We start from the raw sequence: 556,517 nt of genomic DNA, 5'->3' as shown, positions 1-556,517 counted from the left end.
AGCCCCACGCACCCACAAATACACTGCCACGTACATGCACATTATTTTTTATAATAGTTATGTCAAAATTTAAATTCACAAAACTTTACAATTCTTTTAATGTGTGCAAATTAGACTAATGTTTAAACAGAATGTAATTAATTTGATAAATTAAAAAACATTGCGTGTATGGGTAATCTATACACGGTAAACAATAATTGTTATAAAGCGAACTAATAGATAGAGCTAGCACATTTAGAAACATTAAACACTGAACTTTCAAAACATATTTTACCTATTTCAGCATGAGTTGCAAATTGATAAAAGTAATAGAATGCTCTTGAATACAATATTTTTGTATAATTAGAAGCTCTGAAAAAATTCCGTTAAAAATAACAGATTATTAATGTTTTACATTTTTTACTTAATTAAAAACTGTTATTTCCACTATTTTTAGTTACATGTATTGACGTTAGATCTATATATTAACACTCCTACGAAAATTGGGACCTAATAGGCCCCAGAGCAACTTGAAAGGTTATTAATATTAGGCTAATAATTTTGTATTTAAATGAAATTGCCATTAACTGACCCTATCCCCTTATATTTTGAGGAGCAATAATATTTTGACTTTTCAGACATTTGCGAAATAATATTTAAATATTTTTTTTTTAACATCCACTAAAACATAAAAATGACTTTATTTATTTCCTGAATAATTCTAGAACAGGCCTGGGCAACCGAAAAAAGCAAATTATAATAAAAATATATTAATCTTACAACTTCTTTTCAAAAGATGGATATTTAGGATAATAACTATACTCCAACAATAATTTTAGACGGTCCTGATTATTGCCTAGTTTGCCCACGCCTGTTCTAGAACATTCTAGAAACTTTACAGAAGTATTTAGAATAATCTAGAATATTCTTCAAGCTTCTAGAATATTCTAGAAGAATCCACAAATCCTATATATATAGGAGCTGAAATCTTCAAACCGTGTCAAAAATGATATCTCTTGATGAAGCAGTACATTTACTGACAAAACCATCCGACGATGAAAGTGAACATGATAATGTCGAAGCCTACTCTGAAAGTTGTGATGATGATCCTTCTGAAGCCGAAAATGATGAACAAATCGCGCCGTACCCTTCTAAAAGTGAAGAAAGTAATCAAGAAGATCTTACTACGATGCCAGTGAACGAACTTTTGTCCAAAATAAGAATTTTAGTTATTCAACAACACCTTCAAGGATCAACAGGAGAACCGCAACTCTCAATATATTCAGTGGGAACCCAGGCATTACAAGGAAGCTGCTCCAAGAGTCTCTACACCATTCGAAACATTCAAAATTTTCATTTCTGATAATATGATGGAACAAATCATTCACTCAACAAACACCGTCATGAAAGAACCAATTTTTGAAGAAGACCTCTGGAAATGGATCGCAGCTAATCTTTTCCTTGGAATAAGCAAATCCAAAAAATGCATCGATAGACGAAATGTTTTCAACCGAATTCGGTTTGCCATTTTTGCGAAAACTGATTACACAAGACAAATTCAAAAAAATGTGCTCAAAAATCAGATTTGACATCCACTCTCAAAGAAATAGAGAAATCAAAGATGCCGCCATCTCTGGGAGTCTGGATTTTTTTCATTGAAAATTGCAAAAACAGTTACAACCCAAGCGAATACCTGACAGTGGATGAACAACTATGTAACTTCAAAGGAAGAGTTAGCTTCAGAACATACATTCCGACAAAGCCAGGCAAATATGGAATAAAGATTTGGTGCCTAAAAGATGCAAAGACAAGTTACCTCCTCAACGCTAAAATTTATACTGGAAAGGTTGGAAATACGACAGAAACAAATCAAGGAGAAAGAATAGTCAGAGAACTGAGTCAGCCATTTCTTGGAAAAGGAAGGACAATAACGACAGATAATTTCTTCACAACAATGACACTTGCCAAGTACCTACGAACAAAAAGAACAGTTCTTATTGGAACCATACGGAAATCAAGAACCTTTCTGCCTCCTGAAATAAATGCAAAATCTAGAGAGTTATCACCAAAGTTTTTCTACCATGACGACATCGCTCTTCTCAGGCACTCAGACAAACCAGGAAAATATGTGCTACTACTGAGTTCTCAGCATCAGTTTGGTGAAGTAGAAGAGAATGGAAAGCCCGAAATCGTCAATCTTTACAGTGCAACGAAGGCAGGTGTCGACACTCTCGATCAATTGGTGAGATATTATACAACAAAGAGGCGATCAAAGCGCTGGTCAGTCTGCGCATTCTATAACATTCTAGATCTTGCTGCGTACAATACTTTCGTTCTATACTCGACAAAACATCCAGAATTTCTTCGTCAACATAAATCAAGAGCCAGAAGAGAATTTATACGGCAATTGGTGCTTGAAACCAAAGACATTTACTGCAAAGATAATGACAAAACAACCTTATGTGAACCGCCTGCAAAGAGGGCAAAAAGAGGACGATGCCATTTGTGCGGCAGATCAAAAGATAGACAGTCCAAAATTGTTTGCTTAAATTGTAAAAAAAATGTTTGTCAGAGCCATTCTAAAGTTGTCTGTAATGAATGTTGCTAAATCACTGTGTTTCTATTGGAAAAATATATGGGGCCTGATAGGCCCCAAAATCACTTTAGTGGATGTAAATATTTTTTTCGTAGAAGTGTTAAAGATGCCCCAGTGGCACATCGACATGTATGCGGACTTTCATTACTAGAAACCGTGTTTCAATACCCGTGTTGGATAGAGCATAGATAACCCATTCTGTAATTTTGTACTTACATACAAACAAAGGAATACATAAACTCTTATAAAAGAGGTGGCCCGGCATGGCCAAGCGTGTTAAGGCGTGCGACTCGTAATCTGAGGGTCGCGGGTTCGCATCCCCGTCGCCCCAAACATGCTCGCCCTTTCAGCCGTAAGGGCGTTATAATGTGACGGTCAATTCCACTATTCATTGGTAAAAGAGTAGCCCAAGAATTGGCGGTGGGTGGTGATGACTAGTTGCCTTCCCTCTATCTTACACTACTAAATTAGGGACGGCTAGCACAGATAGCCCTCGAGTAGCTTTGTGCGAAATTCAAAAATAAACAAACAAACAATTAAAGAGGTCTCTGAAAATCCTAAAGAGGTGCTGGACGTATCTGCTTTTGGTGTCATTAGATATACTAGTAGAAATATCCACCCTCCGGAAAGGTATAACTCCTAGTTCCTGCGGAAAATTATTGGACCTGGCCTTTTCTGGAATTATATGACAGTTCTACAATGTATTTATATTTGACATTTCACCATGTAATGTTCACCATCCATGAGAAAAGAGATTTTATTGAAATGTTAGCTTAAAAATGAACTGTCATCACAGTGTACATAACAGAGTCGATTTTATTTTAGGACGTCTTTGTAATCGCAGTTATCTATGAAAGTGCTTTGCTTTTCTGTTGCAACGCTCATGAGATTTTCACTAAAGAGAAACAAATAATTATTTTTAAGTTTTTGTGTTTGAAACTTACTCTTTTTTTGGAATTTTTATTGGTTAAATCTAAAATTACTCATTTTTGTTTATAATTTGTATCGGTTAAATTTGAAATGTCAGTTGCTTTATCTATTGCTCAGCTATGAAGATATTGCCTAATTAAAAAAATATTACCCAATTATGATTGGTAATTATCGGTGCGGTAATTTTCAAGTTTTGGACGTATATATTGCAATTTCTATTATAATGAAAACTACATATGTAATGAAATAGTTCATGGGTTTTTCTGAAATTATCTTTTATTCTATATAGGGAAACGTTTTTCATAAGTGTGTGATTTTCTTTTTTTTTGTATTTTATTCATGTAAAATTATTGTTTTTGTGGTTGAGGTCATATTTTATCAGCTCAGGATACTTAAAGATTTGGTGCCAATGTGATATTAAAGTGCCTTAGTGGCATACCTATCTCATTTGACAATATTCTTTATGGAATTGTCTGCTTAAGGTTTTAAATGTGTACATAAAATATAAGCTGAGGAAGGATATACAATAAATAAATATAAGAGATAATAATTACATATTTTGTGCTGTATCTCAAACTGTTTCAGATTTTTTATGCTTTATCGGTCTCTGTAATTTTCTCAACCAATTAAAATGTTTTCGTAATGTTACCGGCCTGGCATGGCCAAGCGCGTAAGGCGTGCGATTCGTAATCCGAGGGTCGCGGGTTCGCGCCCGCGTCGCGCTAAACATGCTCGCCCTCCCAGCCGTGGGGGCGTATAATGTGACGGTCAATCCCACTATTTGTTGGTAAAAGAGTAGCCCAAGAGTTGGCGGTGGGTGGTGATGACTAGCTGCCTTCCCTCTAGTCTTACACTGCTAAATTAGGGACGGCTAGCACAGATAGCCCTCGAGTAGCTTTGTGCGAAATTCCAAAAAAAAAAAAAGTAATGTTACCTGTGTATCGTATAAAACTTCAAGATAACTTCTAAGGTTAATGAGGGGCCTGGTATGACCAAGCGCGTAAGGCGTGCGACTCGTAATCCGAGGGTCGCGGGTTCGCGCTAAACATGCTCGCCCTCCCAGCCGTGGAGGCGTATAATGTGACGGTCAATCCCACTATTCGTTGGTAAAAGAGTAGCCCAAGAGTTGGCGGTGGGTGGTGATGACTAGCTGCCTTCCCTCTAGTCTCACACTGTTAAATTAGGGACGGCTAGCACAGATAGCCCTCGAGTAGCTTTGTGCAAAATTCCAAAAACAAACTAAGATTAATGTAGTTTTTTAAAATTTTTTTGTCCTAGTTGCTTCAAATTTTTGGCTATGAGAACTCCACAGTAGACTATTGCCATAGGTTTTGACTGCTAACATTTATATGAACTTGAAATTTCTTATATATTTGTCCAAAATACAGTTTTATTAACCATACATTGAAAGAAATGTGAAGTGAAATTATTTTAATTTAACAGAAGTTATACATAATATTACAATATGGATTTTTTTTCTTTATGCATGGTTTTGTTTACTATAGCTCAAGTACTTGCAAACAAGAAGTTTATAATCAAGGTCAGAGGCCGTGTTTTTGAATGCAACACACTAGAAGTTGAGACAGATTTTATTAGTTCGAATTTTAAGCTTCTAATAAGGTGGTAACAAACATCGCAAATTTTACTTACATTTTCATTAGACTAGTTATAAAATAAATGTTAAGAATTAAAAGTAATGAATGTAGTGATTCAAATATAATGTGAGGCAGTATTGTTGTGTAACGTATTTAGGTATGTTTATACTTCATATAAACTTCAACTTAATTTAAGTACTGTATCTTCTCAACCTTACATACCTATTTAGGTATGTTTATACTTCATATAAACTTCAACTTAATTTGAGTACTGTATGATCATTCCTTCTCAACCTTACTGTTTTGTTTTTGTTTTACCTGGAAAGTATTAACTCTTTTAGTAAAACGTGCTTTTCAAAACTTGGTCAGGTTTTAATGAATTGCGTTAATTTTTAGTTGGTTGATTACAAGTCCGGTCTGGTTATATCGTAAGAAGCTATTATAAGTTACAATAATATAAATGGGTTTCAGTAGATCTGATGTTTAAACTATTGTGGGCGTGTTAGGGGGCAAGTCAAGTAACTACAATGATCTAATAGTAAAACATAATACCTATAGGTGAGAAATAATTGTAAAAATATAAATCCATTCTTCATTTCTCAGGAAATCATTGATTCCCTTCTTATACTCCTGTAGAATATTTGTATCCACTACTACAGGGTGTTCGGAAAGTCACCGTGCACTTATATATTTATTTACAGACATGTTTCAATATAGAATACAGGAGGTAAATATGAATGACAATTATAAACAATGTTGAAAATGACCCCCATTGGCATCAATACAGGTCTGGATCCTTCTTATTTTGTTTCTAAACACCGCTATCAGTTGCTGGCTTGAAATAGACTGAATAAAATATGATTACAAAACTGCACAGTGACTTTCCGAACACCCTGTATTTAAAGTAACTCATTCCATAAGCTAACCACCCTGTCAAAAATAAAACTGTCCACTACTGCTGACAGCAACTCATTCCATATGCCAGTTGCCCTATAAGAAAAATAATATTGTCCATTACTGGTATCAATTTCAAACTTTTAAACTTGTGCCTCTTATCCTATTATTTTCAGAATATAGTTTAAAGACATGAGGCATTACTTGAAGTGATCATCCATATAATTGTGTAATCTTTAGTCAGTTTATCTCATACTCTTCTTTTCTTAAGAAAAAATTATGTTAAGAGGTTTTAACTTGTTTTGGTAAGATGATCCTTCCATCCCTAGAATCATTCTTCTAATTATCCTCTGAATTTTTTCCAATAAGTCATTTAAACTGTTGTGATCAATATTTGATTTGATTATAATTTCAAAATAATGCTTTTGTAGTAAATTTCGTTTTGAATGTAGTGCCACTTAAGTATATTAATTATATTTATGTAATATTTGTAAAGAAAGAGTTCATGAGAAATTCCATATGCAGTTCTTGTTTGTTCTAGTTAGGTTTTTCTTTCTTTGTTGTTAGATGTAGGTATATAAAACGTTTTTATTTCCAATGTTGATAGTTAGCTATTAAAACATTGTTTTGTAGTTCTAAACTATCTCTTCAATCTTACATATTTTGTTCATATAAAGGACTTGCTCAAAAATTGTGAAGATGACTGTGTTTTTGCTGTGGACTTTTACCACATTATGTTCACGTGAAGGAGTGGCTCGATTGGTAAGAAATGTTTTAGTGAATACATTAATCATGAATCTCCGAGTTAACTGGAAAATGTATGATCTGTAATGTCGAGAAAACCTACTTGTAGAGAAAAATATATATGTAAAAATGGCTCATTTAGGTTGAGAACATATTTTAAGTAGAGGAGTGAACCACCTTCTTTGGTCATCGTAGGTCGAAACGTTGTTCGCTTCTCTACACAAAAAATTTTCTCAACCCAAACGAGCTGTTTTTACATATATGGAAAATGTATGATTTTCCACATTCAGTATTTCCCCAACTCTTTTGCTAATTCAGTTTGGCATGGCCAGGTGATTAGAGAGCTTGACTCACAATCTACGGGTTGCAGGTTTAAATTCCCTACATCTAGCTTTCTGCTGTGGGGCCATTATAATTTTATGGTCAATCCCACAATTTGTTTGGTAAAAGAGTAGTCAAAGATTTGATGTTGTTGATTAATTACTTGCCATTTCTTTAGTGTATCACATCTAAATTAGGAGCAGTTTGTGCAGGTAACCCTTTAGTATCTTTGTGTAAAAATCAAAACAAAAGAAACCAAACTTTATGGACCATGTACTGTTTGTTGTATGTTTTATGGATCATGTACTGTTTGTTATATGTTTTATGGACCATGTACTGTTTGTTGTATGTTTTATAGACCATGTACTGATTATTGTATGTTTTATGGATCATGTACTGTTTGTTGTATGTCTTATGGACCATGTACTATTGTATGAGGAATCCAACTTATTCATCAAAAACTGAAAATAACTGGAGGAGATACAATGATTTTACTCTTTGGTAGGTGGAGAAATTTTGCCTGAGGTCGTGGTGTCATGTTTATGCATTATTTGTAAAGAATCTTGTAAAGGACCATTAATCATTGGGAATCACAAAGACAGTTAACAGCATTTCTATCAAGAGTGCACATATCTTACAGGACAGATGTTGAAAGTATAAGATTAAATTTTTATGTATGGGTATAAGGTAACAAAATGCTCAAGTTGATACTGGTGAAATAGGTGTAGATGTGATCAAACAATGAACTAATTGCAGAGAAAACAGTAAAAAAAACAACAAAAAACAAGCCAACTAGAAATTTCTGTTAGTACTAATAAAAATACCAGATGTACAAAGAGAAACATATCTATTAATAAACTCTGTGTGTTTATAAAATTTTGAGTCATACAACTATGACCAGTGATGAGTAAAGTTAACTTTGGTGAGATAGAGAACCATTATACCCATAGAAAAACCCAGAACAAGTGACTCCTCAAGTTAAACTGTACAGATCATTATATTTTATTCCGACTTTTGTGGATTTCTGGATCTTATGAGGACTATGTTACCATAAATCATCTTTTTGACTTGGATTCTTTGTTAATTGTGTGAGAAAAAAATTGCTTTTAGTTAAAATTAGAATTAAAGATGATGGTAAAAAGTATTGATAGTTATTAGTAAATTTAAAGGGAACAAAATACTTTTGTGGAGAAAACTTTTTTTTATTATTAATTGGATAAATGAGGTTGCAGCCTCCAATAAGCATAGAAAGATAAAGACATGGGAAACATCTAACATGTAATAGGGTAGACATGTAACAGGAAAGTTTCTGACCTGTAGGCAACACATAACAGAGAATTATTTTGCCCATAGACATGTAAAGATATAAAACTAGGAATTAAGTGATGTGTTTGGTAGAATAATTCTGAGGTACCTTCATAGGTAATGAAGTGTAAGATAAGGAAAGCTGTAACATTAAAACACTTCTTTTTTAGATATTTGCAGATTTAACAACAAATCGATTTACAAGATCTTTGGATGGGACTTTAGGAATGTGGTCTTATCACGGGTAAGATGATTAAATGTGTTTATTTGATCATTTATTGGTGTACGAATAATCAGTAGTTCTAGTTAATTGTATATGCATTGTTTCAGCAATAAAATCATGATGATAAAACATATTTAAGGAATAAGTAAAAAACAAACTAGGAAACTTTCTTATTCATAGTCAAACTGGGAACAACTAGTTAGCAAGATTTGATGTGACTATGCTAAATAGACTTATGACAATTCTAAAGTGTTTTTACTAGCTTTCAGAGGAATGTTGCTGTTGTGAATCATTTCTGTTGTACAATACGATGGGAAATGAAAATGTTAGATATGTGGAGATTCCATGTCAAATCATCCAGATTTTGGAAAATTTTCCAGGTGACCCCCTCAGAATGTCTTGAAAAAATTTGCATCTGCTCATCTACCCATATAATGAAAAATTGCCAAATATTAGATCAATATCTCTAATAGTTTCTGATTTACAGCCCTGTAAAATTTAGTTAATATTTTTTTATTTTTGGAAAATTCAGGCAACTTTGGCTGCTTAAAGCTGCAAGAGTAATGGCAGTAGAAGGCTGAAATTTGCTACACTGACTGAATTAATCTCACACAATTCAAAAATGGTCTCAAACCAAGTATATATCTCTTAGGATTAGCATAGTGAGGCTGTAAAATCACCTGAAAACCCAAAATTATAAAAATCTTAAAGATATCATTATTCGTACCAAATTACACCCCATCACATAATGGGTATCACCTGTGTAATAAAACTCATTGTCCAACCTGCAAGTTCATTAGAAACTTACCAACTCTTTTATCATCAAATATGACCAAAAACAGTTTGAAATTACTATACAAATTACTTTAACAGTACAATGACTATCTGTCTCATATGGTGTAAAATCTGCAATCACCAGTTTGTAGAATAAACCTAACTGACTCTTATAGTGTTTCAACAACCAAAATTCTTATATTTACACAAAAAAAGGACATCACTCTGTTAATGATGTGATTCTCACTGTTAGTTGAACCAATTTCAAAATTAAAGCTGATAGTGAGATAAAAGAAACCTATTGGATCATGACCTTAAGTACCATCCAATCTCAAATACTATCCAATCTTAAGTACCATCCAATCTTGTAGAATTAATCTAGACCTCAAAATCAGTGATTTCCAATCATTAATAAGTTCCCTGTCTGAAACTCATTTCCATTCTTCTGTGTGATGTAAAATCATGTATACCCCTAATCTTTCTGAAAACTTATCATATATTTATGATAATTTCCATGTTTTTTATCTTTTCTGTTTCAACTACTTAACGTTTTCTTATCTTTATTCTATCTCACAGATACCTAATACAGTGCCTCTTGGCAGTTTATTTACATAATATGCTTCAAAACTCCAGGGTCATTTCATGTCAAATCATCCAGGGGGCTGCAGGTGACCCCCACAGAATGCCTTGAAAAAATTCACATGTCCTCATCTACCCATATAATGAAAAACTGCAAAAGATTAGATCAATATCTCTAATAGTTTCTGATTTACAACCCTGTAAAATTTAGTTAATTTGTTTTTATTTTTGGCAAATTCATTTTCAGGCAACTTTGGCTACTTAAAGCTGTAGGGGTATTGGTGGTAGAAGGCTGGAATTTGCTACAATGACTGAATTAATCTCACAGAATTCAAAAATGGTCTCAAACCAAGTTTATCTCTCTTAGGATTTGCATAGTAAGGCAGTAAAATCACCTGAAAACCCAAAATCATAAAAAACATTGGTTTATGTAATAAGCCATAGCTCTAAGACTTAATATGATACAAAGCTGAATTTTGTTTTCAAATATCCTATAACATATCAGTTGATAAATCAGCAATTGTTGTAATTAAAAGTCTGTTAGATCTCCTGTAAAAAAAATTTAGCTGCATGCAACTTTTTATGATTTAGCTAAAATTATCTCTACTTCAGGCCACAGTTTGACCATGTCACCAGTTATTCAGCCTTTTCAGATTTTTACCATATATTCTTACATCTCTGAATATGATCTACAAAAAAAAAGTTCATATGAACTTGCAGGTTGGACAATGAGTTTTATTACACAGGTGATACCCATTATGTGATGGGGTGTAATTTGGTACGAATAATGATATCTTTAAGATTTTTATAATTTTGGGTTTTCAGGTGATTTTTACAGCCTCACTATGCTAATCCTAAGAGATATATACTTGGTTTGAGACCGTTTTTGAATTGTGTGAGATTAATTCAGTCTGCTTGCTAGGAATTTCAGGAAATGTCTTTTCAACCAATCACTTTGTTGTGGTCAATAGAAATAATACATGAAACATTTTAGGTTTAGGTTGATACTTATATTGAGGATTGTTTAATGTAATTAACTCTTCAATCTGCCTGTAAGGTTTATAAGTTGGTTTGTTCTAGAATCTTGGTGTGTGTGTATCCTGTAATTTGTTTCACTAGTACAGATTTCAGCAATTCGGAGAGCTTGACTCCAGGTAATCGACTGAGAGGTTGACCATTTCCCAAACACTAGTGTAGGTGGCATGGATGGGTGTTTGTGCTTACCAATCCAACTCATAGATGGCAGCACAAATGTTTTGGCAGGCATTTCATTACCAGAGTAGATCTATTAATTAACTAAAGGAATAGAAAAGTTTCAGGGCTGCTGTGGAGAAAATTTGACCTTCACATTTAACAATAATAAATGTTTGGTTGACCTTATCTGATGTTTATAGAGAAAGTGTTAACAAATTGTGAAACAGCTGTTAATAAGAAGAAGATAATTCTATCTTTTCACTGCTTAGAATAGCCAAGGAAAGTAAAGCTTCCCAAACTCGTTTTATATTTAATGGAGACCTGATAGATGAGGATTTGTTTCATCAAGGAATTAGTTTTCATCCAGATATTGCCACTACATCAATACCATATTTGGGATTAACGTCAGATTCAGATGTAGATTACTTGGTAAGTTCACATACATTTCTAGTATGAATTCTGATGTGTTTATGTTCTAGGTTTGTATTGGTTTGATATATTTAGATCAAAACATAAAATGTCTGTTTAAAGTTAATATTTGTTATTTACTATTTACTACCATTTAGTATTATTTACACAAAAATACATTTCAAGCTCAAATTTTTATTATTGTATATTTATTTGATATATATTTATCAGTAAAGCTATATTGTTATTTAATATGTGAATCAGTAAAGCTATATTGTTATTTAATATGTGAATCAGTAAAGCTATATTGTTATTTAATATGTGAATCAGTAGAGCTATGTTGTTACTTAACATATATTTATCAGTAAAGCTATATTGTTATTTAACATATGTTTATCAGTAAAGCTATATTGTTATTTAATATGTGAATCAGTAAAGCTATATTGTTATTTAATATGTGAATCAGTAAAGCTATATTGTTATTTAATATGTGAATCAGTAGAGCTATGTTGTTACTTAACATATATTTATCAGTAAAGCTATATTGTTATTTAACATATGTTTATCAGTAAAGCTATGTTGTTATTTAACATGTTTATCGGTAAAGCTATGTTGTTATTTAACATGTTTATCGGTAAAGCTATGTTGTTATTTAACATGTTTATCGGTAAAGCTATGTTGTTATTTAACATGTTTATCGGTAAAGCTATGTTGTTATTTAACATGTTTATCGGTAAAGCTATGTTGTTATTTAACATATGTGTATCAGTAGAGCTATATTGTTATTTAACACATTTATCAGTGAAGCTGTATTGTTATTTAACATGTAATTATGAGGAAAACTATATTGCTATTTGATATATGTTTATAAGTTAATCTATATTTCTTTTGTTAGTTATATCAGATACTACAAGCTAAAACAGCTGGTATTGATGGGTTTATGGTTGAATGGGTGAGTGTTGTGTTTGTTTGAAACATAGCAGTCTTAATTAAGCTTGGCTATCAGTGTTAAACTAATCCACCAAAGCAGTTGGATAAAATAAGCTGTTAAAGTGTACTACAAAGTTTTATTTAAAACTAACATATAAACTAAAGTGGACTTAAAAGTAAATTGTCAGTATAAGAACATGTAATTAAATATCAACTTGGAATCACACAATTTCTCTAAACAGTGGCTGTGGTTTCATGAGACAGTAGATAGGGACAGTAGGAATCACGTTAATAACAGGTTTCTGCAGATATATGTAGTTTTTGACATACCTACATTTTGGTAGATAAATAGATAAATATTCATTCATATATACCAAGTTTTAGTAAATATATGTGTGTTTTCTTCACTTAGGGATTTAAAGCACACCCTAGTGACAGGACACTTAAAAGAATACTCCATGTGCTTGAGAGATACAGGACTTGGGTCCATGGATTCAAGATTGGGATTAACTGGTAACTGAAATCCCATTATAACACACCATAAACAGTTCTCATGTTAGGAGTTGGTTGATAACTGAAATTCCATTATAACACAGTATAAACAGTTCTCATGTTAGGAGTTGGTTGATAACTGAAATCCCATTATAACACAGTATAAACAGTTCTCATGTTAGGAGTTGGTTGGTAACTGAAATCTCATTAGAATACATCATAAATAATACTCATGATAGGAGTTGGTTGGCAATTGAAATCCCATTAAAACACACTAAAAACAGTTCTCATGAGAAGAGTTGATTAGGGACTAAAATGGATGTCAGATTTTTTTTTTTAATAATGTTTACAGGTGGCTCCAGTCAAAATTATTTTCTGTTACTTCTCAAATTGGTCAGATATGTTTACTGTGGCAAGCAGTTAATAAACTGGACACTTATGTCACTTGTAATAGTCTAAAAACCAAATAGAAACTCGGAGTAACACGTTATAGCTGTGAAATTGCTAAACAAGTTAGTCTGATATACTATTGTAGGTGACATATTTAACTTACCATCCAGGATATCACAATATAATAGTCACTGTTTTTATTCTGGATTATTATTGATGTCTGTAAAGTTGTGTTTTTTTTATCACAGAGTGCATTAAAATATGTGAAGTGTCTACAGTTTCATAAGAAACTTGATACAATACGTAAACAAATTTTGAAATCCACTTTAAACTTTTGTTAAAGTCATCTGTAACTCTAAATAATGTGAACACTGCACAAACATGTGACTGGGTGTATAGTTCATCACAGCAAAATAATTTAATATACTAGTGCAACAACATATTGAAAAATTACAATAGTCTTATCAATAATTAAAGAAACTCGAGTATTATAAAAATTGTAATTTCAAGATGTATGTAGTTGTCATGTGTGTCTAATATTATTGTCAAACCTGATATTGTAGTGTTGATTCTTTTGATTCTAAGTTTTAAGATGTATACAGTTGTTATGTGTGTCTAATATTATTGTCAAACCTGATTGTAGTGTTGGTTCTTCTGGTTCTAAGTTTCAAGATGTATACAGTTGTCATGTGTGTCTAATATTATTGTCAAACCTGATATTGTAGTATTGGTTCTTCTTATTCTAAGTTTCAAGATGTATAGAGTTGCCATGCGTATCTACTATTATTGTCAAGCCTGAATTTGTGGTGTTTGTTGATAAATGTTTTACTTTCAACACTGCCATTTATTGGCAGCAATATGATTGATCCAAGTTTCTGTTAGGCCAGATATGGATCTAAAAGAGACATATATCTGTTCTGGTAAAACTATTTTCAATTAACTGTATCAAAGACTGAGTACAACACAATGTTGTTTTTTTACATATTCTATCAGAGAACAAAACATTGCACTAATGTTTAAAAAGGTTTTTAGGATGAAATATGTATAAATTGTTGTAGCACCTACTAATATCGTGTGGAACCTCCATTTTCATTATTGTGAATATTAAATTTTTCAAATATAAACAGTGCCCTTCTATTATCATATTTACATGTCAGAATAAAAGTAGAACTGAACTGAAGCTCTACATTGGTAGTTTGTAATATATTATGATTTATCAGGAAATTTGTATGTTATGTCTTACTACAGGCAACAGAGAGTTTCATAATTATGTGTATGTTGTTGTTCTGGCAAAACTTTCACTACTATATATACTTTTATAATTTTAGGTGTGACCATTGGTTAACAATGCACCTGAGGAATTCTTCCTTAGAGGAGGTGAGTTGGTAAATTAGAATAAATCTAATTAGTTATGTTGTATAAACATATCATAACTGTGTAAACAGAATCATTAATTATCTTGGATAATCATACCATTGAAGGTGTGAACAGTGTCATTAGTTATGTTGGATAAACATATCATGACTGTGTGAACAGTATAATTAGTTACGTTGGATAATAATACCATGACTGTGTGAACAGTATCATTATTTACGTTGGATAATAATACCATGACTGTGTGAACAGTATCATTAGTTATGTAGGGTAATTATGTCATGACTGTGTGAACAGTATCATTAGTTATGTAGGGTAATTATGTCATGACTGTGTGAACAGTATCATTAGTTATGTAGGGTAATTATGTCATGACTGTGTGAACAGTATCATTAGTTATGTAGGGTAATCATGTCATGACTGTGTGAATAGTCTCATTAGTTGTGTTGGATAAACATACCATGACTGTGTAAACAGTATCATTAGTTATGTTGTATAATCATACCATGACTGTGTGAACAATATCATTAGTTATGTTATATAATCATATAGTGACTGTGTAAACAGTATCATTAGTTATGTTGTATAAACATACCATGACTGTGCAAACAGTATCATTAGTTATGTTGTATAATCATACCATGACTGTGTGAACAATATCATTAGTTATGTTATATAATCATACAATGACTGTGTAAACAGTATCATTAGTTATGTTGTATAAACATACAATGACTGTGTAAACAGTATCATTAGTTATGTTGTATAAACATACCATGACTGTGCAAACAGTATCATTAATTATGTTGTATAATCATGTAATGACTGTGTGAACAGTATCATTAGTTATGTAGGGTAATCATATCATGACTGTGTGAATAGTATCATTAGTTGTGTTGGATAAACATACCATGACTGTGTAAACAGTATCATTAGTTATGTTGTATAATCATACCATGACTGTGCAAACAGTATCATTAGTTATGTTGTATAATCATACCATGATTGTGTGAACAGTATCATTAGTTATGTTGGATAATCATATCATGACTGTGTGAATAGTATCATTAGTTATGTAGGGTAATCATGTCATGACTGTGTGAACAGTATCATTAGTTATGTAGGGTAATCATACCATGACTGTGTAAACAGTATCATTAGTTATGTTGTATTATCATACCATGACTGTGTAAACAGTATCATTAGTTGTGGTGGATAATCATACCATGACTGTGTGAACAGTGTCATTAGTTATGTTGTATTATCATACCATGACTGTGTGAACAGTGTCATTAGTTGTGGTGGATAATCATACCATGACTGTGCAAACAGTATCATCAGTTATGTTGGATAATCATACCATGACTGTGCAAACAGTATCATTAGTTATGTTATATAATCATACAATGACTGTGTAAACAGTATCATTAGTTATGTTGTATAAACACATCATGACTGTGTAAACAGTATCATTAATTATGTTGGATAATGATATCATGATTATAAACAGTATCATTAGTTATGTTGTATAATCATACCATGACTGTGTAAACAGTATCATTAGTTATGTTGTATTATCATACCATGACTGTGTAAACAGTATCATTAGTTATGTAGGGTAATCATGCCATGGCTGTGTGAACAGTATCATTAGTTATGTAGGGTAATCATGCCATGACTATGTGAACAGTATCATTAGTTATGTAGGGTAATCATGTCATGACTGTGTGAACAGTATCATTAGTTATGTACGGTAATCATGTCATGACTGTATGAACAGTATCATTAGTTATGTAGGGTAATCATGTCATGACTGTATGAACAGTATCATTAGTTATGTAGGGTAATCATGTCATGACTGTATGAACAGTATCATTAGTTATGTAGGGTAATCATGTCATGACTGTGTGAATAGTATCATTAGTTATGTAGGGTAATCATGTCATGACTGTGTGAATAGTATCATTAGTTATGTAGGGTAATCATGTTGACTGTGTAAACAGTATCATTATTTATATTGGATAATCATACCATGACTGTGTAAACAGTATCATTAGTTATGTTGTATTATCCTTCCATGACTGTGCAAACAGTATCATTAGTTATGTTGTATAATCATACCATGACTGTGTAAACAGTATCATTAGTTATGTTGGATAGTCATACCATAACTGCGTAAACATATCATTAATGAAGGTTAATAGTAATTATAAATTGGTTATTTCTCTTTACATGTTTAATTTATCTTTAAAATAAACACAGCTAATGTAACAATGTTGAATGTAAATCACTGAAGCTTTGTATCATGTATAGTAAAGGATGCCCATGGCAGTTTGGTGACAACTGGGTGGTAGCTAACTTGGCAACAGGACAATTAGATGACAGTAAATTATTTCTTAATGATGAGAAACCCACTTGAAATAAAAATATACCTCAGAATGGCTTGTATGGGTATGAACACTTTTATTAATCAGGAGAGTTTCAACCGTGTTTCAAATTTCCTAGATCATTTTTAGGTTAGGAAGACAGTAAATTATGTCGAGAGACAATTTATTGATTGGAGAAGTTGTTGAAATATAACTAGTCGAAAAATCAACTTGTCGACAGTTGGGTCATGAAATGGATATGTTATCATAGTTACATTTACATAGGGGAATCCTTGCACATTTACATGTACACGAATCAGGTTTAGAACATATATTAGTAACTTGTTACATTTTGAATAGATAAATACAAAAGACAGTGACTTAATAGAGGTGAAACAAATTTGTGAAGTATTGATTTTGTAATTCGAAAATGAACCAAATAAGTAAAGAATATAAAAAATATTGAAATGTAATGTGTTATAGATGCCTTATAGCAATAACTAAAAATGATGTCATAATAATTTATACAGCAAACAAGCTACAGCCTTGCTAAAATGTTCAACAAATTATTTTACTTTGATAGCCATAAGCACTACCCTAGCCAACTATCAGCAATACTACCAGCACTTGGTATGTCAGCAAAACTGTCAGCATGTGATAATATTATCAGCAAATGGGTTGTCACCAAGTTACCTCTCAACGAGTAATTTTATCACTGAATTGTCTTTCAACTGGTAGTGTTGTTAACGAATTGAGTATTCCCAAGTTGGCTATCACTCAGTTGACCTTGAACCCCCATGTCAGTAAAGTTAAACATAACTAGTGTGATAATATGTTCTCTTTATGTTGGTAAAAATGTGTTTCTGCATACATTACCTCAAACACATCTAGCTGCAAGTTTGATTTGTGTTCACATACTAGTGATAAACAAGAAAGCCATTACAGCTAGCCATGTGAATGTAGTTTTAAATTTTTATCTAAGAACACAGCAGAAAATGTTGCTTGAAATAATTTCTTTATTATTCAAGGTCAAAAATTAGTGACCAGTCACGTAAGGTGTTCTTCAGAACTTTGGACACCAAATATAGTATTTAGTCACAGCGGAGTTAACACAACAGGATAAAATGTACAGGTTGACAACTACATCTATGGACCTTTCACGGGACTTGCTTTTTAGAATTTGGACACCAAATATAGTATTTAGTCACAGTATAGTCAACACAACAGGAGAAAATGTACGGGTTAACAAATAGAGCTACTGACCAGTGATGTAACTTTGCTAAAGAACTGTAGTATTTAGTCCCATTGAGTCAAGACAACAGAATAAAGTGTACAGGTTAAGAACTAAATCTGCTGACCAGTTACGTAACTTGCTGTCTTGAACTTTGGTCACCAAATATAGTGTTCAGTCACAGCAGAGTCAACAGAACAGCATAAAGTATACAGGTTAACAACTGCAGCTACTGACCAGTCACGTAATTTGTTGTTTAGAACTTTGGTCACCAAATGTGGTATTTAGTCACAGTAGAGTCAAGACAACAGGATAAAGTGTACAGGTTACAAATACAGCTACTGACCAGTGATGTAACTTGCTCTTTAGAACTTTGGTGAACAAATACAATATTTAGTCACAGTAGAGTCAACCCAACATGATAAAGTGTACAGGTTAAGGATTACATTACTGACCAGTCATGTATGTTGTTGTTTAGAACATTGGTAACCAAATATAGTGTTTAGTCACACTAGATTGAACACAACAGGATTAAATTTACAGGTTAACAATAACATTTTCTGACCAGTCATGTAACTTGCTGTTTAGAACTTTGGTCAACAAATATAGTATTTTGTCACAGCAGAGTCAGCAGAACAGGATAAAGTGTAGAGGTTAACAACCACAGATACTTACCAATCATGTAACTTCCTCTTCAGAACTTTGGTCACCAAATATAGTATTTAGTCATAGCAGAGTCAACACAAAAGAATAAAGTGTACAGGTCAACAACTACATCTACTGAGCAGTCATAAAACTTGCTGCTTAGAACTTTGTAACCAAATATAGTATTTTGTCACAGTAAAGTCAATATAACAGAATAAAGTTTACATGTTAACCACTATATCTACTGACCAGTCACGTAACTTCACGTAATACCAAATATAGTATTTTGTCACAGTAAAGTCAATATAACAGAATAAAGTTTACACTTAACAACTATATCTACTGACCAGTCACGTAACTTCCTCTTTTGAACTTTGGTCAACAAATATAGTATTTAGTCACAGCAGAGTCAGCAGAACAGGATAAAGTGTATAGGTTAACAACTACATCTACTGTCCAGTCATGTAACATGCTGCTTAAAATTTACTCTTCAAATATAGTATTTTGTCACAGTAGAGTCAACACAACAGGATAAAGTGTACAGGTTAACAACTACAGCTTCTGACCAGTCACGTAACTTTCTATTTAGAACTTTGGTCACCTAATATAGTATTTAGTTCCAGTAGGGTCAAGACAACAGGATAAAGTGTATAGGTTAACAACTACATCTACTGTCCAGTCATGTAACTTGCTTCTTAAAATTTACTCTCCAAATATAGTATTTTGTCACAGTAGAGTCAAGAGAACAGTATAAAGTGTACAGGTTAACAGCTACATCTACGGTCCAGACATGTAACTAGCTGTTTAGAACTTTAGTCACCAAATACAGTATTTAGTCACAGTAGAGTCAACAAAATATTATAAGGTGTGCAGGTTAACAACTAGATCTTTTGACCTGTCACGTAACTTGCTCTTTTGAACTTTGGTTACCAAATATAGTATTGAGTCACAGCAAAGTCAACAAAACGGGATAAAGTGTACAGGTAAACAACTACATCTACTGACCAGTCATGTGACTTGTTGCTTTGAACTTTAGTTACCAAATAATGCATTTAATCACAGTAGAGTTAAGATAACAGGTTAATAACTACATCTACTGACCTGTCACGGGACTTGCTTTTTAGAATTTGGACACTAAATATAGTATTTAGTCACAGTAGGATCAACTCAACAGGATAAAGTGTGCAGGTTACCAACTATGTCTACTGACCAGTCGTGTAACTTGCTGTTTGAAACTTTGGACATCAGATATAATATTTAGTGATAGTAGAGTCAACACAACAGTATAAAATGTACAGGTTAACAACTACAGCTACTAACAAGTGATGGTATGGTGGAGATTGCTTTAATAATGAGTGAAAATGTATGTATGTATGCTTAGAATAACAAAAGTTTCTAAGACAGCTAATGACACCTGCTTGACCAGATAATTAATTTAATTTCTTGTTATTTCATTAGGTCCTTTTGTCATTCAAGACCAACCTGCAGTACCTTATTGACTCTGTTTATAGTCCATTCTTTGATTTTACTCTTACTTACAGTGGACGGCCAGTTATCTTTTTGTTTGGTGGTGGTCTTACTGTTGACCTATTTAAAGGTATTTTTGTTTTTATATATACATATTTTTATAAAGAAACTACAATTAGTAACACTTGTAGCAAAACATTTCTCAGAATCTTTCCCTCAGCCTGTTTGTTTGTCTCTTAACATACAGTTCTGTTGTATTAGGCACCATTACAATTCACCGTAACCGTCTCCCTAGAGGTAGTATAAAGAATACATGTATCAACATTTTAATGGACTATTTTCAAAATTAAGTTAACTTTATTACTGACGTACATGAATACAGTTGGCATTGAAATATAATTTATAATTCAAATCTTGACATTATATATGTTTTAATATCTTAACATGAAGAAACATGTTAAACAAGTATTAAACATATATAAAATATTTGTGTGTGTGTGTCATGTAGCTTGTTTTTTTTCTTTTTCTTCAGTTTATTACCTGTCCTACAACACGCTTAGTGGTTAATTAATTATTTATTACCTACCGTACAATACGTGTAGTGGTTAATTAATTATTTATTACCTTCCATATAACATGTGAAGTAGTTAATTAATTATTTATTACCTGCCCTACAACGTGTAGTGGTTAATTAATTATTTATTACCCACCCTACAGCATGTGTAGTGGTTAATGAATTATTTATCAACTACCTTACAACATATATAGTGGTTGAAACTTTGTAGAATGGATGGCAATTCGCTTATCGTCTTAGGTGTAAGACTTTTGAAACGTCATTGTCTACACTTGTGTCTCCACAACAGACAGTTGCCATCCATTCTACAAAGTTTCATCATGAATACTCTGCCTAAACAATCTATCAAAGAATATGTAGTGGTTAATGAATTATTTGTTACTTACCCTACATGTGTAGTTGTCAATGAATTATTTATTAACTACCCTACATGTGTTGTGGTTAAAGAATTATTTATTAACTACCCTACATGTGTTGTGGTTAAAGAATTATTTATCAACTACCCTACATGTGTTGTGGTTAAAGAATTATTTATTAACTACCTTACAACATGTGTAGTGGTTAGTGAATTATTTATTTACTATTGTTAATAAAAATAAACTACCAACACTGTAAATCTGTCCTTTTATTGTTAATAAACTAGTTAATGCATTGTCTGTTCTCCTTTGGTGAATCTGACTGTACAAAAAATTATTAATGTCTGCCATTACATATGACAAAGCAATTTTTTGTTGTTTTCTTCTGCAATGCCTGCCATTATATATGACAAAGCAATTTTTTGTTGTTTTCTACTGCAATGTCTGCCATTATAATGACAAAACAATTTTTTGTTGTGTTTTCTACTGCAATGCCTGCCATTATATATGACAAAACAATTTTTTGTTGTGTTTTCTATTGCAATGCCTGCCATTATATGTGACAAAACAATTTTTTGTTGTTTTCTACTGCAATGTCTGCCATTATATGTGACAAAACAATTTTTTGTTGTTTTCTCCTGCAATGCCTGCCATTATATGTGACAAAACAATGTTTTGTTTTCTACTGCAATGCCTGCCATTATATGTGACAAAACAATGTTTTGTTGTTTTCTACTGCAATGCCTGCCATTATATGTGACAAAACAATGTTTTGTTGTTTTCTACTGCAATGCCTGCCATTATATATGACAAAACAATTTTTTTGTTGTTTTCTATTACAATGTCTGCCATTATATATGACAAAACAATGTTTTGTTGTGTTTTCTATTGCAATGTCTGCCATTATGTATGGCAAAACAATTTTTGTTGTGTTTTCTTATTGGTAAGTTGAATTTACTTCTGGAAACTTTTATTGATGTGTCTAATTAATTTCATTAAATAAAACAGATTTGATGTGAGATGAAATAAAACATTTTAATGTATTGTTTCAGATCTTCAGATGCAACCATTAAAACTACCTGGATATCTAAATCGTCCAATTTGGATTGGAAATTATTTAAATACAGGATCGTCAGCCTGTTTGAGGTAACTTTAAACCATGCAAGTTGAGTAAAGATGTTTCACCACATATTCAAAATAAATCAAATTAGCACGTGTAATTATAATATGTTAACTATGTAGTTACTGTCAACTGGCTCTTCAGTGTTGAAGATAGTAATAATGGCACTGGTATTCATTATTTATTACGTGTATTGAGCAAAGCATTTACTGAAATTTGATGTTGTCTGGCAGGAAATAGTCAGTAATAATTATATTAAATGGAACACAGTAGAGTAATTGAATATGTCAATAGAAATTTTTTATCTTAATGTCAACAGTTGAATTATTCAACCAAATGAGATAGTGAAAAATGTATGTCAGTAAGACATTTTGTTTAAAATAACATTAATAACTGTAACGATAGATTTGGAAAACCAGTGGTGTGCTTTCTTCACCAACACACAAACGTTAATAAATTTAGAAGTTGAGAAAGTGTTTCTGAAATAGAGATAAAATATTTCTTAGATGTAAAATTATAGACTGTTTAGTGTAGGCAGTATTATTTATTTTGTGTTTGCAATTCATTGATGTTTAGGTTATGGAGATTATATGGAGACAAACATATAAGTAACTGTGACCAGTTGAGAAAAAAAGAGAGCAAAATTAAAGTCCTGTGAAACAGAAGCTTAGTCACTTTAAAGTTTTAACCACACACAAGGTATCACTAATGAGATTATTAGAAGAATTATTGAAGAAATACCCAACTGCTCTGAAGATTTGAATGTATTTAATTCCACTGTATACTTGTGTGTTACCTAGTCCGTGTTTTGGTAAATTGTTTATTTCAACTTATACAATAAAATATTCTGCTAGTCGTATTTATTTGTAGTATGTGTAAGTGAAACCCAACTATCAAAGCCACCTGTTATACAAATAAGTAAAATTAAAAACTATGTAATTATAATATGCTAAGTACATAGTTACTTCTACCGTGCTCCTCTGTGTTGAAGTTGTTAATGATGGTACTGGTGTACATTGTCTGGAAATTTCCTGTCATCTTATTCAGTGGAATTAGTTTAGAATACCAATATATTAGTAATTAGGAAAGTATTTCTGAATAGTGTAATTTGAATCACCCGTGATGTTGATATCCATCCTGAACTGTATGTTTTTATAATTACAGGTTGATTCTCCCAGAGGTCATAATGATTTTCAGAATTTTGCCAATAATTATTAGTTTAACCTTACGAGTGCCAGCTGTCCTGTGTATCCTTCACACCTCATCATTGTGCATAGGACTTTTCTTGGCACGTACCACCCATGTAAAGAAGTCTCAGGCATGTTATAGACTCAATCATTACGAGATTCTTATCACTTATCAACTTTCCAGATTCATCCATGTCCTTGTGATTTGCTGATCCATGGTCACCACATACTTTGAAGAATGGTGTGTCATGTCAGTTCTTAAATTCAATCAGCCAGCCTGTACTGTAGTCAGTTCTTGTTTCCAGATCCATTTTCTCATGAAATAGTTTGACCTACTTTATCACCATGTTTACAGAGATCTACCTCTTAACTGTCTCTCTACCTACTCCATTTTATGCAAACATTTTCTAAATCATTACACTTTTACTATTTCCATAAAATTCCAAGAGCTTTTCTTTTGTATTTTTTAAAATCACAAATAGTCAATTATCCCACCTTATAATCTTCACAGATGTATCTGTCTTCAACATCTTCAGAAGATCCACCTCCTTTCCAATGATTAATGAGTGATCTCTCCTCTTCATTCTCTTCTTGTAGTCTATGGAACTCCTGTCTGGCTTTTTTGGCATGATTAGTTGGACTACAAACACCAAAAATATGTCAAGAAAGACAGAAATAAAGTAGGAGATAATGAAATGTGGGTACATTACAAAAACTAAACACTGTGCAATTTTTACAAGCCGACAGCTAGTTCGGCATGCCGCCAGAGAAACTGGCATAAGATCTTAAAAAAAAAGAAAAAAAGTAGTTTTTAGGTCATCAGTTTTGAGAGAGTCAATCTATACTTTCAGAAGGTGTTATAATATGGCAGTCAATCCCACTATTCATTGATAAAAGAGTAGACCAAGAGTTGGTGGTGATTACTAGTTGCCTTCCCTCTAGTCTCACACTGCTAAATTAAGGAAGGCTGGTGCAGATAGCCCGAATGCAGCTTTGTGCAAAATAAGGTGTTAACGAGCCTTATAAAATGTCTGTTTGTATTAAAATCTGCTCTGGCTATCAACTTTGTTTCAGGAGACAATGGTCAGTGTTGTTGAATGGAACATTTGCTTGGGTCAGCCACTCTCATAATACAAATGCATCATTCTTACCTCAGTGGGACACGTACACCCTTCCAGGTGATGCTGCATCATACCAGGTGATTACATTTGTGGATATTCAAGTTATTGGTTATTAGTAAGTGTATGTTACGCTAAGGATCACAAATAGTAACAACCAAAAGTTATTGTTTATTCTGTTATTGGATTCTGAAATCCATTTTGTGATTAACTTTAATATTCCAAGCAGCAGACCAGGAATGCTAACAGTTTCAATCCTTAAAAGTAGAAATCCATTTTTTCATTAATTTAGCCCCGTTGTTTTGCAGTAAGTTAACTAGCGGTTGCTGTCAGCATCCCAATAGTTATAACCACAAGATACCATCCTGTAATTAATTCTGCGTACAAATTGTATTTCAGCTTACTAATTAATATTTTCCTTTAATTAACTTTCAAGTTTGATACTCTTTCTTTTCTCTAATATTCACGACTTACCTAGTTTTATTGATCTATCTTATAGCGAAATGTATTTCAACTGGCCCTCACAATGCTCCGAAACCACTTGTGGTGTTGGTGGGCACTGTCTGCTACTTCCAGGGGAGGACAACAGAGGCTGTGCAGGCTGGGGACAGACACTGAAATTTATACCAAGGGTATGGCTCAAGACGTAAGTTGTTCATAGTTAAAGTTGTGCTTCTCTCATTTTTACTGTAATATCGTCTACGTAATCTCAAAACTCTCGCCTAAGTTGTTCATATTTAACATTGTGTTTGTTTCAGTTTAACTGTAGTATCTTCTGTGTAGTCTTGAAATTCAAGATGTAAGTTGTGTTTCAGTTTTATTGTAGTATCTTAGGCTTGAGTTTAAAGATTACTTACAAGTTATTCATATTTAAAATTGTGTTTCTCTCAGTTTTACTGTAATATCTTCTATGTAGTCTTGAAACTATATTTAAAGCTGCATTTCTTCAGTGTTACTGTATTATCTTCTATGTAATCTTGAAACTATATTTAAAGTTTCTCTTGGGATTTAATGCTTGGTGTTGTTGGTTATTATGGATATCAGGAACTAAATGGTTTGTTAATGTTTTAGTAACTTTGGTGTTACAATTCAGGAGTTGTTTTAGTTATGTAACATGTATAATCTTTAAACATGAACAACTTACATTGAGTTTAAAGTTGTGATGTTCTCAAACTTGTAAGAAAATCCTAAGGACTGTAGAAAGGAAGAGGCCTTATAGTGCTAAATTTCATTGTTTGGTGCCAGTGGTGGGTACAGAGTACATAGCCTATTGTGTTTAGTTTCTCATTTTGTTTGCTTGTTAGAAAGAAGCATGTATTTGATACAGACATCTGAAACATCTCTCCACCCTAGTTTTGGATTTAATGCTTGGTGTTGTTGGTTATTAAGGATCTCAGAAATATTTAGGGACTGATAAACTGTTACTGAAAGAAATTTACTTTTATCTAATTCAGGAACACCTATGATGTTCAGTGGAAATTTAACATAGAAAGTTCCCCCGACATCATTCTCATAGCGACATTTAATGACTTTAGTGGTAAGTTGTATCATGTTTGTAGTTCTGTCAATCAAAAAGTAAATATTTTAAAAACTTATGTATAGAACAATTCCTCTGATCAGATTCAGTGACTTTAGTAGACAATATTTGTCATAACGTAGTCAAGAGTAAACTAGATGGTTCTCTAAATCTTCATTTAGAAGCCACCGTAATCTTACCTACCAGAAACTATGGATTCACTGCCATGAAGAGTACTGCAAAGTATGCTAGTTGGTGGAAAGGGCAGCCAGCAAACATCAGGTGGCTGTCACAACCTTCTGAGTGGTTTTTGATGATGAAAGATGTTGATTTCTTGGCAAAAACTAAGGAACTAAATGGTTTGTTAATGTTTTGGTGGCTAGAACTATGTTCATATTCCATTTAAAATTAGTACGTAAACTGAGAAGACAGATTAGTTTCTACTTGCTCTTTCAAAACTAATATTATTGGACCATTTAAAATATTGTTGTAACAATATTAATTGGTTTTATTTTACTTAAGTAGAACTTTAAAACCTGCTACTTCATCTTGTTATCACTTTCTTTTATTAGTTTAGAACTACTGAACTGTTTCCAATCTGTGGATGGTTTTCCTGTTAATAAGGCTAGCATCTGGGGTTAAGTTAAGCTATTTTGTTTTTGTTTACACGGATAACAATAATTTATGTTTTAGTTACAGAGTTATACCACTACTTAGAGGAAACCCTGAAACTGATGCTAGAGGGGTGTTACAGTAATGCTAGGAACTTCCTGAAGTTCGTTAGGTACGTGAACTTTGAGTCCTTAACTATAATGGAGAGAAATGCATGTTAAAGTTTACATTTGTAATGGTTTTTGTTATCTCATAATGAGTTAAGTTCTTTGTTCTAGGACAAGAATCACTCATTTCAAAGCAAAGCTAACAATTAAGTACCTCAGAGCTTTCCTTCCAAGCCATCAGCTTTATTTTGTGAAACCTCCAACCATACTCAACCAGGGTTATTTAATTGATCACTTCCACAAGCTCTACATCCAGTTAAACAAGACAATTTCAACCTTACTACAGAAGAATAATTACAGGGTAGGTGACTTGTTGCCTAACTGCAACCAAACACTTGTGCAACTACCAGTTTGGTGGTTTTTAACCCTGGCCCTTGTGTTGTGTTACTGAAATGGCAGTATTACTTTTATATAGAGAAACACCTTCCCTACTTTCAGTCTTGTACCTACCAAATTAAAGATTTTAAATAACCATATACACGTCAGCTGTTTTTGATTTGATGAATTTTCTACAGGGTATGCTAACGTTTGACTATAAGCCACTGCGAGACAATCATTTGGTTCTACTTGTACGATCGTCCTGTAGTAGGTCAGAGGAAGGTACACTATTTGCCAGTTTCTCCCCATATAGCCTGCAACGTGGAGATTATAGCATCATCTGTGAACTTTGGAGCGAGAAAGAGAAAGGTATGAGTGTGTGTAATGAAACACACAGACAGCAATTAAATATTCAGTTTAGTGAAGTGGTTGATAATTCACTTAAAACCATCAGCTCTAGCAGTCTTAATTTTTTCTTTCAGGTCAGTGGCTTCATGCTGCTGTTGAGCTGTATAAAGATAATCAAGCATGGGACCAAAGTGGACCATACTCTTCAGACTTAACCTTCCACGTGGGACACGTAAACAGCAGTTTTCTAGTAACTAATGTTACGCTGTGGGTTAACGTACATCAGTTTACAGAGATCTGATAAAAACATTCCTTGCAGTATAGAGTAACCAAAAGCATTTTTTCCACCCCACCCCATGGTAGTGAAAACATTCTGCTTCCATCTATTGTAGTGTGCTCTGTGCTCTTTTAAAATGACAGTACACAGCAATAATGGAAGAGTTTATTTTGTACAATCATTTTAAATAAATTTACAAAACCTTGGTCATGTGTACATTATAAACATATAAATATACTTAAACATTTGGTGGTTTAATTCCATCACCACCACAGCTCGAGATGTCGTTTCAATTATCATAAAGTTAAGAGATTAAGTGCCTAGTAGTCCTTACTGTGAATGATAATATCTCAGACTTTCCAAAAACTTAAATTTTTTGTAACTAAAAGAAGCATGAAAGTTGAACTTAATATATATCGTTATTTACTAAAGAACATTCATGATTACAAGAGATGTATGGTGACCCCTCCCTGCTTACTTCACAACTTCATAGTCCTTTTCCATAGAACCTTGACAACTCTCGGGGGTGGAACGTGCAGATGTCAATTCATGTTCAACTATGTTCTTCATTCCAAACACAAGGTTTTGAAGCTTTTTGCACATGGTGAGGGTAGCTACTGCAGAAGCTCCAATACTGACGACTGCAGCACCAATGACCAAAAGTATGCCACAGAAGAGCACGAATCCAGCAGTCAAGAGTGTCCCTAGCAATATGGAATAACATTAGCACCATGTATCCAAAATTGACACGTTGTAAAGAATGGAATTTCACAGTGATAGTGCTATTAATAGTTAGAGAGAGGAAACAGAACAAAAATCTGCCCACTATTTGTAGGAGTAAAATTGTAGTAATTCAAGTAATGGGTTTAATTATTTAAGTTGTACGTTCATGCAGGCACAAAACTTCGATGGTTAAAATCAATAAATTTTGGCCCACTTGTAAACTTATACATGGTCAAGTAATCAAACTCAGAAGTAACTTTATTTGACCCTTAAACAGTGGTAATGTTGTAGGTAGTAGCATCAATTGATGACAGCTGCTGTGCAAGGGTTAATAATGTTACATAATGTAAACAATAGAGTAATGATACTTATCGTGTACACCATACAACAGTTTTACAATTTGAAACAAATAATTCACAAAAATGAAGTTTATATCAGTCTACAAAATAAACTAAAGATAAAGTAAACAAAGCTGAAACCATGTTCACAGTGTCATGGTTTTGAATGAACTGTGCATTCCCTTTATCAGACATAAGTCAGTCAAGAAAGCCCATAACAATTATATTTACTGACTTTTTATTTCTTGTAGGAGATTATATGAGGGGTAAATGTTATTTGTGTAAACTATTTTGTACAAAAGAAAAACTGAAATCAAAGTCATCATACACCCTTGTGCAAATTAATTGAAACAAATGGCTATTTTACAATATTTTCAGCATGGTGGCCAGTGTAGGCTCGCTGGACCTGCTGATTTCCTTGAATAGTCATTTTTTTCACACAGATGGCATCATTAGCTGTGTTTTGCAGTAAGGTCAATCTATTTTTGGGATATATGACAAAATTTTGAAGAATATTACGCCATTTGAAATTGCGTTAGAAGGGCAAGGAGACCAGTCAAAAAATAACTTCTTACCAACTCAATGAAGAAAAAACAGTATCAATGGGGTCTGAAATACAAGAACTGGACACAAGAACAATGGAAGAGTGTGAATCAGTGACGAGACTCATTTCTTTGTACAAACTTCGGGAATGTCACATCAATCAGTTCGGAAAACATCCTTTGAAGAAGTTTTGGAGCTTTCTCAGCTACTATGGCGTCGGAAGCTTACATATCATAGAAGGTATGATGCAAGGACCACAGTACATCGAAGTTTTGCAGAGAAGAGTTGTTCCAGAATTGAAAAAGATTTCCAGATGGATGACATTTTTCAGCAAGATCTGGCTCCATGCCACACATCGAAACTTGTGAAGAATTTTATGACTACAATGCGAATAGAGGTGCTGGACTGGCCTGGAAACTCTCCAAATTTAAAACATATTGAAAATCTTTGGGCAATTCGTAAAGAAAGACTTTGGGGAAAAGACTGTACAACAAAAGATAAGCTAATTGTGGCCATAATTGAGGTGTGATGCCCCAATCCAAAAATTGGTAAAGATTGCAGTCAACTCGTGGACTCGATGCCAAAGTGGATTGATGATCTTCTGAAAAATACAGGCGCTCATATCATGTATTAATTTGCGAGTAATTTTTGGATTGTCAGAAATAAAATGCAAAAAATTGAAAAAATCGTAATTTTCTGTCTTGTCACAATTAATTTGCACAAGGGTGTAGAACATAGTTGAGCAAAAAAAGTTTTTGTGAATGAAAAAGCCAATATGTAATCGTAATTCCTCCAGAGGCATTTCTAACAACACAGGAAATTGAAATATTTAGAAGAAACATTCTGGATGCAAGTGTCAATCTGTAAAAACAATTATTAAAGGTCTTAAATCTAGGACCGATATAAATAATTCACAAGTTCAACCTTTACATCTGTGAGTCTGCTCAAGATTCATATCCTCGAAAGAAATCAACAAACACAAACAATCTTAACCCACAGTACACAGAGAAAGGTGATTATATAAAGTTCCAGCAGTCATAACTAAGACCTCAGTGCTACAATAACTATCTAATATGAGTTTTCACAATTAAATTTAAGGACTCGTTCAATTCTCCTACACAAACAAAAGGTTTGTACCCTGTAGTTGAAGTTTATTTTAAATCTATATGTAAAAGCGGCTGGTATGGGTAGAGAAAGCTCTACGTAGAGGAACGAACAATGTTTCGACCTTCTTCTGTCATCGTCAGGTTCACAATGACTGAAGGTCGAAACGTTTTCTCCTCTACATCGAGCTTTCTCTACCCATACCAGCTGTTTATTTTTTCCCCCCCTACAAGTGGGTTTTCTCGTCATCACGGATTATATTTTAAACCAGTTAGTAATAAGGACATACTTCACAACCTGTTTGGGCACTGAAGATCACTACATGAGCTTGTCAGAACTATTCTCTTTAAGAGTTTAAATAAAACAACATGAAATATCTCTGCCTTCTTATTCACAGATCCCTTGTGCTAACAGAAGAAACGAGCCAGTTTAACCCTAAAGTTTATCATTTATAAAGTTTCACATAACACTAAACCATAATTACAGCATATCTCATGTACAGAGAAACAAAACCAAAAAGGTATTATATTGATCATACCAATATAGACACCACACAATGAAATGGAATAATGTGCTATGAATAATTTTTATATTTATGTAATTCACAATACATTTGATTCAAGTTACAATGAAAAAGACATCAGTTCATTGGATAAAGGAATAAATACTTGATATTAAGATGACAAAAGGAGCCCTTCTTAGAACTTCCTCCAAGATGGCAACAATTTTACAGTGAAAATGTAAATAAAAATTAATTACCACATAATAAAACAAGTATATATACATTTAGCATTTAAATACTAGACTTGGAAATAAACTACAATCCATGACACCTAGTGCTACACAGAACTGTAAAGGTTATACTGTGCTAGCCTAGACTGTTAGAGATAAAATGTTACACTAGCCATGACTGTACAGGTTTAAATAAAACAAAAAAACTACAAAGAAACATGTATTGCTAGTCATGACTGTAAAAGCTAAAAGAGGTTACAGTATACTAGCCAGAACTTTAAAGGGTAAAATATGCGTACGTACATACGTGTCTATATACTGTACTAGCCGAAACTGTAAAGGATAAAAAAGACTATATATATGTTGTTATCCAGGACTGTAAAGGATAAAAAGGTTATATTGTGCTAGAAAGGACTGCACAGGTTAAAATTTATACTGAGCTAAAACAGGGCTGTAAAGGTTAAGCAACAGTAGATGGTGTTTACCAGTTTCAAAATAAATATTGTTTAGAGTACACAAGCTGTTACACTCCATATTATTATATAAAACCAAACATACTGGTTGTCAAGATGTGTATACAACACAGAATCATGTATCAAACTTACCTTCAATGAACAAAAATGCAAACAATAGGGCTAGCATCACTCCAAGAATAAACATTGCAAAAGCTATCAAAGGAATCGAACAGAGACTCGCAGCTACTGTGACACACAGCGATAATACTGGGTGCTCTTGACACATTTCTATCCAACCCTGTACCAGCTGGTTCTCTCTCAGCCAAGTTCGGGCTTTCTGTAACATGGATTTAAGCTCTGTTCCTACAGTTTCAATGCCAGAAGACATGGTATTTGCTTCTCAACAAATAATCTAAATTGAATTACAATTGTAATGTTATTAATTTTGTTTTATATAAAACATTTGTCACACAAAATTTATCAATTATCTTAAATTTCCCTTGAATGGCACCACACATTCCTGTCAATCTGAATCCACTATTTAAGAAAAGCCATTTGATTCAAAGTTTACAAATAACCATTGTCCATATACGAATGCTGCAAAATTGCTGTAACTTCATAATTTTAAATTAAATCAGTTTATTGGTTTCAGGAGTTCTGACTTGAGATAGTTAAAGGTAGTGGTGATACGACTAGAAAACAAATTTTGGCAGTATAGGAATTAACTTCAATCAACGTAGTTTTACTTTTTTAACAGGGCAGTTGGGTCTTAGAATTGGGTTGCCTTCACATGTTGTGAAACTAGTAAATTTAAGAGAAGATATGGTAAATATTGGCTTGATAAGCTAAGTTTGTTTGTCTTTTTAATAATGGTTTACTCGATGCCACAACAGGTCAGTTGTTGTCTTTAAATTTTATATCTTACGTTATTAAAATTTCTTCTATGGGTCCAAATTAAAATATGAACTTCTAATTTAAGTTGGCGTTATTCACCCATTCGAAATATTTTGTAACACTTAACAGCGACACTGCAACAGGAATTCATGCTGAGGAGAATTACAATTTATAAAAATAGAATTATATGCATTATTACGTGCCTACTAATTCTGCTTTAGGTATAACAACCTTATTATTAAAAATGTAATAATATCCAAAAATCTATGTCGTATGATCTAACAGTAACATAAAAAAAAACACACAAAAAAACCTTTTCCATGTAATCTGCGTACAATTTCTAAAACTATCAGTACTATATTACCAATTCGCATTCGCAAGTGAATAATTTTATTCCTGTGATTTTTAAATAGCACAATTAATCAGACCCAAGAAACATTCACACTTTAAAACAATGTGAGTAAAAATACTTGCTAATTTTTACTTACTCAAAAAACGTAAGACTAAGAAATTCTATTTCCACAAAATCATTACAAACTTACCATTCCCAGCAATACTAATAATATTACCACGACATCTTCTGTCAATATCAATTTAAGCCCGAGTTTGCTTCAAGGCCCTTGTAATTTGAAAAGAACAGAGGTCGCTGCTTCTCACGTAAATAATTTTTCTTTTTTATTATTATCGGTATTTTCATAAGCCGAGAAACTTTAAATTTCTAATAAAGACGTATTTCATTAATATACATAAATGAAGTTAATAGAGAAATTTATTACAGCCTATTTAACATTTAGAATATCTTTAAGACTTATTTCTTTTAAAAGTAATTGTTAATGTTTTGTCATAAAAATAACAATAATTGCAAGTATTCTAGGACTTATTAACTTTGTTTGACGTAAAATGGAGTTTATTATGACACATTTATATAGACGCATATAAAATAACGATCTATGTATCCACTTTGTTGTTTTTATTTTAATTTCGCGCAAAGCTATACAAAAGCTATCTGCGCTAGCCATCCATAATTAAGTAGCATAAGATTAAGGGAAGGCAACTAGTCCTCACCACCAACCTACAACTCTTTGGCTACTCTTTTACCAACGAATAGTGGGATTGACTGTAATATTACAACGCCCTCATGGTTAAAAGGGCGAGCATGTTTGGTGCGACGAGATTCGAACTCGCGACCCTCAGATTACGAGTCAAACCCATAAACTTATCTGGCCATGCCGGACCCCTATGTCACCAGAATGTAACTTATATATGTAAAAACGGCTGATTTGGGTGGGAACATTTTTTTATGTAGATTTTTTTATGTAGAAGAGCGAATAACGTTTTGACCTTCTTTGGTCATCGTCAGGTTCACGATTACAAGATACGATTACGATTGATACGTTGTTCGCTTCTCTACATACAAAAATTTTCCCACCCAAATCAGCCGTTTTTACATATATATTTTTCTCTACAAGTGTGTTTTATCGTCATCATTGAGAATGTAACTTCATTAGCTCAATATTTCGCTTTTACAACTTCGTCAGGACCTATTTATATCCTACAATTTTCCTATTCATCGAAATCTGAACAAATACGTGACATTCAATGTTATTTTCGAATTTATGGAAAAGAACATGGCCTACTGCAAGCGTATAACGTTTTATCGGATGTCAAGATTGTATCTAAATGTCATAATTTTTTTGAACAGAAAAATGAAACAATCAATTTTAATGAAGAACAATTAACTTAATTTGAACAAATACAAAAGTTGGCATTTAGAGTAGACTAATTACATTTTAAAGATTTTAATATGTTGAACGATTCTAAACCTAACGATGTTAATAGTTTATTTATTGTTTTACACTTTTTATTTGTTTAGCGTTCTTAGTTTGATTTGTCTTAACAATATAAATTGAGGAATATTTCATATTATTATGAAATATTAACTGAGTTATGGAACATGTAGAACAGTGATGCACAAACTTTTTGAGTCAGGGGACACAAACGGACTTCTCGTAACCGTTGGAGGCCACAAAAAAGTGAAGATTAACATCGTCCCATATTTGTTTCACACAAGATGGACATCACATTTAAGAACACACAAATAATGATTACATCAAAGAGTTTGCGCATTATTCTAAGAAATGTTATGATACATCAACTGTCACAAAGTCAGTGCGATGGATGGTGCTGCACGCCATCTACGAGCTTAGAAATGTTTGGCTTGATGTTTGACATTGAAAAACGCAAGACTGCTTCCAGATGATCATCAGTCAGCTGTTTGTAAGTGTTGCTTTTGTTCAGTTTCATATGCGAGAAAGCCTGTTCGCAGCAGTACGTGCTGCCAAACATGCTGGTGTGGACAAGTGCGTTCTCTTTCAGATTAGCAAATGTATCAGGCAACGTTTTGTAGAAGTCAAACAAACTGTTTTCTCGGTAAATAGCACGCAGTTCATCAGATGTCTAGAGATCAGTAAGTTCAAGCTGATATTCTGCTGACAAGTCATCCACTGACACACTGAATAGATCAGCAAAAAGTTTCATCAACCATCTGCGTTGGTCAAAGTCGTGAAACCGCGAGTTGAAGGACTGAATCAAGGTATCTAGCTTCCCAACATAAACTTGTGTGTCAATATCCTGATTCTTCTGTAGCTGTGACTGAAAAGTGGAAAAGTGCACGAAGTTGCCTGATGCTGCTTGCTGCCAGAACAATTGCAACGTTGTTTTGAAAGCTGAGACATGATTTAAAACTGACAGACAAGCTGATTTTTGCCTTGCAACTTGAAATTCAGATCACACAAATGTTGTGTCATGTCGACCAGAAAGGTTAAATCAGATTGCCATGCTGAATCAGTCATGGAAATCACTTTTGTGTCTTTGTTCTTGCTTCTGAGGAATTCTATCACCTTATAAATCAACTCCCAGAATCTTCCGAGCATCTTCCCTCGACTCAGCCAGCGTACTTCATAGTGATACACAAGGTCAACATAGTCTGAATCAATTTTTTCAAGAAGACTTCGAAACTGACGGTAATTGAGCCCTCGTTATTTGATGAAATTAATGGTTTCCGTCACTAATGCCATCATTGCCTGAAAACCAAGTTCTTTACTGCACAGATTCTGTTGGTGAATAATACAGTGTAACTTCACCAACTGTCTGTTCTGCTTTCCTCGATGCTTCATCAACAGTGCTACCAGCCCGCTAGTTTCACCATCAGTTGCGACACTTATCAGTTTCGTGAAATCCAATGACACACTACTACACAGTCGTACTGTCTCCTCGAATAGAACAGACCCAGTTGGCTGACCCTTCATGGAACCCATGCCGATTAGTTCCTCTGCGATATCAAACGATGACGACACACCACGAACAAAAACTAGTAGCTGTGCTGTTGAACTGATGTCAGTCGACTCGTCTGCTGCCAAAGAGAAGTAGACAAAGTTGGCTGCTTTATTTGTAAGCTGCCTTGTAACGTCTACAGAGAGGTGTGAAATTCTTCTTTGAACTGTCATACGATTCAAAGCCACCGTCTATAGCTTGCGAAATACTTCCAAACACAACTTTTCCAATGCAGTAATCATATATTGCTTGACAAAATCACCATCAGTGAATGGTTGGCCAGATTTCGCAATCATCAACGAAATATCGTAACTGACCTCACATACTGCACCTAAATCTGCTGACTGCTTTGAGAAAACGTTCTGCTGGTGATCCAGCGACTGCCGCAGAGATTCAATTCGAGCTGTTCGTTCATCACCGACGACGTTGTAGAAATCTTTATGCTTCGACTCATAATGACGCTTTATATTGGATACCTTCGCCACTGCTACTGTCGAATGACACAGCAGACAAATCACGTTCTTCTGTTGTTGAACAAAAGAATATTGCGCAGTCCAATCGTCATGAAATTGCCGGTTTTCACCGTCAACTTTTCTTTTACGATTAGCTGCTATTTTTGTTATGAAATAATATCAAAATAGGGCTCATAAGTAAATCTCAAAGGAATGTGTGAGATTTCATAATTACGGAAATATTACGTCATTGCGCCAATGATTAAATGCCTATGCATTAACGAGATTTGCTTATTAAATTTTCTTTATTGCTCGACATAAATATGGAACCATCCAGTATCTAATCTAATGCATATTCTTCTATAGCGCTTAGTCTTCGCGCAGGTGCCAACTCTCTACGTTTGACATTTCCGTTGGACATCGCGGGCCACTCGGCGACTCTTTGCGGGCCGGACTTTGTGCACCACTGGTGTAGAATATCGACTGCTCTTGACGAAACTGTAGTAGTGAAATACGGAGCTAATAAAGTTAGGTATGGAGACATAAGATGTGATACTAGGCTTAGGTTATAATACTGGTATTCCTTTTCTTGAGGAAATAAAAATTAATACATTTAGATATTTCATTGACAACTGATAAATGGAGATATTTGTTTATAAGAAGACAGCTATTCAAAAACACCCACCGCCAACGATTAAGCTATTTTTTATTAACGAACAATGAGTGGGATTGACCTTCTCTTCACACTGATAATCCCACAACCTGAAAATTACGTCCTAACAACAAGACCATATCAGTCGTCGGGGTATTTGAATTTTCTTGTTCGTAGTACAAGCCGTTTCGTTTGTATCGGCATAATAGATCATAATATGACGGTATCAATATAAAGACTATGCATGATCTCAACTGTAAAATCAAAGTCTGATTTAAGACATGAAATAATTTTTAGCTCTTTGAAAACATGAACTGCTAGATTTAGAAACGTTTCTCTTAATGCTCGTTTTTATACATTATTATAATTAATAAAGTTTTAAACAATTCCTTACACTACCTCAAACAAATTAAACAATAATCAGCGTTTCATTAAAAACTAGAAAACTAATTTAAGTTTGTTAATGAATAAATTAAATTATGAAGATCAAATATACGTTTTAGAACTAAATGAAATTATTAGAAATATATGATATAATATGTATAAGATTTAGTCATTGATTTTAATTTAAAAACATTTTAAACCAATGATGGTGGAAATTTAAATAACATGATATCACTTAATTCGTTGATACTTCAGCATATACTTCATTGCTACTAATCTTGCAAGGTCAACTGTGATTGGTTACTTATTTAAAGGAAAAGCCACATTGGGCTATCTGATGTATCCACCGCGCAGAATTGAATCCAGGATTTTAGCGTTGATAAGTTTGTAGACCTATCGAGAGACCGTAAACTTTGAATCAAAATAAATTTTGTTAAAGTTTTTTGTGAGTTGCCCCATGCTTGTTTTGAATTTCATGCAAACCTTCACGAGGGCTATATGCGCTAACTGTCCCCCTAATTTTGCAGTGGAAGACTAGGGGAAAGGCATGTTTGTTTTTGAATTTCGCACAAAGCTACTCGAGGGCTATCTGTGCTAGCCATCCCTAATTTAGCAGTGTAAGGCACCTAGTCATCACCACCCACCAACTCTTGGGCTACTCTTTTATCAACGAATAGTGGGATTGAGTAACATTTATAACGCCCCCCATGGCTGAAAGGGCGAGCATGTTTGGCGCGACGGGGATGCGAACCCGCGAACCTCAGATTACGAGTCGAGTGCCTTAACCACGTTCACCATGTCGCTGACAAGAACTGACAATAATATAGGTAATCGGTCCCTTGCCAAAAAATAAAAAATGAATTGCGGTAGAACTTTCTAAAGCTAAAAAATGGTTACGTTTCCGTTAATATTTACTTCATTTTTGTTGTTACTTTTTGGGTTCATATAAGGGTTCCAAACAATGAATCACATATGTGAGGAGGAAATTTAGATTTACGCCGTCCGTTAAGAAAAACACAACAAAAAATTAACACAATCGAGTGTGTGCACATATTGAAATTAAGTTTAGCATTTTGGATCTTTTAATTTATTTATTTAAAAAAAGGAATAAAATATACACGAAATTTACGTTTTATATATATTTATGGAAACTCAGTGATGACGAGAAACCCACTTGTTGAGAAATTTATATGCAAAAACGGCTCGTCTGAAAGATAAAACACTTTTACATAGAAGAGCGAACAACGTTTCGACCTTTTTCGGTCATCGTCAGGTTCACAAATAAAATAAAATAAAATTAATTAATAAAATAAAATAAATAAAATTATATATTCAAACATCTAATACCACCCTCTACATTTCGACACACAGTTACACAACCCCTTTCAAACATGTGGTCAGCTTCCGGTCAGTTACCTCTTTCTTTGTGAACCTGACGATGACCGAAGAAGGTCGAAACGTTGTTCGCTCTTCTATGTAAAAGTGTTTTATCAGCCCAAACGAGCCGTTTTTTGCATATAAATTTATGGAAACTGTTTGAATTACATTAAACTGTATGTACCATTAGTTCGTTCCACTTACCAAATAAGTGGCCACAACTGGTTGGAATATTAGTTTAAACAAGAACCAGCGTTTAGATTCCAAACAGATAAATTTATAAACAAGAAAATAACCCTTCTTTGTATGGCGATCATTCAACTTACTTTGGTCATGTGTTTTGTTTAGCAAAGCCACATCGGGGTATCTGTTGAGTCCACCGAAGGGAATCAAACCCATGATTTTAGCGTTGTAAACCCGTTTGGTCATGCCAAAACGTGTAGTCGGTAACGTGTTTGAATTATTGCACTCAACAAAAACAAAAGTATGCTGTATAGTTTTGAATGTTGCCCTTAGGGTAACAAGTTTCGTTTTTCAATTATAGATGTACACAATGTCCATCTGTGCTCTTCTAACCATAGGTATCGAAACCCCATTTTTATCGCTCTTATTTATTGCTTATCCACGAGAGGGGGACGATAATGTTATGTTAGAAATAAATAAAGTTAATGTGAATAGTGTATTTGTAATTAAGCATAAAGCTATACAATATCTTGGGGTACCACGACCATTCAGAAAGAAATCTAAATGCATCTTGTAAAAAGTCATGAAAACAAATGTCAGTGGAAGCTGTCCTTACGTCCCAGGCAACATTCTTCAACACAAATACAAAATATCATCTTGAAATGAGACCAACAATGTATGGGTTCACCAAGAGTACAAGTTGTGCTTCAACTGGCACATATCCCAAGAAGATAGATAATAAAAAACATTCATGTTACTCCATAAAGATAAACTATTAAAATCACTAGATGCAGTGCTATGGATTACTGTAAAGCAAATTATTGAAACAGTAAGTGGGAAACAGATGCTATCTTGCATGTGAAGGATTATGGTTGGTTGTAAGAAGTGGTATGCTTTGTACATGACAGCTTTGAGACAGAACCTTTTGCAATGGAAACTACAGTGCAGGGCTGTTTGCATGAAATATGGTCTTCAGACAGAGTATGACTGGTCAAGACAAGAGACTAATGTTGTAACATACTAAATTTTTTGAATATCCTTATTCCATTACTTACCATTAGCAGTTACCATGAAATGTCCACTACAAATACCACATTAACTTAACGTGATGTATAAGCTTAGCATTTTAAAAGATGGAAAATATATAAAAGTATTAATCTTTTGTTAGTTATTCTCACTAAAATACAAATAAAGGTAAGAAAAGGTAACTGACAAGTTCTAACCAGTATCAAATGTAATTTATGAAAATGTTAAATTCCCAATTGTTTCTCAGCCAAATTTTTGGATAGGCTCTTATAATTTAGACATTTTTCCTGCAAGATCAAACTGCATGGACAGGGATTCTAAAATACCTATACCTGGATAGCAACTGAATAAGTACAAACAGTTCAAAGTCTGTAATCTTATTTCAACAATGAAAATTTTTTTCAGAAATGGGTTCCTGAAACCAAAACCCAAGCTTAAATGAAGTTTATGGTTTATTTTGATAAGGAAGATAGCTACAGTCCTACAATACACTTCCAACAGGCTTCTGAAATCACAACCAAAGCTCAAGTAAAGGTTATGGTTTAGTTTCATAAGGCTACAGTCCTATAATACACTTCCAATGGGCTTTTGTGCCCTTGGTCAGCTGAGGTGAAATGACAGACCCAAAATTTAAATACTTCTAGAAAGGTTGGAAGACAGATGTTTTTTCAAAGAAATCTAATGTACACAGTGATGCAGAACCATTGTCACAATAAAAAGGTCTTCAAATACTAGTATGTTAAAGTTTTCCTAGTTTCTGTATATTTGTAGAAAAACCTGTAGCTATAGGAACATAAAAATATTTGAAAAACCTGTAGATAATATATGTGATGATATATCTATACATGTAGTGAATGTATATGTTGTTACACAAGAATTACATATCAGTATACTGTATCTTAAAGCCCATAAAATTTATAATACATACATCTTTCTAAAATAAAAACAATGCAGATGTTTATTTATGTGGAAGTTGCACAAATTATAAGAAATAAACATTTTAAAGAATTAATACCTTAAAAAATTTCATTCTATGCCAACGTCAAGGAGTTCGAAACCCTGGATTTTGTAAGGCATTGTTGATATATAAAAAACATTTAAAGAATTTCAACCTGTCTTAACTTAGTAGAAACTTTATTTTTACATACAAAATATTAAACAAACCAACAGTATGTCAGAGTTTTAAAGAAATTAAATACGTACCAATAATTATACTAAAGTGGATTTTTTCCCTAATTTTCTAAAAGTTTAACAGCAGAAAGTAATATTAAAAAGAAGACTTCCATTACACTTACAGCCACGCATATCAACATTGTGTTGTTTTGTAATTTTCAAGATTTATTAAAATGGTATGTACAAACTGCTAAAGTAATTTATGTTACTGAATAATTATGTTTTTCTCTACTATTCAGTTTCTATATACTGATTAATTCAAAGGAAATAAAGAAAAATGGTGACAATGTTTATTCAAGTCCTTTGTAAGAGTTAGGAGAAAACAACCAAATCTGTAATGAGCTCTTCAAAAACCTGTACCAATATTTGGGCTTCATTTCTAACATGTGGTAACTCTATCATGGGGCTGAAAGAGCTTCACACTTCCATTTCCTGTGGCAGTTGGGCAGGTAAAGATCCATACAAGTGGTGTTTATGTTTATTACGTTAATCTTATCATCCACTGTCAGAAACTACCACATGCCAACAACCACAACCTCAATAAATGATGCTTCCTTTCTTTATATAAGGTTTACAAATGGCCACTGACCCTGACTTGTATGCCCAGTTTTCCTTGTTTCTTGACCTTAACCACCTAGGAGTTAGTGAAAACAGGTAAGAAAGAGGATGGCAAATTAGCTTAGCCACGATGTGTAAGAAAATATTCGAGCATGGGTTTATATAATGAAGTCTAAATTCCTATGGGATGGATGTCAGTGCAAGATGGAATTCTAGATCAATGCACAGTCTAACCTAGCCAGCCATCTCTGGGACTTCTGAAGTTCTGCCAGGTACACACAACGTTTCTTTGTTGGTTTAGCTTCTGCATTCCATCTCGGTAAGGATGGGAGCAAAGTAAGTGGCGACATCTACAAGTTCCAGTTCTGACCTCTGTATGAACCGGTGTTCCTGTAAGATTAGTTTGGTCTGTAAGACACCTTACTACTTAACCAATTCTATAACAAAGAAGAACCAACGTTCATATAACAGCTCACAATACTGAAAATATCTAGGAAAACTTTAATTTGATATTCTCCTTTGGAACTTAGTTTTGAGTGAAATCACCTGAAAGAGTGGGTGAAATAAAGTTTTATTAGATTATATTACATTGAATCTGTGTTTTATTTTATTTCTACTATAAAGGTATAAACAATGTAAATTATTCATAAAAAAAACATTATTTCTGGGATAAAGGTATAAACAATGTAAATTATTCATAAAAAACATTATTTCTGGGATAAAGGTATAAACAATGTAAATTATTCATAAAAAAAACATTATTTCTGGGATAAAGGTATAAACAATGTAAATTATTCATAAAAAAACATTATTTCTGGGATAAAGGTATAAACAATGTAAATTATTCATAAAAAAACATTTCTGGGATAAAGGTATAAACAATGTAAATTATTCATAAAAAAACATTATTTCTGGGATAAAGGTATAAACAATGTAAATTATTCATAAAAAACATTATTTCTGGGATAAAGGTATAAACAATGTAAATTATTCATAAAAAACATTATTTCTGGGATAAAGGTATAAACAATGTAAATTATTCATAAAAAAACATTATTTCTGGGATAAAGGTATAAACAATGTAAATTATTCATAAAAAAACATTATTTCTGGGATAAAGGTATAAACAATGTAAATTATTCATAAAAAACATTATTTCTGGGATAAAGGTATAAACAATGTAAATTATTCATAAAAAACATTATTTCTGGGATAAAGGTATAAACAATGTAAATTATTCATAAAAAACATTATTTCTGGGATAAAGGTATAAACAATGTAAATTATTCATAAAAAACATTATTTCTGGGATAAAGGTATAAACAATGTAAATTATTCATAAAAAACATTATTTCTGGGATAAAGGTATAAACAATGTAAATTATTCATAAAAAACATTATTTCTGGGATAAAGGTATAAACAATGTAAATTGTTTATAAATACCATTATTTCTGGGATAAAGGTACAAGTTATTTATTAAAAATATTGTTTCTGGGATAATGTTCTAAACTTTGTAAAATATTTATAAAAACCATTATTTCTGGGATAAATTTGTAAATCCTGTAAATTATTTATAAAGAATATTATTTCTAGGGTTATTGTATGAACCCTGTAAAGTATTCATGAAAACCATTATTTTAGGATAAAGGTATAAGCCCTGTTAATTACTTATATATATAAAAAACATTTCTGGGATAAAGGTATAAATCCTGTAAATGATATATATATATATATATATATATATATATAAAACCTAGGTTTAATTAACCTTTTAAATTATTTATAAAAACAAAAAATTATGGGATAAAGATATAAACCCTGTAAATTATTTATAAAAAACATTTCTGGAATAAAAGTAAATCCTATTAATTACAAAACCAAATATTTTCAAATTAAAATAGAGTGTCTTACAGCTTTATGTTTAATTAGTTTTATTTCAATTTAAATAAACCAGAATGTAGAAAACAGTTACTTCTAATTATATCTGTAGTTGAGAATAATGTATAAAGTTATGTCATTAATTACATTAAACCTAGCCTGCATATAACATGGGAAACAATTTCAGTAATATACACACCAGAAGTTTCTTGTACTTAGGTCTGTGTTGTTCCTCCTTGATTAAGCTAAGTAAAAAAATTCTTATTAGTAAATCATAACGAAATTGTAACATTTATTCCAGAAACAGATTACATTATTACTAGAAATGTGTGCATTTTTTAACATCCAGCATTTTTCCTATGATTTTTTTTCAAAACTTCTGACCATTTCTTCACTATGAATCTATTAAGAAGCCTCTTTTACATTACGACAAAAATTTATGTTTAAGTAAATTATTTACTTCTCTGCTGCAGATCAGGTTAAACAATATATTTATCTTCCTCACCAATACTTATCAAATATGATACTATCAACTAAACATGTTAAGTTTTCCACATACTTCTCAATAGAAACTTTTAAATTACATGAATTAATATGAAGTAATATGCTTATAAATGTGAAGAACAATAAATTGTTATTTACAAATATTTGTTAATACCATCATTATGTAGTACTATGTTGTTACAGACTTTGTTTTAGGTAAAATAATTATTATATTTCAGTGTTTGATTTAGTTCAACTATTTAATTACATGAATACGTTTATGCAAAGACATGATTTAAAATGCACTTAATATGGTGTTCTTTACATGGCAGAGAAAACTTGAACATGTGTAAACTTATTTTACTTCCAGTTTTGTGTTGGAGGTGATACCAGAGAACTTGAGAACAAACATAAAATGATCAGTTTTGTATAAGAAGTGATATCAGAGAACTTGAGAACAAACATAAAATAATTTTCCCACCAAGTGTTCACAAAGGCCACAAAATCTTTAGAAAAGGCTCTTCCATTCTCGTGCATATTTAACCGTGGTGGTTCTCCCTGCACAACCTGGGTGAGTTGTTCAAAAACACTGTTCCATTTCGGGTATGGAAACTTTCCAGTAGCAACTTCAATCTGTTTAGAAATAAATTTAATTCTGAGAAAGAACTTTTGAAAAGTACATTTCTAGTCAGTTTGAAGTTTATTTACCAGTAACATTTTTGTTTAAATTAGTTTTCAAACTTGAAGATTCATCATAGGTTATCTGCACTTCTCACTGCACACAACCCAAGGACTGAAACTCAAATGTTGGCATTATAAGCCCTCAGGCTTACTACGAAGCAACCAGGAGACTAACTGTAAGAAATGACCCTTAACAAACCTTGTGTATAGACTTAAGACATAATAAAGATAGCATACAGTTCAAATAGAAACAGACATAAATCAAATGTTATTCCACAGCTGTTTTCTACATTCTCACAAAATCCTTGAAATCCCACATAGATGACTTAATTTTTTATTTATACTGTGTAGTATAGAAATTATCAAACAGTTTCCACAATAAAAAACAATTTTTCACATATTAGCATATAGCACTAAATTTTAGTGAAAAATGGAGTTTACTATGTAAATGTTATGATAATAAATTTAAAATTTTGAGATGGAACTGGCACAAACACTATAAAGTTACACATACATTGTAGGGTCACAAGTTCATTTTTATCCTTTAAAAACATCAACACTAATGTTAATTATATTCAGCATCAACACTGATATTAATTATTATATCCAGTATTGATATGCAAGTTAAAATCTCATACCAAAGTTATTCCTAAACTCCACACATCAGACCGGACATCGTATCCTCGTGCTCGGCTTGGGTCAATTCTCTCTGGCTGAAATAAAACAGTTTATTTTAACTTTATAATTATAATAATAATAATAAAAACAACAACAAACAAACAAAATACAGACTGAAATTAATTTTAAATTACTTTGATTAAAGCCTTGAAAACAGATAGTTTAATATCAATAAATTAACAGGAACACTATGGAAATTAATATTTAGCAAAAAAAATTTTGACATTAGGAAACCTTTACATTTTCGAGTACATTGCCAATTATGACAATAAACATAAGTCACTATTGATACTTTATACAAAACTATATTATAAACTTCAGCAACTTCTATCCTGGCTAGTAGCCAAGAAACTGGACTTCAAACACATGACACTCTACAGCCAAATCTATCTGTTTTTCTTGGCAAAGATGTCATCCTAGTATTTCATATTCAGAAACATGATCCCGTTCTACTCACTGCCATGTAAGGTCTACACCCTGCATCCCTTGTTTTGGCTATGGAGTCCACAAGCTGACCACTAATACCAAAATCACACAATTTGATGTTCCCTCGTTTATCCAGTAAGATATTACTAGGTTTCACATCTGTTTAATAGAGAGTCATATAACATGAGCAGTCACTGTAATTTGAATCTCAGGTGAAAATGTTTCAAATGAAACAAGTATATTTGTTCTACACAAAATATCCAAAATAAGTTTGTTTGGAAGTTACTGAACGATTGATGAAATTTATCTCCTAAAAGTTTTCAAAAGAAAAACAAAAAAACAAAAAGCAACAGAAATTCCTGAATGATACATTGGTCTACCCTACTTTAAAATATTGGTAAAGTGTTTTCCAAACACAGAAGTATAAACCTGTATTTTTACTTGGTTAATACAATTTTATAAAGAAGCTACTTCTTTTACAATAACATCCAAGGTTTGATTTCACAGCTCTTAAAATTCTCTAACTCCCCATCACTTAGTAACAAGGTTGAAGACTTGCTTACCTCTGTGGATAATGTTAAGATGGTCCTTCAGATAATTGAGGGCTTTCACAGTCTAGTAGCAAAAACAGAGTCAATTGTAAATATGTGACACAAACACACATAAAACCTAAAATTACACCAATAAGAAGATAAAACTTCAATGGTAGTTATTTTATGATTTCCATATATTCAGGAAGAAATCAACTTATTTCTTCTGAACAAAACTCTGAATGTTAATGCCTTAACTTTTATAATAATCCAACAGCCACAAGCAATGAAGCATATTTTACATACATGTTGATATATGTTCTTAAAATACATAAAGTAACCTGAAGATTTCAAGTGATACTCACTGCTACAGTAATTTTGCCTAGAATATACTCTGGGATTGTCTGATACATTTTTTCATACACAAACTTGTAGAATTTGTCTACTGATGAGTCCATCAATTCCATACAGATCCAGCAATCTCCCTTTGGTGGAAACAAAATAAAAGTTTGGAATCTTTCTCAAAAAATACAGTAAAGACATGACAAGAACTTCTATACTGCTACACACAGAAAAAAAAACAAACACTTGTTACTAATAATGCATCAAATCATTAAATGCCAACATACCCAATAACTTTAATTGAGATGGGAATAGATCGAGCCAAAAATATACCAGTGGAAACCCTGAGGACAGTCAAACAAAGAGAAAACAATGACAAAAAAATTACATTTGTACAAACACAATCCAAATAATCCAGATATTTAAAAGATAATCCACCCATCAAAGGAAATATTCCGCAGATCAGAAAAAAAAAAGTCTACAAAATCTGGCTAATGCACATTGGGTGAAAAGCCAGTGAATTGGGTGAATAATGCAGTGTGATCAGTGAAGCATGAAATGCATAACTGCAAATAAACAACCTTAATACTGTCATGTGAAGCTTTAACTTATATATATATAAAATACAGATAATCTAGTATATAATATAAACAAACGTGTAATATCTGACTGTTCATGAAATACCGTGAAAGTGAGTATTTACAAAAACACTGTTCATATTAGCTTGTGAACTGAATTCTCACCTCTTTAAATATCGCTCCAAAAAACTGGACAATAAAAGGACAGTCGTTGCTTCTCATAACAACCTCTAGATCCATGAGTAGCTGCTTTTGTTCCTTCTCATCAACAGTTGACCTAATTCTCTGAGAACACAATCACAAAATATTTTCTACATAACACTGTTTAGGTTAACATTATCATGTTCATGGTACAATGGGTGTAGCTTAAAAATGTAGCTAATAATACTCATTTTATTAGCATATAAAATAATGAATTTAAAATTTATAAGTTAATATTTAAAAAAATAATCTTGAATTTCCTTTAGTGAGAGAATTGTGACATTTTCTCTCCAGGCATCCCCTCTTCTCTAATTTGTTTACCATCCCTCCAACATGTACAAAATTTAATGTCAAGTATCCATTATAATTTCTTCATAGTTCAGGCAAAGCATAATTTTTATAAAACTTTTAATTTTTTTGGTAACATATCCTTCAAACAGAAAATCAGGTTCCTCTTGCCATGTGCACCTAACATATCCTCTCTTTCAGAAATTAACAATAGTTCTTCATGACATTCAATACTAAATTATTTATAACCTACGAAAAAACAACAACAAAGTTTTCATCTATCAAATAATGAATTATGTACAGAAAGTTGTCACTTTGATTTCAGTTCAAACAATAAAATGTGTAAACCAACTTAGGATGAATTTGTAATAGCACCTGCCATATAATTAGAAAGATTGTGATCATTATGGGATATTGTCAGTTTCTTGCAATGATATTATTTTTCTATCTTCTTTGGTGTATTATTTAATTAAATAAAAATTATTTAATACAGAACCACCATTAATAAAAAAAAATTAGGGTTAAGTGCCATTTACAGTTAACAGCAGAATATTAACTAAAATGTAAAAATAGAGCTTTGTAGGTCAGTTACAAGATTGATTAGGTAAACTATATAATATCAATTACAGCTTGATTAGGTAAAATAGATAATTACAGTTTGATTGGGTAGAATAAATAATAATAATTAAAAATTTTCACAAAGTTTGACGTAGCTTGTAGGTAAAATAATTTGGTAGCATGAGAGCTGCACATTTTCCAAGTGATTTACAACTTATAATGATGCAAATAGTTGTTAAACACAAGTCAAATGGCAACAATACAATAAAATTTAAATGGAAGTAGATGTACACTGTTACAAGTTTAAAACCATTCAGGATAAACAAATGTAGTGTCATGTTACAAGTCATTCAAGGAAGAAAAATTGGTAATTTAGATTTCAATTTTTTTTTTTTTTCTGTGGTTATAAGGTCAGTCAAATCAACCAACCTTAAGTTAAGGTAAAGAAAACAGATAAAATAAAGTTTTAATGGGAAAAAATTAGAAACTTATTTTAAAAATGTTAGCAACTATGCAACTGAAACTTGAGATGAAGAAATTTATTTTTAATCTTAATGCAGAAACCCTCTGCACTTGGAATAAAAATCTATACATGTTCATGGGCAAAACTTTAGTAAAAATATTTCATAAAAAATACGATAGTTTTGTGTACAAAGACTTGTGATGTTTAGTAAAAGTCTGCCAGATTTCATGACAATAAACACTAATAAAAGTTTCAGTATGGAAACTATAATGATTACAAAAAATTTGAGACCTTTCAGTTTGACCTACTTTGTTGTGAAAGAGTTGAGTTTTATTTATAAATCAACTTAACATCAATTTTGTTAACAGATTTCTTAAGAAATTAACAAACTTTACGAAAACTTAAAATTCTGTCTAACATACCAAAAGTCTATTATTCAGAATTAAATAAGAATATTAATAGTTGATAAAAATTAACAAAAAATTAGTTTTAAAACAACAAATTTTACTCTATTCTTGTTAATTTTATGTAAAAGAAAAGACAACAGTTAAAAGAATTCACAAATACGTTTTCATGTCTGATCTTCTTAAAATGGTTTGTATAGAAAACCTGAATTAATTAAGAGGTTACACGTGTACAAGGCGAGCTTTAGTGAAGGCTGTCAAACTGACCTTGACTGCCATTGTAAGATTACTTTTTTTATGAGTCATTTTATTGACTGTTCCAAAAGCTCCTCGTCCTATCTCTCCAAGATCTTCCAAGTCATCGGCAGTAAAATCATATGTCTGCAAAGAATTAAGAAATTAATTTTGTTAAACTTGTTTGACATAATAGGCATTCTACTAATACCAAAATGTTTTCTTTAAGGTAAGATAAAACTAAAATTATGCAGTACATATCTACATGCACTTGTATATTTAAACCAATACACAGTGCAACAACTGATAAAATCAAGACATTCATCCATGGTTTATACTGTATAAAACAATTATAGTAAATTCATAGAGTATATATTTTAAGTACATCACTAAACACAAAAAGTCTTTCCACTAGTTTTGCTACAAGCAGAGTTAAAGCATGTAGTTCAATGGTAAAAACTGAACCATTTTTCAAAAATTCTGGATTTATATTCAAGTGAACAGAGATCTATCATACTTGACAATGTGTCCCTATGTTAAGTAGAAAACAGTACCAAACAGTCAACAGCAATGTTCCTTCTAAGCTACATGGCTGCATGGTGTAATAGATTTACTATTATGTATTTAATTTACTACCTATGTTCATTTTAGTTTTATATATACTTAGAAATGCACGTAAATTATATTGTTAAATGATGTGTATTGTAAAAGTCCTGCCTGTTTTCTACATTTGTAAAAGATTCTCCTACTTAAGAATCAACAATGTATAAATGTACATAAATAACAATATTGTTGGGCCAACTGAACTTTACAGAATTTTGCCTTAAAAGTTTATAAGTTGCAACATATGGAGAGAGAGTTTAATATTGGTGGTTTACTACAGTCAGTATACTATAAACCACGGAAACTACAACTGCGATAAAGCTTATTAACTGGAAAACTACTGATATTTGACCAGGAAAGTTTATAGATTTCAAATATATAAACTGTTCAACTTCAGAGGATTAACTTAGGATGTTAGTATTTCTACAAGGACGAGAGATATTTTTTTCATTGAAAACTCAGCTGTGTTGGGCCAAACAAGAAGAGCTAGCTAGCATTCCCATCATGTGAAATGTATCAACAAAAAATTAATTTGCTCTCCGTGAACTTTTGATAAAATATTCAGTTTCAGACCAGATAGAAGACTCAGTATTGTTTGTAAGTTTGTAAAACTCTTCTATATAAATCATTATATGTTATAACCATTATTATAAGTTGAATTGTAATAACCATTATTATAAGTTGTATTGTTATTTGTATATTAAAATATATTTGTGTTAAGAAAGATTATGTGTATCAATCCTGTTGACAAATATAACAAATCTGATACACATTGACATTTACTAAACTTCTATATTAAAATTTCCAGCTATTTGACATCATAATACCTAATGTACATAATATAATAAATCAGAGACTTGTCCAAGATAAATTATAACATGTAATAGTCATCACACAACAACCAGTCAAGTGCCAGGTACTTAATTATTCCAGCTGCACATATATATAGTTGAGGAGTCTCAACAATGTTGACAACTTTAATGACCCCGTTGGTCAGACTTAAAGCCTAAATAACTAACTGATAGCATTGAAAAGCAGCCTAATGATCCAAGAGGTTTGATGGTCTAAAATATCCCCATATCCCTTTAACAATAATAATAATAAAAACTGGTAGTTCACACTCACATACTGCATTGGTAGCAGTTCACATAAAAAAGTTCTTTCTGCACATGGACTGAAAAAAACTAAAGGGAACATTTATCTATATATTTGATTTCAACTCAGTCTAAGTTGAAAGTGAAAAAATTCACCAGATAAAAAGTAAACTCATAACAATCAAATAAAAGACTTTTTATTAAAATGAAAACTACCAAATTAGATTTAGAAACTAACATACAAAAACTCTGGCTACAAATATAGTAAAACAAGATTTCCTCAGTTTGGTAGAATGTATTGTTGGTTCTGAAAGGTGCCTCAGATGTACAAATATTGTTAACAGTAAGAGTGCACACAATACAATTAAAAGTTCTTTGGTTTATATTTTTGTTGAGAGCTAATTTAGACAGTCAGGCCAGTACTGGAGTAACCAGCTGTAAGCTAGCCAGAAATTTAAAGACGTTATTAGAGTTGGAGTGAGTATGTAACCATTATACACAATTGGTATTGTCGTTAGTGTAACTACTAATTGGTCATTTCATGTATTCCTGGCAATATATTCGTAAAAAATTCCTGTCACCTTAGACTCTTCATTAAAACTTCCAACTGATACCTTGCTGGTTTGTATACAACATATAGCAACAAAGTTTTTAAATTTTTCCCAACAAAGTTCCCAGGAGCTAAATAAATCTTACGAGATATTTCATTTTCCTGCAAAAGGTTTGAACTTCCTGTTACTGATGATACTGTGGTAACAGTAATTTATGGTTATACATTCATTCAAGGAATGCATTTTTTTAAAAATCCTAACAATCGTTTGTCAAATAAAGTTAAAAAATGGGTATCAACCATACTCTCAAGAGCTAAAACATGTTAACTTATATTACTTCATAGTAGTCGACACACCTACCTCTTTAGGAGAAATCTTCAATTTGCCAGAAGTTTGCTTGCTTTTTGTAAGCCAGTTTTCTCTGGGAAATAAAGAATAGTCACGTAAGTGAAACCTAAAGATCTTCCGTATACTTCTTTTACCATTTACAATTTAAACACGAGAAACACTAAAGTTGTTCACTGTCATAGTTGCTTGTTCATACATTTCAACTAAATGTAACTACTAATTAACATTTCCTGCTGCTAATCTGCTGACATCTATAAAGAAGTCCTAAAAAGGACTATTTTTTCTATACTTAGTGGCCATTATTCCAATCTTGATCTTCTTAATGGTAATTTAGTGCATTATCTATGCAACAGGGGTCTCTTTTCATAGAACTTGATTAAAGTGGCTATTTGAATATCTTCAACACGGGTATCCAGGATTTGATGACTTTTATGTTAGATTGAACTGGTAAATTGGGTGGACATAGAGGCTTCTTTTATCTTTTTCTCATGTTATATTATTTTGCACTATTCTCATTTATTGTTTGTTTTTGTCTCTAGTATGGTGAGCTGATTGTCTGTTATATTCCTGAATTCTATTACAACAACTGCTTATATAAGTAGTGTTCTGGACTTTACTGAAGACCTCTTGACTGAACAAAATACATTTTTGGTAATGGATATAGGGATCATAATGTGGTTGGAATGCTATTATTATATGCTATTCTAATTGTTGAAAATCTCCAACAGAATAGTGAAGAATCAAGTGTTACAAAACGTAACAGGCCTAATAAGTGAGTATTATAAATATTACAAATGGGTATTGAGGTAGCGACACGACCATGAACGCTATAACAAGATCTTTATTCTCTCAAGGTTTCAACTACCTGCCTTCTTCAGTAGTACCTGCTTTACAAGGATATAAGTTTATATTAATTTTTCTGGATTAGGTTCCTGATCACTGCCCTGTGCCACTACCTGATTAATTTATTATTGTCATCTGTTGACCAATCAGCATCTTGCTCTCATCTCACTAAGCTCACTGCTGATTGTGTCCATTTGTAGTATCCTACTGTGGTGTTTGTTCTTTTCTATTAAGATATAAGGAGCTTCTATAGCTTTGCTTACAGTTTTCATATTCTTCCGTTTAAAGACAGGTGTCCTGTTTCCTATGCAGACAGGATGAGAGAAACAAGAAGTTCATAGTGATGCCCAAAATCTGGGAAGACCAAAGTCCCATCAAGAAACTAATGAGACACAACCACAGAGGTAGTAACAAGAACAGGAGTAAGAATAGAGAGAGAAACACACAATAATTAGCAGCACAGTATACATGTCGTGAATGGGTAAACTTTACATAGGTGAAACTAACAAAGACCTTACAACCAGAGTAAATGAACATTAAGCAGATGTCAGAAGACACAATATAACCAACACACATGGTCAAAACAGAGAAAATAATGATCCTGTTATAGCTTTCATAGTCTCATTGCTACCTTACTATCCAGGCCTAGTACCAATGTCTTTTGGCATATATAATTCAAAATCAAATTAGTAAATAATACAGATAACATATTAGTCTAAGTGTATACAACGTTATTAAACAAAACTTATAAAACTAATTGTAGACTTCATTCAATATTACTGATTCTCTCTCTCTCTCTCTTGAAAACCATGACATAAAACTTGAAACAATTCTAATGACTAATGAAAGCCCAATAATAAATCTCTGAAAGTGTAATATTTGAGATAAAATGCTACACATTATTGGTGCAGCATAAGTTTCAGGGTGTCAAATTTTCCAAGTAAATTTACTCACACAACTGTAATTGTAATAATAATATTATACACACACACACACACACACACACACACACACACACACAAAATATCAAATTTGTATCCCTTACCATAAATCCAATTTACTTTACAAATATTTTAATCAAAAACTGTATCCACATTAAAAAAATTGATTGTTATTAAACTTTAGGGTACAGAATGCTATACTTTCATAGTGTCAGATAATACAACACCATATTTTCCAGACCATAAGACAAACTTTTCATGCAGAAAATAGCCACCTAAAATTCACCTGTCTTGTGCTCTGAAACTCATAGAGTCAACAGTTGACGTCATCAGTATCACAAGAAGAAAGTGACAGTTAAAGTACCAGCTATGAGGTATTTCTGGCCATGTAGAATAATAAAAGCTTCATGCCCATTGTGTTTTTAATGTACTGAACTGCTGTTAATGTTCTGTGATGTAGCTACATATGAGTATTAAATATATATACTGAAATATTTTTTCCCACATATTTCTTCATTTTAAAATCTTGGTGCATCTTATGGTCCAGAAAATGTTATGTGCTTGAGCACCCATGCAAATCAAAAAATTAAACCAGTGAAAACCTACGAAGGAACTCTGTAACTTAATCCAGGGACAGAAGGGGGTAGCTGAGCTCTTTTGTGGCTCCTCCCTGGTGTAAGATTCAACCTCAGCTGTCCACGTTTTTCTGTTGAAAAATCAAAACAAAAAACTTCATTTAAACAAACAATGGACAACGTTCATTATAATTCTTATATCTTCACCTGGATATAAATGACAGAGAATTCCAAGTTAAATAAAGTTGACTTCAAAAACTTCCAATTTCATATTTGTATTTAAGAGCCTTAAAAACTGAAAAAAAAAGGATTAAAAACTTAAGATGGCAGATCTAGTGGGAGCTAATAAAGTTTCTATTTCTATCAGAAGAAATAATGATTTAACTAAACTATTACAGTAATTAGATACTCAACAAATAGAGTATATTTGTTTTCTCAAGTGGCTTACCATCTAGTAACAGTACACATGGTGTAACCATTTATTTTTGTTTCAGATGAAATAAAAAGAACAAGTGATCAGTAGTGTGAAATGTTTAGAACTTTTCCTCCAAGAGATAAAATGCTAGAACAAACTACTTGTCTCCTCACCATTTTACAAAAACACACAAACATAACTTTTAGGATTTTATTAAATCAAGGTAATAGTCAAAATGTCTGCTCCTCGTTGAATGTCTACGTACAAATGTAAGTAATAATAACAAAAAAAGAAATGAAAATACCAGTATATTCAAACAGGTCCCAAACAAATATTTACTTTTAGAAAACTAAAATAACGTTTTCACCAAAGAGTCCTTGTCAAAAGATACAGTCAATTAGTGATTATTAATTTTCTAGTTTCCATAAGTAAAGAAAATACAATTCATTTAGAATAAGCTTGTCAAAACTAAACACATCTACTTTTTAAGTATTTGTAAAAATTATGAAATTTTTCTGTTTTAGTGCAAGTTGGTTTCTTTAGTGTAGCTGTACATAACCTACAGGCCTAACTATACATTAAGATAATTTACTTCAGAAATGAAGTTGGCAAAGTACTGTATGTTTCATCATGATTTCTACCAGTCTTTGTTTTTACTTCTCTTCTTGTTCAACTTTTATTTAAACAATTCTACATGCTGGAATAAATATATACACAGCAGTGTTAACACAATGTTTATTTACAGTACACAATTTGTTTATTAACAATCTATCAAAGTATATGGTCTACATCACAAAATTACGTTTTATGACTTACACTAAATTTAGCGGTTACGTTAACACAGAATTCTGCATTATCTGCAAAATAACGACACTACATTCTAAAATACAGATACACGATGTAGTGGTTCACGTGTGTTTAAGTACAGCAACATAAAAATATTGCACTGTCCAAAGCATTTTCTTTAGATAAGACCAAAACATATATGATGTTCAGTAGCAAGACGTAATTTCGTCTTCTGATAGGCCAGCATCCCAGTTGGGAAGTTAAGCTGTTACAAAAATAAAATTATCTGATTACATTCAGGGTTTCCTTATTACATATTCCTTATTACTTTTACACACTGTAAAGTTGTAACATTATTTCAGCTTAATACTTTATTATTACAGTATTCAACAGTTAACTGTTAAAAACATCAGGTGAAATGAAACAAAACTAAGTTATTTAAATATAATTTATTTTACAAAATAAATTGATGTTATTTTACTTGAACAGTATCCAAACATACTAGTTATTACTTTAACCAAGTTATTGTTTAATTAATACACAAAATGATTTGGAGTTCGTCATTTCAAAGTGACTGAGTAACAGTGTAGTTGTTGATATAACACTGCCACAAATATATATGAACATATAAAAGTGTACAAAGCTCAACATAACTGACAAGAAAGTAAATCTTTGTTTCTAAACAGTAAACAATGCATAACTTTGAGGTATACATTATCCTATAAATCACTATATGTGACAGATTAACTTAATGAATTAGTAAAAATGTTAAATCTCAGAAATCAACCATTCTGATACAATATTTAGAAAAGTAGGTGTTACAACAGAAAACATTTGAAAGGATGGTATAAACAAGGACAGTCTCAATTCTTTTTTATGTTTATAATTAATCAAACAAAGTAAATTTTTATTCATTTTGTGTATTTAAGCTTGCCAAGTATATATGTGTCAAGAGCAGTTTACATGCAGTTTCAAATGTCTTTTAAAAAATAATTAAGTTAAAAAAACTTGTCTAATAGACAATACACTATTACATACTACTTTATTGTATGTATGTATTTTCGTTTTCAAAAAATCTTATTGTCCTGGGGATTGGAAGATAATGAATTGACTACCTTGTAAGTTACACTTGAAATGTACATATTGTTAAATGTAGTTAAATTACAGATATTTTATAGCAAGCTCATACTTTCCAAGTAACATTTAGCTCACTCTAAAATTCCGATTTGTAATGAATTTGTAACTTTTCATCATTAATATTTTCTCACCTACAAAACATGTGCAAAACAAATGTGGGACTTAGTAAAAAAATTAAATACAAATGTACAAATGAGAATTTAGAGATGTTGTGGTTTACTGTGAAGGAATTTAAACACTTTGTTTTGGTTTACTGTGAAAGGATTTAAGCAATTTACATCGTGGTTTACTGTGAAAGTATTTAAACAACATTTAAAAATATTCAAATATTTGGCTGAAAGTCTTCCACAAAAAGATCTATTTCTGTGATTTATTTTTAATGTATTTTCATATAGTATTTTAATAAACTAAGGCTAGATCACTTCATTACCTATACAATGTGACTTGCACTATCTATTTTCTCCAAATGGTTTTGGTTTTCTTACCAGTATGTAAACAACATACTAGGCACACTAATTAAACAAACATTAATCCCAGTGTATCTTTACTTACTAACATACTAATATTTTTAATGATAGTATAACAAGTAATAAAATAAAATTTAGACCAACTTACTTAATTCTTTAAACACAAACAGGACAACAAATGTCATTGTCAAAATTAAGAATGTTTTCTCTTGTACTGTATATCCTGTCAGAACCAGTGGCAACTGACCTGACTTTAGTTGAGTCTATATAAATATGCACCTACTTCTGCATTCATTTTACTTTAGTTATTCCAGTATTATCCACAGTTCAACAGTTTTTATAACTGAAGCATAAAAATAGACTAACCTTGTGAAAAAGAGAGACTTCTTTCTTGATCACACATCTTTTTCAATTCCAGTTTCTATTTAAAACATATGGGGCATATCATTCACAGTCTCTCAACTACAAGTTCATGACCTTGTTTGTTGAATTTCATTTTTGTACATCTGGATTTGAGGATTTCTGGAAAAACAAATACATGTTCAGTTCAAACATTAAAATACAATAAATAACAAATTTAAAAAAAAATTGACAAAACTTTGTTAATTTTAAATACAACAGAAAAAAACTTAAATTAAATAAGTAGATAAAATTTGTGTTGCTAACTGTAGAAATTAATTTAACTTTAATTACATGCCCTTAAAAACTACTATACACCAATGTCTAAACAAAATATAATTTTAGTTAGTTAAATCTTGACCAAACTCTTGTTCTCCTAAACAACTAGATATGTTAAGTATTTTTACACCATACCGTGTTTCCTTTTTATTCTCTAATGATACCCAAGTACACAATCTATTTTTATTTTTGCCTTCTCACATTACTTTTAAAATGTGTAATAAATTATGTTCATGAGAAATAGTAGTTTCTCCAATATCAGTATAAAATAGACTGTCCTCAGCTGATAAAGCTAGCCAACAGCAACAACTGTTAACATTAGGCTACTCTGATAGAAAATCTAAATTTGACCATCACTCTATAACACGCCCACATTTCCAAGGTGCAGAGTGCATTTTACAAATCATATACACAGATTCTGTCATTCATGCAAACTTTGCCAAATCTAACTATTCAAACAAATATCCAACTTCAATTCTGCTATCAGTCTAAACATGCAATGTGTTCTAGGATACATGATATTTGTACATCCTCACAGAGTAACTAAACATGTCTAATTTTAGAATATTAATTACATGTGGGTAAAAATTGGCAATATAATTAATTAGTTACGAGCTGTGATTATACTAATTACTGTTACATAAAATGTTTAATTGAAATTCAAATTTAATTAAAACATTCATGTTTCTGATTATTAAAAAATTTGATGAATTAAATAATTGTCTTGAAAATCATCAACCACAATTACAGTTACTAATTATTTTGATCATTCAATTTATCTAGGTAATCACAATACTGCCATTATTGTTGTTGTTAAGCTAGAAAATAAGGGAAGGTGTCTAATGATTTGAAGGTCTCAAGTTCAGTTACCCCATTAACTTTGCTTCCATCTTTGTTACTACAAAACTACTAGGGTTATCTGCAGCTAACTTTGAACTTTGAAGTAAAGTGGATAGCAGTAACCAACACCAACTCTCTCACTACTTTGGTGGTATATAGCATAAGTTCACTTCTTCCTTTGAATTATACTAATAAATTATATCAATATAATGGCATTCTTTTATATTAAGTATATAAATGTAAATCTAGGGTCCAGATCCACATCCATTTTTGAGTAAATAAATAACTATTATTCACTATTATGAAAAAGTAGCACAGTTGTAGAGAGGTTGAGCTTGTATTTAACAAATTACTAAAGATGGCCAGACATCCTTACATTACAACATAAAAGCAAAAACCTTCGATGTCAATGTTTTATTTCTTTAGATGTTAGATGTCTCATATTAATAATGTTTAAAATAAGTAAAATTAAAAGCTGTATGACTGTAAAAGTATGAAAACAGGTATTCTTATCAATGCTCATATTTTCTAAATATAATTACAAGTAATTATGACTATTTAACATTACTTTTTAAGAATGTAAAATGTTGATTTTAAACTGTTTTTATCTTAACTTTGATTTATTTAAGGCATAAAAGTCAACAAAGGTTAATCCAAAATATTATACTATTATAGTTCAAGTAAACAACACTGAAAACAGTGTTGTAGGACAACATGTGTAACTTCAGATAAACAATATTGAAATCTTTATTGTGGTATTACATGACTACCTTCAAATAAACAATAAAAAACAACAACTTTATTCTAGTGTTACATGACTACCTTCAAAAAACAATAAAGAAAACTTTGTTCTAGTGTTACATGACTACCTTCAAATAAACAATAAAAAACAACAACTTTATTCTAGTGTTACATGACTACCTTCAAACAAACAATAAAGAAAACGTTGTTCTAGTGTTACATGACTACCTTCAAACAAACAATAAAGAAAACGTTGTTCTAGTGTTACATGACTATCTTCAAATAAATAAAAACTTTGTTGTAGTATTACTTGACTATCTTCAAATAAACAATAAATAACTTCCTTGTAATACTACATGACTATCTTCAAATAAACAATAATGAAATCTTTGTTGTAGTATTGCATGACTAACTTCAAATATACAATAAAACTTTGCTTTAGTAGGTAGATTGTTAGGTATTTCATGTTTACTGGCACAAAGCTACTAGGCTATCTGTGCCAAACAAGATGTAGTACACTATAATGGTATACGTAAATGAAGGTAAAAATACGTAAAATATGTAAAATTAAGACCTGCCAGGAAGACTAAAGCATTAAGTTCAAACTTGCTGTCAGTCACCTGAAGGTGACCTTTCCAGTACTGGATTCAGGTCAAAATAAAATTAAAATGTGTAAAAGAAAACATGCTAAAACAGTGTGTAGTCCAATAAAAACCTTAAGCTTAAAAGACCAATGGTTCTTGAAAATGTAAAAACACAAGTGAGGCAGCCACTATCACCTATGACATTCACTAATGTCAAGAGCAAACCTACCTTAAAAATGTTTAAAATGGCGTCGTCATACTTGGTTGTAGCGATGGCATGATAATAAAATATGTACAATTGTGACCTGAGTGCCACACAGACCACACATTGGTACATTAATACCAGATAAAACTATGAACAATGTGTAACCTAGCCAAAACAACTTCCTCCCTTCAATCTTTACAGAAACAAGATGGCCAAAGAGCCAAAGAAGTCTTGATTTGAAAAAAGCTTATTATTTCATTGCTCACTCTAGGTCAGCTCCCAACTGGTGTATAGTTGGGTTCTGGTAACTGGACCATAATCCATGAATGGAACAGGACAAGTGGTGATAGAGCTAGAGCAGAGGAACTTTGCTGCTCTGTCAGCTAGCTCATTACCACAAATACTAACATGACCTGGTATCCAAAAAAAACTATACAGAGATAGATGACAGAGACAGATGGGCCAGTTTGTTTTGGATATTGATAAGAATAGGATAGTAACCAACATGGAATGATGTCAGGACCAACAGACAGCTAAGTGAATCAGTATAGATCGTACAATTCGTATATTGCATAGTTTCAATATGATTCAGAGCAAGAGAAATGGCATACAATTTGGCAGTGAACACAGAAACTGTAGAGGGGACGCTGTGTGCTACAACTGAACTGTAACAAATCATAACAGAACCTACAGAGTCACCTAATTTTGAACCATCCATATATATATATATATATATATGGGAAGAGATAGATTGTTTGAAAGATGTTCAGCAAATAAAGAACAATATTTCCAATTGAGAGTACCAGCCTTCCTCAGATGGCTCAACATAGGTCACAGTTGGGGATAGTAATTAACCATGGTGGAAGAGGCTGAACTGTTGATACTGCTATGCTATTCAAAGATATATCCACAATTTTTCTGATTTTGCCCGAATACGAAGACTAAAAGGAACAATGGCAGATTTTCTATTATAGAAAAGTGTTGCCCACTGAGGATGGTAAACACAACCCCAAGTAGGATGCTGTGGTAAAGAACAAAATTTGTAAGCATACATAAGACAGTTGCAAATGGCAAATATACAAAGAGGGTTTATGAGACTCCATATACAAACTTTGGACTGGAAAAGTACGAAAGGCACCAGTGCAAAGCAAAAGCCCCTGATGGTGGATAGGATCCAGCATTTTCAGTGCTGATATTCTGGCAGAACCATAAACCAATAGTCAAGTTTGGATCAGATAAGGGCACAATAAATTTTAAGCATGGAATATCAATCTGCCCCCCAAGAGGTGGAAGAGAGGACACAGAATGTTCAGTGCTCTTATACATTTGACACAAAGTTGCTTGATATGGAAAATAAAGTTTAATTTACAGTCAAATACAAGATCTAAGAACTTTGCCTCAGGGATGACAGGAAGTACAACATCATCAATACAAAGTTCTGGATCTGGATTAATACCCCATTGGCAGCAAAAATGTACACAAACAGCTTCAGAGAGAGAGAGAAAGCTGAAAACCATTTGCTGTGGTCCACTTAAGTATATGATTGGTTGCAATTTGTAGCTGCTACTCAATAAACCTCATGTTTGATGACTGACAAGAGATGTAGAAGTCACCAACGAAAAGACCATTTGCAACTGTAGGGAGTAGCTGTTCACTGATGGCATTAATCTTTACAATGAAAAGTGTAACACTCAGAATACAGCCCTGAGGGGCTCCAAGTTCCTGTGGGAAAAAACAAGAGTGTTGAGCCCACACAGACCTAGAATTGGCAGTTCATTAAAAAATGCTTAATAAAAAGTGGCAAATCGCCATGCAATCCATATGAGTGAAAGTCTCACAAGATGCCATATCTTCAAGTTGTATCATAAGCTTTCTCTAAATAAAAAAAATAAAGACAAGATGTTGCTTTGAAAAGGCTTTTCTAGCTGATGTTTCAAGGCAAATTAAGTGGTCTATCATGAGGCGTTGTCTTCGGAACCCACAACGAGTGAGTGAGAGAACGCTGTTTGATTTAAGGAACCAAACAAGACGAGCATTAATCATCCTCTCTAAGGTCTTACTGAGACAACTCATCAAAAAAAATGGGACAGTAATTCGAAAGAATCTTTGGATCCTTCCCAGGTTTAAGAATAGGGAGTACAATAGCTTGGCACCAAGCATCAGGAAAGACATTCTCCTGCCATATCGGTTAAAGAAGCCAAAAGAATATTAAGAGAGGCAGGAAAAAGGTGGCGTAGCATCTCATAATATATATCAAGTCCAACTGACGTAATGCCAAACTGATGAATCACAAGTTTGACTTCCACCAGTGTAAGAGGGCGATTGTAATTATAGGGATGATCAGTCAAAAAGAAGAGGCAGATGTTCAACTTGTGTTTTAATAGCTAAGGGTATGAGTTTCAAGAGCTAGATACATGTGAGAAACATTCACCAAAAGAATTGGCAATGCTCTGAGCATCAGCAACTTCAGAGCTACTGAATATTAAAACAGAGAGGGGGGCTGAAGTATACTGTCCACTCACCTTCCAGATCTTGTCCCATTTGACTTTTGAACTTGTGGTTAAAGAAATGCTGGAGGTATATTTAATCTAAGATTCCTTCTGGCTTTGATATCTAACTCGCCGAGCCTGTGCACGGGCTTGCTGAAATGCAATACGGTTTGTAAGTGTGGGGTATCTACGAAATTTATCCCAAGCATAATTCTGAGCTTTTCATGTCAGAGAACAAACAGAATTCCGCCATGTGCGGGGATGTCGTGTGAAAGAAGTTGAGGTTTTGGGAATGCACTGGGTAGCTGCTTGAACAATACAGTTAATTACTTCTGCTACACAGTCATATATCAGTGATTTACATAAAATGGCAAGATCAACTTCCAAGAGAGCAGTGAAAGAGGGCCAGTTCGCCTGGTCCAACTTCCACCAAGGCACAGGGTCAGGTGGCACTGACCATGGCCAATCTCTCTTAATATGATAGGTATATGATCCCTACCCCGTGGATTGATGTCATCCTCCCAAGAAAAGTAAGTGAAAAGTGAAGGGAAGCAAATAGAAAGATCTATAGCAGTAAATAACTGACTGGGTGCATGAAAGTGTAAGAGCTAGTATTGAAGAGAGACAGGCTGTGATTCAGGAGCATATGCTCTATAGCACAAACCTTCACATCAAACCTAGAACCACCCCAGAGGGGATTATGCCTATTAAGATCCCCCAAAGTTAAAAAGGGGGTTGGCAGTTGCTCAATGAGGACATCAAGGTCTGAAGAATCATACTTTTTTTCCAGGGGTAAGGTACAGAGAGCAAACAGCAATGGTACGATCCCAGGAGATACTGATGGCTACAGCCTCCAGGCATATTCAATGACAAGAACCAGGTGGGCACATGTTGATCCCCCACTTCAGTGTCCTACACGTGACCTGTCATTTCAGTATAAGGAATATTGTCAAATTTTGACTGTATTAATAGGTTTTAAAAATGTTTCCTGTAAAGAAAGAATTTGGGATGATAAAAGTCAATCAAATCCTTGATGTCATTCACGTTTGATTGAAAATCTCGACAGTTCCATTGGATTAGCGTGAACATTTTTCTTAATTTTGGAGGTGAATTTGGTACGGAGACCTTCTGCTTGCAACCTCGCTTTTTTTCTTTATTGGATGTGGGTCGGTCACTCTCTAGTGATCCTGCTCTGGATCGAGTAGGCAGGTCGGAGTTTGTAAACACACGTTCCAGTGATTGAGGATGTGAATGAATAAATTGTTTCAAATTCGAGATGGCAACAGAAGAAAACCCTGTGGAGACACCTGGGCTTGAACAAAGGGAATTTGGGCAATGACTGAAAGATGTGGTAGGGACAGAGATAGAAGTAGATACTGATTCGTTAACTTTGTAGATTTTAGAGGGTACTAGATCAAGATGGGCTGTTAAGGATTCCGTAGGAGGTACAGAAAGTTCTGTCAGAACTCCTACTGTAGTAGTGGAATGGATTACACCAGCACAAATCCGAGATGGAATTGTGAATGGTAATTTCCGAGCCTCTGGATAAGTAATATTATGAACTGTCTTGAGATGTTGTACTTCTTTCTCTTCCACCAATTTAAGGCAAGAAGTAAAACAGTAAGGATGTGGACCATTACAGTTAACACAATGTGGTTCTATTTGGCATTCAAAAGCATCATGATTTTTACCAGCACAACAGGCACATATTAAAAAACGATGGCAAGATGTTTTCGAGTGACCAAATCGTTGACAATGAAAACATCTAACAGGGTTAGGAATATATGGCTTTACCTTACAATTCGGATATCTTGCCTCGACTATGGTAGGAGAATGTGATGTTGTAAATGTTAATATTAGAAAATCTGTCGACTCCATAATCCCATCTCTACTAGTACAAAATTTGGTGCACGGCTATAACACCTTGACTGGTGAAACATGCAGAGGATCTCTGATTCTGGAATGGTCTTTAAATCCCTCTCAACTATAACTCTCCTGGAAGAATTCAAAGTAGAATGAGGAGTAACCTCAATGGGTATATCCCCAATGGACTTTGACTTCAAGAGGAGTTTGGAATGTTATGAAGCTGTTTCCACTAAAATGTCCCCAGACCGCAATTTTTTTTACTGATTTGGATAAGCCAGCAAACCATTCTAAACCCATCTGAATAAAAAGTGGAAACATCTGCCCTAAGGGTTTTTCAGTTAAAGAATGTATAATTAAAAATCGCAGGAAAGATTTAAGTTGTGAGTTTGACTGTACAAAGTCATCAATGCATAGTCATTTACCAGTAGTTGGATTTTTCTCTATGCTGTCATGCTTGTTTATTTTTTTTTATTCAATAATAAAATTTATCCATAATAAAAAAAGAACATTTTGGTTCCCACTGACCTCACCCACAATGGAGCCCTATGAGAAGACACACTACAGTGCCATATAAGGTCACTGCAGCGATGCCCGAACACCAGTATCAGACAATGTCCACTACACATGTTGAGGACATCCTATGCTGGCACTCAGTTGATCCTAGCCCAAATGGACGAGTCAATTAATCTTGGAGGGGCCACTCCAAGACTGCCCATCTATAGGAATTCAAGGCCAAAGCGGTGTGTTGGAGTTGGACTCCTCAACCACCAGGATCCTCTCATCCCCTTCACGTGTCACCACACACGGCAAACATGTGGGTGGATTTTTAGATCCAAGAAGAGGTAAATTAATAGTACAGAATCTTCTCTGGGAGGTCCCCTCATTATGTACAGTAATCCACATCAAGAGGATTTGCTTTAGCACTACACGACTATCTTCAAATAGGCAACAACGAAAACTTTGTTGTAGCACTACACGACTATCTTCAAATAGGCAACAACGAAAACTTTGTTGTAGCACTACACGACTATCTTCAAATAGGCAACAACGAAAACTTTGTTGTAGCACTACACCGACTATCTTCAAATAGGCAACAACGAAAACTTTGTTGTAGCACTACACCACTATCTTCAAATAGGCAACAACGAAAACTTTGTTGTAGCACTACACGACTATCTTCAAATAGGCAACAACGAAAACTTTGTTGTAGCACTACACGACTATCTTCAAATAGGCAACAACGAAAACTTTGTTGTAGCACTACACGACTATCTTCAAATAGGCAACAACGAAAACTTTGTTGTAGCACTACACGACTATCTTCAAATAGGCAACAACGAAAACTTTGTTGTAGCACTACACGACTATCTTCAAATAGGCAACAACGAAAACTTTGTTGTAGCGTTACACGACTATCTTCACAAAACGAAATCTTTGTAGCATTACACGACTATCTTCACAAAACAACAACGAAATCTTTGTAGCATTACACGACTATCTTCACAAAACAACAACGAAATCTTTGTAGCATTACACGACTATCTTCACAAAACAACAACGAAAACTTTGTAGCATTACACGACTATCTTCACAAAACAACAACGAAAACTTTGTAGCATTACCGACTATCTTCACAAAACAACAACGAAAACTTTGTAGCATTACACGACTATCTTCACAAAACAACAACGAAAACTTTGTAGCATTACACGACTATCTTCACAAAACAACAACGAAAACTTTGTAGCATTACACGACTATCTTCACAAAACAACAACGAAAACTTTGTAGCATTACACGACTATCTTCACAAAACAACGAAAACTTTGTTGTAATATCACACAACTATCCTTGGAAAACACTAAAAACATTGCTGTAGTATCACATGACTATCTTCAAATAAACAATAATGAACTTTTTGTACTATTGCACGACTACCTTAAAATAAACAATAAAAACTATCAACATAACTATCTTCATGTAAAAAATACTGAAAACTATAGTAGTATTACATGACTATCTTCAAATAAAGAATACTGAAAACTATAGTAGTATTCAGTGACTACTTTCATGTTAACAATATTGAAAACTTCCTTGTAGTATTAAATGACTATCTTTAAATAAACACTGAAAACTTTGTTCTAGTCTCATATGACAGTCTTCAAATAAACAATAATGAAAATTTATTGTAGAATTGCACAACTATCTTCAAATAAACGATAATGAAAATTTATTGTAGAATTGCACAACTATCTCCAAATAAACAATAATGAAAAGTTTGTTGTACTGTTGCATGATTATCTTAAACAATAATGAAAACTTTGTTGTAGTATTACATGACTATCTCTATGTAAACAATACTGATAACTTTGTAGTAGTGTTACTTGACTATCTTCAAATAAACAATACTGAAAACTTTCTTGTTGTATTACATTACTATCTTCAAATAAGGAAAACTCTTGTACTATTTCATAACTATCTTCAAATAAACAGCACTGAAAACTTTGTTATAGTATTACATCACCATCTTCACGTAAATAATAATGAAAACTTCGATGTAGTATTACATGACTATCTTAAAAAGAAACAATACTGAAAACGTTGTTGTAGTATTACATGACTATCTTAAAAAGAAACAATACTGAAAACTTTGTTGTAGTATTACATGTCTATTTTCTAATAAATAATAATGAAAATTCTGTTGCATTACATGACTATTTTCATGTAAACAATAATGAAATTTTCTAGTATTTCATGACTATCTTTAAATAAACACTGAAAACATTTTCGTCATAAATAAGCATTAGAAAATGATACATTAATTCTACATACTTTTGTGTTAACACTATTATTAAAGTATTAGAAGTAACAAAAATTAGTTAAAAAGTGATGGCAAAGCAAATATGAAAAACTGGAGGAAATCCTATTTTCTGGTAGAATAATTCAGTAGTAGTTTATTACTTCATTAAACTGTCATACATGAAAATGTAACAGACATGCAATGTAGCAAAATTTTGCACTACATTTAAAATATGTTTAGTTCCTTTCCACGAGTTTCTCCAAAGAAATTACTGCAAGACTACTATACAAATTCTGCTAAATTTTTGATGAAAATCAACTTACTTCATTTTGAAACAATTTTTTTTTTTTTTTTATATATAGTTAATTAATTTTATTACCCTAAATACACTCCCAGTATCATTGTAATTTCACACCTTCATTTTGGGGTTTCCCATTAACTTAGACCAAAGACAAGTGTTTAAAAATTAGTTATAAAGTAAATTTTCAATATCTTCTGTTAGTCAAAGTTAAATAGTGATAATCCATTAGTCCAAAGATTTTTAATTTTTTAATTGTTAAATTGATTGTTTGGTTAAATTTGTAAAATTGTATGACAAAAACACCTCAGGATATGACCTAAAATACTGTAAATGCTCATGAATAGATGGATAACATTTACCATAATTTCCAAATTATTTTACTGTATATGTGTAGTCTGGTCCCATCAAGATGTACCCTTTAAACTTTTCATTTGAGATTATTTTTACCCATTATGGAACTACAAATTTGTTTATTAATTCAATTTTGACTTATGCATAAACCAGAATCTGTAACTATCAGTACTTTGGAGTACTAAGCAGTTACTGTGATGAATGTCTCTTTTTAATAAATGTACAACAAAGTGTACATTTATATTACTCATTTATATTCATTGAATATTTTATTTCCAGTTTTGTTTCTAGCTCAGTGAAGCTATAAGCATAAGTGATGCATTACACATACACACTCCAATATGCAATGCTAAGAGTCACGACAGAATAGGAAACAGGAAAGCTAGAGTGAATCAAGAGAACTTCTTGTTGTCCCTCATATGTTGAGTGTTGATTTTGAGTTTTCTATTAGTTAATATCTGCATTCACTGAAGTGAAAACAATCTTCAAATTGTCTTGTAATTCTCTTTGAATTAGGCCTAACAGGTTGAAAATTATATTTAAAAAAAAGTATTGTCATTAGATTGAACTAGTTACTTAAAATGCAAAACTTATTACACAAATTACTAACAATTATTTTTCTTTCCCAAGTTAAAGATTACATCTAATGGCGATACAAACATTTAGGCTTAGCAATGTCATCGCAAATTACGTGATAATCGCGTTATGCAACTTATAAAACTAACACCCAGTTTTACTTTACTATTTTTGTTTGTCCTTATAATAGATTTAAAAATGAGCTACTTTAAATTAGCGTTCAATTAGTTAAGTTTTAATGTGAAACTTTAAAAGGCCTACTTTGAAAAGGGCTATTGCATTTTTAATTTTATAGTTTCAGTTTGCCCTAAGTTTAGCTTTAAACATTTCACAGCTAACAAGTAAAACCTATGTATGTACATTCAACTCACCATTTCTCTTTCACCTATATTTAACAATTTCATTACAAAAATACATTTAAGTTAAGCATAAAACCCACTTCTTCTGCTTACATTGCTTTTCTTTCATCTCAACTGCCATCTACTGGTACAATATAATTATTTTCGCATGAATAATATTATAATTAATTTACATAACAGTGTGGAAAACCATATCATTTGTGTTGTGATGTGCGTTAAGATATATACATGTAAAAAATAACAACAACAAATCAAATTATGAGCTGTATATCAACTAAAATTTGCATATATTATTAGATGCTTAACTAGGGCTTAACGAAAATAAAACCATTGCAATTTTTTGCATGCGATACTTTTGTGCTGACTTCTTAATGAGAAATAATAAAGACTTTCAATACTTTTGTTTAATTTTTTAATTTGACTTTGACATAAATGTGAGTGATTTTATTCATGACTTTAGCTGTTCCTTTCTTTGTCTATGCAATCAGAACATTAAAAAATGTGTATTTACGTGTAATGTTTGCGCAAGTTAAAGTAAGCTAAAAATTCCTGATGACGAGAAGCCCACTTGAGGTAAAAATGTATCTCAAGACGGCTGGTATTGGTATTAAAACTTTTATTAAAGTAAAGGAGAGAGCAATGTTTCGACCTTCTTAGGTCATCTTTAAAAAAGCCGTCTTGAAATACATTTTAAGTTAAAAATATCCTAAACTAAAACTGATGTGAGATCCAACAGTGCAAGCAAAAAATCATAAATTGTAGGTAGTAATATTTTAGTTTCAGTTATTTTAGAAAATTATCCATTTTAATCTTTTTGTAACTCTAGAACGTAATTTGTTTTGAATTAAGTTTAATAAATTGGTATTTGCGTAATCTTTATTCCTAGATGTAGTATGGAGTGCCATTAAAGCGCGAAACTTGATACTACTTTTTTTTGTATGTCTGTCAAAGGCGCCAGTCTGATACACCACACAAAATAAATTTAAAAAGTTTTCATTCATACCTGTTAATTCTTCTTTACCTTTTATCCCAGTTTTTTCTTCTCGGGTCTTGTGTAACAACATTCATTCAAGAACTGGTAAATTTAAGGAATTATAAAGCTGAAATAACATGTTCGTTAAATGTAGACAAAGTATTGACAATCTCTTTGTATTTATTGGCAATTTATTTAGAAAGTACGTATAAAAGTAATAACAGAGCTGTGAAAGAGAAAGTTTTCCGACGAGGTGGATTTTGACCACCGACCTATAAATAACTTTTATTTCAAGCGAGAGTCCACCGCTCTACCAACTGAGTTATAGTCAGATGAACGTAATTATTTGAAAGATATATATATATATATCCGGAACAATTCCGGAACAACTCAGTTAAGATGGTTGATGAAGGACAAACAACCCTACATTCATATATCAAGATAAATATATAAATGAGAAACATTTTCCATTTTTTTAAATTTCAAACATTATCCTCTTCTTTAATATTAAGGTTGGTTCAAATACTTCGTCAAATTCTTTCATGCAGAAAAGTTCTCGCCACCAGTGGCACAGTGGTATGTCTGCGGACTTCCACACTAAAAACTGTGTTTCGATACCCATGGTATAGCTGTGAGCTACATAAATAATTCAAACAAACAAACAAATCATAAGAGTTCTTCAGTTCAATATGATTTCATAAAATACCGATTAAAATCAATAAAATGGTAGCGGTTAAACTTTTAATAAAATCAAGACAGCTGCAGATGTTTGTCTCAGATTGCTCTTAATTTATCCATTAGTAGTTCAAAATCAGAGGTATGTAAGAAGAATAATAGGTCTATTTTATGTCTTTCGAGTCGCTGCTATAAAAATGTTACATTTACCTTTCAATTCCGGAACAACTCGGTTAAGATGGTTGATGAAAGACAAACAACCCTATGAAACGCTATTTCTATATGCAGAAAATAATTTAAAAAATTACAGTTTAAATGCCAAAAAACTGGCAAGGTATTCGAACTAATGGGCCTAGAATTGTTATGAAATCAATTATAAATATTTTGCAACATTTACTATTAAGGACTTGAGCATTGAAATGATAAATTTGTCTGATGTTATTTATATAAATTACAAATACTAACCTGAACCTTCTAAACTGACTGAACTATGTTGGTTATTATTGGATTTATGGTCGAAAATATTCTTAAGAAATAGTTTATTCAACTTATTAAACAATTTATTCTAACTTTATAAGTAAGAACGTAAGAAAAGTGTATTTAGTTATACTCATTACTAGGTTGACTTTCAGTATTTATCTGATCAAAAGACGTAAAGATTAAAGACATAAAGCTGTTTTTGTAGGCTACCAAATATAAAGTATACTTTCTAGTATCAACAAATTTTTGTCTCGAAACTCTAGTATTCAGTACCACATTTCTAACACAAACTAAGCCAAACTTATAATAAAACAAACTACCAGAAATGCATGAGTCTAGCTAATTAAATATACTATCCTTATTAATGAAGATTAGAAATTATTGTTTCATCAGTTGAATACCTTCTGTATTATGTGAAAGATTTGGCTGCGTTAGTTATATTGTAAAAGAATTACTGTAAGGTATTATTCCGGTAGATGTAATTAATTTTATCCTAGTTTTCTTATGCTTTTTGCCTCATGGTAGCTCAGCTGTAAATCTGTGGACTTATAAGACTAAAAACTGGGTTTCGATACTTACAGTTGGCAAAGCACAGATAACTCATTGTTTAGCTTTGTGTTTAACAATAAAATTATACAAAAAACCTACAACTTTTCATTTTCTAATATATTTGATAACACAACTTAAGTAATCACCACCAGGTAGCTATAATATACATATAGGGTGATGACACTTCTATTTGGATATGGTTATTATAAATAACTTGGGCACTATTTTTAAATTGATAATAATACAGTGTCTTTTAAACAGTAGGGTGCGTTATCCGGGGGGACGACTTATTGGCGTTCCAGTGCTTGAGAAATCTAGTATTAGTTAATATATAGAATCACTTCTTTATGATTCATAATAATTGGTCATCACTGGCACTTATACTCACTATAGCTATAAGCAAACGCAAGAATATACACTTGTAGATTACACATGTAATTTATTATGCATTGTTATACTTATACTACAAGTCTATCTATTTACCTTGAAACAGTTTTTGAAGTACAAATTAAAGTTTAAAATGTGCTAAACAGATTTTTGAAATTAGTCTAGTGAGTTAATAGACTTTAAAAACAGTGACAGAAAAATGGATTATAGATATTTATACCTTAATACTTGAAATTAACACCTATACGAGTAGTACCAGATATTATTTATTACACGAGTGTATAATTAAATATAACTTTAAGGTCTGTGATACTTCAGTTATCTATTTCAGGGGTTACCAAACTACGGCCCTCGAGGTCATTTTGTCCGGCCCGCCAGCAGCAAGCCGCTTGGAAATAAAAAGTGACATTTCATCAAATATCCGACTGTCATAACAAAATAAATCACACCGATGGTCGCTTTAAGCTGTCAAACACAAGACGTTATGATAAAAAGAATTTTGTTTGTTTGTTTGTTTTGGAATTTCGCACAAAGCTACTCGAGGGCTATCTGTGCTAGCCGTCCCTAATTTAGCAGTGTAAGACTAGAGGGAAGGCAGCTAGTCATCACCACCCACCGCCAACTCTTGGGCTACTCTTTTACCAACGAATAGTGGGATTGACCGTCACATTATACACCCCCACGGCTGGGAGGGCGAGCATGTTTAGCGCGACGTGGGCGCTAAACATGCTCGCCCTCCCAGCCGTGGGGGTGTATAATTGACGATAAAAAGAAACAAGGCTCTCACGCGCATTTTTAACCAATAGGAAAATTCTTCTTTCGTCCTTGCTGCCCGTTTATTGATATCGAGGCACGGATCTATGAAAGCATTAGGATTTCGAAAACAAGTACAGACTTAACCCTTGTCCTATTGACTTCTTTTGTAAATTCAGCGGCCTAGGGTTACCACTTCAACAAGCTCATTTCTCTTAGTCTTCGGGTTATGCGCTTTTCGTAACTCGTTCTTAGGTAAGTGTCGTGGCAAACGTATATTTCAATATATTTTGTTTGTGCGTTCTTGGACCAGTACAATACAATACTTTTCTCACAGCGTTCTGTGTTTTTCATTTTCAGATCCTGTTTTGTTTTGTTTTTTTGCACACATCGTTATGGCTGCTTTTAAAAGAAGAAAAGTGGACTCTGAGTGTCGTGCTTTCAATGAAAAATGGGGAGAAAAGTACTTTTTTGTGGAAACAAAAAACCAGAAAACTACTTGTGTGATATTCACCGAAAGTGTTGCCGTTTTGAAAGAGTACAATCTTTGGCGTCACTGTGAAACAAAACATCTATCAACATATTTGAAATTTTCAAGAAAGTTCCGTTCTGAGAAATTTGAATCCATGAAACGTGTTTTTGAATCTCAAAAGAATCTCTTCACGAGAAAGTTTACTGAAAATGAATCTGTCACTCGTACAAGTTACAAAATAGTGCATAGGATGGCAAAGCGAGGAAAACCTTTTACTGACGGCAACTTCATCAAAGAGTGTATGATGGAAGCAGCAGATGAGCTGTGTCCTGAAAAAGCCAATGTCTTTGAAAGTATCAGCCTTTCAGCAACTTCAGTTGTACGGAGAGCAGAAGAACTTGGAGAGAACATCGCATTACAGATACGCCAAAAAGCTAGAAACTTCCTATGGTATTCTTGCTGGCACTGGATGAGTCTACTGATCTCTCGAGTACGTCACAACTTCTCGTGTTCATTCGTGGAGTTAATTTGAGCTTTCAGATCACGGAAGAGTTGGCATCAGTTTGCAGCATGTACGAAAGAACAACTGGAGAAGACATTTTCATAGAAGTGCATAAACCTTTGCAAGACTATAATCTTCAGTGAAATCAGCTAAAAGGTGTAACAGTTGATGGAGGAAAAAACATGGCTGGAAGGTCTGGTAGAGCTGGTTAGGAAACAGTTGGAAGATCTTCAACTCCCAAGAGCTCTGTTCATACACTGCATCATACATCAGCAAGTACTCTGCGGAAAAGACTTAGATATTTCTTGCGTAATGAAACCAGTCATTTCTGCAGTGAACTTCATTCGGGGTCATGCACTTAATCATCGCCAGTTCAAGGCGTTTCTTGAAGAAATTGATTCGGATTTTTGTGACTTGCCTTATCACAAGGCGGTGAGGTGGCTCAGCTGCAGTAAAGTCTTGTCTCATTTTTATAAGCTGAGAAAGGAAATAGATATATTTCTTATCGAGAAATATAGAGTCGATCCACTTCTGTCGGATCCAACCTGGTTGTCAAAGTTGTCATTTTTGGTTGACATCACATCCCACATGAATGAATTGAACTTGAAACTTCAGGGGAAGAATAACCCTGTCTGTGATCTCTATAGAATCATTAAAGGATTTCGGAGAAAGCTGTCATTGTTTAAAGCACATTTGAAAGGATGTTTGTTTGTTTGTTTGTTTGTTTTTGGAATTTCGCACAAAGCTACTCGAGGGCTATCTGTGCTAGCCGTCCCTAATTTAGCAGTGTAAGACTAGAGGGAAGGCAGATAGTCATCACCACCCACCGCCAACTCTTGGGCTACTCTTTTACCAACGAAAAGTGGGATTGACCGTCACATTATAACGCCCCCACGGCTGGGAGGGCGAGCATGTTTGGCGCGACTCGGGCGCGAACTCGCGACCCTCAGATTACGAAGCGCACGCCTTAACGCGCTAGGCCATGCCAGGCCTCATTTGAAAGGAGGAAACCTCTCTCATTTTCAGTGTTTCAATGAGTTTCATGCTGGAATCACAGAAGATGATAACCTGGAGTTTCAGAAAAAGATTATTGGTGATTTAAATAAGTATTTTTAGAGAGATTTTCGGATCTCGGCAGAATCGAAAGTGACATTCTCCTTTTTCAGAATCCTTTTGATTGTGTCATTGATGACGTGCCAGTGGAACTTCAGCTGGAGGTCATCGATTTGCAAAGAAGTGACTTGTTGAAAGCAAATTACAGAGAGGGGCAACTTAATGAATTTTACAGCTGCTTACTTGAAGATAATTTTCCAAAGCTGAAGCAGTTCGCATCTGGTATGGCATCAGTGTTCGGAACAACTTATGTCTGTGAACAAGCATTTTCAAAAAATAAAGTATGTGAAGTCGGTACATCGATCAAGATTGATTGTTGAACATTTGAAAGCAATTCTAATGATTGGATGCAGCAATTCAAAATTGAACATTGAAGATATTTTGAAAGCCAAATGCCAATTTCATAAATCTCACTAACATTTTTGCGGCTCAGTGAAATTCAGATATGTACTCACTTTGTACGATGTGACAATTGTTTTTGCTAATGTCGCCTTCTTTGATAACCTTTTGGTAAATAAAAATGTTGGTTGTATTTCTGTTTGTTTTTTATTATATGTGTGTATTGCATGCTACTCCCACATGGCTAATGTGGCATCCTAAACTTAGTGTTAAGTCTTTTACAGAGAACTTTCGTTCTAGCTTATGAGTATTGAACATAATGATCATGCGGCCCGCGCTTCTCATTCCCCAAGTAATCTGGCCCCCTGTGAAAAAAGTTTGGTGACCCCTGATCTATTTGTTTATCAATCAACCAAAAATATTAAAATAGTATTTAATATTGAAACCGCGAGATGCCAGCACGTGGTACTTACATATCTATAGTCATAAACGCGAGCAAATTTTGACCAAGAAATATGAATCATAAAACAAATAATGTAACTTGAAAGATAATTTAAGAAGAAAAGAAACCAAAAGGTTGTTCTGAATTATGTTAACATTCAAAGACAGTTCTGGAGAATAAAATTAAAAAAATATATTTGTTCAAGTTTATAATATCCTAGTAAAATAACAAGGAAATAATGATTCAAGTTTATTATATCATCAGCAGTAGCTCTAAAGGCTTATAACCCTAAAAAACGAATTTAAACACATTGGGCGACACAGCACAGTTAGCCTATTTTGTAGCTTTGTTTTAACACAAACATGCCAAGAATGAAGAATCGAGTTGTATCAACAGCTCATTTATTGAACATGTTTTCTAACTAGTAGCTTGTTTTCAATAATTACTGTCTTAATTCATCGTTTTAAAATTTTTCTTAAACATGTCTAAAGAAATATGAACAACTAAAAAACGTTATCGACGTGTCTCTATCAGAAAGAAAACTCCCGATGTTACTTAGAACAGCCGTGGATTTATTAGGTGTAATAAACTTTGAAATGTATCAAGTAATGTAATATGACTAACTATAAGGGTAATCTATAAGATAAATTCTGGTTCTATAGATCAACGACCAGTGTCTTTACAACATTCGTAAAACCTATCCACTCTTTATTCGATGTTTACGAACTAGGCCTATAACCGAATACGTTTACAAAGCTAAGCCTTTTTAAGATTTAGTTCTAGTTTTCATACTTGCAGGTGATAATTTTCTCATGGCTATGGAGAGGCACTTTATTTACAAAGTATCTAATGGTTCTAAAGAAAGAGTACATTGTTGTATGAGCCCCCCACACACACACGGAAAAAAAAAATCCAAAACTATGTTTCATGTTGGTACCACGATGAACATCTCAGGTTGTCTCAAGACGATGAATATATTATGAGAATTGAAATAGAATATCGAAACTTGTAATCAATGGTGAAAAAATACTTTTTTCTTTCTTGTTTGATTTTCCGATAACAAGTTATTATAAAATGATAAAAAATAAGTTTAAAAATGTCTGTAAAAGGTTTTTTTTACAAACTAGGTCAGGAGTGGCCTAGTAGTTAACGTGCTCAGACTTGAATCTGGACATTTATGGTTCGCTGCTTGTTGTCACAAAATTGCACTCTGCACTAACAGTCAAATCTGAAGAACTGGCGGTGGGTGCTATTAACTAATTGCCTTCCATTTATCAGGTCAAAATTATAGATGCTATCATGCAGATGGCTCTTGGTGGAGGTTTACGAGAAAATTCTCAAACAAATAAACAAAATCTCACACACATTCACTCGATTTGTGAGATTACAGCGTTCTCTTAGAATAGATGAAGAAAAGATATTCACCTTTTTAACAGATAATAAGGATCTTATTCTGAGCCACAGAATTTCAACTTATAAATTCCCAGTGACTATTAAGACAGGTAAGCCAAACTAAAGAGTTTTCAGATATTCTATACCTCAGACAGTATGTTGCACAAGTAACAAGAATCACTGGTCTGGCAGACGAGTACATTTCTAGAACATTACATCGATATTTTTCACAACGAGCGGAGCAGATGACCAAATTCAGTTGGGCGCACAGTTTCATTGTTAACGATTCTGGCAAGGGTATGCGTAAAATGCGTTAATAGAAACGTTCGTACGTCGTAGAACTTGGAAAGTAAAAGTTATTGACAAAAAACGTTTTTCTCTACGTTCGATACTTCACAAGCACTTGTGATACTTTGAATGGAAGTGTTTATTCAGCTTCCGAAATTTATTTATTCGGAATATGTGAAATGATAAACGTACGTTTAAAATGCAATTACAGAAGAAAAAAAAAAGTGAGAGAAAGATACGCCTAACGTTATGTTGTAAATAAAGGTTCGTTTCTCTAAAACAACACAACACACCAAATGAAATTAGAGCTCCTATTGATTTTCGATCAAAAATATTTAGTCTAATGATACATTTCAGGTGTAATTCAGAATAGAAAGAAAATATTTGAAAACTGTATATTAGAAACCTATCCCATGACATTCTGTAAACATGTTCTTAAAACAACTTGCCCTACAGTGTTCTGTAACCATAATTTTAAAACAACTTCTCCCATAGCGTACTGTAACCATATTTTAAGCTTAACACACCTCCTAATGTTGTAGTATAGATTGAGATACTTGATACTGTAATTACAAGTACCATACGCATATCAAGCGGATTAATTAATATCCTCCATCACTTCTGGACGAGGTGACTTGTTTAGTCAGTTTAGATTAAGTAACGTGTTTGGTCAATTTGAAGTGGAAAGGGTATTTGGCCTGTTGTGATTGGTTAGTGAATTTATACGGTGTGAATTCGGTAGCATGTTTAATCAGTTTGAATTAAGTGACGTGTACTACCTTGTTTCGAAACAAGATATATTTTTGTGTACTACCTCTAAGTAACTTAACAAATTATATTTTCTTGAAGTAATTGTAAAACGAGAGAGGAAGCTATTTGTACCTGTATCAGCTCTATCCATACTTTATATAAGTAAAGATAGAAATATATGTACAAACGGCTGGTTTGGGTTGCGAAAATTATTTATGTAGAGAAGCGAACAACGTTTCGACCTTCTTCAGTCATTGTCAGGTTCACAAAGAAAGAAAGAGGTAACTGACCGAGAGCTGACCGCATGTTTGAAGGGGGTTGTGTAACTAAGTGTAGGAATGTAGAGGGCGTGCTCAGATGTTTGATTATATTTATTAATATAGGTATAAATCTGTCAATTTGTACTGGTTTATTTGGGGCTAGAGTTGTATAAGTAGGGCTTCTTTAATTTTGCGTTTGTTTATGATTGTTTCTTTATTTAGTATTTGGGTGTTTTCTATGATTATGTTGTGTTTATTTGACTTGCAGTGTTCGAAAACGTGTGAAGGGGACTTTTTATGTTCTTTGAATCTGGTTTTCATTTTTCTACTTGTTTCTCCAATATAGAAGTCATGGCAGTTATCACATTGTATTTTATAAATAATGTTAGTGTGGTGTTTGTCAGTGTAGTTTTTACACAGTATAGACCTTAGTTTTGTGCCTGGTTTTTGAATAAATTTGGTATTAACTGGAATGTCATATTTTGTTACTAGTTTTTGCCAAATGTTGGTTATTTGTCTTCTGATGTCAGGAATATATGGTATGCAGCAGTATATGGTTTCGTGATTTTTTGATTCGTGAGATATATTTACTTTTGTTGGTTGATTTTGCTTTCTGTCTAGGTGTGTGCGTATAATGTTTTCTACGGTTTGTGGAGGAAACTTATTGATGTTCATGAAGTATTGTTTTATTTTGTCTAATTCATCGTTAATTTTATCTGGTGAGCATAGTTTTATGGCTGTGTTTATTTGGTTTCTTAGTATGTTGAGTTTTTGTTTTGTTTCATGTGCTGAGTCCCAAGGAATGTATAATCCAGTATGGGTGATTTTTCGGTGATTTCTGTTTTGAATTGTGTGTCGGTTCTTGTAATTTTGAGGTTAAGAAATGATATTTGATTGCTTTCTTCCTGTTCACATGTGAAGTTAATGTTGGGATGTATAGAGTTAATGTGATTGAAAAAATTAAGTATGTGTTCTGTAGATTTGAATCCCGCAACCGTGTCATCTACATATCTGTACCAGTATAGTGGTGGATGTAATGCTGTGTTAATTGCTTGTGTTTCAACTTGTGTCATGAAAATATTGGCTAGAAGTGGTGATACTGGGTTGCCCATGCTTAGGCCATTTGTTTGTATATAGTTGTGGTTGTTGAACATGAAGTTTGTCTTCATCGTGGTGAATTCTATGAGGGTTGCTAATTCGTTGCTGAGAATGTCTATAGCTGGATTAGGGTCTCGAATGTAGTGTTTTAAGACTATCTTGCAGGCTTCAGTGGTTGGGACTTCTGTAAGGAGGGATATGACATCGAAACTGGCCATTAAGGCTTTATGATTAAGTTGATTTAGATTATACTTGAAATTAAAAGAGTCTTTGATGAATGAGCTGGCTGATGTTACATATTTGGAGAATGCCCATGCTATGTATTTACCAAGATTGTAATTAAACGATTCATATGTGGACATTATTGGTCGTAATGGACAATCTGGTTTATGAGGTTTGGGGATGTCGTATATTTGTGGTGTGCGTGAGTCGGTTTTGCGTAGGTAGGAATAAAGTGTTTGTGAAATTGTGTTGGCTTTTTTCATTTTTAGTTGTATTTTGTTTAGTTGCGTCTCGTGTGTCTTTGTTGGATTTGTGTGTATTTGTTTAAATTTGTTTGTGCCTGATAGGATGTTCTTCATTTTTTTGGATGCATTCATTAGTATTCATTTTGACTGTAGCGTTTCCTTTATCTGCTTTTAAAATTTTTATGTTTTTGTCTTGTTTTAAGTTTTTAATGGAATTAATGTCTCTTTTTGTAAAATTGTTTTTTAGCTTTCTGTTTTGTGAAATTATATTGACGGTTTTGTGAGAAAATTCTTTGAAAAAATCGCTTAAGATGTTGTTTTTAGGTGTTTCTAGAAAATATAAATTTTTAATTTTTTCTGGGAAGTTTGGCTGTTGGATGTAAACAAAATTGTCGAAGTTGTCTTCTTTTTGTTGGTTGTTTTCTTGTTTTTGTTTTCTGTGGAAAGTATCATAAGTCTCCTGGCTAGGTTTTCTAAACATGTTTTAATTTCTAAGGTTGGAATGTACCTAGGCTCTATTGCAAAGTTGAGTCCTTTGTTAAGTAGATGTATCTTGTCTATGTTTAATTGTCAGTCGGATCTGTTAATTATGAGGTTATACAACGGTTTGTCGTGTTGGTGTCTTTTCTGTTGTCTACATCTTAGTTTCTCTAGTTTTTTGTTGTGGCAGATCTTTTTGTTCCTGTCATTCATAGTGTTGACCCAAACCAGCCGTTTTTTACATATTTTTACATATTATATTTTTCTCTACAAGTGGGTTTTCTCGTCATCACTGAAGTAAAGATAGATTTCTTGTAACTCTACCAATGTCAGCTCTAGCCCTATATTATACAAGCAAATACAGAGTTCTAGTAATTGCTCCAATTCTAGTTCTACTTTACACAAGTAAAAACAAACTTTAGTCACTCTACCAACTTCAGCTCTAGCCCTACTATATACAAGTATAGAGAGACTTCTTGTAACTATACCAATGTCAGCTCTAGCCCTATATTATACAAGTAAAGACAAACTTTCGAAAAATAAAATAAATATAGGCATGGCTAATATAAATCCTTCACAAACTATGTAAACAAGATGTTAAAGACGACATTTGTACCATCCCTACATAATAACACAGACACACACACTGTAGTAAAATATTAAGAGACGAAATAAACTCAGTTGTACTTGAACGTTTATATATATTGTTATATGCTCATTTTGTCTGTGTTTTTATGTATGGATAATGCAATGTCATCCCCACGTCTTGTTTACATTGTTTTTGAAGGATTGATTTTAGCCATCCCTACATTTACTTCCTTTATTTAAAGTTTTTCTTTTTATAAATGCAGTGCTTTATTAGACACAGAAAGGTTTTAATTTTAACCAAGGTTTAAATATAATACGGTTCCAACTGTAGATTTTACTTTAAAAAGCTAACTTCAAGGGATAATTATAACATTGTACTGCAATTATGATTGTTTTTAAATCACTACTAATTATTAATATTACTTATAAAATCAGATACTGTACTTAAAACTATGTCACCTCAGTGAAACTGTTTGACTCCATTGTTTTGTTTTTGTGTAAAGTAATAAAGAAAGAATTTTTGTTTGTTTGTTTGTTTTTGAATTTCCCACAAAGCTACTCGAGGGCTATCTGTGCTAGCCGTCCCTAATTTAGCAGTGTAAGACTAGAGGAAAGGCAGCTAGTCATCACCACCCACCGCCAACTCTTGGGCTACTCTTTTACCAACGAATAGTGGAATGGACCGTAACATTATAACGCCCCCATGGCTGAAAGGGCGAGCATGTTTGGTACGACCAGAATTCGAAACCGTGACCTTCGGGTTACGAGTCGCACGCCTTATGCGCTGGGCCATGCCAGGCCCCCAATAAGAAATTCAAAGTTTTTATGATATTTACAAACATTCCTGAAACATATGACTGAGTCATTACATAGATATTGTTACTAAAGGAAACACTGTACATTCTTGTAAAGTTTTAACCACCTGTTGAGGAGATATTTAAAATACCATTTCAATGAACAATCCAAACTATTCCAACATTGACAGCACTGCCACCTATCATAAATAATGAACAAACTGCGTGTAATTATCACACTTCTCACGTTGTGGCCATCTCTTTTATTCCAAGTATTTCTTATATAAACACCGAAATTCTAACACTCACTTGCACGCACCTCAAGCAGTTTGAGCTTTGCAAAGTATAGGTTTTATGAAGTAGTCCCCGAATATAAAAAAAACTTATTTAATATTCTGTACATAAAATATGATCATTTTCGATTATGGAAAAGTAAACCTATGAAATAGAGATTTTAATAAAGGCAAAAAAAATATCACATTTGCGAGTTTCCTGGAAATAGAACGTAACATTTGAGGATTGTATAGTTACCCATTCTAATAACAGAAAATTTCGCCGCACAGCCGACTGATATTTGGTACAGTTTCTGATAAAATACAGTTTTCACTTCATTCATAGTTAACTGTCCTTCTGCACCTAGTGGTTTAGTCAATTTGTAATACTGGTTCCCTGGGCAACATTTGTATTGTTCCATACAGAAACGGAATGAAACCAACGTGTTTGTTACTAGGATAGTTTAAGAACTTTATTTTTCGTTTTGATGTGCGTGTTCGTTCATATAGTGTTAAATTTGAGTAAAAACCACTTAACAATCTATATGCAACAAACTGCGTCTAACACATTACCTGTAACAAACTACATACGAAACAAAGACCAAGTTCAAATTGACATATTTTAAATATTTCATCCAGTTCTAGTTGACATGTTTTAATACATTCCATCCAATTCTAGTTTACATGTTTTAAGACATACCACCCAGTTCTAGTTGACATGCTTTAAAACATACCACCCAGTTCTAGCTGACGTTTTAAAACATTTCAGAACTTTAATCTCGCGTACGTGAAGTTATAAATATACTACTATAAATGAAACTCAAATGTTTAATATGAGCTTTCTATTTTTATGAGAATTAGTTAATCGTCTGAAAATAAAAGCCACAGTTTAAAGTTTTTAAGTTGTTTCGTTGTTCAATTATTTGAGTACAAGTTAAATTACCTGTAAAGACGAATTCTCTCAGGGACGCTTTGAAACCACATAGAATGTTACCTAACACCATGTGGCGCTTAAACAGTTTCCATAGCAACTGTGTTGTAGCTACTAATAGATTAGTTGTGCTATACCGTTTTCTTTACACGTTACCAAACCGACCAATCGACAGATATGATAAGAGATCGTTTGTTACGTTTTATTTCTGAGAAAACACATAGTATAGAAATATAAACGGGAAGGGAGATTAGATACTGAGACATCATAGATATTCGAATGAAAGATTTATATCTGAGACGTAGCCCACAGCTACACGACATTTTTCGGTCTCTGCTTATTACGAACGCGACTTCATTATCGTTCGAAGGCGTCAGGCGAGCATGAGAGCAGTACAACTCTTGTTTCGTTAATCTTGCTGCGAGGAAATCAAACGCTACACGCTAGAAACAGTGGGTTGAGAGAACCAACCTTCTAGAATGTGATTTATTTCTCGTTAGAATTATATTAAAATCTCGAACATTTGACTATTTTGTAATTTAAGGTAACAGTATGTCAGTGACCCTCTGAGGGATTGTTTCCAACAAAGGTGCTACACGCCGAATTGCAGCTTACAGTAACACCAACTAAAGAAAGAAACGCATGTGTCTCGAGAAATCCGCGTCGACGAATGACAACCGAAGACGTTATAAAATCAGTTTCTCGACAGCTGTAAGTATGTAGGTATGCTATAAGTTTAACCACCCACTAACAGTACGTTTGAGAGTAAAGGTGTGGAATATTAACTGAAACGTAAACAGGAAAAATTTAAATCACACAATTGCATCAATTGACTGTTTAATTGTACACATATTCTACAATCGATTACGTGTTCCGTATTAACATACGCGTCGGTAAACATATCAGGAACGTTTATCGTTCACCACGTTTAAAATACAGTTTACCACGTAGTCGGAACAGAGTTATTTTTATGACATGATGCTATAGTGACTTTCCATTTCAATCAGGAAATGTACTCGATAGTACTGAGAAATTAGGTCCGGTCTGTGACAGCAAATAATCATTCTTACTGTAGTAAGAAATAGTACTCGGTGGTAAAAAGATATAACGTCCGATTTCGAACATTAAATACCCGACATCTTTGCCGACACATTATTCATACGAGTCTAACAGATAAGTGTTAGGGTGTAGAACCCAGGGCTGACATAATAACTTTCTCTAGTGTGATAACTTTATCTACTTCCATATAAACACAGACATAAGACACCTTTCTTTACTTCCATGTAAACATAAACATACCATAACTTTCTGTAGTTCCATATGATAACTTTCTCTAGTTCCATGTACACATAGACATATGATAACTTTCAATAGTTTCATGTAAACATAGACACATGATAACTTTCTATAGTTCCATGTAAACAGAGATGTGATAACTTTCATATCTGTGGTTAAATGGTAAGTGTTGTACAATCAACATGTTGTCGTAACTAAATACATTTTCTAGTAAATTCTTCAGTTTTTAAGCATATTTTTGGTTTACATATAAAATAGGATTGCATTGAAATTCAGATATGTCAGCATTTAAAATCAACACGGTAAAACTACAACCTGACTTGACAGTAGAAAATACATCAAGACAACTACAGTGACACGTTTGAAACTACAACCTTTCTTGTAAATATAAAAAAACATCATGACAAGTACAGTGACGTGGTTGAAACTACAACCATTCTTGTCAGTAGAAAACACGTCAAGACAAGTAGAGTGACATGGTTGAATCTACAACATCTTTTGTCAATTGAAAACACGTGGAATCAAGTTGATTGACATGGTTGAAACTGCAACCTTTTTTGTGAGTAGAAAATACCTCAAGAGAAATACAGGGGCATGGTTGAAACTACAACTTTTCTTTTCAGTAGAAAACAAATCAAGACAAATACAGTGACATGGATGAAAGTATAGCATTTCTTGTCAATAGAAAACACACCAAGACAAGTAGTGTAACAGGGTTGAAACTATAACCTTTCCTGTCAATAGAAAACACATCAAGACAAATAGAGTGACAAGGTTCAAACTACAAACTTTCTTATGAATAGAAAACACACGAAGACAAATACAGTGACATGAATGAAACTACAACTTATTTTGTGAGTGGTAAACACATGAAGACAAGTACAATGACATGGTTGGATCTACAACCTTTCTTGTCAGTGGAGAACACGTGAAATCAAATAGAGTGACATGTGTGAAACTACAACAATTCTTCTCAGTAGAAAAGACATCAAGACAAATACAGGGACATGGTTTAAACTTCATCCTTGTCACAATTATAGTGACAATTGAAACTACAACCTTTCTTTTCAATAGAAAACACATCAAGACGAATAGAGTGACATTTATAAAACTACAAACTTTCTTGTCAGTAGAAAACAGATAAAAACAAGTAAAGTGACATGGTTGAAACTACAACCTTTCTTGTCTGTAGATAACACATCAAAACAAGTAGAGTGACCTGGTTGAAACTACGTTTCTTGTCAATAGAAAACACCAAGACAAGTATAGTGACAATTGAAACTAAAATCGTTCTTGTCAATAGAAAATACATTAAGAGAAATAGCCCGGCATGGCCAAGCGTGTTAAAGCGTGCGACTCGTATTCTGAGTGTCACGGGTTCGCATCCCAGTCGCGCCAAACATGCTCGCTTTCCCAGCCGTGGGGGCGTTACAATGTGACGGTCAATCCCACTATTTGTTGGTAAAAGAGTAGCCCAAGAGTTGGCGACTAGCTGCCTTCCCTCTAGTCTTACACTGCTAAATTAGGGACGGCTAGCACAGATAGCCCTCGAATAGCTTTGTGCGAAATTCCAAAAAACAAACAAATAAATCAAGAGAATCACACTGACATGGATGAAACTATAACCTTTCTTGTCAGTAGAACAAACGAAGACAAGTAGAGTGACATGGATGAAAGTAGAACCTTTCTTGTCAGTAGAACACACGAAGACAAGTAGAGTGCCATGGATGAAAGTAGAACCTTTTTTGTAAGAGGAAAACACATCAAGACAAGTGGAGTGACATGGTTGAGTCTACAATCTTTCTTGTCAATAGAAAACGCATCAAGATAAATACAGTGACATGTATGAAACTACAACCTTTCTTGTCATTAGAAAACACATTAAGACAAGTAGAGTGACATAGTTGAAACTATAACCTTTCTTGTCAATAGAAAACACACCAAGACAAGTAGTGTGACATGGTGGAAACTACAACATTTCTTGTCAATAGAAAACACAAAAAAAAACAACAAATACAGTGACATGGATGAAACTATAGCATTTCTTGTCAATAGAAAACACAACAAGACAAGTAGTGTGACATGGTTGAAACAACAACCTTTATGCAAATAAAAAAAAAACACACCAAGACAAGTAGAGTTACTTAGTTGAAACTACAATCTTTCTTGTCAATAGAAAACACATCAAGACAAATAGAGTGACAAGGTTCAAACTACAAACTTTCTTATGAATAGAAAACACACGAAGACAAATACAGTGACATGAATGAAACTACAACTTATTTTGTGAGTGGTAAACACATGAAGACAAGTACAGTGACATGGTTGGATCTACAACCTTTCTTGTCAGTGGAGAACACGTGAAATCAAATAGAGTGACATGTGTGAAACTACAACAATTCTTCTCAGTAGAAAAGACATTAAGACAAGTAGAGTGACATGGTTGAAACTACAAACTTTTTGAACATTAGAATACACATCAAGACAAGTAAAGGGACATGGTTGAAACTACAACCTCTCTTGTCAATGGATAACACCAAGATAAGTACAGTGACAATTCAAACTACAACCTTTCTTGTCAATAGAAAGGACAACAAGACAAACACAGTGACATGGTTGAAACTACAAACCTTCTGGACATTAGAATACACACCAAGACAAGTATAATGGCAATGGAAACTGCAACCTTTTTTGTGAGTAGAAAACACATCAAGAGAGGTTCAGGGACATGGTTGAAACTACAACCTCTCTTGTCAATAGAAAACACCAAGAAAAGTATAGTGACTATTGAAACTACAATATTTCTTCTAAATATAAAAACATATCAAGACAAGTTCAGTGTCGTGGTTGAAACTAGAACATTTCTTGTCAATCGAAAACACATCAAGACAAATAGAGTGACATGGATTAAAATACAACATTTTTGTGAGTAGAAAACACATCAAGACAAGTAGAGTGACATGGTTGAATCTACAACATTTTTTGTTAATCGAAAACACGTGAAATCAAGTTGATTGACATGGTTGAAACTGCAACCTTTTTGTGAGTAGAAAATACCTCAAGAGAAGTACAGGGGCATGGTTTGAAACTACAACTTTTCTTTTCAGTAGAAAACAAATCAAGACAAATACAGTGACATGGATGAAAGTATAGCATTTCTTGTCAATAGAAAACACACCAAGACAAGTAGTGTAACATGGTTGAAACTACAACCTTTCTTGACAGTAGAAAACACAACAAAACAAATACAGTGACATGGATAAAACTACAATCTTTTTTGTGAGTGGGAAACACTTGAAGACAAGTACAGTGGCATGGTTGAATCTACAACATTTCTTGTCAGTGGAAAACTCATAAAATCAAGTTGAGTGACATGTTTGAAACTACATCCTTTCTTGTCAGTAAAAAACACATAAAACAATTATAGTGACATGGTTGAAACTACAGCCTTTCTTGTCAAAAGAAAACACACCAAGACAAATAAAGTGACATGGATGAAACTACCTCCTTTTTTGTGATTGTTAAACACACGAAATGAAGTTGAGTGACATGTTTGAAACTGCATCCTTTCTTGTCAGTAGAAAACATATCAAGACAATTACAGTAACATGGTTGAAACTACAACCTTTCTTTTTAGTATAAACACATCAAAACAAGTATAGTGACCATTGAAACTACAAACGTTCTTGTCATTAGAAAAGACATCAAGACAAGTACAGGGACATGGTTGAAACTTCATCCTTTCCTTTGAGTAGACAAAAACATCAAGACAAATACAGTGACATGGATAAACTATAACCTTACTTGTCAATAGAAAACACACAAAGAGACGTAGAGTGACATGATTGAAACTACAACCTTTCATGTCAATAGAAAACATCAAGAAAAGTAAAGTGACAATTGAAACTACAACCTTTCTTGCAAATAAAAAAAACACATCAAGACAAGTAGAGTGACATGGTTGAAACTATAACCTTTCTTGTCAATAGAAAACACATCAAGACAAATAGAGTGACATGGATGAAACTACAACCTTTCTTGTCAGTAGAAAACACGTGAAATCAAGTTGATTGACATGATTGAAACAACAACCTTTCTTGTCAGTAGAGAATACATCAAGATAAGTAGAGTGACATGGTTGAATCTACAACCTTTCTTGTCAGTGGAAAACACATAAAATCAAGTTGAGTGGCATGTTTGAAACTACATCCTTTCTTGTCAGTAGAAAACATATCAAGACAAGTAGTGTGACATGGTTGAAACTACAACCTTTGTTGACAGTAGAAAACACATCAGAACAAATAGTGACACGGTTGGAACCACAACCTCTCTTGTCAATAGAAAACACCAAGACAAGTATAGTGACAATTGAAACTACAACCTTTCTTGTCAATAGAAAACACATCAAAACAAGTAGAGTGACGTTGTTGAAACTACAGCCTTTCTTGTCAATAGAAAACACCAAGACAAGTATAGTGACAATTGAAACTACAAACTTTCTTGTCATTAGAAAAGACATCAAGACAAGTACAGGGACATGGTTTAAACTTCATCCTTGTCACAAGTATAGTGACAATTGAAACTACAACCTTTCTTTTCAATAGAAAACACATCAAGACGAATAGAGTGACATTTATAAAACTACAAACTTTCTTGTCAGTAGAAAACACGTGAAGTCAAGTTGAGTGACATAATTGTAGTTTATACAACCTTTCTTGTCAGTAGAAAACAGATAAAAACAAGTAAAGTGACATGGTTGAAACTACAACCTTTCTTGTCTGTAGATAACACATCAAAACAAGTAGAGTGACCTGGTTGAAACTACGTATCTTGTCAATAGAAAACACCAAGACAAGTATAGTGACAATTGAAACTAAAATCTTTCTTGTCAATAGAAAATACATTAAGAGAAATGGCCCGGCATGGCCAAGCGTGTTAAAGCGTGCGACTCGTATTCTGAGTGTCACGGGTTCGCATCCCAGTCGCGCCAAACATGCTCGCTTTCCCAGCCGTGGGGGCGTTACAATGTGACGGTCAATCCCACTATTCGTTGGTAAAAGAGTAGCCCAAGAGTTGGCGACTAGCTGCCTTCCCTCTAGTCTTACACTGCTAAATTAGGGACGGCTAGCACAGATAGCCCTCGAATAGCTTTGTGCGAAATTCCAAAAAACAAACAAATAAATCAAGAGAATTACACTGACATGGATGAAACTATAACCTTTCTTGTCAGTAGAACAAACGAAGACAAGTAGAGTGACATGGATGAAAGTAGAACCTTTCTTGTCAGTAGAACACACGAAGACAAGTAGAGTGCCATGGATGAAAGTAGAACCTTTTTTGTAAGTGGAAAACACATCAAGACAAGTGGAGTGACATGGTTGAGTCTACAATCTTTCTTGTCAATAGAAAACGCATCAAGATAAATACAGTGACATGTATGAAACTACAACCTTTCTTGTCATTAGAAAACACATTAAGACAAGTAGAGTGACATAGTTGAAACTATAACCTTTCTTGTCAATAGAAAACACACCAAGACAAGTAGTGTGACATGGTGGAAACTACAACATTTCTTGTCAATAGAAAACACAAAAAAAAAACAAATACAGTGACATGGATGAAACTATAGCATTTCTTGTCAATAGAAAACACACCAAGACAAGTAGTGTGACATGGTTGAAACAACAACCTTTATGCAAATAAAAAAACAACAACACACCAAGACAAGTAGTGTTACTTAGTTGAAACTACAATCTTTCTTGTCAATAGAAAACACATCAAGACAAATAGAGTGACAAGGTTCAAACTACAAACTTTCTTATGAATAGAAAACACACGAAGACAAATACAGTGACATGAATGAAACTACAACTTATTTTGTGAGTGGTAAACACATGAAGACAAGTACAGTGACATGGTTGGATCTACAACCTTTCTTGTCAGTGGAGAACACGTGAAATCAAATAGAGTGACATGTGTGAAACTACAACAATTCTTCTCAGTAGAAAAGACATTAAGACAAGTAGAGTGACATGGTTGAAACTACAAACTTTTTGAACATTAGAATACACATCAAGACAAGTAAAGGGACATGGTTGAAACTACAACCTCTCTTGTCAATGGATAACACCAAGATAAGTACAGTGACAATTCAAACTACAACCTTTCTTGTCAATAGAAAGGACAACAAGACAAACACAGTGACATGGTTGAAACTACAAACCTTCTGGACATTAGAATACACACCAAGACAAGTATAATGGCAATGGAAACTGCAACCTTTTTTGTGAGTAGAAAACACATCAAGAGAGGTTCAGGGACATGGTTGAAACCACAACCTCTCTTGTCAATAGAAAACACCAAGACAAGTATAGTGACTATTGAAACTACAATATTTCTTCTAAATATAAAAACATATCAAGACAAGTTCAGTGTCGTGGTTGAAACTAGAACATTTCTTGTCAATCGAAAACACATCAAGACAAATAGAGTGACATTGATTAAAATACAACATTTTTGTGAGTAGAAAACACATCAAGACAAGTAGAGTGACATGGTTGAATCTACAACATTTTTTGTTAATCGAAAACACGTGAAATCAAGTTGATTGACATGGTTGAAACTGCAACCTTTTTGTGAGTAGAAAATACCTCAAGAGAAGTACAGGGGCATGGTTTGAAACTACAACTTTTCTTTTCAGTAGAAAACAAATCAAGACAAATACAGTGACATGGATGAAAGTATAGCATTTCTTGTCAATAGAAAACACACCAAGACAAGTAGTGTAACATGGTTGAAACTACAACCTTTCTTGACAGTAGAAAACACAACAAAACAAATACAGTGACATGGATAAAACTACAATCTTTTTTGTGAGTGGGAAACACTTGAAGACAAGTACAGTGGCATGGTTGAATCTACAACATTTCTTGTCAGTGGAAAACTCATAAAATCAAGTTGAGTGACATGTTTGAAACTACATCCTTTTTGTCAGTAAAAACACATAAAACAATTATAGTGACATGGTTGAAACTACAGCCTTTCTTGTCAAAAGAAAACACACCAAGACAAATAAAGTGACATGGATGAAACTACCTCCTTTTTTGTGATTGTTAAACACACGAAATGAAGTTGAGTGACATGTTTGAAACTGCATCCTTTCTTGTCAGTAGAAAACATATCAAGACAATTACAGTAACATGGTTGAAACTACAACCTTTCTTTTAGTATAAACACATCAAAACAAGTATAGTGACCATTGAAACTACAAACGTTCTTGTCATTAGAAAAGACATCAAGACAAGTACAGGGACATGGTTGAAACTTCATCCTTTCCTTTGAGTAGACAAAAACATCAAGACAAATACAGTGACATGGATAAACTATAACCTTACTTGTCAATAGAAAACACACAAAGAGACGTAGAGTGACATGATTGAAACTACAACCTTTCATGTCAATAGAAAACATCAAGAAAAGTAAAGTGACAATTGAAACTACAACCTTTCTTGCAAATAAAAAAAACACATCAAGACAAGTAGAGTGACATGGTTGAAACTATAACCTTTCTTGTCAATAGAAAACACATCAAGACAAATAGAGTGACATGGATGAAACTACAACCTTTCTTGTCAGTAGAAAACACGTGAAATCAAGTTGATTGACATGGTTGAAACAACAACCTTTCTTGTCAGTAGAGAATACATCAAGATAAGTAGAGTGACATGGTTGAATCTACAACCTTTCTTGTCAGTGGAAAACACATAAAAACTAATCAAGTTGAGTGGCATGTTTGAAACTACATCCTTTCTTGTCAGTAGAAAACATATCAAGACAAGTAGTGTGACATGGTTGAAACTACAACCTTTGTTGACAGTAGAAAACACATCAGAACAAATAGTGACACGGTTGGAACCACAACCTCTCTTGTCAATAGAAAACACCAAGACAAGTATAGTGACAATTGAAACTACAACCTTTCTTGTCAATAGAAAACACATCAAAACAAGTAGAGTGACGTTGTTGAAACTACAGCCTTTCTTGTCAATAGAAAACACCAAGACAAGTATAGTGACAATTGAAACTACAAACTTTCTTGTCATTAGAAAAGACATCAAGACAAGTACAGGGACATGGTTTAAACTTCATCCTTGTCACAAGTATAGTGACAATTGAAACTACAACCTTTCTTTTCAATAGAAAACACATCAAGACGAATAGAGTGACATTTATAAAACTACAAACTTTCTTGTCAGTAGAAAACACGTGAAGTCAAGTTGAGTGACATAATTGTAGTTTATACAACCTTTCTTGTCAGTAGAAAACAGATAAAAACAAGTAAAGTGACATGGTTGAAACTACAACCTTTCTTGTCTGTAGATAACACATCAAAACAAGTAGAGTGACCTGGTTGAAACTACGTATCTTGTCAATAGAAAACACCAAGACAAGTATAGTGACAATTGAAACTAAAATCTTTCTTGTCAATAGAAAATACATTAAGAGAAATGGCCCGGCATGGCCAAGCGTGTTAAAGCGTGCGACTCGTATTCTGAGTGTCACGGGTTCGCATCCCAGTCGCGCCAAACATGCTCGCTTTCCCAGCCGTGGGGGCGTTACAATGTGACGGTCAATCCCACTATTCGTTGGTAAAAGAGTAGCCCAAGAGTTGGCGACTAGCTGCCTTCCCTCTAGTCTTACACTGCTAAATTAGGGACGGCTAGCACAGATAGCCCTCGAATAGCTTTGTGCGAAATTCCAAAAAACAAACAAATAAATCAAGAGAATTACACTGACATGGATGAAACTATAACCTTTCTTGTCAGTAGAACAAACGAAGACAAGTAGAGTGACATGGATGAAAGTAGAACCTTTCTTGTCAGTAGAACACACGAAGACAAGTAGAGTGCCATGGATGAAAGTAGAACCTTTTTTGTAAGTGGAAAACACATCAAGACAAGAGGAGTGACATGGTTGAGTCTACAATCTTTCTTTTCAATAGAAAACGCATCAAGATAAATACAGTGACATGTATGAAACTACAACCTTTCTTGTCATTAGAAAACACATTAAGACAAGTAGAGTGACATAGTTGAAACTATAACCTTTCTTGTCAATAGAAAACACACCAAGACAAGTAGTGTGACATGGTGGAAACTACAACATTTCTTGTCAATAGAAAACACAAAAAAAAAACAAATACAGTGACATGGATGAAACTATAGCATTTCTTGTCAATAGAAAACACACCAAGACAAGTAGTGTGACATGGTTGAAACAACAACCTTTATGCAAAAAAAAAAAAAACAACACACCAAGACAAGTAGTGTTACTTAGTTGAAACTACAATCTTTCTTGTCAATAGAAAACACATCAAGACAAATAGAGTGACAAGGTTCAAACTACAAACTTTCTTATGAATAGAAAACACACGAAGACAAATACAGTGACATGAATGAAACTACAACTTATTTTGTGAGTGGTAAACACATGAAGACAAGTACAGTGACATGGTTGGATCTACAACCTTTCTTGTCAGTGGAGAACACGTGAAATCAAATAGAGTGACATGTGTGAAACTACAACAATTCTTCTCAGTAGAAAAGACATTAAGACAAGTAGAGTGACATGGTTGAAACTACAAACTTTTTGAGCATTAGAATACACATCAAGACAAGTAAAGGGACATGGTTGAAACTACAACCTCTCTTGTCAATGGATAACACCAAGATAAGTACAGTGACAATTCAAACTACAACCTTTCTTGTCAATAGAAAGGACAACAAGACAAACACAGTGACATGGTTGAAACTACAAACCTTCTGGACATTAGAATACACACCAAGACAAGTATAATGGCAATGGAAACTGCAACCTTTTTTGTGAGTAGAAAACACATCAAGAGAGGTTCAGGGACATGGTTGAAACTACAACCTCTCTTGTCAATAGAAAACACCAAGAAAAGTATAGTGACTATTGAAACTACAATATTTCTTCTAAATATAAAAACATATCAAGACAAGTTCAGTGTCGTGGTTGAAACTAGAACATTTCTTGTCAATCGAAAACACATCAAGACAAATAGAGTGACATGGATTAAAATACAACATTTTTGTGAGTAGAAAACACATCAAGACAAGTAGAGTGACATGGTTGAATCTACAACATTTTTTGTTAATCGAAAACACGTGAAATCAAGTTGATTGACATGGTTGAAACTGCAACCTTTTTGTGAGTAGAAAATACCTCAAGAGAAGTACAGGGGCATGGTTTGAAACTACAACTTTTCTTTTCAGTAGAAAACAAATCAAGACAAATACAGTGACATGGATGAAAGTATAGCATTTCTTGTCAATAGAAAACACACCAAGACAAGTAGTGTAAAATGGTTGAAACTACAACCTTTCTTGACAGTAGAAAACACAACAAAACAAATACAGTGACATGGATAAAACTACAATCTTTTTTGTGAGTGGGAAACACTTGAAGACAAGTACAGTGGCATGGTTGAATCTACAACATTTCTTGTCAGTGGAAAACTCATAAAATCAAGTTGAGTGACATGTTTGAAACTACATCCTTTCTGTCAGTAAAAAACACATAAAAACAATTATAGTGACATGGTTGAAACTACAGCCTTTCTTGTCAAAAGAAAACACACCAAGACAAATAAAGTGACATGGATGAAACTACCTCCTTTTTTGTGATTGTTAAACACACGAAATGAAGTTGAGTGACATGTTTGAAACTGCATCCTTTCTTGTCAGTAGAAAACATATCAAGACAATTACAGTAACATGGTTGAAACTACAACCTTTCTTTTTAGTATAAACACATCAAAACAAGTATAGTGACCATTGAAACTACAAACGTTCTTGTCATTAGAAAAGACATCAAGACAAGTACAGGGACATGGTTGAAACTTCATCCTTTCCTTTGAGTAGACAAAAACATCAAGACAAATACAGTGACATGGATAAACTATAACCTTACTTGTCAATAGAAAACACACAAAGAGACGTAGAGTGACATGATTGAAACTACAACCTTTCATGTCAATAGAAAACATCAAGAAAAGTAAAGTGACAATTGAAACTACAACCTTTCTTGCAAATAAAAAAAACACATCAAGACAAGTAGAGTGACATGGTTGAAACTATAACCTTTCTTGTCAATAGAAAACACATCAAGACAAATAGAGTGACATGGATGAAACTACAACCTTTCTTGTCAGTGGAGAATACATCAAGACAAGTAGAGTGACATGGTTGAATTTACAACCTTTGTTGACAGTAGAAAACACATCAAGATAAGTAGAGTGACATGGTTGAATCTACAACCTTTCTTGTCAGTGGAAAACACATAAAATCAAGTTGAGTGGCATGTTTGAAACTACATCCTTTCTTGTCAGTATAAAACATATCAAGACAAGTAGTGTTACATGGTTGAAACTACAACCTTTGTTGACAGTAGAAAACACATCAAGATAAGTAGAGTGACATGGTTGAATCTACAACCTTTCTTGTCAGTGGAAAACGCATAAAATCAAGTTGAGTGGCATGTTTGAAACTACATCCTTTCTTGTCAGTAGAAAACATATCAAGACAAGTAGTGTGACATGGTTGAAACTACAACCTTTGTTGACAGTAGAAAACACATCAGAACAAATAGTGACACGGTTGGAACCACAACCTCTCTTGTCAATAGAAAACACCAAGACAAGTATAGTGACAATTGAAACTACAACCTTTCTTGTCAATAGAAAACACATCAAAACAAGTAGAGTGACGTTGTTGAAACTACAGCCTTTCTTGTCAATAGAAAACACCAAGACAAGTATAGTGACAATTGAAACTACAAACTTTCTTGTCATTAGAAAAGACATCAAGACAAGTACAGGGACATGGTTTAAACTTCATCCTTGTCACAAGTATAGTGACAATTGAAACTACAACCTTTCTTTTCAATAGAAAACACATCAAGACGAATAGAGTGACATTTATAAAACTACAAACTTTCTTGTCAGTAGAAAACACGTGAACTCAAGTTGAGTGACATAATTGTAGTTTATACAACCTTTCTTGTCAGTAAAAAACAGATAAAAACAAGTAAAGTGACATGGTTGAAACTACAACCTTTCTTGTCTGTAGATAACACATCAAAACAAGTAGAGTGACCTGGTTGAAACTACGTTTCTTGTCAATAGAAAACACCAAGACAAGTATTGTGACAATTGAAACTAAAATCTTTCTTGTCAATAGAAAATACATTAAGAGAAATGGCCCGGCATGGCCAAGCGTGTTAAAGCGTGCGACTCGTATTCTGAGTGTCACGGGTTCGCATCCCAGTCGCGCCAAACATGCTCGCTTTCCCAGCCGTGGGGGCGTTACAAAGTGACGGTCAATCCCACTATTCGTTGGTAAAAGAGTAGCCCAAGAGTTGGCGACTAGCTGCCTTCCCTCTAGTCTTACACTGCTAAATTAGGGACGGCTAGCACAGATAGCCCTCGAATAGCTTTGTGCGAAATTCCAAAAAACAAACAAATAAATCAAGAGAATTACACTGACATGGATGAAACTATAACCTTTCTTGTCAGTAGAACAAACGAAGACAAGTAGAGTGACATGGATGAAAGTAGAACCTTTCTTGTCAGTAGAACACACGAAGACAAGTAGAGTGCCATGGATGAAAGTAGAACCATTTTTGTAAGTGGAAAACACATCAAGACAAGTGGAGTGACATGGTTGAGTCTACAATCTTTCTTGTCAATAGAAAACGCATCAAGATAAATACAGTGACATGTATGAAACTACAACCTTTCTTGTCATTAGAAAACACATTAAGACAAGTAGAGTGACATAGTTGAAACTATAACCTTTCTTGTCAATAGAAAACACACCAAGACAAGTAGTGTGACATGGTGGAAACTACAACATTTCTTGTCAATAGAAAACACAAAAAAAAACAACAAATACAGTGACATGGATGAAACTATAGCATTTCTTGTCAATAGAAAACACACCAAGACAAGTAGTGTGACATGGTTGAAACAACAACCTTTATGCAAATAAAAAAAAAAACACACCAAGACAAGTAGTGTTACTTAGTTGAAACTACAATCTTTCTTGTCAATAGAAAACACATCAAGACAAATAGAGTGACAAGGTTCAAACTACAAACTTTCTTATGAATAGAAAACACACGAAGACAAATACAGTGACATGAATGAAACTACAACTTATTTTGTGAGTGGTAAACACATGAAGACAAGTAGAGTGACATGGTTGAATCTACAACATTTTTTGTTAATCGAAAACACGTGAAATCAAGTTGATTGACATGGTTGAAACTGCAACCTTTTTGTGAGTAGAAAATACCTCAAGAGAAGTACAGGGGCATGGTTTGAAACTACAACTTTTCTTTTCAGTAGAAAACAAATCAAGACAAATACAGTGACATGGATGAAAGTATAGCATTTCTTGTCAATAGAAAACACACCAAGACAAGTAGTGTAAAATGGTTGAAACTACAACCTTTCTTGACAGTAGAAAACACAACAAAACAAATACAGTGACATGGATAAAACTACAATCTTTTTTGTGAGTGGGAAACACTTGAAGACAAGTACAGTGGCATGGTTGAATCTACAACATTTCTTGTCAGTGGAAAACTCATAAAATCAAGTTGAGTGACATGTTTGAAACTACATCCTTTCTTGTCAGTAAAAAACACATAAAAACAATTATAGTGACATGGTTGAAACTACAGCCTTTCTTGTCAAAAGAAAACACACCAAGACAAATAAAGTGACATGGATGAAACTACCTCCTTTTTTGTGATTGTTAAACACACGAAATGAAGTTGAGTGACATGTTTGAAACTGCATCCTTTCTTGTCAGTAGAAAACATATCAAGACAATTACAGTAACATGGTTGAAACTACAACCTTTCTTTTTAGTATAAACACATCAAAACAAGTATAGTGACCATTGAAACTACAAACGTTCTTGTCATTAGAAAAGACATCAAGACAAGTACAGGGACATGGTTGAAACTTCATCCTTTCCTTTGAGTAGACAAAAACATCAAGACAAATACAGTGACATGGATAAACTATAACCTTACTTGTCAATAGAAAACACACAAAGAGACGTAGAGTGACATGATTGAAACTACAACCTTTCATGTCAATAGAAAACATCAAGAAAAGTAAAGTGACAATTGAAACTACAACCTTTCTTGCAAATAAAAAAAACACATCAAGACAAGTAGAGTGACATGGTTGAAACTATAACCTTTCTTGTCAATAGAAAACACATCAAGACAAATAGAGTGACATGGATGAAACAACAAACTTTCTTGCCAGTAGAGAATACATCAAGGCAAGTAGAGTGACATGGTTGAATTTACAACCTTTGTTGACAGTAGAAAACACATCAAGATAAGTAGAGTGACATGGTTGAATCTACAACCTTTCTTGTCAGTGGAAAACACATAAAATCAAGTTGAGTGGCATGTTTGAAACTACATCCTTTCTTGTCAGTAGAAAACATATCAAGACAAGTAGTGTGACATGGTTGAAATTACAACCTTTGTTGACAGTAGAAAACACATCAGAACAAATAGTGACACGGTTGGAACCACAACCTCTCTTGTCAATAGAAAACACCAAGACAAGTATAGTGACAATTGAAACTACAACCTTTCTTGTCAATAGAAAACACATCAAAACAAGTAGAGTGACGTTGTTGAAACTACAGCCTTTCTTGTCAATAGAAAACACCAAGACAAGTATAGTGACAATTGAAACTACAAACTTTTTTGTCATTAGAAAAGACATCAAGACAAGTACAGGGACATGGTTTAAACTTCATCCTTGTCACAAGTATAGTGACAATTGAAACTACAATTTTTCTTTTCAATAGAAAACACATCAAGACGAATAGAGTGACATTTATAAAACTACAAACTTTCTTGTCAGTAGAAAACACGTGAAGTCAAGTTGAGTGACATAATTGTAGTTTATACAACCTTTCTTGTCAGTAGAAAACAGATAAAAACAAGTAAAGTGACATGGTTGAAACTACAACCTTTCTTGTCTGTAGATAACACATCAAAACAAGTAGAGTGACCTGGTTGAAACTTCGTTTCTTGTCAATAGAAAACACCAAGACAAGTATAGTGACAATTGAAACTAAAATCTTTCTTGTCAATAGAAAATACATTAAGAGAAATGGCCCGGCATGGCCAAGCGTGTTAAAGCGTGCGACTCGTATTCTGAGTGTCACCGGTTCGCATCCTAGTCGCGCCAAACATGCTCGCTTTCCCAGCCGTGGGGGCGTTACAATGTGACGGTCAATCCAACTATTCGTTGGTAAAAGAGTAGCCCAAGAGTTGGCGACTAGCTGCCTTCCCTCTAGTCTTACACTGCTAAATTAGGGACGGCTAGCACAGATAGCCCTCGAATAGCTTTGTGCGAAATTCTAAAAAACAAACAAATAAATCAAGAGAATTACACTGACATGGATGAAACTATAACCTTTCTTGTCAGTAGAACAAACGAAGACAAGTAGAGTGACATGGATGAAAGTAGAACCTTTCTTGTCAGTAGAACACACGAAGACAAGTAGAGTGCCATGGATGAAAGTAGAACCTTTTTTGTAAGTGGAAAACACATCAAGACAAGTGGAGTGACATGGTTGAGTCTACAATCTTTCTTGTCAATAGAAAACGCATCAAGATAAATACAGTGACATGTATGAAACTACAACCTTTCTTGTCATTAGAAAACACATTAAGACAAGTAGAGTGACATGGTTGATACTACAACCTTTCTTGTCAGTAGAAAACGCATCAAAACAAGTAGAGTGACATAGTTGAAACTATAACCTTTCTTGTCAATAGAAAACACACCAAGACAAGTAGTGTGACATGGTGGAAACTACAACATTTCTTGTCAATAGAAAACAAAAAAAAAACAACAAATACAGTGACATGGATGAAACTATAGCATTTCTTGTCAGTAGAACAAACGAAGACAAGTAGAGTGACATGGATGAAAGTAGAACTTTTCTTGTCAGTAGAACACACGAAGACAAGTAGAGTGCCATGGATGAAAGTAGAACCTTTTTTGTAAGTGGAAAACACATCAAGACAAGTGGAGTGACATGGTTGAGTCTACAATCTTTCTTGTCAATAGAAAACGCATCAAGATAAATACAGTGACATGTATGAAACTACAACCTTTCTTGTCATTAGAAAACACATTAAGACAAGTAGAGTGACATAGTTGAAACTATAACCTTTCTTGTCAATAGAAAACACACCAAGACAAGTAGTGTGACATGGTGGAAACTACAACATTTCTTGTCAATAGAAAACACAAAAAGAAAACAACAAATACAGTGACATGGATGAAAGTATAGCATTTCTTGTCAATAGAAAACACACCAAGACAAGTAGTGTGACATGGTTGAAACAACAACCTTTATGCAAATAAAAAAAACACACGAAGACAAGTAGAGTTACTTTGTTGAAACTACAATCTTTCTTGTCAATAGAAAACACATCGAAACAAATAGAGTGACATGGATTAAAATACAACCTTTTTTTGTGAGTAGAAATCTTATCAAGACAAGTATAGTGACATGGTTGAATCTACAATCTTTCTTGAGAGTAGAAAACACATCAAGACAATTACAGTGACATGGTTGAAACTACAACATTTCTTGTCAATAGAAAACACAAAAAAAACAAATACAGTGACATGGATGAAACTATAGCATTTCTTGTCAATAGAAAACACACCAAGACAAGTAGTGTGACATGGTTGAAACAACAACCTTTATGCAAATAAAAAAAAAACACATTAAGACAAGTAGAGTGGCATGGTTGAAACTATAACCTTTCTTGTCAATAGAAAACACATCAAGACAAATACAGTGACATGGATAAACTATAATCTTACTTGTCAATAGAAAACACACCAAGAGACTTAGAGTGACATGGTTGAAACTACAACCTTTAATGTCAATAGAAAACATCCAGACAAGTAAAGTGACAATTGAAACTACAACCTTTCTTGTAAATAAAAAAACACATCAAGACAAGTACAGTGACGTGGTTGAAACTAGAACCTTTCTTATCAATAGAAAACTCATCAAGAAATGTAGAGTGACATGGTTGAATCTACAACCTTTCTTGTCAGTAGAAAACACGTGAAATCAAGTTGATTGACATGGTTGAAACAACAACCTTTCTTGTCAGTAGAGAATACATCAAGACAAGTAGAGTGACATGGTTGAATTTACAACCTTTGTTGACAGTAGAAAACACGTCAAGACAAGTAGAGTGACATGGTTGAAACTACAATTTTTCTTCTGAATAGAAAACATATCAAGACATGTAGTGTGACATGGTTGAATCTACAACTTTGTTGACAGTAGAAAACACAGCTAAACAAATAGTGACACGGTTGGAACCACAACCTCTCTTGTCAATAGAAAACACTAAGACAAGTATAGTGACAATTGAAACTACAAACTTTCTTGTCATTAGAAAAGACATCAAGACAAGTACAGGGACATGGTTTAAACTTCATCCTTGTCACAAGTATAGTGACAATTGAAACTACAACCTTTCTTTTCAATAGAAAACACATCAAGACGAATAGAGTGACATTTATAAAACTACAAACTTTCTTGTCAGTAGAAAACACGTGAAGTCAAGTTGAGTGACATAATTGTAGTTCATACAACCTTTCTTGTCAGTAGAAAACAGATAAAAACAAGTAAAGTGACATGGTTGAAACTACAACCTTTCTTGCCAGTAGATAACACATCAAAACAAGTAGAGTGACCTGGTTGAAACTACGTTTCTTGTCAATAGAAACCACCAAGACAAGTATAGTGACAATTGAAACTAAAATCTTTCTTGTCAATAGAAAATACGTTAAGAGAAATGGCCCGGCATGGCCAAGCGTGTTAAAGCGTGCGACTCGTATTCTGAGTGTCGCGGGTTTGCATCCCAGTTGCGCCAAACATGCTCGCCCTCCCAGCCGTGGGGGCGTTACAATGTGACGGTCAATCCCACTATTCGTTGGTAAAAGAGTAGCCCAAGAGTTGGCGACCAGCTGCCTTCCCTCTAGTCTTACACTGCTAAATTAGGGACGGCTAGCTCAGATAGCCCTCGAATAGCTTTGTGCGAAATTCTAAAAAACAAACAAATAACTCAAGAGAAATACAGTGACATGGATGAAACTACAACCTTTCTTGTCAGTAGAACACACGAAGACAAGTAGATTGACATGGGTGAAAGTAGAACCTTTCTTGTCAGTAGAACACACGAAGACAAGTAGAGTGACATTAATGAAAGTAGAATCTTTTTTGTAAGTGGAAAACACATCAAGACAAGTGGAGTGACATGGTTGAGTCTACAATCTTTCTTGTCAATAGAAAACGCATGAAGAAAAATACAGTGACATGTATGAAACTACAACCTTTCTTGTCATTAGAAAACACATTAAGACAACTAGAGTGACATGGTTGATACTACAACCTTTCTTGTCAGTAGAAAACGCATCAAAACCAGTAGAGTGACATGGTTGAAACTATAACCTTTCTTGTCAATAAAAACACATCAAGACAAGTAGAGTGACATGGTTGAAACTACAACCTTTCTTGTCACTAGAAAACACTTCAAAGGAATTCGCGTAACATGATTGAATCTTCAACCTTTCTTGACAATAGAAAACACATTAAAGGAAGTCGAGTGACATGGTTGTAACTACAACCTTTCTTGTCAATATAAAACACATCAAGACAAATACAATGATATGGATGAAACTACAACTCTTTTTGTAAGTGGAAAACACATCAAGATAAGTACAGTGTCATGGTTGAATCTACAACCTTTCTTTTCAGTCGAAAACACATGAAATCAAATAGAGTGACATGGTTGAAACTACAACCTTTCTTGTGAATAGAGAACCTATCAAGACAAATACAATGACATGGTTGATTTTATGTTTGGTGGTTCAAATCAGAATTTACTAAATTATACACTGTCTCTCGTTAATACTTCCAATCTTCCTTATGATTGGTTTGCTTTTAGTTTTTGACTTCTGTAATAATTACAGACTAGGTAAAAACAAGGCGTTGATTGAATATTACATTTATCAATTTTATGTTTAGAAGATTCGTGTAAATATTGTACTTTATGGTCAAATAAAATCATGAAAATTGGCACCTGAAACTCAGAGTTTAAGTTGATAAAATATTTAATCTTCAAAATACTCATAGAGTTTGTTTGTTTGGAATTAAACACAAAGCTATAAAATAGGCTATCTGTGCTCTACCCACTACGAGTATTAAAACCCTGAGTGTCAATCCGCAAACATATCGCTGGGCCACTGGGAGGGGAAGGGGGCGCCGAGGAGAGAAAATCGTTTAGAAAATCAATTCCGAAATTTTCCAATTAATGTACAGCTTTAAATCGTGATCACACTTTATTCTGTCATTTGTACCAAAATGAATATAAATTTGTTTATATTCTAAGAAGCAAGAGACGCTTGAAATTCTATTGAGCAGAATTACAGTATATTTTACATTGTCGTGATCAAATACATCAGTAGAAAAGGTTTGACCTCTTGAATCCACAACTGTAATTAGATCTAAAATCGGTCAATAGGTGATATAACTGGGAGCTAAAAGCTTGTGCGTAAAAACTCTGAGCCGATATGCCGCGGCTAAAAAACGTTGCAGGAATTTATTAGTAGTTAATAAAAATAATAATAATACAAAATTAGGTGGTATACAAATGTGAAATGAACAGCTAAGAAGGTAGCAATGTGATGTTGGAAATAAAGGATTAACAAACAATGAAAAACTTAATTTATGTTTTCCAACAATTAACTATTTACATTCTGTTATAACAATGCACACATCTATTTTATCTTTTACAACAACGAAACATCTACTATATCTGTTGTAACAATGTAACATCTCCATTATGTCTGTTTTTTGTTGTAACAATACATTTTATTTTGTCTAACTAACATTAGATCATGCTTAACAAGAAAAAACAAACTTCATAGCTTTCTTTAATTCGAACTTTCATTGGAATTAAAATAACAATTATTATATAATTTTAGATATTCGTATACTGTAGCATGCATTTTATATCTATATTTACTTAGTTTTTTCGAGCAGATATAACATGAATTAATAAGCAGGAAGGTTATGATAATTGAAATGCAAATTATGAAAATCTATGCAGGGTTCGTGTTATATTATTTATAGGCTAGTTAGAATTAGATTCAACTTCCGATGTGTTTGTGACACATTACGTATAAGTAGTAAGCAGCATAGTAATGGCATATTAGATAAATATTTAATCTAACCTTTGGTTTCGAAGGTATTCATGAATAGCTATGATGACAAATCAAGTAAAGCAATGTATTTTTATCAAATAATTAAAGACAGCTCTAAGCACATAATTTGTTTTGAATTATGCGCAAAGCTACACGAGGGCTATCTGCGTTAGCCTTCCCTAATTTAGCAGTGTAATACTAAATTTTCGACTCACCTCTTCTAAGAGAATAGTGGGAGTGACCGTCACATTATAACGCCCCTAAGGGCATGGTTGATGTGATGGATATTCGAACCCGTGACCATCGCATTATGAGTCGGGTGCCTTGACGAGATACAAACTATAGATATTTTAACAGTTTAGTTCAAAGATGTTATTTAAAGAAAACTGGATAAAATCTACAGATATTCTAACAGTTCAGTGTAGTGATTTTATTTAGGGAAAATTAGATAAAAAATACAGATATTCTAACAGTTCAGTGTAGAGATTTTATTTATAGAAAATTAAATAAAAACTAAAGATATTCTAACGGTTCAGTGTAGAGATTTTCTTTGGAGAGAGCAAACAATTTTAAAAGGAAGAACCTTTGGACGTGACATTAAAACAAAATTTGGTGAATTACATACAACAACAACTTTTATTTTTTTATTCTGAAATTTCCTGCGAACAAATAATTGAGTTTGAGATGCTTCACGTAAAAATAGTTTTCCATTATTAATTATGATGTAGTATTATATTTCCTCGCTAGGGAATAAATAATCTAGCTAATGGCACACGACACTTTCGAAGAATCTGAATTAGTTTGTTTTTGTTTTGAATTTCGCGCAAAGCTACTCGAGGGCTATCTGCGCTAGCCATCCTTAATTTAGCAGTGTAAGATTAGACGGAAGGCAGCTAGTCATCACCACCCACCGCCAACTCTTGGGCTGCTCTTTTATCAACGAATAGTGGGATTGACCGTAACATTATAACGCCCCCACGGCAGAGGGCGAGCATGTTATGGTGCGACCGGGATTCAAACCCGCGACCCTCGAATTACGAGTCGAACGCCTTAACACGCTTGGCCATGCCAGGCCCATTTGAATTAGACGTTTATTTAACAGATTTTCCTTCAAATGCAATAAGAAAATCCTTTTCTGGTGAGGAAAAACTGAAACCTATACCGAAAAAACGTGTCGGTAGCAGATTATGTAATCAACTTTATATTGTTCTTTAATAGCACTGAATTCTCACATCTTTATAAAATAGCAGTTCGATGTCGTGAACGTTTCAGTCGAATTAATACTTCCCAAAAACACATATTTGATATTAATTTTTATATCATCTTTAAAAAAACAACCTTAAACAATAAACACTTTACTGACAAGTGGAATTATATAATCAGTTACTCTTATTTTTAGGAAACAATATGTGCAGGTCCAGAGACGAGAAGAAGGGTTCGAGAATAGAGCGACATGTGAAAAAGATTTACCCTCCATCAAAACGGTAAAGTTTCTAGGGTTTTGGATCCCAGTTTACTTTGCGATTTTAACTGTTTGTTTAATTTCTCAACAAATAAATTATATGCTACATTAATATTTCTTATCTTGAATAATGGCTTCACATTTATAAAGATGATGGGTCACCAAAACAACTGAAAATCCTAAAGGTCATTACCTTCGTGAAACCAAACATGAGACAGCAACAAGTGTGAGGGTTTATAACACTAAAAATTGCATTTCGATATTCTCAGTGGCCACAACGCAAATAGTCCATTGTGTGGTAGGTTTGAGAATTTTAGTTGCTCGTCTACTTGTTGAACGAAAAGGAGACGATGGAGAACAAACACATAAAGTCACTATGGTCACTTTTTAATGAGACCAGACACATAAAGTCACCAGGGTCACCTTTTTATGAAACCAAACACATGAAGTAATTATGGTCACATTTTAATGAGACCAAACATATGAAATTACTAGGTTTATCTTCTAATTAGACTAAATACGTGAAGTCATTAGGATCACTTTTAATGTGACCAAACACGTGAAGTCACTAGGGTAATTTTTGGAGCACTAGCAGTCCCTAATTTAGTAGTGAAAAACCCCTTCTCCATCTCTTAGGCTACTCATATAATTACCATATAATTGTGGGATTAACCGTACATTATAGTGACCCAACATCTCAAAAGGCTATTATGTACGGTAACGGAGGTCATTTCTCGAAGCTTCTTTCTGGTAGCTAGTTTCAAATATTCATGCAAATAGCTGTTCTTGACTGTATGAACTGATTTGTTTCACATCTTATATGGTTCTTTCCGATTTAAGCCGTGGGGGCGTTATAATGTGACGATCAATTCTACTATTCATTGGTAAAAGAGTAGCCCAAGAGTTGGCGGTGGGTGGTGATGATAAACAAACGATCTTTCTGATTAACAGTTTGTGATTTCTCTTTTTGAATTTCGCGCAAAGCTACACGAGGGCTATCTGCGCTAGCCGTCCGTAACGAATAGTGGGATTGATAGTCACATTATAACGCCACCACGGCTGAAAGGACGAGCATGTTTGGTGCGATGGGGATTCGAACCCGCGACCCTGAGATTACGAGTCGAACGCCTTAACCCACCTGGCCATGCCAGGCCTAGCAAGGCTTTCCATATATACACTGTTCCCTTCTTCATTACCATACTCCTCTCTTACGATTTATTTTGCTGTTTATTTAACATTGCTAAAACATTTCAAGGATTATATTAACTTCTTTCTTTACTAACCGGAGAATACGTTCCTGTAGAAAAATAAAAAAGTAGGAAAATAAGATACCCGTTATTTTTGACAGACCTTCTACACGCATGATGATATTTGACACGCGAACAAAAATATAATTAGTAAACTATCTACCGAATATTCGTGTTGTTATTAATAAATACATGTATATCGTTAGATTTATATTTTATGTGTTCAATATCACAATTATATGAGCACGCGATAAAGCAATTACTTACAAACAACGCCCGGCATAGCCAAGCGTGTTAAGGCGTGCGACTCGTAATCTGAGGGTCGCGGGTTCGCATCCCCGTCGCGCCAAACATGCTTGCCCTTTCAGCCATGGGGGTGTTATAATGTGAGGGTCAATCCCACTATTCGGTGGTAAAAAAGTAGCCAAAGAGTTGGCGGTAGGTAGTGATGACTAGCTGCCTTCCCACTGCTAAATTAGGGACGGCTAGCATAGATAGCCCTCGAGTAGCTTTGTGCGAAATTCAAAAAACAAACAAACTTACAAACAATGAAAAGTAAAGAATCACGGATTAACGTTTTGTTCGGTGACAAATTGCGCACTTTAAACGATAAAACATGAGACACTATTTTGTTGTTGTCGTCATTAAACCGTTCTATATAAGCACATCTGATCTTCAGAATTGTGTGACTAGGTGAAACTGCTAAGAGAACTTAAAACTTTGGGTGTTTGGATTTTTGCTTTCTTTTTTATTTTCTTAACTTAATTATACACAATGAGAAAGCTTGCCTTGAGATCTTTGTACTTTCATTAGGTTTTAATTAATGGCATGGGGACTTAAAAATAAAGAATTATCTACGGTTACGTACAGTGGTTAGGCTTAATGTGGGGAGTTGGCTGGTGCAGTGGCTATGCTTAACGAGGGAAGTTGACTTCCATATAGTGATTAGGCTTAACACAGGAGTTAAGTTGTGCGGAGTGGTTAGGCTTAATATGAGAAACTGAGTTATGTAGAGTATTTAGGATTAACGTGAACAGCTGACTAATGATGAAGTAGTTAGGCGTAATGGGGTGAGTTCAGTTATATTGAATAGTTAGGCTTAAGATAGGGAGTTAAATTATGTAGAGAAGAATTAACCTTGTACCATTCAGAGTGATTAAGGTGTAATACCAAATATTATGTAGACTGGTTAAACTTTATGTGTAAATGGGTTATTATAAACACGTATAAGTTGACTATATAGTAGTTATGTTTAATGTCGGGAGGTGAAATCCATAGATTTGTTATTATTGTTGTAGAAAGTATTAAGTATTTTAGTTACAGGAAAGCTAAGCATGCATGGCGTCGGTGGTATATGGTTTAAATTTGGAGGATTTAGGTTTTTAAGGTTGGGAGATTGGACAGCACATATGGGTTGTTTTTTATAACAAAAAAAAACGAGATATTTAATTTAGTAGTCTGAGATAGATGACTTAAGTTGTCACGGTAGGCCTAGGTAACCGACTTCCTATCTTAAAGCAGTCATGGTAGGCTTAGGTAGATGACTTCCTATCTTAAGCTGTCATGGTAGTAGATAGGTGACTCTCTATCTTAAGTTGTTATGGTATGCTTAGATAAGTGACTTGTTATCTTAAATTATCATGGTAGGCTTAAATACATGACTTCCTATCTTAAGTTGTGATTAGACAACTTAATTTGCATTAGTGTAGTGTCACACATTTCCTCATTCAATTCGATTCTATACGACAGTACGAGATGGAAAAGAGGGAATGGCGTGTCGTGGGTCAGGTCGACAATCCAAGACCACCCATTTCTCTCTGAAACACCTGTCCAAGCTGCAATAGACTCTACCAGTCCTGGATTGTCCTCAAAGCCATCTTCGGACTAAGAAGTATAGCCGGTGAGAAAAAGAGAGAAAAAAAAACTGGACAGGTCTTGTACATGGAAAAAGGGGCCATTCGGGCTGAGAAGTTTCGGAACCATCACCAAAATATCATGTAGTCCACTGCCTTGTAGAGTGGCATTGGTTTGTAGAAATGGATGTGGATGATGGCTTGAAACTGAACATAGTTTACTATAACACTTAAAACTATATATTTTTATGCATACCTATTGTTATAGTAAATACCTATATTTCTACCAATCTATTTGGATTTATATTTGTATATTGTCACATTGACGAAATCAACCAATAGTTATTCTTAATCAGATACATTCAGGGATTTTAATTACAAAAACAGCATTAGAGAACCATCTATAACCTGTTACTTTCTGCTTTCCGGAAATAGCAGGTGGTTACAGGTGAAACTGAATATCTTACACACAACAATTCCTAAGATAAAATTGTTTGAACACGTTTTATAAGATGTTACTAAAATGCAGTTGTTTGACCACAGATGTTATTAAGATTTACTTGTTTAACCACAGGAGGTGTTACCAAGAATTGGTGGTTTGACCACAAGAGGTGTCACTAAGATTTGGCTGTCGACTATGTGTTGGCTGAATTTGAAATAACTAAGTTGACGCCATGTACTACGAATTATGGAAACTCAGTTTCGTTGTTAATATAATAACATCTACTTGCTTAAGACCTTGTTTTGCAAGTAGATAGATATTGTGCTGTTAAAACAACATAACATTTAGTTTTAACATATTTGTTCCGCTTTTTCCTGAAATGAGTATCTGTGTTCGGTTTGATATTCGAGTTTTTTTATTATTTTTCTCATTGTCGATGCTTGTCGATTTACGCATTCAGCCGTCATTTTCAAGCCTAACTTAATTCAGTACGATCGTGGTCGGAGTGACCGTATATAAACAGTTTTAGTGACATAGATAAGCCTTATTTCAACACTATATGTTTTTTCATATCTTCTCTCTCTCTGTTCCATTTGCTGTTTTCGTCACACGACAAAAACTTGTTAGAGGGCGTATTCTAGACACTTGTAGCAATGTATAAAACTTTCACATGTCACGTAATGTTTCGAAGCAGAAAAACCAAAACTCTAGTTTTCCGTTTGTTCATTTTTACAACATATTGTATGTATTTATATAATGAAAATTTTGGAAAATAACGTATTTTTAAAATTGAAGTTAACTTGTTTTCATAATATCTATTTCATTCTTACATATGACGAGAATCAAACAAATGGCATTTGAAAAAACAACGAAAGAAATGACTGAGGTAAACCGTTAGTTAATCCGAATAATTTAATAGGTTCATCACTTTAACCAATACACCTGATTTTCTCACATTAAAACAAGTGGGCAATATGTGAGGTGTAAGAAAAAAGTTAAAAAAAAGTGTTGTTGTTAAAATAACTTCCTGTGAAAAGGGATATAGATATATTTATTTAAGACATTAGTGTTAGGCCTATTACATTTTTAAACATTAAATTATTCTACTTTCTTAGGGGTTTACCAATAACTGGAAGAGTGCATAACAATATCATTTTAACGACACCATCTTTCTTACATTCGTTGCCGACGACGCATTTCGATCACTCCAGAGCTCATCAGACCTGCTGGTACAAAACAATAAATATGACAAATACAGTGTGGTTGAAATTCTATTATCGTATTCTCTTCCAAATCTTAAAAATCACTAAGGGAATAGATTAAACAATGTAGTGTTTAATAACGTTAGGCCTAACACACTAGTGTCTCATGATAAGTGTAATTGTAACTGTGGTTCACCAGCTTGTAAAAGACATGCACTGCATAACAAATAATAGTTATATTGTTGCAGTGGTTTCTATTTTTTGTATTATTTGTTATAAACAGGTAATTGAAAGCTCAGACTATTTAATGCTAACAAAACATTCTACTTTTGAAGTTCCATGGCCAGTGTAACCAAAGTTCACTGACATTAGTAAGCCTACCTTTAAAAATAAGCTGTGGCCTGCACACTTCGTGCGGGCCCGGCATGGCCAAGTGTGTTAAGGCGTTCCATTCGTAATACGAAGGTCGCGGGTTCGAATCCCCGTCACACCAAATATACTGTGTGGGGCCGTGGGGGCGTTATAAAGTTACAGTCAATTCCACTATTCGTTGGTAAATGAGTAGCCCAAGAGTTGACGGTGGGTGGTGATGACCAGCTGCCTTCCCTCTGGTCTTACACTGCTAAATTAGGGACTGATAGCGCAGATAGCTCTTGGGTAACTTTGCGCGAAATTCAAAACAAACAAACTCACTTCGTATGTCATTTTCTTGTCGAAACAAAAGATCAGTATCCACGTCACTAATATAACTAATTTAATAATTGACTGACAACAAAAGACCAACTCACTAAGTCATGCACTGATTACTTTTTAAAGTGAATAACATACTCTAACCTAAATCACTTTTTACATGTTTATAAAAAAACAAAAAAAACAGTTTGTCAACGTTCAAATGATTAGGTCACGCCCAATTACATTACCTTAAACTTTCTTACACCTAAGCAATAATACAAATTTCTAGAGACGACTGGATTAGCATCATTGGTCACAACAATGGGTTGGGTTATGTTTGTTTGTTTGTTCTGAATTTCGCGCAAAGCTACTCGAGGGCTATCTGCGTTGGTAAAAACCAACGAATAGTGGGATTGACTGTAACTTTATAATGCCCCCACGGCTGAAAGGGCGAGCATGTTTGATGCGACCGGGATTTGAACCTGAGACCTTCGTATTAACGAGTCGAACGCCTTAACTCACTTGGCCATGCCGGGCCGGGTTTGGTTATATGGCGACATTATCGGAAAAACAATACAACCTCAAATGCTTAAACGAAGCATATGGTATTGTAGTAGTTTAATTCTTAGGTTAGCGAGGTTTTAAATTATCATATGAAAATAATTCAACGTCCAGCTCACGTAACGATAGTAAATTACTTTATTTACTCTTTTAAGGTTTCTACAAACTTGTATACTTCAATAAATTGCTGTAGGCCTACGTTACAAGTTGCGTTAAGTTAATTGTCTACTGATTCGTAGTTGTTGTTTTGAATTAGGCACAAAGCTACACAGTGGGCTATCTGTGCTCTGCCCACCACGAGTATCGAAACCCGGTTTTTAGCGTTGTAAGTCCGCAGACGTACCGCTGAGCCACTGGGGGCCATCTACTGATTCAAACTCCATCTTTAAATAATTCTATCTACCACCTTCTTAATTATCTTTCAACTCACTTTCTAATTAACTTTTAACGACGCTTCTTGGAACGTTATATTTATAATCCTACATTGGAATCTGTTAGAATGAAACTTGACGTCGAATCCTAAATATTTCTCGCCAGTAAATTACAACATTAAAAATATCACTCACAAAAGAACATTGAAATGTATTTTTGGATTTTTTTAATCATGAAATTTCCTTTTACATTCACACTTCGTTTTTATCTGGCTTTCTTAGTCACACGAACACAACAAACACAGAAACTTCAACTTTACACCGAAAAATGGTCTCAGTCACACAAACGTACATATTTCTACACGTACAGATTACATTGAGAAATAGCCTCAGTCACACTGTTCCTGTCCACAAGTTCCAGTTCCCTGTTCTTGTGAAATGGGGCATCATTACCTCTGTGAAACTTTGCTTGTTCGGCATACAAGGAAACTAGTTACGCAACACACGAAAATACATGTACAAATGTGTGTTGTCCTTTTACTTTTATTCCACTTTTTAAATAACAAACCTCTTGGTCGAATGTGTTAATTTCTCTGCTTGACTTTCCTTTTGTTAAATAATCACCTGGTTTTTTAAAAGCATCCACGAGAAAATTCCCTTATTGACCGGCTCCACATACGCACCGAACAGTCTAAAACTGATAACCTTCTCTGATGGGCGTAGATATCGTTCTAAATTATTAATCTCCATAGTGGGAAAACAATGACGTGTAGGTCTTAAGTCGATAAAACAGACATATTAAAAAAAAGACCACGTTTATCACAACGTAGGTAAAGGATAATTTAATGTGAGAATTGTAGGACTAACTTAAATCAATGAATAAAAAATATGTTTCTTATTTAATCAATACTGTAACATTATAAAACAAACTAAAATAGTTTCGACAGAAATAAAACCAAATTTCTTCTATACTCATTTATTCTATGCATGAACTGGCTTGTTCAGGCTAGACTACAAAAATAATACTAATCGTGTGTTATAATAAAGGGGAAGAGGGTAAGTTTGTTTGTTTTTTAATTTCGCGCAGAGCTACACGAGGGCTATTTGCACTAGCCATTCCTAATTGAGCAGTGTAAGACTTTAGTGAAGGCAGCTAGTCATCACCACCCACCGCCAGCTCTTGGGCTACTCATTTACCAACGAATAGTGGGATTGACCGATAAATTATAACGCCCCACGGCTGAAAGGGTGAGCATGTTTAGTGTGACGGGGATTCGAACCCGCAACCTTTGGATTATGAGCCAAGGGCCTTAATCATCTAGCCATGTTGGGCCTTGCTGTGTAACGTTTAAGTTGTACGTAACAAAACCTTAAAAATCGAAAACGGTTAAGACTTTTGGTATAAATATTTTAGTCGAACCTGTGAATTCTGTTAACTTATTTTTTCTAGTTTTTTTTTCTCTTGTAAAACATGATATAAAGTGGAAAAAAATAATTCTGAGGTTTGTTTAACTTCATTATTTAAACGTATCTACAAGATATTAATTTATGTGTTTATAATTTTTAAATTTCCACAGGTAATCGAGTTGTTAATTTTGATTTCGAAACAAGTTGTTGTTCGTTTGTTTCTTAAAGAAAAGTCACATCGGGATATCTGCTGAGCAAGTTGTTGTCAAACAAACTACTAGGTTTAACTGAACTGTTTAATAGTTAATTCAGTGTAAATGTTATATTTTATAATTTTATAACCGAATTGAAGGTTTAAAGAAATTGAAATTTAAACAAGCGCTTTATTCCACACTTTAAGAAAATTTATCAGAAGAGAAACTTATTAAAGAATAAATAATAAAAAAGAATATTTATCTTCCAATTTCACCTTGTTTATTTCTTATATACAGTATTCCCTCGCTATTCGCGGGGGTTACGTTCTTTAACCCCCCGCGAATAGCGAAAAACCGCGAATATTGGATGCAGTTTTAAAACTTCTATGTATGAGATTATATACGGTACTAAATGCTTCCCAGACACTCTTACTCATTAATACAGTAATAATGTAGTAATATTGCATGCAGTCGTGTATTTCACTTATGTAGTAATGATAATGTAAACACATTTTAATTTTGTACTGCAACAATATTTTAATCAAAAAGAAACGTAAGTACAGGAGGACAGTAACACCGCATAGTATAGTTACCCATACTGTATTACTGTACCGTAAAGTCATTTTCTATGCGTACAACACATGTATTAGAATTGACAGAAAGTGTAACAAATTTAAAGGCAAACTTAGACAGATAAATACAGTACGCACAGTTCAGGTAATAATAATACAGTACAATACAATTCAGTAATAATATGCAATTAAAAACATTATTAATACACGGTCACAAAAATATGCACTGTACATACAGTGTATGCATTTATAAAAAAAAATACGTACTGTATTGCAATAATAATTGAAAAAAATTTTTCGTTTTTATGACGTTATGACGCTAGCCCGGTATACCGGCATACGATGCGATTGGGTTAAGAGCCTAACCCGCGAATATGCGGGGCCGCGAATGGGGAACCGCGAATAGGTGAGGGTATACTGTATACGCACATGTTACAATCACTGGCCCCGTCCTCTGGGCAGGTATAACCGTCAGTTCCTGCAGAAGATTATTGAGCCTTAGGCCCTTTCTGGAATTGTCTTAGAGGCCTACAAGAATGTACACATGTTTGACATTCAATAATATTCACCATCCATGAGAAAAAGGATTTTATTAAAAGTTTAGTTTAAAATGGGCTATCATCAAAGCATTGCTTCAGAGAGTAGATTTCATTGACGTATTTCTTTTAGACACAATTATCTATGAAAGTTCCTTGCTTTTATGTTTTTTAAAGACGTCTGGTATGGGTAATAAACTTTAATTAAAATAAGTTACAGAACAACGTTTCGACCTTCTTATGTCATCTTCAGTTTACTAAACGTTGTTTTGTACTCTATTTTAATTAAAGTTTTAATACCCATACCAACCGTCTTTAAAATACATTTTTACTTCAAGAGAGTTTTTCGTCATCATGAATTATTTCACCTTTTACATTGTAGCATTCATGAGATATTCACTATGAAAAATTAAGTTTGTTTTTGATTGTTTTATATTTGAAACTTACCCCTTTTTTGCAGTTTTTATTGGTTAACTCTAAAACTTGTAATTTTGTAGAAATTTCAATTGTTTTATCTATTGTCCAGCTATAAAAAAAAAACACCACCTAGTTATAAAAATATTACCCAGGTATGATCGGTATGGTCGGTTCCGACATCCGGGTTTTAGACATATACATCACAAGTTACATTATATATATATTAAGATACTCTCAGTTTATATCTGACTTGAAAATGCGCGTGCTTTATTTAAACCGATGTAAACAAAAGGGGGGTAGCCATTTTATACAAAATAAACTTACCAAAATAAATAATAACAATATAAGTTTCTTTGTTGGGCCCGGCATGGCCTAGCGCGTTAAGGCGTGCACTTCGTAATCTGAGAGTCGCGCCAAACATGCTCGCCCTCCCAGCCGTGGGGGCGTTATAATATGACGGTCAATCCCACTATTCGTTGGTAAAAGACATGGCGGTGGGTGGTGATGACTAGCTGCCTTCCCTCTAGTCTTACACTACTAAATTAGGGACGGCTAGCACAGATAACCCTCGAGGAGCTTTGTGCGAAATTCCAAAAAACAAACAAACAAACAAGTTTCTTTGTTGACAGCTTTAATTAGCCTTAATTAAAGTAAAAAACCGTATACGAGTTACACTGTTTATTCTTTTTGTCTTTATCGAATATAGGGTATACTTAATTATAATAGCTTAACTAATGTTAGGTGTAAGAAAAATGGGAATTATCTGTTTCATTTTCAGTATCTGGTATTATAGTTTTTTGTATTATCACAAAAATCCTGTATTTAAAAAAAATTCTGTTGCAATAATGATACTAGTTTGACTGCAAATGTTTTATGAGTTTCTTTTAGTATATGTATATTAATTTATATGTCTTCGGGTATAGGGGTTACAAGATCAAGTTATTTCCTTTAAACTTCACGAAAGAAGTGTCCAACACTTGCTTGGTCCTGGACATGCGCAGACATTGCTGGGATATCTCGACCAGGTGTGTGTGAAATCGATAATATTTTTGATTGATCAGTGTCCACTTATTACATGATCAAACATTTGTGCTCGAAATCTCAGTTCTTCACTCTTTGTTACAGAGGAACGATATAAACGTATTGTAGTAGCGTAGTTATTTCGCTAGCAGTTGCTTTTAAATTATTTAGTAAAAATAATCCAACGTCCAGTCAACGTAACATTAATAAATTATTTTCATCTTAACGTTTCAACAAACTTAAAATTCAAATACTAGTACATTAAAAACGACGTTAACAAACGTAAAACAAACCAATTCATTTTACAAAGTGCCAGAACACTTTGTCTCATCTCCCTTAATTTATATATAAGTTTCAGGCTTATGTTAATAAACATTTTGATCTGAAGTCTACATTAATACCCGCATCCCACTCTAGACATTTGAATTACATTATTAAAAATACAGCTTACAACAGTATTCTATAGAGTTATCTATGATTTCTATGCACGTTTAAGTAGGTATCACAAAATATGAAGGTTTATTACAGTGTTGATTACAAATGTTAGTCGTGGTCATACATTTGTTAAAACAGTAAAATAAAATATGCAACAACTGGTTTTCGTTGTGGTATCTTAACTTTTATTGAATAAAAATATCGTGCGATTTAAATTAAAGATGAAAAAAAAAACTGCTTTCAGAATAAATAAGTTGATGGTACAAAAATAGAAGGTCGATCATCGAAATGAGTCTGATTGTAGAAACAGTAGGTTTATGTTAGAATACTTAACTTAAAAGGAATATTCAAATTTATCAGCTTGTATCAAAAGAGTTTTTGGAAACCATATTTATAGAGAAATGTTATGGCAAACTTATTAACAGTTTTAAAAATAAAAATGAACAGCTTTTGAGTAAATGTATTTATAGTGAGTGCATCAGCTTTTGTGTGTGTGTGAAAAGAACTCAGTTATCAAATTTTAACTGAATACTTAAAGCGTAAATTGTTAAGCCTAATTAACGCGTGCATAGATTCATTGTATACATCAAAGAAAATTTCATTCGTTAGTTATCAAATTTTGCATTAATTGGAGTTATTTTACCTTTAAGCCTTGCATGAACGCGATATATTAAAAACGACAAATTATGAAGAATATTTTCGTCATTTCCGTGAACTTACAATATCTGTTGTTCTAATTGTTAGTTTCTTATTTAATTCTAAATCTTAGCTTGTCTTAGATTGAAAATGCTAACAAATGTGATAAAACTGTTACTGTTTTAACCTCTTTTAATAACGTTATTAAAAGCAGTTTAACACGATCACCAACCCCATATTCAATAGATCCATGATTTGAGAAAGAACTGTCGTCACTTATATAATTATAAATATAATTACTTGGAATTCTAAGCTTGTAGGTATTATAGAATGTGGCTTAAATTATTTTAAAAACAGATTAATTTATTTAAGCTTATAGTCTAACTATATCGTGTAAACCTTATTGCTTTTGAATAATTTTTGCAATCAATCTGAATTATTATTTTTGTTTGTTTTTGAATTTCGCACAAAACTACTCGAGGGCTATCTGTGCTAGCCGTCCCTAATTTAGCAGTGTAAGACTAGAGGGAAGGCAGCTAGTCATCTCCACCCACCGCCAACTCTTTGGCTACTCTTTTACCAACGAATAGTGGGATTGACCGTCACATTATAACGCACCCACGGCTGAAAGGGCGAGCATGTTTAGCGCGACGGGGATGCGAACCCGCGACCCTCAGATTACGAGTCGCACGCCTTAACACGCTTGGCCATGCCGGGCCTCAATCTGAATTACCAAGCATGATTCCCCCCTCAACATACATTTTCAATTATAGCCTTTATGAATGATCAAATTCAGAGGAAAACTCAATTACATCGAAAACGATTAAACAACAACGAAGAAAATGTTAAGCAGTCAAATAAAGAAAGAAAAAGATGCATCGCACTAGATCAGCGCGATCTCGCTTAAGGAGCTTTGATTAGTTTTTCACCATAAAGGATAAAAAACTTTTATAAAATAATAAGTTCCTCAAATTTAGTCAAAATTTTAAAAGTTAATCACACTATCAAAATGTAAAGCAATAAATATCATACTTTTATTAATTGTTTAAGTGCGAGCTTTTTAGAATAGCTTTTAGGTAAAGGTATAAAGCAAAGATGTCATTGAATAATGAAAACGACAAATTACAACCTTTCGATATGCCTCTGGGCTTTTTTAGGACGCGAGCTGTTGGTTGGGGTCCAGTGGGCTCCGACTGTGGATATTCCAGTTAAACTTATACGAATGGTTATAAACCGTTTCAAGTATTGACGTAACTTGTGTTAAAATTTATTTCTAAAATTTCAGTATGTCTAAAAGTATTAAGACTGATTATGCTTTCACTCGACGTTTGGTCAATAAAGCTTATGAATAAAAGAGGGCCTAGCAATCGAAATATCCATATTTTTTAGTCACATGTTTGTAAAATTTCCGTAATTGTTATAAAAACTAAATTAATTGCAAATTTTGTTGGATTTTCAGTTTATTCTTTACTGTATTTTATGGCTCAAAATTACAGGTGTGTGAAAATAGCAGATAACATTTTTGTTTTTTCTTACTTAAGCTGTTGTAGTTGTCTTATTTTTTTATAACAATTTTTAGACCATTGGTTTCCAATACTTCGCTGGAACTTTGAGTTTAAACCGTATTTTCATAGTTATAAGTTTCCAACTTTTTAAGGATCAGCAATCCACTTTTTTACCTAAGTATTTTACAGTTTTAGTAATTTTCCTACACAATATTTATATAGCTAATTATTACCTCTTGTTACTAATTTATTTACCTTTGTTTCTTATTATTAGTTTAGTATTCGCTATAACTTAACTAACTTAACGCAAAATGTAGAATTTTACGTATCTTTAAAATTATACCATTACTGAAATAATTTGAAGTTTCGCTTAACTTTGTCGACAGAAAGCCATTCTTTTGCCACGAGAACAACAGATCAAAAGGGCTTTGGTCCACTATCTGACAGAGAAAGAAGAATGGGTAAATATCAGTAGTGTATCTTTTGTTAAGAAGGATGGGTGAATGTCGGTAGTGTATCTATTGTTAAGAAGGATGGGTGAATGTCGGTAGTGTATCTATTGTTAGGAAGGATGGGTGAATGTCGGTAGTGTATCTTTTGTTAGGAAGGATGGGTGAATGTCGGTAGTGTATCTATTGTTAGGAAGGATGGGTGAATGTCGGTAGTGTATCCATTGTTAGTAAGGTTGGGTGAATGTCGGTAGTGTATCTATTGTTAGGAAGGATGGGTGAATGTCGGTAGTGTATCTATTGTTAGGAAGGATGGGTGAATGTCGGTAGTGTATCTATTGTTAGGAAGGATGGAACCTTAGGTACGACAGGGATCAGATTGGCGTATATATGAATGTTTAATTGCTGCTGTTAAAATAATATTATAACGTTATATACAGCTACAAACTAAATTGTGTATCGACAGGTCTACCATCGAAATTTGACATCTAAAACCTCCGATTTCCAGCCCCTTCACCGAAGTTCTGTCATCCGCCTACAGCAACGAGGGTTTCAGTCAGTGTCCAGGTGTGAGTTGGATCTTGTTAGAATTAATATGTTAATTGACTTCTTACATTGGAAAATATATTTTTAACGAAGTATTATGTTTACATTTGATTGCACAGAGTTATGCTTGTGCTCTGAATTTCAGTAAGAACTTTGATATGTCAACTAGTTGACATGTTAACTTCCACTTTTGCATTGTTATGTCGCTAGAAATGGTTTTACGTAACGTTATGAATGCGTGGCTTAACGTTTACATTTTTTGAAAACTTAGGAAATTGTACGGGTCATTCAGGTATGATTGTATTTTTATCGTTTATTAAGCTAGTTAGTGAAGGCAGTTATTATCGTTCATTCTGTTCGTAAATTATGTTGACTTTGAACTATTGAGATATTATTTGACTGAATATGTTTGTGAGTCAGTTAGTTGATTCAGTGTTGTAAATAGTGACTCTGTTTTTGTGCTAAAGATACCAGAAGGTGCCGTACGTACTAGAAAACCACAGCAAGCGAGCAGATGTGCTATACTAACACATATACTAAGTCCTAAGAGTGAGCGTTAACTGAGCAAGCTTGTTTAACTTAAATTGAAAAAGATGTTTTTTTTTACACTTTAGTGAAGTGAACTATTGAGGTGTTTCTTTACCAAAATAATCCAAAAATAAAACCCAACCAATAACAGAAAACGTTGCTAGTATATACGAAGTTGTGGATCAACTTAATGTAAGACAGTTATAAAACCTTGCTGTTGTTCTTATATGCCGTTTTTTATTTATTTTTTTTCGATCTGTACCCGAGCGCTGTTAGTGGCTCGCCGGCCAATCGGAAGACATATCGGGTTTGATTTCCTTGATGTGTAGAGCACAAAGAGCCTACTATGTAGGTTTGTGCTTATCAACAAACAAACTGTAACTGAGCTACCAGTAATATGAATTACATGTTAAATATAGTAGAGAACTGTGGTACCAAACACTAACACACTAGTTCCAGTTGAGAACTGTAGTATAAAAAATATCAACTCCTAACAGTCCAGGTATTTACACACAGAATATTTCAGTTTTATATTTGGGGATAGCGTTTCCTTTGGCCCAGCATGGCCAAGCGTGTTAAGGCGTGCGACTCGTAATCTGAGGGTCGCGGGTTCGCATCCCGGTCGCACCAAACATGCTCGCCCTCCCAGCCGTGGGGGCGTTACAATGTGACGGTCAATTCCACTATTCGTTGGTAAAAGAGTAGCCCAAGAGTTGGCGGTGGGTGGTGATGACTAGCTGCCTTCCCTCTAGTCTTACACTGCTAAATTAGGGACGGCTAGCACAGATAGCCCTCGAGTAGCTTTGTGCGAAATTCCAAACCAAAAGCGTTTCCTTTTAATTTTCGGTCGCAAGTCCACATACTGCAAAAGCTCATTAACTCTGTCATCTAGTGTCTTAAATCATAACTACGTAAATATTGCTATAGCTTTTGTGTGGTGGGTATAGTAAAAGAGATTATATAAGAAATTAATTTATGCCGTAAAGTTAAACAGATGATGTTGTAATTATATATTACATATTATTACAATTATGTGTTAATTATTATATCTAACAGAAGTCAAGAACGAGTTGGTAGCGTACAACGAGGAGAGGCAGAACGCCTGGTAACTATGGCAACTAAACTTCTTGTCGCTACGGTACGATATTTTTAAAGTTAAACCAAATTATTATCCTTGTATCATTAATGTTCATGAAAAACTCAAGATATAAGATAGAAATTAATGATAAATAATACAGCAAGAAAACTAATTAAATGTAACCCAAGTTAGAAAACTTTTCTGAATATAAAATAATGTGTTAGTTTTAAGGTATAAAACCACACGAGTTTTGTAAGCACTCAGGTGTGGTGAGTTACATGTGTTTGATACTCGCGTGTGGTGAAGTTACACATGAATTACAGGAACTAAACCTTACGATCATCAGTGACATTGTTTGTTTGAAATATCTTATTTATATGTTATTGTTTTTCCTATTCAGGCTCACGGAAGGTACACAGATTGTAAATGAAATAATCGAACATTCAGACGTTCATAGCCAAGTTATTTACTCTATTTATAACGTTGTTAAATAAAACAAAATGTATGTTCATGTCAGGTTTGTTGTTTGGCAGGAATGTATCCTGAATAAAGAAAGTGTGACCGACAGGAAAGAGGTATAAAACTTATCTATTATTTAATATTATTGTGACTATGCTGAATAGGTCTTGTTGTTTAAATTATAATACACTTCAGTCACTTGTATCAGGCTTTATGTAATATTATGTAACTATTGACTGGTGTTTTTTTTGTAATATTATCACGTGACTGTTGATTATGTAAAATTATCAAATAAGCGTTGAATGGTGTTTTAATGTAATATCATCACGTGACTGTTGACTGGTGTTTTAATGTAATCACGTGACTGGTGTTTTCATGCAATGTTATCACGTGACTGTTTATACATGCTTGTGTTTACTATGTATTACAACATGTTTTTCGTTGATTTAGAGTGGTGAAAGTCTGCCTCATGTACAAGATAAATTACGACTTGAATTTCTTACTTCAAAGGTACATCACGAAGTAACTTATTTTTATAGTACTTTCCAATATTGACAATAAGGTTTTTGTAATTTTAAATTGAGGATTTTTAAACCTTCTATATTTAGAAATATTACATGTCTTATCTAATGTTGAGTGAGGTGTTTTTAACGGTAATTTTTGTCTCTATCGATAAGTATTTAAAAAACTTTTGCTGTTTGTGTCTCCTGTTATTTTGAATGATCAGTATTGAAAAAAAATTAAAGACCACATGCGAAGCTATTAGTGGACCATCCGCGTTCATAAATAAGAGATATTTCTCAAATCCTTCTGCTAACACTAACATCTAACTTAACTCTCCGTTGTTATTAATTTAGAACTCGCAATACACGTTCTAAACTTACTTACCTATAGCATTAAACCAGCCTCAACTGCCATAATGTTTACTTTTCAGGGAACGCCAGCGACTAAAGGTGGAGACGGTTTGCGCTGTTCTCTACTAGATGGCACTCGGAGCAAGTGATGTATTTTTCATTCGTAATAAGATTTTAGAATTACTAATGGCATGTACGATCTAATTAACAGTTTGAATTATATCATGTGTCAACAGTAATAATTTCTTGAAGTTACGTGTATGTTAGTAAGAACGAAATATCTTGCACGAATGTAACCTATATTTGAATATACAGCAACTATAAAAATCCAGAAAGGACTGCTTAAAACTAACTTCAGTGGTCGTACTAGAATTAAAAAGTTGCTGAACGGTTCTATAATAATGTTCCAGACCAAGCTTCAGAATGTGGCCAGGATATCGCAGTACAAATTGTCAAGGATTGCCATTCAATAAAGTGCCATCTGGAGGCAGTAAAAAGCGCCTACCACGAATCAAAACTGCGCCACCAATCAGAAATCGTGGTAAAGCGGTAAGTATATCGTTTTAAGTAAAGGTCAGTGCATTTACTAAGTATGGGGTTAAACACCTTTGTCAGTTTGAGTGACGTAACTTAACCCTAAGTGTTTTTTTGTATAACTAAGCTACGTCAATAGTTACATGTTTTATCGCTCATTTTAAATTGGATAGTAACGTCTGTGGAGTTCATCTTTGTGTGCAAGCTCCTGATTACACCAACTACCGATCGACAAGTTGATTGACTTTTTTGCATAATATAAACCGATGATTTCTACAAGAAGTTGAAACAACTTCGAGTTTGAATATGTTATATTCAAATTATTTTGGAGATGAACCACGTCATTACAGTCTATGTTCTTCTGTCCAGTCATGCTTTATCTGACGGCTGTGGATTTTGTGAATAGCCAATGTAGTTTCAATTAAAAAAGTCTCCATTGTGATCTGTCATATTAAAAGCACACCACTGCTCGTTGCATGCTTTCCATAATCCATATTAGGTACAGGGAAGATGGTTTCTCAGTGTTTATTTCAACATTATGATCGCAAATAAATCGAAAGGCACTTCAAATGGTGAATACGTCATGAAAACAACTTGTGTTGTTTTCCCAGACATAGACTTTTCTTGAATATGTTGCATACTGTTTTGTTTGTTTGTTTTTGTCTAGAACATGTTAAAAGCTTTTGCTGCTGAATGTTGTCTTCATGTATTTTCACCTGTCACGAGATGCTAAACTTTGCTTATCACAGCTGAGATTCAACTTTTAGCAGGTCTTTTTATGAATGGTCCTAACACCCAAGTTGATCCACATTCTTTCATTATCTAATGCCACTGAGTGCAATGAATATCCCAGACAGAGATCATTTTAAATATGTTATCTGAGAACATGTTAATAATCTCACTTGCTGATCCGCATATTAAAAATCGTTTCGTTATAGCATACTAAACCCCCCGTAATCATATAAACGTCAGTTTTGTTTTTGTTCATGTGATTTTTGCTCATGTTAGAATGGTAAGCAGTGTTTGACGATTATTCCTCAAAATCATTTTTTTAAATGTAATTTCATAATTGTTTAATCATTAGAATAATTTCTTTCAGAAATTCCTTTCTTATCGGCGTCACACGGTAAAGGATAGGTGTGTTCAAACAGAAACAGAGCTAGCAGACTTTCAAAACGGTGAGCAATTATTTTGTTTAAATATATACTTTGTTATATTACAATAATATTCTTGCTCAACTGCTGTGATGACATCTACCTTATTCAAACGTTGTTACAATATTTACTCTGTTCAACTGTTGAGGAAATAGTAAATTGAATAGATTTGTTTCTAGTTCACATACTGGTTCTAAATATTATTTTATTACAAGTCAGGTTTTAAAGTAAGGAAAATATTATTAAAACAGGTACGATGTTTCGGTCATTGGTGCGATCACACGAATACTTGAGAACGATCGAAACGTCGTAAATGTTTCAATAACGTTCTTCCTTACTGTAAAACCTGTGACTTGTAATAAGATAGACATCTACTGTTGTTATAGTGTTCAACTTGTTAGAATATTGCTGTTAGTACTAAAAATAAACGATCTCAAAATACCAAAATGTTGTTATTTAATTAGACACGTTACATCTGCTTCAAGAACGTTCACCAAAACACAAGCAGATACTGACAGCAAAAAGGTTCAAATAAAAGCCCTTGATAGAGCTACAGTAAATAAGACAGGACTTTAGTTACGAAGATAAACCTGATGGGACTTTAATTAAACAAGATAAACTTGATAGAACTTTAGTTAAACAAGATAAGCTTGATAGGACTGTAGTTAAATAAGATAAACTTGATAGAACTTTATTTAAATAAGATGGACTTGATAGGACTTCACTGTATATAACTTTATGAAATTTGTATATTTTATTTCGATTCAGCCATGCATCCTTTTGTCAACGATGGCGGCTCCAAGCGACGGAACTCGGATTCACATGACAATATCTCGTGCTCTTCTTCCGAATGCAGTTGCGACTTGACATATTTTGAAACTTCTCTCACCAAACGGAACAACAAGAAAAGTGAGAGAAACGTTTCGTATTTATTTTGAAATCGTTATAAAACTGTTTTTAGCGTGTTTGTTTATTTGTCTGAAATAATCGATGAAACTACGAAGTTATGAAAGATAATACTGTTGATGTTGGAAATCAAATAACTTATTACGACAATTTTAAATGGTTAATGTTTTACAAAAACCTTTATTCCTTTTTATTCAAGTATGAATATTGGCGAATTCTTATATTTTATAAAAAAAAAGTGTTAAAAGCATATTTTTTGTAGTTAAGTACTAAATTTTATTTTTTCGTCTCACCTTAAAACAGCTAAACGAAGATTATTTGTACATTCCGACAAAGAATCCAGAATCTTTTCTACAGCATCACCTGGTGATGGTATTAGAAAATACAACAAAGTTGGGAGAAAAAGCAAATCCTTGAAAAACTCCAGTAAGAAACAACTTCATTATGACGAAATGACACGCAAAGAAAGAGTTGACGATTTTGTTAAAAATGAAAGTGTTCCTTGGGATAACAATGGCGTTTTACCATTAGGCCATCAATCGTCTACCAATCCAGTTAAAACAAAAAATAGCGCAAAGAAACAAGATAAACAACAAAAGAAAAAACATATTACTTGTAATCTGGAAAATCTATGTACAGAAAATGAATTAAAACAAAGAAACACTTTTAACAGTACCTCAGAGCAGGAATTAACTGCATATGAACCAGAGTTAGCCCTCATTAGCCCTGAACTTGAGAAAACAACCTGTAAAATAATTTCTCCCTCAAACCTTGCATTTGGTGAGCTTGCAATTTATCCAAATGAGAATAAAGAAAGTAGCTATATGCCCTCCTCTGAACACTGTGAAAATGGTGTCATTTCTAAGCACAACAATGTTGATGAAAATGCATCTGAATTCCACAAGGTTAATGGAAGATTGATCATGACGTCATCTCCATCTGGTATAGACCGAGGAACAATGACAGATACCAATGGAAAGCCAACCAAGATATCATCTATATCTGCTTCGAACCAAGGAAGAACGATAGATGCCAATGGAAAGCCAACTACGATGTCATCTCCATCTGTTTCAGATCAAGGAACAACAACAGATTCCAGTGCAAGATCAACCTTGATATCATCTCCATCTGTTTCAGATCAAGGAACAATAACAGAGGCTAACAATTCATCAACAACATGCAGTTGCACAAGATGCAAAGAAACAAGCTCTTCGACTTGCACGTGCACGGAGGACACTGCTAGTAGTGTTAGCGATGCAAAAGGTTTAGAAATGACATCTTGCAGCAGTTGTGATTCTTACTGTAGCTGTTGCTCTTCATATACAGAGGAGTATGATAACGAAGAATGCCCACAGTGTCTTCAAGAAAACTCCAACCGGAAACTCACACCAGAAGTGCTGATTGTGAGTCCTCAAGACTATTCCACAGAGATAGTCACAGATACAGACGCTGGAAATGAGGTTTCACAGCAAGATGAAGAATTTCAGGCAGAGGACATTATAGAGCAAGAGGAACCAGAAAGAACATCAAATAGTTTATCTGTAGTTTCAGCTCCTTATATTAACAAGCAAGGGAATGCAAATCCCAGTAACCAGGTGTGTTGGTAAATATATGGGCAATGTCCAGTAACCAGGTATGTTGGTAAATATATGGGCAATGTCCAGTGACCAGGTATGTTGGTAAATATATGGGCAATGTCCAGTAACCAGGTGTGTTGGTAAATATATGGGCAATGTCTAGTAACCAGGTGTCTTGGTAAATATATAGTTAATGTCCAATAACCTGGTGTGTTGCTAAATACGTGGGCAATGTCCAGTAGCTAGGTGTGTTGATTATATAACACTAGGTAGTTGATACTTGCAGGGTGGTATGGACGTTGATAAACCACTATAAAAATAATAAACTTGTGTCTGACGGTAAACAATGATATTGAAATATCTTGTTTGTTTCCTTGTTGGCGGTACACATACTTTATATTCTTGTTGAATAAGATTTCCTTCTATGAAATTACTTACCGTAACAGTTGAGAATATTACAAGTTCTTTACTATACCATGTTGTCTCATCTGATATAGGTAATTTATGGGTTGTTTCATTTTTTCAGTTTTCAGCAGTGCACTTTTTTCCCTGTAGAAAACCTTAAATATGCTTGACAGGTTAGGGTGCTCGACTCGCAAACAAAGAGTGAGAGATATTGAAAGTTTTCAGTGAACAAGAAAAAACTAGTAGATGTATATATTTTACCTCATTACTTCCGCTAGGATGTCTAACAGACATTCAAAGTTTTAACCAGTTTTCAAAGTTGGTAGAGGTAGAAATGTCCGTTTCTTCTTCCTGTAAAGATGTCTAAAACACTTTGGAAACTTCTTTTTAACTTATTTCGTGGTTGTGTCTTCCAGGAAGGTTCAGGAGATTCTCGTCTGGACATCGGTGCTGTTTTTGATCAACTCGCCCAAGAAGAGTTTGTATCGACTTTAAGTATACACGAAGCGGCCAGAAACGGAGATTTGCGTGCTGTGAGACTCCTTCTTCGAAACGACTGGAAACGCATGGAGTAAGAAAAACAGTCCAAATAATCTCTTTAAAAGAAATTAACTCTAAAGTGTACCACTAGATGGCAGGTTGAACATTAGCCTAAACATTTATAACCATTAGAGGAAGCTTAAAGCGCAGACAAGTATTTCTGTATAAGCCTATTTTCTTTTTCTTTTTTTTTTAATCTCATTACGTGTATTTGCGGTATTTATTTTCAATAAAAGTTAATTACTTACTGCATTTTAAAAATAGTATTGATGATAATAAATTTAAAACTTTTTAATATTATATTACTGTTTTCTATAATGATATTAAATTCGTTAATGTAAGTTATAATTATTTTAATAATTAGGACTGTCGACGAGAGAGGATGGACACCTATCCACCTAGCGGCAGCAAATGGTCATGTTGAGATTGTGCAAGTAAGAAAAAACCGTGAACGTTTAGCTATCTCCTAATGAACATATGAAATTAAACTTTTGATTTGTAAATAAATTTTGCTAATGAACAGTTCTTTTAATCTTAAAACTTATAGTGGTAAGTAGAGAATATTCTAGCTACATACAATAAGGCTGTAATAATAAGATATCTCTTATTATTGTGGCTAATACTAATATATACGGCCACCTATACTCAGTTGCTAGTTAGTTTTATCCCACATTTCACTTGTTATTCTCTAAAGGACTACATTTATCTGTAGACCACCAACTGGCATGCTGCATTAAACCAATAGATTTATGGATTTATACAACGAAACATAAACCAAATCAATACTAAGAACGACAGAGACAGAAAGATCTGCCACAACAAAAAACTAGAAAAACTAAGATGCAAACAACAGAAAAAAACACCAACACGACAAACCGTTGACTAACCTCATAATTAACAGATCCGACCGACAATTAAACACATACGAGATACATCTACTTAACAAAGGACTCAACTTCGCAATAGCACCTGGGTACATTCCAACCTTAGAAATTAAAACACGTTTAGAAGATCGAGCCAGGAGAATTGTGATGATACTTTCTACAGAAAACAAAAACAAGAAAACAACCAACTGAAAGAAGACAACTTAGATAATTTTATTGACATCCAACAGTCATAATGAACATGAATGAATACATCCAAAAAATGAAGAACATACAATCAGACACGAACAAATTTAAACCAATACACAAATCCAACAAAGACACACGAGACGCAACTAAACAAATTACTACTGAAAATGAAAAAAGCCAACACAATTTCACAAACACTTTATTCCTACCTACGTAAAACCGACTCACGAACAACACAAATATACGGCATTACCAAACCTCATAAACCAGATTGTCCATTACGACCAATAATGTCCACATATGAATCGTTTAATTACAATCTTGGTAAATACATAGCATGGGCATTCTCCAAATATGTAACATCAGCCAGCTCATTCATCAAAGACTCTTTTAATTTCAAGTATAATCTAAATCAACTTAATCATAAAGCCTTAATGGCCAGTTTCGATGTCATATCCCTCCTTACAGAAGTCCCAACCACTGAAGCCTGCAAGATAGTCTTACAACACTACATTCGAGACCCTAATCCAACTATAGACATTCCCAGCAACCAATTAGCAACGCTCATGAATTCACCACGATGAAGACAAACTTCATGTTCAACAGCCACAACTATATACAAACAAATGGCCTAAGCATGGGCAACCCAGTATCACCAGTTCTAGCCAATATTTTCATGACACAAGTTGAAACACAAGCAATTAACACAGCATTACATCCACCACTATACTGATACAGATATGTAGATGACACGGTTGCGGGATTCAAATCTACAGAACTCATACTTAATGGGCAACCCAGTATCACCAGTTCTAGCCAATATTTTCATGACACAAGTTGAAACACAAGCAATTAACACAGCATTACATCCACCACTATACTGGTACAGATATGTAGATGACACGGTTGCGGGATTCAAATCTACAGAACACATACTTAATTTTTTCAATCACATTAACTCTATACATCCCAACATTAACTTCACATGTGAACAGGAAGAAAGCAATCAAATGTCATTTCTTAACCTCAAAATTACAAGAACCGATACACAATTCAAAACAGAAATCCACCGAAAAATCACCCATACTGGACTATACATTCCTTGGGACTCAGCACATGAAACAAAACAAAAACTCAACAAACTAAGAAACCAAATAAACACAGCCATAAAACAATACTTCATGAACATCAATAAGTTTCCTCCACAAACCGTAGAAAACATTATACGCACACACCTAGACAGAAAGCAAAATCAACCAACAAAAGTAAATATATCTCACGAATCAAAAAATCACGAAACCATATACTGCTGCATACCATATGTTCCCGACATCAGCAGACAAATAACCAACATTTGGCAAAAACAAGTAACAAAATATGACATTCCAGTTAATACCAAATTTATTCAAAAACCAGGCACAAAACTGAGGTATATACTGTGTAAAAACACCACACCAACATTATTTATAAAATACAATGTGATAACTGCCACGACTTCTATATTGGAGAAACAAGTAGAAAAATGGAAACCAGATTCAAAGAACATAAAAAGTCACTTTCACACGTTTTCGAACACTGCAAGTCAAATAAACACAACATAACCATAGAAAACACTCAAATACTAAATAAAGAAACAAACATAAACAAACGCAAATTTAAAGAAGCCTTACGTATACAACAACTTAAACCCAAAATAAACCAATATAATGGAACGCCTTTATACCTATATTAAATATAATAAAATAAAATTATATATTCAAACATCTAACACCGCCCTCTAGATTCCGACACTCAGTTACACAACCCCCTCCAAACATGTGGTCAGCTTCCGGTCAGTTACCTCTTTCTTTCTTTGTGAACCTGATGATGTCCGAAGAAGGTCGAAACGTTGTTCGCTCTTCTACGTAAAATATTTTCTCAACCCAAACGAGCCGTTTTTGCATATATATTTCACTACATTTATTTGTTGGTTGTGTCTGTTATGAAATCCTCGTGTCCTAGAGCTATCCAGTATTTTCTGACGTCTATACTATTCATCCTTCCCCCAAGTAGTACAACTGTATGTCTTTGGACTTACACCGCTAGAAACAGGTTTCGATCACCGTGATGGGCAGAGTACACATAGCCTTTTGCGTAATTTTGTGCTTAACAACAAATAAATCTGTGCTATTCGTTTCTAGTTAATCACAATAAGCTATTTGTGATGTGTCCATCACGTGTATCGGAATCCGAGTTTTAAGTTATAAGTCTTTTGACTTACCGCTGAGCCACTTGGAGGTTTGGTTGACTGAGTTGTTATCAGTTATCTCTTCCCATGTGTGGTTCGTGTCCCATTATTTCAGTATATGGCATAATAAGATATTACCAAATGTTCTTGGTCTGTTATCTTCTCCATTTTTAATATTTATTGGTCTTTTTATGGTACTAAGAAGGCTGTAAATAAAGTTGTGTCCTATCCTTTGGACTTTTACGTGGTTTTGTGTTTTTAGTTGTTAATAATTAGACTTCGGTGACAGTATCATTTGTATACCTTCTGTGACAACGATTCAAGTATTAATACTTCTAATAAATGACGAACGACCAAGAAATATGGCCCAGCATGGCCAAGCGTGTTAAGGTGTTCGTCTTTTAATCCGAGGGTCGCGGGTTCGATTCCTGGTCACACCAAACATACTCGCCCTTTCAGCCGTGGGGGTGTTATAATGTTACTGTCAATCCCGCTATTCGTTGGTTAAAGTGTAGGCCAAGCGTTGGCGGTGGGTGGTGATGACTAGCTGCCTTCCCTCTAGTCTTACACTGCTAAATTAGGGACGGCTAGCACAGATAGCCCTCGCGTAGCTTTGTGCGAAAACAGAAAAACAGTTGTTTGTTTTGAATTTTCGCGCAAACCTACTCGTTTGAGTTTCTTTGCGCTAGCCGTCCCTAATTTAGCAGTGCAAGACTAGAGGAAAGAAAGGCAGCTAGTCATCACCACCCACCGCCAACGCTTGGCCTACACTTTAACCAACGAATAGCGGGATTGACAGTAACATTATAACACCCCCACGGCTGAAAAGGCGAGTATGTTTGGTGTGACCAGGAATCGAACCCGCGACCCTCGGATTACGAGTCGCACGCCTTACGCGCTTGGCCATGCCAGGCCGTCAAAACAAACAAACAAATCAAGAAATATTTATTGTATTAAATGTGTTTAACTTATAGTTTTTATTATTGTCGATGTTATACTGAGCTTAGTTTAACCTATACAGTTTTGTAACCACCAGAAGGAATGTAATTATCAAAGGACATGTATATTTCAGTACCTGGGGGAGAGAGGGGCTCACCTTTCCGCCTTGGACCCTAGTGGTTACACAGCTATTCACATCGCGGCCATGAACGGTCACGCTGAGTGTGTTGAGGTAAGTTTAACTGGATGTACTTAAATTAACGTTATGTTTTATTATTAATGTAAACAACAACAAAAAACTTTAAACACCTCTATCTTTAGAACGTGTTATTATTAGCTCAGTATTTCACTGTTATAGCTTCGTAAAAAATAGTAAAGTTGTAGGTTATCGACACCTACTGACGATTTGGTTGGTTGGTTGTTCTTATTTCGCACAAAGTGTAATACTAGAGGAAACACAGCTCGTAATCATCACCCATCGCCAACGTTCGGGCTACACTTTTACCAACGAACAGTGGGATTGACGAAACGTTATGTCGCCCCTACGGCTGAAAGGACGAGCATTGGAACCCACGACCATCAAATTACGAGTCGAGCGCCCCTAGCTACCCGGCCAACCCCTGACGAAACTGTGATAGTAAAATATGGAGCTAATAAAAATACATTCTAGAGTTATAGATCGTTATTTTGTTAACACAAACGAAAATGTTTGTGTTAATTAAACAAACTTAAGATTAATATTAGTGATCTTTCGTCGTTCAGTAATAATATCAGTAAAAAATAGTTACTTTTACTATTGTATTCGCTGCATATTTAGTTCAGTAAAGTGTATCTTTCGTATATTTGTAATAAGATTCTAGAGAAATAAAAATAAACATTGAAGTTATGAAACATAAAACAAAATAAATTTAGAATGAAATGTAGCTTCTAAAAATCAAAAGATTAAACATTTATCTCACTAAGTGAGACAGATGAGGCTTTTAATGTGTGTGAGAACAGTTTGGTAACGAAATTTCATGTTATTATTAACTTTCTAGGTTCTTCTCGACATGGGTTCCGAAGTGGACAATGTGACGTCAGATGGGTTTACACCTTTACATCTTGCTGTTCTGAAGTAAGTGTCGATTTGCACCAAAAATAGGTTAGCTTCCTTCCGGAGTAGAAGAGCAGTTTGATGAATCGTTATCGTATGGTAACAAAATGTAAAGATTCTGTAACAGGCATTTTTTTCGCCGCGGCATAGCAGCTGGCACAACGTCATCTCTTGACCGATCTAATTACAGTTTTGTACTCAGGAGGCCAAACCCTTTCGATTGATGTATTTGAACACGCCCAAGGTTTCACGGATTAATTTACTCTAATTTGCCTGAAATATTTTCAAGTGCCGCGGCTATTAAGGATTTCCTCTTGTTTTTTCAACACTAAGTTACATTTTCCGGTCCAGATAGGAAATGACGAACGTGGCCTACTTACTCTTGACCTTGGCATTAATGTCATCGTTGACCACCACCTGTGTGATGGCAGTTCTAAGTTATTTTGAAACCAACATACGTGGGTTTTTGCACAGTAGTTTATCACGCACCCTCGTATTCATCATCTTCCTGTACACAACTTTGTCCAGTTGGCCACAAGAGGCAGCGAATCATAATTAAGTATTATGTAATTTAAGTAACGTTTTTAAAAAAATAAATTTCTCGACGGAATAAACCATTGTTTGATGGTAAATAGTAAAGTAGCCGAAATTTCTCACGCATGAAACTTAGGTTAAAAACAAACACATGAAAAACTGATATATAAATGTGAGTGTTTTCTTGTTTGTTACTTGATCACAAGAGAAAACATGCAGAGAATGGACTGAACGACCAGGTCAGAAAGGCCTTAAGTTCAGGTATTTACTCTAAATTGTAAGCTACTGACCAGAGAAAAGCAGTAAGTTGCATTTAACCACCACGCCCCCTAGTAGAGCAATGATATGTCTCTTAAAAACTGGGTTTATATACACGTCATGGGTATATCACGGTTAGCCCTCGGTGTGGCTTTGGGCTTCATAACAAAACAACAGTAACGTCAAACATCACCTGAAGTGTCTATTTTTAACTAAATTTGAGAATCAACTATCACTCTTATAACACACCCATAACTAAAGTACGAAACGTGTTTGCAGTACCGTGTCTCGAATTGCCGGTTCGATATGCTAAACTCTAAATCACATCTAAGTCAGTATAACCTGCTGGCCAACAAATATTTCCAAATATAAATGTGATTTTATAGTTTATGTTTGTATTATATTTTCATTGAATCTAAATTTGATATAATCTCCAAGTACATTATGTTACAAACACTAGACATATAAACGTATTGAGTACATGGATTCAAATTATGGCACTCACACACTGGATAGAGGATGTGATCGAATACGTTTAATTAACATATTACCTGTATTAGGTATTTGTTAGTATGCGTGTGTAATGATACTATAAGAAAAGTCACTTTTGTGTTCCAGTGCCTCTGTTGACTGTTGCCAAGTGTTGATTTCCTGGGGAGCCAACATCAACCGTGAAGACGGATTAGGAAGAACTATCTATGAAATGGTGGAGGAATATTCTTTAAATGAGATCATGGAACTACTTGAGAGCTACGAAAAGAAAGTAGAAAACTTTCACAATATCTTACATACGTTTTCTGATCAGCAGTAAGTATCACTGAAGACTGAAATTGTAATAATATTTCAGTTAGTCTTAAATAGCTAAACCTCAGGTATGGTAAAGCCCAAGGCTTAGGCAGCTAAACTTCAGGTGTGGTAATAGCCAAGGCCCAAGCAGCAACGCTTCAGGTGTTGTAACACCCAAGGCTGTTATTTTACTGTTTATAAGCTTAATCAATATAACAATCAGATTAGGCTTAAGGTTTACATGTAATATTCGTGTTCCACTGCGCTGTTGTTTTACTAATTTATAAGCTACGCTGTGGGTCTCACTGTGGTATTATATTAATGTATGTAAACTATGTTATGTGTGTCACTGCACTGTCATTTTACTCTTTCTAAACTACGTTATGTGACATTCCGCTGTGCTGTTATTTTACTGTTTATAAACTATGTTGTGTCTCGCTGTGCTGTTGTTTTACTGTTTATAAACTGTGTTATGTGTCTCGCTGTGCTGTTATTTTACTGTTTATAAACTGTGTTATGTGTCTTGCTGTGCTGTTATTTTACTGTTTGTAAACTACGTTATATGTCTCGCTGTGCTGTTATCTATTTTACTGTTTATAAACTACGTTATGTGTCTCGCTGTGCTGTTATCTATTTTACTGTTTATAAACTACGTTATATGTCTCGCTGTGCTGTTATCTATTTTATTGTATGTAAACCATGTTTCTTATTAACAGATCAGAAATGTAAACCAAGTCTTTTATATATGGACTTTTACCGTAATAAAAACAACAAATGAGTTATCGAAAGGGGTGGGAGACAGGATTTCTTTTATATTTATGAAATAAAAATTCTAGAATGTTTTTGTGGTATATAACTGTAACAAATATTTTAATGGTTTACGCAATTCGCTTTTCATTGCAAACATATAACATTAAGTATTACAGCAGTAAATGTGTAAATTTATCTAATATTGATTTCCAGGGATCCGCAGTCAACCACTGGCCTTCCACACAACTTGTCAGCAATGTTTAGGCCTGCAGCCGAATGTGATAAAACCACTGAATAAACTGATACTGAGAATTGTACGAACAGAAAATTTGTTTCTGAGAGTATTATTAGAATTCTATAACAGAGTCTTTCATAACCATATGATAGTTCTCTTTAAAAAAAAAAAGTTTTATTTCAAGATTCTGTAAACAAACGTATGATATTTTAAATACAATGTTATCTATTAATCCTTTCTCTCACGTATGGCCATGTGGTTAAGGCACTCGTTATTTGAGGGTCGTGGGTTCGAATTCTTGTCACACCAAACATGCTCGGCGTGGAAGCGTTATAATATGACTGTCAATCCCACTATTCGTTGGTAAAAGAGTATCCCAAAAGTTGGCGATGGGTGGTGGTGACTAACTGCCTTCCCACTGCTAAATTAGGGACGGCTAGCGCAGATAGCCCTCGTATAGCTTTGCGCAAAAAACAAACAATTCTCTAAGGCATGTTTTTTTCCATAATTGTAAATAAGTGTAATCAATTTTACTGTACACGTTTCTTGTTTGATTAAATATAATTATTTTAAACTCGTTGCTTACGTATTTCTTTAACTCAGTTGAATACAATCACTTAAAGTTAACTGGATAACTCGGTTTCATAAAACCAATGTCACAGACTCTGTTGCCAAACCTATTTTATCCAACGTTTGTTACTATTATTATTATAACATTGATGAATGTTTCTGACACCATAGTTTTCTTCTACGAAAAACCGTTAATTTTAGCGTAAAAATGTTGACAACTATTTAAACATGCTTTCTAGTGTACGTAGACGTCTGCTTCTAAGACCATGTTTCAGTACAACGAAGGCACACAGGAGGTGCTTCAGAGTTCTTCTGTGTATTAGATTTCTTTGCCCATTTTTCTAACAGAAACAGTGATGATTTCGTTGAAATTTATAAACGTTTTATTTGAAAGCCTTCAAATTCAAAAGTTTTTGGGTCAGAGGATTCTCTTTCGTCAAAATAACCTTCACTTTTAGAATGACGACATTTTTGTGGGTAAGTTTCAGATATTGTTGCAGAAGTAATATATATCCTAAATGTTTTACAGTAAAAAAATATGCTCGCTTTCAATAAAGGCATTGAAAGTTTCCTTTTTTAAAAATATTCCATGTCCTGTGATCTGTCTCTCTATAGGAATATTATTAATTTCCTGTGATATGTCCTTTAGGCCTAAAGCTACCTTTTGTAGTAATTCGCTATGGAATGGTCGAACTCCCCGTTTATTGTACTGTTTATTATTAAGGGCTTCACACGTTAAACTGTATTAGTTGTAAACCTGATGTTACTCCCCGTTTATTGTACTGTTCATTATTAATGGTTCCATACTAGTAGTGTCCCCTTACACACACTGATCGATACTAGTAGTGTCCCGTTACATACTGTGATCGGTACTAGTAGTGTCCCGTTACATACTCTGATCGGTGCTTGTAGTGTCCCGCTACATACTCTGATCGGTGTTAGTAGCGTCTGGAAGGTCTGTAACACTCAGTCTCTTGTTGTATGAGTATTAATAGTTGAGGTACGGTTGCCCAGACCTTTATTCCAGACCTATCTTAAGATATTACTAATGTGATATGTTTATTTCAGTTTTAAAGTAATACATAATGTTTGAAACATGAACAAAATCAAATTCTGGGTGTCACTCTGATAAATAACAATATAGTTGCTTCTGTTTTTTATAGTTAGGCTTAGTAAGTCCGTTTCTCTGTCCTTCTTACCCTATACTGATATATCCTATATATGTGATCAGTCCATCGAAGATGTTTTACCAGGATCTAAACCCATGTTAATTCTGGTGACCAACGCGAGGTGAGCGTTGAGACAGACAAAGATAAACCACATGTATTATTGACACACGATTCTTAGTAACTCCATTATAGGTTTCTAATCAAACTCTTTTTCAAGTGATATTTTAACCTTTTATCCTCCCTAATATCGTACTGCAGTCCTTATGTGGCCAAAACTTCGAATGTGTGACGGATGTGAGGTGATTCGAAGGTTAGGATATAGGAGTTAATAGAAATACGACTAAAATATGACAATCCTGATGAAACTCATTTGTTGTCAACGGACAAAAAAAAAACGCTAACTGACCATAATACAGTCTCATGAGTAGATGGAAGTAGTCGTGTATATGACTTTGTTGGTTTGGTTTGTTTTTAATTTCTCGCAAAGCTACACGAGGGCTAACTGCGCTAGCCTTCCCTAATTTAGCAGTGTAAGACTAGAGGGAAAGCAGCTTGTCATCACCACTCACCGCCAACTCTTGGATTACTCTTTTATCAACGAATATGAGATTAACCGTAACATTATAACGCCCCCCACGGCTAAAAGGTGAGCATGATCGGTGCGACGGAGATTCGAACCCGACCCTCATATTACGAGTCGAGTACTTTAACCACCTGGCTATGCCGGGCAAACAACAGATGCGATTACAAAATATTTTACTTTGTTGACGTGAATCATTGGGTTAATAAATTTATAAGTCAATATTTTGCTTCAGTTTCATAAATAATTTTTGTTTGACGAAGAATTGCGGTAGGGCCAAAAAGGGGAGGATTGACAGAATTAAGAATTACCGACAACAGGAATAAACGAAGAAGATCTAATTACTTTTTATGTGTCAATACTAGTGTTATCTGAATATAAGAATGCTCAACTTGCACCAACTTATTTATAAGTACATTACTTAAAAAAAAAAAAAAACAGTCCAGAGGCAATGAACTCGTTAATAATAAACTATGTAACACGTTAATTGACACTGGTTCCACAGCTAATTTGGTAATGATAGGTAAGAACTTAGAAAAAATATTTCCAGGGATTAAGTAAGAGATGGGTATATGTGTAAAGAACGTGGTAATAATATTTCAGCAAGAGGAAAATTGGAAATATTTTCCATCTTAGGATGATTCACTGAAGAATAGTGAATATTAGGAAATTACCTCACCTCACGTGGTGGCATAGATATGGGGTTAGCCTAGCTTTAAACAGTCTCATATTCTATATCAAGGAAATCCTTATGTACTACACGACATATCATAGAGACTGGAATTCTGGTGACAACAAAACTAGAAACATAATACTTTGATGAACAACAGAACTAAATAAAGCTAAAGAAAGGTCATCAACCGTGATCGTTCGTGGCCCCTCGATCATTTTGCTGTTGAGAAAGGTGTGTGTGTGTTTAAAACACAGATTAAACCAATGAAATACAACAAAAACTAATTTTAAAAAGTCTAATTGCAACTTGCAAACTTATACGTTAAAAGTTTCGGCATGCAATGAAAAAACATTGAAAATTTGAATCGCAAACTTTTACGTCAACAAATTGTGATGTATGCAAACTGCGAGATATATCCACGTTTCATGAATTAGTTGAATTACGTTTGTAAACGTTTTGAGACTACTCCACTAAGTATACTACAATCCTTTCTGAAAGTTATATTTCATGTCAGATTAGGACACTTAGCACCCATAATCATACAGATGAGCTAGATGGTTACCCATCTGTTTTTGACTTGCACCTTTATATTTATCAGTTCTCAACTTCAGCCAATAAAAGTCCTTCTATAACATTTCAGCTACAGGTTAAATGAAAAATAACGCAATGATGAAACCAGTTTAAAAGTAGAGTAGATAAATATGTAATGTGAGGTTTCTTGTCACAGAAGAACAAGTTTAGATTTGATAAACCACGTGTTGCAGTATTCTGTATAATTTTAAAATCATATTTGATTATTGTTGTGTTTTTAATACGCCTGAGAGCCTATATTAGTTTTTGATCTCCGAATTTTACCAATGAACCATTGTCATTGATGGGCGGGAGCGTTTGACTTCTTTTATCTTCTATGCACGACACCATTAATGACCGTATTTGTAAATACATTGGCAATAGAACAGCCAATTGGGTAGCTTCAGAGTAGTAAGTGAACCTCTTGATGAACCAAAGGAACATATCGAGTATTACCAATTTTAGAGAGAGCCACCAGTGGTTTCTTTGGAGTATCTACTCAGTAAAAATTCCTCCAATCATAAGATTATGAGTGATGGTAGAGGAGGGAAAGGTCAACCCATCTGTGTATTATAAGACACAGAAAGGAAAAACACTGAAGGCATTTGGTAACTGTACAAATTAGGGACACCAAATGAACAAGGAAAGAAGAGTTTATTATATGAAGTTTGAAAACTTATTTGTATTTTTTTTTTCTGGACAGTATTTCGTGTTTAACAGTGAGACATGATAGTATGCAACATTAAAGTACAAACACATTAAACATTGTGCGTGATTATGTCTCGTTTTTACAGACGAAATACTGTGCAGAAATTGATCTATAATTTACGAATAGCTGTTTCAAAACTTCACGTTGTTTGTAAATTGATACTTCGTAAAAACAAAAATATTTTATTATGTTGCTCATAATTTTAATTGTACGTTGTTTAGCATATCGTGATAATTTTTATATTTACTAATATTTATATTGTTAATTGTAAATAGGTATTCCATTGGTAATGATGAAAGTTTAATGTACCATTGTTTTATCTAAATAAGAAGTTTGTTCAATGGACTTCATAATCCAGGAAGGGGACAACGTTATAGACTGTGTTATCTAATTTAGACGTTTGTATAACAAGAGTTTTTATATCGGACAACGAGTACATAGTTTAATTACTCGAATTTTCTTAAATTTATGAAACGATCTGTATAATATAAAACTCAAATTAGACGAGACTAGGGTTAATAATGTATCCGTGATTTCTTTATAATAGTAAATTAATTATTGAATTAGCGAATTTCTGTTAGTTTGCCCGTTACTTCATTTTCGAAAATAGTGCGTTTGTGTTTCGACAAAGAAATACGAGAAGTTTGTATATACAAAGAAATTAGAAAATATTTATCTGACTGTTAGTGTTGTTTGTTTTTGTCAAGTTAGGCCTATCATTAGTCCTTTAAACCGTGTGAGTGTAAAACATGTAATTGAATAAATAAAACAAGTTTATTATCATTAATAGAATTGAATTAATAGAATTCCAACAACAGAACACGTTATAACAACATTATAACACTTTAAAATTGTAAAAATCTCTCACTGACGATATTTTTTTTTAAATTTGCCCTTTTTAAATTGAATTGTTGCCTTGATATAAAAGAGTAAAACCATCTAATCAATTCGATATGAAGTTAAATAAGAAAACAATGAAATAGATATATCTATGCTGTATATTTAAGTGTTAAAAACCCTATAATCCCAACGTTTTCGAAAGGTGGACCTTTTTTTTTTTTTCAGGGACAAGCTGTTTGTAAAGTGATATTGTCTAATCCGCAGACAACTCCTACGCTGCCAAAATATGAACTTATGACCTCTTGTCCTGTTGTTTTCACTACTAAACACACAAAAAAAATGTACGACGGATTTATATTGTCAATACCTTTAACAATCTTAAATACCTCAATTAAATCATTTTTGGGGAAATATATATGCAAAAACGGCTCGTTTGGGTTGAGAAAATATTTTACATAGAACAGGGGTTCCCAACCTTTTGGCACTCGCGACCCCTTATCTAAAAGTTACCTATGTGACCCCCTACTTAAGGCTTACTATCAGCAGCTTAATTTTTATTTTATTTTCTGTGAAGGAGAGGGAAAGAAACATCTAAAAAAATATTTAAAAATTCTGTAATTATTTATTAGCAAATTAAATCACATTGGTCCAACCTGAATTCACAAAAATAACATATATTTCTTAAAATAATATTAACATAGGTTTGAACAGCTGTCCAACCCAGCTAGTGAGATGCCTGATGTTGCATTTCAGCAGCAAGCTTTGAAATTCGTAACCGAGCGTTTGTTGGAGCCAGTCTCATGTCATCTCCAACATCCAATCTGTTCCTATTCTTTGTTTTTATATTGACAAGAGTGGAAAATCCTGCCTCACACAAGTAGGTAGAAGCAAATGGAACAAGGACACGTAAAGCTATCATGCTGACTTTGGAGTATGACTGATACATAGCGCACCAGAACTGAGTCACGGATTTCACCTTGAAGAGATCACGAGCTAAAGAGTCGTTCCTTAGATCCAGAAATTCAGCTTGGATATCATCTGGAATGCTGGATACATCAAGTTCAGTACAAAATGGGTTCCTTACCAGGGCCTCCTGCTCCTGTGATACTCAGAGAAGTAACGCTCGACTTCCTTTTCTAGAGACTGAAGATGTTCGGTAATCTCATCCTTGGGGAACTGATCCAGTTGGATCTGAGACTCATCCGTCACTCCACAAAGTTTTTCAAACATAGCGATGTTTCCAACATTGGTTTTCCGACGCCAGTTCTGCAGTTTGGAAACAAAGGCCCGAAGACTATCTTGAAAAAGGAGAACATGTGTTTCCCTTCCTTGAAGCTTCAAATTGAGCTTGTTCAGCTGGTCAAAAATGTCGGCTAGGTACGCAACCCTTTTATTCCATGCTTCATCTTCGAAGTGAGCTACAAGATCTTTCCTTTCTTGAGTCTCCAGGAATAGCTTTATTTCATCTTTCATTTCAAAGACACGATTAATAACGTTTCCTTTCGACAACCAACGTACTGCTGTGTAGAAGAGAAGGACTTCGTGGTCAGGATTCATGTCTTTGCATAGTTCTTTGAATAGGCGAGTGTTGAGTGCTTGAGTCTTCACATAATTTACAATTTTGATTACAGATTCAAGCACTTCCTGCAGAGAGGCAGGGAGAGTCTTACTGGCGAGAACATATCGGTGAATCATGCAGTGGATGCCCTTTGCTTGAGGTGCTAGCTTCTTCACTCTCGTCTGGAATCCTGATTTCGATCCCAGCATAGCCGGTGCCCCATCCGTACAAATCCCACACACGTTTTCCCATTGAAGATCTTCGTCTTGAAAAAAAGTTGAAACTTTTCCCATGACATCATCAGCTTTTGTTGTGGTTTCAAGTGCACTGCAGAATAAGAATTCGTCTTTGATGTCACCTGAATTAATGTATCTCACGAAGACAAGCAACTGAGAACATGAACTTACATCTGTTATCTCGTCGAGCTGAAAGGAGAACAAAGGGGAACCCTTGATTTCAGTCAAAACCTGTTCCTTCACATCCATAGACATTTTAGAAATGCTCCTCTGTATAGTGTTATTTGACAGGGATACTTGCTGCATCTTCTTTGCACTGGCTTCTCCAAGAATAAGATTTACTGCTTTCATCATACAGGGTTTAAGAAGTGTTTCTCCAATCGTGTGAGGCTTTTTTTGTTTAGCAATTTCGAATGCAATCTCATATGAAGCTTCCACTACGGCTGCACTCTGCTGCTGAAACGACCCACTTCTATCGATTCTTTGGCTTTTAAGACACCGTTCATGCCGTTTGAAGAAATCCAAACCCTTCTTTGCGTGTTCTGGATGTTTCGTCTCGAGATGACGCTTGAGTTTTGATGGTTTCATTGACTCTGCACTCAGGACAGCATGGCACAAAACACACTGTGATTTCTCGATGCCGTCGTTGGCGAGCACAGTGGTGAAGCCAATGTTGAGGTAGCATTCTGAGTATCTGCGCCGTTTAGCCATAGACACAACTCACCTCTACTGCTTACTTGTCTCCTTGTTAAAATAAAATAAAAATGTTGAATAATGAACGCTTTGGCAACTGTAGATCTTACACTGAGTACTTGTGGGGGGGGGGGTGCAAGTAGAGTAATGATGGGGTAAGTGTTGGGAGGGAAGGGAGCATAGCCAGTCGCGCGATTCGTCATCCCCCAATCAGCAACGGACATGTGACTCACGTGTCGACAGCGAGCACACACACATTTACTCACAGCTAAACAGACACACAAGCATACGTACATGCGCGTGCACTCACATACTCGCAACTCACTAGTACACACATACATACAGTTGCAGACACATACACATTCACACAGGCACATTCACTCACAGGCACGCATACATACACCCATAATATCACCTAATGACATTGAACTAACGTAGCACACGTTTTGCTTTGCACCGAAACAAAAAAATGTAAGAGCATGAAAATGTAATTGATGAAATAAAATTAATGTTATCCCAAGCTACTTCAAACAAGGCTACGCGACTCCCCTACCAAGGCTTCGCGACTTCCCTGCCAAGGCTTCGCGACTCCCCTGCCAAGGCTTTGCGACCCCCTGTGGGGTCGCGACCCACCGGTTGGGAACCCCTGACATAGAAGGTCGAAACGTTGTTCGCTCTTCTATGTAAAATATTTTCTCAACCCAAACAATCCGTTTTTGCATATATATTTCTCTAAAAGTGGGTTTTCTCGACATCACTAAATCATTTTTGCTCCTTCTCCTCTCCAGAGAAAACAACTTTACAGGTTTTAGTCTCTCCTCGTAGGACAACGTCACCATCCCAAATATCATTTTAATGGTTCTTCTCTGAATATTCTCCAACAGTTCAGTGTCCTTCCTGAGGAATGGGACCCAATGGGGCCGAATTAATTAGAGGGAAGGCAGCTAGTTATCACCATCCACCGCCAAGTCTTGGGATACTTTTTTACTAACGAATAGTGGGATTGACATTCACATTATAACGCCCCCACGGCTAAAAGGTCGAGCATGTTTGGTGTGACGGAGATTTGAACCAGTGACCTTCAGATTATGAGTCGAGTGCCTTAGCCACCTGGCCATGTCACTTTAGAGACTATTACACAAAGATTCCTTTCTTTCATAACACTGTTAAGGTTATTTCAATCCAAATTATACGTATATTTCAAATTATGATAACTCGCATTATCTTGTATTTATTATAATTAAAACCCTTCTACTATCTAAATAATCTAAATCCTTTTGCAAATCAGCAGCATCCTCTTCACAGCTAACAACACCTAGACCTCAATATCATCATCAGATTTAAGTGATTTATTGATTATTCCTCCATTTGTGTCATTGATGTAAATCAAAAGAGCAAAGATCCTAAGATTGAGCCCAGGGGTTTGTTTGTTTGTAATTCAGCACAAAGCTACATAATGGGCTAGCTTTGCTCTACCCACCACGGGTATCGAAACCCAGTTTCTAGTGGTGTGAGTCCACCGACATACCTCTGTGTAATTGTGGTCGAACCCTAGGGTAACCCACTTGTGACATTAACCCAGTTTGACTGAACTCCATTTATAACAGTCCTCTGCTTTCTTCCAAATCAAATTTGGTAACTTATCCCTCACACCTATCCTTTGTCTTATATTAAATATTCCTATAAATGTTACCCAAAATCCTATTAGCCCTATTATCAGCTACAATACACTGTTTAGATGACTTACGTGATCTTGCCTGGCATAGCCAGGTGGTTCGGGCGCTCGACTCGCAATGTGAGGGTCACGGATTCGAATTTCCGTCACACTAATCATACTTTCCCTTTCAGGCGCGGGGGTGTTATAATGTTCGGTCAATCCCACAATTCGTTGGTAAAAGAGTAGCCCAAGAGTTAGCGGTATAGGGGTTATAACTAACTTACATTGCTAAATTAGGGACGGCTAGCGCAAATAGCCCTTGTGTAGCTCTTCGTGAAATTCAAAAACAAACAAACCTACTCAATTTTTCGATCACAATACCTTGATCATTTTCTTCAAACAAAGTAGTTAATGTCTTGTCATTTAAACTGTAACAAGTTTTTAATGCGTCATTATTTATAATTCATGTATTTCAGTCATGTCTAATACATCACCGCGAAAATAGTCTTACGAGCTATACGCGTGGGTTAGAACATAGGACCTAGGTTTTGTTGAGGTTAAAAGCAAAAAATTATTTATTATTTGAAGAGATACTCGTCACTTCTTAATACTTAAAATAAATATTAAAAATACAAGTATGTTGTTTAAAATTAACATTTTTCTCACAGTATGTTATTTTCGCAAGATATTTTATCTACTTCTTTGAAGAGAATCTGTGTCGACTGATCTATTATCAAATCACGTCCTTAACAGAAGAGGGTGGAGTCATTTACGCGATCCGTGTGTTGCCCTTCTGAAGCTATCACTATCGCGCAGGCGTAGGAGTATGATTTATTTTGTGTAGTGTGTTGTACAGTACTGTAGTGTTCAAAATTCAAAATTGAACAAAACCAATGTATTCTTTTCACTCCAAACGCATCATTTATATACATCAGTTCAAGTAAAGTTTAACTTGATTATTTTAAAGCTAGTTTTGACCAGAAAACGCCCCTATGAAAGGAGGTATTATTTATATAAAACTCTTTTGTCTCTCTTTTATTTTCAAGATGGCGGGTTGAGAAAACTAGTTACAATTTGGACAATTTTTATGAAATTTAACACTAATAATGGTCTTCAATAATTATTGCAGCAATGGAACTGAGAGTTGGAAACAAGTATCGACTTGGACGTAAAATTGGTAGTGGGTCTTTTGGTGACATATATCTTGGTAAGTAAGAATTAAAATTAGCACACTTATTAAAATTTTAATTTAATTCAAAGTTAACTAGAGAATGCTTTCGTATCCGACTGTATCCTAAGAATAACGTTAGCGAGAATTCTCGTAAGCCTAACATTAAAACGGTTAAGCCTATTGCTGTTATAAGTATTAGTTACTACGCTTTTACTCTTGTTAATTTTCTGGTTATATTCTGACATAAAAATAAAAGTTAAAATTGATGTTTCAATTTCGAAGATCAAACTAGATTCCATTGAACATTATACTTAACGTAGTCGTAACAGTACCAGTGATTAATAACAATGACGAGTTTTATGTGACAGTTTGATCGATTATTCTGTTTATTGTAATTTCAAATTGCAAATACATGAGAAAGGAAACTTAAGTATGAATACCACTACTGATGTGTATAATTATAATTAGGTCTGTAACTGTATACTTATAAATATCTCCACAAATTGTTGTTACATACAGTTAATAATATTAATTATTAACCTAAAAAGTTAAGTTATAATTTAAAAGACTGAATTCTCAAGTGAGTTAGGGTTACAACATTCAAAACAAAAAAAGGCAATTCTGCTATATCCTCAAATAGTGAAAAACAAGGTAAAACCAAATGTGTGGTATTACACTATTACTAATGTACTACAACAGCTACTTGTACAATATAGTAGCATATTTTTGGTGTGTTTTGATCTGTTGTTTAAACTGGGAAAGTTGTAGCTATGGTCTTTATCTTGATAGAGGAATACTTATTAGATTTCCCTTTTAATGTATATAATAACAGTATAAATCTTTTAACTTGTACAATATAGTAGCATATTTTTGGTGTGTTTTGATCTGTTGTTTAAACTGGGAAAGTTGTAGCTATGGTCTTTATCTTGATAGAGGAATACTTATTAGATTTCCCTTTTAATGTATATAATAACAGTATAAAGCTTTTAACCTACATAAACTAAAAACAAAGCATCCATAAATATAAATTTAATACTATTATGTTAGTTAAAACCCTTTTGTAATTGGTTTGATATAGTATGCACAAGTTTGTCTACACCTTTGCACACAGTAAGTATTGTCACTATACCTTTTGATACAGCATGTTTGTCTTTACAAAAGTTGGTTTACTTTTCTTAAAAATTACAAGTATTTTCTGTACAAAAAATCAGATTTTTAATGAAATATTTCTACTAAAGATTTGTTTGTGAAAACTGTTTTGTTACTAGTCTCAGTGCAAAGTGATTTATTATTATGATTAAAATAACTTCTTTGTTCCAAAAATCTTTAAAACCTCGTAAGTACATTTCAAACATTTGTTTTCAGTAAGATACTATATTTTGTTATTTTCTGTACTATTAACTGTCACTTGATCAACCTTGTAACCATCATAAAAAATTTAGAAAATAAATACAAGTTATGCTTTTTTCATTCTAGAATGACTACATATTATAAAAGGAAAAACAAATGTTTAGTCTAAATTGCTTAAACTTCATGACAATATATGTATATCGACATATATATTTATTAATTTTATTATATGGACCTTCCAGTCATATCTACCTAATATCACATAACTTGTATTGATATGGTGGATGCGACTCATGTTTACATATCCAGTAATATAAAACTGACCTTCAGTCTTCCCTGTCATGGTTGTTTTGGTGGACTAATATTTTGTAATACACAGTCACATTTCAATCATTATACATTGTATATGTGTATATAGGTTATTACTATTTAGGAATAAATTATTAAATTTTATTTTTCTCAAAATATAAAAATTAATCAAGAAGTAAAGCAAACAATTATCTCTTCTCACTATGACCTTTGAACTCGGTTGCTGAGATTTTTAAAATTCCACATATGGAGGATATCAAACAAAATTTTTTAGGTTTTATTTTTACAGTTGAATATGAAAAAAATCGTAAATAACTACACTGATACCATAGAATTCCACTATAATTTATTAAGGTTAGTAACTAAGATTTATTTAGATTTAAAAAAACAAACTTTAAGCAGACTGAAAACAACCTACTATAAAGAAATGTTGTTCCTTGGTATAATATGGAATAATTCTAGAAAAAAAAAGAGGTAATTTTGATTTATTTTGTTTATTTTTTAAGTTGTTACAAGGTCAGTCAAATTGATGTGGTCTGTATTGAATGGAATATATATTTGATAAAAAAAAATATGAAGATGTTTAAACAAAGGAGAAAATTAATCTGATTGTCTGGATTGTCACTAGTTGGAACCCTGGTGGCACTGTGCCCAATATTAATTAAGTTCTAAATACAATTATTTTGAATATTCAGTTTCTTGCATAAAAAAATATTTTATCATTCAAAATAAAGTCATGGTTTAACAGGTGAGCTCAGCCATTAGATGTTATGTTTTATTGACTAATGTACATCTGTTGTAACAGATAACCTACACTAATTGTTTTGTTTATATTAAAAACTATCTAATGTTGAAGGAGGCTAGTTAAAGCATGAAACAGTGTATTTGTCATAACCTGTTTGTTTAGTGACAATGTATACTTCTAGTTAGACCAGTATATTAAACTGTCTACATAATTAAAAAATATTTTTGAATTATACTGGTAGCTTGCTTTGATCATGAGTCATCTAATTATCTATTACTTGTGTAATTTAATTTTTTGAGATGTGCTTTTCTGTTTAATAAGGTACCAACATAACAACAGGTGAAGAAGTCGCTATTAAACTGGAATGTATCAAAACTAAACACCCTCAGTTACACATCGAGAGTAAGTTTTACAAGATGATGCAGGGAGGGGGTGAGTGTTTTATATAAATATTGTGATATCCTTTCAGAGTGTTAGTTTAAGATGGACATTTGCTTCATCTTTCTTATAATTAGTTTTGAATATAACAGGTTCCGAGTATAATTTGGTAATTGATTGTTTAGTTCCTTCATCTGTTATTCTCATTTGAAATGGCCAAAAAATATAAGGTTTATAACACTAGAAATATGGTTTCAATACTTCAGTAAGTAGCTTTATGTTTAATAGATGTTTTAGTAGTATTTGATAGTTGGAATCGGAAAATATATTAATAATTATAAGTCCTAGTTGTGTTTAGTTGATTATGTTTGAGTTTTAATGCAAATGAATGAATGGAAACTTATTATGGCAATATTTCCAATACTGGATAGTTGGAATAATTGGAAACCCTAATTAATCAAAGTAACTGATTGTATTTAGTTAATTGTCCATCTCTACTGAATTTATCTAGTATTCTGAAATCTGTCTTGATTTATTTGAGTTGCATCTAGATGATTCTGACAGTTAGGAGTTCTTTAGAAGAGGTGTGTTTTTTGGTTTTTTTTAAATTATAAATAATATGTTTCCACAGCATAATAAACAAGTGTGAATCTTTGAAAGATAAAGTTTACAGGTGATTACTACACAGTGTGCAGACTAATACATGGGATTTAAAAGCATGTTTTTATTGGCTCTTGTTTACTTAGTAAAGGAAGGTTTAAATTATTAGTTTTTGTATGTTTCAGTTGGAATACCCATGATAAAGTGGTGTGGTTCGGAAGGTGATTATAATGTAATGGTGATGGAACTACTGGGACCAAGTTTAGAAGATCTTTTTAATTTCTGTAATCGCAAATTTAGTTTAAAAACTGTACTCCTTCTAGCTGATCAGTTGGTGAGTGGAAGTTTTGGTAATACCATTGTTAAAAGGTCAGATAAGGTTTATAATTGTGTATTGGTGGTCCTTTACATATAATACACTGAGTTTTGATAAGTAGTATACTATGTCTTAATTCTTCTTCTGAAACATGAAATAGAAATTAAAGAATTATGTAGCTGTAAGCAGTCAGCTAACAGCAGTTTTTAATTATTTATGTAATAGCTTAACTGTGTTTTAGGTTTTGTTACATACAAGTTTATATGTGATATTTAATAAACCACAGTTGTGAAGAAATGTTGTCAAAGAATAATAATTGAAATTTGTTGCTGTAGAGGTGTTGAAGTGAAATAAACTAGAGATAAATGAAATCTTTCATCACTTGTGTCATTCCCACATGTTAATATTTTGTTTTCTTACTGCCAGGTATTGTTCCAAACTTTATATGTGGTTAATATACAGTTCTTGAAAAATGGCAGCACCTGGGAAACCAAAAAAATGTGTTATTCACTGTAAATATTACTGTTTATGTATATAACATTCTTAGAGTTCCACTAACCATTCCCTGTCATGTTTCTGCTACATTATATTGATTACGCAGCAACAAAATATAGAAATAAACAAATATATCAACCATTGATAGTGATTCCTGTGGAAGAAATAAAAAGTTCAATCATTATTTGCTTAATTACAGAATGCATCTCTGGATGGCTGGTATGGCCATCTTCAGGTCAAAATATCCACCCACATGTTTGCCATGTGTGGTGACCCATGAAGAGGAGGAAAGGATCTTGGTGGTTGAGGGGCCCAACCTTAACACACAACTTTGGCCTTGAATGTCTATAGACAGGCAGTCTTGGGGTGGCTCCCCTTGGGTCAATCGGCTGGTTCACTTGGGCTAGGGTCAACCAAGTACCAGTGTTGGATGTTCTTAGCAGGTGTTGTGGACATTGTATCTGATGCTGGTGTATGGGTATAGTCCTCACTAAATTGTGGTGTTGCTACAGTGTCCTTGTTTGGCATTGTAGTGCATCCCTTCATAGTGCTCCCTAGTGGGTGGGGTTAGTGGGCACTGAAACATTTTTTTTTTTTTATGGATCCTCTAAATAAGAACTTAAATAGTGAAAAAAACAGTTCATAGTTAAACAACATTGTGAAGATTCTGAGCAGCAATCTTAAACACCTGTACCTTATTTTCTTATATTGCATTATCTTTCAGTTGATGAATCAATATCAACAGCTGTTTCTGTTCCTAACATTCATTCCAGCAAACCCCATTTCCTTTGCTTCTGGGTATGGGCATTTCCTCAAGTACATCTTCCTCTTCTGCCCCAAGATGGAAAACGATAATTCATTTATGTTCTCCGTCGCAGGAATCCACTTCCAACAACAAAGACCTACCCAATTGACCCAGGGCAGGATCCATGGAGGTTGGCACACCTCCCTTGAATAAAGAAAAAAGACGTGGTGGAAAACAGAAGAGCTCTACACATAAATAAAAATTGCCACCTTAATACAATTGAACTGTAGAGGCATTTGACTCGTAATCTGAGGGTCGCAGGTTTGAATCCTGGTTGCACCAAAACATACTCGCCCTTTCAGCCGTGGGCGTTATAATGTTACGGTCAATCCCACTATTCATTGATAAAAGAGTAGCCCAAGAGTTGGCGGTGGGTGGTGATGACAAGCTGCCTTCCCTGTAGTCTTACACACTGCTAAATTAGGGATGGCGCATGCAGATAGCCTTGGAGTAGCTTTGCGCAAAATTCAAAACAAACAAACAAACAATTTTACCACCAGTTCTAAAGTCATGTGGGAAAAGTCAGTAGACAATAAAATTCTGTCCCCCCTCTCGATTTTGCTCTCTGATGGCCAGGAAATACCTGATACTTGGAGCGTTGCGATACTCTAGGTGAAAGCTTTTTCTGGATATCTAGCACTGCTGCTTCATCCTCCACACTCTTAGCCATCAAGACTCATGCAGGGTGATCACCTCTTTCCTTTCAAGCTGATTGTCTCTATGACTCTAATTGCTGCTTTACATTGGTCGAACTCAAACTAGCCCTTCATTTGCCTGGCAGTACATCAGTCAGACCTGCAAGGTGCTGCATCATCCATCTCCTGCTTCTCTTGCTATTGTTTTTAACCAAATCTGGCAGGAGAATGTTTTTCCTGTTGCCAGGCTATTGTCATAACTTTCTCTAAGCCTGGGAATGATCTCAAGATTCCTTCAAACTATCATCCCAATTGCTTTGACAAGCTGTCTTGTAAGACCATAAAGAAGATGGTTAATGCTCGTCTTCTTTGGTTCCGACAACCATGGACCACTTGATTCGACTTGAGACGTAAATCAGAGAAGCCTTTCTCAAATGAAAACATCTTGTATCAATATTCTTTGACTTTGAAAAGGCTTATGATACTACATGGAGTTATGGCATTTTGCAAGACCCCCATTTATATGGGTATATGGATCATTTGCCCATTTTCATTAAAAATATTTTAATGGACAGGCAATTCAAAGTTTTTGTGGGTTGGATACTTTTCTTTTTTAGAGGAACTTGGAGTCCCTCAGGGCTGTGTTTTGGGTGTCACACTGTTCAGTATAAAGATTAATACCATCACTGAACAACTCCCTCTTACTGTTGCAAACGTGCTCTATGTTAATGACTTTTACATCTCATGTCAGTCATCAAACATGAGGTATATTGAGAGGCAGTTATAGACTGCCTTCAATCATTTACTGAAGTGGACCACAGCAAACTGTTTTAAATTCTCTCTCTCTAAAACTGTTTGTATGCACTTTTGCCAACTGGGTATTCACCCTGATCCTGAACTTTGTATCGATGAAGTTGTGCTACCTGTTGTCCTGAAGACAAAGTTCTTGGGACTTATCTTTGACCATAAGCTGACCTTTTTACCACACATCAATCAGCTATGAGTCAAATGTACAAGAGCACTGAACATCCTCCATGTCCTCTTTTCCACCACTTGGGGAGTGGATCGATGTTCTATGCTAAAGATACATGGTGCTCTTATTCGATCAATACTTGACTATGGGTTACTGGTCTATGGCTCTGCCTGGACCTTGACCTTGAAGATGCTGGATCCCATTCATCATCAGGGACTTTAGCTGTGCACTGGGGCTTTGTGCATTTCCTCAATCCATAGCTTATACACAGAGTATTGTGAACCTTCTCCGTTTGCAACTGTCTTTACTGTATGCTTTGAAACTTTGATCCTTACCACAGCTTCCCACTTGGGGTTGTGTTTTCCTTCTTCAATGAGCCATGCTTTTTCAGAACAGACTATCTGCCATTGCTGCTTTTGGCTTTCATATCCAGGCATAGTTGGATGAATTGGATTTGTCCTTGGATAACATTGCTGTATCTACTGGTCAGCCCATCCCACCATCGTTTCTTACAGCCTCCAAATGTGACCTATCTTTAAGTCATTTGAGATAAGCAGACAGTCCTGATTGGAAATACTGTTATTTTCTGAACATCTTTCGAACCATCCTTCCATTCCTATTTATACAGATGGTGTAAAATCAGGTAACTCTGTGGACTCTGCCATGGTTTGTTGTCGTTCAGTGGTTGTGTGCAGAATCCCCTCTACAGTTTCTGTGTTCATTGCTGAACTGTACACCATTTCACTTGCCCTGGATCACATAGAAGCTAAGCAGTACTCAAATTGCACTATTTCTACTGACTCTCTTAGTTTTCTACTGGCCCTGGAATTGCTTCATGTTAGTTCTCACCCTGTTGTTACTGATATTCAAAATTAACTGGCCCATTTCTCTTTAACATCTGTTTCCATCCAGGTTTTCTGGATACCAGGCCATGTTGGTATTTGCAGGAATGGGTTTGCTGAAACCATAGCTAAATCTGTCTGCTCTGGCACTATCACTGCTGTGTCTGCTCCATACATGAGCTATGGTCTTGTATCTCTGAAAATTAGATTTCTTTAGGTATGTGTGTGTGTTAACTAAATATGATTCAGTAATGTTCATGATCAGCTGTTGGTGTATTAAGTGTTTAGTGTACAATGCTAAGAACAGTTTAAATAGCTTGTTACCTAGTTGATTATTGTTGGCATACTTCTAACTGTGTTTACAGGACTCATGACATGCATTAAATAACTGTGAAAGATGTAAAGAAAATATATAACTAGAATGGATTTTTTTTTTTTTAAATAAGAAAGAGGTGCTATTTTATCTTTAGAAATGAAATCAGTAATCAGTATACACTTTTTGTAACAATGGTGACACATAAAACTGTTAGTTAAGAATCACATTCTATGGTTTAAGTTATTGCTTTAAAAACTTGTTATAATAACCATTGTAAGTGTTTAGATGCCATTGTTAATTATTTGTGGATCCATACTCAACTGAAATAGTACAGTATTGAGACCATGTAATTTAAATGTAGTTTTATTTATTCAATAGAACTACCTGTCCAGTTAACTGTAACACCAAGTCTTTAAAGTACATATAATCATTGATTTATGTTTTCATTGTTATGTATAAACATTCTTATCTAATTATTCATCTTTACCAGATCAGCAGAATAGAGTACATCCACAGCAAAAACTTCATCCACAGAGACATCAAGCCAGACAACTTCTTGATGGGTTTGGGTAAGAAGGGAAACTTGGTGTATATTATAGACTTTGGCTTAGCCAAAAAGTACAGAGATTCCCGTACCCACCAGCACATACCTTACAAGGAGAACAAAAACCTCACAGGGACTGCTCGGTATGCCAGCATCAACACCCACTTGGGTATAGGTAAGGAAAGATTTGGTAATTGTGGACAACATGATTTCATTCTTGGAAGTGCAGTACATGAATTAGCAGTGTTACATATTCTTTTTATATTCTCACCTGAAAACACTTTTTTTTTTTTTTTTTACTTCAGAACAAAGTCGTCGTGACGACTTGGAATCTCTGGGGTATATTTTGATGTACTTCAATCGTGGCAGTTTACCATGGCAGGGGCTTCGAGCTGCTACTAAACGACAGAAGTATGAAAGAATCAGTGAGAAAAAAATGTCTACCACCATTGATGAACTCTGTCGTAGTTTTCCACTTATGTCATACATTTGTATGTCTGAGAAAGTTTTAAATATTGTAGTGTTAAAGTTTATAACCTGTATGTTTTACCTCTATGTTGTACACTTGTATAACTGAGAAACTTTTTTGTTTGTTTTAGCGGAATTTTCCACATACCTTAATTATTGCCGTTCACTCCGCTTTGATGAAAAACCAGACTGCTCGTACCTTCGACAACTTTTAAGAAACCTTTTCCACAGGCAGGGATTCACATATGATTATGTGTTTGACTGGAATATGTTAAAATTTGTAAGTCTAACAGGTATTACTTTTCATGTAATGAAAACAAACGTTATTAGGCTGAGCCTTTTTTGCAAGATTAACACAAAGCCCTATTAGTTGAACAAAAAAACTCCAAATTATTTCATGTAGTAGGTTTAATAGAAGTGTTGTTTATAACTCATTTATCAAACAGTTTGGCTTATGATAACTGTGGAGTGTTATGTAATCATACTGCAGGGTTTTCCAACTTTATCCTTCACTGCCACAATTTTTTATAGTGTGGTTATGATATCATAATTATCCAATACATACCTGTGAAATCTATATAGTATTTTTGTTTTTCATGAGCTACCAATATTTTATTATTGGAACTTGCACAGTTAACAGTTTATCACAAATACAGATTAATGAGTTTATAAATATTATAATTATTAGAGATGAAGTATAAATTATTTATATTTTGAAATATTCTAGGGGCCACTAGGAGGAGTACTGTTCATATATATGGTTGTTGTATAATTAATTCATTGTACAGTAGTTAATAAATATTAAACAATACCTTTAACTTTATTAACAAAACTTTTCATACTCAAACTTCACTGCAGAATAATTTAAATGTTATCCTGGTAGGTTTTTTGTAAGTTAAGTTGAATTTTGAATGGAACTGTAAGTAGCAATTTGAGAAATTATTGTTAAGTAAGTGAAACCTAACTAATTATACTATGTAACACAAATTTTGTTCCTGGATAGTATTATTTCTTAATTAATTCAAACTTTGCTTCTGTGACCTGGATAATGAAATTTAGAAATTAACTTATTTTCTATGTAAAAATGGGCAAATTTTTATAAGGTCTGAATAAAACAACATATGAATCAAGAGTTACGTGTATTTATACTAAAGTTATACAAAAATGTTTAGAAGTGAGTAGTTTTCAGAGATTTGTGACTGTAATGTAAATCACTTTCACATATCAGCCCCCAAATATAGTTTCGGCATTCGAATCTGTTAGATCAAGTCATTGAGGTCTCTTTGGTTGGAGTAGTAGGAGTTTCTCTCACCAGCTGCACCTCTAAAATTGTAATCTGCATCTTCAACATATACCTCCTCTTCTGAGGCTGGATGTTTTCCCTGGCAGTGTGGGACTGGATGATGAAGGTCTAGATACATGATAGCAGATGCATTCTTGCCAGCCTGACATTTGGAAGGGTCCACCATGCAGAAGTAGCAATTGCTTTAGTGGTCAGTGGCTTCATGTTAACTTCATGGCTTTCTTTTTCCCCTCTGTACTATCCTACAAAAGAGCAAAATCAAATCGTTATTATGAAGAATAAATTCATTTCATCCACAACTAATGGGTAAGAGGTTCATGTAAAATATTTTGATATTTTTCTGTACTCTTGGAAATTTAAAAGTATACCTAAATTTTACAAGGTCTAAAAAATTGTACAATATAAAATCTTACTAATTCAAGCAAGCACAAATTGTCCGTCTTACCTTCTAGGGTTTTTCTTGATCCCTGACAGGCATGCCAAAATATGCCTTATAAGCTTCACGTGTTAGCAGATGCTTTCAGAGTATTTTTTTGCAGCTTCTTGATCTCATCTTTGATAAAATCAGATAGGTCTATGCATTCACTTAGGCAGCTAGAACTAAACTGAAGTGGTAAGTGGTGAGCCTCTGTATGCATATTATGTATATATAACTATGAAAAGTTCTAGAAAATTCTCTATGAGCTAATCTACCTGGAATGTTCTGAAAAATGGGTAAGTTTGAAAATTTCATTACCCAGGTCACAAAAGCAGAGTTTGAAGAGAAAAATAGGTCTCTTCCATTTACTTTAGGCATAAGCAATTGGGAAATAACACTTTCTGCCCAGGAAAAGGAAAAAGTAAAAATTTTGTTACAGTGTTATTATTGTTAACTGAAGAGGAAGTAAAACAATGTTTACAGATGGTATACAAGTACAAAATAAATTAAGGAATCCAGACTGACAAAACAAGTGAATCATGTATGTGTACATTGAAAATATTTAAATGAAGGTGAGTCAATTAATTTTACCCCTAATTGTGAACATAAGAGGTTTATGGTCAGAGAAAATACAATAACTTTGAAGCTGGTGTAGATAGAAAGTATCAACATTTGTGATTTTTGTATCAGGGTGGAAACCGTAACCAGCAAGAGGACCGGCACACAAGCAATACCTCGCGGGCTGTCGTGCCAGCACCAGTCACAGGTAGCAGTAATAGATTACACGGAATACCAGATGTGGTTGATCCAACCACTGGACAATCTTTAAATCTCCATCCTGGAATGTCCATGAGGTCCCGCACACGTTCGTCAGTTGTGAAGAAGCCCTCTTCTGGTGATCATGATAACCTCCACAGTTTATCAGTTCTGGTGTCCAAGTGAAAATAATCTGAGTTTTTTACGTAGGTTTTCAGAAGGAACTGGGCAAATTTTATGAGTAGAGCATATACTAATATAAAGTCAAGGCATTCATAAAAATTTTGTGGTAAGATCTTAGCAAACAACAAGTACAGAAGACCAGTTTATTCACCAGTAAAGTTTAATATATCAAGATCTATGTACCCTAAAGTGTTGATGTACGTTAATGTGAACCAAACACTACTGTTTGTTTTTTATAATACTTTAATACTGTAAGTACTAGCACTATAAAACAAAATGAGGGTGTTTTAACTATGATTACCATGAGCCACATATGGTGTGGATTATATTCTCTTACATTGCTCTATAATGTATCATAAATACTGATGTTGAGAAAATGTGTATTAGAAGAATTAAGGCATGTTTACTTGTGAAAGGATGGCAGCAGATAAACCAGTACCTGTGCGTACTTCATTATTTCAACAAAGTGTCACTTCCATTATCCATGACAACCTTTGTGGCTTTGGACTAGTAGAGCAAATTCAAGAGAAGTGGCTTCACCTTGAACACCACCTTTAACTTCACCCAGTTGATGTAAGTTTGAGAGGGTTTAATACAGGACAGTAAGTATGGAACAGACATTCATATTACAGTGTCAACAGTATTGAGAGTTCAGAAACATCAAATATTTAGAAGAGCTGCTGTGTTGTTATTATGAGAGGAACATACTGGACAGTGGGGGTGCGTTATAGAAGTTTATTTTCATTAGAGCAGTCCAACAGATGAGGGTGGGTGCTGTTCATTATCTTCCTTCCCTCTGTGACCCTACAGGTTATAAATTAGAAATGAGTAGCAGAGATACCTTTGTATTGCTTTGTTTGAATATTCAAATAAACAAGTCAGGACCTAAAAGATATAGTAGTTTTTATATAGATTTACAGGCCCCTTGAATTAATATTTATACACAGTCATATTAATCTTGCCTTAAGTAAGTGTTCTTAAATAGATTGTATCTAAGTCCAAGCCAAACTGTAGACTATTCCTAATTGTTATCCACAGTTCATAATTAAAGAAGTTGAGTGTTGTGTCAATATGTTAGCTACTGTCTAAAACTTGAGTTTAGTTCTGTTGTAGCCAGTGGTTTCTTCTATTTAATCAAATAAACACTATTTCACTTCAAAAGTTAACTCTAGGGGAAAAACAATTGAAACCCAGGTTAAAACAGAGTGACTTATTATAGTGTTCTAATGTCTGAAGTAAAATGACTACATTTTACTGACATACTTATAATTGGCTGTAAAGTTACGGTCTTGAAAATATACAACAAAATGTAAATAATCACTTAGTTATTTCATCATAACATTGTAAGATTTTTTAAATATTACTAAACACCTCTACCTTGAAAAATTAATTTCTAACAAAAACACATACAGAACTAGAATTAAAGAGATAACAATAACATGGGTGTCTCTTTCAATATTTACACATGAAAAGACTCGCTATCTATTCTTGTTTTATAAATACATCAAATGAGCTATGTACAGTAGAAATTTTCAGGTTCAGATAAATTTCTTCTTACACTTTGTTCAACTGATTATGTGCACCTGCATTAAGAACAGTATTACATGTTACTAAATGTTGGAGACAGTGCAAGTTATCAGAAGATGGGATTACCCATAATCATACTCAAACGTCCAAACATGTAATTTACTTTTTATGACAAAGTACTAGAATTTTCAAATTCTTTTAAAAGTTATTCCCTACATTTAAGACACGTAGAAGAATATTTACTTCTGCTGTAACTTCTCTAAGAAGGACAACACTTCATAACCATATAAAATTAATCTCAAAAAAACGACAGGGTGTGTACACAAACAATGTACCATTAAGAAATTCAAATTGATTGCCTACCTTACACTACAGTAAAGAACAACTGTGTACTGTTTATCTAGATTTAAAAAAGTACATCTAGAAACATAATTGTCTTCTAAGTTTGGAATAAGTGTACACTTTAAATCATTGACTACTCCATAAACCAGGTGATCAAATGTAAGCACTGCACCCTATTCTGACTTGAATAAGTGAAGAAATATTGAACATTAGTCAAGTGGTCATTAAAACTTTTCATACCCCCTCACAGTTTGGAATCAGTTACTGAAAAAGACAGGTTCCAGTGTCTCCATCATTGCAATTAACTTACTATAATATAGAAAAATCTCTTACTACAAATGTTAAAGTAGTTCTTTATTGTTCAGTAAAACTGTTTTACAAGTCAAAATTTTTGTCATCTTAAAAAAATGTTTGTTTTTGTTCATCCCTAGAGCTGAATCACACAAACAACATTTCTCAATTTGTTTGCAAATATATAATTAAAAATGTAAAACACTAGAAAGGTAGTCATTGATGACTTCAAATCATTCAAGGACAAAAATTGCTTACCTGCTCGAACACATTTGTAATACTTGTATGATAACATGTTTGACTCCCACAAAGTTAAAATAAGACTAGCTTGTAGTCCTTCTCTAAGCTTTTAGAAGCTAGCTTCCTGCTGGACACACCAGTTAACATGCACTGTGCCTTTTTATTGACACACTACATGGTCACATAAAACTTTTATAAAAGAACAGCAAGATATACTATAAAAACAAATTTATGCTGATAATTTATTTCTCTTTTAAAGGTGGATAGGCACCATGTGCGTGGAGTGAAATCTGTCACTAGGGGGCGCCACCAAGTTTTATATTGCAGTCGACTGTTATTAAACTTTTCATAGGCAGTACCTCGTGGAACTTTACATCCTGGAGGCTCGCTGTTGTATCACCTGTTTCACAAGACAAAAAGTAATGGTTAGCATCAAAACTGTTAGACATCATTAACAATACAAGGAATGAAAATAGATATTTGCAATAGATACTTACTCTAATCACAAGATTAGCTTTTCCTATTGCTCTCTCTTTGCACACATTTTTGAATGCATGGCACAAAGCTTCATCCCACATTTCTGCACTCAAAGGAGAGCACTAGTGACACCACTATGGAACTATCACTACCAAGTTTCGCAAAATATGCACCAGAATTGTGTGGGAAAGGAAGTACCTATTGGGAAAATTATAACTTCTGAAACAGGTTAGCTTGAATCCCCAACTGAAATGGAAGAAGGACTACTGTGAGGGAAATGAAATGATATCTCCTGGAAGTAGCTAAAGAACCATATTGATGTTCCAGTCCAGTAGTGACAACACCATAAGTAATGGATCAACATAATAGACAGGAGAAGCAAAGATGTAGAAATTGGAATAATAGAAGGTATGTATATATATATATTATTGCTGACCAAAACCCAGAAATTAAGGAGACCAAATAGCCATATAAGAAATTTGGAGATACACCCAGAACCTCTTAGACAAAAGCTCAAGAGAGAGAGAGAAAAAAAAAAACACAAACTACACTTCCTCATGTGCACTGTCAAGGGACAAAAATAGTGGGATAAGTGAAAAGCTACTCTGAGAGGGGATCAGACATGAAGATGGTGGATGGGAAGAAAAGGTTGTGGTTGATGTAACAGGTCTGAAAGTACAAAAAAAGGGATCACCAGGAGCAAAAGCAACCAATGGAAATCAACCATCAAAGAGGAAAGGGAAGGAGAATAAGAGCATCCAAAGGGTCTTATGCAAGGATCTACTTGTCAAGAAGGAGCCATTGAAGCAGAGCCCTGTCAAAGGGTATGACAGGAGTCACCAGTAGTAAGTAAAGAACATACAAGGTTGTTCAAATGGTGCCAGTTCCATAGAATGGAGCTCAGAAGGAGAAGACTCTGCTTGACCAAGATGGGTGTCGAAGAAAACTCAAATGTACAAGGTATTGGAGAGGATGAAGGATCAACTGTAATCAACCATCCCTAGGCACATAGTTCTCAGAAGAAGCTGTTAGCCATGGACACATGAAAGTGCTGTCCCAGGGCATGATTAGGCAGAGCAAAGGGGCAATTTACTCGACAAAAATATATAGCATGGAAGCCAACCCGAAGATCCATGTGCTCAAAAATTACACCACCCCATGATGAACAAACTGATGGAAATAAAACCCAAGCAACCTGCACAGAACAAGTATGATTTCCAGACAGATGAGAAGGTCAGGTACTTACCAGGGATCCCACAGAGAAGGAAAAAGGGTAAGATGAAACTCTATAATGTTCTGGTTTCTAGTGTTCTATTAGAGAATAAAGGGTTGCTCTGATAAATGAAATTCATTAGATGAGCTACCACCACAACCATTGCCATTGGTTGCATACGATATATCACTGCAAAAATCTATGAACTGCAGTCCAATGGAAAGCTGGGACAGGCAGAGCTGTCAAGGGTAAAGTCTGGAGACATGACATAACTACCTCTGGACAAATGCCACTTGCAACTCCAAGGATAGAGTAATCTTGTCACAGTTGAAACATCGTAAAAACAGGACCATACGAAGGACTTGTATACACAGGGCTGGTCAATGGTCCACAAGAATAGTGTCACAACCTAAAAGTCCAAAAGAGAAGTGAACCATGCATGTGACCACAGACCAAGTCAACACGTAGCCCAAAGAGAAAAGATATCTCCAGAAAACTCTGTAAGGATCCTGTGAAGTTACTTAAACAGAAAGAGGATTGAAGTATTACAGAGTGCAAGAGGAAGACTAAACTAGGAAAACAGACATATATGGGAGAAACACGAAAATTGGGATCTGTCCCCCAAAACAGGTAAAATTGAACCCACAACGAATTATCCAGAATTTTGTAGCCTGCCCTAAAAGCCATAAGGGTGGACTGATCCAAAGCCCACATGGGACTGAGCATACCAGTGTTATCAACTAATGGGAGGCAAAAGCACAGTGGAAACCCAAACATTAGAAATTTAGGGGAAAGACATCATATTCCTGAGATCTAATCCTCAAGAAAGCCAAACAGAATCCTCATAAAGGTGGTGGGGTAAAATGATGTAAGCCTAAAAGTGTAAAAGGCTTGAAAATTACAGACAGAAGAAGACAGTATGCATGTTAGAGATTGATCCATCATCTATGACAGGTCCCCTACACCTTTAGTTGAAAGTGCACCCAAAGTGGTAAGTTACTTCTGAATTCAGAGTAGATACTAAGCCAGTGAAAAATGCATGGCAAGCAGACATAAATCAAATAATGTGAAAGAAAAGTGAAATTAAATGAAGTTCAATAAAATTAAATCACTTCTGGGTCCAATAGTCTAAAGACAGGCGTTTACACTCGAGCACCCAAAGAGAGATGTAATAGTTCAGTAGCGTGACATATGGAGTGTTCTCCTTCTGGTGAATAAGTGAGGCATGATGATGGAACTTTGGATTCCAAAAGAGGGCAGCACAGAATGAACAGCTAATTTTGCGAGTGGAGGGAAAGTAGAATAACAGAATTAACTTTTATAGCCACCATTAACAACATAAGAAGTAATGGTAAACGTTAAAACTGTTGTATGCATCATTAGCAATGTAAGGAATGATGGTAAACATTATGATGTTAATGTGATGGAGAAAAATGTTAGGTTAGAGATAAGAAATATATTCTAGAACAACTTCATCACTGTATTTAAATATTCCATCCTGTTTTGTGTTTATGTAAACATTTGAGTGACTTCATAAGAAAGGTAAACAATTTTACATGTGAAGTACCTCAACGACAAGTTATGTGCTCATTATCTGATTTCTGTAGTACACGTTGGTGTATGGAAGACATATTAACACTAAAAATAAACAAATTTATAACACCAAAATGTTATTATATAATTAGATGCTCAACGTTTCACTTTACAGCTTCTTTAGGAATGTTTACCAAAATCAACATTACAAAGCTCCAAACAGTATAAATAAAATATTATACTTGAATCATATGTAACCTGTATGCCCTGTTTAATGACTTACTATCTTCATAACAACCTCCAACATGTTTACGGTAAACTTTTTCATTATCTCATGACCAAAAACCAACAACAGGATGAAGAAATATTATAAACATTAAACTATATTTTACAAACTCTCTATACTACCCAAATTATAAACCAGTTTCTTTCTTAACTGAAAAAAAACAATTTTTCATACTTTAAAAAAATGCAGGTAGAGGTCAAACATCTTATTCTTAACTATCCTTCCTTAACTTGACCAGAAAAACCACAGATGTAAACTACACTTATGTATTATCCCAAACCCTAAAAATTTCATCAGTAAAAGATTCTTACTTTTGCACGATCAGTAGATTCAAACTCCGATGATGTAAACATCGAGCCCGGATACTCCCTGGATACGACACACAAAAACTCTGCGTGATCATCACTACCATAGTTATAGGACGAACCAATATTTATTAGCTAGAAAGACAAAAATATGTTGTCATCATGTGAATGAAAAATAATAACTGTTTAATATCCTTCCATTGTTAGACATCTGATATTGTAAAAGAGTATATAAACAACTTTACATTATATTATGGGAATGATACACATCACAAAGAATAGTACACAAAGCATAAAGAAATACATTATAAACAATATTACATAATGTTTGAGTAATGAAATACATGAATTGAAACAATGTTCAAATATATTAAAATGATTTAAAAAACATATTACACACCTTAAACTACATCACGATAACAAAACAAAGTTAACAACGGAAAAATTTACAATACGAATATATTAAATTATAATGGTCCTGATAACAAGAAGCAAACTACGTAACTTTGCAATATGACAACATTATAGTGTAACAGTTCTGATATATACAAGATACCTACATAACTTTACAATATGACAATATTAGTGTTATGGTTCTGATATCTAGATGCTAGCTACATAGCTTTACAACATTGCAATATTACAGTGTAATGGTTCTGATATCTAGAAGCTAGCTACATAACTTGACAATATTACAGTGTAATGGTTCTGATATCTAGGAGCTAGCTACATAACTTTACAATATAAAAATAATATAGTGTAATGGTTCTGAAGCTAGCTATGTAAGTTTACAATATGACAATAATATAGTGTAATGGTTCTCATAAAAGCCAGCTACATAACTTCATAATATGACAATATAACAGCATGATGGTACTGATACCTAGAAAATTCCTACATAACTTTACAGTATAATAATATTACAGTGCAATGGTTCTGATACGTAGACGTTTGCTACATAGTTTTACAATATAACAATATTACAGAGTAACAATTCTGATACCTACAAGCTAGGTACATAACATTTAAAATGTGATAATATTACAGTGTAATGGTTCTGATACCTACAAGTTAGATACATAACTTTATAATATGACAATATTTTAGTGTAATGGTTCTGATAACTAAAAGCTAGTTACATAATTTTACAATATGACAATATTACAGTGTAATGGTTCTGAAGCTAGCTATGTCTTTAAAATATAACAATACTACAGTCTAATGGTTCTCATACCTAGGAGCTATCTAAATATGACCAGATAACTACTTGCTTCATCTACCTGTTCAAACCTCCATCCATCAGACATAGTGGACACCATCTGGGTGAGCTCATCTTCGTGACATTGTAAAACCCTGTACACATGTTTATTAGAATCCTGTGGGAAAAAGATGAAGTTAACATGTTGTTAAAATACGAAAGACAAGGTAACATTCATATCAGACACACATGTTGTGTATAAAATGGGATAACAAAAGAATAAATAAGTAAAACTTAATAAGTCAAAACGAATTATGTGTAACTATAGTTGGGTCATTTCCAAGAAATACCTCATTACAAATACCACATGTTTATTGTGTTCTCTAATAGCCTGAAAATGACCCAGAGTATCATCCATATTCAAAGTGGACTCAAATCCTTATTATACAATAATGGTGTTCTATGTCAAAAAGAAAGCAATGATACTGCACTGTGATATGTGAGTTAAGACATGGAAAACAATGGCACTGCACTGTAATATGAGAGTTAAGACATGGAAAGCCAGAGATGAACATTAAAGCTGGCCTGATGAACAAGTAAAGTAGAACTAAAAACACTATTTCAGGAGAAGAGCACCATCCTTCATATTAAAACTATTTCCTTTTCCAAATTCAAATCTTTTCATTGTTCTTTTTCTTGTAACTAGAATTAAGCTGTAAAAGTAAAAAAACACACAATAAAAACTATTTTTTACAGGCAGTAGTCTGCCAATACCATAAAGAAGTTGAAAGGGGTCTGCCAGTTGGAAAAATTTGGGAACCCCTCCCTAACACACAATATCCCCTATATATCATTAGACAGTTTCCAGTTACCACATAAATATTAAGTTATAAACATCTCAATCAAATACCCTTTAACTCTTCTTCCTTTAATAAGAAAGAACTTCAGATGTCATAACCTTTCATTGTATGACATGGTTTCCATATTGAACCCTTTCCAAAAATTCAATGTCTTTTCTAAGGAAAGGAGTCTAAGACTACACACAATATTCCAAATGTGGCTTAACCAGTGACTTGTACAATAAAATTATTAACCTCTTTAGACTTGTATTTAATATTTCTGTAGATACAACCTAAAATCCTATTTGCCATACCACTACCAACAACACATTGCTTGGATGGCTTCAGAGACTGATGAACCATTACACCAAGGTCCTTTTATTCCATATCACAGTAAAAGTTATTCCCACACATATTTTCTTGTATTTATTATAATTAAATTTGTGTATTTTTCCAACTCACTAAATGATCTAAATCGTTCTGTAATGCAGCAGCATCCTCTTCACAGCCAGCAACACCCAAGATCTTAGTATAAGTAATTTATTGATAATTCCCCCAATCTCTTTCATATATGTATATGACTCTAACTTGAGGTAATACACATATGATATAAATCCAGTGTAACTAAACTCAGTTTATAACTCCTGTTTTCTTTCACCCAGACACCCCTACCTTCATCAATACAACTAGTAACATTTTCAAAGATTATCAAAAGGTTAGTAAGACAAGACTTTTCCCTAGTGAATTGTGCTGATTGTTCATCAGGTATGAAACTCTGTTATATAACTTTTTAAAACATATTTCATGAGGCTTCCCAAACATCGATGTAAGACTAATACGTCTGTAATTACTGGACCAATTATCATGTCTGCCATGAAGGAGAAGCCTTAGTCATCATCTAGTCTTCTGTCACCTGCCCATTACTGTAGTCATTGGTTCACTTGTTCAGTCGTTAGCTTCTTTCAGAAACTTTTTATTTAAAGTTTTCTTATGAAGCTTAGAATTAATGTGATCATCTTGTTGCTAATTATCAACTGTTCACAGTCAGGAATATTGGTTAGATCTTCACAAGGAAAAACTAAAGAAATATTAGGTTTTAATGACCCAGCTATCTCATAATCATCAGATTAGTTTTTTTGTATCATCTCTCAAAGGCAGTTCTTCCATCCTAACAGTTTGTTTGCACCCAAATATTTCCCAATTTCTACCCTCTCAATATTTGAAGTTAACAATAAATATAAGAAAATGATCCTAAACAATTTCCAAAAACGTCTTTCTTATGGTTTGACTTTTAACCTTTTCCACTACATATGTGACTGAAATTAAAATTGCCCATAATTATAAACAGCTAAAACCTTAATCTTACTGTAAATTATCTCAATTACATCAGCATCACCTGGTGGTCTGTAACAAATCTCAATTAAAAATCTTCTTCCCTTTATATCCACTAACACAAACCCAGATAAATTCGAACTCTGTTAATATCCTCACTTTACATATCAAGTTACTAACTCTCTCTTTTGAACAATATTCCTATTAAACCACTTAGAAGCCCACATTTCAGTGATATTACATTCATTTAGCCATGTTTCAGTTATTCCAATTATATCAAAATCCTCCATTCCTACCAATGCTTATTTCTTATACTTTTAGCATTACAGTTTACCTTACCATTATAACTACTTTTGAATTTTGGTCTTATGCTACACACTTATTCTTACATCTTGTTTTTACTGCATTTAGTTTATCATGGCCAAATACTGCCCTTACAGTAGAGTTAACAGCCCAAGTAAACAAGCCAGCCCTTGCCCTATTCAAATGTAAACCATCCATTCCCAAAAACTTCCTTTTACCAATGAACTGATTCTTCAAGTCCAACAAGTCAACTATCTCTTCCTTACATTTTAACCTAAGCCTAACTTTCAGCCCTAATAACCTACTTATAATTCCATCCACACAATTACGTCTCGGCAGTAGCTGACAGAATTAAATTATCATGATTTTTTAAACATCTCCATCAATCACTGGTAATTCAAGATTAGCTCTACTGAACTACTTTTCCCAAAGTCATTAGCTCCTGCACTAAAAAGATTGCACCCTTCAATATCATTTGCTTCATCAGTTAAACCCTTCACCCCAGTTCTCAGATAATTTAAACTGCTTTTCTAATTTATCCACATGCTTATCAAAGAATCACTTATAGCTATAAACCACCTTCCATTTTTGAGCCTTATTATTTTCTCTTCCTTTAGAGTTTTGTCCCTTTCTTCACATGATGACAATTGAAATGTGTTACATCAAAAACCAATTAAAGCCATTACTACTGCTAGTACTCTGTCATTAGTAGCTACCATTTCCTTTACATGTAAAACCTTAAGTTCTTTCTTAAATTCTCCTGTTCATTCCTACACTTCATCCTTCTCAATCTACTGGCTCTACTCTATTTAGAACTGCCTTCAACCTGCAAACTCTATGTATAACATACATATCTCCACTGCTCACTTCTTTAGAAGTATATGCCAACCAAGTATCAAATAAAACTTACTATCTGCAACCACTCTGGGTGCTTAACACCTACTACACTACTCTTACCTGGTAGTAAACAGTCAACTACATTCAAGTATTTTCTTCAAAAATACTGTTAAGCCTAACATTTGAGAATTAAATATAAAATTGTATTACTATTTCATCTTGAGACTAAAGTAATTATGTTAATAATTAAAATATGCAGGTGACAAATAATTAGCCTATAAATAACATTTATGTACCAATACAATGCATTTAGTCTTATCTTAAAGCTTATCCATTAGTTTAGTTGCAAGTAAAGTTAAGGTACATTCCTAAGCTTAATCTTAGTCATACACCATCAAGCACTAATTTAAATATTTAATCTTACTAATGATATTTGACTAGAGAAGAAAATAGGTTGCCATTTCACTGGTCAATTGACTGCTTTACTAACCTGATTACTGTGTTTTAACTAACAATTGTAAACTTCTTGTAACCTGTTTTTTTTAATGATTCATAGAAAAAATAACAGTTTGAGCTTCCACAATGTAAACATACAATAATGGCAACAAATCTTCATGTTTTATTATCAAAATACTGTTGAATGACTAGCCAGAGGCTAGTGATCATTTAGTTACTACTAGTAGTTTAAAAAATTAATGTAGAGCTCTGAAAAAAAATTTGTATTATAATAAAAATTAATAAAATTAGATATATTAAACACTATAACCAGTACTGTTAGTGAAGAGAACAAAGTGTACCTTACTTATAGAACAAACAAACACTAGCTGTTGTTTTTAAGTACTGTTGTAGATTTAATGTTCATGGAACACTCTAGCAACATAACCATGTATAAACATTTTCTACAAACCACCCCAAAAAATCTTGTCACAAACAGAAACCCAATATATAGCTCCAACAACGTTACTTTACTATTTCGAGAATGGATTCAAGTTTCAAAAATGTATACTTGAAAAGACTTGGCATCATAATACTGAGTGTTTCTCTATCTAATAAACACTCACAGTTTCTTCTCTTATAAAAATTCATTAGAAAGCAAAACATAAATCACAGAGAAAAAATAACCAAATCTTTCTTGGATCTATTTTCCTCTTTCATCTATATATTTATAAAATACCCGGTGTTTCTCAAACTTACATTTTTTTTCTTTTACTACTGTGTAACCTTCTCAGGAGTATGTGAAATAAAATGAGTAAAACCAGGGTTTTAAGGGTTCTTACAAAAAAAAAAGATACATCCTATTATCATTTTTACTTAAATTAAGTTCTTAAAAACTTTATTAAGACTATAAACAATTGAAGTACAATGTTTATTCCAAAGGAAATAATCTGTAACTTGTGTATCAGTCCAGACAAAAACTACAGAACTTTAAGCACACTGAGCTATAAGACTAAATATTCATCTAATTCACTATAGAACAGCAGGGTTGACTTCAAAACAAACACATTTTACTACTAAAACACTTTGTAATTCACTATACAACATCAGAGTGGTTGACTTTACAACAAACACATTTTACTACTAAAACACTTTGTAATTCACTATACAACATCAGAGTGGTTGACTTTACAACAAACACATTTTACTACTAAAACACTTTGTAATTCACTATACAACTGCAAGGTTTACTTCACAACAAACATTTTACTACTAAAACACTTTGTAATTCACTATACAATAGCAGGGTTGACTTTAAAACAAACACATTTTACTAATAAAACAATCTGTTAGAGTTCATACCTTTATTAAACTGGCATTTCTTTCCTGAATTCGGTTTCTGATTAGTCTGATTAAATCTGTGATGTTATAGAACTCAGCTTCTTCTAGAATTCCTTCATAGAAAAAATTAAGAACCTGAGGTTAGAGGTTTACTTCACACACACATATACAGGTCATTTTCATTCTGTAATGAAATCTTAATGACGAGTGAAAGCTACCACCTACTGTATGAACTACATACATAATAAATCTAAATGTATTACGTCACATTCTCAAAACTCACATTATAAACTTTTATATATCATACTACAGATAGTTTTATTGCCAGTAAGTGTTTCCATACTCATGGTATCATATATGATTAAATTTTATTATACAGTATAAGACAAAAAGGTCTAAATAGCTCCATTCTACAGTTTTAATGAACTTTTGATATAAACTCAAGATAATAATTTATCCACTTTTTCTGCAGCTATGATAACTAGGTACAGCAAGCAATCTCTACAAACAGTAATAATTTCCAGAACGCTATATAACTTTCTCTTTAACTGTTCCTTTCACCTGCCATGTGAAAATCCTGTACCATAATGCTTTCTACAGTTTTTAAAAGAGCTATACAAATGTAAAAAACCCTGTAACAGATAAAGGTGCTTTAATTATTAACAACAAAAACAGTTAAAGGTACTGTAATTATCACTAACTATTAAAAGTGCTGTAATTATTAACAACACTATAACAATTATAAAGGTGTTGTGATAATTAACAGCAACAATTATAAAAGTGTTGTGATTATTAACACCACCATGACAGTTAAAGGTGCTGTGATTATTAACACTAACAGTTAGAGGTACTGCAATTAACACTATAACATTTAAATTTATCATTAACAACACTAAGAGTTAAAGTTGCTGTAAATACTAACACCATAACAGTTATAGGTGCTGTAATTATTAACAACACTAACAGTTAGAGGTACTGCAATTAACACTATAACATTTAAAGGTGCTGTAATTATTAACAACAGTAATAGTTAAAGGAGTTGTAATTTGTAAGACTAACAGTTAAAGGTGCTTAATTAACACTATAACATTTAAAGGTGCTGTAATTATTAACAACAAAAACAGTTAAAGGTACTGTAATTATTAAAACTATTAAAGGTGCTGCAATTATTAACACTATAACAATTGTAAAAGTGTTGTGATAATTAACACCACCATAACAGTTAAAGGTGCTGTAATTATTAACACTAACAGTTAAAGGTACTGCAATTAACACTACCATTTAAAGGTGCTGTAATTATTGACACTAAGAATTAAAGGTGCTGTAAATACTAACAACAGTAATAGTTAAAGGTAATTTGTAACACTAACAGTTAAAGGTACTTAATTATTAACACTATAACAGTTAAAGGTGCTTAATTATTAGCACTATAACAGTTAAAGGTGCTTAATTATTAGCACAATAACAGTTAACCTGTTGACTGCCAAGTATTTCAGCTGCTACAATACAATTCTAATGCTTCTTCATTTTGTAACCTTTTTCATGATGCCATTTTGGATCGAAAGTGAAACAATTTGTAAGTAAATCAAATGCATGTATGGTGTTGACATCTAGCTTTGAAATTAGGTATTATTGAAAATGAATTAACTCGTCCGTGGCACTGTGTTACCGATCGACTTGAACGAGTTATCTCGTCTACGGCACTGAACAGGTTAAAGGTGATGTAATTATTAACAACATAATTATTAATTATTAACACTAACTATTAAAGGTGCTGAATTTATTAACAACACTATCACAGCTAAAGGTGCAGTAATTATTAACGACAATAGCAGTTAAAGGTGCTGTAATTACTAACAACAGTAACAATTAAAGATGTTGTAATTATTAACAACACTAACAGTTATACAGGTGTTGTAATGACACCATAACGGTTAAAGGTGCTGTAGTTATTAACACTAACAGCTAAAAGTGCTGTAATTAAGAACACCATAACAGATAAAGGTGTTGTAATAATTAAGACAATATAACAGTTATAAAGGTGTTGTAATAATTAACAACACTGTAAGAGCTAAAGATGTTGTAATTATTAACAAAACTATAACAGTTAAAGGTGCTGTAATTATTAACACTAACAGTTAAAGGTGCTGTAATTATTAACACTAACAGATAAAGGTGCTGTAATTATTAACAACAGTAGCAGTTAAATGTGCTGTATTTATTAACAACAGTAGCAGTTAAAGATGCTGTAATTACTAACAATGCTATAACAATTAAAGGTGCTGTAATTATCAGGCTTAATTAATGGTGATGCACACGTACCTTACATAAACAGAACAAAGAATTTTCTCTTAACTTTAGTGCATGTTTTATATATTAGTAGCAGTCAAAAACTTGGAACTGAGAATCTTGTAAATCAGTAACAATGTAAATCTTTTACATCAGCTGCTGCAATTCTTACTGTAAGTATGACTCATCTCAAGATAAGTTGGATTAACTGTGATAAAGTTTTAGTAACAATATTTACAAACATCTGAAACTGTGGAGTTTCTCAAGGTGTTTCAAAGTATATCTATCATTAAATGGATGTAGTCTTACACTACACAATATATAGCTATTCTATCTCAAAAATGTACTTCAAATTTTCTTAAGTTTACTACATAACCATTAAGATATATTTTGTTGAGAATTTTATTGTTTCTTCATATATTTCAAATGCTATAAGTAAGGCACATATGGTTTACCTTCTTCTGCGAGACCCTTGTCAATAACTAATTTTCCATGACGTAAATAATTTAGGACTGGTCCAAAATAACTTGGGTCTCTGTCAATGAGAAAGGCTCCAGTATCATCCTGTAGAGGCAGAAATATACTTACCTCTTTAATTCCATGAAATCAAACAAACAAATAGAGACAGCTTCAAGCCATACATATTTCAAGTTTAGATACAAATTTAAGTGTTACCAAGTCTTTATCAAACATACAAAATATATAATATTAATAGAAAGTAATGCACTTTTGACAGACAAACTAATTTTTAATTTTAACACCTCTGATGAAAGAATAATGTACTATTTATCTTGGACCAACGTGAATTCCTGGTAGAAAAATGGATAACCTTACCTTTAAATTAAAACTAGTAAATGTTAAACTTATTCTAACCTTTTATTTTGATACAAATTTGTTGATTTATAACGTAAATTGTCAAGAAAAGTCTGCAGGCTGCATGAGTTGGCAACAGTAACAAAGAACCAGGACTTCCCAGTACAAATTCAAAGTACTGAATTTTAATGGAGAATAAAATTACAATGATTCCTATAACTCTTACTTGGTGAATCTCCATAATTACAGAATTGTAGAAAACAAGACAATTTTACTTTTGTCAAATATGTTAGTTATTACGATCGTGGTTTCACAAGTAAAGGCACTCTGGCAATATATCTCATGGCCAAAGTCCTGATTCAGGAATACATATATCTGCAACAGTGTCATACTTAGTTTGGTGTTCAATCACACGCTGACAGCTGCACTGTATAGTCGGAGGAGGCTTAACAAAATCAAAGTGTCTCTCAAAACGTGAAGCTACTAGAAAGTTTCAAAAAAAGGTACCTGATTTACAGTTACTCACAGTAGCCTTCTGCCAGTATTATAGTAAATACTGTTCAGTGGCAGTGAAATGTTACTTAAAGAGTCCATAGTTCAAGACACGGAAAAAGTTAAATTTTGTGAAATATGGGTAGTAAATTTTTAGACTGTATGGGCCCAAAATTCACTCACACTTGCTCATAAAAACTTGGTGTGTTGTTTAAATGTTTGTATTACTTCTTGTAATATTAATGCTTTCCCGCACTTTTGAAATAACTGCTACTATGATTTAAAATCATATGTAAACACACAAGTTTACTGAGATGTTGGTAATATCAGAATAAAACTTATCTTCTTATTGGAAATATGATGAAAAAGTGGACAAAAATATAAAAAGATCTGAAAATATAAACCTGAGTTTTGGGACTATAAATTGATAATGCTAAATAAATCACACTGGGTAATATATACATCACTAACAAGAGACATACACACTTGGAAAGTAATCTTTTATTATTTGACTTGCAATGTAGGGATGAAATGAAAAAACAAGCATTGCTTATTACTCTAAAAACCTAGATCCAAACTTATTCTTTAATATAATTATTAACCTGTTAGAGCTATAAACTTCAGAAAATTAGGGAACTGTTTGCTTTATGATGTATGTATCTGGTTTAGTTTGAACTTCACACAAACCTACACAACAGCTGTATGCACAAGCCATCCCTAATTTAGCAGTGACAGACTTTATGGATAGTGGACAAAGAACATCTCCAACTATCAACTCTTTTTACCAACAAATAGTGGTTGGACAAGTATCTTTGGTGTTAGTTGCATGCCCTAACTGTACGTGACATTCGCAGTTAGCTCCTATAACTTTTGTTAGATAGGTTAAGCTTTTCTACATATTGACTAAAACTATGAGGAGGGTAAAAAAACCAAAAAACCCTAAACTTACTTACTTAGGTGGTTTGATTTTGAATTTGGGTTTCATTGCTTTATTTTATTTAGACACGAAGAGTTGTTATTCTCCATCTTACGATTAATAATCGCAAACACTCTCATATGCCATCTACATCAGTAACGATCCATGCACTACTAGTTACAAAACAAATAGTCACTACCATTTCTAACATCACGACTTAAAGAAAACACGACTTAATTATTATACATATACTGAATAGGCCTAGCATACCTTATCCGAATTAAGATCTGGATCCTCTTGGCAAAGCCGACATAAGAATGACTTTGGGTCTCTACATAAAGTAGTTTTGGTGGTTAAAAAGTACGTACCACCAACATTTAACTTTACCCACTGATTACAACGTGAAATTTTGGAATTCATAATATTAAAACAAGACTTCAATCTTTGATCCTGTGCTCGTTAACCCCATGGTTAGCCGCCATGTTCGTGAAATAACACGAGTAACAATTTGTCAGCAGATCATCTAAGTTTCGCAATAAAATAGATAATTAATACGCCCATTGAACTAAAAAAACATTAGTTCGATAAAACGCATATTTAATAGTTAGGTTGTAAAATAAAAATATTAATCAAAGAACACAAGCTCGTTAATATTTATTTTCTCGATTTTTATTAAAAACAGTATACTGTTGTAAACTAATTATGTATTCCATAATTCGCAACTTTATTATAGAATATATAAATCTAAAATACAGGTAGTTAAAATATTAAGTCATTATAGTTTAATTAGTTTCCTCCTTTTCAATATACATATATTTATCAATATTATAAAAAACAGATTTACCCTATAGTATATACAATTTTTTTTAGTTTCTTGTAAAACACAAACTCATACAAAGAGCTAGTGTAAGCCAGTGTTTTGTGTAATAAGACCACATACTTACTGCTGAGCAATGAAAGTGTCGTATGGTACTACTAGTTTTTTTGTTTTTTTTACATTAATGTTTGTTTGTTTGTTTTGAATTTCCCGCAAAGCCACACGAGGACTATCTGCGCTAGCCGTCCCTAATTTAGTAGTGTAAGACTAGAGGGAAAGCAGCTAGTCATTACCACCCACTGCCAACTCTTGAACTACTCTTTTACCAACTAATAGGGGGATTTGCCGTCAAATTATAACGCCCCCACGGCTGAAATGGTGAGCATGTTTTAACAGGGATTCGAACCCGAGGTCCATCAGATTACGAGTCTAGTTCCTTAACCATCTAGCCATGTCGGGCGCTAACATTAATGACAGGTAACCTCATTATTAAAACTTAATTATTATTTAATTTAACTTCAGTGATAGAAGTGTAGTCGATACATGGAATATAGCCACTCGAAGGTATCTAGCTCTCTGATTGACTGGATCAACTGGGTATAAAACAAGAGTAGAAACGCAGAATCTAGTCTGTAGTCATTGTAATTTGAGGGTCTGGCATGGCCTAGCGCATTAAGGCGTGCGCTTCGTAATCTGAGGGTCGCAGGTTCGTGCCCGAGTCGCGCCAAACATGCTCGCCCTCCCAGCCGTGGGGGCGTTATAATGTGACGGTCAATCCCACTATTCGTTGGTAAAAGAGTAGCCCAAGAGTTGGTGGTTGGTGGTGATGACTAGCTGCCTTCCCTCTAGTCTTACACTGCTAAATTAGGGACGGCTAGCACAGATAGCCTTCGAGTTGCTTTGTGCGAAATTCAAAAACAAACATTGTAATTTGGAAGTTCATAGTCTATAAAATTGTATATTTTATTTTGTTTTAAATGTTGTACCTCATGATATTCAACTTTGGACACTTACTTTTTCCTTTTTTTTTACATCAATGTTAAATTTAGAGAGGTTGGTTGCTTGCCTGGAATTAAGCACAAAGTTACACCATGTAGATTGTTCAGAATAAGTTTAGTTTTGAGGTTTAAAGTGAACGTTTATTTAGCTTCTTACAACAGAATCTAAAGCTAAAAATAATCAAATATACATAAATAAGTCTTGTAAGATAACAGCAAGTTTTCTGATGTTATAGCACATTAATTTGCTTATCACAGTCTCACGAGAATCTACGAAAATGACAAGCAGTTTATAAATATTTTTACAATGATCTTTCAATACCCAGTTATATATATAATACTTTTGTGATTAGTAAAATGTAAACGATATTGTGTAATTTACAAACTATATAATTAACTTTCTGCAATAATTTATTAATTCAACTCTTGTTCAAAATGTATCACAAGTTTTTCAATTATGAAATTTAAACTTCAAAGTGTGTGTGAATCATAAGTTCAATTTAATAACCTTTTTTTAGCCTGGTGGGGCCTAATGCTGTACTGTGGATCCGAAGACTCGTGTTTCAAATCCTGTTGCTGCAAAAATCACATTGTTAACTTTGGGATCGTAAGGGTATTATAACAATGCCAGTCAACTCCCACTGTTAGATTAAAGTAGTTTAAGAGTTGGTATTGAGCATTGTCTTCTCTCTGATCTATCAGCTGAAAATTAGTAACGGCTATTGCAGATAGTCCTTTTAAAGTTTTGTTTGGATCTATAAAACGAATAATCTTTATTGAAAAAAGGAAAAACATAAAGGAAAACGAGAGACCTTTTGGTCCATCTAGAATATCCCATACACTGAACAAAATTTTAAAATAGAAACAAAACATTCAAAGTCAGCCCTTATTGTTAAAATATTCCCTTAAACTTCATTAAATTAACTCCACCCACAACATCTAAAGGTGACCTATTCCAAAATCCAACCACCCTGTCAGAAAAATGAAGCTGTCTTAGCTAAAGATGATCCTTACCGTGCCAAGATGTATATTTCTATTAAGTTTTTTTATCGGTGTTGATTGTTTAACCAAATTTCAGAAGTAATAGCTGAGCTTGAACATGCCTTGATTTAATTTTGCCCATTAACTTATTTTTCTCATTTGTTAGGTTTCCTAACAAATTTTTAATCTCTGATACTTCTTAAATAATACCTCACTCTAAGTTTGGTGTGAAAATATGCAGATAATTAAACTTATGAATTGTTATATAGACCTACCGATGTCACATTTTTTCATATTGTGTGGCAAGACTGGATTGAGTATTTAAGCTCCGGAAACACAACCCTGCTTGAGCCCTCTCCCCCTTCTTCACGGATCATATATTAAAAAGTATTCCCTTATTTTTTAAATAACTATAATTAATCAGCACACCTGTTCAACGCAGGAGACCCAAGAAGCAACATAGGGAAGTTTCTTCCCGTCATTCCTCCGGGGGATCTTAAGAATTCGTACCAAGTTCAGTAAAAAAGCGGGCACAGTAATAAGTGGATATGCACACACAGAATTATGTGCGAGTCATTAGTACAAATTTAACATTAAAATTATTTTTTGAAATGTCATGTTTATTTTTTAACAAACAATAAATTCCAGAGAAAAAAGAGTGGAATATTTGGCCAGAAATTAAATGTATGATTATTGTATTTGTTTAAATGCCTAAATTAATTAATATGTTTAGTTAAATTTCCCTGCGTTATTCTTTACTTTATAGTTTCTTCAGGAACATTAAATGTCTAACCAAATAACAAGATTTTGGTGTTATAAGGTTGTTTATTTCTGGTATTAATATAAGCATAAAGTTTGTCCTTTGTTCTAGTATTTCATATAAATAATATTTTTTGTGTATATTTGGTAATCCCATGTCTTTTGTTACAATTTTGAATTAAGTATATTTCTGTTGTATTCGAATCTCTTTCTCGATAAAGTTTTTATAGATTTAACCATCTAAAAACACTGGTTCTCAAAGAAATACTCCTGCATAGTCTTATGTCTGACCCTGAGATTTATTGTTTTTTATGGCAAAGACAGAGAATTTCATAGTGAATATAAAATGCACAACGGTATAACTTTTCATTTAAAAAAAGACTTAGAAATTGTTGACTAAATTTATTTGTTTTTTACCAAACGTTAAGAACATCAATAATAATGTATTGTAGCGTCATCTTTTGTTTTGAAAAGATATTTATCTTGTGTTTGACATATACAGTCACCTATGTTTATTACGTAATTTGATATTATCTCCGATTTAGTCTATAATTGCATTCGTATTTCTCCGAATATTGAAATAGTTTGTTATAAATGTGATGATAAATATATTGACAAATAAATATACTAACCAAAAACTTAATAAAAAGCTCTAGCTCGGCTCTGAACTAAAGATTTCTACATTATTGTCAAGCGCTATTACCACTATAACAGTTATTTTTTATCTTATATTAATAAGTAATTTATATCCCCAATTTAAATTATTATTTATCCTGATGATATTTTTCTTAATACTATAGTATTTTGCTTTAAACATGGTGACGTAATAAAGGCTATAAACACTCTCCACTTGACCACAATTCGAGCTTAGTCTCTCTCTCTCTCTAGTTGTTTGGGTATATACATTTTGTATACCCGGGAGGGTAAGGTACACTAGACCTCTTCCTTTTTCCTTTCCATTGTTAGAGTGGACTTGTTAGTGTATTTAAAGTTAATACATGAGGGTCAGAGTGATGAGCATTACTCAGGCTCTTTTCAGGGCAATGTCTAGATCATAGGTGGCCTGTTTTATTTTAGTACTAGTGTATACATATATATATATATATATATTATTTTTATTGCTATTTCTTATTGATTTTTTATACTTACTTTTAACTTAATGATCTAATGTATAAATTAATCAGGGAGAGATGTTTGGTACTCTCTTCATCATATATGCAATACTGTCTAGTTCGCATAACAGTTCATTTTTTCTCCAATTTTTATCAAAATATTTTATTGTACTATGTAGAAGTCTATCTGGTATTGTTTGTGTATTAGAGTATTTGTTCATGAACTTTGAGGAAGTGGTTTTGGGTACTCTATATGCTGTTGTAATTAATGTATTTTGTTATGAATGTAGTTTGGTTTGCAGTTGTTTTTTTACTTACGTTAATCCATGCAGGAGCTGCGTAGTCTACTGCTGGTCTTATATATTTTTGTATATTTTAAGGATGTTTTCAGGTGTCGTTCCATAATTTTTACCAGTTAGACTCCTGCCATAGTTTATTCTTCGCCAAATTTTAGATTTTATGTTATTTACATGTTTTGTCCAGGTACGTTTAGAATCATATGTTAGTCCTAAAAATTTTGAAGATGTAGCAGTCTAGAGAAGCGCTCCGTTTATGTAAATCTGGGGTTGTACCTTTTGATGTTTCGTTGATTTTGAAAATATCACTAATTGTGTCTTTGCTGTGTTTATTTCGATTCTGTCTTTTTGGCAGTATTCACTTAATCTATTTAGTTGTGGTTGTATGTTAGTGACTGCAATTTCTGGTGTAGGGGCACTATTCCAAATTGCTACATCATCGGCGAACTTTGACGAGTATCCATAATTTGGCTCTTTAAGTGGCATATTATTCATATGCATGATGAAGAGAATAGGACTAACCACTCCTCCTTGAGGGACGCCTGCTTCTGGAATGAAAAACTCAGAGAAAGTTCCCTCTATGTTTCTCTGCATTTTCTATTTTCTAAAAAGTTAGATAACCAGAAAATAATTCCACGCGATAGTCACATTTCATTCATACGGAACCGAAGACCATTGTGCCTTACAGTGTGGAATGTTTTTTCGATATCGAGAAAACAAGCGACAGTGCATTCTTTTTATTGAAGCTATTTATTATCGTTTCAGTTAACCTAATTAAATTATCTGCCGTTTGTCTAAATTTTCTAAATCCATTTTGTTCTTCAGGTAATTTTGAAGTAATCTCCAAAAATGTGGAGAGTCTATTACTTATTATTCGTTCAAGAATTTTGCCTACACAGCTGGTCAGGCTGATTAGTCGATAACTATTTAGCTTATTATCTGGTTTTCCTTCTTTGCGGAACATTAATATATTAGCTTGCTTCCAAGAAACTGGGATGTTTCCAGAGTAGAAAGAAAAATTAAAGATAGCTAATAGATGGTCAAATAATTTTGGAGTGTCTTTTTTAAGGAGAATTGTTTGTATGCCATCATTTTCTGGTGATTTGTTTTGTTTTTTTTAATTCTTGATTGTTTGTTTGAGTTTGTTTAGTGTGATTTTTTTGATGAGCAATAGAGTATTATGGTCATAACTATTATCAGTGTAATTATTAATAGTATTGATTGGAAAGTATGGTTTGTATAATTTTATTTCATTTGTTACATTGTTGTAGAAATAGTTGTTCATATCTGGGTCATTATGTGTTTTGTATTTGATGTCTAAAGGCTTCTGCTTTTTCTTTGTTGGTGCTCCCTAAGGTGTTGTTATGTTCCAGTGTTGGGTATTTTCTTGAAGTGGCTTCATTCGTGAATCTTTTTAGGTGCAACCAAATCTTTCTAGGGTCAGTTTGTTCATTTAGTTGGGAGTAGAAGTTATCCCAATTTTCTTGTTTTAACAGTTTATTTCCTGTTCCGATACTATTTACTTGTGTTTTTATTTCTTGATCTCTTGTTGCCATGAAATGTCTTCTTAATTGTCTTCGTTGTTTTATCAGTGTTAACAGTTGTTTGGTTGGTTTCCATACATTGTTTATGGTTGTATGTTGTTGCTTTGGTACAGTGTCCGTAGCTGCTTTTAGTAGGCACTCCATGATTATTTGACTATAATTATCAATTTCAGATTCGTTGTTAGCTGTATGCTTGATTTTGTCTGGTGGTATGTTGTTTAATACATTTTGAAATTCCTGCCAATTTTTTTAAAATCAAATTTGTCTTGTCTGGAGATTTTATCTTTATTGGGGGTGAGATCGAAGATACACCATATTGGAAGATGATCGCTGTCAACATCTTTTCCCACATTAAAATTTATTAACTTTTGACTAACATTAAATGAGGTAAGGCAGATGTCTAAAATATCTTTTGAATTTGTTGCATAGGTAGTATGCATGGGTGTACTATCGTTGATAATGGTTGTGTTATTATCATCGATGAATTGTAATAGTTGTCTGCCATTTGTGTTAGTGGATTTACATCTAAAGTTCTCATGTTTACTATTCAGATCACCTATTACAATTGTATTTTGGTTGTGGGAAAAGATGTTGTGGATTAAGTTTATGTCAATGCATTTAGTTGGTGAACAATAAATACCTGCTACTGTTATTATTGAGTGGTTTACTAAGAGGATATCAACCATTATATTCTCGTTATTACTGTTCATTTTAATTTCAGTTACGGAAAAGTTATTTTTGTATAGTAGCATAATACCTCTGTTGGTGTCTTGATTGTTTGTTCTATCTTTTCTTATTGATGTATAATTCCATATTTTAAATCTATTATTAGAATAAATTAGGGTTTCACTTAGAATAAAAATATCAGGGTTAGTATTTTTTTATTATGTCTTCAATCTCGTGTTTTTTGGAAGCAAGTGCACCTTGGATGTTGATACTTAGAACTATGAATTTATGTTTTTAGTTTTAGAATTATCCCGTGATTGTTATGATTAGTTGTGGTATGTGTGGTGTTATATGCTGTTGTTGTGTTGTTGTTTTTGCAATACTTATGAGGAAATTTATGCAATTTTTAGATTGTGTCGGTTTTGTAAATTCTGTAATGAAATCTGTAAAAATGTTTTTAATTACATTTACTATTACACTTGTTTCATCGTTTGTACTACCTTTTGTTGTATGAGTGTTGTTTTCTTGGAAGTTTGTTGTATCAGTGTTTTTGTTAAGTTCTTGTATATTGTTTACTGCTCTGGTTGTGTTTTGTTGTTCGTTTGTTAGTGAGTTTGATTGTGTAATGTTTTATTTCAGCTTTTGTGCATATGTAACTGGACCTGTACTTGTAGCTGTGTGTGTTTGTTGTACAGTTGTTTCAAATATATTATTTGGTATTGTTTTTTGTTGTTTTTATTTCATAAATACGTTGTTTTATCTTTATATATTTGTCGCAACTTTTATAATTTGCTCTGTGTGTTTCTCCACAATTGCAACATGTTGGTTTATCCTGTTCTTTTTTACATAGGGATATGTGATGTTCCCCACCACATCCATAGCACCTCGGTGTTGCTAGACATGCCGCTGAAACGTGTCCATATCTTTGGCAATTGTAACATTATGTAATTACAATTGCTGATGTTTTTAATTGTTCGACTTGGAATTTTTGGTACCATAAAATGATACCGTCGTTTATTAGTTCCAAGATGTTATAGTTTTGATTCATGTCTACTCTTATTAAATTTGTAGGTTTGTTTGTGACCTTTAGTCTTAGGCTTAAGTTTGTTCGTTTTGAATTTCGCGCAAAGCTACAGCTACTTGCGCTAACCGCCTGTAATTTATTATAGAAATAAAAGAATAGAGGGAAGGCAGCTGGGTATAATGTCTCAGACATGTCTGGTAGGGTGGAGCTTCAAAACCGCAACTGTCAGATGACGAGTCACGCGTTTTAACTACGCGGAAAATCGGGTTAAGACGAAAATCGTCTTCAATTTCATGTTACCAACAGAGAGAAAACTACGAACAGAAAGTGGTTTCTATAGGTATTACTCGTCATTTTGGGTTAAGCCTTTTCCAATGATTTTTCAGCGTTACTGGTTTCTCAACTTAAGTGTGACCTCAAAGACCATCAAAAAAGGCTTAAGACAATATATTGGGTAAAATGAAAAAAACAATATCTATCTCTAGATATTTTTGTTTTTCTTGAATAAGTTTTTCATTCCTCTTCACTGACATTTTTTTCAAAACTAACGCGGTATAATGGGTGTGTATCATATATTAGGCTTGACTTGTATGAAAATGTTTAATTCATTCAACATAATTTGTATTGGTTATAATAAATCTATTTCAGGGCTGTTTATAGGGGCGTCGCTATGCACTGGCACATGGGGCCCCTGCCCCAGTTCTATCTGACATTGCCTCCAATTCCCAGTTTGTGTCTTGAAAAATCAGAACATAAAACCATGATGGATATTATACTGAAACATTGTAAATTTTTGCACCTATAGGTCCAAGCCTCTAATCTTTTAAGGACCAATCAACACCTTTGAACAACACGTGGATTTTCTATTGTTGCTTTCCTGTTGCTTCATTATTACACACGCCAGATAATATTTATTAAGGAACTTTCCTTTTTTAGACAAAAAAGGAGAACTGTATTAATAGAGTATATAAAAGAAATATATAACACATCCAGCTTAATTAAGGAAAACACAAAATATGTGCAATACATTTATCCGAAATTTCCGTACTCGTTTCTCGATACGATTGGCCGAAATCCATGACGTAAGTTCATCTCTTCTTTGGGTTTTGAAATTGTCTGCATATGTTTCTTATTCACGTATGTGTTGTATTTATTTACGTGACGATCCAGATAAAATATGTGAAATACACTTCGTCTTCTTGCATTTAAACAAAAGGGTGGGCATTGTGATGGTGCGTTTCACACATGCCAGTTTTGAAACATGGAGACTCATGGACAAGTTTTTCCCTCTCACACAATTAACTTCAGCCTTATCTGTCACTAGTAACATCTGAAAAATCACGTGATAGAAATACAGATGTTGTAATTTCTTCTGATGTAAACAGAAAGTCAAATGGTGCATTTCTGTTGCGTGACTGCATTATTCTGACAAAACTGAAGAAAATTATTTCATGAAAGTATCACACGAAAATCTATTTGGATTTTTAACAGTAAAGCTGTTATGGTTATCTGACGCCGTCCCTAATTTTGAACTGTAAGAGAATGGCACCAAATCGTGGGCTACTGTTTACTGAACAGCAGTGGGAATGGACAACACAATGTAGTGTCCACAGCTGAAAGAGCGAGTATATTTGGTGCTAGGTTTGGATCTCGTCGAACGCCTTAGCCATAAGGTTATGATGTCCCCAAAAGAATGGTCATTTAATAATGGTATTTACTGTATACCGAGTATAAGCTGTGTTAGTAAATGATATATATGAGACAGAAGTTAAAATCTACCTACTGACACCAGTGTATCACGTGATAAATTTGTCACTAATGGACTTACTTAGTGTTTTTATTTTGTGTTACTATTTTTATTTTACATGAGATAAAAAATCTGTCTTAGTCTGTTAATAAAAGAAGAGGGAATCCAAGATTTCCCCGGCACTTGAATTTCACTTAAGCAGAATTAAAGTAAATTATTCTACGAGACTTTTTTTCTTTTTATAAGCTATATTATTGTGCTTCAACAATACCAATTGCGTGGCGGCGTATACCAGATTCGATTTAATTACTCATCAAGATCTCTACCAGCCTACCTTTTACCAATTTGTCCCTGAAGAAGAAAGGTTTACCTTTCGAAAGTGCACAGAATATATAGTTTTTCATTTTGTATTAAGACTTATCGAATGTACATATTTTTCTAACATTATGAATACGGAAATTCATTTAAGCAGGATTAAAGTAAGTTAATCTATGAGACCGTGGGCGTGATCAAATACAAAAACCGAAAAGGTTTGACCTTCTGAGTCCAAAACTGTTATTAGATCTTAAATATATCAAGAGATGACGGAGCTATGAATTAAAAGTTTGTACTTGAAAAACAAAACAAAATGTTAAACTCAAAGTCGTTCTGTTGGTTGCTATGTTACAACTCTGAAAGTATTAAGATCAATTGCGTTGGAAACATGGGAGTTCAGTCCCCCTCCCAGTTTTCAATCTGTCCCAGTATCAAAGTTAAGAAATAGGAAAATTACTCTCAGGGAGAGTAGGAGTAGACATAAATCCAGGACCCAAGTGTTTCCAGAGCCCTAAGGCAAGCTCTGGATCCCAATCGAAATGGGTGCGCCTGTGGTACTCATTCCTTCACTTCATTCTGTCAAATAAATCCTCGTCCCCCACTTTTAATTTTCTCCTCTGAAAAATGTTATTTATTTATATAAGAACCTCTAATAAGTGAGTTAATTTTTATACCCTCAACTTCAAATTTCGTTTCCAAAATTTTCCTAATGTTGATATTATCTTCCAGTTTCTGTTTATCAAAGATTGTTTTAGTTATATATCTCGTGTAAAAATTAGATTACCTATACACTGTAACTGAAGATTTGTTATCTAATTTAAGCAGAAACCCGTGTGAATTTTTAATTCAGTTAAAATTCATATCATGCTGATTGTCATATATCATGAATTTAGTCGCTGACGTTACAGCACGTTCCCAGTTCTTTCGTCAGGTTAGTATATGGTTAGAAAAGAATCGACAAGTTTATCTTCAAAACCTTTCAGTATATTATTTGAAACAACACTTTCCTCACGTTTGATCTTTACATTTGAAATTGTATTGTTAATTTTCATTTATATTAATACCACAAACAAAGATACTGATAAATCCTGCAGGGCCGTTTTTGTGTTGATGAAGGAAAGGTTCTGTCTTCTATAGATGAAACCTGAAAAAAGAAAATTATAAGGCCATATTACACACAATTAGTCATTATTAAAAAATAGTAAAGATGGCGAATTTTACACATACACAAACTTTAAATTAAGGGTAATATAATTAATTACATTATCTGTATTTATAATTTAATATATTACACTGCTTTGTCTAAAACAATTTGGTGTGAGTGATTAATTATAACCAATAAAATGTCTGAAGGGCGACTTCTGTCGAACATCTGTAACAGACGACTACAAGACCCTAGAAAATAAGTGCCCTAACATAAGTTTCTCAAGATAATAATAACAGTTATGAAAGTTACAAAACTGAAATGATTATGAAAAAAGAAATGCAAGTCTTCACGAAAATATATATATTTTTCTGATTTCGCGCAAAGCTGTCCCTAATTTAGCAGTATAAGACTGGAGGAAAGGCACCTAGTCACAGCCAACTCTTGGGCTACTCTTTTATTAACAAATAGTGGGATTGACCGTCACATTATAACGCTCCCACGGCTGAAAGGGTGAGCATGTTTGATGCGACGGGAATTCGAACTCGCGACCCTCGGATTAAGAGTCGAACGCCTTAACCCACCTGGCCATGTCGGGCTGAAAATATCTTCAAAATGTATTTTCATCTTTCGGTTTCTTAAATAACTACAAAAGATCTAGCTATCTGCGCATAACATTTTGAACAGACAGACTAAAAGGTGTGTGTTTTTATTTCAGCAAAGCCACATCGGACTATCTGCTGTGTCCGCCGAGGGAAATCGAACCTCCTGATTTAAGCGTTGTAAATCCGTAGACTGAAAGGAAGGAGCTAGTTAACAGCACCTACCACCAATTCTTGGAATTATTTTGACCGAATACTGGCATTTGAGTGTCATTCAAACTGAGCCCTCACGATCTTCAAGTGCAGAGAACTTTTTGTGGAAAAGGGACGTAAACCATGAACCATCAGATAGAGTCCGTTTACATGTGGCAAGCGTCGCTGAGAAAGATATCAGAGGAATTTACTCTGCAAGGCTTTCCCTCAAATATATATTCGTTGAAGTTTCGGTGGTTTAAGATTTGAAAATTTTATATTTTATTTGTCCCAGTGTTACATAACTTAGAGATTTAAAATAAAGTCATACTCAAAAAGTATAGAAGTTAAAAAACGAAAAGAATTAAGTAAATTAAAAACATATATGTTGATAAAAGAATTATAGAAAAAAAATGAATAATTCCACATAATTTTCCTTTGTTATTCTTTTATAAACCGCTATCCAGTAATTCAGCGATAAATCTGAAGGCCTAGAATGCTAATAATCTGTTTTTGATGCCTTTGTGCTTGGCAGAAAATAAAAAAGTAAAAGTATGCTAACAAGAGGAAAATTAAATTGAATGACCGCATTTGAAATCTTTGATCTGAGTAATGTGGTCGGTTGAAACCTTTAACCTACGTTATATTGTTAGCTGAAATCATTAACCTGTTTACGGCTGTCAGTTGAAATCTGACCTAATATTTTATCAATTTTTAATCTTTAACTTGTTCACTGTGCAAGATGAAACAGTTGACCTTATACTTTGGCCAGTTGAAACCTTTGATCCGTATATTGTGGTCAGTTCAATAACTTAGATTTTTTCACTTTTTTTATTCGGAATTCTCTAAATGTATTGATTTTTTATTATCAAGTTACTGTTTTAGACTGTGTTCTAGGTTTCTTACCTATCATGGCTCCTAGTGAACTCGTCAAAGTCATTTGCACTGCAAAGCGGTGTTTCTACTTCATTAGTGTTGTTAAATTTTCCAAAGTCGACCAAAAACTCATCAGTTTCCTTGTTGTAAGCTATTATTTGCTCAAATCGATGACCCCATAAAATCTCGTGCGAAAGATAAGAAGTCTTAGCTTGGAATGACTGACCAGTGGACTCTGTAGTTCCCTCCAGAATAACCATTAGTTCAAATTTCTCCTTTAAAAGTTCCTCCGCCGACATGGTGTACAGTGGACTGGTTTCATTAATCTCGTGGATGACCACTGTTGGCCATAAGAGGAAAAGGCCGTCACTATCGTGTCGGATGTCTAGCTGGTGGTGGTAGTAGGGCATAACTTCCTTCTCAACCGTAGTTTTTCTCTTTATTAAGTGTAAACTAATTTGAGCACCAATTACAGTAGATTTGCGCATGTCACCAACACGGAACATCAGACAAAACTTACCATCACGGAGACAGATGATGGCGTTTTGGCTGAACATGAGTGTCTGTTGACGTTTCTTGGGCCGAGAGAACTTGGAAAAGACCATGCCTACAATGAAACATTGGATCATGACCCCGGTTATGGACTGAAGACAGAGAGTAAAAACGGCTTCTGGACACTCTTCGTTGATGAACCTGAACCCATATCCTATGGTGTGCTGGGTTTCCAGGGAAAATAAAAACGCTGACGTGAAAGATTTTATGTTGTGTACACAAGGTTCCCACTCTTCATCACCCAGATGTTCAAAGTCTCCGTGAGAAAAATTTATCAGCCACCAGATGGCGCCAAAGCCCAGCCACGTGAGGATGAACCCCATGGCAAATACTAGTAAGTTCCATCTCCACTGGATGTCGACTAATGTTATAAACAAATCTTGTAGGTACCGTTGTCGTCGCTTGGCTACATTTCTGTTGCATACATTGACGGTTCCATTTTTCAGTATCATTCTTTTTCTCTGGTGTCGTGGTAAGATCCTAGACTTCTTGTCCTTACACGAATAACTTAAGCTCCCAGCAATTGAAAACTCGTTCAGAGACAGGCGTCTCGAGAAATTTCTCAGGGAGAGTGCGTTGTCCGAGTCTGTTGACGTAAAGAACGACAGTCTTTGTGCATCAACAACAGTTGGACGCATTTGATGATGTTTGTCGTACGATTCTAGTTCATTGAAGACATCTGATGTTTTTGTTTTCTCAAAAACATTACCCTGCTCTATATCTACGTACTTCATTCTTCACTCTAACGAAGTGCTCGATGACTTTATCTGAAGATGCTATTTGACAAATAATGTACAACGATTTGTAGTTTCCTTGACAACTAGGATACAAAAGAAAATAACAAAACAAATTAAACCAAGTCCGAGCTGCTAAATTTATTTTTATTTGTTTAGTAGGAATAATAATTTTTTTCGTGAGAAACTAGTTTAATTTTATAGATGAAGTAATTTGGTTTATCATGAAAACTAGGATTTGTTTGTTTTGAATTTCGCGCAAAGCTACTCGAGGGCTATCTGCGCTAGCCGTCCCTAATTTAGCAGCGTAAGACTAGAGGGAAGACTGCTAGTCATCACCACCCACCGCCAATTCTTGGGCTACTCTTTTACTAACGAATAGTGGGATTGACCGTCACATTTATAACGCCCCCACGGCTGAAAGGGCGAGCATGTTTGGTACGACCAGGGTTCGAAACCATGACCTTCGGGTTACGAGTCGAACGCCTTAACACGCTTGGCCATGCTGGGCCTGAAATCTAGGAATCTGAACATACGAAGCGTTGTTTCATATCATAACTGTTGATAAGTCTCAACGACGTTGTGTTCAAAGCTTCTGTTAGAGAATTAAACAGCTTTCACAACTCCGTCGTCGATGTAGGTGTAAAAATAAAATAAAAATGAACTAACTAAACACTGCCGACTGTTATAAGATAACAATTATGAAAATTCAGACAACAGCACAAACTTTTGCAGTTAAGCCTATATTGGACTTATTTAAATTAGGCCTAACCAGGTATGTATTGTGACAGCACATAAATTATCAAGCATAAGTTGTTAATATACTTTTAAATATTTGATAAAAGTAAAAAAAGTACCGAAAAATAATAAGTTTTGTCTGAAGAAGAAGCAATTATTAAAAAAACGTAAACGACATATGTATACTATGGTGAACTATTCTGGTTGGATAGTGGGACCTACTGTGGTTACTTAATGGAATTTACTTTGGTTGAAGTGGCAGAGCCCATTTTGACTGGATGGTAGAACCTACTCTGGTTAGAGGAAGGAATATTCTCTGTTAAGTGAAGCGACGCTCTCCGATTGGGTTGAGGTACCTACTTTGGTTGAATGGTGAGATCTATTTTGGTTAAATAATGTTACCTACTCTGACTGGATGAAGGAATCTACTTTGTTTGTGTGATAGGTTAGAATGTGGGCGTATTAACCAATGGGCTTTCAAGCCTTCATCTTAGAGAACAACGATTTGAGGGGTATATCTTAGGAAAAATCAAAATAAAGTTATGTTTGTATTATTTTCAATGAAAAACAAATTTCAATTTGTTTTATTACGTTTTAATTTATTATTGTTCTAGTGTTGATAAATAATTTTCATGGTAAGTCATTCAAGAAGAAGGGGATGCATCTAAAACTATAGACCTATAACTTAACCTTAATATGCCCCTGAATACATTTCTTTTCGTCGAAAGAACTTCTAATCTCGGACGTCATTGGACATGTGTCATCTGATAAGACAGCTAAGCACATGCACGAAAGGATAAACAACAGTTAAAGAGTCAAACAAACCGAGATCTTTCGAAAGATAGGTCTCGCCTTCTTCGAGGTGAATACATGCATACAAACAGTCAAATAAATCAGTGTATAGCAAGGTAACATAAACTAGAAAAACATCATAAAATACACATTTAAATAAGGGGTTGCTAGGCCACGTGATGAACCAGGCATATAGCACAGAAAAGTGTTATAGATATCCAAAAATACGCAGTAATTATAATCAGTAGAACACTTGATTAAGGCCTTAGCAATATATCAGGATACCAAGGTCATATGATTGTTGTTGTTTTTTAACGAGATGGGGGTTGGGGATTACTCATACAAACATATATAATATGAATGAAGTTGTAGTTCAAAACCCAAATCTTGGAACACTTATTCCGCACTTGACGTTTCAGTAGAATCATACATAAAACTTGTAAAAATATCCTGAACTACATGTTCTTAGCTGTGTTACTAAAATAAAAATTCTAACTGGTTCTATATTCTGTATCTCACTCATTCGGTTATCTCTCAATTTATCCAAAAACGAGTATCGAAAGTATACAATAAAACAAACAATGCTAACAACAGTAGAACAGAATAAAATTGTTCATCGTCACAAAAGATTCATTAAGGACAAAAATTCACCGTTGATTCGCAAACCCTGTAGTATTTTCGTTAAATATCATAATAACAATAAAGCATTAGAGTATTAATTTATATATGCTTTTCATTGCACTTTTATAAACAGCAAAAACGTTTGTCCTTGGTTCAAACAACACGTAGTGAAGGAACGTGTAGAGTTGAATTTTTTGTTTTTTGCTTTGGCCTTGAGTTATGTTTATTGATTTATTGAGACATTGTATTTCTCAGTAAGTTTCACAAAGTTTACTAAATGGGTTCCATCTAGTCTCATTAAACCGTTAGTTTAATACACTAGGCCTTTCACAGTTTTATTAAAATGTATTTTTAGCAATAGGTTAGACCTTTCCTAATCTTATTGAAATGTGTTTGCAGCTATAAACATTATTTTAAAAAACACCTTTATTAATATTTAATAAAAATATTTTGATGAGCTTTGTATAGTTTTATTATTAAACGTAACTTTATTTAAGCCTAATAATGTATTAGTTTACAACTTACGATTTAAATATAATTTTATGAACATTAACAATGCGTAAGTAGTTTTTTTCATTCTTCTAACATATGATTATCAATTATTTTCAAATGTCTACTGCTGCTAGATTTATACAATCTAGAATTTTCTGTTTTTGTGTGTTTTTTTTTCACCGGTGGATAGAGTTTTATTTTATTTGTTGTAATTTATAATCTGCTTGTATCAGGTATCGAAACACGACTTTTTAGCGTTATAAGCTTTCAAACCTTCTTTCGAGTTAATGTTTAGGAGAATATAAGTAAGACCCATGAAGTCATCTTACATAACGAAATGAAGTTTGCAGATAGAACTGGTGATACTGGGTTGCTTGTAGATAGTGACAACAGTAACAAGTAAATAAGCAAAGTAATAAGGTGCATGCAGATGGTGGCAACAGTGGTACATCACAAATTAATAAAGTACCTGTGCATAGTGACAATAGTGGTACTTTGCAAGGTGATAAAATATTTGTAGATGGTGACAATAGTGGTGATACCTCACAACGAAATGAATTACTTGAAAATAGTGACAGGTGGGTGAAAAACAATAAGAAGCATCAAAACGTGCGTTAGGGACGTATAAAAAGGTCACTTAAGGAAACGTACGAACTGGACACAGAGCCAAACAGTCACGTACTGGTCGTCCCACATTCATATAATTTTTTTTTTTAATTCTGTAGATAAAACTTCAGGTTTAAACCTAATCTGTTAGTTTGTCTATCTCTACACGTGCGTCTTGTTCGTGTGTTGTTGTAGTTTCGCCACTGATCCACCAGGAGCGTGTTTATATGAGATGAAGGCTGAGAGGAATCAAACCGCTGATTTTAGCGTTGCAAAGTCAGCTGTCTCACTAGGGAATAAAATACGAAACGACTGAGTAAAATAAAAAATAATGAAATAGAAACTGGTTGCAATTTGGAATATAAGATAACATTTGTGTATTTCATACATCACAGAAAAAACAAAACAACAGTCATATCCACCGAGAATAGGGTAAAAAAGTGTATGAAAGAATGAACTGTAGATAAAAAGAATCTACTGACATTTTTGGTAAAAAAAATATTCAAAGTAGAATGGCGCGTGCCACTTCTGCCTCCTGGGGAAGCATCTATGCATCTAGCTTTTCTGGAACATTAAGTAAAATTTAGTGACAATGTGCATATGAGCAGTAAGTTCGAATTAAAACATATTTGTTTCTAGCGCTGTCAAGAACTGTTTAGATGTGGATTATTAGCAGTCAACTTTAAACTTCAAAACATAAATTAAATTTTCCATTCTTAAAAATTAAGGACACGTCTAATGAGGTCATCAGTTTGATCATATACAAGAAATGCAGCTTATTGGCTACAACGTTCTCTACTTCTACACGAGTATATTTGAATTACTAAGCAGTCCAACTGCAGAGACTTTCCGTACGCACGTGATAAATTATCCACTAATCCATATCACACATGTGTAGAGAGAAATACATCTATTTGCCCGAAGTAAAAATATGGAAGGTTTTCATTAGGCCTAATGTTTTGGTTAATCAGCAACACACGACAAATGAGAGAGAGGGAGGTTATCATCACGTCTCAGTCCACACCACCCATCCGTGCCATCAACACGTGAGTTATGGTCTCCCTGTTTCAATGTTATTTTTTTTTCTGATTCATAACAGTAGGGTGGAAGATTGGTTATGTATTATTTCAGATTTTGCTTTCTACACATTTATGTAAATGAGCGATGGGTTGTTTACATAACATACATCATCACTGTAGCAGTGTAGCCGTTACAATATTTTCATAGAATGTATTGTCATGCCTACAAATCTACTGATTAAACCAGGTATTTCAGTCTCTCCATCACATATTTTAGAGATAATTCATAAAAAAAAAGAAAACACCTACACATGAATGTGTTTCTTTTCCAGATTTGTCTGCAGTATGTCGAAGAAACGAAAGTGGAATGACGAATATGTCAAGTTTGGTTTCACCTGTACTACAGAGAAGGATGGGACACAACGTCCACAGTGTATCCTGTGCAGCACACTCTTCTCCAATGCGAACTTGAAGCCATCAAAGCTTGATGAACATTTCAAGAACAAACATGGTGGCAGGGATGCAGGAAATGACATTGTGACATTAAGGGTCAAAAGAGCTAGGTTTGATCAGGTTGGCACATTGCCGACTTATGGATTTTCGCCAACAGAGAAACCTTTACTGCGTGCTTCTTATGAAGTTGCATACCAGATTGCTAAATCAAAGAAACCCCATACAATTGGTGAGGAACTGATCAAGCCATGTGCCCTTGAAATGGCAAAGATTGTTCTCGGCAAGGAAGCTGAGAAGAAACTCCAACAAGTGTCTTTGTCAAATGATGTAATCCATAACCGAATCATCGACATGAGTGTTGACATCCTGGAACAAGTTGTAGCTGACATCAAGGCTAGTCCAGTTAAGATTAGCCTACAAGTGGATGAATCAACAGATGTATCCAACTGTTGTCAGCTATTGGCAGTAGTTCGTTACGTGAAGGAGAAAAAAGTGGAAGAAAGTTTCCTTTTCTGTCAGTCCTGAAAGACAACTGCACAAGCTATAGATGTGCTTAACAAAATACAAGAATTTTTCTCAAGAAACGAACTTCACCTTGACAAAATTGGTTCAATATGTACAGATGGTGCACCAGCAATGCTGGGCAATCGTTCTGGGTTTGCTGCATTAATGAGGAAAGAAATTCCTAATCTGAAAATCACTCACTGCTTTCTTCATCGTCACTCTCTTGCAGCAAAGACATTGCCCCCAGATCTCAAGAAAACTCTGGATATTTGTGTCAAGGTTGTAAACTTTATTCGCAGCCGAGCTTTGAATCATCGATTGTTTCAGTCACTTTGTGAGGAAATGGGTCAGGAACACACTGTTCTTTTGTACCACACTGAAGTGAGGTGGCTGTCTCGTGGTCGTGTGCTGTTTCGTGTGTTTGAACTGAGAGGAGAAATTCATCAGTTTCTCTGTGAAAGGGTACAAGAACTGGCTATATATTTCAAAGAACCTAGTTTTGTTCAGATGCTTGCCTATTTGGCTGATGTGTTTTTAGCTCTCAATGAACTCAATCTCTCTGCAAGGAAGGGGACTCAACATTGTGACTGCAAGCGCGAAATTGGCTGCATTCAAAGAAAAACTTGTCTTGTGGATAAAGCGTGTGAAGATGGGGAATTTGGCAAATTTCCCCTGCCTGGAAGAGACAGTCACAGAAAATTCTACCCTGCATCCAGACTTTGTTGCAAAAGTTGTTGAACATATGCAGATGCTGCGTACTTCATTTGAGGGTTACTTCTCGTGTGGAGAGCTGCAAACCTATGACAACTGGATCCTGAATCCTTTTATGCAGAATTTGGAAGATGTCAGCGGCATCAAGGAAGATCTCATCGACCTTAGACACAATCGTGAAATCCAAATGGAGTTCACCAATAGTCAGCTGGAAGACTTCTGGGCTTCTCAGCTGGAAGCATACCCTGCATTAGCGAAGAAAGCTCTTGAAGTGCTGGTACCATTTGCAACTACTTACTTGTGTGAACAAGGATTTTCTTGTCTACTTCACATCCAAACAAAATGCAGAAATCGGCTGAATTCTGAACATGACATGCGAGTGGCACTCAGTACAAAGACGCCAAGATTTGATGCCATCATAGAGAAAAAAACAGCAGCAACGAAGTCACTAAGTTTACTGTGCATTACAGGCTAAATAAAAACATCATTAACAAAATTGAAATTAATTTTTCATTATGTACCCTGAATTTTTGTCTTGAAAAAAGGTATGCTGTATGTATGAAGATTAAAAAAAATTTTTGATTACATCAACTTTGTATTTTTAGCTTTTTTTATATTTAAGTTTCCAGGGGGTGCGAGAAATGATTATTGATTTGAAAGGGGTGCAAACACTGAAAAAGGTTAAGAACCACTGCTCTAACAGATACACAAACAAAAGTTTTACCCTAAACCTTGAGTAGCTCAAACTGCGTGACCATACAACTACTAGAAAATACAGCTAGCTCAAACAGTTGTACATACACAAGTCTCACCCTAAACCTTGAGTAGTTCGAATTATTTGAATGATAAATATTGCAAAAACTCAAAACAGCCATTATAATTAAACCAACTGTGGAATGTTTATATTAAACTAACTATAAACTACAGGGTAAAAATATGCAAATTATAAAACAACGATGTTGTTAAAAACACTCCAGATGTCCAGTCAGACTGAAACATCGTGTACTATTTTCGTATACAGATCCAAGAAAGGTCTGATTTCATAATCACTTAGACAATTCTATGGCGATATAGCTACGGTAGCAAGTTATCCACTTTTAAAATTATTAACCACTCAAATTGTCACACAATTACAACGTACACAGGATACATAAAAAACAGTTTGTGAGAACCAACTGAATTATTCAACGAATAAAGCAAACAATTATATATCTTCCACTTTTTAACAACCGTTTTTATTATTAAAAGAAATAGCTATCAAAGCCAAAAAAAGCGCATACTACTCGTAAATTGGGAAAAAAAATATTCTGCTTGTAAATGTTTATAATTTTGTCTATATTTTGCCACGAAGTATTGCTTTAATTCAACAGAAAATGTTATTGTACTCTTATTTACTGTAACCAAAAGTGGAAATGTAACCGTTTGCAAAGTGCACTCAATATACGTATTTGTACTACAGAAACTTCGTTACGAGCTTCGTATAACAAACTCCATATAACTAGTCTCTGTAAGCCAGTTAAAATACAAATTAAACATGTGCAACCAGGTCCGGCCCTAGGGGGCTGAATCATATACCTCAAAATGTCACTCTGGTCAACTCAAATTCATTGTCCTTAACGGTTTAAAAATCACATTATCAGCTTAAAAACTTGTATCAGTCTATGGTGGCCTCCATTAAAACCTCACTGCTCCCTCCTCTCCCAAGAGAGAGGAGATGGAGTCAGGTCAGTGTGTAACCAATTAATAATATTGTATTTTTCTTACTCCCATTGGTCCCCCGCTGGGACAGTGGTACGTCTTCGGATTTACAACACTAAATTATTGGTTCGATTCCCCTCGGTAGACACAGTAGATAACCGGATGCGACTTTACTATAAGAAAAAAACAACAACATTTACTTTCATTATAATTATTTGTTTAAAGACACGTTGATGTTAGGCCAACAAGACAACCATAATGATATACAGTTAACAATAACTTGTAATGTAATACTTATGAACCGAATGATAATTATATTCTAACGATTAGGGTTACCTTTTAGCTCACAGTAGATGGTATGTTAGGAAAGGAGTTAGTTGCTCCCATTTCTGAATGTTTACACTTACTACTACATGTTAATGTATAGCACAATTCTTGACTATGTGTATGAAAATGACAGATTGTGAAGTAAATGAAATTAGTTTAGTCCTTTTATGCTGCAGAAAACTATTTTGACTTCTGCTGCACAAGTTAGTTATGAAAATTATTCTAAATATTAATTTGGCTACGTTTAAAAAGTCTGTGTTTGCAAATGAAGTTGTAAGGTTAAAATATATTTTGTATACAGTTTGTTTATTAACAGTTTCTAATTAATTGGTAATATTGGTCCATAACTTTTCAAAACTTAAAAAAATATTCGCTACCCCGAAAAAGCAATGTTCCAGAAAAAACAAAACAAAAGCAGATATCACATTTTGATTTTATGACATAAAGGAAACGTTTAGTAGGTTTCCACCTGAGAGTAAGTCAGTGGAGGCGAATCATAAAAAATGGACTGTTTTAAAAATAAACTCAGTTCATTTAAATAAAGTTTTCTACTATCAGCACAGTTACTACCTTTTTTATTATTATTTCACCTCACGTCATTGAAGTAATTTTTAACATGATATCCACCAGGACAAACTCAACGATGTTGCTTGAACATCACTGAAAGTAGGCTTAGGGCTGAACTCAGATACAGTCGCGGGACTGGTTTAGGTCACGCTAAGCGTTAAGCAACTTCGGTCTTCACGTTACTACGATTCGTGATAATTGTTTTTTTAGTGCGACTTTTTAGATTCGTTACCCTTTCTCGACTAGCCATACTCTTTGATTTGACGCTGGACATTATGTTCAACTTAGATATCGTTATTTATAAAGAAATATAATCAAATCCAATAACAATCACATAAAACTGTAAAGATTTATGGAAACATCTTGCCCTAATTAACTTTGCGATTAATCCTAACATAGCTTTTATATATATATATAGCGCAGCACAAATCTGTAAGACGAAACGGTGGCTGATAGTTGTTTTTTTAATACATTAAAATATTTTATGAAACAATATACCTAAACTCTTGAAATACCTAACTTGTTATGTGTGACATAACGGTCAGTATGTCCTTGGTTCGTGTCCTACTGCCACAAAAAACGAGCTTCGCACTTTAAGGTCGTAGATGTATTATAAAAGTAACAGCACAATCCCATTATTTGACCTATAATACACCATATAGTTGTAAGCTAGCTTCTTTTCTTCTAGTCTTTCATTTGAAAATAAGGAACAGGTAGCGTCAGTTAGTCGGAATAAACAAATATCAGATCAGAATAACATTTCACTATACAAAAAACAATCACATTAATATAATTTAAGTTTAAAAATAAAAATTTACATCAAATATTAAAAATGTTTCTGTTGTTTCATCAGTAACTTTATGCAAATTTTCAGTTTTCAACAAGGTAGTTTAAAATGGCTATACGTTTGACCATTTCTGGAACAAAGTTCTGCAATATTATTTTGTACTAGCTCGCGCAAGTGTTACATATAAACCAGGCCAGTAATATTAGCCCTTCATAGGCACGACATTACTGACTCTGCTTGTTTCATTACATCACAGAAAATATAAAAACTACCAAAACTAAAAATATAATTATTAATGTTCCATTTTCCTAATAAAGGTACGATTTATAACCCGATTATCTGGTTAAACTGTAGTTAACTTGTTATCTATATCTGTGTTCATAATACCAGTTTTGAAAAATGTTTAAACAAATGTATAATCCAAACGAGACTATCCATTTTATATATGACACAAAATTCTTTGTTTATATTAGTCCAAAAATATAGCAATGCCACTTATAAATACTTAATATAAAACATACTGTAGCTTATAAAACACTGGATTACTTAAGATTATTTTAATGATATTCGAACATCTTGTGATATGTCCATTAGGCAGACACCTAGCTACACGCGTTTCGTTGTTCACACTTATTCGAAATCTGTTACAAATCCACGCAAAACAACACCATTTAAAAACCGAAGATTAAAGTCCATGAGTATTACAGAACGTTGCTAATACAGGTAATTGTTTACGTTAAGCATTTGCTCAATTTGTACATAAAATTTGTTTAGTTGTCTAGAATAATCAAGAGCATTTGTTTTGTTTTTTGTTTTTGAATTTTGCGCAAAGCTACTCGAGGGCTTTCTGCGCTATTCGTCCCTAATTTAGCAGTGTAAGACTAGAGAGAAGGCAGCGAGTCATCACCACCCACCGCCAACTCTTGGGCTACTATTTTTACCAACGAATAGTGGGATTGACCGTCATATTATAACGCCTCCAAGGCTGAAAAGGCGAGCATATTTGGTGTGACGGGGATTCCAACCCGCGGATTACAAGTCAAGTGCCTTAACCCACTTGGCCATGCCGGGCTGTATTCTAGAGCAAAGCCACATTGAACTATCTGCTGTGTCCAATATGGGGAATTGAATCCCCGGATTTTAGCGTTATTGAGACCATACACTCACATATATCACATGATAATTTAAAGCTCCTTTGTACTTTCAATTAGTTTATACATGCTCTCTGGCAGATCACGCCTTACTGAGCACGCTTGAATTATTTAAAAATATTTTCTATAAGCCTAAATCAGCTAACAAAGCTGTCCTCCTGAGGATAGGCACTCAGAGATTGTTTGAACGCTTAAAGGAAAACCAGCCGATAAATAGAACTACTTTCCTGTAAGCCTAATCAGCTGCATAGGGAAAGTTTTAAAAGGAATATTCAGCAGTTGACTCTCTATGAAAACGGTTTCAAAATTACCCGAAATCCAAATGGATTCCATAAATTCAGATAAACAATAGATCATTTAGTTAAGACTCACAGAATCAATAACAGATAGTTTTAACGAAAACAACTGCACTGTCGCCTGTTTTTTCGATTTTAAACACTAAGCAGCATCATGGTCTAAGGTTCATTATGTATGTCAACGATATGTCTGTAAACGTTCCAAATCATGTAAATTCATCGTAATTTAAAGATGGCGCTGCGGGTTGGAAAAATGTAGCAACACCATTAGTTGTAAGAATCAATTTGTAATCACAATTAAACAGAATTGAAAAATGTTGTCAAAAATGCCGTATCAAAATTAACGTCCTCAAACATCAATTATTAGTTTTAATAAGGGGACCGTCCACGACTGTCTCGTGTAGTGTTTGTGGTGATGGCCACATGACCTCGCGTTGCCTGAGGCATGTGGCGACATATGCTTGGTAGCTGCAGGGCCGCCGACGGTTTCGCGGGCGAAGGCGAAGCGGACGGGGGTGGCAGCTCCTCCTGCTGTGTCGCCCCATGGAGCTGTGGGTGGGGTCCCCGAGGGGGCGACTGTTACGGCGGCTGCAGCGTCCGGGGAGGGTGTGTCGCGGTCCCCTAAGGAGGTTCGCGTCTCGCCTGCCAAGATTGTGGTGGCTGCATCCTCTGGGGAGATGGGTGGCGCCTCGGGGCACTGTTCGAGCGGTGGGAGCCTCTGAGGAGGCTTCGATCCATCCTTCGGGACCGGATTTGGATGGGGCCTCTGTGGGTGTTCTGAGTGGCTCTGAGGCATCCCTCGTCTCTGTGGAGGCTCTGGTCTCCCTGTCGGGTGGTGTGGGGGTTGGGAGCTGTGTGGGCACCCACAATCCCACCACCCTGGTAAGTGTTGAGGAGGGTCCTGCCCCTCTGTTCGGGATGGGTCTGTGGGAGTGGTTGGGGACTCCGTGGAGCCCCTGGCTTCCCCTGCTGGCGCTACTGCAAGGCATGGGAGATGACTAAGACCAGACATATCTCCAGTCTGGTGTTGGAGAATGGTCAATCATCATCTGACATCTCCGACATTCTGGACGTGTGCCTCGGCTACTATCGCTGTTTGATTTTGGCTTCGCCCGTGGACGAGGGGTTGTGGGACGACATTACACGGTTTTTGCCCTCCCTCGACCTTTCTTTTCACGACCAGCTGGTGAAACCAGTCTCCTTGAGTGAGTATTGGTCGGCCATTTGGTCCATGCTGCTTGGTAAGTGTCCTGGGCCGGATGGGCTGCCAGTGGAATTTTACAGCCATGTGTGGCATGTCGTTGGACCCTCCTTTGTCTGACTTTTTAACAACTGTCTGGCTGAGGAGTCTCTGCCGCCGGGAACGCTGGATGGGCTAATTACACTTATCTGTAAGGATTCCAGCCAGTCTAAAAATCTTTCCTCATAGCGATCCATTTCTCTACTGGACGTGGATGCAAAGATTATTTCTAAGGTCCTGTGTGCTCGTTTGGGTGCAGTCATTCCCTCCTTGGTCTGCTGCACTCAGACTTGTGGCGTGTGGGGCAGAAGTATCCAACAAAATCTGGTGCTTCTCAGGGACCTGTTCCATTACATCACGGATTGGGATACCCTGCAGTCTTTGTGTCCCTCGATCAGAGCAAAGCTTTCGATCGAGTTCACCAAGAGTTTCTGTGGTTTGTTCTAGGGAGATGTGGCCTCCTTCCAGTTTCTGTCCGATACGTGTGTGCTCTCTATTCGACTGCTTTGAGTAGGCTCTTGGTTAACGAGTACCTGACGTCTTCCTTTTGCATCTTACAGGGGTTTCGTCAGGACTGCGCGTTGTCCGTTGGTTATCGAGTGTCTGCTCTCTCATCTGTTCCATTCGGTCTCGGTGCGTGGCCCCAGGTGCCGGGGGTTCCTGCGTGACGAATGTTGCGTATGCACACGATATGAACCTGTTCCTCGAGAACGTTACATCCTTAGGTTCAGCACTGGCCATCGTCCATTGTTACTCTCGGGCCAGCGCAGCCCAGCTAAACGTCCCCAAGTCTCGGACAAGGGGCTTTAGCAAATGGGCCTCATCTGCCAACTCCCCTTTTGGTCTGGATTGGTCCCCTCCCCGATCACCTGCTTCGGGGTTCGTTTTCTTGCAAACCCTGGGGCTGCTTGGGATGGGGTGATTCAGCGTGTTGGTTCGACTGTGCATGATTACTGCTACTGTCCTGTCAACCTGTTTAATAAGGCAGAGGTGGTGTGGAGAAGGGTCCTCCCCTTGGTTTGGCATCTCAGGGCCGTCCTTCATCTGGATGACTACACTGCTCGGACCATCGAGCGCCATGTCTATGCCTTCCTGTGAGGTGGTAAGCGTGAGGCAGTGTCTCGGCACTCTGACGCTGCAGCCTCGTAGGGGTGGTCTGGGCATCCCATGTGCCGGACCCAGTGTCTTTCCCTTCTTCTGTCCGTTACCCTTCACTGTCTTTGGAGGGTCACCCCTGTTGCCACCTAGTGAGATTCTTGGTCGGTGTGGGGCACAGGCTCTTTGGTGTTCCTATGAGCCTGGAAACACCTACGAGTTTTGACCCACCTTCCTGGTACGTCGGCGCTGCTGCTGCGATACGGCGGTGTCGTTCAGTATCTGCCGAATAACCGACAGGCTCCCGTTCTCTCTGCCGCCTGCTGCTCCTAGCATGTACCCACAGGATAGAGTGATACAATCCTGCTCTTCCATGGGACGTTGTTTGGGGCCGCATTGCACTGCACCATGTTGATCGCTACCTCCAGGCTTTCAACTGGCGTGTGGTGCATAACATCCTGCCAGTGAGGGAGCGTACCTACCTGTACATCATAGTTGTGTCCCGTGTGTCACACCCAGGAGGAGTCTGTCCTGCACAGGATGGTCCTCTGTCTGACGTCAGCAGAGATCTGGGAAAGGGTTGCGGGCCTTTTCCAGGTCCCGCCGCTCTCGGCGGAGACCATCCTGTACCATGTACCTGTCCCTGTTCCCAGCCACCTGGCCTTTTCCTTTCAGTACACAATTACCATCTTTAAGTTCGTCATCTGGCTTGCTCGGAACAACTCGGTCTTTGAGCAGGCCTCGGTGTGGTACTTTTCGATACTGGGTAGGGCCAGGTACCGGTTGTTACTCCGTCTTGAGGCAGACTACCAGCGCCTGTGTTCCGGAATGTTTTACCATCTCTGGCGGCCTGACGTCTCGACCCTTTGTGCGTTGGTGGGGGGGTCGGGTGGAGATCGGCTTCTGAGCCGCCCTTCCTCCACTCTCGCTTTGTGTGTTTTTGTACAGATTAGTGTTTATATATATTTCATGTTTTTGTTTGTTTTTTCAATTGTAAATATTCATGTTTGTATCTATTTAATGTTTTTTGTTCATATTACTGTTTGTATATATTTCATGTTTTTTGGGTTTTCTCATTTGTAAATACAGTATTCATGTTTGTATATATTTAATGTTTTTCACTTGTTCATATTTCATGTCTTGCCTTTTTGTCCTGTTTTCTTTGTTGTAAATAAATTCAAAGTGAGAGCAAAAGAGCTGTCTGAGGCCTTCAGAAAGAAAATTGTAGCAGTTTATGAGTCTCTTAAGGGATTTTGGACAGATGAGTCCAAAATTGAATTGTTTGGACACCAGAACAGAGGACATGTTTGGCGTAAACCAAATACAGCATTCCAGGGAAAGAACTTCATACCAACTGTAAAGCATGGAGGCGGAAGTGTCATGGTTTGGGGGGCTGCTTTGCTGCAGCAGGACCTGGACAGCTCACAATCATAGAATCCACCATGAATTCTACTGTGTATTAGAGGGTGCTTGAGAATCATGTGAGACCATCTGTACGAAAATTAAAGCTGAAGCAAAACTGGACCCTGCAACACGACAATGACCTAAAACATACCAGTAAATCCACCTAGGGCTGGCTGAAAACTAAGAAACGGAGAGTCCTGGAATGGCCGAGTCAAAACCCAGATCTTAATCCCATTGAGATGCTGTGGGGTGACTTGAAACGGGCTGTATGCAAGAAACCCCTCAAACATCTCACAGCTGAAAAAATTCTGCATTGAGGAGTGGGGCAAGCTTTCTTCAGACTGATGTCAGAGGCTGGTAGATGGCTACAAGAAGCGTCTCACTGCAGTTATTTCAGCCAAAGGGGGTAACATTAGCTATTAGAGGGTAGGGTGTCCTAACTTTTTACTCAGTTAGAATATGCATTTTTGTAAAAGTACATTTACAGAAGATCTTGAAAAGTATTTTCTTCAGCTTTAATTGTTTAGTTATATTCCTATAATCTCTCAGTATTGTTGAAATTGAGATTAAATATTTGTATATCCAAACATATTACAAAAATACACAGGCTTTCATAGGGTGTCCTAACTTTTTCACATGACTGTACGTGTCCTGTATGGATTAACATATGCATGATAAAATTAATAACAATATAAAATACAAAGTACCGAGACCCACTTCATCAAATTTCACGCACAAACATGCCAACAAACAAATACTTCTGACAAGCTCTTAGATTTTTCGTCAAATTATTTCACGCAAAACTGGCACAAAAATGACTTTTTGTGCGAATCAAATGGCTATTACATTCGTGTTATAGACAGTAATACGTTCCTCTCATACCTTAATATATATACTATAATAATAACATTTAACGAGTTACTATTTCACAATAGACACCATTATTTAGTGGTTGTAAAAACTAGCGAATTGGTTATCACACTGAAACTATTCTTAAAGATAACATCCACCGAATATTATAAAAATAACGTAAATAGACAATGTTCTGAAAGGGTCTCTCTGACCCTCATGTGGTGATTATTCTTTATAACTCCAACATTTCACTGATACCACTAAAATCCACAGAGGGGAAGAGGGAAGCGTAATGCAACTGACCCTACTAGATCTGTAAAACTCGACAAGGAAATGTATGTCTGTATCTGTCAGCAAGTGTCTTGTTTGCCCTGAAGAAGTCGTAATGCTGTATTAAATAAAAACAGTAATGTTTTAACATCATATTTGTTAAATATCATAAACCTATGTAACTGTAATCATGGACTTGATAAAGCTGAGTATGAAATATATTGAAAGGTTTGTTAAGACAACAAAACTTTAAGGTTAGATAGGGAGTTATGTTCTTGGATCAATTGTTGAAAACTATTGTTATTCGTTTACAGTGAACTTCAAAGACAAAAATAAATTAAAACTATCTACATTAACAATGTTTCTAATATATATATATACATATGTGTGTGTGGTGAAAATAAATACATTTTAATATAGTTAAATAGTAAAATAAATAAAATCACAAGAAAGGACTGCGATAAAAACAGTAAATCCAAACCTCTGACTAATTATATCAGTTTGTTATAACTCACAAAAACAAGTCCAAACAAAAACAAAAAACGCCGCATCAACTGAAAAGATCTCAGGGTGCAATCTACAATGTGAGATTATAAAATGTACCCTAGGTTTTGGAGGTGTCTGAGCAAGTAGGGCCCATATCCAGACAATGGATGGGACGCTTTATACTAATATAGTTCGTTTGCTGTGCTATCAATTAGTGTCTTTCTACCATACTGGGGATTGAAATGTTAACATCAAGAGTTAAGTTTTCATGTTATTTACCCCCAAATGGTAGTACCTTATTTCCTTTTTTTTTTTTTCAATTAATTCTTTACTTGGGAGAGCAGTCACTTTCCCACAACTATCTGTAGAAACGTTGAGGGCTTGAGCACCCACATCTCGCTCTCCTAACTTTTATTTCTATATCTATTGCTACTTTTTACTTTATTTCTTTACGTGAGACTGGCGAATGGAGGTTAAAACTGGTAAACGGTTTTTTTTCCCACCGCAATGTGGGTCCTACTTCTTCAGTCTCCTCCAAAACTTAGAGTACATTTTATAATCCCACATTGTAGATTGCACCCTGAGATCTTTTCAGTCGATGCGGCGATTTTTGTTCAATTTGTTTTTGTTTCGGCTTGTTTTTTGAATGATAACAAACTAATATATATATATATATATATAGAGAGAGAGAGAGAGAGAGAAAAAAGGGCATTTTTATAACTAAGCGTACAGTGCAGTTAGCCAACATTAATATTTCATTTTATATGACAACAAACGTATCTGTATGGTTCGGTTTGTCTTCTAGTTTCATTTAATCACATGAATGTAAGACATAAAACCCAAGCCACAGAGCAATAACTCTCTAATGCCAAGTTGTTAACTGTCAATAAAGAAGTTTACTATTAATTTACTGTGTCTTCTCTCACTTCGTGTTGTATACCATCATCATAACGCCCATAATGAAGACATAATTGGAACAGTAACTACTGTGAATGGGATGAAGATTATTACTAGTGTTACCATTATCAACTGACATGAATATCTTCTTCAGCAAGACTAGAAACAAAAAAAAAAACATTTTCATTGCTGTCTTCACCAGAAGAATATCTTCATGGTTGCCTTTACAGCGGCTCAAACACGTCTGGTGTTTAGTTTTCATTCCATCATTTTGGGAGTTTTACAATTTGTTTGTTTTGTTTGTTTTTGAATTTCGCGCAAAGCTACAGGAGGGCTATCTGCGCTAGTCGTCCCTAATTTAGCAGTGTAAGACTAGAGGGAAGGCAGCTAGTCATCACCACCCATTGCCAACTCTTTTACCAACGAATAGTGGGATTGACTGTCACATTATAACGTCCCCACGGCTGAAAGGGTGAGCATGTTTGGTGCGACCGGAATTCGAACCCGCGACCCTCGGATTACGAGTCGAACGCCTTAACGCGCTTGGCCATGCCGGGCCTGGGAGTTTTACAAAACACTTCGTGAACATAAAGATGATAAATAACTTGTGACATTATTTCACGTGCTATACATTTACAAACTGGCACGAGATGTTCTCGTCACAGAAACGACAGCATTGGTCAGATTCTTACATCTGAAGTTAAACGTTGTAACAGATAAAATTAATAGTAGTGTAACGTAACATTAAATAATTCGTTTTTGTTTTTTCCTTTTAGAATGTTATTAAATATATGAGACAAAATCTATATACACTTGCACCTTCGGAAAAAAAAAGGATTCTCTGATGTTAATATTTTCTTGTCTTTGGAAACCCCTGAAGATAAGCGATAACAGAAGATGGAGAAAATAACTACGCGTTCATACGGTCAGACTACGTGCTAACCCTATGAAAGTCAGACACTGGACAACCAAACAGCTGAATAACCGGTTGTCTAAATATCATAAACCCTTAAAAACGGGCCCGGCATGGCCAGGTATTTAAGACACTCAACTCGTAATTTGAGAGTTGCGGGTTCGAATCCCTTTGACACCAAACATATTTGTCCATTCCACCGTGGGGGTGTTATAATGTTACAGTATAAGCATAAATTGATACTTTTGGTGAAAGAGTAGCCCAAGAGTTGGCGGTGGGTGGTGATGACTAGCTGTCTTCCCTCTAATCTTACACTCCTAAATTAAGAACGGCTAGCGCAGATAGCCCTGATGTAGCTTTGCGCAAAATTCAAAACAAACCAAACTCTTAAGAACGTGATAACAAACATGCGGGGTGGCCCATTATTCCTTGGATAACAAATCAATTAGGTATTATAAATTGTAGATTTAGGCTTCGCATAAAATACAATATACGTTTCAGAAGTATGACATTACTTGGTTTTAAAAATCAGACAAGAATTATTCCCCTGACTTGGCCAAGTTTTTTGGTTAAAATTCATAACGAGTTACAGATATGTAACTATATCTAATCGTTTGCTGATGGTAATTTTTATACTCTCATTAAAATTAAAATTCGCTGCTTTCTCTACAGTTTAGTCATACATATATCATTAGCTATGAAAAAGAAAACGTACACGTTCCCTGTACATTGATAAGCAAGGAAAATAGAATCCATCTTCAACTTTCAACTAAGTTTACGTACTTTTAATGACGATTCGATTCCCTGTGGTGGACACATGAGACAAACAAATGTAGCTTTGCTCTCAAACATGGTGTTACAAACCCACGATATTTAACAAAGGTTTTATTTACTTTTTACGGTGACCAAATGAAAAGCATTGTAACTAAATATTTATATTGCTAATCAACTGTATTCTTAAAATTATAAAATGTTTTACTTACAGGTTACACGTGAAGTTGGTTCGTGCGATGTTCGTTTCTAGATTGTTCTTTTTCGTTTCGTTTTGTTATATGGCTACTTGATTAGGTCACGCTCTGAGTTAAATATGTTGATATTTACCTGTACTTAAGATTTAAGTCTATGTGAAACCGGTTTAAAGAATAAAAACAAAATTCTCTTTTACTTGCGTTTACGGCAGTAAATATTGCTCGGAAGATTATCGATTACAACACGTACAGAACAACCACCTCGAAATGCTTTGGTTGCTTGAAAGACGATCTGTTTAAGATGACGTCACTAGTCCCAGTAAATCTCGCGAGAAATCCATTATTAGCTTTATTATTTTGTTTGCAATACTTTATTCAGTATTTTGTCATGTGACGCTCTATACATAACTTCTGGAAGCCTGTTTTACTAAACGACACTAGAATTGTAAAGTGTCTAAACTCAGATTGGACAAAAGTTAATATGACGTCAAGTGAACAGCCTTGTACTTTAAAGTCATTAGTCAACAGATGAATGTATTGAAATTCAACTGATTTGCATGTGGATTTGTTTTTGGCAATGAAACTTTACACATGATGAAGTTAAACAAAATGCAATGGAAGAAACAGGAGCATGTTCTCAGAAAAAAGACTGCCAATATGTTTGTTTCTCATCGTTGGACCGAGACAATGAATTATACTTAATTCATATGGCTTAACAGAGACAAGATTATCGCATTTTGTGAAAGAACGCTGTATTTGTTAGCTACATATGACTAATTTATTTGGAAGGTTTGTATTCTCAAGACGGCTACTAGGGGTATTAAAACTTGTAAATAACCCTGCTTTGTTTAGAATTTCGTGCAAAGCTACACAAGGGCTATCTGCTTACCGCCAACTCTTGAGCTACTATTTAACAAACGAATAGTGGGATTGATCGTAACTTATAACGTCCTCGCGGCTGAAAGGACGAACATTCTTGGTGTGATGAGGATTCGAACCCGCGACCCTCGGATTACGAGTAGAGTGCCTTAACCACCTGGCCATGCCGGGCCCTGTAGATGATCTAAGAAGATCGAAACATTGCTCTCTACTTTATTTTAATTAAAGTTTTAATACCCATATTGATAATACATTTTTACTTCAAATGGGTTTCAAGTCATAACGGATTTCAGAAGGTTTGTTTGTTTTTGAATTTCGAGCAAAGGTACAAAATAAACTTCTATGTTGTGTATACCGTGAGTATCGAAACCCTATTTTTTAGTGTTATAAGCTTTCACATTTACCGCTGAACCACGAGGGGGGAGGAGTTGTTTGTTTCACAATTTCACACAATGTTACACAGTGGATTTCTGCGAACAGCCATCTTCAATTTAAACTTACAGCCAGCCCAAAGAGGGAGGGCATATTGTCAATTACATCTTATGCTAACTAATTTAATAATTTGTCCTGACTGTCACACCTAAAACATAGCCACAAGAGGCTGAAATAATTTTTGGTGCAATTTGTAGCATACCATGACTAGTCAGGTTCATAGTCTGGGTATGCTAAATATTGTCCACGTCAGGTCTTTCTCAAATTTTTACTTGTTTGTTTGTTTGTTTTGGAATTTCGCGCAAAGCTACTCAAGGGCTATCTGCGTTAGCCGTCCCTAATTTAACAATGTAAGATTACAGGGACGGCAGTTAGTCATCACCACCCACCTCCAACTCTTGGACTACTCTTTTACCAACGAATAGTGGAATTGACCGTAACTTTATAACGCCCCACAGCTGAAAGGGCGAGCATGTTTGGTGCGACGGGGATGCGAACCCGCGACCCTCGTATTATGAGTTGCACGCCTTAATCCACCTGGCCATGCCGGGCCAAGTTTTTACTCCAAAGAAAACTGCAAAGAAGTTTTTCTTGTAGTACAGCCATTGGCTTTCGTAAATAAACAATTAAATTCTGTCGTACAAACATTACTTGATAAAATGCACGTGCTTATTTTTGTTATGTAAAAATTAAAATGAGCCCTACCTCCCAAACACTACAATGTATACTTCATTTATTAATTTATTATATTCCCGGTAAACCAGTGTTATGTTTTTATTAGTAAAAAGGATTATTTCCTATAATATGTCAGGTTTGTTTGTTTTTTGTTGTTGTTTTTGCTTTAAAAGCTTTAGAAAAATACATGATTAAATTATTTTGTCATTCTCTTGAAGCATAAAAAAGTAAAAAAAAAAAGTATGTTGCACTCATGTGACCGATAACATCCGCCTTAAGCTACAATTTCGTCTGCATGCTACAGTAATTGTTAGAAGAGTTACTCTCAACTTTCCCCGAAGTACATGTTACTCTTGGCCTAGCTTCATCAAAACTAAGTAAGGGTAACAGATAATGCCATATATGGACCGTAAGCCAGCCCCTTACACTACTTTGAGCCGTAGCGAACTTTCCATTCATGTGATGTCAAGTATCTGTGTTACATAGACATGAAAGGCTGGTCTGGGTTTAGCGTCGTCTTGACGTATCTTTTCACCGACATCCTCGATAAATTCAGCTTTTATCCGCAATATTAATTAATGCCGTCAGTAACGTACTGAACCTTATGAAAGGGCTTTAAAAATAAACATTTAAACTTAAAATATGGTAGAAAAACAAAAATGTGTCAAACTGTACGAGATTAATCACAGTACAATTAATACCAGATTTTTTCAAAGATGTTTCATTCAATTGTTCACAATTTTTTATACCAGTCTGCTTTACATGTAGAACAGATGGTGCTGCCATCTAGAAAACGGTTTTTAGTCTCCATCTCCGCAGAGAGAAATGTGTCGTTAGTTTTTTTAGTTTTCACTCTACTGGAATAATACTCTGAAAGATAGCGGGTCCTACAGTCACGATTCATTAGTTCAGTAAACGCAGTAAAACATCTGTAACTTTTTACTGCTTTATCAAACGTATTCGCTTGTCACAAATGATGCTATAGTTAAAATCATTGAGAAAACGTACCAATGACAACAAATATTAACATTACTGCTTGCACACTTTCAACAACTAGGCCTAACCCCTTGATAACCGTCGTTCTCTCAGCTAATTATTTTAAATATAATTGTAGTCTTTCATAAATCTCTTTTTTAGTTCTGTATGTGATGAAATTTGAGTCTAACGGCAAAACTCAAAATTCATAAATCAGTATTATTCTGGGTAAATTTATTTATTATATTCCTTATTTCACATCTAAGTAGGTACCTTTATATTTTATTCATAATTCCAAGGAGAACCACTTAATAGAAAACAATTCTAGTTTTGTTTTGTCCTTTATATAGCATTTTTTTTTTGTATAAACTTGTGCTTTTTGTTATTTATAATTCACACATTTCATGTTAAATTTAGCCCTAGTTTTAATGCTTTTAAATATAATTCATAATCTTGGTTTTTAAATGTTAAAACTATAATTTACTCTTAACGCTATTGTTTTTAGAGAATCGAGTCCCAAATTTTAGCAAATACGAGAGTTAATACTGAACCACCTCGAGTTCTTATTAACGTACTTTACACTAAAAACCTTATAAAGAACATGTAAAGCAACATAAAACATACAAATGTTAATTTTTGTCTGAAGTTTACTTGCTGAGAAGTGTTTCTAGCGAATCTTCTAATTCTGAGCCTGTATAACGAACCCTACTTTAACGTTCGCCAACTCTTCAAACCAGAGATGTAAAACACTTATGTTTAAATAGTAATAGCCGCAGATGTTAATGGTATCTAACGTTTTCTAAATAGCCTACATTCTTTTGATGAAGAAGTAGCACCATTGGCTTTTATTGAAACTTTGTAACTCGAAACTCGAAGCCGTACCGCTACTGTCAGGTTTTGTAGGCTGAATTCTTTCAGTAGGTATATGTGACAAATAAAAACACAGTTCACTGTTTTACAATAATATATCAAAACAAGTCAAACGTATCTGTAAGTAACTGTTTATTTTCGTCAAAATCCATAGAAGCGGGTCCAATTACATTAGAACACAATTGGCAATACAAATTTTTATTGTACTACTATTATTACAATACAATCTGTGATAAATTCTCTTTAAAAATCGTCACGACATATTCTTTATCGCTAAACTTACAATCACGCAACCCAGATCTAATTCATAATATTTCAACGTGTTTTATTTTTATATCTCGACAGAAGTTTAGAACATTATACGCAATACTAGTTATTCTGAAGTAATAATACTATATTAAAACAATGGAGAATGCTAACATGTTATTTCAGTAGTAAATATACGTACGTATATAATAACCAATTATTGAAATAGCTAATATAATACTGTTGAACAGTTGTTTAAATCAGTAATATAACTTAACCATTAATTACTACTCTGTACTTTACTATTGTAAAACACACATATTAATGATAATCTAAGTCTAACTTCCAGACAACATAAGAAGAGAACGGTGATTGGTCAACTTTAGATCTATGTAGACTTTATGTGAACAGCTATGTTACGTAATTCTTTCCACACTTAATTTCAGAAAAATTATTTTTTTGCAAATTTTCTAGGGGGAGCACAACCATACACCCGTAACAATGTGTTGACCTCACAAATTACACCCTCTTCTTTGAAACACCTTGCGTACTTGTCGTTAGAATGGTATCTAGATCGGAGACTGGACCACCCGCCCACCACAACACGCGACAGAATTAGTCTTACCTTATTTCAAATTATAAAACGACTTCGATATTGTTGGCACAGTAATAAGTCTATATTAAATGTCTTCTTGATGTTGTGTTTGAGATTATTTAAATTACCGTTAGACACAGAGAAATTACAAATTACAAAAAGCGATGACGTCACTCTAAGTAAAATGACATCATCATCTAACAACGCAATAAAAAACACAACACCATACCAAGAATCTACCAAGTCCCACACATTATACTGTTGCAGGAACTTTCTTCGTTATTAATCTTTTCACATTATTTGAAGATGTTATTGTTTACGTAGATTAGGGTACTAGTGTGAATTTGGTGTATACGGATAGAAAACGTAGACGTAGTTATAAAGAGAATTCGGTGAAACTGGACTAATGTTACGAGTGAGACATCTCAATGTTTGGTGTTACATATTTTTGATTTTCAACAATGACATAGATAAATTAGTTGTAGGTAGATTATTAAATTCTACTGATGATATTAAAGTTCCGGATGTTGCTGGCTACGAAAAGCCGGTTACTTTATTTGGTAATTACGTTAATGCGTGTGGGTTATCATAATTTGGTTTGAAGTAACCTTAACAGTGTTATGAAAGAAAGGGGTCTTGATGTAATGGTTCATCAGTCTCTGAAGCCATCCAAGCACTGTGTTGTTGGTAGTGGTAGGACAAATAGGATTTTAGATTGTATCTACAGAAATATTAAATACAAGTCTAAAGAGGTTATAATTTTATTGTACAGGTTACTGGTCAGGCCACATTTGAAATACTGTGTTCAGTCTTGGGTTCCTTACTTTAGGAAGGACACTGAATTGTTGGAAAGAGTTCATAGAAGGGTTATTAGAATGGTGCCTGGGATGGAGAGGTTGTCATATGAAGAGTGATGGAAAAATCTCAATTTGTTTTCTCTTAAGAAAGAAGAGGATCTGATTGAGGTGTTTAAGATTGTAAAGGAATTTGATAGTGTTAACATATCATCCTTTTTCATATTAAAGTTAGAATAGTAGGACTAGGGTACACAAATATAAATTTTGGCAGGTTAAGAGTCATCCTTAGCTGAGGCAGTTTCATTTTTCTAACAGGATGGTTGGCATTTATGGGAAATCTTGATAAATATTGGGTTGAGGAATAATTCGTGAGCGTTTTCTCAAGTTAAAAAAATATATTCATAAATGAAACGCTTTCGCAAAATATTTCATGTCATTTGGTAGATAATTTTTTGCTCTAATAGATGGTGTGTTTGATTTTCATGTCTTTAATTTTTGCTTTCATTTTCAGCTCATTAAATGGAATGTCAAGTGGACAAAATCGAGCATTTACGACACCATTTGCTTTTCGCATTTAATTTCTTGCAATTTCGTTTAAAACAATGCATACTATATACCTAGGTATTACATGAAATAAAGTATCATAATAAATGCTTTGGGTGTAATGTGTTCATGCATTGAAGTATTGTATAGTCTTGCATGTAATGCTTGAATGAAATTATTTAAAAACGCTCACGAATTATTCCTCAATCTAATATTTAAACAATAAAGGCTGGCTTCAAGATTGGTTTGTTTGTTTCTAATGGTTTAGTTTGATTTAATAGACAGGAGAGACCATGTGGTTCAAAAGGTCCCCTGCAGTCCTTCAATGTTATATATTGATTTTTTGCTAGAGAGAATTTCTGTTTGGTTGTTTAAGGTAAAGCACAAAGCAACACAATGAACTATCTGTGCTCTCACCATCATGGGTATCAAAAACTCAGTTTCTAGCGCCATAAGTCCGCAGACATTCCGCTGTGTCACTGAGAAGGGAAAAAAAAAAGGGTTTTTAGTGTCATATGACGAACACACCTGTTGATTGCTGGAACTGTCTTAAGAAATCTAAGAATCGACTTAAACAATGCCAAACGAGGGTAAGACGAAGTCAGGTTGGATTAACGAACCTGTTAATTCAAATTACTGAATTACAGCTCTAGTTTCTGACTATATACATGAAAAGATAGAGTTCTCCACAAAAACTAACAATATCACACGTTCTCCATTATTGTTTAAGTTTTATTAAATAATTTAACTATTTTAATACATACAAAATACATTAATCAGTGAAAATTATTTGTTCATAACAGAAGAGAAAGAATGTCGTAATTGTCGGGCAGTGTGTTCTGGAAATTAGAATACTGGAAGACAAGAATTCTGCAAGGCCAGGAAAGTGGTTTCTGTTTGTTTGTTTTTGAATTTCGAACAAAGCTACTCGAGGGCTATCTGTGCTAGCCGTCCTTAATTTAACAGTGTAAGACTAAAGGGAAGGCAGCTAGTCATCGCCACCCACCGCCAACTCTTTGGCTACTCTTTTACCAACGAATAGTGGGATTGACCGTAACTTTATAACGCCCCACAGCTGAAAGGACGAGCATGTTTGGCGCGACGGGGATGCGAACCCGCAACCCTCAGATTACGAGTCGAACGCCTTAACACGCTTGGCCATGCCGGGCCTTGGAAAGTGGTAGACAGTAGAATTACTCAATACGAGTTTAATCACAACTAGACAGGTATTATAAGTTTTTAAGAGAAATGCAGCAACAACTACTCTTGTACAGTCCCTTACCGTGACTGTTTTTACATTAGACGTAATATTCGCTGCATTAAAATAATTTTTAATGTTTTTTTCTCTTTACATGGTATTTTTAGCTTCATTTGAAAAAGATATATAAGTGTGTGTGTGTGTGTAATGAAACACAGTGTAAGCAATTATTATATATTTATCAAAGTTTGATTCAAACTTTAAAAGTTGTGTATTCGTAGGTTACTAACTAAATTTCAAGAAACAGTAGGCCACCTGGTTTTAACAAAGTTTTAAAGATATTTTTGGGAGGAGAGATTAACGTTTAGAATACAACTAATATTTATCTTACTAACTCAAGTGTTAAAATACATGAAGGCCACAAGTAACTACTTTATAATTAAGCTTACAACAGAGATTAACAGATGAGATTGAACAGTTATTGTATTAAAAAGAAAACATTAATTAACATTTTAAGTATTAATTATATCTTAATACAAACATTTTATATAACATATATGATACGACACAGAAATTAATAGCAATTCGCACAATTACTATAAACAAAAACGTTGGCGTCATCTGTTAACGACATCTTCAAGTATCGTAATAAATTTGCTGTAAACAAATTTTTTACAGGTGTAATAGACATGCTTTATAAAGTAACATTCTGTCAGTGAAAACAGTGTCACATACTGTCAGCAAAATTGTTTAGATTTTATATATTAAAAATATAATATTTAACATATCTCTCTTCAAGCTTACTCTAACATTGCACATAACGTAAATCGATTCCCCTACAATTTGGCCATTTTAGCTGGATGACAAAACATTTTAATGGTATATTTAAGCACCTATATTCCACAGTAACTTGAAAACTTTCACGAAATACACAACAATTATAAGAGCTCTCCAAACCTATAGCACATGAAGAAAATTAGTTCAACGGTCTATGTGAATAACACAACTACGTGATATAAACATTGAATATTTTAAACATATAAATAAACCAGCTACCACATCTTCACTCTACCTGTTCCAGGAAGATTACACAAACACTGTGTGTGCTCCCTCGGGTGCCAAGCAACATCATGGGAAATACATCGTACAGAACTAACAATATAGTAGACATTTCGTTGGCCAATAAAACACGTTACAATATCAAGAAAAATAAACTCAAACAGATTTGTCATGAAATTATTTGGGACTTGATTGTATTGCATAAAAAAACGACAACTTTTGAAATGTGTGTAATACCAGAAGCCTGACACGTCCAACTGTGTTGCTAAATTTTAACGTTCACTTTCAAAACGTTCGGCTATTTCAAACATTTTTTAAATATTATTTACTGTGATAAACCACATGCTACTACTTCTGTGCTACACATGGAAATACCGAGATTAACAACAACCTAAAAACCCTGAAAAATAAAGAATTTAGATTTTCTGAGTTAAAACAAAAAAACAAAAAAAAAACATGAATTTTCCAAAATATTTGTGAATAATTCGGGCACATTATGTATTTATTACACAGCCTTTACTATTACATTTTACTGTTATTTATATTTCAATATGAAATATGTTTATATTTTGTGTAAAAACTATCGTCGTTAGAAAGGTGGATTTAAAAAAAAACCAATAAAAACCTTACAATTACGAAAACCTGAAAACCAAATCCAGTTGGATATTTTTAAACCTTTCTGTATATTAATACAGATTTTTTACAAAGTTACAACAACCATCATTTAAACAATAACTTTAGATACTGAAATTTTAAAACCATATTATACACAAATTTACAGAGCACTTTTGTTTCATACAAAAGCTTATTATTGCATGAATTTCCAATTTTGAACGTAGCAGAGAAAATAAATATTTGTTTGAATACCTTGGAACTCAAAATTATTTGATTTGGGTTCCTAGTTCTTAAACAGCTTTTCAGTTGAAGAAAATAGGATGAAATCAAAGATTCGATAATTGAAAGAGGTAGTGTTGTGCTGTAGTTTGTAAATATTCCACTAGATGACATACTAGTCGTACTCAGACCCGATCGTGATGCTCATCTCTCCAGGTTCAATATAAGTGTCATGATACCATTGGTTAGTGTCAATTAAGACTGGAAGGAAAACATTACAACATTTAACAACTTACTGACTTTTATATTTTTACAATGAAAAGGTTAGATGAATATCACGTTTCTGAACATCTCACCATGTCTCGAATTCCAAATAATGTAATTGGTTTCACGTAGATTTTCGTGATTGGTAAGTTCTGACACTCGAATTCTAATATTTGAACGGTTTGTTTGTTTTTGAATTTCGCGCACAGATACACAAGAGTTATCCGTGCTAGCCATCTCTAATTTAGCAATGTAAGGTTAGAGAGAAGGCAGTTAGTCATTACCACAAACCACCAACTCTTGACCGGCTCTTTTATCAACAAAAAGTAGGATTAGTCGTAAATTATAACGCCCTCACGGCTGAAAAGGCGAGCATGTTTGATGCGACGGTGATTCGAACCCGTAACCCTCAGATTACGAGTCAAACGCCCTAACCACCTAGCCATACCAGTCTCATTTGATAGATATTACGTAGATTTTCGTTATTGGTAGTTTAGTATATTTGAATGTTAGCAAGTTTATCGGTAATATTTAGCTTTCATGATTGGTACGTTTTAACATTTCTTACTACTGATAATTTTTAAATCATTTTTTATCTTAAAGGTGGAAGCTTTTAATTGCCCTTTTATTGAACAGTAAACTGAAAGAATTCTTTAACTTCATATACATACCATACATTATTTCATACAGTATTAAGATAAAAGTTATCTAAAAACTACATTAACAAATTCAGTTAAAACGTCTTTCAAAACTTCACTAGTGATGTAGGAGTTCTCCATGTATTACATCAACCACAAGGCTCTGCAGTCGAATAAACAGACGCTGTGAAGCTAAAACCTACAACATCAGTATTACTACCAGCCAATAATTAAACGAATATGATATTGTATTTACCTCGTATCCTTCTCTATTCCCGAGAAAGAGCTCCATCTTAGAATGCTAGGACTAAACTGAGCAAACCAACTCTTTAAAAGAGAAATAAACATACTGACTGAATCTTTATTTGTAAAAATGCAAACAAAACAGCTTTGACTCCTTAATATTGATTTTAAATTAGTTTTGTTTGGACAAAAATTGCTATTATTATAAATTGTTTCGTATATTATAATTTTATTTTAATGATAAAAGCCAAGCCAGCACCCTCCACCCAAAGCTCATTGTTGTAATACTATCTATCGGAAGCTTACTAAATTAATTGCATATACGTATCGCAAGCTAAGGCCATATAATATCTCCTTCATCTTTCCAAATAATATTGTTTTTTATCAAAACACAAATTATGTAACTATGAGAAGATATATTTAATGTTTTTAACTCGCATATATCGAGTACTTCACATTCACCTAATCTGGGTGAAACAATATTATACAATACACATCCTGACTGTAAAATAGCGCTATTTATTATTGTGTAATCTTCATTTAAATTTTCCAAAATAATATATAAATTTGAGCTCCTTTTTTACGTGAAAATATAAACAAAACTTCTCTTACTTATGTCTCCCTTGGTAACAGTGACGTTCATAGTTGTACACACTGATTCACACTCAGGTGGCGGGAATAGCCTCCATGTTTTTTTACCCGCTATCTGCGCCTGCCATGACGGACGAAACACGTAATCCAACTGGAGAAGAAAAATAAAAACATCTCAAACAGAAAGCATAGAAGCTATTAGCATTTAGTTCAGAGCACAGTAACGTTACATTCTGTTAAATTAAACAAAGGCATACAAAACGATGAATTATTCCAGTGGCTCAGCGATATGTCTGCGGACTTGCAACGCTAAAACCCGGGTTTCGATACCCGTGGTGGGCAGAGCACAGATAGCCCATTGTGTAGCTTTGTGATCAATTAAAAAAAACAACAATAACATCGTATACACAAAATACAAAAAATATTTAGCAATATAACATTTATCCCGTTATGACTTTTAAGGGATATAACCTTGGAGTATTTATATTTCAAGTTTATAAACTCAAAGCTTTATATTACGTATTCGAGTTATAAATGTTCTCTAATGGTTATTTGATTTCACAATACTGATAACACTAGGCTTCCGCTAGCCATTAGCGAAAACAAACAGCCTGTGGCTAAAAAATCTAGTGTTGGTTTCGCAACAGTGGCGAAAGATAATTTTTAGGTCTTGGATGGTTTTCCTTTATTTATTCTGCTCAAGTTTCGGTCTTGAACAGCTTTCGTGGTTTTTATCGCCATCCACGCCATCAATGATGACAAATGACCAGAGGCGAGTGAAGAAACAAGAAACGTCTTTAAAATCTACCACTATATGTTCTTTATATATGTATTTTTATGATTTCAGGAATATGACAACTAACAAATTAAATTTAAAAAAATATATTACTCAGCTGTGCTAATGATTTCTTTTATTTTCATTTCTTATGCTACATGTTTGATTCTGCCCGTGGTACACAAACAGTAATCAGAAAAACCTGACTTTCGATAAACCAACATATATTCTGTATCAAAGTAAAAATCCCAAGTTTCGTTTGACATGTGTTTGAACTGAGATCATGACAACACCTAGATCAGATAAAAAGACGTCTAAACAGTTAGATATATCAAGTTTTTTCAAAAGAAGGGCGAAGCAACAACATCAACAGATAGTGGGAAATCCACTTCCAAAAGAAAAGACAGCTCTGAAGAAACTGAAGCTTGCAGCAGTGATCCGACTGTCGGTGTGAAAAAAAATATATACCCGCGATTTTCACAGAGTTGTTAAAGAAACTTGATTTTCACAGTTTCCTTGGCTGGAACATGTTTCTCAACAAAATACATTTCATTGCAAATTATGCAGGGACAACAAGAAGACAAATATTTATGCTACCACTGGGAAAACTGCTATTAAGCCTTAAAAAGACGACTTTGTGAAGCATGCATGGTCAGAAGATCATCGCAGTGCAGTAGTATCACAAGTTTTGAAGAAGCACATGTCAACTGCTGCTGTGAATGTGTATGGGGGTGTAAAGGTGGCATTCAGACACAGATGGCCACATTACTTGTACAAGCAAAGGAAGCCATCCCAACTGTGAAGTTTCATTCCCTCCTTTCACTAGAAGTATTCAATGTAAGAATATTCTTCATTCTAGTAATAATAACATACTTTCTGTTTTCTACAGTATTTTCTTAAAACAAAAGGCAATTTGACAATTTTCTAAAAGTAAAACATTTTGAAAATATCTATCAAAAATTAAGTAGCTAGCCAACTCTTCCAAATATCTTTGTTTATTACTTTAATTGGTGGTCTTATTTCAAAACACAAGTTCTTGTATATTTTTTAACATGGAGTTACCTCTCTAAAGAAACTACAGACTCAGTCACAAAGTGAACCCTAACTCATGTAGTTCAGGATGAAATGCAGGCAGACTTTCGGGCATCGCCTTTCCCATTTTTGCTCTTGAAGCAGATGAAGCATCAGTTGATAATTTAAATCAGGTATCTTTCATCATTAGGTAAGGTTACAAGTCGATTCCTTGCTGTGCGTGAGCTGACCAACACTGGGGCTGATTCTATCTGCAACACAATGCGCTCAGTCATGGCAGATCGAGGATTGTTTGATGTTGACTTGGTTGGACTTGCAACTGATGGTGCAAATGTCATGGTGGGAATAAAAACAGGTGTTGTACAAACTTTAAGGAGGAATGCCCCTTGATAATAACAAGTCATTGTTTGGCACAGAGATTACAGTTGGCAGCTGAAAAGGCAGCAAACCAGGTGCTGTACCTTGTGAAGTACATTTCAGTTTAGAACCAGTTTGCAAAAGGCCTGAAATATTCTCCCAAGTTGTGTCGGGTTCTGGAAAAGAGCAAAGCATTGCATGGAGAGAAAAGCAATAAAATCAAGCAAGTGTTCTTCACACTATGACTCTCTTTTAATGATTCCGTCCAAGCACTGGTCAACTGTATTGCATCTGTGATAAGCTGACTGCAGGTCGTAGCAATGGAACGTGGTACTCCAGGGCGAGCCTTTCTACATGGTCTAGTCCAGCAAATGTCATGTTGCAGCTTTGTCATGATGACACATTTTTTTGGCTGACGCTGTTGGCATTCTTGAACTTTTGCCAAGATCTCTACAGAGAGCTGATTTATCTTATGATCAGGCTAAAGCAATTATTGATGTGTCAATTCTGTCAATTCAGTCACTGGTACACATCCCTGGTCCTTACACACAGACTGCATTGAAGAAACTCCCACAAGCTCCTGATGCCAGTGGTTGCACTTCTTACAGAGGCCATGAGATTAAAGATATTGATAAGTAACGTGAAAAATACAGACCAGCTGGTGAGTCATTTGTTGAACAGGTGGTCACAAGACTACAAGTAGCATTCCCAGACACTAACATCATGTCATTTTTTTCAATATTTAGCCCATGTCACAGCAGAGCAGCATCTGATAAGGATGATCTGAAGATCCAGCGCTTCTCTCCTTTCGTCAATGAGGATGAGGCACTGACTGAATGGCTACTACTAAGAAACATAATGGAACAGGATGCTCACAAAAACAGAAACATGAAGAGCTTCTACAAGGAATACATCCACCAGACCCGTCAAACTCTTCCAAATCTGTCTCAGCTTGCAGCAATTGGATTAATAATTCCAGTTACATCTGTTGACTGTGAGCGGAGAATTTGCAGGTACAACAGCATCAAAACAGATGCCAGAAGCAGTCTGCCTGTGGCCAAGACAGAAATGTTACTGAACTTATCCATGGAGTCCAAACCTTTAGATCATTTTAACTTCGACTCTCCATTCATATACTGGGTCACTCACAAAGACAGACGTAGGTACCATTCCCTGTTGAAGAAATGTGCTTCGGAACCTCAGGTGTCAACTTCTACCACATCTTCTGTTGAGAATGATTTGGCTGAAGAGCTGCCATTGGATTTACCTACTTACTAGTCATTCTACCATATCCTAGTTTCAAGTCTTTTTTTTTGTTTCTGTGTTATTTTGTGAAATGTATCTCTTTATTTTCCTCTTTATCATGTTTGTTATTTTGTTTTTGTTTTTTTGGCGGGGAAGATTGCTGGGGAATAAAAAAATAGTAAAAAACTTAATATTTTGTAGATTTTCACATAATTACAAGTATTTTTTACGAGATGGAAATAATTCATATTAAAAGTCATGCACCACACAGTTCTTGACGATCTAAAATTGTGGCTAAACAACTGTCACTGTGACTAAAAGAAAATTACTGTGTTTAGCCACAGTGGCTGAGAGAGTTATTTTTTCTAGTGGAAGCCCAGTAACTTTATGCCTGTCTAACGAATCAGTGATGACGAGGAAACCCACTTGTAGAAAAAAATATATACGTAAAGACGGCTGGTTTGGGTTGAAAAACTTTTTTTATGTAGAGGTGCGAACAACGTTTCGACCTTTTTCCGTTATCATTAGGTTCATAAAGAAAGAAATGGTTACTGACCGACAGCTGACCACATGTTTGAAGGGGGTTGTGTAACTGAGTGTAGGAATGTGGAGAGCGTGCTTAGGTGTTTGATTATATTTATTAATATAGGTATAAATGTGTCCCTTTGTATTGGTTTAATTTGGACTTGAGTTGTTGTATAAGTAAGGCGTCTTTAATTTTGCGTTTGTTTATGATTGTTTCTTTATTTAGTATTTGGGTGTTTTCTATGGTTATATCGTGTTTATTTGATTTGCAGTGTTCGAAAACGTGTGAAGGTGACTTTTTGTGTTCTTTGAATGAGGTTTACATTTTTCTACTTGTTATTCCAATAAAGAAGTCGTGGCAGTTATCACATTGTATTTTATAAATAATGTTGGTGTGGTGTTTGTCAGTGTAGTTTTTACACAGTATAGCCCTCAGTTTTGTGCCTGGTTTTTGAATAAATTTGGTATTAACTGGAATGTCATATTTTGTTACTAGTTTTTGCCAAATGTTGGTTATTTGTCTTCTGATGTCAGGAATATATGGTATACAGCAGTATATGGTTTCGTGATTTTTTAATTTGTGGGATATATTTACTTTTGTTAGTTGATTTTGCTTTTTGTCTAGGTGTGTACGTACAATGTTTTCTACGGTTTGTGGAGGAAACTTATTGATGTTGATGAAGTATTGTTTTATTTTATCTAATTGGTCGTTAATTTTATCTGGTGAACATAGTTTTATGACTGTGTTTATTTGGTTTCTTAGTATGTTGAGTTTTTCTTTCATGTGCTGAGTCCCAAGGAATGTATAGTCCAGTATGGGTGATTTTTCGGTGGATTTCTGTTTTAAATTGTGTACCGGTTCTTGTAATTTTGAGGTTAAGAAATGATATTTGATTGCTTTCTTCCTGTTCACACGTGAAGTTAATGTTGAGATGTATAGAATTAATGTGGTTAAAAAAAATAAGTGTGTGTTCTGTAGATATGAATCCTGCAACCGTGTCGTCTACATATCTGTACCAGTATAGTGGTGGATGTAATGCTGTGTGTTAATTGCTTGTGTTTCAACTTGGGTCGTAAAAATATTGGCTAGAACTGGTGATACTGGGTTGCCCATGCTTAGGCCATTTATTTGTACACAGTTGTGGTTGTTGAACATGAAGTTTGTCTTCATCATGGTGTATTCTATAAGGGTTGCTAATTGGTTGCTGGAAATGTCTATTGATGGGTTAGGGTCTCGGATATAGAGTTCTAAGGCTATCTTGCAGGCTTCAGTGGTTGGAACTTCTGTAAGGAGGGATATGACATCGAAACTGGCCATTAAGGCTTTATGATTAAGTTGATTAAGATTAGACTTGAAATTAAAAGAGTCTTTGATGAATGAGCTGGCTGATGTTACATATTTGGAGAAAGCCCATGCTATGTATTTTCCAAGATTGTAATTAAACGATTCATATGCGGACATTATTGGTCGTAATGGACAATCTGGCTTATGAGGTTTGGTGATGCCGTATATTTGTGTTGTTCGTGAGTCGGTTTTACGTAGGTAGGAATAAAGTGTTTGTGAAATTGTGTTGGCTTTTTTCATTTTAGCAGTATTTTGTTTAGTTGTGTTTCATGTGTCTTTGTTGGATTTGTGTGTATTGGTTTAAATTTGTTAGAGTCTGATAGGATGTTCTTCATTTTTTGGATGTATTCATTCGTGTTCATTATGACTATAGCGTTTCCTTTATCTGCTTTTAGAATTTTGTGTTTTTGTCTTGTTTTAGGTTTTTAATGGAATTAATGTCTCTTTTTGTAAAATTGTTTTTTTAGCTTTCTGTTTTGTGAAATTTTGTTGATGGTTTAGTGAGAAAATTCTTTGAAAAAATCGTTTAAGATGTTGTTTTTAGGTGTTTCTGGAAAATATAATTTTTTAATTTTACCTGGGAAGTTTGGCTGTTGGATGTCAATAAAATTGTCAAAGTTGTCTTCTTTCTGTTGGTTGTTTTCTTGCTTTTGTTTTCTGTGGAAAGTATCTCAAGTCTCCTAGCTGGGTCTTCTAAACGTGTTTTAATTTCTGAGGTTGGAATGTACCTAGGTGGTATTGCGAAGTTGAGTCCTTTGTTAAGTAGATGTATCTCGTCTGTGTTTAATTGTCGGTCGGATCTGTTAATTATACGGTTAGTCAACGGTTTGTCGTGTTTGTGTCCTTTCTGTTGTTTGCATCTTAGTTTCTCCAGTTTTTTGTTGTGGCAGATTTTTTTTTGTTCCTGTCATTCCTTGTGTTGATTTGGTTTATGTTTCGTTGTATAAGTCCGTAAATCTCTGGTTTAATGCAACATGCCAGTTGATGGTCTAGGTTCATTTTTTGTTTTTGCAAGTCATGTAGTTCTTTGTATTTCGTTTTCAACATGGATTTAAGTAGTTTTTTCTGTAAATTTGGGATAATGTTTGTGCATTGATTAAAATATTTTGATAGTTTTACCTTTACAAAATTAGGGGTTAGTTGTTCCTTTCTACATTGTTGAATGAAATAAATGTCATTTCTTCTATTGATAATTCTTTGGTTTAAGTTTCTTAGTTTCTTTACGAGCGTATGAGGGTGTACTGTTAATAGTGGTGTAAGGTATGTTAGTTCAGACATAATGGTCACATAAATAAGTACAAATACATAATACCCAAATACTAAATAAAGAAACAAACTCAAAATTAAAGAACACTTACTTATACAACAACTCAAGCCCAAAATACACCAATATAAAGAAACACCTTTATACCTATATTAATAAATATAATCAAACATCTAACCACGCCCTGTACATTCCTACACAATTACATAACCGCCTTCAAACATGTGGTCAGCTGTCGGTCAGTAACTCTTTCTTTCTTTGTGAACCTGACGATGACCGAAGAAGGTCGAAACATTGTTCGCTCCTCTACATAAAAATTTTCTCAACCCATACCAGCCGTTTTTACGTATATATTTTCCTGTCTAACAAATGTCCTATTAGTATTATTTTTATATTACTTTTAGTTGTTTCACTTTATAATAATAAAAAATAGTATATTAGGTGCAATGTCATAATACTATTCGCAAGCCTATATTAAATTTAGATTATCATATGGTAAGTTAAAATGTCTTTAAAACCCTTTACATCTTATACACACTTCACCATTATAAAAGGCTTAACTTGTATTTGTTTGGTTTGTTTATCCAACCTGCGCAGGTTAAGGAGTGCGACTCGTAATCTGAGGGTCGCGGGTTCACATCCCCGTCGCGCCAAACATGCTCGCCCTTTCAGCCGTGGGGGCGTTATAATGTGACGGCCAATCCCACTGTTTTTTGATAAAAGAGTAGCCCAAGAGTTGGCGGTGGGTGGTGACGACTAGCTGCCTTCCCTCTAACGTTACACCGCTAAATTAGGGACGGCTAGCACAGATAACCCTCGAATAGCTTTGCTCAAAATTCAAAACAAAACAAACTTTCAGTGAAAAGAAAATTATTCTATATTATATAATCATTAAAAGTAACGGTATTAAAGTCTGAAAGGTGGAGAAACATCCAATTCTAGAATTTGTGCTAAAAATAAAATAACTTGGAAATGTCCGACACCAAATTTCTCTTGCTATCTCCAGACAAATAAGTATTTCATTTTCACACATCTCTGAATTTGAATCCAAAATGACGGAATAATGAGGAATGAATAGAAAAAAAACAAACAGTTATTTACGTGAGATTTATCACACATTTTAGGCCTTTTAATCACAAAATATTACTGTTGTTCAAATTATTCTGCACTGCGTATTTATACGGCATTGTTGACTTAATCTTTAAAAATGGTATTTGTTGTTTGTGCGACTATGAAACTGTGATAAGATTTAACAAACCACCATCTAGTGGCGAATTCTTATATTGAACGAAAGGCACGAAGCACACACACACACATTGCTTGGAGAGTTGTATTATTTATTCCTTACAGTAATGTAATATCACAAAAACTGTCGATTTATGTATCATACTTCGCCAGAGTACTTTTATATAATGGAAATAACTAAAAATTAAATAAAGGCCCATCCTTTAAACTTTCACAATAATTTATAACAGAAATTATACAAATTACAAGTGCTAAAGAAAAATATATTCAGCAAACTTTATATCTTTCATCATTCGCAATCGTGTTTACTGTACTATGTAGAAGCCTAAACAACTAACTTCTCTAAATACACTGCTGGCCAAAATCTTAAGGCCAATGAACATAAAGAAAAAATATGCATTTTGCGTTGTTAGACTCAACCACTTATTTGAGTAGAGCTTCGAAATATAAAAATAAACTTTTTCAGCATTTAATACGGAAAATGTGAACACTATGAAATTAGCCTAAATACTAGCTGGTCAAAAGTTTAAGACCATACTGAAACGAAGCGTTAATCGGTAAACACGTAACGAAATTTAGTCATTTGTGTTCAAGCATTAGCGTTGTCAACATCTCCTGTGTTACATTGGGTAAAAACCTGGCAAAGGATAAAAAGTTGACAGAGTTTGAACGTGGCAGAATTGTCGAGCTGTAAAAGCAAATCTCTCTCAACGTGCCATCGTTGGTGAGATTGAGCTTGGTAAAACTGCTGTTGCAAATTTCTTAAAAGACTCTGAGGGATACGGAACGAGAATTTCAAGTGGTCGGCCCAAGAAATTTTCGCCGACGTTGAGCAGGAGGATTCGACGGGTTGTCTAACAAGACACCAGCCCATCGTCGAACCAGATTAAGGCCCTTACGGACGCAGAACGCAACTCAAAGACAATAAGACGGCATCTATGAGAGAAAGGTTTTGAAAACCTTAAACGTCTGCAAAGACCACGCCTCCTTCCACACCACGAAACAGCTCGGATAAACTTTGCTGAGAAGCACCAAACATGGGACGTAGAAAAGTAGACAAAGGTTTTGTTCTCAAATGAGAAAAAAATAACCTGAATGGTCTAGATGGCTTCCAACGTTACTGGCACAATAAGGATATCCCACCAGAGACATTTTCTACACGACACAGTGGAGGACGTTCCATCATGATATGGTGTGCTTTCTCTTTCCATGGAACAATGAAGCTTCAGGTTATACAGGGGTGTCAAACAGCAGCCACATTGGCATGTTGGAGAGAGCATCCTTATTGACTGAATGCCCTTGCTTGTGTGGAAATGAATGGATCTTTCAGCAGGACAATGCTGTAATCCACAATGCTCGCAGGACAAAGGACTTTTTCATGGTGAATAACGTGATTCTTTTGGACCATCCAACATGTTCGTTCGAACTGATCCCCATTGAAAATGTTTGGAGGTGGATAGTAAGGGATGTCTAGAGAAATGGACATCAATTCCAAAAAGTGCATGATCTTCGTGAAGCCATCTTCACCACTTGGAATAACATTCCAGCAAGCCTTCTGCAAATGCTTATATCGACCATGCCAAAGCGAATGTTTGAAGTTATTCGCAATGACAGCTGTGCAACTCACTACTGAGACCTCTTGTTGGGCATTTCCTATCCTGTTTAGGACTTCTTTTTGGTATGGTCTTAAACTTTTGACCAGCTAGTATTTAGGCTAATTTCATAGTGTTCACATTTTCCCTATTAAATACTAAAAAAAGTTTGTTTTTTTTATTTTCCCTTTTCTTATTTTCATCTTTCGAAGCTCCACTCAAATAAGTGGTTGGAGTCCAACAACGCAAAATGCATATTTTTTCTTTATGTTCAGTGGCCTTAAGATTTTGGCCAGTAGTGTATATATTTGTAAGAATACGACACCATACGGTAGAAAAAAAAATGTTTATTATAATATTTCTGAATTGCACTGGTAAACTAAAATTGAAAATGTGGATTTAAAAACTGCCGTCAAATTGTGAGTAGAACTGATGTATTTAATAAGTCTATAGAGTAGCATAAAGCCTAATAATCCAGTTGCTAATTTATTTCATCACTCTACGATCGATTTAGCGACGTCTAACGTCTCATCAGTCTGACTTACACTGTACAATCATGATTATTAAGATAAAATTATTCGCAAACTCGTACGATCAGTGTAAACGTTTATCTAAGATCATTAAACCTAATGTGAAAAAAAAGTCCAAACATGAATATCTTATTTTTCGTTTCCAAGGCGAAGTTGCCTATTTCTCATAGCAACATCTAGTGTAATAGGTTTTATGACTTTTTAGTTACAATGCGTTCAGACATTAATAAAGCAATTGTGGATTTTCGGAAAATTGTGAATGAATTATTAGAGTTAAAGCAAAACAAATAACTTATTGTCGTCTTCAGTCACCAATGAAAGTTTATAAATATAATTTAAATGATAAATTAAAGATAAGCATCGCAACTTAGTCTCTCCTTTCAGACAGCCTATAAACGAGTCTATTTTAATTAAAATTCACCTGACTTTAGTACAGTATGTTACACACTTGTGTTCAGGTAATCATACAAACCTCACATATTTTACTCACGTGCATACTGGCACCTTGCCCCGAGTAACCCATAAAAATCCAGTCAATAGCACTCGATTCCGAATCGTCAGGAAGAAAATGGGGACGAGAGTAATGGTGACGTAAAACTTCTGCGACATCGGGATTGCAGTTACTCCTGTTATATATATATATATATAAATGTGATTTTAATAAAACATTTTAAACTTATTTTTAAAATGGCATTCTAATAAAACAACATAACTTCCACATTACTTCAAAATTTCGCACATTATAAATATTTACAGACAAGAATCAACGTCCATATAACTAAAATCATCTTGAATGTGTGTGCGTGTGTTTTGACAATAAAAGCACAACCAGCAGCAAGTGAAACAACTGATGTCTCATTTCAGAATTCGTTCTGATTGGCAGGAAATGAATTTTGTGACATTCTCGTTACAAAACGGACTAATATTCGATTTTAAGATTTGTCCAACATCTACGCACGCCCTCTACATTCCTACACAATTGCACAACCGCCTTCAAACATTGTGGTCAGCTATCGGTCAGCAACTCTTTATTTCTTTGTGAACCTGACGATGACCGAAGAAGGTCGAAACGCTGTTCACTCCTCTAGTGCTTTCTCCACCCATACCAGCCGTTTTTAAATATATTTGGCCTCAGTGAATAAGCAGCGAGTCTGAAAGTTTATAATGCTAAAAATCGAATTTCCATAGACTCAGCACAGATGGACCATTGTGTAACTTTGTGTTTAACAACCAACAAACAAAATTATTTAAGATAGCAAAGTTCGCTAATCTTGAATGCAACATAACTTGGTGAGTGAAGAATACTAAAAATAATTACAATCAATCCTAATTTTAAATTTGTAAATACTTTCTTTATATCTAAAAACTCTAAATTCTACATACTATTACCAGAAAATTAAGTTTTGTTTGTTAAATTTTGAAGATATTCGAAGACTATCTGTGCTGGCCGCCCTTGAAATTCAAGTGATAAAGTGTCAGACCAAATAATGGGATTTAACTTTTTTTTTAATATAACGCACACACATCGAGTTGTTATTTGGCGGCAGGGGGCGCAACCAACGGAGCTTCAGATCTGCAAGCAAACTACTGGACTCCAAAAATTTTCTAATAATAAAAAGAAAAATCGCTAGTCTCTGATCAAAACATTCGACAATGTTCTTAAAATATACTTTATAATTTGCACATCTTGAAATCAAAGATTTTTAGTCATCGTATTTATAAGAAATATGCATAATACACCGTATCGGAATTTATTTAATATAAATAAGGTTTTATTTCCTCAACTTAACAACGCATTCAAAAATCAACACTAAGTCCCCACACCCAAAAAAAAAAAAGTTTTGCGTTGTTCCTGAACTACAAGTGCAAAAATATTTGGGTATTTTAATTATCTAATTTATTACTTATATAAATTCAAAATAGAAAATTTGTATTTAAACAACACATATTTTAAAAGATTAATTTAGTCTCGTGCTTTTCCCAAAATAGACGTAGCTAAAATAAACGAGTTCATTGGCTGAACAAGTGAATTCACCGTCAACGTAAGTCGAAGGGTCAAAATCCGATCATGAAACATCTTTAGATATTTTAAGGCTCAGTAACCTCATGCCACAACTAATCAGTGCAATGTGCCTTCATCAGTTAGACAGAAGAAAAGCCATGAACTTTCAAAGACACTGTCGAGGTTTCGTGAGTCTTATCTGTTTGTTTCTAAGCTTCGCAGCGTCACATGGTAGTCGAAGCATGTGACCTTGCATTCATAAAGCCTAAAAAACAAGGTAAGTAAGGATCTGTGATTTGCAATGACGGAAAACAGCTGAAAACCAAAACTTGTCTGTTAATTCATAGTTAAAGCCAGGTGTTTTACCATCATTTTTATCCACCAGATGGCACAACTGGGACTGTGAAAAGAACCTTTCAACGGTAAACACGTCTGAAGCACAAAGCTGATTTTAGGCGTTTTGTTGTCGCGGGTCGAGATTTCAAAATGTCGTCCACAAGCGAAAACCTGCATCATTATCAACGGTAGACGCACATATAACATGTTTAGTGTATTATATATACAAATATCATTTCAAATCATTTTTATCTCGTCATTTTCCAACCCAAATGACAAGTTCTATCTAGTACACCCGAAGGACTTTTTGTCTTGTAGGAGGAAGAAGATAAGACATATATGAAATACCACCGTTACACGTTTATGGTTTTAAACCCGAAAAGTAAAATTAAGAGAAATGTTGGGTATCTAAGGTACAGATGTTATTTCACAGATTTAGTCTATAAACAAAATGTTGCCATAGTAAACTTTTATTTTGCTAAGCCTACCTGTGTTAGTAGACTTTTATTTTATATCAAGCCTACCTGCGTTGGAAGCTTTTTTTGCCAAGCCTACTTGCGTTAGTAGACTTTTATTTTACCAGGCCTACCCGTATTAGTAGTATTTTATTTTACCAAGCCTACCCGTGTTAGTAGACTTTTATTTTACCAAGCCTACCTGTGTTAGTAGACTTTTATTTTACAAAGCCTATCCGTGTTAGTAGACTTTTATTTTACAAAGCCTATCCGTGTTAGTAGACTTTTATTTTACCAAGCCCACCCGCATCAGTAGACTTTTATTTTACCACGCCTATTGGTATTAGCATACTTTTATTTTACCCGTTAAATCCTGGTCTTCTGTAGCGAGATTCTACCTTTTAATATGTTCATCAGCTTAGGGTCTAATGAAAGTCAAGGGCTATAAAAATAACAAACTGCAGTTATCCATCAGTTTAGGGTCCAATGATAATCAAAGGCTATAAAAATAATAAATAACTGTAGTTCCTTATTTGTTCTAAACTTACGAAGTTTTGAATACTATGTTAAATGGTTTTCGAATAAATCTACGAAAGAAAATTTTCAAACTTGTAAATAAAACACTTTGTTAGTTCAGAGTTTCCCGAAGTGATAATTAAGAAAATGTAGAATCAGAAAATCACAACAATCTAAAAACAGTATCACTTTGAGAACTTATTTCTTACTTTCGACAAAATCATAATTTTTCGGGCATCATATGTTGTTGTTTTGAATTAAGCACAAAGCTACACAATGGGCTGTCTGTGCTCTGCGCACCACGGGTATTGAAACCCGGTTTTTAGCGTTGTAAATCCGCAGACATACCGGTGAGCCACTGGGGTGCCCGGGCTTCATATCTGTTGTTTTCGACGTGTTTGACGAAGGCTTAGTAAAGCATTACATTATTTTAAACACATTTCTAAATGTACAGCGATTATCACAGGTCAAGCTCGTGAGACGTGACGTAGAAGGAAATAAAAATAATTTAAAACATAAGTACTGAAACTTAAAAATGTTGAGATTAGTTGGTTGGTTGATTTAGTGTTTTATGGCACAAAGCAGCTAGGCTATCTGCGCCAAACGTCCGGTAAAAAGGTAAAAGGAAATTAAGGTAAAACAAAACAGAGTTAAAAAATAAATAAATTGCATAAAACCAATGTTTACATCCAGTCTACAACGTCAAGAGAAAAAGTACAGTAATTCAAATTGTAAAGGACTTTCTGTAGCGTGACTGTAATAATCATAACTCGCCAGGAAGACTAACAGGTAAGTACAAAAACCACCGTCAGTCACCTGAAGTTGGCCTTTCCAGTCCTGGTTTCGAGTTACTTAATGTTACGGTCAGTTTCTAATTTAAAATTGAACTAGATGAACTGTGATTATTAAAAGGGAGCCACATTAAAAAGGTGTAAAATACAAATTAAAAAACTTAAATGGTATTAAAAAGATTAATGGCCTTTAAAAAACTAAACACATTACCAAGGTGGACACTGTCACCATCACCAATAACACTGTCTAACGTTATGGACAAACCTTGGGACAGAACATGTTTAAAATGGTGCCATCATTGAGAGTCATAACAATGACAAGCAAGTAAGATGTGGCTTAGTGTGATCTGAGTGTTACACAAACTACACACTGGTGCATCAGTTCCAGATAAAAGAAAACGATGAGTTAAACTGTGACCAATGCGTAGTCCAGTTAGAACAACTTCCTCTTTCCAATCCTTACGGTAACAAGATGGCCAAAGTCCAATATAGGGTTTTATTTGGAAAAGTTTGTTTTCACGTTGCTCACTCCAGGTCGACTGCCAGCTGGCACGGAGCCGAGCCTTGAATACAGGACCATAGTCCATGTATCGAATAGGCACAGCGGTGATAGTGCCAGAGCAGATAGACTTAGCTGCAGTGTCGGCGAGCTCGTTCCTGTGAATACCAATGTGGCCCGGTATCCAGAAAAACTGGATAGAAATAGATGTTAAAGAGAAATGGGCCAGTCGGTTTTAAATATCAGCGAGAACAAGGTGTGAACCAACGTGAAGCGATCCCAGGGCCAGTAGAGAACTAAGCGAGTCAGTATAAATCGTGCAGTTTGAGTACTGCTTAGCTTCTATATGATCCAGGGCAAGAGAAATGGCATACAGTTCAGCAGTGAACACAGAAGCTGTAGAAGGGATTCTGTGTGCAACCACCAAACTACAACAAACCATGGCAGAGCCAACACAGTCACTTGATTTCGAACCATCTGTATAAATAGGAATGGAAAGATGGTTCGAAAGATGTTCAGCAAATAGCATACAGTATTTCCAATCGGGAGTGTCTACTTTTCTCAGATGATTTAAAGATAAGTCACAATAGGGGACTGTATGAACCCATGGTGAGATGGGCTGACCAGCAGATACAGCAATGTTTGTTATCCATGGATAGACCCAATTCATCCAACTACGCCTGGATACGAAGGCCAAAAGGAGTAATGGCAGACCATCTGGTCTGAAAAGGCATGGCCCATCGAGGAAGGAAAACAAACCCCAGGTGGGATGCTTTGGTAAGGAACGAAGTTTCGAAGCATACAGTAAAGACAGTTGCAAACGGCAGAGTTGCAAAGAAGGTTCATGAGACTCTATGTATAAGCTCTGAACTGGGGAAGTGCAGAAAGCCCCAGTGCAGAGCCTAAGTCCTTGATGTTTAATAGGGTCTAGCATCATTAAGTCCGATAGTTGGCAGAGCCATAGACCACTGATCCATAGTAGAGTTTCGATCGAATAAGAGCACGATATATCTTTAGCATAGAACGTCAATCTTCTCCCCAAGTGGTGGTAGAGGACACGGAGTTGGTTCAGTGATCTTGTACATTTGACTCGTAGCTGCTTGATGTGTGGTCTAAAGATCAGCTTATGGTCAAAGATAAGCCCCAAGAACTTAGTCTCAGACACCACAAGCAACACAACTTCACTGATACGGAGTTCAGAATCAGAGTGAATACCCCATTGGTGGCAAAAGTGCATGCAAATGGTTTTAGAGAGAAAGAAAGTAAAGCCATTTGCTGTGGTCCACTTCAGTAAAAAATTGAGGGCATTCTGTAGCTGCCGCTCAATATACCTCATGTTTGACGATTGACATGAGAAGTGAAAGTGGTCAACATAGAGCCCGTTTGCAACAGTGAGAGGGAGTTGTGCAGTGATGGCATTAATTTTTATACTGAAAAGTGTGACACTCAGAACACAGCCCCTGAGGGATTCCAAGTTCCTGTAGAAAAGAACGGAAAAGTGTCTAACCCACAGGAACTCGGCATCTCCTGGCCATTAAATTTTTTTAATAGAAATGGGCAAATGGCCACATAACCCACATATACAGAGGTCTCGCAAAATGCCATACCTCCATGTTGTATCATAAGCCTTCTCAATGTCAATGAATATTGATACAAGATGTTGTCATTTCAGAAAGGCTTCTCTGATTGACGTTTCAAGTCGAATCAGGTGGTCCACGGTGAAGCGCTATCGTTGGAACCCACACTGGGTGGGTGAGAGAAGGTTGTTTGATTCGAGGAACCAAAGAAGACGAGCATTAACCATCCTCTCTAAAGTCTTACAGAGACAGCTCTTCAAAGCAATTGGACAGTAGTTCATAAAAATCTTGGGATCCTTCCCGGGCTTAAAGAAAGGTAGAACAATAGCCTGGCACCAGTCATCAGGAAAAACATTCTCCTGCCAGATCTGGTTAAAAACAACCAGAAGGATAGCATGAGAAGCAGGAGATGGATTGCACAGCATGTCACAGTGTATATCATCAGGTCCAATCGATGTACTGCCAGACCGATGAAGGGCCAGTTGGAGTTCCACCAGAGTAAAGGGACGATTATAGTCATAGAGACAATTAGCTCGAAAGGAAAGAGGTGATTGCTCTGCCCGAGTCTTGATGGCTAAGAAGGTGGAAGAATAGGCAGAAGTGCTAAATACCTGGCAAAAGCATTCACCTGGAGTATCGGCAATGCTCTGGGTATCAGTTACTTCCTGACCATCAGAGAGCAAGATCGAGAGGGGTACAGAGTGATATTGCCCACTAACATTTCGAATCTTGTTCCAAATGACTTTGGAACTGGTGGTATAGAATATGCTGATTGTGAACATAGTCCAAGATTCCTTCTGGCTTTGACGTCTTACCCATCAAGCATGTGCACCCGCTGGAAAGCAATGCAGTTCAAGATTGTGATATATCTACAGAAAGTATCCCAGGCTCGTTTTTGAGCCTTCTGTGCCATGTGGCAGGCAGGATTACACCATCAACGAGGATATAGTGGAAAACGTGTCTAGATTTTAGGAATACATCGAGCAGCTGTTTGTATAATATTGTCAGTTACTGCTGCCACACAGTCGTCTATTGATGGCTTACAGACAATGACATGATCAAGTTCTGCTAGAGCAGTGAAAGAGGGCCAGTTTGCCTGATCCAGCTTCCACCAGGGCACGCGGGTCGGGTGGCATCGACCACGGCCAGTCTTTCTCAAAATTATAGGAAAATAATCACTGCCTCATGGATTATTGTCAACTCTCCATGAAAAATAGGAAAATAATGAAGGAGATGAAATTAAGAGATCAATAGCAGTAAAGAACTGACTAGGCGCGTGGAAACAAGGAAAAGAACCAGTATCGAAAAGAGAAAGGTTGTGATCAGAGAGCACATGCTCTACAGAGCCACCCTTCCTCTCAATATCAGCACTTCCCCATAGGGGATGATGACCATTAAAGACCCCCAGGATGAAAAAGGGAGACAGCAACTGTTCAATGAGAGCATCAAGGTCTGATTGATCATATGTCTCTCCAGGTGACAGATAGAGAGAACGAACAGTGATGGTATGACCCAAGGAAACACGGATGGCGACAGCCTCCACATGCTGATCAACCAACAATGCCACCCCTCCATGCACTCGTCCATCACACAGCCTGTCATTTCTGTATAAAGAAAACTGTCGAAAGAAGACTGTATCGGCAGGTTTCAGAAATGTTTCCTGTAAGGAAAGACATTCAGGATGGTAGGAAACAATCAGTGTTTTGATGCCATCCAGATTAAAATGTAAACCTCGACAGTTCCATTGCATCAGAGTTGCCATTTTTATTTACATGGAGGCAAATTGGGCAGAGAACCCTTCTGTTTACGACCACGTATTTTTTCCTTACTTTCCTTATTCAAGGGAGGTCTATCGACCTCCATGGATCCTGCCCTGGGTCGATTGGACAGGTCTTTGCTGTTGGAAGGGAATTCCAGAGACTAAGGACGTAAACGAATGATTGTTTTGCATCTTGGAGTGAGAGAGAAAGATGGATCTGAGGAAATGCCTGTATCTGGAACCAAAGGATGTGAATCTTGGGGTTTGGTGGAATGTATATCAGGGACAGAGATAGATGTCGAAGTTGATTCATCAACTTTTTAACCATGGAAGTCAAAAGACTTTTCATTTATTTGGAGAACGATTCTTTAGGAGGTACAGAGAGATCTATCTGCACTCCCACAGTAGTTGTGAAACAAAGTGCAACAGCATACATCCAAGATGAGGTGGTGGACAGCAATTTTCAAGCCTCAGGAAAGGTAATGTTATGAATCGTTTTCAAATGCTGCACCTCTTTTTCTTCCAAGCTTTAAGGGTAAGAACGAAAGTAAGATGGGTGAGAGCCATTGCAATTGATGGAATGAGGGTCTGTTTCACACTCATAGGCATCATGGTCCTTGCCAGTGCAATGAGCACACGCCAAGGAACCACGACATGACTTCTTCGTGTGACTGAACAGTTGGCACTGGAAACATCGGAAAGGGTTTGGAATGTATGGCCATACCCTGAAATTAAGATAACTTGCCTTAATGGTGGCAGGCGGATGTGGTGATGTAAATGTCAGAATGAGGACATTGGTCAGCACCATAATTCCATCTTTGCGAGTGGAGATACGCCTCACTGCAGAAACTCCTTGGGTGGAGAAACCAACGAGAATCTCCAACTCTGGGATGTTCTTCAAATCCCTCTCAACAATAACTCCTCGTGATGAATTCAAAGTAGCATGAGGTGTAACCTCTATAGATATATCCCCAATTGCCTTTGAATGCAACAGGAGTTCACTGTGTTGAGATGTAGATGTTTCCACCAATACTGACTTTGAAGAGCCAGCAAGTCCCTCTAGTCCCTTCTGAATGAAAAATGGAGACATTTGCCCTAAAGGTTTGTCTAAAAGTGAGTGCAATATAAGAAAATGAGGTGGTACAGATGGTGATGATTGCTGCTCAAAATCTTCAAGACGTGGTCGTTTACCTATAGACTGTTTTTTTCACTATTTTATTAAGATTTTTAATTGGATTATCCATAAAAAAAGAAAGGGAAATTTCGGTGTCCATTGAACCCACCCACCATGGAGTCTTACGAGGGAACGCATTACAATGTCAAGCAAGGGCACTGCAGCAATGCCATGGTTTCGTGAGTACTATACCCAAACACCAGCATCATACACAATGTCCATAACACCTGTTGAGAACTTCCAACACTGGTACTTGGTTGACCCTAGCTCAAGTGGACCAGCCGATTGACCCAAGGGGCCACCCAATGACCCGCCGTCTACAGGAATTCAAGGCCAATGTGGTATGTTAGGGTTGGACCCCTCAACCACCATGATCCTCTCCTTCCCTTCGCGGGTCGCCACGCACGGCAAACACGTGGGTGGGTGTTTAGATCCCAGAGGAGGTAAACTGAAAGAATAGAACCTTCCATGGGAGGTCCCCACCGAGGGGAAAATGTTAAGAACCCGAGAACATAAATAATAAGTCTATTTTCTTAAACTAGTTCTAAACGATACACTAATCTTGATGTTTTCGAGTTAAAACACGCATGCGCTTACCATATCATCACCGAAGCGGCTTAGTGCTGACTCAGTGTAGAGGGTCAACCCCTTACTATCACATTTAATATCTTTCTTACAGCCAGTCTTGATTTAAAAAAACAACAACAACATGAAATAATTAAACTTTGTACCAGCTGCCCTTCACAAACAAGTGTCAAGGTATTACAATAACATCATATTGTAATTAATTTATACCTTTATCGACCATAATGTTTTCTAGACACGAGGACTTTTTTCTTTTATTAAATACGGTATAGCAACTATTTCAGATTGGTGAACTTTGAAGCAGTGTAACGTTGTTTGTAGTATTAATTTAAAAAAACAATTTAAGACTGTTACATTTATTTACCAGCCTAAATACACTATGCAACTATATGACATCGTAACTAATACCGTATTATATCTCAGTTTCTACTGATTACGTCATACGCGTCTGTACGTTAGTCCAAAATCACGAGACAATTTGTGACGTAATTCATAATAACTCGTATATCTGTTGAGATAATAGTTCTTTAAAAACACATTAAATTTTCTCAAACTTCGCCAGTGACTTCTGGTTTTTTGGAGTCACAAATCTATAGTTTACGTTTTTGGAAGGTTTTAGGTTCAGTTGTGGCTGACGTGAAAGGAGTTGATACAATTCATGAACATTTGAATTAATTGAAAATGTGTTACTTATCGCTCTTTCGGTTTTGTTTCCACAAGTACAACATTCTGTAAGTTCAAACAGCAATTATTTAATGCATTAATTACTATGTTACCTGCATTACCTCGGGAATTAGAGTAGGAATTACCAACACGACTAGACTCCCTATTGTACATTCTTTATAATTCCTATTTGTGCTCTTTCACAAACAGTTTATTTCCATAATATTATTAAAATATGCTCGTGTTCGTCCCCCAAAGTTTCAAGATCAAGATCTGAGCAGTGGCGGTAAATAGAACATGCCCCCGCCCCTTTTCCTATTTTCACAACAAATTCGCCATTTTTGGCGAGTTCTACTAAGTTTCATACCTGGTATACACTTCAGAAAACACAATTTCTGCTGACGTTTATATACAAAATGACAAGTCAGAACATGTCGGAAAATAATGCTAGCGGTTATTTCGTGATTTGTGCACGTATGTTCGTTTGTTTAAATATATGTACACGCCGCTTCTCCTGAGTTACTTGTAAACACATGAGAAATACTGGGTATCTTTTAAAGAATATTTCTGCAGTTTTAATTTTAATTCTAATATACAGTATAATAATGTTTGTTTTTCTTTCCAGGTTTCGTGATGTCTTTCTTTAAAATAATAAAAAAAATGTTATATACAGGGTGAGCCAAAAGTAGGTGGACAGCATTTGGAATAGGTTTATGTATCGGTTATATTAATGCAATTGTATATTATAACCATGCTGCAACTATATTATTTGTGTTATATAATTACAATTGTATAATTACATTTGTTTTAATTTAATCTGTTGTTTTTTTTTAGATTGTTAATAGAACCCATAATGTCAAATACTTTAAATACAGATAAAAGAATATGGGTGTTAAAAGGGTATTGGAAATCTCAAAATACTGAAACCGTAAGGAGAAAGTGGGTTGAAACATTTGATACTCCAGCTCCAAAAAAAAAACCATTTACCGTATCCGTGACAAATTCGACGCCACTGGCTCAATCCTTAATGCTGCTAAAACTGGTCGACCCAAAACAGTCTGTACAGAGAATAATAAGCAACGTGTTGCCGATGCATTTGTTCAAAGTAAAAAAAAAATCCACCAGAAGAGCTTCTATGGAATTGAACATACCACAAACCTCTATTAGGCGAATTATAACGTAAATTGGGTTGAAACCCTATCGACCACAACTAATTCATGGCTTATTGGAGGATGATCCAGACAGGCGACTGCAATTTAGTGAAATTATGCTGAACAAGATTGAAGAAAACCCAGGAATTTTAGATAACATTGTGTGGAGTGATGAAGCTTCTTTTAAATTATCCGGTCATGTCAATAGACATAATTGTGTTTACTGGTATAGTGAGAACATGCATTTAACATTAGAACAACAGCTAAATCAGCCTGGTGTCAATGTTTGGGGTAGTATTTCAAGTTCTGGTGTTTATGGACCATTTTTTTTGGACGGAACAATTACAGGAGATAAGTATCTCGAAATTCTAAGGAATCAAGTTGTTCCCCAGTTACAGCAACAACCTAATTTACATGACTTTTATTTTCAACAAGATGGGGCCCCTCCACATTATTCCAAAGGAGTTCGTGAGTATCTTGATGAAACATTTCCATTGAAATGGATTGGTCGAAGAGGTCCAATCGATTGGCCGGCACGTTCACCGGACTTGACCCCTATGGATTTTTTCTTTTGGGGAGTACTCAAGGAAAACGTTTATAGTCAAAAACCAAGAAGTGTCGGTGATTTAAAAAATTACATAAGAGATGCATTTCAAGAAATTAATGCCCAGAGTGACTTGTGCAAAAATGTTTGTCGAAGCGTAAGAGGTAGACTTCAAAGCTGTGTAAATCAAGAAGGAAATCAATTTGAGCATTTGCGTTAATAAATAACATTTTATTTTCATTAATATAATTGTCTTATTACATATAGTTGTACGTATACATGATCTCTAAATAAATGTTTTTTTACTGTCCACCTACTTTTGGCTCACCCTGCATATTGACTACTGGTATAAAACAACCACAAGCAAACATTTATAAGTTGGTTAATAGCAGTAAACAAAAATAACAAAAGCAACTACCCCTATGTTAGACTGAACTCTGTGCCTTTTGTAGTGTAAAGATAGAAAGTTTTTCAGGACCTGGTGAGCCAAAGCTATTTGATATTTATTTATTCTATAGTTGTAACTTTAAAAAAAAACATTACCTGAACCTCCTAACCACGCCACAATCCCAAACTTTAAGTTAATCTTAAAATATGTATTGTTTAGAACAGGGGTGTAGCAAAATAGGCCCGCCTAACACTTCTCCTGCAACATGTAGAATGAACATAATTGGACATTTATACAATCGATATTGAGATAATTAATATAGTAGCAACGTGCGGCCCGAGACAACATACCAAAGTTCGTCAAGAGGCCTGGTTTTGAATAAAAATTTAACGAACTTTGTTAACCATGTTTTTGAGCTTTCTAACATCAGGCTCTTGAAAACAAAATATAAGACGTCATTGGAAAACGTTACTACCTCCACAAGACTTCCAGTTTCATGGCTGTATAATTAACACGTCCTCACTTTTCATCAGTGAGCTTTATATTTCCTTTTCAATATATATATATTCTGTGAACAGCTCTTTCAATTTGTAGTTTTAAAGTTTTATACTGCAATATGCATTTAATATATGTTTATAATTTTACAAAGGTAAAATAGTTAATAGCTTCATTTTTATATTTTTAAATTCAAAGAAATTCCCATTAAATATAAATTTCCCAGTTTCGTAAAACACGCAATCATTCTCTGTTTATTCTTTCAAAATAAGATGTCACATTACGAGAACTTCTTTCTCATCTATCTGTATTTCTCCATTCAGTTATATACCAGTTCTCACAAAAACTTTCCAACCCTTATTCAAATTGCCCTGCTAAAATTACTGTTGAAATTTAAAGGAAATTGCACTAAATTAGAAACAGGTAGTTGTTGGACAATAGCTATTGGTAAACATTTGTATTTGAACTTCTAACCAAAAACGAACGCAAACGTACAGAAGTAATACAAAATAATCAATGACTTTATCAAAATAATTATAAATTTTCCGTACTATCACTTTAGTTATTTATCTATTTTATAGCTCTACGGATAGGTTTACCAGTAATAACCATGTGTTAGAACAAGCGCATCAAATAACATGCTGGTTAGATTGATGTTAAAGTTGCCTGCCAGGAATGAATCACGTACACGTTCGTTGTATGTGAAATATATGTAATACGATTCATGCATAGTTCTGGCTGATAGCACGTGCATGTATCATCATACAAGCTTGACTTCCGGTTTCCGCATAACAACGGAATTTGATACTTTCACTTTCTGACGTTAAAAAGGCCAAATATGGAACACGGTTTAATTATTTGAAAGTGAGGTACGCGGCATCAGAATGACAGTTCTACATCGCAAAGTACTGAAATGTTTCATATATTACTATGATTTTATCTATCGATTTTTTTATGCTTTTAAAAATGCATATACATTATCTGTTGGGTTTGTTATTTTATTTTTAGGAGTTTCATTTATTTGTAAGCACTCATTGAAATTTAATGAAGTAGGCCTAAAAATTGTGATAGAAATTACGTTGATTGTAAATGAGCAGATATTTTTTAACCTTACACTTTTTAATTTATTCATTGTGGAGTTTACACATCTCTACTTTTAATCTGTAATATAAAAAAAACAACAAAAATCCACAGTTAGGGTAATTTTTATAACGAATTATTTGGTTTCGAATGTTTCACCAAATATAGGCGTTTAACCTGGATATATAATGGTTTGGTTTGTTGTGTTATGGCGCAAAGCAACTAGGCTATCTGCGCCGATTTATAATGTATTATACTTGATATGCAAATAGCACTTCAGATATCTTTTATCTCTCAAAATTCAGCGCCAATGACGAGTTCTGGTATTACACGAAACGTTTCTTGGGAAGTGGTTATACGCTGGAAAATACACATTTTAAATACTGTTTTCTACACAACTTTGAAATTGCTATGGATAAAAAAAAACATGAGAAATGTTGCAAAAAATGTAATTAACATAATTTTTATCACAAATTTTAGGCCTATGGACTTTAATGCTCTCAACTTTCAGCATTTAAACCGAATCATTTATAAAAATCTATTATGAATTTAACTTATACGCATCCTCTAATGATGTCACAGATCGCTGGTGATTGAATCTGGAAACACCTTAATACTGACAAAAGTAAAATTGATAAAGTAACAAAAGTTTCTATTTTATTTCTTTTAAAAGGTTTCTTTTTTCTTTTATATTTGTCAAATTTTTATAGAGCGCCATCCAAAATGATGTTGTATATTTGATGTCAAGAGTTGTAAACTATTTAATTTTCCCTAAATACCTGAGTTAGTGACATTTTGTGGTAGAAGAAAGTATATATAGAATGTTGGTATTCTATTTTGACGTTCTAGGGTTAGACACATACTGTGTGAAAGCTATACAATGGAAAAGAGTACTTCTATTGGTAAAGTGCATACTGACCTGCCAGTCTTACTGAAACTGCCATCACAATTAACAAACATATCTTAAGTAGGAATAGTTTTATAATATGTTGGATTTTGGTGTACAGCAAACCTTTCCTCAAGGTTTCCCATGTTTTGTGTATGTACACTTAGCCTGAATAGAAAACTTCCCTAATGGACTAACTCTGTATACCTTCAGTTAAACAATTCAGTTATTGTTGCTAACTTCACAAACAGAAGACAAATTGTCTTTGTTAATGAAACTGCTTAAAGAATATTCTATCCCTGGCAGATTGTGGTCCTTTGGAAGAAATTAAGATGTCTAACCAAGAGGTTTGGTAACAGAAAAACCATACCAAAAGATTATTCCTCTCAACAGTAAGGTATCACATAAACAGAAAGAAACATACAAAAAGTTTCTTCCTCTAAACAGTAAAGTATCACATAAAGAGACAAATCATACCAAACATTTGTTCCTCTCTACAGTAAAGTATCATAATGACAGACTATACAAAAAGGTTTTTCCTCTCAACAGAAAAGTATCACATAAAGAGACAAACCATACCAAACATTTGTTCCTCTCTACAGTAAAGTATCACATAAAGAGACAAACAATACCAAAAGTTTGTTTCTCTGAACAGTAAAGTATCACATTGACAGACAAACCGCAGCAAAAGTTTGTCCTCTGAACAATAAGGTATCACATAAACAGAAAAAAAAAATATATGAAAAATTTGTTCCTTTGAACAGTAAAGTATCACATAAACAGACAAACCACACTAAAAGTTTCTTCCTCTAAACAGTAAGGTATCATTTATGTATATAATGTAACCTGAGTCTAAAATCCTGTAATAACTACACTCTGTGATAATACAGAATTTGTCTTCTAAACTAAATTTCTACTGATTTACTTACTTTATTGAGTAAACTGATATCAGCTTCCTTTCCTTATAGTTAATGGTTTTAATACTTAGGTGAGAAAACTTACCAATCTACATGCTTGGTTTGCACAACACCTCATAACAGAGGAGAAATTTTTACCCTTGCTTTAGCTGAGTGCTTCTGTAGCATTCACAATAAACATTAATAAAGATTAAGGTACAAAAGATGTTGAAAAAATACACTGTATTTATCTGGTGTCATTAGACTAGTTTCCTATGATAACCTCAATTCTTAGGCTCAAGAACTTGATAGTGAACAGCTGCTCACTCCAGTCACAAAGTAAGAAGGTTTTATAAGGTAAATGGTTGTGGATGTGTTTCCTCTATAACCACATGCAAACTGTTGATAATTTGTTAGTTCTACATCAGGAATCACATACATAATCCAGAAACTCTGTAAATATGTCAAGCACAGCTCAATATGGGTTTTGTTATTACAGTTAGGGTTTCTCTTTCTCAAGCTGATGTATCTTTTTATGGGTTTGTTATTAAAGTTAGGGTTTATTTTCCTTAGAATAGAGAAGAACCAGCACTGCTTTGGATTAATGTGTTTGAAGAATTTCGTAACAATAATAATTTGGATGAAATAAAAACAGTGGAAAGTTGAACTTCAAAATTACAAGATTGTAAAATCAGTGTTTAGGAGCTTAGTTCCAACCTCATTGTTTGTCAGAGTTATCACAGAATTATGTGTGTGTGCTGTTACTGGTTAACATATACTGAATAACAGCTTTAAGTGATTATGTATTTGATGCTGTTGTTCATTGAATGAAATCTTCTCAACCAAAATAAAATAAACCCAAATGGTTCTATTTTCTGAAGCTGATATTTCTTTAAAAAAAATTAAAAAACAATTACCAAACTTGGAGATCATTACTGTAAAAATAAATTTATATTAACTTCATATTTGTAATTTATAAGAATTGTTTCTCATTTCAGAAATTGTTGTATATAATTGTAGAGTACATTCTCTAAAATAAAAAGTCATCAACATGTATAATTAATCACAATTATCAAAACAACATTTGTTCCAACCAAAATAAAGCTAACAGTAAATTAACTGGGATATTAAAATACAGTAACTATGGCTATTTATCAAACTAATTCATTTCATTTACTCAAATACTTTTTTTGGAAGTGCACATGGGTTCTATGTAATTCATTTTCTATATTTTTAAATATTTAGAATACATACACAACTCATCATGACAGTTTATTCAGAAGAAAACATATCCAAGACTGTTTCAAACAGCTCACATGACCCCCAACCTTTACCAGACAATGTTTTTATATAATTAATGGTAAACTGTTGGACCTCAACATACAGGTAACACCTGCTGAAAATACACCCTTACTTTAACTCACTTCCTTACCAAACTCTTTTGCTCCATGTCAATATGATTTTAACAACAACAAATGCAGATGACAGTATAATAATTCTAATTAGTATGAATTTAATTTCAATTTGTAAATAGTTGTGAATTGTTTTCATACTAAACATATCATAGAACTTTGTCAGTTAGTGTGTCTATATGTAAAATGATTGACATAAGGGTTAGTCAAAATCAGTAACTTATTTTGACATTATACCTTTTTCTACCTAAATGAAACTGTTGAATCTGACTAACATTTTAAAGTAACATATCAAATACTGTAGCAGATCTAACAAACCATAACTAGTGTTAAAAGGAACGACTTGTAAAGTTATGCCTATGGAGAGCAATCAGAGATCAAATGCCCATTTTACTGGTATTTTTATTTGTAGGTGGCTTAGAAAAAAGTCATTCTTAAACCATTTATAATATTATTACTTATAATTAGTAAAGAATTATGAATCCAAGGTACATTGATAAAACTTTAGTTTTTGGAGTTTACTTACCACCCAATATACCACGGTTTTGCATCTCTTGATCTCATCAGTGCTCTCTCTTCTGGCATGTTGAAAACATCTTCAAGATGTAAAAAACCAGTTTTGAAAGGAAAGAACTGACATTCGTCCTCAACACTTTTATAAGCTCCGGCTACTTCAGAGTAAAGATTTCTAAAAAAGGAGAAATTAAAAGTGTTCAATGCCTTCCAACTTTTAGTGGCATATTTAACCAAAACTGGCCGTGACATATATGCATATTTGGCAAACATTTCTTTCGTTACATTTTGTAAAACAATAACACTGTTAACATCTTTGCAAATATTGCAGTCAGTTATCGGTCTTGTGACTTCCATAACAATGTAATTGTTTAGAACAGCACACTGCGACTTAAAAATAACTCTATTCTGAAATATAACAGCAACCAAAAGTGCCAAAAAGGCAAAACTCGAACAAACATTTGTCACTCGTACTAGACGTAGAACATTCTCTTTTTTAGGCATCACTTCACTTTGGCATTTGTTTGATTTCGTTGCACTTTTCAAAACAATATTTTGCATTTCTCGCAAGCTTAGTCCTTCACTCAGGCCCTTAAATCGTAAAACTATTAGTTTTTCTCGAAGTTTGCTAAGTTTTTCATCTTCTGAATCTATTTCGAACTCGTTAGTACTCGCCATCGTTTACCCATGTGTCGTATATTGTGAAAAGGATACCCACCACATACCGACAATTTATTAGTTAGTAGGTTTATCACCAGATGACAGTAAAGGTAAATTATCAATTCGAAAATATATATATACATAAAAAAAAAAATTTTAAATGTCCGTATATGTGTATATATAGTTCCTTTTGTGTCATCAACGAAATATCGATTTTCTTTTAAAATAATGCGATGACTAAATCATTGTAAAATATAAACTATAAAAGCCACATTTACAGCAAAAAATTAGAAAATAATAGTTATTAAAAATACGTACATACAGTTTGTTTTATAATTTCGCACAAAGCTACACGAGGGTTATCTCCGCTAGCCGTCACTAATAAGACTAGTGGAAAGGCAGCTAGTTATCACTACCAACTCTTGGGCTACTCTTTTACCAACGAATAGTGGGATTGACCGAAACATTATAACGCCCCACTATCGTCGAACCCACGACCCTCGGATTACGAGTCGAGCGCCTCAACTACCTGGCCATGCCGGGCCTACGCTCGTATAGAGACGAACATAATGACATTCTAATAGTATTAAAACTCGAGGTTTCATGTTTACGTGTTCTAAATCTATATAAAACTATAGAATTTTTATATTATATGTATAAAGCCGCAATGTTCCGGGAAAAGATGCGTTTTAGTATCTGTGTTAATCATTTACGTAATCGAAACAACAAGTGTAAACTTTACTGCTATTAAAATTGTTGTAATATGTTCCGTCATTTGTTGGCTTCTTTTGGATTATTTGTTTAAAACAGTGCGAAATCCAGTTTATGAAACAACGAAAAAATCAGTTTATTTCTTCATTAACGTTTGTTGTAGGCTACTTTTACCTGAAAAAGCTGATAATAATGATGATGTAATGATATTGTATCTCATAATTAGCAGACTATATTCAGCATTCAAATAAAAATCCTCTAATTAATAACTTTTCCCCATGAGATATAGCCAAATTAAACTATTTTTAGAACTGCACTTATATTTTATTGTTAATATTAAAGGTATTTCTCTTCATTTCCAAAAGATGATTTCAATGAACAATTAATATAATCTTTGATTCGATACTACACTGGATTAGACTAATGTTGCTGGATTTATAGTTCATCAATTCTGTTTGGAAGAACGAAATAACTAATTAAAGTAGGCCTAATATAGTGGTGGAATATAAAAATTTGTTTGGTTTTGATGTACAGCTCATTATTCATCACAAATGAACTAAAATAATTTAACGTTTGGATAACATGTGACAAATCGTCACAATTAATTAATTAACGGTTATTATTTAGCCGAATAACTGCTGCATGCTATACAAATACCACACACCAAAATAAAACAAATATAAGGGTATCTAGTTTTTAAGTGCGGGAGTATATTTTCTGAGTTTGAATTTAAGTTTAACGTAACATTGCAACTTGTGAAACAACATACACACATTTATTCATCGTATTAACTTATAGTCTTCGTTTAATACAGATTTTTATGTATTGTGTAGCTTTGATCTTAAAGGTTAATTTTCAACAAATTTAATAATTGCCTTAGAAACTGTACTTTGGTTAGATATAATTCCTGTGTGGTTGCCATATTTTTAAACACTTTAGTTTTTGAGTAACAAATTAAACAAAATATGCGGCTCCTCGAACTAAAGTTCCTCTCGGTCGTTCGGCTGTTTCCCTGACGTTTTACAACTATACTATGACGTAATAGTTGCCAAACACCCTTTATTGTGCACCAGCCATTTTTTTCCTTTTTGTGCTGGTGTTTTATGTAAATCTATCGGTGCTTTTTTCGGATTACACACTTTGTCTTGATATTGCTACTTTATGTTTGTTTTATGATAACATGGTTTACTGCGTTGCTTATGTTTGTAAAAATGGTTCGGCATCGGGCAAAAGCTTCTTTTCGTTTCCGTGCAAGGAAAAGGAACCGGCAAGGTGGCGACAATGGGTGCGGATGGTCAATAAGAAGAACTGGACTCCTTCACACCATGCAAAGCTTTGTCAAGATCACTTTGAACGCTCATGTTTTGTGTCGGATCCCACTGTTTTGAATTCCGTGGGTTTCAAGACAGGCAGGTTGAGACTGAAAAAACCATCGGCAGTAGACAGGATCGTCCCCATCATCTTTCCTCGTGTAGAGCTGAGGACTGATCTCAGCCTGCAGCGTACAGGTTCCACCCCTCTGAAGCCATCCCTTGCCATCACGAAAAGAACAAACTTAAAGGTATGTGTGCAGTATAAAGCGATAAACAATAACTAGTATAATGTAATAATTTAAAAAGTACAAGTTTTTGAGGAATGTAACTAGATATACACATTTCACATTCAAGAGCGTGTTTTGCATTTGTGGCACTTGAAATTCAATGAAATATTGATTTCTTAGTCTAAACAATGGACAAATCTATCCCAAATAGAGTATATTCCAAGTTTAAAAGCTGGTAGATCATTCTGTAGATGTTTTAGTATCATTTTTACGAATGGAAAAGTTTGAAGAATACCATTTTTCAAATTTAACATTTCAAGATAAATTGAAATAAAACTGTATTGAACATGTTGAAGTAATCAAGTACATGTTATGTATTTAAAACAAATTGTAGACTTGTAAAAAATCAAATAAGCTCCATAACATATTTCCATAACTCATCATAATAAAATTAATCTTAACACAGTACCTTGACATTGTCATATTAGATGTAAATCTCATAAACCATGATGTTTTAATATATAATCTTATTTCTTCAGCTTTTAGAGGAAAGTGCTGCTGATGACACAGTGCCTACTTCTGTAGAGGAAGTTGTGATTCAGCCCACCCCTGATGATGACTGCCAAGACTCCAGAGCTGACTCATTTCAAAGTGTGTCTGTTCAGACTCTTGTAAGTGGATCATGATTGTTAGATTAAAATTGCACGTGAAATAATGCATACCATATTTGTTGTCATGACTTTGGCTTACCATTCTTCCACTGGAGGTATGACCGACTCGCAACCGGCCTGGACGCTATCAGTATCACTTACAGTTTCGCTACTCTCGCTCGTGGAACTGTCCTCATCACTACAACTTGTCAGATCTGTGTCAAAAGTAACTGTTCTAGGTTCGTTCATAGTAGAATCGAATTGATATGGCGCTACTCGACACTGTTCAGAACACAAAGTCAAAACAGACTCCGCCTCTGTTTCTCCGTATGCACTGGCCATGTTTATTTACATTCAACGCGCTGGCGATGGCGGTTTGTTTGGCAACTATTACGTTACAGTACTTTTCCAAGCGGCAAACGTAAAAACTAAAACGTTCGGATTGTCGCTCGGAAAGGACTCTTTCTGCACAAAGTTCTATGTTTCATTTATTAGCACATATGTTTTATAAAAAATGTGAACTTGCAAAATTAATCAGCATAAGTAGTTCTTTTGACTGCAAAGTTTTCTTTTTTATGTAAAATTCACCTTTAACAACAAACAAACAAGTTAAATAATTACTAAAATTAATGTGAACTTATTAATTAAAAGTATTAACTTTTGCATGCAATATTTACCGACAGATAACACTAGTAAGTAAAATTCATTGAAATAAAATTTATTGTCAAATCGAATTTTATGCTTCTTTGGTATCAAACACTAGATGACGCTAGCAACAAGTAAACAATGCCATTAAAATAAACAAATTTTTTCACCATCACTGTACATACCACCAATACACCAACCCCACTAGTACAACGGTATATCTATGGATTTACAACGCTAAAATCAGGGATTCGATACTATAACCGTTTTTACTTTATAGTACGTTACTGCAAATCACTACAATTCCAATAGGTCAAATATCAATTAATTCTTGCTAGAAACAAGAACAACTAAAGGTGCTACACCTAGAAATCAACTTCGTACTCGAAGTTGGTTTCCATTATTTCTCAAATTCCCAAAAAGTATTTATGAAAGACCACTCACGCCCTCCTGTGTTTTCTCTGTGCAACACCTTCGTGAACAAACACACACATAGTAGCTACAATTTAAAAACATATTTTATTCATCTTTCCATAAAAGAAAAAGAAATGCAATACATTGGTTCGTGAAGTATGACGTCACGAGCGATGAGATATAGCGAATCACGTCATTCTGCAAGCAATACTATATGTAACCATCTTCAAAATGTTTTCCTTCCGGTAAAGACGTATAAAGTAAGTTCTAAATAAATATAAATGAGATTACAAAGCTTATTATGTTTCCTAAGGCTACAAGATTTTTAAATACTCCAAAACAAGAAGCCATACTTAATTATTTTTTTTACCGTTATACACTTTGTAACTTACATGCTTACAAATTATAGCTTCGTATTTAAAATGCATCCGAAGCTATTCAAATTTTTGAAAATACATCCTACTCAGACGAGTATGAAGCACTAATCTGCTATTTGGTGGCGCTGCTAGTAGACGAATATTAGGCTATCTTAAAAATCTACAAGGCTCCATTGTTTTAAGAAGTAAACCAGTCAGTTTCAAAATAAAACATTTTCACGTTTGTATCACCTTCCGTCTTGAATGGAGCACGACATGAAAATATTTAATATTACTCATTAATAAACAAATAAAGACAGAAATTATTCATTCAAAAGAGAAACTGTATCAGCTTTACTCTGCCAATACATTAAAAAATGTCGTTGAGATTCCAAGCTCCATTTGCTGATGACAAACGGTATTTCATTTTTCATTAATAAAATACAAGAATTACAAATATTTTTCCTGTTCACTTTGTTCCTGATAGTGGATCAGCCGTGAGTTTCCGGACTTACAAATTTGATATCCGAGATTCGATTCATAGCAGTGGACAGAGCGTAGATAGCTAAAAAAATAAAACACCATCACATGTTGAACTTCACTGTCCGTCAGTGGTAAGACAGTGAATTAGAGCAATACTTGAATTTTTCAAGTCTCACAAACAGTAAGTAAAGTCCAGATTATAAAAACACCACCAAAAAACACGCATATAAACCTCACAAAGTTCCATGGAGAAATATTTCTGATACCCAAGGTTTTGAGCAATATGTTTCTTGAATACGGCCAAAACATATAATACTCTATTATCTGAAAATACACAAAATTCAACATATAAAGCTAAGGACTAAGGACAAGATAAAAACCTTTTCAAGTCTCTCTCTCTCTACACACACACACACAGAAATTATTCTAACTACGGTTTACAGCTTTCAATTAAAACTAAGTAATTAAATTAATTCTTTGTGTTCATTCTATAATGTTATTTATATGGTAACAGAAAAATAACGTACGAATATATAACAAAAGAACATCCCTTTTGAAAATATTTTAAAAAAACAACCTGTACACAGCGCCATCATTTGGTGACAAATCTTTAGATGTTTTATATGAGGCTATTTTCTAACTTTTTCAATCCTTTCAATAATAGTGAACTTGTTAATTATTTTTATTAGTATCTCATGTACTTTAAGTATATACAATACAATCGACATATATCAAATTTTACAAAAGGTAAATGGTAGCATCTTTAAAAATTAAATTTTCTGTATTTATTAACCCCAACACAAAGTTGCAACAAGTTTCAGTAAAGTTCCTTTAAAACACTAAATGGAGCTATAAACAAAGTTAAAATAACTTATATTTATACTAAAATTTCAAGCAGATCACTTTAATTGTGTGTATTCTTCTTAGTATCCGTAACCATACTGGTAATAGGGGCCAGGATATCCGTATCCATAGCCATAAGGTTGTCTTTTATCCGGGTATACAGGCATCAGATACTGCATGTTTTTAGCCTGCTCTATTTTCTTCTCGTGACGTAGGCACCGGGCGCCAGAGAGAAACAAAATGGCGGCAACAAGATTCATTCCCACACCAATCCAAGCCAATATATATGACCAACCGTAATAAAATTCTGTTTGTCCATTTTGTTTCAGAACCTATTAAACAAATTAAGATGGAGTAATTATATTTATGTTGTGTGTTTTCAGCATTTCAAATAATTATTACTAGAACCAGTCAGTTATAACACTGTCAGGAATTGGAACAGAGTACCTAACATTGACAATGCTATAACAATATTGAACTTAGTGTTACGTGACAGCTTATGTTCGTAATGTTATAAAACCACTCACAGTTGGCCAGTTGAAATAAGACATTTTGTCGTCAAGTTTTTGGTAATCGAAGTATTGAACTCCGTGCCACAGACCCATTGCACCAGCGTCAACCAGAGCTAAATCCGATAAAAATAATTTAAATGTATTACACTAAACGTATTGCCTAGTAAATACTTGTTTGTTCTATTGACATAAGTCGTTATAACACCCTGAATCGCCGCCTTTTTTAATCGACAAATATAGTGAAATGTATTACAAAAAACTAAAAGAAACAAAAACAGAGCTTATTCGACTCAAAATTGGTCTTGAGGACGTTTCTTACAGTTTTTAACACATCTAGTCTTCTGTTGTTGCTTCGTTTTCCGTTATACAAACTGAAAATTTCGACTCAAAACTACAAGCAATCTTAGAATACTAAGAAGTTCTATGTCACTAAGCGTGATTTTGTTAAAACTACTTCTGTCTCTGTTAATAACTGCTTACACCAATCACTCGAATTTATTTAAAATACTTACAAGCCAAAAGCTCCAAAAGACCAGTAGCTACGATGTTTCCATGGGAACGTTTCCAGCATCCAGTCACGCCGGTGAAAAAGGACAGGAAGATGAAAAAAAATGCAGAAATGTATAACCCAATTACAGACCGGGCCATGTCTGGAAGAAATAACAACTGTCATGCAAATATAATGTTTTTATAATTGTATATTCGTTAACAATATTAACAAGTTAAACACTGATACGTGGCTGTTCTCTGTAGCAACATAAGACGTTACTCTGGATTAAATTAACTAAAGTCACAGCCGACGTTAAAATTAGGTTTCATTTGTGTGTGTAAAACCAATTGACTGGAACTTCTTTAACACTGAGTCCAGGCTTCAACTTCAAAATGAACATGTACTATTTTGTGTGGAGGTTCTTAATAAAAGACAGCTTGCCCTGGTTTGAGAACAACGTGAAGTAAGCCAAGATACAACGAGGACTTGACCTTAAAAGTTATTTCCGGCCCTGGTAATAGATGTATACTAGACGAAGTACCAAAATCTTAAAACGTCCTGAAAAGCTCGACAGCTTTTGAAAACGAGTCTCTTGTTTATAAGAAGCTAAATATTTCTTTAATCGTTGTTGGTATTGTTAGAAAACAATATACAATAATAAAAAGTTTATATATTCAGTTGTTTGTTTGTTAATGATTAACTCACTATAGAATCCCTTCAATATATGTTATTTGTATTACTTTACGTTTTTTCTTTTTGACATAATATTCATATGAACCTACTCTCGTCCTTCCGAGAAAATGTTCGCATAGAATCTCATTTGGAAGATATTTTCTCATACAAATAAAATGTTCAAACTCGTCTATTTACAATAAAAAAATAAAATAAGTTTCATAGGGATGACGATACACAGTGTGGCTGGATGTAGTTAGAGAAAATTATCAATATAAACGAGTTCTTTATGCCGTGACTTCGTTCTTTGTTCCCTGCAGCAACCCTGTTGGCGGTGTGCAGGCTAGGTACTCGACCTTCTAACAAACTCTTGTATAGAGAAACGTATATAACCTTGCAAAGACGACACCAGGATAACAAAGTGCAGTCAAATTTATCGGGTTCATGGGACAGTGCAGTAAGCTGTAAATTAGCTTCGTAATACTCGTACCATCAATCCTCCACGTCACCCCTAACGACGAGGACTGTGTTTATGAAAAAATGGACTTCGAGTGCAAATATCAAACCACTTGGAGTTAATTACGCTTCTAATAATTACAATTTTGTAAGATGAAAAACATGTAACTGTTTCGCCCACCAATGATTTTGATAAACTGATAACAAAGTACAAGTCGTAAAACATGGAATAGATAATAAGTAAAAGCAATAGGTTAAAGCCACAGGTTTTTTGACAATTAATAAACAACTTACGTAATCTGTCCCAACGAGCATCTGAGAAGGAATCTGATACTTCATTGTCCGGGATGTAATAGTTTATGTTAATACATTCCGTCTGCACTGGTGATATGTACGTTTTGGCTGGAAGAGAGAAATCACAAATATAATCCTTCCATTTTAAAATAGATACAAAGAAAACATATTTACAAATAAGATATAAGCATACAATTGGGTAGGAATAGTGAACGCCAGTGTTGACGATAGACGAGGCGCTCTATAGTGTATCATTTCAAAAACAAAATTTCTGAAATGCCTTAAATGATTTTTGAGACTAAACCGCCTTTTCCTAACCATTGTTCGTCAAATATTACCGAGCATGCGCAATGTTTGGCAAAACGTTGAGATTCCAAACAAAAATTATTTACGCGTCTTGTACATGTACTTTCAAAATTAACTACTTTCAAACAGCATTATACAACAAAATTTAAGTAATATATTTCCTAAAAAAATATTCTATGTATGGTCTAACCCAGGGGTGCCCGCACCCCTAGGGGGTGCGAGGATGCCCATGAATAATTAAAGCAAATCTATATTTTTACATAAGAGTATGCTTTATATTTCTCCTAAGAAGAAACATTGAAATTAATTTTTCATTATGTACCCTGAATTTTTGTCTTGAAAAAAGGTATGCTGTATGTATGAAGATTAAAAAAAAATTTTGATTACATCAACTTTGTATTTTTAGCTTTTTTTATATTTAAGTTTCCAGGGGGTGCGAGAAATGATTACTGATTTGAAAGGGGTGCAAACACTGAAAAAGGTTAAGAACCACTGGTCTAACCAATGTAAAAACTCAGTTTAGAACAAATGGCATCCGAGACGATTCTTTTCGAATTCATAGAAAAAAAAAGCATCGACAAATGAACAAACAGATTATTAACTAATGAAAGTTGTTTTAAACACACACACCTGGCACATCTAATGCTGGTTTTAATTAGAAGTATCCTTAACCTGGCGAAGATTAACATTGTGACACTGACAATGATGGAGATTTTTCTTGCCACGACTAGAACTTCCGTAAATAGTTTACAAACCTTTTAAGAAGCTTTTTCTTCAAGCAAAATATATCATAATTTGTTTAAATTCTTCGCTAACTCTAACCATAATATAATTTTTATTTTTAGACTTATTGTATATCTTATTGGTTAACAAAGAAAGGTCATATTCAGGTTAACGTATAGATGACATAATAAGGTTGAAACGTTGTTTGCTGCTTTATTTGTAAGTGTTGACACCCGTACCAGCTGTTCTGAGATACATTTTTACTTCAAGTGGGTTTCTTGTCATCATGAATATCATATTGTATACAAATCCATTCGACTACTTAAACTCAAGAAACTCCTTAATTGTAAACATATTTTTGTTTCATTTTATTGACAGCGTCCTTATTTTTACATATTTTTCAGTCCAGGTGGCGTTACGGTCATAGTTACTTTACTGATGTAAGCATTGTGAATTTGTCATTTTAGTTAAAGACAACAAATGATGACCGTTAATTTCCGACCACTGAGATTCTGGAAGGTCAAGAACATGGTCCAAATGCAAAGGTCATTAAACTCTGAAATGACCGCTACGGTCAGAGTGAACTGTTTATAAACCAGTTTCTGCGGCCTAGTTATCCTACAACGAGCCCTAAAATATAACCCTAATTACTCAAGCCTAATCTAGATCTCATCAACTGACGAAATAACAAAAATTTCAGCTCCATCTGTCACGTGCAATAATCTGAACTTTGTTAATATTGCTAAACACGACACGAGAAAAGTTAGTAGTGGTACTAGTAAGACATAAGACGGTACTTCCGGTTTACATAGTCCAATCTACTGTCATGTTCAGTTTTTCTCTTACGAAGTAGTAACGAGCCACCTCAGACGCTCCGAATTTGTAACGGAGAGAAATCACGAACATATCGTTTGTACGTCTAGAATCCTTAATCTTTAATGTAATACGGCATATATAGACTTCAAAAAAATTCACCAGAGAAAGTTATGAAAGTATGACACATATCACAATGTTGTTTCATATACAGTGTAACAAATCTATTATAGACAACGTTTTAACATGCAAGATATTTACATCAACTTAAAGTAATTTAGAAGTAGTTCATAGTGTAGCAAAGACATTCTTGTACAGCAGACAAAAGTATGCACAGACACAAAACAAGGCAAGAAAAAGTATAAGAACTTGTACAGATTAGGATCAATAAGTTACCGTATTAACCACACTTGTGGTTCTGTATTACACGTTATGTACCAAGAAAACAGAACGTAACATTCACTAAACACTTCAGGTGACTGGTCAGAAGATAGAACATAACATTCACTATACTAAACACTTCAGGTGACTGGTTAGAAGATAGAACGTAACGTTCACTAAACATTTCAGGTATCTCAGTAAGAAGATAGAACATTCACTGCACTAAACACTTCAGATGATTCAGTCAGAAGATAAAACATAACATCCACTACACTAAACACTTCAGGTGACTCAGTCAGAAGATAGAATATACATTTGAGTCTATATATATATATATATATACACACACACACACAATTTAAATATATGTATATGAAAAAATACAATGTAATTTAGAAGAGCATATATACTGTGTGTTTTTGATTTTCCCCCAGTATCATGAAAGTTTCTGTGACTTTTGTAATTTAAAATTAACCTTTTGGCATATTTAGAACCATATTGGGCTTCGTTTTGCAGATCAAGAATAAATACTACACCGGATTTCAAAACAAACAGTAGCTAGTCCAGAAACATGACTGTAAATCGTTTATCTGTTTACAGAGAAAAGTGAAAAACATCGATAGTAAGACCCTGGGGTACTCAGGATAATAAACCTTTAAGCATCTTGAAACAACTGATAAAAACCTGCTGTGCTATACCTGATTAAACGACCACGTCACTGTTCTGTGAGACTACGAAGCTAATACGTGGGTCATAAACACGTTGGACGTTGAATAATACCAGAAATTGTCAAACTGGTCTTCAGGTAACATCACTTCTCTTTATTAAATAATTATTTTATTTCTAGTTTAATGATATCTTAGTTTCAAATTTTGAATAAAACAAACTATGGCTCAAAACAAGCAGTTTAAGTAATACTGATAAAACTTTATTGGACATGAGACACCTAGGAGGACATTTCATCATTGGTGCTTAAATTAGGAGGACATTCCATAATTGTTGCATTAACTAGAAAGACAATTCACCATTTTTGATAACGAGAAGCCCACTTAATACCCATACCAGCCATTCTGAGATACTATCCACCATTGTTATTTGAACGAGGAAGACAATCCACTATTGTTGTTTGAACTAGAAAGAAAATCCACCATTGTTGTTTGAACTAGGAAGGCAATCCACCATTGTTGTTTGAACTAGAAAAACAATCTTCCATTGTTTTTTGAACTAGGAAGAAAATACACCATTATTGACTTCAACTAGGATTGTTGTTTCAACTAAAAAGACAATCCACCCTTGTTCTATTGCTTGGATTAAGGTACATATTATGTTATTGTCTTGAAAATTCGGCTTTAAAGTCAAAAACTATATATTAGCACAAGATAGCTTTGAATTACGTATGACTGTATTTTAAAAACTATTGTGAGATCTCGTTGTTTTTGTAGAATTCTGAAAATAATACACTGGAAATGTCGACCTGTTTCAGGACTGGTCAACAATTAAGAACTATTGTACAATGTAGTATTCAAAATCCACACTACTGCCACAATTCTCACAGACTGTGCCAACCAAGGAACATCCAGCTACGAGAAAGGTTCGTTTTGACAATGAAGAAACCACGTGACTTCTGCTTCCAATCAATGTATAAAGTATCTTGTCTGTATGACGTCATTAACAGTAGACAGGTAGGAAGCGATTTAATGTTAGTAGAATTAGAATAATAGGGGTGGAACCCAATTACAGATACTGTAAAAAAGAGTCATTTTGTACGGACTACGTCAGTAGGTTCTTGCACCTATGATTTGTTCTGTTAAATAGGGTTTGACACTTTTAATGTGAAGTTTATGGGTTGGCTTGCTTCTCCGCCCATTCGTGGAGTGTTCCGCTAGTTTCGACTATATACCTTAACCTTTTCAGTCTGTTTGAATAACATACAGCTAAAATTTTCGATCAGTTCAATTAAATAATCTGAATTTTTCTGTCAGAACAGTTTGTTTGTCTTTGCTGCGCAGTAGGTTTGCATCAGTTTCCTTGTGAACTCCATTAAGTTGTCAGTGGTAATACACTCGCCTTCTGTTTAGGGTTAAAAATGTTACACAGTCTCCAAGTTCCTGTGCTTTGCCTCATAGACTAGCGGTATTTACTTTGGAAGGTGTATTTAAATATCCTACTGAATTTATCAGACAGAATCCCATCACACCCACAGGAGATGACGAACCCTGAAACAGCCCACTGTTTGGGTGTTGTCTGGAGAACTCTCCACTTCTGCTTGAAACTGGTACAACGATTTTGTTGAATATCTCAAAACGTTAACACTAGTGACATACTTGTATACTCTCCTAACCAGGGGCTGGGAGCAGATACTGTGGTCTACATCCTCCATTTTAGATATACTCTCATATCCAGGGGCTGGGAGTAGATACTGTGGTCTATATCTTACATTGCAGATATACTCTCCTACCCAGGGGCTGGGAGCAGATAATGTGGTCTACATCCTTCATCTACTGTAGATATACTCTCCTACCCAGTGGCTGGGAGTAGATACTGTGGCCTACATCCTCTATTGTAGATATACTCTCTTATCCAAGGGCTTGGAATAGATATTGTGGTCTACATCCTTCATCTGTTATAGATATACTCTCCTACCCAGGGGCTTGGAGTAGATACTATGGTCTACATCCTTCACTGTAGATATACTCTCCTACCCAGGGGCTAAAAGCAGATACTGTGGTCTACATCCTTCATTGTAGATATACTCTCTTATCCAAGGGCTTAGAGTAGATACTGTGGTCTACATCCTTCATCTGTTATAAATATACTCTCCTACCCATGGGCTGGGAGTACATTCTGTGGTCTACATCCTTCGTCTACTGTTCATCACTTTGATAAGAGTTAAGTTTTGTTAACACGTTTTACACTGACTGCTCAGTCCAGAGAACAAACTATGGGAACTGATAAACCGTAACACCAACAGGCGCTGTTCTACAAAAGTTCAAAACTTATAAATTGAAGTATTATATACTTTGTGGTACAATACTTTTTTTTTCCCCAGTGTCGAAATTCGCGCAAAGTGAGGGCTAACTGCGCTAACCATCGCTAACACTGCACAACAAAGTTTTTGCTTCTTGAATACTGTTGGGTGTTCCTTATAGATTTTTTGGCTGCTGATCACGAAAATCACATCCAAATTTGCCCATCACGTACAGTTTCATCGAAATCTTCAGTTTTCACCAGGACATTGCTACAATGGAAAAACGATATCACGGCAACTGGAATCTGTCAATGCTTGCTGACCACTGTTGGACACTGTTGCGACGTGATGCACCGGACATTGAATACAAACGAAAATCAGGAGCAAAACACTTTTAATTATGTTGAACTTAATAGCGTATTAGAAACAAAAACGCAATTAAATACGTTATTGCCAGTAAACAGTTAACTGTCTATTTCTCAGAGTTCCTACGTGATAAAGCAAAACCAGAACTATGTTTGTGCATACCAACCAGGTACCTGTCACAATCAGCAAAAACTTTTCAGGAAGCAAAACTTTTCAAAAGAATTATTGTGCAGTGTAATTTAGCAGTGATAAACCAAAGGGAAGGCAGCTAGTCATCATCGCCCATCGCCAACTCTTGGGATACTCTTTTACCAACGAATGGTGGGACTGACCATAACATTATAATGCCTCACGGCTAAAAAGGCGAGCAAGTTGGTGACAGAGATTCGAATACGAGATATGTAAGTTACTAGTCGAAGCGCTCTAACTGCTAGGATAGGCTTATAACGATAAAAATCAGGTTTCTATACACGTGGTGGGTACAGCACAGGTAACCCATTGTGTCGTTTTGTGCTTAACTACACATTTATTTCCTTCGTAAAAACTCTATACTCTAAAAATATAGTTAATACCTGATACGACTACACTAATCACGTTGTTGTACAACCAAGCTCTACTATTTGATACTACTATACACGGGGTGGCCCAACTTGGCTCGATGGGAAAATGTGCTCTGTAAGACTTGCTGGAGTATTATGTGAGACTTCCTGTAGATTTCAGCCATAACACTTTCAGTGCATGCATTATTTTGTGTTAGTTAACGAATAGTTCAATAATCAATAAATAGTCTGGTCTTTTTTACTTTCACTTTTTTTCCCTCGAATGATATTATTTTTCCAGCCAAGCAGGATTGAATATAAAAATTCGAGGTACAGGCGTTCTTCACATATACCAATATCAAGGAAAAGTCTGCCTGTTTGTCTGTGACGCATTTCCTCCTAAACGAGTTGACTGATCAACACCAAACTTAGCAAACTAGCTTAGTATTCCAAAAGAAAACGAAGTTCGAACCAAACATTCCCGTGTAGTGAAAGATAAAGATGTCTAACAGAATAACAATCGATACTGCACTAGCTGTTATAAACAGATACGTTTCAACAAAACTCCCCCCAAAACAAAATTATAAAAGTCGAAGACTTTAGGCGTTGTTTCACACAATAATTAAATATGCACTAATAATAAATCCAGCTACAATGCAGAGTCGATTTATAGGTATTTGGCTATGTCTGTTGCAACCTGTGTATGAGTGTAGGGCGGGGAGGTCAGACTGTATGAAGGCCTCTTCTTCCCTACAATACGGAACTCTACTTGTTCCCTTGATCATGTGACCTGGGAGGGTCAGGTGTACCCTGGACCTCTACTTCCTCCTCGACTGTTGGATTGGTTTTTGAAAGTCTGAGATGAATCCCACGTTAGCTCTATACAATTTGGTCCGTTAGCTAGGGAAAATATGTTATTATATCACGCATGCGCGTTACACAATTTAACATTACTGACATTAAATTAACCCTACTATTATGCGTGTCCCGCAGCGGTAAGTCTACGGATCTACAACGATAAAATCAGGGGTTCGATCTCCCTCGGTGAACGCAGTGGTTAACTTGATGTGGATTTGCTATAAGAAAAACACAATCACTCTTCTTGTGTACACTGCCACGTAACTGGTAAAGGTTGTTTTACACAAACGTTGAATGTTTCTCAACTGAAACACACGTGGTGAATTTAAAGTATTAACGTACAATACACAAGGAGGGCTGAAAGTAAAGAAACACCAACAACACTGTCCTGAAATGTTATCAGTTGAGTAAAACCAACAATTATATCGCATGCTTTATGAATAGCTGTATAGCGTACACTGTATATTGCAACAATACACTGCATACCGTACATTGTAACAATGCATTGTATAGAATATACTGTTTATTACAACAGTACAATATTAATTTGTTCTGTCTGAAACAATGTAATATCTCGCTATTCTTGGCGAACGTTTCTCAGTTTAAATTCTTACAATAATGTACGATAAATCAAATTATACTACTGTACCATATAGTTGTCTAAGATTTGTTGTCTTTGATTGTGTATATATAGTATGTTATAGTAAGTTATTAATACTTTATAACTTTTTTACTTTATAGAGTTTAAACTCTATCAGAAGACATTACTTAGAACCTCCAACACTGAATAACACCTCCCTAATACTCACTTCTGGTTGGTCCACATATTAACTTAAATAGTTCAAAAGTTTAAAATTTGTTCCAAAAGGATATTCAATATTAAGTCACGTGATTATAGCTCTGCCATTAAACTTGGTCTATATCGTTTTGTTACTCTTGACAACATAACAAGAACTATCGCAAATGTAGAGTTATTGTACCAGTAACCACAGTGGCGAAACGTTGGCTGAAATACGATTATTTGTTTGTTTTTCTATTTATTTTCTGAAGAATTATTTTATTCAACTTTAATGAAGAGTTTCTGTAATAAATATTTGTAGAATCGGTTGCATAGAAACAAAGTTATAAAAAGTAAGGACATACACAGCACATATCGTGAAATAATGGCCACATTCTTTAGGTTATCAGATATATAGTACCAGCAAGGGCTTAGTACCACATGGTCAAGATATTCATCACAATAACTCATCATAAAATGAATTACGAGAAAGTATTTTTTTTTTAATAATGGTAACGTACAGTTTCATACAAAACAAACTATACTATTAAACAGACATGGATCGAATTTCACACAAATCTAACATGTAGAAGCCATGTGAAAACCTAGGCTTCCGTCGCAATACCAATTAGGAATCACTGTTCAGTTACGTCATAGCTGGTCTATCATAACTAATTCTTCTGGTAACAGGGATACGCTTCCACTGCTGAAGTAATAACATATTACTTCAAGTGTTACGTCACAGTCGAAGTTATCACGATATAATGTAGGATCCCCAGTAATCTGTTTAAACACGCACTGATATATTTCCTTGTTCTAGGTGTTAGATCTTCAGGATTAGATTAGTAGAAGGATAGTAAATTATTCCCATTTCTCGTGTTGGGCCCGGCATGGCCAAGCGTGATAAGGCGTGCGACTCGTAATCTGAGGGTCGCGGGTTCGCATCCCCGTCGCGCCAAACATGTTCGCCCTTTCAGCCGTGGGGGCGTTATAAAGTTTCGGTCAATCCCACTATTCGTTGGTAAAAGAGTAGCCCAAGAATTGGCTGCCTTCCCTCTAGTCTCACACTGCTAAATTAGGGACGGCTAGCCCTCGAGTAGCTTTGTGCGAAATTAAAAAAAAAAAAAATTCTCGTGTTAAGTTCTAACGCAAACCACGAAACCTCAAGTCAATACACGACGACTATTCTTTATTTATTCTACAGAGTGTTCGGAAAGTCACTATGCACTTGTATATTTATTAACAGACATGTTTCAACATAGAATACAGGAGGTAAATATGAATGACAATTATAAACAATGTTGAAAGTTACCCCCATTGGCATCAATACAGGCCTGGATTCTTCTTATTTTGTTTCTAAACACCGCTATCAGTTGCTGGCTTGAAATAGACTAAATTGACATATGATTACAAAACTGCACAGTGACTGTATTTGAAACTGATTAGAACTTAGGATTTCACATTGATATGAAGGCCTTCTGGCGAGTTTTACTGGTTAGTTACGTCTATATGTCAGATATTTCCAGTGTTAAAGTTTGTAGAATTTCTTCGCTAGCTGTCCCTAATTTAGCAGTGTAAAACTAGAGGGAAGGCAGATAGTCATTACCACTCACCGACAACTCTCAGACTACTCTTTTACCAACAAATAGTTGGAGTAACCGTAACTTTATAACGCCCCCACGGCTGAAAGAACGAGCATGTTTGGTGTGATGGGGATTCGAACCTCAGATTACGAGTCGAGTACCTTATCCACCTAACCATGCCGGACCCGCTAGCTATCCCTAACTTTAAAGTGAAAAATTGGAGAGAAAGCATAATCAACATACCCACCACCAAATCTTGGGCTTCCTTAACCATAAAAAGTAGAATTGACTCTGTTACGTGCAAAAATGTATCTCGGACGAGTATCCGATTTATTATGTTACGTACCTTACGTATTACGATTTCAAGTAATCGGAAATTTTAATTTTGAAGTTAAGTGAAAGTCAGTATTAAATAAATTAACTTTATGATATTTGCCAACAAGGTTGATACACAAAACTTTCTTTCTTAACATAAACGGCTCCACATGACCAGGCGGTTAAGGCACCCAACTCGTAATCCCTGAGGGTCGCAGGTTTGAACCCCCGTCCCACCATACTTGTCCTTTCAGCCGTGGAGGTGTTATAATGCGATAGTATAAGCATAAATTGGTTTGTTTGTTTGTTTTTGAATTTCGCACAAAGCTACTCGAGGGCTATCTGTATATTTTAATATACAAACAACAACACAATTTATAATAATTATTACATATAATGATTTATAGACAAAAAAAACTTACAAACTTACAAACGATATTCAGTCTTATATCTCGCCTGGAACTGAATATTTTATCGATGGACTAGGTCCAACAAGCAAATTAATTTTATGTTGATACACTTCACTTGACTGGAATGCAAGCTAGCTCTATTCTTGTTTAGCCTAACGCCATTTACAAGCTGACTTTTCGCAGAGGAAGATAGATACGTGATGCCCTTGTAGAAATAATTATCTGAAGTTGAAATATTTGTAATGTTCGAAATCTATAAACATTCCTTGTCAAATTCTGTAGTTTTCCGATTACTAAACGATAATCATAATTATAGTTACCGAAGCTTATAGTATACTGACTGTAGCGACCCAACACAATTCTTAAACTTTCTCTTATAACCTTTAAGCGAAGTTCTAAAAAGTTTAGTTGGCCCAACAACAATCAAAGACGAGCATTTTTGGTGACAGGTTTCAAACTCGCAATCCGCCGATTGTGACCCCAGCACGTTAATAGGCTGTGCCATACCCTAGCTTTAAACAACAGAATATAGATTGACGATCAGTTTAAGTTACCGGTATTGGTTGGTACCAAAATAAACGTCTTAATGTTTTAAACATTACTTCGTTAGCTACTAATAAAAAAGGTTAAAGTGTAAATCATGTCGTTTAAAAACAGATACATAAAATACACTCCTAAATTTAAATTATAAATGAGAGAAAATAGAATATCATGACAAATGTTCGACCTACAATAATATAAGGTAAAACAGACGTTCAAAATTCTTGCTATAATGCAGAGATACAGTGAGTTCTGAATAAAACGAAGTCAAAATATAACACTCGAGCCAACAAGTTATTAGATAAAGTGAAATAACAACCTGTTAAAATATTATTACGATTAAATTTTGCTTGAGTAATCAAACACTTGTAACTATACTAACAACTTTTTTAAACTTTATTTTACCCCACTGAACCTACCTGGATTCAGATCAAATAGCGTAAACGATCCATGAATTAGAACTGTGTTCTATACAAAGCTGTAGCAATTTAGTTGGATACAAATTTTAAGCCTGATTTCACACATGTTAAGCCTAACTTGATATCACTTATTTAAAATAATTTGACTTCTTACTGGAGCTGAAAATCGTTGTACTAAAAATGGACTCAACCTGCTAAAGAAACTCCATCTAGGTATCTAATTGCTCGTTAAACACTTTTATATTTACGTAATACAAGTTCTACCCGACAGGCGACATTCTAGTTTTAAATTGGTTGACACAGTAACCCTAATTACATAATTTCTAAAGATATCGATCCCTAATTTTTTTTAGATGTTTCATTCTCTACGAGTTTATTTTTTAATAGCTTTTTGGTTCCCCGTGAATATATTTAATAAAATATTTGTTTTCCTGTCATTTCTTTAAGACGAAGAAAGAGTTACAAATTTCAGTGTTTTTGTTTGTTTTTTTTCCATTTTCCTGGTTGCTCCAAAGAGATCGTGTATTTAATTTCCCACAGTTTCATTTCTACTTGATTTTAGATCTTCAAGCTCTAATGTAAAATACAAACATCACCAAGTCTTCTAAAATAAATATATTATTAATTAAATAAAAAAGAACTGACTTAAGTACTGTATCTGACTAAATAATATTTTCTACTGGAATTATACGTAATTTGTGTTTTTATTATTACAATAATGTCACAGTTATTTTTGAAGAAGTAAATACAGTTGTTTGGTCACAGGTTTAGGAAGACGCGGTTTTACAAAAAACAAAACAGAAAAATAAGAAAATTCAATGTCAGAACGATTAAGGAATCCATATATTCAGAGCCTTATTTCCATTTCACTCTCTTGCCTTGCTTTTTTTAAACCGAGGAATAGCGAGCGGTTCATACAAACTTAAGCTCATAGGTCTTACCGAGTCACCCGCTGGTACAGCGGTAAGTCTGCGGATTTACAAAGCTGAAATCAGGGGTTTGTTTTACCTCGCTGGACACAGCGGATAGCCCGATGTGGCTTTGCTCAAAGAAAATACACACAAACTCTTGAGATTCAGGTCTAATTGGAGTTTCGGACTCAAAAGAGGTCAAACTCTTTCAACTGATGTATTTGATCACGCCCAAAATCTTATAGATTAATCTCGCCTAAAAGAAATTCAGTTTGAAAATTGACTAGCAGAGACAATGAGTAATAAAATCGAATCGGATATACGCTTGGTATTTATTACTAACGCATAGAACTATAATTAATAAAAAGGTTTCATAAACTAATTTACTTTAATCCTGCCTTAAAATAATTTCAAGTGCCGCGGTTATATAAGATTCCCTCTTCTGGTTTGTTACACTGAATTACTTCGTTGTGCTATTTTGAGAGTTTTTGTTGTTGTTTCTGCAACACATAACAACTCAACATGACTAAATGATAGATCTACTTTTTCTTTATTGCTCCATTTGAAAAATTGTAACGATAAAAACCGGGTTTCGATACCTGTGATGGACACACCACACACAGCCCCTTGTGTAACTTTGCGCTTAACAAATAAAATAAATTATTGACCCATTGAACTAACTTAAAGTTGATTCGTTGCTGTTTTCAAACATTATGGGACATGTCTTACCTGACGCTAACTGTTGTGTAATAGTCTTCTGAAGACAAACTGGAGAGGGGAGAATGGTTATTTTATTTTAAACATTCGTATTAAAGTAGTATCCCAAACGATGCATACAGCATGTGAATAGAGGGCTTTCAAGTACGATATAATTTCGTCATAAGTCATTAGGTGACATATTCAATTTTCTTTCATTAAAGTTTGTTTTGTATTATGTACTCATTTCGATTAAATTATGTATATAAAAAGATAAGTTTTAAATATATATTTGTCAAGTTCTTGCTCAACGTAAGCACGAGACAAGTGGACACACAGTGGTAGTAGCACTGGTTCACTAATACTACACGCTTACATTCTGTATATATCTTCGATCATCAAGAGATCGAGAGCTTATGACTTAGGAAGGCACTGTCGTTGTTGTGACCACTGCCTTCCAGGGACGTTCAAGGTAAACGAGTAACCATATTGTGTCAAATGTCGTATTTCTCAAACGGAAGTCAAACTAAACAGTTAAATGTTGTTCCTGTCACTCCTTAACCAATGATCCATTAGCACAAATTCTGACACAGTAGCTATGGAGAGGCTTTCAAAAGTGAGTACTTGTGTTAACTTCAGTTATTAGAAAGTGTCTTGACGTTTTACATCAGTTGGTAAAGTGATTACTCGGAGGTTTATTCCAGGAGAAAAAATAACAACAAATGAGTGGGGTTAGACAACAGATCTTGTTTGTAGGCTAGAGGAAATGTGGTAACATAAGTTACTAAATAACATGTCTGTTCCCAGGTCTGGTTTCCTTGTTGTTTTAGATATTTGCGTATATTTACATATGGGATTCGTTTGTTACTTGAATTTTCACACAAAGCTACTCTCGAGGGCTACCTCCACTAGCCGCCCTATTTAGCAACGATTGGATAGAGAGAAGGCAGTTAGCTAATCAACACACCCACTACCACTCTTGAATGAACGAATAATGAGATTTAACTCTTACTCTTATAACGCTCCCACGCCCACAACTTGCAGAGTACAAGTTTTTCTACTCATTCTTGTGATAACGGAATGCAAATATTGGATCCACAGAGCCAAGGTTCGGTATCGTAACCAAAGAATCATGTTTGGTACAATCACGGACCAGGATATGCAAAATAAAGTTTACCACACAGTAAACACGTTTTTTTTAAGGCGACCAGACGTATTCTATTAAGGAAAACATATTGTAAACGCTCCTAAAACAGCTGCCTACTAAATACGAATATTCCTGGCATCTGGTGGCTATATACGTGAAGCTCATTCGATCCTTTTAGTCAAACACCTGTCATTTCCTTTATATAGTCGACTTCTTTCCCCCACGAGTAGACTAGAACTTTCACTTTCATTACCAACCATATCGGTTTTTTCACCTATTTTTATGTTTCAATCAAGGCATACGTTACGATATCGCTGCTTCCAGGCCTAGCTATTTGTTTGTTTTGCTACTGATACTACACTGTAAAACAACAAACACGGTAACATGACTACACGGTAGGATATAATACTACACTGTAAAACAATGAATACAGTAACATGACAACATGGTATATGTGATACTACACTGTAAAACAAGAAACAAGGTAACGTGACTACACTATAGGATGTAATACTACACTGTAAAAGAATAAATACAGTAACATGACTACACGATAGGATGTGATACTACATTGTAAAACAGTAAACAAGGTAACAAGACTACACGGTAGGATATAATACTACACTGTAAAACAATGAATACAGTAACATGACAACATGGTATATGTGATACTACACTGTAAAACAAGAAACAAGGTAACGTGACTACACTATAGGATGTAATACTACACTGTAAAAGAATAAATACAGTAACATGACTACACGATAGGATGTGATACTACACTGTAAAGCAATAAATAGAGTAACATGACTACACGGTATATGTGATACTACACTGTAAAACAATAAACACGGTAACATGACCACACGGTAGGATGTGATACTACACTGTAAAACATTAAACAAGGTAACATGACTACACGATAGGATGTGATACTAAACTGTTAAACAATAAAAAAGGTAACATAACTACACGGTAGGATATAATACTACACTGTAAAACAATAAACAGGGTGACATGACTACACGGTAGGATATAATACTACACTGTAAAACAGTAACAAAGGTAACATGACTACAGAGTAGGATGTCATACTACCCTGTAAAACATTAAACAAGGTAACATGACTACACGATAGGATGTGATACTAAACTGTAAAACAATAAAAAAGGTAACATAACTACACGGTAGGATATAATACTACACTGTAAAACAATAAATACAGTAACATGACTACATGGGATATGTGATACTATACTATAAAACAGTAAACAAGGTAACATGACTACACAGTAAGATATACTACACTGTAAAAAAGTAACAAAGGTAACATGACTACACAGTAAGATATTATACTACACTGTAAAACAGTAACAAAGGTAACATGACTACAGAGTAGGATGTCATACTACCCTGTAAAACATTAAACAAGATAACATGACTACACGATAGGATGTGATACTAAACTGTAAAACAATAAACAAGGTAACATGACTACACAGTAGGATGTGATACTACCCCGTAAAACAGTGAAGTCGATAACATGACTATACAGGATAGAGCCATTTCGCTGAAAATACCTGTAGTTTTATAAGCTCTCACCACAAGGTGTAAAACTACAGGTGTCTTGAACTATTTGATGTAAATTATAACCAGTATTTGTTGACAAGTTTGGTAAAGACAAACCCGTTCTTGGAGTTCAGAGCTTTCAATGACAAAAACTAGATCAAACCGAGACAAGCCTCTACTATTCTGATTTATATGTTTGTGAAGCATCCTAGTTTAAACAGAAATTAAGTCGTTTGGAATAGAAAAAAGTAAATATGATGAATTAACAAACAAATTATTTAGAAAACGTCTGTTTACCTGTAACTCCAAACATGTAATTGATATAAAACGTTGGCTCACCGTTTCGTGGTTTCTTGTCAGGAAAACATATTCTGAAGAGGCCTTCGTCCCGATCAAAATATATTATGTCTTCTTCGAATTCTTTCAGATATTCTCCGTTTCCTTCCAACTTCTGGCGAATAGAGGTCCTGTTAACCCGAATCTCATACCAGTTGTCCGTACCAAAAGCTATGGCTAAACAGGCCACAGCGACAACTGCGGCAATTGTAGCCACAGAAAATGTAACAGCTGAACAAGCCATAACGATAAGTAGTAAATTGTTTTAATGTTTGGGAGTATTAATATTGTATTGTTTAAGGCCGCTTACTTTTAGGGCCAAAAATGCTTTTTCATGGGTGCTTGTATGTGTTATTGTGTTTATAACACGACGTTAGTAACAGTGTTAGTATTTTTTTAAAAAACAAACCTCGAAACTCTACAAACTTATTCCCGAGTCATACTTTATGTTACTGTCTTTAAGCCTTCCTGCGACCTCTGCGGTAGTCGTGACGGTGCACAGAGGTTTGAATGGGAGAGTACAAAAGTTCTCAGTCTATAAACGATTAAAAACAAACCATCAAGTGACTATTAATGCAAGACCGCGATAATTTATTACTCCTGAGGATGTAGATTGTTATTTTTTTCAAATAAAATCTAATTATTTTGATCTATTACCTAAACTACGGTCAAGGTAAAATTAGCTTGAGTAATTTCAGAAACCCAAACCCCTGGCGAACCTCAGTGGCTTCTATTATACTTCATAACAGGTGCTTATTCTCTGATAAGGTATTCCAGTCACGTGATTTTAAGGTAGGTGCTTCGAAAGAACCCAAGGCGAAAACATGTTGAGTCAAGTATGAAAATTGTACCTGCTTATATTGTTTTTATACAGTTAACAGTTTTATTGACTTCACAAAATCTGTCAGAAAATACTCAAGAATGTAGGGGGATATTAAAAAAAATACATCATTTGAACTTAAGTAAACCCCCAACAAAGAATGTTTTTAAAGTGATATCAATACAAGATAAACATACTGAAATCACTTTACACTTTATCCTTGCAAAATAAAAATCTGAAAAGTATTAATTGATTTTGTGATTATGATTTTAAAGACTCTAGTTCTACCAGAACAGCGCTACTCCCAGTGGTACAGCGGTACGTTTCCAAACTTACAATTCTATAAAGAAGGTTTCGACACCCATGGTGGGCACAAAACACATAACCCAGTGTGTAATTTTGTGTTTAAACTATAAAAAAAAAATCAGAACAAGGGCTTCAAACGTTGCTCATATTTTCAGTGTCTACGGTTTGACAAATTATTTATCAGTAATGACTACAAGATTTGCCAAAAATACATCTTTGTAACACTTCGCTACAATTTTTATGAGAACTACATGGACACCCCCTAACAGTTTTCAACAATACCCTTTTTAATATAATGTTCACCCAACTATTAATGCAAAACAAACGATTATTTATAACGCCTAAATAAGTACACTGTTTTTTAAACGAAAATCTAGTCATAGTGTATAAAACAAAGAATTTTTTTTTTCAAACTGACTTTGTGTGGTGTTTCCGTTTAATTTATTGTGTGAATCAATATTATTTTTAGTTCTTGGCATTCTGTGGTCAATAATATCATTCACTGTTCAACTTCAATAAAATACCTAAAACAATAATCAAACATGCTTTATTAACCTCTACTATAACCAAATTAACTACGAGTGTGTTTTACCTCTGTTTAATGACTCTGTCCACTAATATCCCGGTCGCACCAAACATGCTCGCCCTTTCAGCCGTGGGGGCGTTATAAAGTTACGGTCAATCCCACTATTCTTTGGTAAAAGAGTAGCCCAAGAGTTGGCGGTGGGTGGTGATGACTAGCTGCCTTCCCTGTATTCTAGGTTAAAAAGTGGAAAACATATTACAGATATTCCGTCACAAAGTTTCAACTCTTTCGACTGTTCAAAGGATAAAAAATACCAATAAACACTTATTTTTATTTATGTTTTAATCCCAAGTAGTATATGAGCTAAAATGCCAAAATAATATTTATTAACTAACATATACTCACTACTTGGTTTGGATTGTTCTGAATTTTGAGCAAAGCTACACGAGAGCTATCTCCGTTAGCCATCTCATAATTTTACAGTGTAAGACTAGAGGAAAGGCAGCTAGTCATCACCACTCACCACAAACTCTTGGGCTACTCTTTTACCAATGAATAGTGGGATTGACCATTACATTATATCGCCTTCACGGCTGAAAGGGCGAGCATGTTTGGTGTGACGCGGATTTGAATCCGCGACCCTCAAATGACGAGTTGGGTGCCTTAATCACCTGGCTATGCCGGGTCCTATTCACTACTTAAATCGTTTTGAACAGTAGCTCACGTTAGTAATAGTAGGCCTATTTATAGTCTAATTTAAGCACTAAGCCTAATACATAAATGTAACGTAAGGCTTAGCTGAAACATTACTTGATAAATTTTATTTTGCTTTTGGAGACAACTCTAATGTCACGAAACAATTTTGCTGTCATATGACCGAAGTTATAAAAAATTAAATAATAAAAAACAAATCTTTGTAATAAATCAACATGAATACTAAGCATTCAACATAAGCTCCATAGTTGACCTAACAGTAACCAAGCGATAGTTTTGTCGCTAAGCGCCAATGTATGTTATGACAAGAATAATAAGATTTTTATATATAGTAATTGTTTAAGATAACAATGTCAATGAAAGGAACACACTACGACATTGTTAGTGTAGTTTGAAACGGTTAAAAGAATAACTAATGTTACGTTAAAATTAAAACTAACATTTTTATTTTCAGTTTATCTGTTTCATTATTGTTTTACTGTATATTTAATTTAAGTTCTAGGTTCACTGAACTAGTAACAGTTGGATTTCTTTCTACAAAGTTGGTGAAAAAAAAGTTAGAAAACTAAAATTTTAATTAGAAATATTTTGTAGAATTTTACTTTATCTATATACAGATTACTGAAATCATGAGCAATATAATTTAGGGCGAATCTTTGTTGGGTCTAAAATAGCTTTTACGAACTCAGAAACCTTTTTTGCTCATGAGTGCTAAACCATCGTGTCAGAGATATCAGCGACCACAGGGAACATAGACGACCAGCAACTTCAGTCGCCTCGTAGGCTTTATAAAGCCCTTTGAATCGTTTAACCCTATTTACTGTTACTTTTATAATGCATCAATATCTGAAAGTGTGAGGTATTTTAGCCTGGTAACACCCAATCTCGAACCACGGACTCCTGGATTCGAAAACTGAAACAGTAACCATGAGGCCACTCCAGACTCCACGTTTCAGTATTAATAATTGATCTACTGATCTTCACTCAATGATAAAAACCGTTACAAAAGGGATGGTGGTTGGTTGTAAAATATTATTTTAAGGTCACTTTCAGAACATTTTTACTGATTATTTTGGAAAAAAAATATTTACACATACACAAACAAATCTGAGCCAAGAATTAACAGAATGATAAAAGAGTGAAAATGAACTAAGAAAACAACATTTTAATTAAATGGTTCGCCTGCTACTCGTAATATTGTCATGACAATAAGATAAAACTGTATAAGACTTATCTGTCATTGTTTAAACGTACACATCTTTTCAATCCACTTATAAACAAGCTCATTTATGATTTATGTTTTCCCTATTTTTTAAAATTATAAGTAATTACCTATATGTGTGAATAATGTATGATTTTTATACGTAATTTTTACAACTAATCGTATGTACTGATTTAATTGATGATATAGCGCGCCATCTATTGTTTGCTTTTTGCTCATGAGACAGTTAATTGTTACTCAATTTCTGATAATCTGCACTGTTGTGTTTAATTAACGTAACTCTCGTTTTCAAGCTGTCGTTCTTGTGGTAAAGACGCCCCTCGCTAGTACAGTAGTATGTCTCCGGATTTACAACACTAAAATCAGGGGTTCGCTTCTCTTCGGTGGGCTCAGCAGTTAACCCGATGTGGCTTTGCTATAAGAAAACACACACTCTGGCAAAGAGACATTTTTAGAGGGACTAGCAATGAATTTACGAGCTTATGTCGCTAACAAACCGTGATTCGACTCCCCATAGTGGACTATGCAGGTATGTGACTTCGCGTTATAACAAACAAATTAGATGAAAAGCTTAAAGTGAGCTTTAAACTTGCGCCGAAAAATACATTGTCGAGTTAGCCCCAAGTTTATTTTGGAAAGTTTCCTTCAAAGTAAAAACTGACTCTTGAAAAATGCAACATATTTTACAATTGAAGTGGCACCACAAAGTAAAAACTTCTATTGTAGGGCGTAACATCATTTATGATTACATTTTTTCTTTAACTTTCAGTACAAGAGTCGATGAGACTGAACCTGGGGCACGTGGTGGGCTACAGAGTAACAGCATGCTCTCTGATATTATTTTATGATGTTTGTTTGTAGCTACGCACAAAATGGGCTATCTGTGCTGTGGTCACCATGGGTATCGAAACTCGATTTCTTCTCTTATAAGTTTTCAGACTAACCGTTGAGCCACTGGGAACTTCCAATTTTCAAGTGAGAACATAAAATACATTGATAAAGAGGTTCGGTCTGTTAACCTAACAGAACTCGCGAAACTTGCGGAGGAAACGACTTTATAGAACTGGGGAAACTGATTACCGTGTGTTGTGTGAAAATATGAACACAGGTATTACTTCCTCACATCCTCAAAACTAGTGCTGGTGGACAATTCAGGTCCTAGATATTGTAATTAATTCAAATCTTTATTCCTAATGAAAAAAAATTGAAAAGTTTTTGTTGGCGAATCAACCTACAAACCATGTCTCCCTCACTCAAAGACTGATATTCATGTAGATATATACATTTAAGAAACCGAAGAAATAAAAATTTCGACAGAGAACTCGGACCGAAATATAAACTCCTGTAGAAGTCCAAGGTTTGATGAAACTCCACGAATTCAGTCGCAAACTTTCTATAATTCTGATAATTATACATTGGCATAATACCATTATACAGCAGATGGGCATGTGTTTTGGTTATCACATAAAAATATGTTTCTTATATTTATATCAATTGTAAGAAATTATTGGGCCCGGCATGGCCACATGGTTAACGCACTCGAGAGTCGCGGGTTCGAATTCCCATTACACCAAATTTGTTCGCCCTTTTAGCCATGGGGGCGTTATAGTGTGACGGTCAATCCCCTTATTAGTTGATAAAAGAGCAACCCAAGAGTTGGCAGTGAGTGGTGATGATTAGGTGCCTTCCCTCTAGTCTTACGATGCTAAATTAGGGACGGCTAGTGCAGATAGCCCTCGTGTAGCTTTGCGCGAAATTCAAAACAAACAAATTATTTACTAACAGCTTTATACAAATAGAAAATGCAATTAAGAGAACTTGTGCAATAAAGTTTAAAATAAAAAAAACGTTGGTCCTGCCTTCAATTTTAAAATGTTATACTCGTATATGTTATGCGTCTGTATTATTATATATTCGCCCTTTTTTAACGTTAATTTTAAACATTTTATTTGAAAGAGAAGATATGTACTGATGAGACGGAAGGAGACATAGAGTTAGAAATGAGAAGAAACAAATTAGGCCAACATTTAATAAAGGGCATTTTTGTGCGAGTATTCGTGAATTTTATGAAGTATAAGTCTTATCAAATACTACAGCAAAAGAAAATTCCTTTTCTAAAAAAAAAAAAAAAGTGAGCAACGAGACGATTAGAAATAGCGATATATTTTATGACTTTCTGTTATAATCTGATTCCTTGTGAAAGGTCATTATACTTAAAAAGTTTCGTTGGAAACAGGATCTGCGCTGATTGAACTTATTGTTTCACTACTAGGCGTCGCTTTTCTCATTGGGAGAAGATTTGTCTCAATCTAGTTTCGGTTCTGACAAGTTAATAAAGTGTTTGAAAGAACAAAAGAAACTGTCTTGCCTTCCAATTATCCAGTGAAAACGGATTAAATGGTACATATAACTCTATAAAAAAAAAACGAAATTGAGATCGAACCGTGGTATTTACAAAATACTGCATCAGAGGCACAAATAAATATTATGTATATATATACACACACATATTTGTATTGTTTTTCAAGACAGACATCGTAAAGATGTATTATGAACACCATTCTTAGTCGCCGATAACTGAGTGGCAAGTCTGCGGGCTTGTAACGATAGAAACCGAAATTTGATATCATCGGTATCTACAACACAATTTACCCACTGTGTAGCTTTACTGTCCACAACAACAAAATGTAACACCTTCTCAACACATTTACATTCCTGTTCATATTCGGACAGATAATGCACGAATTCGCTTTTCCTCCAGTTTTTTTGCATCAAAATTAGGGTCGGCCTCGAGTAGCCTTGGGTGAAATTCGACAAATAACTATACTTAACAGTCAAGAAACTTATGAATCAAGACTTCTGATGTAAGTACAAATGTTGAAGATGTTAGTGGTTTGAGTGGCTAATATGATCCAGCTTTTAGTTTTGTTTTAATTAATGCTTAAATCTCTTTTTAGAGAGATATATGAAAATTTGTTCTCTATTCCTCAGTAATGTTATGTATGTGACATTATTAGCCAATCAGCACTTAGTATTTTGTATGTGCGAGACTATTCTAAATAAAGTACAGGAAGCTGCGGCACGTCTGAGTTTTGTTGTTACTCGATAACAAGTGTTTTATGAGAACCCAAAGACATAACATGGTTGTCAGAAGTGGAAGTTTTATTTAAATTGTGCCTTAGAAGCGACACACAGTCAAGATAAATACAAACTTTATGTTCACAAACTGTAAATTGACATAATCGTACGAGATACGATTCTCGCGGAAACACATGTGTTCTACCCAGAAAAATGGCGGAGGCAAGTTTCAAGCCACCTGTTTTTAACGACAAAACGAATGCTAGTGCGGCATGGAAGAATCTCAAACAAGATTTGCGGATTTTCTTCATGGCATCAGGGTTATCAGAGGCAACAGAAGAACGTAAAGTGTCTATATTGTTGTACACACTCGGGTCGAAATACACGACAGTTTTCGACAATTTTGGACTGACAGAAGCTCAACAGAAGAACTATAAACATGTAATCAGAGAATTCGACAACTATTTTCAGCCAACCAAGGTAACAAAGTTGTACATGAAAAAGTTTGAGGACCGAAAGCAGCAACCAGGTGAGAGATAGCACAGAACTGTGAGTATGGTGATACTCTCGAACAACAGTTGTGTAAACAAATCAGCGTAGGCGTCAGTGATCGAGCATTAAGAGATAGACTGTGGTCAGAGGATCTGACACTGAAACAGATTACAGAGAAATGTCATCACCATGAACAGAAACTAGAATCACTGAAGGAAATCGAAGGATCCACAAGTACCGTAACAGATGTAAACTATGTACGTCGAGGTCGAGGTCAAAGCAGAGGTCGTAGTCGCCACAGAAGTCAAGGTTCCAGAAACCAGCAAAGACGAGGCACACGGGTCTACAGAGAAGCCACGACACAGAGACCGCCACAGAGGAACTGTACTCGGTGTGGAAAACTACCACATCACAGTCAACAAAGATGCCCAGCATTAGAGAAAACTTGTAATTATTGTAAATTAAGAGGTCACTTTGCTGTCATGTGTAGAAATAAGAGTAGAAATGTACATTTTGTAAACACATGTGATGATTATTTTCAAGATGTCAATGATTATGATGATTGTTATGAAATGTGTAATGTAGAGGAAAGTATGAATTCTTTGAATATTTACTCCATTGGTGTAAACAAACCTACTGAGTATTGGTCTGTCATATTAAGTACCCCATATGAACAGGGTAAAGGTGCAGTGCGTATGAAAATAGACACACAGGCAGAGTGTAATATATTGAGTAAACAGTCATTTGATCGCATGGCACCTCATGGTTCGTTATCTTTGTCTAAGTCACAGGTAACCATAAAAGCATTTGGTAATCATAAGATCACACCTGTTGGAAAAACTACATTTACTGTTATTCACAAAAGCAAAATGTATGATATTGATTGTGAAGTTGTTGATGGTGATGTACCTAATCTTCTTGGAGGTGAATCTAGTACTAAGTTTGGGTTAATACAAAAAGTAAATGCAATTAGTACTTATGTACAAGGTAAATACTCGCATGATCGGAGTTCACAACATAGGCTACCTCCAGGTCCCGAGATTCCCACTGTTCAAAGCCCCCCTCATGAATCAACACAAGTACGCCCCCCTTCGATTGATAAATCAAATAAGTGTACTAAAACCCAGACTCAGTCAGACTCCGAGTTCCTAATATAAACAAAGTGCCACAGAGTATTCGTGAAATTTTGCTTCAGTATAAAGACAGATTTCCCACAGACAGAGTAGGCAAAATACCGGGAAAATGTACGTTGTCTATTGACCCAGATTACAAAGATGGCCCTGTGTCACAGGCTGCTAGGCCGATTCCTGTAGCGATGAGAGACAGAACCAAAGTACAGTTAGACATTTTAGAGTCACAAGGGATCATTTCGAAAGTACCAGTTGGTATACCGACACCGTGGTGTAGTCAACTACATGTTGTACACAAGAAAGACGGAAACTCAGTGAGAATTTGCATTGATCCTAAGTTTCTTAATAAAGCACTACTGAGAGAATACCACCCTATCAATACACTAGAGGATTTACTTACCCGTATTAATGGAAGCAAGTATTTTACTGTCCTAGATGCGAACATGGGATACTATCAGCTACAACTCGATGAGGATAGTCAGTTACTCACCGCTTTTAACACTCCGTGGGGTCGTTATATGTACTTACGTTTGCCGATGGGAATTAAGTCGAGTCCTGAATTGTACCAAAGAGCGATGGAAGAAATATTTCAGGAGCATGATCATGTGAATAACATTTTTTGACGATATGCTACTCGATACTGTTACACTACCTGAACATTGTAAAGTGCTACGCAACACGTTGGAAACCGCTAGACAAAATGATGTGACATTTCGACTATCAAAATGTTTGTTTGGCCAGCCAGAGGTAGACTACACAGGTCATGTGATCACAGGCAACGGCATCAAAGTTTCTGATGAAAAAAGTGCGTGCAATACATGAAATGCATACTCCAACCAATCGCGACGAAGTAAGAACACTGCTCGGAATGGCTACGTACCTGTCCAAATACATACCTAATTATTCTGATTTAACTGAACCTCTACGAGAAGTAGTCAAGAAGAAGACAGAAGAAACGCATGAATTCTATTTTGATGTACCACAGCAGGAGGCGTTTTCAAAGCTCAAGACTGCTCTCAGCCAAGCTCCAGTTCTGAGATATTATGCACTTAATGAACCGTTGACATTGTCATGTGACGCATCACAAGGTGGACTAGGTGTTGTGATATTACAAAACAATCAACCAGTTGTCTATGCATCTAAAACACTAACACAAACAGAAAGAGCGTATGCACAAATAGAGAAAGAACTATTAGCAGTTGTATTTGGTTGCAGAAAATTTCATCACTTGTTATATGGCCGAAATGATATCACAGTGGAGACAGATCATTTGCCATTGGTCCGTATTCAAGACAAACCATTGGGACAAGTTCCGTTACGACTACAGAAAATGCTTTTAAAACTAAAGCCGTACAACATCAGGTTAGTCGGAAAACCAGGTAAAGACATACCTATCGCAGATGCATTGAGCAGATTTCCAGTGAAAGATGAATATCCTGGCCTGGTAGATGATATGCGAGATTGTCAAGTTTTCGCAACTGAAGTCGCAAGTTTGTCTGCATTCACCGAAGAAAAGCAACAAGAGCTAAAGATCGCGACAGAAAATGATACAGAATATCGAATTCTCAAAGAACAGATTGTGAAAGGATGGCCCGGAAATCGAGACGAGGTACCACCAGAAGCAAGGCCATATTGGGATTTCCGAAAAGAGCTGACAGTATATGATGGTATATTATTCAGAGGAGAGAGAGTCATGATACCAAGGTCAATGAGACATATCATACTGAAACTCGTACATCAAAGCCATCAAGGAGTTGTGAGATCAAAGCAGCTTGCACGTGACGTTTTATTTTGGAAAGGAATGAACAAACAAATCGAAGACACTGTCTCAAAATGTACCACATGTCAAACAATGAGAAATGCACAACAAAAAGAACCAATGATCAGCACACCTACACCAACGTTGCCATGGCAATATGTTTCAACAGACTTATTTGAAAACCAAGGAACACATTATCTAGTAGTAGTTGATCATTACAGTGGATATTTGGAGATCAATGAATATGAAAAAGAGATCACATCCGAACAAACAGTTCAGAAGTTGAAGAAATTTTTTGCTACGCATGGCATACCTCAGATTGTGTATTCGGACAATGGTCCACAGTATGATGCTAAAGAGTTTAAAGATTTCAGTCAGATCTGGGGATTTAAACACCAAACATTCAGTGCCCGATATCCACAAGCAAATGGACTGGCGGAACGCGCAGTTCAGACAGCGAAAAGACTTGTTATAAAATCTCTGAAAGAAAAATCAGACCTGCATTTAGTATTGTTAGACTACCGAAATACACCAAAAGATGCAAAAATTGGATCACCAGTGCAAAGGTGAATGAGTCGTAGAACCAGAACGAGATTACCGACAAATGAGAAGTTGCTTATTCCACAAGTGATAAACAGTGATAAAGTGACGTCAGAAATCGACATTCAGAAACAGAAAAGTAAATCAAGATATGATCAGAATTCAAAACCACTGCCACCACTGGATCTTGAAAAATGTGTAAGATACAGACATGAAAACAAGTGGATGCCAGCTCAGTTATTAGGGCAAGCTGAGAAACCCCGAAGCTACATATTACAAACACCAGCAGGCAGGATGATTTGTAGAAATCGTAGACATTTATTGCAAACAAATGAAGATGATGTCTATCACAGTGCTCGACAGAGATATCTTAGAATAAAATCACAAGAAGAGTCTGTCCCAGAAAATGTGCCAAATATCCCTAAAACACCCCCAAGACAAAATATGTCTCAATCAGGGTCACCCAGAGCTAGCCATATATGTGAATCTCCACAATTGAAACAAAGTATTACACATGCTAAAAATCAAAATCAAATGCAAAATATTGCTCCTGCTCAAAAGAGTGAAATTGTAACAAGAACAGGTAGAATTTCTAAAGCTCCTACAAAACTAAGAGATTTTGTTATGTGAATTGTTAAAATGAGCAAGAATGTTACAAGAAAAATGTAATACTTAATGATTGAGAATAAGAGTTGTAAAAGAAAGAATACTTTTGTATTTGTAAGAGTTAAAATACTCTTGTATTTGTGTAGTAATTTGGTAGAATTTTTTTACTTCATTTTATATATTATTATGTTGTTATACCTGATTGATATAATGTGTTATGTAGATAGTAAAAAAAAAGGGCCCAGTTTTTAATGTTAAAGAAAAATTTAATTTTCTGTGTATTTACACTTATCATATTAAAAGAAAAATACATTTATCATATTACCAAAATAGACATTAATAACAACATAGTTTATTATGTCTTTTGATGTTATAACTATAAGATATGTAAATCCAAATTTATGTAACACTAGTTAATTGTCTTAATTGTTAAAAAAAAAAAAGGGAGATGTTATGTATGTGACATTATTAGCCAATCAGCACTTAGTATTTTGTATGTGCGAGGCTATTCTAAATAAAGTACAGGAAGCTGCGGCACGTCTGAGTTTTGTTGTTACTCGATAACAAGTGTTTTATGAGAACCCAAAGACATAACAAGTAATTGCAAAAGTCACTAACCTTTAAATCCAAGTTTAAGTAGCAGTAAACTCTGATAACATATAACTAATACTTATTGTAACATAGTTTGATCTATAATTAACGACTTACATTCTTTTAAATCTATTTTGACAAATAACCAATGACTTATGTTTAACACAAAATATTTTCACTGTTTTAAGTCTACTTGTAGTGACACAAGATTATAACGTATTTTCACGTCTTGAGTCAGTAAACTGTCGAAATACCTTGCTCCCTCTGACGGTATTTATATAACAAACGTCACTGTAAGCATTTAAATACTCCAATTTATATTTTTCGGTTAAATTGTTATTACAGATTGCATAATAATATCACAACATTTTTATTCCATAAAATCTGAGAAAACACTGTCTTATTTATTAGTCCAAGACAAGAATCGTCTAATATGTTGCGAAAAGTCGCCATTTCCGTTAAACTTATTGCCAAGACTAAATCCTAAATTTAGCTCTTTTAGCTTTTAAACTTACCAATGCGTCATCAGTTAATGTTATATTAGAATGTGCTTTTTATCAGAGATTTTCGTTTTTATTTCGCTTTACTTTTTTTATTTGGTTAAGCATAAAGATCCACAAATGGTTGTCTGTATTGTGTCTACCACCATTATCGAAACCTGATTTTTGACGTTATCAGTCTTCTGACTCACAACCAAGTCATTTCTTACAATAATACAACTTTTGGATTTTAATAGTTGTTAGAAATGTTTACCATTTACTGGAGATCACAAAACAAACGGGTTTTAAATATTTTATTTTCTTTGTTAAACAACTGGAACGTTACTTTCTGATTAATTAGTTTTGAAATTATACGCGAAGCTTTTAAATTTTGTTTTAATCCTTACATTGTTTGGGAATAAAATTCTTGAATCCATTATATTATTCTTTGTTACGTCACACACACTTTGATATTAACAGAACGATAACTGTCTGCCATTTGTCACAAATACAGTGTAAATTTGACATAACAATCGCTGCCATTCGTCATAAACACAGTGTAATATTCACATAGCGGTGTCTACCATTCTCAACACACAGTATAATGTTTTGTCTGCATTCGTGTTTGAGTCTAATGGAAATGTTAAGTTACAAACACAGAACAAAGAAAAAAATGAGGTTTTTACTAGGGTTCATTGTGTTCTATTATAAAAAACTTTTGACGAGTGTTACTGTTTCTTACTTGGATCGTAAACTTTTTTCCAAAGTTTTGAAAGACCCTGTTTCAGAAATCTACACGTGTTTACCACTCGTGTTAGAAATTTACAAAAATTAAAATCATGTTAACTATAACTAATCCTTTCCATGTTCCACTACAATAGAACTTTTTAGCTACAGACAATAAATCAGTTTTTCAAAACCATGCACATTTTATTGTACCTAAACTTATAAGGCGTTTATAGTCCCTACTTTGGAAAAATACAACATTTTTAGAGGATTACTTTTCGACTATCTGATACGTTAAAACTTCTTCCGTCGTTTAAATCTCCTCCCCATAGAAATGATTCTGAAGATGCTAATCCATAATCGTTGTCCTTAATATTCTTGCGATTCCGGAAAGTATTTTCGCTATTATCAAATCGATCATGCACGACGCTGTTGTTGTCAGTATACTGTTTTACAACTAGGGAGCATTCCAATAGTTCCTGTGGACTCGTTCTATTTTCTGCCTCACTGATTTTCCTTTGTTCTTTTTTTTTTTTGCGGGAAGACGTAATTTTTAAACTTGGAATTCTGCGGATTTGCCCAAGAACAAAGCTACACAGTTGGCTCTTTGTGCTCTGCCCACCACAGCTTTGGATACCTGGTTTCTAGAATTGTAAGGCTGTAGACATGCCACTGGGCTACTGTAGGGGTAAAATCCGTGTTTTGGAAGGATTCCACTGCCATGATTTTGAGGTGGTAGTGACTCAGTAGTTACCGTATATTGACTCTGACAATTATCTGTCGATGTCTTACTGCCGCCAGACTTGGTTTTAAGTTAGTAAAAAAAAATACAAAAAATCTCAAGAAATTCAATCAATAATAACTCAAAGATGATTCAGAAATAATCTTAAGAAAACCACGTTAGGAGTTGTCCCAACAATAAAGTCAAGAAAAACATGACTGATGTAAGGCATCGTGAAATGTCACGGCAGTCACCTGCTAACTTTTATTGTAGCTTTACCTCAGGTGTGTGGTGATGAACATTATTCATATTTTTTCTGATATTCGATGTCATAAAACCAAACAATGAGCTATCCATCTATCGACAACATTGACAGTTCCAAAGAGCAGCAACAGAACGCAAGCCATAAACTAACTGATAGTGGAATTGAGTGGAACATAATAACGCCCCAACGGCTAAAAGGGCGAGCATGTTTGGTGTGGCGGAGATTCGAACCCGCGACCGTCGAGCATCTTAACCACCTGGCCATGCCGAGCACTATTCATTGGTAAAAAAGAAGCTCAATAGTTGGGGGTGGGTGGTGATGACTAGCTGCCTTCCCTCTAGTCTTACACTGCTAAATTTGGGATGGCGAGTGCGGATAGCCCTCATGTAGCTTTGCGAGAAATTCAAAAACAAACAAACTAACTAATCAGTGAATGTTACTAAAGGTTACGTGTTTCCTCGTTACTTTGATTTTAATTACCACTATAAATAGCAATTTTATACACATTATCATCTGCAAGTTGGGATGAAAGAACAACAACAAAACAACCATACACTAAAATTACCACCTCTTGCAAACAGGAAATAAACTTTGTCTTCATTAATATGGTGTCACGTGGTACACAAGTTAATATAAAAGCAATTATAAATTCCACAGCAGCATGTGACCAGCTACGATTTGAATTATATCGTGAAATACAGAAGTGCTTTGGTTCATTAAGTAAACAACAAAGACTAAATCATTAAATGTTTAAAATAAAAAGAATATATTTTATTTTTGAACCAATATAACTTTCTGAAGTTATATACCATCAGTTACTAGCACTGACCACTATGCATCTTTTCTTAACTGAATATCAGAATTACCACTCCTACGAAAAGTGGGGCCTAATAGGCCCCAGAGCAACTTGAAAGGTTATTAGCCTAATATTAATAACCTTTCAAGTTGCTATTTCATCAAATGAAATGGCAATTTCATTTAAATACAAATTTATTAGCCTAATATTAATAACCTTTCAAGTTGCTCTGGGGCCTATTAGACCCCACTTTTCGTAGGAGTGTTAACTATCACAGTTTTAATACTCTTGAAAGTGTTTAACACCAAATCACAGTTCTTTCATTTTATAACTTGAAACATTAAACACTTGGACGTGTCTGGCTCTTCTTGTAAAAGATCACTTTAAAATTCTCAGTTAACCTTTATCAAGTGCTGGAAGGTTGATATTCTCTGTTGTTAACTTTTATTTTGTTTTGTAAAACTACTTTTCAGAGACATTGTTAATATAACTGCAACTATCTAGGAGATTTTGAGCAATGTTTCTCAGTGTCTGTTATTTGTAGACATTAGTTTTATAGTTTTCCAATATTTCTCAAAACAAAAAAACCTTTCTACAGCAAGTTCTAAACTGTGACCAAGACTTCGATTTTAGTGAAGTTTGGCCCCCTCTCAAGTTACAAACGATAAACTCTGTATCCACACAACTTAAGCACCAAGTGAACTCTGGTGACATGACATCCAGATAGAAGGTTTACTTCATTAGTATGAAACTTACCTTGCTTAACTTGTTGTCTTCAACTTCAAAGCTCCAGCAGGTGAACTAAACTGTCACCATCAAGCTGTGATCTTGACTCAGAATCAACCAGTTTGACCACTCCTGTTAACTCTCCAACAACCAAAGAGAAAAATGAAACATGGAAACAAGTACTTGTTAAGCTATAGATAAGAGAATCAGAATAAGAAACACTCATCGGTATCCTTACCAGTACAAAGTGATCACAAAAACAACCACTGACAACTGTAGAAGGCATTCCAAGCTCATTCAGGCACATAAATTATATATATTTTTTTCTCACTGCCCCATCATCTCACCTTTCAAGACTATAAGAGAGAGAGGAATAATTTGATGTGATGAAGATTTGCACTAGGAGCTCCAGGCATCGTCCCAAAACTTCCTAGACTGTTAAAAACTACTTTCAGGTATCCTCTGTCTAAACCTTTCTGAGTTGAATACTCTATTATGTTTTCAAGTTCCCTACTCTGTTGTGAGGCACCAAGTTCTGGTGTGGAATAACTTCCTATTTGTGAAGTGATATCTTCATTTCTTATCTGATAATAAATGTGAGATGAGAACTAACACAATATTAGTCATCAAATCCTTAATCTTAAAGAAATTGTAGATCTGAGTTTATGCAATTACTTGTAACAGTCTTGCTCATTTATTGATACTTCACATATTCACAGTTACAACTTCTGTATGTCTAAGTAACACAACAGTTACAATTAGCCAGCCACTGTTAGAAATAGAAGTGTATAACCACTCTGTTTTATCATGTCTCCCAAATATTTTAATAAAAGACACTTACGAAAACAAGTTTATTTGGCACATAAAATAATGTCAGTTTGAAGCTATAACAGTTATATCAATTTTCTATGAAATAACACAGTCAAATAAGAGACAGAATGATAAACCAAATATTCATCCTTACGAGGTCTGTTAAAAAAAATACGCGAACTGACGTCATAAAACAAAATGTACTTTATTTAGAAGTTACAGGTCTGGGACCCCTTCAAAGTACTCTCCTCCCCAATGCACACACTTATCCCAAAGGTGTTTCCACTTGTTGAAACAGTCCTGGTACGCTTCTTTTGTAATGTCCTCCAGCTCCTTCGTCGCATTTGCCTTAATCTCGGGAATCGTCTCAAATCTTCTTCCTTTCAAGGGTCTTTTGAGTTTGGGGAACAAGAAAAAATCTCAAGGAGCAAGGTCAGGTGAGTAGGGGGGGGGTGGGGAAGAACAGTGATCGAGTGTTTGGCCAAAAACTCATGAGTTCTGAGGGCTGAATTTCGCAGCAATGCGGTGCATCTTCAATTTTTCGGTCAAAATCTCGTAACAAGGTCCAACTGATATCCCACACTCTTCAGCAAGCTCCCTGACAGTCAGACGTCGATTTGCCCGCACCAGGGTGTTGATTTTGTCAACGTGTGGGTCGTCAGTTGACGTGGAAGGACGTTCAGGATGCTCATCATCTTCAATGGACTGTCGACCATCCTTAAAACTTTCATGCATGCCACTTGAAACATGCCATACGCTTCATAGCAACATCACCGTAAGCCATGTTAAGCATAGCAAAAGTTTCAGTCGCAGCTTTTCCAAGTTTAACACAAAATTTCACAGCAAGTCGTTGCTCCTTCAGGTCATTCATTCTGAAACCCACACTTCACTTAAAACTGCGTAGCTAATACACAAATGAAGATATCTGCAATCAGGAAATGGCGTCGTAATCAGCTGATCTGTGCGAACCTAACGACACCAAGCGGATTCCCCTGGAACCAACTGGAGCCCCGCAATTCAAACAGTCCGCGTATTTCTTGAACAGCCCTCGTAAAACTTAATAAGTTTCACAAAACAACTGGTTAGCACTAATGGTAAACTACCCTTTGGTCTCAGTCTCGATTTCATCTAAGACATAATTCAACTTCTTTATGAGTAATTCCATTTTAGCTGCTGAGATATCAGCATGCAGCACACACCGTAGACTTGAAGCTGATCTGGGGCTCATTATAACAGAAACTGACTCTCCAAGCTTTTCCACCTCCTTTTCATCAAACTGTAAGTAAAAGTGTATGACAGTGTAAGAATTTTCTGCTCAGAACTTGTAATTTGCATAAAACATTAACGAAGTAATATAAGTGGGAAACAAATACAACAACTACAAGGAAATAAAAGATAAGTCTTAAATATATAAATTTTGAAAATATTTTCTTCAACTAAGTTTGAGTTCTTCATCAAATGCATTAGGATATTGTAACAATTCAATTTTTATAAGAAGCAACAAATGTTAACTAGATTAGCAAGATTTTCCAGTTGATGATTTAATACTAACTAGTTTTAGTTTTCTGGCATACAAGTCTTTGTGCTCATTTAAAACATTTATAGTACAATTAACTCTCACTATAGTATGTATATCTTCACAAAATTTGGAAGTCTTTCAGTTGATATTACAAGTTTTGCACATAAAATAATTGTATTTTTGAATGAAACATTTTGAATAGTCTATGTGCAAAAATATTTTTCTTGTTAAGATTAAAAATAGTCATCTCAAAAATTTCATATTTTATTTTTGCAATGTCTAAGACCACATAAGTACACCTCAAACATTTGTTTTCAGTAAAAATTAATATTTTATCTGCTATTTTTGCAATGTCTATAACCACATAAGTACATCTCAAAAATTTATTTTCGTAAAAATTAATATTTTATCTGCTATTTTTGCAATGTCTATGACCACATAAGTACATCTCAAACATTTGTTTTTAGTAAAAATTAATATTTTATCTGCTATTTTTTCTACCTTAACTCTATCAATCAACCTTTTAACTATCACCTTTCAATAATAACTCAAATTGTAACATGAAATAACATTAGTTTATCATAAGTATCCTTAAGCTCATAATAGATCCATTTATACTTTTATTGCCCTTTGAACTTATGTCTAACTACTATTCACAAAGTTACAAGTTTTAAAACACTTGGGAAACTTGGAGCTCATGTTATACTTCTGAATTACCTTACCCATGAGCTGCTTCTGCTCGTGCACATACCTTGTGAAACATTTTTATCATATTACTATTGTTTATTTTATCTAATATAATCTTAACTAATCTAATGAGTTCCACATTTTTAGTTACTTTTATGTTATTAAATAAAGACAAACCGTGAAAAGAAGAAACAAAGTACTCACCAGGTTTGTTTTTGCTGTTGATTATTTTTATAATAGCGGTAATAATACACCAAATAATTTTATTGAATTAAATAAGTACTGCACCAGAGAACATAGAAAAACAACATGAAAAAGGCTGACAATTATCCCTCATTATCACAATTTTCCTGGCTTTCTAACTGCAGAACAAGAGCTGCAACAGATTCATCCAAGCTAGCCATAGTCTTTTCTATACAAACAAAACTTGTACTATAGAAAAAATGACAATTATCCATTCAGAAAACAATATATCATTTCTTAAATAAAAAACTTGACTTTCTATTAGTTACATTTAATACAGAATTAACCATAAGAGAGAATTATTAACAAATTCAGAAATAGAATATGAGGGGACTCTTTTGATCAAGGATTCTTAATATGAAGTATACAGTACTTTAAATATTTGTTATGTAAAGTATGTAGTAACTAAGATAGTTCTAGCCATTAATATTCACCATTCTGAATGTTGATAATAGAAAGTATGCAATATTTTGGTACCTCTAAGATACATGAAACATCTTCCCAAAGCCTTACCTGTTTCAGTCGTTGAGCAAACTTCTCAGGTGAAATAACTTTTGGATTTACGTTAATGAGAACAATGTTGGTTTGTACTTTGTCCTTGTCAACGCTGATGTATTCACTTTTACGATCATTAATTGCTGCGTAGTCATCAAAAGACAATAAGTATAACACTTAACAAACTTACAAAAAAGTTGAATATTGGAAAAGTGGAGTGAAAGTTTTTATTTAAATGCATTTAAGTATTTTAACAAAAACTGAGAACAATAATTTGTTTATTTCATTTAAACAAATCTTTAAATCAGTTAAACTTCAAATATCATAGAATATAATTCAAAGGCTAAGACAAACACAAAAACACTTACAAAATGTTCAAAAATGTTTAATTATGAGTTTTTGACCTTTGACTTTGCTTCTAATGACTTTCTTAGGTTATACAGCTGTACAGCAAAGAGTCACTTTTATTAACAAAGTTAAAATTGTTAATGTGAGACAAGTTAACGGGTTTCAAATATTGGTACCTTTAGCCACCAGCTGTGCATGCTTGTGATCATCAGCTAGTCGACTGACCATAGTGTTTATTGCCACCAGACCTGTTGCAGCAAGAACTCCAACCTGTCTCATTCCACCACCTAATGCTTTCCTGCATCGGAGAACCCTGGAACATGGATTTTCAAATAACTTACTAAAGTGTAAATCTACAACTTTAAGTAAATGTATCTTTAGAAAATTTCTGTCATATTGGTTAAATATTTTATGTGTTAGTAGAAAATCACATGTTGGGTGCTGTCTTGGTTTTTTTGTTGTTAAAATGCTAGCCAGTGCTCTTCTAAAATGAAATCATGTTTGTCAGTTTATTTCTCATACATGATTAATTGTGCTGTTTCTCAACTACAAGTTAAAATGACCTTTTTGTGGAATCACTTTTAACAATTTCACTCTACTTGGAACATGTTTTTCTCAGAGCACTGGTAAATATACATCCCAGGCACAGTGAAAGGGTTAATTAAGAAATAATACTTTTGACTTTAAGGCCTAACAATTTCAAGATGTATTAAAATTGGGGTGTGATTCTTGTAACAAAGATTCTTAGGCAGTGGAGGAAGGACCAATATTTATATGACACTCCAAGTTTTACAACCTATGAAAATAGTGAAAGAACTTACTGACCTGGATATAAATTGGGAGGAACCTGCAACCAGTGTTCCTGCTGGTGCACCTAGACCCTTAGACACATAACAAAATATTCAGAATTTATTCCACATCAATGCTATTACAAGATACAGCTTATATTAAAACTATTAAACAGAAGAAAACTATACTGATATATGATAAGAGTAACCTATCTGAGAAAACTACAATCATACATAATAAGAGTCACCTGTATGAGAAAACTACACTGATGTACAATAAGAGTCAACTATATGAAAAAAACTATACTGATACACAACAAGAAAAGAACCATCTGTACAAGAAAACTACACTGATACACAATAAGATAAGAGTAATCTATACAAGAAAACTACACTGATACGCAATAAGAGTCATCTGTATGAGAAAATTACAATGATGCACAATAAGAGTCATCTATATGAGAAAAGTACACTGATACACAATAAGAGTCATCTATATGACAAAACTACACTGATACACAATAAGGGTCATCTGTATGAGAAAACTACACTGATACACAATAAGATAAGGGTCATCTATACAAGAAAATTACACTGATACACAATAAGAGAAGAGTCATCTGTATGAGAAAACTATACTGATACACAATAAGAGTCATCTATATGAGAAAAGTACACTGATACACAATAAGAGTCATCTATATGAGAAAACTACACTGATACAAAATAAAAGAAAAAGCTGTATATGTGGAAACTACGTCAGGATATAAAAGAACTGTTTACATAAAAAACTACACTGATACGTACAAATACATAATTCCCATTACCTTTGACAAGCAAGCAGAAACTGATGCACAGTCTTCTAGAATGGATGCCACTGGAAGTCCAAGGTTTATGGCTGCATTCATGATTCTTGCTCCATCCATATGGATAGGAATGTTGTATTTTTGAGCTATTTGGCTAACCTTTAGCAACACAGAGTTCATAAGATAACTGTATCCTTTGATGTTTACTGTGTAAAGCATTAAAATATGTTTGAATTTTTTCAGATTATATATATGCGAAGAAAAAATATCACCAAAATAATTTTCTTTTGCCACTGATGCCAAATTGGAACTAATTCCTTGTTAGAGAAAACAAAAATTAGTTTTAGTTATACTGAAAGACTTGAAATAAAAAAGTTTGTCAAATAATATTACAGCTTTTCTTATACGTAAAAAAATATATAACTGTGACAAAAAACAAATTATTCACTCAGAATTGTTTACCTTGTTTATATTTATTATACTGATTACATTTAATGTATTCAAGAACAGATTATCAGTCATGTTTGTTGTTGCTTAGTTACTAGTAGCTCAATACAATTATATATGAACATTTCTATCCTGGTTGCAACTAACCATTAAGATTCTAGTACAAACATGCAAGTATGTTTGCAATAGGCACATAATCTAATGTGGTCAAAATCTCAGGGTTCTAAGTCTTTATTCAGATGTAATGTATATTTATTTATGTTTTCTAGAAAATCGGATTTCATATTCTTGAAAAACCACAGAATACTATAATATATATAATTATACAATGTAGAAATTAAATAAGAATCGAACAATGATAGGAAAACAACCACTTTTCCTTTGTTAATTTACTTTTTTGTACTGGGGAATGGACTATCATTCTCATCTGCTTGTGCCACTCAGAACTGGAGTTGAAAATCACAGTCTCTCTTTGGTTCACCAAGGAATTAATTTAACTAACAGTTTTTCACACACTATTTATTTATCATCCTATACTAATGCAACACAGTACATCGTTTTAAATAAAGTATGCACACTGATGCTGCGTATTACAAAAAAAAACACAACTTAAAATCATGGACCCATTTTCAAATTCATCACAAAAACAGACAGCAGTTAGAACTGGTTGCTGTAGATATTATAAAAAAAAAAAGTAATGGTATCAAAACTCTGTTCAAATTATTTGTTGTGTTTAAAAATCTGTCAAAAATATAGTTGCCAATCCATAAAATAATCTAGAACTTTCACTTCATAAATATATTTGTTATCAAAACAAATTTATTTTTTGGTCTGTTTTTAATTTTTTCTAAGAAATATTTACAGTTGCATATCATCAACAATGGAGTAAGTAAAGCAGTTCTATTCTTTATGGTATTTTCATTGAAATAATGTACATCACATTTAAATCTAGACATATAGCATTGATTCACCTAGTATAAATCCAACAGAGGTCAACAACAGTTTCTAATGCCATATAGTGAGCACTAAACATAACATGTTATCACATGCAAATAATTAAAGATGTATCAAGATATGGTTTGCCTCAATTAAATCAGGCAAATATCTTGTGAAGCATAAAAACACCCAAGTTATCTCGGACAAATCTCCAAACTAGTTAAGATATGTAAGCTGTATTTTCAGAATACTTTCATAGTGCTATTTCCCAGCCTATGATATCAAGCAAACTTTGTCTTTTAACAAGAACACCACTAACCTTCTTAATAAATTCTACTGGGAGAACAGCACCACCACATCGATTATGTGTATTTTCCAAGCAAATAAGAGCTGTTGTAGGTTGATGTATGTCATCGTTCGGTCGTATTTTACGGACTAGTTCATCAATATCAAATGTTCCATCAGGATAAGTTGTCAAGGTACGTGTGTGGACACCTGCAAACTTAAGATACAATGATTGTTATTAAAATGTGATTGGAGAAGACCTTTGTCTAAAGGTTCAGCATATCTGTAATCATTGTGACACAAGACAAGGTACAATTCTCTACACACTAAGTCAATCTTCACAGTATTTGGTATTCTTTTAGTAATAGCTACAAATATACAGAATATTGTATACTCTTATAAATCACTGTTACTACAGATTTTTCTGTACTCAGAATAAAAATACTTCTTTTCTTCTTAATGTTTTCATATTTGATTTTCATGACCTCTACAAGTTTTTAAACAGACAGCAAGCAACCTCTTCTTTAGTATAATATTATCTTTCATTTTTTGTACTCCAACTCTAACTGTGTCGATTTATGAAATAAACACCATTGTGTTTGTATAATATGACTGTAGAATATAAAATACAATTTCAAATTATTTATCCTAAAGGCTTCACTTTTAATCTTTCCACATCTGTTTTATTTTAACTGTATTGTTGTTTCTTGGATATAATATAAACATCTAACTGTGACACAGTTCTCATTCTATAATTTTTACACTGAAGATGGACCAGCATACTTGCTGGTAAAAGGACATGAGAGTGTCACAAAATAAACTACAGGATCAGTAACTAGTGGAAGGTAAACCTCACAAAAAAATTAAACAAGATAACACTATAACACCATACAGACTGACAGTGGTGTCCTACACAATAAACATGATATCAGTGGCATATCACACAATAAACATTATAACACCCTCCAATTTAACAACACTGAATGAATTAAACATTTATTTATAAAAGTAAAAGGTGAAACATATCTCTGTGTTAATTTCCATCACATACCTAGTTATGTCACCTAAGGACATGTGATTTGTGTTAATTTCTATCACATACCTAGTTATATCACCTAAGGATATGTGATTTGTGTTAATTTGTTTTTAGTTATCAAGGCTGGTACTTTAGACAGCAAGTTAAAGTAATTGGCAAACATTTCCCAGCTGTTAAAGAAGTTATTTCAACATTTATACAAGTCATTATAACCAGTACCAAGAGTAAGTTATCTGTAAGTTCCCATACACATCCTTAAAAATAACTAGTTTTACAACAGGACTAAAGCTGCAACTTACTTGGGCTGTACCACCTTGCTCATATATGTTAATGTGAGATTCATCACCTACTAATATTTCCTGGCTTCGTCCCACACAATGAGCCATTACTGCAATGGAAAGAGTATATTTAATGTACGAACCCATAACACTTCAACTACATTAATGTAGTTCATACATTAATGTATGAACCTGTAACATAACACTTGAGTTACATTAATGTATGGACCCATAACATAACACTTCAGTCTCTTTGCACATTAATGTATGAATTTCTAACATGACACTTCAGTCACTTGGTTACATTAATATATAAACCTGTAAGTAATACTTCAGTCACTTGGTTGCTGTAGTTAACAATTTCTGAACAGGTTAACTACTAAAGTCTAGAACCCAAGTTCTTTGGAAGAGTTTAACAGGGACTACCTTAGTTGCTAGATTCTAATTTTACACACACACGCCTTCTATTCATACTTTAAATAATGTACTTACTTGACACCAGATTTCCCATAGTTCCTGTAGGTACAAAAAGTGCTGCTTCCTTTCCAAACAGTGCAGCTCCTTGTCTCTCAAGTTCTGTGAATAACAGTAACCATGTGTGTTTCTAATATTGTAACAATCATTAAGTATTTCTGCTATTTTCTGAAACAACTTACTAAACAAATGGAATATTTTATACTGAAAGTGAAATTAGAAGTAAATGTAAACAGATGTACCACATATAGTTAATGTTGATTTCCTTATTGAACACTGACTGAAGGGCTTTTCTCTATTGCAACTTATTCATATTAGTACCACATTTTCTCTCTGTCCAATTACAAGATATCACGTTGATAGCTTTTCTCAATTCTACACATATGGATATGGTACACTTAGGATTCACCATCAATGAAAGAATCATTAAAAAATACAAACAGAGACAATTCTCTTGGTTATATGGTGTTTTGTTAATGACTTTAGAGTCATCAGGACTCAGGTGATTTCACAAACAGTTACGTCTAACCAGCTGGTAAAAGCAAATCAGCAGCAAAAATCAAAGTTTCTCATTATTGGAGAGCTCATATACTCAAACCTTCTACAGCTGATGGTGAAACAAAAAAAAACAACAAAAAAAACATGTGGAAAACAAAACACATGTACACAAGTTATTTCTACAACATGCCCAGAAAATCAAAACCACTGTTGAAAACTGTATGACTATAAGAATTAAGGTAGCATTTGGGTAAAAGTGATGTGTGTTTGACACAAAGCCTCATGCAGTTTGTTTTTTTTAAGTCACAACTATGCTGCAGAGCTATTGTTAAAATACATGGTCACCAAATTGAAAATGACCAGAAATGGTGATATGGACCATAATACATAATATGAAGCTCCAAAAGTGTTTTAATCTATGTACTAAATCATCTGTATTTAAATACAAAATTCTTAGTATCTCTTATCAGATAAGACACTGTAAGTGTAATTCTGTAACAGCTAACAAAGAGAAATTGTCTATATCAAACCTAAAACAGTTGGATCTTCCCTGAAAACATCATCACCGACTTCTGCTTCAAACATTGCTTTCCTCATCTCAGGAGTTAACTTTGTTACCGTGTCACTACGAACATCGATCAAATTAACTCCCTCCATTGTTTACTGTAAAACATTTAAATATATAAATGAGTTATTGTTTCACTTAATTGATAAAACAACCCTGTATCCAGTGAGTAGCTGACACCTAGTAATTAAACTCAAGTAAATTCAGGATTGTTTCTATTTTAAATTAGAAAGGTGTTAAACATGAAAGAAGTTATAATGACTATTGCTTTCATCTCTATTCCATTCAACCATCTGTTCTGGGTTTTCAGATGTTATTAAACAGAAACATGTTATTGGAAGATCAAAAGTTGAAAATGACTTGTTGTTAAGTGACTTAGAAGAGAAGAATCTAACACTTTATGTAACAATAATTTGAATTTGTTTAGTATAAAAATATCTGCTTCTTTCAAACACATAAATAAATTAATTTTTCAATCTATACAACAGCCAAATATCTATCTGCTGTCGTGTTATGTATCTCCTATATATTTTATTGTACAAAAAAAACATATACAGTTACGACAGAAAGTGTTCATCCCCTTGCATCCTGAATGGTATTTTGCTCATAACTTAAAAGGTATCATGATTAAGCAAACAGAAGTATATCATATTATAAATATTATACTACCACACATCTACATATTTTTTTTATGTAAATTAAACGACAAATAAACTGTTTATAAACAAATAACCAAAAATAGGAGGAGCAGAAAGTGTTCGTACAGTTCAGAACGTGTGAAAAAACTGATATTCCCGTAAAGATTTTGTGTAGTTTGGCAAATAAATAAACTACATTACACCATTCCAGAACTAGACACTGGGTTCATAATTATTGGAATTTAGCCAGCAAAAAATGTACTTCTGGCAATTTAGCGCCGTCTCCGTCATTATCTGCTTGGTCATCATGGCGAACAGGAAACAACTGTCCAGTGTGTCTCTTTCCGGTATTGCTACACAACTTGATGTGCCGAAATCTACTGTTCAAAGCATAATTGCCAAGTTTAAGCTTACAGGATCAACTGCTAACCTCCCTCATTCTGGACGCCCCACCAATATTCCAGAAAGGTTCTCAGAGAAGTTAGTAGGAACCCTCATTTAACACGTAATGACATACAGACACTGGTATGGGAAACTGGGGTTGAAGTAAGCACCTCTACAGTTACAAACATGTTATGCTCTTCTGGGTTCAAAGCATGCCGTCCTCGTAGAACTCCATATTTAAAGCCTGTTCATTTAGAAGCACGATTGAGGTATGCAAGAAAGCATGTAGATAAACCCTTCACCTATTGGAAGAGTATTCTTTGGTCAGATGAGACTAAAATCGAGCTTTTCGGCCACAATGATGTTCGCTATATTTTCTGTAAAAAGGGGGAACGAAATCTTCCAAAGTACAGTGAAACACGGAGGTGGCTCAATCATGCTATGGGGTTCCTCCAGCTCTTCTGGTGTAGGCAGCCTTCACCTCATCAACAGAATCATAATAAAAGAAGAGTATGTTGATATATTAGGCACTTATATCAAGAATGATGCTCGGAAATTGTGGCTTGGGCATCATGTGATCTTTAAGCACGACAATCACCCTAAGCACACATCAAAATATGTGCAATCCTGGTTGCAGAGGAACCATATAAGCATTCTGGAGTGGCCATCGCAGTCACCCGATCTCAACCCAATTGAAAACGTTTGGCATGAGTTGAAGACCAAGATTCATCAGCGTCATTCGAAAAACTTGCAAGAGTGAGTTGGAGGCCTTCTATAAAGAAGAATGGAAGAAAATACCAGTCGAGTACTGTCAAACGATCATGGAGGGCTATGAGGAGAGATTGCACCAAGTAATTCACCTGAATGGCTACACAACTGACCATTAAAGTAGACGCATGAATTTGTTTGGTTATTTGTTTATAAATAGTTTATTTTTTGTTCAATTTAAATAAAAATTTATGTAGATGTGTGTTAGTATAATATTTATTATATACTCTACTTTCATTAACTTAATCATGATAACTTTTAAGTTATGAGGAAAAAACTACTCACAACCCAGGGGTACGAACACTTTCTGTCGTAACTATATATATATATATATATATATGAAAATGCCTATTTTCAGAAATACATTACAGGAAAAATTATTAATGTGTGTAATTTCTAAAACTTTATATAATATCAGCCTAGGTCCATCACTCTTGGTATGTGATGAGTGGTCAATCTGAGAAAAAGATGGCACTTCCTTTATCATCTGGTCAAAAGGCCTATTTCAAAGATAAGAACACAAATAACAAAATTTAAAAAATACATAAAAAGAGGAAAATGTTTGAGTACATATTTGTTGTTGTTTAATTTATGTACTTTTTCATGTCAATATTATGTACGTACATGATTTTATTGTACCATGTCCAATATACTGATTTGAACTGATTGTCTCCCCTTTGATACTTCTTGCAGAAATGACACTTCTATAGCTGTCTTTTCTTGCACTCAATAAAATTATAAGGAATGGTGATATCCACTGAAAAAAATTCCAGCAGGTATTTCGAAGCTAAGTGTTCTAATGCACTAGATGCACCCATTGCATTAAAAACAAGCATTTTTGCAAACAATGCATTGTATTTAGTTTCCTTTGTTTAAAAACAAATGTGATACAATTTTCATTACTGAAATAGCATATCTAATAGCAGTTGTAAACAGCCCACTCAGCAATTAATCTCCATCTTCATGAGATTCGTTTGATGTCACTGTCATGTGATTTTGCCTGGTAATGTGACTTCGCGAAATTTTTATCCTGTGTGCATGTAGATTTGCAACAGGGATCAAGATTTTCCCCGTTTCGCCTCCGTTTCCCGTCACGGAGAACTTTGTTTTTCTCCATTCGAATGTACAGAAAAAAGTGGGCAGCTGAATTTGCTGCGAGTAGTGGAGCGAAACGAAGGTGAAGAGATCACACGCAGATTCGACGTTTACGGAGTTATAAAATGAATGATAACGTTAGAAACAGTTCTGTATTATCTGTTTCAATTATATACCGAGTATTTACGCGGAAAATTATCATTTGTGGCCAGAAGTTGAGAAAACTTGGAAAAATGTTCTCGAAGCGGTGCTATTTGTTCACAAACACTCAGGATGCAGATATGACGTCATGAATACGTCACAAGCAGATCTAATTGTGTTTCACGAATTACAAAGTGATAAATAGTGACAGAAACAATTTAATATTATCAGTTTTTCAATTATCTACCATTTTTTTTCAAGCAAAAAACTGTCATTTGCCTCCAAAAATGGAGAAACACTTGGAAAAAGCTCTTGAAGGTGCTGTGTATGGCATCGTGAAACGTCATATACCGTTATTTGGTGTTCTAATAATATGGTAACTGATAAAATTTTAATATATCAGTGTCACTAGCCCTGGATTAATCATTAAGCAAAATAAACACATGCTTAGGGCACCAAAGAGTTTTCCCCTTAGCTAGCTTGCCCTAACTCTCTCACTGCCACACTCAACTTTAGTCGATTTTTTTGTAATTATCCTTATCTGCTGTGTACGATTTTACTCTGCATTGTTAAAACAATTTTTTTTCTTTGGCTCGGTGAGTGACTAAAGTTTCAAGAAACTACTAAACTATGTATCTAAAGTAAAAAATCATTGATTTGCGAAAGATTGCTCTAAAGAGAAGTACAAAATGTTGATAAAACTTCAGGTGAAAGACGATCATATGTTGTGATGTCTGACTTTGAAGATGAAATATTTTTCTCAATCATTCCTTCTGTTGTGGCTATTTATAAGAAATTATAGGCAGTGGAACTGTTTTGTTTTACATTTTACCGCTTTATTCAATCACATCTACAGAAAAATAAGAGTATAATACCACATAAACATAGGTCAAACGAAATGGTGGCAGATGTATTCAGAGACGTGGCTAGTTTTATGTTTTTCTTCGGTTTCTGTTTTCGTATGTTATATTTGGGTTATTGTCTCGTTTGTTTTAGTTTTATTTGCGTTAGTATTGCATTATTCATGTGTGTTTTATAATATTTTTATAAGCGTTTATCACTGAGTCGTAATTTTTTTACTTCAAACAACTTGCTGTCAAAAAAACCTTTGTGTATGAGTAGATGTTTTGAAATTTATCATATCAAGAAAAAATTAGAAAGGAATGTCACTGTAGCAATGCCACCGTTCATAGATTACATGTAACCTATAAGAGTATTTAGGCATGTATGTTTGCCCTTGTGATTATGTAATAATATAAACAGATCTGAAGCTGAGAACTTCTGATCATAAATCACATTTAAAACCGGCACCCTTGTTTTCAACCCTATTCATAAATAGCCAACAAAATTTTGTCGAATATGCCATTTTTAGACCCAAAAATGGAGATCAGAATAATATTCTTCTTACTTCTTCCTTGATCCTATCCGAGACAGAAACACAAAGACAACGACGACAAACTTTTAGGTGTAATTCAACTATTTTGCGACTATAACTTCAGATCAGTATATGTTCTATTACATTTCTGAAAAGTTGGGAAAACAATTGACTGATCGGAGCAGCCTAAAGGTGATAATTCGACTTTTTAGGTCAAAGTGCTTAAGACTTCGACATGTTCGACAACATGATTCTTAACGTTGTGATGTATAAACTATACTGCTGGTAGAAGTACAGTACTGTGGTACCGTGATCGTACAAAGATACTGTAAAGAACCGACAAATCAACAAAATCAATTTAGGATTGTCTGAAAAAGTGCATGAATTGAACAAGGTTATGTGAGCAAGGTTAAGGTTAGTACTGAGTACTAGGCTTAACGTTAGTGGCCCCAGTTGCGATGTATTAGGATTTGCCCTAACGTTGGTGTTGTTTTCCGAGATCTGAGTGACAATAACGTTAGGCCTAAATAGTGTAATTAGTTTAGCTAAGTTCACTGCTAACGCTGCTGTAACCTGGATAATGAAGTGGACTCTTCCCAATTCAAAACCGTCGTTTTGAATTTGCCTTCGCATCCAGGCATGCAGATAAAGATTCAGATATATGCCTATTTTGCTGATGTATGGTTTGTTGGTTGATCTAAAGTCCCCAGGTCAAAACTGAGCTCAAAGTTGAGTTTACAACTCATTCTTCAGATACTTGATTAGAATTAAGATACTATAGCCTAGGCCTAACCCAGTATTCAGTAGTTAAATGTGCAGTACAGTTTACAGCTGATTATATGTTATGTATGTATACCAGTACAGAATGATTATTGTGTATATAGGCTACTACAGTATGTGTTATTGATCACAAATTGTTTTAGAATACTTTTTGGCTCACGATGGATTTGCATATTACCATTGACATTACTTCTTGCATACAGCGACAATCTCAGTGAAACTTTTGCAATGACTGAAAACTAATTCTCCTAAAATGGATTGAAGCCAGTCTCTAACAGTTTTCAACCAATCGGAATGCAGCAAATCAATAAAGGTATTTATGAATTCATGTTTATGTGCTGATGGACCTAGGTCCTAGGATAACTTTCTGACAATCTTTGCTTAAATGTAGACCTAGGGTTTAGTGTGACTATCTTACCAACATTTTTCTTTATGAATTTTAGTGTTTTTCTAATCATTATAACTATATATGATCCATATTCTTTTGTTTTTGTTTTTTTACATTTCTGTTGCTGTATTTTGCAGACTGCAAGATGAAACGTATTCAATTAAGTGGTGCACAAAAGAGAAAACTGGCAAAAAAGAACCAATAAAAGGCTTTGGATTTAGTAGCCAAGACTAGAAAGCTGACTAATTTTTTCACTCAACATGATCTTCCAAATCAAAACCCATCTCTGCCATCAGAAGTCACTTGTACTACATCTGACTTTGACAAGATTGAAATTGAACCAAGCTCCACACCCATAAGTACCACTTTGTCCACTTCAAGGTTGGAACATCATGATGACTTTGAGGTGCCACAGGCTGGCTCAACTGGCACAGGTTTCACAACTGATCTCATTTTACTCGTAAATTCTCATGATATCTCTAGTATTAATGTTGATGCAAGCTACTCTACAAGACAGTTTGAAGTTGAAATAATTGCTGAAAATCTACCAGACTATGGTAAAATGCTTCAGCCTACAAAAGATGAAGAAACTAAAGCAAAAGATCTGGGGTTGTGGCTTGATTTCTCTGCTGACAGTGTGGCTTATTGGATTGCTTGTGGACCCATGGACTGTCAACACCACAATGGGCCATTTGGCAAATCTTGCTGGATTTTCAATAGTGGCAAACCAACGAGATACTGTTCACAAAAACGTTTCTCTGGAGTAAAAGCCAATACAGAGAGAGTGGTTATTGTATTCATCATCAACATGGTCAGTTTACTGTTTAGTTTGTAAACTTTTTGCCCCTAAATTACTATTGTAATTGATCATCATGAAAGAAGCACTACTCAATGCTCTATGCTAACATACTTAACTTATACACAAGGTTTAGGCTTGCAACCAGAGTTGGAAAAATAAATTAAAGAAGAGTGCAATTACTGGGACCATGTCTTGGAGTGTGTAATAGCTGTTATTCGTATGTTAGCTGAATGTGGCCTAGCTTTTCGAGGAACAAATGAAAAATTTGGTCCACGCATTCATTGTTGAAGTAAATTATTCTGGTTATTTTAGCTTGTCAGTTGCCTTGATGCCAGATCTATCACATATAGCTCAGTTAAGTGTTGTACTTCGACACTTAAAAGTTGGGCAACCTACTGAACGCTTTTTAACCTTTTTGGAACTTAAAAGCCATACGAGTGAGGAAATAGTAAACCAGGTATTGCAGTACTTACATGAAGTTTGCAAACTTCATTTTTCAAAATGAAGGGGTCAGTCTTACAACAATGCTGCTAATGTGTCTGGGTATTATAAGGGAATGCAGCAAAAGATTTTAAAAGTAATTAAGTTTCCCATATATGTGCCATGTGCAGCCCAATCAATAAATCTGGTAAGCTAAAGTGATGTTGAATGCTGTCAAGTGGAAAATTCTTAAAGCTTGTCTTGGAAATGAAAATGTGTTAAAACCTCTCTTTGGTACCAGATGGGAGGCACATTCTATGGCAACAACAGCAATTTTGAAGACCAGTATTAAAAGCAAGACACTACAAGAGAAGCAGACAATATTAAAAATAAAATACAAGAGCTAGAATTTGTTTTTATGTTGATCATATGGGATGAGATTTTGCAAAAGTTTCATAAACCATGTCAAGTTCTGCAAAATGAGGATATGAACTTAAAAACACATGTACATCTGTACAGGTCATTAGCCGACCATCTAAGCACTTTAAGGGATGACTTTGAAAGATTTGAAGCAATTGTAAAGGAAATATTACCATATGTTGATTACAATGCAGCTCAAACTCACAAACACGTCAGAAAGAAGGTACTCAATGATGGAGATGCACAAGAAGTAGATCTGAATGACAGAGGTAAATTTTGTATCACCACCATCTACACAATTATTAACAAACTAGAAACCCAGATGAGAAGAGGAGGGGTGTACAAAGAAATAGCAAACAGATTTTGTTTCCTAAGTGGTGTGCCAAATGATCTGCTGAAACTGAAAGGTTCTCTCAGTGTTCCCAAAAGCTAATTAATGCTTACCCAGAAGACTTGGACACTAATCTCTCTGCCAAGCTTCAGCAGTTTGCCATAATTTCAGTGCAACAAAAAACTGTAAAAACCAGATTCAGTCATACTGAACTTTCTAAAACAATTTTGGAAAATTTCTTTGTATTTAATATAGTTGTGCAGTCTGACTTGGAAGAAAACTGAAGAAGGGTTATATATTTTCAAACTTTCACTTCACTTTCAGCACATATTGAGTCTTAATGTCTTGTCAGTTAAGCAATGGAATGGCCTAGGAGGGAATCATTGTTGGGCTGTGCTTAGGGCATCAGTTGCCCTTAATCCAGCCCTGAGTGTCACTGTTGGTGAAACATAAAGGTTGATTTACCTATATGTGTGATAGAATGGGTGAGAAATTAGCCACAGCCAGTTGTACACCAGGATAATATCACCAATATGTTGCCATGAAGGATGAGCAATCCCCTGCTTGTCTTTCAACTCATTGTTAAGTAACATAAAGTGAAAAGTAAGACATTGTAAACATTATTTACTTTATTTATTGAGTTGTTATTGTCTCCACTTTTATGTCATTTATTATACCCTTCCAACTTGTATTCTTCCTTGAGAAAAATGGTATTTTGGAAAATGTATTTCTGAGGACTTCAAAATAAAGAAAGCAAAAATAACATGAAAAAATAAAAGAGTTCAACAAGGCTGCAAATCACTCATAGCAAGCATCATGCACTGTCATCCCTACTAACTGTTGATACCCCAAGTGAGCACTGGCACCACGGGTAATTGGCTAGTGTACATAACTTATCAGTTATACCATATACCTGGTCATGGATCAACGACTTGATAGAATGGCCTAGTATGCTGTACCTAGACGTGTACAGTTACATTGTGTTAAGAAAAAAGAAGGAAGACAACACCTATATGATATACAGAGTGTTCGGAAAGTCACTGTGCAGTTTTGTAATCATATTTTATTCAGTCTATTTCAAGCCAGCAACTGATAGCGGTGTTTAGAAACAAAATAAGAAGGATCCAGGCCTGTATTGATGCCAATGGGGGTAACTTTCAATATTGTTTATAATTTTCATTCATATTTACCTCCTGTATTTTATATTGAAACCTGTCTGTTAATAAATATATAAGTGCACAGTAACTTTCCAAACGCTCTGCAGAATGAGCTAAATACATAGAAGTAGTGAGACCGTGGCTCCTACAGCTTTCCTATTGTTTCCTGTATTCAGTGGTTGACACCTTTCAGCCACAACTCTTCTATCCTTTCATTCAAACCTTGATACTCGGATTTATAGATCCCTGACTGGTTTTGGCTTCCCTCCTTTTCAGTTGGGAAAGTTCAGGTCCTTACGACTTATTGTGTAATTGAATATGCAACTCTTCGCCATATTTACAGATTTGGAGCCAGAAATGTTCGTCACAAACACAAATATTGATCTAAACAGCGGGTAAGTGTACAAAATTAATGAAACTTCCCTTTTGGCGTGCTCTTTGTTTGCACATTTGTCTCGCTTGCTATGCGGACTTTGCACTGTAGGAGGACAAAAGTTCCGGATGTCAGACCTCTAGAATACGCTCTAATCCAGGGATTTCCAACAAGCGGCAAGCACATGGGCCGCATGTGGCCCGCAAAGGTCTATTGAAAACTAACCTACTTTTATGTTTTCTATTCTAGTTTCTTTTATATGCAGCAATTTTTATTAAATTTACTTATTACGTAATTGAACATGTTTAAATTACATTTTCCTTCTATTTGTACAATGAAATGCATCTTTTTTCACAAATATGTCCGTCCAACTATCATATAACGTAAAGTAAGTCACATTCACAAAAATGCCAACCATTACGATTTTGGTGTATACATTACGACTATACGCTCATACAGACAAATATTACGACTTGTTGCAACTCCCAAATTATTATATATTATATAGGCCTATACAGTAAAGTGATAAATTGTTCCCCCAGGGCTTGAATGGGGTGAAAAGAAAATTTCTAGTGAGATACAAATAAATTTTGACGTAGGCCAAATGGCTACTTGCGATAATCATGTTTGTGCTTGAAATAATGAAAAATATTTGTATCTCCGACGTCTTCCAATAGTTTGAGTGCGGTGCTTCTCCATACTGGGTACGTGAGGGAATCCATAGTACGTCATCAGTGCTTGTCAGCCAATCAGCGCTGGCGTAGATGGGTATTTCTCGTTTTCTAAGCGACAAAGAAATACCAATACGATCGTTCACAAGTTGGAAAAAAATAGGTCTCGTTCACTAGATTGTCTTGTTACCAACAAAATACATATCACCTTACAACATATTTCAAGAATCACAATCCACTCAACAAAGAATCTAAATAAATAAAATCTATGTCATTAACATGAATTCATTTTTTTTTATTTTTATTTTTTAATGATACAGGGCACACGACAGGCAAAACTTTCGGCGCCTGTCCTGTGAAAGTGGGTTTTCTCGGGGCACTCCCGTTTCCCCCCACATCAAAATCTTCAGGCACTGGATTTCTAGATCCCAGCCCAGGCAACTCTTTTGCCAGACCCTGAATCGTGCCGTTTGATTTGATCTGGATTTGAATTATATTCATATTCACATCTGCTCAACTTCTTCCTTTCGGGACAGGTCCCGGCCTTTCTTTCCGCTGCTGCCTTTTCCTCCACCCAAGACAACATTTAGAGAGACATCCTCCACCCAAAAAGTCAAGAACAATAACAATAATTAATTTATTAAAATAAAAAAAACAAAAAAAACCACCACTTAATCTTAATAACAATCCACGAAAGGGGACGAAGAGGAACCACAACGTTCCTGAACACCCCGGTTGGGGAGAGAACTCTTCTGATTTCTCTCTCTCTAAACTGAACCCCTGCCACGTTAGTTAGTTAGGTAGTTAGATTGTCTTGTTTCTGGTAAATCTGAAAGGACTAAAACTGTGAAAAGGCTCTGTCTACAATCATTACGTTCAGTAATTTGAAATAGTTGGCATCTCTGCATTCAGATTAACTCCTTCCACAATCGTAACTCATTTTACCATGTTAAAAGGACATAAATTAACCCTACCATGAATCTATTTACTTTCTATTTTGCATCGTAATACACCAACAAGCCCTAATTTGATAAAAATATAATGCATCCCGCCACTAGACTCGTGAATATAGTTGGAGCCCTCGGGCACTTTTAAGTTGGAAACCCCTGCTCTAATCTAACAGATCAGGTTGACAGCACATCTTATATACGTTTAGAAAATCTACCACTGAACTGTTTCATGTTTAACGAACATACGCTAGAAGTATAACTAGCAACCAGTATACAAATAATTAAAACATGCGCTTACAGTAATTTTACTTGGAAACTATACACAATTAAAACCTTATCTAGAAATTTAAATATTCTGACACCTACTTTTTTTTAATACTGCGAACACTTTGTTGTTTTTAGAAACTGAAAATACTTCTAAACAAACATGGAAAACAGCAACTTCGTCACAAGAACTGATTCAGTTAGTGATCACATGATTACGAAAGGAAATTTAGAACGAAACAGGAAGTCACCCACGAGAACGGAACAGAAAATTCGCTGCACAGATATCCAATGAATTGCTGCAAAAAGACAGTCCAATGTTCTATCGAAACACTGCAGTATGTATCTCTTAATAAAAATTACGTATTATACATATATTGTTATAAATTGTTGTTTGTTAATTTGTCAAAATATCCACATTTACAGCATGGTCACAATGTTTGTTAATTGAGCGCCATCTCGCAGCAAGAAAATTCTCAACATAGGAAAGAACCGGAAAAAAACGGTTTTCAGAGTAGCTTTATTGAACCAATTGATTATTTTTAGTAAAAAAAAACTTCAAAATTTGTCTTTCGTTCATGAAGATATTAAATATAGTAATTTTAATAGTTTATATAGGTGAAATATTTCGCAATAAGTGGAATTAATTGAAACACTTATTTCAGGAATGATAAACAAATACAAAAGCAATATAAATCAAATATTGAAAATACACTAACAATAACAGTACAAAACACTGTAACGCGAAAAGAATATATTGATTAGCTAGAACTTTGACCATATGTTTCTCTTCTTTATAAAAGCGTTTCGGAACTTGTTTTGTATTTCTTTTATCAGCTGTGTGCTATAATATATTCAAATATTCGTTATTAAACTTAACCCTTATTTGTAATTTTATATGTATTAAATATTTATAAGAAAAATTTTAAATAAAAACCTCAACATACTTTGCTATCTTCATTGAACACAAATATAAGAAAACTTCACGTATTTGTAATAGAATGCTAGGAGCTTAAATAAAAAATAATATTCTAAGGTTAGTGATACTCATTTTCGATAGAACACGGGAAATAAGTGAGAGTAGCTCAGCGGTAAGTCTCAAGCCTTATGATGCTTAAATTGAAGTTTCGATAACAACGATGGGCAGAGCAAAGATAACCCTTTGTTTAGCTCTGTGCTTAATAACAACCAAACAGTTCTATGGACTCTCGAGATAAAACTGATGATATGTAGTCGCATATTTTAATAATTTAAAACGCCAATTTAAATACTTGTTTACTTTGAAATTTCGCGCAAAGCTACACGAGGGCTATATGTGCTAACCGTCCCTAATTTAAGACTACAGAGAGGGCAGCTCTCTGTAAAAGCTCTCTCGGTTGAAAGGGCGAGCATGTTTGGTGTGACGGGGATTCGAACCCGCGACCCTCGGATAGTATTATGGTGCCCAACTTGCACTCCGCGAAAAACGGATTGGAATCCCCATACCAGATCGTGCTCACCCTTTCAGAGGTGGGGGCGTTGTACTGTACGGTAAATTCTACTATTCGTTGGTAAAAGAGTAGCTCAAGGACTGGCCATGGGTGGTATTGAGTAGCTGCCTTCCTTCTAATCCGTCACTGCTAAATTATGGTTTATCGCAAATAGCCGTCGCTTTACGCGAAATTCAAACCAAACATAACCGATCAATTCGTAAAGTTAGGCTTACAGGCCAATATATCTGTAACAAATATTATTTAAGAAATAAACGAAATCATTATCGTTACGTGAATTATACTAGGCATTATTTCTACCAAATAACGCAAACTTACCCTTACAACGATAGAATACATTTTAAAGATTCATTTTGTCTAATAAATTGGAATCTTCTATGACATACATGTAATGAAGTATTAAAGTGAATAGTAACTTTGGAAATAGATAATAACAATAAATGCATTACATACTTTTAATACATGCAAACTTATACTATTAATAACAGAGATAAAACTTGACTTAAACGGGCCTTGAATATAATGAATAGTATGCTAGAAACAGATAAAAGAGAAATAAGTAACTTATTAAAATTCATAACCAACCTTCATTAATAATAATAAAAAAGTACAACTTAACTTACCTCGAAGTTTAAGAGAGATAGCCAGACACTCTATACTCAAAGTAAAATGAAAGCGCAAGTTGAAGAACACTGTTCGCATACGACTAGACCTCTAAAATTGGCAACGCCGAGAAATTCTAAAAATAGAATATACGTTTCTTACTGCAAGTTAAGACCATTTTATAGATCTTCATTTACGTTCATATACTTTTTAGAAGCTCTCTTACCTCTGCTGCTATCTGTCGTTAATTTGTGTAAATATAAATGTTTAAATAATACAGTGAAAGTCAACGTTTGGAAACTGCTAGCCTCCTTACTACGTGCGTAAACAGGTCAAAATTTCAGCATGCATTGCAAAATATGGTTTCGAATCGTTACATAAATGAAAATGTCATGAACAAAATTAACAACAATATAAGAAAAACTTTTTTCCCTTCAAGTTAAATGAATTAAAAAATAATTTAAGTTTTTTATGTTCAACCTAAATGTACGTATATACGCATATGTATATCTTTTCTGTGTATGTAATTCCTTTTCAAGTGAAAGTTCGATAAATGTCGCTTTTCTGAAAAAAAAAATAAAAAGGAAGAAGTGAAAGAGAACAGAAGCTGAACATTAATTTATAATACAAATTAACTGGCTTTGAAAGAGTTTTACTCAGTCAACAAAACTATTTAGACTTTAGAGGAAAACAAACAGTGTTCTTAAAAATAAAATGTTTCTTTGACCTATGATTATGGTGTCACCAACTGCTGAGTTGTTGTTTGTTGTTTTTTTTTAATGTACAGAGGAAACTGTCGCCAACCGGTCTCAAGTGTATAAAAATGATTTTTAGAAACGATTGTATTTTAAACCTATTGTAATATTTTAAGAAATTTTTGGAATGCAGTTTAGAATGAAATTCAAACTGCTGGTGAAAATGATTTTACAAAAATCTTAATAATATCATAAGCAAATAAATAAATTTCCTGTTCCACAAGCTGTTGTGAACTTTTAAAAATGTACAGTGGTTTTGTGATAACAATGATCTTTTACAATAGTACATAAATGTTATAAAATAAAATTAGTTGTCTGAAATACAAATGCCGAAATTACGTTATTTAAATAATTAAAAATTAAGCCTTAATTCAGTCATCTCGTTTAATGTAATATATAATTTCAACTAAATTAAACAAAGTTTAAAATAAATATGGATGAACAGTGATTTGGGAATAGTTTTACTTTAAAAATCTGGATCTCAAAGAAATTATATTAATACACGTTTAAACAAAACATTTCATACAACTGCCAGAAGTGATAACAGTATGACAAATAACCAAGGTTCTACGTAAAAAAAAAAAAAACAAACTAGGATACAAGAACACTAAAACATAATTGAATATATTTTTCCCGGTGCACTAAACATATTTGCCCTTTCAGCCGTGGGGGCGTTATAGTATGACGGTCAATCCCACTATTCGTTGGTAAAAGAGTAGCCCAAGAGTTGACGGTGGATGGTGATGACTAGCTGCCTTCCCTCTAGTCTTACATTGCTAAATTAGAGACGGCTAGCGCAGATAGACCTCGAGTAGCTTTGCGCGAAATTCAAAAAGGAAAAAAAGAGAAAGAATATATTTTATTTAGATTTTTACCCATAAGAGATAAGTGTTGTTCTCTTATAACATACAATGACTGTTGAATGTTTACACAGTCGTGATATGATTATACAACATAACTAATGATACTTTTTACACAGTCATGGTATCATTATCCAGCATAAGTAATGATACTGTTTATGGCCTGGCATGTCCAAGCGCGTTAAGGCGTGCGACTCGTAATCTTAGGGTCGCGGGTTCGCATCCCCGTCGCGCCAAACATACTCGCCCTTTCAGCCGTGGGGGCGTTATAATGTGACGGTCAATCCCATTATTCGTTGGTAAAAGAGTAGCCCAAGAGTTGGCGGTGGGTGGTGATGACTAGCTGCCTTCCCTCTCGTTTTATACTGCTAAATTAGGGATGGCTAGCGCAGATATATGTATTCTTATTTATACATACAAAATGAAATTTCAAGATTTTTAATTTTCATGAAATATGTGCCCTCTTGATGAAGCTAAATCTTACCTTCAACCGAGAAAAAATTATGAATTCGAGTGGAATATTTAAATATACACTGGTGGATAAACTTTGTTATAGTGGAAATCAGTTTCTTTTTTCGTTTAATTAAACTGACCACCGTATGGTAAATAGCAGTTTTCGGACGTCATAATCTTAATTGTGAAAGTAATTTTTATGCCATTTTCTTAATGTTAAACTTAACAAAACACTTTGGAAATACAATCCATTTTCAAAATTGATAGTATCAGTTTGTTGCTGAAAAAACTCATAAGTGTTGTAAGCACGGTATGCAAGGCATTTGATTGGTTTTATTCGCAATAATGCATGATAATATACAGCTGTCAGAGTGCGGATAAATTCCAGTGTATCTTGGTTTCTGATTGTCTCCAAACTCATATTTTTACAATATTATTGTACTCGAGGGTGTTCATAAAAGATAAAAGTGACTTTTATTGACATCCACATATCATGTTGGCCAGACATATAGATAACAAACTTAATCGCCTATTTTTCATTTTTAAATGTTCACCTGTGGGTCAGCGGTAAGTGTATGGATTTACAACGCTCGAATCCTGGTGGACATAGTGAAGGTAGCTTATTGTATAAATTGTTTGCAAGGAAACCACACATATTTTAAAAATCACTTGTGTCATCGGCTAAATGGTTACCAATAAAGCTCATATTTGTTTCTTACAGGTGAAAGATCTGAAATCATCAACTTTGAAATTTCCTTGGTGTTTCAACACTTACATTACTGTCAAGTTTTCATTGCTTTTAAATAATTTCAACTATAGTTATATTGAAACGAAATATTATATAAATCAAATGACCGAGCAAATCTCTAGTAAATCTGTTTCGCGTACTCCAATGCAAAATTTAAATCAAAATGAACAAAATTCAACTCCTGCCAAGACCAAGAGTGGTAAAGGTTTAGGAACAAGGAATAAAGCGCCACGCCGTTCTGAAACTTGTGGAGCAGAGCAGAATCAGGGTCACCAGAATTCAATAGATAATTCAGAAAATGGAATCCGCGAAGAAGAAACTTCAACAAGAAGGAAATCTTTAGCACCAAAGGAACCAGCTATTGTTTACAATAATGTAAACGTAAATACTATTTACTCTGCTTTTTTCTTCTTTTTCTTTCAGAAAATTAATAAATTGGATTAAGCTTAGAGAAGCCTACTTCCAAATTTTAGCACTAGTGTTATTCTGTTTCCAATAAGAAACCATAGTGTAGTTGTTTTAACTTTAATTCGAAATATTCGTTATCCAGGCTGATGTTGGATTTTAGAAATATAAATAAAAAATAATATTTTTTATATTATGTACAAAGTTAATACATTTATTGTGGCGAGTTTTCAGATAACTAGCAATAATTTAAATCGTTAAATTAGTAGTTTCTAGGCATAATTTAATATTACTAGTAAAACTGGCAGCTCCCTTTAGCTAATAAACAAATTATAACTTTTTCAATGAGCAGATAAGAAAGTGAACTGTTTATAAAGCAATGCAAAAAGTAATACTTCATTTTAAATATCGAAGTTTCTCTTGTTTTCTTCGTGGAGACGTTTTGTTGATTAAAATTCATTAAACATTTAACTTTTTTGTGTTAGTATAAGTGCTCAATTAAGGTTTTAAAAATAAATATATTCGTACTTTGTTAAATTAAAAATTTCAAATCGTATAGTAAAAAATCTTCGAGATTATTCGGGTTGATGAACTACAACAAAATAAGATATGTTTAGATGTTAATATTGATTTTATAACAAGTTTTCTGTTATAAAACAGAATTTTTATAACAGAAAATAGTTTTTTTCTGTTATAAAATTCCTTTTGGGTCTATCATTCATATCCAAAACCATTATTGTAAAGTCAAACCATTCCATCAAATCTTTGATCATTAATTTAATTATATGTTTATTAATGACTCTTGTTTAAGGGGTAGAAGTGACAAAGAGACTCGTTGACGCTGTTCAGGACAAGTTAAGCAACGAAGAAAACCGCACGCTGCGGGAACTGGAAGAATATATGGTTACAGAGGGTGGAGCTTGGGCCTTGGGAGCACCTCACCTGGACCTGATAGGTTGGATTATTATTATTATTTTTAATAATCTTAAACTAAATATGTTATCGTTATTGGCATTGGATTTCAATTGTAACACTTGTTAAAATTCATAGACGTTTTAGTATATCGCCTATCGATTACTAACGAAGTGCGGTTTTATGTTTCACTCGTTATATTTTATTGTTTGAGAACAAACAATGTGTTTAATAAAACTGTGTATAATCTTATTCTTTGTTTAGGAAAGTTCTTGCTGGATAAAAAGTGGCCTGTGGAAGTAAAGATTTTAATTCTCTCTCTGATCCAAGCCGCAGCCTTTAAAGACGATGTCATTCTCTTGTTATATCAAGACCGGAAAGACCACTTCATCATGCGATATGTCACTAGTATCAAATACTTGAATTATGAAGAACAGGAGAATGTGGCAAAATTAGTTGGTGATCTGCTAGCTTTATTGTGGTTTAGTTTATACGATATAGGGTGAACCAGTTATAAATTCTATTGTATGATATAAGATGAAACAGATAAAGCCTATTTTATGATGTAGGGTGAACCAGTTGTAAAGCCTATTTTATCAAGTTTAGATAGCAAAATTTTTCTTTGTGTTCTTTCATTGACAAACTTTTTCAGTTATCTGGTGAAAATAATTCAATGATGTAAATTATAAAAAAAAATATTTCTTAACGTTTTTGGAAACTGCTTTTATTGTACAAACTTGAAGATCACGTTCACAAATGACGCTAACTGCACTACACTTACGTAAAGAATAAACTTACTTGCATCACTTCAGAACTTAAACAAAAATCACACATATTGACTGATTTGCTTTACCAGCTATAAACAACTCTGCTAGGTTGAAGTTAACTCCTCTTAACAACCAATTAACTGTCTTCACGCTACTTCGTTAAACATACTTATAACCTACCTTCGAATGCTATAAAATGTCCGATGACGTCAAATTACTAGAATTATCTAAATCTATCTGATTTTAGTGTCATGTGCCCTTTAGCTAACAAACAAGATACGAAATCAAAAGTATAGCCTATAGCACTATCTTAAAATCTAATATTAATTGTATTATTAGTATTTATTGGCACCCATTTTGGCCAGCCTATTTCATATAATTATCAAGGAAATTTTGATATAAGTGTCACGAGTAGCTAAATATTGAACAAGGGAAGACGTTTGAATATCGTCGTGCAGTGAAGCTAGCTTTAAAGTATTACGTTTAGTTTTTTATGAAAAGTAAACTTACACCAAGAAGGTTGTTCAGAAAGAAATGTGACTTCTTCTCAGTATCTGGAAATATGAGACTCGTAAATGATGATATTGATAGGTTAAAGGTTGACATTCATCCACTATCAAATGATATCCTCCTACAACATCATAACAGACCCTAGCATGGCCAGGTGATTAGGGAGCTCGACTTGTAATCTGAGGGTCGCGGGTTCGAATCCCTGTCACACCAAACGTGCTCGTTCTTTCAGCCGTGAGGGCGTTATTATGTGTTAGCCAATCCCACTATTTGTTGGTAAAATAGTAGCTCAAGAGTTGGTGGTGATGACTATCTGCCTTCCCTTTAGTCTTACATAGTTAACTTAGGGACGGCTAGCTCAGATAGCCCTCGTGCAGCTTTGCTCGGAATTCAAAACAAACAATAGAACACCAGGACTCACACTGTTAATCACACAAAGATTTCAGTCAGAAGTTTTTACGGGGCCCCCTTTTTTGTCGGTTATCTAAAGAACTGTCTGCATACATACAAATTTTCCACTTCACAGATGTTCCTAAAGCAACTGTAATTGAATGAATTCATAACACCACACATACATCTGGAGAGAGAGAATTTTATTTCTTTTTAACGCACCTTTTTAAACCACATGTTTTGTACACGTTAAAGTTAATTTATTGTACAATTTCCTGTCATATCCTATTATTTCTGCTGTTTAACAGTTGTGTAACCTGTGTCACCAAGGTAGCAGTTTTGATTGGTTGATGTACATATCAGAATGGGACAACGAAGGCCAGTCCACCAGTTACAGTCGAGCCACAATCAAAGCGACAGTGCACGCTCTCCAAAGTGACAGGCCACCTGTGAAAGAAAAAGGAGTGTCTCTCATATTCAACTTGGCTAGAAAAGAGGTAGACGTCCTTTGCTTACTTACAAAAACAAGTGACTTTTTTTTTTTTTAAATGACATATAATTTTAGTTGTTCATACGTGAAATACAGAAATGCATTTTGACATTAGTTAGTGTTTCGTAGATAATGTGACATCAACGAAATTTCACCATTTTTCAGAGGGACGTGTAACAGCCTTTTCTGACGCACAATGATTATACACTCAGATCGTAATGGTATGTTCAGATCACAGATTCAGAATTTCCAAAATGGGTATATTCCTTATACTTAATGGCATTGAAAGAAAAGAGAAATGGGAATCAACTTGAGGTACCAGGACCATCCAGTATGAGACCTGCAACAAGTCGTATACTAGTCATGGTAAGCAGAGTATGGTGTCTTATAAAAGGTGAGAATCCACAAATGTAAAGATCAGTGACAGAATATGTCCACTTACTCCAGGCAACAGTTCAAAATATAACTAAAATGGATTTCTATCTCAAAAAGTGATATAAATTGCTTGCCTGACATACTCACTCAACTGATACCTCAAACAGCTGGAGAATGAAATGATAAATATGTATATATATTGGTCAATACACCAGACGAAAGGCCCATAGATTTTTATATGACCCAATTGTTGGAAATCATGCTGGGAAACTGTTATTCTCCTACACTATATAATTTATGGAAAGCATTATAAAAGACAGGTATGCTTTGGACGTGACAGCCATAGCATGGAGTTTTTTCAGTATCTACACTGCATGGCTATTGTCAGAATATAATGCGACCTAGCATGGCACTCAAATCGTATTAATATAATGTATTCAACCTCTGTATAAAATGAAATACCAACATTTATCGACTGGAAAAGTCTAAGGCAGCTTGTACAAAACAATAAAAACATCTAGGCTAAATTAAAGTTAATGGACAATAATTATAAATGGTGTTAAATTTATGATGATGAGAAACCCACTTGAAATAAAAATATGCCTCAAAACGGCTGGTGTGGGTAGTAACACTTTTATTAATAAAGCAGAGAACAACGTTTCAGCCTTCCTAGGTCTTTAGGTCGAAACCCTGTTCTCAGCTTTATTAGCAAAAGTGTTAATACCCATACCAGTCATTTTGATACGATATTAAATTTACTTATCATGGAAATTTATTATATATTGAAATCTAAAAATGGAAACTTTAGAACATGTGCTAACAGTACTTTCAGCTGTTCATTTCTGGGGTATAACACAGAGAGTGTACAGTAATCCATGACTGTTTCTCTTTGCAGTTATTTGATGAGACAGCTACAGAGTTATCGATGGTTGTACTACAGTTCTTACAAGGAGAGGTAACGGAGGAAGAAGGTTAGTGTAAACAAGAGGGAATCTTCAATAGCCGCTACACTTCTTGTTGTAACAATCAGAGTAAATTAATCTTTCCCCCCTTTTTTTTTTAAATTAAATGAGCTATATTTTTGTGTATCAGCAAAACGAAGTGTGATGGCACATACACCTGATTTGATTTTATTATTCATCAGGATCAGGATCTGTACCAGTATACCTAATTCTTTTAGGCAGGATTAGAGTAAATTAATATACGAGATTTTGACCTCTTGAGTCCAGAACTCTAATTAGATCTCGTATCACTCAAGCAATGATCTAGAAATCTTTATCTGAGTAAACAACAACTTAAGAGTTGTTCTATTAGCCACTATACTGTGGCTAAAAACTTATTAATTAGTTTTTGAATAATGATGTAATGAATTGTTATTCATTGGCTGATTAGAAAAACATGGATTTTTTAAAATCTACACCATTTCCTAATACTTTATAAGCAGTAACTAAATTAAAGGATGATTCTTTCTTTGGAAAGTAAAAACCAATGGAATCACATACCCAGCGTTATTTGGATTTTTAAAATTAATTCCAAAGTGAAACACTTAATAACCAAAAATATTTTGATTTTTTCATGAATTATTTAAGTTTTGGACTGATAAATTGTTAATAAGGTTACAATAATAACCTTAACAATCATAGGCCATTTTGGTCTATATATTAAGTAATAATATTTTCTTAAGGTTATCTACATGTTCAAATATGATTAATTATCCTTTAGAAATAAATTACACTGGATAGACTATAAGATAAAAGTATTTATGAAATTTACTGATAAAACTAATTTAGTATTACAGTAATAATTGTAGTAAAGTTTTTGTCATGTTCACTTCTTGTTTATATTACTGGCATCATCTTCTGTCATCAGGGTTCCAGTTGTGAAACATTAACCATCCTTATGTTTCTATCATCAGGGTTCCAGTTGTGAAACATTAACCCACCTTATGTTTCTATCATCAGGGTTCCAGTTGTGAAATAGAAGCCAAACAGTTTGTTTCAGATGTTTATGAAAATCTATACAAGAATTACTTGGGTTAACCATTCCTAATTTTAAACTAATAAGCAAGAAGGCAAACATCTAGTTATTGGCACACAATACCAATTCTCAGATTAATATAGTTGAATTATGGGAAAAAAAGACAGTCACTGTAATAACTCACAGCCCCAAAGAGACCCTAGTAATCTATTTTTGTTTTGCAGTTACAAGGCCCTTCGGATCTATAGATCACAATGCTAGCCACTAGGCCACACCTTACCCAGCCAAACTAAAACAGTTGTTTAGGGTTATTGTAAACATCCTTTTACTATTACTACAATAGAGATGTATCAAAAGGTTGAAATTTAGTTATAGAATTTCACACCTTGTGAAGATATCAGTTTTTTATTTTGAACACAATTTTTCAAAAAAATTTAAATTTTGTTTTGTTTATCAATATTACAAAAACAACAATAAATATAAACCTAAACAAAGAATGCTGCTAAAGGTGTATTTATTTTTGGTAAAAATCCTTTGGCCATGAAATTATGCCACAAAAACGTGTTGCACTTGTATACGTTATAAAGATGGCACTTAAGTAGGTTGGGCATATACGTTTTAAATGAACCCCAAGAATGTCTGAAAGTTTTAGACATATTCTTAATTTAACCTGTAACAATAATTACTTCAAAAATAAAATATATTTTGTAATAATGAGAACTCTTTGTGAATGGGGTCTCGTGTGGCTGTTTAGTCTATCCAAACTGCAAATCTCTGGATTTATGGTACATGCCTCATTCTCACCAAAGCACACTCCAAATTTGAGAGTCAAATCCAGTCTATTTAATAAAACAAAAATTGGTGGTGGATATTGTTTACTATGGGTCTTCCCTCCCATAGTGGTGGGTGTAAGATACTAAGGTACTTCCATGGAGGTAGGCACAAATAACAAACACAACATAAACAAATATTAAAACCCCTTCACTGTTTACAAGATTTTATTCATGGTATTTTATGGTATGTAATTTCAAATATTGTATTTTACAGGTTTTCGTTGCCTGTCAGCACTACACAAATTTATGTGCATAAGTGTTACAGAAGTAAGTACTTTATTCATATCACTTTGTGTTTGTAATAACTTCCTAGTAAAACAAACTATTATTTTAGAAGGGTTTCAAACCCTATAAACTGCACTAGGTGTATAGTTTTTATGGATTTCTCTTAGCTTAATACACAGACTAAAATGTCATCCACTCCAGACACATACAACCTGTAAAAACTCACATTTCAAATTCATCATTTGTAATGACAGTTTTGAGAGATTAAAGTTGCAATATATTACACAGTGTAATAAAATTACACATTATAAAATACATGGTTCTTGAAGTTATGGAAATATTGTGGAGCCAATAATTATATTAGGATATTATCTTTTAGGTTCCAATCCTACTGAAGATGTTAGGACCCAATGTTGAGAAATTCAGTGGAAAATCAGAAAGGATTGAGTTGTTAGAACAGATAAGGTTCAGGATGTCTGCCTCAGTACTGGCGTAACCGGAAGTAGAGCTTTAGCAGTGACACCTAGTGCTAAAATTTCTTCTAATTTTCCCCTTGCCAGCAATCTCTGGATATCAAGTCTTATTACATACCACTTATGTTATCTGCTTATGTTCTCTGCATTTTTTTAGATGAAATTTGAAACAGTTTGGGATTTGACCCAACTTCAGTGTTTCATGTTGTTGAACAGATTTGAATCCCAAATAGTCTCAGTTTTATGTTGATTTTACTAAACCTTTTAGTGAGTTCCTTAAGTTTTTGTGATGTTACAGTAATGTGGTCTGACAGATATTTGTACTTAGGACGTGGTTATGAGTGTTTCTCTTTAACTTTTATACTGTTATGTAACTGACTTTTATGTGCTTTTTGAAAGTTTCAAATGTTTTACTCAAGTGGGGGGAAAAAGAAAAGAGAAACTAAACTATACCAGCACTTAAGTAAGTACTGAATTTTTAAAACAATGTGATTAAAATAAATAGTTCATTAAACTGCCATTTATAATCTGTTGCATAATAACATAGACTAAGATACAGTATTGAAACTTTGACAATATATATATAACAAGTTTTTACTAGTATACAGAGTTGAAATTATAACAGATGTAAAACTAGATAATTTATATAAATACTTGAAATAATGACACTACATAACCAGTTTTAACTTGTATAAATACTTGAAATGATAACACTATGGAAACAGTTTTAACTTATATAAATACTTGAAATGATAACACTATGGAAACAGTTTTAACTTACATAAGTACTTGAAATGATGACACTACATAACCAGTTTTAATTTACATAAGTACTTGAAATGATGACACTACATAACCAGTTTTAATTTATACAAAAACTCAGAATTATAACATTGTATAACCAGTTTTAAATGATACAAATAGTTAGAGTTATAAAAGATGTAACACGTAACTAGCTTTAACAATGAAAGTGGCTCAATGCTAAGCTTAGAGGTTTAATTCCTGCAGTGCACACAGATTCACAATGAGCTAACAAGAAACTAACAATAAACTTAAGGTTAAGGGTATGGCATAAACATTAAGTAGACATCTCAAAACTTTAGTTCGATACTTCTCAGAGGTTGTACTATAATTTAATGTAAGGTTTCATGTTTTAGTTACTGTAGTTTAAAACCAACACTTGTTAGAGAGTAAGGTATTAAATAATAGTATTGTACAACTGAACAAACCTTTACATTTATTAGTGGTTTGTTTACTCCTTTTATTGTTGGTTTCAGATATTTGCACAAAGCTATCCAAGGGGCTGCATATGTTAGACATCTCAGACTTTGAGCTGACAGATTAGAGAGACGACATGTTTGATGTCTCAGACTTTGAGCTGACAAACTAGAGGGATGACAGCTAATCAACAGCAGCCAGCATTAACTGTTGTGCTACTCTTATCTGATCAAAGAGTAGGATGTGACTGTCACTCTTATAATGCACCCATATCTTCAAAGTGAAGAGTGAGGTTATGCAGAATGGCTCCTAAACCATGAATCCTCAGATTATAAGTCTAGCACACTAATAGGTCTGTGAATCAGTGGGTCTATGCTGCAAAATACAACCTGCACTTTAGGGGTGAATAACATAAGTGGTAATCAGATCCCACTTTTGACTAAGTCTTTCAACCAAATTCATGGCAACAACAACTTAACTTTTTTTTTCTTACTTAGACATCTTTATGACTTTCCTAAACAGCTGAAAATTATTGTAGCTACTTGTCTGTCAGTGGGTTGGCTTTAAGCTTATAGGACTTACAATGCTAAACTCCAGGGCTTTATCTCCAACCTTGAACACAGAGTATAGCTTTGTACTAAAACAACAAATACTATGTTAAACGAAGCTCTTAAAATATTAAGAAAACAAATCCAATGACATTTCTACATTTTTTTGTTTTAACAGAAACTGTTAAACTCCGAAATATAAAAATATTTTTATATCCATATCTTAACAGTATTTCAGAGTTTCTACTTGCTACATGGCACATTATTCTATTCCCAGCAAACTGAAAACTAACAACAGAAAAACACTTTCTGTGGTGAACCAAATTAGACAATGTTGGAAGTAATTACATACATAGTCAAAATAACACCCACATCTGCACATTTCCAGAAATATAAATTTTTAATATGAACCTTGCATCAACTTTAGAGAGATGGAAAAAAAAAAATCTACAATACATTTTGGTATGGTAGTTGAAAACGTGTTCTAAAAGAAGCTGTGTATAACTTTACTTGTAAATCATGTTTCCCCACATTTCAACAGATCTGAAGGACTAGGATATATCACATTTTACTGATAATTCTAATATTTGTGTTTTTAATGTTATTAAATGTCAGTCACAAAGCATTTCATGTTTGAATATTTATTAACATATCTTTATACACTATAGAATATTTAAGTTTTTCCTGAAGAATATTAACAAAAATAGGTTTACAAGAGACATGAACTACTTAAGAGCCTTTAGAGTAACTTAAAAGACATTTGTAACATCAATTTTATTGTTCTGATAAAAACTTAAACAAAAAGACACCTACAAGTATGTAACATTCATCCATAGTTCTCTGGTTCAAACAATTGTGCCTGCTAATAAAGTATGGAAGATTTTAAACTATTCAACCTTGTCTGTGTTAACTTGTTGTCTTCCATTTACTAAGATTAGACACTTTTTAAGTCACTATTTATATCACTAGATTTTTAATCACATTTTTGTTGTTATTTTTCCGTGTTTTACTTCATTTCTTTATTACCACGTTCAGCTGTCTTCAACACAAGGTAAAGATGTCTCTTAAGTCTATCTTCAACACAAAGTAAAGTTGTATCTGGACTATCAAAGTAGAGCTGTCTCTTGAATCTGTCGTCAACACAAAGTTGTATCTAGACTATCAAAGTAGAGTTGTCTCTTGAGCCTGTCTTCAACACAAAGTAAAGCAGTCTTTTGAGTCTGTCTTACTTCATCAAAAGTTAAGCTATCTTCAGGGTCACACAATCTTACCCAAATCACTGAAATTCAGACCTTGTAACTATCTAAAAGTGAGACTGAATAGTTACTTCACATCCATCAAGCCCAAATTAGTAGCAACAACACACTTCATAGACATTCTTCTAATTTAATGAGAGAAGAAGATTATCACACAGCCTAAAAACATACTCGAACACAACAGCCTACAATAACTATATATTGATAAAAGCAGCTGAAGGAAATGTGACCATAAAAATGTACAACTTCTAATTTACAGACATTGCTGTTCTGTGAAGGTTATCTTAAAATGTCTTACAATCCTTCCTCACTAAACAAGAGTACATTTGTACAGAAAGTAACTAACTCTGTTTGCCACTGCTAACAGCTATAGATATTGTGGCTATCCATGATGGAATATTATGTTTATTGACTACTTGGAGGTACAGTAAAACATCACATGTCATATTAATAAAAACGAGTAAAAACCTTTTGTTACACTTAATTCCTATCATCAGTTCTTTACATAAATTGATTTAACCCTGTATTATCTCATGAAGGAGTTAACCTTCTACTCTTACTATGTGAATGCTTTTACTTCCTACACTTATATGCAATATTCTTTTAGTAGTAGTTCTATAACAATTTGTAATTACATGTATACATATCTCATGTTCAGTAATATATTCATTATTGACATATATACATGCTAATTTCTTACTGTTATCTCATATTCCATTTACAAGACACATTTAAACTAGAACACTGTAGAATGATACAGTTCTAATAAATCAGACACGGATACTGGGACCTTGGTGTTTCAGAATTTTATGTTAGAAAAGAAAATATACACAGTTTATAGCTTCATCAATCTTCATGCAAGCCAACCAAAACTGTACCAAGATAACCAGCAGTCAGTGGGTCATCTCAAGCTAGGTTAAACTTTCAGTGTTAATTAGATGAAAATTACTAATTTCAATGACTATGCATTCTCCTGGACCGTACGACGAGCTCGCTTGACTTCCCTTCTCCTGGACCGTACGACGAGCTCGCTTGACTTCCCTTCTCCTGGACCGTACGACGAGCTCGCTTGACTTCCCTTCTCCTGGACCGTACGACGAGCTCGCTTGACTTCCCTTCTCCTGGACCGTACGACGAACCCCTTGACTTCCCTTCTCCTGGACCGTACGACGAACCCCCTTGACTTCCCTTCTCCTGGACAGTACGACGAGCTCGCTTGACTTCCCTTCTCCTGGACCGTACGACGAACCCCCTTGACTTCCCTTCTCCTGGACAGTACGACGAACCCCCTTGACTTCCCTTCTCCTGGGCAGTACGACGAACCCCCTTGACTTCCCTTCTCCTGGACAGTACGACGAACTCGCTTGACTTCCCTTCTCCTGGACCATACGATGAGCTAGCTTGACTTCCCTTCTCCTAACCTGTACAACGAGCTAGTTTAAATTCCATTTTCCTAACCTGTACAACAAGCTAGTTTAAATTCCATTCCCCTAAACCATACAATGAGCTAGTTTCAGTTCTTTTTCATTAATACATAATATAAGTCTATACACTTTATTAAGTTATTAAACATCAAAAACACTCCACTAGGTAGCAGAATATGAAAGTAAACTACTAAGCCACAAAATACAATTGTTACATCTAGATAATTCATAAAATTACACATCTTCTATACTGACTATGTTTCATATGTACAAATAAACCTTCCTTCTCTCGTTTAGTTTCTCCATAATATCAGTATTTCCAACAGTTTCTACTTTTATACTTTTGACATACAATTTTCCCTGATTAAATAAATTCAATAAATACTAATAAATTTACAAGTTAGCTTGTTACATTGGTACTAGAGCTGATACTAAGACAAAGATGCAAGGTTGAGTGGTCAGGAATGTAGCTAGAAGTTTCACACGGACAACAGCTACGCTGTGAGATGGATAAGGTCCAAACTTGACAAAGGCAACTCTTTAGTGAGCTGAATATTTCTAGAAAAGAAAGTCAACATATAAGTTTTATACTGAATAATGTACCAAGAATTAACCATTTTCAGAGAAATAAGACCTGGTTAGCTGAAACACCATACAAACAAAACTCAGCTAGGAAGATGACATGTACACAGCGTGTACACAACAGAAGTACAGGGAGATATGTAGACTGTGTGTACACAACAGAAGTACAGGGATATGATGATATTCATTCAAGTTTTGACTGTCACATTTATTACATACCCACAGCCGCAGAACATTGAATGTATTTGGCATGAGCACTGAGATTCACAATGAAGGCATACACACCATTAAGCCACAACCATATCATACATCACCCCACTACACTAAACACAAACTCAAATTAGTTGTCATTGCTCACAGAAACAACCAACCTTTGTTACTGATGCTTTAAGATTATAAGAAAAATATATCATGTTGAAACAGAATGTCTTTAAATAACAACAATATTGTTTTATGATTTTTGTAACCATCTGGTTACATGTTTATGGAACGTATCCTACTAATGTGTATTTTAATATATCTAAAATTTGTTTCCTTTTGCTTTTAATAAATGTTTGCAAATGTGTAAATATTTTCAGTTTAATAAAGCCATACTGGTTATAAACAAAACTTATTTTTCTGGTGACATGGGCTGTACTGATGCTGTGATTATGACTTCTTTTGGAAGTTTAATACTTTTAAACTTATACAAGTGTGTGCCACTTTAGTTGTACTCTGTCTTCATCTATACAGTATTAAAATTTTTGTTTTCACTAAACTACAAATAATTCAAATAATATTATTTTAAACACAACAATTTTTTTAACCCTGAAGTTATTCTTACTGAGATAAACTCGAACGAGTCACTAGATAACTTGTACGTACACTGGTGACACAACAGAGTTGGAACTCTCTTCCTTGTGTGGCCTTAGGGATGATCCTTGTACAAGATTTCAACAAGATGCTACTTTGGATTCCAGAGCCTATACAAGGGTAGGACAGAAGTCCAGCAAAGTTAACTACAAACAGTTAGTAAAGCTGCTAAAGTAAAGGCATGAACAAAGACTTCCATTTAATCAATACCAGGCAGACACATTCAGCAACAGCATTCTCTTCATAATAAAATACAAACAGCTCTGACAGATTCACAAGTCACGAATAATAAAATAAAGACCTAGTGCGAGTGTGCAAGTGGGATCGGTAGTCTGTTACATTTTTATGTTAGATGTTCCAATCTATCCTTTTAGAAAACACACTTTGCTCATCTCAAGATCTCTAACCCACATGACATTCCCTCTGACATACAGCTCCCTCTACAAGACATAAATCATCTTGCATGCTAGTTAAGAATTTCACACATCACTAAACATGTGAGCTACATGATGTACATGATACACACATTCAGCTTTAAAGACGTACACCATTCTATTTTATTTCAGACTTTCACATCATTAGATTGTAACTAATGTCACATTAACTCTTATTAACCCTAAAACAGCAGGAATGTTGTAGGTAGCAGCATAAATTGATGATGGCCACTGTTTAAGGGTTAAAGGCATGTTACATTGTTGCAATCTTCCACACCAAAAGGTAAAAGATATCCTAACATTTCCCCCCATTCTTTACTTCTGGAGCACACTCGATATATATAATCAAAAGCCCTACAATAAACTAGTGACACTACCAAATGTTGGAACTACACAGTACAATATTTAATTCAGACTTCAATAACATGAAAAACACTGAACAGGAGAGTTGTTGTGAAAGCTAAAGACTAGAACAAGATGTTCTTTTTGTTATCTGTCACTGAACTTAATGAAACATACATATCATTTTATAGTTATAAATAATCAATTATATTTACTGGAAACATCTTAACCCTAAAAGCTTTCTTTTTATGAGAAATTGTCATGGACAAGCTACTTTTTTTGAAAATTAAAGAAAAACTGTTACCACATACATTATAAACACACCATATATGACCACTAGGACTAACTAGTGAAATTTTACCACACACACAAAATAACTACGTGCTCACTACTAGGAAGAGCCACCATTATTTTAGGTATTCTCCTAAAGAAGAGTAAAATTTACAAAAGGGAAGTTCGGAACCACTGATATAAAATAAAAAATCAATGAAATAAGCCTTGGAAAATGAAAGTAGCATTGTGACACCATCAGTAGGTTAATACCCACAGGAATACACTTCATCAGTAGGTTAACACCAACTTTTTTTTTTTTTTTTGCTGAATGTAACATAAGGCTACAAAAAAACTATCTGCAATAACCATCCTCAATGTTAAGGTTTCATCATAACTGTTACATCATATTCCAACATGTAGAAAGGTTTGTTTTTTTCAATGGTAGAAGGACACAAATCACATAACTTCTAGCCCACAATGTGGCAAACTAACTACTGGTCTGTGCTTGACCCAAGTGTAAGAATATTAAATAGAAAGAAAGAAAGAAAGAAAAAAAAACTTTATAACTTTATTGTAATAAAAAGTCACCCAATTTCATTGCTTCATCAAGTGTTGTTATTTTTTTTCAGAAACTAAGACTAAAATTTTGTTTAGAGGTAAGAAGAAGAGCACCTATTTTAGTGACAAACTTGGTACTTGGTCAATGCACCTTGTGGCTTCTTCAGGAGGTTACTGACCATAGAAATTAGTTATTCTAAGTATACTACTCTGAAAGAAGGGGTTCCCCTAAAGAAGCTACAAGATAAAATATTTTTACTGTTATATCCCATTCTACCAAAAAATTAAGCCTTTTCATGTTTGGGTGTAGTTAATTTTACTGGGCTGGTTAAGGTTTTAGTCTTAATTCTTCAAACTTCCTCTCCATAATGACCAATTCAATGAAGTAGAGTAATGTTATCAACAGTGATATTATAACAAACAAGTTACCCTGAGTAAATTAAAGTGTGTGAAATGTGATGTTGTAACAGTCACTATACTTATAAAAAACACAAGATATTGTAAAAACATAATCAATTACAGCTCAATCACTTTTTAAAAGGTAGACCTTCCTTTTCCAAGAATGAATAAGAAATTTTTAGCTAGAAGAATTATACCAGTCATTGTCAGTGACATCATTATTATCAATGATAACTTGCAACATGAAGGTGCTTTAATGAAAATCAGAGATTAAAGATTTCTAGCAAACAGAAATACTGACAGAGTAAGCAAAAACTGGAATGACTGGAAAATGTAGTCACAACTTTTATTACACACACTGGAAAGTTACATCTCAGTCTTTGGTACAGCCACTATACCAGAAAGCATTTACCTAACTCAGAAAATGCAGCCACAACCTTCAAGTTAAATATTTATTACAACCTAAACAAAGAGCTAGAAACTTCTGACCTGTGTATTATACAAGCCCTTCCAATGCAACCAGGGAAACCTACAAAACCTTTCACAACAGCTGTGCAGGAACTGAGAAAGTAACTGAGGTACACATAACAAAAACATTCTATGAACTCCAAACACAATACACGTTACAGAATATGTAAATATTAATAAAAATGTCCACACAGGCCACACTAACATTTTAATGTACACTGACATCATATGATTTAAGCCATGCAAGCTAGGAAAAAACACAGGTTTTAGGAGAACAGTTTGAGTTTCAAATCTGAGTAGAATGAAGTCTTAAAACTTGTTGTTTGGAAGGTGTCATAATATAAAGCAATTACACTTAAGTGTCTGTAAATACTACTGTTTCCAAAAGCACTTGTGTACTGGAAGTTCATCCATATTTCTTTATACCCCCTTTGGCATATAAACTTATAATAACAGGTCAGGGAAGACAGATATGCAGATTAAACAGGAAGAGCCAAGCAAACATTTAACAGCATTTACAAGTTGAAACTGCCACTGCCAAACTTAACATTCCCTGCAAGCACAGATTGGCAGAAGAGAAGGATTGTGGGAAAGAAAAAATCAAAAACACATCTAAGATATCTCATATTTTATGTCACATTGTTGTAAACATAGAACCCTTGTAGCTACTACGTACACTTACATAAAACTACTATTACCTTATTTACACACAATAAGAAACTTGTAATTTAATTGTTGTTATACTTATTAAATAACAAACATTTCCCAACTTATACAAGTACTTGTAAATGGAACTACAAAAACAAAAAAATACACTTATAATATATTAAAACAACAAAAAACATGCAGAAGAATTAAGTGAAACTTACTCCAATCTTTCTCAACAAGTCTCCAACAATATTAAGAGCAGATATTCTAGCTGAAGGAGTGAGAGGTGTGTGTCCACAAGGTGACACCACTATACAATAGAAAAACAAATCATGGTAATTTACAATAATAAAGTTAACAAATCAAAGTAGTAAGTGAAATTTCTGAAAACTATTAATATCTACTGGTGTGGTTACTTTCACCGAAAGATACATACTACAGTTCTGAACATATCAAGAGTATCTTCTCAATATTTGTCATTCTTCTAAGAAAATTACAATATCACAAAACCCAAATCTTTAACATTCTCATTATGGGCTCAGTCCCTGGGACCTTATAACTATTTCATGCTTGTTATAGTTTTCATGCTACAACTGTTAAATTAGTAAACACATATTCACAAAATTTGGTATATTGTCAGTAAACATTACAAGGCTTTCGTACACAAAACATCAGGTTCTTTCATTACGCTTTAAGGTTTGTTAAACAGTATTCTCTCCATGCCTTTTTTATTTCAGAATTCTGAGTATCCAATATGTAAAGTAATTTGCACTTTAAGATTAACAATACTTATGCATTAGAAAGTTTTTAAATTCCACATCTGAAATATTTATAATATCCAGATAGCTACCATGCATTCATGTCACCATATTCAATTATATAAAACTGTTTGTTTTTATTTTTAAATTTTGCACAAAGCTACACAAAGGCTATCTAAGCTAGCTGTCCCTAATTTTGCAATGTAAGACTGGGAAGGAAGGCAGCTAGTCATCACCACCCACCATCAACTTTTGGGCTACTCTTTTACCAACAAATAGCATGACTGACCATCAGTTTATAATGCCCCCACAACTGAAAGGGCGAGCATGTTTAGTGTGACAGGGATTTGAACCTGCAACCCTTGGATTACGAGCCTTTACCACCTGGATATGCTGGGTCTTGTATAAAATTGACCTTTAATCTTTGCAAAGTGATGTATCTTGTCTGTCTTTCAGTAGACTAGTATTTAATTAAATACAGTTACATTTAAAGTATTATACATTATATATGCTATTACTATTTACAAATAAAATCCTAAATTTATGATACAACAGAAATAAAGAAGGATAGCAAAAAATTTTCTCTTTTTGCTATGAATTTTGTACTTTTTTCCTAGTTGTCATCAGTTACTAAACCTTATCAAATTTCACATATGGATGATGTGAAATAAAATATTTTTCAAGTTTTACACTACATTTTAAAATGACCAAAAACCATAAATTACTATATCAATGCCATAAAATTTCACTGTAATTTATCAAGCAGAGCAACTAAGCTGTACGAGTCTATATACCAAACCTATACAGACTTGTTACTGAAAAATAGTCTTTTTCTTAAAAATGAAAAAAAAAAAAAAGATAATCAACTGTAAGTTATAAGAATTTTCCAGGAGAAAAGTTTCTGATACACAAAACTATTTTCAATCTTAAAACCAAAAACTGCATGTTGGGTAGTCAACATGGAAAAAGATAAATGAGAAAAATGTTACTTAAACAGTATTAAAACTTAATTTAAAAAAACAAACAAACTGATATTTTGTGTATAAATGTCTTGTTACATTTACTAATACTTTACAAATTTTTTTAATGATACTAATTTAAAAGTTCTAGCATGAAAACCATAAGAAACAAACAGAAAATGATTGTGAGGTCAGGTCTAATGGATAGTCTGTGTTGAAAGAGTTGTAGGATTTGAAGATGTGCTAATAAAAAAATCCACAAAATATTTATTACTGTACCTGTTTGTGTTTGATGCTCTGACATTAGCTTGTTCGAGTCAATATCAATGACAGGTTTTTTTTATTTTACTATCATTGTCAAGCAGTTTACTTAAATTCTTCTGTATTAGAAGTTCCTGTTGAAGACCTGAAAGACAGTTTGTTTTAGAATCACTCATCAAGCTTCTACAAACTAACAACCAGTGAAACCAGATGAGACTACACACCTTGTGCTTTGTCTTTCAAAAGCTGAAGTAGGCCTGTCAATGTTTCCTTCTCATCCAACTCACTTACTAAGAAGGCATTTCTTTCAATAGTCTAAAGCACAAAAACACCTATTTCATTTTTAAAGGTTTTCTTTCAACAAATATCTGTATAATTATCACAAAACTTTTCATCTAGTATTTTCAAACTGGTTAATGACAATAACAATATTAAAGTGGTCATTCAGAGAGGCCTTTACAACAAGATATCCCTAAATGGAATGTACAACAACCATTTCCTATATGCCAGAATAAAACAAAGACTGTGTAACAACAGTTCTCATATACTTCATATCTCCAAGCTGGTTGTTCATGATTATAGCATAGCATGTGTCACTTTCGAACCTCATATTCACTACATAAACATCTTTTTCTAGTAAAAATTAGTTTGAACAATCAAAATTGTACATTTGAAATTGCTATCAACAATGAGGTAATTCTGGCAAGTTCTTGTGTTTTTTTGTGTGTTTTTTTTAAATACACTGGTTCTTTTCCTTTTAAAAGTAATATCACAAAAAATCAAATATCTTCAAAAAAGACTCACATGTAAATTATTTCAGCTTGGTCAAATAAATTACTTTTTAAAATCATCCAACTTGCATGAGAAAAATATTTAATATGCACTACAACATCCACATTGTATCAAACATAAACAACCACCTTTTTGTTTCTCTTTACTCTGAGTTGAAACTGATGTTAAAAAATTCAGTATTTTCTATGTATTTTAAAGAGATACTACTTGAATATAACTTCCAATAGTGATCTTTGGTCACTAATCTTTACAGATGTTCAAACTGTAATGTCTAACAATGAGTATCTTATGATCGACTGGGTAACCTTTGAATGACCACTTGTTTCATACTGTTAATTATCATTAGGTCACATATAATAAATATTTTTTTTGTTTTACCTCTCATTTTAAATACAAAAACATGGGGAACTCTATCAATAAATAGTAGGATTACCTGTGATACTGACAGAACTTTTCCTTGCATTTTTGTAACTCTTACATTATTAAAGACAGTAATGAAAATATGTACTTACAAACAATGTGGTACATGTATAGTTTAAAGAATCCAGTATATAACAAATTTTATACATGACAAAATTGCATTCATTGTTAGAATCACCTTCATTCTGAGATGTACTTGTGTAGATGTGCCTAAAACAGCCTATGTTTTTCTAACTGATGAACAGTAGCTTGTGCCATTTCACAGTCACTGCTGTAATGTTGTGGTCACACATTTTAAAATTCTGTCTTCACTTAAGACTAAATGCCTAAATCGATTTTCTACATTAATAACACAGACCTTAAAAAACACCTGGTCAGTTTAAACTCACCAAATTTAACTTTGTTTCAAAATCTTCTAGAGATGATACAGTTGCCCTGAAAGAAAATAAGTGAGTAAAGGAGAATATAAACAGCCAATTCTTTAGATTAAATTTATTACATAGTATAATCTCTACATTTTACTATTAAATTTATTGTTAGAAAGAAACCAAAGAAATTCTAGGTTGTATCTACAGCTATAACCAAAGCTGGAGGTTTAACTTTTGTCGAAAATGGAAAACAAAGAAACAGACAATAATAATCAGGACGAACTAATGTCCTATAAACATTGACTGATTTATATACACACATATGTATGTCAAAGAGGATTATAAATGGGTATCATGACATCAAAAACATACTTTCACAACAATGTGTTGTATTATGTAGCAATACCACTTTAATGACATAAAAAAACACTGACTGTTAGGTGACTGATACTTAACTGGGTATCTTTTGCTACACATGATGGAAAGTTTTGGTGTCTTACATTCAAAAGTTTATTAAACTATACCGTGTTTATGTTATACCAATTTGTACAAAATAAAATCATAGCTAATAATCTATATTTCAATAGCACACAAGTTTTAAATTCCTAATTCTAGAAGGTAATATAACATATCCTGAAGTTTCCCTAGTGTGACATTTTCTTTAAGCATCTTTTCTTTATTTTTTCCACCACTCCTTGAAAGAGTAAGAAATTAAATATAAATTACTCACTACAGTATTGTCATTGCTCAGACTAACCATAATTTTTTATAGCCTTCAATTTTATTTGGAAACAGATATATCATACTCTTTCTGCCACATCTACCTGTTACATTTTTTCTTTCAAGATATGATCATAATTTTCTCTTACATGTAATTACACATTATATATAACTGATAGAAAGTCAAGGTTTTCACCTACTGCATAATCTTGTGTCCTGAACATGCAACAGTCAATTTTCCTTGGAGTACAAGAAACATTCCAGTGAGAAACTTAATGGCAACTTAGGATAAATTTATAATGGTTCTTGTTGCACAGGTAGAAAGCCAGACAAATTTTGACAATTAGGGGAAATTGTTAACTTCTTATATGTTATTAGTCGATGTTTTTTGGTGTATTATTTGATTGAATTAAAACTCTTTCATGCATTACTACTATTAGTATATAAAAGTAGGCTTAAATGCCCTCAACAATCAACAGCAATAAAAAAAGAATATTGGATAAATACTATACTACTTGTTTATTGTTTATTTGTTATCATAAAAGTTACCAAAACATAAAAATGTGGATCTATTTAGGTTATATTAGATAAAACAAACAATAATAATATAATAAAAATATTTCATGAGGCACAAGGCATGCATGCAAGTAATGTAATACAATAGTGTAACTTGTGCTGCATGTGCCCCAAGTGATTTACAACTTATAGTGGCAGAGGTAGTAGTTAGACAGTTCAAACACCAATCAAAATAGTGATAAAACAATAAAGTTTAATTACAGATACATGTACACTGTTATGAGCTTCAAGTTACTTAAGATAAACAAATGTAGTTTCATATTGCAATTTGAAGTCATTCTAGAAAGAGAAAAAGAAAAAAGTTAATTTTGTTCTCAGCTAGGGTAAAGAAAGTAACAGATTCAATATAAAGTTTTACTGAAAAAATGAAAGTTAGAAATGTATTTAGGAGGTTTTAGGAATCACACAAATAATATGAGAGATTTTTGATATGAAGTATTTTTAATCTTAACATGAAAATTACTTTACACATGGACTGTTCAAAACAAATACTCAATATACTAATGGGCAAATAAATCTATTTTAGTTTACTAAAAATACTTCATTAATAAATGTGGTTTTTCATATGTGTAAGACTTGTAATGTTAATTGAAAGAGTGACAAATTGACTGAGCCCATGTTGAGAAAGTTAACTCAGGTAGACTTTGTAATTACAAAATCATATTAAATACATGCCCAAATTTTCCCTCCATTCTCAACATGAATTGCCACAAGCTCTATTTCTAGGAAAATATCTCAGTAATTATTTTATAACTTTAGGAACATCAAAAAAACTAACATTTTTTTCTTTACCAAAAACAAGGATTTATCTTCTGTCAAATCTCAAGACTGGATAAGTTGTGTGAAAATTGTTTCACTCTCATGCTTGTGTTAGTAACTGATCCAAAGAAATTAACATCATAATAAACCAACATGTGAAAGTCATAATGAATAAAGATATGATTGCTTGATTGATTGTGGATTTAAGATACCAATCATGAGCTATTTAAGCCAAACAAGTAAAATAAGCCAAAAAAGTAAAATAATGTATCAGATAAATATACATCAATTAAAAATACAAAAAAAATTGTAAAAACAGGTAAAAAATTTAAATAAAATTAAAAAAATCAAATGATCCATAAAAATTCAGAAACAATTAAGCTGGATAGTATCACCAACAACACTGTCCAACATAAAGGGTAAACACATGGAAAAGACAGTAAAATAAGGCCACACATTGATGGATTAGACCCAGATAAAAGAAAAGTTAAATGCTGTGACCAATGTGTATCCTAGTCAGGACAACTTCCTCCATCTGATACTAAAATAAACAAAATAGCCAAAGGTCATGGAAGGTTCCATTTGGAAAACCTTTTAATAATATTGTTCAATCCAAGTCAACTGCCAACTTGAGCAAAGCTGAGCCTTCAAGAAAGGACCAGAGTCCACATAAGGAACAGACATGGCCATGGCAGCCCCAGAGCAGACTTTCTACAAATACTAACATGGTCAGGTATCCAGAAAAATTGTATAGTAACAAAGAGTTCCTACGTGTCATAATACATCAAAATGTGGAAGTCACGGTCAGTTCCTACGTGTCATAATACATCAAAATGTAAAAGTCACAGTCAGTTTCTTCGTGTCATAATACATCAAAATGTAAAAGTCACAGTCAGTTTCTTCGTGTCATAATACATCAAAATGTGAAAGTCATGGTCAGTTTCTATGCATCATAATACAACACAATATGAAAGTCACAGCCATTTTCTTCATGTCAATATATTAAAATGTGAAAGTCATGGTCAGTTCCTACGTGCCATAATACATTAAAATGTGAAAGTCACAGTCAGTTTCTTCATGTCAACACAACAAAATGTGAAAGTCACAGTCAGTTCCTACGTGTCATAATACAGCAAAGTGTTAAATTCATGGCCAGTTTCTACACATCATAATATATCAAGATGTGAAAGTCATGGTCAGTTTCTTCACCAAGCAGATAAAACTAGTTACTAACAAATATTTCTAAAAAGTCAAAATAAAAGCTTTTTCAACTTGACTTATCATTTCCCATACTTTTTACGGTAAAATAAACACTTCATCACTGCTGTCATAAAGTCATTTACTAAACAACTAACTACAACATCACAACACACTTTGTCACATACTGCACTAATACAAATATCTACCTTTTCCCTTGTTCCAGATCATCATTAGATTGCTTGAGTTCTTGGACGTATTTGAGAAACTCTTCTTTCTCAGCTTTAAGAGTTGACAGTTCATGCTCAAGACTAATGAACTGGTTATGTCCTTCCAGATGACTCACCTCTAGTTTCTCCTAATGATTAAAAACATGAAAACTTAAATATCAACCAGTGTGTAAGCCTGTAGGCTGAAATACACTGTGCACTATTGCCTATTAATGCCATGTAGTTATGGCATCCTTGTAAACCCAGTGCACAAAAGTAACTAATGCTATTGCTTAGACAAAAGGTTATGTACCACAAGAATCGTTGTGTAAAGCTCATACCTGTTTGACCCTGTTTCTGTCTTGTCTTGTTGGAAGAGATTACATTCATTTCAAAGGGGTGGTACAGAGACTTTTACAAGTTAGTATCAGGTGAGTTTCTTTTCCCTCAAATATGTGCTTTGAGACTGATAGCTGATAGTGAGTAGAGTAGTCTAAAAATTGTGGGATACTGCATTAGGACCACAATTACTACCTTCAACACAAAACTATAACCCTGAGATAGTGTATTTAGCCTCCACACAATACTGTAATATCATGGTTATAAATCAAACTGTTTTTATTCTAAACTAAGCAATGTACATTCAACAATTTATTCCCTCGTCCAATACTACAATAATGTGACTGTACATCTGTTTATATCTTTACCCCAGCACTATAACCATTGTGTACATCCAGCTGTTTTTTTTACCAACTCTGCATTTATGTGATGGTACATGCAACACTTGTAACATTTTTATTGTACAATCCTTATGAAACTTACATCTTCCAATTGTGTTTAGTAAATAGCCACTAGTGTTCTTGTTATTTTGACTGTCCAAATCATTCTTCTTAAAATCACTTTCAGAACACGAATAATTAAAAACTGATCTGAAATAAACCTTTTATCTGATCAATTTTAATCAGAAAATGATAATTCCTGTTTTTTGTAATCTTTCCACAATCAACATTAAGTGTTCAACCTGTTAAACCCAGTCAATGATCTCACTAAACAACATTTTAACCTGCCACTTAATTTACTCCAACCAGTCCTTTAAACACAAAGTTAGGGAATAACAGTTCACCTTCAGATTGTCACATTCCATTTGCAGGTGCATATTCATGACTCGTAACTCCTTGTTTTGCATCTCCAGTTGGGCTTCTAGTTCAATCTCCAACACTCTACTGCTCTCCTGGAATTCTCCTAACTCTTGTACACTGTCTTGCCATCTATAATACGTAAAGCAGGAACCATCCATTATTGCCAAATTATAGCATACACTTAACTATTATTATGGCACCTACTGTTTTTGTTGTTTTTGTGGGTAAATGTAATATTGTGTAGCTCTGAATGATAGAATAAAATGTAATTACTAGAAAACAGAATTACACTGAATCTCATGTGAAATAAGAAATAAAACAAATTATGATTTCCATGTAAAAACTGTTTTTTTGGTTTTTTTTACATAAAATGATACATCTTGTTTTTACAGAAAACTAGACATTACATGGAATTCCAAACAGACATCAAATACAAAACTCCACACATTCAAACAACTAAGTATAATCAATAAGCTATTAGGTAATTTCAAACACAACAAATAAAGAGAGACAAATGATAGAATTAAGCAACTGAGACTTACTTCTTTTTATATTCCGAAGCCACGTTCTTGAAATACTGAGTTTCTTCTTCTTTAGATGAGAATACAGGAATGTTTTCACTCATTCTAAGATTTCTTACACCACCGATAGTCAACATCCACAATCGCAAATAGTAAACGTTTTTTACTTTCAGCTTTAGAATGGTCATCACAATTCATGGAAAGTATCATGGAGCATGGTGTAACCTATTTATCTTCCAGAACTTAAATTATTTTCAATTACTGGCTCCTGTGTAAATAAAAGGTTTTCTGAACATCCACTTTCAAGTAATAAAATGGCAAAACTAGTTAACCATGGACAGAAGAAACAGAACCTACAGAACAAAACATGATTAAATATAATTATAAATTCATTAACTGTTACTATGGCTCTGTCAGAAATAAACTTACTGCCTTGGATAATAATATAAAACAATTTAACTAAAAATTTGTTAAATGAATAAAACAATGTTAACAGGTTGATGCATGTGTTCAACCAATCTGAGGATGGACTGTTTACAACCTGAAACATGTAGTTTAAAAAACTTACACAGATAGATCTAAAACAGATGGGTAAGTTAACCTGAAACTACTGTTTTAAGACAAATTATATAAGACAGATGGGTAAGTTAATCTGAAACCATTGTTTTAAGATACATTACCTAAAACAGATGGATAAGTTAACCTGAAACCAATGACAGGGCTTTAATGTCAAAATTAAATAATGTTTGAATCGCAACTTATATCCTCAAAAACAATAAGCAAGAAAGGTTTGTGTTAGCCAGGAAATACAGTTGCTGGCTTGAAATAGACTGAATGAATGCTGTTATTGCTGAGTACAAAACTGCAGTAACTTTCTGAACACCCTGTATAATTGTTTCAAGCTATAAAAATACTTATATATGTAAAAATAGCTCGTATGGGTTGAGAAAATTTTTATGTAGAAGAGCGAACAACGTTTCGACCTTTTTTGGTCATCATCATTTTCTCAACCAATAGCAGCTGTTTTTACAAGCATATTTTTCTCTACAAGTGGGTTTTCTCATCATCACAAACAATAAAAATACTCTTCCAAAAATTTAGTCTCTTGAGTTGTAACATCATTCTCTTGTTCCTGTTAACATCCTAGGAATGAATTCTTTATAAAAAGATATGTTTACAAAGTTACCAAGTTCTTAACAAAACCACATTATCTGATATTTTATCCTCACCATAGCTGGGCTGGGTGTAACAAGCCATATTTTAAACTGATCCATTCAGTGGATTCTAATGTCCCTGTCTCGTGTAATTCACTCTTGATCTTAACAAATAAGTAGTGTAACTTTCTCACTGCATCATCAGTGCTTTAAATTGGTATTTTCCAAACTTTAAATACAGACCCCCCCCAATTTGGAAAAGTTTCATTTGCAGCCCCTCTGGTGTGAGAACAAGCTGATAATTTTGTTATATTGATGTCAACTCCAATTCTTTTGTTTATTCCATTTTTATTTATGTCTCTCTTTACAAAAGACCATATTCCCCCCAGCTTCATATGCACATACCTCCAATGAGGGGTGCACCCCACTATATAAAAAGCAATGCCTAAAGTGATATCAAAAATCACACTAACACATTTCCTACACCTGCTGTATTAGTCCTTATGACAATATAGCATTTTAGTAACAAACTTTTATAAAACTTTAGAATTCTAAAGGGTTTTAGCTTTATTAATTTTAGGGTTTATTCACTAACATACTATCACAAATACAAGTCACGCAGCAAACCTTTCTATACAAATCATTTGTGATTAGGCCTAACTTTGATCAGTCTACAGTGTATATACCTTTGGTCTCCTTAGGCATTAAGAAGATAGATTACTGTTATGAAAAGGGTAGAGACAGGTGTTACTGTTAGTACTAGGTTAATCCTAAGATGAAGGGATTTGTTGCACAGGTTTAAATACAACCTTTAAGAAAAAAAACACAAAAACGTTTTAACTTGTAAAAATTTATTGCAAGTTCAAAGTTTACAAGATTATCCAAGACTAAGAAATTAATGAGATTAGGATAAAAGCCTTCAGTTTCTTTATACTAAATTATGTAAGGATGGAAAGACATACCTTTATGATACAATTTTAGTTTTTCTAACACTCAATCAATCCGTTTCTAATATCAAGTTATTAAATTTAATATTAATTATTCTGCGTCCGTTCACAGTGGCAAAGGCAAGCACTTCAGATTATATGAAAAATGCGAACAGATAGTTCCCGAAATATATAGGAAATCATTATGTTTCTACTGCTTTCAAGATTACAAGTTACATTTTGATAAAACTATACGTCATTTGGCCCAATGTTGGAGTCGGACGAGTGAAGCATCTTCTATACATTGAGATACCTTTTATAGTTAGTATAACTTGTGATATTATTGATCGATCATAACTTTAAAATATGATAAAAAAAAAATAGCATATAAATTTTACACTATAGATAAATGTCGTTTTCACAACACATTCAAAGTTGCAACAGTTTAATCTATAACGCCAGCATCAAACGTCAATTCACTTTCACACTAGCGGGAGTTAATCTATACACAAAAAAATGACTAATAAGACATATATATGCAAAAACGGCTCGTTAGGATTGAGAAAATATTTTACATAGAAGAGCGAACAACGTTTCGACCTTCTTCGGTCATCGTCAGGTTCACAAAGAAAGAGGTAACTGACCGCAAGCCGACCACATGTTTGAAAGGGGTTGTGCAACTGAGTGTCGGAACGTAGAGGGCGGTGTTAGATGTTTGAATATATAATTTTATTTATTTTATTATATTAATATAGGTATAAAGGCGTTCCCTTATATTGGTTTATTTTGGGTTTAAGTTGTTGTATAAGTAAGGCTTCTTTAATTTTGCGTTTGTTTCTTTATTTAGTATTTGAGTGTTTTCTATGGTTATGTTGTGTTTATTTGACTTGCAGTGTTCGAAAACGTGTGAAGGTGACTTTTTATGTTCTTTGAATCTGGTTTCCATTTTTCTACTTGTTTCTCCAATATAGAAGTCGTGGCAGTTATCACATTGTATTTTATAAATAATGTTGGTGTGGTGTTTGTCAGTGTAGTTTTTACACAGTATAGACCTCAGTTTTGTGCCTGGTTTTTGAATAAATTTGGTATTAACTGGAATGTCATATTTTGTTACTAGTTTTTGCCAAATGTTGGTTATTTTTCTGCTAATGTCAGGAATATATGGTATACAACAGTATACGGTTTCGTGATTTTTTGATTCGTGAGATATATTTACTTTTGTTGGTTGATTTTGCTTTCTGTCTAGGTGTGTGCGTATAATGTTTTCTACGGTTTGTGGAGGAAACTTATTGATGTTCATGAGGTATTGTTTTATTTTGTCTAATTCATCGTTAATTTTATCTGGTGAGCATAGTTTTATGGCTGTGTTTATTTGGTTTCTTAGTATGTTGAGTTTTTGTTTTGTTTCATGTGCTGAGTCCTAAGGAATGTATAATCCAGTATGGGTGATTTTTCGGTGGATTTCTGTTTTGAATTGTGTGTCGGCTCTTGTAATTTTGAGGTTAAGAAATGATATTTGATTGCTTTCTTCCTGCTCACATGTGAAGTTAATGTTGGGATGTATAGAGTTAATGTGATTGAAAAAATTAAGTATGTGTTCTGTAGATTTGAATCCCGCAACCGTGTCATCCACATATCTGTACCAGTATAGTGGTGGATGTAATGCTGTGTTAATTGCTTGTGTTTCAACTTGTGTCATAAAAATATTGGCTAGAACTGGTGATACTGGGTTGCCCATGCTTAGGCCATTTGTTTGTATATAGTTTTGGTTGTTGAACATGAAGTTTGTCTTTATCGTGGTGAATTCTATGAGGGTTGCTAATTGGTTACTGGGAATGTCTGTAGTTGGGTTAGGGTCTTGGATATAGAGTTCTAAGGCTATCTTGCAAGCTTCAGTGATTGGAACTTCTGTAAAGAGGGATATAACATCGAAACTGGCCATTAAGATCAGACTTGAAATTAAAAGAGTCTTTGATGAATGAGCTGGCTGATGTTACATATTTGGAGAATGCCCATGCTATGTATTTTCCAAGATTGTAATTAAACGATTCATATGTGGACATTATTGGTCGTAATGGACAATCTGGTTTATGAGGTTTGGGGATGCCGTATATTTGTGGTGTGCGCGAGTCGGTTTTACGTAGGTAGGAATAAAGTGTTTGTGAAATTGTGTTGGCTTTTTTCATCTCTAGTAGTAATTTGTTCAGTTGTGTCTCGTGTGTCTTTGTTGGATTTATGTGTATTGATTTAAATTTGTTCGTGTCTGATAGGATGTTGTTCATTTTTTGGATGTATTCATTCGTGTTCATTATGACTATAGCGTTTCCTTTATCTGCTTTTAGAATTTTGTGTTTTTGTCTTGTTTTAGGTTTTTAATGGAATTAATGTCTCTTTTTGTAAGGTTGTTTTTTAGTTTTCTGTTTTGTGAAATTATGTTGATGGTTTTGTGAGAAAATTATTTGAAAAAATCGTTTAAGATGTTGTTTTTAGGTGTTTCTGGAAAATATATATTTGTAATTTTACCTGGGAAGTTTGGTTGTTGGATGTCAATAAAATTATCTAAGTTGTCTTCTTTCTGTTGGTTGTTTTTGTTTTCTGTAGAAAGTATCACAAGTCTCCTGGGTAGATCTTCTAAACATGTTTTGATTTCTATGGTTGGAATGTACCTAGGTGCTATTGCGAAGTTGAGTCCTTTGTTAAGTAATTGTATCTCGTCTGTGTTTAATTGTCGGTCGGATCTGTTAATTATGAGGTTAGTCAATCCCCCCGGCATCTGGAGGCTATGCACTGGACCGAGTGGTACAGGTGAGAGAGCAGGCACTCAATAACCAATGCGTAAAGCGATGGAGACAATGGGCAGCCCTGACGAACCCTGTGGTCCTCGAGGCCACAGCAGTGACACAGGCGTCGCGTGTTCGGGTAATTACAAGTCACCGAGAACCCGTTCACTGAAATAAAGTTTGGAACCAGCATCTTCATATTTAAACATACTCATGTGTTCCCAGTGCACACATGTGGGCGTGTCTGGAATCACGTGTTCCAATTTTCGCACTGTCCCATACGCCGACAACATGTCCTTGACGACGTCGTGGGACAGTTCATAGGGAACCGACCAGAGGGTGATCCACTTTATGTTCTGCCTGGCCGGCTCCTCAGACACGCGCTATTTCCCCAGGGGAAAGTCTCCCTGGTCCAGGAGGAGACAGGCGTGGGAGGCCGACGCCAACGTCGCCACATACTGCCCGTTGCCAAAATGTTGCAGGCATTCAGTTTGGATACTCCCGACATCAGCGTTCAAGGCTTCTATGACCGCCTAGGGCAGCGTAGCTGCAGGCACCACAAAGCGATAGACCACGGCCGAACAGAGTACGGCCAGATGGTCATAGCCATACCGACCTACACAGCACAGTACACACACATACACAGAAACACTGCTATGCAGCACAGAAACCTCAGAAAACACTACCAAGAATCATGGACGAAGCCGTCAAACGATACAGCACAAGGTAAGAAACAACACAAACTCCTGGAATGGGCACAGCGAACAACGGTACCGAAAAAATCCTGAGCCGAATTTGAAATTTATTTACAACAAAGAAGCTTTACAAGGCATGACAAGAAAAAACAATAATAATATATACAACATTGATATATACAATGGGAAGTTGAAACAAACGAAAAACATGAAATATATACAACATTAAATGAAAAACAAGAAATATATACAATGAAAAAACATTAAATATATACAATTAAAAAAACAAAAACAAGAAATATATACAATGAAAAAACATTAAATATATACAATTAAAAAAACAAAAACAAGAAATATATACAATGACAAATAAATAAGAGATATATATATACAATGAAAAAAAAAACACAGTAAAGATATAAAAACAAAAAATTTGAGAATATACAGGAAGCGAGAGTAGAGGAAGGGCAGCTTAGAAGCCGATCTCAACCCGACCTCTCACCAACTCACAAAGGGGCAAGACGTCCGGCCGCCAGAGTTGGTAAAACGTCCTGGAACCCAGGCGCTGGTAGTCCGTCTCATGGCGGAGTAATAGGCGGTACCTGGCCCCACCCAGTATCGAAAAGTTCGACACCGGTGCCCGCTCGAAGACCAATTTGTTTCGAGCAAGCCAGATGACGTACTTAAAGATGGTAATGGCATACTGAAAGGAAAAAGCCGGGTGGCTGGGAACCGGGATCGGTACGTGATACAGGATGGTCTCTGCCGAGAGCGGCGGGACCCGAAAAGGCCCAACCCTTTCCCGGATCTCTGCCAACGTCGGACAGAGGACCAACCTGTGCAAGACAGACTCCAACATGAGTTCCACAGGTAGGTATGCTCCCTCACCACCAGGTTGGTGTGCACCACATGCCAGTTGAAAGCTTGGAGGTAGCGATCAAGATGGTGCAGTACAAGGCAGCCACAAACAACAACCCACAGTAGAGCAGGATGGTATCGCTCGATTCTGTGGGTGCATGCAGGGACCAGCAGGCAGTAGAGAGAACGTGAGTCCGTCGGTACATCGGCAGACACGGAACGACACCACCATAACGCAGCAGCAGCGTCGACGTACCAGGGAGGAGAGTCAAAACAATAGGTGTCTGCAGGCTCAAAGGAATACCAAAGAGCCTGTGTCCCGTGCCAACCAAGAATCACATGAGGTGGCAACAGGGGTGACCCCCAAAGACAGACAGCAAAAGGAAACATACAGAAGAAGGGAAAGACACTGAGTCCAAACACATGGGATGCCCAGACCACCCCTACGAGGCAGCAGCGTCAAGGAATGCCGAGACACTGCCTCAGGCTTGCCACCCAACAGGAAGGCATAGATATGGTGCTCGATGACTCAAGCAGTGCAGTCATCCAAAGGAAGGACGACCCCCAGGTACCAGACCAAGGGAAGGATCCTCCTCTGCACCACCTCAACTTGTTTGACAGGGCAGTAGCGGTAATCGTGCACTGCTGAACCAACATGCTGAACCACCCCTTCCCAAGCAGCCCCAGGGCCCGCGAGAAAACGAACCACAAAGCAGGTGATCGGAGAGGGGTCCAATCCAGACCAAATTGGGAGTCGCCAGACGAGACCCATTTGCCGAAGCCCCGCGCACGAGACTTGGGGACATTCAGCTGGGCGGCGCTGGCCCGAGAGTAACGATGGACGATGGCCAGCACTGAACCTAAGGATGCGAGGTTCTCGAGAAACAGGTTCACATCGTCTGCATGCGCGACATACGTCATGCACAAACCTCCCAGCATCTGGAAACCACGCACCAAGACTGAGTGGTACAGATGAGAGAGCAGGCACTCGATAACCAATACATAAAGTGTTGGGGACAATGGACAGCCCTGACAAACCCCCTGTAAGATGAGAAAGGAGGATGTCAGGTATCCATTAACCAAGAGCCTGCTCGAAGTGGTCGCATACAAGGCTTGTACGTAGTGTACAAAACCTGGAGGGAGGCCATACCTCCCCTTAACGAACCACAGAAATCCATAGTGGACTCGATCGAAAGCTTTGCTCTGATTGATGTTCACAAAGACTGCAGGGATATTCCGATCCGTGATGTAATAGAACAGGTCCCTGAGAAGCATCAGATTTTGTTGGATACTTCTGCCCTGCATGCCACAAGTCTGAGTGCAGCGGACCAATGAAGGCATGACCACACCCAAACGGGCACATAGGACCTTAGAAATGATCTTCACATCCACGTTCAGGAGAGAAATGGGGCACCACAAGGAAAGATCTTCAGACTGGCTGGGATCCTTACAGATAAGTATAATTAGCCCATCCAGCATTCCTGGTGGGAGAGACCCTGCAGCCAGACAGTCGTTAAAAAGTCGGACAAAGGAGGGTACGACGACATGCCACACGTGGCTGTAAAATTACACCGGCAACCCATCCAGCCCAGGACACTTACCAAGCAGCATAGACCGAATGGCTGACCAACATTCACCCAAGGAGACTGGTTTCTCCAGCTGTTCGTGAAAGGAAGGGTCGAAGGAGGGCAAAAACCGAGTAATGTCGTCCCACAACCCCTCGTCCATGGGTGAAGCCAAAAATAAACAGCGATAGTAGCCGAGGCACGCGTCCAGAATGTCGGAAATGTCAGATAACGATTGACCATTCTCCAACACCAGACTGGAGATGTGTCAGGTCTTAGCCATCTCCTGTGCCTTGCACAGCAGAACCCTGGTGGCAGTTATGGGATCGAGCAACTCGATCAGACTAGAGACGCTTGCCGCACGGAACAGCTTCGAATACTCCAAATCTATATCCCTACATAGTGTCTCAATGTTCGAGAAAACTCAGCAATCGGTCAGTCCGCCACGAAGCAAGGCAGCCAACATGTCCTACGTGCCAAGGCCAGACGGCGGGCCCGCGAAAGCCGCATGCCTGCTTGCCTCAGCAAGGAGGCACAGGCCGCCTTGAGACTTACTCACCAAGACCTGGTGGCAGATAGAACAGAGCTCCTGAACAAGGGCAAGCAAAGAATCTCCAACACCACCCTCGGCAATTTCTTAAAAGAGATATTAATAAGCGCTGTATTCACACACTAAAAACTTGCCAGTTTGCATGTACATAACCGTAAAGTACCATGATGGTTTATCTGGACATGCTGCTTGCCCACGTTGGATGGTTCTTAACCTTTTGTTCTTTGAAAATATTTCGGGCTGTGACTAATCCTGCTCTGAAACATCTATTACTACAATATTTTTTTATATAAACACAGGACTCCACCAAAGTATCCAGGTGATCTTCTTTTGGATTTAGACCCCTGTTTGAGAAATCCTGTTGCAACGTATTTGAGGAGCGGTAACATGACATTTAACAAACAAAATCTAGGGTTTAATGGTTAATATTTCTTAAAACAAACAAGCAAAAATAAGGCTATTAAATTAGGGTGCTCAATTTTTAATTATACATGTAAATATATAATACATCGGTACCGATTCAAACAAGATTTAATATATGATTGTTTCTTGTGGTTTAATTTTAAGAAATATAATTTGAATCACTCAAAACTTTTCTATTTGCTCCATTAATGCCTACAACCCCCCCCTCTCGAATTTTAAAAATGCCCATTAGAAGCGATATTGCCTAGATTGGAAAATACTACAATAATATGCTGTCAGTGTACACAAAAATAACGTTACAAGAGGGTGCGGTGCTTAGGTCGTGAGGTCAGTAAAAAGTGTGCATGCTGTGAATTGAAAGAATTATGATGGACGTTGTAGATTACAACACAGCATGACGTATGAATTTGAAAAACACGAATATTTGTTACTCCTAATTTTGATTTTACTTAGTCTTGAAATAGAACACTTTCAGGAGGTACCCTGCAGACAAACATATAGTACGAAACTGTTATATAGCTCATGTTTTAATTAGATATAATAATTTAAACCTGGGTGTAAAAACAATGATTGTCAGTATACAAAAGTTGTTCACTGTTATGATAAATAATATCTCCAAGTATCAAAAGTTTAGATATGAAAGCATAATTCAAATAACTTTGTCTAGCTCTTCTCGATTATACGAAACAAACTGAAAGTGCTTTGTGTAATCACAAGGCTATGCTACTTGATTAGATGTTTTTAAGGTGAAAATGAAGGAAATGTAAATTATAAGATACATCATATTTAATTACCATAACTTAATAACCCACATTAGTTTTTTTCTTTAATTGATGTGTATAAAGGAAAAAATATGTGGTTCTTTATTAGCACCCTAAAATGAGAATGAGGCTGCAGGTAACATATTGATAAAATGCCAGTTTACGATCTTCCAACATTTAACGAAATTATTATGCATACTGTGGTACACAAAGATCATGACTGTACGTTTGTATTTATCCGTTTATAAATATAATTAGTTCTAACCCTAACTCGTCTTTAATTAGAGTTAACTCTAATATTAACGAGTCTTTGAATATGGTTAGTTTTAGTGATGATCCTGTGGGACACTATCTCAGATCAATCAATTTATTAAAACTATAATTTCAGGCGAATTTTATCGATAGGTTTATTGTGAAACAAACAAGCACTCATAGTTTCCTAGCCATCTATCTTAAGAACTCACGCAACTGCTGTAACGTTACGTTAGTTCATTGCCTGCGGTCGCGATCCACATCGTAACTTGTAAATAATCACACTCAACCTATAAATATCAAACCGAAAATTTTAACACTCACACCAACCGTTCTGAGACACATTTTTGTTTCAAATGGTTTCTCGTCATCAAGGGTCGCAGTCTTCAGTCTCTTCTCAGCTAAGCAATCAGTACTCAAAAGGCCCCCACTACTTGTATGCGCATGGGCGTGGATTAGTGACGACAACTGGCGCATGATTGCTAATCGAAAAAGCTGTGCTTTGTGGAAGAAGAAAGGAGACATAAGTTTAGGGTAAAGTATTACTACGTTTTAGTTAATTTCCAGATTTAAATTACGTTTGAATTATGTAGACAATCGCAGAGAAACGTTCCATTTCCATGTCGTTTACTTCTGAGACTATAGGCAATATTAAAATTAATTTTATGTTTGGTAACGCGATGATAGTTTTACTACAAGTCTACGTAGCCATTGTTGCTGGCTTGTGTTGATTATCGGCATAGTCTCATGGATAAATGCATAGGATCTAGGATATTTTCGAGTTTCACGTAAAGAAAAGGTATAACTGGAAACTCTCATCAACAGAAACAAAAGGTAATATATACGCAATATACAGTAATACTGAAATAGTTGAGTTCATTTAAAAAGCCACACCAATTCGCTTAGATAAATTTTGTTAAAAGGTTGTAATTATAAATGTATTTCGTCATTATTAAATTTTAAGCTTAATTTACTCTAACTGCATTGTGATCTAAATAGAAATGTCGATTAAACTAATGTGCAACTATTAAAACGAAAATACGTTTTAATATTAACTTTTATTTTTCAAATTAAACTTTAAGACTTAAATCTTTGTTTTGTTAAATCCTAGAATTTTTAAAGTGTAACCATAAACTTGGACTGAAAGTGGAACGGTGGATTTCACTATTTAATCTATAGGATTAATTTCTTACCAGCTGTTCTATAAAATTGTAAAACTATTTAATTGTTTAGGGCACAAAAAAACCCGTATCGGAATATCCTTTTTCAGTTTTATTGTACAATAATTGTGGGTCCAAAACATTTGCTGGACGTAAATATTAACTAAAAATGTAATAAATAGAAGGTGATTGAAGTCTCAGTTTTAAATTCGTATTTAGGTACGAAGATATCGCGCCGGTGATGAAGTTGTAAGCTTTTATTAGCGTCGCGCATGACACGTGATTTTTATTTGCGGAAGCGCACATTCGCGTGCTTGATTCTTCACTGTTCATTCTTTTAATTTGGTTGGTAACAGTAGAAAAACCAGGTCAGTTGTTGCTTTTGATCGATAATTCTGGTAAGTATTAAGTGTGATTTCTTGTAAATTTTGATAAACCTTTAGCTTCAGGCTATACAGAAAAATTTAATTGTGTTAAAGCCTCAGTGATGTCGAGAAACCCACTTGTTGAGAAATTTATATGCAGAAACGGCTCATTTGGGTTGAGAAAATATTTTACATAGAAGAGCGAACAACGTTTCGACCTTCTTCGGTCATCGTCAAGTTCACAAAGAAAGAGGTAACTGACCGGAAGCTGACCACATGTTTGAAAGGGGTTTGCAACTGAGTGTCGGAACGTAGAGGGCGGTGTTAGATGTTTGAATATATAATTTTATTTATTTCATTATATTAATATAGGTATAAAGGCGTTCCCTTATATTGGTTTATTTTGGGTTAAAGTTGTTGTATAAGTAAGGCTTCTTTAATTTTGCGTTTGTTTCTTTATTTAGTATTTGAGTGTTTTCTATGGTTATGTTGTGTTTATTTGACTTGCAGTGTTCGAAAACGTGTGAAGGTGACTTTTTATGTTCTTTGAATTTGGTTTCCATTTTTCTACTTGTTTCTCCAATATAGAAGTCGTGGCAGTTATCACATTGTATTTTATAAATAATGTTGGTGTGGTGTTTGTCAGTGTAGTTTTTACATAGTATAGACCTCAGTTTTGTGCCTGGTTTTTGAATAAATTTGGTATTAACTGGAATGTCATATTTTGTTACTAGTTTTTGCCAAATGTTGGTTATTTTTCTGCTAATGTCAGGAATATATGGTATACAGCAGTATACGGTTTCGTGATTCTTTGATTCGTGAGATATATTTACTTTTGTTGGTTGATTTTGCTTTCTGTCTAGGTGTGTGCGTATAATGTTTTCTATGGTTTGTGGAGGAAACTTATTGATGTTCATGAAGTATTGTTTTATTTTGTCTAATTCATCGTTAATTTTATCTGGTGAGCATAGTTTTATGGCTGTGTTTATTTGGTTTCTTAGTATGTTGAGTTTTTGTTTTGTTTCATGTGCTGAGTCCTAAGGAATGTATAATCCAGTATGGGTGATTTTTCGGTGGATTTCTGTTTTGAATTGTGTGTCGGCTCTTGTAATTTTGAGGTTAAGAAATGATATTTGATTGCTTTCTTCCTGTTTACATGTGAAGTTAATGTTGGGATGTATAGAGTTAATGTGATTGAAAAAATTAAGTATGTGTTCTGTAGATTTGAATCCCGCAACCGTGTCATCTACATATCTGTACCAGTATAGTGGTGGATGTAATGCTGTGTTAATTGCTTGTTTCAACTTGTCATAAAAATATTGGCTAGAACTGGTGATACTGGGTTGCCCATGCTTAGGCCATTTGTTTTGGTTGTTGAACATGAAGTTTGTCTTTATCGTGGTGAATTCTATGAGGGTTGCTAATTGGTTACTGGGAATGTCTGTAGTTGGGTTAGGGTCTTGGATATAGAGTTCTAAGGCTATCTTGCAGGCTTCAGTGATTGGAACTTCTGTAAAGAGGGATATAACATCGAAACTGGCCATTAGGGCTTTATGATTAAGCTTTATGATTTAGATTAGACTTGAAATTAAAAGAGTCTTTGATGAATGAGCTGGCTGATGTTGCATATTTGGAGAATGCCCATGCTATGTATTTTCCAAGATTGTAATTAAACGATTCATATGCGGACATTATTGGTCGTAATGGACAATCTGGTTTATGATGTTTGGGGATGCCGTATATTTGTGGTGTGCGCGAGTCGGTTTTACGTAGGTAGGAATAAAGTGTTTGTGAAATTGTGTTGGCTTTTTTCATCTCTAGTAGTAATTTGTTCAGTTGTGTCTCGTGTGTCTGTTGGATTTGTGTGTATTGGTTTAAATTTGTTCGTGTCTGATAGGATGTTGTTCATTTTTTGGATGTATTCATTCGTGTTCATTATGACTATAGCGTTTCCTTTATCTGCTTTTAGAATTTTGTGTTTTTGTCTTGTTTTAGGTTTTTAATGGAATTAATGTCTCTTTTTGTAAGGTTGTTTTTTAGTTTTCTGTTTTGTGAAATTATGTTGATGGTTTTGTGAGAAAATTATTTGAAAAAATCGTTTAAGATGTTGTTTTTAGGTGTTTCTGGAAAATATATATTTGTAATTTTACCTGGGAAGTTTGGTTGTTGGATGTCAATAAAATTATCTAAGTTGTCTTCTTTCTGTTGGTTGTTTTTGTTTTCTGTAGAAAGTATCACAAGTCTCCTGGCTAGATCTTCTAAACATGTTTTGATTTCTATGGTTGGAATGTACCTAGGTGCTATTGCGAAGTTGAGTCCTTTGTTAAGTAATTGTATCTCGTCTGTGTTTAATTGTCGGTCGGATCTGTTAATTATGAGGTTAGTCAACGGTTTGTTGTGTTGGTGTCTTTTCTGTTGTGTGCATCTTAGTTTTTCTAGTTTTTTGTTGTGGCAGATCTTTTTGTCTCTGTCGCTCTTAAAAAGTCACCTTCACACGTTTTCGAACACTGCAAGTCAAATAAACACAACATAACCATAGAAAACACTCAAATACTAAATAAAGAAACAAACGCAAAATTAAAGAAGCCTTACTTATACAACAACTTAAACCCAAAATAAACCAATATAAGGGAACGCCTTTATACCTATATTAATATAATGAAATAAATAAAATTATATATTCAAACATCTAACACCGCCCTCTACGTTCCGACACCCAGTTGCACAACCCCTTTCAAACATGTGGTCAGCCTCCGGTCAGTTACCTCTTTCTTTGTGAACCTGACGACCCGAAGAAGGTCGAAACGTTGTTCGCTCTTCTATGTAAAATATTTTCTCAACCCAAACGAGCCGTTTTTGCATATAAATGTGCTAAAGCCTGTTGTGATAACTTTATTTCAACATGTGTATGTATTGTTGCACGAGTCGGTAGGAAATGGTCTAATACAGTGGTTCCCAACCAGGGGTGCGAGATAACATTTGTTTTGGTCACCTTCACCTTTATTCTTAAATAAATAATTACTCTGAGGGGTGCGAGAACATATTAAAATATTTTAGGGGTGCGGGGCATAAAAAAGGTTTGGAACCACTGGTCTAATATAATTAAATACATTTTGTTTGATTCACCTGAGATTGCTTGTAACGTGTAAGGTTTCTTTTGGCAGGAAATGGTATTGTACAATAAGATTATGTTTGTTAAAAAAACGAGTTACAAACAGTTGTTTTCTGTTTGAAACTAATTTCAACACTCCAATTTTCTTCACACATTTTTCTCGGCAGTCACAACAGTTATTTTTGTGAAACGTCTCTTCTAACAAGCGTCTTCGAATTTCAGCATTGTAGCACAGTTGTAAAGAGCTCTCGACAGACTGATGGGATTGCTGTGTTTGTAATATTTTATTTTATTTTATGTGATATTTCTCATTAAAATGGCCATTGACCATAAGGAGTGTTTGGAATGATGGAACTTACCTTTATGAGCCATATTCGGCCTTCATATATTTGGCTAGCGATATTAAGTCATATGTCAAGCCTGACACCGTTTTGTGTGTGTGTAGGTCAATTGGTTCTGTTTCGTATACAGTCTGCAACTTACGCATGAGGGCATTATTTATAATGACCTGTGGCTTGAAGTCTGTTGCTGTTTAAAATGCTGAGATGTACAAATATTTCGACTTCCACGGGGAACGTTATAAACTTCTGTCATTTGTGCTTCAGCCTTGTATCGTCATTACACAAGTATCTTTCCTTGGAAAGGATTGCCATGTACCTTTGACAGAAGTTTGTGGCAGCATTGCTCTGTTGAATCGCCTCGAATTTGTCATGTATAGGTGCTAAATATGTCGGTTGTATAAAGCGCGATTACCCCCCACACACACACACACACTGTACATAGAAATTTAATAGAGCTCCTCAAGGTTTATTAAACTTTCTTCTGCCACTTCCTGCATATGTCAGTGTTGTTGTTGGACGAATCGCGAAAAGAAATTGCTAAACAAAATCTTAATAAAAACTAGGATTGGTATTTCAAGAAACCTGTTATAACAAGGAGGAATGAAGGTATTGCACTATAGTACCAGAAACTATTTAAATGAAAGCTCGCGTTTTAGAGATCCAGTTGTTTTGTTTTTTTCTCGTGTTTTCTTCGTATCCCAATGTAACAGTAGTTCTTTAGTACAAAAGTGTTAGTAGTGATCTCGTTTGTTTTTTAATTGTGTACAGTTTATCTCGGTATGGAAGTTTTGTGGGTAAAGATTTAACAAAACAGAGCAATGTTTTCTAAAAAAAAACAGGAAATTCAGTTGGGTATTTTTTAAGTTTATCTAAATTGTTCCCAGTGATAAAAATGTATCAGGACGGCTGGTACGGGTATTAGCACTTACACCAAAATAAAGCAGAGAACAACGTTTCAACCTTAGGTCATCTTCAGGTTAACACGCACACAAAAAAAAAAAAGCCTGAAGATGACCTAAGAAGGTCGAAACGTTGTTATCTACTTTATTTTAATAAGTTTTACTACCCGTACCAGCCGTTCTGATATACATTTTTACTTCAAGTGGGTTTCTCGTCATCATGAACTGTAATGTTCAGTTATTATGGAACTGGATTGTTTCTTTAACATTTCCATCTGTTTATTTTCAGTGTTACACTGAATGTCTTAAATTTTATTTCTGTTACTGTCTCCGTTAGAGGGTGTTGTAACTATTAGAAGTAGCTTCAAGTTGTATGAAGCCGTTTATCACGAAGGTTCGAATTTACGTAGTTGGAAGAGACTAGAATAAGATAGTTGTACTATTTTTGTATATAGTAAATGAACCATAGATTAATTCTAAGTGTATGTACACCGAGGGGGAGAGAAAACATCTCTCGTTCGTCTCCCACTCGAATATGTAAAAAAACAACGAAACACTAGAAGTTATTTGAATATTGTTGTGGAAGGTTGGACAGTACGCTAGTAGACGGTGATTCTTCGATGTAGGAACAGTTTAACTTTGACATTTTTTTTATCTGTCTCCTGATAATTGATGTTATCACTTTACATTTCCAAGGCGATATGATATCGGTCCAGTAATTCTTCGTTTGTTTCTTTTAAATAAGTAAATAAATAAACATAATTACCATGTTTTGATTTTTGTTTCTTCGTGTGTGAGTTGTCGATAATTTAATAACATTGATGTATATTTTTAATCTAAATATTATATGGAAGGTACTGACTTTAAGGTCAAGTAGTATGAAGTCTAAAATATTTTAAAAGTTCGCGATGTTTACATCTTCGACAAATGTCTAGATATCAATAAATTTATGAATATGAGAATTAGTGAAGTGAGTAATTGAGTAAGTGAAATATTTATTGAAAAGATAATGAATTATTCAGTGTTTGAAAGATGTAATTATTGGTCGAGTAAATATTCGGTGCTAAAAAATTTATCAATAGGTTAGTCTTGTTTTTTATTATTATTAACATAAATTTTAAACGTTATGAGTGTATTAGGTCCACAGTAGTGTTGAGTTTATGATGAAAAGTTCTTCGAAGTGATCGTAGCTTGTAACGAAGGTTATTTTAGAAATAAATTATTACAATTACATGGACTGGAATTAGCCTTATTTTCACTAAAGTTTTGAAAATCTGTCAGAATTTCAAATTTTTAACCCGTGTATAAACGAAGAAAACCCCGTACTAATCTTTATAAGCTGCAGATGAATTAAGAAGTGTCATGATCAGTTCAGAAAAAAAGTACCTCTCAAAGGTTTAACTTTATAAAACGAACTTATCCAACATTTCCGTGTGGCTCAAGAATTCGTCTTTGGAGCACTCTCTTTGTAAATGGAGATTTTTATTTTATGTGTTATGACAAGGCTACTAAAGCAAATTTTGCTGTACATAGCTTTCAGCTACTTACTAAAAGGAATGCAGCTACTATACAACGCCCTGTCATTTAATCTCCACTGTAAGGGATTGACTGTCACTCTTATATTGCATCCACAGTTTAAATTATGGGGTTGTTATGGTATGGCTTTGAACCAGTCCAGTAAGTTACAAGTATATTTTTATTCTACAGTTGATAAGATGATGTTCGTTATACTTTATGTTGGAAAAGTTTTCTCGCTTGTGAAAACAAAACATGGAATTATTTTTCGTTTTTTTTTTTTTTTAAGCCTAACATGTTGCCGAAGTTACTTATCGGATTATTGATCTGTCTTGGAGAAAAGTTGTTCACACTGTCCGACTTCTTAAACACCAGACGTGAGTTTTGAACTCGGAGATAGAAGCCGTTTTTATCTCAATTTTCTGTTGATCGCGTGACAAGGGGTTGTTCTCAATCACAAACACAAAAAATGCAAGAGAAATATTTTCTTATTCTTCAAAATACACTAAAAAGTACATTTGTAATAGATCCTACACCAGATGGACACCTAAAATGGGTGGCCCAGTATGACCAGGTGGTTTGAACGCTAGACTCGTAATCTGAGGGTCGTGGGTTCGAATCACCGTCACACCAAACATGCTTGCACTTTCAGTTGTGGGGGCGTTATAATGCGACAATCAATCCCACTATTCGTTGGTAAAAAAAAGTAGCTCAAGAGTTGGCGGTGGGTGGTGATCACTACCTGCACTCTCTCCAGTTTTACATTGCTAAATTAGGGACGGCTAGCGCAGATAACCCTCGTGAAATTCAAAAACAGACACCGAAAATGGTGCGTCAGTTGAAACTGTTTTACCGTTTCATAACGTGAGAAATCGTTTGAGGATGTGTGTGACATTTTAACAATGTAAGTCCTGGTGGTTAAGACATCTCGCAATCTGCGGTTGTGTCTTCGAATCCCATCAACAAACATGTTAGCTCTTTCAGCTTCGTGGACGCTATAATGTAACGAGCAATCCCGTTTTTGGTTAGTAAATAGTAGCCCATGAGTTGGCGGTGTAGACTAACTACATTTTCTCTGGTGTCACTTATTATGGACGGTAGTGCACGTAACCCTCAAGTAGCGAAATCCAACATGAAATCGCAGTTCAAACTTTATATTTGGGATATAACAATTCTCAGATACTGTGATTTTAATACCCTTCATGTATAATAGTGGTTTTTCAGTTTTGACACTGAATTCAACATGTGTTGATGATGCCTAGATTTCAGAAACGTTTTCAGGTACAAAAGGTTGAGTAGGTGCTGTAGAGTACGGAGGATACAGTCCAGTAAACCAATCATTCTGTGCGCTGGTCAGTCTAGAAAACGATCTTGGTGTTGTTTAATGTTTTTTGTCAGCAGGTATATATCGTCTCTCTTGATGACAAGAAACTCGCTTGAAATAAAAATGTATCTCAGAACGTCTGATATGGGTATTAACACTTTTATTGATAAGGAGAGAACAATGTTTCAAACTTTCTAGGTCATCTTCAATAAAAAATTTTAATACCCATACCAGGCGTTCTGAAATACATATACTGTTTCAGTTATTTAGTAATGTAAAACAAGCTAACAGTTAGTAGGTGAAATGATATATATATATATATATATATTTTTTTTTTTTTTTGTATTTCGCGCAAAGCTATCGAGGGCTATCTGCGCTAGCCGTCCCTAATTTAGCAGTGTAAGACTAGAGAGAAGGCAGCTAGTCATCACCACCCACCGCCAATTCTTGGGCTACTCTTTCGCCAACAAATAGTGGGATTGACCATCACATTATAACGCCTCCACGGCTGAAAAGGCGTGTATGTTTAATGCGACGGGAATTCTAATCCGCGACTTTCAGATTACGAGTCAATAATTATGAACTAGTAAAATAATTAAACTTAGCTGTGACATGTTTTCTTTGTCTAAGCCTGGTTAAATAACTACAGTTATTATTTTAGATCTTGGGATCATTTGTGTTTATTAGTTAACAAGACCTTGTGCTGATTGGACCAGAAGCTAGCTCCACCCTGCGTTTCCTGTTTATACATTTTACATAATATTTCTAAACCATATCTTCGTAATAATTTTGTAGTTTTTATGCTTAAATACCGTGTATAAAAAAAATAAGATCCACCATGTTAAAAACGATGTTCCTTTTTAGAACGAAACGTTTTGTTGGAGTTTTAAGTCTTCAAGTTTGTTTGCTTAAAATGTTTTTTTTTTCGAATTGAAAAACTTATCACCAACATTCATTTTTATAAAAATTTTGGCTCAAGTAATAAGAAATACTAAAAAAACTAATGTAGGAATTGAAAGTGGTATGATGCAATGAACCGTGAGAAAAGTAGTCTTGTTTGAGTTGCGCATGTCCGAAGATTTTAATTGTGGTTCAAGTTAGTTTTCAGTTTCTACATCTTATCAGACACGATCGTGCTTGGGGATGCACAGGATACCAGGTTTTGAGTAAGTACTTGAGTTATTTTCAGTCGTTTGTTAAGACCCACAAATTAGAACTCTTAACTGGTTACAATATTTTATATATATTTGAACACTATTCTAAACCTGTTATCTTACATGTAACGAACATTGTTGATTAAAATACTATTATCACACTTTCTTCTACTTAAATTACTAAGGGATTACAATAAAAAGTGACGGATGTAGTGTTAAAAATACTTTAGGCCTAATATAACATGACAAGTATATTTTATTGTCTGCTTCGCTACCTTGTAGAGGGCGTTCACACCATTACAGTTGTGATAACAAGGTTCGTTGAATGATGTATAGGACCTTTTTACAAAGCTATAACCAAAACTTTAATTCCTATACTGGCAGACACTTCTAAGTAATTAAAAAAAGTAGTGAATTTTATACAGGAACTGTAAAAGTTTGTTTTCTATAATACAACTTTGAGACGCCTCGTGTAATCTGATGAAAGTGTTTTTAATTCTTTAGTATAGACTTTCTGACTCAAGTGGACTTTGAGGCTGGACCGATAGTTATATTTAGGAAATTAAAACTCTTTTAACGTAAATGGGGGAAGTCCTTTTAGCCGCGGCATATCGGCTCCGAGTTTTTCAAGTACAGACTTTTTGCTTTTAGCAAAATTATGGAATTGATCATAATTCTGCCTAAAATAATTTCAAGTGCCGCTGCTATTGAGGATTCCTTCTTGTTTACAGTGTTTTCCTTCTCTGAAGGTGAATTAGAAATGACCATGTCACATCTGAAGAGGAAAGTCCGACTTTATTTCTTGTAAATTGTTCAATGACTGTGATCACGTGTCAGTAATCGGTTATTTATTTGACTTCCTGATCAATAATACATCCATGTTATTAACATTTTTGTACAATTGAATGGTCGCGAGTTAACTATAAATTTCCTATGTTATAGGTAGTTTATAACATTATCTTGTTTATTTTCAGTTAATTTCTGAATGACCGTAAGGGGGTTAGTACACATCCTGGAAAATGAGAAGACTGTTGCACCCACGACGTATTTGTTTAGGGATTTTCGTCTGTGGTTTCGTTGGAATCATTGCTTTTCTTCAGTGGCCGTCTCACCCTTTTGAAATTTCCGACCATCCTTACTTCACTTACGATCTCGAACAAGAGGAACCGTTTGAGAAAGAGCAGACGTGTCACATTCCAAGAATCCACCCGTTTGATAGCTCCATCTGGCGGTACCTAACAGAATCCAAACCGATTCGTTGTAAATATCGTCAGCCATTCTTAACTTACATCGATGAAGTAGGAAACCTTCGTTTCAACGAAACAGAAAAAGGTTGGTTGGGTACGAAACTAAGAACCCTCTCGTGCTTTTACGAAGCTGTGCTGAGGCAAAATGGTTCTGACGACCAAATCATATTTGGCCCGAAAAGTATTCTTCCGCCAGAAGGTGCTCCGATACGCCACGACTTTGTTCGTGTTTCTTGTGTGAATTTCGCCGGCATCTCGGTGTATTCAAACATTCATGCACATATTAGAAATACCAGTTTTTTTGAAAAGCCAAAATCTAAAGCTCACAATGACGTCAGAAAGAAAATATACTATAATGTTGTTATATTTGGGTTAGATTCTCTGTCTAGGCTAAGCTTCATACGCCTACTGCCAAAAACTTATCGTTATCTTCAGGGCAATATGAAGGGGTTTGTATTTCGTGGCATGAACAAGGTTGGCGACAACACCTTTCCTAATTTGGTCGCCATGCTGACAGGAAAGCAAGCTTACGGTAAAGAATTGAAATCGTACGATCTTTACGATGATTGGCCGTTGATTTGGAGTGACTTTAAAAAAGACGGGTATGTGACTTTATACGCTGAAGATTTTCCAAAGTATGCACTTTTTAATTATCTTTCAACAGGCTTCCAACGCCCTCCCACGGATCACTACTTTCGCCCGTTTTGGTTGGCATTGGAGGGATCTTCGTTATATCGGCTCAGTTCCAATATGTGTTTCGGAGCTGAGCCGAAGCACATGCTTCAAATAAGATACTTGAAAGATTTCATTACTAAATACAGAGATGTTCCCCACTTTGCGTTTTCCTTTTTAGTAGAAATAAGCCACGAATACCTGAGTCAGGTTGGCGCCGCTGATGAAGACATCTTGAGGCTGCTCCAGGATTTATATGGCGGCGGGCTTTTGAACAGAACTGTCTTTCTGTTTATGTCGGATCACGGTCATCGATTTGACGCCATGAGAGAAACTCTGGTTGGAAGAATAGAAGAAAGATTACCCTTCTTTTCTGTGGTACTCCCAGAAGCCTTAAAACAAGAACAACCCCACATTCTCCATTACTTGAATGAAAACCTGAAGCGGTTAACAACCCCATTTGACGCTCATGCCACAGTAGTTGACATTTTAGATTATTCAGTGAGACAGAAGCCCCTCGGTTCTGTGGTTTTAGGTAAAGGTCGTTCTCTCTTTGGATTTATTTCTCTTAACCGAACTTGTGAGGACGTGGGTATCTCGGAACACTATTGTACGTGCGAAGAAGAAGTGCCTTTAGCTGTTAGTAGTGTCCTTGTGCAAACAGCAGTGAAATCTGTCGTAAGTGAAATTAATAAGATGTTGTCCGACTTTACAGACAAGTGTGCCATCTTGACTCTGAGTCGGATCAAAAGTATTCACCTTCTTTCCCCTAATTCGAAACTAGTTGGACACTCTGTTGCAGGAATGGCGCGAAAAATTCGAGTTGTTGTTGAAACAAATCCAAGCAAGGGACTGTTTGAGGCGACACTGATTAACAGAGATAACACTGACGTGTATGAAGTCGTTGGTGACATTAGTAGGATAAACAAGTACGGTAACCAATCAGAATGTCTACAGCACACTATTTTTAGGAAGTACTGCTATTGTATTAGATAGCAGTGTCTCGTTCCAAACATTTTTTGCAGGCACTAGAAAAACATGTCAGATTTAGTTTGTCTCAGTTAAGACGTGGTTAATGAAATTAAACATTTGTTTTTCACAAAGTATATTTAAATGTTTACCTCTACTGTTTAAAATGTATTTATTTTTCCAGCCAATGTCCATATTTTTGTGTTACACTTAAAACGTTTGTCAATCGGGCCGGAAGTGGCCAAATGGTTAGCCACCATAGTTTGGATATGAGTCCATGGTTTGCATCCCGCTGTCGCAAAATAGCACTCCAGATTTTAGAACTATGGGTGCGTTATAAGAGTGCCAGTCAAATCCCACTGTTTGATTAGACTAGTTCAAAAGTAATAGGTGAGTAACGTTGATTAACTCTTTTTCCTTCAAGTCAAGGGGTTTCCCACCTTTTGTATTTCCGAACCCCTTTTAAGCAGTAATACATTTTATAAAATAAAATTCTAAAATGTACCACAGTAAGATGTTTATGATAAAATGTGAATCGGATATTGTTATCAGCCATGTTCAAATATTCTTGAAACGTAAAACACACAAAACTTGAAAATAGAACCATTTAACTAAATCTGTTGAGGCTTGTTTAAGCTGAACACTGTACTTTAAAGTTTGACTCAGCAGAAGAGAGAGATAGTATTAATTATGGCTATGTATAAATAGATCTGTCCTTCGTAAATATTTTCATAAGTTAGAAAAAATTAAAATGCTGGTAAGAACTGTACAACCAGGAGAGTCAAAAGGTGTATCAGCTCAAAATTATGGACATGTTAGCTGTTGGCTCATGCGTCGCTCTGCACGAGGTAATCTAGTATAAATAGTATCTCGTGAAATTGAAATCCAATCATTAAAGGCAAAACTATTTTCGCTATTATACGGTCACTACAGTTGAGCGAAGCTGTTAAATTACGATTGGAACTAGCTCTTTCTTCCAGATGTAAGAAACGGTGAGCAGTATTGTCGAAATGGACGTTCCAGAAAGGACAACACACGCACAGGCTGTATCAAAACAGCCAGATGTAGTTGTAGCCAGATATTGAGTAGATGTGTAAGAAAACGCCAAACTGTTATATTGATTATAATACTTTTTGTAAGTCGTATATTTAGAAATCTATGTAATGATATATTTGCCCTTAATTAGGGATTTTTATGAACGCACATCCACCCAAGACTCGTATAAATTAAATATTTTGTTTCTTACTGGAACGTTATCACGAAGTTCTTGGTTAATATTTCGAAATGAGTTGTTAGTACAAACAAATTTCTCTCTGATATAACCATCTAAAAATATTTTAGATTGAAATCGATTCTTGATTCTGTTTTTTGTCCTAAAGAACAATATTGCTTGAAAAAATGACGTACCAAATAAAAGTAATAAAATCTTAACATAAAACAGAATATGGTTTAAAACCAACAAAATACTATCATAACGTTAAAGTTCTATATGACAATAACTATTAAAAAAAAATCATACGTTGGTATTGATTCTTCCCGTTTTACCGTTGGTTACTTGTTAACCGTAACGTCTTGAGACAAAAATGTAAGTTTATGAATAATAAATCCTCTCCGAAGTTTTCTATAAGAATAAAATTTATCGGATGTTTGTATTTATAAATATTGGAAGGTTTCTATACTTAAAGAGGTAATATTTGCATGTCTGTTTATTATACACGTGTGTGTAGGTACACTTATTTACATTTCCCTTGCTCTTTTATATTTGGTACAGTAGTTTTTATTATACTACTGGAGGACCTGTTTGACTAAGCCTAACGCAGTATGTTTCTTTAAAGTATTTATAATGTATAAAACACCTCGTTTAACAATTAAAGTATTTTCTTTTCAGTTTGTAAGAATGTCAGTTTATAAAGTTTTTTTCACATTTAATACTTTTTAATGAAACTCCACGAGGATTTTTTTTTCAGCTGTGGTGGGACTTAATATAAATCAATAGACGATTTATTGTCGATTCATAAAAGTAAGGCTATCTGTTCGTAAGACAGTTTCCATTGGAGGTGTACTAATTTCTAAAATACTATTTATTTAAAGTGTAAAGGTTTTTCCGTTCAAATACCGTTATCGTCCACCCTAAAGACTTCAGTGTATGATGTTGGTCCCCACTGTTGACTGTTACTACTACCGGTTACACAGATGCATGATTTTGCAAAATTATCAAACAATTTATTTAGTAATTACCATAGAGGTCATGGCATCGTTAAATGTTATTCCTTCAATAATTAAATACCTAATCTTTCTAAAGTTAGAGGACGTGTAAATAAAAAAATAATTAAATGCAGATATTGCAAATTCACCGAAAACCAGGTTTCTCATCAGTAAAGGTACGGATATTATACGTACATTGATTTCTAGATCTGCAACTTAAAATTGATAAAGATTACAATCTTAGAACTTGATGGAAATGAAAACTATTGATAAAGCACGAAACATTCTATTTACAAGGTTCGAACGTTTCGGAATAATCTATTCCGTCTTCATGAATCTGAAAATAATGTTACAAAGATGATTATTAACTAAAGTCATAACATAATCGCTAGTTTACTTATTAAGAAAACGGTAGATGGACGGATAACACTGCTTATGTGTGTGTATGAGTCGTTATGGTGTTTATCTTTAAGTAGAGTTTCTTTACTATAGAGTTCCTGTGGTAATGAGAGAGAAATCATTAAATGTAGTTTCACCATGTGAACGAATGGATGATTGTTTGGGTTTTAGTAGTAGACGGGTGGTTCTAGTGGATACTCCTAAATTAAAAGGGTTTAAATTTGAAAGTCGTAATGTAAGACCCAACACCATGTACTCCTGCTGACGTCACTTAGCGTGCTTAGGAGAATCTCTCTTCCTGTGAATCTTCTTCCAGGTTTTTAATCTTCATATTGTCGGGTCAAATCGAATGAAGGAAAAAATAAACTAGTATATTTTCTCACTGGATACTTTCTTATGAAACTCTCCGTAAGGTGTTTTTGACCTTACTAAAAGTACAATGTACTTTTATGTTATTCTTCTAGTAGCGTTTCTTTCTAAGAAAAAAATTCATTAAATGTTATGAACTGAATTTTGTAAGAAAATGTAAATATATCACTGTCTTTTACGAGTTTCAATCTGCGAGTCTTAACTCCATTTTGATTAAAGTGTGATCTTGAAACCGTGTTTATTTATGTAAACATAACCACAATACGCACAGTAAGGGTCAAGTGATATGTTAGGTACTGTGCGAATATTAATTGGTTATGTGGGAACAGTCAACACCAACTGAATACGAGGGCTCATGGTTCGCTTCCCGTTTCCGTAAAAGAAACGCGCTTCGCACTCTTGGGGCTGTGGAGGGTCTTATAAGAATGAAAGTCATATCAGTATTTGTATAGTAGCTCAAGAGTTAGTGGTGGTTGTTGTGGTCTTACTGTCTTCCTTTTACTCCTATTGGTTTAAAATGAAGATTGGCTAGAGCTGTCTGCATTTGTAGGCTTAGCGCGAATTTCTGGCGATTGACGTAAACTTGGTTGTCCGACTCGTGACCATCTCGATAAAATAAATCCCCTTACCAAATTATATTAGTACTTTTGACATTTAGGCTTAATTACAAGATATATCTTCCATTATTACTGTATCAATCTGTGGTTCATACCAGTAAGCCCCCTAGTGGCACGATATGTCTGCAGACTTGTACTATTAAAAACAGGATTTCGATACCTGTGGTGGGCAGAGTACAGAAAACTATTTTTGTGGCTTTGTACATAATAAAAAAAAATCCCACCAATAAATTTGAAAGAAGTTGTTTTTACATCGATAACTGGTATACATTTTAGAAAACAAATGTTATGGAGGTTTGTACTAGCATAAAGTACATTTAAAGTTTACACGTCTAGTAATTGTCTTTTATTAAAAATGGTGAAATAACTGTTTTTTCTAAATTATTTTTATTTTCACAGCCTCTGGTGTTTCATACAAAGTCTACAAACTAATTAACTAAAGGAATTTTATGTCCTTTTCAATCGCCAATAAAGCAACCAAAAATAATTAAGTATTTGAATAATTAAATTACAAATATTCACAACTTACATTATTTGAGATCTTATGAATGAAATAAACAAATTCCAGTAATTTTTCTTCTGTAAGTGTCTGTTGATTTCACGTCAAGGAACTGCCACTTCACAACGGTATTTTTCTAATAAAGATTAATTTGTTTTTCTAATAAGTTTGTTTTCTTCTACTAAAACTGTTTAATCCTACAATACAGTGCAATTACAACATTATTAATTTAATAATGTATTCCGCAAAAATCCATTAGGATATGAGAGAGAATCTAAATTTACATCTATTTTATTTTCATTTAAATCAAAAGTCCTTCAAGACCCTGGGCCAACAAAGGTGTTAAGCCTTTAAATTTATGCTTTACTCTTCAACAGAATTACTGTTATTCTATATTATGGTACTGCCGTTTCAATTATAAGGCCACGTGATAAGTAAATGTAACTCGGAACAACAAAACAACGTATGAAGTAATATTTATAGATTTTTTGTTTAAAACACTTTTCTACTAGAAGTATCTTACAGCTTTATACTATTGTGAAAATATTAATAAATTTTATGAAATCAACAACAGTTTACTAGGTAGTGATAACTTTTTATAATGCAAGTATAAAACTACCAATATTTATGAGGAACTAGCAAGTGCAGAAAATACACCTTTCAATGTAAACGTACATCGTAAATCGAGATTTTAATACCTTTTTAATGAATAAATTTTGGGTGATGTACATATCATAAAAAAATAAATGCAACCAATTTATCATGATGATCGAAATGATTTTTTAAATAATGGTTGTCTCGGAACGATTTGTTTTAGGATTTTTTGGCTAGTTTTGGACGAAATATCCCATATGCCTTCACTTGCAAACCTTACAGAACGTAAAATACAGGGTGGGTCCGTATTATCCTTATTATTTTAAAATTTGATAGTTATATAACTGAAGCAATACAGTTTCAACGTCTTGTAGCCCAACCTATACAGTTTTTATTAACAGTTTAGTAGACTTCTTGTGCATCATTAGTAATTCTCGTTAGGTCACGATTACAGTGATAATGGCGCCCTTTATCCTGATCTTTAGCTTCGTGCCGTTTGCTGAAGGTGTACGATAAAAGATGTCCCTTACATACCACTTTTTTTGTGTAATAACTGTATCACAGTCTCTGTAGGCCAAACGATGTATTGATAATTTTTCTTGCATAATTGCCATTTTAGGGAGTGAAAAAAACGATAATAAAAACTGTGTTAGGCTACACGATGTCAGAAATTGTATGATTGTATTTCTTGAGTTATCTAATTATTAAGTTTCGAAGTAGGAAATATAATTTTGGATTATCATATATATTTGTGTGTGTGTGTGTCATCAACTTTATCTTAGATGTGCAATCTGTACAAGACAATGTTACGCACGCAAACACTTAAACTAATGGGTCATCAGTGTAGAAGACACTTTACCAAGAGGACGGGAAAACGTAGATGGCTAGGTACAAACTATAATTGAGATTGATCAACATGAGACTACTGTAAGAATAGCAGCTTTATCATTCTTGTGCCTCGGTAAGGTGGACAGGAAAAAGAACTAAAGTTCTAAATAATTTAAAAATTAAAAACACGACCCAGAAAGATGTCTACTGGAACAGCGTATATCATAAACTTATAACAGAAGATCTTTCTTTGCGTCATAACATTGTAAAATACTGTAACATCACTGAAATGTTTACTGTCTTGGAAAGGTTTTTTTAATTATAAGACACCATATCCTTTCTAGATTAAACTTTCAGACACTAAGATGTCCATTCTCGCTGGCTTTGGCTTCGAATCACTTACTGATCCAGACGCCCAGACTACCACTGTAGTCCAACAACTCCACGTAACAAATCATCCAGGTACCTCCTCAAAGTTATCCACATAAATCTGATCTACCAATATGTACATGAAAGGCAACACAACACGATGTGCTGAATAATGGATGCTTTTGCCTGATATGCCAGAAAACAAATTATGAATCTAGGGATTTAAATGCCTTGGGATAATGGTAAAAACATTAACAACGAAGGTTTGCAATCTGATGGTCACAGGATAGTCACCAATCGTATCTACTACTCAATTCATGCAAATCAATAAGAATCACTGACCGATACATTGACAGAAATCCTTATGTAGTCCTTGCTTTTTAACCCTCATTGAATGTAGTTTTAACTGGCATGTATAGAATACAATGTCCTCGTGTGAGTTGCACGAGAAGACTGAAGGACAAATGGCATAAAACAGTCAAAAGTCCAGCTGTGTTCCTTGTCTCAAGTATCTGCCAGTGAGAGAAGTCACATCAAGTAGTGGCAACAAAGGAATGTCTTATTCGAAATTGGAAAGGAATGAAGCTGTTGGAAAATGAAATACCGCATGATGTAGCTACAAACAGCAATACATGTGGAACCAATAAGATATTATGCAGTAAGGATGCTGCTGGTAAGATCAGAATAGGAATCCTCTTCTATCCCCTGGAAAACAGCTTTGCACCACCTAGTAACATATTTCACATAGTTGAAATCGTAAGAAAAGGAGAAAAATTATAACTAGTACTACAATAAAATGATGGTTTATTAAAAACAAATCATTTTTATCTAACAGTATGTTTAATTTTTGTATAACAGAATGTCTAATATTTACGTAACAGTATGTTTAATTTTTATCTTACAGTATCTTTAATGTTCGTCTAACAGTATGTTTAATTTTTGTTTAATAGTATATTTAATTGTTGTCTTACAGTGTGTTTAATTTTTGTTTAACAGTATGTTTAATTTTCTCTTACAGTATATTTAACTTTCTTCTAACATTGTGTTTAATTTTTGTCTAACAGTATATTTAATTATTGTATTACAGTATGTTTCACGTTCGTTCTAACAGTGTGTTTAATTTTTATGTAAAGTAAGTTTAATTTTCGTCTAACAGTGTATTTAATTTTTATGTAAAGTAAGTTTAATTTTCGTTTAATAGTATGTTTGTTTTTTTATCTAATTGTGTGTTTAATTTTTATGTAAGAGTATGTTTAATTTTTGTCTAATAGTATGTTTAGTTTTCTCTAACAGTATGTTTAATTGTTATTTAACAGTATGTTTAATTTTCGTCTAACATTGTTTGTAATATATGTCTTACGGTATGTTTAATGTTTATATAAATGTGTTTAATTTTCGTCTAATAGTATGTTTAATTATTGTCTTACAGTATATTTAATTTTTTTCTAATGGTATGTTTAATTATTGTCTTATAGTATGTTTAATTTTGATCTAACAGGATGTTTTATTTTATGCCCGTCATGGCCATGTGGGTTAAGGTGTGCGTCTCGTAATCTTCGGGTCGTGGGTTTGCATCCCCTTTGCATCAAACATACTCGCCTTTTCAGCCGTGGATGCGTTATAATGTGATGGTCAATCCCACTATTCGTTGGTAAAAGAGTAGCCCAAGAGTTGGCGGTGGGTGGTGATGACTAGCTGCCTTCCCTATAGTCATACACTGCTAAATTAGGGACGGCTAGTACAGATAGCCCTCGAGTAGCTTTGTGCGAAATTCAAAAAACAAACCAAGTTTGATTTTTATCTAACAGTGTGTTTAATAATTATCTAAGAGTATGTTTAATTTTCGTCTAACATTCCGTTTAATATTTGTCTAACAGTATGTTTAATTTACGTCTAATAGTATGTTTGATTTTTATCTAACAATATTTTTAATTTTTGTCTAAGTGTGTTTAATTTTCGTCTGACATTGTGTTTAATTTTCGTCTAACAGTATGTTTGCTTTTTATCTAAGTGTCTTTTATTTTCGTCTAACAGTATGTTTAATTTTCATCTCAGAGTATTTTTAATGTTTATTTAACAGTGTGTTTAATTTTTTATCTTTGATTATGTTTAATTTTATTCCAACAATGTGTTTAATTTTTGTGTAAGAGTATGTTTGATTTTTATCTAACAGCCTTTCATTTTCGTTTAACAGTATGTTTAATTTTGTTCTTACACTGTTTTTAATTTTCGTCTAACAGTATGTTTGGATTCCTCTAACAGTGTGTTTACTTTTGATTTAACACTGTGTTTAGTTTTCGTCTAACATTTTGTTTAATATTTGTCTATCAGTATGTTTAATTATTGTCTTACAGTATGTTTAATTTCTATCTAACAGTATGTTTAATTTTTGTCTTACAGTATGTTTAATTTCTATCTAACAGTATGTTTAATTTTTATTTAATGTATGTTTAATTTTTGTCTTACAGTATGTTTAATTATTCTCTTACAGTATGTTTTATTTTCGTCTAACAGTGTTTGATTTTTATCTAACATTGTTCAATTTTTAGCTAACAGTGTGTTCAATTTTCGTCTAACAGTATGTTTGATTTTTGTCTGACAGTGTGTTCAATTTTCGTCTAACAGTATGTTTGATTTTTGTCTGACAGTGTGTTTAATTTCTGTGTAAGAGTATGTTTTAGTTTGGTTTAATAGTATGTTTAATTTGTGTCTAACAGTATGTTTAATTTTCGTTTAACAGTGTTTAATTTTTATCTATCGTATGTTTAATTTTTATCTTACACTGTTTTTAATTTTCTTCTAACATTGTGTTTAATTTTCGTCTAACAGTATGTTTGGATTCCTCTAACAGTGTGTTTACTTTTGATTTAACACTATGTTTAGTTTTCGTCTAACATTTTGTTTAATATTTGTCTATCAGTATGTTTAATTATTGTCTTACAGTATGTTTAATTATTGTCTTACAGTATGTTTAATTTCTATCTAACAGTATGTTTAATTTTTATCTTACAGTTTGTTTAATTATTCTCTTACAGTATGTTTTATTTTCGTCTAACAGTGTTTGATTTGTATCTAACATTGTTTTATTTTTGTCTAACAGCATGTTTAATTTTCGTCCAACAGTTTTATTTTTCGTCTAACAGTATGTTTGATTTTTACCTGACAGTGTGTTTAATTTCTGTGTAAGAGTATGTTTTAGTTTGGTCTAATAGTATGTTTAATTTTTGTCTAACAGTGTTTAATTTTTATCTAACATTGTTTAATTTTTATCTAACAATGTGTTCAATTTTCGTCTAACAGTGTGTTCAATTTTTGTCTAACAGTATGTTTGATTTTTGTCTGACAGTGTGTTTAATTTCTGTGTAAGAGTATGTTTTAGTTTGGTTTAATAGTATGTTTAATTTGTGTCTAACAGTATGTTTAATTTTCGTTTAACAGTGTTTAATTTTTATCTATCGTATGTTTAATTTTTATCTTACACTGTTTTTAATTTTCTTCTAACATTGTGTTTAATTTTCGTCTAACAGTATGTTTGGATTCCTCTAACAGTGTGTTTACTTTTGATTTAACACTATGTTTAGTTTTCGTCTAACATTTTGTTTAATATTTGTCTATCAGTATGTTTAATTATTGTCTTACAGTATGTTTAATTTCTATCTAACAGTATGTTTAATTTTTATCTTACAGTTTGTTTAATTATTCTCTTACAGTATGTTTTATTTTCGTCTAACAGTGTTTGATTTTTATCTAACATTGTTTTATTTTTGTCTAACAGCATGTTTAATTTTCGTCCAACAGTTTTATTTTTCGTCTAACAGTATGTTTGATTTTTATCTGACAGTGTGTTTAATTTTTGTCTAACAGTATGTTTTATGTTCGTCTAACAGTGTTTAATTTTTATCGTACACTGTGTTTTTAATTTTTATGTATCGTATGTTTAATTTTTATCTTACACTGTTTTTAATTTTCTTCTAACATTGTGTTTAATTTTTGTGTAACAGTGTATTTAATTATTCTCTTAAAGTTTGTTTTCTGTTCGTCTAATAGTGTTTTTAACTTTCATGTAACAGTGTGTTTAATTTTCGTCTAACAGTATGTTTAGTTTCCTCTAATTGTATGTTTAATATTTATCTAACAATATGTTTAATTTTCGTCTAACATTGTGTTTAATATTTGTCTGACAGTATGTTTAATATTGTTTTACTGTTTGTTTAATTTTCGTCTGACCGTATGTTTAATTTTTATCTAGCAGTATGTTTAAATTTTGTGTAACGGTATGTTTAATTTTCGTCTAATAGTATGTTTGAGTTTTATCTAACAGTGTGTTTAATTTTTATCTTACAGTATGTTTAATTTTCTTCTAACATTGTGTTTAACTTTTGTCTAACAGTATATTTAATTATTGTCTTACAGTATATTTAATTATTGTCTTACAGTATGTTTAATTTTCATCTAACAGTGTGTTTAATTTTCGTCTAACAATATGTTTAATTTTCGTCTGACAGTATGTTTAATTCTCGTCTAACAGTATGTTTGATTTTATGCCCGGCATGGCCATTGGGTTAAGGCGTGCGTGTCGTAATCTTCGGATCGCGGGTTCGCATCCCCGTCACATCAAACATGCTCGCCTTTAATATAGGTACAATAAATGTATCCAACATTTCTACATTCCTGCACTCAATTACACAACTGCCTTCAAACATGTTGTCAGCTGTCGGTCAGTAACGCTTTATTTCTTTGTGAACCTGACGATGACCGAAACGTTGTTAGCTCCTCTACAAAGAACTGTCTCTATCCATACCAGCCGTTTTTATATATATAATATGAATAAAAAACGTTATTACATCACTATTAAAAAATATTTTTAAATATATGTAATAAAAGTTTTCTGTGAATAATTTTATGTTATTCACAAGTAAAGTAGAAAATAATAGTTATAAATAGTGACAAATGAAAACTTTTTGCAATATGTCTTAATAAATTTGAAAATGTTTTATTAAATAAAGATTCAATGAGGAAAACCCTTTTTGTCACTAGAGGTGGTTAGCTATCTTTAATACTTAACATTAAAATCTGTTCAGTATTACCCGAGTTGGAAAGTCCAACTTCAAGTACCGTGTTTCTCCGAAAATAAGACAGGGTTTATATTAATTTTCACTCCAAAATATGACACTAGGGCTTATTTTCGGGGGATGTCTTATTTTGATATATTAAAAAAATGAAGTTACAAAGTAAAACTATTATTAAACTATTAAACTAACTGATTAATACTTAAACAAACTAATTAACTAACTATTAAACTAATTAATAAATTATTATTTTTTATTTCTTTCCTCTTCCTGCCACTCTTAACTAGGGCTTATTTTAAGGGTAGGGCTTATATTAAAACTATCCCCAAAAATCACACTAGGTCTTATTTTATGGGTAGGTCTTATTATCGGAGAAACACGGTAGTTAGGCTTCAGTGATGTCGAGAAAACCCACTTGTAGAGAAATATATATGCAAAAACGGCTCGTTTGAGTTGGGAAAATATTTTACATAGAAGAGCGAACAACGTTTCGACCTTCTTCGGTCATCGTCAGATTCACAAAGAAAGAGGTAACTGACCGGAAGCGGACCACATGTTTGAAAGGGGTTGTGCAACTGAGTGTCGGAACGTAGAGGGCGGTGTTAGATGTTTGAATATATAATTTTATTTATTTTATTATACTAATATAGGTATAAAGACTTGTCATTGTTTAAACGTGCTGGATTTTATGTCTCTGTGTTTAGAACAGCGGCTTATTCTAAATTATTCCCTAGAAGTAATTTATCACATCGATTGTGTATGTTTTTCAAATTCCTATAAAAATCTAGTGTTAACGGTGCTACTAAAAGTTATCAAACATCATACCTATAATGTTTTACGTCACTATTTAAAGTCTACTCTTGTAATTTGCGGATTTTATCTCAGTTCTACTATTCGTTAATAAAAATGAACAAAGTATTTGCAAACCCTTTGTTAACCGGAACATGAATTAAGAAAGGCGGAATGTTGTTCTGTACTTCATTTTTATTGAAGTTTTAATACCATACCAGCCGTCTTCAGAATACACTTCTCTTCAAGTGGGTTTCTCGTCATCATGAATTAAGGTAAGCCTTGTCTAACATTTTTATGAAAGGAAAATACATTGTTTAGTCCAATATTTAATGATGACAACAAGGTTGTATAGTAATATTTAGTGACTAACGTTATACACACAATTCTGGCAGGTGTGTAGGAATAAGATTAATATTTCCTTAGAAATATTAACCCCCAGGGGTGCTCGAAGACTAAACAGCCCTCCTTCAACCCCGCACTTTGTAGAGATTAAAAATTTTGATTAAATGATTCTTGATCATTTGGGTTAAAAAAAGATCGCTGAATTCTAGCAACGTAACAGTCACGTGATATTTACAAAGACCCGCCAGCTAATTCGCTCTCATCGTCACATGGTGTCGTTAAAAATTCATAAACAGCAGTAAGTCGTACTTTGATTTATTTTTAGAATTGAAGGGATTCTGTTTAATTTATGTAAGTCGAGGTCAGGGGTCAGACGTGTAGCCCATATAATCTCCAGAGACTTTATCTAGAAAAAACAAACAAACAGGAAATGATTCTGATGAATTATCAGCACAAAGCTACACAGTCAACTGTCTAAGCTCTGGATTTAAGCACTGTAAATCCGAAAACTTTCTGCTCCCCCTTGGAGGGAGAGGTGATATGCGGAAATGGAGTAGTAATAATGGATAATGCCAGAAACCTTATACTCGCTTGCACATCTGTTCCCTTCTTAGGTTTCTATCACAAATATCCAGTTATATGGGTAAAGAACATTTATTTAGCCCAAAAGCCCTTCATTCAGTGTTAAACTACAGTTACGACAGAAAGTGTTCGTACCCCTGCGTCGTGAGTAGGATTTTCCTCATAACTTATAAACTTATCACGATTAGCTAATGAAAGTATAATATATTATAAATATCATACTAACACACATCTACGTAAATTTTTATGTAACTTGAACGATAAATAAACTGTTTATAAACAAATAACCAAACATAGGAGGGGCAGAAAGTGTTCGTGCGTCTACTTTAATGGTCAGTTGTGTAGCCTTTCAGGTGAATTACTTGGCGCAATCTCTCCTCATAGCCCTCCATGATAGTTTGACAGTACTCGACTGGTATTTTCTTCCATTCTTTTTTATAGAAGGCCTCCAACTCACTCTTGCAAGTTTTTCGGATGACGCTGATGAACCCTGGTCTTCAACTCGTTTGATTCTGTTGATGCGGTGAAGGCTGCCTACACCAGAAGAGCTGGAGGAACCCCATAGCATGATTGAGCCACCTCCGTGTTTCACTGTACTTTGGAAGATTTCGTTCCCCCTTTTTACGGAAAATATAGCGAACATCATTGTGGCCGAAAAGCTCGATTTTAGTCTCATCTGACCAAAGAATACTCTTCCAATAGGTGAAGGGTTTATCTACATGCTTTCTTGCATACCTCAATCGTGCTTCTAAATGAACAGGCTTTAAATATGGAGTTCTACGAGGACGGCATGCTTTGAACCCAGAAGAGCGTAACATGTTCGTAACCGTAGAGGTGCTTACTTCAACCCCAGTTTCTCTTACCAGTTTCTGTATGTCATTACATGTTAAACGAGGGTTCCTACTGACTTCTCTGAGAACCTTCCTGGAATTTTGGTGGGGCGTCCGGAACGAGGGAGGTTAGCAGTTGATCCTGTAAGCTTAAACTTGGCAATTATGCTTTGAACAGTAGATTTCGGCACATCAAGTTGTGTAGCAATACCGGAAAGAAACACACGAGACTTGTATTTTACAATAATTCGGTTTTTTAAATCACTGGACAGTTGTTTCCTGTTCGCCATGATGACCAAGCAGATAATGACGGAGACGGCGCTAAATTGCCAGAAGTACATTTTTTGTTGGCTAAATTCCAATAATTATGAACCCAGTGTCTAGTTCTGGAATGGTGTAATGTAGTTTATTTATTTGCCAAACTACACAAAATCTTTACGGGAATATTAGTTTTTTCACACGTTCTGAACTGTACGAACACTTTCTGCTCCTCCTATTTTTGGTTATTTGTTTATAAACAGTTTAGTTGTCGTTTAATTTACATAAAACATATGTAGATGTGTGGTAGTATAATATTTATAATATAATATACTTCTATTAGCCTAATCGTTATATCTTTTAAGTTATGAGCAAAAAACCACCCGGGACGCAGGCGTACGAACATTTTCTGTCGTAACTGTACATCTGCTGGATTGTACCTATAAAACAAAGTAAACTTAAAATGCTAATCGTAACAATTATTGCTTACCCGGACATGGAAAAACCGTTGAAATAAAAGCTTAGAAGCCAAGAATAAACGCCCTGGTTTGTGCGTCTTGGAGCAAAGCCACCTTGGGTTATCTGCCGTAACCACCGCGAGAAATCGAACCCTGGATTATTGCTGGGTGGGGTCAAAAGTTCTGAAATGTCTAATGAGGTTTGTAGTTTATTATCGAGATGTTTTTTTTTTTTTTTCGAAAGTATTTTTTTTTGATATTTGGAGAATTGTCGCCGAAAAAAAAGATAAAATCCAACCATTTGCATCAACTAGGCTTAGAAAATGTTTTAAATAAATTTCGTGCGTGCGTGTGTGTGTGTGTGTGTGAAATAAAATGTTTCAGTGAAATTGAGGCAAAATTTTTTTTTCTTGTAATGGTACAAAACCTGACAAATTGTGTATAGTGAACAAAGGAGAGGTGTTTTTTGTTAAATCCAAACCCAGACAATGGAATATCTACATTTTGCTCAGTACGGGTATCAAAACCTGATACCCCCAGCATGGCCAGGTGGTTCAGGCACTCGACTCGTAATTGAAGAGTCGCGAGTTCGAGTCCCCGTAACACCAAACATGCTTACCCTTTCAACCGTGGAGACGTTATAATTTGACGGTCAATCCCACTATTTGTTGGTAAGATTAGCCAAAGAGTTGGTAGTGGACAGTGATGACTAGTGCCTTCTCTCTAGCCTGACACTGCTAGCTTAGGGACGGCTAACTTTGCGCGAAATTCAAACCACACCAATCAAAACCTGTTAAGTCGTCGGACTTGCTTCTCAGTCACCAGGGGTCCAGGACACGTTAGAGTAAGAAAATAGCCTGTTTAATATCAAATATATTTCGTTTTCATTGCCTTTTACATTAGAGCACATATTATATATAATACACAGACAATAATAAACTTGTGCTGTTTTTAAATTCCTCTTACCATTCCCACTGTTCAGTGAATCCAAAGTTGTTCCATGATTTAATATTGACAATAAAGTATTATGTTTGTTTGTTTTTCCCGGTTTAAAGGTGAATTTTCAGCAAATTTAATAATTGCCTTAGAAACTGTACTTTAGTTAGGTATAATTCCTGTGTGGTTGCCATATTTTTAAACACTTCAGTTTTTGAGTAAAAAATGAAAAAAAAATATGCGGGTCCTCGAACTCGGTCGTTCGGTTGTTTCCGTGACGTTTTACAACTATGTCGTAATAGTTGCCAAACACGCTTCGTTGCACACCGGCCATTTTGTTCCTTTTTGTGCTGGTATTTTATGTAAATCTATCGGTGCTTTTTTCGGATTACACACTTTGTCTTGATATTGCTACTTTATGTTTGTTTTATGATAACATGGTTTACTGCGTTGCTTATGTTTGTAAAAACGGTTCGGCATCGGGCAAAAGCTTTTTTTCGTTTCCATGCAAGGAGAAGGAACCGGCAAGGTGGCGACAATGGGTGCGGATGGTCAATAAGAAGAATTGGACTCCTTCACACCATGCAAAGCTTTGTCAAGATCACTTTGAACGCTCATGTTTTGTGTTGGATCCCACTGTTTTGGATTCCGTGGATTTCAAGCCAGGCAGGTTAAGACTGAAAAAAACCATCGGCAGTAGACAGGGTCGTCCCCATCATCTTTCCTCGTGTAGAGCTGAGGACTGATCTCAGCCTGCAGCGTACAGGTTCCACCCCTCTGAAGCCATCCCTTGCCATCACGAAAAGAACAAACTTAAAGGTATGTGTGCAGTATAAAGCAATAAACAATAACTGGTATAATATAATAATTTAAAAAGTACAAGTTTTTGAAGAATGTAACTAGACATACACATTTCACATTCATGAGCGTGTTTTGCATTTGTGGCACCTGAAAGTCAGTGAAACCTTGATTTCCTCGTCTGGACAGTGGACAAATCTATCCCAAATAGAGTATATTCCAAGTTTAAAAGCTGGTAGATCATTCTGTAGATGTTTTAGTATCATTTTTACGAATGGAAAAGTTTGAAGAATACCATTTTTCAAATTTAACATTTCAAGATAAATTGAAATAAGACTGTATTGAACATGTTGAAGTAATCAAGTACATGTTATGTATTTTTTTTAAAGTGTAGACTTGTAAAAAATCAAATATAAGCTCCATAACATATTCCCGTAATTCATAATAATAAAATTAATCTTAACACAGTACTTTGACATTGCCATATTAAATATAAATCTCATAAACCATGTTGTTTTAATATATAATTTTATTTCTTCAGCTTTTAGAGGAAAGTGCTGCTGATGACACAGTGCCTACTTCTGTAGAGGAAGTCGTGATTCAGCCCACCCCTGATGATGACTGCCAAGACTCTAGAGCTGACTCATTTTAGAGTGTGTCTGTTCAGACTCTTGTAAGTGGATCATGATTGTTAGATTAAAATTGCACGTGAAATAATGCATACCATATTTGTTGTCATGACTTTGGCTTACCATTCTTCCACTGGAGGTATGACCGACTCACAACAGGCCTGGGCGCTATCAGTATCACTCACAGTTCCGCTACTCTCGCTCGTGGAACTGTCCTCATCACTGGAACTTGTCAGATCTGTGTCAAAAGTAACTGTTTAAGGTTTGTTCAGAGTAGGTTCGAATTGATATGGTGCTACTCGACACTGTTCAGAACACAAAGTCAAAACAGGCTCCGCCTCTGTTTCTCCATATGCACTGGCCATGTTTATTTACATTCAATGCGCTGGCTTTGGCGGTTTGTTTGGCAACTCTTACGCCACAGTACTCTTTCTAGCGGCAAACGTAAAAACTAAAACGTTCGGATAGCCGCTCGGAAAGAGCTCTTTCTGCACCAAGTTCTACGTTTCATTTATTAGCACATATTGGGTTGAAGAATAATTCGTGAGCGTTTTTTCAAGTTAAAAAAATATATTCATAAATGAAACGCTTTCGCAAATTATTTCATGTCATTTGGTAGATAATTTTTTGCTCTAATAGATGGCGTGTTTGATTTTCATATGTCTTTAATTATTGCTTTCATTTTCAGCTCATTAAATGGAATGTCAAGTGGACAAAATCGAGCATTTTCGACACCATCTGCTTTTCGCATTTAATTTCTTGCAATTTCGTTTACAACAATGCATACTATATACCTAGGTATTACATGAAATAAAGTATCATAATAAATGTTTTGGGTGTAATGTGTTCATGCATTGAAGTATTGTATAGTCTTGCATGTAATGCTTGAATGAAATTATTTAAAAACGCTCGCGAATTATTTTTCAACCTAATATTTTTTATAAAAAATATGAACCTGCAAAATTAATCAGTATGAGTAGTTCTTTTGACTACAAAGTTTTCTTTTTTCTGTAAAATTCACCTGTTAAGACTGAGAGTGAACTAATTTGGAAATGTTTTTCTTTCTGTGCGTTTTTTTTTTTCCTTTGCGATCAGATACAGAATAAACCATCATGTTGAATGTATGTAACGGAAACATATTGTGCACACGTCTTTTTAATTGTTTAAGCAGATGAAAATTCCTTATTTTGTGCATAGCTTCCTGGACCACAATGACGGATTTTCTACTGTTCTTGGAACGTCATTCATGCAAGACGTCGCTCTTTGTTTATTATACCTTGTTGCAGGTCTCTTTGTGGAAAGTTTTGGTATCCCATGTTAACCCATGCTGCTTTATTTTCCGACGTCCAAAGGGTATTCCCATTTTAAAAAATCTAAATCCCCTATCTGAATACATGATTTCAATGTACAAATATTTTATATCGAAATATATTTTTACCTACTTTTCCTAAAAACGATTAATTTTGACGACGTCACACTTACAACTTAACGAACCATTGACATGATTTACTGACTTAAAATCGTTTGATATGACTATTTAACCTACTATATCCTGCAGAGTATATTAAAAATCAATATTTCAGATATTGGGGGAAGTTTGAAACACGACGCGTTTGTTTGTTTAAACACAAACCTATACAATGGGCTATCTGTTTTTTGCCCACCACAGAAACCTCGTTCAAGTTCGCAAAATATCATTTAAAATACTGCGCTCAAAACGCTAAGTTATAAATACTAAAATATGGCCGTTTTCTAGTTCGTGGAACGTCATGACGTTACATAAATTTATGAAAACGTTACATGAATCAAACGAAGCTTTTCATAAATGTTATCGGAAAAATTAGTTAGATTTAAATAAAAAAAGCATTTGTTGAGAACAGTACAGTAAAGGATATGGAGTAAAACTTTAGTCCTAGTTCACAACAAACTACGTTAAAGTTATGATTACTAGTTTCTTATAGTAATGTAATAAGTAGTGTAAAACAGACTGGCTACGTGTACTAGATTATGTTGTTTAACATTTGCTACAGTACTTTCAATATGTAATCAGTTTTATTTGATGTATTCAAGTTTAGTCTGTTTGCTGACTTTTGTTCATCTCTAAGGTGTTTCTGTACTTTAAGACTAGAAACAACGACTTTAAAAGTTTGAGACAGCTTCACTGTATGCCACGTTACTCTTACTGAACCTGTTGGATTCGTCAACTTCTGAGTGATGCCAAACAAGGTTTGTCCCAAGACAAAACTTTTCAGCCAGTGTCTTGGAAAATCCGGGTATATCGTAAATCCCATCTTTACGAGAATTCTCCGAAAGTGAGCATCAAATTTGGCATTGATTAACATTAGAGACTGTAAATACAAAAATAGGCCTACAAATTACCGTTAGTAACTTGGTTAAGTAATTAAATTTGTTACAGCAGTCTTATAATAGCGGACTGTGGGCCATGGCTCTACTAGAGGGCTACATAAGCAAGCACTGGAGAATATGAAGTCAGCTATTCAAAATTGCACGAGTTTTGGGTCTCTCTTAAAACTCATTCCAACTTTGTGCTCCAGTGTGTTCCAGAATAAGTAAGGCTTCACTCCTTTCAGAAGTCGTGCGGTGTAAACAAATTAGTAGTAAACAGATAACAGTCTGTATTGTCGGAAACGGACGTTGAGAAACTGCAGTTAATGTTTTGTCAACTTGCCAACGATTCGCGAAAATTAGACAACTTGTGACGTCATCTTGAAACGATGAATCGAGCTTTGATATGCTTACATAATCACGGTTCATAAACATTCAACCAGTCCTTCAATATAAACAAACATGTTTTCTTTTAAAATGTTAGGAGTAGTTTAAGGTAGATTTGGTTGTCTTCAAGCACAAAGTTACACAATGGGCTATCTGTGCTCTGCCCACTATGGGTATCGAAACTGGGTTTTTATTAGTGATGTTAAGCCTACAGTAACGTTTGGAGACTGCCTCAAACTGGAGGACAAAAAAAAACAAAAAGCCACCTGAATCACGACTATAACGCTTATCATAGTTGGATACTTCCTTTCCCTGACCGGGAGCTCGATGCTTCTATCCTTCGTCCTCGGATTAGCATGGCCAGGTGGGTTAAGGCGTTCGACTCATAATCTGAGGGTCGCGGATTCGAATCCCCGTCGCACCAAACATGCTCGCCCTTTTAGCCGTGGGGGGACCTTATAATGTCACAGTCAATCCCATTATTCGTTAGTAAAAGATTAGCCCAAGAGTTGGTGGTGGGTGATGATGACTAGCTGCCTTTTCTCTAGTCTTACATTGCTAAATTAGGGACGGCTAGCGCAAATAGTCCTTGTGCAGCTTTGCGCGAAATTAAAAAACCAAACTATCCTTCGCCGTATCGTGGTGATTATTAAAACAAGTGAAATGCAAAATTATCCGTATTTTACTGATATTTTAATACTGAAATTATGAAAGTTTTTTAAATGTGTTACTTTCAAAACTATTAATTTGAAATAAAACTGCAAGTTTTTTCTGTATTACAACCTGTTGTCAATCGTATATCTTTATGATCACTTTACCTTTTTTTTTTAAGATATAATTTTGCACCTTTTATATATTTCGTCTTGTCAGATTCGAGGTTGCGCCACATAACTTGTGACGTAACAACAATTAACTCATTGTATTCCGAAAGAAAAAATCGCATTCAAACGTAACTAAAGAAGAGATAACAACATAAGGTTTCTGAATATTAAAAATATTTTAATCCAGTTAGAGATAAAGAGCTTGACCGATTGTTAGCCTTTTGTTGACCTACTGTTTTCCTCTGTCTTAACGAACGGTGTCTATAGAGGGAGGTGACATCTTAGTTTTAAACTGACGACACGATCCATCAGTTATCTTTCAGAAAGTAATACATTACTCCTTTATTATATATTCAGTAATTCAACAGCAGAACTAAGTTAAACGTTGTTTTTTATGTGTATTATAGCTATTTAATAACCAACACTGTTGTTTTAAAATGTTTTTTGGTTTCTGTTAGGAAGTTAAGGTAGTGGCATAAATAATGGGTAGCCTTTCAAGGGTTTGGGGATTTAAAGGGCTTTTGAATCGCACTGTGTAAATTGCTGGTTTGAATCCTTGTCACCGAACACGCTTTCTTTCAGCTATGGGGCTATTATAATGTTTTAGTCAATTTCACTAGTCAGTGGTAAAAAATTAGCTCAAGAATCGATGATGGGTGTTGTTGGATAATAATAGCCTACTCTTTATAGTTTTTCACTGCTAAATTAGTGGTGGCTTTTCTATAACGCCCTGACTTCCATTACTTCTGACCTCACCATATATCGTCTTTCGCAACGTTCATGGCTTATCCTAACATTATAATACCCTCTTTCACAACGTTCGTAACTTAACATTAAAATATTTTCATTTCCATCGCTTATGACCTGACATATCTTTATAATGCCAGTTGTAAAACTTTTACTCCAATTGTGTGTTAGTAAAACAAAGATATGACAAAAAAGAAACAACTGTATAGCGAGTTTTACGCAGCTGTCTGCAAGACCTATGTCTTGTTTAATCCAATGTGAATAAGGACCGACTGTTACACCTGTCACTATCGTGTGTGTGTGTTTTTCAGGAGGTTAATTAGGAAGTTATTTTTCATAAATTATATTAGTAGCATAATTATAAGCTTCACGTTTTCTGTATGTTTCGGTTATTTCAGAGACGTAATAAGTTTTTACAATAAATTTCAACCCCTCACATAAGGTGTAGTAAAAATGTTGTATTTAACTTTACGTTTTAACCATTTAAGAAGCCGTGAAACCCAATAAACTTAAAAGACGCCATATTTTAAAGCGAAATGGTAAGGTAGATGTATCTATGAAAAAGCAACAGTGTTTAGGTGACTTTTTTTTTATAGGACGATAAACATTTATCTTAAATATGCAAATAGATTTGTATGTGAGTGTTACAGTTATTGTCGATTATGGTTAGCTGCTGTCTAGTAGTTAGCTTGTTACGACTAAGTTTGAGAGCTTATAGTTCGTGTCCTTTTGCCCCAAAAACGCACTCCGCGTTTTAGGGCCATGAATGAGGAAGTGTGTGGTCATATCTCGCTATTCGATCACATTAACCCAATGCCATGGGAATCCTTTAATGCGCGTGACACAGAGTTAGCGATTAGTGCTTTTGGCTTGTTTCTTTCCCTCCATATTTTGTAATGTTTGTTTGCGAACTGTTCCGTGATATTTGGACCAAACTGCATGTCTTGGGGTGGTTATTGTCCAGCTACACCAACCCACCCTGGACCACGCCCACAGCAAAAATGTTAGCTAATGACTCCATGGTCTTGGACCAATTTTGTTTTTCCCAGATTTTTTGTTTCGAGTTTTTCTTTCTTAATTATATAGAATGTTTCTCGGAAAAATCTAGTTATTTCATTAAATGCATCAAACATTCCAATTTTTGCCTAAAAACATAGCAACCATATCAGGAGGTTAGACTCTTAAAGTGGGAGGGATGACCTTCTGCTTTTCACGTGGTAGGATCAGTAATAAATATATTCATGTGGGCCCAGGATGGAGGAGGAAAAGGGTACTCCAAGAATCACAACAAACACTGCTAGTAAAACCATTAAAGTAATTGTGACAACATTTCTGTAACTTGAAATAGGGTAGGTGTGACATAATAAGCTATGCATGATACTAACCCTAGATCTAGTTTATTAATTCAAGTTCTACATTGAATTATGCCCCCGGATGCAGGGCAAGTGTCTCGGATTGTTAGGAAATGTATCTTTGTGAGAAATTCCTAAAAAAAAAAAAAAGATATCGCTTTCTGCTCCATAAACCAGAGATATGACGTAATTTCCTGTCTAATTTGTTCGCACCGTATCCGTACTTTCTACAAACAATTTAGTTGTACGATGGACTGACTACGCTGCATTTTCGCAAAGCACAATGCTGGTACGTTATTGGGACGAGCATAGATTAAGCAGATTCGTGTCCGCCTGTCTCCACCATTTAGTGTATTACGAGTTCACATTTTAAGTAGAATACGGTTTCTCTAAATTCACTCCTTCGTCAATTATAACAACAACAAAACAGGCTTTAAGTACGCTGTGTGTTATTACTATTGTCTGTGCTACCATACTTTCCTTCCTAATTTAAAACTATTGTATTCGAGGGAAAGCCAATATTTGTTGCACTATAAGAAAGCACTTGCTTGAGGCAACGGGTAACGAAGCTCGTTCTCGTTCAACCAGTATGTCAGTGTGATACATAATAATGACCTGTTGTTTCCATACAGAATTTCGCTTTAAAGCTTTATATGTGTTAATATTCACTTTACCTTTTGTACTTGTATAAGACCCCCCACTTTCATCATCGAATAGAAATTCACGCAGTCACATCATTGTAATTTTTTAAAGTATCTTTCTAACCTTCCCAAAAAACTTTTTTTTCAGCACGAATTAGTCCACAGACATAATGTTAACCCACGTAGGGCCATAAACCTTCACTACATGGTTGTATATACTTTATTAAATGTACAGAACTTATTGTTTATTAGATTAAGAACACATTGAATTATTATTATTACAATCCACTAAACGTACAATACAAATATCATCGTGAACACGCAACAAATCAAACGTAACCCTAGAGTTGTTTTTAGCTCCTTTTGAGTTGCTAATATTAACTATTCAGTACTGGTATCACATTTACTTAAAACAATAACCCATTTTTATTGCCATAAATTGATTAATTTTTTTATAAATAAAGGTAAATTATTTATTTTGTTATTTTAAACAAAGTACAATAACATCATTTTTCGTGTCTTTTTAACTATTGGAATTTCATGATGTATTACCTGTAGTCTGTAAAAAATAAACATTTTTATTATTTATAAATAATGCTCTATATACTAAAGTATTTCACGTGAAATACTCTACTGTGAAATATGTTTTGTAAGTTATTTGTCATCATTAAATTTGTTTCGAACTGGAATTTGTAAGCCTATATATTCTGAAGAATCTATTTCATTTTGCAAACTTATTACTTATACGGCTATTATAATGAATATACAACTTCAAGCTATATTATTATTATTATATTTTGATTTCAAAAATGTACATTTTATTTTTATTTAATCTATTTTGTCAAACAGTTTTCCGTTTCCAAATTTTTAATTTGATGTTAACAGATTTAAAACTTGTGAACAGGAATGTAACTACTTGGATAGTGATGTATATTATAAAAAAAAATATTGATTCGATAACAAAACTCCATTGACTACTATACCTTATTACCTTAGCATCATTAAATTTGTGATTTATTTTGTCATTTTTCTTTTATAAGTAAAATGTAAACCATGTAAATGTAATGCTTTTTCTTATAATTTTCATTTTCTCTAATAATATTTGATACCGTATCAAATACATTTAATCTAAAAATACACTGAATTTTTTATCAATATGTATGTGAGGACTCGTAAGTATTGTGTACGTTTTTATTTTTATGTGAAATTTCGTTTGTACATCGTACCTGATTTGACTTGCACACTAAAGGGATATAATACTGGCCAAAAAACGCTGATCTACTGAATTATAGTAGTATAATGTTATTAAATGAAAAATTAATGTATGTTATGTTTAAGCATACGTCTGTTCAACTATCGTTGTTCAAATATGACTTTTGTAAAATAATACTGAGATTATTAAACTGTTAAAATCTGACAACAGATGGTGTGATGACGTACCTCTGTATCGGATGTTACTGTATCGTCTGGTTTGAAAGATTGGTGACGTATCTATATATCAAGTCAACAGTTTCATTTTCTCCACTGATACAGCGGAAGCCTCAAGGTTAATAATGCTAAAAACCAGTTTTCATTACTCGGGGTGGGCACAACACAGATAGCCCACCGTGCAGCTATGCTTTTAACTACACAAAGACAATTTTGTTTCTATTAGCAACTTCGATGTTTTCAATCAGTTCGAAGTTTGTATATTTGACGTTAAAGATAGTCTACTGTTTTGTTTTTATTCGTGCTTATTTATGGTCGCGTCGTGATTGTCATTTGAAAACAGATAAGAAGTAATTTTTTTTAATTCGGGATATTCCACACAGACGGGGTCTTCAGGTTTTTTATATATTTAACGAAACAAACCTGTTTTTATATAAATGTGTGTACATAGAAAATTATTATAATATAAGGTTTTCCCAGAGGGCTTAGCTTCGCCTTGTTGTTCAGGCTTTCATCTCACAATTTGAAGGTCGTGGGTGAGAATCCCCATCATCCCCTTATAATGAAAAGATTAATCACACTGCTGGTTAGTAAAGTAGTGCCTCCGGTCTCGATGTTGTTCCCTTTATTACTGCTAAATTAGGCACGACCGGCGTCGATGTCACGTGTGTAACATTGTACGCATATCACACCTTTTTGTTAGCTCAAATATTTAGTATCTCGATAGGAGAGTCATGTATAAGAAATATTCTGTTGGTGTTTCGGGTGTGGTACACAATAATATATATATTTCTAAGCCTACTAATTCGGTACTTATTGGTTTTACACTACAACTTACCGAAGCTAATGGATACTTTGAGGTTTTATTTATGTATTAATGACTTAACTGTATTTTCAATGTGCTTTGTTGGTGCTTAGTAGAACTTCACCGTTTCTTGAGGGAAGACAAGTCATTTAAAGAATTGGTAAATAAGGAATTAGGTTTAAATATTGACTAACTATAAACCATTTAATATAAAATTCACTGACCTGTAGGCAAGAAGATACTACAAACAAAATATTCTGATAAAATATTTTCCCTGTTACTTTTAGAATCTACTCACGCACAGGAAAAACTACTACTTCCATTCTCTGTGTTCCTTCTACAGCCTGCATGGGCAGGTGGGTTAAGGCGTTCGATTCGTAATCTGAGGGTCGCGGGTTCGAATCACGGTTACAACAAATATGCTCGCCCTTTCAGCCGTGGGAGCGTTATTATGTGACGGTCAATCCCACTATTAGTTGGTAAAAGAGTAGCACAAGAGTTTGCGGTGGGTGGTAATGACTAGCTGCCTTCCCTCTAGTCTTACACTGCTAAGTTAGGGACGGCTAGCGCAGATAGCAGATGTATCACTCTATAGTTTGAAACTTAAGAAAAATATTTCAGTTTTTAAAACAAAGCAAAGAAACAAACAATCGTTCTGTGTCTCGTACATCAGTCTTTATACCGCCAGGTGTCACACCTAGGATGGACCTCTGTTTATTCTTAATAAGTCGCATAAATGATACTTTCAGATGTTATGTGTACATTTTATTTTGTGGTCGAAAGGGTTGTTAGCTCTTAAACAGCAACAAATTCTTTCAAATATTGTATTTAAAGAAATGCCACTTATGAAAACACAACTTTTGAAACCTGAAAAACGGAAGTTTTTAACGCCAAATGCTGTATGGAAAGTTATGTCTAGTAATTTTGTGGTATTATAACACGCTCACAAAACATTAATGTTTCATGCTATTCCCTCGCTTTCAGTTAACTGCAATCAATGTTAGTGTTTTATTTAGTATGACGCAGTAACTCATGAAATATGATAGTTTAACTGGCTGCTTCTGTTAGCTTAGAGTTGTTTCTTTGTTTTACACTATTGTGAATCTTAAAATTTAATTTACACCTCCATGTTTTTAAATAAATGGATCAAGCATGTAATTTCTTTAATTTTAGATCTGTTTTGGGATACTCTATGAAAACAAAACATACAAATGGTTATGTCAGTGAATCGCAACACTTGTTTAAAGTGGTAACAGGTTCCTCTAATGTTGCCCTTACAAATAATACGGTGACTGAACTTAAAATTTTATTTTAACCTTCATGTAAAAACTAACAAACAAAAAACAAGAGCCTTATTTGAGGGCCCTTTCTTGCTGTAAATATTTTTACCAGTTATTCTTCCACACATTACTACAATGTACAAGTAACTTTGATTTTTACCAGCCAGATCTGGATTCTACAGTATCATGTGACTGCGATTATACACCATGACATAACTTCATCCATGCTCTAGAATCTCTTTCCAGGAACTCCAGTTAAGTGTACGTTTCAAAAACAAATGAAACCAGTTGACAGACCGAGCGTAATTAAGTTTTTTAATACACTTTTATCACATTTTTGCTGATTGGTCCAACCTCCATTTTTAGGTTTTAAATAATTATGTAAATGCTACAATATATTTAAGGTGACAGTCGACAGGCCACGGAGAATGTATTAATAGAGATAAGGGTATCTTCTAAGATGAGATTTCACAGTTTTTGGTAGTTCTAACGTGTCGATGGTATCGTCTACGAGCCACGAGCCGAGTGTGGGATCAGCACGTGCTTGTAGCCTTTGATTGACGGTCAGACGACACAAATGTTGAAGCGACAGAACATATTTATACAATGGTCGATACAACCGAACTCAGACATCCTGCTGACCCGAGTCGTTTAGCCATACACAGAAAGCCGCCTTCACCGACTGGCTCAAACGAACGAAATATTCTTCCAGTTGTAGAACACATTCGAATAAAGACATGCAGGGCACGAGCGGGTCGGGGCAATCTAGACGAAATTGTCCGTGGGAATAATGTATTCTCACACTTGTCGGGCCTCTTTCCGTCTGTACACTAACGGCAAAAAGGAAACATGGGTTCGCACTGTCTCGTAATGAAAACGTCCCTACCTGTTTATTTTGCAGCAGTTTCGATGCCTGTTGCCATGATAAACTCTTGTAATAATAACCGCATGTTTTTAGTTTCTTAATCGTCTCTCTGACACACCTGAAATCGAAATGGAAGCGCATTGTCACATGACCTTCTGGGTTAGTCTTGTGAGTCGCAACTTCCGCTGGAACAGCCTCAAGCATCGATGTGGGGAAAACATCACCCTCATGCCCATTTTTAGAACTTCTGCCCTTTTCAGCAGCAGAAAGTAGTTTGAACATGAGGTTTATGTCACTTACTAACACCGCAGACTGCCCATGTTTAACTGGATCACTTGCTTTCGTTAGCATTTCGACGAAGACTCGGCTACGAAATTAGCTACTGATGGTAAAATATATCGTCCATTGAACAACAAACAAACAAAATTCAATTTTAAGGCACTGTAGATCAATCACTACACTGAGAGCTAACCACGTGGTGAAAACCGCCAGTTTCTTCTCCTCTCGTCAAAATAATCCTCATTTTATAAATCATCACCAAGTTAATTCCACACTCGGAACAATTCCCAAGTGTTTTTATCGGCACTGTTATGTTTTAATGTGTACATTTGCTGTTTATCAAAATAAAATAGAAGTGAGCGAAACGTAAGATTTACGTGTAGTAGCAAACATTTATAATTTACTAGCTGGTTGCATGGGTAACAAGAAATTAAAGTGGCTATGTATTTTAGCGTATGTTACGACCCATTTTCCTAAGAACCAAAACGTATAGTACAAATCGCAATATCCAGTATACTGCCGACTCCAGACAGAAGTCTAACTGTGTGTTGCTGGCCGTGGGTTGGGGAGTTCCAAAGTTGCATGGCGAGTTTGAAATCGGTTCACAACTGTAGACCTTACAGACGAACGAACACTTGGTTAATGCACATTTTATCGTTCGTGCCATTAATAACCAAACTAATTAATGTGTTAGTTACTAGGTTAATATTTACCTTTTAATAATAATACTTTAAAAATGATAGAAGAAAAACTAAGAAGTAATTTCACATGTTATTAATATGTTAGTTTTTTTTTTCACGTATTACTTGTGGTACGTGATACTTTCAAAACGTAATTGTTAGTTTAGAGTCCATTATTTTGAAGCGTCAAAAGTCTGAAAGGCCGATATTCCAAAAATTGAACGGAAAAGCAGTTTCATAAGTAGGCCTAATATCTATTGAGATTTTTACAGCCAATTATTCTGAAAACTAAACATAAAACCAATTACATATGTAGGCCTAACGTTCATTCGGGTTTTTATAGCCCATTGTTTCGAAAATTCCCTAGATATAGGCCTAATACTCAATAGTTTTCAGCCTGATGTTCCAAAAATTGAACGTAAAAGCAATTACACGTGTAGGTATGTTTATAATATTAAATTAAGAAGATAATCCAGTGATATATTTGTCGCTATTTCAAACCTATATTATTATTTCCCTAATTAAAACCTTCTAATAATTCTCATAATAATAACAATAATATCGATAGCATTATAGAAACAGGATAAAATTAAACAACAATAATATGAAGAAAGAAAATTATAGTACTAGTTGCGGACATTTGTCGGAATATCGATGTGTCCCCCTAGCGCTGGAATACAAGGGCTTTAGCTTCCTGTTAAAGCCAGTGATTTAATAAAACCGGAAAGAAAGGTTCATCGTTTGGTAGTCCAGGCCAATAAACTGACGTATTCCTGTCGTGAATTACAAGAAATTGTTTACAATTCCATATAAAAGGGTGGAGACTTTTATAATTCGATCTTTGTCCGAGTCCATTCAGCGTAATCGTATTATGAATCTAATGGTTGATGATTCCCGACGTAAAAATACTTGTGCTACATAAGTAACAGTCAGATAGCACTATTGGACTAGACAAAAGTTTGCGATTGATATAAATTACTTAAGTTTCACACTCAAGACCCAAATATTTTTAAAGAAATAACCGATGTAACGTTATTTGTTTATATAGGCCTGCGATAGTGTTTATTGGTTTGACATATTTACATGTTTTAAAGTAAATCCTGTATGCTGAATCCAAAAATGCCACCTACAGAATTTTCACAAGATGTTGTATGTACTTTTACATAAGTGAATTATTTTCATTGATATCGGGTCACATGTTATGTTTAAAATGTTTACAACCACTACTTATAAATTTCTTTAAACCAAAGGCGACGTGAGTCATCGATGGTTCTAGAATTCACGAAAAACGCATCACTAATATATAAACGGTTAACAGGCCTTATGACGTGTCATTTCTGGATTCTAATTGTTCGTACAGTTTGACTTTTCAATAACAGTTAAACATTTCTATGACAATTTGTATAAATGATTCAAACATTTTGTGGTAAATGTTTTAAAGATTTTTTTTTTTATTTACAATTTGTAAACAATCCTAACGTTATATAAACACTTTTATTCGAAATCTGTGTTGAATTATGGAAAATCTGTTATTAAACTAAAACACCTTTTATGGAATTCAAATTCGCATGCCTGTGTTTAGTCTACAATCCCTGTTACATTACGTAAACCTATGCGTTAGGTCCATCTCCCAGTAGAAATTAACATTTTTCTAAACCCAACCGAGAGGTACTAGTAGGGAGTCTATCTTTATTTAGTTGTACTATTTTCACCATATCCAATTTTAAAAACCGAAGTTTATAGAGGGGGTCCGCAATTTAAGTTTTATCAAAGTGTAACACCAGTAGAGAACAACATTATGCTTTAACGGCTTAAACAAGGAAGAGAAAGGCACCGAGAAAGCTTCTTTACTGGAAATGTTTCTGGCAGCATTACCTCTCATTTTGTCTATTAATATTTGTATTCAATTCCAATATCTTGATATTTTAAGCTAAATGTGTACATATATAATAAAATTCCATCTTTATATTAGAAATACCTTTCCGTCTTTCACATGTAAAATTTTTAATTCACTATTGAACATTTATGTGATGTGTAGAAAGTATTGTCTTTTATTATATAACTAACAAGTTTAACCTGTTGTTTTCGAATATCCAATCTTAACAACAAAAACTCGCTTGAATGATTTTAATAAATGTCGAGAACGAAGTATTGATAACGCGGTCCTGTAAGAGGCATGTTGTGACGTTCAGTGTATAGTTTCATCTATGCTTTTCAAAACGAACAATTATGTTCATGTAGAGATCTCTGCAACTATAATGGAACACAACATAAAATTTATTTTCTTTCTTTGCTGATCAAGAATAACAAACAGGGATGAAAAATAAGTCAACAACCGTGAGATTGGTACCAGCGATTTCGAGGAACGTACAACAGATAAACAATCTTATTACAAGAACTCATCTAGTGAAAAACCTTTATATATTCTTAGCTCTCAACTTGTTTTTATAACGTGCACAGCAAATAACGTCTTAATATTGAGTAATTTTATATTTTTGAATATAGTTACCATGATCAAGAGATTGGTTAAGACCATTTATTGTTTATATAGAGTAAAGGTATGGGAGACTCCACTACGACTTAGTGAGGTTAATTACTATTCTGACTAGTTGATTTATGTCTCATATTTGCGCAAAGCTACACCAGGGTTACCTGTGTGTAGCCGTCCTAATTTTGAACCTATAATTTGAATTTGACCGTCATTGTGGTGCACCCACTGTTTCATAGTTAGAAATACATTCTTTAGACGACAGATCGCAAAATCGGATTTTTGTTTGCCCATGCTCAACACAAGTAAATTTATGCATATACAATGTAAAAAGTTGCTATCAAAATGACATGGCTATTGGACACTGCCAGTCATCCAGTGGTTAATGTGAGAAAATCTTGACCCATGATGTTTCCATATTTTCAAAGTAATATTTATGATAATTTACTCCAAAGGTTTTTAGCTTCAGGTGCGAGTTATACGTAGTGGTTTTTCAATATGCTGTCTTTTATTCGTGCTGGGACTCCGAGGACTGAAGACCACAGAATTACAATGATCGTGTTCATTCAAATTCGTTCGCAGTAAAGGACAGTGTCTAAAAACAACAGAGAAATAGTCTGTAGACTACACGGACCGAAAACGTCGTGTATTAATATTACACTCCACTTAAAACAATATTGACCATGCCCGGCATGACCAGGTGGGGTAAGGCGTTCGAGTCGTAATCCGAGGGGCGAGTTCGAAACCCCGTCACACCAAACATGCTCGTACTTTCAGCCGTGGGGGCGTAATAATGTTACGGTCAATCCCACTATTCGTTGGTAAAAAAGTAGCCCAAGAGTTGGCGGCGGGTGGTGACTAGTTGCCACCTCTCTAGTTTTCACTGCAAAATTAGGGACGGCTAGCGCAGATAGCCCTCGTATAGCTTTGTGCGAAATTCGAAAACAAAGAAACAAACAACATTGACCAATAAAAGAGAGACTGGCTTAAGATATAGAAGCGAAACGGTTAAGACAGACAGTATTTCTTGGACTTATCTAAAGGTTTAGCTTCTACGTTGCATATAGGCTGGTAAATTGTTTATTTGTTGAATTTCGTGTAAAGTTTGCCGAGGACTATTTATTCTAGCCGTCTCTGATGTAATAATAATCTATTACAGAGAAAGCAGCTAGTAAACACCAGCTACCGCAATCTAACGAGCTATTCTTCAGCTACGAATCGTGCGATTGATCGCATCGTTAAAACTCTTCGACAGTAGAAAGGACGAGCATAATTGATTAAAAAATTGGAACTCAGCCAAATTGACGGATGGAAGAACCTACACTTTCCATATTTCCAAAACTTTGGATTCGTGGCTGTCAGATCTCTTCTTGGTGACGGAAGTGATTCTACCTACTGTTAGCACGAACGTTGTTATAACTTGAAGAAAACTAACAAGTCTATGTGAAACGGTAGATAAACACGATATATTTATATTAAAAAAAAAAAAGGAATATCTGGCATCACGAAACCGAAAACAAAATAATGTAGGGTGACAGTGTTAGGTGACAGTCGCAGGTTTAAACCAAACAGAACGATTTATACGTTGTATTAAAAATAGTGTGTCTGCACCTCAGAATTTATTGGAGTTTCAGAGGTGAAGGGGAACAGTTCTGCTGTGAGCATGAATTTCATAATCAGGTTCAGTGTACGAATGTTATTCATCTCTGTATAAGGTTCTAGTAAAACTAAACCTTCTTGACCAGTGTATATTTGAGTCAGGGTTATGTAAACATTTATGCGATATTTGTAAGCAGAACCAAAACAGAGTAGACAAGGGCCTCCCCGTACACAGTAATATTAAAGTCGAAGAATAGGAAGGTGAGTCCTATATTTCAGACAATTTCAGAAAGAAGGAGCATGAGAGTATGTGAAAACTTGATTCAAACATTGCAGGAAAGTTTTCAATAGGAACTTGTAATTAAACAATGTATATTACTTTATGTACAACGTATTACTCATTCCAGTTATTATCCTAAATCTACTACCAACCCGGCGACTGGTAACCCATTTCTATCATGTTTGATACCCTAGCATTAGTTAATGAATATCTTTATTTGAAGATTTTGTTATAACATATCTGTTTTGCATAAAGACAGTTTTTGATGTAGTAAGTACAAACATTTCAGACTCTAGTTTATTGGTAAAGCTGATATCATCCAATTTCACTTGTTTATTATTTAAGTTATACAATTACACCCAGTTCATTTCCATCATCTCGGTGCATATCATTTTGCTATATACTGATACATAAACAATAAAAGGCTTAACACTACACCAGTACAACCTTAACTCGGGGTTTGAAAGTCACAGATAAAGTTTAGCACGATGGCCACGCTTGCTCTTACATGAACAGCATTATTTCTAGAGTAGTTTAGGTTGTAAAGACCCAGTAGACTTTAATGTTTAAGTCTTTTCACTTTTAATCTACAACAAACCCCTTAAGCTACTGGGGGGTAGCCCATTACATCCAAACTGTTACCAAGGTGAAAAAAAAACAAACTAATCGTTTAAGGATTGGGGAAGGGCGATTTAGCAGTGGTTAGTGCACAGTAAGTTACCATTAAAACAAACTAGGGATAAGGGTAAAAAAAAATTACAAAATGGCAATGAAAGCCATTCTCCTACTTTCATATTTAGGCTTAATGAACTCAAAATTGAGCTAATCTGATGTCATCAGGTTCAATGAATACACCAGATTGAAGAAAAAGGTGTTTCCCTAAAAGTGATTTGATGAAATGATTAGTTGTTACAATTGTGTGTAATATCATGGAAGAGTGGGTGGAAGGTGACAGTTACACAACACTTGGTCTTGCTAGAATGAATTGATTGAAATTGAAACAAATCCGTATCTTTCAGATAAGGATGATCCTTTATAACGTGTTGGGGGGGGGGGGGTTATAGCCTAGAGCCACACCAAGCCCCCGGGTTGGATATATAGGCTACTGTAAAAACAGCTGTTTAGGTAACATTGCATACGTTTAAGAGTACAGAGCAAATTATAGTTCCATAAACCCCAATATACAAACAACTTGCACTGAACTACTAGTGAATATAATTGTCTTCGTGTAGGTAAAATATTCATGGAGAAATCCACAACTAATTCTATGCTCACAGGTTTGACCACCCACATTTTAACAATATCAAATCCTTAAAACTGTCCGATTCAACTTAACCATTCCTATGCTCCACAAATAACGATGCAACCGCCATCTGGTAGTCATTAATACAAAGCTTCATTTCACCCTGTTCACAAAACGTTATCTAAAAGAACTAAAGAAGCCTTCATTACGTAACAGAGCTTAATGAGAAGATAAATCTGAGATATTATAAGGGCCAAAATGAAAATATATACATCTTAAAATAAGCTTCCAAATTCGCAGTAGGTCAAATCAAGGTTGATGCTTCATCCATATTCTTTCAGAAACTTATATATGAATGCAATTGAAAATGCTCCCATAATTCGTAACGTTTTTAATCAAAACTAATTAATTCGGCTTCGGCTGGCTGCTCTGGTGGTAGCGCGATCTGGTGAGTTCCCATCACTGAAGCTGTGGAAACGCCTTGGAGTTGCTGGGGCATGGTTGAATTAGGAATAGTTGGGGGAACATGCAGGACGTGAGGGGTGGGACCCCTTAATCTTGCTGAAAGAGAACCTAAAGAAGTTGGTGGGGTGGACTGAGAGACGGTGCCAGGGGTTGGTAAAACTGTACGAGGAACAGAATAAGGATGGACTTTAGAGCCAGGCATACCTACAAGAAAATAAGAAAATTAAACACACGTTTTTATAATATAACTCACAGTCACAACCTTGAAAACTAATTTCTCTCTGTCGGTTCTCAACTGGTCAACAGCATTTATATAAGATTATAGAATCTGGGAATAACTAATCAAAGCTAGGTTTCCAAATCTAGTAAAGATCAATGTTATTAGGTTATGCTGTTTGACAAGTGATACCTATCTGATAAAAGTTTTTTGTGATGGAATTATTTTAACTCTGACATCTCTAACAAGTTACTATTGTATAATTATTGTTGTCTGATTGATTCTTATGTAATTAGTAATTCTAGGGTGTATAAATTCAAATCGTTAGCTGCATGGTTATAATATTTATAAAACTGTGCCGCTGTTCCATTTAAAAAGCTAAAATTACTACTTCTATATTACAGTTACTGTATCTTACTCCTTGTAAGACAATTCTAAGAAAAAAAACATTTGAGTCAACAACCAAACACCTTGATGTAACCTTGACTATTTTCAACCTACTGAATAAATACATCATTCTTCACAGAATATGGACAATATTAGTTAAACTGAATGTTTTCGTTATTGAAGATACTTGTAATTGGTAAGTAATGACATTATGATCTCTATGAGAAGACCCATCACTTTTGTCTTGGAAGATGCACGGGGATTTCTCTAAGTATTTTTTGAGTCACAGCCAGGCGCTGGAGACACTAAATAATAACTTTGTGTCAGAGCACTTCCTTAAAAATTAGAATTTTAAACCTTGTGAAGAAGCCACCCACAGCACCTACTGCTCCATTAAGCTCTTTTAAACCAAATTAACAGGAGGGGTTTCCCCTTGCATACTGTATGTACATGTTCAGTATCAAAGAAAAAACTTACTCTGAATACTAAAGGGTGGATAAACTGGTTGTTGTCCAGAGCCCATAGGTGGTTGTCCATACTGCCCAGGGTACTGTATGTGACCTGGAGAGCCATCTGCAGACTGGTGAACAGGGTAACCAGGAGCTGGCAGGTAGGGTACCTGGTAAATACCAGGAGGCCCATGAATCATAGTTTGATACTGTTGTTTCTGGTGCTCTTGCCTCATGTGCATCTCTCGTTCCTGTTCCTGCATTCTTTGCATCGCAATTTCACGTTGAAATTGTAGATACTCCTGTAATCATTTTAACACTGTGTGTCTCATCATTTGAGGAATATTTATTTAGCTGCAGTCACCACCAACAATACTTTCTTCAAAACGTCTTAACAGAACTTCAAAATAATCACATTATTTAAACCTGTGAACAACTAATTTTTAAGTGTCTGAAATTAGAAACTTGCTCGTCTAAAGTAAACACCTCCATGTTTTCTCCAGTTATTTTTCTTTCTTTCTTTGTGTTGCTAAAGTCTACTTATAATTTACAAACTGCATGGATGGAGCAAATAGGATTCTAGGTTCGTCTCCAGAAATATTAAATACAAGTCTCAAGAGGTTATAATTTTTATTGTACAGGCCATCTAGTCTCAGGAGAGACATTGAATTGTTGGTACGTGGGATGAAGTAGTTGAAATATCTGAAATTACTTTTTCTTGTAGGGTTAGAGTGATCTGATTGAGGTGTTAAGTTTGTTGATGTATCATCCTTTTTTTTTTTCACATTAAAGTTAGAATAGCAGGACTAGGGGACACAAATTTTGATAATATAGGAATAATTCTCAGTTAAGACAGTTTCATAGTTCTAGCATGGTGGTTGGCCTTTAGAGGTTATAGAGGTAGATAATTTAAACGAGTTCAAGAAAAATCTTTAATTATATGAATAATAAGGGTTAGTTTTAAGATTTAATAGTTTTAGTTTAATTTAGAAGATGGGACAACCATGATGAATCAATAGGGTACATGTTTCTACACAACATTTTATTAAGCTTTTGTGGGAAAAAACTAACCAGATCAGGATCCAACTAGATAACATTACAACATGAATAATGGGCTGGTGGTTTGGTTGTTTTATACATGTGTACAGAGCTAACTAGGTCTATCATTACTAGGAGGAATGCAAGTGTACGAAGTCTGAGTCTACTCTTGTCTCACAAGGGATGTGAACCATAGATCACAGAATAATTATTACCTGTTTTTTCTTTCTCATTATCTCCAGTTTCTGAGCCATCTGAAACTGGCGTTGCCGTTCTGCTTCCTCAGCCTCGAGTCTCAACTTTTCACGGTGGTCCTCCCGAAGAGCATCAAGTGCTCCTCTGGCATCTCTGATTTGCCCCAGTTTGTCTTGTAAACTCTCGTAACGAGCTGGGAAAAAAGAACAACTTAAGCCATCCAAATTACCATAATTTTAACTTACTTAAATGGTTAATTAATTATCAAATACACAAGGTCAAATAAAATGGATAATCATAGCCACTGTAAATGACATTTCCTTTTTGTTTTTAAATCAATTATATTATAAATTAGGTACATGACCATCTCAGTAGTAACACCTTCCTACTGTAATTAGAATATAAGACCCTATGTACATTTCACTTCCATTAGATATTGTTATTCCAAGAGGTATCTACTTCACAAGTATACAGTTTTGTCTTAGGTTAAAAGATACCTAGGATATTTTTAATTACACAGATGTTCCTAAAGTTTCAATTAATAAACTAGATGTAAGGTCAACAATTCATCACGAACCTTCTAGTGAACCTGTAACCTCAAAGTGCAGAGTGCATTTTTGGAGCAAAGGTCCATGCAACTTATATTTTCAGATTGACTAACCACTAGGCTGTGCCTTGACACTATTTTAACAGTATAACTATATAAACATTAGATATGAGATCCATCATGTTTACAGAAACACACCTCGGAGGTTATCTTGTTCTTGGATGTGTTGCAGGAGTTGAGCATGCATGTTGGTGATATTCATGAACAGAGATTGCACATAGGTGTCGTTGGCTATGTGGCGCCCTCTACTGCTGTCACTCTTCATTCTGTTGAAGAAAAGCTCAAGCGTTGTTCTTAAAGTGTTTTGAAAGTCGTCAAGTTCACCCACTTCTCCGTTCTGTAATTTCTGATACACAGAAACATACAACTAATACGTGAAAAGTAGAAATATACAGTTCTTATAAACTATTACTACAGAACAATACATTATTGGACTGAAGTAAGATACGTTCTCAATTAACAATTCAACCAGTGGCCCTGGACACTGTTAACCTAAGAAATAACAGCCAAGTAAAGGCCAACAGAGAGAAAATAATACAATGAATGAAAAACTCTTAATGCCTCAAGACATAGAAAGCTTGTCTTTAATAAACAGCTCAGAAAACTTTACTTTAAATAACTATATCAAAAACTTTTGAACACCTTTAATGTTAGAACTGTACACCCAAATAAAATATTAAGCCACACTGGAGCTGGTTTAAATGAAAACACTTTATCAATGTTATTACACCTCTGTATGTTTAGGAGAAGAGAATGGAACCGAGCCCTGTGTGGTGCTGACGGAAGCAGGAGCACTTGGAAGTGGAGTGGTCCGAGGCATTCGTTCTTCGTGTCGCTGCTCCCAGTACGCTCGATTCAAATATCTTGCCAACTCTGTATCTTGATCTAGTCCACCTAAACTATCTTTATTCTTATTCTCCAAAGATCTAGGATCCTGAAAATGCAAATATGATAAAGTAGTGTATCAGTCTAATAGTTAAATACAATATCAGGAACTCTGTAAAAACCGTTTCATCTTTAACCCTTCAGAATTCAAGTTCTGATTTTCTGTCATATAAGTTAAAACTAATAAACTGCAGTACTAGTAAAGTTACCAATATTTTATATTCTACCTTTATAGAAGTAACAAAATAAATAATTCATACCCAATTATCGCTGTAGAGGTAGTTAAATATTTTCTGATGTAACTTGGTTCTATAAATGTTGTTCTTCAAACTTTGTGTCAAGATATTATCAAATAACAGTACGAGTATCCAAAAACAATTATCAGTATAGATGCAGGGCAACCTGAGGTTTATAAGTAGGTGGTTATACAACAAGGGGAGACCAAGATTGGACATTTATCAGATAGTAACTTCTGATTTTGTCTGAATATAAAATGTACAGTTTCAGAACATTTGTGTTTCTGTCCAATCTAAATTAAGTTTTTTAATAGTATCAGAGATGTCAGGATTAAACTGGAGGAGTTACAGATAAGCACCATATCTGATAAAACGTATCTACAGTGTTTACCCAAAAGGTAAATAGCCTGAATGAAACATTGAGACTTCCTATTAATAACTTCTGACTGGAATAAGCAACATGTAATGTAGTTAGAGTGAAATTAAAAATTATAAATATTAAAATACATCATTTGCTCTATAATTTTCCTTGCTGTTAAGAATATTTTTGGAGGTTCTTTAAAGAAAAATTAGCTTACCCCATAAGAATAAGGCTGGTTTGACTGCTTAGACTTCGTTGTAGATGTTACTTTAGCTTTCTGCTCACAGAGAGAAAAAATGAAATGATTACAATCCAACAGTTTGATTCACTACAACTATTACTTGTGTACTGTTTTGTTATCACTAGTAGATCCCAAACCATATTACCACAAATAGACTCAATATGCTAAATACAAAATGTTTATTTTTCGTTCATTGAGGATTCTACATTTCAAGTTGAATCAGCTGTAAATCAAAGCTTTCCAATAAATTCTAGATAATGTAACAAAGTATGGTAGAAATCACGATAAATATCACCGAATAAAATGACAAAATTATGATACAAGTCGGTGGAAAATGTAACCATGTATGATGACAACCACTCCCTGTCCAAGAATAGTAAACAATAAAATAGTATTATTAAGAAGGACAAACAACAACATGCCAGTGTGGGTTGAGAATGATACCTAAATTATCTTTACATTTTTCATACAACACCACAACCTGCAATCAATGACTTGTTTACATCTCACCAATGTACTTACTGGATGATATAAAGGAGAAAACTTTACTGGAATAAGTAACTTGTTATTACAATTATGCAGCAGCAATGTGTTTATATTTAGTAAAACTTGTGTCACAGTTTCTTCACAAAATATTAAGCTGTAACACTTGGCAACCATAAAACAAGATATGTTTACAATATTTAAGAAACCAACTACTCACCCCTTTCCCTTTACTCTCGGCCTCCGACTTCGACAAAGCGATGGCCAACTGTAACTCTTCCTCCTCCTGAAGTTCCTCTTCAGACTTTTCATTACCCTTTTAACAAAAACCAAAAGATGACCTCAAGCTCTGTCTTCAATAAAAGACAGGGCTTCAAATGTTAACTGCACGTTTCTGTTGTGACAGAAATTAAACAAACACAGGATTGAAATTACCTTTTCCAGTTTAAATAAACTAAGTGGGAATTTAATTTAATAATATAACACCACCATGTTTTACAGTAGGGATTACAATGTTTTGACCCATAGTATTTGGTCATCATCAGACAAGAGTTACTTTCAAAATATAAATGTATTATACTCTTGATTAAATGGAAAGTAATTAGGCCCACTTGTACAGTGTACTACACATTTTAATCGCAATAAAAGTTGTTCAGATAAAACTTACGTCCAGTAGATTAATAATCAGGCATGCCAATGACATTTATGAAAAAAAGAGGAAAAGGTATATAGCCTGGCGCCAGAGGCGCCACAGCGCGGTGCAGCCGCACCTGACTAGGGGTCCGGTTTTTACAAACAGTAAACTGAGAATGATAAACCAACAAAAAGTGAATATATGAAGTATCTTCTATTTCCAATATCTTTAACTAATCATAGAACAGTTATTACTTGAACAACAAATAAACAATATTCTCACAGTAAAAACCTTCAATGAGTAGTTTAAAACCTTGTACATCAAGAGAAGGTTAGTGATAAATAATGGAATTCCTCATTAATAGAAAACATGAGCTTACAGTTGAAGTCCGAGGGGATGAATGCTCCGAGTTTGAATTCTGACTAGGTGAGCAGGTGCTTCTGCAAAACACCAAATTAATGTGGCCTACACAATACTGAAACATATACAACAACTTGATGTTTTAACGTCTTTAACACTTTGAGGTATACTTTAGAAACAGGTAACAAAGCTGCTAGCTCTATATACAGATATTGTGTATCGACACTTTAAATTACTCTTAGTGTTAAACTGCTACTAAAGACTTGTTTGTGACACTGAATAATAGATTTTAAGTAAAAATATTACAGAGATACAAATTTAATTTAATTGTTACATTTACATACAAATGAAACTGAATCAAATACATGTCAAAATGTACTGCTATGTTCATGTATCTATGATTAAAAATCCAGGTTAGTATAGCTGTGGAGGGATCAGTTCTTCCCCCTCACCACTGATATGGATTTTCACGCACACTTTGTTGACATATGTTTGGAAAGAACTTTTTCTCTGTTATCACCCCAATGAAAACTTGTTTGCAACTGTCGGTGTCTCTACTCATTAATTTCTAATATCAACAATGGACTGCTTAATAATAAAATACACAAGTTAATTTCTGCTGTACATTTTAATGTAATTTTTGTGTGTTTTTTTTATTATATAGCCTTTGTAAACTTTATGTTTGTGGACAATTACACAATCAGTGAACCTTGATATTTAAGAAAATATTTTTTTATTCCAGTATTTTTAGGTTTCATAAAAAGCACACATTTATGTACAGTCAAAACATAAATCTGAGAAAGACACCTGTTTTAGAATAAATCACAAGACAGAAGTCGGAAAAAGAGAAGAAATAGACGAGTTAAAGAAAGCCTTCACTTAACTAACAAACTGCAACAACAACTAACTTCAAATACTACACTATTTAGTTCTAGTATTTCTGCTGACACACAATGTACACCTAGTACATTTCCACAGAGTTGTCTTTAGCTTACAAAGACTTGTGTCACCTACTTGTTCAGTTTCTCCCAGCAGGCCTCACACACCCGAACTTCTTTCTCAATACCAAACCGAGGAATTGCCGAGGTCCTTGATGAACATTTACCACAGAAAATCTGTCCACAGTTTCGGCAGTGGTGCTATGAAAAATGAAAATAACCTTATGTAAACATGCTGCACATTATGAAGTATGTGAAATTAAATCTATTTTTCTCAAAAAGTAAGTTGGCACTTCTCTATTCTAGCTTCTTTAATCAAAGTTGAAAAACGTACATTTAACATTTTATAGTTCTTATGTAGGCTTAATTAACCAGCTACTTGAAACAGCTTCATCAGTTTAGCTAACCCTTATTAAATACACTAATGGTACCTTTCTCTGAACGACTGTAAACTGAACTCGACATCGGTGACAACAGTCTCCATCAGCCCACTCTGGTGCTGTGTCAGCATCAAACATGGCATCACTTTCTTTAAGTGCTGGGAATTTGAATCCTTTATTACAAAAGTAAAACAAAGTTTGTACAATCCGCCAGACTTACAGTTAGAAGTCATCAGAAATGTTTACTATTTTTTTGACATGCTTCATGTATCATTAGTGATCATGTTTCTGATGCTTCAACATCAGAAAATACTTTTATCTCAAACAACAAAGTGTAAATACACAAAATATGAACATCTGAATAAAAACAAGAACAAGAAGGTAGATGAATTAAGGAATATATGTTACAGCAAGTTAATGTTAATCTATAAACACTTCTTTATATTTGACCTTTGGAAAACGTAAGAAATGGTTCCTAAAAATAAGATTCCTTTCACCATTTTAAATTTTAGGTAAAAAAGTTTTCTAAAATAATGAGTTATTTTTAAAATAAACTTTCTCTTCAATAAAGGTTTTACAAACTGTAATGTTTACTAAATAAAAGTGTGAAAAAATACCTCACGTTTTGCTGTTTGGGTTTAACAAGTTTCTATACTGAAGTGAAAACTAATTAGCCATGTAAGGCTTATTTTTTTTATTGTAATTCCAGTGATATACATAACTAATTTTATTCAGCACAAAACACACAAAACAATCTATGATGAAAAAAATCAAATAATCCATTCTAACAGAAATGTTGTATCAACAATGGCTAGTTAATGCTCTTAACTAGAGACCTTCTAAGATGGATGCTCAATAGATCAAAGGATAATACACAAGTGTTGTAAAAAACCAACCCAGACTTATGTATTACCTTCCATTTTCATCAGATTCACAGTATCCTGAACAGCCCGGTAACTAGGTTCGTTGCGGAAAGCATGAGCCCAAGTTTGAATTAGTTCTAATATTTTGTTCTTCACGTTTTCATTAGTTGTTATCTGAAACAGAAAATGAATTAAAACAAAAACATTAGCAAAAGGTTAGCATTAACTTAAGTAATCATTCAACATTAAAGTATAAACTTCTAATATGACTCATAACAAATAAAATCAGTGGGAAGACAAAACTCAAGATTACAAAAAAGGTAAGAAAGAAATTAGGGATTAGTAAATCCTAACATTTCTAGTTTTTCCTTAAATATTTTGTTACCTGTTTAAGTTTTATAACATGTTATTTGATCAAATGTCAACAGTAATTTTCTATGTGCTCAGTGTTTACATAGAGTTATTTAATGTTTTATTTATTTCACCCTTTGGGGGCTAGTTTCATGATTCTGTTTATGCCAGTCAGTTGTAACTCTCAAGACTAATTCTCAGCCATATTACACAATATTAAGATAGAGACCACGTCCAAACACTTCCATGGGTCACCCCTGATTTTAAGGAACCATCCAATCTTGGTTCTTTGAGCAAATCATTCACAAAACCTGTGTAGTAATTTGTTACCTCGATCCATCCATTAAACAAGTATAGTGAAAAAAACAACACATTTATGCTTTACAGTTATTGTAAAAAACTGTAAACAAGAACTGAGGAAAGTCATATCAGGCAAGGCAACGTACTGCCTCGTACAGATAGAAACCTCGAAAGTCTTCTGTCCAACATAATGCCCCTTACAGATAGAACCCCAAGATGTCTCCCGTCCAACGTACTACCTTGCATGGATGGAAATTTGCATGTCTTACATGTATGGTAAACACAGTTTAAACTTTCCGTTAAGATAATTAAGAGAGTACAGATTTATTAAACTTCCCAAACTTGTTTTTGACACTTATGTGAAAATTCTGCAACAAAACATTTTCAATCAACTACTGGAACCAATAACCAACCTTGATCAACTCTCTTAGTTCCTCCATAAAAGATCTAGACGTGATCTCTTGATGGAAGGGAGCACCACAGTTCTTCACACAGGACTCCAGAACCTAGAAAGAGTAGAAAAGTTTTATAAAAATTCTTTGATAATATGCAACAGACCAAAAGCAAGACTCACGAATAACAGACTATGGGGTTCATAATCTGTGAATTCTAACAGAGTTTGTTAGGGTCCATTAACCTTATAGTTACAGGGCTGAACCCACTCACCTGTTTCTTATAAGAAAAATATGATACACAGTTCAATGTTTTTTTTTTAATTTTGTTCAAACCTACAAGAGGGCTATCTGTGCTAGCCATCCATAATTTAGCTAGTTATCGCCTCCAACTCTTGGACTACTCTTTTACCAATGAATAGTGGGATTCACTGTCAAATTATAATGCACCCATAACTGAAAGGGTGAGCATGTTTCATAAAATGGCAATTTGAACCCCTTAACCACATGACCATGCTGGACCACACACAATTTAGTAATATTTAGAATAACTCTGAGCTTTCCTAACTTCACATCAAATGGTAAGATTGTTAAAGGTTAGGAATATTTTGTACACAAAGAAGGAAATCCTCTTAATTAAATATTGTAACTGAAGAACTGTTATTTTCATACAGGATGAATTATTATGATTAATATATGATAAAATGTTTATAATTAAAAACACACCCACTTTAATATTTCAGTGAATAATCTTAAAAAAGTTTCTTCCAGTAATGTTCTGAATTGTTGTCTTCCCCCCCCACACACACACACGTAATTTATTTTTGATGTTTTACTTTCTCTTCCTGTCTTTTAGAACTATTACTTTTATCTTGGGAAATATTAGAGTATCAGTGGCAGAGACACCTTAGTCTGATGAACTGAGGCAGTTTGGCTTATATCTTAAAACATATTAAACTTTTCTAAAATTTATAACTTACATTTGGATACGTGTTAGCCACTTCTACATGGTTATTCAAGAAAAGTTATTCATGTTAGGCCAACATATTTGCACACGTGTGCACAAAAGTCATGTGAGTTATTGATCAAATTTTTTACGCCTTCGTGTGCACAAGTCACGTGAGCTATTGGTCTGAATTTTTTTACACCTTCACCTAATAGTAAAAGAACTGTTTTTAACTTATTTATCATTCAGATTATTAAAGACAGCTTACTTAGAGCAGTAAAACTATAGGGTGAAAGGAAGTCGAGATACGTAAGTACCGATCAGGTTAAGCAACCAATATTATCAGTTTCTAGCTCTAGGTTTCCAAAGAATCATATAGGTGGACAATTATTATTGATTATTCATTGCCAACTTCTTAGCATAAATTTGCTAAATTGTATGAAATTCTCCTGATTAAAGAGCATTTAGAGTCACATGATATCAGCATAAGCAATTAGTTAAATAATGATACTTAACTCCATTGCTATGGTTATCCTTTTCTGCACATGACACAAGGCTTTAATGTTTTATATACAAAAGTTTATTAAACTACTCTGTATTTATGTTACACCAATTAGCACAGAATAATATCTTAACTAATAATCCACATTTTAATAGTATACAAGTTTAAAATTATTTCTTTCTGGCAATATTTTAAAAAATCCTGAATTTCCTGTAATGTAACCAAACTTTTTCTCTAGGTATCTTTTCTCCTCTATTTTTACCACCACTCTTGAAAACACAAGAAATTAAATGTAAATTACTCACTAAAATATTCTTACTGCTCAGACAAAATACAAGTTTTTGTTTCATTACTGAGCTGTAAAATAAACAATCCTTCTTGTCACATTCTCTCTTTCAGGCTTTGTTAATAGTTCTCTCTTTCCTTTAATTAGATATTATCTATAACAAATAGACAGCCAAGGTTTTCATCCATCAAATGACATATTACATTGCGTACTGAACAGCTAATCATTAATTTCACTTGTGGTACAGGTTTTATTCCTACGGAAAAGTTAACAACTAGCCTGACTAAATATGTGAAAGCCACAAAAAATGTAATAGTTGGAGCAAACTCTAGTTTTTTAACATGTTATTATGTTCTTTGTTGCATTATTTAATTTAATAAAAATTATTTAATACACTATTACCATTAGTATAAAAAGTAGGATTAAGTGTCATTGATAGTCAGCAGCAAAAAACTGAATATTTAAGTTTTTTGTTTCTGGTTTTATATGTTTATTCTTTTATAATAATAAAGTAATTAAGATGTGAAAATAATGATTTCATTTGGTTACGGTGAGATTAGGTAAAATTAAAAATAATAAAAAAAATATTTCATTTGGAATGCACAGGAACAGCTCATGGGTATGGTAACAATTTCTTTGTATAGGTCACTGGTATTTGTCTACTTACTTTAGGAAAGACTTCGAATTGTTGGAAAGGGTTTAGAGGAGGGTTACTAAAATGGTACCTTGGATGGAGAGATTAAGATCTTTAAAAATCTGATTAAAGTGTTTTTAAGATCGTACAAGGAATTGATATCATTGATGCATCAACATTTTTCATACTTAACAATGAGAACTAGATTTATAGAACTAGAAACTGGTGGTAGAAGATATGCTGATTGTGAACTTAATCCAAGATTCCTTCTGGCTTTGACGTCTTACCCATCAAGCATGTGCACGGGGCCGCTGGAAAGCGATGTGGTTCAAGAGTGTTGGATATCTTTGGAAAGTATCCTCGGCTTGTTTTTGAGCCATCTGTGCCATGTGGCAGGCAGGATTCCACCACAGACGAGAATATAGTGGAAAACATGTCAAGGTTTTAGGAATACATTGAGCAGCTGCTTGTAAAATACAGTCAGTTATTGTTGCCACACAGTCTATTGATGGCTTACAGATGATGGCAGGATCAAGTTCTACAAGAGCAGTAAAAGAGGGTCAGTTTGCCTGATCCAGCTTCCACCGGGGCATGCGGGTCGGGTGGCATTGACCATGGCCAGTCTCTCTCAAGATTATAGGAAAATTATCACTGCCTCGTGGATTATTGTCAACTCTCCATGAAAAGTGGGAAAATAATGAAGGAGAGCAAACTGAGAGATCAATAGCAGTAAAGAACTGACTAAGCATATGGAAATAAGTGGAAGAACCAGTATTGAAAAGAGAAAGGTTGTGATACACTCTACAGAGAGACCTCTCCTGTGAATATCAGCACTTCCCCAGGATGAAAAAGAGAGACAACAACTGTTCAATGAGAGCATCACAGTCTGATTGATCATGTCTCTCTCCAAGTGACAGGTAGAGAGAACAAACAGTGATGGTATGAAACACGGATGGCTAAAGGCTCCAAGGGTGTGTCAAGTGGCAAAGACAGAGTGGGCACATGCTGATCAACCAATAGTGCCACCCCTCCATGCACTCATACATCACACAGCTTGTCATTTCTGTATAAAGAAAACTGCTGAAAGGTGACTGTACCGGTAGGTTTCAGAAAAGTTTCCTGTAAGGATAGACATACAGGATGGTAGGAAGCAATCAGTGTTTTGATGTCATCCAGATTAGAACGTAAACCTCGACAGTTCGATTGTATCAAGGTGGCCATTTTTATTTATGTGTAAACGAATTGGATGGAGAACCCTTCTGTTTACAACCATGTCCTTTTACCTTACTGTCCTACGAGGGGATGCACTACAATGTCAAACAAGGACACTGTAGCAATGCCAGGGTTTCATGAGCACTATACCCAAATGCCAGCATCAGCTATAATGTCCACAACACATGTTGAGAACATCCAACACTGGTATTTGATTGACCCTAGCCTGAGTGAATCAGCCGATTGACCCAAGGATGTCCACCCCAAGGCCAAAGTGGTGTGTTAGGGTTGGACCCCTCAACCACCAGGATCCTCTCCTCTCTTTCACAGGTTGCCATGCATGGCAATCATGTGGGTAGATCTTTAGATCACAGAGGAGGTAAATTGAAAGAACAGAACCTTCCCTGAAAGGACCCTCACCATGTACAAGAATCCACACCGAAGGGAATTGCACAAAAGAAATTTTAGCTTTTTGAGATGAAGAAAAATATTTAATTTTAACATGAAAATCACTCAATATATTCGAGGACAAATCTCTAATTTATTTTATTAAAATATTTCATTGAAATAGTTTTGTATACAATAGCCAATGTTTATTGAAAGACTGCCAAATTTCATGAAGATACACACTATATTTAAAGTTATTAGTGTCGAATTTGTAAAGACATTGAATAAGTACAAAGAGGTCACATGGTCGGTTAAATTGACCCTGCTTATGTTAAGAGTTAATATGGCTGTACTGAGTGTATGTAAGTGATGACAAAAAAACTGTTGATCTAGTTTCCATGGTATTACTATAAATAAAGTTATAAAGACTCTTTTAGAGAGAAAAAGTTGTAATCATATATTTTAAAGAATCTAGTTTCTTTAAGATAAAGGTGTGTTCTGAAAAACAGGGCTGCAATCCTGAAGCTAATGTTAGTTACTATCAAGTGGCACTTCTTACTTGGAATGTTTTGTTGGTTGCTACACTTATAGCATTGACAAGAAGTTTACAGCAAATATTCCTTGTTTAGTTAGCTAATTCAACTGTGAGCATGATGGTAGGTCAAACAAAATTTTGATTTTGTTCTTTTAAGTTGTACTTTCTTTTTCATACCTTAAGTGTTTTTCCATTACATTCTACCTACACATACATAAAGTTAGTGCACATCAATAAGTTAAGGTTACAGGGTCCAGAAGTGAGAATTGAACTTGTGCATCAAACTGAAGTTTAATCATTTTTCTTTAAGGTTTCTTTTCAAATAAGGGAATTAACTCTTAGATAATTCTTGATGATGAGAAACTTACTTGAAATAAAAATGTATCTCAAAATGGCTGGTATAGGTATTATCACTTTTATTGATAAACAGAATAACGTTTCGACCTTTCTAGGTCATCTTCAGGTTAAGAAAGAGACCTGGAGATGACCTAGGAAGGTCGAAATGTTGTTCTCTGTTTATCAATAAAAGTGATAATACCCATACCAACCGTTATGAGATACACTCTCAAATTTTAGATAATATAAAACTTTGGACTATAATGTAAATTTCAATGCTAATTTCTTTGGCATACATTGATCGTAATATTGATCAATTTAATTTTGAATGTAACAAAGTAAAATACTGTGAAATGTACAGAACAGGGGTGATCATAATCATACAGTTAACCAAAGTCCAATGGATATAACGTTAGAGACTATGGGTTTGTAACTCTGAATTCCAGTCGAGTTGATTTTAAAGATTTAAAATATAAAAATGTCCAACTAACAAAAACACACAGAGATAAACACAACAGTATTAAAAGGACAGAAAACATTTATTAAACTAGCAGGAAGTAACACCTTGGTTAGCTATGTCTCATATGCTAGGTTAACATATTACTTTCTGTGTACTCAAATAAAAACTATAGTAAGTCAGTTGGTGTAAAATCTGATTAGTTACTTTCTAAGATACACAGATTAAGTTACTTCTGGATAACAAAAACAAAGTTTGTCATTGACTTTATAGTAATATAACTATATACACAATACCTTTCTCCTACTGGGACAGCATACAGTGCAACGTGAAGATTCTGAAGACATACAACATATATTTATGTCTTACCTGTAGAGCGTTTAGTGCAACGTGAAGATTCTGAAGACATAAAACATGTATTTATGTCTTACCTGAAGAGCATACAGTGCAACGTGAAGATTCTGAAGACATAAAACATGTATTTATGTCTTACCTGAAGATCATACAGTGCAACATGAGGATTCTGAGCATACAGTTTTTTCTTCATTGCATTGAGAGCATATTTTGGTCTAGAAAGAAAAAGATAAGGTTTTGAAATGTACAGTAAAATAAGTCTGTCAGTAAATAATAAATTATCATATGCTAGCTGATGAACAAGAAATACTTAGTGAAACTGGAAAGATATCTGTAAAATATCTTACTCCATTTGTCAAAACAGTACAAATATATACCTCACAACAAATTTCTCAAACGAGGAATAGAATGTCTTAGACAATATATTAACATGCAGTCTGTGAACCACTGAGGTCATATTTGTCAAGCTACAGAGGGATTTCACAGTTAATGGTGTTCACTTTAGAACAAACAACTTGACTTCAATAAAAGGATCTATATTTTAGTCCTCTATATGTTGACCTCTGAAATATATTTACTAAACGTAAGAAAAGACTTGATTCTCAATCTATTAATGTTTGGCCATAAAGATAGGGAGTTTAAAAAATAGACCAGACAAAATATTAGACGCATTCATTTTTAGGCTGGTACCACAACCTTAAAGTGAAAATGCATTTCACTAAGCCTTTCTCAGATAGCCATCTCTAACAATAGAACTCATGAAAACCCATGAAGCATTACACAACAGAAGGAGCAGTTACTGTGTTTTATGAAGGATTTTGAATGCCAGTAAGAATTTTATTTCCTCATAACCTGGAAACTTCACAATGGCTGATTTAGATTCCAGAGTTTGGCAAGGAGTGAAAACCTCTATTCATAACATCTCTGACTTAAAAACTGGTTGTCAAAAAACATACCATTAATTATTCTCAAATTAAAAAACAAACTTTCCATTAAAACATTTTAATAATATAAAAAGAGTATTCCACGTTTTAAGAACAAAGAAATAAAAGTTTGTTTTGTTTAGAGTGCCACAAAAATCCCTTAGTGTAAACCTACTTTCATCATTCCAATGTTTTGTCACATACACAAAGCATAAAAATCTTCCTCATTACAAAATATTTCTCTACACACATAAAAGCATTATATAGTAAAGAAAGAAAATATGAATGTCATGGAAACAAACTGAATGGAACTTTAGGATTTGAACATATTAAAACATATCTTATTGTACAGCCAATAATTACATGTGTACTAAATAGATAAAATTATTCAAATCAAAATATATCTAATTCACCCTCTACTCATCACCTTGAATTATTTAGAATTAAATGTACTACATGAAAAGACTTAGCAGCACTTGTGGGTGTTTACTAGAATACAGAACTGTTAAATTCACTTGAAACAAGTCAAAACATAAATGTTACAATCTACTTTCTGATATCATAGCTGAATCTAGAGTTATACTTTACACTTTGTGTTAGTTTATCATGTTTAGTTTGAATGTTATCTGGAAGTTTACATTGTCACCTCTGTTGTTCCACAACAAGAAAAGTATTAGTTTGAACACTTAAGCCCAAACTTAAAAATGATATGAAAAGAAAATATTACAAATAATGAATGAGGTCATGAGGGAAACATAATAGAACCTGGAAAACAAAGGACACAAACTCATGTAACTATGTAATATTTCACAAACAAACATCTTTTAAAGTGAAATACAAAGACTATTTTGCCTCAGATTTGAAGAGTCTCTTGGTAACTTACTGGACATCTCCTTGTCTAATACAGTCGCTGATCTGTAGAATAGATGTCCAATCAGGCTCCAAGAGAAGATGGCTGGTGGCTTTCTCTGGAGAAAAAATGGATTAGCAAATACCTGTCAATAATTATAATTTATTACCATATGAAGACACAGAACTGGTATACACACTGTCAATAATTATAATTTATTACCGTATGAACACATTACTAATAATGCACATTCAATAAGTATAATTTACCTTATGAACCTATATTATTAGTATGCAAGATTTCAAAATGTCTTTCACAATATTTTTGGGTGGATGTTACCAATAAGAGGATCAGTAAGATATTTATTATGTACTTTACAGAAGTTCAACCGAGAGCTGCTCTTGTATCTCACAGGACAGCTATTGAGTTTGCTACTCAACTGTTTTCATTTTGTAAAATATTTAATTAAAGTTCTCAAAAATTATTATTATTACACAATAAGAAGTGTTATTTTTTTATTAAATTTATAATTGTACACTAGTTAAAAAACAAGAAAGGAAAGAAAAGTTTAATTTTCTTCAAAATAAGCATGTGCATCACGTTCTTCTATCCCAAATTTTATGAGATCTGCAGAAGTTATGGGGTAAATTATGACCAACAAAGCTCTCTAAACCTAAACTAGGAATTGGAGAAAACAAATGATTTCCTTGGTTATCTTACTGAATATGTTACAACAATAACATCATAATTTATTCTGAATAATTTAAATTTCTATGATATGATAATAAAATACGTGTTTTGAATTTTTAACGTCTTTCTCTGTGAATGACTATTCACACAATTGACAGAACCATTTTGTCTCACTTAGGCTTTCTATGCCATGTGGTTGAGAGTTGAATTTAAAAAAAAAAAAAATTGTACAAATTTTATCACTTTCTAACTGACTAACTTTTAGTTGTTGCTTGTTTGTTTGTTTAGTAAGCAAAGAGGAATCACAAACGACATCATCAAAATATCAGTAGCTACATATAACTTTTCTTTATGACCATGTATCTGCTGCCTCAACAACTGATTGAAATACTTGATATTTGTTAAATTAATGTCTACTTAAATAAGTTGAACAGTTTCTGTTATCTCAGTATAGAATTCATAATAAAAATGTGAGAAAACATTATCTCCTTTAACATAGAAGTATGAAGAAATAAAACTTGGATTTTGGTAAAGTCTATTAGTGCTTAGGCTTATAAAAATCTTGTTCCAAACGTAGTTAGGCTGTATTGGATTAAAATTAAAAAAAACAAACAACGTATTATTCACCAAGTAAAGAAACACATGTCCCTAAATTTTGGTCCAGTATAATACCTACCTTAATATTACATACATTAACTTAATTTTACAGTTCGAAGTGTACATATCGTGTAAGTTCTACTGTTCTAATTATCCACTATAAAACTCATTCCCACTGTTTATTAGCATTAGATTCAAAATGGATATCCATATGAACACTAATATAAACGAAACTCAAAGTAATGTTACTACTGGCATTTTACACAGAAATATTAAAAGCTAATAAGAATGAGAATGATAACTATTTGGATATTTTTATGCATTACATAGGTCGATGCTTTGTCATTTGAATAGTAATATACTACATCTAGTAGCATTACTAATAACTCCCGCAACTTGTAAGTTGCTTTCACAAAAGTTTTAGACTAACAGTGTATCAAATTACTGATAGTCACGACTAATTTAATAATTATTGTTACACTATTAAATCTAGGCTAACACCAGGACTTGAAGTAAGAGGTGCAACTACAAATTGCACTGAACCTTACCCAAAAGTCTATCGAAGTTTGTGGTAGTTGATCGTCCAAACATATCCAGAACTCCTTTTCAATATCCGAACTACACAAAAAGAAATATGTTTTGCTGGCTAGAATCAAGATTTTAACCAATTAAATGCCAAAAACATAAACTGGTATTTAATATCTCGAAATCCCAACTCTCTTCTAATTTTTAACAGATGATTTACTGCAGATTTTTATCATCATTGCCGTAAAACTACTCACGTCATCTGGTGCTGAAATATATAAAAATTTTCCTTTTTGCTATGGTCAACATAAAAAAAAAATATTAAAAAATCTAGATTTGAGTAGTATTTCATTATATTTCATTTATAATTTATAACAATATACAACATATATAGACTTTATGATTATTTCAATTGCACGAAAGTACGATATATTAGTAAATCGATTTCAACTGATATTTTTTGAGGAAATTTTTTTGATGTTCCATTCGAAATTTTAGTTTAACATAAAACATTTAAGTTTATTTAAATTGACAAAAATAACCACAGATAAAAGTAATAGTCAATTTGTAGCTTCTTTACAGGGCATTAATATCAATAACTCTTATAATTCTTTTAAAATATAATTAATAAGAATCAGTCCGAGTTTCGAAGGACACTTGTCACCGTAACATAATTACATTTCTTTGAAAATTATTAGTGCTCTTTTAAAAATCTAAGGATGTATGTATTTTTAGCTTACTTAGAAATGCAAGTAGATTAGTCATTTTTGTGTTCTAAAACCTATATCTGAAAGCTACGAATTTATTTTAGAGATCCAAATGTGCTAGTAAAAATTAGAATGATTATGCAAAGACCGCGTGTTTACATGGATTAGTTAATAGGTTACTAATGCAATTTATAGTTTTTGAGAAAGAAAAACTTGTGATTCGAAGTACAGATAATAAGACCTTAAAATATACATGAAAAGTTAACAGTTGAAACTGTGAAGATAAGTACGTTGAAAAACTGACATACATTACGCAAAGAAAAGAAAAAAGTACTGTTAAGTTTGTTTCATGTTTGTCAATTTTACATTTCACCGTACATTGTTTATTCGCTATAGTTAGTGTTAAGATAAAGTAATTAAGACCATTATTTTATTGCAGATGTCCAACAATTCAGCATTTCCGGAATATATATCATCTTATGGAATCACAGATCATTATTCGATTATATGAATCCAACAATTCAATATTCCCAAAAGGTAGACCATCTAAAATCTTTGAGAGTTGTATGAATCCAACAGTTCAATGTTCCCAAAATGTAAGCCATCGTAAGTCTTCGAGGGTTATAAAAACCCAACAATTTAGGAAGGTGAATCATCTGATGGTTTTCAGAACACTTATTTAGTTATTCGAATTTGACAATTATGGCATTTCTAGAAGGTAAAGGTTGCCATTTTTTTCACACAATGTGACATGATTTTATGCATCATTAAGTGATTTATGTCCATATCCTGTACGTACATTATCAGTGTGGATAGGTATCAAACATTACGCTAAGTATTGAACACTTCATTAATGCAAACTTGATTTACAGTGCGTGTTATGAATTCTTTGCAACAAAAGTGTGGCTTGTATTCCACTCTAGATAGCAAATGAAGGCTCATCCTACGTTAGCATACTCTATACAACTCTGTTTTCAGAACTTGTAACACAGTACTGTAAATGGAGAAAACCACACCTCTAAACTGTTATATTTGACCAGCCTACTTAACATAAATCCCGTCACACCAAACATGCTCGCCCCTTCAGTCGTGAGGACGTTATGATGTTGTGGTTAATCCCACTATTCGTTGATAAAAGAGTAGCACAAGAGTTTGCAGTGGGTGGTGATGAGTAGCTGCCTTCCTTCTTGTCTTAAACTGCTAAATTAGGGACGGCTATAGCACAGATAGCACTCGTGTAGCTTTGCGCGAAATTTAAGAAATAAACTCTAATACAAGGAATGTGAATGTTTTAAAATGACGTCCCTGTTAAAGTATTGCCTGATGTACGTCAATAAGCTTTTCTTTTGGTGATATTTAGTATAGCAAAACGTTAGCAATAACAGTGGTCACTGTAGCATTGCTGTTTGATGTACTTACACCCTGGAAATACCCTTGTGCAAATTAATTGAAATAAATGGTTATTTTACAATATTTTCAGCATGGCGGCCGGTGTAGGCTTGCTGGACTCGCTGATTTCCTTTAATAGTCATTTTTCCACACAGATGGCGTCATTAAATGTGTTTTGCAGTACGGTTGATCTATTTTGGGGATATATGACGAAATTTTGAGGAATATTACGTCATTCGAAATTGCGTTAGAAAGGCAAGGAGACCAGTCAAAAAACAACTTCTTATCCACTTAATGAAGAAAAAATGGTATTAATGGGGTCTGAAATACAAGAACTGGACCCAAGAACAATGGAGGAAAGTGTTATTCAGTGACGAGACTCATTTCTTCGTACAGGGTCAAAGAAGTCTGCATGTTTGCAGATCTCCAGGTGAGAAACTTCGAGAATCTCACATAAATCAGTTCGTAAAACATCCCTTGAAGATGTTTTGGGACTTTTTTTGCTACTATGGCGTCGGAGGCTTACATATCGTAGAAGGTATGATGCGAGGACCACAGTACATCGAAGTTTTGCAGAGAAGAGTCGTTCCAAAATTGAAAAAGAGATTCCCAGATGGAGCTGGTATTTTTCAGCAAGATCTGGCTCAGTTCCACACATCGAAACTTGTAAAGATATTACTACGACGCGAATAAAGGTGCTGGACTGGCCTGGAAACTCTCCAGACTTAAATCCTACTGAAAATCTTTGGGCGATTTGTAAAGAAAGACTTCGGAAAGACTGTACTACGAAAGATAAGCTAAATGAGGTGTGGTACCGCGATCCAAAAATTAGTAAAGATTGCAGTCAACTCGTGGAATCGATGCCAAAGCGGATTAATGATCTTCTGAATAATAAAGGCGGTCACATCATGTATCAATTTGTGAGTAATTTTTGGATTCTCAGAAATATAACGCAAAAAATTGAAAAAATTGTAATTTTCTGTCTTGTTTCAATTAAGTTGCACAAGGGTGTATAAGTCCGTTACACAGCTAGAATTGTTTAGTAATAAACACAGTCAATCTGTGGAATTGTGAAGTTTATTGTTTTATCAAAATTTTGCTGACTTTCTCAGGTGGTTCTATTTGTTTGTTTTGGAATTTCGCACAAAGCTACTCGAGGGCTATCTGTGTTAGCCGTCCCTAATTTAGCAGTGTAAGACTAGAGGGAAGGCAGCTAGTCATCACTACCCACCGCCAACTCTTGGGTTACTCTTTTACCAACGAATAGTGGGATTGACCGTCACATTATAACGCCCCCACGGCTGGGAGGGCGAGTATGTTTTGCGCGACTCGGGCGCGAACCCGCGACCCTCAGATTACGAAGCGCATGCCTTAACGCGCTAGGCCATGCCAGGCCATAGGTGGTTCTACGACTTGTAACTTTGTGTTTGATTTGTTTTTCATTTTCATTTCGTTAGTACAGCGATATGTCTCCGGATTTAACACGCTAAAATCAGCGGTTCGAGTCTCCTCGGTGGGCTCAGCAAACAGCCTGATGTGGCTTTGTTTTAAGAAAACACACGCACGTTTAATGGTTTCTCTCAAGTACTTTTTATTCAGGTATTAAAGGTGTAAATGAGTTAATGGTTTGTAACAGGTGTATTGTGTATCCACCACATTCAGTACTTGTAGTAAATTATTAAATATTATAATATAATGAAAGTAGAAGAAAAATTACGCAGTTATTGATAAAGTATTATAAAGATATATAATATATATAGCCTATTTAAAAAATAATAACATACCACACCCTCATTTTATGACTTCAGTGGCAAACCTTTGATTCTCTCTTGAACATATCTTCTTGGAACAGTTGAAAGTTTTATACAAATTTATAAAATTAGTTCATAAACTAGTCATTATATTTAACATGATTTGTATCTTTCGTTACAGAATCTTTTCTCTGACGTAAAGCGAACCTTTACACAACAAAAATATGTGTACGAACTACAAAGATGTGTTGCAAACAACAATAGAAGCAGTTCATGGATAACACAAATAATCAAATCAATGGATGAACCTGTATTCTTCAACACAAAGGTGTACGCTTATTATAGACAGGTAAGTTTATTTATTACTGTTATATCCATCAATCTCTGTAAAGTATTTTCCCCAACTCACCAATAAGACAGTGAAACAGCTCTTCATGAAGACACATTTCTCGTAGAAGCTAATAAGCGTCTAAGCCTAGGTTTTATTCTTCAACTTAGCACTTTCATAAACTTACTTTTGTGTGACGTCATTTTCAAGACCTATACCACCATAGATAAACAAGGTCCTCCCAGAGAATTTGAATTTTTTTTCCCCCAAACTACCGGAAATGTGCAACGAAAAAATATGGATGCCTCGAAAATTTGGATATGGATGCCCATTTACAGAATTCACTACCTGCTAGATACACCCAAGTCTCAATATGACATGCTCTGGATTACTTATACAAACTATTGCCTCCAGCGTTTAATACATTACAATTTTACTGGAAACAGAAAACATGGTTTTCAGTTTTGTTTTTGGACATGTGTTAGGCCTTACAGTGATGCTAAATTTGAAGGTAAATAAGGAACTACGACTGTGACGTTTAAGGTCTATTTTTCTTGACTGTTATGAGAAGAAATTCTCCACTTGTAACAGAATTTACCAAATGGATTTTGAGGTTTTTGGATATGACATTAAGGATTTCTTAGAATGAGAGAGACACCAGCAGCTCATATCACAGTAATTCCTTCTGAAAAAAATTTATATCCTTATGCTCTTTTTTATTGCCCAATTAGAACTTTATCTAAACTGTTACTTCAGAAACTGTATATTTCCAGTTCTAACTGTCAAACAGCTGGATTTACCGGTACCAAACATGTACCCTTACGGTATTTTGAGGGAGAGCCATGGTGGGTTCACATTTGGATATGACTCCCCTTCTGTTATTCTTTTTGCATTGAATAAATATTAATGGGTGCATTAGCTAGTAACTTGTACACTGATGTTTAACAAACCTGGTGCTGCTTCCAGAAGTTCAACTTAACAATGGATCTTTCAAATGGAAGGTTCAGCTTTGTGGCATGTCAGAAGAGCACAGTTTTAACTTATAAACAGAACAAGATAGAAACTGACAGTACATGTTCTTGTTTTAATACAAAGTTATTCAAAAGTCACAACCCACATCAGAATACACAGCAAGTGAGAAACTGTTAACATGTTCTGTGTGATGGTCACCAACTGGAACTTATAAATCTGGTAATTTTAAATATTAGTTCCTCATTAAAGTTGTTAAAATGTCTATGAATTTAATTACAGGAAATTTAACAAGCACTGAAACATTATGTCTTGATCCATAAACTCAGTCTTTATATAAAAACATTTGTTTTATAAGAAATTATCACAGTATTGTATTTTATAACACTTCATGAATCGTTTTAGTGATTTTAAAGGTAAAACACCATCTAGAGTCCTCAATTAACTGTGGTGGTAATCTTCATTTGTGGATGTAGGGTTCATTAGCACATACAACACGTGCTTTCTTTAACACTTTATTTATATGTATGTTTTGTGAAGAAATTAATTTTTGTTTAGCTGCTTTTCATTTCTAATTTTATTCTGGATGTATATATGCATAAATCAGTCCACATTAATGATAAATTTATGAGTGAAAGGAAACACTTAACTGCTTGTATGTATCAAGTGTAACAAATTTAGGGCTATGTGAAGTTTAAAAAAACGTTTCTCATTACTGGTTTTAATGTTTACTGAAGAAATTATTTTTAACATAAAATATTAGTAATAAAACACATAACACATTACAAATCATCAAAGTTTTTCAGTGTTGCTTTTTAAAATAAGTGCTGCTACAGCTGAGAATGCCTGAGATGCAATTGATTGTTCAAAATGATCTATGAAGCCTTCTCCTTTCTTGAGACACTTGGACAGCTGCATGTTCAGTGAAATGGAACCTACATAAAACAGGATTAATAAGACACGGTATTCAAATAAACACAAAAATCACATAATAAACAAACAACCAAAACACTGACGATCAGCAACAAACTTAACGCTATTTGTTTAGGGTGAAAATATCTTAATATTTGTTACATTCATTAACTCAATCATGGTACAAATTACTGGATAACTGGAAATTTATTATTTTATGAGATACTGACTAATTTAATTGCTGCTCATAAGTAACGTGTTTAACCCTTTGTACATCATTGATGGTCAAGGTCATGTCTTGGCTTTTACAAATATGTTGAAAATTTAAACAAATTTATTATCAATGCATGTTAAAAAATGTGGCATTGAAACACAGATTATACTTTAAATTCTGACAGAAGTTTTGAAATCTTAATTTACAAAAGAAATATTCAAGTAATGTGTCAATCTTCACACATCTGTATCATGTGAAGCCTCCATCGTCCTCCTTAAGGTTTTCTTTCTTCTCTTACAGAATGTCTACCAATAATATATAACACCTACAGATACTGATTGTCAAAAATAATAAATATTTATTAATAAATTTGTTACATCCTCTCAAATCTTTGCATGCTTACTAGTCAGTTTACAATCAACAGAAGCCTATTTTGTGAACTATGTCATTATGATATCTATGTTAATTTATTGGAGTAATAGGTGATATTTCACAAGCAAATTGTATGGTTGGTCTTCAGTTTGAAAGCCAGACAAATTATATTAGTTTAAAGAAATTCTTTTTATCGTTTGTTTTTAAAACGTATTCTTGAAAGCTGCATGAATTGTTTTTGGACATACAACTTAATGAGAAAATGCTGAGATTCTTTAAAACAAGCTTCTGATAGCAAAAGGCCTCAATCTTCAAGTTATTTTTTTATTTTGCAATTATTGTTTTTATTTATAGAAATACATTTTATTACAAAAGTAAATAAAAACCTATTACATTAAATGAAAACTTAAGTGAAAAAAAATTCTTTTTGACTCAAGTGCATGAGGAACCTGCTTTGTTAGAAGCCATTTGACATAACTTTAAATTCTGTTTACCCTAAACTCTCCACAACCCTGTTGGGTGATCTATTGTTACATATGGTAGTTAGTGTGGCTCAAAGAGTAACAAAGTAATAAAATTAAATGAAGTAAAGTGTAAACTGTTTCAAGAACTTTGAGGACAAATAACTAACTTTCTGTTACAATCTTCAGACATTCTAGAAAGCAAAATTATTATTTAGATTTATTTCATATTGGCTACTAACTAAATTTGGAACTATAATAAATAAACAATAATTGTAAAACGTGCTTGGTCTAATGCACACAGACTTAACTGCCTAGGTTTGCTGTTTACCCACATTTATCCTTCTGTCTGTCCATCTATCTATTTGTTAATTTGTATCAGATTACTTGTGCTATCTGATGACTAAAATCTAAACACCAGTAACATCTTCAAATATCGAAACTTATAAATATTCTAGACTTCTGAAAAATCAAAAATGGTCCTAATCTAAGACGTGTAATCTACCCAGAAACGGGAGCATAAGTTGTATAATTAACCCAGAAACAGGAACTTAAGATGTGTAACTAACCAAGAAAGGAAACTTAAGATGTGTAACCTTCCCAGATACAGGAGCGTAAGTTGTGTAACTAACCCAGAAACAGGAAGATGTGTAACTTACCAAGAAATGGGAACTTAAATTATGTAACCTACCAAGAAACAGGAACTTAAGTTGTGTAACCTACCCAGAAATGGGAACTTAAGATGTGTAACCTACTCCGAAATGGGAACTTAAGATGTGTAACCTACCCAGAAACAGGACATCGGACTGTTTAGCAAGTGCTTCTTCTCCTCCTTTTGAGAACACACTGGAACATTCCTGAAAATTTCAAACAAATGTTATCAAAGTGTTAAATGTTCATCTTGTAACAAATATCTTCATATTACTGATAGTCCTGATAAAGCTACCTTGTACCTTAAAACAAAATGGTGCAAAAATTTTAAATGTTAAAGTTAGAAGATTAAGTTATGCAGTACAAAAAATATCTGTACACAGCAGTGAGATATTACAGATTAGACATAGTAGGTTGGGGAACAATAATGGACTGCAACTGTCTGTTGAATGAAGAAGAGATGATATTTTAGTTTCTGTACAAAGGCCTTGGTGTACAAGTCAAACTGGTGGTTCCTTTTCATTCAACAGGAAGTTGGAATCTGTTAAAGTTCTCAAACATAAAATAGTACAAAACTCAATAAAATAAACTGATGCACAGAGAAATATGTAATAATAACAATAAAAATAACAATTTGTTCTGAAAGAAAGTAGAATAAAAGTTTACATTGTTTTATAAACAAGATAAAAATAATAAAAAAATTTAAACATGAACCCAAGTTGACAATATTAAAAACAATTTAAATTAACATAAAAGTTACAAAAATCAATTGTGTGTGGTCTAGGTGTGAACACTTTATATCATAAGAATGAGTTCTTTGTATTTTTACAGCTCAGTTAATCTGATCTGGATGCACACGAAAAAGAAATACAAAATAGGCCTAATGTACTACAATACCTTTAATAATTCCCTCTGATTTTTAACATGGTAATAACAGCTCTATCCAACTTTCAGGTATTTCCAGATTTATATACAAAAACTGACCATTAATTGAAGACAGCCCAAGAAACAAATTATTTGATTTACAAAGAAGAATGTACAAATTCTGATAAAAAACCAGTGAAATAATGAACACGAACTGGTTATGTTAATACCCAACTTTTCCTCTTCAGTGATGTTGTACACAAATAAACATAATACTAAAAATACAACTTACATAAGTGAAACTGAAAGAGCAGTGATTGGTTAAAAATAAAGGTGACCAACGAATAAGAAATTTGTAAAAGGGAAAAAAGTGTATAATCTGGAAGTATAACAATGATAAACTGAACAGATTTGGTCTGGTAAGCAAATAATTGCTTCAGAAGACTAAAAATCATAATGGTAAACAAATGACAGGCAACAACGGTGAAAGAAAAATATTATGTTTTGGTAATAGCAATGTAGTGAAACACTGGGAATTAAAATAGTTTTTCTGTTCATCTTCCTGGCTGTTAACAGTTGTTAATGCATTTGTATTTCTAGCAAGATATAATAATAATCAAACACTTGCCAGCCAAGCAATATTTTCTCAATCCGAGAAATAAACATTGCTTATTTTTAATAAAAATATCTCAGATGATATATATGTGTGGTGACCATAAACACACTAGAAGGTCAAGTTATATATTTAATGACTCCTTTTGCAGGGCTTACCCTGGACTAAATTTTTCTGTAACCAGGCTATTAGCCAAATGATTTTTTTGGTAGCCAATTTTAGCCAGTGTTTTAGCCAGATAGGTTTGATCCGTATCCAACCCTCCAGCCAGTCGCATACGATAAGACAGTCAAAGAATAAATGACAACTAAGTTCTTATCATACATTTTATTTCAATGAATTTATCATTTATCAAATTTATTATATAAAACAACAGTTTCACAGTTACAATGTTTAATGTTTTTCACACACATCCATTACAATAATGACATGGGAAGACGAGTCACTGAATTAAAAGTAACTGTTATTACATGCTGCTAAACAGGGGTCTCTCTAGACTTGCAAACCAGGGAGGAGTTTTGCTCTAATTTTACAAAATTATGGAAAAGTTTACAGTCAATAGCATTCTTTTCTTCTATAATATAATCTGTATAAGATGACTTTTCCTTGAGCTTACGAAGGGTGAGGTTTGGTCTGTTTTGGGAGACCACTTCTCCCAAGTCTCTCTAGTGAGAGCCCTGCTTAATAAAATATATAACATCACCAAACTAAACTTGACAAGTTTCAGTAACATTCATGCTGAAAATCTGAACACAAATTCATGACAAAATGAAAAAAATATATACATGCCTTGAAGCATGTCATTTTGTTGTGCCTTACTACTCATTTACAGTTACAACTGGTGCCTTTGTTTCAATGATTACATTAGAATACGTCTGTTCTTTTTTGTACTCCAGATCTTAAAGGCACGTTTAAAATTAAAATTTCCAGTGTTTGGACCATCTATTGACAGACACATGATATTTTCCAGGTTTCTAGTACTCATTGAATTCCTCAGACACGTTTTTATCAAATTCTGCTTACTAAAACCTCTCTCACAATCAGCTGTTGAAACTGGAGCTACCAGCAGTCTCTCTGCCAGTTCTGCACTTGCAGGAAAGGACTCTGTATTTTACTGCCAAATTGCAGAAACTTTTAATGTCTGTTACAGATTTGCTTTCACTTTCAAAAGTAGATCTAGCAAATTTTGAAAATGATTTCAATTCTTGTGTTGTTCCCTCGTGGCCAAAGGTTGACAAATAATCATTGATTGTGTCAATGTCTGCTGAAATGTCTGTGTCTTTGAGCAGTGGGTTGAAGAAATTTGTGAGGGAAGTCAAAATAGCTGCATCATCATTATCTAAAAACCTGTCATTCAGACTTCTTATCATATTTTCACATATGTTTTCTGCCTCAGACCTTTGAACTGCACTGTCTCTTATGGTATGCCCACCAAACTGAAAACTGTACAGTCCATCTGAATCTAACTGAGGCTCAGCTGGCACCTCGTTCAGAAATTTTGACAGCATTCCACCAGATTTGTTGAAGCAAGCAGTGGGTGAACTTCAGAGAAATTAAGATTTTTCCTCTGAAATGTTTTTGACAAAATGGCTACTGGCTTCAAACAATCAGCCAAGTAATGTGACACATACAGAAATTTGAATGAAGTGATGGGTTTATACAAGCTAAGAGCTTTACCAGAGGTCTCTTCCATAAATACAGACACAAGGCTGGAATAGTTGGAAAGCAGTGCATCTACTGCACCTTCAAAACTTAACCACCTTGTGTGAAAGATCTCTTTAACCCTCTTTTCTTCTGCATTGATAATGCTCTGCACCGCAGTCAAAGTTGCCATATTTTTTGGCGAGTACTTAAAAAACTTAAAGATGGAATTCATAATATCCTGGTACTTGACAAGATATGGTATGCTGTCAGCTCCTGTGGCACAACTCAAAGCTAGTCTGTGTGCGATACAGTGTGTGGCTAGGACACCTGGTACAAATTGCTTTAGTCTAGTAACTACCCCAGACTTTGACCTAACCATCACAGCAGCATCATCAGAGCTAACACTACATAAATTTTTCACTTCAATACCCTTCTCTGATAACATACTAATGACTTTTGTAAAAATGTTCTCAGCATTAGCTTTCTAAAGTTCACAGATTCCAAGGAAATAGGTCTGTGGTGTCACTGTACCAAACTGATCCATCTCTAATACATGGATGTAGCTGACAAGGTTCTTCTTTACTGAAATGTCTGTACTTTCATCAATCATGATGCTGAATTTTCCATTTTTGGCTAGTTTGTTTTTTAAATTTTCTCTCAACATTTCTGCCATACAATCTTGGAAGTCACTAATACTAGTGTTATGTTCATAGGTAGTATATTGGTCTACCACCAGATGCTGGAGCTGTGTTGCACCCTGGAATTAAAACAAAAAGAATAAATAAATAATTTGTGGGAGTAGTGACTCTAGAACATGAATACACAAATCAGTAACAAATTTCATCAAGAACAACGGAGAAATTCCACTTGTAAAAATTAGCTGATAATCCTTCGACAATTTAAGAACATAAAAACTGTATTATATACATAATAAATAATTTGTGAGATTAGTAATTGTGGAACATGAATATGTAAATCAGTAACTATAACAAATTTTTCATTAAGAACAACAAATAAAATCCACTTGCGACAAGAACAGAAAAACTGTATTGTATACATAATAACTTACCTGCATCATACACAGTCTGTTTAGATCTGGAATTAGGGAACTTGGTAGGTCATGCTTTGCTGCAAAATAAACATTGTGCATTGCAACTATGATGGCAGTCTCACTTTTGTTTGTGGCTGAGACTGTGGCCTTAGTCATTGCTGTAGACAGCTTGGATGCCTCCATTGCATATCTGTGGTCTGAAATAAATGATAAAAAAATGAATTACCTCATGCATCACAACATCTTTTTAATGTAATAACACTGCTAAAGTATTAGGAAATAAATTGACATGGGCATATTTTTTTTATTATATTTAATAATTTTATAAGTTTAACTATCCAAATAAGTCTCAACATTTACTCAGTCAATAAATACCTTTTTTATATGCAAAAACGGCTCGTTTGGGTTACCGCCCTCTACATTTCGACACACAGTTACACAACCCCTTTCAAACATGTGGTCAGCTTCCGGTCAGTTACCTCTTTCTTTGTGAACCTGACGATGACCGAAGAAGGTCGAAACGTTGTTCGCTCTTCTATGTAAAATAGTTTCTCAACCCAAACGAGCCGTTTTTGCATATAAATTTCTCAACAAGTGGGTTTCTCGACATCACTGATAAATACCTTTTGTTTTCTGATGCTTGGTTAGGTTGTCTTTTTTCATCACTGCACAACCAGTTGTGAAAGTGTTTGAGTTCTGTACTTTAATGCACAATGTGCAAAACATTTGCTTTGTAGAGGCTTCATATTTGAGCCAGTTAAATTCATTCAACCATTTTTCTTGGAATAATTGTGAACTGTCAGTTTCAGATTTGGATTTTTTTGATGGAGGCATTAGACAACTTTCACTGTCTAAGGGGCGTTTAGCCTGCGAAGAAGCCATTCTGAGATTTGATGAATTTGCTACATATTGGCTCAATTTATAGAGAATCTTTCCACTAATTAACATTTAGTTTTTTACAAGTACGTGTTTATTATGGTACTAATCCAGTAACCGCTTTTAATTAAACTTACCAGCCAAGCCATGCGCCATTAGATAATGTAATTACACATGTGAAAGCCATCACAATCTTCGTGGTCGTCCTGTACTTATAGCACCGCTAATCAACCACATATAAATGAGTTATTCGTGTCAAGTCATTAGGTCACTGTTGATTGAACAATTTTTCACACGCTTGTCGATCCTGACCATAACCTTGCATGAATGCAGACGGGTTATTGATTTTTATCTGCTTGCCGCATACTTGCATTAAAAAAACGTTGATGTACTGAACCAGTCTAGCATTTTGTAAACAAACAGTGTTTCGCCAGTTACAATTTTTCTTCGCCAAAAAACAAAAATAATAGCCATTGGCAAATATGGCAAGCGACAGCGTGAGCCTTGCTTTTGCCTAAACCTTAGAACAAATGTACAGATAAGTATAAAACAGAAACAGCATCAACTGGAACTAAAAGTGAAGCAGTCCTGTTAACAGTCAGTAAACAAAACTGAAGCCAACAGTGAATGTTCTTGTTATCAGAAAATAGAACTAAAGCAATCAATGAAGTGGTCCTGTTGTCAATAAATGGAACTGAAGCTAACAGTGAATATTCCTGTTGTCAGTAAATGGAACTGAAGCTGGCAGTGAAAGGGTCCTGTTGTCAGTAAACAGAAATAATAGTGTAACAGCTTGGCTTTCACTTAAATACAACAGTTAAAACATCTTCAATATCACAAGTTGACCACCTTGGATACAAGTGGTATCACATACCATATAGATTCCCAGATGTCCAGACAAATATTTTATCTTTCAGTATACATTACAACCACCAGTTATATCAGGTACAATATAGATACCCAGATTTCCACCAAATATTTTATCTCTCAGTACACATTACAACCACCAGAGGTATCAAGTATCATACAGATTCCCAGATGTTCCGACAAATATTTTATATTTCAGTACACTTTACAACCACCAAATGTATCAGGTACCATTTAGATACCAAGATGTCCAGACAAATATTGTATCTTTCAGTACACATTACAACCACCAGAGGATACTAGTGTCTATAGAATATTTTGTTACAACTGGTAAAAAATTGGCTGCTATAACATATGTTATCAATCATTGCTGTATATTTATAAAAACATGAACACTAAAAGTTCACAAACCCACAGAGATCAGACGAAGTAAAAACTGATTTTAATGATAAGAAACTGATATTAAAACTCGGAGTTATTAATTTATAGATGTTACTCAAACAATTCTACTTACAGAGCAATTGGGACAAACAAATCCACTCATGATGCCCAAGACAGGTATTCCAGTTTTCTTGCAGAAAGTCAACTCTCTTCTTGCATCCCCAGCAGCTACTGCCTGGAATTTCAAATGTTATACAGTAACTTCAGGTTGGCCTTATCTCAACTAAAAAAATTAAATAATTAACCCAGTTGATAGAAACTTTTGTGTTAATATTTGACAAGTTTGTTCACTAATGCTAACCAAGTGGATTAAGTTAATAAATATAATTACGTAGTTAATTAGTCCACATTTTATGATAATATAAACAGCATCTAGGCTATTACTATGTTTGTTGTATCCCAGCCAGCATGAATAGCCCTTGTATAACCAGATACTTTGTTCATTTTCATTTTCACTCGTACATTCTTAAAATTACCGACGTAGGTTCTTGCCATTGATACTTTTGTTGCACGATGCACTCTCAAACAAGACAAGTTTGCTGGTTCTTCCAAACAACAATGAAGTTAATTCAAGTGAAAAAATAATAAGGTTGATGTTAAACATAAAACAAATATCTTGTCACAACCCCCCTAAACTGATTATTAATTGTATACTGATAATAAATTTGATGTCCTTAATCTGATTTATTCCTCAATTTATCTTCATAATATAAATAGGTACAGCCTAGACTATTATTATGTGTGTCATATTCCAGGTGGCCTGGTGAGTCTTGGTATTTAAAGAAAGGCCTAATCAGCAACTGATATAACTCTCATAGTGTAGTGGGCATATAATTACATATTCTTTTTACTTTTAGTCATATGTTCATAGAACTAATTTTGTTTATGTTTAACTGACAACCCTAATCTTGTCCATTAAACAAAAACGTGTCAGATTAACCAGGAATATGTAAACAAAATTACATCAATTTTTTTTTTTTTTTGTAAAATTTAAATACCACTCTACCTGAGGGGTGGTGACTAGAATGGCTCCAATGTAAATTTTGTTTATGTTTAACTGACAACCTTAATCTTGTCCATTAAACAAAAACGTGTCAGATTAACCAGGAATATGTAAACAAAATTTACATTAAAATATCTTTTTTTTTTTTGTAAAATTTAAACACCACTCTACCTGAGGGGTGGTGACTAGAATGGCTCCAATGTGGTTAACTTCTTTTAAGGTTTCCACAACACTGATATGTTTATCAGACGTTCCTGGAGGCGTATCAGTGATGAGATAGTCAATGTCCTGCCAGTAGACGTCAGTGAGGAATTGTTTAATCATAGCTGAACATGCAAAATGAAAGACCTTTGATCACCACAATGTACCTTATTTTAAAGCTAAAAGAGAAAGATCTTTTAGTGTCAAAACATAAATATGTTCCACTATCACTCTAATTCATAATGAAATTTCAAATATGAAATTATCACACATTTAGAATTTTATTCTTATAAATATCAAGTGATTTATAAACCATAACTAAGACCTTGTACTTCCTTATAAATAACAAGTTATTTATAAATAACAAGTTATTTATAAACCTGGTCCTTTATAAATAACAAGTGGTTTATAAATCTGACACTAATACCTGGTCCTTCCTTATAAATAAGTGATTTATAAACATGACACTAACACCTAATCCTTTATAAATAACAAGTGGTTTATAAACCTGACACTAATACCTGGTCCTGCCTTACAAATAACAATTTATAAACATGACACTAACACCTGGTCCTTTATAAATAACAAGTGGTTTATAAACCTGACACTAATACCTGGTCCTTCCTTACAAATAACAAGTGACTTATAAACATGAAACTAACACCTGATCCTTCCTTGATGGTAAAATCATTATATAGGAAGTAAACAAACAGGGTAAAAACAGATGATTAAAGTTCTTAATCTAAATACTTGAGTTTAAATGAGTTCTTTAAATGAGAAAGTTTTTCCCTTTTTATTAATTTTCCTAAATGATATTAGAATGTTCTCGTTCACTAACAGGTCAGGGTTCAAAGGCCATGTCTACAAGTTTGTTGACTTGCATTCAAAAGTTTATTGAACTACTATTTTATGAATTAAGTTTGGAATCAAACTGTAATTATAACAGAAACTTTAATATTATACATAAGTTAATTTCTTAATTTAAAAGTAAGTATCAAAAGAACACACCAAAATATTTATTTTTTGTGAGTTTCTAGATGGTATGTTGAATTCAGCACTGGTTCAGATTAGATGTCTGTGATGACAAAATACCAAGTCTATAGTTTCATATAAATTAGAAACTCAGATTATTAATATTAACAAGCTAGAATATAACATAAGAACCTTGTATCCTTTATTTTGCTGAAATATGGCTTATGTACTGAGTCAAACATGGCAGCTTTGTTCAACTCTTTCCATTTTTTGAAAGTCATGTATATATATATATATAGACACACACACACATTACGTCAGTATATGACATGTGAATAACCCATCAACAACTCAGAATTTTCCTTAGTAATTTTCTCATCCATTTTAATGTGTTAAAAGTAATTTTGTTCTATTAAACCAAAGTTTCAAGGCAGTAGGTTGTGTTTTTAGTCTGCTTGAATTTTTTTTTTAAATCTAAATAAATCTTAGTTACTAACCTTAATAAATTATAGTGGAATTCTATGGTATCAGTGTAGTTATTTATCATTTTTCTTGGTTATTAAACTGTAAAAATAAAACCTAAAAAACATTTTGTTTGATATGCACCATGTGTGGAATGTTAAAAGACTAAGCAACCTATGTCCAGCAGCAACCAAGTTCAAAGGTCATAGTGAGAAAAGATTTATTCTTTTATATTTTGAGAAAAATAAAAATTAATAATTTATTTCTAAATAGTAATAACCTATATACATATATATATATAATGTATAATAATTGAAATGTGACTGTATATCACAAAATATTAGATTACTAAAACACAACCATGACAGGGAAGACTAAAGGTTGGTTTCATATTATTGAATATGTAACATGAGTGGGTATGTACCACATTAATGCAAATTATTTAATGTTAGCTAGGCATGACTGGAAGGTCAATATAATAACAAAAATATATATGTCCATATATAACATTAAGAGATTTATGCTATTTGTATTTTTATATTATAATATGTAGTCATTCTAGCATGAAAAAACTATAATTTATATTTAGTTCCTACTATTTTTATGATGGTTACAAGGTTAGTTAAGTAACAGACTCCACATAGAGTATAGAATTTGACATTAATGTATTCATAAAACATTAGAAGACAAAGTAGAAGTCATTTTGTATATTGCCATCAAAATATAATTATAAATTAGGTTGTGGGTATCTAGTGTGGTCAATATTTTATAGCTGATGGTATGAAGAAAGTATGATAACAAGTGATATAAACTGTGCATCTAACAATTCACTTGGTTTCATTTTAAAAGCAAGTTAGTGAATTTACTAACAATACATTTACTATACTATAAAGTTATAGTGCAAATACTTAACATGTGTAAATTTGTAGATGAACTCGTGTATATTATACTAAGCCCATTGCAAAAGGGTTAACCCAAATTACTTCTATACCTAGCACAAAACAAACCCTATTAAGGCACTTGCTCTTAGCACTTGACCAAATGTCCTGCAAGCTTGTTGGTAGGGGGATATGAATACAGGATCAAATACAACACACCCAGAATCATAAGGGGGCCATGAATCCCCAATGTCACATTCAGGTTCAGCAGCCCAAAACTCTACTCCAAGACCTCCATCATGCCTAAGTTTGTTTCGGTCCTCCTTGTTAGGATACTATGGCATATAAATAAAGACATATGCACATAACACCCTAAGTTTGATCCAGCTAACTCTAACTGGGCAAAGAGTTCATAGTTAAACTTACAAACAGCATAAATTACTGAAATACAATCTACAAAATTATTTGTTTCTTGAATTCAGCACAAGAAAATAACCATAATTCAGGCTTATAATAAACTAAGATTATTTAAAAAATATATATATATATATTTTTTTTTCCATTGTGCTCTTAAAAAGTTGTTAGAACAAATGCTGAAAAGAAAGGTTAACACTGGAAACTAGATCCAAAGCTAATCATTTTTTTTTTTCAAATAACAGGATCATTTCTGTTCCCTAACAAAAATCCTATAGACATGATAGGATTGGTTGGTAGGGGGATATGAATACAGTCATCTTGATCCTCAAAAACTGGAACCCATGTGTAAATTAAAAACAAGTACTTGCACATAGAATATTTAAGCTTACAAAATACAATCAGTAAAATAGCACAATTTGTCAGTTTGAACCTAATAATGTCTAAAACAGTGTAACATGTATAATCATTACGTTATATGTGTAAGGATATATTTTTATATAATATATACTATCAGATATGTAATAACAGGTAAAAAAAATAAGTCTCCCTTACGGCACAGAATTTGAAGTACTGGTGTTCAAAAACTGTGGTATATGACAGAAAATCATTTAAAAACCATTCTATACATTATTGTGACAACAGAGTTTCAAAAAACATTCAGGCAAAAGGCTGCGATGAGTAGCAATACATAAATTATGGAGTTTTACACAATCAGAAATTACCCATACAGCCCAGAAAAATATCTACATTCTTAAATTTTATAATTTGAATACTCATAAATTAATTATGGTTACTGTATAACATCTACTAACCCAACAAAACACTGGAGCACATTTAACTCAATAATCACTATATAACATCTGTTAACCCTACATAACACCAGTGTACATTTTACTAAATAATTACTACATAACATGTACTAACCCTACACAACACTGGTGTACATTTTACTCAGTAATCACTACGTAACATCTATTAACCCTACACAACACTGGTGTGCATTTTACTCAATAGTCACTATATAACATCTGTTAACCCTACATAACACCAGTGTACATTTTACTAAATAATTACTACATAACATGTACTAACCCTACACAACACTGGTGTACATTTTACTCAGTAATCACTACGTAACATCTATTAACCCTACACAACACTGGTGTGCATTTTACTCAATAGTCACTATATAACATGTACTAAACCTACACAACACAAGTGTACATTTTACTTAATAATCACTATATAACATGTACTAAACCTACACAACACAAGTGTACATTTTACTTAATAATCACTATATAACATCTACTAAACCTACACAACACAGGTGTACATTTTACTTAATAATCACTATATAACATCTACTAAACCTACACAACACAGGTGTACATTTTACTTAATAATCACTATATAACATCTACTAAACCTACACAACACAGGTGTACATTTTACTTAATAATCACTATATAACATCTACTAAACCTACACAACACAGGTGTACATCTTACTTAATAATCACTATATAACGTGTACTAAACCTACACAACACGAGTGTACATTTTACTTAATAATCACTATATAACATCTACTAACCATACACAACACTGGTGTATACTTTTGTTTTATATGCTCCACTGGCCAGACAGCCAGGATTTGGGATGTATGGCAGACTGTAATGTATAACATCAGTATGGAATGAGCTAAAACCCAATTTTCAGCATTTTCAAACTGAACTAAAATTACACACAGGGTTTTCAAACAAACTGCAGATTCAGTAGTGCACAGCAAGGTTTTTTCTTCTGTAGCACATCGTAGAAAACAACATAGTCCTGTTGGTAGATGTCCACCTTGGAAAATGTGTGTGAGGTGTTGACTTGGCTGAGATTAATCATAGTTTTTGTGTTCTTGGCTATTGTTTCATATTCTTGTTTTTTGTTTTGAGAGCAGATACGAACACCTTGACTTGACATCATCAGGATAATTCTCATCATCTTGATCAATGTTACGCTGCCACTTTTAGTGTATCTCACTTACAGTAACGTTGGAGAGATTGTACTGTAGGTTCTAGCAGAAACCCAGCCTTCAATCAACAAAAGTGCCATCTAGTTCTTACTAAGGCTTGTTCTTCAACCTCTCTTTCACTTGTTTGAATGTCATTGCCTAACACAACAGTTTAAGTATAACTTTTGTCTGAATAGATTTCTACATCATTAACAGATGAGAATGGCTTTGTATCATCACATTTCCAATGTAATTTCCAGTTATATTCATAAGACCATCTGGATCTTCTGTGAGTAACATGGTGCAGAGAATCCTTAATACAGTCATGCAGAATGCAAGCAATTGATTGTTCTTATCAATAGCACAGATGTTTGATGCTTTCTGTTAAGCTTCTTCATTTGGAATGCTTAATGTTGCTGTGTATTCAATACTATAGAATCATCGAACTAAATAAACATTGATCCAGCACGCTCTTGAAACATCACTAAAATGTCTTTAATACTTTTCTTTCACACGTGAATTCTTGGATGATCTGCATCATTTCTTTTGTGCCATAAAATCCAAAAGATCTTTAGAAGTATCGCTAGACATTTCATCTTTTTCATTCTTCAATAGAACAGTATCATCAATCCTTTCTTTTTTCTTCTTTGTGCCTTCCATATGCTCTGCAACTGTTTCTCACCTGTTTTTCATGTCATTTTGACCTCCAGGTCTAAACTAGTACATCCACATTGACATCAGGGACATTTTACACAAGTAGCACAAATAAACACTTTACACTTACGAGCCATTTTCTTATTTTCCTGCATTAACACTGCATTATCAATACAAGATCAGTACACTTACTCATTGAATGCTGGTATCTATTTTGCGGCCAGCCATGGATCCAGGTTTCTCAAAAGGTGCAGTAATCACCTGCTTTGGTAAAAGTGTTAGCCAAAAACACCTTGGTGCCTGGCTTGTGGAAACAGTTAAAAAATAACTAGATAAGTTTTACTGATCCTGCAGGACACCAGTGCACATTTATACAATAATCACCATATAAGGTCAACTAACCTTTCAGGACACCAGTGTACATTTATTCAATAATCACCACATAAGGTCAACTAACTCTTCAGGGCACTGATGCACCTCGTGTTCTTCTAAGTTAAGCATACGAGGTATACTAGGTCCACATCAAGTATTCCCACCTGTGACAGTAAACAGTCATTTTACTGTTCTAATGTTTAACCTGTTTCATAGTTTCACATTTTAACAATATTTATTATATCATAAATATTCCAGATAACACAAATTTTACTATTGTAGTAGCATTAAGGTTTAAACCACTGATTTGGAGCTGACATTACTTCAAGAAGAAACAAGACACTATATAGTGAGCTGACATTACCTCAAGAAGAAACAAGACACTTTATAGTGAGTTGACATTACCTCAAGAAAACACAAGACACTTTATAGTGTTTGTTTTTGAAATTTGCACAAAGCTACACGAGGCTATCTGCACTAGCTGTCCCTAATTTAGCAATGCATGCCTAGAGGGAAGGCAGTAGTTATTGCCACCCACTGCCAACTCTTGGACTACTCTTTTACCATGAATAATGGGATTGATCTACACATTATAACACCCCCACAGCTGAAAGGATGAGCAGATTTGGTGTGATGGGGATTCAAACCCGTGACCTTCGGATTACACTTCATAATGAGCTGACATTACTTCAAGAAGATGCAAGACACTTTATAGTGATCAGCATGTGTATTTTATAAACAAAATTATTTCAACTCCTCATAACAAATCTCCAAGATCTAAGTTAACCTTTGATAAAATTTTTAATTTTGTCCGTAATAAATTTCCAAAATCTATGTGAATTGTAAAAGTATCAATTCACCTAACTGTGTATAACCAGGTGAATGACTGGACCTTTGCAATGAATCTCGTACAGAATAATGAAGCTTGAAGGTTATAAAAAATACTGTCCAAGATGAACTCTATCTTCAAGAATACGAGGTAGCACCCCTCTCCTTTTTGAGGATAGTTTCAATGCCTGACCAAAAGCTTTCTTCCCATCTTTCCCTAATTACATGAAAACATGCTCAGAATTCTACAATTATAGCAATGTCTGATTATCTACCATTGATGTAATCCACCATCTTTTTCTATCTTTTCAAATCCAATCTGGTAACCAAATCTTCTGTACACTTAAGACTTGTGAAAACAAAAGGTAAGGCCACATCTAAGCAACTGTTAAACTTTTGTTATGCTAAAGACTGTGGTGTGATTATTTTCTATCTCATCTGCAAGAGGTATGCCTCCTATTGTAACTGTTAGACAAATTAATCACAGTTGTAATTTTGTTACTTTAGGTTTAACAATGTTATGGTTAACATGTCATTTTTAATCTATTCTTCAGGCTAGCTACAAATGTAATGACTGTATAATAACAACAAAAGCACTGCAGCAAAATTTGGAAATGTACATTATCAAACGTTTGTACAAGTACAATTATTACACGTCTGTAAAAGTATATACATTTTATGACAAACTTAATAAATCTTAGAAGTGCAAAAACAAAAAACAAACAAACTATAATTTGGTAAATGCATTTAGGTATTTTATGTATTTAGGTATTTTTCTCTACAAGTAGGTTTTCTCGACATCACTGAAAATTACTTTTAAAATAACATTACTTAGGCCTAGGACATTACTGATATTAAACTTGTAGTTCATTTAATTTGACCTAAAAATAATTGACACTATAATACCAATACAGCAATTAGGTTTCAATAAGATAATTTTACTTTAAATTTTGAGGATTACTTTAACATTTCCTTCTACTAACTCACCACACACTGCTATTTCTACAATGTATATTGTGCCACCTGAAGGTATGTTATCAAAGCAAAAATGCTGCTCTTATAAAATTACATATTTCAAAGTGTAAATAAAAACCACTGATTTTGCATAAGCATATTAAATTAGATATTACTGATTGTTTGTTGGTATGTTCGAACTCTAAATAGACGTATATCTTGCATGATTCGTGATGACGAGAAAATACTATGTAGAGGAGGGAACAATGTTTCCACCTTCTTCGGTCATCATCAGGTTCACAAAGAAAGAAAGGGTTACTGACTGGTAGCTGACCACAAGTTTGAAGGCAGTTGTGTAATTGAGTGTAGGAATGTAGAGGGCATGCTTAGATGTTGGATATATTTACTAATATAGGTATAAAGGCGTTCCTTTGTATTGGCTTACTTTGAGCTTGAGTTGTTGTATAAGTAAGACTCCTTTAATTTTGCATTTGTTTCTTTATTTAGTATTTGAGTGTTTTCTATGTTAATGTTATGTTTATTTGATTTGCAGTGTTCGAAAATATGTGAAGGTGACTTTTTGTGTTCTTTGAATCTGGTTTCCATTTTTCTACTTGTTTCTCCAATATAGAAGTTGTGGCAGTTTTCACATTGTATTTTATAAATAATGTTGGTGTGGTGTTTGTCAGTGTAGTTTTTACATAGTATAGACCTCAGTTTTGTGCCTGGTTTTTGAATAAATTTGGTATTAACTGGAATGTCATATTTTGTTACTAGTTTTTGCCAAATGTTGGTTATTTTTCTGCTGATGTCGGGAATATATTGTTTTGTAGCAGTATATGGATTTGTGATTTTTTGATTCGTGAGATATATTTACTTTTGTTGGTTGATTTTGCTTTTTGTCTAGGTGTGTACGTACAATGTTTTCTACGGTTTGTGGAGGAAACTTATTGATGTTGATGAAGTATTGTTTTATTTTGTCTAATTCGTCGTTAATTTTATCTGGTGAACACAGCTTTATGGCTGTGTTTATTTGGTTTCTTAGTATGTTAAGTTAATCATCTAACAAACCACAGAGCTACTGACCAGTTACCTTGACTAACTGTTAAACAGAATTCTATAACTACTAGATTGAGTACATAGCATGTTTTTTAATTTCGTGCAAAGCTGCACGAGGGTTATCTGCACTAGCTGTCCCTAATTTAGCAGTGCAAGGCTGGGTAAAAAGAGGCTGTGGGTAGTGATGACTAGCTAACTCTTTTATTAATGAATAGTGGGACTGATTGTTACAATGTAACACCCCCACGACTGAAAGGGCAAGTATGTTTGCTGGGATGATGATTCGAAATCTACGACCCTCAGATTACAGGTTGAGCGGCCTAACCACCAGGGCAAGCAGAGCTTAATCAAAAGGTACCCTTAATGCGATAAGTTATTAATATATTACCAATAGCTTTTTCATCATGGTATTAGCAAGTAGTTACATTTAAGGTGAAAATATAATGATAGTTATTTAATATAGCATTTCATTACTTAATATTTCCTGAATTTACATCCATCAAAGTGATGAGACTACTTTCTGGCTGTTAATTCATTAAAAACAGGAGATTAGGGTATTCATTCTTGTTAAAATAGGTCCTCCAGAATGGTTGTTCTAAATTCATTAGTCATACCTGATGACTAAAACTACCTTGTCTACAAAATCAGTTGTAGTTTACCAAATGATTAAAACTAATCTGTATACAAACCCAGTTGTAAATTTTCTTTGTCCCCATCATAGGGTAATAAAAAAGATAATAATATTTATAATATAGATATACATATTATCAACCAACCAGAACCTGAAGGAAATAATCTCTGTTATATAAAAGGGTAAAATACGTATGGCTGACTTTTGTTTCTTATTGTTACAAGTTGGTCTCCACTGAAAGTTGAAACTTTTTAAACCTTAAAAACTGTCTTTAAATTAACATACTCAAAATAAATCTCACCACAAAAAAAGAGTATTTTTTAAAACTTTCTTTATTCACTCTAAGTGTTTATACATAGAATTCACCAAATAAAAACTCAGTATAAACTAAAAAACTTCAGATATTCAAGTCAGAATACAAGCTCATCCATAATATAATTATGATATTAGGTTTACAGATTGGCCACAAGAATTTAGAACTGTATGGTTCCCTTTTACTTTATTCTGAAATATAGTTCAGTAGCTGGATATTATATCCTGACAAAAATAGGTTTCTCTTCAAACCCATCTAATAATATTTTTAATTTTTAATAATTCTGTAATGATATGAAGTAAAAATTTAAATACACGTGTTTTATCTAAAAATTTATATATTCCAACCATTACCTACATAAATAAAACAGTGGTCCTGAACGTTTTGTTTTTAAACTGACATATCTAAATACAAACACAAACAAAATGTGAATCAGATGGTTGTTGGTCTCTCATGTGGGTGAATTGAAAGATAATTTTTAGGACCGACAAATTAATTTTATATGCTTTAACAATGAGATCGCTATCAGAAGTACAAAGTTAATAAAATCCTTTGTAGAAACCCAAACAGTTCCATTTTATACAAGTACCATCTGAAATATGGGAAATTACATACAACAAGAGTATAATAAGAAAAACAAATTATGAAGTCATACAAACAAAAATTAGTTCAAATATAAGTAGTATATTGAAAAAATTTAGCTGACATAACATGTACATAAACTTGTAATAGGTAAACAAACCTACACCTTTACAAAGTATTTTCGTGGATTAAACGAGATATATTGTCACTGAGAAATGGAATGAGAAATACTGATGTATTAATTGGATGTAAGGTTAGATATTTGGCATAATATCATCACAAGTGTCAGAGGTTGCAGACCTAGTATCTATTCCATAGAAATACATTCATATTTAAGGATATGAACCTATGGTTCTTTTCATAAATTCCCATCTCATTTATAGGTCTCTTAAGCCAGCTTATTGAAAACTGTATACACTAGCTTCCCAAATAAAATAATTTGCTGGCTATTAACAATGTTAATTAAAATACAAGAGCTACTCATCTTAAACAATTATACATCTTTCATGTTGAAAGAGTTTACATAACTTAACCATAAGGATCCAGAACACGTAACTCATCACAGTTAAGAAAAGCATTATTCACATGATGACAGAACCAGAAAAACAAATGTAACGATATTTATAACTTCAGTATAAAACAAGTATGGATATATATCTCAAATACACAACTTGTAATTTTTAATATAAAGTTTAAACTATAATAAAGATGGTTAAGTGTCAAAAACAATAAAATATGCCACAAGACTACAATATTATTCAAATCAAATAATGTTTTCAGAGAATCTTAAAAAACAAACAATTAAGGTAATAAGTTTTAATACAGACCCAAACTTATCCTTAATATCTTAATAAAACTCATTCCATTAACATCTTGCTTAACATAAACTGTAAATTATAATAAATGTTTAAAGATATTTTATTTTTTGCTTTTATATCTGACCTCCTTATGTATTTTATTTTTTAGCTTGTTTTCCATAATTTTCATACTTGTGTACACATATAAGGTACAACATTTGCCTGTATGTCCCTATTTTAGACCTTTTCTGATTTAGAATATAACCTATACACAAGCTCATATTCCTCTCTGAACCCCCCACATATGTCCTTGAAATCTACCAAACGTACCTTTAAGTACCTTTAGGGTGTCTCAGGAAGTGTCATACAAAGGACAGATTACAGATCTGATCCCTGCAGACCAGTGTGTCACCCCATGCATTAAACAGTTATGTTTTCTAATATATACGTGTTGCTTTACTTTATATAAACAAAAGACTGAGACCTGAGAGAGTTACTGCCCTATAAAATCAAGGCTATGTGCACTTGATAAACAGAAATAAGTGACCATAGAATGTGTAAGACACACAGTGACATGACTAACTTCCAGTAATTTTACACAAGGTAGTACAGTGGTATGATGCTGAACAGACAGTGACATGACAAACTTTACTTGGTATTTCCTGAATTTCCAGTAATTTTACAGAAGGTAGTATAGTAGTAAGAAATATTACAATTGAGAGCTTATTTAACTACTTTGAATACTGTTAAACAAATGTTGCATTTTATAATAACCAAAAAATTGAAATCTAACATCATGGTATTATACTTTTGGCAAAGCTACTACATTTATTTGGGGCCATATCAGACTTTGGGCTATTTATGAGAAGGAAAATCTCATTCAATAGCACCCTACTACCTGAAATACACACTATGGTATTGCCTGTAACTCTTATTATGCACTCACAAATTAGAGAATACAATATTTTGTGGCATTACACACACATCAGAACCATGTTTGTCAAATTCAAATTTTATAGCTCACCACAGGGCCATTTCACATGTTGACAGTAAATAATGAAACCTACAAAACTTACCCTATAGTAAAGAATGAAACCCAAAGCCTTACACAAAGTTTTACCTGCAGTAAACAATAGATGGTAAAAAAATACAATTACCATAAAAAAATTACTATGAAATACAGTGCACATTATAGTCAGGAAAACAGATTAGGTTAGTCAGGTAATATATTAAAATAATAATATACATTAAAAATTGAAATAAACAGGTAAAAGATAATATGTTAAAATCATAATATACATTACCAATTCAAGTAAACAGGTAAAACATTTTAGGCATGAAAGTGAGAAACTGAAAATTAGCAAGGGCTATTATCTTTTAATAAACCATTGCAATGACACATCGTAAACATTATGAAGGAAATGATAATAAAAATTTATGATAGCAATGCTTCATAAAGAAACAAATTTAAAACACATACAAATTATTAAAAACTACTACAGTTAGACTGCACTTAAAAAAAGACTTTTCCTCAAAACATATTTACAAACAAAAACTGTATGTAGGACACAAACAGAAACAAGGAACAATATTACATATTTACACAAGCCTGGATCATTCCTACAAAGTAAATGTTCCCATCAAAATTTTACGTAAGCCTGCGTCGTTCTTACAAGGTAAACGTTCCCATCAAAATTTTACGTAAGCCTGCGTCGTTCTTACAAGGTAAACGTTCCCATCAAAATTTTACGTAAGCCTGCGTCGTTCTTACAAGGTAAACGTTCCCATCAAAATTTTACGTAAGCCTGCGTCGTTCTTACAAGGTAAACGTTCCCATCAAAATTTTACGTAAGCCTGCGTCGTTCTTACAAAGTAAACGTTCACATCAATATAAATATTTCCTCTATCAATCACTTTGATTGATCTATGCAACTAGCAGAAGATAGGTGATATTTACAGAAAACGAGTCTTTTCTAAAGTTGCCATATCTCTGTCACACATCACATTTGGCTAGCATGCACATTTTGTTGATCACCAGTAAAGTTCACATACATACACTACAGAAGAAATATCAAACTACAAGAGACGAAACTAAGGATGTACCAAACTAACACTTCATAACACTCAATTACCAGTTTAAGACAGTTGAACTGCATGTCACAAAACCATCTGCCTGTGACATCTGTTGTAACTGAAGTCCATGAATATTTTGTTTAACATATTTCGTACCACTCCAAAGTAAATTAAAAAGACCAGAACTATCTGTGATTTTTGTATTAAGAGTTTAATGAAGGTTGCTCTAATGAACTTTTAAATATCCATCCACATAATTTCTTCCAGATACAGAACACAGGTGTAAGTCACTTGCAATCTTACACTTAAAAAGATAAGACAAGTAACTGTGGGATGTATTAGTGTATGTACAATATTAAAGAACTTCTTAGAGTAAATCAGAAATACTTTGAAATATATTTCACAAGCAAAAACTGTGGAAACATCCAGTATGGCTGAAAAACACAATACAAATGAACATGAAGTAACAAACTGACTGTCATAATTTATTTTATTTTAATACAGTCTTGAATTTCCAATTACCCAAATATAAGCCACTGACTATCTCATAACTGTCTCTCCGAAAAGTTCTCAAGATCAGTGCTAAACTGTAATAACCTTCCACACCAGCATGCTATAATATTAAATCTACAAATTCTATACCTGTTTATTTTTATCCAAACATAAGTAACAAATTCCAGGAACACATTTTTTAAAGCTAGTTCCACCAATCTTCTTCCAAACTACTATAATCTTCAGTAACTTTCAGTCTTTATATTTTTTGATTATACATTCAGAATGTAATTTCATAAATCATTCCACGTTCCATCTGCATCTTCAACACTGATTTTAAAAGTTTGTTTCTCTGGGTTTCACTTTTTGAAACTAGTCCATTTCACTACATAGATCACTTATATACAGATAAACTACTATTATTTCACAAGTATCTCATATCATAACACAGATATACAGACAGTACTATATATATTCAACAATTCATCCTATCTACAGGGTTGTGTTTTCTTACACTTATGTCAGGCTATGAAGAATCACTTGAACAACCTTGCAGTAAACTACAGTGTTTTAATGTGTAGGACTGAAGCAATATCAACAATCCAATCTGGAATGTATTCAAAGCTACTTGCAAGGTTACAAGTTATCTGTGGAAGAACTACTCTTCCACTTCACCCCATGCTTCTTCTGCCAGCACGTAAAACTTGTTGGCCAGTCGACCTTTCATAGCTACCATCGCAGCATTAGCAGCTTCCTGATACAATTCACCTGGAGGATTGGAAAACACAATATTACTGTTGTAAAAATATATGGTTCACAACATGACACTTTAACAGTGCGCGTACAGAACCCGACATTGACACTTTACCAGTGCACGTAGCGAAACTGACACTTTATCAGTGCGCGTACAGAACCCGACATTGACACTTTACCAGTGCACGTACCGAAACTGACACTTTATCAGCATGCGTACAGAACCTGACACTGATACTATCACTTACATATAAGAATCTGTTCTTCTCACATGCTCACCTGCTCTGTTAAGGTCCTTTTCAAGGCCAAATCCTCCCCGACGATACAAGTCTGCTTGTCGTGACAGCAGTTGATAGGTAGGATCGTCCATGCATGCATCAAATTCTCCTCCTGCGTCAGTTTCCTCCATATTAACTGCTCTATCATACCAGTAAACTGCCTCCTTCCAAGATCTATAAGAGAATTACGTCCTTGTATCTCCTTAGAAGTTTTTGGAGCAGTTGGCAGAGTCATTTCAGTCATAGAATTTTTTAAGTCCCTAAATGTTAGCTACTTGTATTCATTACGTAATAATATTTTCTATGGAGATTAATTATTTCAGTGTCAGCTTAATAAATGGATTTATGACTAACCTAAAACTTATAAAGTGCTTGAACCATATAAAGAACTGTTATGATTATAGCAGGAGACACTGATAACAGTACTGGTACCCAATTGAAGAACTACTGCATTATAATATTTCTTTTACAACATTTCATAGTTAGACTAAAATATTAAATTAACTACACATATTTATATTTAGTCCAAATCTTTGATAATTATGAACTCTAGTTTAATTACAGTTCTTTTAAAAGTCTAAGTAACATTTACAAAACATATGTCACCATGAATTGATATCTAAAACTATTTGGAAACCAAACTGTGTAGTTTTACTTGCTAATCAGACACTAATGGTTTTTCTTAGTCTTCACTAAACAGCTCTGTACAACTAGAAACACTTTTAAAACAGTGGCTTATTTTAATAAACTTACTGACTGTGAAATCTAACACAATGTGTGTCAACTGGTCTTCAACCTGCTTTAGCAGGGTAATATGAACCTTAGCTTCAATAAGACACAAACTTTGTAACTGATTCAATGAATGCCAATATATTTTCATCAAGGATATTTTTATTATGTTAATCATTTAATAATGAAAACAGTTATACAAAATCTATTCCTTTCTCAATAATCTGAATAAATAATGCAAGACACCTGACAAGCCCAAGGTTTTCTCCAGTATCATAAGCTTTAGCCATAAAAATCATTGCTTCTCTGTTGCCTCCTTTGGCAGCCTCTAGCATGTATTCCACACCTTTTTCCAGATTATCCTGTAATAAACAATCAAAACAATTTAAGGCCATCCTTTCATAACTATCATGCCAAAACAATTTCTTTTAAATCTATATTTTTATTTCCATTCTTTTAATGGAAGAAAAAGACTTGTTGTATCATTCATGTAACAATAAAACAACTTATCTCCTTTATGGTTCATCTGGCAAAGAAGGGGTTGTCTTCTGATGGGGCAGATGTCATTAAATGAGGGAGTTTAAAGGAAGGTTTGATAAATATTGTATGGTAAGGACTGGTTTTTATTTTAAAAGATGGGAGAGTAACAGTTACCTGTAGTCCTAGAATTATGTGTATGTATGTAACAGGAACAGCCCAACATCACTTTTACATTAAAACACCTTTTCAAAATTACATCAATCACTCAGGGGAAGATCAAGAAATATAAGAACTCTCCATCATTTTTTAACATCAACTTATTGTTTCACTAGATATAACTGTTTGTTTAGAAGTTTTGCACAAAGCTACGTGAACACTATCTGCACTAGCTGTCCCTAACTGAGTAGTGTTAGACCAGAGGGAAGATAGCCTGTCATCACCACCAACTAACAACTATTGGGCTACTCTTTTACCAATGAATAGTGGGATTCACTGTCACATTATAATGCCCCCTAAGACAAAGAGAGTACACCTTTGGTGCAACAATGATTCAAACCCACAACCATCAGATTACGAGTCAAGCACCCTAACCACCTGGCTGTACTGAGCTCTAGGTATATTTTCTACAGTTTTCAAGAAATAGAAGTCTTGTGTATGTATTAACTAAACACTTTCAGCAACAGTGGAACAAACCATGTCATTTTTCTGTGTTTCCTTATTTATTCTGTTAGACAATATGGTAATAGCACATATGCACATTTAGAAAAACTTATGATACGTGTATTCATTATTAATATAATTGTCTGTGAAAGATTAACTAAATGTACAAAGTATAAACACTATTACAACAATTATTAACCATTGCTAAGTAATAATGTTTTGTTCCCTTTCTCCTCTGTTTAATAAACCATAAAAGTTTCATAATTTAATTTTTAAGTAAAAGCAATAGTTTTGATAGCATCACTGACAAGATCTTGGTGGTTATTCTTTTTTGACTCCCTTTTCTCTTATACTATACCATTAACCAACCATAAACATTTATTTTAATATACAAAAAAACAGACTAAGTCTGAATATTAAAAAGTTTCTTAAGGAATAAAACTTTACAGAAAAACAAAAGGTTTCTTTCTTTACCTGAAAATTCCATTTAAAATGCACATTTCACAAGTAAAACCTATGAAACAGTGTGCATGATACACACACACACATGCACACACAAAAAAGAAGATTTAATTCCACAAAGTTTAGTTTGAATTTATAAGTATTTGCTACACTTGCACAGGGTATCAATATAAACCTATTTGTGCTAAAACTGAATTTAAAACATTCTTTACTAAATAACATGGATTAACAGTGTCATATTAGTACTCTATTCAATCACTTAAGTCTAATACATAATTAGTCATAATTTTGTTATTATTATTACTATACATTAAGAACTAACTAATTTATATTCAATGCTTCTGGTACTAAACTAGTGCTACCTTGAGAGAAGTCCTGAAATGGATTGGATTTGTAGTGTTGTGGCCAAGGTTCAATCCTGGTTCATTTTGATAGAAAGAATTTTAAAACCTATCTAAAATCTACCACTTATATGGTTTCAAATTCATCTATAATAATTTCACATGTTTAAACCTCTTCCACATGACTTTACATAAAAGTCTCTTGTTACACATGATCTTACAAAAAAAAACCTGATCCAGTGAGCCTTGTCCCGGTGATCTTAAAGAAAATCAAACCCAGTAAACCTTGTTCATGTGATCTTGCACAAAAACTAGTTCCATTAAGCCTCTTCCATACAACCTTATGTAAAAAGACTGGTGCAGAACATCTATAGATATTGATGTGTGTATAATACTTACAGACACAGAGACTCCAACCAATAAGTTAGTCTGAAGGCGTAAGTGGAGACGAGCAATGGTGATCATGGCCTCCATAATACCACAGTCTGCAGCATGCTGCATGTGAAAGAGGGCAGCACCGTGGTCGTACTCTTCTGCATCCTCTGTCAAAAATCGCCCCAGTTCATGGTATTTGGCCATTTCTAGATGAACCTAGACACGTACAAGTCTCATCACATTATACAAAAATCTTTTTGTGATTTGTTGTTTTTGAAAGAATCCTTACACTGTTTTTGTTACACATAAAATTACACAATAAGCTGTCTGTTCTCTGCTTACCATAGGTATCAAAGCCCAAGATTTAGTGACATAAGCCTACAAACTTATTGATGAGACACTGGGGGAGAGAAGGGGCTAGGTCTTATAGAAGCATCTTCCATAATGATGTTGAAAGTGGTTTTTGAGGTAACTTACAGGCATGAAATAGTTTAAAGTTCCTCTTTTCTTTAAATTAAATCACTTGAAGTCCGGGTAAATAATGCAATAGAGATGAACCTCAAGCATGAGAATATTTACCATTCATGAAGTGATGAAACCTACTAAATAAAAACACCTAGAACAGTCTAAAAATTACTATATCATCATCCATAATCTAAAACACCAAATGGCCTCCTAACCATTTGGTGGACTCTCCATCCATCCCCAAAGAAAAACAGAAACTAGTAGCGAGACAGAAATTATGTATTTTAAATACACATTATCCACCCATTATGTTCCCACTACACGCCACATTAGTACATCTGAAAACAAAGAATGCTTGCAGCAGAGAAGGAGGGATGCAAATCAGTTTGATGAAACCTTTACTTAAGCATCTTGCAACAACTTCTCACTTGTACAGGACCATACGTCCACATGTTCTCCCTCATAAAGTTTTCTACAGAAGATGATTAAAGTAATTAGTTTAATACTACACACTGTACATTTTAACTTTGTAAGGCCATACCTACAACACCCAAAATCTGACCAAAACTATTATTTTTCCTATCCTTAACCTATCATGATATATGGTTTTTGTCTATCCTGAAAACACGTGCACATCTTACTATCTAAATGTGTATGTGCACGTACTTCATTTTACTGAATATAAACAAAGGACAGAATTTATTTTATAAAGCAACCTGTCAAAAGCTTAGTCTTTAAAAAGGTGTAATGTTAAGGTCATAGAACAACATTATAAGTTTATTTATCGATGGGATTAAGTAAAGTTCAGCCCTAACTAAACTAAAGCAAGAAAATGTACGCAAGTCACAATGTTAACTTATCTCTTTATCAAATGTGGACCAAACTGAACAAAGATTTAACTAATGTTAGGCCTAACCAAGGGGACTTGCAGATAACAGCATCTGCTATTAGAATTTTTTGTATCATTCTAGAAGTAATGTATTTAAAGAAGTACTGTTGAAATAAGAACAGTAATTTGACCACAAGTTGTTTGTGGGCTCTTACAACATTCCATAGAAATCACTATATTTGTTAATTAATAAAATGCTCTATAACAATTAAAATAATGTTACACCTGTCCTAGCACAGAAATTACTGACTTTATGTTGTCAGTATTTTCCATCAACTTTCTCAGCTGGACCTCATTAAGGACAGAGGAAGGGCGAGACTTACGAGCAAGTAGGTTTTGGAAAGCTGCACGTTCATGTTCCTGGAAAGATTAAAACATTATTTACTGTGGCACGAGATATTGTTCCAAGAGAAAAAACCAAAACCATAACAAAAAATTTTAAACTGTTCATCGATCCCATCAACTAATAAAAGAGGTTTTTAAGAAATCTATGGACACTACTGTGATTTTAAAATAGGTTCTAAGATGTCAAATGTATTTCAATCTATTCAAAAGGATTAATGTTCTTATTGTCATCAACTAATAAGAATGTTGCTTACAAGTCTTTTACTTCATTCATTTAAATCAAGGACTGTTGGCCACATAACTAAATGAAAGTGAAATAAAACCTATAAACAGTTCATTTTAAGAAACTTGAATTATATCAAACTTGAGAAACATCAAAACTTATGGACAGAAGTACAAATTAACTTTATTAGTTTATCAGAGCATAAACAGATTTTAAGAAATGTGAACACTAACAAACATTCTTACATCGACTGATGTGGCACTGCTCTCAGAGTCATATCTGTTCCTTCGTAAAGACCTAATACAAGAGTCTGAGCTGTTACCAAGGTTATAGCAGTCATCCGATTCATCCTCACTCTTCTCATCTTTACCATCCGTGTCTTCGCTGCTGTAGCTCATAGTGCGGTTGCTACTTTCACTACCTCTTGGTTGTTGAGAGGAATCACTAATGTCAGCATCTATGGGACTATCTGGGGGGGATGAATCACTGAACGTTGGAGTACGAGCACGCAGAAATTCTGTCAGATGAGATCGCTCATACTGGGAAGGAAGAATACAAATCTCCTCTGTTCCACGAACTTTAGTTTTGCAAGACTGCTGATGATTCAGAATAAGGAACTTGATTTACAAACTCAAACAAAGAGAGAAAGGGCTTATTTTCAGGGGCCATTATATTTCACTAATGTAGCACATGATTTCAAATAACAAGAACAAAAAATGTACTCCTATCTCATCAAAACATATACATAAATATCATATAGTTTTAAAACTGGAAACAAACATGTTCACCAAATGAAACCTTGTAGTGGAAGGCAACCTAGAAAACAGATAACTTAACTTACTAGTGAATTACTCCATTTAAGAGTGTGTCTAAAAACTATTACACGTATCACGTAAAAAATCACAAATAAAAGAGAAGAATGAGGGTTTTGTTCCTAAATAAAATCGACGTGGTTAGTAAGCTTTGATCATTTATACATATCACACTGATTTAAGGTTAAAAACTGTTTCCATAACCCTTCATTCTATCCAAATTACTTAAAAAAATTATAAAACCAACAGTATTCTATTCTTTTTTGAAATAAAATAAATCAGACGTAACTTTTCTTCAAACCTAGTGAAGAAACAGCCGCTTTATATATCATCCAATCCTTTGTCTATAAAAAAACAAGACAGTGAATTAACACTATACCCAAACTAATTAGTCTGTTTTTTTATATAGACTACCTGTGCTGTGGTCATCACAGGTATCAAAAACCAGTTTTGAGTGTTATAAGCCTTAAGATGTACAGCTGAGCAAATGAGACTCCAACGTACAAAAATAACTAAATATTATACCTGGGTCTGCATCATCTTCATACTGACTGTCTTTTCTGATGGAGCAAGGTCAAATGGTGAAAGGCCAAGGCTTTGACAAATATTATTACAAACATGTGAGTGAAAGAACAGTGACATTCCTTTTATTCCAAGGTTTCCATCCCCATATTCTTTTCCTGATACTGTGTGGATTTGTGGGTCAGTATACAAGTCACCAACTCCCTGAATGTCGACCACGATTAGCTCATGACCTGACCGCTCAAATGTAAAATGGCTGAAAGCCTAATAGAAACCAGTATTTTGAAAATTATTCACTTAATCTCATAGAACATAAATCAAGTCATTTGTCAAAAATATCACAGATTTCAATACTGAAAAATAGCTCTGCCAATAATATTCTCAAATGATAACTTCAACATTACATTTTACACATTATTTAAACACTGAAGGGAGAAAAGGAAGAAGATATGATGAAAATATTGTTCATTTAAAGCATTATAATAAAAACTACGAGATAAATTTCATTTGGTTTTCATGCATTATTTTGAGGGACACGTGTTGAAGAACGGGGGCATTGAAAATGTCCTTCAGTTGCTTTACTTAGCTTAGTATCCATGGCTTTAAACTAACCAAAGTGACTTTTAGTGCAGAGAATATTATGTATACAAGTTCCTACCTAGTAGATGGTAAAAAGCAGTTACACACCTGAGGGGTCAATCGACGTACTTCCCTACTAATAAAGCCAGAGTTTGAATTATATTTGATATAATTCCCTTCAATGTAATGCTCCAAATGGTAGAGAGGTTTCCCAGGTCTGTTGCAGAGTTCTATAACATACATTTGGAATATGTCTACCTATTAAAAAAACAAAAATTGCATGTGTAGTATGTACAGTAAAAGACAGCTTTTCCATATTTATTTAACAGTTTGATGCAAGTGGAAATGTCGTCTTTTACTCAAGTTTTTCAATCATGTCTTAGCACTAGGGGTACTATATCAGTTGACAGTACTCCATGTACCATCTTAACTGACAGGACTTTAGATACTGTCAAATGTTGTTTGGGCATTTCTTGTTAAGTTTTAATGTTATTTAAAGAATTAGGATGACAACAGATATAAAGTTTATTCACACATTCACAGGCACAACATTAGAAAGTATCTGACAAACATTTACTGGCCTAAACAGAAGTTAATAAATAACCTTCATTAATAACTAATTTACACATGACTTCAGTTAATGTGGTGAAACATTCAGAACTGGTTATTTTGTCTGACTATGAAACAAATGCTACGCTAAGGCCTAAGGGTGTATGAGCTTGCATCATCCATGAACAAGTTAAACAGAAAGCTCAACTATACAAAAGAAATACACATGAATAGAACAACAAGAAATGAAAATACCACCTTTAATAGTGAAATTACACAATTATGACCTTGACTATAGTTACTTCTGTAACACATCTGACTTTAAGTGGACAACAGATACACGTAGTAAATGTAGAATTATAGTCCAGATCCATTTACCACTACAGGCTTGGTCCAATGAAATGATCCCATACATAATCAATTCAAACAATATTGTAATAATGCTTTGGTAAAAGTTTAATATCATTTAATATATTTGTTTAAATATAAAAATAAAAAAATTTGAACTAACTATACAATATTATTTTTTTTATTTATACTTCCCATATGATTCATGCCAATTAATAAAAAAAAATCCAAATATGTGGATACAAACCTTTTTCGGTGGGTTATGACGATTATACTCTTCACTCCACAATTTTGCATCCATCTGTAATTTCACATCTTCAAAATATATCTTCTGGTCTACATCTTCCATATATCGTTTGGCAACATAATTAGATGCATGAGCCCAGTTATCAGGGGAAACATGGGATGGCTTCTTCCTGAAATATTAAGACTGTTGTGTAACTATGCCATACGACACGCTCACCATAAAACAATCTATTAAGACTGTTGTCTAACTATGCCATACGACACACTCACCATAATACAGTCTATTAAGACTGTTGTCTAACTATGCCATACGACACACTCACCATAATACAGTCTATTAAGATCATTGTCTAACTATGTCATACAACATGCTCACCATAAAACAATCTATGAAAACTATTGTCTAGCTATGCCATATGACATACCATAAAACAATCTTACACAGATATAAGTGATAGTTGAATTCCTCTGTAAAATACAATAACAGGAATTCACCTTTTAAATATCTTTATTCTACAAATATAACACACTACTGATAATTGAAATGTCTTCCATTTTAAAAAAGATACCTGTCACAATCATCAGCATATGATCTCGGTTCACTTCGACCTATTGTCAGTAATAATCTAAAACATGTTTTCTGAAGAATCCTTAACATTACTTAGATATGTAGGAATAAGGTATTGTACTGTTTACACCCTTATGTGCACGTGTGAAACACAAGTAACTCTTAAATCTTAATAGCAAAACATAAGTTAAATAGTAAACTGGATGCTACACTAATTAATGAATGCATTTTCAAAAACTTTAGGGAATATATTACGAAAATAATTACTCAAACCACCTTTCATGATTATTTAAATTCCTAAAACCAGATAATTAAAAATGCATTTTATTTCCTTTTTTTTAGCATAACAATTCAAAAGGAATGCTAAGATCCACATGGCTTACACAAAATCACCAGGTACATTCATTCACTCAGTTATTCTAGCTAAAAAAAACAACGTACCTAGATTTGTAGCAACAAAAAACAAACTATTGGGTCAAGTTGTCTTTGATCTAATTAAACAAACCTGACATCTTAATTGACCTGAATGTCATACGAGTTGTTTTCCTAGCATACAATTAAGCTAAAACAACTTTTAACGTGTATAATAAGATGTAGTCTCTTTACCCAGTTTATTTAACAGTGAACTCCTCTGTGTATGATAGACATTTGATGAAAGATTATCTACTAATTCAGTACTTAAAAAACTTGTACTCACACTCTGTAACATGACCTCATAGCCCCATGGTTAAAAGGCTGAAACAGAAAAATCAATCATCAGGATTTAATTTATACACTTGATAAATGTCATATAATGACACAAAACAAAAGATGTACTTGTAACAGAGCAAGGGCTACGGGTAAGGAATGGTTTACTTGTAGCAGAGCAAGGGCTACGGTAACGAAGGCTTACTTGTGGCACAACACGAGCTACGGTAAGGAAGGCTTACTTGTGGCACAACACGAGCTACAGTAAGGAAGGCTTACTTGTGGCACAACACGAGCTACGGTAAAGAAGGCTTACTTGTGGCACAACACGAGCTACGGTAAGGAAGGTTTACTTGTAACACAACAACAGCTATGATATGATTCAAAGGTTAAGGTGCCACAATGTGTTGCTAGAAAATAGCTCATAATTTATTATGAAATCTTAGTATGTTGTGTTTAGCAAATAAATATACATCAAAACTTCAAAACAGTTCAAGGAATGATAAAAACAAACAGTTTATGAAAGATAAGATTAATAGCAAAGGTTTAGCAAGTGTATATATATGTAAAGTTAAAAAGACAGACCAAGGAGCAATAAATAAACATGACTGAAACATTTAAAAAAGAGTGCTACTTCCAAAGTTAAGTTCAGCCACTATTCACTTTCTTAGAATTTACAAAGTAAATTACAGTAAAACTCTGGATAAAAGTTACACCTTGAATAGAATGGTTAAAGTGTAAAATAGTGGTTGATTGGAAAAAAATGCAAATACAATAACATCTTAAAACTGAAATTCTGTACATTAAATCTAACTAAAATGAGAACCAAACTTCTATATTAAAACATTTTCCATTTTGTAAGTTAAAGCATTTCAGAATTTAAAAAAATGAATCATTTAATTCATCATATGATTTTATGATGCACTTAAAAATTATATGGGCAAGAGATACCACAATGTGTATTTAGTACCAAGAGTTTTAAAACAGGTTAACCTGTCATTATTTTACTAATGTACCTCTTTGGCCATCTTTATAATAACTTTGTCCACCACCCACTTTTTACAGAGGGCATTGTAGCGGTAACGAACAGCTGTTTCCACCTCCAATTCCTCTAAGTGAAACTCCTTCCAAGGGTCTTCCATGTAGAGAGCTTTCTGTACTGCCACCTTCCAGTGATACTTTGTTGCCCTGGCTGCACAGTATTAACACAAAACTCAAATGATCCTTAACTAAAAATAACCTGAACATGCCACATTCAAAACTTATTATATATGATTTTAAACACAAACCTTCACTCATGAATCTAATACTTAGGACCAGTGTTTCCTGAATATAAAACTGAATTATTTCATATTTAACAAAAAAACCACATTTATGCTACATTATATGAACATACTAATTACTTCAACAAACTACTAAAAATGTATTTCTTTCTTTCTTTCTCCATGTTTTTCAATTTGCCTTGTACACACAGACCAGTTAAGTGTTAGCTAGAGTTTTGTCGTAATCATGTCTTCATTTATAATGTTGAAGTGGTTCATTTTTTTACCTTGTTTTCTCCTTTGCTCTTTACAATAGTCATTGATTATTGAATAATATTTAATTTCACTAAATGATTGATGTAAAACACACATAAGTCAGTTTCAAAATTTAAGATGACTTCACAGAAAACTTGAAATTTCAAGTAGATACTGAACATATTTCAACAATACACAAATTGCCATGAAAAACATAATTTCAGCTGAAGCAACTGCTAATAGTTTATTTTAGATTCTTAATGTATCAAAGTAGCCTTCCTAACAAACTATTTTAGTTACAAAGATGCCTTATTACCGTACTGTCTTCTCAAACATTTTCATTTAAAAACAAAAACAAGTTTTATCTATTAAATTTAATTTTGGAGTTGTACAAGATCAACCAGACTGGTTGATTATTACTCAGTTCATAACATGTAATGTTAATATATACAGTGTTCAGAAGGTGGACAAATAAAAACGCTTTTCCTCCTCCTGATTTATTTTTGTTCCTATATATATATAAACAAAAAAGATAAAGTATTTAAAATACAGTTCAGAGACAGTATAAAACACTTCACTTGGCACTTCAAGGAGGGTAATTAGACCTAATGACAGTGTTTACAGCACAGTTCATAGGTTGTATAAAACACTTTGCGTGGTAATTCAAGGAGGGTAATTAAATCTAGTGACACAGCATTTAAGACACCGTTCAGAGGTAGCATAAAACACTTCACTTGGTAATCCATGATGAAGAGAAAACCCACTTGTAAAGACAAATATATATGTAAAAATGGTTGGTATGGGTAGAGAAAGCTCTATGCAGAGGAGCAAACAACATTTTGACCTTCTTTGGTCATTGTCAGGTTCACAAAGAAAGAAAGAGGTAACTGACTGATAGCTGACCAAATATTTGAAGGTGGTCGTGTAATTGAGTGTAGGAATGTAGAAGGTGTGCTTAGATGTTGGATTATATTTATTAATGTAGGTATAAAGGTGTTCCTTTGTATACAAATTTTTATACATTTAAAACCATAGGTTTGTAAAACAAACATTTCAGAGTGTATTTTGTGCTACAAGACTTTGTCAGAAGTGTGAGAAAAACACTGTAGTTAAAGTTAAGAACTAAAGATGACAATAAACCACACCTGAAGTTGTTAATGACGGAACTAAAGAAAATTTATAGATGTTTCTATTAGAAGTTGTCTAACAGCTGATTCTTTAAAATGATAACAAAAAGTTTCTTCTTGAAACCTTTCATGTAAACAAATCAAGAAACTAATGAATGTAAAAATCAAAATCAACTATCTTTGACCTTCATTCTCCATTTAAGTTTTGAAAGCAGTAATACAAGAAATGATAGTTTAAATCAAAAGTATCTCTCTCTCTCTCTCTCGTTCAAAACCACAAAACTTTCCCTTGAAAAAATTATTTTATTTACCAACTGTTAAAAATGATATCTATTCACATATCACTACATGAACTATGGCTAGAACTCTTTTAATCCTTCAACAGTAAATGGTATTTACTAATATTATACCTCACTGGGTGGACATCAAGTAAATCTTTGGTCTTAACTTTACCTTAGTTTTTTTATTTCAACAAAAGTCAATTGATGACTTTGCCTACACATACATGTAATTAAGTTTAAACTCAGTGAACTATGATAGTAGAAACTTTTAGACTCCATAACCTGTTATGACTTTGCTTCCTGACCATCAGTTTCAAAAACAAAACCCAAACCAAACTGGAGACCTCTTGTTTTAAACTACAGTTAAATTGATTATTTTCTTCACTTTCATTAAAACTAACAAGATTTCAAGAGGTATTTATCATACTAACGTTTGGCATTTTGTTCATTCTTTTTCTGTCTCATATTTCGTTTTCTTTTCATTCCCATAGCAACAGAAAATATTGGACTGTCCTTGAATGAGACTGATTCATTGCTCTCATCATCGCTAACCTGGGGTGGCCAAGAACACTGGTTCTGGTTGATATCTGATAAGTCTAGAGGATGAAGGATCAAGTGCATACTGCCAGAATTTTCTTCCATGATGGATGATTTGATGATGTCAAAAAGAAGAAAGAAATTTCAGCTGCTAGTAAACAGTCGTTGGTGCTGCAAACATACAAAGATATTATAAAACTGTTCTGTACTTGATTCATTCCATTGTTGTCTTTGTTATCAGAATTAATACTACAGAAACCATACTGTGAAAAATACAAATGTGGGTTCACTTTGAAAGATGGCTTTTTCACGTTACTTACTGTCTGCTCACTTGTACTTAGTTCCAACTAAACCTCACATATTATTATTATAGGAACAGCTGTGTATAGAAAGAAAATCCATTCTTCTCTATATGTATGTGTTCCAAAAATATGTCATCATTAACTCAATGTCTGCACATATTTATAAAATATGCTCAAAACATTATATCAATACAGTGATGAAGACAATCAGTCTAGATCACCTCTACAAGACAATTAAAATGTTCAATCTAGATCACCTCCACAAGATATTTCCAGAATTTCACAACAACCAGGGTTATTTGGTAAATTGTCTAAGATAACCAAGGTTGTTCAGTAGACTGTTTAGGATAACCATGGTTATTTGGTAAATTGTCTAAGATAACCAAGGTTATTTGGTCAACTGTCTAGGATAACCAGGGTTATTCAGTAGATTGTTTAGGATAACCAAGGTTATTTAGTAAATTGTCTAGAACCAATGACAGATTTAAAGTTGTGTGGGCCCTACATCCCATAAAATTTTACATAAAATAAAATTATCAATGGACTCCCATTAAGATTATTAGCCTTCAGGCTGAGCCTCGCCCCCACCTGAATATGCCACTGTTTACAATAACCAGGGTTATTCAGTAAATTGTCTCACACGGATTAAAAAACTCTGGTAACAACAGAAACTAAATAATAGGAAAAACACCAGTCTCTCCCCTGTACAGAGAGAAAAATTTTCCCTTTAGGCATAAATTTGCATTTACAAGCTTCTTTGTATATATTTCATCAATATAATAAAATATGTACAATTAGATAGCTAGTGTTACACATGGAGCCTTGATATACTTCAGAATAGAGATTACAAGGACAACTAGTCTGAGAGAAAATGTTGATATTTTCTGACTTTGTTAGAATATGATGAAAGATTACTTTCCAAGAGATGGAGACACTAAAAAAGGGAAATTCCTGAAGTCTAAGTCGTTGAGTCCCCCCCCCCAACTGTCCTGTTAAGAATCTCATTATTCCACTTCTTCTGAAAAATACCCCCACATTTTCTCAGGTGGTAAGCTTTGTGAAAAGACTGACAGCCAATGATGGACTTTCCTTTGTAATTAATGATGATGTACGTTAATTCAACATATTTGATAACTGGTCCAAGAAATAGGTGTAGTTCAGATTATTGGTCCACGAAGTATGAAACACGAAATACGTGTTAAAAGAAAACGACTGTAAATATATTACGGCCCCTTTTTATGGTTGGAACATGAAATATTTATTTGTAAGAAAAAACAGGGCGTTGGTTAACTAAATATGCGAGTCACGTGATACTCACAAACCTGTTTTACAGCTTACATAAGTAGGCTTATAGCATCAGCACAAAAAACAATGTCAGACAAATTTTTTATAGCATTCATCTCTGAATACCATACCAACCTAACACTCTATTCCACATTACTCCTTTATATACACGTACACACAAACACGTAGAAAAACGGTTAGGTTGTTAAGAAGACCAAACAATGTAAACTACACATGACCCGGTCGTCTCCACTCATAACCTGTACATTTATGGCATTTGAAAAGGAAGGCGCTAACATACGTATATTCTTGAGGTAGTTGGTTTAATAACAATTACCAGAAAACTATTATCGCTGATATATTTCAGAAATATGTACAACTTAACAGTACAAGGACAAGCTACTTGCCAATAAAGAGGCAATACTTCACATAAACAATTTAAATTCAAGTTATATTTTACAAATCTATAACCTAACTTTATGAAAGGACCATTACGTGGAGCCAACTCGTTACCTAGGGCGTAAAGATGATGTGTATTTAAGGTCTTTTATTCATAAGAGGTCACGGATTCTTGTTTGTCATATTTACATACGTGTATTTATTACAAAATGTTCAAACATATTTATTCAGGATTTCAAATACGGCCTCATTTCATATGATAACCTTGGTCACTTTACAGAAAGCAAGCGATCATAAAGGTAGTTCCTATAAAACAAAACGTTCTCAAAATTCTGAGAACAACGATTTTACGTGCACTCATATATCACTCTGTCACTGCAGTTTCATCCGTCCTTTTCGCATATCAATTTTCAGGTTTAGGGCGAAATTGAAACTACAATTTCTGAACGCCTCCGGTTAGTCTTTCGAGACTCTGATGATTTTTAGACCCAGTTGCCAAAGGTTTGTTTTGGATTCGAGCACTGAAGTAAACATTGTTTTGTTTGTCTGTCGTTAAGCCCAAAGCTACATTATGGGCTATATGTGCTATGCACACCATTAGAAACCCGATTTTTGTGTTATAAATATATAGTTACCGTTCAGATACCGAGAAACTAAAATGTTGAAAATGAAAAGTTTCAATATTCGTTTCATAATCCCAACAACCATTTTTTTTGTTTGTTTGGTTATATGATTTAATAAAAACATCGATTTTGTTTCATTGGACCGCACGTGACTCAATAAGAAGCGCGCCAGATTTCTAATTCAAGAGTCCATGTTTTACCTACCGTATATGTTGCTCTTATTCTCAGTAAGTGTATTGATAAACATTAACGCCTTCTTACATTTTAAAATATATATTCTAAGAGCATTTGTTCACAATTAATCACAAAGCTATAAATTGGACAATCTACCACAGGCATCAAAGTTCGGGTTTTTACGTTGCAAGATTTTGGGAGGATTGTTTGTTTGTTTTACTTTTGCGCCTAGCTACATGAGGGCTATCTGAGCTAGCCGCCCTAAATTTAGCAGTAAAAGAATAGAGGGAAGACAGCTAGTCATCACCACCCATCGCCAACGAATAGTGGGATTGATCGATGGTTATAACGCCCCCACGGCTGAAAGGGCTTGTTTGGTATCATGGAGATTCAAATCCGCGACCCTCAGATGATGAGTCGAACACCCTAATCACCTGGCAAGAAAATATTCTAATTAATATCGAGTTATCTTAAAAAAATACAACACTATGTTTGGATTAATTGGCTTACATTGTCCAGCCACATATATCAAGTTGTTGATACAAAGCTGGGTAGGTTAGGGTTAGTTTGCTTGTCGATATATTATCAAGCAGCGATTAAAGTATTTATCTACACTTATTTTTAATAAAAGAACTTGGGTATTAAAATTATACATAATAATTAACGAGTATATAAAAATAAACAAGTTAATAAATAACTAAAAAAAACAAAAACGCCATCTGATGTGTACACCAAGAAAGGTGTCGAAACAGGACTTCTATATCACACAACTATAACTGTATCGTTGTATAACCAGTCTCTTAGTAAAAAGGGTATTGGCCTGGAAACCGAAGCCAAGTGTTTCAAGAAGAAAACATGTAACATCTAAATTTTGAGCTCACTTCCCGTCATTTTTTAATTAACCAAACAAGTGGGTTGCTGACACGCCCAGGCGAGAATATCTAATCTACCAATACTGTTTTCATCTCTGGGAATTAGAGTAAACAATATAGCAGCTATCGTATAGGCCTTAAAATAAAATACGTGAACCTGACGATAACCGAAGAATGTCGAAACGTTGTTCGCTCCTCTGGATAAAAAATTTTCAACCAAACCAGCCGTTTTTACATATATAAAAACATCACTAAACCCTTGTTTTTAAGAGGATTTATGAAGCGTGTTCAATATATGGACTGACGAAGGACAGCGTGGAGGTCGAAACGAAGAAAAAAAGAAAAAAGGCAAAAGCCCAGACGCGAAGCCCTAAAATTTTATAACCGTCATTTAGAGAAGTATAAAATATATATATTTTTTAATTATTTCCTTTATACGTTCGCAGTTTTTAATTTAAAATGTCTGTACAAATTCTTCGACTGTTACTGATATACAGATAGAACCAAGTCAAGTGTCTATGTACACACTTTTAAGCAATAAGTAAAGATTATACCAAGTGGTAGTCCTCTTATCTTAATTATGATATATTAATGGCTCAATTAAAATGATAAAAAATTCATTTAATCCACAACACACAATAACAGCTGTTTGTTGAATTTGATAACACGTATAGTATATTTCAACCTATTGTATTTTTCTTTTCTCTGGTAAGCCTCGTTAACAGTGGGTTGACAGGATTACTACAATAAACGGTTTCAGTATTATCAACTTATTAAAATGTAAGAAATACGTTCAGAAGACTTCAAAATCACTGTTAAAAGATGCTTATTTTTGTAGGTCATAGTTGAACTTTATTACATACGTCTAAAGTGGTAAGATATCCTAATCGTATGTTTCGATTAAGAACGTCAAGGACGTGTCTGAACTGGTCTGCATACACTCTCCCTGTTTGACCTTGTTTTTATCAACTTAAAAGACGTTATACGCGTAATCAGGTTTATTAAAATTAAACATACACTAATTTCTTTCCACTGATAATCGTGCTGGTTCATCTTTAAATTTCAGCATGCGACCTTGACTGAACAAGTCAAGGTCATCACCAAGGTTACAAAGATCGCAACTTCTCCCTCTGACATAGATTTATAGATGTGGTAAATCATCAGCGCCAAATCTAATAGTCCAACAAACTGATAATGAACGTAATCTCAAACTGTTGTGTTGTTTCTTTTTGTTTGTTTTTTTAGTGGTTTACATCATACAACACAAAGTTGTATATCTAGTTTGGTTTTTGTTATACACAAAGCTACACAATGGTTGTCTCTAATCTACCCACTATGGGAATCTAAACCCAATTTTATTCATCATAAGCTCTCAGACATAACTGCTGAGCCATCAGAGGGTACTGGGTAAAAAAGTGATGAAGTTTCTTATGCAAATAAGCTACACAAATTTATTAGAAACTTTGCTACAGTTTGAACAAACTTATTTCACAAGTTAAGAGAGTTTGAACCTAAATTTCACAGGTAGAAAAAATTATTTTCTTTTTGTAAGTAACAAAACTAAGTAAAAACATGTTTTGGAATCACACCAGAACAGTGGTTCCCAACCTTTTTTATGCCTACACCCCTCACAGTAATTCTTTATTTAAGAATAAAGGTGAAGGTGGCCAAAACAAATGTTATCTCGCACCCCTGGTTAGGAACCACTGCACTAGAAGATTCGTGTTTACCACTTGTAATTTGACATCTCTGGAACCAGTTCTTCATAAACTGGTTTATTACTGTTAAGAAATAACCATCTTAAACTGATACTGTTTTCTCATGCATTAAACAATATAGCTAAAATATACAAATGACAGATGAGAAGATAAACAGTTAGATGAAGGTTCTGAAATATATGTAGAAAGTAAGACAACTATAGAAACAGACACAGAGAGAATCAGACACAAAAAAAAGACAAGTACATTAAGTTACTTCAGGTATGTTGTTTACATTCCTTGATACTTACAACCAAATGGTTAAACTCACAAACTACATTTATTATCTCATTGGGACAAAGTATTTCCAACAAGGTCACCTTTTATTTTTAATCTCTTGTATCTGGTGTTTTTGTTTGTCTTATAGTGCAAACTACATATAAACAAGTAGAATGATACATTTATTTACAAGAAGACAGGAGAACATTAAACAACAACTTCTGACACTTGATCATGTGATGTAGGCACAATGTTCAAGTGACATTTCATCATAAGGAATCAAGTCTGAGCTTCTGTTTCAATAATTAATTTAAAAGAAAAAAAGTTCACTAATTAGAAAGCCAACTGGGTAAAAACCCAACTGTGCCTGTCCTTTCCACTCCTACGTACACATGGCTACTTATGTGTCTTTAATCATCGCATACTGTATAATTCAATACATTTATCCTACATTAACTGCTTTTACTAAACAAGCAGATTACCTCGAGTAGCTAAATAGATATAGTGTATCCTATATTATGTGAATTAACACATTTATCTACTTACTGTTCAGTGGCCTTGTTGATCACAGATAATGCAAAGAAAAATGGACAATTACGTATCCATTGACTGTAACAGTTACAAATATATATAGACTTTCATTGCCTTCGAAAGATAATTACACATATTTTGTGGCATAAAATTTATTTGTTCAATTCAAGTACAAACTACTGTCTCTACCATAATGATCTAAACACAATTTACACACTACAGCTATTATTGTACATTATAGCCTCCTACACTATCATCACTTCAAATAATTGTTGCTCACTTCACCAGTCATCAGACCACATAACGAACATGAATGTTAAGAAATCCACTCCTAAGCAGGACTTGAACCTGGTGTCTTCAGATTTATACTTTACCAAGTTTCCAAGGTTCAAGTCTCAGTCACATAGCTTTCACCCTAACCATAACAACTACATGCATATAAGAGAAATGGTGTTATTTCTACTTAGCATTCTTGTATCAAAATAAATCAGTGAGTTTACCAAATACATTTTGGAGGATATCATGCTACCATCTTTCCAGAAACCTCATTGATGACAATTTTCTAGAACAACCTAAACAGAAACAAATATATGATAAATAAGAGACAATATTATTCCACTAATGTTTCTAGTTTTGTCGGAATATTTCTGTTGAATAATGTTTGTGAAAATGTAAATTAATAATCACATTTTCAACTAGTATGTGCTTCAAGAACAAACATCCAGGTTAAAAAAGTTACCAAGAGCAATGTGTATCTGACTGTGCTGATACGTTTACTGTAGCTTCTTGAAGACCACAGATAACTTCAAGAAATCAAATGATCTTTCATCATCTTATACCATCTTATCTTAGTCTTAATGGATTATTTTTAAGGGTCCACAGAAGGCAACCATGGAAGAGTTATCTTTAGGGATATGTCTCTAAGTTATTTGCATTTAAGAAAATATGAGTAAGAGGTGATCGTGTTGAAGCTTATAAGACTCCAAGAATTGGATATTTTATTTCTGCTGTATCAAAGATGACACTTTAAGATCTGAAAATATTGGCTACACTCCAGTTAAGTCAGTTTTATTTCTCTAACAGAGCAACTGACCAATGGAGAGAGTTGCTGTTAGCAGTAGTATGAACTGATACTTTTGTTGCCAGAGCTAATGAGTGGAATAATGAGTGATTTTTTGAGATAGTGCATGTTTAATTTATCTTAAACGATGGGTGTGTATGGATAGCCTTCAAGGACATAACAGCCCTTATTATCCATATAATGTTAGGTAAGCAAGGTTAACCTTGCATCTCCAAAAAACCTCCTACATAAAGACTTTGGTGCACACTGAATCTGTTGTCAAATCAATTCTTTTGGTATAGCTTTGCCTTAGCAAAGAATTATTCTGGTTCTTGTTTTCAAATAACATTTCAAGTGGCACCAGATCTGTAAGCTCAGGTTAATTTGTATTCAGAGGCAAAAATGTTTACGCACATAAAGCTTTTCCATTATTTAATAAATACATAGAATAAAGTATATCTGCATGAGCCTACAGTTTTTATTATCCAACACAATACACATATTAATATTTTATGCGAAAACAAAAAAAGGATTTGAATAAAAGGTGTGCGTGCGAATGAAGCTTATTAGAAGATTGGCTTTGTATGACAAAAACTACTTTAAAAACAACTCAAAATCATCACGTTTAATAAAAAAATAGTTAATACGTTTGGAGTTCGTATGTCTCTTGAATGTTCATAGGTATAACTTTTGTATATTTTAATTTTTATATCGCTGTTATAAATCTTAATAGAATAAATACAGCTTATCAAATTATTTCATCCTACAAATAGATTACAATACCTTCGATGCGTTACGAAATTCAATTTCCAAACAAATTTTATACTTTTCAGTTAATCGTAAATTTAGAGTTAATAAAAACTAGATAAATATTCCAACTTCCAAGGTATTTCACAATACTTTTACTTCTGTAAAACGTACAAAATTTGCAAAGTAAGTCGATTATTATATAGTTTAAAGAAAAAAATAAGTTAAGCAACGGAAAAGAAGCGCCATATAGTATTAGTGTTAACAAGCGCAAACACTACTGATTTAGACTAGACAATCATTACGTATAATAGGCTTAATATTATTTGCTAGGCCTAATATAAAAAAAAATAATACGCCATTATTTTCATGCACGATATACTTTGCTACAAGATTTTCAGTTTCTTTACTTAGGTGTCTACATGTTAAATAACATTGAAAAACATTTTTCTATGAATATTTCTCTGGTCAAATTAGATTACCTTTCCATAAATAAAGTTGCAGTTGCTGTTGTACTTCCAATTAATAGCAATACCAATGTTGTTTCTCCAATACCAGTAACCCTTTCGAGGAACTCAAAATCATTCTCTCCTGTACAAACTGCGAAATTTTAATTCAGTTTAAATTACGTTTTTGTAGTCCGCTGTAAACACTATCAACAGTACTCAACTTAAGGACAATCAGATCACAAATTATGTTTTCCCTGAGCTAATACGACATTCTCTTATTACTTTTAAAGATGCATTATTATTTATTAGTCTATCCAATTCCCATACGACTGGTCTCTGTACTATAATTAGAAAACTCAAAAGTCAAGTATGAACATTATTGTCACCTAATAACCTAAATTTCCACAAATTAAAGCTTAAATTAAAGGTAATTTAAAACGTCTGATAACACACAAACAACTCTTTCCTACCACTTTTAATAGACGTTTATTGGCACTCTTACTACACATAAAATTATAAGTTTACCAGAAAATACCGAAACGCAGCATTTGGAAGACAGCCAATCATGAAGCCGTGTTGTTGTTTTTTTTATCATAAGATAATTTGACCAATGAAAGAACACGTATCACGTGATACCAAGTAGAAGGTTGCCACACCATATGAAAAGAGATAAATTATAAGCAGATAATATCCCACAACATACGCGCGAAGCATGAATTTTCGCATGATAAAAATATATTTATTTGTTTATATCTTAAAGGAGTATAGAACAGTATGACAAAACAGAGTTTGATATATATAAACAAGAATAAATGCTACTATACGACAAGAAATATATTACTTGAGTAAGTGATTAAAAATGTTTATGTTATCAAATAGAGACAAAGAATAATAAATAATTTTAAAGTTTAAGACCTAGTAGTAACAGATGATGAATAGTTTGATTTGTTTTTAATTTCGCGCAAAGCTACACGAGGGCTATCTGCATTAGCCGTCCTATATTTAGCAGTTGAAAACTAGAGGGAAGGCACCACCAACCGCCAACATTTGCACTACTCTTTTACCAACGAATAACGACAGTCACGTTATAACATTTGTGTTGATATTTGTCTCTGTTGTAGAACACGTCAAAAACAGAAAAATATATATTTCTAAATGTCTTAGATCGATGTCTCTTGGTTCTTCATCTAACTAGGTTTGGTTTGAATTTCGCGCAAAGCTACATGAGGGATGTATACACTAGCCGTCCCTAATTTAGTACTGTAAGACTAAATGAAAGGCAGTTACTCATCAACACCCACCGCCAACTCTTGGGCTGCTCTTTTACAAACGAGTAGTGGGATTGACTGTCTAATAATGTCCCCACAGCTGAAAGGGCGTGCATGCTTGGGGTATTCGAACTTGTAACCCTCAGATTAAGACTTTCTTTCATATGTTTTAATGTTTGTTTTTAAAATAAACTATGTCATAAAAACAAACTGTAAATAAATCAGTAAGAAATACAAATATTGATATCATTTCAAGTTCGAAACGTTGTCTTTATGTCAATTAATAAAAGTTTACGAAGTTTAAAGTTTCTGAAAAATAGTATCTTACAAACACTTTTTTATTTAATGTCAATTCTAAAACTTTGAAAGTTTTAAAATATTGAGACTCTATCACTGACTGAGGTTGTACGTTTGACGCGACATGTTAAGAAGGAGAAACCACGTGATACATTCCGTAGTACATAAATACCTAAGGTTTCGGAGTCCTGACTTGGCTCCTACTACAAAAACATAACTTGACTATTCTTTCACACCTAGATAAAACACAGAAAAGCTCAATCGATGCTTCGATAGTATCTACTAAAGTGAAGTCGCGCATGCGCAGCGGTCGCTATCTTAATGTAGTGGTAGATTGGCAGAAAGTTGGGACGGTACTTCTTGAAGAGAGATATTCAAAAAATACAAAACTGTTTTCCGTGAGCAGTCAAACAAACTGATGTTTTATTTATTACTGTTCCAAGCTATCAAAAGTTTGGAAGATGGGCGGTATTTTACTGTAGTTCAAACCCAGCTATTATTATATATTTGTATTATGTAGAAGCAATAAATATTGTAATATACGCAGCACAACCAGAGAATAAAGCTTATAATTCACACTGTCATGTCTCCCGCTGGTACAGCAGAAAGTCTACGGATTTGCAACGCTAAAAAAAGGGAATCGATTCTCCTCGCTGGACTCGGCAAATAGCTCAATGTGGCTTTGCTATAAGAAAACATACACACTATCAAATAAATACCATTTAAAAAATATTAAACATGGCCGAATTATCCCTTGGGCCTAAAACCGTGTCCTAAGAACCTACAAAAATTCGAGTCGTGTTCTTTGTTCACGGCCCGGCATGAGCGTGTGTATTTTTTATGCCACCACTAAATACATTTTTAATCAACTTCTATATTTTAATTAATTTTGAGAACAACCAATCTGTGGACAAATATAATATCTATAGCTATAGATTTAAAACTGTCATTAACTTTTATTAAAGCTGTCCTCCAGTGGGATAGCGGTAAGTTTAAGGACTTACATCAGGGATTAAATCCCCCACGGTTTGGGTCTGAAACAAATAACTGAATTAATTTGTTAAATTTAAATGTATTTATCACTTTATCAGAATGCTTATCATCCTTTTTTTAGTGAAAATGTTAATGGCTGTCTGGCTGGATCGGTATGTGGTCACTTCCTCACTACCTGTGAATGTCAAGTTAATCTAGACCTTTTCCGTCTTCCTCAACTGCCCCGGCCCGGCATGGCCAAGTGGTTAAGGCACTTGTTTCATAATCAGAGGTTCGCGGGTTCAATTTTCCCTCACACCAAACATGCTCGCCCTTTCAGTCGTGGGGCACGTTATAATGTTACAGTCAATCCCACTACTCGTTGGTAGAAAAGTAGCGCAAGAGTTGGCGGTGGGTGGTGATGACTAGCTGTCTTCCTTTAGTTTAACATTGCTAAATAAGGGACGGCTAGTGCAGATAGACCTCGTGTAGCTTTGCGCGAAATTGAAACCAAATTTTCCTCAATTGTTTTGATGTATAAAACTGTATTATTATATACTATATATAGGGAAATTGGATACACAGAAACTAAAAATGGTAACTATATTCGCAAACAAATCTCTGTGATAAACTCCAGCTGCAGATTAACATTTTACATCTTGATATAATATGATAAAATAGTCAATAGCTACAGTAAATCATCATGGATCGTATGAAGTGACTACTAGTTATGTTTATTACCATTACAATGTATAAAATTAGATACCATATCAAGTAATCATTTATCCATAATTGAGCATTAAAAAGTCAGAAAACAAGATAAGTAAACAATTGGGAATTCAAAAACCTACAAATAGGGATAGTGTTTTTCTTTTAGCAAAGCCACAACGAGCTATCTGCTGAGCCCACCGAGGGGAATCAAACCCCTGATTTTAGCGTTGTAAATCCGTAGACTTACCACTGTACTAGCGGGGGGCAAGAGGAATAGAAAAAAAGTTAGGAAACAAGGCTGGAGACACTGTACACACATTTCACTCAAAGTACAAATCCCTATTTTGACTGGTGGAGTCAAAAGTAAAGTCAAAAGATGAAAGGCCGAGGCTTCAACAAATATTGTCTCAAAGACATGAGTAATGTTTTAAATTTGGCACCTTCTCGAGATTTTTTTTTATTTCCGTTAACATTTGTTTCACTGTATTTATTAATGTAAACAAATGTTTTCATATGGGTGAACCTGTTAATAATCTTGTTGTTGATGAAGCTCGTAATTTTCTTCTTTTTTTTTCAGACCGAGGGGCCCTGCTTGGTTAATTTTGACACAGATTTTGAACGTTGTATTTAAGGAAGCTACCATCTACAAGTTTCTGGTTATGTACGTGAAATTTAACATTTATTTTCGTTGAATTATATTTATACATCGTACATGCGAGATTAAAATTATTAACATAATATTTTCTAACATGACCACCATCAGTAACCTAGAACTATTCAAGAAATTTAAAAGTTTAGTCCTGCGGTGAAATAGCGATAAATTTACACATTTGCAACGCTAAAACTGAGCGTTCGATTTTTTATCCTCAGTGGACACAGCTGATAGTCAAATGTGACTTGGCTCTGAAATAAACAAACCAACTAAAAATTTCAGTTTTGGTTATTTTTATCTATATGTGATATTTTCATTTCAGATTGTGTATTTATTTTGCAATCATCTATAATTATTCGTGTATGTATGTATGTTTGCTGCACAACTGTGCAATGACCACCAAGAGTATCGATATATGATGTATAGTGGCTCTTACGTTTACCGCTGAACGATTACGAGGCGTGTGTATGCTATAATTTGGTCTTTACTTTTTGTTGTTTATATTGTTCTAAAATATCCCGTGTTGCAGTGTTACTACAAAGCTACAAAAGGTCTATCTGTGATCTATCCGTCACAAGGAATCGAATCTCTACTATTATTTAACACGTGTAATACGTATCAAACAAAGTCTTTCTTATCCTGTTAGGGACATAAGATAGTTTAGACATATTTATGTATGCTTGTATATGTTGTTTCAAGCTTTTTACCAGTCCGATAAAATGGCTTTGACGCTTATGTACTATTTTCGAAACGATTCGGTACTCTGAGATTACTCGATTGAATATTATTTATGAAATAGGATTTGACATAAGTGCCGTCTGAAGTATTATATTACAACAGATACAAATCTAAAATTTACTTTTTTTTTTCAAGAAGGTTCGTAATAGTGGCCCGGCATGGCCACGCGTTGAGGCGTGCGACTCGTAAACTGAGGGTCGCGCGTTCGCATCCCCGTCGCACCAAACATGCTCGCCCTTTCAGCCGTGGCGGTGTTATAATGTAACGGTCAATCACACTATTCGTTGGTAAAAGAGTAGTCCAAGAGTTGGCGGTGGGTGGTGATGACTAGCTGCCTTCCCTCTAGTCTTACACTGCTAAATTAGGAACGGCATGCACAGATAGCCCTCGAGTAGCTTTGTGCGAAATTCAAAAAAACAAATAAACAAGGTTCATAATCAGAAGTTCATCAGACAAGCAAGGTTACTGATATCATTTGTACTCGTATTTTGTAGACAGTAATCTGTTATTGTATCTCTAATACAGTTGGCACCATGTGAGACGAAACAAACTTATTAATGGTTTTAAAATCAAATTTTACAATGTTCTAGGGAACTCGCAGTTTCATCTTCCTGCTAGAAAACTGCAAACCAAACATAAGGTTTGCAGGAAAGTCAGAAACGTAGTGGTTTAACGTAATTCAAGGCCATTGTGTTATCTGGATTTTGAAAGACATTGTTAATAACCTTGGTGTATATTTAAGTGTAAATAGGGTCCCACCTTTTTTAAAAATCAAATTAATGTGATAGATGTATATATTAATAGATTATATGCTTAAAAGAAACGCAAAACGTTCTTCAAAGCTACTGTTTACATCTATCAAACTTTTTTGATTTCCAATCTTTATTAGTAAATAAAGTTTTACTACTATACTACAATATTCTTGCCAGATTTAGTCATTCATAACACGAAGTTTAACTGAGGCTTTTTTAAATTTTCATTAGCAGAAACGCCGTCTCACGGGCGTTTGTTTATGCTAGTGTTTATTAATTGTAATATTTATAACCTATTGAAAAAAGTGAACAGTTTCTAAGAAAAATAATTTTTTCTCGAAAGTACTATACAGTAGAAGAATTCATATTATGTCGTTCTTTTGAATTAGCTACACAATGGGCTATCTCTGTGCTCTGCCCACGACGGGTATCGAAACCCGGTTTTTAGCGTTTTAAGTCTATAGACATAGCGCTGAGCCACTAGGGGAAGTTCATGTTAGTTAATATGAACTGTAATATTTTTATATATTAAAAATAGTACACTTTATTGAAAAATAAGTTTTTAATACTACATTTACAAATTATTCATCAATAAACATATAATCAAACCCTTACTTACAGTTCTAGTGAAAGTCATGTTCTATATATGCAAAAACGGCTCGTTTGGGTTGAGAAAATATTTTACATAGAATAATGTTCTCAACCCAAACGAGCCGTTTTTGCATATATATTCCTCTACAAGTGGGCTTTCTCGACATCACTGATTAAAGTCATGTTCTAGTTCTGAGGAAAGCCCTTCTGTTTAAAATTGTATTCTTACTGTTCTATTATAAAGAATAACTTTCTGCTTAATTCCAAACAAACAAATTGTAAAGATTGTTATTCGTTATTTTGAATTAAGCACAAAGCTACACAATGGGGTATATGTGCTCAGCCCACCAGAGGTATCGAAACCCGGTTTTTAACGTTGTAAGTCCGCAGACATACCACTGAGCTAATGGGGGACAATTATAAGGAAATGGTTGTTGTACATATTGTAATGTTTAATTGCCTAAATCTTGAATGGCCAAAGCGTTAACGTTTTATAATGGATTTTTGTTTGTGATGTTATTCAATAAGTTACGTTATATTGTGTTTATATTTGGCCATAAACATTGATACATACATACATACACGTTAGTCCATTACACTGCACGACAATTTTTTTGAAAAGTCTTGCTCCCTGAAAAGGTTTTTGCTGATTGTGACAGGTACCTGGTGGGTACGCACAAATATAGTTTTGGTTTTGATTCATCACGTAGGAACTATGAGAAATAGACAGTTAACTGTTTACCAGCAATAACATATTTAATTGCGTTTATGTTTCTAATGCGCTATTAAGTTCAACATAATTAAAAGTGTTTTGCTCCTAATTTTCGTTTGTATTCAATGTCCAGTGCATCACGTTGCAGTGTCCAACAGTAGTCAGAAAGCATTGACGGATTCCAGTTTCCCTGATATCGTTTTTCCATTGTAGCAATGTCCTGGTGAAACTGAAGATTTCGATGAAACGGTACATGATGTGCAAATTTGGATGTGATTTTTGTGATCAGCAGCCAAACATCTATAAGGAACACCCAACAGTGTTCAAGAAGCAAAAACTTTGTTGTGCAGTGTTAGCATACAATAAGTTTCAAAAATAAACTTTATGTTCTTAAGACGTTTTTATGGCTTCAATCAAGTTCCTGTAAAATAAAATTTGGAATGAGACACTAATTTAAGAAGAAAAGAATAATATTATTTTTCATTATAAATAAACACACACGTGTATTTATGTTGTACAACACACTGAACTGGTTTCAACTCAATACATGATTTAGTATGAGCAAACAAACAAATCTTCAAAATTAATTGAAAGGTAATTATGTATGTATTTGGGTATTATCACTTTTTAGCCAGTTTAGGCCAACACGAGCTGCTCGAAATAGCCGAGTTTTCCACAGGAAGGTACGACACACTTTCCTGATATTTGAGGTGAAAGGTTATGATGCGAAAATACTGAACATAAGTTGCGAGGTATTTTCGTTTTCCGAAGCAATTCCTCTATTAAATGATAAGAAAGAAACAGACAGTAGTTAAAAACTGGTTATATCTGAATAAGTTACCAAATGCGTACTTGAAAGACACAGTGAAAAGAGATACGGTTTCGACGCAGTCTGGGTTACACTGTTCAGCACTGTAACCAAAGATAATATTTTACAGAGCTACAAAAAGGGGTTTCAAGATATAACTTCCTGATGTACATGTGTGTGTGAAGGAAGCTTAAAAAATCGAAATCACAACCTCTGTGTTCTTGTAATTACTTTCTATCATATTCCTTTTGTACACACAACTATTCAGGTTGCTGTGTTTAGACTTTTTCGAGAAAAATAAATATCTTTTGAGTGTTTCTTTTTTTCAGAAAACGAGTGGTAAAATCAACAGATTGGAGGAAGGGTGCGAGAACAAAATGGTCATACTAAAACGGGACTCTGAATAGAAAACACTGGGAACATACCGAATACAATTTTTAAAAATTCAATATAGCATTATCTACGAGAAGCTCTTGTAAATTTTAATGTGCCAGTTTATTATTTTATTTCGAATATGAACAAAACATTTCACGTGTAAAAATAATAAAGATACATATGTATGTAGAAACGGCTCGTTTGGGTTGAGAAAATTTTTTTACGTAAAAGAGCGAACAATGTTTCGACCTTCTTCGGTCATCGTCAGGTTTACAAAGAAAGAAAGAGGTAACTGACCAGAAGTTGGTCACATGTTTGAAAGGGGTTGTGTAACTGAGTGTCGGAATGTAGAGGGCGTGCTTAGATGTTTGAATATATAATTTTATATTATTTATTTTATTATTATTATTTATTATATTATTTTAATATAGGTATAAAGGTGTTCCTTTGTATTGATTTATTTTGGGCTAGAGTTGTTGTATAAGTAAGGCGTCTTTAATTTTGCGTTTGTTTATGTTTGTTTCTTTATTTAGTATTTGAGTGTTTTCTATGGTTATGTTGTGTTTATTTGACTTGCAGTGTTCGAAAACGTGTGAAGGTGACTTTTTGTGTTCTTTGAATCTGGTTTCCATTTTTCTACTTGTTTCTCCAATATAGAAGTCGTGGAAGTTATCACATTGTATTTAATAAATAATGTTGGTGTGGTGTTTGTCAGTGTAGTTTTTACACAGTATAGACCTTAGTTTTGTGCCTGGTTTTTGAACGAATTTGGTATTAACTGGAATGTCATATTTTGTTATTAGTTTTTGCCAAATTTTAGTTATTTTTCTGCTGATGTCGGGAATATATGGTATACAGCAGTATATGGTTTCGTGATTTTTTGATTCGTGAGATATATTTACTTTTGTTGGTTGATTTTGCTTTTTGTCTAGGTGTTTTCGTATAATGTTTTCTACGGTTTGTGGAGGAAACTTATTGATGTTGATGAAGTATTGTCTTATTTTGTCTAATTCATCGTTAATTTTATCTAGTGAGCATATTTACGGCTGTGTTTATTTAGTTTCTCAGTATGTTGAGTTTTTGTTTTGTTTCATGTGCTGAGTTCCAAGGAATGTATAGTCCAGTATGGGTGATTTTTCGGTGGATTTCTGTTTTGAATTGTGTGTCGGTTCTTGTAATTTTGAGGTTAAGAAATGATATTTGATTGCTTTCTTCCTGTTCATATGTGAAGTTAATGTTGGGATGTATAGAGTTAATGTGATTGAAAAAATTAAGTATGTGTTCTGTAGATTTGAATCCCGCAACCGTGTCATCTACATATCTGTACCAGTATAGTGGTAGATGTAATGCTGTGTTAATTGCTTGTGTTTCAACTTGTGTCATAAAAATATTGGCTAGAACTGGTGATACTGGGTTGCCCATGCTTAGGCCATTTGTTTGTATATAGTTTTGGTTGTTGAACATGAAGTTTGTCTTTATCGTGGTGTATTCTATAAGGGTTGCTAATTGGTTACTGGGAATGTCTGTAGTTGGGTTAGGGTCTTGGATATAGAGTTCTAAGGCTATCTTGCAGGCTTCAGTGGTTGGAACTTCTGTAAAGAGGGATATAACATCGAAACTGGCCATTAAGGCTTTATGATAAAGTTGATTTAGATTAGACTTGAAATTAAAAGAGTCTTTGATGAATAAGCTGGCTGATGTTACATATTTGGAGAATGCCCAAGCTATGTATTTTCCAAGATTGTAATTAAACGATTCATATGTGGACATTATTGGTCGTAATGGACAATCTGGTTTATGAGGTTTGGGGATGCCGTATATTTGTGGTGTGCGTGAGTCGGTTTTACGTAGGTAGGAATAAAGTGTTTGTGAAATTGTGTTGGCTTTTTTCATCTGTAGTAGTAATTTGTTCAGTTGTGTCTCGTGTGTCTTTGTTGGATTTGTGTGTATTGGTTTAAATTTGTTAATGTCTGATAGGATGTTCTTCATTTTTTTGGATGTGTTCATTCGTATTCATTATGACTATAGCGTTTCCTTTATCTGCTTTCATAATTTTTATATTTTTGTCTTGTTTCAGGTTTTTAATGGAATTAATGTCTTGTTTTGTAAGATTGTTTTTTTAGCTTTCTGTTTTGTGAAATTATGTTGATGGTTTTGTGAGAAAATTATTTGAAAAAAATCGTTTAAGATGTTGTTTTTGGTGTTTCTAGAAAATATAAATTTTTATTTTTTTTCCTGGAACGTTTGGCTGTTGGATGTAAATAAAATTGTCGAAGTTGTCTTCTTTCTGTTGGTTGTTTTTAGTTGTTTTCTTGTTTTTGTTTTCTGTGGAAAGTATCACAAGTTTCCTGGCTAGATCTTCTAAGCATGTTGTGATTTCTAAGGTTGGAATGTACCTAGGTGCTATTGCGAAGTTAAACCCTTTGTTAAGAAGATGTATCTCGTCTGTGTTTAATTGTCGGTCGGATCTGTTAATTATGAGGTTAGTCAACGGTTTGTGGTGTTGGTGTATTTTCTGTTGTTTGCATCTTAGTTTTTCTAGTGTTTTATTGTGGCAGATCTTTTTGTCTCTGTTATTCCTAGTGTTGATTTGGTTTATGTTTCGTTGTATAAGTCCGTAAATCTCTGGTTTGATGCAGCATGCCAGTTGATGATCTAGGTTCATTTTTTGTTTTTGTAAGTCATGTAGTTCTTTGTATTTCGTGTTCAACATGGCTTTAAGTAGTTTTTCTGTAAATTTTTCGACACTCAGTTACTCAACTCCTTTCAAACATGTGGCCAGCTTCTGGTCAGTTACCTTTTTCTTTCTTTGTGAACCTGACGATGACCGAAGAAGGTTGAAACGTTGTTCACTCCTTCACGTAAAAAAAATTTTCTCAACCCAAACGAGCCGTTTCTACATATATATTTTTTCTTTACAAGTGGGTTTTCTCGACATCACTGAATAAAGATACAGTAAAGGTATCAACTGTATAATGATGCCATATGTATTAAAACATACAGCCAAGATGCATAACATTCTGTGCTCTCTAAGCATGTAATGGAAAAAGAAGCCACGTTTATAAAGTGCATAAATATGTAAAAAAATTGATATTAAAATAGCTACTAATTTATACAAGACACAGCTGGGAAAAGTATGTCTCCTACGTCTTTTCATTCGTACTTCTTCTGTCTATACTGCAATCGAAACGGACGGGCCGAGATCAATGTGCTAAGCTATCTATGCAACACAACTTTTATAAGTGTAAAAAGTAATAATGATATCGGATAATTATAGTATTCAACAACATTTCAAACATTAAAACCAATAATAAATAAAACTGCTATTCTATTATTGAGAATAATCTTTTTTTGGGATATTTGTTTGAAATAATACGAAGCCCAGTCCTCGTAATGATAATGAATTAATTTACTGCATCAATAATGTTTGCTAAAGGGCTACCTTCGCTGATAGGTCTAACTTTACAATTTACACAGACATTTCTCAAATTGGGGTCTGCAAATCACGTTCGAAATTTCATTAAAATGTTTTTCTTAGAATTAAATTTATATGAATTTAAACAATTATTTTAAAATACAGCTTTTCCTTTACACTGACTCTTCTTTCAAAACAGCAAAAAGTAAAATAATTGATGGGTTTTGGGATTCCATTACAAAAAAAAAAGAAGCAATAATAAGGTTTCTAAAGTTTGAAAAGTGCTCACCTATACAATCTAGCTTTCTATGTAATACAGAAAGCTTTGTTTGTACTAGGCGTAAAGCCATATAATGGGCTATCTGAGCTCTTCCCAACAACGGTATCGAAACCAGGTTTCTAGAATTGTAAGTTCGCAGACATACTGCTGTGCCACTGATAGTCAATACAGAAAGCTTCTAGCTTATATTCAGGCCTCAGGGCTAACAACACAGTGAGTCAGCTTTAGGCTCAAATTAATATACAAAAATTAATGACAGATTCATAAATTTCATAAAAGTTTAAAGGTGCAAAAAGGAGCTTATTAGCCCATCAAGGATGTTCCTTCCAGCTTCCAAATATAACCATCATTTACTAATCATGTATTCATCTAATCTTTTCTTGAACTTAGTCAAAGTTTCTGCCTCCACTATCCTTGAAAGTAGGTTCTTCCAAAAGTCAGTCATCCTCTTTGAAAAATTAATACTGTCTAAAATGCAGACGAATCCTGTGCACCAAAATTTGGATTTATGCTCCTATGTCCTATGGTTTTCATTGATAAAAAGAACACAAAATTTAATGGATCTGTATTATCAATACCCTTAATAATCTTAAATACTTCAACCAAATATTCTCTGACCGTTCTCCTTTCCAGATAAAACAAGTTTAGATATTTTAGTCTCTCTGTATAGGACAATCCCAACATCTCACGTATCATCCTACTGGCTCTTCTCTGAACCCTCTCCAACAATTCAATTTCCTTTTTGAGGAAGGGAGCTCAAAACTGTACACAATACTTTAAATGAGGCCTCAGAAGTGAAACAGTATTATCCTTTGTCTTGTATTCAATATTTCTATAGATGCTACCCATAATTCTATTTGCCCTATTACTAAATACAATACACTGTTTAGATGACTTAAGCGATTTTTCGATCACAACATAAATATCTTTTTTTTTTTTCAATCACACTATTCTCATTTAAAAAGTAATATTAATTTGAACTGCGAAAACATACATGCATCATCTTACATTATGGATAATTAAACATCATTTGCTACATATTGGCCAACGCATCAAATCATTTAAATTTACCGTAAGTTTGCAGCTTCTTTGGTACAGTTAGACCCCCTCCCATAATCTTACGTCATTTACAAACTCAAAATTTTATTAGTCATTCCACAGTCAGTATCATTAATATAAATCACAAATAGCAAAAGACACAGCACAGAGCCCTAAGGTACACTGCCTGTAACTGTGATTCAGTCAGATCTAACTTCATTTATTACTACTCTTTGTTTTCTATTTTCCAGCCAATTTTCTATCCAATTTAATAACATTTCTCTCCGACGCACACACACATATGCCTAAATAATTCCTTACTGTTTGATTTAACTCTCTGACATCCCTCATTAACTATAACTTTCAAGGAAAACTATAATATGGTAATTTTACTGTGTTTATATTTTATAATATTGTGTTATCATATTGTTTTCCTTTTTATTGTCGAATCCCCGTCACACCAAACATGCTCGCTTTTCCATTCGCAGGGGTGTTATAATGTGTAGGTCAATCCCATTATTCGTTGGTAAAAGAGTAGTCCAAGAGTTGGCGGTGGGTGGTGATGACTATCTGTCTTCCCTCTAGTATTACACTGCTAGATTAGGGACAGTTAGCGTAGATAGCACTCGTGTAGCTTTGCGCGAAATTAAGAAAAACAAAAACAAACAAACCTTTTTATTGTGACTACAGTGAAGTATTAATAATAGCTAATACAAGGTAATTGATGTGGCTCTGCTATAAGAAAAAACACACACACACCTTATCCTAAATAAATGAGTGTCTCTTTTAGCACACGTGTTACTCTCAGATCTTAATTTTCATAAAATTTCTAGACCTTAAGTCATTATGACCTCATAAAAAACTCTTTCTCTGGTAAACAAACACTTGAATTCAAATATAAAAAATACAGTTGACAAAAATATTAATCAAATTAACTTTGAAGAATAATTGAGTATTTATTTCGTGATGACGAGTATGACTATTTACAAAACCAGTTCTATTTTTATGGCTGGCAAAGTCTGTTTGTGTAATTACAAGTTAGAAAAATGTAATTAACATAAGTTTTTAAAATATAAAAATTTTAAAGAAAAATTCACTCCTCCTCCCTCCCCCAAAAAAGAAATATTAAATTAATTTTAACCAGCGAAATATATTTTATGCTTTAGCCCTGTAATATATTTCTATAGTAATACTAATAAAAACCTGATTTTATAAGTATAGATTTATTAATCTTATGTTCATAGATATTTCTAAATCACTTAATTAAATAATATTTAAAATAAAATAGCTATCACTTATTAGTTTAGAAACAAAATTCAATAACAAATAATTAATATTCTTCCTTCTTTCGTTTGATACCCACTTTCGATCTGGGTTTTGCAAGAACTATTCCGTTAAGAACGGGAAGGTCAGTTAGAAGGTTTGTTGAAAAGAATGTTTGATTATTATTTAATTTGTTTTTAAACTACTCCAAAGTAATTTTATCGAAATGGTTTGGGTACTTTTTTGTTCTTCTTATATTCTTTAATCATAACATAATCTGCTATCTCACATTGCAAACTAAATATGCATTTATGTGTTAAATCTTAAAATGGGTAATCTGCCATTATATTACTATTGTTTTAATGTTTGTACCACTGCTAAGTGATAGACTTGTGTAGTTAGATATGTTATGCTGACACAGTAGTAAATTAACAAACGGCTTGTAAACACAGTGATAGTTATTACAGAAAATATGCTACATTCTTTGACAGGACGAAATGTATGTTTTCTGGTATTATTACTGGGTTTATAAGTCGTTTGTTAATTGATAGTAGTACTAGTAATAATGTTACTGCTGTATACGTATTAATAATACTGAGTAATAAAGTGCTATTAGTAATACTGCTATTGATACACTAGACGTTTAAATAATTTTTCCAGGATTGAGTTAATGAAGTAGTAATACAGTTCCATGAACTTTTCTAAGTAATAAGATTTATTACTAATGGGTTAACTATTAATATTAGTTTAATTGTATTTGGGGGTTCTTATGAGTCGAACTTTGTTAGATCACTTCCAGTGATAAATACTTAGACAGTCGGAGCCGGCCTTTATTGATTTATATATTTATCAAACCTTAAATTAATTCAAATATGATTTATCCACCACAATTGTAACTTCCCTGTTATAAAAATAAAACTGTTTTAGCTGAAGATAACTCCTATCCTGCCAAAATGTATATTTGTGTCCTGTAGACCTATTACTCTCCCCATTAAGTATGGAAAAAAAAATAACCTTTTTAGACTTGTATTTAATATTTCTATAGATACAACTTAAAATTCTATTTGCCATACCACTACCAACAACACATTGCTTGGATGGCTTCAGAGACTGATGAACCATTACACCAAGGTCCTTTTATTCCATATCACAGTAAAAGTTATTCCCACACATATTTTCTTGTATTTATTATAATTAAATTTCTATTTATTTTTCCAACTCACTAAATGATCTAAATTGTTCTGCAATTCAGCAGCATCCTCTTCACAGCCAGCAACACCCAAGATCTCAGTATAAGTAATTTATTGATAATTCCCCCAATCTTTCATATATGTATGTAACTAACAGTTATTGACATGTAAGAGAAATGTTTTAGTTTATTTAAAAAGTTAACATTTGCAGGACATTCAATTGATATCTTCTGTATAGAGGTTATGCCAACATCCATCATGTCTGATGTCGAAACTTTGTCCACAGCTCCTTTTGATGCCCGCTTTCCAAATCAAAACCAAACCAGGTTTGTAGTGCTTCTTTTTTTGATGTTCATGTAATAACTAAACTTCTACACCTGTTACTCATTTAATTAACCATTTTGCTATGGGTCAAAAGCCATATCATTGTGTTTGTTGACTTGCTTTCAAAAGTTTATTGAATTACTATTTTATGAATTAAGTTTGGAATCAAACTGTAGATTATAATTCAAACTTTAATATTATACACAAATTAATTTCTTAATTTTAAAGTAAATAGTAAAAGAACAAACCAAAATATCTATTTTTTGTGAGTCACATGGTATGTTGAATTTAGCACTGGTTCAAATTAGATGTTTCTGATGACAAAACACTAAGTCAGTAGTTTCACATGAGTTAAGAACTCATATTACTGATATTAACAAGCTGGAATATAAAATAAGAACCTCATAGTTTCTATTTTACTGAGATATGGCTTATATTTTACAAGTGGGTTTTCTCGTCATAATGGCTTATGTTCTGAATCAAACATGGTGGCCTTGTTCAACTTTTTCCATTTTTTGAATATTTACACACTTACTTCAGTATATGACATGTGAATAACCAATCAATAGCTCAGAATTTCCCCTCGTGGTTTTCTCAGCCATTTTAATACCCAAAGTTTCAAGGAGGTAGGTTGTATTTTTAGTCTGCTTGAAGTTTTTTTTTTTTAAATCTAAATAAATCTTAGTTACTAACCTTAATAAATTATAGTGGAATTCTATGGTATCAGTGTAGTTATTAATGATTTTTGTTGGTTATTTAACTGTAAAAATAAAACCTAAAAAACATTTTGTTTGATATGCACCATGTGTGAAATTTTAAAAGGCTCAGCAGTCTATGTCTAGAAACAACCGATTTCAAAGGTTATAGAGAGAAGAGATAGTTTGCTTTACTTCTTGATTTATTCTTTTATATGTTAAAAATAGTAATAACCTATATATATATATATATATATATATAATGTGTAATAATTGAAATGTGACTGTATATTACAAAATATTAGACCAGTGAAGTACAATAAAGACAGAGAAGACAAAGAGCAGTTTTATATTACTGGATATGTAAAATGAGTGCACATGTACCACATCAATACAAATTATGTAATGTTAGCTAGGTATGACTGGAAGGTCCATACAATAAAAATTATACATATATAGCATTATGAGACTTAAGCTATTTGTATTTTTGTATTATAATATGTAATCATTTTAGCATGAAAAAAGCATAATTTGTATTTATTTTATAATTTTTTTTAATGATGGTTACAAGGTTGGTTAAGTGACAGACAACACATAGTTAATAGTATAAAATATAAAAAATATATGAAGTCTTACTGGATACAAAAGTTTGAAATGTATTTAGGAGATTTTGGAGATTACTTAAATAATATTTGAAATTTTTGGGATGAAGAATAATTTTTTTAATCATTATATGAAATAATTTTGCACTCAGACTAGTAACAAAAGACTAGTGCAATTTTCACAAACAAATCTTTATTGAAAATATTTCATTAAAAATTTGATTTTATGCACAGAAAATACTTGTAATCTTTACTGAAAGTTTATCAACTTTTTGTGAAGACGCACATGCTGTATCAAAAGCTACATACAGAATAAATATTTAACGTGTAGATGAACGTGTGTATATTATACTGAGCCTGTTGTGAAAGGGTTAAGAAAAACAGTGTAACTATATTGAAGGTGAAATAATTTCTTGTAAGAGAAAGTAAGGTCATAATAACTTTTGTAAGTTAAAAATATTGTAATACAGCATTATGTATTAATAAAACATTAGAAAACATAAAGCAGAAGTCATTTTTTGATATTGCCATCAAAATACAATTATAAATTAGGTTCTGGGTATCTAGTGTGGTCAGTATTCTATAGCTGATGGTATGGAGAAAGTACGATAACAAGTGATATGAATTGTGCATCTAATGATTCACTTGGTTTCATTTTAACAGTGAGTTAGTGAATTTACTAATAAAACATTTACTATACTTTCCTCAAGCTAGATGAGTGTTAATATTTTTTGGGAGAAGATATCCACTATTTCCTCTAAATAAAAGCGTTTTCATATATCTGTATAACAAAAAAATTAGACATCAGTATTGGAAATAATTATCCACCTATTTTAAATAGATGTAACTTGAGTGATTTCATTTTGTTTAACAGACAAACATAAAATGCACTGGACTATACGAGTTTAATTTTACATGACAATAAATGTTTCAACTGGTGCAGTGTTTCAAGAATGTTTTATGAATTTATCACTGAATGTACTTTTTACTTTAAAAGGTAGCTCCTTCTATTATAAAGTAATTAGTTTGAAAAAATATATATTTGATAAGATAGTTATATTGCATGTTCGAAGCTTGTTTGTTGGCCTGTGCTCAGTGAAAGTAACCATGTATGAGTGTTATAAATCCAAAAGTAAATATTTGGATATTTTAACTTACAAGTCCGTAATGGTGTCACACAAGTTTCTGTATTATGCTTATAATGACTTAACCTTTGATAGATTGTTTAGGCAGAGTATTCATGATGAAACTTTGTAGAATGGACGGCAACTGCCTGTTGTGGAAACGCAAGTGTAGAGGATGACATTTTGAAAGTCTTCTGCCTTTCGTCTTCAGATCAGTGTGTGTATAGGTGTTCTCGGTCTTTTATTAGAGGTGAGTAACCTGTGGCTGCCATTGGTTGAATCTACAGGAAATCTCTTCCCCCAATCAGAAACAGTGATAATCCAACCAATCATAACACGCTCTTCACAATCGACCAGGACGCTATAAAAGACTGATAACACCTACACACACACACACACACACACACACACACACACACATGCTGACCTGAAGATTAAAGATGGAAGACTTTCGAAACATTGCCCTCCACAACAGGCAATTGCCATCTATTCTACAAAGTTTCACAATGACTGTTGTTGATAATTGAACATTTTAATGACAGTGCATATTTAACAGTTTTAAAGAAAAAAAAGGGTAATTTGTGTAAGTTTTGAATATATATAGTTCGATTTTACTTTCATGCATGAATTTCGTACAAGCAGAACTACTTTAGCCTCGGGCCAGAATATGAATTTGATAGTTCCTGTTATGAGGTTAATGAACTTTCACAATCCTGAATAAAGGAAAAAGTGTTATAAACCACAAAAGTAGTTCATAATAGGTATTGTAAAGGAATTTCACAAAAATTGTAACAGAACAAAAGGCAAAAATAGTATAAAAAACAGACCGAAATGACACTCAAAATCTTCTGTCTCAATAGCTGAGGCTGCTAAAATATTAGTAATTATAAAAACGTTTTTCTGATTGTTGGACAAAATGCAAATTAATTGATTTGTTCTTCATATTGTTGTTCACATTGTTCTTGTTTTATAAGCCTACAGAAAATATGGCTTTGAATATTTTATTCAAACCAACTAAAGAACTCAGGAAGGTCATAGGACTATCTTTATGTTACTTCTTCAAAGAAAAGGAGAGATTTTATCAGTTTTTCATTGTTACTTGTCAGGTTTCTCTTCAAAGTCATTCAAGCATTGAAACCTACAGCAAAAATGGTTTGGTATATTATGCCACAATATATGCACAGCTACTAAAACTCGTAGGAAGGTTGTCGGGCTGTTTTTAAGTAGATTCTTGAGCGTCCAGATTTCTACTGTCTAAAACTTTCCAAGTTGTTTTTTGCTCATTGGAGTTAATTCACCAAACATCTGACAATGTAGAATCCATTTAAGCACCGTTTTACTAATCAGAAGTGCTCCATTTTGACAAGTTGGAAATATTTTGTTTTATTAGAGTAAACAATGTGTATATTGATAAAAGTGTGCAATGTGGCTTAGAAAGTATTCTCCATAAATGGACATAAACTTAAGAATCACAGTAATTAAAAATTGTTAATTTAAAAAGTGGAATAGGGATCATAAAAAAAATACAGAAACAAGTTGAATCCAAATAGAAATATATTTTCAAGCCAACATTATTTTCTCAAACTGCAAACCCCTAATTGTAAAATAACGTGGGCACAATTTACAACCTTAATTAGTATTTTTTTTTAGTCTTAATTTTCAGTCGTGAAAATGTCTTTACATTTTGATTCATCACTTGTGAAATATGGTTAAGTTTGTTTAATGGGTAAAAAAATGTTAAAAGTTGAAAATTTTATTATTTTTTATATTAACAGAATCTATAATAAATCACTTGATTGTTATACATTGTAATAGAATGTTTTATAAGGTTTCTGTCCTTTGATGCACTGCTATTATAATATATTCTTAAAAACTAACTAATCACGCAGGAACTGCTGGCAGAATTTTGTGGATTTTTACCGATGTCGCAAGGTAAAGGGAGATGATTACGAACCCTGCAATTACTTCAAGAAAGTTTACCAGTCTCTTTGTCCAAACAGTTGGGTAAGAAATAAATTTGTTGTACATTAAGAGTTTTTCATTACTAATTGATAGACCAAGATACATCTGTTAAAATAAAACTATAATTCATTATACACAGTATGTACCTATCAAGATTGACATAAACAATTTTTTTTAGTTACTATTGTAAATCCAGGAAGGATAAAAATTACTTTTTACTAATTCTAGTAATAATTTTATATATAGGTATTAGTGCCAAAGTGTGGAACTAGTTAGTGACCAAAACTGTTTATTAAATAATCAATTCATGTTGTGATTTCATCAGAGATGTTGGCTAGTAACCAGTTTCAGACTGTGATAATAAAATACAAGTAAAATTATCAATGGTTATACGTATAATCACTATTTAACACTAGTTGGGCAGTAATTAAAATTTGAAGAGGTACTATATTTTTAAATCAAGCTGTTTATTCCCCCATTAACTTTATTTCAAAATTTCCAAATAGATTGGCTTAGGATTACACTTTAGTATTGTTTACTTTGTAATTTCCAAATCAGCACCACCACCTACTGAGGAATTTCAGAACTATTTTCAAAACTATTAGCTGTATCAGAAATTACAGTAAGGGCAGTTTTATAAAAATGAAAAATAAGAAATAATGTTTATAACATTTTTCTGTTTTCCTACATTTATTTTTAACTTTCTTTGCTACAACAGATGTTGGTGCTGTATAACATTATTCATGATAATTTCTCTACCTGGTAACATGACACAACAAAGTGATACAATAAGTGTTTATAACAAATTATTAAATGTTTCAACAACAGATATATGTTTCTCCTGTTAATGTATTTTTTGTTAGACTTTTCTGTTCAGATTCCATTCTAATCAGAACTGTAACTGTATTTAACACTTGACTTGTCTGAATGTCAAGCACTAAGGTGAAATAGTGTGAAAGTCAAGCACTAAGGTATATGTAAAGTACACATTGTAAATGATAGACACTGAATAGTAGCATGGACACATGTCCAAAAACACATTTCTCTGGTAGGGTATCCATGCTACCCTTCAGTGTCTATCATTTACAATGTGTACTTTACGTATACCTTAGTGCTTGACTTTCACACTAGTCAAAAGTGTTAAATATTTCAAGAAAAGTGTCAAATTCAATGAAATATTTTTTCTTCTAGGTGGAAAAGTGGCAAGAACAAATAGAGGAAGGAAGATTTCCAGGAAAGATTTGAAGTATATTTTAGCAAAAGTTTAAAGATAGTAACTAATCAAGATACAATGATATTGATTTGGTTCATACACTAATGGTATTTCATCATAGTTTATAGAAAAATAGTTGGAGAGCTACAGTTTAAAATAAATGTATTATGAAAACTGATTATAGAAATACAAATAATATAATTGTAAAAGAAAACTGTTTATAAAATTAAAGGTGTACGAACAGTAGTTTTTGTCGTAAATATATTTGATGTAGGTGCTGTTAAGAATGAGGCTCATAATTCTGTATGTTTATATCAGGCATTTTTATTGTAGCCCACACTCCAGTAAGGTTTAACCCAAATAAAAAGATTAGAAAATGAAATATATATGTCACTGTTTCTTGGATTTATTAATACTTTAACTTTGAATTGTCTAATTTTTCAGTGATGGGTCATTGGAAAGTTAAACATGGAGTCACGTTTATCTATAAAATGTATTCAAATAACTGTATTGAAGAAGGAGAGATGTTACAAAAGAGTAATTTCTAGTAGTGTGCATAGTTTTATATCACATGAATACTACACCTCATCCTTAATTGTGTTATTATTCACTAGAGTAATATTTCTCCATGTATACAAGGCAAGTTTTACATATTACAAATGGAAAACATCTTTATCTTTTGTTTCAAATACATTTCACCATGAAATTAAAAGACTTCAACAAAATATTAATAAAGTAATAAATTAGACATTATAGTTAACTATTTTGGAGAATAAATAGTTACGCTAAATTCTTGTAGGCTTTCTGGAAACATCATAATGTATGGTTTCTCCCCCATTATCTCTGTTGTGGCCCTTTAGTTGAGCTGAAAAATTACTTGGTGGGGGAGGGGTATCCAGAAGACACAGTTAATATCTTTATCACCTTCATTGGTTGTTATTAGGCTTTAATATTTCCAGATAAACCAAATATTAGGAGTACTCCTCAGTGCTTTCATTTGGGTCATATAGCTGACCACTGTAGGAGCCATATTCAGTTGTCTAGTGCAAGGGATCCCATAATTCCTCTTGATTATGTGACAAATTCTCAAAGTGTGTAAAGTGCAATGGACCACACGTACAAAACTGTCCACTTCATCCAGAAGCTGGATGATTCTGAGTCGGTTTATCTTCTGAGGAGGTCTAGTTGTTTTATTATTGAGTAATGCTCATGAAAACTTTACCATGATCATCTCCTTGGGGTTCTGCTAATACAGATAATTTTATAAAGGCTCTGCCCACAGCTGGTCTTGGTTATTATCCATGTTAATTTAGTTTGAAGATCAACTCAAACTGATTATGATAGTTTTATCTCTAACTGGAAAATTATTTATTATATAACTTCTATATGGATTAAAGTATTTTCAACTATTATTATTTTTAAATCCTAGGAGTAAACATTTCACTTTTGGGGTTTATTTGATGATGACCCCCTTCTAGAGTGGAATATTTGTAGGTTATAGTCATGATACTAAACTAAAACACTGGGTGTTTTTTTTTTTATTATTATTATTTTAGCGAGACAAGGAACAACTTGTATAACAAACTTTTTCTTCTAAATGTGCATAGTGATTAAATCAAATGCGTCTATTTTGGCAAATATACATGATAGTCTTTACATATCACTGAAATTAAAAATCTACTATTTTATCTTTGTTTTTAAAGAAATGTATTAGCGGCTAAATCCTAGAACTCCACATGGAAAGTATTTAAATAAACGAGAAATCAACAATGTGGTATTACCTGTATAGTTCCTCAAGTTTTCTAATGTTTTTAAATTAAACTTGGTCTATTTGGTGTGGTGACAGTCATTCCACCTGTTGAGTCAGTCTTAACTGAGTTTATGGACTAAATCCTCCAAATAGATTCCCTGCAATGAACACAGTGCATATAGCCCATTGAGTAGTTTTGAACTGAGAAAAGAATGACAACGGCATTATTTCCTTCGACATCTGCACAGAACAAAAACAAAAAGTACTATTTCAGGTCGAAGATGAAGAACTGTACTATAGAATTCCTTCTAAACTAAATAGGGGGTTGAAGTGCAACATAACACTTCCCAGCTGTTCATTATTCCAAATAACGTAAAGATGGAAAGTATTTGTCTAATACCAATTTCTACAAATGTGTATGTCACCCTTAGAAATGGACTGGACCCTCTTCGAATGAATAAAAAGTGACCCAAATTACACTTATAGAAATTGATGCATGCAACTTTTAACTAAGATGGGACAGCGGTAAGTCTATGGGTTTACAACACTAAAATCAGTGGATCAATTACTTTTTGAGGACACAGAAGACAGCCCGGATAATAACCGGATTAGCAGGTGTTCACAACATTTACAAATTCTGTCAGGACACGTGCAGAAAACATATCTGAATGCACTTGAATAGAAATATTGTTACACTAATCTTGATTAAAACTGGGTCAGTTCGTGTACTAATGCGAGTAACTGGTTTGATAGCCACTTGTATAAAATATTTTACCTTCCCGAACAATATTAGATCCAGGACTAATTATGCAGCTTTTTCTTTTAGGCTACACAATAAAGTTATTTCTTTTATACTGAACTTTTGATTGATTGAAGATACTGTAAGATACACAAAACTTCACTTACTGTATTATATTTAAGACTAAGTATGTAAGATTTATCAAAATACATTGAGCGCGTATAGTGCCCTCTCTAGTCAAAATAATTTACAAGGCACATAAACTTTTTCAACAAACGTATAATTTATATACTTGTAAAAAGAAAACGTTAATTTTTCACAGCAATGTATTGTAAATTTACAGTGGAAGGTTGAAACAAGTGGGTGTTTTATATATGAAATTGCTACTTTTTTGCATGAAAGCCGGATTGCCCTGGCTATGCTCTAAAGATAGGATTTTGTTTCCTTCTATTTCAAAAATATGTTCCAATAAGAAACAGAATCGTAAAATTTGAGGATAAAACACTTGTAATGCGTACTATATCCCATAATTTGAATTCTTTTTATCACATTAAAAGCGTGACTGGTTATTTAATTCTGCATACTACAGACTTCTTTATCAAATCACAAGTCCGTCTATTCTCGGTTATATGTGATATATTAGCATTACCATACATGTTAGGATGGTTGTTTGTAAAACCAATAATACATGTAGGCCTAGGAATGCGTTAGTCGTTAGTAGAGAAATACAGTGTTCGTTAGCGAACGAAGGAGATTATGAGTCTAAAATTATAACACCAGTTCAACAGTTTCATCAGCAGTAAATTAACTTTTCCATGGATATTCACATGAAATTCAGGTTCATAGGACAGTCAACACATTTTCTAATACATCTTCCTATTTTAAGTTCAATAACAAATATTCATTCTTCAGGTTTACAAAGAGAGAGTTTGCAACTGACCGTTGCCGGGCACTTGCCTTATAAAACGCAAAATCAAAGAAGTAGGGATTCTTTGATTTTGCATTTGTTTATATTTGTTTCTCTACTTAGTATCTGGGTGATTTCTATGGTTATGTTGTGTTTATATGATTTGCAGTGTTCAAAAACGTGTGAAGGTGTTTTTTGTGTTCTTTAAATCTAGTTTCCATTTTTCTACTTGTTTCTCCAATGTAGAAGTCCTGGTAGTTATCACATTGTATCTTATAAATTCCTTTGACGTTGTGTTTGTCAGTGTACTTTTTACATAGTATGGTCTTTAGTTTTGTACCTGGTTTTTGAAAAAAATTGGTGTTTACTGGAATGTTGTGTTTTGTTATAAGTTTTTTTCCAAATGTTGGTTATTTTTTCGCTGATGTCGGGAACATATGGTATGCAGCAGTATAAGGTTTTGTATTTTGTTGTATCTTGGGATTTATTATTGTTTGTTTGTTATTGGTCTAGATGTGTGCGTATACTTTTTTCACGGTTTTTGGAAGACTTTTGTTGATGTTGATGAAGTGTTGTTTTATTTTGTTGATTTCATTGTTAATTTTATCGTGTTTCGGCCCGGCATAGCCAAGCGTATTAAGGCGTTCGACTCGTAATCCGAGGGTCGTGGGTTCGAATCCCGGTCGCACAAACATGCTCGCCCTTTCAGCCGTGGGGGCGTTATAATGTGACGGTCAATCCCACTATTCGTTGGTAAAAGAGTAGCCCCTCTAGTCTTACACTGCTAAATTAGGCACGGCTAGCGCAGGTAGCCCTCGAGTAGCTTTGTGCAATATTTAAAACAAAAAAACAAACAAAGAAAAAACAAACTGTAACGTTCCCTACAGTCCCGTACCCGTTTATATTTTCGTCTCTTGGAAACTCTCTTTGTTAACCTGAAGGTGATCTGGGAAGGTCAAAACGTTATTCTCTGCTTATCAATAAAAGTGTTAATAGGATATGTTATTACAACTAGTAAAATTCTTAAAGCAGTTGACATTAAATGTGTCCACTTATTTGAACTATGGCCTGGCATGGCCAAGCGCGTAAGGCGTGCGACTCGTAATCCGAAGGTCGCGGGTTCGCGCCCGTGTCGCGCTAAATATGCTCGCCCTCCCAGTCGTGGGGGCGTTATAATGTGACGGTCAATCCCACTATTTGTTGGTAAAAGAGTAGCCCAAGAGTTGGCGGTGGGTGGTGATGACTAGCTGCCTTCCCTCTAGTCTTACACTGCTAAATTAGGGACGGCTAGCACAGATAGCCCTTGAGTAGCTTTGTGCGAAATTCCAAAAAACATCTATTTGAACTATTAAAACTAGAACAGTACACACATATTAGATGGTCTAATACAAAAAAAGAATAAAACAAATTAATTGCAAATTATGTTATAAATTGTGCAATCATGTGATAATCAGATTGGTAGGTGCCATAAATTTAGTCGTCAGGTAGCGCAGTTGAAAATTTATTCGCATGCGTATTTTAATATTTGGTAGGGCATGCAGATTGGTAAAAGTTTGTATTGTAAGGTAATCTTTATGCAATGTTGAATTCAGTGGAAAGTGTTTTGTAAAGAACAATATTATAATTATTACAGTAATGTTCGTGCCATAAAATGTATTGCTGACGTTAGAGATACATCCATAGTAGTATGAGTGACGAAAATAAAAGAGGACAAAAAAGGAAAAAGAAAAATTACTACCGAGCTTTGCCAAAAAAGGGAAGAAGAGGACATCTTGAATCTGGGATGAAAGGATTTTTGGTGACATGTAACAACAAAGAGAAAGGATGTATAAGGGAAGCTTATAACGTGCTTAATGAATATGCTGATAAAATATATGGCCCTGAAATGGTATGAACTGAACCTTGATGTTAAAGTTACGTTGATTTCCTTCATAAATTAATTTGAAAAGCTGACATCAACTAACACTATGACCGACGTAACTCATTCCAGAGCTAATAAGTTAATTACCTTGATATAAAACTTTTAACTTGTCTTTTCTAATTCATGAAATTTATTTCTTTTCATCCTAGTATAATTTTCAGAATATAGCATAAAGAAATGCAAGGTGTTTATAGATTCCTCAATCTTCTAAATTTGGTAGAAAATGGGAAAATTTGTCCATCCTTAGATTCTTCCTGTTAAGAGCAGTTTTTCTATGTAATAAATCAGTGTGCTTTCTAGGATAGGGACACAGACTTTACACAGTATACCAAGTAAGGCATAATTAGTTATTGGTTTAACTTTTAATCAGTGTGTCTTTAACCACATCCTAAAATTCTATTAACAACAGACTGTTAGTGCTTCAGTGACTCAGGGTGGTTCATCTAACATTATGCCAACATTCATTTCTTTGGTAAACTTTGGAGTGAAGTCTTATTCAAACACTTAAACCAAATTCCTAACTTTCAGTTTAAGGTTATTTATCGGGTGTTTGTCTAACTTTCCAATTGATTCCATTCCATAAAGCTTCAGCCTTTCAAATACAGCTAGAAATATTAAATAATACAGTCTTAGTACAAAAATTGGTAAATATTAACAGTGGTTAATATCATTAATATAAATGAAAAAAAAACAAGCATCCTGGCGCTGAGACATGTTACCACTAGAACAGGGGTTCCCAACCGGTGGGTCGCGAAGCCTTGGAAGGGGAGTCACGTAGCCTTGTTAGAAGTAGCTTGGGATAACATTAATTAGATTTCATCAATTATATTTTCAAGTTGTGAGTGCCAAAAGGTTGGGAACCCCTGCACTAGAAAGACTGAAGTAATAAAGTTTTGATTTTTTTTCATCCAGCTGCTCACATTTGGTTAACTAACTGCCCTAAATTACTTATTGATGTAATTTTTTACATAATTTTTTGTGCAGCATCTTATAAAAGATTTTTTTAAATGTAAGTGCACCAAATTTCCACACTTTCTTTCATCTTGGTAACAAGCAATATCCTGAACAAAAGGTAAGTGTTAAAGCTAGATTTCTTTTTCATGAGATAACTTTGTTTTTTTTATGTGACACAATATTTCACTAAAACTTTGTAAAACCTTTACACAAACTAGAATTTTTCCCATTAGAGCAGCAAGAGTAATTAGGGCAAGAGCAACTGTTTACCCCACCCCCTTTAAAAATAGTTTCATTAGCAAGTGACCAACCTTGAGGAACTAACTTGACTGTTTATCTATGAAAGATGGAATTTGGATGTTTTAAGATCTGACTTGTTTCTTCCCTGATTTCTGTATGTAACCTCAAATTTTCTATGTACCATCAAGGACTAAATAAGACATGCTCAGTTCTTAGTCTCCAATAAAAACTTTGCTGTTGATATCCTGCGAAGACCAAGTGTCCATTTTAATGCTTTGCTTACCTTTAACATACAAATAATATAATTTAATAAGTAATAAAAAAAGATAATTTTCCTAGAGGACAACATTGTATCAAGGCTTTAAAACCTTTATTATTCTAGATGCTAAATTTTCTGTTTCTAGCCTTTTACCACTCAAATTATTCATAGTAGTCCAGTAGTTGACAGTGAGTTCTGTTGAACAGTGTCTTTCCTCTATTATATAATTTTAAAATTAGGGATGACTAGCTCGGGTGACCCTAGTGTACCTTTTCACTAATGTGGAAAGACATTAAAACTACTTGTGTTATGCTTTTTAAATTTAATATTTTATAAAAATACCATAGTACTGTTTTTAATTTTAACTCTAGCTAAATATTCAACAATAGGCTTCAAGTTGTTCTGTCTTTTTAAAAACTCGAGCTTTTCTCTCACAAGGCTTTTACAATGTGTAATAATCCACTCTGTAAGACATGATTTTTTGTAACATGGTAGCCAGTCTATGGAAAAGTTTGCTTTTAGGTGTGGTAGAATGTGTAACTTTGAAGGGATGCGAGAGAGATTGAGTGTCCAGAGATCAGGGATGGAAAACAGGTTTCTCTGGGAAGCTTTGGATAGAAAATTGGAGAGTGTAGGTGGACCAAATGTTTCTTTGTTATCTGTTGCTAATGAAAGTGTTTAACTTGCATCTCTTAACGTTGAAACTTAGTCGGTAGGTTTTAAGAATATAAAATGAAATTGTCTGGGATTCCTTGAGTAAGAAGATAAACAGTATTGGTTTCTCTGTAGAAGTTTTACCATCTAAACATCTATCCAAACTGTTGGTGTCCTGTCATACATCTCCAGTTTATTAAACAAAATGTTTCATTGAATTATGATCTTAAGGATAAACCATTAATTCTCAGAGAGATTTCTTTAATTTGGTACTTCAGTATAAGTTCTGTTTATACCTATTTTGTAAGAATATTTTTCTAAACTGTTCATGCACCTAATTTATTATGGGTCTATAAGGTTAATTACAAGGCCCATAAAATATGAGGCATAAACAAAATTTAAAATGACATTAATAGTACATTTAATCCAGCTATCATTGATGAGGTTCCCTGAATGTTTTACTTAGAAAATAAGGGAATTCACCAAGTTGTTATGGTGAGTTTGTTACAGTCTGGATCCCATTAAAAGTGAACAAGTTGGTAGCTTGAAGTTGTAGGGCTTGTTCTATTCATTATTTGTTTTCAACCTTCATTATAAATACCTTTTAATGTGAGTTAAACACATCACTTATGGTCACGTATCATACATTTCTCCTTTTGTGTAGACCATTTACTGATAATTTGGGGTATTTCTCAGTTTGTGAAGTGTATAGTAATTAGCCAGATGAAACGATAGTTCAACTCTTCAGAATATTGTATCTCAAACTAAACCAAATATTGAAGTATGGAGTAATCAGTTGGTAGTAGTAGTATTTGACAGTGCCTTTTACCATACTTTACTAAAACGTTAAAGAAGAAATTTAAAAATACTACAAAAATAAAGAAAAGTTTAATTTCTCTAGTGTCATGGAGATGATTCTGTTGACCACGACATACAAGATTTGTTGGAAAAAGAGCTCCAAGCACTTCAAAAGACCAATAAGACTGAACGGCGTTTCCAGCAGGTGGACACCAACGTGAAGAACTGCCTGTTTATCGAGACTAAAGTAAATGTTATTTGGTGATAGTTAAGTATTGAAAAGGTGTCTAAACTTACAAGTGCATTAATTTGAGCATGTGTGTGCTAACATTATTTTACTATTTCTCCAACTGCCTACAATATAAACTATTTTTCTCAGTGACAGAACAACCACAGGAAGATAAGCAACACACCATAACTTACATCAAGTAAAACTGTGACAACATCTTTAACCATTGTACATTTTTGTAAATGGATCATCTAGAAAACTAACCAAGTAATAAAGATTTAAGGTCATGGTTGATATTAGAATTTAATTTTCTATACTTACTCAAAAAACATGATAATTTGAGATTCATTTTGCAGTTTCAAATCCAGTTAGTATTTAATAATGAACTAAAAACTGTTTACTTTACGTAAAAGCAATTTTAAAGTGAAAGATACATTTTAAATATTCTGTGTGTACTTACCATCTTGGTCATGGTTGAAAACCTTGAGTAATACATTTTGTTTACATAATTTCTGAAGCTAATTTGATCTTAATGACATTGTTTCATTACTTTGGTGAACAGGTTACTGACCCCTGTCAACTAGTTTCCACTATATTGAAAGATATCAGAAGCACCCAGAAGCAGAAGACGAGATATCTTTTACGGATGATTCCTGTGTTGGCAACATGTAGGGCTTTCATGGAGAACATAAAAAAATCTATGTCCATGGTACTGGATGCGTATCAAGGTGAAGAAGAAAACATCACTTCCCCTTCTTTTGCTGTAATATTTAAGGCAAGACACAATAACAGCCTCAGCAGAGAAGAAGTTATACGAGCAGTGCTACAAGTAACAAAGGTGAAAAAACCAAATTGGCAAGCAGACTTGAAGGACCCTCTTCTGGTTATATTGGTGGAAGTTGTCCAGTCAGTTTGTTGTTTAAGTATACTAAAAAACTATTTCTTCTTTAGGAAATATAACCTTACAGAGGTAGTAAGGGATCAGTGTCCACAGTCCCTTATAAGAGAAGGATGCATTGAAGGAACACAAAAACAAGACAATGGACAAAATGAAATAGGTGACAGTGAGAAGATGGTTCTAAAAGGAATTAAACCAAAAGAGAGTGAACTGGAAACTTTAAAAGTCACGGGTGATTCTAATGATATTACCACAGTTGATGACATTGACTCTTCTAACTCGCACACAACTGGCAGAGAAAAAATCTCTGTAATGTAGTGTGAAAAAACAATTTAGGAATAAACAGTTTAAAATAAGTCTCAGTGAATATTAATAATGACAAGATTTGAAAGTTTCAGTGCACACAGTGTAACAAAAATCAACTTTCATGCAGTATCCAGCAGGTGAAGTACATGTAACATTGCTTCTCTGTTTTTGTTCGTATTTCTTACTATTATATGAAATCTTAATCAGGTTAAGCTTTGGTTATTTCTTACATTATTTTTGTCACATCATGTGAAGTAAACCTAAAACGAGACAGGTTGTAGTTTACTGAACTCTTTTGGGTGCTGTGTTTCTATGAATAAAACAAAATAAACAGTTAACAGAATGTTAATGTGATTTTTCATAACTATGAAACATTGCCGTGTATTTGATGGAAATAATTTTATTATTATAAAACACACAGCTACTAAAGTGGCTACACTGTGAAGAAATAAGCTTCAACCACATGTAACAATAAGAAGATATGAAATATTAGTTTGAAAATGCCATATTTAAATAATCAACCACTGACATGAAATAAACCTAATATTTCTTCATTACTGTAACAGAGTTTACAAAAATAAATGTTAGAGGTACACACAACTTTATAACTTATTGAAACTTAAGTCTTACAGAAAGTCATTCCATTTCCACTGTTTAAAGACATAAACAGTAGTTTTTATATGTACATAAAAATCTATATTCTTTAGCATAGCTGCATTAGAAACAAAATAGAAATTATATGTTTTTAATGTTTAATAATATAACTTTCTGCTAAAATATATGTTAACCATCATTAACAGTTCCATTTGAAGACTTAATGTTATGATAGAATGAAACTACACATGAGATTTTATTATAATATAAAACATCTAATACAAGTCAAAGATTTATATTAAATGGTTAAAAAATATGGTTGTCCTTCATTCCAGCTGACAAGATGTGATACAAGCAATTACATTTAGATAACAAAAAATTAGTCCCATTATTGTTATACACCACATCTATTGTACAGTTTGTTATCACAGTTATAGATGAGTTAATGAAGTATATACAACATAGTCTACTACTATGTAGTTTGTAATTATAGTTATATATGGGTTTATGAAGTATCTACAACATAGTAGTATTGCTATATATCACTTCTACTGTAAAGTTTGTAATCACAGTTCTAGATGAGTTTATGAAGTATCTACAAAGTAGTAGTTTTGTTATATATCACTTTTAGTGTATAGTTTGTAATCACAGTTCTAGATGAGTTTATGAAGTATCTACAACGTAGTTATATTGTTATATATCTCGTCTACTGTGTAGTTTGTAATGACAGTTCTAGATGAGTTTATGAAGTATCTACAAAGTAGTAGTTTTGTTATATATCACTTTTAGTGTATAGTTTGTTATCACAGTTATAGATGAGTTTATGAAGTATCTACAACATAGTGGTATTGTTATATATCACGTCTACTGTACAGTTTGTAGTCATAGTTACAGATGAGTTTATGAAGTGTCTAAAACATGGTAATATTGTTATTAAACATGAAATTTACTGTACTGTAATCATTGTATATATTAATTTATCAAGTATGAATAACATAGTAGTATTGTTGTCAAACATCAAGTCTATTGTATAGTTTATAATCATAATTATAGATGAGTTCATCAAGTATCTACAACTACTAGTATTGTTATATATCACATTTACTGTATAGTTTGTAATTACAGTTGTAGATGAGTTTATGAAGTATCTACAACTACTAGTATTGATAAAGATCACATTTACTGTATAGTTTGTAATTACAGTTGTAGATGAGTTTATGAAGTATCCACAATGTACTAGTATTGTTATATATCACATTTACTGTATAGTTTGTAATTACAGTTATAGATGAGTTTATGAAGTATTTACAAGATTGTAGTATTGTTGTTAAACATGGCATCTACTGTATAGTTTCTAATCATTGTTATGGATAAGTTTATGAAGTATCTACAAAGTAGTAGAATTATTATATATCACAAACTGTATAGTCTGTAATGACAGTTATAGAGGCATTTATGTTGTATGTACAACATAGTAGTATTGTTGTTAAACATGGCATCTACTGCATAGTTTCTAATCATAGTTAAAGATAAGTTTATGAAGTATCTACAACGAAGTAGTATTGTTATATATCACGTCTACCATATAAATTGTAATCACAGTTATAGATGAGTTAATGAAGTATATACAACATAGTCTACTACTGCATAGTTTCTAATCATAGTTATAGATGAGTTTATGAAGTATCTATAACCTTGTAATATTGTTATATATCACGTCTACTGTACAGTTTGTAGTCATAGTTACAGATGTGTTTATAAAGTGTCTACAACATAGTAGTAGTGTTTTTAAACATCACTTCTACCTTGTAGTTTGTATTTAAAGTTACAGATAAGATTAAGAAGTATGAACAACATGGTAGTTTTGTTATTAAACATCACATCTACTGTATTGTGATCATAGTTACAGATCAGTTTATGAAGTATATACAACATAGTATTATTTTTATATATCACATCAACTGTATAGTTTGTAATCACAGTTATAGATGAGTTTATGAAGTATCTGCAACGTTGTTATGTAGTTATATACCACATCTACTACATAGTTTGTAATCATTTATAGAGGCGTTTATGAAGTATCTACAACAAAGTAGTATTACTGTTTATCATGGCATCTACTGTATAGTTTCTAATGATAGTTATGGATAAGTTTATGAAGTATCTACAACATAGTGGTATTGTTGTTAAACATGGCATCTACTGTATAGTTTCTAATGATAGTTGTAAATAAGTTCATGAAGTATCTACATCGTAGTAGTATTCTTATATATCACGTCTACTGCATAGTTTGTAGCAATAGTTTTTGATAGGTTTATGAAGTATCAACAACATAGTAGTATTGTTGTTAAACATCTCATCTACTGTATAGTTTGTAATCAAAGATACAGATGAGTTTATGAATTATCTGAAACATAGTAGTATTGTTGTTAAACATCACTTCTACTGTATAGTTTGTAATCACACTTGTAGATAAGTTATTGAAGTACCTACAACGTAGTAGTATTGTTATATGTGACGTTTACTGTATAGTTTGTAGTCACAGTTACAGATGAGTTTATGAAGTGTCTAAAACATGGTAGTATTGTTATTAAACATGAAATTTACTGTACTGTAATCATAGTACATATGAGTTTATGAAGTATGAACAACATAGTATTGTTGTTAAACATCACATCTATTGAATAGTTTATAATTATAAATGAGTTCATGAAGTATCTACAACATACTAGTATTGATAAACATCACATGTATTGTGAAGTTTGTAATCATTGCTATAGATGAGTTTATCAAGTTTATACAATATAGTAGTATTGTTATATATCACAGTTATCGTTGAGTTCATGAAGTATCTACAGCATCGTAGTATTGTTATATACCAAATATTCTGCATAGTTTGTAATCAGTTAAAGAGGCGTTTATGAAGTATCTACAACATGATAGTAGTATTGTTAAATATGTAATCTCTGGATAGTTTGTAATCACAGTTATGGATGAGTTTATGAAGTATCTACAACGTAATAGTATTGTTATATATCACATCTACTGTATAATTTGTAATTACAGTTATAGATGAGTTTATGAAGTATCTAGAATATCGTATTATGGTTGTTAGTTCACAACTAGCATATCTTCTACCACCTGTTCCAAAGTCATATGGGACATGGTTGTTAAGGACAGTTGGTACTACACTTTTGTCTTCCTCTCAATCTTACTCTCTGATGGTCAAAGAAGTAGCTGATATGCAGATCATTGCCGATACTCCAGGTGAAAGCTTTTGCTTGGTATCTATCACTTCTGCTTTTTTCTCTACCTTCTTGGCCATCAAGACTCAGGAAGAATAATTACCTCTTTCCTTTCGAACTGCTTGTTTCTATGATTATAATCGTCCTTTTACACTGGTGGAACTGAAACTGGCCCTTCATCGGTCTAGCAGTACCTCTGTTGGATGAGATGATGTGCGCTATGACATGTCGCATCATCTATATACTGCTTCTCTTGATATTCTTCTAATTGTTTTTAACCAGATCTGGCAGGAGAATGTTTTTCCTGATGCCAGACTATTACCTTACCTTTCTCTAAGCCTGGGAAAGATCCCAAGATTCCTTCACACTACCGTCCAATTGTTTTGACGACCTGTCTCTGTAAAACCTTAGATAGGATGGTTAATGCTCGTCTTGTTTGGTTCCTCGAATCAAACAACCTCTTCTCGCCCACCCAATGTGGGTTCCGACGACAGCACTCCACCATGGGCCACCTGATTCGACTTGAAACGTCAATCAGAGAAGCCTTTCTCAAACGACAACATCTTGTATCAATATTCTTTGACATTGAGAAGGCTTATGACATAACATGGAGGTATGACATTTTGCGAGACCTCCATATATATGGGTTACGTGGCCATTTACCCATTTTCATTAAAAATTTTTTTAATGGACAGGAGATTTCAAATTCATGTTGGTTCGACACTTTCCCGTTCTTTTTTACAGGACCTTGGAATCCCTCAGGGCTGTGTTTTGATTGTCACAATTTTCAGTATTAAGATTAATGCCATCACTTAACAACTCCCTCTCACTGTTGCAAATGGGCTCTATGTCGACGACTTTCACATCTCATGTCAGTTGAGCGGCAACTACAAACTGCCCTCAATCGTGTACTGAAGTGGACCACGGCAAACGGCTTTAATTTCTCTCTCTCTACAACTGTGTGCATGTATTTTTGCCGTCTTAAATTCAGTATCGGTGAAGTTTCGCTGCCTGTGGTCCCTGAGACCAAGTTCTTGGGGTTTATCTTTGACCGTAAGCTGACCTATATACCACACATTAAGCAGCTACGGGTAAAATGTACAAGAGCAAAACATCCTCTGTGTCTTCTCTACCACCAGTTGGGAAGCAGATCGATGCTCTATGTTAAAGATATATCGTGCTCTTATTCGATCGAAACTTGTCTATGGATCACTCTCGGCCTTAAAGATGTTGGACCCCATTCATCATCAAGGACTTTGGCTCTGCACTGGGGCTTTCTGCACCTCCCCTGTTCAGAGCTTATATGTAGAGTCTCATGAACCTTCCTTGCAGCTTTGCCGTCTGCAACTGTCTTTACAAAATTCTTCGAAACTTCGTTCCTCACCAAAACATCCCACCTGGGGTTGTGTTTTCCTTCCTCGGTGGGCCTTACTTATTCAGAACAGACGATCTACCATTGCTCCTTTTGGCCTTCGTATCCAGGCGCAGTTGGATGAATTGGGTCTGTCCTTGAATAACATTGCAGTATCTACCGGTCAGCCTATCCCACCATGGCTTATTACAGTCCCCAAATGTGACCTTTATTTAAGTCATCTGAGAAGAGCAGATACTCCCGATTGGAAGTACCGTCTTTTATTTACTGAATATCTTTCGAACAATCTTTCCATTCCAATTCATACGGATGGTTTCAAATCAGATGACTCTGTGGGCTCTGCCATGGTTAGTTGCGGTTCGGTGGTTGCGCGCAGAATCCCCTCGACAGCTTCTGTGTTCACTGCTGAACTGTACGCCATTTTTCTTGCCCTGGATCATACTGAAGCTAAGCAGTACTCCAACTGCACTATTTATACTGACTTGCTTTGTTCTCTACTGGCTTTGGAATCGCTTTATGTTGATTCCCACCCTGTTCTCGCTGATATTCAAAATCGACTGGATACCAGGCCACGTTGGTATTCGCGGGAACGAGCTTGCAGACACGGCAGCTAAATCTATCTGCTCTGACACTATCACCGCAGTGCCTATTCCATACATGGAGTATGGTCCTGTATTCAAGGCCCGGCTCCGTGCCAGCTGGCAATTGACTTGGGGTGAGCAACGCGAAAACAAGCTTTTCAAATAAAACCCTGTATTGGACTTTGGCCGTCTTGCTTCCGTAAGGATCGGAAGTTGTCCTAACTAGACTATGCATTGGTCACAATTTTTCAACTCATCGTTTTCTTTTATCTGAAACTGATGCACCAGTGTGCAATCTATGTAACACTCAAATCACTATAAGCCTCATTTTACTTTCTTGCCGTCCTTACGACTCTCAACGACGGAACCATTTTAAACATGTTCTGTCCCAAGGTTTGTCCATAACATTAGACAGTGTAATTGGTGACGGTGACACTTTCCACCTTGATAAAGTTTTTAGTTTTTTCAAAGACCATTAATCTTTTTAATGTCATTTAAGTGTTTTATATTTATTCATTTAACTATCTACAACATGATGATAGTTTTGTTATTAAACATCACACCTACTATTGTGTAATCAGAGTTACAGGTGAGTTTATGAAGTATCTACAAGATACTATTGTTGTTAAGCATCACATCTACTGTATAGTTTGTAATCACAGTGATAGATGATTTTATGAACTATCTACAATATAGTGGTATTGTTGTTATGTAGCAATTTACTCTATAGTTTCAAATCATAGTTAGAGATGTGTTTATAAACTATCTACAACATAGTAATATTGTTCATAAACATCACATCTACTGTATATTTTGTAATGATACTTACAGATGAGTTCATGAAGTATCTACAATGTAGTAGTATTGTTGTTAAACACCACATCTAATGTACTGTAATCACAGTTATAGATGAGTTTATGAAGTATTTACAACGTAGTAGTATTGTTATTATATACCACATCTACTGCATAGTTTGTAATCATAGTTATAGATGAGTTTATGAAGTATCTACAACATAGTAGTATTGTTAAATATCACATGTACTGTGTAGTTTGTAATCATGGTTATAGATGAGTTTATGAAGTGACTACCATACAGGATTTTACGTTTTGTGTTTTCATTATATAACCAATAATCTTTGAGGGGAAATGATAGAAGAAATATTTAAATAGGGATTACTGAAACATTTCAAATGGTTCACAATTTGAACTTTTAATGATGTTAGTAAGGTAGTAATGTTTAGGTGATCAGGACAGCCACCAGAGAACAATACCAGAGAAATCAGTGATGCCGAGAAACCCACTTGTTGAGAAATTTATATGCAAAAACGGCTCGTTTGGGTTGAGAAAATATTTTACATAGAAGAGCGAACAACGTTTCGACCTTCTTCGGTCATCGTCAGGTTCACAAAGAAAGAGGTAACTGACCGGAAGCTGACCACATGTTTTACACAACCCCTTTCAAACATGTGGTCCGCTTCCGGTCAGTTACCTCTTTCTTTGTGAACCTGACGATGACCGAAGAAGGTCGAAACGTTGTTCGCTCTTCTATGTAAAATATTTTCTCAACCCAAACGAGCCGTTTTTGCATATGAATACCAGAGAAAGCTGAAGCTAAACGAATTACATTACAATATTAAAAATGTGTTCTTAATAAATATTTGTTGGTAACAATTCAGTTATAAGAACAAGTTTTTCCCCTGCTAAAGAAATAATTACTGTCAAAAGGATCTATCAGTTTTAAATGAGTGAGAATTTGTTTTGTCATTGGTACAGAAAGAAATTGGAACTCCATATGAACTACTGAACATTTGAACTTTTCAAATGTTATGACCATTTGTTCATAACCATTCCAAAATTTATTAATATGGCTTTAGGAAAGGTTACGCATATATCACAGCTTGTAGATATTACGGAATTCAAATCCAGGGTATTCATTTATAATTGAACATCCTACATGAGTGGTAATATTTATACTTGTGGTGCTATGTGATAAAAATAGCTGACACAGAATGGAATAGGAAAATAGTTCATTACAATTGTTAGATTTTGATGGAACAGCACACTTCAAAATTATTAAAAACAACTTTTTGTAAAAGTATAGATTCTAGTTCTGTATATGATGATAAAACTCAGTTTCTTAACTATTTAAAGATAAAAACTACTTAGTTGTATCAGAGAACTGTTGGTGTACCAACAAAATTAATTTCTAAGATACCTGTGTATTGTCTCTGAATTATATGAGAATGTATTTAATTAAAAAATACAACAGCAAATTTTAATATATGCATATTGTATTCCTAAACTTAACTCTGATCTGACAAAGAATCCATATTATTGGTCAAAATGTTGCAACCGTTAATATCGGAATTTATTTATTGTAAGAGTTATTGTATTTGTGAATTTATTACTAAGTTCCTCACTTTGCAACAGACCTAGAAGTATTTATTGTACACATTCAAATAATCAATTACTATTTTATGATAAAACTGATATTTTACAAACAAAAAGGGAGATGGTGTGATAGAGATATTGAGATGTATATAGCACAAGTGTGTATCACTGATGGATTAGTTTCTTCAATAAATTTTCCCACTCCTGTTACCACATGATTTTCACCCTTACCTTTTTTTTTAATGCATGTTTGTTCTTTAACTTTTAAGCACATGAAAATTAAAAGTATATATATATTTCAGAGATATAATCTGTTAGCCCAATTCCCAGGACTGCAAGAGTGTGGGATACCATTAAATCTGTGTGCACTTGCCTAGTAGTAGTATGTATTAATTATAATTTTACTGAAATTAATGAAAATGTTATCTATTATAATGATTTCAAATTGATAAGTATCTTCTGTCACTGCAACATTTGTCAGATTGATAACCAGTTCAATGATTGGCTCATCCATTGCCATGGTAATGATCATGTGACTGATTATTATACAAGTACAATGTCACCATTTAGTTGTTCCAACTGTATATTCATGTACAATTTAAATTTTGGTTTCCAATACCAGACTGGAAAGTCTTAGCTTCAATGGCAGTCTTTGATCTGAGTTGTTGATATCAGCTTGGATTACAAAAGTTGATTTTCATGGCAAAGAACAGAAATTTACTTTATCTTTGAAACAAGAGTTAGTAACGTGTAAAACAACAGTCATAATTTAAATAATTATGGTTATTGCATATTTTTACATTCAGGTGGCAATCTCAAAAGACTCCATTTCATTTACCAGAAATAGCAAATACCAGAAATACCCATTTTTTTTTTTGACTACCAAATTTAACCTTTCCCCTAGAAGGGAAAATAAAACAATTATTGTTCTAAATCTCGTAAAGTTGTGTTCATCCTATAAATTAATTTTGTTCTTAATTAAAAATAAAAATAAACAAAGGATTTCACTTTTACATAAATAAAACTTTAATTCTAAAGGATGCTACTGAAAAAGAATAATGAACTGAGCATTTCAAAAATGAAGTTTATGTGTGATTATAAATATAATAACATTAAGTAATTTTGAAAAAAGATACTTTTTACCTCAACAAAATAGTGTAAATCAAATTATATGTTATCTGTTCTCATTCTGAGAATGTGGTGCTCTTGCAGAAATTCGCCAATAATCATGGACATATTTTTGAAAAGAGGAACTCGAACAGGAGGACTTGTAGATTTACAAGAGAACAACAGTAGCAGCAACAAGTCAGGAAAGAAGATGCCCAAGGTATGAAATAGAAAGTAATTAAATGATTACTTGGTATTTGATTAACCTAGAGTGGGGATTCTCTTGCACCTTGACCAGAATATCCAATTAGCTGGGACAAGTTGTTAAATGAAGTCATCGTTGCTGGTAAACAAGCTGAAACATCTTTACACAAAGCACCCCACTTACTTTGACATCAGTTACTTCAGATGGTTGCAAGAACATAATTTAAAGCAAAACTCTTGCAGGAGAACACCAGTGAAAGTGTCAGATCATGTACAAAAGGGCAGCAACAATATTGCCAGATTTTGCCAAAGTAACAAAGCCTCATACAATCACTTGAACTCTCATTCTAAACAGCCTGCCAGGAAACTGTCTTAACTCTGAGAGGTACAGAAGCAGCAGAAAGTTAGTAAAATTTTCACCCTCCCATCAGCAGATACACTGAAGACGTCACAATAACATAAGCAACATTGATCCACAAAATTCAATGGTCAAAAGGTTCAACTTGCAGACTGACGAGTCTACAGATATCGATAGTTGTGCACAGTTGAGTGAAGTTGTTTGGCTTGTTCAGGAGGACAGCTTGAAAGAACATTATTCTGCAAGAACCATGGAACTTTCATAGCAAATGACAGGGAAAGAAATATTAAGTGACCAATGATTATTTCAAATCAATTGGAATTCAATAATTCCATGGTAGAATTGCATAATCACATGGACTGAAAATCCAGAGATCAAATCAGTCACTGCTTTCATGTCAGCTGAGCTGAAATCCACTCTTAAGTGGGGCTATGAGAACTGTCAACCTCTTGAAATCCAGACCAATTCAACCATGTTCTACATGAAGAAGAGGGAAAAACATTAGCTTCTTCTCTTTGATACTGAAGTTTGTTGGCTTTCAAGAGTCGAAGTCCTGTCTAGAGTGATGTATTTAAGCACCTGAATCAGTTGCAAGGACACAGTGAGGACAAACTGACATGCACAGACAAATTAAATTGGTTCAAATCAAAATTGACTTTGGAAAAGATTCACTCTAAATGAACTTCCAGGTCAAATCCAGATGAAAAAATACTAATCACTTATGAAGCAACATTTGAGCTCACTTCGTGACAAGCTCAGACATGATTTCAGGTTATTTCGGGCAGAGTAGTTTGACAAGATATCAGGAAAGATCACACCCCAAGCTCAAATTAAAGATTCCATCAGATCAATTTTGCTCACTAGTATGAAATAAATATACATAGATCTCAAATCAAGCAGTAATTGTTCTGTTGCCATTTTCAACCTTTATGAATTTTGTTTGTCTTCCCTGATGCTTATAAAGAATCGAAAAAGATCACATTTAAAAAGCATGGATTCAAGAGATTCATGTAGCTCTTTCCAGCATTGAACTAAATATCAAACTGTTATGTTCATTGAAACAAAATCACATGGAAATTGTAGCTAAGAAACAGTTAAATATTTTTTATTAAAACTGTAGTGAATTTATATTTGGGTTCAAAATGATTATTACTCATAATATTAGTGTAATTATTTTAAAAACATTTGGTGTGCCACAGAAAGTTTGGACTGTGATTTGAATTTCATAAAAGGATAAATAATTATCAAAAGAACAGTGTTGTTCATAACTATTAATAAACAAGTTGCTGAACAATATAAATTTGTACTCACAACAGAAAATAATAATCTTAACATATTTTTGTCACTTCATCAGTTGTGAATTAGAAGAAACACAAACAGTGTATAAAGTATTAAAAGTTAGGCCTACTTTGTGTTATATTGTTTACTCTATTAAGAAGGTTTAAAAAATTATTTCAGCATGCTTAGTTCATTGCATACTGAATGTAGTATTAAAAAATACCATTTAAATGGTTACTTAAAAGAAAATTAACCAATCAATATCAAGATAATTATATACTGTGTTTTATATTATCATCTTATAATGGTTTGAGTGTTGCAAGTACCATGTGGCAGTTTGATGCTTATTGGTATCTGACAGTTATACAACGTATTTGCATAAGTCTCATGATTAATTATAGCATCACTAAACTGAGAGAAGCAAGTCTCTTTTAGATATCTTACGTACATAAGTGACAGAGTTTCAAGTGTTTGTTCACAACATTACTTACATAATGGAACTTGACATGCTAATTCTCTAGTTCTAATAAAAACATTACTGTATTTTATGAGTATTAAAGTTAAGTAATTCTAACAGGCTAAAGCAACAAAAAGTTTGTAAAGTGTACAGAATTAAATATTTAAAAAGATTCTATTCCATGAATATAAACTCTTATGATTAATATAAAATTCTGCCATTCATACAATATCTTGACCTTTCCATAAAGTTGGTATTTGGTGACTGTGTTTGTGCTCCAGTTAATGCAGAAGGACTATGCTTTTCTGCAAAAATCTCTGGGTATTTATAATTACTGGTCTTGTCTCCATGTGTACATGAACCCAACAAATCCTTCCCTTCTAATATAATTTCGATCTCTTGAAAGTTCTGAAGTCTTTGGACATCTTTGTCCTTTCTGATGATTGTATTTGGAAGTTTTCTTATCTTCAGAATCTGTAGGGATTAAAAAGAAAAAACAACTACAAATGCATTCTTTATGGACAACATTTTGAAAGATAAATAACTGAGACTGGTATGAAAACATACTGGCTTTAATTAATTCTAACACTAATACAAAAGTGTTAGTATCTGTTGTTATTGATACTTTATCTACTTAAATAAAAAAACAGTCAGTGGTTATGATAAGACATGGAAGTGTCAGCAATATTTCAAACAGTATTCAAATCATTTAAGTTGACTATACATGTGAAAACCATCATTTCACATGCCACATTTATATTTCTACAGGTGATTAACATGTTAAGTCGTTTGTGTGTGTGTACACACACACACACACACAAACATAGCCATGTTGTTGGAATGTCAGACAATCGCCTCCTTCAGTGTATCTTTTTCAGTAATTACAGACTGAAGTGTGCTTCTGCAGAGGTCAGAAAAAACAATACAAGGACACAGTGAATGTTGCACTAAAGAACCACAACAACGGTCCTAATATCTGGGAAACACTTGCCCAGAAAGTCATTTTCAACTATGAAAGACAAACATATAACAGCTGATAAAATAGCATCACCAATCTTTCATCATCCTTTATGTTTTAAAATAATATATAAATACATCTCTTTCAAGCCACTTTTTCTGGCAATTCTAAAATGTATCTGTTACATTTATATATTTTCCAAGCATCTTTAAAAGGTATACATTCAGATATTTAGCATTTTGTGTTAACAATACCGTTTCACTATCAATTCCAAGCTCACAGCAGCATACGTCTACCAGGTGTTTGAAGGTTAGGTTACTGCCTGGTAAATCAATTTCAATGAAGTCTGAATCATCTAGATGTGCCACTCGAACTTTTAATACTAGCTCTGGTGATACTGTGGCTAAAAAAAAACCCAAAAAAATACATACATATATGTATACACTGATGAAGTGTTTTTTAATAATAGAAAATCTCAATCTCATAACAATAACATTTTTATAAAGGTTACAGTCTTGACATCAAAACTTTTTCTAATGATAATTTTTGATGTTACCTATGCATTATTTAACATCCAAAAGAATATTTCAAATCTTTATTATAAATCTTTTCTTAAAAAACTACCCAAGAATACTGCAAAAATTATTTAAGATTTTCAATTTACATAATTCTTTAAATCTTACAAATGGGATAGTGGCTACACATGAAAATATTAATTATAATATTCTAGTTCGTTCAACTAGAACTATCATCAAACCAACTACCATAACCTCTAGTAAATAAAACAATGTTCTTCGGTAACAGCCACATTCAACAACATAAAAATGACATTAGCAACAAGCAGCACTCCCTGGTATTTCTTACCTTGGTATTGTCAGCCCAAATATTCAGTTAATCATGCACATAGAAGATAACAGAACTCTGCTATTTCTGGATATCCCTATTCACCGAGGTAGTGATCATTTTACCACTATAGTAAGTAATCAAAGTTGCACACCACACAAACAGTTGTTCAACTACGTACCCAACCATTCATATGCTGTCAATTGACAAATTATTATAAATATGTCTGACAGAAGATTATGTATGGTGGGCAAACTGTAGAACAAACAAACAATCCCTACCACTTTGTTCCAAGCCTTCAAGAAAAATTTAAGTTCTCAACCCTCAAAATAAAGTCATTAAAAAACTGGTTACTTCACCATATTAGGCACGAAATTCAAGAGGTTATTTCACATATTTAACATAAAAGTTTATTTTAAATTTGAAAAACTATCAAAAATAATGAATAATGGTGAAAAACCCATCAAGTAAACAAAAAAATGTCTACAAAGTAACAAGTTTGTGAAGAAATATGTACATTGGATAAATAGGATAAACCATAGAATAGAGACTAAAAGAACACAAGTATATGAGTAGACTAACACATCTACAAAAATTAGCATTAGCAGGACATAATTATAAAACAAGCTACATCGTAAATCAAGGCCAACTTCAAATTCTGGATACAACCAAACTGTTAGAAAATCAGGAAAAGTAACCAATTCCTTTACATCAAACTACACCAACTTACTCTTGTCAGAGATCATGGTTTTGACCTCTGGACACACTCTCACAAAATGAGTGATGAAATAACACAATGCACTTACATGGAGAAACAAAGTACACAGAAATGAACTCATCACCAAACCATGCTAACTAACAGATGAACTCTACTATACTGATATTAACTTTTTCCAAAACATTATTTAATTTTTAAGTAATAACAGAAGTCAATTTACAAATGAAAATTTTGGGTAAACATCAATAAACACAATATTATGTCAGGCTTAAATAGTAAATGTTATAAATGGAGACGGGGAAGGGTATCCATAGCACACTACCAGTTCCTCTTTTCCTAAGTGTCAGCTTCATACATCATATTATTGTCTTCATGATCAGTTCTGCCCTCACTCATGGTGTTAAGGTAGTGAAACTCTAATGGATTCCAAATCATTAATCTAAGGATTACCTCTACATAAAAAATGTTCACATAAGGTAATAAGAAGTTAGTGCAGGACTAATCAATTCAAGTTGACAAAGATGTGTAGGTGAAATATTACTGAAACACCTTATAATGTTTGAAATCTTTAAAGTAGAAGCAGTCCACAGAATTCAGGAATAATATTCTATACCTATACTTCCTCTTTTCCAGTCTTTATTTTGTACACTTACCATCATATTTATTAGATAAGGCTGACCTGAAGTGGTTTACTTCACACATATTCAAAGGATTTCTCTGATTACCTATACTGCAGTTTTCTATATCTTTAGTGTCTACCTGATAGGCCAAAGGTGGATAAGCTAAGTATCCTGGAGTGATGACAAGAGTTGATTTATTATCACTAATATTTTTTTCTTTAATAGTCTCACCTAGAAAAAATAAATAAATTTGTGATGTTTGAGAATCATATCTTTATAAAATTCATTTGAATGATAGAAAGGAAGTTGTACAAACTTCAAAATTCACTGTACTAACCACCTGAAAGTAACAAAACTTGATAAAGTATATCATTTCTATTATCTTCACAGAAGAAATTGCTAAAAAACAAAGAAAACATCCCTACAAAATAATGAAATATCTTATTTACAGAATTTTTGTTGTGTGTGCGAATTACCACTGAAGTGTTTACTTCTCATAAAAATATTTATCACTGTTCATCTCCCCATCACACATTTTATTCTGGAACTACTGATATTTTTTTTCTTTTAATAATTTTAAGATAACTGGAACTGTTTTCATTAGTAACCAGACTCACCTCCCAAAAGGTTTCTAATTTCCTCATTCAGAGCCACAGCTGCAGGAGTTTCTCCTTTATTTGATGTCTGAGAAGCTTCTGCTCCTTGGGATAAAAGATATTTCACTACAGTTGCATGTCCCCTCTTTGCTGCCCAATGGAGAGGAGTCCTAAAGAAGAAAGTTATCTCCCTGACATACTTGCAGATTCTCCATATAACAGGAAATTTTTTCATAGATATCAACACTTCTATTTTTCCATGGAACACACGTTTTCTATGGTAGTATCTTCAATAATTTTACTGTTAACTCTAAGGGCTAAAAACACCATTAACAGCTTATACAATCAACTGATGACCAAAGTGGTTTGCTTGTTACTCCTAATTAATACTAGTTACTAGTAATTATAATTAACAGTGTGAAAGTTTTAGAAACTCTTCTGGACAAGTTACTGCATAAATGGATTTAAAATGGGCTAAGGTATTTACTAGTTGTTTGTATATATTTAATTTCAACTTAAAAATCAACTACTTTATGCACTACCTTGAACAGTGCTGCACCTACATATGTAACTTCTAAACAAACCTTTTAATGTCGCACTCATTACCACAGTATCATTAAGCAACACAAGTTAAACAAATGTAGTGCCATTCATCTTTTTTACCATTTCTAATAAAGATCTCTGATTATTTCTTTAAAATCTCTTCTTATCAATCTGATCAGATTCAACATTTTAATTACATAGATTATCTAATGGTTTGTACTTAATGGAATGGAACATGCAATATATTTCTGTTGTTTTTTACTGCAATAATAGTTCTCGAGCTTCACTTACTCTTTTAGTTTAAAGAACAATTTTTAACAAATTCAGTAAGTTCTTGAGAAGTTAAAGGCCCTTCTACAGTCATAAAGAAATTATTTACTAAATCAAACAGTAGCTAAGTTACTCATTTATACTGTTTAAAACCATAAATTATAATACCAAATCAATCATTTTTTGGATTACAACTTAAGTGCAGGATAAATATCACATGTTGTTTAATAATAACTATTATGAAAGGTATAACGTGTAAAACAAATTGTGAAAATGAAACAATTTTGGCAACATTAACATGGCAAATTAGTAGTTTTAACAAAAACAAAAATTAAATTTTAACACTGTTTATCAACTGATAAGTAATATTAACAAATCTGGTTGAAATAATAAGAAAGTTTACTATAACAGAGAAACTTACCCTACCTGTTTAAATTTTAAGGTCTATTTACTTATCATCAGTGACTAATGTTTGGAAATACTGTGTCACTCAGTGTTACGAAAAGCAAGAATAGAAATCCTAATTAATGGGTTTATCTGTTAATAGTAACTTAAATATTGCCATGTTTATATATACGTACTCTATTTTTAAATTTAAAACAAAAGAAATGAAAAGCAGAAAGAGTAATATGAACAAAGAAATCATGCTTTGAAAAAAAAAACAAGTATTGCATAGCTGGTTATGAGATAGTTGTGCTATTTAATTCTAATTAAAGTATATACTGTTTTACCTTTAAAGTTCATTATTTTTATAACTTGTAATTACTATTTTAATACAGAACTTCATCTGTTCCGCTTTCTCAGAAAGTTTCTGAGCTCAGCGAAGATGTAGAACTTATTGGATTGAAGTTGAAATATAAATAGTGAATTAAGAATCCATGCGAATAATTCTGTAAAAATGAAGCACAACTTGAAAGTAAGACGAATAGTAGAAATAGAAATAACCCATGTAGTCTTACCATCCATTTATATCTTGTTGTGTATTAATATTTACTCCCTTTGAAAGCAACAATCGAATTGATTCTTCGTCACCATAGCACGCAGCTTCTCTTAATTTGTCTTCAAGCGATTTTTGATGTTCCATCTTATTTACAATGACAAACGACGAAAAATAAACCGCCCTCTGTGGATGTCTAAATGTTTATTCTAATTTCCATTGTTTACATTTACGTTATATTTGTGTTCAAAGGTTGGTACCAAATCCTTTAAAAACATCATCTTATTTTTTCACTCGGATTAAAACATCAGTAACCACGACAAATTTCTCAATCAATGAAATGATCCATTGCAATTTCACAGAATTGGGTGTAATTACTGTTTTATTACAAAATATAACAAGTTCCATATTAAAGTTATATATAAATTTATTTTCATACCTGCATACATTGTCACAGCTATGAATATAAACAAATTAAATCCGTAATGGACTTATTAAGAAGAATGTATAAAAAATTATACACATCACTATTATTAAGCATGTTACCTGCATTGTGTTCATAATTATATAATAATCGAAGCTCTTATAATAAAAAATTCAGTTATGTATTATTGATTAAAATGAAAGCAGTAGCACATTATTATATCGTATTTTGATAGCGTTTATGAGATTGATATAGATATATCTGGAAAACTCTCTAGCTGTAAGTGGGATACTTTCCAAAATGTCTAAGTAATAATTTATTAAATGAATTAACTTGGTAATGTAATCATTTTTCATAAATATATCACTCATTTTTGATCGTCAAGAATTTCTAGAGTGTGTGTGTGCTTTCTTATAGCAAAGGCACATCGGGCTATCTGCTGAGCCTACCGAGGAGAATCGAACCCCTGATTTTAGCGTTACAGATCTATAGACTTACCGCTGTACTAGTAGGGGTCAGAATTTTTAGAACTTTGGAATATTGGTTTCACGTGTATTCCGCTGTAACAAACCGTGATACATCATAATAAAATATTTTAAAGTTACCTATACCTTCATTAATATGTGATTAATATGTGCTGTCTACAAAAATGAGTAAATGTTTCATTGAACAGAATAAAAAGCACAAATAATTGGCAGTAGTAAGAATTAATACACTCCAATCAACATTCAAGGCCTAATCTCTTCATTCTTAAAATTAATTTATTGTAGAAGAATTTTTCTTGAGTTTATGTGTAGATCGTGTACTTTAAAAGCGTGAACTAGAAACCCATTTATAATAAATAGTTTACGAAGTTTTATAATAATTAATTATTTTATTTCAGATGAAGAAATGTTCTCTTTACAATAATATTAACAATTTATACTTTAAAAACTGTAAGATTGACACCGAAAATGTTCCCAGAAATAATCTTGCCTGTTTTTACATTAATTTCTACAAACGATGTACATTTTAAACTTTGAATTTTCGTTAACTAAAATCATCCCAGTAACACCTTATATGTGAACAGTGTAATTAACACATAAATCAGTAATTTCAAAACTCTAGGAAGGGGGAGAGAACTACGTAGATTACCGATAGGTAGCGTTTTTATCATCAGGTTATAGAGTTATCTAGAACGATAAAAACCTCTTGTATCTGAGGTATTTATTTTTTCTAAAGGTATCGAATTGTGAGGATCGAAAGAGTGTTTTTTGTTGAATATAATTAGTTGTAAATTAATGTAATAGATTATTGTTAGATTTATCTGTTTCAGAAAAGTGCGTTTTAGGTGTATATATGGAACTTGTTATTTGAGCCTCATCAGGTCAGTAGGCTTAAGTAAAGGATTTGGTTTAACTTTTATGTTGAAAACGTTATAGTTGTTTCAGTTAGGCCTAAATTTCATAATTCGTTCGTAAGTTACTACTGTTAAAGTAAAGTTTTATGTTATTCTACATTATACATTTTTAAATATTCATTATTGACATTTGTTGTATTTAATTATAAGTTCTAATGTGAATTGCATTATTTTCAGTGGTCCGAAACTGTTATGGTTGATTATTCTGTTATTTCTAATACTATTAACTGTATTTGTAATATAAACTATAAGAATAATATAAGTTTGTTTTTTTTTATTTCATGAGAAAATTGAAGTAATTAACACACTGAGTTTTAAAGATTGTATGAATTACCTGTTCTACTTGAAGAGCCTCTAGGTGGCAATGTAACACAGTTTACCATATCGATCTTCATCTAGATGATAACTGTTGATAATTCCATAGAGATCAGAGATAATGATACAACCTGATCTCAAATGTTGGTAGTGTCTTGCATTGACATCAGTGTTAATGCAGTGGGTGAACATTTAATCAGAAACCTTGATCTTCATAGAGTTAGTGCTAAATGAAGATGTACTGTAATAAGTAATAAAATGTACTTGTAAAGGCTATTAATTAAATCTATTAAAGCAGTGTTTAAATGTTTGTGTAATTTTATATTTGAAAGTACTTAAAATAGTGAGTGTTGTTTATTCAGATGTCATTAGTCCAATAACATGGTAGTATTATTGTAAGAGTGGTAAGAAACTGATTGTGTGTTATCTTAAACAAATATGTTAAAATATGTAAAATAGTTTAACAAGGTGAAGTATTTTAATTTTAAAAAATTACTGAAGTACAATTTTGTGCAGTTACATTGGGAAGTAAAATGGCTTTTCTGTCACTAAGGGATAGAATTCTGCTTTGTTCTGCATATAAAACTGAATTGAGTGCTGAGCTAGTCCTTTTAATCTTAGCTAATACCTTCTTAGTTTCAGATAGCTATGCTTCTATTACAATTTGGTAATCAATTGTTGGACTTGTTAATTGATTATTTTTATGTGAGACATGGATGGATGAAATAACTAAAAATAGTAATAAGAGAAAATATTAATTTCTCTAAATTATTTCTATGATGTTAATATATTTGCTTGAACTTATTTATACATAATCATGTGCCCTTTTATTACATTGAGTTAAAAAAAAACCTATAATCAACATATGTATCCTTTTTTGATGGAGTAGGTAAAGTTTGTAAGGATAATGACCTTATGAATAGGTATTAAAGCTTTCTAAATAACATATGTGAGCTACTATTAAGGTAAACAGGGTGTTTTCTATGTAAAAAAACTGAAGGTCATTGTTTCATTCCAAGGTGCTGGCTATAGTCATGTGTTGTGTTCATAGTTGGTCACTATGTAAGGAATGATGTTAAACTGTTGGAGAGTTTAATATTGTGACAGGTTGAAATTTCTTAGAATGGTTTTGTTGGTAAAGGGAGGGGCTTTGAATAACATAGGCGAGATTTTTAAAATCATTAGACATGGAAACTATATATTTCAGTGTTTTAATAAGATTTGCAGACTGTAGGACTAAAGAGGACAGTGTGAGGATACTACTTTACAGTTTGGAAATTTGATGTGAGGTTTGGACTAAGGCATTACTACTTTTAACAGTGTTTGGTCTGTTGAATTGTGTAGTAATAGGAGTAACAATGAAGGATTCCAAAACATGTGGGATATACAACCGAGATGAAACAGTAGGGTCCATGCTGGTTGAAAATGTTAGGTTTCACAGATCAGTTTGTGTTTTAACTGCATATTTATCCATTTAATATATGTTAAATAACTAGCTAAATATTAACATAATTTCAAGTTACTTCCATCTGATTTAGCTCATATTTCTTTTATCTGCTACAAAGATAACAGTAAATGATAGACACAAAATATGGATTTTCTTCAGATGTGCTAAACTTCAAACTTGGCAAGAATGTAGAGTTGGCTACTATTAGCCTATGTTTGTTAAATTTCTAACAAAATGCCAAATACACTTGAAGTAGTTTCACAACTTAGGCTTTATTAAGTACTAGAAGTAAACTAATAATGTTTTAGACCATATAATCCAAGGTATCAAATTGGAATGACTGGCAGTATGCAGTTGTTTGAATGCAAGAAATTTTGTTTATAATGAATATGCTATGAATTAATTCATGTTGGATTATTTTGTTTCTTTTTTGGATTGGGTATGTGAAAAGTTTATTAAAGATGATTTGGTGTTTAGTTTGGGGAAGGAATGTATGAGAAGGATTAGAAAGGTTGAAATAATGTAAGTATATGTCCAAATGTAGACTTGGGGCCTATTAGAGGGCTGAACATTAATAGTGATAAGCTGGCAAAATTCTACTAACTTTCAAGGAACAGTTGAAAATATTGAGTTGAAGCAGGATTATATGGCTTTTTATAAAAGTGCTGTTTTAGAAAGTTCCACATTTCATGTCTGACAGATGAGGAAATTAGAGCTTTTAGTAATTGATTGACAAGCTTATTAATTATATTTATTAATTAGTTAGTACATGAAAATGTCATATACAGGGCAGTTGTATTGCTTAACATTTTTAAACAATTCAAGACTTTCTGTCAGTTATTTGTTGCAGTAGTACTGTATAAACGTCTCCAGACAATGTATTATTGTTGTACATATTTGAGTGTATTTAGGACAGAGTTATGGACAATGTTCTGTAACTTACTAAGGGAAATGTAATTTGAACAAAAACTGGGTTAAAGTAACTGGTATTTTAAATACTGCCCAGTTAAAATAACATGTATTTATTTTGTAAAATGAAACTTTTGTTATAAATTATGAAATATAAAAACCATTATTATATTAATAAGAATAAGTTATTTAGATGATAATTTATGATTAAGTTAGTTAAATTCTAACTGCTGTGATGTTTCATTTTAACTGTTGAACACTAACTAAATATTCAGTATTGTTTGTGAAACAAGACTCTGTAATAATAGTAATTTGGATTACTAAATGTTTGACCACATTGCTCTTAAGTAAACAGTCAGTTAAAAAATAACAAATAGTCTGATTAGTTTAGTTGTGTTATAATCCACTAACTTCAAAGTTAATCATATTTTAAGTATAAATATTTATATTTAGAAAAATGTGTTTAATGTTTTTAAAAACTTATTACTTACACTTGTACTACATGAATTGTCACTTACTGTAGATACTAACAGTATGAGAATTCTAACTTCCAAACAATGAAAAGTATATTCTGTGACAAGTCTGTTAAATATATATTAAAAAAAAAAAGCATCTCAGAATGGCTGGTATTAACACTTGTATTGATAAGAAGAGAACAATGTTTCAACCTTCCTAGGTCATCTTCTTAACCTGCTATTTTGAAGATTTCTTTAACACTGTAAATGATATTCAAAATGTTGATAAACCTACACTAACTAGAATACTTGAATACGGAACCTTAAATTTCTGCTGTTGTGAGGCTAATACCTGTCATATTGTTTAACTACCAGGGTTCAAATCCTATGTAGGTCACCTCAGTTTTGACTTACACAAGGAATACTTTATTTAAATTAAAATATTTATATGCAACTTTGTTTTTAAACTCAAGATATAATATCTAAAACATAAGTTCCCCGTGGTGGGTCAGCAGCGTTTACTATACTTAGATCCATAGTTCAATTTGACATGGTAGCCACAGAAGAAAGCCAGTATGTCATTGATAAAACAGATGGAAGAGATAAAAAAACTGAAATTGATGAGATTCTTCTAGTAACTTTTTTCTCTTGTTACACCTACAAATGTGTTCCATTGATTTAATAAGAATGTTTAACATGTTTCTTTAACCTGTTGACTGCCAAGTATTTCAGCTGCTACAATACAACTCTAATGCTTCTTCGTTTTATAACCTTTATTCGTGATGCCATTTTGGATCGAAAGTGAAACAATTTGTAAGTAGGTCAAATGCATGAATGGTGCTGACATCTAGCGTTGAAGTTAGGTTTTATTGAGAACGAATTAACTCGTCCATGACACTGTGTTACCGATCGGCTTGGACGAGTTATCTCATCTACGGCACTGAACAGGTTAAAAGTTCTGTACTATTGCAGTGTTATTATGAATCTGTGTTAATATTCTCAGGATTTGTATTTTCTATACAATTAATTTTGATTAGAGAACAATACTTTTTATTTCATTCTTTTATGTATTAATGATTTGTACATACTGTTAATTCTTGTACTTGATACATTAACTTTACACAGCTAATACTCAGTTTTAATTATCTTGAGGCTTGTAAAGTGTTTTCTAAATCAGCGACTTCAGTCTATAATTTTGTTTAGGAAAGGCTCAGTTTCTTTATTTTTGGTTTATTGGTTATGTAATGTGTGGCAAAAGTTTTAAATGTGATGAAACTCGTTTAAGTTGCGTGTTGTACGTTTCTAACTGTAGTGGGTTTTTAGTATTCATGTAGATGTCAGAAGATGGTAACTTTTACCATTTTCACATTTTATAATGCTTGTACTTGGTGAATGACTGCTAGTCTAAGTCTCTTGTTTTTAACAAATGGGCCAGAGTTGTTAAATAAATATGTAACACAAATTTTGTTCCAGGATAGTATGTTATTTATTAATTGCTTATGTTGTAAAAGTACAGAAAATGGCCATTATTCCATTTTTGCTTTTGTGATCTGGATAATGAAATTGAGAAATTAATTTGTTTTCTACATAAAAAATGGACAAATTTGCATATTTTCATTTACACAAGGTCTGAATGAAACAACATATGAATCAAGACTTACATGTATTTATACTAAAGTTATACAAAAATGTTTAAAAGTGAGTAGTTTTTTGAGATTTGCGACTGTAATGTAAATCACTTTCACATATCCAGCTCTCCAATATAGTCTCCCATCATGTTTTTATTATATGCTCTGGGGTCACAAAAGCAAAGTTTGAAGAGAAAAATAGGCATTTCCATTTACTTTAGGCATAAGCAATTAGGAAATAATACTTTCTGCCCAGGAACAAGAAAAAGTGAAAATTTTGTTATATAGCATAATCAGAATTTAATAGTTATTTCATTGGAATTGGATGATTGTACTAAAGTGTGAATCGACAGCAAGATACATCAAATTCATCTTACTTTGTATCTGGTTTATGGATGAGGGTGTGCATGTTATTGTGTAAAGGATTGAAATAAAGGTTTCAGTGGATTAGATTTGGAAGATTTCATTATCCATGTAACTTGTACTGGTTGGCAAAGGTGGTGCATTAGGAAGCTAAAAGACTTTGTTAAAGGTGAAACTGTGAAGTTTGTTTCAATAATGAGGTGTCTTAATGTACATAAGATACTAAATTTAAAAGCTGTTTAATGATTGTAAAGGCTTCTTGGTGTAAAATGTTTTGCAGTGTGTTTTTACTTTTGTTCGTGTGTGTGTGTGTGTGTGTGTGTGTATGAACAAAAGTCAAATGAATGACTTGATACTTGACACTACGTAATATTCTGGCTGTATCTTCAAAGTAACAAGAGGGTTGTTTATTTGCAACTGTTAATTAACTAATTTACTTTCTTTAGTTATGTGAACATAAAATTCTTATTTGACAGAGAAGCCTTTTGTTATGTTAGTTTTAGATAAGGTTCATCTCTTAATGGTTTTAGTAGGTCATGACTTTATAAAGATGTCTCAAACTTATTTTGGCTGTGACACAATAGGAGTGCTGCTGTAGATTTATTTAAAATTATACACCCAAAGTTTTACCCTGTGTAAAGAAAAGTTCTAATTGTAGTTTCATCAGATAATGTTGTGAGAATAAATTGTATTTCAAAATTTGTATACCAAAAAAAAGATTGATGTGCAACTATTTAAATTCTAGAAACAGGTAAGTTAGCTTTAAACTGTGGAGATTCTAATAACATTGTCTTGAGTGTACCATGCTTAAACAGTTCTGACATTTTCCATGAAATATCAGCACTCATGTGTGAGAACATTCCTTTAATCTGTTAACTGTATGCATACCTGTGTCATAGCCCCTCTGTGTAGATTCCTGTACATGGTGAGGGGACTTCCCAAGGAAGGTTCTGTTCTTTCAGTTCACCTCCTCTGGGATCTAAACATGCAGTATCATGTTTGACATGCATGGCAATCTGTGAAGGGGAGGAGAGGATCCTGGTGGTTTAGGGGTCCAACCCTAACACACCACTTTGGCCTTGAATTCCTGTAGACGGGCGACCTTGGAGTGGCCCCTCTTTGGGTAAATCAACTGTTTCAATCGGGCTAGGGTCAACCAAGTACCAGTGTCGAATGTTCTCAACAGGTGTTGTGGACATTATATCTGATGCTGGTGTTCAGGTATAGTGCTTACGAAACTCTGGTGTTCCTGCAGTGTCCTTGTTTGACATTGTAGTGAGTCCCCTTATAGAGCTCCATGGTTGGTGAAGCTGGTGGGCACCAAAATTTCTCTCTTTTTATTATGGATACTCCAATTAAAAGTCTTAATAAAATAGTGAAAAAACAGTCTAAAGGTAAACGACCATGTCTTGAAGATTTTGAGCAGCAATCCTCACCATCTGTACCACCTGTTGTACTTCATTTTCTTATATTGTATTTACTTTCAGGCAAATGTCTCCCTTTTTCATTCAGAAGGGAGTAGAGGGATTTGCTGGTTCTCCAAAGTTAGTAAAGAAGCTTAGATCTGGTGACATATTGATGGAAACATCCACATCTCAACACAGTGAACTCCTCTTGCATTCAAAGGCAATTGGGGATATACCTATTGAGGTTACACCTCATGCTACTTTGAATTCATCACGAGAAGTTATTGTTGAGAGAGATTTGAAGAACATCCCAGAGTGTGAGATTCATGCTGGTTTCTCGACTCAAGGAGTTTCTGCAGTGAGGCATATATGTCCACTTGCAAAGATGGAATTATGGTGCTGACCAGTGTCCTCATCCTTACATTTACATCACTGCGTCCATCTGCCACCATCAAGGCAGGTTATCTTAATTGCAGATTACGGCCATACATTTCAAACCCTCTCCAATATTTCCAGTGTCAATGGTTCGGTCACTCAAGGACTTCATGTTGTGGTTCCTTGACGTGTGCTCATTGCAATGGCAAGGACCATGATGCCTACAAGTATGAAATCGACCCTCATTTCATCAATTGCAATGGCTTTCACCTGTCTTACTTTTGTTCTTGTCCTAAATGTTTCGAAACAAAGAGGGGCAGCATTTGAAAACTATTCATAACATTACCTATCCTGAGGCTCGAAAATTGCTGTCCACCACCTCATCTTGGACGTATGCTGCTGCACTTCATTCCACAACTACAGTGGGAGTGCAGGCAGATCTCTCTGTGCCTCCTAAAGAATTGTTCTCCAAACAAATAAGTCTTTTGACCTCCATGGTTAAAGTTGATGAATCAACTTGAACACCCATCTCTGTCCCTTATATACATTCTACCAAACCCCAAGATCCACATCCTTTGGTTCCAGGTACAGGCATTTCCTCTGAACCATCTTCTCCCATTCCAAGATGCAAAACAATCATTCGTTCACATCCTCAGTCTCTGGAATCTCCTTCCAACAGCAAAGACTGGCCCAATTGACCCAGGGCAGGATCCATGGAGGTCAATAGACCTCTTTTGAGTAAGGACAATAAGGGAAAAAGACGTGGTTGCAAACAGAAGGGTTCTCCATCCAATTTGCTTACACATAAATAAAAATGGCCACCCTGATACAATGGAACTGTCGAGGTTTACGTTCTAATTAGGATGACATCAAAACACTGATTGCTTTCTTCCATCCTGTTTGTCTTTCCTTTCAGGAACCATTTCTGAAACCTGCTGATACAGTCACCTTTTGGCAGTTTTCTTTATACAGAAATGACAGGCTGTGTAATGGATGAGTGCATGGAGGGGTGGCACTGTTGGTTGATCAGCATGTGCCCACCCTGTCTTTGCCACTCAACACCCTTGGAGGCTGTAGCCATTCATGTTTCCTTGGGTCATACCATCACTGTTTGTTCTGTCCACTTGTCACCTGGAGAGACATATGATCAATCAAACCTTGATGCTCTCATTGAACAGTTGCCATCTCCCTTTTTCATCCTGGGGAACTTTAATGGGCAACATCCCCTCAGGGAAGTGCTGATATTGATAGGAGGTATCACTTTGTTGAGTGTATACTTTCTTATCACAATCTTTCTCTTTTCAATACTGGTTCTTTTACTTATTTCCCTGCACCTAGTCAGTTGTTTACTGCTATTAATCTCTCAATTTGCTCCCATTCATTATTTTCCCACTTTTCAATAATCCTATAATTTTGAGTGAGACTGGCCGTGGTTGATACCACCTGACCTGCGTGCCCTGGTGGAAACTGGATTAGGCAAACTGGCCCTCTTTCACTGCTCTCGCAGATCTTGATCATGCCATTGTCTGTAAGCCATCAATAGACAACTGTGTGGCAGCAGTAACTGACTGTATTATACAAGCAACTGTTCAATGTATTCTTAAAACCTCGACAAGTTTTTCACTACATCCTTGTCCATGGTGGAATCCTGCCTGCCACATGACACGGAAGGCTCAAAATCAGGCTTGGGATACTTTCTGCAGATTTCTCACACTCTCGAACCACATCACTTTCTAGTAGGCCTGTGCCCATGCTTGGTGGGTAAGACGTGAAAGCCAGAAGGAATCTCGGATTAAGTTCACAACCAGCATATCTTCTACCACCAGTTCCAAAGTTATGGGACAAGTTTCGAAATGTCAGTGGGCAATATAATTCTGTCCCCCTCTCAGTCTTGCTCTTTGACGGCCAGGAAGTAGTTGATACCCAGAGCATTTCCAATACTTTAGGTGAAAGCTTTTGCTGGGTATCTAGCACTTCTGCTTCTTCTTCCATCTTCTTAGCCATCAAGACTCTGACAGAGCAGTCACCTGTTCCTGGTGGAACTCAAACTGGCCCTTCATCAGATGTACCTGATGATGTACACTACGACATGCTGTGCCATCTATCTCCTCCTCCTTTCTATTCTTCTGATTTGTTTCTAACTGGATCTGGTAGGATAATGTTTTTCCTGATGCCTGGTGCCAGGCTGTTGTAATACCTTTTTCCAAGTCTGGGAAGGATCTTAAGATTCCTTCAAACTATAGACCAATTGCTTTGAGCTGTCTCTGTAAGACCTTAGAGAGGATGGTTAATGCTCATCTTGTTTAGTTCCTCGAATCAAACAACCTCCTCTCACCCACCCAGCATGGGTTCCGATGACAGTACTCCACCATGGACCACCTGATTGTACTTGAAACGTCAGAGAAGCCTTTCTGAAATGACAACATCTTGTGTCAATATTATTAGACATTGAGAAGGCTTATGAGATAACATGGAGGAATGTCATTTTGCGAGACCCATATATATGGTTTGTGTGGCATTTGCCCATTTTTATTAATTTTTAGTGGACGGAGGGTTCCAAATTCATGTGGGTTCGACACTTTCCCGTTCTTTTGTACAGGAACTTGGAGTTCTTCAGAGCTGTGTTATGAGTGTCATCTTTTTCAGTATAAAAATTAATGCCTTCACTGAACAACTCCATCTTCCTGTTGCAAACGGGCTCTGTCAACAATTTTCACATCTTTTGTCAGTCATCAAATATGAGGTATAATTAAGTGGCAGATACAGACTGCCCTCAGTCATTTACTGAAGTGGACCACCGCAAACGGCTTTAACTTCTCTCTCTCTAAAACCATTTGCATGCACTTTTGCTGCCAGTAGGGTATTCACCCTGATCCTGAACTTCATATTGGTGAAGTTGTGCTGCCTGTGGTCTCTGAGACCAAGTTCTTGGGGCTTATCTTTGACCATAAGCTGACCTTTATACCACACATCAAGCAGCTATTGTAAAATGTACAAGAGCGTTAAACATTCTTCGTTTCAGATCTTCCACTACTTGGAGTGGATCGATGTTCTATGCTAAAGATATTGTGCTCATATTTGATCGAAACTCGACTATGGATCACTGGTCTATCTCTGCCAGACCATTGGCCTTAAATCCTCTCTACAGTTTCTGTGTTCACTGCTGAACTGTATGCCATTTATTTTGCCCTGGATCACATAGAAGCTAAGCAATACTCAATCTGCACTATTTATACTGACTCTCTTAGTTCTCTACTGACCCTGGAATAGCTTCACATCCTGTTTTTGCCAATATTCAAAACCGACTGACCCATTTCTCTTTAGCATCTACTTCTATCCAGTTTTTCTGGATAGCAGGCCATGTTGGTATTTGTGGGAACAAGCTTGCTGACGCTGCAGCTATGTCTATCTGCTCTAGCACTATCACTGCTGTGCCTGTCCCATACATGGACTATGGTTCTGTATACAAGGGTTGGCTCCGTTCCAGCTGGCAGTCAACTTGGCGTGCTAATGCGAAAACAAGCTTTTCCAAATAAAACCCTATATTGTACTTTGGCCATCTTGCTTCTGTAAGGATTGGAAAGAGGAAGTTCTAACTAGACTATGCATTGGCCACAGTTTAACTCATCGTTTTCTTTTATCTAGAACTGATGCACCAGTGTGTAGTTTGTGTAACACTCAGATCACACTAAGCCACATCTTATTTGCTTGTCATTAATATAACTCTCAATGATGGTACCATTTTAAGCATGTTCTGTCCCAAGGTTTGTCCATCATGTTAGACAGTGTTATTGGTGATGGTGACATTGTCCACCTTGATAATGTTTTTAGTTTTTTAAAGGCCACTAATCATTTAATGCCATTTAAATTTTTTAATTTATACATTACAACTTTTTAATGTGGCTCCCTATAAAAATCAGTTTATTTAGTTTGATTTGAAATTAGAAACTGGCTGTAACATTAACTTGAAACCAAAACTGGAAAGGCCAACTTCAGGTGACTAACGCTGCTGTTTGAACTATCTATTTGAACTACACGTTAGTCATCCTGGCAAGTTATTATAATTTTGCTACATGTCTTTTAAAACCTTTTCATTACTTTCCTTTTTGAAAATTGTCATAACGTCAAATAACTCGGAACCAGGACTGGAAAGGCCAACTTCATTTGACTGACAGTGGTTTTTGTACTTACCTATTAGTCTTCCTGGCAAGTTATGACTATACACTACAGAAAGTCCTTTACAACTTGAATTACAGTAGTTTTCTCTTGATGTTGTAGACTAAATGGAAACATTGGTTTTAAGCTATTTGTTTTTTTTAAAACTTTGTTTTGTTTTACCTTCATTTCCTTTTATGAATTTTACTAAATTTATTTTTTACCGGATGTTTGGCGCAGATAACGAAGCTGCTTTGTGCCATAAAACACTAAATCAACCAACCAACTAAGATGTGTCATAGCTAAACAAAATAATTAAGGTAATGTTAGCCCTTATTTTTTCTGCATGAAGTATTCTTGTCTTAAATTTATTTATTATATTTGTGCTATATATAGCTTTAGAAATATGAAGTCTTTAGAATATGGAAATGTTTCCTCTAACATTTGTAACTAACTTAGTGGTTTTGACATCTTTCACCATTGTGTACTTCAATAACAATTTATTTTAAGACCTACAGTATGGCGACATTCTATTTGACAGAATTAATATTCATATTTTCTTTCAGAAGGAACAAGTGTGATGGCTTAAGAAGAAAAAAAAAGTCTGTGCTGATACAAAACTTTCCACATCATAAAAAGGCCACAAGTGTTTGTATGATTATTTAGCTAACACCAAACTCTTCGCTTAGAAGAAAACGGACAATTCTCTTTTCTAATGGCACTAGCAGGTATGGAGCATTATTAACAGTCTAATGTTTAAGATACTACTGATCCACTTCTGTCTGTTTTGTCTTAGCTAATTTGTTTGAAAACAAAACATTGTGTACATTTAGTTTTGAAACCAATTGGCCATTAGTTTGTAATTTAAAATATTGTATTCCAGACCACAATACAGTGTATGGTTCCATATGTATAGTACAGATATCTTACAGAAGTGTATTGTACTTATTGTTTGTCTTAAAATGTTGATCTTTTATCTATAAATATATCTTTATGTAGTGATAGTTTAAAATAATTAGTTTAAATGTTTTGCTGAATTGAAAGATGAAACTTATGAAATTTAAAAACACCGTATAGACATGATTGAAACTTGAATTTGTTCATTGTATTAAAAAGTTTTATTTGGGACTTACCAGAATGTGAGAGAAATTATAATGGTAATCAGTGCAAAGAGCAGGAAAGAATTATACCAGAAAAGGTTATTCTAAAAAGTTATTTAATTATGTGGGGACAATATAAATGTCACTGTAAAGATATTTACACTTATAAAAAATAACTTTGTACATTAATTCATTGATATTTTTTATTAAGTATTAGTTATCTTATGTTTTAGGTTAATTTAATTTAAACAACTTTAAAATGTTTAATTTTTCTAGGAAGAAGGAAAGGTCCACCATTGGTTATTAAGCAGGCTGACCACAGCTCTCCTCGTATGTAAGTAAAGTATTTGTATTTTTTACCCAGAATGTGCAGAGTGCAAAACTTGGCTTGTGTGACAAGTTACTTGTTTAAATTAGTGTAACATGAGCCGAAGTGCCCATCTGATTTAAAAAAAAAAAAAAGTAAAAAAAAGTAATGTTTACCTTTCTGTCAGATGAACATTCTAAAATTAACTGATCTGAAACAAGGTTGCTGTAATATTTTAGTTATGGCTTTGTACACCTTTACTTTTTTAACAGCTATTGGGTAAATTATGAAACTGGTTTATATTGTGTGGTAAACTTAAATGACTTGTTATCCTAACTGCAATATTGGATATTTATGAGTAAAGTTTACTATTGCTGTTCTTTAAGTTTATTGTATTCTTTACTTGAATAAAGTTTGTAGAGGGTGCTGTATATTTCTAAAGAACAATCACACAAAGTTGAGTAAAACCTCTGAAAGTCATGTACTCTTGATTAATAAACTTGCACATTTAAAACGTTATCTGTGTTACGTCTCTGGGACAGGTCTCATATATATTTAAAAACAAACCCCAGTAAATTTGCAGTAGATAGAAATTTATGGTTACATTAGGAAGTATATGTCAACATATTTTACTGTATTATTAAAACATGTTAGGATAATGAAATGCTTCTTGATTCTAAGACAATTTATTTAAAAGTATGGTCAAAAGAATGTGTTGGTGATGTGACAAGTGGTATAGTATCACTGGGCTTCTGAACCTGTGTATGTTTGAACATGGTAATGGTCTTAGATTTATTCAGTTTTATCAGTGACTTTTAGGGTTGAATAATAAACATAGCTTTCATGATGATGGTGCTTCTCTGGATTGGTTTACATCCTAGACATTTCTGTGTATGTATATATGTGTGTGTGTGTGTGTGTGTATATATATATATACACACAGTATTGTAGGCTGTTCTTTATGAAATTTCATACTTTGATTGTACACCATTTAATAATCTTACTAAATAAATTTTCTTTTTAAAGAAAGGGCTTTGACTTATCTTCTAACTACCAGTCTACAATATCAGCAGTGCATTGTAGAATAAGGGAAATCTTATTATATCATTCTTGTAAATTACAATTAACCCTTAGTGTTATCTCTGAATTGTGTGCTATTATATTAGCAGTATGTTACATTTTGTTGGATTATTTTTCATAAATCAACCAGTAAATTTCTTGTTACAATGTGTTATTACAGCACGCCACCTAGGAACTTGGATAAGAGAACAACAATTACTATTGATGATAAAGTTTTCGAGGTAGAAGCGGATGACTTGGAAACTTTGTGCACGTTGGGAAGAGGTGCATATGGTGTCGTTGAGAAAATGCGCCATAGGCCTAGTGGAACTATTATGGCTGTAAAGGTGTGGTATAGTTTTGAAGAGTATTACTTTTATGACTAACATTCAGTTTTATTGGGAATATTTAACTTTAGAAATAATCCAATAACTGTTTGTTTATTGTATTTCTCTTACCGCAGAGAATTACTGCTACTTTCAACAGTCTTGAAGAGAAGAGGCTGTTAATGGACTTGGACATCTCCATGAGAAGCAGTGACTGTCAGTTCACTGTCCAGTTCTATGGAGCCTTATTCAGAGAGGTACAAGATTGTTATTAATGGTATAAGTTATGCTAAACGTTGTCATTTCGAGGTGTATCTGTGCTTTATTTTTAGTTTGTATACTTAATTTAAAATTATTTGGCTTATGTATTTTGTTGTAAGGGCATGTATCTAGATTCAGAAGTTTTACCAGTGGTTTGTTACGGAGTTAACTGTCTTATCTGTAATTTAATCTGTTACTAACATTGTCTTGTTTAAGTACTTGATGTTTCAGTACTGTTTTAAATACTTAAGTTTGATCAGCTAAAAAGCAGCTAGCAAGAGAAATAAAGTTAATGTTTTGTTGAATCTTTGCATGTGATGTTTTTTAATAAAGGAAATGAAGACAACATATGACATTCAAAACTCATCTTCATTTATTGAATCATTGATTAATTATTCAAAAATAATTTATTAGCAATCCAGGTTTTTTCTGTATGAAATACTTGTGATGTATTGTGAAAGATTCCCAAATTTTGTGAATGTACATAAATGGTATTGTCGGATGATGTATCATTGTATGGGTATTAAGACTTTTATCGATACGCGGAGAACGTCATTGAGAGATGTAGCAATAGATTATTACGGCTTTATGGCACGGTCCTTATATTGTAATTACATTATTATCATACAGGGTGTTCGGAAAGTCACTGTGCAGTTTTGAAAGCAGTGATAACAGCATTCTTTCAGTCTATTTCATGCCAGCAACTGATAGCGGTATTTAGAAACAAAATAAGAAGGATTCAAGCCTGTATTAATGCCAATGGCAGGGGTCACTTTCAACATTGTTTATAATTGTCATTCATATTTACCTCCTGTATTCTATATTGAAACATGTCTGTTAATAAATATATAAGTGCACAGTGACTTTCCAAACACCCTGTACCTCTTTAGTATTTTAATACATATGCACAGTTAATAGGATTGATTTCTTACTTTATTCATCAGTTTTATGGTTGTATAACAAGTTGAGGACTAGTATCATGTATGTGATATATTTTTAAGCTATTTTGTAACTACTAGATATGAAAGTCATTCAGAACATGTAATTGCAACTCAGTTTTTAAAATGTAACCATTACTGTGACTGTCGACAAAATATAGAACTGGTATGTTAATATCATATAATTTTTTCTCATAAATGCTACAAAATGCTAAATGTTTCTTTTTGTCATTTCTAGAAGACAAAACTGTAAACATGTCTTTGTTTTTGGTTTTTTTTTCCTCACTTTTTTTTGCTATTAACAAATTTTTCTTGTTTTTATTTCAGTTAGCATGACATTTTTATTTTTACCCAGTTACGAATTTGACTAGGTTTACATTTATTTTGAGGTGTTGATCTTTTGACTGTCACAGCTAAAACCCAATAATCTCCATAAACAGAATGAATCAAGCTAGTGATCCGATAGTTTTGTGTGTAAATTTAGTTGCTTTATTCAAAGTAGTGAGATTAACTCCACCCAAAGTTAACAAATTGTACCCAAAACAGTTACTTCTTGCTAGAGAGAGGCTTGGAACTTTTTTTACATAACTTTAACAGTATTCTTTTCATTTCTAATATTTTTTTAAATGTACATTTGAAAGCTAAATAAATATTCTATTGTAATACTTCTATGTCGGGATGTGAATAGCTGAGACTTAGCTTGAGTTGTACATTAAGTTTGTTGTATTCAATGAACAAACAAATACAGGACCTTCCAACTGAAAACAAACTTTAAGTTATCTTTACCAAAAATATTGATAAGTTTTACTACTGTGTGTAATAGAGGTAATAGTAAGATAAATATTTATTAATTTGATTCAAGACTTACAATGGGAATGTGACTCGTCAAAATAAATATATCGATTGATGTAAAGTTAAACTAGATAGGAAATTAAACTCTCATTGCTACAAAAAGCCTCCCCTGCTGACTTGGGAGTGAGCAACATAGAGATAGATCATTGTGTAGGTTTATATTTAACAGTAAACAAGTCACTGTGAGAATGGAATACTGGTAAGAGACCTGACTGATGCCCTAATTGTTAATTAACTGACTTTAAATGTCACTATACAGTTAGGAAGAAGGTGTATGGTGTTATGTATGCAGGTACAAACATCACATTACTCTTAATGTTCATACTTAACCAACTTTATTATTCTGTTCTGTAGATTTTTCTAGTTGTCAGTCTTCAACTGCTTTATTTAAATCCTTCATAAAACCAGTTGAGGTTTTCTTTTTTTCTTTTTCATAACATCCTAATTTGCTTGTCTTTCCCTATTTCTGGTTCTCTGCTTGAGGCCATTTGTAGTTTACTTTTGTTATTATCCATTTTTACTTATTTCTGTGCATATCGTATCGTACTATACAGGAATTGTGTGACTGTGTTTGGTACCAGTAAAATTTAGTTTGTGTATCTCTTGTTAAAAACAAATTTCCTACTAAGTTCCAAGTTTCTTCTCCCATAGATAATGAATTTTGTAGTTAAAAGGATGTATTTGTAATTCTTTGGTGTAGAATGCTATTTTTAGTATAGTGAATGTCTTTGTTTTGGGTCATATGTATGTAACTTTGGTAGAAAAATGTACATAAATGCTTCTATTTCAGTGTGAGAACTAGCTCGCAGAAGACAGATTCAGTTGCTTTCTTGTATATCTTTGTGATGGTAACACTTACAAGTCTGTGACTCTATTTCCACTTAACATATCAATTGTAACAATAAATTTAATTGGTGAACTTAATATTTTGAAATGACATGTGACCAAACATGACTTAATATTTTTACTTTTGTTTTTATAGTTAAATAATTTACAATGTTTGTTACAGGGAGATGTCTGGATTTGTATGGAAGTAATGGACACCTCCTTGGACAAGTTCTATCCAAAGGTTTACAAGGCAAATAAAACAATCCCAGAAAACATTCTTGGTCAAATAGCTTTTGCTGTGAGTTTTTCTTCAACAGATATATTCCTGTTTGTTTGATCCTGTGATTTATAATGCGACACTGATGTGATTTATTAAAACTGAACACAGTAGTTTGTGAATTACTTTCATCAAGTTGTCATTTCTTTTAATTTTCATTATACTTGTTAGTTAATTAGTTTTTTAACCACTGAAGGTACCTAAAAGAAAATTGTACAAATTAACACCTAATGAAGTTTAAAGGCATGTTAAATTTGCCATGCAATAAATGCAGTATTTACTTACATTTTATCTTAGTTGTGTAGTATTTTTCAGTTTCTTGTTTCCAAATAAAGAAATGTAGAAAATCTTAAGTGTAGTTTTGGAAGTAATTTTGTTGTATAGACTAATAGGCAGTTTGAAGGTTTTTACATATATATATATTTTTCTCTACAAGTGGGTTTTCTCATCATCACTGATTTTTAAATCACAATTTGATATTTTAGGGTTGCCTAAGATTAGCCACATAGTGCATGTTCCCTTGACAAGAGTGACTAAATTTTTTTTATCTGTTTGAAAGTAATTTATAAGAATATTATCAGCTTATTGGCTGGCTACTTGTTTCTTGGATTATAAGTGGTGAGGTGAATGGGAATGTGTCAGGATTATCTGTATTGTAAAATGCTCCAGTTTTAAAGACTGATTTTGACACTTATAAATATTTATTTGATAGTGAAATGTTACAGTAGGAAGAATCCTGGATGAAGTTCTTTGTTAATGTTGTCCAAGAAAGGATATTTGTGTACTAAAGTTTGTAAAGGGTTTAAAAATAAAAATTACATTTTACAAAAATAATCGTTTGGTTTCTCTGAAAGAAATTCTTTTATCACAGATGTCTCATGGTGCTGCTAATAAAAATAATGAACAAGTGTTTGAAGTTTTTGAAGGCTTGCATCAAAATTTCATAAGCTTTCAACCACATATTAAGCAGTATGTTTCTATGAGAAAGATTACAGTAATCATATTTCACCACAAATCATTGGTTTGCTTTTGCAGATCCAGTGGAATTTTGTTTATAATGGTCTGTTTAAGTACTAGTACCTCTTGAGGGCATAAGGTGTGTTTTCTGGAAGTTCACCTTTTCTTCATTGAGATTCAACACTGTTTGATTACAGGTGGTGAATGCTCTTCATTATTTACAAACAAAGTTGAAAGTGATACATCGTGATGTGAAACCTTCCAACATATTGGTCAACAGAAGAGGACAAGTTAAGATGTGTGATTTTGGAATATCAGGACAGCTGGTTGACTCGGTGGCTAAAACTATTGAAGCTGGCTGCAAGCCTTACATGGCTGTAAGTAGATTGACTAAAAATTAGTCTTAAGAGACACATTAGTTCATGTGAGTGTTAATAAGAGGACAGTTTTTCAAATGCCAACCATTCTTATTTCTAACTCTGGATTATACCATTAACCACCATACCCTTTTAAATTCCAATTTTTTTATTTGTGTTTGTGGAGGGTGTAATACAATAGTTATGTAGATATTAATAAAAACCCTATAACTGCAGTGCTTTTTTAAACAGGGACCTTTCTTCAGGGGCAAACTGGGTATGAATAGTTATATGGATGATGTTGACTAGCTGCCTTCAAAAGTATAATCAATTGGTGAGAGCCAAAATACCATGAAAAATCTGGGACATGAAGACTAGAAAGGAAGAAATATTAGACAGGTTTAATAGCTAAACAGTTACCTTCAAAGTAAACTAAAGGGGAATAAGTTATCAACCACAACAGTACAGTTGGCATCTTGATATGAAATCACTGGAAGTCTTGGGTGGTGAAGATGTGTAAGTTTGAATATACGGCTGATAGGATGTGAATTCACTTGTTTTTTTGTAAAAACATTGTTTTGTATTTGTGACAGGAAAGCAGCTATAGAAACCTGTCTCCTATTTCTGATAGATTGTGTGTTTTTTAAATAAAATATAAAAACTAGTATGTAGCCAGTTTGGTTCTTTGAAATTTGGGAGAAAATTAAAGTAATAACACTAGAATCAGGTATAGTTTGTTACCTTTACCACCCAAGCACTGTGAGAAATTCATGATTATAAATTAGTTTATTTGTCAAGACTGGGTTATTTTAGTTTTGTTTCAGTGCTTAAAGTACATTCTTCAAACTCTTATATTTAAAATTAAAAGTTTGGGAATGTTTAAATCACCTAAATTTGAGTTTAAATGTTTATTGCTTTAGGTCATCCATGATTTGCATGGACCATACGAGCCACAGTGATGTATAAAGAATACAGAACGTTGGACACATTCATTTCCTCATCTGACACCACTTTTGTTATTAATACTTTGACCATTTTAAATATTTCAAACTTAATGTTTGGGTATTTGATAGAATATAAATCATCTAAGAACAGAGAGCAGTTTTAACAGGACTCAATTTCTTTTTAGTGTAAAATTATTTTTGTAGTTGCTATTCAAATTCATGTTTTTGTTATGACAGCCGGAAAGAATAAATCCAGAGAGTAAAGACTGTGGATATGATATTCGTTCGGACATTTGGAGCTTTGGAATAACAATGGTTAGTTCGAATCACATTTATAAAAACTCTTTAACAGAAAGTTGTTGCAGAAGAAACTAATAGGTTTTAAGTGTTTGAATTAGTATTGAATGTGGATTAAGTTGTGTAAGTAAAATATTGTTAAAACATTGTCTGTTATTGAGAGCAAGTACAGAAAGATGAAAACTAGAAGCTGAACACATTATTTAAAACCTTCAAAGGACATTCAGTTTAGAGGTCTACATATACTCTGAAACTAAGGGAACTTGTATAATACAGCACATATTATTTTTGTCAGAAGCCAAAAAAAACACCTATAATATAATGTGATAAGTATATTGTAAAGTTTGGCTTGATGTGTTGCAACTTGTTTCATTGTGCACTTTTATATAGCATCTACAATAAATTGGTATTTAATTTAGTGAAATTATTTACACCCTACTGTTAATCATCTGAAAGCTTGAGTCTTACTATAGAAAGTATTTTTTAAAATACACCAACTTTTGTGACGAATGTGACTTTATGTATGGATAATTGTTGATGCACATAAGGAACGTTTGTATAAAAACGCAGCTGCCCTAATCAAGGTGATTGAAACACAGCATCTGAGTAAGGTTACTTTTTTCTAGCAGTTATTACTTGATGTCTATCATGTTTTTCTATAGATTGAGTTGGCCACAGGAAACTTTCCTTATCCCACCTGGGGCACACCATTTGAACAGTTGAAACAGGTGGTGAAAGATGACCCCCCTCGGCTTCCTTCTGATCAGTTTACCCAAGGATTTGAAGATTTCATTATTCAATGGTAAAATCAATTTTTCATTTTAACATGTATAGAATTTTTGTACATATAATTTGATTATCACGTCAACTTTCAGAATGTATTTTACTACTTTTAAGGATATTTTTTACACATGTTCATCTGATTACCACAAATCATATTTATGCATGTTGTACTATGATAATGAATAAAGCTACATGCACATTTTGAACACGTGAACTGAATCCAACCAGGTAAAATAGTGCTTGGACAGATCTTAACTGTACTAATCCTTTATTGTTTTTACAAACATGTATTACATGCAGTAAAACACAAATGTAAAGGTATTTTTTATTAACTGTGTTATTACATTAATTTCATGTAAAATATTTTTGTCATGGTGGGCTCCTGTATTTTAAAACCTTGTAACCATGATGGTATACATCTATAACTGTGAACATGCCTCTTGTGTCTTCATAAAACTTGCCATTCTTTTAGTGATTTTTAAGTCCTTTTTGTAAATCAAAAATTCAGTCTGAGTAAACATTCTCAGTTTAAAAATAAATCTTCATTCTGCTGTGCGAGTGCAGCAAGTTTCATATTACAACAAAGAATACTTTTCATTTATAAACTTTCAAATTTTATTTGCATATTCCTTAAAATCTGTTATTAATAAATATCTAGTGTTTTTCCTTCTTCCAGAAAAGCTTCACCCAACTATACAAGTTTGACTTGACTGATCTTGTAACCACAAAAAAAAAAAGAATCTAAATTGCCCTTTTGTCTGACTGACTTCATATTGTAATGTGAAACTTGATTTGTTCATTCTGAATCTGAACAGTGTATGTTTGTTTATATTAAATTTTATTGCCCTTTAAAACATAACTAATATTCCTGCTGTAACCTTACTTGGTTAAGGTGCGGCTTGTGATTGCCCTGTTGAATTATGTAACACACAGACAACTCTGAAATGTAACTAATATTCCTGCAATAAAAATTACTTTGGTTAAGGTGCAGCTTGTAATTACCCTGTTGAGTTACGTAATAGACAACTTGTGAGAGTCTTGTGAAAATGTTATTTTTATTCTTTATTTTACCTTATTTAACTACAAAGGTAACTAGAAAAGTTTTTAAACTTCAGATACTGTTATTATAATAATAATAATAAACACATGTAGAAGAGAAAGTACTTTCCTAGGTCTTTTTGCTATTGACTGTTGAGGACATGTAACTAAGTTTTTTATACTAATGGTGCTACTGCAATAAGTTTTTTAGTTAAGTGATGCTACATAATATATTAACAAGCAACACAAGCATTATGTGATCTGTAACTATCATAATGTTTGTCTGTTTGTCTAACAGTTATTAGATATTTCACTAAATTTGACAATTTTTTATTGTGAGACTCAGTTTTGAGGACGAAACAAATCTAACAGTTTTCTGTACAGAAAACAAGGTAATACATCATTTGATAGATTGAAGCTTTCTCTTTCTACTGGTTACAGGGGTGGGGGTCTCATTTTCTAGTTTATAGCTTTGTAACCTAGTAAGATAGTTTTGTCTGACCAGTACTTATAACGAATAGTTTCTATTGGATTCCAAACTTATTGGAGGGGGTGATAAAGAAGACCTAGACAACACATCACAATTCTCAAACTAAAGATTTTTATTTATTCCTATATAATTAAGAACTTTAATACAAAAAATTTATTAGATTTGATGTTAAGGTTATTTGTATATATTAAAAGTAATTTAATTTTAACTTTTAAAGATTGTGATATGTCCACTTTGACCTACCTGATATGAAAGGGTTGAATTTAGAACTGCTGTTTTTCTGAAAACCTAATTTTTTTTTTTTTTGACTAATGATTTCAAGTTAGTATTATATAATTGTTTTAGTTTAACATTATGACAGCTTTATTTCTTTTTGTACAGCTGAATTTTTTTCTAAACCTAATTAAGACTTAAAGTAGTTTTTTAGTATAATTATCAGAATACACATGTTCTGTTATTAACTCCAGACAGGTGTGAACATTTAGTGTGGATTGCTCATCAGGTCTCACAGTTCATTGTCAAAATGTTTTTGAAATTTGTTTAGCCTAACTTTTAAAGAAAACTTAAATACATTCAGAATTACATTTCTGCACAGCTATGAGGAGTCCCACCTGTAAACAGTACATTTAAACTCTTTTGACCATTTAAAAGTAGATCTTTATTTGTTTGCTAATAATTTGTAATTCATTGAAGGTTTTGTTTGAATTGATTTTCCTTTAAATATTAGTTCAGTGTTTTTGTCACAAACTTAATCATGCGATTTGAAAATTGTATAACTACTGTAGACAAAATGTAAATATGCTTGGATGGAGAAATGGTAAGTTATACATGTCAGTTTAGAAGTGAGTAATATATGGTTAAGTTATGAGATGTCTGGCAGAGAATGGATTTTAGTGGGAGAGTTTAAAGGTACCTGGGTACTTTGAGTGTGCTAGATAATGAAATATTCCTATTAAAGAATGTAAGAGGTGAGTAAAGTTGATTTACTTAGAAGATATGAGCTGACCTTGACTAATAATACCATTATTAAAAAAAAAAGTGTAGTTTGACCTGTTACTATTGACCTATCAGATTGCAGGTCAGCAATAAATTTTACCAATTTTTTTTTTTATTATTATTTTTATTTATTTATAGTCATAGGTGGCAACTGTTATAATAGTCAGAATGGAGTATAAATGTTTCTGAAACTGTACTAATGAGATTACTAACCTTTTTAGTAAGTCCCCACCAAGATTCTTGTAACTTAATGTCCATAGTGAGATAGAAGAAAACCAAGGAATATCAGTGACCCTCCCCATGGTCCAGAAAGTTAGTGTTGTGTTGTTATATTTGTGTATTCTTCCATTACACAATTTTATTTGAGGTTTTCTTATAATAATTTATAAACAGAACTTTTCAGAAAATTGAACTTAAGTTCTAAAGAATACTGTTTCTTATTTTAAGTCTTCAGAAGGACTACAAGAAAAGGCCCAACTATAATGAACTTTTGAAACATCCTTTCGTGGTTACACATTCTCACCTGGATGCTTCTATAGCTGAATACGTGACTGAAATTCTCGATTCTCACCCGGATCCACCAGCAGAAGATAAGTGATCGGTGGAATAGTACCAAGTTTTGTGTAGTCATCTAACAAGCCCAGCATGTCCACCCAGACCCAAGTATTGCTTGTTTCAACTCTAATACAGAGTAACTGGATGAAGCTGTAAACACATACTTATGTATGAAACCTTGTTTTTCTCTTTTCTGGTAAACCACAATTCACGTTAAAATAAATCTTTTAGAGAGAGAAACAGTTTTTGTAAGTATTAATGCACGGTCAGACACTACAGTAAATTATTACACAAAACATTACTGGTAGTACATTAGTAATATTCAGGTGCTTAACCTTTGGCCTGATTTACTTCCTAGTGGTCATTATTTTGGAGTTTAATTAGTTTTATCTGTATATTTGGTATCAATTTTTCCAAATGCTGCCTGCAAAGTTTTGTTTTCTGTTAGATTTTTCTTTTTTAAACAAATATAACCATTTAAGTTTTATTAACCAGACTGTTGAATTTCAGTTTTCACAGATGTGACTGATCGTAGGTGAGAATTACCCTTCAAAAGTACCTCTTAAAGTTTCAAATAATTTGTTTTTGAAACTTGTGCAATTCAAATGCCAGGTTGCCCACATGTTGTGAAGTCCACTTTATTCTAGAATATTCTTTTCTCGTTGTAGTTGTGTGTTTTCACACTTGTGTAGTCTGTAACACTAGGCCAAAATAAACTTGATAAATTACTTTTCTGAACCTTTATCAGTTTCACTAGCTTTACTTAACTATTATTCTGTAATGGGAAGTTAGTTATTTGGTAACTAAAGCTAGTCCTAGGAATCCTGTCTGACAGCTGTGACACCACCTTCTGCACTTCTGTGTTTTCTAATTAAAATTTTTATACTCTATTTCCAGTGGCAAAAATAATTTCCCCAAACACCATGATTCTCCATATTTTCCCTCTGTTTTATGGCAGCAGTAATCATTCCTATTTCTCACGTACTTTCTCTTCCTTATCTGGTAACTTGCAATATCTAACAGTATTTTCTTCCATGGTGTTTCACAAGTCTTGCAAGATGTTCAAGTGCAGACACTACAAGTAGGTCCTGAAGAGATCAACATAAAATAGTGGTTTTATATTTGAAAATAGCTTTTGTTTGCTGTCAGTTTTAGTTGCTGCTGAACTGTTGCATGGGATACACCACTCTTCAGTTTTCTTTCACCTTAACATAAGTTTTTTTAAAATAGAATCACCAAACTGTTTCTTGGAGCCCATGGATCTGTTGTTGAGGGCAGTATTAAATAATGCACATATACCATTTCATCTGGGCAGTATCTAGCTCTAGTTGGTTTATCTGTGTGAGTATATTAACGAGATCTGCAAAATAAACATAGTACTAACATCTTAACTAGTCAGTAATCATTTTGAAGTGTGTTCTTTATCACTATTTCTAATATCCTACAGCAGTCTTTATTTCTTGCACTTGAATGGCTAATACTAGAGTACATTGATGGTAAATTGGGGAACTTTGTTTCTCATATTTATTTGAATCTGTTTTATATATACCCTCTGTCTTGTTTATATCAATCACTAATGGATAAAACCAAACTGAACATTACTTAAATCATTCTTTGTCTTCCCATCCTCTCATCCATAGTACCACCTACTGAAAGCCAACTTGCTTCTTTATTTAAAATTGTAACATAAAAAACAAGAGTTCAAGTCAATCATCAGTAAGGTTTAAGTAACCTTTACCATTCAATAACACACAGGATAACTTTTTAACTTTTTGTATGTACACTTTATTTATAAGACTGATTAGTTCTGCATACAGTTCTGTCACTTCCAACAGCTAATTTTCTCTTTAAGTCATTGGTCATTAAATTGTTTTTTCTTCCAGATATTCTGGCTTTATTAAATCTCTTGGATTGTCTAAGAGAAACAGGTTAAACTATAGTAGTTGTGTATCATATAATAACTGTGCAGTGAGCTTTCAAGTTATTGAGCCTGTTGTCTGATGTGGTATTAACCTTTATTCAACATTTCTCACAAAGGCTTAGTTAACTGACTCTCCAGTGTTGTATTTATTTGTGAAAAACAAACAACAATGAATTAGAAGCTTGATGTTGCACTGTTTTATATAAAGCTGACTTTAAAGAATATTTACATTACAATCCTAGTACCTGCTACTCGTTTTGTTTCAGTCTAACAATAGTCTTGGTTGGAAGTTTTCAGAGTACTTCTATAGAAGACTTACTACCACATAAGGAAATACCCTAATCTTGTCACAACATTTATCAGAAACAATACAGTAAAGTCAACATTACTTGCTATTTGTTTCAGTTGATATAAAGTTTAACCTTTTGGTTTTGCAAAATATTTTAAAAACATAGGAAAGTTTAAAAAATTAGGGGTCTGTGGGCAACCTCAAAATCTGTTGGAAGCTTTTCAGCATGCTTTTGGTTTGGAATAAATTTTTATCTTTAAGTTCAAATATGTTTCAGGAAACTGTAGAACATAAATTAAAAAGAGGTAATTATCTGATTGTAATACTTTCTTTTAACAATGTCAGCTTTTACTTATGCTTCTTTTGATATTGTATTTTAACAGAATTACATTTTAAACAAGGTGTACCTTTTAGTGATAGGAATGAGTGTGGCTTTATCTAATAAGCATTGGCTTGAGTTCACTGTACGTTCTACTAACATACTTTCTCTTTATTAAGTATAAAATGAGATTTTTAATACTGTTCCTATGCATATAATAGAAAGTAATGAACTGTAAAAAGCTACATTAATATTACTAAATATAAGTTCTTGGGCTGTGTATGTGCTTCCAAACTGTTTACACTTGAATCACCTTCAGCTTTTGGTGAAGGTGCTTTTGTCCTTATTTAATCCTTAACAGAGCAAACTGTGATGCAGTACTTGTATCTAGATATTAACTCAAGCGATGGTACCTCTTCAACTGTTAGTGTATGGTGCTTTGAGTGTTTTATTGACTTATGGTCAAATAAGTCATTCTACCTAAATGTTTAAGGCTTGAAAACAAAAACTGGGCCCTAGATGTGTTTAAGTGAACGTGCAAGTTTTGAGATGTTAATACAGGATTGCTGTTGCAGTATAGTGATGCAATCAGATTCTTGATTTATATCTAGAACACCCCTTTAGTTATCAAAATATGAAGTTCCCAAGTTGAATGAAATTTTGTTAATTATAATACTGCTCTGGTAATTTAAGTTCTCAGTTAAAAGAAAATAAATTTTATGGAAAATCATTTTGGTCAATTATATGGACTCTAATCTCCATGTTGAATTACAGCCTTTATAAAGTTGGTAATTGAGTTGTAGCTTTAGTAAACAAAATCTAGTGATTCATTGAAAAAGGCAATCATTGAATTCTTACTCCTCTATAAACAGTATGACAACAACATTTTGAACAAACTTGGTTATTATTTACATAACTCGTGTTACAAGTTGAAAGATGTTTAATTACTGCTAGGCCTTACTTATGAAGCAGCCACTTAAAACAAGATGGAGTTAATTCTAACAATTATTTGCCATCTTAAAAGATAAGACCAGCCATACTTATAAACCACTGTTAGTTACTGTGTAACTAAGAATTCTGTTAATTAGGGTTGAGTGTTGTAGATGTATCACCCTCTGGTACGTGTCTCCACGAAGCAGGTCACTGTAAAAACAACTTTTTAAAGGTTTTTCTCATTTGATGCCCCTACTTCCTATTATTCACTCTGAGGTAATCAATACACAAATATTCTGCCTTACACCAAAATTATGGTCCAGAAGGAAAAACAACTCCATAACCAGAGTGAATGTACCTAGCTGATAGATATAATTTATGTATGATGCAGGTGACTTGTAGTAGACTTAAATACATACCTGTCTCAAAACAGTCCTACTGAAGTATAACATTTATCCTGTAAGCACACAATCCCTTAGACAGTAAGAATTACTGTTCAATTCTACCTAACGTTGTAACTGGCAGCAAAGTGCCTACATGCTACAGTGGATACAAACCAACCCAATATGCTCAACTGCATAAATATTTGGAGAATATTATGAGAATGCAACAACATGGACAGAAGACTTTTTATGAGAGGTAATAAACTCGCATGATTTGTGTTTTCTTATTGCAAAGCCACCTAAAGTCAGACTTCTGATTTTAAATATAATTTGTAAGGTATGCAATAAACTGCAGGTTAAGTATGGCTGATAACACAGGCCTGAGATGGTTTTGTCTTCAAATTGTGACAGTAACAGTCTATCACTTTCATTAATAATCATTCTAGAATCCAAACATAATAAATATTTGAAAATGAAGTAATCTGATCTAAATCTTATTTCAATAAGATAATACTAGGAAATTTAATATTGAAAGTTTAACACTTAAATTTGTTAAATTTATTAAAATCAAAACTTTTCTGACGTTTAAATTTCCTGGCTAATGTAATCAGGTAATCTCGATAAAACATACTATGCTTGTCCATACAAGGTAAGTAAAACTGACTTCAAAACGGTTATTAAAACTTCAACTATAGTACAGTCTAAATCAACCAAATTTTGTGGTTTAAGAAAAGCCCTAGAGCTTAACAAGAAAGATAACATACCAACCACTGACCCTCCTTTTAATGGGTTGTAGCTAAATTAATATAAACATTTTGAGAAAATGAGAACCAAAAAAACAATACAGCATACAAATATGAATGTAAGAATATAACATGGGAAGTGGATTGTTCTGTCCATTTATAATTAATCATTCTAAATAAAACTACCTGTTGCAGCTTGTTTCTGTCTAGCAAGGTGCTACAATAATGTAAGTACAAATAAAATATTTTATGATTCAACAAATAAGTTACTAAAACCACCACTTCTAGTATTTTACACTCGGTTGTTACTTGAATTTAATGCTTTATGGATGTCCCACCATAAGAGTATATCCAAGCAAAAAAATGTACATTAAAGTGTCATTTAAAATGTTGAAGCACAACTTAGATAAACCCTGAAGATGGAATACAATGTACCTTAGATTCGTCTCAGGTTGAGACTTCCAAAGGAAGAACCACAAAGACATACTAAAATGTACCTCCGACTTATCTGTGTTAAAATTTATTTTCTACCTACTACCTCTGTGTAGTATTCACAAGGATCAACACTCTGGAAATTTTATCCCAGGTGTGTTGTTTAGTGAAGGCAATTCTGGCAAGAACTTGGGAAAACCCATCTTTTACGTAGTTTCAGGAATAATGAAACATGATAAAAATGTACTTGAAATGGTAAACATAAAAATTGCAGTATTAGAATATAATAAATAATATTCAAAAGCACCCAAGATTGTTCATATCTTAAACTACAACATTAATCTTTCACAAAAATAATTTTTCTTTTGTTCTTTTCCTTCCTATCTGAACCAACTATGGCTTTTTCTAATTGTAACTGAAAAAGTATCAGACTTTTAGTGTTACTAAAGCACAACTCCTGGGAGGTTTCAAATAGTGCTAATTAGGTTTCACTTGTTGGATTATTTACTCCCTAGATGGAGGTAGAAAACCAAACCTCTGTCGCAACTGTTCAAAGAAGATGAATGTAATGATGGTGTGAGGACCCAATCTAACAAATGCTGGAACATAACCCTGCAAAAAAAAAAAAAAACGCAACAAATTCATCAAAAATATGGAAAAAAACTAAAGCATACAATGAAAGCTTGATTTTATATTAGACCTACAAGTTTTTTTAAAAACATAGAAAAGTTTTGGTAACCTTTATTAACCAAACCAGCTAACATCAAGTCCTGTGCCATTCTAAGCCAAGATGATTTCCTTATTTGTTCGTGTCTATCTCCATGACTGGGTTACCATTTTGTTTATGTAATCACTTCAAGATTCCAAAGAAATCTTAGTCGGATAAATTCTAACAAATTCACCATATTACTTCCAAATATAGTTTTATACATTGTGTAAACTGTCTCTTCCATTAACAACTTACTGCACAGAGTTTGTGTGTAATATAATGTTTTTAACACTGCCTTTTTAAGTATACCAAGATAAAGCATATTTTATGAACACTTTAGTGTTTGCTCGAGAGAACAAGTTATTACAGTTGTATTTTTCATATCATAAATCATCTAATGGCCTGAATGTGGCTTTTTATTAATGTAGATTATGAGATAACTCTTTATACAGAAAGTGGTCATAACCATACCTTAAAAAAACCTAATGGACCTAACTTTGCTGTTACTGCTATAAGGTGAAACAGGCTCTGTGAAAGTGAAATGAAAAGAATTAACAAGAAGACAAATATGTGAAACAGGCTCATTACAACTCTTAACAGAATATCTTATAAAATATTAACCCTCATCTGCACAGCTCTGAAACGTTAGGTTGTAGAATACCTGTGGCCCAACTGGATCCCACCACAAAATTACCATCACGGTAATCTGGACTGACATTCCACACAGTTACAACTGTTATTATGGTTGAAAAAACAAGCATTACTAAACAAGGTATCAAAAAATACCAGTGTTTTAATATACTACTATATGCAAGTCATTATCCACCAATGTTACCAAATACTGAAATATTCAGCAGAAAGAAAACTATGTTGTAGATCTCCTTGGTACCAACCTGATCCCAAAACAAATGGAGCCTTTATAATAGACATGCTTACAACAATGATGTCATAAACAGACAAGATGTTACTCTATACTTTGATGGATTATGTAATACGGTACAGAATCAAGAAAGTCATCTGGGTCCAGTTGGACCCTGAGTGTGCTGATTTAGGGTTAAATACATGAAAAGATCCTGAAGTTTATTAGACTTGCAGAGAACATACACTACAGTTCAGTTAAACTTTATTATTATTTTGAGGAAGGGCTATAACAGGTTAACAAAAACTTATATATTTCATATGATTGTAATTAAATGTACACTTTGAAAGACTTTTTACTTTAGTTTTTATAGTAATGGAGATGAACTTGTATAGTTAAACTAAACCTATATCTTTCTACAAACATCTTCAAGGCACTGGTTTATTATCAGCTTCATATTAAGAATTAGATAATTTTAACTTAGCTGAATATGGTTGAAAGATGGAGTTATTTAAATCAGTAAAACTTCACTTCATCAAATATTGAAGTTTGAAAATAATTTCAAACAAAGGAGTCACTTTCTATTAAATAATAGTGAACACAGGTGACTATGGGGCTTCAGTAATTGTAAAATGACAACTACAAACGATATTAAATTTAGTTCACCAACATTAACAAAACTTACTTTATATTCCCCTGGTTTTGCATTCATTGTTCTAGTTTTTAAAACATCCAAAGGCTGTGTCATCGTTGTTGCTATAGCACCCTGGTAGAGAGAAATATCGATCTATTATTCAACCTTTATACAATAAGAGTGTATTACAGAAAAAAGAAAGATACTTAAAGATAGGGTCAAAAAATATTAAAAGAGAAAAAATAAGAATCCTTATCATACAAGCACTTTTAAAAAGTAGACTTTTCTTCATCAATGACAAACTGGAAAGTTAATGCTTTATGAAAGTTTGGATCACTTAGAAATGGCTCAATATGGTAGATCAAAGTGTGACATAAAATGGTACTTACTGCCATTAAACTTGACGCAAAGTGAGTTATTAAATTATCGATGAAATAGCCTGTTTGGACAAGTAACTGCTTGATTTGATCATACATGGAGAGCTAGAAAAAGAGAATAATTAAAGTAATTAATGAAAGCTATTAAATGTATCTCAGGATGGCTGGTATGGATATTAACAATTTTACCAAAACAAAGCAGAGAACAATGGGAAAGCTATTAAATGTATCTCAGGATGGCTGGTACGGGTATTAACAATTTTACCAAAACAAAGCAGAGAACAATGGGAAAGCTATTAAATGTATCTCAGGATGGCTGGTACGGGTATTAACAATTTTAACAAAACAAAGCAGAGAACAATGGGAAAGCTATTAAATGTATCTCAGGATGGCTGGTACGGGTATTAACAATTTTAACAAAACAAAGCAGAGAACAATGGGAAAGCTATTAAATGTATCTCAGGATAGCTGGTATGGGTATTAACAATTTTACTGAAATAAAGCAGAAAACAAGTGCACTCAAAGTAAGAGTTAACAGTACACTGTTAGATGGAAAACAGGAAAATTAAAATTGTAAGAGAGAAGTGTAGGGTGTTTTGGCCAGCATTTGGTAGCATCTAGAAAACATTTAACTAGAAGCAAGGTGACCAAGAAGTAGGAACTAGGGCAAGATTCTTGTATAGTACCAATGCTTACATTATGAATTTTTCTGTTCTAATTTAAGATTTATTTATTATAATTTCAGTCATTAAAAAAAAATCCATAATGTCTTATAATTAACTTCTGATTAAAGCCAGCTACCCACATATAAAGACTAAAAAAATATATTCTTAGTAATGAACATAACTAATGTACTGTTTTAATGAGGTGTATTCACAGTCATGAGATAATAACTTACAATAATTAGAATACATTAATTCATTAGTACTGTCAGTGATATGTTAGGACATGTCTCATATTTTAGAACGTTTGTTTTACTAAATGCTACCATGCAGTAAAAATGTTTGTTTTGCTGAAGGTTACAATCAATGCTGATATATTTTCTGTATAAATAATTACATCCAAACATTCACAGTTTAGAAACAAGCTTTCACCACATTTACAAACAAAACAATCAATCAGATATCTAATTAACATTTCTACCAAAATCCAAGTTTTTCACCTTGTTTAAGGTAGTTAACACTAGCACTTGCATATACAGTATCATTACGATATTGCTTTAAAAATACACCCATCACTACATGTCAGAAACATGTTGAAAAACTTGTACATACATTTCTACCTATAACCAACCAATGATGACAATACAAATTGTTTGGACTAAATGTTGTATTCCTTTTTCTTATTATCATCTTCAATTTCCCTCGACTGTTTTGATGTCGAAAAGAGCTTTAAAAATGAGTCGTTTTACTAACTATGTTAGCAATGTTTATAATCATTATTTTTTACACAACAGACCAACACCTACTTACATGACCAATGACCACTGAAGCATGTAGTGTTCAGGACCACTTACTTGATCAATGGTCATAAAAAACATCTACAAATGTAGTGGACTAAATGACATTACTGCTTCTCCACATATTGTTTTCATGACCACTTACTAGACCAGTCAATGGTCATTAAACAGCTCTAAATATAAGTCATGAAAGTTTACTTGACCAATGGTTATTAAAATAATCTCTAAATGTATTTCCTGACAAATTACATGACCAATGGTCATTAAATTATCTCTACATATAGTTTTCATGATCACTTACTTGACCAACGGTCATTAAAGCAGCTCTGAACGTAGCGGTGAAAGCCCCAGAGAAAAGCCTTTTAACCCCTTCGACTTTATACACTCTCCACAAACCATCAATAGCATGCTTGTAGCTGGCCAAAAATTATAGAATGAAAGAACCAGTAAATCTCACAGCAACTCAGACTTTAAAAGATCACCTTTGCTTTCTACAGTTTAAAAACAACAACTTTACAGTTAACATAAAGGAGCTATCACCTTGAAAAATCACACATACTTTTAAGCATGGGCATAACAGGGAAGCTGCTAAGAAAGGGCAGTTTCTGTGATACACTTCCAGTTGGGCCGAATTAACATGCGTATGCAAATCACATAACAGCATAAAGCACCCCCCTTTCAAGCCTTTCATAATATGATGCTCCTGCTTCTGACTATTACAAAAATAACAATAATGCAGACAAGAAAAGGTGTGAACCTAGAGATGACAATATCAATCAGTTATTAGTCGCTGGTGAATCTTATGTAAAAATTATCACTTTGATAAATAAAACTAGTGTTAACAAAACTTGCAATATCTTAAACAATTAAAGAAAGTAAACACTACTACTTCTTGTTAGTTTGCCTGCTGTATCTGTACATTTTGTAAATACCAAAAACTAAAAAATTACAACCTTAGTTTACCACACAGTTGATTAATTAGTCAAGATGTAATAAACTTACTTTCTTCTCTGTTCCTTTGGAATTTTAATATCATTCTGCATTCTACAGAAACAAAATACACGTTTCTTACTATGAATATTCCTAAACTACACTCAATAAAATCAATCACTGAAATCTGCACAACTTCATAACCACAAACAACAACCATTTACTAAGATTTGTTAAAAAATAAAGAAATAAAAAAAGAGTAAAGAAGTGTTCAAGTTGATGCAGAAATGTTATCAACAAAATGAAATAAAACAGCAACTAACAGTTTGTTTTATGTGTACGCTAAATAAAACAGTAATTAATAGTTTCTGTTTTACTTATTTTACATGTACAGTAAATCCAACAGTAACTGTTTCTGTTTTACATCTTATATGTGTATCAGTGTAGAAGTTATCCAACAACCAATTATACAAGCTACGTGTTAGGCCATATAAGAAATTTCTCAGATAATCACTTTTTTTTTACATATTATTGTTATACTTCTGTCTAAAGAGCGGGCTGAATTTAATTGTACTACAAGATTGATGTCTGACACTATAATGACAGTACTAATAGATACTGGATATTTCAAACAGTATAGCTCTCAAGGGTATTTCTATCAGTACTGGTGTTAAAATGAAAGTAGGTTGATATCTTCATCACCTGACATTCACCATATCAGCAGGTGTACCCACAAATCCACCAGCAGCTCCAGAAATAGCTGCAAAGATCACTTTTTTGTAGAAAGGTAATGGTTCTCCTGGTTTTGTTGCACTTTGCTTCACAACCTCATAGATACCAAAGCGGGTAGTTGAGTATGTTAGCTAAATTAAAGAAATATAACATTCAACATGTGGTATCATAAGTGGGTTGACAATAACAACATTCTCATACATGGAATGACAGTAGCGTAATAAAAATGTTTGAAGCAGTGCAAGTATAAGCAATAAACTATTTATAAATTAATATATATCTTAGTCTTAAACAAAATTAAGATTTTTGCCAGTCATTTATAAAAGTATAATGTGACTACTGAGATTTTGGTATAATTACACAGTAAGCGTAACATGTTTTACCTGACGAAGCAATGAAGCACTAAGACCATTATAAAGTGCAAGAATTCCTTGGTAATGAACAATATTAAGAGTGTTACGTATGAGGCTTAATTTCCCTTCCTGTTGTGTCTGAAGATGAACCTGTCGAAAAAATCATAACAGTATTTATACTGAATAATTCTATTACACTTCATTTTAGTTAACACTTGAAATAAAGGCCTTTCTAAAATTATATCTTCATAAATACATCTTACATAATTTGTTTTGTACATAAATTTAAAATATTCTACAAAAGAGGGACTAGTTTTACCACAACTAATTGCAACAACACACTGGTCCAGAGTGGTCAACTCTTGACTACAGAACACACAATCTTTCGTGGTTTCCTCGCGATATCACTACATAATGCCCCTTGTAACACTGATCTAGATTACTACATTATTCAGTAAATTCATTAACAAAATAATTTAATTAACTACATGTTAAATTTATAATTTTAAATCATGTGCATGATGCAATAAATGACCCATTTAAAAGTGGTTGCTAACTTTCTTTGTTAACCTGAAGATCAAAACATTGTTCTGTACTTTATTTTAATTAAATTTTTATACCCATATCAGCTGTCTAGAAAATACAAATATTTACGTAGCTGATTATATGTCTGTTCTAGTAGTATGTTAATTTATATACAACCCATTTTATGCTAAATAATCAAAATATAACTCAAAGAGAAATTAACCGTAATTAGTTAATAATTACTGGACAATAAACAACTTTCAATATAATAAATAAATAGTAATCACAAAACTTCACTCCCTCTGCTGAGTAGAAAAGTCAGCTTGTTAGACAAATATACAAGACTAAATGTAATTTCATTACTAAAGTAGTTAGGCCTATAACAATAAACAACTTCATGATATAGTCATAGCATTATTTTATAAAAACAAAGCATAGCTGTAAGTGAACTTGAAAAGAAACTATTAATGAAAGACGTGTCCATCTTTCCAAAGTGTACTAATTTCATGTTAAACTTAGAGCATTCAGTCTTTAAAATTTCTTGAGCAAATATTTTTTGAATGTCTGTTCAACAAAAACAAACTACAGAGACACAAACACAAAGGATACAAAAGCCTTTAAAATATTTACCTTGAGCAGGTCAAGGGGGTGAGTGCAGCAGGCAGCCCCTGCACTAGCCATTCCCCCGAAGTACCACCTTGCTAAACGATTCTCTTGTTTCTTCATAACCACTAACGTTTCTTCCACTTGATGGGTGTACTAGTTTCATAGACAATGTTTTTTTTAAAAAAACAAACCTAATATTTTTAAGAACTGCAGAAACAAAACACAGAAAAACAACAAACAGATGAAAAGTTGAGACCACAAGCAAAAGATATGATAAAATATGTTTTTATGTACACTACTTAAAATTAACAGTGAAGTTTACAATAAATGGCCTAATGACCTAATTCTTTACTTCATCAGTCTAGAAGTTTCCAGTTTCTCCTATAAACTTGGGGAAAAAACACAAGTTTACAATTAACACATTAAGTTCCAAAAATGAGATTGCTTATACAAATTGATTTGATTTATATTTACAGAAATCCCCCCTAGTGGGACAGTGGTTAGCTTGTGGACTTACAGCACTAAAATTTAGGGTTCAATTTTCCATAGTGAACACAGCAGATAGCCCAACTTGGTTTTGCTCTAAAAATAACAAAAACATACAAACAAAATATTTACATAAACCAAACTATCTGATGATGACTTTGGAAACTGTTAGTTCACACAGTTCACTTAAACATGGAATGCATAAAAAAAATGAAAGGGCAGATTTTTATACGATATAAAAATCCTGTTACTTTAAAACATTCACATGGAGACTTATCTCCTTTGTAAAGGTTTTAATTTTTTAGAAGTCACAAAAACCTCCTCAACTTCTAACTGACAGTTTAGACATATTTTTTATTTACTAAAGTATTTTTTACAGACTTTACTACCTACTTTTGTGGCTTGAATAAGGGTTCAAGTCCACATGGAATCTTGGTTCTAAATCTTAAATTCCCCATCATGAAGATGAAAAATATGTTTCCATGCTGGAGAAAAGGCTGCGGATCCATAAACAACAATGCAAACTTGACTAGCATACTCTGACTGATGTGTTACTAAGTCTTTAGGTTTAGAAGCATGAAGTCTGTACAGACTCCCAAACATACAGCATTTTAAGACCCAGTGAGGGTCAGTGAATGTGCAAAATCATCAATTAACAAATCATAGTGCTGCTTAGTGGTGAAATAGATAACCATTTTAAAGCACAAACGTGCAAGTTCATATAAGAATTCAATAAAATAGATTTAAATAATCTCTCTATGTACCAACTGAGACACCCTGTCACCCTGAAGTGAACAATAAACTGTTGTTTGTTTATTTAACTCTAATCAATTTAGTTTATTTGTTTCATTTAATTATTAAAATAAATCAGAAGTTCATACAGTATATAAGTGGTTATGCTATAATTACATAACACAGGAATGCCAACAGAACTACTAAAAATTTATTAAAGAATAAATTACCATATGATTACACTGGTCCACCCACACTTTCTGTGTAGATATACAAGATATATAAACATTATCTAGTCTTAAACTTACAAGATTACAGATACGTGACCACTTCATATTTATTTCACATATATAAAATCAAATATAAAAAACTTCTTCCAGAACAAAACACAAGAGAGAATCTGTGAGCTTTTACCTACCTTAATACGTCACTAGAACGTAATGATTCACACTCCATTTGGTAAGTGAAAACAGAGAAGGATAAAATTAAAAATTAATTATTTTACATTAGTTAATTGAGGACTACATTAAAAATTAAATATTCTTTCTTAGTGAAAACACACAATGTAATATTTCATTCCCTTAATTACTATTTCAGTTCAGTTAAAAATCATATTTCGGTACATTACTGAAATCTGTAACGTTTCTAGAATTTAAAATGACTACTCTTTATCTGGTTTCAAAAAAAAAAAAAAAGACATTAAATATGAACTGTTTAATCTACATTATTTTAATATTTGTATTTCTCCAGTTAGCTTTTACTTTTGGAAAAAATATAAAAATAAAAAAGCAAACATTAGTTTATTCAGTGTATTAGCATACAAAATTAACAGCAAATATAATTTGTAATATTTACTTATTTTTTTCTAAATAGTAGTGTTAAGATTAAAAGAGTAAATGTAGTTGATATGTACAGCTTATTTTAGGAAATGGAACTATGGCACAAGCATTTAGGGCTCACTAAACGCTAACAGAACAGAGCTGCTAGCAATAACAATCAACCACAGCTTTAACAGACAATATTGAAAATATTTAATAAGAAACCTACAAAACTGAATGATTAATTCATGAATACAACACTGACTTTATGGCAGTTTTTAATGTTATAATTATGTGTTTACTCATATCATTGAGTCATCTTCAGGTGAGTTATATTAATTGTTCTTCAAAACACTTATGAGGGTCAATGGAGGACAGGACACAAGAAGAAACATTTTTATGTAGCGTTAGATATTTGCCATTATAAAACAGAAACAAACACTTCAGTGTCAAAAGTTAACATTTTCTGACAGATACTTACCACCTCTTCTCCCCAAAGGTATCTTAATCCTACCATCCTCCAATGGTACTGTGCCATTTATACTAGTACAGTTAACTCCCTCTACTATTTTAGAACAATCCTCACTTTCAAGAACTGGCAAGTAAAAACCAGAAACACTGACATGTCAGTGGAAAAGTCAGGTGAAGGGAGGTAAGTATGTATTGGAACTACATTTTCAGTGTAAGAAAATATTAATTTTTGAAACAGTCTTACCTCTTCTCACCCAAAGCTAGAATCCCACACTGCAAAGTTGGAGAGGACAGTGAGAACACATCAGGTGGAAAGCAACCACACTGAAAGAAAATGTGTACAAGAATATGAAAAGAACCCACCTGTGAGACACAGCCTTACTTCTGGAACAGGTATGTTCTTCACCCAGCAACAAACACAGGAACAAAAAAGGGCATAATTTAGTTGGTAAGCATCAGTTCAACATAGAATCAGTTGCTGTATTACCATGACTGGAAACAGTACAGCATTGACAAGCACAGAAAATCTAGTGTGGAAGTGACAATGAGCCCACATAAGCTGTTACCAAGGGTACTTCCTTGGGTGACATTAGAGTATGTTAAGTGCAGCCTATCCAGAGAAAGTTTCTTGTATAAAACACTGTGATTAAGCACTATCAAAATTTTAATGTTACATTGAGAGCAACTTAAAATACACATTGAGAAGGTGAGGACTGTCCTAGAATAGTAGAGGAAAATAGTTTCACTAGTTTAGATGGTGCAGTATAATTGGTGGAGAGTAATCACCTGATCAGCAGAACTATGGAGTCTGAAATATGGGTGCACCATTAGCAAAATATTTTAGCAATGTTTAGAGGACCACCCTGGACTGCTTATCTGCTGCAGTCTTCATAGAAACCTTGAGAAGGATTAATTTTTCATTGATAGTGACCAGGATTTAATCCTGGATCTTTGTCAATAGTTTGATACAATAATCACAAGTACGGGACTTATCAACCCATTTAGAAATTGAATCACCTAATGGTGGTCCAAGATTGAGATAGGTATGGAAGGAAAGACAATTTTGGAATGTTAGAGTTCAAACATCCTTAAATAATAACCAATTTTACAGACAGTGACAAAAACCATATACACAACAATCGCCTTTCTAACCTGTAATGTTAATAGTTAACTAGGTGAAAACATAACAACATAAAGAACACAACAAGCTTCAATATAACAGGATTTCATGTAAATACAAAAAAATATACTTTGATCTGATATGGTGAAATACACACAAAACTTTCAAATAAATTTAACATATTAATCAAGCATGTAAGAGTAACAAAAAATGTATAGTATCTTTATGTTGTCAGAACTATGTACATCAATTGAAAATACTCTCATCAGCAAGCAAAATAACATCTGTACAAGCCAATCACGATGCAGCAGTCAAATGTTATATAACAAGCTACGTTATATTTTTAAAGATCACCTGTATAGTAGTTATTTCTGGCATGTTGAGGGCCATAGATTGTCTTCCAAATATAACTATAAAAAAGATAAATTACACCACTGCTATGAGAGTTAATTAGCTTGTTATATCTGCTAATAATTACAATGGAGTTAAGTAACTTGTTATATTTGTAAATAATGTAACAAAGATGTGACACAAAATAGGAAATACATCTTGTACAAATGTTAACATAAAAACTTTCTGTAATCTACCATTTTAACATTAATGATCATGTATAAAAATCTCAAAATTCTTAATCTCAACTAAACTTTAACTGCATATAACACAAACATATTATCATCTTTATTATATATGAAAAAAGGGTGGTTTTACTGAAGTTCCTGAGTTTACATATATAGGAATGATAGGACAGATGACTTCTTAAAAACAACAAATTAAAGATTTGGAAAATAAAGGTTAGGCTCCAATTAAAACAATTTTATTTTTCTAACAGGATGACTAGTTTATGGAATAAGTTGTCATCAGCTGTAACATAGGTCAGCACTTTATAGAAAACTGAGAAAGGCATCTGTGTATAACCAAAAAGTGGGTTTTACCTTTCTCAAAGGTAGATATGCAAGGGCAGTCTTGAAGAATCAAATGGTCCCTTGTTGTATGTGTATTAAAAATAAACAGGAAATAATATAAAGTCATCAATTTCATAATTACAAAGCATAAATTGATGTATTTCTGGGTTTTGAATGAAGTTACCAAGATTATGTTAGATGAATTCACAAACCTTTTTTATCAGTTATAGTACTGATTTGACAACTTTCTAACTACATGAAACAAAATCAAATATATATAAATTTCAATGTTTCATCACGTTTCTTGCAAACTTTAAACCAGTACATAAACAATAACATTTTGTAACAACCTAAATTAAAAAGTAAAGTTAGCCAGCCTAAAAACTTTTGTCAAGTTTTATTTAAAGAGAAAATATCTCATCTCTAATTTATCTCAAAAACATCATAAATTAAATGTATGATTATACTAAACATGGGAATTATTTAGAAGCTCTCTTTCAACACAATATACTATCAAAGTTTTACCAAATACTGTGTTATTTTTAGTCATTACAGGTATTGTCATCAGTGGTGACAAATTGATAAACATTAAAATATGGCTACAAAATGTTAAAGCAGACTACACACCTTAAAATTTAATATACCCGTTATGAAGGTCTTTCCCTAACTACCTAATATACCAAATCTTGATTCCAAATTCACACTAGAAATACACAAAAATATTGTTAATTTAAAAATAACCGATAAATGGTAAATTTCATTAATGTCCACTGAAAACCAGATGCTTTACTTTTTAATAATATCATACGTTTCTATATGACAATATAATCTGCTATATAAATTTAAAATATGTTGTTTCTGTTCCCATAAATACCGAATATCCACCTTCTAATTTGGTGCAAACAAACTGTTTGTTCAGAAACGCTTCTTAGTAATATTATCAATAACTTGAGTAAAACAAATAAAGTCTAGTATAACACAATCTTTTTTTTCTTTTTGAAAATAAAATGCATTAGCACAAATACTTCGTTAAAAAAACAACAGAAATCAAGCATGGGTTTAATTTACCAGTACGTCCTCTCGGCTTCAGAGATTACTGTAATAGAAGCTTTGGTCCTAGAATAGAAATGAAAATTGGGACCGCACATTATCACGCTGTTTCACAGATTATCTGGTTAGGTCCAAAACCAGAAGTAACTAAGTGTAACTTGTGATTATCTTACTTTTTTAATAGATTTATTTAAAAACAAAATACAACTATTTATTTTTGAATATTCACCTAGACAACGTTTTTTTAATAATATTAACTCTCTAATGATACCACAAAACCCTCTATTAATTACAATCACCTTAGTGCTCTAGTAATAATACATATCCAAACCCCAACCTTAAAGTTAAAACCTCCTAGTATACTAGATCAAAAAAGAAAAACTTAACATCTTGGCACAGGGCCTCAACTTCAACCTAAACACTGTTTTAGTAAGAATGTGTACGCTACCTACGTCATTGTTGGTAACTCAAGTTGAAAAATAGCAGAGGTTGCATCTTCGAAGTATCACCTGACACGACATCTACACATTACATGTTCTACAATACAGCAATACTCCCATCAGAAAGTGGATGTGTTAGTATAAGGGAATGGCACACATTACTAAGTAACTAGAAGGAACGAAGCTACTTTCTTGACCAATGTAATATTTTATAAACTTGTGGGTATGTATGAAAATTTAGAATTGTTTAGAGGAATTGTAGACTTAAATAACTGGGTTTAAATTACTCATTACGCTTACAAAATACAAATTTCCTCTTCCCTTTCCACGTAGAATATTTATACTTTCAACATTTTAAAGCCAATTAAATAAATTCATATGTTAAAGCAAGAAACTGTGTTACTTTCTCACGACCATGTAAAATACATGTAAAATGTAAAATACGTCACTACAACACGATATTAAAGACATCAAAACCCTCTAAAAATTATAAAGTCGTAATTTAACATTGTAACAGGACCATTTAACAAAGATAATTTAATAAATAGCAAAATATATTATATTGAAGCTTCGATTGAAAAACTGAATTGAAAAAGCACCAGAATAAACACTAACATTAATTAAACAACAAAATATCATTTATCACTGTCAAAAATATCTTAGTTTGAAACGGGAGTTATAAAAAATAACTTTGTAACATCCATAATAGACAACACGAATAGATAACATGTTTTAATATTAATAAATATAAAAAACACAGTATTTAATACACATAAATATTTTAATATTTTACTAAGTTCTACTTATTTGTTAAGTGCAAAGCTAGCTACTACAT

At 33.8% G+C, this 556,517-nt stretch overlaps 23 protein-coding genes and 3 long non-coding RNA genes across 93 annotated transcripts; 12 read left to right on the top strand and 14 right to left on the bottom strand.

Annotated features, from left to right (window-relative positions):
• The first annotated feature begins 4,984 nt into the window (after positions 1-4,984).
• Positions 4,985-28,236, top strand: LOC143233764 (uncharacterized). 4 transcript variants are annotated; one of them, XM_076470391.1, is made up of 17 exons: positions 4,985-5,125; positions 6,672-6,756; positions 8,535-8,608; positions 11,404-11,563; positions 12,438-12,494; positions 12,885-12,985; positions 14,683-14,731; positions 20,429-20,567; positions 22,420-22,513; positions 24,749-24,872; positions 25,292-25,438; positions 26,247-26,329; positions 26,491-26,667; positions 27,002-27,092; positions 27,199-27,388; positions 27,603-27,774; positions 27,888-28,236. In XM_076470391.1, the coding sequence occupies exons 1-12, from the start codon at positions 4,992-4,994 to the stop codon at positions 26,256-26,258; spliced, it is 1,176 nt and encodes a 391-aa protein (XP_076326506.1). In that variant the 5' UTR covers positions 4,985-4,991; the 3' UTR covers positions 26,259-26,329; positions 26,491-26,667; positions 27,002-27,092; positions 27,199-27,388; positions 27,603-27,774; positions 27,888-28,236. The 4 variants fall into 4 exon arrangements, with proteins under 4 accessions (XP_076326506.1, XP_076326509.1, XP_076326511.1 ...); XM_076470395.1 differs by having other exon boundaries at positions 5,034-5,257; XM_076470394.1 differs by lacking the exons at positions 24,749-24,872; positions 25,292-25,438; positions 26,247-26,329; ... (3 more) ...; positions 27,603-27,774; positions 27,888-28,236 and adding an exon at positions 23,652-24,172.
• Positions 18,093-33,496, bottom strand: Ldaf1 (Lipid droplet assembly factor 1). Of its 2 annotated transcripts, XR_013018302.1 has the most exons (6): positions 33,362-33,496; positions 32,076-32,337; positions 28,509-28,734; positions 26,513-26,660; positions 24,170-24,314; positions 18,093-20,728 (listed from the first exon to the last, which is right to left on the bottom strand). XR_013018302.1 is itself a non-coding variant. In XM_076470398.1 (5 exons), exons 2-5 carry the CDS (start codon positions 32,311-32,313, stop codon positions 20,705-20,707), a joined length of 633 nt encoding a protein of 210 aa, XP_076326513.1. In that variant the 5' UTR covers positions 32,314-32,337; positions 33,362-33,496; the 3' UTR covers positions 18,093-20,704. The 2 variants fall into 2 exon arrangements, 1 of the variants encoding a protein (XP_076326513.1); XM_076470398.1 differs by lacking the exon at positions 26,513-26,660.
• A 7,661-nt stretch (positions 33,497-41,157) lies between these two features.
• LOC143233759 (dual specificity mitogen-activated protein kinase kinase 4-like) lies at positions 41,158-69,435 on the bottom strand. Of its 3 annotated transcripts, none has more exons than XM_076470370.1 (13): positions 69,346-69,435; positions 57,829-57,984; positions 54,689-54,788; positions 52,311-52,371; positions 49,736-49,849; positions 47,720-47,839; positions 47,000-47,119; positions 46,668-46,719; positions 46,136-46,263; positions 45,639-45,713; positions 44,801-44,952; positions 44,036-44,081; positions 41,158-42,347 (listed from the first exon to the last, which is right to left on the bottom strand). In XM_076470370.1, the coding sequence occupies exons 2-13, from the start codon at positions 57,863-57,865 to the stop codon at positions 42,255-42,257; spliced, it is 1,098 nt and encodes a 365-aa protein (XP_076326485.1). In that variant the 5' UTR covers positions 57,866-57,984; positions 69,346-69,435; the 3' UTR covers positions 41,158-42,254. The 3 variants fall into 3 exon arrangements, with proteins under 3 accessions (XP_076326485.1, XP_076326484.1, XP_076326486.1); XM_076470369.1 differs by having other exon boundaries at positions 69,265-69,379; XM_076470371.1 differs by lacking the exon at positions 69,346-69,435 and adding an exon at positions 65,391-67,579.
• Positions 69,436-83,417: 13,982 nt separating this feature from the next.
• Positions 83,418-141,397, top strand: LOC143233758 (uncharacterized). 4 transcript variants are annotated; one of them, XM_076470365.1, is made up of 19 exons: positions 83,418-83,968; positions 106,321-106,405; positions 116,781-116,882; positions 119,840-119,914; positions 120,369-120,469; positions 122,033-122,114; positions 122,588-122,629; positions 122,964-123,023; positions 123,448-123,512; positions 123,778-123,916; positions 125,001-125,079; positions 125,824-125,964; positions 126,265-127,556; positions 128,360-128,514; positions 128,848-128,917; positions 132,856-132,954; positions 133,760-133,836; positions 135,226-135,414; positions 136,357-141,397. In XM_076470365.1, exons 1-19 carry the CDS (start codon positions 83,928-83,930, stop codon positions 136,439-136,441), a joined length of 2,979 nt encoding a protein of 992 aa, XP_076326480.1. In that variant the 5' UTR covers positions 83,418-83,927; the 3' UTR covers positions 136,442-141,397. The 4 variants fall into 4 exon arrangements, with proteins under 4 accessions (XP_076326480.1, XP_076326481.1, XP_076326482.1 ...); XM_076470366.1 differs by lacking the exon at positions 106,321-106,405; XM_076470367.1 differs by lacking the exons at positions 83,418-83,968; positions 106,321-106,405 and adding an exon at positions 108,117-110,811.
• Positions 141,398-146,377: 4,980 nt separating this feature from the next.
• LOC143233756 (casein kinase I-like) lies at positions 146,378-163,998 on the top strand. Of its 2 annotated transcripts, XR_013018299.1 has the most exons (9): positions 146,378-146,635; positions 146,763-146,840; positions 149,530-149,640; positions 150,372-150,520; positions 155,059-155,287; positions 155,418-155,588; positions 155,712-155,860; positions 157,992-158,813; positions 160,900-163,998. XR_013018299.1 is itself a non-coding variant. In XM_076470362.1 (8 exons), exons 1-8 carry the CDS (start codon positions 146,626-146,628, stop codon positions 158,241-158,243), a joined length of 1,149 nt encoding a protein of 382 aa, XP_076326477.1. In that variant the 5' UTR covers positions 146,378-146,625; the 3' UTR covers positions 158,244-159,131. The 2 variants fall into 2 exon arrangements, 1 of the variants encoding a protein (XP_076326477.1); XM_076470362.1 differs by lacking the exon at positions 160,900-163,998 and having other exon boundaries at positions 157,992-159,131.
• LOC143233757 (BTB/POZ domain-containing protein KCTD5-like) lies at positions 160,438-175,767 on the bottom strand. Of its 2 annotated transcripts, none has more exons than XR_013018300.1 (6): positions 175,520-175,767; positions 173,484-173,592; positions 170,761-170,852; positions 165,689-165,830; positions 164,461-164,589; positions 160,438-161,040 (listed from the first exon to the last, which is right to left on the bottom strand). XR_013018300.1 is itself a non-coding variant. In XM_076470363.1 (6 exons), exons 1-6 carry the CDS (start codon positions 175,667-175,669, stop codon positions 161,011-161,013), a joined length of 606 nt encoding a protein of 201 aa, XP_076326478.1. In that variant the 5' UTR covers positions 175,670-175,767; the 3' UTR covers positions 160,438-161,010. The 2 variants fall into 2 exon arrangements, 1 of the variants encoding a protein (XP_076326478.1); XM_076470363.1 differs by having other exon boundaries at positions 165,735-165,830.
• A 10,703-nt stretch (positions 175,768-186,470) lies between these two features.
• Positions 186,471-208,809, bottom strand: LOC143233754 (G protein-activated inward rectifier potassium channel 3-like). Of its 6 annotated transcripts, XM_076470357.1 has the most exons (5): positions 208,511-208,804; positions 205,265-205,349; positions 197,309-197,415; positions 188,353-189,694; positions 186,471-186,652 (listed from the first exon to the last, which is right to left on the bottom strand). In XM_076470357.1, the coding sequence occupies exons 4-5, from the start codon at positions 189,606-189,608 to the stop codon at positions 186,640-186,642; spliced, it is 1,269 nt and encodes a 422-aa protein (XP_076326472.1). In that variant the 5' UTR covers positions 189,609-189,694; positions 197,309-197,415; positions 205,265-205,349; positions 208,511-208,804; the 3' UTR covers positions 186,471-186,639. The 6 variants fall into 6 exon arrangements, with proteins under 6 accessions (XP_076326472.1, XP_076326471.1, XP_076326476.1 ...); XM_076470356.1 differs by lacking the exon at positions 205,265-205,349 and having other exon boundaries at positions 208,511-208,809; XM_076470361.1 differs by lacking the exon at positions 197,309-197,415.
• LOC143235679 (protein FAM200C-like) lies at positions 194,222-195,571 on the top strand. Its single transcript, XM_076473897.1, has 2 exons — positions 194,222-194,767; positions 194,858-195,571. Exons 1-2 carry the CDS (start codon positions 194,222-194,224, stop codon positions 195,569-195,571), a joined length of 1,260 nt encoding a protein of 419 aa, XP_076330012.1.
• A 3,632-nt stretch (positions 208,810-212,441) lies between the features above and the next one.
• LOC143233751 (uncharacterized) lies at positions 212,442-247,681 on the bottom strand. Of its 2 annotated transcripts, none has more exons than XM_076470349.1 (4): positions 246,980-247,681; positions 229,717-229,870; positions 219,356-219,485; positions 212,442-217,859 (listed from the first exon to the last, which is right to left on the bottom strand). In XM_076470349.1, exons 1-4 carry the CDS (start codon positions 247,642-247,644, stop codon positions 217,774-217,776), a joined length of 1,035 nt encoding a protein of 344 aa, XP_076326464.1. In that variant the 5' UTR covers positions 247,645-247,681; the 3' UTR covers positions 212,442-217,773. The 2 variants fall into 2 exon arrangements, with proteins under 2 accessions (XP_076326464.1, XP_076326465.1); XM_076470350.1 differs by having other exon boundaries at positions 229,735-229,870.
• A 1,967-nt stretch (positions 247,682-249,648) lies between these two features.
• Positions 249,649-250,594, top strand: LOC143235429 (uncharacterized). The gene is made up of 2 exons (XR_013019185.1): positions 249,649-249,898; positions 250,417-250,594. It is a non-coding gene; the product is annotated as an uncharacterized LOC143235429 (long non-coding RNA).
• A 1,078-nt stretch (positions 250,595-251,672) lies between these two features.
• LOC143233752 (claudin domain-containing protein 1-like) lies at positions 251,673-272,049 on the bottom strand. 3 transcript variants are annotated; one of them, XM_076470353.1, is made up of 6 exons: positions 271,354-272,041; positions 255,693-255,800; positions 254,293-254,430; positions 253,796-253,893; positions 253,329-253,600; positions 251,673-251,853 (listed from the first exon to the last, which is right to left on the bottom strand). In XM_076470353.1, exons 1-5 carry the CDS (start codon positions 271,592-271,594, stop codon positions 253,349-253,351), a joined length of 837 nt encoding a protein of 278 aa, XP_076326468.1. In that variant the 5' UTR covers positions 271,595-272,041; the 3' UTR covers positions 251,673-251,853; positions 253,329-253,348. The 3 variants fall into 3 exon arrangements, with proteins under 3 accessions (XP_076326468.1, XP_076326469.1, XP_076326466.1); XM_076470351.1 differs by lacking the exon at positions 251,673-251,853 and adding an exon at positions 252,611-252,749; XM_076470354.1 differs by lacking the exon at positions 253,329-253,600 and having other exon boundaries at positions 251,673-252,749; positions 271,354-272,049.
• Positions 272,050-276,822: 4,773 nt separating this feature from the next.
• On the top strand, positions 276,823-278,556 carry LOC143233753 (uncharacterized). Its single transcript, XM_076470355.1, has one exon. It carries the CDS (start codon positions 278,230-278,232, stop codon positions 278,554-278,556), a length of 327 nt encoding a protein of 108 aa, XP_076326470.1. The 5' UTR covers positions 276,823-278,229.
• An 8,962-nt stretch (positions 278,557-287,518) lies between these two features.
• LOC143233748 (uncharacterized) lies at positions 287,519-310,274 on the bottom strand. 2 transcript variants are annotated; one of them, XM_076470348.1, is made up of 10 exons: positions 310,130-310,274; positions 297,028-297,160; positions 296,018-296,101; positions 295,547-295,635; positions 294,246-294,428; positions 292,565-292,702; positions 291,775-291,830; positions 291,126-291,262; positions 290,620-290,744; positions 287,519-288,933 (listed from the first exon to the last, which is right to left on the bottom strand). In XM_076470348.1, exons 2-10 carry the CDS (start codon positions 297,152-297,154, stop codon positions 288,757-288,759), a joined length of 1,116 nt encoding a protein of 371 aa, XP_076326463.1. In that variant the 5' UTR covers positions 297,155-297,160; positions 310,130-310,274; the 3' UTR covers positions 287,519-288,756. The 2 variants fall into 2 exon arrangements, with proteins under 2 accessions (XP_076326463.1, XP_076326462.1); XM_076470347.1 differs by lacking the exon at positions 310,130-310,274 and adding an exon at positions 308,119-308,275.
• Positions 310,275-313,069: 2,795 nt separating this feature from the next.
• Positions 313,070-320,368, top strand: LOC143235678 (uncharacterized). The gene is made up of 8 exons (XM_076473896.1): positions 313,070-313,306; positions 314,180-314,285; positions 314,507-314,697; positions 316,218-316,406; positions 316,631-316,765; positions 317,670-317,745; positions 319,799-319,851; positions 320,189-320,368. The coding sequence occupies exons 1-8, from the start codon at positions 313,070-313,072 to the stop codon at positions 320,303-320,305; spliced, it is 1,104 nt and encodes a 367-aa protein (XP_076330011.1). The 3' UTR covers positions 320,306-320,368.
• A 2,305-nt stretch (positions 320,369-322,673) lies between these two features.
• On the bottom strand, positions 322,674-348,364 carry LOC143233747 (nuclear distribution protein nudE-like 1). Of its 8 annotated transcripts, none has more exons than XR_013018297.1 (9): positions 340,619-340,734; positions 337,985-338,316; positions 337,427-337,571; positions 336,304-336,452; positions 332,864-332,909; positions 331,487-331,577; positions 329,506-329,594; positions 325,126-325,286; positions 322,674-324,725 (listed from the first exon to the last, which is right to left on the bottom strand). XR_013018297.1 is itself a non-coding variant. In XM_076470342.1 (8 exons), exons 2-8 carry the CDS (start codon positions 338,149-338,151, stop codon positions 324,216-324,218), a joined length of 1,197 nt encoding a protein of 398 aa, XP_076326457.1. In that variant the 5' UTR covers positions 338,152-338,316; positions 348,252-348,364; the 3' UTR covers positions 322,674-324,215. The 8 variants fall into 8 exon arrangements, 6 of the variants coding, with proteins under 6 accessions (XP_076326457.1, XP_076326460.1, XP_076326458.1 ...); XR_013018298.1 differs by having other exon boundaries at positions 324,587-324,725; positions 325,141-325,286; XM_076470342.1 differs by lacking the exons at positions 325,126-325,286; positions 340,619-340,734 and adding an exon at positions 348,252-348,364.
• On the top strand, positions 348,180-377,358 carry LOC143233746 (uncharacterized). 6 transcript variants are annotated; one of them, XR_013018296.1, is made up of 3 exons: positions 348,180-348,461; positions 376,345-376,651; positions 377,172-377,358. XR_013018296.1 is itself a non-coding variant. In XM_076470337.1 (2 exons), exon 2 carries the CDS (start codon positions 358,817-358,819, stop codon positions 360,710-360,712), a length of 1,896 nt encoding a protein of 631 aa, XP_076326452.1. In that variant the 5' UTR covers positions 348,194-348,461; positions 358,772-358,816; the 3' UTR covers positions 360,713-364,937. The 6 variants fall into 6 exon arrangements, 4 of the variants coding, with proteins under 4 accessions (XP_076326452.1, XP_076326451.1, XP_076326454.1 ...); XR_013018295.1 differs by having other exon boundaries at positions 348,180-348,761; XM_076470337.1 differs by lacking the exons at positions 376,345-376,651; positions 377,172-377,358 and adding an exon at positions 358,772-364,937 and having other exon boundaries at positions 348,194-348,461.
• Positions 377,359-387,691: 10,333 nt separating this feature from the next.
• Positions 387,692-388,282, bottom strand: LOC143235677 (cytokine-inducible SH2-containing protein-like). Its single transcript, XM_076473895.1, has one exon. The coding sequence runs from the start codon at positions 388,280-388,282 to the stop codon at positions 387,692-387,694; it is 591 nt and encodes a 196-aa protein (XP_076330010.1).
• Positions 388,283-393,553: 5,271 nt separating this feature from the next.
• LOC143233743 (hepatocyte growth factor-regulated tyrosine kinase substrate-like) lies at positions 393,554-413,800 on the bottom strand. Of its 4 annotated transcripts, none has more exons than XM_076470329.1 (15): positions 413,540-413,800; positions 411,738-411,822; positions 410,071-410,146; positions 404,304-404,396; positions 403,290-403,413; positions 402,428-402,549; positions 402,073-402,197; positions 401,078-401,138; positions 400,285-400,380; positions 399,558-399,617; positions 398,589-398,792; positions 397,997-398,204; positions 397,272-397,444; positions 396,047-396,320; positions 393,554-395,169 (listed from the first exon to the last, which is right to left on the bottom strand). In XM_076470329.1, exons 1-15 carry the CDS (start codon positions 413,580-413,582, stop codon positions 394,892-394,894), a joined length of 2,022 nt encoding a protein of 673 aa, XP_076326444.1. In that variant the 5' UTR covers positions 413,583-413,800; the 3' UTR covers positions 393,554-394,891. The 4 variants fall into 4 exon arrangements, with proteins under 4 accessions (XP_076326444.1, XP_076326446.1, XP_076326445.1 ...); XM_076470331.1 differs by having other exon boundaries at positions 411,738-411,849; positions 413,540-413,780; XM_076470330.1 differs by having other exon boundaries at positions 411,707-411,822; positions 413,540-413,597.
• Positions 413,801-416,401: 2,601 nt separating this feature from the next.
• LOC143233742 (uncharacterized) lies at positions 416,402-456,392 on the top strand. 4 transcript variants are annotated; one of them, XR_013018291.1, is made up of 4 exons: positions 416,458-416,532; positions 417,545-417,712; positions 427,702-427,833; positions 456,046-456,392. It is a non-coding gene; the product is annotated as an uncharacterized LOC143233742 (long non-coding RNA). The 4 variants fall into 4 exon arrangements; XR_013018293.1 differs by lacking the exon at positions 427,702-427,833 and having other exon boundaries at positions 416,402-416,532; XR_013018292.1 differs by lacking the exon at positions 456,046-456,392 and having other exon boundaries at positions 427,702-427,965.
• On the bottom strand, positions 438,376-456,196 carry LOC143233741 (eukaryotic elongation factor 2 kinase-like). Of its 2 annotated transcripts, none has more exons than XM_076470326.1 (12): positions 455,986-456,196; positions 453,646-453,821; positions 452,640-452,677; positions 451,376-451,544; positions 450,340-450,489; positions 449,656-449,916; positions 448,564-448,914; positions 447,976-448,110; positions 446,421-446,612; positions 444,325-444,440; positions 443,351-443,523; positions 438,376-443,086 (listed from the first exon to the last, which is right to left on the bottom strand). In XM_076470326.1, exons 1-12 carry the CDS (start codon positions 456,194-456,196, stop codon positions 442,977-442,979), a joined length of 2,082 nt encoding a protein of 693 aa, XP_076326441.1. In that variant the 3' UTR covers positions 438,376-442,976. The 2 variants fall into 2 exon arrangements, with proteins under 2 accessions (XP_076326441.1, XP_076326442.1); XM_076470327.1 differs by having other exon boundaries at positions 448,564-448,911.
• Positions 456,393-478,398: 22,006 nt separating the features above from the next.
• COX6B (Cytochrome c oxidase subunit 6B) lies at positions 478,399-485,872 on the top strand. 5 transcript variants are annotated; one of them, XM_076470323.1, is made up of 4 exons: positions 478,399-478,537; positions 479,782-479,896; positions 484,205-484,319; positions 485,469-485,872. In XM_076470323.1, the coding sequence occupies exons 2-4, from the start codon at positions 479,814-479,816 to the stop codon at positions 485,520-485,522; spliced, it is 252 nt and encodes an 83-aa protein (XP_076326438.1). In that variant the 5' UTR covers positions 478,399-478,537; positions 479,782-479,813; the 3' UTR covers positions 485,523-485,872. The 5 variants fall into 5 exon arrangements, with proteins under 5 accessions (XP_076326438.1, XP_076326440.1, XP_076326437.1 ...); XM_076470325.1 differs by having other exon boundaries at positions 478,407-478,537; positions 479,809-479,896; XM_076470322.1 differs by having other exon boundaries at positions 478,533-478,712; positions 479,809-479,896.
• On the bottom strand, positions 485,565-488,180 carry LOC143233740 (uncharacterized). Its single transcript, XR_013018290.1, has 2 exons — positions 487,272-488,180; positions 485,565-486,733 (listed from the first exon to the last, which is right to left on the bottom strand). It is a non-coding gene; the product is annotated as an uncharacterized LOC143233740 (long non-coding RNA).
• Positions 488,181-490,397: 2,217 nt separating this feature from the next.
• On the top strand, positions 490,398-495,515 carry LOC143233732 (THUMP domain-containing protein 1). Its single transcript, XM_076470291.1, has 3 exons — positions 490,398-490,774; positions 493,816-493,959; positions 494,504-495,515. Exons 1-3 carry the CDS (start codon positions 490,574-490,576, stop codon positions 495,155-495,157), a joined length of 999 nt encoding a protein of 332 aa, XP_076326406.1. The 5' UTR covers positions 490,398-490,573; the 3' UTR covers positions 495,158-495,515.
• Positions 495,516-504,332: 8,817 nt separating this feature from the next.
• LOC143233733 (ankyrin repeat domain-containing protein 40-like) lies at positions 504,333-512,487 on the bottom strand. 2 transcript variants are annotated; one of them, XM_076470293.1, is made up of 5 exons: positions 512,242-512,487; positions 510,491-510,639; positions 509,907-510,044; positions 507,947-508,095; positions 504,333-507,208 (listed from the first exon to the last, which is right to left on the bottom strand). In XM_076470293.1, exons 1-5 carry the CDS (start codon positions 512,364-512,366, stop codon positions 506,936-506,938), a joined length of 834 nt encoding a protein of 277 aa, XP_076326408.1. In that variant the 5' UTR covers positions 512,367-512,487; the 3' UTR covers positions 504,333-506,935. The 2 variants fall into 2 exon arrangements, with proteins under 2 accessions (XP_076326408.1, XP_076326407.1); XM_076470292.1 differs by having other exon boundaries at positions 509,907-510,104; positions 512,242-512,486.
• Positions 512,488-513,717: 1,230 nt separating this feature from the next.
• Positions 513,718-540,718, top strand: lic (dual specificity mitogen-activated protein kinase kinase lic). Of its 4 annotated transcripts, none has more exons than XM_076470319.1 (10): positions 513,718-513,845; positions 525,662-525,823; positions 526,472-526,529; positions 527,743-527,908; positions 528,025-528,144; positions 530,948-531,064; positions 532,198-532,377; positions 533,538-533,615; positions 534,260-534,399; positions 537,352-540,718. In XM_076470319.1, exons 2-10 carry the CDS (start codon positions 525,811-525,813, stop codon positions 537,500-537,502), a joined length of 1,023 nt encoding a protein of 340 aa, XP_076326434.1. In that variant the 5' UTR covers positions 513,718-513,845; positions 525,662-525,810; the 3' UTR covers positions 537,503-540,718. The 4 variants fall into 4 exon arrangements, with proteins under 4 accessions (XP_076326434.1, XP_076326433.1, XP_076326432.1 ...); XM_076470318.1 differs by having other exon boundaries at positions 513,737-513,864; XM_076470317.1 differs by having other exon boundaries at positions 513,774-514,009.
• A 155-nt stretch (positions 540,719-540,873) lies between these two features.
• LOC143233734 (mitochondrial dicarboxylate carrier-like) lies at positions 540,874-556,113 on the bottom strand. Of its 21 annotated transcripts, XM_076470312.1 has the most exons (14): positions 555,691-556,110; positions 555,261-555,308; positions 554,223-554,272; positions 553,645-553,700; positions 550,181-550,245; positions 549,688-549,816; positions 548,563-548,682; positions 548,150-548,310; positions 547,520-547,561; positions 546,819-546,933; positions 545,071-545,163; positions 544,733-544,813; positions 543,660-543,716; positions 540,874-543,091 (listed from the first exon to the last, which is right to left on the bottom strand). In XM_076470312.1, the coding sequence occupies exons 6-14, from the start codon at positions 549,781-549,783 to the stop codon at positions 542,984-542,986; spliced, it is 873 nt and encodes a 290-aa protein (XP_076326427.1). In that variant the 5' UTR covers positions 549,784-549,816; positions 550,181-550,245; positions 553,645-553,700; positions 554,223-554,272; positions 555,261-555,308; positions 555,691-556,110; the 3' UTR covers positions 540,874-542,983. The 21 variants fall into 21 exon arrangements, with proteins under 21 accessions (XP_076326427.1, XP_076326410.1, XP_076326416.1 ...); XM_076470295.1 differs by lacking the exon at positions 550,181-550,245 and having other exon boundaries at positions 555,695-556,113; XM_076470301.1 differs by lacking the exon at positions 550,181-550,245 and having other exon boundaries at positions 555,691-556,111.
• Positions 556,114-556,517: the final 404 nt, after the last annotated feature.

This window comes from Tachypleus tridentatus, chromosome 12 (assembly GCF_004210375.1).
Source record: "Tachypleus tridentatus isolate NWPU-2018 chromosome 12, ASM421037v1, whole genome shotgun sequence".
Classification (NCBI taxonomy): Eukaryota; Metazoa; Arthropoda; class Merostomata; order Xiphosura; family Limulidae; genus Tachypleus; species Tachypleus tridentatus.
This window is presented reverse-complemented; position numbering and strand designations above follow the sequence as displayed.

Coding starts and splice junctions, on each gene's coding strand:
- LOC143233764 (XM_076470391.1), top strand. CDS start 4,992: ATGGTTTTGTTTACTATAGCTCAAGTACTTGCAAACAAGAAGTTTATA. Junction 12,986..14,682: donor TTCAAGATTGGGATTAACTG/GTAACTGAAATC, acceptor TTATAATTTTAG/GTGTGACCATTGGTTAACAA. Junction 24,873..25,291: donor GTGATGCTGCATCATACCAG/GTGATTACATTT, acceptor TCTATCTTATAG/CGAAATGTATTTCAACTGGC.
- Ldaf1 (XM_076470398.1), bottom strand. CDS start 32,313: ATGTCTTCTGGCATTGAAACTGTAGGAACAGAGCTTAAATCCATGTTA. Junction 28,735..32,075: donor TGCATTTTTGTTCATTGAAG/GTAAGTTTGATA, acceptor CCATATTGCTAG/GGACACTCTTGACTGCTGGA. Junction 24,315..28,508: donor AAGGACTATGAAGTTGTGAA/GTAAGCAGGGAG, acceptor TGGTGTTTGTAG/TCCAACTAATCATGCCAAAA.
- LOC143233759 (XM_076470370.1), bottom strand. CDS start 57,865: ATGTGTGATCAAGAAAGAAGTCTCTCTTTTTCACAAG. Junction 47,840..49,735: donor ATCTTACAATGGCAGTCAAG/GTCAGTTTGACA, acceptor TTGTGTTCTCAG/AGAATTAGGTCAACTGTTGA. Junction 44,082..44,800: donor GTGGCCTTTGTGAACACTTG/GTGGGAAAATTA, acceptor TTTTTTACTTAG/CTTAATCAAGGAGGAACAAC.
- LOC143233758 (XM_076470365.1), top strand. CDS start 83,928: ATGACAACCGAAGACGTTATAAAATCAGTTTCTCGACAGCT. Junction 125,965..126,264: donor CAAACGGAACAACAAGAAAA/GTGAGAGAAACG, acceptor ACCTTAAAACAG/CTAAACGAAGATTATTTGTA. Junction 128,918..132,855: donor GTCATGTTGAGATTGTGCAA/GTAAGAAAAAAC, acceptor TGTATATTTCAG/TACCTGGGGGAGAGAGGGGC.
- LOC143233756 (XM_076470362.1), top strand. Junction 146,841..149,529: donor TTTTGGTGACATATATCTTG/GTAAGTAAGAAT, acceptor CTGTTTAATAAG/GTACCAACATAACAACAGGT. Junction 155,288..155,417: donor CAACACCCACTTGGGTATAG/GTAAGGAAAGAT, acceptor TTTTTACTTCAG/AACAAAGTCGTCGTGACGAC.
- LOC143233757 (XM_076470363.1), bottom strand. CDS start 175,669: ATGAATTCCAAAATTTCACGTTGTAATCAGTGGGTAAAGTTAAATGTT. Junction 170,853..173,483: donor CAAGGGTCTCGCAGAAGAAG/GTAAACCATATG, acceptor TTTTCTATGAAG/GAATTCTAGAAGAAGCTGAG. Junction 165,831..170,760: donor GAAATGCCAGTTTAATAAAG/GTATGAACTCTA, acceptor TTTTTCCCACAG/GATTCTAATAAACATGTGTA.
- LOC143233754 (XM_076470356.1), bottom strand. CDS start 189,608: ATGAAGTACGTAGATATAGAGCAGGGTAATGTTTTTGAGAAAACAAAA.
- LOC143235679 (XM_076473897.1), top strand. CDS start 194,222: ATGTCGAAGAAACGAAAGTGGAATGACGAATATGTCAAGTTTGGTTTC. Junction 194,768..194,857: donor AAGTGGATGAATCAACAGAT/GTATCCAACTGT, acceptor CAGTCCTGAAAG/ACAACTGCACAAGCTATAGA.
- LOC143233751 (XM_076470349.1), bottom strand. CDS start 247,644: ATGGCGAGTACTAACGAGTTCGAAATAGATTCAGAAGATGAAAAACTT. Junction 219,486..229,716: donor ACGTGAGTAAAATATGTGAG/GTTTGTATGATT, acceptor TTTCTTCTCCAG/TTGGATTACGTGTTTCGTCC. Junction 217,860..219,355: donor TGTTACCAAGGGAGACATAA/GTAAGAGAAGTT, acceptor TTTTCCTTCCAG/TCTTAATTGACACTAACCAA.
- LOC143233752 (XM_076470353.1), bottom strand. CDS start 271,594: ATGGCTTGTTCAGCTGTTACATTTTCTGTGGCTACAATTGCCGCAGTT. Junction 254,431..255,692: donor TGCTCGTTGGGACAGATTAC/GTAAGTTGTTTA, acceptor TATTTCTTCCAG/ACATGGCCCGGTCTGTAATT. Junction 253,601..253,795: donor CTTATTTCAACTGGCCAACT/GTGAGTGGTTTT, acceptor TTTGTTTAATAG/GTTCTGAAACAAAATGGACA.
- LOC143233753 (XM_076470355.1), top strand. CDS start 278,230: ATGGCGGAGGCAAGTTTCAAGCCACCTGTTTTTAACGACAAAACGAAT.
- LOC143233748 (XM_076470348.1), bottom strand. CDS start 297,154: ATGGAGGGAGTTAATTTGATCGATGTTCGTAGTGACACGGTAACAAAG. Junction 296,102..297,027: donor GGAAGATCCAACTGTTTTAG/GTTTGATATAGA, acceptor TGTTATTCACAG/AACTTGAGAGACAAGGAGCT. Junction 291,263..291,774: donor TCCTCCCAATTTATATCCAG/GTCAGTAAGTTC, acceptor TCCATGTTCCAG/GGTTCTCCGATGCAGGAAAG.
- LOC143235678 (XM_076473896.1), top strand. CDS start 313,070: ATGCAAAATTTAAATCAAAATGAACAAAATTCAACTCCTGCCAAGACC. Junction 317,746..319,798: donor AGAGGTAACGGAGGAAGAAG/GTTAGTGTAAAC, acceptor TGTATTTTACAG/GTTTTCGTTGCCTGTCAGCA. Junction 319,852..320,188: donor TGTGCATAAGTGTTACAGAA/GTAAGTACTTTA, acceptor ATTATCTTTTAG/GTTCCAATCCTACTGAAGAT.
- LOC143233747 (XM_076470342.1), bottom strand. CDS start 338,151: ATGACCATTCTAAAGCTGAAAGTAAAAAACGTTTACTATTTGCGATTG. Junction 336,453..337,426: donor TGGAATGTGACAATCTGAAG/GTGAACTGTTAT, acceptor TTTAATCATTAG/GAGAAACTAGAGGTGAGTCA. Junction 331,578..332,863: donor TTGAAACAAAGTTAAATTTG/GTGAGTTTAAAC, acceptor TTTGTGCTTTAG/ACTATTGAAAGAAATGCCTT.
- LOC143233746 (XM_076470337.1), top strand. CDS start 358,817: ATGAGAAGACTGTTGCACCCACGACGTATTTGTTTAGGGATTTTCGTC.
- LOC143235677 (XM_076473895.1), bottom strand. CDS start 388,282: ATGCTAACGAAAGCAAGTGATCCAGTTAAACATGGGCAGTCTGCGGTG.
- LOC143233743 (XM_076470329.1), bottom strand. CDS start 413,582: ATGTTTGGACGATCAACTACCACAAACTTCGATAGACTTTTGG. Junction 402,198..402,427: donor TTACAGTCGTTCAGAGAAAG/GTACCATTAGTG, acceptor CATTTTTCATAG/CACCACTGCCGAAACTGTGG. Junction 401,139..402,072: donor TGCTGGGAGAAACTGAACAA/GTAGGTGACACA, acceptor GGTGTTTTGCAG/AAGCACCTGCTCACCTAGTC.
- LOC143233741 (XM_076470326.1), bottom strand. CDS start 456,196: ATGGAAGAAAATTCTGGCAGTATGCACTTGATCCTTCATCCTCTAGAC. Junction 450,490..451,375: donor GTCATAACCCACCGAAAAAG/GTTTGTATCCAC, acceptor TTTTTTTAATAG/GTAGACATATTCCAAATGTA. Junction 448,111..448,563: donor GCAGTGCCACATCAGTCGAT/GTAAGAATGTTT, acceptor TAATCTTTCCAG/GAACATGAACGTGCAGCTTT.
- COX6B (XM_076470321.1), top strand. Junction 479,897..484,204: donor CCAAATCAAAACCAAACCAG/GTTTGTAGTGCT, acceptor CTAATCACGCAG/GAACTGCTGGCAGAATTTTG. Junction 484,320..485,468: donor CTCTTTGTCCAAACAGTTGG/GTAAGAAATAAA, acceptor TTTTTCTTCTAG/GTGGAAAAGTGGCAAGAACA.
- LOC143233732 (XM_076470291.1), top strand. CDS start 490,574: ATGAGTGACGAAAATAAAAGAGGACAAAAAAGGAAAAAGAAAAATTAC. Junction 490,775..493,815: donor AAATATATGGCCCTGAAATG/GTATGAACTGAA, acceptor TAATTTCTCTAG/TGTCATGGAGATGATTCTGT. Junction 493,960..494,503: donor GCCTGTTTATCGAGACTAAA/GTAAATGTTATT, acceptor TTTGGTGAACAG/GTTACTGACCCCTGTCAACT.
- LOC143233733 (XM_076470292.1), bottom strand. CDS start 512,366: ATGGAACATCAAAAATCGCTTGAAGACAAATTAAGAGAAGCTGCGTGC. Junction 510,105..510,490: donor AATTAGAAACCTTTTGGGAG/GTGAGTCTGGTT, acceptor TATTTTTTCTAG/GTGAGACTATTAAAGAAAAA. Junction 507,209..507,946: donor TTGGAATTGATAGTGAAACG/GTATTGTTAACA, acceptor TAATCCCTACAG/ATTCTGAAGATAAGAAAACT.
- lic (XM_076470319.1), top strand. Junction 526,530..527,742: donor GACCACAGCTCTCCTCGTAT/GTAAGTAAAGTA, acceptor GTGTTATTACAG/CACGCCACCTAGGAACTTGG. Junction 533,616..534,259: donor GGAGCTTTGGAATAACAATG/GTTAGTTCGAAT, acceptor GTTTTTCTATAG/ATTGAGTTGGCCACAGGAAA.
- LOC143233734 (XM_076470294.1), bottom strand. CDS start 555,340: ATGTGCGGTCCCAATTTTCATTTCTATTCTAGGACCAAAGCTTCTATT. Junction 548,683..549,687: donor ACCCCCTTGACCTGCTCAAG/GTAAATATTTTA, acceptor TTTTTTCGACAG/GTTCATCTTCAGACACAACA. Junction 545,164..546,818: donor CTTTAATGACCGTTGGTCAA/GTAAGTGATCAT, acceptor CTCTTTTTCTAG/CTCTCCATGTATGATCAAAT.